At 39.2% G+C, this 538,489-nt stretch overlaps 2 protein-coding genes and 1 long non-coding RNA gene across 3 annotated transcripts; 2 read left to right on the forward strand and 1 right to left on the reverse strand.

Annotated features, from left to right (window-relative positions):
* Positions 1-60,857: 60,857 nt before the first annotated feature.
* Positions 60,858-325,223, forward strand: lrp1bb (low density lipoprotein receptor-related protein 1Bb). The gene is made up of 92 exons (XM_038720173.1): positions 60,858-61,736; positions 136,756-136,878; positions 152,958-153,095; positions 173,727-173,846; positions 174,473-174,601; positions 178,379-178,636; positions 179,546-179,708; positions 188,241-188,463; positions 189,920-190,112; positions 190,272-190,415; positions 191,681-191,917; positions 192,108-192,288; positions 196,218-196,437; positions 197,266-197,455; positions 198,805-198,927; positions 199,255-199,398; positions 200,767-200,892; positions 201,907-202,020; positions 205,647-205,727; positions 205,977-206,147; positions 207,395-207,577; positions 210,995-211,195; positions 213,542-213,787; positions 216,619-216,816; positions 217,474-217,678; positions 224,498-224,662; positions 225,008-225,252; positions 228,399-228,530; positions 228,754-228,981; positions 229,388-229,562; positions 229,856-229,950; positions 232,503-232,652; positions 242,898-243,038; positions 243,161-243,286; positions 243,415-243,546; positions 246,558-246,692; positions 247,021-247,150; positions 248,052-248,178; positions 248,334-248,485; positions 249,751-249,875; positions 250,098-250,469; positions 253,230-253,419; positions 255,214-255,418; positions 257,956-258,148; positions 260,030-260,155; positions 261,124-261,252; positions 261,432-261,551; positions 262,305-262,418; positions 262,630-262,779; positions 263,003-263,125; positions 266,397-266,516; positions 267,411-267,539; positions 267,998-268,120; positions 269,279-269,419; positions 269,660-269,847; positions 271,159-271,342; positions 271,433-271,518; positions 280,048-280,170; positions 284,527-284,708; positions 284,859-285,058; positions 285,369-285,557; positions 285,686-285,834; positions 286,114-286,207; positions 286,496-286,612; positions 287,313-287,432; positions 288,304-288,423; positions 291,389-291,505; positions 292,617-292,723; positions 294,524-294,656; positions 296,911-297,017; positions 297,246-297,378; positions 297,763-297,885; positions 298,083-298,205; positions 299,726-299,866; positions 300,129-300,263; positions 301,221-301,340; positions 301,543-301,784; positions 302,069-302,292; positions 303,086-303,192; positions 304,235-304,351; positions 304,611-304,784; positions 307,695-307,820; positions 308,163-308,327; positions 313,661-313,822; positions 314,361-314,535; positions 314,882-314,986; positions 317,957-318,070; positions 320,318-320,394; positions 320,904-320,994; positions 321,328-321,478; positions 323,103-323,177; positions 324,015-325,223. The coding sequence occupies exons 1-92, from the start codon at positions 61,646-61,648 to the stop codon at positions 324,153-324,155; spliced, it is 13,932 nt and encodes a 4,643-aa protein (XP_038576101.1). The 5' UTR covers positions 60,858-61,645; the 3' UTR covers positions 324,156-325,223.
* On the forward strand, positions 118,385-122,960 carry LOC119903892. The gene is made up of 2 exons (XR_005444628.1): positions 118,385-118,445; positions 122,582-122,960. It is a non-coding gene; the product is annotated as an uncharacterized LOC119903892 (long non-coding RNA).
* Positions 325,224-514,553: 189,330 nt separating the features above from the next.
* On the reverse strand, positions 514,554-527,870 carry ralba (v-ral simian leukemia viral oncogene homolog Ba (ras related)). The gene is made up of 5 exons (XM_038720174.1): positions 527,739-527,870; positions 518,846-519,071; positions 517,942-518,150; positions 516,352-516,529; positions 514,554-516,197 (listed from the first exon to the last, which is right to left on the reverse strand). The coding sequence occupies exons 2-5, from the start codon at positions 518,957-518,959 to the stop codon at positions 516,075-516,077; spliced, it is 624 nt and encodes a 207-aa protein (XP_038576102.1). The 5' UTR covers positions 518,960-519,071; positions 527,739-527,870; the 3' UTR covers positions 514,554-516,074.
* Positions 527,871-538,489: the final 10,619 nt, after the last annotated feature.

A 538,489-nucleotide genomic window follows, 5' to 3' on the forward strand; every position in this document is an offset into this window, starting at 1 on the left:
AAGGTAGATAGATAAATAGTGTGTATATATGAGTATAAATTTTAAATATATATTAAACAGATAATATTGCACAAAAATAGATATAGATGTGTCAGACACTTAGAGGGAGGAGTTATAAAGCTTGATGGCATCAGGCAGGAATGACTTCCTGTGGTGCTCTGTGGTGCATTTTGGGGGAATGAGTCTTGCACTGAAAGTGCTCCTGTGTTTGATTAGCATCCCATAACACATAACATCATGGAGTGGGTGGGAGACATTGTCCAAGATGACATGTAGCTTAGACAGCATCCTCCGAGAGTCCAGCTCCACCCCCACAACGTCACTGGCCTTGCGTATCAGTTTGTTGAGTCTGTTAGCGTCCGCTACCCACAGCCTGCTGCCCCAGCATGCAACAGCAAACAGGGATAGCACTGGCCACCACAGACTCATAAAACATCCTCAGCATCATCCTGCAGATGTTGAAGGACCTCAGCCTCCTCAGAAAATAGACAGCTTTGGCCCTTCCTGTAGAGGGCTTGAGTGTTCTTGGCACAGTCCAGTTTATTGTCCAAGTGCACTCCCAGGAATATGTAATCATATACCTCAGTCTTTTAAAGAGGTGGTATAATGCACATTTTCAGGTTCAAAATCTTAATTAGGGGTTGTATCAGAACAGGTTTACATGGTTTAATTTTCAAAAAACACCATAATTTTCTCATACTGCACATTGCTGCAGCTCCTCTTTTCACCCTATGTGTTGTATGCTCCACTCTTGAGCTACAGAGTGATGCATCTTACTTGTACAAAATCTTTGTTGGGAGTTGCACATGCGCAGTTCCCAGGTAAGGACTACTAGCCAATCAGAAGCAGAGAAGGGCGGGTTGTAAGAAACAAGGTCGTGTGATCCAAATCAAAGCCACTTCAGACTGCGACTGTAACCTAGCAGATGGTATAAGTTACTCCACAACCACACAACATCATTGTTCCACATCTTACCATAAACCACTACAAAAATCACCGTATTTGAACTCAATTTTACATAAAAATTGGCCTAACTATTTGAACGTTTGCTCAGTAGCTTTCACATCAGGTGTTACATAGCAATATAGCTATAACTTTAGCTGTGTTAGCCAACGTTTACAACAACTCCGCACTTGAACAGTCTGTGAAGTTACATTGCCGTGTTTATTTTAAATATAATTCACAACCAGTAAAGCATACTTACAGGTTGTGATTGTGAATTTCCAGGCCCAAACAGAGTCGGAGTTGCATCGTCTTTTAGGACTAAAAGTTGAACTGTTGCCGGTGTTCTGACAATCTATGCTGCCTTGCGAAAAAATGCTACCATGGAGCAAATCGATAGACTCGACTCTACTCGGCCCTGCTCCATTTTCCATTGCAGATAGTACCCAGAGATAGTACGTAGCTTGTCGTCATAGCGACACCACACACAACTACCGCGACGTAATGTTCAATGCTCCTCCCGCGGGTTGGCACAGGCTTCCCCCGCAGCCACTTGCGGAGCTCCTCAACTCCTCAAAATATTCAAGTACATTTTTGTTCCGCCATCACTTCTCGTAAAACTGTCAATATTCGAAATCTACACAGCTGATTTCTCACCTCAAAACTTCTCAGAAGTGGGTTTAGTGATGAAATTCCATACGAAAACTGTAAAATATAAAACTTTCTGTTGCTGGCCTCTGTCTGGTGCAAGCAATGATGATGCAGTGAATAGTCTCTGACCAATCAGCAGTCTGTCGTGTTTTCATGTTACATGGTGAGGTGAGGTGACACGAAAAAAAGTACCTGGAAGCAGGTACAGGTACAACATTTCTACAATGGAAAACCAACAAAGGCGAGTCGAGCCAAAGGGCCTCCGCTCAGACTAGCTTGGTTTGAGGGCGTGCCTGACCCCGCTAGCTGCTTGGCAAGCTTTATGACGCATTTTCGTTGTGACGTCACAAGTAAAGGAAGTGAAGGGCTGGAATACAAATTAGCTGTTTTCAAGAGGTTCAGAGCAGAGCTTTCTGTGGGAGATGGGAACTCCCTTTGGGCTGGACTTTGGGCTTTTTCACTTTGCAAACCTGTTACATGCACAAAAAAGATATATAACTCAATAAAGGAGATGGGAAAAGCCAAAAAGCATAATACCACCTCTTTAAAGTAGCTGTAATTAAACCACTTTTTAAAAAGCCTGCTCTCGATCCAGGGATTTTAGACAGGAACAGAACAATATCTAACCTTCCCTATATATCCCTATATATAAGATCCTTGAAAAAAGCAGTGGCAAATCAACTGTGAATTTTTGCATAGCAACAATTTATTTGACAAATTTCAATCTTTTAACTGCATCACTAGGACTAGTTTCGGTATTGGTCTTGTTAGAGTGTGGCATTTGATATGATTAATCACCATATCTTATTACAGAGACATGAACATTTAATTGCCATTAAAGGAACTGCTTTTAGCTGGTTTAAAATAAATCAGATTGCTCCCAGTTTGACATGTAAATGCTGAGTCCTCTCTTCAAAGCAAAGTTACTCATGGAGTTCCACAGGGTTCTGTCCTGGACCTCTTTTATTTACCTTATATATGCTAGGTAATATCATCAGGAAACACAACATAAATCTTCATTGTTACGCAGATGATACTCAGTTATACCTTTTAATCAGACCTGACCAAACCAACCAGTTAGCTAGGCTTGTTAGCTAGCTAGATGTGAAAACCTTCATGTGTTATAATTTCTTGATGTTGATCTCTGAAAAAACAGATTATAGTACTTGAACCTAAACACCACCGAGATGCATTGTCTGAAGATATAGTTGCTTTAGATGGCACCCCCCTGGCCTCCAGCATCACTGTGAGGAACCCGGGAGTTATTTTTGATCAGGACATATCTTTTAAATCCTACTTAAAGCAAACAACAAGAACCACCGTCTTTAATCTTAGCATAATATTAAAAAAAAATAGCGGGACACGACTGACAGCCGGTATGCAACAATATGAAATGTGTGCGTATGTTGCTTCTATAAGGCAAAAAGCCCAAAAACCTTATTTAAACAAGTTGGGCATCATTTGTTCAGTCTGCAAAGAAATGGTTGAACATCAACACTGCAGAGAAACTAAGTTTCTGTTGGTCTCTCTAACAGAAACCTGGAGAGACCAAGATGTGCCAGTTAATGTGGGCTTCCATAGGGAATGCTACATGGCACGCTCTTCACCAACAAAGATCACATTGCAAGAGCATGTAGGAGGAGAGAAAAGGCAGACAAAGACTCTGAAGGTATGTATCAAATCCATCAATTCTACTCTAATTCTCTATTTAAATAATTGTGTATTGGTGAATCATGTAGGTAGGTAGTTAGGGTCATTGTCACAATATAACAAGTTATAGAGTGAAACTGAGTTTTGTAACTCTCTTCTGCTACATAGCATATATTAGCAGATAGTATACATTAATGAAAAATGGTAAACAGAAATAAACTATCATCAGTGAAGCAGTGCTGAGGATCAATTAGAGTTTAAAAGTCTGATAGCTAGGGGGGAAAAGCTGCTCTGCAGTCTGGTGGTGTAGCAGGAGAAACTTCTATATCGCTTCCTAGAAGGCAGCTGGGTGAACAGGCTGTGACTGGGTGGGTACAGTCCTTTAGTATCCTTTGGGCTCTGCGTAGGCACCTCGCCTCACAGATATCACTAATGCTAGAGAGAGGGGTACCAATGATCTTCTGAGCAGTTTTAATCACCAACTGCAGAGCCCTCCGGTCCTGGGCCGTGCACATCCCATAGTGATTCCAGTCAGGACGCTTTCTGTTGCTCCTCTGTACTTGGTGCGGGAATTTGGCCTTCTTAAGCTTCCTCAAGAAATACAGTCGTTTCAGAACTTTCTTCACCAGCGTGGAAATGTGAGATGACAATGTCAGGTTCTGGTGATGCTGATTCCCAGGCTATGCATGTCTATTCTAGTTAGTTTAAAAATGTACTTTAAATAAACCTCACACTACCAGTGAATCTTAATTACACAATGTGATTCTTAATTAATGTATATTTTGAACACTTTGTATCTTAAAATTTGTAACGAAAAACTGGACATATGATTTTAAAAATATGATTTTTGGAATACTAATCCAAATTATCTGAATGGAACACAGACCAGTCAGTAGCATCAAAGCAATGCGATTAATCACGATTAATCACAAGAAAATCATGCGATTAATCGCAATTAAAAATTTTAATTCTTGCCGAACACTAAAAAAAAGAGATATCTTGTGAATAAATAGTACATAAGGCCTTCTGGCATTGTTGTTACTGCTTGAAGATGTGTTGGAGAGCATTTTGAACAGCTCATGCCAGAGGCCTGGGGCCATGAGTCAATCAGTGTCTTAGAGCTCATATGGCAGCAGCCAGCTCTGACATGTTAATTAGTGACGACTTTCCCTTCTGGCTGCAGTGTGAGACAGCTACAGCAAAGGTGAGATACTGCAGGGAAATATGTAGGAGACTTCCTGGAGCTCAGCTCGGTTTTTGATCAGCTGGGATCGTTGTTATCATTGTTCAGTTTCATTTATGGAGATGAAAGTGGATCTCCTCTGACAGCGTAGTGCTGACAGCATCTTAAAAAGGCACAGTTCTGCTGTGAGAGTTTGAACTAGCACTCACTCATACAGACTTCAATTTGGAATAACTTATTTTCTTTCATTTCACGTTGGTGTTTGAATATACAGTAGACGGACAGCATGTTGTGCTTTTTAAGATAGAACTGCAACAATCTGAATAAGAACAATGTAACGTCCAAAGCTATGAAGCATAAATTAATAATGATATCAGAGCTGATGATTTTATTTTACTTACTTAAATTTCTTGAGTATAACAAACATTTAAAACCAGACTAGTGATAAGGGATTTCTTGGTGAATGCTCAGGGTGAGCAGCCTTCATCTGACTGAGTGAGCTGCCTTGTTTAGACACCTAATCCTGTCTAATGTCATATTTTTTCAGCCTGTGAATCCAAACATTCTTTAGGTTGTGAAATGAGTGCTTTCTCTCTCTCTCTCTGCTACCGAGACTGCACCGTGCAAGCCAGTGATCACAGTGAGCCCCACAGAGAGTGCATGCCACTCATTTTAATAAAGCCCTCAAGCCTCGAACGCACAAACAAAACTTAGACGCTCTAGACGTGCTGACCTTTTATGATGCAGTCTTTTTTTGTGCTCTTAAAGGGGAGAATGTAAAAGCCCTTGAGACCAACAGGAATTAGGTCTTAATTAAAGCAAGCTGCATATTACATTGTCCAGTCCCTGTGGCAGTACATTTTGTTAGTTGCACAGGTAGCAGAATTGTGCCTTTATAGTTCTTGTTGATACCCTGAACTGACTGAAGGTCTATAATTGGCTGATGTCTCGATTCAAAACAAGGATTCTCCTCCCTTGCACGCTGTATGAAAGGTCAACCAAGCAATATTTCTGACATGAGATTTTACAAAGTAATAACTTTACATTGATTACTCCTGTCAGTTGTATCCAATTTACCATGCCATCATTACGAGAGTAGCCTTGGCGCATGAGAAATGATTTTCAGTGGAGAAAGTTACCCTGTGATGGATCTGCTTTGTGGCCTGTGAGTGTCAGCCCAATTCCAATGACCCGGGATGTTTGTGTGTCTATGCTACTGTACTGTTGTAGGATTGTGCATGTACTGTACATACTTACGTGCAGTCTGCGTTCCAATGGTGACAATCAATACACTATTCTCCCCATGTGGCTTTCTGCTGCTCTACAGACTGCAGACCAAGGGCATAACTGAATAATGCAGCAAAATAGAGCCAAGCTGATTACTGAGGTATAAATGTGACTATGAATGCACGATAGCGTGTAGTGAAAATTCCACAAGGCTCATCATTATAAAACAAAAGTCGTTTCCAGCTGTGTAACCGTGTAGGATTCAAACCTTGTCATAACTTTAAAGCAAATCAGACATCCAAATATAAGATGAGTTTATCAAAAGTACAGTATGTTTTAACCCAAAGGTTGAAGATGGCAGTTTAATTATAGAGTCAAGTTATTAAAGACCTATTATGCTTTTCCACATTTTATGACTTATCTACAATGTTTTAATGACCAAAACTTCAAATAATGAGGTTAAAAGATATACCTGCGAGGCAAAACCTCAGATTTCCTCCTGTTCTGAACACTCTGTTTTGAACAGCTTTTTCTACCAATGGCTCCTTTCGACGACACACACACAGAGCTAGGAGCTGGTATTACATTTATGGATTGATTGGTGATTTATATGTCTGTGTCGAATCGACGGCGTAGCACCGTACCCTTCGCAGTAGCCCACATAGTAGTAGTAAGTACACCTCCTCAAAAATGTAACTAAACGTCGAGGCGACGCGGACTGTAAGAACTGCGATTGGGCGGCTGGGTAGCCCTACAATTCCTCTGAGCCAACAGGACGTGCTCTGTGCTTTGAAGTAAATTTTCAGAATGTGATCCATTCGGTCGATAACTTTTGAAAAGCCTATAACAGCCACACGTATATACAGGTGCTGGTCATATAATTAGAATATCATCAAAAAGTTGATTTATTTCAGTAATTCCATTCAAAAAGTGAAACTGAATGAAACATTATATTCATTCATTACACTCAGATTGATATATTTCAAATGTTTATTTCATTTAATTGTGATGATTAAAACTGACAACTAATGAAAATCCTAAATTCAGTATCTCTGAAAATTAGAATATAAGACCAATACAAAAAAAGGATTTTTAGAAATGTTGGCCAACTGAAAAGTATGACCATGAAAAGTATGAGCATGTACAGCACTCAATACTTAGTTGGGGCTCCTTTTGCCTGAATTACTGCAGCAATGTGGCGTGGCATGGAGTCGATCAGTCTGTGGCACTGCTCAGGTGTTATGAGAGCCCAGGTTGCTCTGATAGTGGCCTTCAGCTCTTCTGCATTGTTGGGTCTGGCGTATCGCATCTTCCTCTTCACAATACCCCATAGATTTTCTATAGGGTTAAGGTCAGGCGAGTTTGCTGACCAATTAAGAACAGGGATACCATGGTCCTTAAACCAGGTACTAGTAGCTTTGGCACTGTGTGCAGGTGCCAAGTCCTGTTGGGAAACTGAAATCTACATCTCCATAAAGTTGGTCAGCAGCAGGAAGCATGAAGTGCTCTAAAGCTTCCTGGTAGACAGCTGCGTTGACCTTGGACCTCAGAAAACACAGTGGACCAACACCAGCAGATGACATGGCACCCCAAACCATCACTGACTGTGGAAACTCTACACTGGACTTCAAGCAATGTGGATTCTGTGCCTCTCGTCTCTTCCTCCAGACTCTGGGACCTTGATTTCCAAAGGAAATGCAAAATTTACTTTCATCAGAGAACATAACTTTGGACCTCTCAGCAGCAGTCCAGTCCTTTTTGTCTTTAGCCCAGGCGAGACACTTATGACGCTGTCACAAGGAATGCGACAGCTGAAACCCATGTCTTGCATACGTCTGTGCGTGGTGGTTCTTGAAGCACTGACTCCAGCTGCAGTCCACTCTTTGTGAATCTCCCCCACATTTTTGAATGGGTTTTGTTTCACAATCCTCTCCAGGGTGCGGTTATCCCTATTGCTTGTACACTTTTTCCTACCACATCTTTTCCTTCCCTTCGCCTCTCTATTAATGTGCTTGGACACAGAGCTCTGTGAACAGCCAGCCTCTTTAGCAATGACCTTTTGTGTCTTGCCCTCCTTGTGCAAGGTGTCAATGGTCGTCTTTTGGACAGCTGTCAAGTCAGCAGTCTTCCCCATGATTGTGTAGCCTACAGAACTAGACTGAGAGATCATTTAAATGCCTTTGCAGGTGTTTCCAGTTAATTAGCTGATCAGAGTGTGGCACCAGGTGTCTTCAATATTCAGTTATAGTCAGTTATAATCATCAAAATTAAAAGGAATGAACACTTGAAATATATCAGTCTGAGTGGAGTGAATGTATACATTTTACAAGTTTCACTTTTTTAATGGAATTACTGAAATAAATCAACTTTTTGATTATTTTTTTTTTTTTATTCTAATCATATGACCAGCACCTGTATAATTTTACCCCCATTCCAACTAGTATATTTTATAATTGCAGAACAACAGAGACACCGACTCACAAGTACGCCGTAGGCTACGCATGTAGACCTGACACAGAAGTTAATGAAGGCCAAAATGATGAGCCAGTATAAGATAGAAAATTATTTTTTTGAAATTTGAATCATGCAAAGTTGCCATACAGAAGTCACAGAACAACAATGTAAGACTGGAAATGCAGTATAATAGGTCTCCTTTAAGATATATACAAGTCATTGCATAAAGTGGTTTTTATTTTAAAGGTCTTGCAGATTATTTGAATTTCATACAGTATAATAAGATGTTCATGAATAGCATTGCATATCAGGAAGCATGTCATCAGTTGTTTCTGTACAAAGATAAGTAAACACTAAGACATGAAGAAGTGTCCTTATATTCAACAAACTACCAACAAGAGAGAGGCGAAGAGCACCACAGTGGGAAGTTGAAGCTTGGTGTGTATTAACTGATTTACATCTCAGCAAATCAGGATCTGTTCAAATTATTGTTTGTAGTCTTCCTCGGCAAATAGAATGGTGTTGAATTGACTCTATTACAAAACTTTAGTCATATGACGAGATCATAATAAGAAGACTGTTCATATACTTTTAGACTAGCCGTGAGTGTCCATTTTTTTGGAAACATTAGAAGCCAATTACAGTTGCAAGTCATTACAATGCAGTTTGTATGCAGTAGGCCTTACCCATGCCCATGTCTGTGCTTTGCAACTGATGAATAATGATGGCACAATCTCCTTAAAAATGCATTGTAATTTAATTTTGTTACAATTTTATTATTTTATTATTTTTTAGGAGCCTGTGACATGTGCAGATTTAAAGTAGATGCACATTATCTGTTAGGGTTTTGCAGTGTGTGAGCAAGATTGAGGACACAAACACAGGACACCAGACCTGAGCAGGTTCAGTTCAACATTTATTCAACTGAAGGCGTACTCACGAAAATGGTGGCAGATACAACAAGTCCAACAAAAAACAAGAACAAGAAATACGTTTAGAACCAAAAAATCCACAAGAAGCTTGGGAGCAGGAGCTAAGCAAACACAAACTGCATGACAAACCACTGGACTGAGACCGGACCAAACAGGAGACAGGACTACACTAAAACATGAAGACATAGGACTCGAACAGGTACAAAACATGCAGATAAACATAGAATAAACTAAGCTACAACCCTTAAGACAAGATCAAATAATGAAACACAGAAATACACAGATCAGGAATAACATTAACCTGAACTAAAGCACAGAACTAAGAACTGAGGCAAAGAACTAAAATGCAGGACTAAGACCCAAGACATAAATAACTAGGGACAAGGAACGAGAGAAACAGACACAAATAGATAGACAAATGAAACAATGGCAAAACCGGAAACACACAGGGAAAAATACAAACCAAACATAACCCAAAACTAAACTCATAACATTATCCAGTTTTTTTTTAGTTTGTCTGAGCAGCCCTAAAACCATTTACATTTATTATATGTGTGGGATTCAAATGGCACTTGGAATTTTAATAAAACATGTGATGTCCAGCACATAAAGATTGCACCTTTGCAGAAACTGTGAAAGAACACCACATAACTAAAAGTGTTGAGAACTGTGTTGGTCCTCAGCTTCACACAGTACAAGTGCAAAGGACAAAACTCACTAAATTTTCATTTTCACTTACTGCCTGGAAAGCATGTGCCTTGCAACATTTCCCCAAACAATTCCAGATGGCATAACAGGCGAGGGAGAGGCATATAGCGTTCCAAATTATATGCATCCCAGCCTTTGACAATCCCTCTGTTCCTGTTTTACTTTGTAAGTCATCTGGATCACTTGCTCATTTTATTTAAAATAGGTGGCATATGCAAGCACTAAAGGCGTTATAATATATGCAAATACTACTGCGACATATTCATTCACTGAAACATTCATGCATTCTATTGCATCATAAGCTCTGACTTTATCCACTGGTCAAAGTTATTGTTGAAGGTTTGAGAAATTGAAAGTAAAGCAATTGCAGTTTTATGGAGGAAGGGAAAAGATGCTGGCAAGTATTTGCTGAAAGCTGTACCGACGGTGTGTCTGAAAAATGGGGATAAAATTGTTGAGTTGTCAGATTGCCACCTGGTATAACATACGAGGGAGGAGATGAGCATGAAATCCTCATAAACCAAAAATGCAGCAGTCTATCATCAAAGTGAGATGAAAAGGAAATGTTTCATGCAAGGTCACAGCGAAGCAAGTGTGACATTAAAAACAGCTCAAGACGTTAATTCACTCTAAATGTGCCATTTATATGCCATGGAAAGCTTACCTGACAATATGTGCCTTGTAAAGCTTTGTGCAAAGGTCATTCGGAAGTTTCTCCGACACCATTTGAAACTTTTAGGGATATTACTTTGTTAAAGTGTTGACAGTAGACATCAGAAAAACAGCCCTCCGCATGGTGCAGTGTCATTTTTGGCAAAAACCATTTTAATATTTGATCAGCTACTCACAAAGACATGATGGATTCTGATTGCTATACATTCCGAACTGATGGCTTCATTTGTGAATACTGATTTTACACTGCCGGAACAATAAAGAGACTGGATGTATAGTTATTTATGTGTGTCTATAGTTTTCTGGTATTTCATAGAGGTTCTGCTACAAACAGGCTGTGGAAAATTGGACTTAAATTTATATTTTCACTCATCTTATGCAGAGTGAGTGGACTTGTTTTTTCCTTGCACTGATAAGGTTTGTGAGTCCCACCCGAGACTTGTGGATCTGACATAGCCAATGCACCAGTGGTGTTCAAAGACATTTAGCTGTAGGGGCAGTCAGGTGTGAGGGGTTGCACCTGGGAAGTCTGACGTGTACGAGCAAGACAATACCTGACCTTGGCCTCGCTGTGTGAGCTGCTTGGCAAGGCACGTGCTCCACTGTGAATGCAAATGAAGAGGATGAGTGCAGAAAGAACAAGCTACCCGGAACACAGAGTCACTGCACTCTGGAGTGGCTTCTTTAGCATGCAGCCCATTGCTAAGCTGTGGTGTAATGCCGCTCTTGTTTTCTGATAAAAAGGAATTCAGTCCATAAACGGATGTAGACAAGTGCATGATTTGGGCAGAAAAAGTAGAGCACTAGGTTGACTGAATGATTGATGTAAACTGAGGACTTTAAATGGTTTTTCATCTGCTCTCTTTGGAGACCAGTGCGGGATCTCTGGGGTGATGTGAGGGCCACAACACAGTAAGTACAGTAGTGCATAATGCTTTAATTGTTCCAGTCTGATCACTGGTTCTTTATTCCCCTAGTCCATGTATATTCATTAACCACAAACAACTATAAGATAAATGTCAAAGCTGTGTTTTGCTGTAGTTAGCTAACAATATTTCATTTGGGTGTGGGTGGGTATGTGTGTATGTGTTAGACTAAATTCAGTGTTTGCAGTGCTTGTTCTGCTATGTTCTGCCAAACTATCTGCAATGGAATTTGGATCCTAACCTTCTATTTTTAAACAACCAAAGAGTTTTTTCCCCAGTGCATTTCAATTAAAATTAAATATTTAGTTAAATCTGCATGTATTTATTTTTTGGCCAATTGAGGGCAGCAAAAAGAGGTTGTAAACTCAACAGTGACATATTATCAGCTTTTAAGTTAGGATGGTCCACAGGTGCCTATTTATACATCCAGCAGAAAAGAAGCGTAATTTGGAGTTTATGTACATCCAATCCTCACTCCCCTTTTAGCTCTGTTTTGGTGGATAGCTAGTTGCTTTGTCTGTATGCTGTTTGGTACCATACAAAGGGTTTTTCTTTTTCACAGTTTCCTAGTGACAAAGCTCTTCAGCGTGAAGTAGTGCAGATGACAGACAACAAACAGTTGTTTGGCTGTGAAACTAAAACAATGAGTTTAAAGAGGCTGAAATACTCCAGTCAGGTGATGAAAGTCTGTCACAAGTAAGAAAGGTATTTTTAATGTGTTTATGTGAACTCCAGGGGTAGTGAATTCGGCTTTGTCAAATTGCAGGTGACCCACACAGCAGTACAGTGGCTGAATGCATCCTACAGAAACTGACAGAGGACTGGATTTGCTGCCAGGGTGCTTCTTTAGCTTAGCAGTCTGTCAGAGTGTAACGCCATGTTTACACAGGTAGCGGAACGTGAGCATTGAGTTAGAGTAGCAGCAGCAGCCGCTTCAGTGCTCCGTCTGTGTCTACGCAGGATGCTTTCAGGTACAGTATTGAGTGTAGGTCACCCATGCTTTGGCACACAATCACTGTATTTATGTGCATAAAACGGAAGAAAATATAATTGAAGAGTAAATACACTTTGGGCCACACTTGTAGTAGACGATACGTGGCCTGTGTAGAAAGCTGGCTTGATTAAAATAGAAATGTATCTGTCCTGTTACACATGAGACAGACGACTGAAAACCACACTTGAATAGCTTCCTGTGTAGAAACTTTTGTGTTAAAATAACAATGTCACGCCACTTCCACTTTTGCTGCCGAATGTAAACATAGTGTGTTATTTAAAATGAATGACCAGTGATGTCATTTGTCTGGAGAAGAAAGAATGATTATAGTGTCATTTGTCCCACTCTAACTGGAGAAAAAAAGCTGACAGGAGAGTTGGGGAGATTTCAATAAAGCATAACTTTTCATAAGCCCACACAATTTTTAGAGGTCTTAACCTTAAAAATAATTAAAATAACACATGTGCAGGGCCTAAAAACAGTTCTTTGTAAGTAAAATCCATTTTTAAGTTCTTCAAATCAACTTCTAGAAGTTCAGATAATCAGAAAAGGCTAAGCAGTATTATATTCCTAAAAGAAATCAACCAGGCTGACGTTCACATTTTTTGTTTGTTTCCTTTGGATAAAGGGAATTCAGCTGTGTGTAGATTCCATACTATCATGCTGCGTCACTTTGCAGTGGGAGCATGGAGCCCTGTGCATCTTGAGAACTGTCAGTGGTAGTCTGTTCATCACAATGGTGCTCTAAATATATGCTATCATCTTTAAAGATTTCCTGTGAGTACCTGAGGTTTTATATTTGACAACTACGGACCGATTAAGGCATCCTGTTTTCACTTTTAGAGGATGTGTTTAGACTAGGCTTTAGACTATTCCTTATACTTTAAATGGTTATCTAAAATACAGTGTAGGCTACAATTACTAATGTGCAGATTCAAAAACGAATGACTCACTTCGTCAACATGGGAGAGAAGAAAGGATGCACACTGGCGTACCAAAACGGTATTAAAAGATTATCACAGAATGGGAGAGAATTTGCACAGAAATAACCAGTTGCAAAGTATTGATTATACTGTAGTATTAAGTTGGATTAGCTGCAGGATTTAGAGTTACACTTCCACGCTGAAGGCACGCCCCTAGACTTTAGGGACTAGATGTGGCATTTATTTTTCACTACAAAATACAACTGTCCTGAATCCAAAGTACAACTACCACAGGATGACATTTCTGCTTCACATTTAAAGTAGATCTCATGGGCACATTGAGATCTCAATGTGCTAATGATCATCAGGGGAAAAGAGGGCGTGTTAATGTTATCACAGATTTACTATCATACAAAACCGCAGGATATAGACTCACTCACGCAAGAAAACATTGAAAAGACCAAAATACACGTTTAAGATAAATGTAAAATAGAATAAAATAAAATAAAGTCAAATAAAATCGGGAAAGGCTCTCCTATAAAAGTATGTTTTAAGAAGGGACTTAAAAGAGTTCACTGACTCAGCCGACCTGATTTCCTCGGGCAGGCTGTTCCAGAGCCTCTGGGCCCTGACAGCAAACGCTCTGTCCTCTTTAGTTTTCAGTCGAGACTCTGGAACAGACAACAGACCTCTGCCCGAGGATCTCAAGGTACGTGCTGGTGCGTATGGGACTAAAAGGTCAGAAATATAGCAAGGTGCGAGGCCATGAAGAGCTTTAAAAGTTATCAGTAAAATTTTAAAGTGAATTCTAAAACATACTGGGAACCAGTGTAATGAAGCTAAAATAGGGGTGATGTGGTCATATTTCTTTGTTCTGGTTAAAAGCCTGGCAGCTGAGTTCTGGACAGTCTTGAGTCGATCAGTAAATTTTTGGGTTAAACAAGTGAAAAGGCTGTTGCGAGGCGTGATGAGATGAAGGCGTGTAAAATGGTCTCGGTGTCCTTAAAAGTAAGAATTTTTGCTATATTTCTAAGTTTATAAAAACATGATTGAACAAGCTTTATGGTGTGCTGCTCGAAATTTAAATTACTATCAAACCAGACACCAACGTTCTTTGCAACAGGCTTAATGTGATTATGACGGGCAAGAACATTTGTGTGTCATCAGCATAAATATGAAAAGAAATACCATGTTTATGGATAATATGTCCAAGGAGAAGCAGACACAAGGAAAACAAAACGGGTCCTAAGACCGACCCCTGAGGCACACCATATTTAACTGGACAGAACGAAGAGACATAGTTGTTTACAGACACGCAAAACTTCCTATTTGACAGGTAGGATGAAAACCATTCTAGGGCAGTACCAGAGATCCTCACCCAGTGCCTCAGTCTGTCTAACATGATGTTGTGATCAATGGTGTCAAAAGCAGCGCTAAGGTCCAGGAGTACCAGGACTGAGCACATGCCTTCATCAGCAGCCATTAAAAGGTCATTGGTGACTTTAAGCAGTCTATATGTAGACAAATATGTAATAAATGTTGATTGTTCTCACATGATCATGTCATGAATCATGTTTTGAGCTTAGGGTGCACTGAAATATACAAGGGCTAACATATGTGGCTAAAAGCCTGATCTTGAACAGTAGTAAAAGTTAAAACTTCTATTAATTCAAAACTCACAGGCAGCTAGTAAAGAGAGGCAAGAATGGATGTAAAGTGTTTTTGCATCGTAGCTGAGTGCAGCAAGATGTTGGATGAATTTTGGCTGAAGCCTGTCCATTTCATTTCAAGAGGAAGTGGTATTTTTTGCACATATGGGTATTACGACAACTTACAGCTACTGGATTAAACGAGTACTTACTTTTTTGTGGACACATTCATTATGCAAAAGACAGTCTGGAAAGGAAACAGCTCTATTTTAGAGGTCATGGATATTAGTGCAATCAGCAAGGCTGCAGACAATGTCATACCTGGATGATTTTTTCAATGCAAAGTGAGCGGAGGCTCATCACATATAGAACATATAAACCAAGTATATAAACACCCTTTAAAAAATGCCTACAGTGTACCCACCTGTCACTCATGGTGGCCACACCATTAAATATGCATAACTTTAAGATTTAATGTAATTTAAACTGGTAAGCAGAGAGCCAAGCCAGTATCTGCCACTTGAGTATAACTCATTTTGTATGCTGTGTGTGGCAGTGTTAGTTAAATTATAGTCAGATGTGATAATTAGGCTCTTATACACTGTTGTTGTGCTCAACACTCCTACATGCACACTCTCTAATTAAATACATTTTCAAATACGAGGATTTTGTTCTGTATTGTATTGATTTCTTGACACAGTTGTCATGAAGGAACAAATCAGCTAAAGAGACCAAAACTGTTTTTTGTACCAGGCTGTAAACATTTCTGCTGTAAAGTTGGCCATTTTAACATGTGGTTCTAGGGAAATTGACGAGCTTCAAGTGGCCATTAATTGAACGGCAGGTTTTGACACTTCCGCATTAGTTTTTTCAGCCACCAAGGTTGCTGCTTGGTCGTAACCAGACTGCTGATCATGATTAACCCAAACATCTCTGTTGTCACTGTCAGTATAAATACATTCTGTTCCAGTTTGCCACTGCAGGAATGGCGACAGCACTTGAGAACGTAACACATAATTTTGCCCCCGGATTTTTCTATTAAAGCCCATAAACTGCAAAATACACTTACATTGTACAGTACTGTCAGCCATTTACACTTGCAGAGACCTATAACATAACCTGAAAGACAAATGTATAATGATGTCTTAAATCTCAACTAAATACAGTAGTACTTTAACTAACTTTCAATTAAGGGATGTTATTCAGTTTACTGTAACTATATGACAGCACATCAATGCACTGCTCTGTCTGTCAGACTTAGAAATGCTCTGAATGGATTCAATTTATTGAGTCCCTGCTGTATTTAAAGGCCCTACGACAGTTATGTTTCATAGACCTCCAGCCTCCAGAGATTTTATGCAAAGTTGTCCACTGTGTTTACCTCAGTTAAATCAATTGGAAATAACAACAGGTGGCTGCAAAATAATCCCACTCACCAGACTTGTTGGTTATATCTCAGTATACTGCCAGTTTATGAGGGATAGATTACTAGGGCTCATTAATCCTGTGCATCCAGCTTTTCAAGTAAAAGCAGTGGTGGGTGAAAATCTTTACTCTTGTACAATTAATACCATAAAAAACAGGTGAAAAAACTACTCAACTGCAACTGATGGGTTGTGTGCATTCGATACTGACTAGCAGCTATGTATAGCATGCTAACCTGGACAACCCAGCTGCTGTCTAACGTTAACATTAGCTAAGCTCCTTAAATGCTTGCTAATAACCTATTTAAAGGTGGGTCTCTGACATGGACAGTGTTGTGTTAAGAACATAGATACACTAACTTATCAAAGTTCAATTGAATGCATTAGTTTTGGACTAAGTTGTGGATCATAATACTTACCAGGGTGCGAACTATGGGGGAGCCTAACATCAGCTCCCCTAAAAGCATGATTTGTGATATTTTGGGGGGTCTCTAAAATATTGACAGCATGCTTTATTAATTTCTTAATTTCTATATTTCTCATCATCATGGATCCATGCGTAAAATCAGGAGCATCAGACTTCATCAGGCCAGAGGGAATGATAACCAACCGTCTGCAATGGGCCAGTCGCTCTGCGATCTCCTGTCCCTGGTCTGCCCCACTCCCTCTCCGGTACAGGTTGTGTCATTAGTTCGAGACCCTCTGGCTGGATGAATATTATGCATGATCCATGCACTACTGCAGCTGGGGGCTCCCCTCAGTGCCAAGCAATGTTCTAAATTCTTCCCTCTCATGAAGAAAAGTAAGGTCAGGTCACAAACAAAGCTGTAGCTGTTCTGTTTATACTACTTTCTGGAGTCTTTTATACTACTTTCTGGACTCACTGCACACATGCGCAGTAGATCAGTTGGTGCCCTGGTAGCGTAGTGGGTCACAAAAAATGGGAAGCACGCAGATGTCTGGCGTCTACCCTCTGATGGCAATTATTTCATCACACGGACCATAGCGGTCCCTCGTGTACATGTGATGTGGAAGGCATAACACTTGCTTAAAACAACACCGGCATGCCGGCTGTGTCTTTTCACACGTGCATCATTCCGTCTCTGTTAAACATTCCCATCTCAGAGGTGGATCAAATCTTCCCCCCCTTTCCGGCTCTATACCTTTCATAAAGCACAGCGAGCCAGCATATTGGCATTTTGGCACCACACCCCTGGAAAATAAGGCAGTGTGAAAGGGGCTAATATATCTGTGACAAATAGGGAGCAAGTGAGTGAGGAGTGGTGCTGAGCGAATCTATACAATGAGATACGATTTTAGATAACAACAATTTGATTTACAAATAAATCAAATGTATGGGAAACACTGGAATTATGTGCAGCATTAAATGGCAATTAAACTGCACATTACAGAAAATACTGTCTTTGACTTGTAACCCAACCATGAAAAAAGTTTTGCAAGTGTTAGAAAGTTAAACCGTTGACAGACTTGCTTTGTTTTGATTGGTGTGCTATCATTGTCTCTTCACACAAAGAGACAAAGCTCTTAATGAAGCCTGAGCACAGTAGATAGATCCAGCGTCAAGACTTAAATAACTTTTCTAAGTAATTAGTCTGCCCTAATTATGTGAGAACCTGGTTCCAAAAATAGAAAAAGTTCTAGGTGAGAATTAATAATGTGATGTTATGCATCACACTTCTAAACAAATTAAATTTTGGTAGATAAACATCCAGTAATATAATTAGCAAAGGGAATAGTCTGAGATCTGTTTTTCACAGTGAATTGGTTTTGTCAGCTGATATAGGGCACAGGGCAGCAGGCTAAGATAAGAATAAAAGAAAAAGGATCGCACTGGTGATGAACTCTATATGCCATTGAATTTCAGGTTACACATGCTTTGATCCACTGAGCTTCTTTTTCATGTTATGAATGCTTCCTGACTGTAGGTACAAAATAAAGAAAAAGGTTCAATGTTATGCCAAGACATTTCGACGTTAAGGTCTTCTTTAAAGCAATAAAACTACTCCAGGTTTTATTTAAGTTATTGTGGACATTCACTTTAAGGCTCAAATTAATTCATGTAGCCCTTGATCTCAAGTAGCCTAACAGATTTTAAGAGAAAAGGCTGGGGGAAATATCAAAAAAGACATAAACAAAACACCTAGATAGATCAAAGTAATGAAAAAACAAAGTTAGCTAAGCTAGTTAGCAGACATCTGAGGCAAAAGCAGGTACAGTTCAATGATTTATCAAACACAACAAGGCAAAGGCTTGTAGAGTGGTAAGGCAGGCAAGTTTAGACCAGGAAAGCAGTCCAAAAAGGCAAGCAAATCCAAAGCCTGAAGTCCAAAATCCAGAAAACAGGCAACATTCAAGGGGAAACATAGAAAATCCAAAAACACAGGGAAACGGACACTGGGAGAAGGCTGGAACAGACAATGACAAAGTGGCACTAGATAAAGGGAAAACACAGGCAGGAAGTTAAATACACCAAAACATAAGAGGAATGGGAACAAATTAATAAATGACACAAGGAACACCCTAATATACAGAGCAGGATGATTCATAAAGTCAGAAAGAGAAGTTCTCAAAGACACAAGATAAAGGGATTATCAAAATAAAACAGGAATTAATAACACTTAAACCCAAAACCATGACAGATTTGGGTTAACCAACAAATGTAGACCCTCTAACTGCACAATGAGACAGTCCAAAAAAAAAGGCACAAACCTTGGGCAAGTTAAAGATGTGAAACCACCCATTGAGAAGACATCTAACATTGAAGATCATGTGTCTACACCATTCATTAATCAGGCTAATACAGACGTTGGAGTGCCTGTTTCCTTTGCTCTGTTTTAACCTCTAAGATTGTTTCCTCAGGCGGGAGATTCAAAATTCAGTGGTGGACAAAGTACACAAATCCTGTACTTGAGTAAAAGTACTGATACCCTTGCTAAATATTTGCCCACTCCGCTAAGTTTTCAATTTAAATTTTTACTTTAGCCAAGGTACAACAGTACCTGCTCTTAAAAATACTTAAGTATCAAAAGTAAAAAGTACTATTAGTATGGTTATGTTTGTCAGGGGTTGCTGATATGACAAACATCATTTTAAAATACAGTAGGCAAATCGGAGTGCAACTAATGATTATATTTATTATGGATTACAGTGTTATGGTAGTTTCCTACTATTGTTTTTGGGGGGATCTAGACCTTTTATCACACACAAACACACAGGGAATTCATTTATTTGAACTTTTGTCTCGCAACATTGTTGTGGTGTTTACCAGAGTTGCTTCTGTCCTCTCTGTCAGTGTGCGGGTGGGGCTTAGCGGCTCCTCCACGCTGACACACACACTGCCATATTGAAGATGGCTCACTGGCAAGAGCTAGCTTGAAGTGAAACCACATCGGCAGATGCAAGACGGTGATGGAGTCATAATACCTGTTAAAAAAATTAAAAACATATGTTTGTTCAAGCTTTGTAAACAAGGATGCGCACTGCCTGCGTGAAAGTAGCGTCATCAGATTCACTTGTATTCAGCACAGCAGCATTGAGATCCTCGGGCAGAGGTCTGTTGTCTGTTCCAGAGTCTCGACTGAAAACTAAAGGGGACAGAGCGTTTGCTGTCAGGGCCCCGAGGCTCTGGAACAGCCTGCCCGAGGAAATCAGGTCGGCTGAGTCAGTGAACTCTTTTAAGTCCCTTCTTAAAACATACTTTTATAGGAGAGCTTTTCCCGATCTTATTTGACTTTATTTTATCCCTTTTATTTTATTGTATTTTACTAATTTTATATTAAATTTTCATGCTCTTATCTTTTTTTTTGTATTATTCTTTACACTTGTTAAAGCACTTTGTAACTTGTTTTTGAAAAGTGCTCTACAAATAAGGATTATTATTATTATTATTATTATATGGAGGCTGTCAAGAAATCACATTAACCTACATGTACTGCAAAATGCATTCACTCTGAATTGTCCCCTATCAAATAGTATTATAATAGCCTGTTTTAAAATCCTGCTGTTGCATTAGCCTACATTTATTGTGAACTGTCCCCATACATGATTGCACATGCATTTGAATATATAGTATTTTCATGATACAATTTGTAATATTTTCTTATTGAATTCTTGAAATTTTATTCACCACCACGTGATAACACATTTTCTGATGACAAAAGGTGCTTAAATTGTAGAACACAGAATTCAGAATCTGGCAAAAAATTACGGAGAAGGTGATGAACATTAAAAGGCAAAAATGAGTGTGTTGCGCCATGTATCCACGCTCCACGACACTGGTAGTTCGGGGGGTCGACCACCCCCCTGAAAAAAATCCTAGAGGAAACACTGGATTAGTTTATGATTATTTTCTCCAATAATAGATTCTTAAAATAGTGAGAAATGCTGTCACAATTACCGAGAGCCCAGAAAGACTCGTTCAATGTCAACATTTGCTTTGTCTAATGAGCATGTGCAAAGCTCAAAATTTTAAATAACAAATAAATTAAAATAATTTAAAATAAAAGCCGCAAATGTTTACATTTGTGAAGGTGGAACCATGAAATGTTTTTACATAAAGTTCTGCATTCTTCTTTTTTTTTTTCACAGCAGGTCGGAGCTGATGGAGAAACCTGACCAAACAGAGATGCCATTGGTTTGATGGGCTCCTATTAATAATAAAGACAGTGAGATGGTGTCTTTGTCTTTATTTGCTACAGCCAGTCTGACCTGCTTTCTGTCTTGTCTTCATTCTCTGAACACCAGTGCTCCTCCATGCATGTCAAAAGTGACAGACAAAATATTAGGAACATCTTTTAATAAAATGCAACCCAATGCAACAGCACCACCAAGTTTAGCCTCACAAGTACCAAAGCACACACTTAACTGAAGTAGTAGTCTCAGGTGCAGGCGGTTTCTGCCTTTCCTTTAGTGTTTACATTTCTAGCTTGAAGGTTTACGATTCATATCAGGGCAAACTGTGACTAGTATTAGGACTATTATATGAAACACATTTGAGATTTTTTTTTCACAGATAGTCATTTGGTTTCCAGGACTCCGCACCCAACCCTACTGAAACTGACTGTTAAATTAATAAAGGTCGATACTGCATATAATTTGTTATTTTTTCCCATTTATGGCATGGGTGCAAGTCAGAATGCAAATTAATTGCAACATATCAAATACTGTAGTTGCTGAAGCATTAAGAAGTACCAGCTTCATGCTTAAAAAGATAATAAATAATATCTACTCAGTGATGGCAACTCAGTTGGAAACATTAGAAAACTCATTAGAAGAAGAAGCAGACAGGAAATATTTTATGCTACAGCATGTGCTTACAGGCAGTGCAGCACGCTGTAGTCTGTTAACCAAAGTGACAACCAGCAGCATCAATCAAATAAGCTCGTTTTATTTGTAACACTTTTCATGCGGGGTTACAATGCAAAGCGCTCCACATCGAAATGACGAGAGCTATACATGAACAGAAAGAATCTGAATTATGACATCAGCACCAGCTGGAGGGCGGATGGTTTTCTTCTGCTATGATGCTTTCTTTGACATGACAATGACATCTTTGGATTGTACAACTATGCCTGTGAAAGCCACTTTGGTGGTCACAAAGTTATTTTGACCTAGAATTAAGCAGACACAACTTTGGGAGAGTACTGTGGATTTGCAATTTTACTAACTCCTGTATAACTGAATTAAAATAATGATTCAAGATAATGATAATGAAGAGTGAAGTGGTGCTAGATACTGTAATAAGAAAAGGAGCATTAGATAGGTAGAAATATGAAATGGTCATTTTAATGGTTTTCAGTTTATTACAGCTCTGACATTGTTGTCACTTCTGAATGTAACTAAGTCTCCTTTTTTAATTTTCAGTTTCATTGTACAAAGTTGTGCTACAGTGCTATAAAAGCATACATGATTACTCTGCGGAGTGGAGATTTTTTTTGTGCATCAAGGGGAAAAAAACCACTCACCCAGCAACACAGAGACCAATTTTCAAATCCCAGCAGTGGTTCCTCTGGCAAACGGAGATGGACAGGATGGACAGACACTGTTTCTTTGGCTCACACTTATTGTCATCCAGTGACCACACTCACACAGGCTCTCTGCCATCCAATGTTTGTTCTTGTCTGATCCTATTTCAACTTGGCAGTGCAGCTCATTATTGTTATTTTAGTAATTACATTCTTTAACATTTCATTATAAGTGATCTTTAGAAGTCTGTGCCACAGCTTTTCTTATATATTAGATCAAAAATGTATGAGAAGTAATGATAAAAGCCTTATATTCCCCCGAAAAACTCAGAAAACTTAATGCACTTCTGAAAAAGACTGGAGACTGCAGAGTTATTTGGAAAAAAGTAAAAGTTGACTGCATGGCGCTTTTATCCAATGACTAAGAAAAAAGAATGATAATGTTTTCCTTTATTCTCACAATAAAGAAATAACAATCTGTCAGATGATGGATTAGTTCTCAAGCAGTGTCCTAATGGTGTTTTCAAGTGAAAATACCATTGCCATTCAAACTCCAGGATTCAGTGTATTCTGATTCTCACTTGTGAGCCCTTTTGCACTTTGGCCTTACCTGCTAGGATCCACAACTATATATGAATTCTAATGGGACAGAAAGAAAGCAGTATCTTTACAAAGCTGTCAAGAAAAGTAAAAAAAAAAAATCTCAGGACTATAGAGCGCCAAATACAAACTCGTTGCTAAGAGTTTTGTTTTTCAGATGTTGCACCATATCCATAATTTGGGTTGACTTCTTCCTCACAGCAACACAGCGGCCCAGGTGAACGGAAAATAAGCAACAGTATAGGGAACACAGTAAACATTAATGTGATATGCCACTTTGGAAAATGTTGACTTTGCCAGAGTTGAATAATGGTCCTCATTTTATGCACTGGGATGTTTCTGTAATTCATTTGCCCTTTTCTTCAGGCCATTACAGAGGATTACAGATTACCTTTACCAGCTGTAAGGTGTGGTGTCGTTCAGTATTCAATGCATTTAAATCAAGCCATTGTACAATGGCCAGATTGTTCAAAATAGTAACTGTTTATAATGGAAAAGATATTCTCTATTCATGAACTTGTTCTTGATTGATTGTTGCAGCCTGCGGTGTTCCAAAAAAGGAGCTGATGCAGGAGGCTGATGTGAGGCTGAGAAAGGACCTGAGGAGGCTCCATTAAAGCCCCAAAGTCATGCTCACTGTTCGGAAGGGGAAAGTTCAGTTTAATTATGGAAACTTAATGCTGCTTTTTATGTTGCCTGGGGGGGCTGCTCTCGCCCTCCTCCTCCCTCTGCATATTCAAAATTCCTGTTTTGTTCGAAGGACAAAAAAAAGGAAAAGGGATCCGGATCACAGGTCTTAAAGTTTGGATGTAGAAACCAGACCCATGAATAAAGATACAATGCTGATTAAACCCAGCAACTGACCAAAACTCAAAAGGTACATTACTAAGACACCTAAACCATGTCTATTTATTATACTGCATATGGCAGATGTAATACTTTAAGAACATTTTTTAGAACATAATATTCTTTAGCTGTTGGTACATGTTCTTTGTATTCCACATTTCATCTATATAAAGTTTTATATGTTCCTGTTCATTAAATTATTTATCAATCAATTAATTTTGAGGTACCTAAAATATCCCTTACATATTACCATTTTATAGTACTTTATACCTTTGCTCAACTGCATTCAAAGGAAAATATACTTTTTACTCTGCTACATTTGTCTGACCACTGTAGTTATTACTTTCTTTTTAGATTTTATACAAACAAAGTTATGATTATCTTATAAAATACAGCACATTCTTAGAGATTAAAGCTGAGATTCCCAAACTTTTTGGCTTGTGACCCCTCAAGAAGAAGCAGTGTCTTGTGAAGTTTCAGATGTCTATAAGTTGTTAGCACCTCCACCAAAGAGACATTTCCCAACCAACAGTTTTATTTAAATATTTTATGAGGACCAAAGAGGCAACATTATCAGCAAAAATTTGAAAAATGTCCAAAAAATGAACATACTGTAAATGTATAAATCACAAATGTGATCCTCACTACCTCACTTTGACTTTTTCTATTTATGAGTATTTTCACATTGTTTGCTACTTTTATTTAAGTAGAGGATCTAAGTATTTATTCCACCACTGCTTAGGAATTGTTTGTCAAATAGGAACAGAATCTCAACAATCCTAATAAGTCTTCAACATCGTCCTGAAGTATGTCAACCCAAATAAGCACATCCACAGGGGCAGCTATCACCAGCAATACTTTATAAAGGACACCTAAACAACTGTTGTTTTCTAAACCGATTAATGCCAAAGTAGCAGACTGATGGCAGAGTCGAATGAGGAGCTACTGTCACAACCTTATCCCAAAAATAGACAGTTTTATTACCATAAGAGAGACCAGTCGATCTGGAGTTGAATCCAGAGGGGGTTGCCACATGTCAGGCAGATGACAGCCTGGACGTGATTCTAATTGTTTTCAATGATTCTGTTGGATTTTAATCACCACAGAAGTGCAGGGGGAGGAGGGAACAAATGTGCGTTTTCTTGCTGGAGTTGCCATTTTTGGAAAGTCAGGGCGCTGCTGTGGGACAAAGACGCAGACTTGGGGAAATATTTGCACATCCAAAGTGGTTATCTAAGTGCACCAGAGTTGAGGTTACATATCATAAATTGACGAAACTTCAACACACCGTTCTTGCATAAACTCTACTTCAGCAGACATGCAATGTTTTACTGTTCCCCACAGAGTGCAAGGCCTGCAGCACTGAAACATTAGTTTTGGAATAAAACGGCACTTGAATGAAAGACATTTTTGAGCACTGCCACATACAGTACAGTAGATTCTAGCTTGTTGTCTATATCCTCAAAACATTTATAAAATGATATATGATATTTATAGCTTGATATACAGCTAAACATTATTGATAGCATCGATACCGTACATGCCTTATCAACCTAGAAATAAAAAAGAGTAATAAGGTAGGTAGGTAGGTAGGTACATTTATTTGTCACAATATAACAAGTTACATAGTGAAATGGAGTTTTGTAACTCCCTTCTGCTACATAGCACATAATATACATAAATATAATAGAATATACATAATAAGCTGGATTCAAAACATAGCGTCATTGACACATTGAATACTCAAGCATGTATCCTCTTTCCCATAATTTGCTTCATATTTCTATCCAAAGAAATATATATCACAGTGTAATATGAGCAGCTGTCAAAGAGAGTTGCTATCAAAGAGACTTTTTGCTCTCCATCCAACCCCATCATCACACCAAGAGAGAGGGCTTCACCCTGCAAGTTACTGTCCTTTTCATCTCTGTGTGAAGGTTTTGTATGCAGTCTCCTATCAGAGCTTTTAACAAGAGGACAGTCGGCACGACACTCTGTCACCACTCTTTCTTGTTTCACATGAAGTGGCGAAGTCCTTCACTAAACAGAATGGGCATTGCAGACAGTGCCTCCAGGTCCCTGAGGAGGTCATTACGATGGGGATGAGCAGCTCAAAAGCACTGTAGGACGGACAGTAGAGTGACAGCAGGGGAGGACAGGACACAATGTGGGGGAAAAATATAAATTGGAATGTGCTGAGTTGAAATAGGTTGCCTTTCTGTTAAAGAAGAAACTTTTGACATGTCTTGCTTGTATCAGCAATCCCCCAGTTCAACAAATATAAATAGAATATCTCTCTAAAAATCTAAACCAATGAAAATGTAATTACTGTAAGTCAATTTATTTCTATTAGTATAAATGTGTGACATTTTGTTGCTGATATTAGCAGCCATAATGGTGTTAAAGTCAAACAATTTTATAAGTGATGTCCACTTTCCACACTAAATTGTTTGACTGAAAGATGATCTCCACAGTGCAGAACCACCATTACAGTAAATGATTTTGCATGCTTTAAAGTGGAAAAACACATGCAAAATTACACAATTTACCATACTATTTTTGCCAAAAATAGTATGTCAAAATTCTGCCTGACACGTTTTGTGTCTTTGAAAACTTTGGGAACGTTACTAGATTTTAAATTAAAGCTCTGCATATTTGGCTGCATATCAAAAAGTCTGTACTGACCGACCCAGTGGTGGGCCGCTGCTTAAGGGGTGTTGAATAGTACTGTATGTAGCTCTGTTCAGATGAAACTACTATTCAACCTTTGTTGACAAGAAGAAACAACAATGAGCTGAGAGGAAGTGTTTTGAGAGGATTGTTGTGTGCTTTAACATCATCAGGGAACTATCAGCACACTGACGAAAGAGAATGCTGATACCCAACTCAAATATTTTTTAATTAGTTTCTTACAGTAGGCACAAAAAGAAACATTGTGGATCTGATACAATTACAGTATTTGCAACGCTTATTCCACATTGATTTTATCAGCATTAAATTGAAGCTGTTCTCACCATAAAAACAACCTCAGTTGTTTATTCAAACACACAAAAAAATGCTTCCCTAACAAGTAGCCTAAAACTTTATGGTTGTACAAGTAATCACTTGTGGTTTATACATAAGAAAGGTGTTTAAATCATCATAACACTGGAAAACCTCTAACATACCACAGTCAACAGTATTTAGTCAACACAATTGCCAGCTATGTCTGTAAATTGGTTCCCTACTTTGGTTCAGATTATAAAACTTCAATGACTATTATATGGAAGAAATTTGAGGATGAATCCTATTGGTGATCCCCTGACTTTCCAGTGCCACTTGCAGGTAAATTGTTTCACTTTTCCAGTTATACATCTCAATATTTATTAAATGGTTTGGCACAAAATTTGGTACAGACAATCCTTGTTCGCCAATGATGAACCCTAATGACTTTGGTGATCCGATTTGACTCTTGTGTTTTTGCAACCTGTTCTCTTCCCAGCTCGTCACATATGGACGCTTGGACAGCACCCGTGGCGCTGTTTTTGAACACCCTTTAGAGTCAATTTTGCCAACCCATTCATTCCCTGAGTCGGCCTGTGTCAGATCACAGAAGTAGTTTGAAGTAGTTCTCACTAGGACTTTTAAAGGTTGTTCTATATTTATGTTGTACAACCATGATACTAAAGCATAACAACCATGTAACATTAAGCATCCCATGCTGCATAATACTCAATGACCACATGTTCAGGCCATTTTGTAACACTTCAGTTCAAACCTTCAGCTCATTATCTGGATAAATGCACAGTAAGCAGCATATCCCATGGAACAAAACTGTATTTCTTCAATAACAGCTGATATTTAATCAACAAAAATAACATTTTTGAGACAAAATATTTGAGAAAGTGGGGGAAAGAACCTCCTCCACCTGTGTTGAATGCTCACAGACATTAACGGTGTTGCGTACAGGCTGCCAATGGTGTTACATAGAGAGTGCATAACTTGATTTCATCTGCAAAATATGGACTTTAAACTGATCATTTGGGAGTTATTTATTTTAACAGAAGAGGATTTATTTTAAAAAGGTAAATTTTAATTACTGCTTAATAAGCTGGAAGACCATCCAAGTTATGTCATGTTATTAATTATGGCGTGAGTAAAGCATAAGCCATGTGAAACGTTAGTGAACAGCATTACCATATCTTTCTGAAGAACAAGAAGAAAGGCAAACCATTTCTATTTGAAAATAACTAATGAGCAAACCGTAAACTTACAACAAAATGACATGATTAGGATACTGCGTGTTGCGCGTGTGTGATTGTTGTAACGTTTGTGTGTATGTGTGTGTGCACCATTTAAAACTTAAAATTTACATTTAACACTAAACTGAATAAAAAATTACAACTATAAATTGTTAGTATATCAGCAGTAGGATGTGTTCATTTTGTATGTGCACTATTTACATTGTATGTGAGACATTATGTGGACAGACAACATTTATGGCAAAGCCACTCACACAATTGGCAAAGGTCACACTGAACCCATTCATCGATGGCCTCATCTCCTGAGCCAGGTGGGACCACTCTCCTGCAGAAAGCGTTTCCCATCTTCCTCAGTTGGAGGAGGTGCCTGCCTCTTCTGCCTTTTGGCCACCTGCCTCTCCTTCTCCTTCTTCTCTAGGGCTGGACTCATGAGGACATTGGACAGACCTTCAGGAATTACACCTGCTGCCACCAGGTTATTTTTTAGGAGTCACCTTCTTACAGATGGGGCATGTTGGAGTGGTGGAGGGAGTGGCTGATGTTGTGGTGTCCGTAGGTAGAGTGCTGGATGTGTGAGTGAGAGTGACAGGTGCACCGGATGGAGTGGCTGGGGGAGGGAGCAATCGATGAAGTGGCATCACTTTGGTCATCAGAAGGAAGTATTCTCACCACCTCAGAAAGTAAAGCCCATTTAAAACTTATTAGCAAACTTTACAAAGAGATGCAAAGAGGATGAATTATCATTCTATTAATGTTAATTAAAATGACCTAGGTTGTGGCCACAGCACCCATGGACAGAGGATGATGATTAAAATGTGTGGTCTTTCCAGTCTATAAGCATTACTTGGGAGGCAGCCGGGGAAGATTATGAAGGGTGGAATGCTTTCCCCGGCTGCACTCACACAGTGATATGCTCCCTGGTGGTCTGCTGCTGCTGGTACACGTGTTTCCTCCCAGTCTGGAAGAGCACTTTCTCCCTGGACCTAGGCTTGTCCCCAAAGCCAATTTCGTCACAGTTGAAGATGAGATGGGGCATGTCCTCCAAACTGTGAATGACATATAGGGGCTCCTATAATTAATAAAAAACCTCTATGGCCTCTAGGGAGCACCGTGAACTCTGGTTCTGTCCAGGGAATCTGCGGTGAGTTCTGGATGGCAGGCCTTGAATCTGGACCACCAGACATCACTCGGCCCCTTTTCCAGATCGACAGCGGTACTGTCAGCTCTGCCACTTTTTTTCATTACGCCAATCGCCAGCACTTTCATCAGAGATTTGGTGAAAGTGCTGGCTATTATTTGATTGTAGTACTTGAAGTAAACCTGCACTGGTCAAAATCTTAAATTATGCAATTCTTTTGTTTAAGTTCAAATGCCAGAAAACCTAATGACATCCCCATAAGCATCAGCTGCGCTTTGTGTTCAGTGCTAATTAGCAAATGTTTGCATGCTAAGAACAATAAACTGAGATTAAGAACATTGGCAACACTAAACCTGATAAACATTCATCTGTCCCACATGACCATGCTAGTGCGTCTTTAGAAAGAATAAGCTTTTACAACATCTAGAGTGGCTGTAGAGCGACAGTCAGTGTTGCTTCTGGTCTCCGCAGCCTGCTGGCTTCTCTTCTCGTCTGCTGCTCACAGAGCCACTACCATGGCTGTAGACTCAGCCTTGTCTTAAGCATGGTGCTAAAACCATGTAGTTTTAGCAGCTGAATCTTACCAAACCTTAACCATAGAGGTGGCAGATCAGAAATCCCTCATATGAGTCATCTACACTGACCAGCAATCTAATTTGTTGTTTAATTGTGTGAACATGTTGCATTATTTCACTTGCAATTAGTTCACTAGAAGACCAGGAACATTTCTTCTTGGACAAAAACTAACATTGGTTGAGTTTCTTTGTCATCCCCATAGAAGTTATATTGAGGTAGAGGGAAACAATTAACAGAGCAAATACTGCTGAATGGTCAAAGACAAAATTAAAAAAGAGGAAGGAGAGTGAAAAAGAAACGACTTACACTTCCTTTGCATTAACTTGCTGTCACCAATTACATCATCATCTAAAATGTGAGGTCAGACAGCAATTTAAAATTTGAAGGCACTTTAGATGTTAAATATTCATTTTTTAATCTTAAACTTGTGCCCTATCTTATTCTGCTTTGGGCAGCTTCCTCAGGGGAATCCACTGGTAGGCAAGAGTACAAGATACATTAACGCTTGAAATATTCCTGATTTTCTCAAAACCAACTCCTGAAGTGCTGTTAAAACACACCACACATTTGAACCACTGCAGGGGGGCAGATCCAGCTGTGTGCTTGCAGAGTGGAAGAAGAAAAAAAATCAGTTTCCTTTAGGGGCGTTACATTTTTAATACACTCATTCATTAGTTCGGTTGTAATTATTTGGAAACTCCCTGTCGACTCATACAGCGGTTTCATGAAAATAAGCTGTTTTTAATCACTAATTAGTCTGTATGTAGGATTTTTTGTATACGTTTTTTTGTTTTTTTGCATTGTGGTTGCAATTAATATTTATTTACGCCGTGAGATCAGAGATTAGGCGGATGGTAAAGCTCATATAACACTATTTACCCACTTAACATGAATCTTATTAAAATGAATTAATTAAAATAACTCTCAAAAGTTCTGTATGCAAGAATAGCATGCCATTTAACAAGAGTCTTGCAGCAGTTTTCTGTATGCTGCTCACTGCTGGTCATTTGGACAAATACATGTGCCCCTTAAAACTCTACTCTATTCATTGTCATTGTCTAGTCCATCAATATCTAGGGTAGATAATTGTTTCTACAGCCAAGTGCAATTTTAACAAAGCAGATTACAGGCTACTCTGTGAATTTCTAAATATTTTTTTGTCTATATTTCTACGTTCAGGTTTAACAGACGGCCTTGAGTGCGGTTAAAACACATTATAGTCCATCATTCTGATCTCTCTACTCTTATTTGCTTAACTTTTCCAGCAATTTGATCTTTTATATTGGCACTGCAAGAAACCTATTAGTAGCCAATTGTCAATGCCTTCACCTTCTAAGCTTACTCCCTCTCCTCTGTTCTGAAGCAAAGCTCTCTCACATAAACATGCAAAAATGCACAAGACTTTGTTTTGAGAAAGATTTTGGATGAGTTGGTGAGACAGATGTGACAGCGGTCAAAGTGCATTTTCCGTTTGATTTTAAGGTGATAGGTTTTAAGGCAGTGCATATTGTGGCTCACACAGGCTCATGTCCTCAGGGTGGCTCCAAGCAAGTCCAGTCCAGAGAAAACACCAGAGGTGACTGTTGCAGTGAGAGCATCTGGGAAAGCCCTGCCTGAGGAGATCTGGCAGATCAGCAACAGCTGTGTTATCTCACTTCTCAAAAACACTTTCATGCAAGCTTTTTATTCTTGCTGTTTCATTTGCACTATCTTGATTTTTGATAACTTTTTTCATTTCACATTTTGTTACATTTTCAACTATTCACTTGTTCAATTCTTATTTCTGTCATTTGGTTTACAGCAAATATTATTATTATTATTATTATTATTATTATTATTATTATTCTTGTATAACAAACTATCTGCCTGCCTTGCCTTTATTTCATTGTAAGTGTATCCTTGTGCTTGCAACCCCGCCAACCTTTCATGGCTGTCAGATTACATCCTTGGTGCCTGGCCTGCAGTGATATGGAATTGAATTGTGCTGCAGGGATTTGGTGAAGGGAGATTGCTCTGTGAGTCTGCAGCCACAGTCAGGCTGCTTGATACTGTTATGCCTCCATTTTACCATTTCAGAACTGCTCAGGGATGTTGACTGTTTTCTGTGTATGAGCAGTTGATTCTGTAGATAGAGTTTAGGAAGACAGACGCAGATATGCAACCTTGTTTCCAACAGGAAATTACAGAGTACAGGGCTGTTGTTGATGGCTGTTTGTTTTAAAGTCCTTTTGTAGAGATAGGCAAAAGCGATAATTGAAGATTAAAAGTGTCTGTATGCGTTGTAAGTGGGTGTATTTTTGTGCCTGTGGATGGGATATGTGTTTTAATTTACCCAGACTAATGAATTGTCAAGGGTCAGGAGCCAGTGACTAACTTCACCTTTCAGTTCTGGGTGATAAGTAACGTTGTACTAACAATTAATTTACAAAAACATAATTAATTCAAAAGTAAATTAGTTCCTCTCATCTCATTTATTTCCAGTCATTTTTGTCTTTGCCCCTGCTGAAGGCTATTTTAACCGGTTTAATCCCACCGGTCACATTTGTGACCGTCTCTTTTTATGTTATTTCTGAAGTTCTAAAAGTTGTATTGTTAGCTTTGGGCAAGAAATTCCGCTTTTAAATGAAAAAATTGTTTGTCTTGATTAAAATTGATAAATATCATGTGACTAGTGTGAAAGGTCACATGACCAGATTACTTTACTTCCTGCTTGCACACCTGGAAGTATTAAGTAAAACACCTTAATTAACAGATAGAATTGTCATATTTTGTACATATATTCTGTTAAGTGTCTACTACTAATATTTTTTGAAAATTATACTCCTGCATATAAATTTTGCTCGTAAGAGGTGCAAATTTGTCAACGGTCACAATTGTGACCTTTAATAATGCGGTGCTTCAATTGAAAACACAGGTTTTGGCTGTGATCCTAGTTATCATCTGTTTATTTTCACACATTTTGAAACTATCAGATGTTTTGGACCTCCTAGACATACGAGACCCCCCAAGACCCACACAGCATCATGATCATTCCTACATTTGAAAAAGTGGCATTTGAATGTGATAGTGATGGCTCAGATAGGTAGACTATTGAATGGCAGTATCTGGACGATGAGGCAGATGTTCATGAGAACCAGTTGGTTTGAGATGTCAATAGATGGGTGGTGACGGAGCAGTGACTAAGGCACATGGCTTTGGTGTGAAATATTTCCACTGTGACACATCCACCAATGTCACATCCACCAATCACATCTTCTTACATCACTTGTCTTGGTCCTATGACTGTCTACAATGAAGCAAGGCCTACAGGTCTTTGAGGAGTGAAAGACTGATTGGTACTGTATGTTTGATTGGTTTAGATTGGTAGATGTTTTATTACAGAAAGTGTATGAAACCCATGGCCGAAAAAAAACTATTCCCCTTTTTCCTGAGGACCCCCTGGAACCACCATAAGGACCCCTGGGGGTCCCTGGACCCCACTGTTCTAAGGCACAGTTTATGTCTGCCTGCTCTGACATGCTGAATGTTTTTTAAATGAAAATGTGTTTTTTAACATTTGTTTTTTATTGCTTTAACTTGCTCGGTCTAATTGAAAAATTTGTGTGAATTTTGACTATGTGTTTCACATTTCACTAACTTAACCAACATAAAATCAAAAAGGGCATAAATTTTGTGTGTTAGGAATGTCTAAGGAGTAAAATGCATGTACTCAAATTGCTAGGAAAAATTTGGGATTAAACAGGTTAAGACCAATGATTGCCTTGTTATCATGTCACATGTTTTTACATGTGCTAAAGTAGTGTAATGATATACGGTATGAAAAAAAAACAGACGATTAATTGTCTTCAGTTGTTCTTTTTTATAACCTTCACATTGGGAGGTCACCTGGCAGTTGTGGGAGGAGAATGAGTAAAATGTAGAATTTGCAGAAATGAAACGTCATTTTTTGGCACTTCACAGCAGGCACTCAATCTATCACAAAACAAAACCCTTTTACTCGCAATGAGTATGATTCACCTGTGATGGAAGTGATAGCATTAGCATCTGCTCTAATCCACTTGGGTATTAGACATATTGACGCACATACCTGAGACCTGCAGTAATACAACAGTCCCATTAGAATCAGTGTGATTTGGAGCCCCAGTTAGAAACCAAGTGAATGAATAAGAGCTCTATTTGTAGACATCGGTCTTTCAAAGGGAGAATGCCTGAAGTGAAACACAGGGTTCATGTTCATTAGTGTCTTTAGAAATTCTCAGTAATCTTTAAGTAATCAATTTACTTTAATTACCAGACGACCAGGGTTAATAGAATTTGTTTTCAGTACAGCATAGCAATCATCTCAGTTCACACCTATTGTGTAAAAATATATTATTTACATACAGTAGGCTATGTTCTCTACAATGTCTTTCATTATACAGTATCACCAACTGTGATTATCAATTTTAAGCCGAAGAAAGCAGAATCTATAAATATAAGAGTTTGCAAGATGAGTAAATTCATTTATTACAAAAAGACACTAAAGGTATTCAGGACCTGAGGTTTTATGTCTTTAAAATAAAAATCTAAATTTGGCCATATTTTGTCTGGCCAAATTTCTCATTACTTTACACATACTTGTACTGATAAGAGATAAATAACTACTACAATATAATTAAAACTTTTCATTAGTTTCCATGTGGGAAGTGGCCGAGCTCCTGAATGTGTTCTTTTTGAATAAGGGTATTCTGCACATTGCCAATAGGAAAAGATCCCTGTAGGTTATCCAGATAAATCGCACAGTTGGCCTGAGGGGGTATGGGAATAAAGATTAAAGTCCCTGATGTTTATAGATCTCTGCTGTGAGAATAGAGGAAGCTCCTCAAAATGCTTCGATTTGCACCTAACACAAGCCTGTGCTTTCAATCATATTCTGTGATTTCTCACTACAAGGTGGAAAAGTAAATGACTAAATGCTTACCGTCTGCTGTGTTGCTCGTACTTTGTTCCAGAATGAGATCAGATTGAGGGCTTCTTTCTGTACCACTCATCATTTATTACAGGAAATATGTGTTAATCAAACTGCCTCATATCCATCATATCAGAGAAGGACGACACTGATGGACTTATGTCAGATCTTTAATAAAAAGCTAACATCAGCCCTAAATATGTCAAGAGCTATGTGCCACTTTATGTCCCTGCTGTATATCTAAAATAGACTGAACCCCAGTCCTGAGGCTTTTTCCTGACTGTGACTTTGAGAATAGTTCCCCTATGATGTACACACATGACATGATGAGCCAACCTAAATGCAATATACCTAACATGTTTGTCATAAGACATTGTTACATATGTCAACTGTTTGCTTCATATACTGGAATGTAATTTTACTTTCTTTTGCAAGAGAAGAAGTTTGCTGCTTATGTCACTGCCAATACTTACCACAAAATTTGTTTTTTTAATCATTTATCGACACAAATTGACCAACAATGCAAACAATATATGTGCTTTGAATTGAATCTAGCACCACAAAATAACTCTTCCTTCAATGCTTTTTCACTGAGAAAATATTCTGCCCACAGAAATAAGCATCAGCAGAAAATCAAGCCTGTTCGATAAAATGGGTGTGTATAAAGACAGAATCATAAAATGGGCAATAACAAAGAAAATATGAATTATCTTAGCTAACAGCTCATGTTGGTTTATTTTATGTTACACATTATTTTTATCCTTTAGAATGATAGTATGGGTTGGACATTACCTGTTTTATCTGTTTTATGTGTGTGCACTTTATGAGTGAGTGGTGTTACTATTTTTGTTTTTGTTAAAGTGAGCTCACCAAGACAAATTCAGTCATATTGATGTGAGAAAGTACTGAATTCTGAATCTTGAAACTCACCAGGGCAACAAACTCGACTTAAGTCTTTTTTTATTTGTCTTGCTGCATTGTTGTTGTGGGGTTCTCGTTTCCACACTTCCATTATGGTCATACAATTTGAGTGAATGGTTAGATGCAGTGGCGGTTCTAGACCAATTTTATTAAGGGGGCCAGGTTGGGGCAAGTTGTTTTGTCAGAAGGACACATTCAATCCGGGACAAAAGAGACAAAGGCAATGTTCAAGCTTTCGAAATGTGTTTGTGTGTAATGTAATTTTTTCGTATGTTTCATAAACTTACAGTTATTGTTTCAGTAAGAGGATCTTTTCAGTAACTTAGTTGTAGTTTTATTAAATTACATTATACAAAAAAACAACCTTCCTGTTAACTTTAGCTCAAGTTACAGAATATTCTTTGATGCAACACTTCTTTGTAAGACTTAATGAACAGTTTAAGCTCTAGTGTACTCAACATTCTCTGGATCCCAGTTTGTATTTTGTATCCCACTATAACTTTTGCTAGGAAAATAGAAACTTCTCCATATTCAGCCCTGTTTTTAGTCATGATGTGAAGTATACACAAAATAAAATACTTGATAGTGGGCCATAATCTGTGCTTTATGGAGGGGGATACATATTTTGGCAAACTGCATGTCCAGCCTGGTAGGACCAGTAGGCGATACAGTACTGTATGTACTGTATCGTTTTTTGTCTATGAGAAGTGCTGTTTAAATGCAATACATTATTAAATTGTTAATAATAATTACCCTTTAAGGATGGGGACTCACTTATTGACACACTTGTATTGGTAATCCTTATTGCTTCAGTTCTTTATCAATGCTCTTTTTAGTCCTGTTTATTACTAAATAATTGAAAATATTATTTAAAAAAAGAAAATGTAACACTTTTTATTAACTAAATGTTGTTTCTAGAGCAGCAACAAGATTTACAATAGCAAAGTCACTAACATCTCACTGTAAACAAATCTAAAATGTCAGTAAAATTAATCATATTCCTGACCAACACATTCTCATCTCTGGGCGTCATATACCGACGATTTGAGAAAGAGTGACAAAGCGTAGTTATACCCCCCTAAGCCCCTACCTTTACCACAACCATCAGAAATGTTAGTAAGTTAGTAAATAAACTAAACAGTTAGCCAAACTATCACTGTGCTTAAAACCAAAGCACAGCTGGAGTGGATGAGAGACTGGGCAGATTCATGCCTGTTTATGCTTATTTAACAGGTGTGTTGGTAAAGTACTGGCTTGTTACTGACTACGTTTTTATTTCACCAGGTACGCCTACTTACACTAACGAGCTGGGGTTGTAGTCAATGTCGGTAATGTCCGCTGATCAGCTGGCTGACTTCGCCCTGTGTGTGCGTGTGTGGAGTGAAGGCCTCTGCAGAGACACAGAGGAGCGGAGAGGTTGCAGGTCGGACAGTTATGTTCAGCCTTGATTGGCGGTAATCGGTACAGTGCATGTGAAACTCAACAAAGATGAGAAGGAAACGATACAGCTCACTCTTTAGCTACTTCCATACACAAGACATGTAGATTATGTGGAGGTTGCTTCGGCCGGAGGTGGCCTGTGGGCTTTTCGTTCAGAGGGGGCCCTAGTGGGGACCAAGGTCTGTGGTACATGGGTACTGGCCCCTGTTGCCCCCCACAAAACCGCCACAGGTTAGATGTAGGAAGTAATGTTGAGTTTAAACTATCTCTCTACAGTGACACACATGGATGCGTCTTCAACACAACATTGTTATGTCTGAATACAGTTGCACCTTCAGAACATTAGAGACTTAAGCACCTTATAAACTTATCATCAACAAATGCTTTCAGTGCAGAAGATGATTATATGTAAGGTTTGTAGAAGTACAAAACTGGATTTATTAGGAAAGCCATTTGTGCAAATGATGCTGAAGGTTCACAAATGGCAAGTAAATTGCTGCTTATCTTACATTTTGAAGGTAGTGAATGGTGCTAGCTGGGTGTCAGTCTGTCAATAACCCTGAAATTACATTTCAGTGCATCTCTGTCTGCCGTGGGCAGCACTGATGACAACTTAAATCATTTGGATGAACACGTTTAGTTCCCATGAGACTTTGTTGCTATGTCAGGCTGAGATTGACATGCCATAAAACCCCATTAGGACAAAATTTCACTTACCGACGTGTTTACAGTTGGAATAAATGGACAGAAATAAGCTAATATTGCGGGTGTAAATGTGTTGGCACATTAGTTGGGGAGTTAAGTCATATGATGTCATCTGTTACAGAAATAGGCTTGAACTGTCAGAGCCAATGATGTTAGAGATGGAAAAGTGAAACCATCTGAATGTCAATGAGGGATGATTGCTGCAGTGTTGCATCAAATTGTGTACTGAGACAGTTTGAATAAATTTCATTCTGGGTGTATAGGGCTGTTTGGGAACTGGACTGTTTCACAATAAACTAGGTCTCTTTTAAGAACTTATTGTTAAATTTTCAGTTTTAATACAGTTTTGATTTTTTATTTGAACTTCCAACACACCATAGAGACCGACTAAGTTGTCACTAAGTCTTTACTGTCACCAAACATATATATATATATATATATATACTTTTTTCCCCCCAGGCTGCATTGTCTGTTTCAAATGGATGACTTCTTGGAAGGAATGCAATGCGTGAGAGTGTTTCAGAAGTCTAAGGTGTCACTCAAGGTCTGATGCAACTTTGTGCAAATATGTAGTTAAGAATTATTAGAAAGCTTCTTGAAAATAATTTTCATATTAACTTTTTATGGTTCTGAATAAGTAAGTTACTTTAAATAACTGTCGGGCCTCATTATTGTACTGAGTTTGCATGAGAATAGCTTAAGGTGGCGTGGGTTTTCATGTGTTTTGTATTGTATCCTTAACAATTAACTTCACATTTTATTATGAGACTGTCATAATAAAGGTATTCGTCTCTTCACCATAGTGAGAGTCAGTCCTCAGCTTTTTGTATCTCTAACTTCCTGAAAAAATGAATAACAGATTGTTTTGATCACCTTCGCTCAGTTTATCTTTGTATTAGGACTTCAGTATGTCTGTATGTTTTTGATGCTTCTGTGCAAAAGAAACTACATTTTGTTATTTACGGCTATTGCTCCTCTCCTGACAATGTTTTTCACCATGGATATTCATTTTCAGCTACACCGCAGGGGCCGCCTTTTTATCAGCTTATTCATACAGTGAGGCGCTGCTAATGTATGTAAAAGGAAAGATTTTACATTGACTTACAAACAGCGCACCAAATGGAACATTGATTTAACCCTTGTGTTTTGTTGACATTGGTTTCACTTCCTCATTGTTTGGGTTACTGCTCTAAGTTGAAAAATAATAATAGTCAAACATTTTTTTCTTTTCTTCTTACCTTATCAAAAATACAAAAACTATTTGTAACCTCTCCCTTTGCCGCAAACTGGACTTGCACATTTGATAAAGATGACAAAATACAGAAATTAACAAATATATATTCCTATTCCTATTATTCCTTGTTTGCCATACGTCATTCACTGACAAAAAATGTACAGCAGTTAGAACTACATTGTGAAGCTACTTATGTTTGGCATCAGACCCCAGAGAGGCCTAACTCCCTGTTAGACCTCATATGAAAAGCTGTTATAAAGCTCCGACAACAAAATCCAAATGGAGTTATTTGGGATTTGGGAGGGGTCATGCTGTGTAAAATGTGCTGTCAACACCAATCATGGATATGAAACACATCAAAAATCCATTGCATTTAGACACGTTTTACAGCTGAGGTGTCAGAGAGCCCAAACAGAAGTACAAAAATGTACTGTATATATGAATACAAATACATATATATACACATATTATGCTTTATACTATAGCGGACTCACACTATTACACTGTATAAATTAAATAGATAGGGAAAGGATCTACAAATATGGTACATCAACCTATAATGTTTGAATGTTATAATTAAAAATAGAAAAATTATTACAGATGTCACAAAAACACTCACACATGGTAACTGTGTCTCAAGCAGGCACGTTTTGGTGGGAAGCCTAGAGAAACCCTGACATCACATTCAAACAGAATAATTCAATTTAATACTAAGAACTATGTCATGTCTTAATTCAGGAAGGTTAATGTTGACTGAATGTCATTAATTAGAAGGGCGGCAAGAAGGTCACAAGTAGAAGCTGTCAGAGTAGCTCAGTTTCCACACATTCATGTTTAAAATGCTCTCGGCGCATATGTCAGAAATTTAATTGAAAAAATTCCTCTTTGTTCCAGGCAGCACCTACTCACAGGCCACAGAGGAAATGAAAACACACAACGCCAAGGAGCCCACAGTGTGAAACACAGCAAAGTCTGCTGGTCATGGCATACTTGTCTCATTTGTTTCTCAAAAAAGAAGAACGTTGTCTCTGTGCTGTGGATGCTCGTTCGCCATTTTGTGTCTTGTCTGTGGTGTTGTAGCCTTGGGGTTGACTCTTCGCCTGCGGTTCAAGACTGGATCTCGGTCTGGGAGCAAATGTTCCCTCGCAGTTTTCCTCGTGGAGACTGCATGGGGAAGACACCACTACCCTGGAGCTACACAGAGAGGCAGCCTTCTGGCTCAGCTCTGATGAAATCAAGGAGACAAGTATATTTCCTTTCGTTATGTATATTACAATCTCTTCTTTTGGCTGGAGATGCCTGCCTGAGACACAAATAGAGTCTGGGTAAAGTCAGGTTATTAAATGCTCAGTTTGTTTGTTATAAAACTGTATGTGAGTCTGGTTGGTTGTACAGCAGTGAAAAGAGACAGTAAGGTTAATTTATTGTTCCCTGCTCAGCAAACATTGTACTGCATTATGCAGAAATAAACAAGCCATTCTCTAACCAAGGCACGCTTTGCATTCAGTTTCGCTTTTATGTTTCCGTGTTTAAGCCTATGACTGCAGAGTTACTATTGGACACAGCCGTGAGAGGCATCATTTCTGCAGATTTCTTCAAAATCCAACCAGTGGCGTCTGAGGCATCACATGTCGGAAGAAACTTTTTTCAACACATTGGCAATTTGTGAATAAGAGGCCCGTGTTGTTATTTTAGATTGCATTATATTACAGCAAGATGTTCATGATATGTTGTCAAATGCCTGCATGCTTCAGTAACCCAACAAGGACTAAACGTGGAATTAAGGGATTATAAAACTTGCCAGTAAACTTCTGAATTTCTCCAAAAGTAGTTCACTCTGAGCCAGGCATTTTTATAACCTCCAATCTGTAAAAACTCCAAAGAAATCTTTGTGCAAGTGCCGTTGTTTAGGGATAATTGTATCTAGAAACAAAGAGCTTACACCACAATGATGAATGTGGATGCTCTTTTCCACTGAGCAAGGAAGCATTGGCTGACCCACTTTAGACTCATATGTGAAGGTGATGTATGGAGGATGTTGGGAAGGGAGGAAGGAATGAGGTACCGCGTAAAGATATGAAAGAGAAGAACGCTGTTGGGATCTCCCTCCTACATTTAATTGCTCGAGTTTATTGCCAGTGAATAACTAGCATGACGTCTTCTTTCTTAATCAACGGCAGTTCAATAAACGGAATGTTACACTTGGGATTATAAGCACATCGAGAAAGACGTGGTTGATGTGTGAAAGTGTTTAAGAAAATATGAAGATAAGAGTAATAAAATTTAAAAAATGTAATGACTGAGAGCATTGAATTATTGACCAAATACTGAGCCCTGTGGGTCCAAATTACAAAGATTCAATACTTTTAACAAATCTCAGACAGTCACACTTAGGCATGTGGTATGCTGCTGAATACGCTCTGTCTGGTGTGTCCTTAATTTTCCTATTCAGACAAAAAAAACCCTCCATATTTGAGGTCAAACTCTAATGTGGTGGCTATGTTTGGCCTATTTGGATCAGCTGGGATTTGTGAGGTCCACAGATAGTTGCTGCGAGTCAATGATACACTATGCCTATAAGGATGCAGGGTAATTGTCGGTTACATTGCAAACATGACAAATTGCCTCCACCGCAGCGAGGTCCCTCAAGTGAAACCAGCCGCCGTGGGGTCACTCTCAGGTTAAGAGTATTATCAGCTATTGACCTTGACTGTTCACTCTCACTTGTGCATGGCAAGGGGTGGCATGGGATTGAGGCAAGAAACGTGAATGCCTCTTGACAGTCTGACTCCAAGTGCTGGGTAAGAACTGCATGTGCAGAAGCCAAGATGTACATAAAGCCAGCTCAATGTGAAATAAAGAACAATTTATTTTTTATTATTATTATTATATTTGAAGGACTATCACCTGTAGATGTTGGTATTTTTCTGCAATATTAAAGGAATAGTAACACATTTTTTGTGTTTGGTTTATTGTGGAAATGTACAAATTAAATAAAATGAAATATGACATGTTAAGTAGTGAGCTTGGTGTTTTCCCATTTTACAGTCTGTGGCATTAGCTTCATATTTACTATACAGACATAACATCTAACTCTCACCAAAAAAGTGAATAACCAAATATCGTTTTCGTTGAGTGCCTGATTCAATAGCCTGCCTGTGTCTGAAAGAAAAGTGTTGTTTCTTTTCTTCAATATGAGCATCTATCTAATGACTCCAAAGAAGTAAAAGCTGAATTACTCACACTTGGTTTCTTTGAATCACTTAATATTCATGAACCTCCCTGTCAAAAAATAAGTAAATGCATTATTTATCGCTTTTTGTGTCCCATCATTCACACAGAAATCACACCCTGAGACATTAACTTAGAAATATGAAAGCACAGCTTTTTCAGTGACCCATCAATATTTTATTTGTCCACATCAAATTTGCCTTTGGAGCTTATATTTTTAGAATGAATTTGTTATGCCATATTTCAGTGGGTGATGCCCCATGTGTATCCAAATGGAGAATGCGGTGCAAGGATGATAACTTGGTAACTCCCTTGATCTTTGCTTGGCTTAGTTCCATGGCTGAATCATATGTGGTAATGGTTGCTGCTATTTTAAACAAACCATGGGGGATGCATCTATTTTGCATTGAACTATTTCATCCTGACAACTCTCCCATGACATGGGCTGCTGACAAATACAAGTTTCAGAGGCTGGATAGTTGCATACATGAACATATTGGACAAGAAAATCCCTGTGGTATGTCATCCATGGTTATTTTTTTTCACCATACAATCAAGTGTTTTGGAATACTGTATGTACGATAAGGACATCTAGATCTCTCATTTAAATAATGTTTTGGAAAGAGAAAGACAAGTGGAAGATTTACACATTGTAGTATGATATCATTTTTTTCACAAGGTGGTTAAATACAGCCAAGTCTTTGAAATCAAGTCCGGGTCTAAATATAACTCACTCAGTCTTACCTTTCTGTGTGTAAACAGGCAAATACAGGACCACCGAGACCCTGTGGGTGCGGGAGACAATTATTTGGGGAAAGCAGCAATGTTACAGGTTGAGGGAGGTATGTTAATTACCTTAGTGGATTCAGAAGATGCTGCTTCTTCCTTTTCTTTTGTTCAGTCTTTTTATGGGCTAATTAATTATGAAACAATGCACAGGTGATTCATCTTAGAGCAGGGAACGTTCAAACCCTTCTTCTTCCTTTCACATGTACACCACAGCAGCTAGGGGAATGCTTTTTATCATATGTCAGAGAAATGGGCATAATTTCACATAATGTACAGGAAACTTTTAATGGAGCTTTGAAAAAACGACAGGGCTCAGCTCATGGGACGAGAGTCATTTAGGGCACAGACATCAAAGCACTCATGGATGGATAATGACTTGAGACTCTAATTTGGTGATTTTATACTATTATAACTGAATTATACAGGTGTGTCTACATGTACTGTACCTGGGGAGATAATGACAGTGAGAGCGCAGGCTGTAAAATATGAATAGTGGTTAGCACTTGACGTCTCTTGTAGGCTGGAGATGCTATTCACACATGCAGCCACCAGCATTTCAGGGTTTAAATATTCACTATTGGCTCTTCCACATGGAAAAAAATCTTTATTGAGTCCATTCACTGATGACGTGACCAATCTCAATAGATTACTCTTTGTCCAGTCATCATAGTGGCAGCACTGCGGGAGAGCAGTGGTGAGTTGGAAAATGATGACACCAATGAAAAGGAGCGTTCGCCAAACTCAAACATACTGCCTAAGTGATGGAATTTAAAACTTATTTTTCAGTTGAATGGCTGTGTTATCCCCACAGCAGACCTGTCAACTTAACTGTAATGAAACAGGGAGAAAGGGGGTGATGAAAAATGTATGGAAATCAGTTTAACCCTCCACCACCACACCAATAACCTTAAAGCATCACACTGCAGCACTTGCTTTGGTTGTGAATCTTGAATCATGTCAATAGCACAAAAACACTCACAATACGTCACAGTACTACTTCATGTACAGATGTGATGGCCACTTTTGCTGAAAGTGCTGTCAGGAGCACATCAACTGAAAATAAGAAGGGTGCTCTGGGGCACATCAACATTTTATAACTAGAATTACAATGAAAGACTTTTAATTTATTATATTAATTATGAAACAATTAGGGATTCATCTGAGAGCAAGATAAGTGTAAGCCCTTGTCTTCCTTTTGTATAGCCATGATAGGCCAGCAAAAGTATTAAGACATGTAAGTGTCAAAGGTAAAATAAGTTTCTATATGAGAAACAGATATTATGCTGCATGTACATGTTCTTTCACTTATTTTATTATAAGTTCAATGCAGTAACTTTGTGTTTTCTGCATCCATTAATAATGCTGAGCTTTTCACACCAGAGCTGTAAACTCTGGTGTGGAAAAATTGTAAGAAGAACTTTAAAAAAAAAAATGTTTTCGCACTTTCCACACATGACGCAGAAGTATAAAAGAGCACATGTGAATCAAAATGCATTTATTTGTAGTCTGTTGCCTGTACTGATTAAGAAACTAACCTTTAAGGGTTAGTTTGGAATTTTTGAAGTGGGTTAGTACTAGAAAAGCAAAGAAAAGCTTTTTTGTCTGAGGGGGGTCACGCACTTATGTGTTTCTTTCTCATTTTCAGGTTCAGAATCTTATTTAGGGGTTGCACCAGAACAAGTTTACATGGTTTCATTTTCAAAAAACAACATATTTTTGTCATACTGCACATTGCCTCTTTTCACACTGTGTGTTGAAGGCTTTGTTTTAGCTATGGAGTGATGCATCTTACCTCTTTGTTGGCACATGCGCATTTCCTAGTTAAAGACTACTAGCCAATCAGAAGCAGAGAAGGGCGGGTCAGTGGTCAGTGAGAAGCCGGTAAACATGGCTTTGGTTCAGCTGTACATGTTCCGTTTACCAGCTTAGCAACATGGACTGGAGCAAGAGTCTCAGAGTGGTGAGTTATTATTTGTAACAAAAGTCTCTTTTATCCATAAAGTTTTAACCGAGCTCTGTCTCTACATCACAATAACAACTTTATGTGCTTTGACTGCCTGGAGGGTAGCTAATGTTTGGGAGGGAGAGGAGAGGTGTGTGCTTCAGCTGTGAGGGCGTGTCGGACTAGCCGCTTGGCGAGTGTTATGACGCGCCCACAGAATGTGTGTGTTATGGCCGACTCACCATATAAACCACCTCACTTCCTTTTTTTCTTGCCAGTTCACAAAAAATTGTCATGTGCCTAGATTGGTTTTTGATTTTGCTAGCTGGCCTTGTATCTTCCTGCCTGTCTTCCTGCCTACATCCCGGTCTATCTGTCTGTACCTGCCTGTAAGCTAATTACCTAATAAATCACTGATCTGGACCAGTCTGCCTGTTCTATCTGCGTTTGGGTCCGATCCCCATTGTCTATCCTAAACCACTTTGACAACCCAGACACTTGTTGAGGCTGTAATAGTGAATTTAGTGTTTTGGTCTAGAATCACAATGCTTTCATTTTCATCTTTCAAGTCATCTGCAGCTGCTCTTCTGCTCTAAAATGGCAAATCCCATTTTTGACATCTTATCAGAAACCAGAAGCCAATCGTCTCAAAACTTTTATCTTGTATTGTTTTTGTATTATTGTCTTTTGGGTATTATTGTCTTTACACTTTGTAACTTGTTTTTGAAAAATGCTCTACAAATAAAGATTATTATTATTATTATTATTATATTAATTGATTTCAAATATTGATTTAAATTGTATAAGCCTATCAATTTCTTTACAAAATGGCAACACATGTGAAACACGTCTTCACTGAAGGTCATAAGCTACATAATGTTTCTGAAAGGTGATTAACAGTGTATACCACAACAGAGAAAAACAATGAATTATTTTTTTGTTCTTATTAGCAATTATTTGTTTATTTCAAGTATCTAAATATTCGCAATATGCTTGGATTGTCATTTCCACCAGCTATATTATCAGCTATCGAGCAACTGCGGCCAGTTCTTTGACATCAGTGAAGAAGTTAAATGGCTTATCATTAAAAAGACAAATAATATGACTATGAATGAATATTTTAGTGCCTTTCATCCTCACTCTCCTTCGACCCTGTGACATGTCAACAGCATCAGCCAGGTGTCTGTGTTCACACAGCGGTTTCACACCAATTCCTACCTCAGTTCATGGGACTCCAATGACTGCCACCACTTCAATAACCTCAAGGACTCACTTTAGCTTAACAACATGATATCAATGACAGAAAAGTGTAAATGCCTGGAACTCCTCACCGATCAGAAGAGCTAATGAAGCCTTTCGGAGGAAACATCTGCACTTCTAACAATAGTGGAATGTTTAAATATGAAAAAAAACATAATAAACTGTAGTACAGGGCTCCTGGGATTTCATTATAAACCCACGGGAATCTCAGGACTGGAAACACCGAAATCGTCTCTCAGACTGGAACTGGCTCCCACCGTTCATTTAAAAGAGCTAGCTCATAGAGTAGACTACTTTGTAACCGACACATCACTAGTAGGGACTTCTCTGGCACTTTGTTGCATGCTCACCTATCATTGAAGAAGTGTGTCGGGGTCACCTGTCTTACACAGCCGAATAGCTAGGACTCACAAACACTTCACCCGGAAACTTTTGTTGCCCAGTAGGGCTGACCCCCAATAGTCGAAGATTCGATGCTTCGATGGGCGGATTCTGATTCGATTGTCAACCTTACAGTCGAAGCTTCGCAGTGAAACAAGGATCATGCCATTTTGGCGATATGGGGGTGCTCAACGTCTGATTTTACATAGAACTACCAGTTTTCTCCCAGTAGTTTAATATACAGGCTATTACAATATACATTTCAACGTTTAATGCTGTAAATAAACATGGAAAAAGGAATAAAACTTGCATTAAATGTTTTTAAAGTGCGTGAATAAATCCAAAATTGTAACCCTAACCCTGGGTTGTCAGTGCACATGTGTAGGTGTGTAGTGGCAGAAGGAAAACTTGCTGAAGACACGGAGCCGCAGCTTCAGTGTTGTACTGAGTTGTCTGCACCTCGTGGGACTTTTGGATAATTTATCACGGTTGATGAACCACACAAACAATATTATATTGTTTTTAAGTAGCCGGCTACTTGAAATAGACCCACGAGGAACTGCGACATGCATTCAGTTGTCGGCAGCAAGCAGGAAATCTGCACAAGACCGTTGAATGGTAAGCAAGAGAGAGAGAGAGAGAGAGAGAAGAAAATTGTTAATAATGCCTCAGTTTAGCTTCGGCTCGCAATCGCCATGCGCAAAATAACACATGATTCAACTATCAGTCGACTATAGGCAGGACTTGATGATTCTGATTCGACTATGTAAATCCTTAGTCGGAGACAGCCCTATTGCCCAGTTCTACAATTAATACAACATGCCTCCAGGAAGGAAGTGGCAGGTACTATGCTTAGCAGCATGAAACAAAACAGAAGCAGTAAAGCTTTTAAATGTTTTGACATGTAGATAAAGGAAAGGGAAAGAATGGACAAAAGGTGAAACACCTTTAACATGCTTAGATCTTAAGAAAAAATCTTAATTTTAGTAATTTGGTACCTAATTTTAGATAAACACTGGTCCTAACAATACTGCTCAAGTGAAACTGAGATGCCAGTGGTCTTGTAGGCTATGTATACCAGGATATTACAATTCAATTAGCAAGTGCTAGGAATAGCATGTTTAAATTCATTTTAATGGCGGGTTTTTAAAATCTGTGAATGAAAGAGATCACTGATCCAAAGATTGAAAAACAGTTCAATTGAATTCGCTTTGTGGCTTGAATGAACAACAAGTAACAACTGAACAGCAGCAGACATCTGTTCCACTGAGAGTTTTGCTGTCTTTCTTGCACCCTTTTAAATATATTTTGTGCAACCTCCAACTACATGCTGTAGTGTCTCTGAAAATCATACTGTTGAATCCTTTCAATTGCTTTATGCACCATTTTCCATGGTGATTTATCCCTGGGAAACTTTTTTTGTTCAAAGTGTACAAAAGAGAGAAAAGTGATTGCTACATATGGCTCCAGTATATTTCTGACTAACCAATTACTGGGGTTTTAGATTAAATTCTTTCAAGTCTGCTTTTTTCTCAACCTGGCAAAGGGACAAAAAACATGGTCGAGTGGAAAATGAAGGAATCCATTTCCAGTCGTCGCCGCCCTCCATTAGGTCTGTATGGGAGCAGGAGCCAGTCAGTGTGGGATATTTCAGCCAGACTGTAGAGAGCTGCCAGGATGATGATCATTTGTTGATCATTTGTGTCTAATAGGCAGCCAGCGAGTGGGGACATTGTCAACACTTTCTGAATCAAATAATTTAACACAGAAATTAACATGCTGACATTTTGTAATTGGTAATCAAGTCCTGCAGGTATTTGGTCGCAAACCAAACAATTAGGCAAAGATGGCGCTACATGACAAATTAAGGGTTTCCCAAAGTTATTACAAATCATCCTAAGGGGATGAATGTGCACCCCAAATTTTATATCCACCCAATAGTCAACTTTTCACTCACAACAGTAGAAGTCAACCCCAAGGTGGCGGTGCAAGCAAATTCACCAAATCACTAAATCATCAGGATTCATCCTCTGTGGAGCATGACTCGAGAAACCTTTTCAGTCTGGACCAAACTAGCAAACCGGCCAACAGACTGACAGAGCCACGATCATTTTGAAGACTATAGTTTGTTTGTGGTGCTGTGACTGATCTGATGATTACTTGTTCAATTAATCAATTTATTCTAGCCAATAAAGTGTCTGAAAACTGCTGAAAAAAAGATGACAAATTCAAATGTATTATTTTGTCGCACTAACCAACAAAAGCTAAAATATGTTCAAATAACAATTCAATTCACAACAACATAAATAAAAAAACTATTAAAATGATGGACAACAGAGAAACACAGCACACTGTCACATTATCAGAAGGTGGAACCAGAGCGTTTTTGGCATTTTTGCTTAATAAATGACTTAAATGTTTCAATATTCACTGAAATTGTTGTCATTTTGTTGACTAATCAATTAGCTGACTTTTAGCACGTATAGCTTACAACCATGCTGTATTCACTGTAGGGAGGGATTAATACTTTCAAACACATAATTTTAATGAGGACTGTTTTACTCTAAACATGAGTTCACAGTGGAAAACCAACTGTTCATCACCAAAGTCGCCGTCTCAGGCTCTGCTGCGGGCAAACCTTTATAGTACAGATTGAATGGCGTGGTATGTTTCACAGGAAGTAGTGATGGGAATTATGGCTCTTTGAAGTGAGCTGGATTGCTCCATTCCTTTCCAGCTTGTTCTGCTCCCAAACAGCTCTTCATTTAGTACCACTTCTGCTGGTCACTGCCTAAGTTACCTTCTCATTTGTGGCAACAAACAAAACACACAACAAAAAGAATAGCCACCTCAAACATCACTGTAGAAACAGATGCAGCAGATACGAAATAAATAAATAAGCAATCAGAAATGTGATTTTTTCAGATTAATCAGGAATTCTGGATTTTCTGACCTCCGCAAAGTAAATGCACAGCTGAGACGATGAAGCTTCAGCTAGGTACAACCATATTTTGAAGTTTTGTTTGACATTTGTTACTCTGTCACATCACTAAACCAACAAACGAATCTGTAGTAGGGCACAATTCCATCAGATTATAACTAATAAACTAATAAGAACAAATGATCTCCAGTTTGAGTGTCTGATGGTGATGTGCGTTGCAACGCTGCCAAACGCATAAACACACACACAGACACACTAAAACAAGCACACACACACATAGAGGCACTGTCCTGGAGACCAGACTTAAATAACAGCACTTTTTCTTCACCCTCTGCAGAAGACTCATGAACATTGTGAGGTGTCACTGCTCCGTCGACACCTGCCTCAAACTCTGGGCCCTCTCTGTCCATGCACCTGAGTTTCACACCCATAAAGTGAGGCAGCTGCTTTGATGGTTCTTGTGATTTCACCTCCTGCTGATAGATTCTACTCTGTGCATCAAACCCTCTGTGTGTTCAGGATTCTCACAGGCTGCGCAGCAGTTTGTCCCCGCTGCCCCAGGAAATTGCTGCCAGTGTGGAAAGGAGCTACAGATCCTGTCAAAGACCTATTGGTTGATCTAGAACACCAGGTACTCTTATTTGGTCTTGAACACCAGGACTCGCAAGAGGTAAAACCACACAGGAAAACACAGCAGGAGAAAAATCCAACAGCTGACCAGAGTTTTGTTGTTGGACTATACTATACATATAGTCCAACAACAAAACCCTTTTTTAATATCTGGTTACATGCATAAATACAAAACACTGTTAACAAATTTCTCTTTTAATATTGAATTAGGAAGCCACATAGGATTTGAACAGCTGCTACCACCTCAACACAATGCACAGGACTTTTATTTTTATTATTATGTGATTGTCATTTTTCTTGATTAAATGCTGCTATTCTCATGTACTAAGTTAGGGTTTGCAATTTACCCCTGGATACGCTGACCTGCTGTAGTAGGTGTGTTATGTCACTGAGAGGTGGAAGGTCCATTTGTGCCTACGTCATGACCTCTGCAGCTGTGTCATGTGTATTTTCCCTGTAATGTGCAGGTGTGTAGACTGCCCAACCAGAGTGGGGAACTTCACCATCCTGCCTCTGGGTGCGGTGCCTGGGGGTTCAGTCCACGAGACGCTCCAGGATTACATGATGGTAAGATTGTCGTCACATGAACAGACACACTTCAGTCACAAACACACACTTGTCTGTGCTTGTACGTTGTTGGTGCTGTTGTGTTATTCAGTAAATAGCTAACAGCATGTTGCGCAGTGCAGGAGACAGAGCTGGACTTCAGGTGTGACTGCAGTGCCAACACATCCAACAAGAAGTCCACCTTTGTGACCCTGTCCGGGTAAGTGTTTTCAAGTTTTCAATTTTGCTGACCATTGCACAGTTTTAGATTTTTTTCCCCTAAAATTTCAGGCAGCCAAAAATTTCCATTCATTTTCAGACAATCTATTTGCAGACTCAACTTAAAAAAAGCTCAAATGGGTAATCTATTAATTGATACTGATAAACAATGTGATTAAGACTGTTGTATATTAGCTCTAAGTCAATCCTCATAACCTTCACATGTTAAATCTAACTGTGATTTATTTCCTATTAGGACATTACATGAGTGACAGGGTGTCCCCAGATTCAGAGCTGGATAATCCCACTGACCGCTGGCTCCCTTATATTGATTCTGATTACATATGATTATATAGATCCCACAGATAGCTTCTCTCTGTGAGCAGCATCAGCTAACAATCAATATGCTCTTCTACCAAAGAAGGGCACGAGGACAACGCTGTGTCATCCTGAAGTCAAATTGATGTTAAAAGAAAGTGAAAGAAAAGGAACAAAATTCTAAAGATGGAAAAAGTGTGGTGACATGCCACTCCGTCTCCTACAAATGACGTTTTGCCTGTTACATTTTGGTAACTTAGTGTTGCGTTTTTGTTAGATAGTCGTTGTAGGATGGAGGTCTCTTGTTTGACAAAAAAAAAAAGGCCTCTTTACAGTATAATGAATAGTCCTTGAAAATAAATAAAACTAACTACAACTATTGATAAACCTCAGATAGCAGATATAATACCTTAAATCAAATATTCATGTCCCCAGGATCAATTGTCAACAGCCAATGTCTTTCTGTAAAATAAATCTATCTCTAAATTAAAAAGTATGCTAAATTAACTACTGTCTTTTTATTCTATGATTTCTGAGTGGATTTATTGATTTATATGCGATTGTCATCGTGAGATAGTGATGTCCTCAAACATTTTAAGTAACATTGAATGAGCTCTACGTCATAGCCATTGTTGACTTTTTTGGTAAGCAGACCAAGTGAGTATGGCTACAGCTGTTTCATAAACTCATAGGTTATAATCTTACAAAACAGTTGTGTGCAACAAACAGAACATCAGCACTGATTGTTGATAGGCAACTTGTGAACATAACGCATTACATGGCATGCAAAATTGTAAGAGTGAAAGAGGCTAAACTCAACATACAGTACATAAAAAGGTGTTCTGTGATTTTAGAGAGGCATGTGTATGTGTCTGTTCCTGCGCATACTACAGCTATATAAATTGTGGCTTTAATGCTCTCTGTAATGTTAATGCACCAATCTGGGAGCTGGAATGTGGAATTAAAAGCCTGACGTTCAGACGCTGTCCTTTGTGCAGAGGTAGCCTTGTTGAGGCCTTGTGAGATTTAATATTAAATCGAGATTACAGTTTGGGAGAGGGTTTTAGTGAGCAGAATTTTTAAGACAGACCAAGTCCCCAGAGTGTTTGGGAGTGAACTCAGATAAATTGGTATGAAATGTATCTTGATCATTCTGCATGTATGTATTATCACAAGGAAAGAAATATCATGCAAAATGTTTTCCTCATTATTGTTATAATAGCAATGCACTGTGTACGCATTCGTTTCTGCACAGAAACAATTGTACCATGTGTTATAACAGCATTGAACTGCTCTGTAGAGATGGGTGCAGGTTGACAAACGGTACTTTGTGATTTTGCATTTTCCTCTTTGCCTTCCCCTTGTTGTCATGTGTGCACAGCTTCACCACAGCATGACAAGCATTTTCTCAAGAGCAGTTGAGACTGAACAACTGCACTTGTCGAGACTGATTTGTCTGACCTCAGTCTGTAAAAAGGGAACTATAAAGAGGAAAAGACACATGTGAAGGGTGCTTGCTTTGGACAAGTCAGCTATTATCTTCCTCAGGTCATAAGAACCTGCAGCAAGTCTGCACAATGAGGGCTCATCTCATCTGCGCATAATAATAAAGCACTGTGCTGTGAAAACACTTCCTGAAACATTGATGTGTGCACTTGTGGCTGCAAAATTCCAAATGTACAGTTTGTACAAGAGAATAAATTATTCATCAAATACCGTTTTTGATCCATCAACCTTGTTCAGAGTCACGTTAATGCTGCATAAACGCTGAACATGAAGAGAGAGGTAGGTTTGGGGGAGGAAATTCTAGCCCTTTTCTCCAGCTATCCATCAATCATACAGTAGTAGGCCATTAGGCGAGGCGTCAAGCCACAGCCACAAACTGTCAGCCTCCATAAATGCTATCAACACAACTCATGCAAGATAAACATAGAAAGAGCAGAGAGGGAGAAGAGAAAGTGAACACAGCTCGGGAGGTTCTTGATGGCGAAGCTGGTTGTCACAGTGCAAGTGGTCATCTAGACGAAGTCTCTATGAATGATCAGTTGTTTTTGCCACTACTGATGAACATGGAGATAATTTTCCTTATCTCAAGGGCTCTTTTTTTTCACTGACTTTCAAGCTTGGCATGAATTTCAAGAAACAGATGGCACCTGTATGTAGATGCATCCTGGCTGATAGCAACCATGCAATCCAACTGGAGATTGTAGTTTTAGTTATACAAACATTTCCAGGAGGCAGAACTTCAATCTTTTTGTTTGAGTTAACCTGCCTGAGCCAAAGATGTAGCTAACCTGAATATTTTCCCAGCCTATGGTTAGTAGAAAGATAAAGTCATAATATTAGCTTCCTACTATATTACCTGAAGTGTTAGTTTAGTCTTAGTATGCTGAGGGGGAAAGTCCAAATGAGTTTTTGTCAAATTTCCATTTTACTGATGCAATTTATCAACATTAAAAAAATATTTCTTGAATATAAGTCTTGTTTTTTGTCAATAACCACATAAACTCAACTAAGTATGAATGTTTATTGGGCAACATCAGCTAACTACTTCAACATTAAATCTGCCCATGGCACTAGAAGGACCTGCACAGCCATGGCAACTCACTCACTCACAGGTGTTTTCTCTTATTTAGCTTGATTAGACCAAACTGTGTGGGTGTGTACAGACTATGCTTGACTGACATGTCTCTCACCCACCTGTTAGTTCTTTTGCAGCTGTTGTTGTGGGCTTACTTAAACCTTTATCATTCTTTTCGGTTCATGGAGTTTGGTAACCTTAGTAAACCCCCAGAATAGCACCGCCCAGCTTCAACTTGAGCAGCGCTCTAATTAGCCAGAGAAAACGATAACGATGAAACGTGTGGGTATACAGGGTCTTTTTCACAGAAGACATTTTGACATTTAGCTGCTTCAGTTTCAGGGTCCTGCTATTGTGCATGCTGGGTCACTGTCAGACTGACATGACTTACTGGGACAACTGAACAGAACAGAGACATTGTCGATGTTATTAGTAACACCTGTGCTTTACCTACTATGAGCAGTCAAAATGTATGCTGTGAAAAAGACCCATGTTCATTTTTAAATCACAATTCATTGGCTGACAGAGAAGATTTAAAATGTGGAGGAACTTTGACTGCGTATAGAGCAAAGTAATTTTGGCATTCAAATCCTACTGATGTTCTGGATAGACAATGCTACAGTGGGTGGTGATGCATTAAACTTGTGATTGAATGAGTACAAAAGAGTCGCTGCACTTAAAAAAAACAAAAACAAACCCTCTTGTTCTTTAAAGTTAATGGGCCTGAAGTTACAGTGGTACAAAATCATACCAATGTCGTTTTGCCCTCTCACCAGTACAGTGCTAGGGATAATCAACACTTTGTGTGCATTATTTGTAAAGAGTGCAATTTTAACATCTCAGTCCACCATAATAACTCCAGTCACGTTTAAAATGTCTGGATAAATACTTTAAGACTTGAAAGTCACTATATGTAATTTACCATCATGAATTAAGCAGCTGTCTTGTTATGGTTGGACTGCTACCAAGCCATTAAAATTTTCCAACAGTCATAATCCAGAATAGCTGTTCATGTCCATGAGTCACACAAAGCCATAATGTTCTCAAAACGCTTTCCCCTAATCACCAGAGATTCTATGAAGTCCCCCTTTGGCAAGTCCTTGCTTACTGCCTGTTGGCTTGTCAGAATAATGTAAAGCTATATTTCTGTCTTTGTTATGTCCTGCTGGGCATTTTGCCTCCTACTTGCAAAACATGACATATGGATGCAGAGAAACAGAGTAAAAGTGATCTTCACAAATAACTAAATCCTAACCAAGCCATGAAGCTATAGATGACCTAAAGCACCCTGCTACCTAATGTTATGCTGGGACCCGTCATGCTTCAGCTGTGCTTTGTGAGTTAAAACTCTGTGTCCATGCATTATTCCTGTCTCTAGAGCCATTGTGACACTCATGTTTATATAACAATGAAAGCTCCAAGGTAAAAAAAACAAGCTTTTCTTTGCCAGTTACTCTAAAATGATTGCCTTTTTGCTCTTTGCTGTTCACCTTCTCCCTTGTCCCTGTCTATTGTAGCGTTTCTATTTTTTATTTTGTTAGGAAGTCTGATAAGACTGCACACACGACATCATCGAGTTTTGATAGCAAATTACAGAATTGATCTGGAGCTCAGCAGGCAATTATCAGTGTAGAACCACGGTGCATATAAATGAGCCCAAGCAAAGGAGGAAAAAAAATCTGTTCCTGCAGCACATTTCTAATATTCTACGTTGCAGGGCTGTTTTGTTGTCAGTACCTCTGAGCTCTGCGGGAGGAAATTCCCAAATCACTAATGTATTTGATTTTCCCCACTGATCAGAGGAAACCGATTTCTGACCCTTCACATAGGCATGATAAAAAACCGCTGTATAATGGGTTATTACCTCTCTCTCTCTCTCCCCCTTGCTGTTCTCTCTATTTCCTTGACACTCATTCTGGCTCAGAGCTGAACAAATATGCCAGGTCTTTACAGGTACGACCGACACAAAACCCAATGCTGAAGCAGACATTACCGTCGACATTATTGGCGCGCTGTTCCCTCCAACAAGGAGACGACAACAATGACGCTATTCAGTAACCTTGCTGGGAAGTTGGTTGCCACTGCTTGTTGATAGGCAACTCTCTCTCTCGTTCTATTACCGCCTGTCGACTTGGAAAAGGCCATTAATATTCCTTTGCTGAGTAGAGGCTTTAGTTTTAGGCTGATCACGTGGAGCACACTGGCTGCTACCTCCCCACTCTTACAAGTCAGATAATTACCTATTTAGATGTTGCTGAGGAGATGTGTGTTTGTGTGTGTGTGTGTGTGTGTGTGTGTGTTCCTGCGCGTGTGTTGGCCTGCTGCCACGGCTTGTGAAAAGAAGCATCATGTAGTGGATCTGTCACTATAAGTTAGAGACACAGGATGGCTGCCCAGTAAGGAAATAGAAAAAAAGAAGAAAAAAGCACAGGACACTAAACTGAACTATCAAAGTCACAGAACCAGACTGCGGATATTCATGCTCTGCAAGCAGAGTCACACTCTGACTGTTTTTTATGTTGTGGTTGCTGTTTTGAGATTCTACTGACAGCAGCTCACAAATTTCATTAGTGTCTTAGGTAATTACAGTGGATCTAATCAAAAGCTATCATATTTCTGCAGTTAATGGGCTCTGCATGGAGTGCTGCTGAGGTGAAGGGCTTTCTGAAAGGTCAGCTGAATCACCGCTACTGCTTACCCCCTTCAGCTCTACCTGCCCACACCTCTTAAATCTCAATCAGTGATAAGACCTGTGGCCATTCATTAGCTTGGTATCCAGCGGCTGGGTCTTTCATCTCACCCCTCACGTACCCACGCCAAGCAACTGCTGCCGCTTCTTTTCCGATCCTTCTTCCCCTTCCTCAGTAGAAACACTTTTCCTTGGATCCCCAAAGGTACAGAGGGGTCGAACTGCCGGGTAACTGCTACTGAACCCCTCCAGCTCACACACACACACACGCACACACACTCCCTGCCTCTCCCCTGCTGCCTCCATATCTCCCTCCTCCACGTTGAAGCCATCACGATCCTTGGATGTCTCCCGGCTTCCCTCCACTCTCTGTTTTTTCCTCGTCTTCTGCCAATCAGTGGAGCATTTCTCACAGAACTACTTGTGGCAGGAGAGAATGGCAGCCAGCGGGATTGTGTGAGCGCGCGCTTGTGTGTGCGAGCATGCGCATTTGGGCAACAAAGCCTTGCACTAAGCTGAGGGCGGCTCAAAGGTCCCCCCCTGAGGCAGAGCTGAGATTGAGTTCATTATTCAGTAGGAGTGGGTTCCAGCTGTGTGAGGAGAGAGACGGCGTGATGCCCTGTCTGTGTTGTGGCTCCTCCAACCATACTGTCTACTGGGAACCAGCACAAAATATTGCGAAGGACAAAGACTCTAACTGTCACACACATATGGACAGACAGCATTTGGCTTTGCCTATTAGTGAAGGCTGGCTCTGTGTTTACAAGAGTAAGGTTTTACATTTGAACACAAGATCACACTGAGTGTACTTTTTATTTGTTCTTTTAGGATGTAATCTTTCACTGTATATATTCATTCAGTATATAGTATATATAGTATATATTGCCTAGTATATAGTGCCCCTGATGTGACTATGATGTACACATGGTGCAGCACTTAACCAGAATTCTTATGTATCCCTAGATGGCAGTAGTAAGTCAGTGCATTGCCAGACACAGACGAGTGTGTCTTTTAATGTGCGTGAGCATGTGTCTGCCTGTTTGTTTTCCCTTGAGGTTGATAAAGTGTGTTGGTATAATTTTCAAAAATAAATCTAAACAACAAGTAATAATAGAAGAAAAAAAGATACAGTATTTTCTTGGTGCCATGCTGTTCCTCACTTACAGGACCAGGGTTTCTCCTTCACTCATGAATAAATACAGACAGCGGAAGCTTTTTGTTTTTTTCCCCACACAAAGCAATTAAATTGAAATTGCTTTGTTGAAATTGCTCCTCAAACAGCTTAGTACATGCACAGGAAATGGCATCACAGCGACTCTGTATTTGTGAGAATTAAATGTATGATGTTCATCTCCTCTGAGATGTGCATGAAATTGCGTTGAGGAACAATCAACACTTATACAATAACATATGCTTGTTTACATTGACACGGACTGTTGATAACTTCTGCGTTAAGGCAAACATGTAGTATCTAACCAAAAAACATCCATAATTTGGTACAGGAAACATAGCATTGGCCATAAGTTATGGCCAACTGATGTGGGTAAAGACTCTTAAATCAATTTGATGATGGTATATCCCGCTGAAATACACACACACGAAACAACTCTGCCAATACATTACCCTGAAAGAGTGTAACAAAGGTGCAGTTTACATGCGCCTTTTCAAAAAAACAAATAAAATGCAAGTCATTTTCATCATGATGAGAGTGCAGTGATTCATGCTGCAAATGGCCTGTCATCCCACTGCTTGATTAACAAGCACTGAGATCCTGGGGGACACCCGTGGATCCTCATCACTTTATGGCCGAGGCAGAGGACTGCACTCACTCTCCGCAACAAGACGGAACCAACCTCCATTCAATGCATTCCCTGCTTTTCTGACTAATAACTGTCAAAGGAAACAAAGTGCGCGTCAGACCAGATTTGCCGGCCGATCTTTGCTCATTCCTCATTTTATAAAATTGCTTTCGACTTCTGAGGGGAATCTTGTAGTAATCCCGCTGGGAAGAATGCTGAGGCTATAAGCTGAGGCAAAAGCCACAGCGGCGGAGTTATTAGCCTGATAATGAGCCTCCAACTATGACAGGGTCAAGCGGGGTCAATAGCTGATGCTAATTTGGGAGAGTGGCATCACTGTCTGAAGCAAGAGTAGCTAAGTGCAGCCGAATGCAGTGAGAGATCTGGCATGGTGAGTGGCAGTACCATCACTTATGTCAGTCCGTGACAGGAGCTCCAAGGGCACAGTGCTAGAAAACAACCCACAAAGCATCACCTCAAACAGATGTACGACCCTGAGGTTACGTGGGGTGTGCGCTGTGTGACTGTGTAACAGCACGTCAGTGTGTACTCATGACAGGCAGGCAGGCCCGATCCAGTCCTGTAAGTCAGGACCTGTACCGCAAGTGAGTGACACACAATGCATAAGTGGCTATTAGGCTGCTTCAGCCTATGCCATTCAGCAGTATGACTGCCATTAGCTCTTCATTCCCTCTGACACATCTGCACTAAAGCCAAGTCTGCTGGACCACGCTGAATATTACTCCTATTGACAGGTGTATGCCTTCTTTGTGCATGGAAACACTCAAATTAACAAAAGGGTGTTACATTTAAGCTGATGTGATTGTGTATGGGTGGAAGACTTGATAATTAAGAGTAATGTGGAAGAGAAGGGACAGATAAGTAAACCATATTCACAGCCCGCATGAATCATTCAGAACCAGGACAGCATTTTATAACGGTCAGAAAAAGTTGAAGCGGTTCAATCAAATGGTAGGCACTATGATTGCAATGGAAAAATGCAGTCTGCTCTCAGCATTCAAGGGGAAAAAAACATAAAAAAAGACTCATGAAATTATTCATTTGGGTTTTTTTTTTCAGAAGCAGAAAACAGTGCAATCCCAGCAGCGCGCACAAGCAGAGGCTCGATGTGAAATGTCCTTGAAGATGTGGTCTTCCTCATTCTTTTTGACTACTCAATAATAAAACACGACAGATGGTTCCGCATGAAAGTTAGGCGTGTTGCCATCTCATTTAAGATACATTTCTTTGTCACCGTAAACAATGTTTCGCTTAATGAATTTATAATGGCATGACAGCACGTGGCTGCTTATATTTGAGTAGCACTAACAGCGTGGTTCATCGGAGCATAATGAATACACGTAGCAGTATCATATGCACTTAGTAGACACTTTTAAAGAGGATATATGAATAGAACCACATTTACAGTGATTTAGCTCTCAGTTTCTGTCTGCCATTCGGGCAACAGATTGTTATTAACAGAGACTACGCTTAGTGACTTTATTAGTACTAATCTTCACTTATTAGTATGAGATCTACCATTTTTAAGCATGCTATTCTCACTGCTAAAAGCACTAAACAACATTTAGTAAATTAATTTAGATTCAACAGCATTCTTAAGGATCAGGGTAGTAGAGAGATTTTAGCTAGATTTTAGTATCCTGTGGCCCAGCTGTGGGCAGCCTGTTGTGTGGGCAGTGTTCACTATTGTGCACATGGCCATTTACTTTTTACTTCGGTCCAGGAGAGAGGAAAAAACATTTTTTTTGTTTTCTTGCTACAATTGTTCTCTGTTGCAAAGAGTGAACACCACTAACTGATGGACCATTCAGGTCTCTTTTGATGAAAACGACCTGATTTCTGAGAAAAAAGTCTCTAGAAGGTAAATGAACAATGTCTCTCAGCAGAACACACTGTATGTGTTCCTAACCTCTTACAGACATGTTAAATGGCTGAAATATTTGAAAAGCAGGCAACAAAACACCCTCACTTCAAGGTCCATTTGGAGCTTTCTGTTATATCACATGATCTTCATGAGCAGATCAGGTTTGTTTAGTTTTCAGGGAATTGCAGATCTTCAAAATGAATTCAACACTTTCACGACACGTTACCTTTCAAGCTCATTGCTGACCTTAGAGGCAGCAATTTAAAAGAACTATCTTACCCCACACCACTAATGGTTGAAAACTTTGCAGTGATCTTTATGAAATGAGGTATTGCAAGAAAACCACATAGCCATAGGTAGACATTTTATTAAACAGAAATGTGTTTTCTTGCAATAACTAATTTGCAATTACCATCTCTGTTGCTACCATGACAATTATATTGCCATGATAGCTAATTTAGCATAAATTTGTTACTAACGCTTGTAGTCTGCAAGATCAGAACTTTAATTTTACCGAACCAGAATATAGAGTGATAGAATGTACTGTTTTATACTGAAGGTTTAACTCTTCACTGTTTCCACAAGTAGCATACAGAGCAGCAAGAGGCCAAAAGAGAGCAGAAGCAGCCTGCAGTGGTTTACCAAGAGGAGGTTTATCTCAGCAGTACACATCCATTGAGTCAGGGGGCTTAAAAGTAAATTTTTTATTTTGCTGTGCTTCTGTAATGTGGTTTGTCAAACTCTCTTGCAAAAATCACAGTACAAAGGCAGCAATGTAGGTGAATGATTTTAAAAGCTAAGTATTCTACCAATTATTCTTCAGTGTTAGCTTTACGTGCCCTTGGCCCGATTGTAAACAAGTCCTGTACAGCTCAGCAGTGTCTAATGTCACGCACGATTGCACACATTGCTATTTTATAAGATTCATAGGCTACAAGCTAATTCTCTATGTGGGGTTTTGTGGGAGTATACAGCCTTTGAGCTTGACTGGAGACAGTGGTGAGTGCTGAGATTACTCATGCCTCATCCTACCTTCTCTGACTTTTTCTTCTCTTGTGAAGACCCTCCTCTGAACACCCATGGGCCGCACTCCACTGACTGAACAGCCAACCAATAATGAGAGATTTCGGGCTAGCTGCGCCACCTTGACGGCGTTTAATCATTGAGAAAAGGCAGGAAACGTACTCATTCTTTATCCTCCTACACTCCCACCCCGCCTTCCCCCTGTCCCTCTGCCTCTCATCTCTCCTGCCGTCTCCGGTGCGTCTGTTCGCTGTGTAGAGCGGCGGTGTGCACGTGTCGCAGAGCGGGCGGGAGCGCTGCACTGTTCTGCGCACCGGTTCCGCTGGACATCACCGAATAACGGCGCTCGACAACCGGGTGGTGGTGGAGGGGGAGACTGGACCCGGAGCAGGAGCAGGACCAGGAGAAGCACCGTGGCTCTTTATAGCCCGCTCTCCGAAAACATGTCCGAGTTTTTTCTCCTCGCCTTTCTAGCCCTATTTTCGGGATTATTTCCGTGCGCCGAGCCCTCGACAGTGCCGGACGAGGAGAAAGGTAAGGAAGAACCGGGCCGTCGGGGATGCGCAGTCCGGTGAAACTTGGCACAGCGGGCCGTCTTAGTGCAGTCTGGTGTCGTTACGGGCGCCAAATGTTGTGCAGTTGCAAGATTTAAACCTCTGTTTTCCTTCCAAATCACAATTCATAAACGATAAAGAGTTGAAAATGAGTAGGATACCACACTGGAAGTCTGCATATTTTCTGTGTAACCATTCAGCGTGTTAAAATGTTGCATTAGCTTATGATGCGTCCCAGCTGATAAACCACAACGATAACGCCTTTCCAACACATTGAACTTGGCGATGCGCATTTAGCAGAGATCTTGCATTGTTGCATTTTCAGGAACATTCTTGAGGCTGTATCGGAATAGATTCAGTGGGTCTGACTGCAGGCGCTTAGCAGCACTAACCTACAGTGCAGCAGGTGAAAATATCGCTGTGCCGAAGTGTATTTTGTCTCCCCCCGAGCTGTAGCCTGTAGTTCTGCCGTGGGCTCACCTCAGCATCTGATGGAGACGCAATTGATCGGACTTGTTCTGCACGGTCAACTCTGGACCTACAGTGGGGTGTGCAACCTGAATGGGGATGTTGGGGAACTAATTTCTGAGCAGCACACTGACTGTTGAATGTCTGATTTAGAATTCTGTCAAAACATGACAGCTGTATCCATGCTGAGTGCTGTTTTCCCTTTAATGTTATATGGGATGTAGAGATCATTGAGGCCAACCCAAACTAAGTTCTATTAGGCTGTTTTATTTGCAGAATAGAGTTCAAGCACATTTTCGGTTTGTGTTGCCTCAGGCATGTCTCAGATAGATTCATTAACTACTTATTGAAAGTATCACGATTGCAAGTTTTATAACCATATGGATCTTCAAAGGTGAAACAGTCAGTAGGCTACAATGGAAATGTTTATTTTGTACAGTTATTTTTATGCTTACACTTTTTTCCCTCCAGAGTTCTCATTTAAGTAGAGATATGGTGAATTATGGGCACTGGACATTGATTGTAGTAACATTTGGCAATTTTTAAAAACAACAAAAAAGCATAAATGAATACTAATGTAAAATATAGTACAGTATATGCATTGATTGTCGACCCCCAGGTCACAGTTCCCTTACATCTTCATTCTCCAACATAGCAATGAGAGTCAAGACTGGTTTGTTTTGAGACCGTCCCCAGCGTGGAAAACAGGGACTTAGAGTTTGCCTGCCAATCACAGTAGGAAAGAAAAGAGCTGTTACCTCTCTCTGCGCATGCAATGAAGAGATGAATTTGTATCTTGAGCTCCCCGAGGATGCCCCTTCACACACCTGAAATTTTGAAAAGACTGTGGGAGTTTGTGGTTGTCAGCATTGCAGCACTGAGCTTTATTAGTGTAGCTTGAATCAAAGTGAAGAAGTATGTGGCATTGGATTTTCTCATTTGGGCTAGTACAGCAATATTTCAACTGAGAACAGTTAAGCTGAGATCTATCCACACACACACACACACACACACACACACACACACACACACAGATCTTAAAGTATAGATGGGACCTGCATCTTTGTCTGTAAACCGATGCCGTCCTGCTCCTCCTCTGCGTTTGGAGTGAGAGTAAATGAAAGCTCTCGTAGCTGTGTCTAAATGGACGGTAATGATAATAGCATTTCTTATTACTTCCAACACCAAAGCTGGTTGTTAGCCTAATTAGTCAGAAATTAATTTGCTTTGTGGTGGCAGCGTTGTTACGTTGAATGCCAAGAAGTGAGCCTGTGACTTTCTCTGCTTGAATTCGAAGCATTTCCAGAGGCTCATTCATACAGTGGTATTGCCTCTTTGAAATGCCCCCACCGTGTTCCAGCCCCTATCACTTGCGTTCATCTAACATTGAGCAGGCCGACCTGGCCGGGTCGGCATGGCACTGCTGATCTGACAAAACGACAGACTCCAGAAGTTTGGTCACATCAGAGTGTTGCCTGTTTATTATAATTTATTTTAAATCCAAAATACCCTTGGTCTCAGTCAGTGACCTCACCACCAGATAAACATCATCTAGTACAAACAGCTCAAGGTTGTTTGAAATGTATACCCCATTTAAAAGATGATAGTATAGTGGAAGACACAGATAGGTCCATGCACTTATGCAGGGAAGTCTGCCTTTAGGAGCTAATTAAGTGAGATAGTATCGCAAGTGTAGTGCAGGTGTGTCAGTGGGTGTACGTGCTCAAAGGCCAGCACAAAATCTAGATGAAGTTGTTCGGTGTGTATGTGAAGTGTGTTGACCAGTAGAGTTATTGTGTAAAATCAGTCTATAGATTTTCTTTCTAAGTTAGTCACTAAATAGTGACCACCTCTTTCCTAATTCATCTCTTCACATCAAAAAATTCCATATTGGTATCAACTGACAATACCACTAAGACATATGGACTAAACCAAAACATTTAGGTATCATACAATATGAATATAGTGCAGAGAATTATGTTGTAAATTATTGTTCAACCAAGAAGACAGATATTAATGTGCCCTGTTGGAAACTGATCATTTACCACTTAGTGGAATGGAAGAAGAAACACTGATTTGTTCCTTGTACGACCTTAACGATGAGTTAATTGTCTTTTCTGTTGTTCTATTATTATTCTTTTTGACTGGGAACCACACAATACTTAATTTGTTAATTAAAAAAAACATGAATTGTTATTTTTTAACATGTATGATGCAAATTGACTGAGATGGCTTTTCACATACAAAGCAAAGCGGCACTCCACTGATTTTACACAGTTGACTTGTCACAAGTACAATTCAGCCTGTAAAAGCAGTGAACAGTCAAGGGCCTGTCTGCAAAAAATGACCCTGATGATGTTACTGCATTTTCGGCAAATTTAGGATCCAGTGTTTTTAGACCCATACTTGGGGCTATAAGTCAGGATGTTTCAGTCTGTGCTGCTTCGATCTTAGCCATTCTTTTTGGATCTGTCTCCTGTGAGTCCGCTAACTTCATGGAAGAGCACCACTACATCACAGGAGTACCACTTAACGTCAGTTAGTTGGATAAAAGCATGGGAGAGGAGGGAAAAAGCCTCAGGATAAACTTCAGGCTGTAGTATTTATTTTCTTTGTTCTTTTTATACATTTCATAGATACAGTAAATACATGCTATTTAGAAGTACTAAATAAAGAAGGACTCATAACATTATTAGTGATGTTTTTCTTTGCTCTTTTTTTTTTTAGATCTGTTACCTTATGTTTTCATTTTTTAAATGCAGGGGTGTCTTGTAGCTAACTAACTACTACTAGAAATGTACACAAATCGGAAAAATACTGAAATTTCTTCTACTTGCAGTTGCTCGTGATTATTTGGGGGAGAAAGTCAACAGAGGAATGTGATAAACAGTGTGAGAATGGAACTAAAGAAAGGTGTTAAATCATCAGCTGCAGCAGAGAAGATGCTGGTCTGTTTGTCTGTCTGTCTGTAAACCTGTCTAAAGCTGCTAGTGTGTTTGCGGCTGCAGAGCTCCACAGAGCTTTACTGGCTAAGTGTCCCAAGGATATGTGCAGTCTCACCCGGGCCGGGCATAGCGGTTCGTAAACAGTAGCTACAACAATGCACAATAATGCACTAAAATAAGGCTGACATGATTGTGGGTATTTTTATAGCATTATTGTACCTAGGCATAGTTTAAAAACAACGTTGCATCTACCTTAAGTAATCACTGATTTAACACACCAACTTCAGAGCACACAAAGTGACATAAATCAAATGCACCCAAGTTTTTCGTGACCAATAAGTGCATGCTGGGTTTAGGTAAATGCTAAATGCTCATGGTGGATCATCCAGGGGTAATTTCTACATTTGTTACATTGCTGAGGAACTATATTTCTTTTCTGTAAGTAGTTTCTATTTCCAATGCCTCTGAGTACCTTTAAAGCACCATACCAATAAATGTATGTATTATAATTATTTATTAAATAGAATCTATTTAAGATTTATAAGGCATTTTTTCAGTTTCTGATTGTTCAGTGTCCCCCAGTTAAAATTGGGTGGTCATGGGGTTAAGACAGTTCATAAAACTTTGTTTAGTTAAAAATAAAAAAGGGAGAAAAATAGATTATAAGTGCATTATGTATTATTACCAATAAATATTAGGTTAGAAAATACAACATTTGCCAGATTTGATTACCTAATAGTAAGTCATATAACACTATTGATAAAAATTTCTTAGGCACAAAAGGCCTTTTACATATGCTCTGTTTTCATGGTTCATGATAGTGTCAAATGTTTAGCCCTTAACTTCTAGAGTTTGAAATTGTCCAGATTTTATTGCATCACTATGTCATCAAAGCCAGACTGCTCGTGTTACAGCAAAGGACACGATGTTACAAATCAGGGATTTGGGCATTAATAATATCTGTCGTCTGCACAGAGACTATCTATAACTCTGCTTCCTTAGTGCTGCTGAGTTAAATAAATGTTCACTCTATTTAATGTCACCATTGTATCCTTACTCATTTAAGAGATAGCTTGGAAGCAGGAAATTGGTCCCTAAATTGCAGTCGGACATGATAAATTGCAACCAAATGGAGATTATGTAAATCACTTGCCTTTAGCAACACTGAACCAAAAAAATCGTTTTGTTTTTGATGGTCCTGAGACCTTTCTAAGATGTTCACCTGACACTGAGTTGGTGATATATGCAGATCAGGATGTCGTTTTTACAGGAGGACTGCTGGGTAGTGACTAACGGTTGACCTTCAAAAGTTGTACTGAATTCTGTTTTCATAGCTGTTTTACGTCTTTTTCTGGGAAGCATTCACAGAAAATGAGGCCGACAGCTGCAAGGCCTCCTTTGTAGCTCAATTTTCAGTCCGCATCCTGTTCTGACACGGCAGCAAAAGTGTCCACCTCAGCAATAGGCGATCCTCAGGATGGAAGGTGGCCTGCACTCACCCGTCTGCTCTGTCTTCACCTAGTGATTGGAGAAACCACATGTAGATTCCAGTTAAACCTGGTTTGGAAAGAGTAAATAAAGTGAAGGCAGAGGTCGGGGTGAAGGGGAGGGGATGCACTGGTCAGCACTATGTTTCTTGTGCAAGTAGAAGTCAGCACTGGCTGGTGTTATTATTGGCATTCGTGTTCTGTGTTCTGTACTTCAGATGCTTTTTATTGACTATTGCTTCACAAGATTGTCTTGGCTGGAAAACCAGACAAGTCGTCACAAAAGCCTGTCAGCTGGTAACGTGTTGAGAAGGCCAGCAGTTTGTACATGTGCAGATTAAGCACTTCTGTCAAACCTCAATATTAAGTTTTCCCCGTAAAAGTAAAACAAACAACATAATAGTAGTCTACTATTTTTCTGAGGTTTGTCTGAGCAAAGTGCTTAGACAGCATTTTTGCAGGATTGCATTCTGTCTTTTACAAGCTATGAAAAGACATTAAAACAGCTGACACATCTATCTGGTGATGTCAGCTAAGTGTTGCTGTCACTGAGCTCCTACATCTATCTCAGGGCAGAGGTGAAGTGTGGCCTCAAGCTACCGGAGGCAGCAGTGAACCAGCCCCGACGCGTCTCATCATGGTGGACAGAGTAACAGTGGGGCTGGGCTGACTCCTGCAGAACAAACAAATTGAATGAAGATATTGGCTTTTGATAGTGTCACCTTTAATATCACCTCACACAGTCTTAATGGGTTACAATTGAATCAGTAATGGATTGGCTGAGGTTTTGAAAGCCATTGGCTGTAAATTGACTTGTGGCATTGATTACCAATGGAAGGAGGAGCTACATTTTTGACCCACATGATCTATTTGGGATGATGTTGTGGGCAGACTCCATTATGTGGGTGGCATGGGGTTTCTGAAATGTTAGATAATTCAAAATGTGAATTATGAATCAATAAGCCTCATCTTGCCTGGAGTTGAATCCAAGAGCTGGGCCTAGCCGTATGCTGAAATGGCTTGATTATAAAAAAGTGTATATAAATTATTAATGGAAGAAAGCATAACTGTTTTATTGCCAAATATGCTAATGAAAATGGGACTCATAAGGGCGGTGGAGGATAAACCGCTCCTTTCACAAGTTGAGTTGAGTATGAGGTCATTAGGGGTGATGGATAAGATAGAATGCATCATAAAATGAAATGTAAGGGTGATGTAATGCCCTTTGTTAAAGGGAAAAACCTATGCACATGCACAAAGGAGACCATCTGCTGAAACACAAATTAACAAACTATGAAACAGTCTTGTACTATATATATTTTATGGCACAGCGGTGTAGTGTGCATTGCCATGGACTTTCTGGATCGTAAAGGTTAAAGTTAGTATGCAGCTGGGTGTGGAGAGTGAGGCCTGAGTTGAGTGAAAACATCTTTCTGGAGATGTCTCCAAGGGGGAAAGTGTCTCTGTCTCAGGCAAAAAGTCCTTCAGTCAGTCTGAAAGGGTGAACTGCTAGCTGAATGGAGGCAGCACCCTCAGGAGATGCCCCCCCCCCCCTGCATTACTCTTCTCGGCATGAACTGGTGTTCAATGCAGCAGCAGTGGATCCTTGTAGATGGTACTGTTGCTCTCACCTAGGTCCATTCTGTCTAGACTGGCCTAGAGGAACTGCAGCGGTAGCCTTCACTTAATCAGCTTTTGACCAGTTGGCTAGCATAAATAAGGTATCAGGGACCTTTCCTGCAGAGGTTGTGTTGCCATGGGAATAGGTGATATAGAGCATTGTTCAAATATATATAGAGAGGGAGCCGGGACATTAACTTCACTATTTTATAGTTTAACCTTACACTTGACTGGCTTGTCTTTTTTTTATCACTGATGGCTGTTGTCTATCCTTGCAAAAAGGACAGAGCTCTTTTGATTGATTAGCTGACTGATTGGCATGCTGTTGGCTGACCTAAATCATTTTGCTGGAGGTGTTTTGCTATTCTTCTGTACCTTTATTGAAGTCTCCAGACTGACAAAATCACAGAGAAAACGTTTTATTAGTGAAATGAGCTGTCCACGTTAACACGATGAAGCATACCGTTAATTTAAAATGAGTTAAGGGTCGACAAAGAGGCGTCTTTGGTGGGAGCAATCCACCATGCACAGAGAGTTTGTTCATTGTTGTTTGAAGAAGCTCTTGTAGTTTTTGGCACACACTTGCATCCAAATATTAAACTGGCAATATGGAGATCCCTTGGTTAATGTATGAGCTTGTATGCGCTGAGCCTGTGTGCGAGCCCCAGCAACAAGCATCTCGCTGATTAATACTTTAAGATTTCATCACTTTGTGTAGACAGAGAACATTTCCTGCTAGTGTCCATACCAGACACAGCAGAATTGAATTTTCTTGAATAGACTGAAGATTGATGCTCTGCTGTGTTACATCACTATGTGATTTAAAGTGATCAGCTCAGATTTTGCAGGAAAAAAATTCTTGTCTAGCATAGACAAAATGGTGATTTGCTGAATGGTGGGACACACCTATTGGAGGCGGACCATGACCAATCTGCAGGTCAGAAGAGCTGGTGTCGAGCCCCGAGTGGCAACGGTGGTGGCCAGAGTACCAGAGTGAGGGCTGCTGAAGCCTGGCTGGGGACTCTCTCTCCCAGCTGCCACCTGGCACAGACCGAGGGCTCATGGCCCCATCATGCAGACTTGGCCCAGAAAACCAGAACAGGGGAGGGATTCATCCATCCACCCCACAAGCTTCATTCACCAGACAAACCTAAGGCCAGTTGGTGATGCTGTGCTGTGTCCTGAAATTGGCACACTGAGAAATTAAGAAATATTGAGCCATTGAGTTGTTTCAATTTAATGTACACTTCTGAAATAATCCATAATTTTCTTTTATGGGTTTACATAAAATATTTACAGCTAACCACAGAACTGGATTTTTCTATTTTGCCTGATTTTTTTCAGTCATTCTCTCAAGCCATTGCCTTTAAAGAGCTGCACTATATTTCAGCCATTAAGCAGAAGATGAAAACACAGAGTGGAATGATCTTGAGTAAAGATGCAAAGCAGTGTGTTGTGTACAGGATTTACCTAAGGCGCACAGCATTACAGGTTTCTTGGTTACCAAACTTGCCAAAGGCAGACTTTCTGACAAACGGCAGATATATTGTAGAAAATGCACCCAAACGTAAACACACAGAAAATTCATGCACACATACACAGATGATGCGTTTCTAAACTGAGTGTCTGTGCCCTGTCTATGCTGTGGCAGGCTTCCCTGGCAGAGCTCACTGTAGTCCAGTTAGATGGGAGATAGAAAGGGAAATAACTTGCATCCTTTTCAAGCCTGTGTGCAAAAAGCAAGAGGCTACATCAAATGTGCAGCAGGTTTATTGGGCTGCACTAAGAATGTCTACCAGTCTGATTCTTTCAATATCAATTTGGAGGAGCCAGTGTAAGTCAAAGCTTGATGGTGCACTAAAAGAGGTTTTTGGGCCTAAAATATTTGTGAGTTTTCCAGTAAGGATGAATAATTTACTTCACTTTCATGGCATAGTGCATGAATTTAAAATCAAAGTTAAAGCAGCACTGCTGCCCTTACAGTACGAACACCTGCAGCAAGCACACAATTCTCTCTGTACAGCTGTGATACTGTTAGCCCACAAGGATTGAGTTCAGGCTTGTGGCAGCACTGTCACTGAGTTACTTTGTGTTAAAATTAGATTTCCAAATACATCACCACCAGCTGTCATCAATCTGATTTAGTATGATTCCCTAACATGCTTCCGAGCTGCTATTGATCTCTGGTCCCTGCCACCCTCCCATCTCACACAGTGTTGGATTGGAAGTCCTATTAACTGCGTTCCCATCAATCACAGTTCACCCATGTTTGTTTGTAGAAGTCTTTGATACGATTAGCACAGTGCTCTCGCACTCGTGCTACGTGGTTTTCTTCCGTTCCATTTCTCGTGTCGGCTGATTTGAAATGCGTGCAGTCACTTCCCTCTTGCTTTAGTGATGCGCCTCACTGCTCCGTAGCAGAGACTAGAGATTAAGCACTTGGGCTTCAAACATGTCGCCTGTCACAGGTATCTCTCCCTGCTCAGTGCCTGATAAGGGCCACTTGTTTTTGACACAGCCCTTGCCAAGAAGAAAACCCCAGAGAAATAAAAACCCATATGGATTTACTGAGATTTAATATGTTTCTCTTAGAGAGTACATTGCTGTGATTGCTTTTGTGGCCCGGGACACATCAACTATTAGTGCCCTTTTTTTTTCCTTTTTTTTTTTTTGAAGAATGATTGGATAGTTTTGCACATTTTTTATTTTTGGTATTTTTTTCTATTTAATGTTGATTCTGCCTAATTTTACATCTATACACCGTTTATAATAATAAATAAAATAATAATAAATAATTCATTGGACCATACCTCATTTGTTCCTATTTAATTCCAATGGAAAGCCTGAGACTGACACAAAGAATGAGAAGCCAACAATGCATTTTGAATGGATTGCCAAGGGTGCTACAGTCACAATATTAGTCTTGTTTTTAAAACACACTGTGATAAACAGCTGTGCAAATGTAGAGATGGTAGGTGTGTCGTCCAAACTCAACCTTCTAAACAATATAGCACGTACCTAGTACTAGGTACGTGCTATATTGTTGAGTATGCATATATATATTTGGTTCATGGGGAGGTATAAGGTATTCAACTAGAACATTTTTAAAAGCTTTCAAAATAAATGTTCAATGCTCATACTTGCTGCATATTATGTTTCTGTGCAGTCCGTCCATCTGTCCGTCCTCATGAACAAGATATCTCAGGAATGCCTCGAAATTTTTTTTTTTGTGATCAACATTTTTATTGATTTTGAATCGGGATGGAGGGTGGAGGTTTAATACAGACATATCCAAGGTCATCAGGTACAGCAGCAACAAATGGGCAGGTATTAAATAAAGTTATTTCAGTTCTGACTCTTTCTGAATATTGGATGAAAAAGTTTTCCAGGCTTCAACAGTTGCTGGTCGAGCCTTACCGAGTCGTGCAGTAGTATGTTCCAATGTTGATAAGGCTGTGGACCGACAACAATTTCAGACACATATCGGGGGAGAACCAGTGCTTAATTATAGTTTTCTTTAATTTTATACTGAATTTGCGTCAAAGTAACATCAACATTATCATTAAAGAACCAAAAACCAGGATAAGGAACATAAGATATTTCAAGTAAATCTGATAAAACAGGGTTGACATGGTTCCAAAACTGAGAGAGAACAGGACAGTTCCAAAACATATATTCCAGGTGTAGTACTATTGCATATATGACATATGTAACTTGCAGACGAATTTCTTTAAAGTTGGCACAAATGTCCACTTGCACTCAAGGATGAACTATTTGGTCGTTGGTTTTCAAAGGTCAAGTTTACTGTGACCTGACAAAAGTTTGTTTTGCCATAACTCAAGAATTAAGGACCGTATTTCACAGTTGGTCGGACAATGAATTAGCGACACTTTTGACTCAAAAGTCACTGTGACCTCAAAATGACCTTGATCAATACGTCTTTGGTGCTTTCAGGAAATACACTTCTTGGGCCATTATTCAACACCATAACTCTGGAAGGGGAGATTGTCACAATATTTCACTGGTGGTCGGACAGATTGCACCTGCCTCACTAAATCAGTGGAGGGCTCCTTTATTTTTGCTGATTGTATTTGAATCAGCCTTAGCTGAGGCTAATAATCTGGCCAGACTTTTTGTGATTAGGTATCATGAAAGACCTCTTCCTCTTCTCTCACTTCTGCTGGGCAAGCTGTCTGACTTTTGCATGTTGCTGCCTCTGTCACCATCTCTGCTACCAGCTCTGCTTTGCGCATCATCCTCTGGGTGGCCATATTTGCCTTCCCTCTGCTCCAGGATGACGTGCTTCATAAAAACGTAGGCTTTATGTCATCGTCCATCTCAATCTTTCACTGTAGACATCGTCGGGTGCCAATTTGATAGACAGCTCCCAACCCTATCACGTCATGGTCCTTGTTTTATGCAGTCTATGTTTTTTAGCTATAATTTAAGAATGAAGTGAGTGATTCCAGATTTCACACACGTTGACTTGGATGACGTAATGAGTAAACAATAACCAGCACAGTATGGGCTATCCTCCATCTCGTCCATTCTGCCTTTCACTTCCTGCTTCATTCTGAATTTGAGCGGCAGAATCCGGTGACTGCAAACAACATATAGCACCACATTTTGTGTAGATATAGTGTACCATCTTTACATAGTAATCAAGTACATGTGTACCTGTTTAGCCAATACATCTATGATAATCCTTCATTGATCTGTTCAACAATGTATATTCATTGGAATCATACACCATCAATATAGTGATAACTTCCATCCAAAATACACTTCATACCTTTTATTTAATTTCTTCCAAGTATTCACAACATTATGAATCTAGACAGACATGTAAGTAAACCTTAACTCGGTGGAGGCATATAACCACAGAGTGGTGATTTTTGTATAAAAGACTATACCAGCATGCACAAAGCAAAAGGCAGGCAAACACATCAATATGTTACCGCTCTGTCTCAGGCTAACACTGTCACAATCACGTTCACACTCTCATTCACACCTAGAGGCAATGTAGGGTCTCCATTTCACCAGACTTGCATATATTTGCTAAACTTAAAAATATAAAAAGCATTCAAGATGACTCTCAGGTTTCAGAATCCAACCCAAGAGCAGGCCAGAGACAGAATATGTGAATTAGGTTATTTATTTGAAACAACAGGATGAAGCAGAGTGGGTGGCTGGGGTTTGGTTTGAATCTGGGGTCTAAAGTGTGCTTGTGGGGTTTGACTAGTAGCAGGGGGAGACTAGTGTTCCTGTTAGCAGTCAGGTGAGTCCCGGTGCAGGCAGTGTGGGCTGGGTGATCCGGAGTTCTGAGTGTGAGGTCTGGCAGTTAGATCCTGAAAACAGGGAAATCCATTTAGTACCGCAGTCAGGTAAACAGACAGATTATTTGATTATTTTAAGTCACAACACGGAAGGCAATAACAGTGCTAGCCAGTCAACCAGGGTTCACATTAAGAAATAAGTGTAATATATTTTGGGTCAGTTGACTTAAGTACAGTGAAATTCAAATTTAAAGGATATCCTAAATTCAAGAGATGCAACATAAATGTGCCTGTGTACAAACATCTGTGTGTGTTTGTGTGTCAGGCATGCATGTGTGTGAAGGAATGTGTGTTGTTGTTTAAGGTATGTGGCAGTAATTAGGTGTAGACTGAACTTCATGCAGTAGGAGGTGAGCAATCAATGGCCGAAAATCATCAAGTAAAGGTCACCCCAGGGTAGTGTTCTACTATTGGAAACACATTAGCTCAGTCATTGTGAGGTGAGGGCTGAAAATTTGGAGTTAATAACTCTGCAATCATGGCAAGATTTAATAAATCCCTGCATTGTTATAGAAAGGAGGTTGTTTGTTGGGAACACGTGACCCCTGTTGTTTCATTAGTGTAACCACAAATTGGTGTGATTTGGTAGCTTTCATAGAGGGAACTAGCATAAAGGGAACTACAACTTTGTCATACAAGTCTGTGTTGGAAAATGATAAATAAAATCTTACTTAGACAGTGTAGGGTTCACTTATGCTCTCTCTTTCTGTCTGTCTTTTCTCTCTGTCTCTCTCTCATGTTCTGCTCCTCTTTTCATCCCTGTCCAAGGAATTAATAGCCTTCAGTGGATAAAAATCAAAGGCGTAATGTTAGGAAAGCAAATTCTACAATTTGGTGGGGCCAGCTGAACAGAAGGAAGCACAGGCAGCACTAGCAAAATTATTTTAGGGGCAAACGAAAGCGATGAAATGTTTAATCCAATCCATTTCTCCATGCTGGGGTGACATTTATGTTGATGTGCATTATGCATATGCGCATGTTCGAGGCAACAGATTGCACGAGGGTTGTTTGGTGACATAGCTGTTTTTGCTGTTGTAGTGGGTGTTGTCGCTTTTGAAGTAAGTGTTTGAAATGGCCCAGATTGATGTACAAACAGCACTCAGTGTGGATGTTTCTGTTTGAAAAAAGTTTGATGAATAGTTGTCAACTCTTGATTGTTCAACCCCTTGAAGCCAAAGTCTGTGGCATGTGCGTCCCAGTAGAGACTTCACATCTGTTCTGATCATTAGAGAATCACTTTATCCTCATTAACCAGGAAATGCCAAAAGGGAAAATAAGCCATATTTTACAAGAAAGAAAAGTGATAAGCATTAGACATCCCACCTTGACAAAAGTGTTTCAGTTTCACTTTGTGGTTTTTGTGGTTTTATGATTTCCTATTCTCTTTCTTTATTGTCGTATTACAGACAACTGATTTACTGTATATTGTAATATACCTTACACATTTTAATGACAGAGACAGATAAAACACACATTATTATTACAAATATCTAACAAATCAAACATTAATCATAAACCTACGTAAAACACACTCATAACCAAATTTGTTGTATCCTTATTACCATTAAAACTGTGCATGTAAGGATTAACTTGAACATGGAAATGAAATGGGAGTAGGGATGGGGATCGATACCCGGTTCTAAAAGGACCCGGTTCCAGAATTTCTCAAAACCCGAAAATCAATAAGGTCTGAGCTTATCGATAATACTATTGAGACTTGTGGGTCCTATAATGTAACGTAACCTACACACACACACACACACACACAGACACACAGCGGCCAGCAGAGAGAGACACCACTCTGTCGCGGTGGAGACGGTGAAGTTAAGTTAGCTTCAAACTACTTGAACTGCCGACAGCTACGCTCGTTACTATAAGTATGTGCAATAAAACCTTTGCAAGTAAAAAGACAATACTTTATCCATACATTTGTCTGTAAGGTAAATCATCTCTGTCCTCAGTCTGTCTCCCTCTAGGCTATGTTATTTACAAGCACAGCTAACGTTAACTTGGCAATTAGCCAAATGTTAAAAACAAGCTAAATAGAAAGCTGTCTGTCTGTAGTATAGACTGGTCTGTAGTCTTAAAATTTGGCACATTGTTGTAAACTCAGCTGCTGGCTGAGACAAACCAGGCGCTCCTCCTTCTACCAGGTAACGTTATCTGCAGACAGGGAATAACAGCAGAAAGGAGAAAGAAGAAGAGGAGGGACTGATACAGACTTATGTGTGAGTTTTTATTCTTTCTAAAGGTCACTCAGTATTGTGATGTCACATATTGAGTTTATATAGTGACGTTGCTGTTGTAAACATTAATGTTGCTGCTCTAAAAACAACAGTTGTATTTAAAATATTAAATTCTAATCCTATAATGCATTTAAAACAACCAGGCAGTTAACAGGCACACTTCAATATTTGTTTATTTATCGCAAGTCATATGTCATCAAACAGTGTTGAATATTTTCCTCATACCGTGCAGGCCTACCTCATGCCTGTTGGGTCTGGTCCTGCACAAATAACTGTCACCCAATAATAGTAAAGTATCGATATCGCGGGTCTATTTCAAGTAGCCGGCTATTTAAAAACGATATAATATTCTTTGTGTGTTTCATCAATGGTGATAAATTATCTGAAAGTCCCGCGAGGTGTGGACAACTCAGCACAACACCAGTGAAGCTGGGGCTCCGTCTCTTCAGCGAGTGTTCTTCTTCTGCACCTACACACATACACGCTGCGCCTACACACTGCGCACTGACGCCCCAGGGTTAGGGTTACAATTTTGTATTTATTTACGCACTTTAAAAACATTTAGTGAAAGTTTTTTTCTTTTTACATTTTTATTTACAGCATTAAAAGTTGAAATGTATATTGTAATAGGCAGTATATACATTTATTGGGAGAAAACTGGTAGTTCTATGTAAAATCAGACGTTGAGCACCCCCATAGAAAGAATTGGATTGTTAAGCAGTCTCAATAATATCAATATCAATAAAAATAGTTCAAGTTCAGGTTGAACAGCATAATTTTGTATACAGTTTGAAGCATTACATAGATGTCAATAAAACTTTAAAAAAAAAAGAGTACTGAATGACATAAATAACATGTAGTCTACTGCTTAGTAAAGTTTATCAGCTAAATCAGAACTACACTCTCTTTTAGCAAGCAATTATGCATGCTACAGCATTGTGTGTTATCTGCAAAATGGTAGAATATGTTCAAGGACTATGTATTTACTAGCAATTTTTTGTTGCATTATTAATGATTAATCTAGTGATTGTTTTCTCAATTAGTAGATAAATTGTTTGTCATCTATAAAATGTAAGAAAATGTGAAAAATGGCCATCACAATTCCCTATACCCCAGTGTATATTATTCATGATTTGTCCAACCAACAGTCCAAAACCCAAAGATATTCAGTTTCTGATCATAAAAGACAAAAGAAAAGAAAATAAAAAATTGAGGAACTAATTGGTGCCAGAAACTAATTTCCGGAAATAAGGATTATTTGGCATTTTTGCTTGAAAAATCTTTAATTAAGATAGTTACATATTGGTTTTTTTTTTGTCAACCAACCAATTGAATAAATGGCTAATTGTTTTAGCCCGACTTTCATGCGGACATTTTTGAATTATTTATTTTCTGTAAAAAGACAGACCCGCATGCAGTATGAAAACAAAGCATATCCTTCTAATCAATATCTCAGGTTACTAGGAGATATAAATCACAAACACTCCACAATCAGTAAATGTCTTTCCACATTTACATTTTGACTTTTATTCAGAGCAGTAAATCCAAGTAAAACCAAACTTAATAATGAAGGTGAATAATCTGACAGTGTTAACTTAGTGGTGATTGTTCTTAAAGTGCCTCATCTCGTGGCTCATGAGTTTGGCTCAATCATATGTGCAGCAATTACATATTGCCCCCTGTTATTAACCTCTGAGAATGTACAACAAACAAGACGGATCTGTGGTCTTTGCATTAATGTTGCGAGACATTGTAATGATGGTAATTGGCTATGTGAGTCTTATGTAGAGGTAGATATTACCTGACAAGTGGCTTCTGTAAGTGAGCGACCTCTCCTGAGATACAGCCCACCAAAACAGCCTATTAACTGTTTAGACAAGTACGTCTTCTTGTCAGGCGTGTCAAGTCTTTTCTGTGAAGCTCCATAAAAGTCACTACAGTACATGAAGACAAATCAATTCTAAAAATAAACACTTGCAAAAAAGATTGTCTTCAAGGGCTGTCACCATCAGTTGTGGCAAGCATGACATGACAGTTCTCATTTTTAGATACTCTCTTCTTGACCTTAGTCTTGTTCAGCTAACCAACATTTTCATGTCTGACTCAAATTTACCTCAGTTCTCTGATTCATCATTCTTAACAGTCGGTCAAGACAAGGCACATCAGCTCCCTGAAGTCTTTGATATAGTAGCTACAATCCACAAAAGAAATCTGTGGAGATATTTCCGGGCAGCCTTGGTTTTCTGAGTGCGCCAGTTGTCGATTTCTCTGCCATCACTCCAAGCTCCCTGACACAGTTATCAGAGGTCAGGCTCCAGCATCTGTCTACCCGAGACACTCCTCACACAGGACATGTCGCTTATCTCTGTGGTTACAGTATCCCTAAGGAGGTCTCAGGGTGATGTCTTTGCCAGAACTGAACTTGAACTTGACAATAGATAAATAGAGATCTGAAAATGGTAATAATTAAGTAGGGAAGCACTGATTCAATACAATGAATCAGTATTCGCAGCAGAACTAATTTTATTTAATTGTGTCAATCAGTCACGTGAATGATACACATTAAAGAAATTGTTTCTTTGAGGAAAAAAGCATATTCACTTCCTTTCCTTGATTTACATTAGAAGGTCAATACCTTTTTCATATCTGTCCAGTAAATACAAAGTGACAGCATGAGAGTTTTGACATCACTCCAGAAAGTTTGGCAAGTTTGACAATTGAAACTACTAGGTTTTTTTTACACATTAAAAAAGCTACCAGACTTTATGCTAAGCTAAGATAACCATCTCCTGGTTGTATTTTCATACTTAACGGACAGACACAGTGGTATCAATATTGTTATGGCCGTCACAATATTGTCATCTAACTCTCTGCAAGATGAGCATGTTTCCCAATGGAACTATTCCTTAAAATGCTGTTATTTTATAGGTGTACAAATGTTCAGAGTTGATGTGTAGTTATCGCCTTGTGTTACCTTCACATAAAATAACAATCCAAATCATTTCCACACAGTATACATATAGTATAAAAAAGTGGGATCAGTGCATCCTTGCTGACACAAATGTTAATATAACAGTACCCTTTGCAGATTTGAATCCAGTGATAAGTTTTTGGTTTTATTGTTAAATATATGAAACTGGAAGGAATAAGAATGATGTTGCTTTCATATTGCTAGAAAAAAGAAGCCTATTGCACAGGTCAGCTGGAGTATGATAGGAGCTTATGGATGTTTCATCTGATAGTCAAACCCTGTTCTTCAGTGTGACATGAATGCTGTAGAGCTGTTTAAGAATATACAATGTGCCACATGTGCTGCTGGTCTTCTCGTCTAAATTTCTACCAAGGCCTAAATTTGGATGTTCATTCAAACCCTGGGGGTCCCGGGAGGAGATTTACATCTGCCCAGTATTTCAGTGTGCCCAATTCCTCACTGTTGTATTTTCTGCCAATGCCAATGCTTTTGTTATGTGGCTGATTTTGGTACATATAATGTTGCTTATTTTTCTCAATAATTTCTAGGTTTTATTGATAACTTTCACAGATAGGATACACTCCATATACATAGAAATTGAACTTTGATCCATTGCCAGTACATTATCTGTGATTTTCACACAATGAGGAATTAGAAAATTAGACGTCAGGGTGTAGTTCTGTCAGAGATTAAAATACTGTCAACCAAATCAAACACTTTAACTTTAAGGAGTGTTAGCTAGCCGCTTTCTTTCAGATGCGTGAAGGGACCTTTCTGCACCTCTCACTGTTCATTTCCATAGCTGCCTCAGTGTGAATGTATGCTTCAGGCGGTGTTTCCCTGTGGAACACAAGCTCTTCATTATTAAAGGCCCCTTGCAGACCATCCTCCTCACTTCTCTGACCTAATGACTTTCTGGAGAGCGGAGCCACAGCTTAAAGCTCATCCCTGTTTGGCTGTCTTCTTCTGGAACAGCAGCCAAGGCACTGCATCCTTGTTTTTATACCAATTAGTAGGATAAGAAAATGGGATTGCCCTTTTGTGATATAAAATATCGGTGTGTGCACAAGCACAGCAGAGAACTGATGTTGAACTTGACAAAAGATTATAAGTGTCTTTTTAGTGATTAACATTAAAGAGGCAGTGTATCTTTTAGACCATCATTTTTTACCATCCTGTTACCTCATTTAATTCTTGAATGAAAGTCTAATAGAAGTACAATCTCAACATCTTAAATATAATGGTACAACTATTTATATTTTAACAAGCAACCAACAGTTTTAATTTTTTTGGCTGTGGCATCATTTTGCTTCTTTCATATGAAAGTCTTAATTCCATTATACCAAGAACTCTATAAAGATTCATTTGAAACACTATAAATAGTTTCTAGTAATCAAATATTAATTTAAAATACTGTATTTTCAATTGTTCAAATACAACCTAAAACTGATTTAGTTATGTTTTTACCATTCATTAACAGGTTTACAATAAATTACATGTACAAGTATGTATCAACTATGACAGAAATACACTCATCAGCATTGGAAAAGGAAACGTGGGGATTGGATTAAGTGCAGGAGGCCTTGGACAATCACTACCCACGGCATCTTGACCACCGAGCCAGACCAAGTGCCGTCTCAGGAAGGGAGGGAAAAGAGCCAGGATAAGAGCTGAGCTAACCCAGGACCTAAGGCTGCTTCACTACCCAGCCAATGAAAGGGGACTCAGCAACGGGAAATCAGAGAGTGTTGTGTCCACATTTATCAGAGACTTGGTTCCATCACAACATCCCGATTCAAGCTATTGTACTCGACGAGCAGACCGTGTTCATTGGCGACAGAACGCACGACTCTGGAAAGACAAGGAGAGGTGGACTGTGATGCTTGATGTTCAAACATAGTTAAAGGTGACAATTTTTCCCAGATGAGTTTAATGTTGACCATATTGTCAACAGTGTCTTCTTGCTGCTGTTTACATTCCCCCATGACGCAAATTCAAAAATGCACTACTTTGTGGGTGTGTAGATGTATACAAGCATATAAATATTATAAATATAAAGTTTATTTTATTTTATTCTGTTCTAAATTTAAATATTTGTTTATATGGTATATTTGTGTGTTGCATGAAGGGGCTACAACTTGTGCAACCCTTGATTGACCTTGATATCCAAAACTTTTCCTATCATCTGCTCTCACAGCAGTTTCAGTTGCTTGGCATAATAAAGCAAGTTAATTGTTGCTCGCTTGGACGCCGTTCTCCACTACTTTCCTAGAGCAAATAATCAATCCCTAAAGCAATGTATGCAATGTTCATCAGAATGACTATGTTTAATGAATGTCTGCATTAAATTTGCGCGTAATTCTTCACCAATTTACACCATAAGGTATGCATGCCAACAATTACAGTTGGTCGACAAAGGAAACACAGTGCACAGAAATGGGGATGTGGTCATTATATAATTTCACTTTTGAGTTTACACTGAGCGTCAGAACAGTCTTGCCTGTAAAGCATGCAAAGTAGTGAGTGTACAGCTTTGCTGTCCCCTCAAAATAATACATTACACAGCCATCAATGTGTAAACTGCTGGCAACAAAGGTGAGTACACCCCTAAGTGAAAATGTCCAAATCGGGCCCAAAGTGTCAATATTTTGTGTGGCCAACATTATTTTCCAGCACTGCTTTAACTCTCTTGGGCATGGAGTTCACCAGAGCTTCACAGGTTGCCACTGGAGTCCTCTTCAGAATCACAATCAGAATCAGAATCAGCTCTATTGCCAATACAGGAATTTGACTCTGGATTGTACGTTGTTCACGATATGCTTACTTATACAATAATACACTAATAAAATCAGACACAGGCTACAGCATAGAGAACACATATACAGTATACACATTATAAACAAAAACAATATAGACAGATTGAGACAATAGTGAAATGAGCAGAGTGCAGAGGATGCAGGTGTAAATTATTATTACCATCATTATTAATATTATTATCAATAATTGTTATCTACATATCAGTGGTGGATATACTGTATACAGATGCACATACACATACATGCATACATGTACACGCGCACACAGTGGGATGGAGCATAGTGCAAAGGATGCTGGAATAAATAAGTGTTATGTGCTGGTATTATGTACTTGAGGTAGGTGGATTTGGTATATAGTACATACAATATACAAAATGAACAGTAGGAACAGCTCTGAAATAGAGAACGAGAGCATGATGAATAAATAATAGGTGGTAGTCAGTAAACAGGTGGCTGATTAGAGGCAGAGTTACTGAGTTAATTCACAGGAATTGTTCCTGAAGCAGAAGTCTGCTGTTCATCAGAGTAATGCCTTGTGGGAAGAAACTGTTCCTGAGTGTTGGTTTTAGCGTACAGTGCTCTGTACCGCCTACCAGAGAGGAGAAGCTGGAACAGCTTGTGTCCGGGGTGAAATAGATTTGATGTGTCCTGCCTGTTTCCTGACTCTGGAAACGTCCCGAATGGAGGGCAGGTTGGCACCGATGACTTTTTCTGTAGTCCTGACTGTCCGTTGTAGTCTGCTCCTGTCCTTTTCGGTGGCAGATCCAAACCAGACAGTGATGGACGTGCAAAGGACAGACTGGATGATGGCTGTGTAAGAGTGAATCAGCAGCTCCTTCGGCAGGTTGAGCTTCCTGAGCTGGCTCAGGAGGTACATTCTCTGCTGGGCCTTCTTGATGATGGTGTCAGTGTTGGGCTCCCACTTCAGGTCTGGGGAGATAGTGGAACCCAGAAACCTGAAGGATTCCACAGCAGACACAGGGCTGTTGAGTATGGTGATGGGGGGCAGAGTTGGGGGGGCTCCTCCTGAATACACGATCATCTCCACAGTTTTTAGCGTGTTAAGCTCTAGGTTATTCTGGCCGCATCAGAGAGCCAGCTGATCAACCTCTTGTCTGTAGGGCGACTCACCGTCCCGAATGATGCCGGTGACCGTCTCCTGAGGTGCAGTCGTTGGTGTAGATGGAGAAGAGCAGTCGGGAGAGCACACACCGCCAGTGTTAATAGTCCGGGTGCTGGATGTGATGTTCCCCAGCATCACCTGCTGACTCCCGTCAGTCAGGAAGTTTGTGATCCACTGACAGATGGCGGCTGGCACAGTAAGCTGGTTGAGTTTGGTGCCACTCTTCCATGACGACATCACATAGCTGGTGGATGTTAGACTGTGTACTGAACTGAACTGTAGCTCCCCAGTGCCGGCAGCACTCATGCACCCCCAGACCATGACACTCCCATCACCTTGCTTGACTGTAGGCAAGACACACTTATCTTTGTACTCCTCACCTGGTTGCTGCTACACATGCTTGACACCATCTGAACCATGTCCCTAGTGTACTTGTCTTCAGCAAACTGATTGCGGGCTTGCTTGAGCATCATCTTTAGAAGAGACTTCCTTCTGGGTCGACAGCCATGCAAACCAATTTGATGCAGTGTGCAGCGTATGGTCTGAGCACTGACAGAGTGACCCCCTACTCCTTTAACCTCCGCAGCAATGCTGGCAGCACTCATACATCTATTTCTCAAAGACAACCTTTGGATATGATGCTGAGCACGTGCACTCAACTTCTTTGGTCGACCATGGTGAGGCCTGTTCTGAGTGGCCACCGTGCTGCAGCTCAGTTTCAGGCTCAATCTTCTTATAGCCTAGGCCATCTTGATGTAGAGCAACAAATCTTTTTTTCAGATCCTCAGAGAGTTCTTTGCCATGAGGTGCCGTGTTGAACTTCTAGTGACCAGTATGAGGGAGAGTGAGAGCGATAAAACCAAGTTTAACACAAGTGCTCCCCATTCAGACCTGAGACCTTGAGTCACATGACACCGGGGAGGGAAAATGGCTAATTGGGCCCAATTTGGACATTATCAATAAGGGGTGTACTCACTTTTGTTGGCAGCAGTTTAGACATTAATGGCTCTGTGATGTGTTATTTTGAGGGGACAGCAAATTTACATTGTTATACAAGCTGTACACTCACTACTTTACAGCACTTGTATGTAGCACCAGCCCATGATGGTTAGCCCAAAATAAAACTACACATAACAAAGATGCAAGAAATATAATCAAGTGCTTACTTTGCAAATATTATTTCTTATTAGTATTATATTGTTTTGCATATACATTAACCATATTGACCTTTACATTACAATTCTCAAAATATCACCAACCTCTGTCTATGGTCGCTATTGTAATATCAGTTTGCAGGTCACCCCATTCCTAAATTCATACACAGAGCATGGGTACGTTACATTGACTTTGTATGAAATCAGGAGCGTGGATAAAGCTATATAATAGCTTTCCATTTCAATATTTAATGTCAGTTACCATGTCCTTGTAGTGTGCCTCAGGCCATGTACATGTATTTTAAGTCTGCAGCACACTTGACACGTTTTATAGTCTGGAAAATGACATCCTAGCCTTTTCTGTACCCATGAGTACATGGAAATGTTAGCATCAAAATGTCAGTCAGCCCCTTATGGGTATATGAGTGCAGCATCTAGTTAAGATCATGCTGGTGTCTTTGTTATAGTGAAAACATAACAGGGATGGTGTTTTTGTTAGTACATATTAATACTATTACTACTTGAAGTGAAGTGATAAATACAATAGGTAAAGATGCGGAAACCATGTAAATTAATTAAATTTCAATAACAAGTAAAAGTGCTTTAACAGTACTAATAACTATATAACTCCACCACTTTGAAACTATAACGTTACCAAAGGTTAACGGCCGTATTAGCAAACAATTAGCTTGAGAACTCTGAGAACTAGGCAAGATGAATAAGAACAGCTGGAATCAAGCTGTAAAATGGTAAACTAGAGGATGAAAAAATCTCTCTGAAGAGAGTGTTGCAACATTGTGAACCATTTCAATCAGTTCAGAGCAGCAGGGGGCTGCAACTATGTGCAGCAGTGATAAGAACAAACAACATCATGCAAAACCCTGCTCCTGGCATGAACAGTCCGACTTTTTCACATTTCGTTGAATAAGGATAGTGTTTTGTGGTTTCAACACGAGCAATACTTTTCTACATTTCTATGGAAAGCACTAGACCATGCCGAGGAGAGGATCAAGAACCCAGTCATAAAATACCAAATAGCACTGTTGGATATTTCATTGCCTTTATGTTTAAGGCATTTCTACATTGATCATGGTCAGGTCATTTATTGAAGATATAGGTCATTTGAGAGAAACAATGAGCTTCATACACAGAGTAGCAAGGCAAAACACCTGAATGATCCTCAGGCTGTTGATATCTACAGATAGATGAGCCAAAAGGCCATCTCTCCTAGCTGACATAAGCCTAATTATTTCTTGTGAAAACTGTCAGTAAGAATGTCAGAGATGGTGGTTTGTAGCTTTGGGGTATTTGCTGCTTCAGGAAAGTGAAATCAGAATAGAGTTTCAGAGTTTTTCTAGTTAATGTCTTGTATATAAATTATGTCAGAACAGTGTAGCAACAATGGGAGCAAGACGTGGTGTAACTGAAGGTTGAACTTTTTATTTTTTTCTTTCACACAGCTGTGCTGTGTTGGTATAGTAGCTTGTCATAGTATTTTTATTTTAATCTTCCAAGGTAAAACAGTATATAATTCCAATAGGTGTTCAGTTGAAGTTAGTAATGTGGCATCTTATTTTAGCCTGTCATTGCAATAATGAAATGTTACGGTGGCTCTTGTTTTCATAAATAACCCAATTGCGTTTGGTTATTATTGTAGCTGTTTTATTTTTTAAATAGAAATTAAAGATACTATAACTAACTAACTAGTACTAGTGTCTTTGAAAATTGTATTACAAAATTGCAGATTCTGAAATATTGCACCAGTATGTAATGAAAAGAATGAAAATGTGCTGCTGTGTTATTTCATTGTTCCTATTAATCAATAAATGGTTTGGATTTAGGATCTCTCAATTAAAACTATACATAAATACAAAAACTTTATTCAGGATTATGTTGTATATGGAAGAGCAGCATTTAAGAAACAAAGGAGCTGGGAAAAAAATAAAGCCTCAGCCTCCATATTCAACTATTCTGTCACTGTCAATGACTCACCAGTCTCGAATTTAGCATTTACCTCATGTGCAGCAAAGCCGCACATTTTTAATATACAGAAAACTCTGACATGGAATGATTTTTGTTGCTACGCCTGACAGCGAGTCACTGTATTTTAAGGCTGTGTAGGTGTCATACTATACACCATTGTCATCCTGACTGACTGGAAGACAACATATCGTCTTCAGTTGTGCTGTGACACTGCCTTTGTGATTTTATCACATCATTTTTGGCTCTGGAAGATGCCAAGGGAGACTAGCTGGGACTTTGCCACAGCATCCAGCTTACCGCTGTGTGACTATGATGGGATTTACTGATAATGTTAATGTAGTCCAAGAACCCCTCTGTACACCAGCATCCTGTCCCACCCTCACCAGTGCCCACCAATGCAAAAGTGGCCCTAGACCAGAAAATGGAAACCTGATACACTGAGCCAACACATTCAGTGTGGAACATTGTGTTTACATTTAAACGGTGCCAATTTAAAGCTTAAGGAGCAACCATTATCAGTTCCATTGAGGCCAAGATAATTGACTGAGAATTTGATTTTCTCAGTCCAAACATGATTATGGTGTTGCTTAGTGGGTGTCTGCAAATGCTGATTTGTTGCAGGTTATTGTGGCTGGAATTCAATCAAAGAGGAACTATTGATAAAGCTATTGCTCTGGCTCAGAGAAAAGTGTACTTCAGTAGCTATTCATAATGTTTCAACAAATAGATTTTGGTGAAATAAAATCAACATGATTAGTACAAGTCAAAGACCCTTTCAGTATGTATTTTCATTGGGGGGAAAAACAGAGAGATTTGCCCATGGAAGAGAGATTTGCCCATGGAAAGAGATTTTCCATGGGCTGCAGTGTATAATTTGATTAATAAAATAAATCAATACATACAATATTTATAATAGAATATTGTCAATGAAGCTTCTACAAGTGATATTCCAAGAGACTCAAAAATGTGAAATCTGCTGATATTGACAGAATATCCTCCAGCTCTAAATAATCCTTGTCTCTGTCCATCAATGTCTCTTGTGCTTCTCTGAAAGAAACTAGTAGTAGCTGACATTGAAACCTGTTGTAAGGTGTCCCAGGTGGCATGCCATAAGGGCAGAAGCAGGTGGTGAGGAGTCTTCAACAATGACTTAGAGGAAAATGAATATTAATCAGTATGAAAAAGTTCAGTGTGACTTTCACACTTTTACACTAGTCGGAAATTGTTCCCCTCTTTTCTCTCGCCTTGATATCTTGGCCCCTGTTTTGTGCCAAATAAAACACAGAATATTGCTGCTCTCGCTCTACTGCAAAAACACTTTCTTACTGGCTTGGCAGTGTGTATTGCTTTAACTTTGCTATAAGCCTCATGGACACACAACAGGCTCTGCTGTAATTTAAGTGGGGGATGGTTAGAGGCAAAACCCTCACTTTTTTCCCTTAAACAGAATTGTTAGTAGAGGATGTACATAACCTGCTGTTCCATATTCTCCTTGTTTTAAAGTCATGTAAGGCTATTCATACTATTTGCAGAAGGTTTACAAATCACATTGTGTGTGTATGTGCTGCACAAATACTATTGTTAAGTAAAGAAATTTTAAAAAATCCACATTTCCATTACTATCTGAAACATATTTGGTCAATCTGTGAGCAGCTATTCATCACTGTTTCACAACAGCATAGCTGGGAGACAGTCAAAAGTGTCACATGAGAGAGAACCTTTAGAACTGTTTTGAATGTAGCTTTTGAATATAACGTTTGACACTTACTTCACATTACTATTGTAAGCTGATAAGGGATTTCTTTGATGGATAAGATGTCCACCTACTACACTGGTTGGCACATACAAGAAGATAATAAGATTGTCAGTCACAAAGTCCAAGTCTTTAGGTTGGACGTCAAGTCATAAATCTTCGCAATTGCTCAAACTCAACAACGATGTGGCTTTTTCTAGAAATTCCACTGCAAATTGGTTTATACCCTGTTTAGAATATATCCAGTAGAATCTAAAATTGTTGTGGAGGTACCAAGTACAGACCAAAGTTGATGGGCTGACAAGTGATAATCATCATCTACTCATGCTCTGGCACTAAGCAAAACAGACGTAACAGTTTTCTATTAAAAATATAGATGGAATCCTATAATTTTGCTGATGTAACTTCTTTATGTACACCGTCACCAAAGTGTATTATTTTTCTGGATGGAAAGGCCCGGTATTGTGTTGAAATAAGCTAGATTTTGCAGTTCACCATCAGCCAATGTTTTAGATTGTGTTATGTCACGTGCTGCAGTGAAGAATATACCCGCTGTTTGGGGTGGCTTGGCTGTAATGCTGTCCCGTCGAAGTGATGGAGGCATTTCAGTGAATGGTTTCTAATCATGTCTAATGTTCCATGCAAGAGTCTACCCTGTCTCTGTCCTCCCTCATCACAGAGGCCACTCTATGCTGGTGTTAAGTGTGTGTGTGTGTGTGTGTGTGTGTGCGTATGTGTGTTTGCAAGGCAGGACTTGACAGCAGCACATTTGGCTTCTCAGTGGACCATGGCACTGCAACTCAGACTTGGAAGTGCTCAGATGTCTCTTCATAGCCAGGTCTCTTGGTGCGTGACCTTATTCCCTGTGACATTTTCAGCCATTAATCTGCAGACGTATAGTGATGGAGTACCTCTCTGGGGTTACATTGTGCTCATGTCACACCATTTTCTGGATAGCACAGAGGTCGTGCAACCCTGTGGTGGTGGTGATGCTAGGATGAAATTTAGCTTTGATTCAATCAGCTGCAATAGGAAGTTGCTTCTGAGATATTAAATTATTGTTTTTTTTATATTAACAGGATAAACTGAGAGCTGCTTAACAATGTTGAGACGTTGATCATTTTTGCACTTAATTTTGATGTAGTGTCAATCACATTTTAGTCAGTTATAGTCTTTTTTTTAAAATATATTTTTCTGGCTATTGCCTTTAATGAGATAGAGCAGCTGGAGAGAGACAGCAAATGCAGGAGAGAGAGGGGGGGTGACATGCAGCAAAGGGCAACAACGACAGATCCTTAGTACATTGGGCACGCGCTCTACCAACTGAGCTAAACTGCGCCACAGTTATAGTCTAGTTTAAGTTTAATTAAAAATTAACAATGGCTTGAACAGTAGTAGTTGTATTTCACAGTGTATGGATAGTAATAGTATAACAGTATAAACACATAAAATAAATTAAAGCAATTAATTAATACATAAATGAAAGCAATACAGGAAAGCCAAGACGCATACTTAAAAAATCACTTTGGAAATGGCAATACTAATTGGCTCTCATAAGCCTTATTGGCCTACCAGAAAAATCTGTTTACATTTCCAATATATTATCAAAAACATTGTAACACCAGTTTGTTTCATTTATATTTATTTTCCATAAAATTCTTCTTTGTTTGACTTTTTGTAGTAGTTTTCAAAAGAGATTAGCTATTTAGTGAATATTGATGAGATGTGTTTTGACAAAACCGTCACTTCAGAGTTGTCAAAATTGTCATCTTTGTAGAAGGACTGTTATTTTCACATCACTGACGGCTTCTGAATGCCTCTGCAACATCATAACAGAGCACTGAATAAATATCCTGACATCGGTGCTACTTTACTTTCTACCGACCACAGCATTACAAACTCATAGCTCATATGCCATTTGTAATCCCAATTGTGGTACCAGTAGTAGCAGTTCAAATCCTCCTGTTTAGCATTTGTAAGCAGTATAGAAGCAACATTATAGTGTATCTGTTATCTGTCATCCTCCACTTACAGGAGGACCTATTGTTAACAAATACATGAATAGACACCTGCTTACTACAATATTAGAGCCCAACCGATTTATTGTTTTGAAGATATTATCGGCATCACCATTTATAACAGCCAACATATGACTATTAAAAAAAGAAACGGAGAGTCGGATCCTTTCCTCATGACATGAGTGTTTGCCCACAAAAGGACACTCTGCATCTCCTCTGTTCAAAACACTTCAGCACTACAGAACAAAACATCAACTGACTGGAGTCTACCGGAGCAATGAAGAGTAGCTCTCACACTCAGTGTTCCCAATGAGTTGGTCTTTCGTCACGTCAATTACATGACTTAAATAATAATAAAAATAGCCCTCATCACTTCTCCTCTTTGGAGACCAGACTTCCTAACCCCCCTGTTTTTCTCCTCCCTCTCCCGGGTCACAGCAGTGTGTTTGTGTGAGTGGTTTCTTTCTCTCCAATTCATAACTTTCTAAAATTCTTTGACATCACTTACAGCAATTAACGCTGCCCGTTGCTAAATTAACCACAAAGCTAATGCCGTGTTTATCAGTGGCAGAGCACTAACGTTAATGAGCAGTTAAACTATAGTGTTTAACGTGTTCTAAATACATCTGCAAGCTGCTTGTCTTTCGTTACAGTCGGTACATCAGAAATTAGAGGGGACATGTAAATAAACATGAGCTGAACAAAAATCTAACATGGCTTCCAGCCTATCTAGCTCCTCTTTTGAATCTGCAGAGTTAGTGTGAAATCTCAAAGTTGTAGGTCCTTGTTGTAGACAGTCGTATAGTATTAGATACATTCAACAGCAGCGTTTTGTCTGTGTCACTGTATCATAGTGTTATGTTTTAAAGCCAGTTAGGAAATGGTTTCTCGTAGCTTTGGATAGAATTAACAGAATACTGGTAAAGGGATAAACTAGACGTGAATATGCTACATATTAGAAAACAGTCATTATGGCAGATGTAAGGTAAAAACTATTTCATGACAAAAAATATATATATAATTATTTACCTATGTAGGAGAGCCCTGTTTATCATGAATATTATAGCAATAACATGAGATTTGATATATGGTATTATTATTAGTAGTATACATTTTTTTTATAGTTTATGTTTTCGCCCCATTGTTTCCCCACAATACATACACTATTAACTTTAAAGTTCATTAGTAGTAGTACTCCATTATTTATAACAAATCAGATATTTGTAAAATATTTGCTGTGTTTCTTTTTAAGCTGCATTATGCATTATGTCATGGTATGTTGGTATGGTCTCAACATAAAAAATGTTTATGTTATGCATTTCTTAAAATAAGGGGGAAAAAGAATATTGGGTGATACGTCGGCATATCGAAATCGGCAACAGATTTGAAAATCCCATATTGGTCGGGCTCTATACAATATAGTGTTATCCTTTTACTAAAGTGTTACAAAAATGGCAATGTGGTTTCTCAAGAATCTGCTGCAGGCTGAGCTTGTTAGTGATTTACTGTCTCTCGCAGGAGAAAAGCAACATCAGGATAACCAGGGAAGGTAGGCAGATTTAGGCTGTCAGGTGTGTTGCAATGAAAGGTTAGGCCTGTCACTAAAACAGGGGTGTGGAACAAAGCTGACATGCACTTACTGCACCACATCTGTCCCCTTCTATCGACTATGCTTTATCTTGAGCAGTAATAACATTTTATAGATCTGTTGACAGACTGTCCAAAGCAGTCATTACACACTACACCTCTCTTATCGCAGCTGGCTGAAATTGCATTAATGTTTGCTTTCTGTCCACGGGGCGTTATGGCCACAGGTTATAGTGAGCCAGTTTCTTGCAATTGCTGGTGATACATTTTCCTTTATAAATTGTGAAGTCAATGCTGCGAATGAAAGACTTCAATTCTAAACATCAAAGCTATGGCTTTGCATGGAACATTTATTTTTGTGGAGACAGCTGTTGCTGCGATCTTTAATAATACTTTGGCACCCAACGTTCTGGCAGGAAATACAAATCCCTCCTCCCCAAAAAGAGAAAATATATAATTGCACAATGATAATGGCTTTGTCTGTCATCGACATTTTGAGCCATGTTGCATTGTTTGCTTTCCAGAATTTTTCTGGTGTTTGAGAAATGGTAAATAATGAGATGTCTTACAGCGAGAGGAAGCATACTGAGTAACAAAGTTGGATCCCCTCCTGAGCTCTATTTAATTGAGCAGCAACTTTCAACATCAACAAAATCTACTTTTGTAGTTTTATTTTCACGGACATTGAAATAAATTTGGATTCCAGTGGCACTCTGTCTTGACCCGACATGTGGGCTGCAGCCTCCATCTTTTGGTGTGGGTATTGACAGGCGGGCCAGAGAGAAAAGCCACAGTATTACACCTCCAGCTGTTTCAATTTCTCATCTCTGCTTCTGAAATGATGCTGCTGCTGCTGTAAGCTTGAAACTGAATTAATAATGAACAAAGTCAATAGGTCCCAGGATCCTATTCTCCCAGGTATCACCTTGAAGCGACTTTGCTCAGGTACTGAGGTACTGAGTATAAAGAGAAATTCTGCATATTTACTGCTAGAGTTGGGACTATGTGAAAATGTGGTTGTTATTGTTTTATTGTGTCGGACCTCAGATTTGAGTGCCTTATGAGAGAGTGAAGGACACTTTCCCTGACAATTAAATTTATGTCCAACAGTAAGTGGCTTCTTTGTATTTGTCCCCTGTAAAATTCATGCAAAACGCCTCTTCAAGGCAGATCCAAAGTAAATTGAGTGTAGTTGAACTATTTGGAGTACAGTATATGCATGGTTTTGGGCCTCTGAAAGATAACACTCTGGAGTGTCTAACCCAAAAGCCAGAATGATTGTAAGTGCTACTGGGATTGATTAATTTAAGTTTGAATATGCTAAAACTTTTTCATTCCCGCTTGAAAATGCTTGCTAACAAATGCATGCAGGCAACTATAGCTGGGACTTAATAGCTGGAAAACACTGTAGGGCCACAGGATAAAGCCTTACCTAGTCCTGGTTTAAATTTCATACCAATACCATGGAAAATGACTATTTTACACAGGTTTTTTTAAGTGTATGTCGTAGTGTATTTTTTTCTAAAACAGCACCGCCCCTTGGCGGCAGGCGGCTGCTGCATCGCTGCTGCATCGCTCCGTATCAGCCGGTAGCTTCACGCAGACCTGTTTTTTTGCTGGTAGATCATGAACTTCCTACTTAAAGCTGGATATCGTTATTTTCAGAATTTTATTGGCTACTCAAAGCGCATGTCATCGGCACAATTGCTTGTAATTGGCTCGGCCTACCCAGGGACTAATAGGGGCTGGCCCTTCCTTACAGCGCGGGCTCTCGTTGGCTATTGTAGGCTGTGAAAGGGACATGTGAGCTCCTATTGGTTTCGGATTTGGTGTCACTCGAAAGGTCACAGTTCAGCGGCTAATCTGAATACAAAATATCTTTTACATTCAAATCGGAGTTACAATTACATATGAGCTGGAAATTATGAAACTGGGTGGTGTTAAGAGGTTAAAGCAAAGCCTTAAAAGGAAACAATTTATCATACTGTCGAGCATTTCGGTCACATTGTTCCTTTGCATTCATTGTCCAAGCCTTTTGCAATCTCTGCTGAGAAACATTTCAATTTCAGTGTGTGTAAGTACTCGGCAATGAGATTGTTCCAGGTCTGTTTTGTTTTGTGCAAACTAATAAAATATGCATCAGCTGAATGTTATTTGGAGCCCTGCTGATCAATACATGTTCCTGTTTTATGAGAATTCTCTGAAGAGAAGCCTTGTCAATCTGTCTGAGATCATTAGCAAGGCTAGTGGTGTGATAGATTGTGACTCTGATGGGAAAGAAAATCAGGTAGGCCTGACATTAATATGCCATTGCCAATTTTCCATCTGTCTCATTGTTACCATTCATGCTGCTGAAAACAGATTCAGTAAACATACACTGAACATTTTCCATTTTTCACTGCACTAGACTAGCACTTCTGTCTTTGACAAGTACAGGGATGTCCTAGAACAGAATATAAGCCTCTGTGCATAATCCCCTATATATCTCACAGCTGTTCCCATTTCCCATTCATCATGTTTTTTTCTTTTTCCTTTACTGCAACACAAAAGCCGGACAAAAGCAAAACAATAAATACAGGACAATTACAAAAGTTTAGTCAAAGGGGGTGTACATTGTGGTGATATTAATGTTGGTGTATGCATGTATGTGCGTGCGTGCAGGCGGACTGGTAAGAAGTATAGAAAGTGGGGGGGGGGGGGGGGATGTGGTGAGCTAAGAGAGAGCATGAGGAAATAAGAATAAGAAGAAGGCAAGAATCAAATGGAAATAAGCCAAAAGTAATATGAAAAGTAGAAAGCAGAAACAAACAGCTAATACAAGTTGGAATTAAAATGGTCTGCTTTCATTCATAAAAGTTTTTATTTAAAGATACATTTTGAGAACTGATTTAAAAGATGTCATTCATTCAGCAAGCCTCAGATCCTCTGGCAGGAAGTTCCAGAGTTGAGGGGTCTTGACTACATAAACCCAGTCACCTTTTAGTTTTGAGCCGGGACTTAGGAACAGTCCGCAGAAGCTCTGCCTGAGGATCTGACGCTGCGCTCTGGCTCATAGGCAAGCAGCTATTCATCACTGTAACCTGGAGATGAACCGCAACGTGCTTTAAACGCAATCAATACATTTTTAAAATCAATCCTAAAAGAACTGGTAACCAGTGAAGAGAGGCTGAAACAGGACTGATATGATCTTTTTTCCTGGTATTTGTTAAAAGCTGAGCAGCTGCATTTTGTTGCAGCTGAAGGCTTAACTCTAAATACAATTAATTACAATAGTCTAACCAAGATGGGAGGACATTTTCTTTTAGATTGTCCTTATTTGCCACTACTACAACAACACATACTTCACATACTTATGTATTTATTATGTTTTTTTTGCAATAGTAGTATAGCATAATTTACACTGTGTAAAATGATCAACAATCATAATAATAATAATAATAATAATAATAATTTAATATCAATAATGATATTAATAACTATCACTACTATCCCCGGCCACTTTATTAGATACACCTGTTCAATTGCTTGTTAACAAAAATAGCTGTTCAGCCAGTCCACGTGGCAGCAACTCAATGCATTTAGGCATGTAGACATGGTCAAGACAACTTTCTGAAGTTCAAGCTGACAAATCTGCAGCAACTACGTGATGCTATCATGTCAATATGGACCAAAGTCCATGTTTCTAACACCTTGTTGAAAGTATGCCATGTAGAATTAAGTCAGTTCTGAAGGCAAAAGGGGGTCCAACCTGGCACTAGAAAAGTGTACCTAATAAAGTGGCCAGTGAGTGTATATACCATGACTATCACCAGTATCAACACTATAATACTATAACAATAAAACAGGGGCACAACTCACCATTCATCATTTTAATTTTAAAGCCTATATTGAACCAGACAAGAAGTCCTTTTGTTATAACCTTTGAGGAAAGTATCTTCATGAAAGTGTTATCTCAGTAAGTACACATTCAGAGTAAGAGAATCTTCCACCAGAAAGTCATTCACCAGAGGGAGTTAGTGGTGGTGAATGGTGAAATATTAAGATGTGGTTGTCACATCTATTTACCTTCAGTGTAGACAACTTAGGTTCAACAAGGTTTTTTAATTTCAGCAAAATGTCCTCTCCTTCAGCATGACCAAGAGCTTATTTTAACCTTATAAATAATTTTTCTTGCCCAAACCCGACATGTTCATGTAACCAGCTGGTGGAAATTTCTTGTTCAGTCTGTGCTTCATTTAATCTTCGGTATACTCCAAACTTAATCATGACTATGACAAACGCTGACCCCAGTTTATTGTGTTTTTGACGACAAAAGATTAGACAAGAGTGAACCAGACAAGGGGACTGGATGGAGAGTTAGCTCGTACCAGTATGAGCTGCACCAATATGTCTTGCAATTACTTCTTCAAGGTTCTGCATTTTGTGTTTAGCCTGTATGTAAAACCACAATTTTTTTTTTTTTTGAATGTCAACTGCACTTGGTAAAATACAGTTTTTAGAATTACATTTGATTATTACGTACAGGTATAATGCATTTACTTAAGTGATTGCTACTGTTAATGTACAGTCATGATGAATTAAGGGCAATGCATATAATAATTGTGGTTATTTTTACAATTAACTGCAGAAAATATAATTAGCAGTGATATATATGCATTGGGGTGGTGATGGAGCAGTGGATAAGACACATGCCTTTGGTGTGAGAGACCTGGGTTATATGGAGTACAGCAGTGGCTCTCAAACTTTTTCACATGACCCCTAAGCTGACACAAATTTGACCATGGACCCCCAAGATTTTGTCCCAGGATTGCCTGTCTGATGGGATTTTGGCTTTTAGATGTTCTATTCCAGAAACTGTATCAACCCATGACCATAATAGACATATGTTCTGTCACTGTGTTACTTATGGATGGAATTATAGTGAAAATAACTTATTCCCTTTTTGCTGGGGATCCCCTGGAAACCCCTCAAGGACAGGAGTACAGGATACTGCTGACTTCAGCATGCACCACACATGGTCTCTGTTTCTGAGATTGTGCTCATGTTATGCTTCTGTATTGTGGCAGATTTAGATTGGATTAAAACCATGGACATGCTTTGGTGATTTTAGCTCCATTCTTCCTCCTGTTAAACTAAATCCATTGGACACATTGTCCAATAAAACCACACTCTTCTACTTTTTGCCACCAAGCAGCTCCACTGGAGCAGTCGCACATTCAATAAATGTCTTGCTTTAGGGCACCACAAGGGTTCTGTAGTATTTCAGAGAGAGGGGCTATGTCTGGCTTTTATCTAGCACAAACAAAGCATAATCTTAATAGCAGAACTGTTTTACACTATATCCTTACCGGGGGGGATAGTGTGTGTGAAGAATTTCATCATGTCAATGTAAAGACTCAAGATTGCTTTGTGTGTGTCTGGCATATAAATGGCTTGGGTACAACAATGCATGCATATACATATTTGAGAACATGTTGGCAAATGAGGGAACTGTTTTTTCTGTCAGTCTCAGATGAGTAGGAATTTTGATAAATCATCAACAAACTGTATTTTTTTTCACTTCACCTTTTTTAGAATTTTCCTGCTAATTTGGACATTGCCAAAATAAAAGGAAAAGTCTATTAAAAAATTCAGTATTGTTCTTCTGTTTTGGACGCTCGCTGGAGCTTGTACTCCTTGTATGAAAAATTCCTTTGGTTGTTTCTTGACATTAGGTAACTTTCGATTTATCCTTGGGAGCAGTTGAAAAGCTTTCACAACATCCCATATGCCAGGTGGTAGATTTGTGTTTATCAAAAGCACCTTGCAAATCCTGAGTACCTTTATTGTTTTAATATACATGGACCCAGTAGGAATAGAACTATTAACCTTACTTTTAACATTCAGTGCTAATGTTGTGCTCTTTTTCTTTTGTGTCGTGATGTATTTTTATTTTTAAGACCTTGATTAGACTCAGGTGCCTTTCTTGATTCTATTTCCAAACTTAAAACATTTCTTATAACTTAAGGTTATATTGTAGTGAGGATATGCTAATGATATTTTTTTTGTTTGGCTGGAGCCAGTGAAGTGTATATGTCTGAGTGAAAAACACTGGTCAATTGACCAGCTCAGTTAATGTCTGCATGGGTGTCTTTCTCAGTGTTGTGTAGTGGTGGTGGGGATTAATAGGATGCTCATTATCCATCCTACAAATCTCTGCTTCTTTCTCATTACTATTCAATGCGCAGTTAATTGGGAAAGATACAACATGTGACAGTGATTTCTTAGCAATACTGAAAACTGACAGAATCACTACTGAAAGGCTCTCTTTTACGAACACTGGAGAATCGGCAAAGCAAATCCCATCTTCAGTATCTACTGTAGCTTTGACAATTTATAAAAAAACCCTGAACATTTCATGAACGTCCTTTTCAAAGATGAACATAAACATAATGTATATATATAACTGGTCATATATTTAATGTTAACTTCAGAAAAAATAGCCACAAATCTGAAAGACAATGCATTTTAGTATAAATTATATTAACAATGGAACACAATTACTTTGTCATCACAATGACACCAGTGCGATAAGATGACGTGTGATGAGATACAGTCTCGATGGACCTTGATGGGCCTCATTTATGAAAGAAGTACATTATGGGTCATCATATGAAATTACTCCCCTGCTCACTTAATGATTACAGCGTGAATACAGTATAACAATGGAACAAGACTGCCTGATATAATTGAATTTAGAACTTAGATGTAATTTCTTTTCAGATGTAATTTTCATCTGAGGTTTATAATTGAAAATGAGAATATAGTGATTGCGTGTCCTTTTTCAAGGGGCAAACTTGTACGACTGCTCAACTGAGAATTCCTACAAAGGCAAAAAGAATAGAAGACAATGTTCCACTTAAGTAGAAAAAAAATGCTTTAAATGTTGCATACTGACATGGGCTACTAGTTGGAGAAAGAGAGGCAGCTCACTCTTTTTCTTTGCTCTATTTTATATGACTGAGGAGATCTGGCCGATATGCTGTTTACAGAGGGATGGAGACTAGATAGCAAGTGTGTAATGTCTACAAACGGCATTGGGTGTGATCTGGGATTGCAACACTGAAATAATTCAAAAAAGTAAGAATTCTTTGACTCCCGCTATTCTGCAAAACTTCAATAATAAACTTTCAAAGATTCTGTCAGAAGCAAGGCTTTTCTCAGTGGTATCAACCTTCATATTTGCTAAATAGCACAAAACTGCAGCAAAACATTGCCCATTGTGCATTGCAGTGGAGTTTAGAAGGTTGTTTTAAGAGCCAAACAACGGCTAACTGATTTCCTGTGAGATTAGCTGATCATTAAGCAGTGGGTGGCTCCTGGCATTCAATGCAAACAGCCTACAAAGCAGTGATTTTACACATTGAGCTGGACTTGCTCAAATTGACTTTTGACTGAGTAAAAATGCTGCTGTGTGAGCCGATATGATTTGCTGTGTGCCGTCGCAGGGATTAAAAGAAGGATGTATTAGTTAGCTGTTCACAATGTACTGTATCCCCAGATTTGTCTATTCATTTAAGTTAATGCCATATACTGTCCGATTGCTAATAAAAAGATATAATCCAAACAAAATCAGCATACAAAATAAAAATGATCAACACTTATTACTACAGTTTGTGACTATTGGAATGACACACTTGTTGCTGTTTGTGTTTGCGGTTGTGTGTGTGTATTTTTGTGCAGGAAAAAAAAAGATAAGTAGTACATAGCCACAGGTGCATTAGTCATTGAGATGTCTGGCTTTTGTCCCAAGGATTTATCACAACAGCAAGGACGAGAAGAAGCGAGAGTGTGTGCGCTGAATGATTGGCAGAGCTAGTGACAATTAAACTGTAGCTGTTAAGCAAAAGAGAGGATTTGGATCATGAAAGATGTCCGCTAATGTCCCTGTGCATGTCAGTCCTGCCTCTGTCTGCTGTGCCCCTCCAGGCTTAAACGGACAAGCTTTGCATGCACCTGTGCCGACTGTAGTGGGCAATTACGCCATCGCAGCTCCGCGTCTGCTCTATTTTACTGCTATCTTTTAATTGGAGGAGCAGGGATTCATTTTATACCAAGAATGAAGGAGAAGTGTTTTACCTGCCTTCAGCTTGCTAGGAATAGGGTGGAATAGAAGAAGAATGTCTTGCTGCCTCTGTAATGTGATTTCACCCCTAGGCCACAATTTTAATAGTCAGGGATAGCTCTCCCTTTGAGGTTACTTTCATTTCAAGGCATGATGCTTCTTTTGTGCTGGCCTTGCACATTGGGGATGTGAGATTTTCAACTTTGTCATTAACAGTCCTGTATTTAAAAATTGCCTCTACATTTCTGGAGGGGTTGCATTCATGATATCGGCAAAAGGAGTCCAGTGAGCGAAGGATCAGGTTTAGGGTTAAAGTGATGAAAGATAGAATCAGGTTACAGATGTATATTTCCTCCCCTGTCCTTGCTTGAAGAGGGAGAGTTCCCAAGATTGAACTCCAAACCCTCCAATTTGATTGTGCTGCAAATGACATGGTGAATTATGCAGAACTTTTTAATTGGCTGGTGGATGCTGGATGTGGAATTTCTTTTGAGGGTGCCTGACGTGAAAGGTGAGGTCTTATTGCTTCTTGCAGAGGCAGTGCTGGATTGTTTCCAGAGGTCACATAGCTGAACAGTAGGGATCTTGCTACCTCCTGTGCTGCCTCTCCCTTCCCCACATCTTCCACTGCCACCCCCCTACATCGCCTCTCGACAGCAGCCAGTTTACCCTCAGGCCAATAAGCAGGACATTTACAACATGGTCATGCAGCTCTTAATATAGTCAACCCCCTTACAATGAAGGCGTTAGACAAAGGACATGCTTTTGACCTTAATTGGTTATCCTACGAATATTTTAATCGGAAAGGCCAAGCTACCTCTGACTAAGTGCTGTCATCATGACACCATGGATTGTTCGTTCCTTCCTTTTTAAAAGTGCAATAAAATGGCAAATAGATATTGAAAGATATTGATTTTTTTTTATGTATTTCCACAGCAAGCAAGGATTTGAAGCAGAACTTAATGTCATGTGATTTGAGAGTTTAAAAGTAGGCAGAATAAAGACACAAGGATCCAACTAATCCTGAGAGTAGATCTGCAGTTTTGTATGACTGATATTATGAGATTAAACTAGCTGCATCACCCCAAAAATGATGTACAAGTATGAAATGCTTGCGTATTTGTCATACAGTGGTAGGAAGCATAACAATGTAACCAAGGATTTTAGGTGACTTTAAAGGCATTATTTCACTGACCTTAAAGTACAAACTACTTTTTTACTATTGAAATGAAAAGGTTTGTGTAACAGCTTTTTTAATACACGCCCTTATGGCAAAAACCTTCCTGTCAACAGAGAAAACAAAGCCCTTACCAGCTGTAAAGTGTAGATGACATTTGCTGTGACACTGTGCTATGTGAACTACCTTTAAGAGCCAGTGGATGTGTTCATAAGATTTGGTAAATCACTGTAATGGGCCATTACAAACCACTGTAAAAGCTCTTTAATGTGTTAAACCACTGATGATCCATTAGCTTTCCTATTGCATAGTGTGCCATGGTCCAGCAATGGCCTCCTAGGTGCCTTCATATTTATGGAAAGGGGAAAGAGATCCCAGAAGTCTGGAAATGCAAATGAATAGGGATTTTTTTTCATTAGCTAAGTGAATCTGTATTGTTGAAATTAACAAAAGGTGTTTGTAAGATGTACCATCTGCAGCGAGAGGTGATATTTGAAATTAGCATTGAGGCAAGTGTCCTTTTTAAGACCATTTGGTTCTACAGAATCAGAGCTAATTGAAGTGAGGAAACAGGAGAGGTTTCTTTAAAAAGGCTCAAATTCTTTGTCTTGTGTCTAGTTGGAAAGAAAGTGCAACTGAAGCTGACTGTCTTGAATGAAGAATTAGTAATCATTGAAAATATAGATACTATATTACCAGTTACTGCCACTATGCACCAGTAAAAGCAGAAATAAGCGCTATCATTGAAAATGGCCAAAACAGAACCTAAGCCGCTTTGTATGTGTAAGTTGACTTTGTTTGTCCATCATTTCTGGGCAACTTGAGAAGTTGTTGCAATTAGTTCCTGAATAGTATGGCTGAATTAAGACGTATCTGGAATATCTCAGGACTGCTTGGAATCAGGGGCTTGCAGTAGCACTGGGCATAGTTAGGCTGCAGAGAGACATAAAAAATTATCTATCATGTGAGTGCCTGATGCAAAATGGCTAAAATGAGAAATTGGCTAAAATGTTATTATTATAGTATATGATTATCCTTGCCAGCGTTTCAGCTTTCAAGCTTTTTTGAGAGAAATCCGTGGTCTGCTTTTGATTTGAGGTACTATCTGCGTATACTAGCAGGCATCAATAGACTCAACTGGGATGTCGATGCTATACATTTCCCAAAAGCCAAGTGCTTTGAGAGGCAAACTCAGAACTGCTTATGTAGTCCTCAACATGGTCCTACAACCATTAGTTAAAGTTACAGTTAATATTCCTGCCTTCATGCTGCAGAACATAGTCAGCTAAATGGACAAAGATGCATTACATTACAAAATCAGCATAGTTAACCTCAAACCCAGTCCTTCTGTTATGACACTATTGCGGTACATCCTTTTGTCTATTGTGTAATAATTGCAATAACACTTGGTGTACAGTTGCACAAGTGCACTTCTACACAAAACAGTCGAAGGGTACATTGCAAGTTTTTTATTGAGTGTTGTTTTTTTGTTTTTTTTTGCACGCTCCTCTAGCAGCTGGATTGTCATGTTTCACAAAATGCAGTGAAAACTCAAGATATAGAGTCATGCTTGAATTATTTCCATGGTTTTGTCTTTCAGTAATGTGACTATAATGTGAGTACACATATCTTGAAGCCTAATTCAACTAGGACTATAATTACATTAACCTAATCAGTCTGATATGAGGGGAAAAGCTATAATTCATTCTGGCTCTCACATTCTCTTTTCACATCACATATATTTCCATATATATATATATATATATATATATATATATATATATATATATATATATATATATATATATATATATATATATATATATATATATATATATATATATATACACACACTTCCACACATATGTATTCTTTACACTCACACACATACATTCTAAAGCTTACATATTTTTCCATTCTCACATTTATAAACATACAACATATTCTCAAATCCTATATCATATATTTAACATTTAAAATCTATCCACTCACATACATACATTGTCATTTTTCCATATGTGTATACACTTGTTATCTATTACTTTCACTGCCACAGAATGTCTTCCATAAGCAGGAAGTCACTCTCAAACTGGAAAGTACATGCACAAGATACATTATTTCCCCCCCACCCATTTTGTGCCACATTCTACCCCCACCCTACTGGGCTGTGATTGGGTTGCTTGTTTCTTCAACGCGTCCTTGTGATTGGATGCTAGTTGTGAGCTAGCTCACAGCAGTTCCCCTAGGATGATGATCCCAGGTGCTCCCTCATCTGTGACTTAATGCATTCAATTTATAGATAGTCTTTATTACAAAATAGGAAAGAGTTAATTAGTTAATTTACCACATAGACAATAATACCTCTATGGGGCTTATGTTAAGATAATAAGAATAGAAAATGTTAAAAATAATGTAAAAAAATAATGCATGTTATTTTTGATTTTTTGATAATTTGTTTTGTTTCCTTTTTGGCTACTTGATTTGTTTTTGTCATGCCTATTTCTAATATAGATTAAAAAGATGCTTTTGTGTTTGTCTATAAAAAGGTTTCACTTAGATATATTGTTGAAAACCTAAACTGAGTAGTGGCAGAAAGCACAGAGCGCAACCTTTTTTCAGATGCTGGTTGCTTTGATGAAAGCGCTGTCCATGGTCCTGAAGCACAGGACCTTGGTTGCATTGCACATGGACAGGAGGATTTCAAGTGTGCTGTGGCAGCAGTTGTTCTATATGATTTTATTTCCTCATCTAAAATAAATTACTTATTAAATTTTAAAGTGTAAAATGTTACTATCAACAACAAGGACTTTGTATGGCAATTTTAAGAGTGCATTTAGTTGATTTTAAAAATGGGTGAACCCATATCCCCCTGTAGCCATAACTTATCATCTCTACCTACACTCTAGCTGACATTAGTGTCATTCAACTGCATCTGGTGACTTACACTTGTTTGACTGTAAGCTTGTTTGGACGTACTGGCTTTGAATCTTATTTCTATGGATGCTCAATGTACTAATGAGCCTCTTATAAGCCAACACATGGCCTGCATACCTTGCCAACTGCTGCATAAACGGTGGACATGATGAAGGATGTCGTGCCAAGGTGCAACTGTTGCTACCTTCCCACCTGCTAGTGACAATAGGGTCCCCTCGCTCTTTTGAAGCAGTGCATGATGGGGAGGCCTTCTGATGTTCTTGGAAGAGTTTCCTCAGCGCACATTTCGGCAACAAACCCTGGATGTGTAAAAACACGAGAGAGAGGGAGAGAAGCTCTCTGTTAATCGCGTTGTCCTCATACAATAAATCCATCTACTCAAAACATCAATTTAATGCTGTGAGCTGGAGTGGCCCTTCAGGAGTCCACTTTGCCTGCCCACTGTAATATCAAGTGATACTGCTGTTTGTCCATCACACTCCTAAAATTGGCAATATAGCCTAAATAGGTCTTAGAGATTTCTAGATGTCTAGAAGGTGCTTTAAATGTATATGGATGATGTTCAAATATGACACAGCTTTTACTGAGATGGTGACTATATCAGATAATTGATAGTTTTGAGGGCTTTTCTATGGCTGAAAGTGTTGCTGCTATCATCCCATATCAAAAAGATTCATATTTTTACAAGAGCAAACATCAAGATTGCACTGCAGCAATTCTGGAGACACAGTGGTATCAGGTTGTTAGGAAGTTGAGAGTGTCAGTGCTTGTTTGTATCTATGAGGAGCAGTGATTAGTGCTGATGCACAGAGGGAGGCCAGGATGAAACATTTATGCCCAAAGCAGCCTCCGAGACCCTGCTAGCCTGCAGCCACACCCGCGAGGCACCAGTGCAATCCTTTCAGTATACCCAGAGGACTCGCTAAAAGGTGTGACAACTTTATTCTTCTTAGATACTGCAACTGAGGTGACTTTGAGTACAACCGTCGGTCTTCAATAAAAGGAAATGATCCAATCTGGTAATGGAAAAATATATTTTTCAATGACTACCTCTGTCTGCACATTAATCACACCATATGCCAAAACCTAGTGCAGTTAAGACTGTACGTTAGGAATGTGTCACGGCATAACTACCTATTCCCATCTATTACGGTATTGATATTGGAACCATTGAGATCATGAACTGCAGGTTCTATTCAATATTTTGGCTCAGTTTCTTGAAAACTGTGAATAACTGCTCAGCAAAAAGGATTAACCTCCCTTGACCCTCTTCCTTACTCATAGTAGTTTTGCATTTCCTGGTTTTTAGTCTATTATCCACAATGTTTCACTGTGTCCTTTGGTGTGAAGGAGCCCTGTTCTTAAATACATCAATGGTAAAACTGGATGTCTAAAAGCATGTTTATTGTCTTGGTCCAAAATATCAGAGGGTAACTTTTTTTGTCATCTCCACAACAGTACCCGTGGCAGGGATTGATTGCTGCTCTACTGATTCCTATGGGCCCGCTGGGTTGTGCAAATGCCTTGACGTGCGGTGCATTTTTAATGTGTAGCTGAGACCTAAGGCAGAATTACCATGCACTAAATTATAGGCACATTACTCTAGAAATAGAAAAAAAATTGAGTCTTTTGGTGCAGCTCTCGAAGTTAGGTATGGCTCATTGCCTGACTCCCTAAATAGCAAATGATGGATGCAGACAGCAAACACTAGAGCCATATTGTTTAAATGTGTGTTGGCTTTGTTTTAGATATTCTTGAAAGACATTTTTTTGAAGAGATTTAAGGTCCTAGTCCTGATTCACACTAGGATTCCACATGATAACTTGATCTTGGCTACAGGCAAAACAGGCTCATTTATCTATTGAATAAGAACTTATTTTAATGAGGCGCTATTACATCAGCTCAAAAAGATGACATTGACTTTTGTTAAAGGCTGTTGCAAATAGTGTGCACAGGATTTCAGGAAGATCATTTAAAAGGCGAGGTCCAGCAGTGCGTAGGGAAACATAACTTGCTTAGTGCTCCACACCAGGGGGGTAGAGTTGCAGAGAGCTGCTGTTTGAGCTAACACACTGAGACCTGACCTGCATTCTTCCCACATCTGATTGGTTTGTCCTACACATAGCTTGATCTTGTGGTAGGGAACTTTGTGTTGGCACATCACTTTATTTTGCGATGGCTTGGTGAGCACTGTCATGCTGCACAGTTGGGTGTCCCTGGATCTACGGATGGCCAGGACAAAACAAAATCACCTGAATAGCAGTAAAGGCTATTGCTGTCATAGAAATCCATTCCATTATACAGCCGTATTTTGAAGTATTTCTCACTGCACTGAAGTACTGCTTTCCAAAGCAAACTAAATATAACTGAGCTGATCTGTGACACGTCAAAGATAACTCTAATCATAGAGAATACAGTTTTCCAAGTACACAGAAAACAAAACGAAACTGTGTTTACAAATGCTGTTCTCATTATTCCCGTGTCCCTTTTAGCATTCTCATAAGTTTAACAGACCTTCAGGTGATTCTAATCATCTGTAGCTGATTACTGGTCTACCTGAGTAAACAATGTGTTTTTTGCATACTGCAATATAAACATTAATCATCACACACACACACACACACACACACACACACAATGTAATGTGTTAGATAACAATAATTAAAGTTTGAAGTATGGACTGTTAGTTGCCCAAGAAAGGACACGCTTTGCATTGTTAATTATCTGCACATATTTTCTAACCAGACTAGGATATCTCAAGTTTTCAACATGCCACCATGGAGTCCTTTTTAAAAATTTAGATAAACTGAAAGCACTAAATCAGACTGGATGTACACAGTCACAGAGCTAAGCATCAGATTAGCCCTCCCCTCCTCCCCCCAGCAATCTTTGAAAAACCCTTAGGGTGCTTTATCAGAACTTAACACCATTGTTTAGATTTTTTTCCAGAATGAACAAATATTGCATCTGCTGCACAATAAAAATATGTAGAGCAGAATTTTGAAATAGGAAAATAATATTTTAGTATGTTCTTGTTATTTATAAAAAGAGCAAGGACATGTGTCATTTCCAGCATCCAGAAAATAAGTCACAACATCAAACAGCTCAATTCAGAGGTCTAGAATCAGAGAGCTACTCCTGTCCCTCTATGCCACTAATGCTGATGTCCATCTCATTGGCTTCATGGGTTCCCTCAAACAAGCCAACATGTTTTCTATTTTCTGTTGTGTTCCAGTGGCTATAATGCTTTTGTTTTCTGTAATGTGGTATTTGTGACAGGATAAGGTTACACAACATATTTCAGTGTATTGTTCACATCCATGTTACTGTGTATCATTATTCCAGTCCATCTAATCTGCTTTTGAACACACTCTCTTTACATTCTGATGTTTTAGTCATATAGAGTTTCTGGATAGAAGCAGGGAAACGGTGAAGCGTTGAAATTCCATTTCCTTGTGACTTCCAGTGCAAAATCTGAAATTATGTCATAAACTGAGCACATACAGACAAAAGTGGACCCACCAACACTGCACCTTCTTTTACATCCTGCAGCTGCATGGGGAAAAAGTTATTGTTATTTCTAGATATTGAGGTTAAGTGTTAATTTTCCATTAAACATGCATTTCAAGCGGAGGGCAACTTAAAGCAGATGACACTCCCCATCCTTAGTATTACGTTAACAACTTAGAATAAAATTGCACAAACAGATTTGTTTTCACATCAGAAGACAAGGGGACAGTACAACTTTTGCCAAGTAGGCAAGTGGTCCAGATGGAGAGGCATTACCAGATGGTGGATGCTAGTGGAGAGGAACGGGCAGGCTATATGTCACAAATGGGGAGGGAGGCTTTCTGTTTGGAGCTAGTCTTCCACCAGAGGTTGAACCATAGAGCTGCAGAATATTTACTGAGCACTATGACTTTTAAAATATTTTTCCATTATACCATTAACTTCAAGGACCCTGGGTAAGTCAGGTAATAGCAGTGAATGAGCTGCTGCAGATGCTAAAGATGTTATGTGACAGTTGGACTGACTTGTTCCTCATTTGGGAGGTGATCCACATTCTTACGGCAAAAAACAGGTGACAGGCTCACAAAAATGGCATTGAAGTGCTGAAGACCTCTATGGTCTCTTACACACTGTCCTACGGTGATCAATAAATGGATTCATTGCTAGTGGATATTAGTCAGATGTGAACCAGTCTGGGCTTATAATTACAAGTTGCTATAAGTAGCTCAGAATCTGTATGTTTAAATTCATCTTAATCTCATCAAATGGCTGCCAACCAAACAAGGGAGCCCAGAGAGGAATCCTGTGTATTAATATTCCATTTGGAGTTGTTTGTCAGTGTTATTAGGTGAGGTCTGTGTGGGGCCATTTCAGTGGGAGATGTCACTTGATTAGAACCATTCATCAAGTCTGTGTGGAGTGGATGGGGGTGATTACCAAACTGGGCAGTGTGTTTTGTCTCAACACTTAATCTTCACATTTGACAGGCCTCATTTATAAAACTGTGGATGGCATTCACGTCAAAAGGACGAAACACAAAAAGTGCTTACGTAAAAAGTTATAACACAGTGCACTTGCACGTCCCATGCTGATTTTTTACAAATCACAGTCGACATGAAAATTGGCCACGTGAGCAAGCTTCTTGTCGCACCTTTTTAACGGCCAACGTTGCCTGTAAGTAGTTAGTGATAGACCACTAAAAATACATAATGACTGCATGGAGACCAACTGTGAAATTTAAGTTCTTGTTGGGGAGGTTGAAGCAAGAGAGAAGATATTGTTTGGTGGACAAAAGGTACAGACACAGACAAATCAGAGGAAAAGTAAGACATTAGATAAGATATCTAATTTGTTTCTTAAAATAAATCATTCAAATAAAATAAAATAAACTAAAATCATGTTTTTTTTAATTGTGCAATTCAGGGAATGTCAATTTTGTTTATTTGTTTAAGAATTACTTTTATGCGTTTTAACATAAACATAAACACTAATAAGTTTTTAAATAATACTCAGAGGTAATATTTCAGTTTATTTTGCACAGTGGTATCCATTTCAAACCATTTCATCCTTTTACCATCTGAGTCGCAGTTTCTCATTTCTCCAGTTTATGTGCATATGCTTGCGCCAAGGTTACTGTGGAGGAACTCGCATTCTCCACAATCCTCACTCATTCTGTGAAAAACTGTCCAAAGTAGTCATTTAGCAGTGAATTGGAGTAATTTTGGAGTCCGTGAAAAATATTTAAACTAATTTCTTGTTAGGCACCAAAGCAATTATTCTTGCATTGTCGCTTTAGTTTCAGCACTTTGCATTTTCTCGCAGGACTAGTGCAGCTAGAGATTAACTAAAACATGCAGAATATATTAATTCTAGACCTCTATCATTCCATTTCCATCCATCCCTCTGAGGATGCTCTTAGCTAATTTGCCCTTGAAGCTACATTTTCCTTGTTAAGACTGGAGGGCTTTTCTTTCATCTCAGCCTTGCCCGTACTGCACATTTTGAGTATGTCTGTATGTGCAGCAAAAGGCCAAACGGAGCTTTGCATGGAGAGAAAACTGGAAATGCTGTTATATTCTTAGGCAGGAAAGCATTATTCTGTGTCCCACGGACTGGCTGCTATGTTTGACTAGCATCTGCCATGAGGTAGAGCAACATGGAAGAAATTCTGCTTCAGTTTTGCAGCAAATGCCACAGGTTACTCTTAAGAAGTATGCATCCAGAAATTGCGGGGTTACCTTTCACTCCTCGCTTGTCAGCAGGGTTATTCAAGGTACTCCAATGCTGAAATCTGTCAAAAAAACCAAAAACAAATCTAAAGTAAAGTCATGAGTTCTTGAATAAATAAAAAGTAAATAAAATAAAGTAAAAACTGAATCTTCGGAGGTATTTTATTATTGCACAAACACTATTTAAATGTCACACTTTGAGACCTGGCACTTAATGACAAATAATGTTCTATTTGCATCTTTGCTGAACTCTGTGCTTTACTGCTTTATCTTTGAAGTTCAATTCTTTTTAAAATATTATAATAATACATTGCATGAAAAGAGGTTCTCTGCGCATCTTCCAGCAATGTGCAGCTGAATCAGTTGCTTGTCGACATCAGGTGGTAAAAAGGACTAAAGCACGCTGATTGATATACAGCCTTTAACAGTACAAATAAATTTCAAACCTTTTGACTCTGAGGAAGACACGATCACTACATAAAGTCAAACACGCAGAGAAGGTCACAGTAGTTTTTAGCCTGTAGCCTGGGAGCCAAAACACAGGCTAATAGAGCACTTCATAGATAGAGCAAATAGAGAAAAGTCCATAAAGCACTCCCCGCTGCTTGTAAAGCTTACTGCTGTGGGTCCACAGTAGCTAAAGGCAAACCAGATGAGAGGATGACTTTTTGATCAACTCAGAACTTTTCTCAACTGGAGGTGCCTGGCCAGTCAAAGGGGCATTGTTTAGAGAGATTCTAAAGTGTAAATCAAATTTAAAATGTAAAAGTGAAGCCCCTCCCCGCCCTCAGTGTAAATTACCTCCTTGCTTTCTGTCATCAATTAACACCATGCAACAGTGATTTAATAGCGTGTGAACAAACAATGTAATATAGCAACAAAAAAAACATCAACTGATTTTTTTCAATGGTCATAAAAAATATAGCAGTTTACCAGGAGAAGCAACCAAACAGAACATGCCTTTTAAACACAGTAGGAAAATTAGGAGTTGACTAATTTTGAGTACTGTCAACTCATAGGAGAAATCCCTTGCCCGGCTGGACACCTCATTAAACATAACTATGGTTAGCATATTGTAACTTTCATTTTTACGATAGGGAAGCTAGGTAGTGATCAGGGATTTTGCCACTGCATCCCTGTCTCTGACTACAGGCAAACTCAAAGTTGACAGTTGATCTAACACAAATGTTAGCACATTATCCACTAGGGGGTGACTTATACTTCTCATTGCTGCTGTTGAAACGAATAGAAGCACATGTAACGAAATAATCTAAGCAGAAAGTCCCACTTATCAGCTTTCAGAGAATCCAATAACATCTCACTGTCTTTATTCCTGCTAAAATGGAAGCTTGACTGTCAGCATGTGCCTCTAAAAACACGTGTGATGTCCAAGATTAGCCTGATGTACACAGTGAAAGATGTGGAGCATTGCTTAAAACACTGGAATAATTCAGGATCTGTGCTGTGGTCACTAAGGAACTGTGAGAAGTGGCATTGCGGTGTGTGGCGAGGGGGTGTTCAAGATGCCAAGTGGGGGGAAAAATCATTTTAGGCGAGAAGAGTGGGGACAAGAGTCACCTTGCCTGGGGAACTTATGCAGTTTCTGGAGTAACTCGTTGTTGGTGGTGAGGACATAGAGTCAGTGACTCACGCAGGCCTCAGGCCAGTGGAGTCTATCACCTTCAGATGGCCGTTTGCCCATTGGTGGAGAGACACTTTGACCGCTGGTGTTCACAGGCTCGGCCTCATACACAGAGCAGGTGGCACGAACATGCTGCCAACAGGGATGCCTTTTTTTGGCTTCAGTCTTTAATGAACAAGGAAGTCTTATCAGATTATTTCTACTCGACGCTGAGGACATTCACTGAACTGATTTTTAATTACAGATAGGTGTTTGAGACATTTGATGCCTTTTAGCAGAGTGTATTTCTTTATTGATTATTAACTCATGACTTATTGCAGCAACAGATGGTAAACTGGCTAAAAAACAAAAAAAAAAGAACAATAAAAACATGGTTCAGAGTATCAGTCATCAGCAATGCCGTTACTTCTTGACTATACTATAGATTAATAATAGTAATAATGACCAAAATTATGAGCTGTGTTTGAGGGAGATCCCACACAATGTCTGAAAGCTGTTTGTTGAAATTCTACAGTGAGCTGAATGGTGCATGCGTGAATCCTTGGTGGTGTGTGGGGTTATTGTTGTTATTGACAACATCAATAACAACAGGCCTGTTTCACTCGCTCTCTCTCTGTCCCTCTCTCTATCTCTCTCTCTCGGGGAGTATTCATCATGTGGGGTCAGTGCATAGGTAAGAGAAAATAGGGCAGATTGGGTCATAGTAAGCAGGGTCTTGCTGAACTGGAACTCTCCCCTACACTCACCAACGTGGTAAAGTGCCATAACATCAGCCACGCTTTGGTGTGAAATTACTACAGCATGTTTCTGCCTATGGTCATGTGCATGGGTGACAAATCCAATCAGATATTAGACATGTCTTTTTCCCCCCGTGTGGGTCCTTTTTTTGTCTTTGCACATCTGTGGTGAAAACTATGAGTGGAATTTGAACATGCAGGACCTGGAACACAATAGGGATTTACGTTTTTAAATTCTGCTGAAAAGCATTCGCTCTTGAAAATTAATGCCACGAAGTAGTGAATTTACACACTGAAACTGGGTTAAGTATTGAGAGGCTTTTGATAACTGACTCACATTCTGAAAAATGAAAGCTTACTTTACTTGTCATGATGACTGAGTAAAATCTAATAACTGGGATTGTGTTATTTGCCTAATGCTCCCTACATAATGGAAATGTTAAATCACCAGTATTCCCACAACGCCTATTAACTAGCAAGGTAAATGTTATGCTAGCAAGTGCTGACTATGTCTGCATATTTACGGCAGTATGTAAGGGTTGTAACCCATCCAGAATTTTCATGCACAAAGTATAACAGCTTTGCTATGTATGTTTTTACATATATATTTTTTTATTCTGGATATTATTAATGAGACATGCTGTATAGATTTTTATATTGCCTCTAAATAAATGCTAAATTTATTCAACAAATTAAGTGACTTTTTAATGGATGTCCTAAGACACTAATGTGTTCAATAGAATGATATTAACCCTGAATTTTTTGTAATAACAAAAATATTTTTGAAAAAAATATTAAAAGGGATTTCAAAGCATCAGCTATAACAGGACTTTTCTCTTGTATAGTTTTATATACAGACTCTTGAAGTCAAATTGAACTCCTGAATGTTTTTAAGTGTATCATTAGCATCACATTTTATTTACTAACAAGAAAAGGTTTCTGAGTACATGATTAACCTTATTTTAAAACGTTGTGCAAAATAACTGAATAGCAAGACAAGACAAGGTTTGTAAAACAGACGTTTATGTGTCTTCATAGCTCTGTTAATGTTAATTACTGCAATACTTCAGGGCTTTGTTATTTCCCCTTTGTTTCATATTTTATGTACAGATTAAAGTAACTTGTTGTGGGTGTGAGTTTTTTTACCGAATTACAAAATTTATCATGACTTTCTTATTGTCTACCATACGATTGGGGATAGATTCTAGACAGGAGCCCCATGCCCAGCCAAAGAACCAGTATAAAGGGCATGAATGTCGGCTCTTTAAATAGGCATTCATCCCTGACAACAAACTGTCATTTGAAGCACACACTGATTCCTCAGCGGTGAATGTATTGCCTAAGGAAGCTTAGTTTCCTTAGAACTGACTAAACTTTGATTGTATGTGTAAGTCAGCTCTGACTTTTTCTATGATTTATTTGTTTTACAACTACAAATATCAGAATCAGAATCAGCTTTATTTGCCAGGTATGTGTACACATACAAGGAACTTGACTCAGGATTACACATTGCTCACGATGTGCTTACTTACAATACAATAATAATACAATAATAAAATCACACACAGGCTACAGTATAGAGAACACATGTATATACACTATAGACAAAAACAATATAGGCAGATTGAGACAATAGTGCAATGAGAAGAGTAAAAAGGACGCAGGAGTAAAATTATTATCGTTATTAAGTACGTGTCGTAAGTGGATGAGATATACAGGTACACATACATGCATACATGTACTCATTTACACAGTGTGATGGAGCATATTGCAAAGGATGCTGGAATAAATAAGTAATATGTGCGGTATTGGCCTAGACAGCCTTATTGAGCATCCAGTCAGATCATAGTGGGTAGGCAGATATCTCTGTCAGAGCTCTGTGATAGACAGGCTCTGCAAAATACTACTCAGACTAACTATCCACTCCATGGTAGATCCTCCCTCAGGTATTGCGTATTATCTGCCTAAGAGGTCAAATAAATACACAGCCCTTTATCTATCAGCTATCTTATTACTGAACATGACTCATTATAAGCTTGTTTGCATTGCATTCTTGTATCTGCTAGTTTGTATTTTACCTTGTCTTCCCTTGCTTCTTTTTAGGTTTCATTGTTTATGTTTGTATCTGCTACAAACCAACTGCTCTATGGAAATAATTAATTCAAAATTGAGTGGTTTTGGAATTTTGTGCATGGATTTTAAGGACACCTTTTAGCCACTAGGAAGCTTTATTTATTATTATTATTTTTTTACATACAGTGGTTAAATGTAAATCTGGAATTAATATGAACATCAATGGTTACGTGGATATTAGCTCTATGGTACTAAATCACACATGCAGTGTAATTCATATATATGAATAGTCTTCTTTATTAAATATACACCTCCACATCCCCTCTTACTGCATCACAAATGTAAAACAAAGCTAGTCGCAGGGCCAGAATTTATAAACAGCATCGATCTGACCTGATGTAACAGGTATACAGGCTGGTTGTGGTGCTAGGTTGAGTTGAAATTCAGTCCATTGATTGTCTTATCTATTTTCATATTGTACTAAAATCAGTTTAGTAAAATTTACAAAAACCCTTATTTGGGCTGTTTGAAATATGTTTTGCATTCATGTTCACACAGCTATAGTTTTAGTCAAACAAATCTGATTCCAGTATGCGGGACTATTTCCTGCTCTCTAGAGAATGTTTGCTCTTCTTTTGTTGCACTTGGGCTTCTAAGCATGACACATTTGTGGCTGTCAACATCTATCATCCTTTACTCACAAAACCCTTCATCTTCTTAAGGTTGTTTCTTTTAGTCAGTGAAATTTTGTTTTCATGCCTCTCAACCCTCAGTACGTGTCTCGAGGCCCGAGACTCTGATTCTCAATGTTTAATTTCATTGTTCATACTTGGCTGATGTGAAAATGTCGGGGAAGCTATACCTGGCATGTTTGAAAGAAACACATCACAAACGCTTAACTACACATCATATAGAATTGGATAGAGTGTTTCTGCATACTGTAAAATCAGTCACAGAGGTACAGTGATATGTTGAGTCTGGTAGCACCACACCTCTTTCCTATGCAGATGTTTGGTGAAAATGAGTCATGGTTATACTTAACACTGGATGTAAGTACATATTACCTGTAGGGCTTTTTTTTCTACAGGATTTAAGCGAGAAGGCTCTCTGTGCCAAAAATAATTTCCTATCGGTGTTGCCACAATGTTGCCTTGGGAGTTCAGCGAAGAATATGTTATGTGCTTGTACCATTTAATATTGAACTGTGTTCCTTTGATTCGCCTCATATTGCATCATCACTGTCTTGTTTAGGCAATATTGCCCACAAGGAGGGTGAATCTGTACTCACACTAGCGTACTCCTCCTTTTTTTTTTGATTACATTGATTCACTTTGAACAACTTCAATTCTGAATGACCATTTCATGTCTCCTTCCACCACCCTGCTGTGCTTGCACTGTGTTGGCATCACAACTGTGTCTTGGAGGAATAGCAAAATGCCAACCCTTATTCAAGCCTCACAAAACAGCTAGTAGCTATGTTGTACCTCTGAAAAGCAGCAGTGGAAACAACCCATGGCTTACATTTAGACCTCACTGACAGCCAAGCTTTTAAAGAGGTGGTATTATGGTTTTTGGCTTTTTCCCTCTCCTTTATTGAGTTATATATCTTTTTGTGCATGTACTAGGTTTGCAAAGTAAAAAAGCCCAAAGTCCAGCCCAAAGGGGTCCCATCTCCCACAGAAAACACTGCTCTGAACTGCCTGAAAAGAGCATGTTTGTAGTCCAGCCTTTACTTTCCTTTCTTGTGACGTCACAATGAAAATACGTTTTATAATGTTCACGGAGTGACACACCCTCAAAAACACCGGTGGAAAAACACTGAGCTCCAGCACATACCTCTCCTCTCCCTTCCAAATACTAGCTCCACTTCAGGCAGTCAGTGGACATAAAGTTGTTACTGTGATGTAGAGACAGAAAATTAAACCATGTAAACCTGTTCTGGTACAACCTCTAAATAGGATTTTGAACCTGAAAATGAGCATAATACCACCTCTTTAACAACCCCAAGAAGGGAGACGATGTGAGGTGAACACTTTTAAAATAATATTTCATTAAACAGCTAATGTCATTCAAGATAAAGTTTTGCCTTTTCTTTATATGCAGTTTAATTCATTAGAGGATGTCTAATAAAAAGGTTTAACATTTTTTCTTTTACATTTCCACAGTCACACACACTTTTTCAACTGTTCTAGGTTCTTTGTCATGGTTTTCGATTTTAAACAGGATACTAAACGAGAGAACCTCCAAAAAGAGCACCCCCATAACGATGTCCTCCAGACTTTGCATCAAAGTGCCATTATAGTATTTTCTGTTTGCCACTCAGTGAGTAAGTTGAGTACCCATACAAAGTACAAAACCCTCTCTTTACTTGTCATGTCTGAAAGCTTGAAAGCCTTTCTCATCTTTTCAAGAGCAGGAATTGCTATCATTTGCCTTGCAAAGCTTGAAAGCTTTCAGCTACTTTTTCAAGCAGGACCTGCTATAATTCATTGAACAACAAGCAAGACAAAGCTGAAAAGTCTTTGAGAGAATGGCAAAACATGTCAGTGAAGGAAATGAGGCAAGGGAAAATACCGCCCATACTACAGATGGACTGAAGCCGACAGATCAGCCTGCCTAATTGAAGGGAGACGATAAACAATAATATCATGTCAGGGGGACTGGACAGCCAAATTTGCTATTACAGTACATACCTATGAGTGTCAGTTTATCATTGTTAGCCCTGTGATGGACTCCTGACACCAAGCATGAAATACCCAGTCATACTCATAATATTTTAAATGTCTTTTTATATAGTACTGTGCCAGGTAAGGGGGTTGTGCAGGATACGAGGGGTGTGGCATAAAATCGATACAGCAATATATCGTTATACATTTGTCTGTGATACTGTATCGATATTCAAGCTCATCATTATCGATACATAAAATAAAAAAATAGCACTTGGACGGTTAGCATTGCGATAATATAATCTAAACCACACATTTTGCTTCACATGGTTAACATCCTGAGTGACATATTGCGCAAATACTTAAAGTACATATGTTTCCTGAGCTCTGTGTGAAATGAAAAAGAGCTGCTACCTTCACTGGCTTGATCTGCTACTCCACTGCTTCAGCACGCCACACAGACTAGCTACAGCAACCCCAAAGGGTTAAAACTCAAACCCAAAATTTCCACTGTCCTAAAATTACAGCTATCACTAGGTGGAGAAAGGGCAGCACAATGCTGTGTAACTGAACAGTTATTAATATAATGTGAAGCACATATTAGACTTAGGTGTAGCAATTTGTATTTTCTGTACAAAGATTCAGTAAATTTTGTATTCATAGTTACACAGATATCGTGATGTATCATTTTAGGATTGTCTATCGATTAACTCAGAATTACTGTATCGTGATAGTATCGTTATCCTGAGCCATGTATCATATATCGTATCGTGAGGTACCCCGCAATTCCCACCCCTACAGGATACAGAGTTCAATAGTGGCTCAAGCAACTGCTCCTTTGTTCTTTTTACCTCAAGTACCCCTCTGAACCAAATAGCCTAAATAATTATTATAAATATTACTTTCCTTCCTTCCTTTGGTCTAATGGTTCCTTCTTTAGAATCAGAAATTTGTCTTTGATATGACTCGCCTGTAGCCTGGTTTTCATGTTTGACTAAGACTAAGCTCATAGTGAGTGTTTCATTGTTAATTAGATTCCATAAAAAACGTATCAACAGGACTTTCACAAGGCCCAGAGAGAGTCAACACCTTTGGAAACACCTTATCTGTAAAAATGAAATTCTTTATTACATCTTCAGATGTGCACACATTAAATCATTCAGTACTAAAAGGCAAACTTCTGTTGAAAAGCCTATACTGTATGTGCATCTTTCACACAGCTTTTTGCATTTATTGATGTGTGCACGGTAAGAGTGGTAAAAGCACATGGCTTCAAACTGTTTTTAAGGTGAGTTTATTATTTCTCATTAAACAGTAAAGTAGTTCAGCAGTGGTGACTACATATTGGTTTGGTTCTGTGTTATAAATTTTGGGCTGCAGTTGTTACTAAAACAATAACAGATTTTTTTCACATTTGTACTATTTGTCCCCTTTTATTTAGAAAACCTCTGAACAGGACACATAGTTAAAACTCATTCATAAAACTATGACAAAAAATGATTAAAAATCAAATAAAGCTGGATGAATTCATTTCATGATACTTCAATTTTATTTTAAAAATTATAATTTTAGTTATATTAAATATTTTGATGGAATAATCATAAAGTAAATAAGTCATTTAAACAATATAAGATATTTTCTAAGAAATAATAACCCTATGATATGAATAAGATACACAGCAAACAGAGTAAATGTAGTTATAGATCAGTTGTTAATTTTCTTTACACGTAATCATTAGATGTGGGGTAAATGTCTTATTTTTAAGAATAGTGTTACCCCTGGATTAACTCTTAAAAGTATTTAAAAAAGTCTTAAATTTCATTACCAAAGTATTAAATGTTGTTTACCAAGGTCTTCAATTTTTTCTTGTCCTTTCGTAGGATTTAATTAATGCCAAACGTCATAAATTAATACTTTGAGTGTGTGAGACTTCATAATATACTCCGTTTGGTGTGACTCTGATCTTATACGGCAGTACAGGTGACGTTCCTGTTTACGTCAGTGTTTACGGCTTTACGCTAGTCACACTGTGGCGCTAATGGAACAGCAGAGCTGGGAGACGCGCTGCAGGTTACTGGTCAGTGAATGATACAACAGCAACAGAGAGACAGGTGTGTGTGAGACGAGGACCGCCGCTGTCGTAGGCTAACGTTATGTGAATGGAAACATCAAACTAACGCACATTAAAGTTCCGTCACCCAGGTGCGCCGATCACTGGAACGAGGGAAAAACAAACCGGAGCCCAAGTCCTTATCCCTGCTGCTTTCAAGCCAATACTATATAATACTATATTTCAAGCAGCCTTTAGATGCTTTAGAAAAACAGAACAGGATGAATAATCACTGAAGCAATTAGCATATTATATTACATGACCTTATCTAGCCAAGGTGTAACTAATTGCAACAACTCATACCACACAATTTGTTTGTATTTTTGATTTCACCCCTTTAATAGTTCTTAGTGAACAAATATTGTATTCATTCCATAGGTTTCATTTACACTGTGGATACTGGGGACATGTCTCCATTACTTTTTTTAAAAGCATTTGTTAAATATGTTCTGAAAAATGGCTTGCAACAAGAAATGTTAAAAAACAAATGAAAATACTTTGAGAAAGGTTTATTTGCACAATTAGAAAACATGCAATGCAATTTAAAGATAAAAGAAACAAATGTGCATTTGTTCAAAAAAGTTTAAGCTAAAAACATCTGAATCACTTTAATTAAATAAAGACAATTCTACTATAATTTGGTGCAGAAAATGTCTCCAGAATGCAGGAAATTAAGTGTTTAGTGCTCAAGATTTTCTAGGGGACCCCTATTTAAATATATTTCAGCATTGAATATTTAATCAAATAGTGTTAAAATATCTTCTTGTCTTGTTCTTCTGAACCTAATATTGTGAATCGTGCATGTGAGCTAAGTGTATCGTCACACCCATAATCTGGACCCTTATGCCCCCACCACTTTTTCAACACAAAGTGACGTCCTTGATTAATTTTATCTTATTAAAGTACAAACACACCCCAAGCTATAGTGTGTTAAATATGAATGTATTATAATAAAATGTTTTATTAAATTCATGTAACTTCGTAAATAATTTTCTCAGGCTTAAAATTAACACAGATTTTCCATTAAACGGCAGTGAAGTTCCTAGGTTGTATTAAAAAGGTCTTAAAAAGTCTTAAATTTAACTTTGAGAATCCTGGGGGTCCCCTGTAACTGTTCCGGAGATATTTTGCCAGGATCTAATTAGCAAACTCGCACTTTAAAGTTATGTTAAACTTTGATACAGTTTGGTGACAATGTAGCTTAAATTCCTATATCTTTGCAGCTCATTATTTCAGCCACACCATTTTAGTCACAGTGGACTCAACATCGTTGAAACTTGGTGATACAGTCTCGAACTCGTATAATTTGTATTACATTTCTTATTGTTTTTGTAATGTTTGTTAAGTGTTTGGGGTTTAAATATTCTTATAATGTTTTCAGAAGTATTTGCACCGGAATGGAATTTGGTAATTACAAGATTTCATGGTGTTACATTATGGTGTGTTCCTGCAGAAAGCAACTACTGGATTATGAAATAATAAACAGAATTTGTTGTTGCTTAAAGCAACACTATGTAGCAATTTTATCTTAGAATAACAGCTTCAAAATAATTTTGATGATACACTGACTTGTAATAGGGTGAGTGGTGTCTCTGTCATTGCCACTCTGGTCCGAGGTGCTGGTTATTGGCGTTATGTGACATTTGAGTCCTATGCACAAACAACGTTTCGTGGCAATGGCGTAATGCTTTACGGCACCAACTCAACTCCTCAGCAAGCTACAAGAAGGAGCAAAAAGTATATAATATACAATGTAAGTTCTCTGGAAGAAGCTAGCTCGGTATTCTCAGTATAGATGTCATGGTAGAAGAGACCAAGACATTATCGAAAAATGCGAGGAAGAGAAAGAGAGTGACCGATCAAAAGACCCGAGAAGAGTAGTTATCGGACCGTTTTTTACTCGTTGGCATGAGCTAAAAGTATGCAACACAGAAGCCGAGTTGGCCTTCTTGCTGTTGGACTAGTTATTAGCTGGCTTGCTGAGTCTGTTGTTGTTGCGCTTGCTAGATGTTTGGCTGTGTTAGCAAAGTTGTTGACTTGAGCAAATCAGCCTGGGGTTTCACAGTCAGAGGTTTAGCCTGCTGTCTGGCTTTCCAACCAAGTTTCACGCAAGATTACGCTGCTGGTGGTGTCGAGCCGGAGTCGGGCGAGCAGGCAACATTTACTGGGCTCAGCAGCTTCTATGGACATAACGTGTTAGAGGTAAAGAGACTTAAGTTGACATGTTATTTTAAGATAAAATTACTACATAATGTTGCTTTAAAAGTCTGAATTAATGCTTTGTTTCGTCGGTTTCACAAGACAACAAGCAAACAACTTAACTGTGTAACTTAAAATGCGTGTTTTCTGAATGGCGTTCGGATTGATCAGGGCTATGATGTGCAAACTTATTTCATAATAAAGTACAACTGCTAGAATCAAATAACATATACATATTTTCAGAACTTACCAGGTTGTCCAACTTCCCCCCCTTACTTTTCTCCAAGCAATCTCCTTTTTTGTCCAGTCTATACAGTAGTATCATAGAGCTCTATGTGCCCACTGATGGCTACAAAATTTGGTGAACACTGTAATCGGCTATGGATAGCTAAAGTGAATTTAGTTTTATGAATGAGGCTTCATTTTAGGAGCTACAATGCCCTTGATAGAGAGATGACAGAGGCAGAGAGTAAAAGGCCTTATGGAGAAAGAGCTGCTGGTTGGTTTCAAAGCAGCAGCTGACCAAAAGATGATGATCATTAATCTGTGTCTTTTGTTTGAAGTTGGAAGTAAGTGTGTTTTATGAACTGTAAAACATTACAGCCTATTTTGTAAATTGGGTGCCCTTTTAACATGACAGTGTAAATGTTATTTATGTGGTGACCACATCATCAGATCAGTTTATCCACTGTAATTAGGACACAAGTATATGTGTGTGCCTATATGAGAGTTGAATGGAGGAGGGGGTGTTTATTGATTAGTTTCTGGTCACATCCCTGCCAGATAAATCACATCTGGGTCTTATAGCTATGGTAGGACATTTACTTTAGAAGTCCTTCTGTTACATTTCTTGAAATTCTCTTCACGTTGATAGATTATCCTATTTTCGTCACATCACATTTAACAGACTGCATCTCCCATGAATCTGTGCTCTAAGTATGTTGCCATGACAACATATTACTGCTCCCCAGGCACTGTTGGACAATACGGTGAAAGTAAAATAATTCAGTTCTGGGGACAGTTTATATGTAGTTTTTGAGTAAAAATAAATAGTTTTTAATTGAGTTAAAATAACCAGATGCACTCATTTTTATTAGAATTTATTTTTGTTTGCATTCTTTATATTTTATATCGAGATATCAAGACAAACACCAAGGTTGTCTTCAAATCTGCTCAGTGTGCCATAGACATGAATACACACTCTTTTTTTTCTGACTCTGCTAACTGCTAACACGTAGCCCCTACATGGCAGAACTAATGAGCTCACTATCTATTGGTTCTTTATTTTTTTTTACATCCCATTGCTGCAGTATAATTCATAGTTGTGTTTGTGTTGATTGCGATGTTTAACAAGCCCCCCAGAAGGTCACATAAGTTGTTTTACAACCTTTCCTGCTAGTCTGATTTACCCATGCTTCATTTAAAGAGTGCATGTATGGTTCTGTATGTATGCACCCAAATCCACAAGTTGTTGGCAACCTTGTTAATTAGCTGCATAAAGGTCATATACCATATAAGTAATGGAAGGAGTTACACAATTTCACCACAACTGGACATTATTTTTAGAGTAGTAATGCTGGACTGTTATTTTCACACTTTATTAGACTAGAGAAACACCTTTCAGTGGACATTATTTTGCATTAATGCTTATTGGTACTGCCATATTTCTCTGGTTAAAAGCCAAATCCAATGTGTTTTCACAATGAAATAAGCAAGCTCATCCAGATAACGGTATTATAGTACTGTTGAAAATTAGTGAAAACATGAAACTGAATTAAGGGAATTCGATCTTGCATGCAGCGTACAATATAATGGGTTGTTTGTTTTTGGAGTGATTGTTACCATGCCATGTCAAAATAGTCATAATCCTTTAATTATATCTTTCTGTTTTGCATGACCGGGCACATCTGATGACCTTTTTATTTTCTTTCTTCCCAGTGCCACATGCCATGAATTTTGAAGTCATGGAGCTGTCACAGCCAGCTTTCACCCTCACATTGTACTCCCTCAGTAGTGAGAGAGGAGGGGATGCTTAACAATCTCCCATTGCTCATTCCATCCCTTCACCTTCAGCATCGGACACACAAAATTGATTTTAATCAAGCAATAAAGTAATCTGATCCTCCCTCTGTTGACTCACTTTCATGCCCCAAAGAGGTCGACCTGATTGACTTTTCTGATGGATTTTTACTCATAACTGCCTATAGCCGTGTTCAATACAGACAATCTCTTTCGTTTTAGTTGCATTCAGGAAAGACTGATGATATATTGGTGTTTGCTGTGAGGTTTCAACAGTTTATTCATTAAATACTTTGATCCTTTAATTCTTGTCTCCCTGAGCTGCTCAAGAAGAAAAAGATTTGCAGGTCTGATAATGTGCGAGTAAGCTTTTACCGACGGTTCAATCTGAAATGAGTTTGCAAAGATGGATACAGTAGCACCAAAGCGATATCAATCTGTCTGCATTTGCTTACAGATAACTTTATTAATTTTCACTTTTTTTTTTATAGTGATATTTTAGTGACTGGTGCAAACACTTCTTCAAATCTAACTCTAATATCTAAGTAACTGCCTTCATCCCAAAGGGAGTTGTAATATAATAGAAACTGAATCTCCGTTATCTCAAAGAGAATAACTATAATTTATATGTAATATAATATTTGAAAGTGGACTTTTTTTTTATTTTCAAACTGACACAACCAGTCCACTGTCTTTTTGAAACTTTTTTTCTCTGCTGTGTTTATTAAACAGTTGGATCTGTTGAGTTTTGTAACTGATTTTAATTGAAAATTCCAAATCATTTGTACCATTTTCTGTACAGAATACCAGCTCCCTTTTATATTAGCAATCAATGAAAACAGTGGAACTTCATCACTTACATGCCATCTCTTTCTTATTTTACAGAAGCACCACGTTACAGAGTTAAAGGCTCTATCAAACTTGCATACAGTAGGCTGACACAAAATCCCCAAAGCTGTGATATTCAGAGTCCCTCATGGAAAAATTTATTCTATTTTAAAATGTGACCTCTATGCAAAGTTAAAGGGCAGATGGTCCATCATTTTATTGTCTGTTGTCAATTTTAGTTCTTGCTTCAGATTGCATTTAAGATTTAAAGTCCCTTTGGAAATGCTTGCGTAACCTGTGCATTGCAAAAATAATGAGCAGTTGTGATTCAACTGCTGCAGTGAGCACTGCGAATCTTGACAACAGATTCACACTAAAATGTAGTTGAAGTCAAGACTGAAAAAAAGCTAATGAGTGGTCATAGGTCATGATTTCACACCACAAATGCCTGGATTTGCTTTTACATTCTTGGTTCATTCAGGATTTTACAAGGGCTGTAATATAAGCCTATAATACAAATCACATTATATATCTGCAGGGCGAAAAGGCTGTTCTTCCTGTCCCACAGCTCTGGAGAGGAATTTAGATATTTTCTCTTTTCGGAAGTATTAATGGAGCCAGATTAGTCTTTGCTTCAGGCCGAGACGTGGAAAGCAATCTGTTCTCAGCTTTGTTTAACAAGTAATATGTGTTGCTTATCATTTCCTTACTTTCATTAGCTTTGGGGCCTGCGGCGCACAGTACTGCCACATACATATACACATTGGCATGTTAATACATAATTGATATGTATTGGTCTGCAAAATTACACTACTATTTCAATTTCTAACTTGTGGGGCATGAACTGTAATCATCAACATTTAGCGTGTAAGAGCAATAAGTACAAAGAAAAGAGACTTCCAACTTGAAAAGATATGACACAAATTTTTGTTTTATAGAAGCATCCGTTTAGTGGTGTGGATCTTTAAATATTTATTTATAAAGACAGACTGTAAGTGCGTCTTTATGGAAAAAATTATAATTCTTCACAGTTTTGTCCACACCTGTTTTGTCACTGTTAAAGGAAAACTACAGTTTATTACAACTTGGGTTTTATTGTCGATGGCCATCAGTCCTAGAAGTTATGATAACGTTGTACTCATCAAAGTTATTACTGAGATCTAATCTAAACATTGCTAAAACAAGCGGTCAGACAATTATACAGGTTGTAAACAAGTCGCTAGTTTTGCACCACTTTATTTAAATATAAACTAGCAGTATGAAAACCAAGTTGGACCAGAGCTGCCATGGATGTGTAAACAGTTTGGCATGAGGGATCATGCTTGTTACCCCATTGGACCTATTTATAATGGTGCCAACTGAGATCCTAGCAATTACTTTGGTGAGTCCAAAAATATCATGACCAATAGAACTAAGACAGGATTTACATGTCTTAATTGAAATTAAATCAGACAATACAAACTACAGCCTACGCTTACACCTTTACCAGAGCTACAAAAAATTCACTTTTCTACAACAAATACATCTTAGCATGTTTAATATATGCATAGAATAGTGCTTTTAGCTTTTATGCTGTTGGTGTTGTTGTGGTGCACGCTTTTGGATGATAACAAAACAAAAGCAAAAGTTCTCTTGGCTAATGTGTTCCCACAGTCTCCCGAAATAATTAATCAGAGGCACAGCTAATATTTCACTACATGGACATTGTTGTGTAAAATAACCACATACATCAGTGAGCACACACTGACATGATGCTGATCGATACCAGTCACACCTCTGTAACCTCACTGGCAGCTGAGATTTCCAGATGTCTAATAAGTAATTTCTGGTGTGGAGAACTACATCACACCCTCAGGTATTAATACTCCCTGAACTACATTTTATTACATGTATGTGTGGGAGTATTAGAAATTTTTTAAATCAGAACATGGTAATATCATGGGATATTTTACTTCTTGGCTCTACAGTGTGAACACTGCAGCTAGATTATTATATATGACTTATTATATATTTGTTATATAACTTTTGGGTTATATTAGAATAAGATACTTAATAATTGCATGAAATCTAAAATAGATTTGCTATTTGCAATGCAGTCACTGTATTTGCTTTGTGAATGTTATACAAACGGTCTAAATTCACATACTGTAATCCACAGCAAATGTTTTCTCAAATACTTTGTCAGGTAAGCTGTTTTGTCACCGGTTAGAACTAAAGAGAGCTGGATGTAATTTTTCAAATTAATTCCTGGTGATAATGGTGCACTAGGTATAGCAGTGTAGCAGCTGTATTATCATACCTCATAACTAAACGACAAAGTATTCAAAGTAATATATAATTTCAAAGTAGTAAATTGTCAATTGTCCCAAAAGTACATATGTAACCGTTCCCCAAAACGACATATATGACTTAACTGTGAAAGTACCAGATTGTGGTTTGGGTTAAAAGAAGTATGTGACGTCACGTAGGTAACGCAAGTCATGAGTCATGAGTTAGCATCAAGATCTACGTAACGTTGTGTAACTTAAAACACAGGACTCAAATCTTTCTCTCCTGGGGAAATGTCCTGAATTTATTCGACCCATCCATCTACCCTAACCACCTCTTTGCTCTTTAAATTATGTCAGCTGACTTCCTCCATTGCTACTCTCATATGGCTACTAGGGGTCATGGCCTAACAACGCAAGTATGGGTCGTAATAAGCTGGCTGTTTTTTCTGGTAAGGACAGTCTGTTCTTTTGCTAATTTTGGAATTTGGCTCTCTACTGCATTTTCTTCAGGTCTCGGTTCATCTCACAGTTTAAACAGTCATACTGCTATCATGGCTAATAAGGCTGGGTTGTGTTGTGAGGCACATTGGAAGAGACATGTTTCCTGATTTCTAATGGAACACAGCTAATCAGATCTGTGTGAGCTGACTCCCAGCTGTGCAACTTTGCAGAATTCACTGAGGAGTAAAGCGGAAAAGCTTAAATAAAGGGCAAGTCCATCTTGATCACATGCTTCTATGGTCCGGTGGCAGGCAATGAGACAGAAATGTCACATTAGCAATGCGAAGTGGTTTATTACACCATGTAGACAGTTAAACCAAAGTGCCGCTTGCTGTTTCTTGCCTTTTATTAAACATTGCATTTTGTGTAGTTAATCTCCAATGAATACTTTTTCTTATGTTTTATATTCATAGACAGCTAAAATATATTGAATATTGTGAAAAAATATCATCATACAGTGAATAGTGTTAATATTATTATTCAGTTTTGCATTTAAAAATCAGAAAGGCCAAAGGTTTCTTTCCTGTTTCCTTATTTGCAAAATTTACCGGATGGCAAATCAGTCTCAAAGAAAATCCTTCTGTCAGTTTCAATCAGCCATTTATCTCTTATGTTTTAGCTCCTTGATTACTTCTTGTAAAGAGCTTCATGAAGATGTAATCGAGTAGGCCTGCAGCATGATGAATTTAGTATTTATACTTGATTAAGATCAATTCCAGTGGGTGATTAGGGAAGAACATAAAGCTAATTTCTTTTGTTTTGTGCTGCTGTTTTAATTTGCTTTTTTTTCTTTACCAGTAGTCTTAAGTGGAAGAGTATACTTATGTGGTGGATTTGGAAAATGTGGCCATTCCTTATCTCATTTCCCTTTTAGACTTTGAAATGATAGAAACCATTAAAATGCATTCCCTTAGGTGCGACAGTGTTTTTTTTTTTTTTTTACTTCATCAAATTTAAATGATCTTTGTTCAGATAGTTTAATTTAATAAGAAATAGTTTCTTCTGTTAGCTTTTGTAATACCATAGTAGAACTAGGTAAGGTACTGAACTTTCTGTCTGTGCGAATTTCGATTTAAACTTATTTGTACAGTATTAATGAGGCCAATCCATTTTGAGTTTTATGGCGAGTTGTTGGGTAATGCATGGCTCACTTGGTGTCTGCAGTTGTACAGTGGGGGCCAGGGAGGATGTGATGTCTCACCATAAGGCCTTTCACTCCACTACGATAATGCAGTTTAATCTGGAGGCTACACCCAAGGCACTGACATGTCCCGCAGAGCATCAGCCTGCATTGGACAAACTCAGTGGAAACCTTGACTGGCACTTCACCCCTCAGTGATGACAAAAACCCTGTCTGCTTAAGCAGCTATTACTCTACCTGATTGGTAATCATGACATGGAGTGGGGCATAAATCCCTCAGACTGCTGCTGGTTAAGATAGAGGTCTTTGAAGGAACATGGTGATTATGTGACCTTGGATGGAGCATGGAAAGGGGCCAGGCAAAAGAAGAGCTGGGGGATGTACTTTTCTATTATTGGCAGGATAATGACACATTCTCATGCAAATGAAATTCACTTACATAGGCTCCATTCAAACCAGTGAGCAGCTCACAGTCCTTTAAAGGTGTTGACTGTTTTCTTACAGGAGTGTACATTACATTTCACTTCAGTGGTCTTATCAGCCTCAAATATGATGCATCTTATTTGCACAAATTGTCCAAATTCAGTTGTTGTGTTATGTGAACACTGAGGCCCCAAGAAGCAAGTTTAAAAACAATTAACATGAATGCTGCCCACACAGTGAGTTAAAACTCCCATTTTGTAAGTATTATCACCTGGAGTTAAATTAATAATTAATAATTTGTCTGCCACACCTGGCAAAATCAGATGAAACTGATGTAGCAACTTTCTTACTTCTATGTGGAGTATACCTGAAGCAGAAGCAATGTCAAGCATGGTGTCTGTGTTGAATAAATCTTTTCATTTTTAGGCTCTGATATCTCAACTGACATCAAAATTGCGGTGTGTGTCAACACAAGTCATAACACAAGTGGAGTCAGACACTAAAAATCAGTCACACAGTGAACTGCATTCACTTCAATGGTTTGTCAATGCTTGAAAATACACTCTTGAAGACCGGGGGAAACATTGCAAGTACTCGCATTTCGCACTGGTGGATCATAACCGGGTTGTAAGTACTGCTTCAAAATGCCAAAAGAAGAAACAGGAGCAAGAGACAAAAAATAGAGAGTAGGCAATTTTTGAAAACTGCATTTAAACTCAAACAGGCTGTTCATCAGCTGATCAAAAGTTTAAGACCATAGACATAAAAAGGTAAAATCTGCACAAAAATATGGCTTTCGTGTCATTGATCTTCAGGCAGTCATACTGTCATGATCTCCTGATGGCAAAGGCAAAAAGGCTTTCTCTCTTTGAATGTGGCAGAATTGTCGAGCTGCACAAGCAAGGCCTATCGCAATGCGCCATCTTCCAAGGTTGGACGCAGTAAGAGTCATTTTACATTTCTTAAAAGATCCTGAGAGTTATGGGACAAAAAAGTTAAGTGGTAGACCCAAAAAAATTTCACCTGCACTGAGCCGCAGGATCTGACGGGTTGTCCGTGAAGACACCGGTCGATCCTCGACCCAAATTAAGGCACTTACTGATGCTGACTGTAGCCCAATAACAATAAGACGTCATCTGCGAGAGAAGGGCTTCAAGAACAAAAAACGTCTTCAAAGGCCACGTCTCCTCCCACGCCACAAACTTGCCCGTTTGGAATTTGCAAGGGAGCACCAAACATGGGACATTGAAAGGTGGAAGAAAGTTTTACTCTCTGACAAGAAAAGATTTAACCTGGACGGTCCTGATGGCTTCCAACGTTACTGGCATGACAAGGAGATCCCACCGGAGATGTTTTCTACGCGGCACAGTGGAGGAGGTTCCATCATGATTTGGGGTGCTTTTTCCTTCAATGGGAAAATGGAGCTTCAGGTTGTCCAGGGGCGTCAAATGGCGACTGGCTATGTGGACATGTTGCAGCGGGCATCCCTCTTGACTGAGGGCCCCCGTCTGTGCGGTAATTACTGGGTCTTTCAACAGGACAACACTTTGCCAGGAGAATAACGTTGCTCTTTTGGACCATCCTGCGTGTTCTCCTGATCTAAATCCCATTGAGAACATTTGGGGATGGATGGCAAGGGAAGTTTAGAAAAACGGACGTCAGTTCCAGACCGTGGATGCCCTTCGTGAAGCCATCTTCACCACATGGAGCAACGTTCCCAGCAGCCTCCTGGGAACAGTCGCATCAAGCATGCCGAAATGAGTGTTTGAAGTGATCAACAAGAACGGTGGGGCTACTCACTACTGAGTCCTTTTTTGACACTTTTAGTTCTGTTGTAGGTTTATTTTTGGGCTGTGGTCTTAAACTTTTGATCAGCTGATGAACAGCCTGTTTGAGTTTAAATGCAGTTTTCAAAAAATTGCCTACTCTCTATTTTTTGTCTCTTGCTCCTGTTTCTTCTTTTGGCATTTTGAAGCAGTACTTACAACCCTGTTATGATCCACCAGCGTGAAATGCGAGTACTTGCAATGTTTCCCCCGGTCTTAAGATTTTGTTCAAGAGTGTATATAGATGCACGTGAGTTTCAATGTAGGCATAATGTACCAACAAGCAAATGTAAATGCTGTTACTCACAGATAGTTACATGCTGTTCTTCAGAAGAACAGGGTAAATAGCATGCAGCAGGGTAAACAAGGTTGTTTTGAGCAATGCGAAAGAATTATCAAAAGGAAAGTAATGGAAATGCTGCTACTTGAACATGTCTAACTGCAGTGTGAATGTTTCTGCGTTGACGAGATGTGCTTTGATCACACTTTGGAATTGCCCATTCATGTGGTTGTTGTTTTGCAGCTGCACTTGAGTTGGAGCTGCGCAAGTGAAGTATTACCATTTAAGACCATCATATTGGCAAATGCTAAGAAAATAAGAGCCAGGGTGAAAATAACTAAAATTATCCTTTAAGCTCTAAGGCTACGCTCAATACCACTGCTTTGTTAGCCCAGTCCTCAAGACCTACTTGTCCTGCATGTTTCTGCTGCAGACTTGTTCTAATACACTCCATCCAATTAAGAGCTTCACATTAACCTGACACTTTGATCAGATCAGGTTTGGACGAGCTTGGTTCAACAATACACTAAAAGACTATCCTTGCATGTGGAATAAAGGGACAGTAAACAGTACACAGCTTAAGATCAGTCTAATGAATCTTTCATTGTTTACTGGTGTAGGGATTTATGCGAAGGAGCAGGAGGCCATTCTACCAATGTCTTCTGAAATGTTTCATATGGTGCTGCCGTTTAATAATTTGTTGACACGACCCTGCTGTTGTAGAGAAAGTAAAAGTGACATATCTCTGTGGTGAAGGTCAGGCCGCATCTAATGAAGGCCCCAAAGTCTTACAGCATTGATTTCTTACCCATTTCATGCCTAGAATGCAGAGTTGTTCAGCGTTGCCATGGGGGATGGCCCCGGGTACGAGCTGGCATTTCCCAGTCAGTTATACCGCAGATTCTGTAAACACAATTAATTCTCTCTCTCTTAGTACATCATTATTTTCTCCCTTCTTTTTTCTAACTTAGCTTGCAATCTTGAGTTGGCCTAATGATTTCCATGAAGAATTCCTTTTTTAAAATTTTATTGTAACATCTTGGAGGAAGAGATGTTGGCGCTGCTGCAGAACTGACACACACATAACTGTGGGCATGCGTCCAGAAGTGCTGTGACATTCTGAAATCGTTCATCAGTGAGCAGAGTCACGGTACTCTCTCTGGTCTTCATATTCTGATCAGACTTGACGTGGATGGCATTTAAGTCTAAATACCACATGGCACACGTCACTTCTAGAGATATGCTTGTAAGAAAGATTCATATGCAGGTGTGAGACATCATTGAGATGCATCACACTACATTGTATCTTTTGGCAGATTAAAGATATGAAGATTAACGGTAGAGACTGCATTATACTGTTGTTATACGTAATAACCTGCTTAGTTTGGCTCATAGCCCTATGCTCATCCATAATGCATATGACCTGCAGCTGGCCAGGACTCGAAGTCTGCTCTGACAGTGTGAGAAGGTTTTAAAATCACTAATCTAAGCGCATGTATGTGGATGGAAGTGGGTTTCTAGTGTGTGTGTGTGTGTGTGTACTGTGCAAATAGAAACTCTCCAAGTGAATTAGAATTTTTGTGTCCCAGTATACTTGGCCTCAATAACTTGTGAAATATTTATATGTGATGTATTTTAACCTGTATGTTTGATTTATGTTACACAATCCATGTATCTTTGAGCAAAATATTCCACCCTCATATAGCCTACTCACACTGTTATATATGATCAGTCTGACCTCAATGCTTTCGAGGAGTTATTTGTCATGAAGTGTTTTGATTTACTTTTTTTGGACCACACACTTTTCATGTGACTTTTCGTTTCACACATACCGTAGGTGGTAAGCATAGCAGTAGTGCTAGATAATGTAAAAATGAGAAATCATGTGCTGCTTACTCAAAACAAAATGTGTCTTTTTTGCACTGCATTGTGGTTCACTGGGGATATATTCAGTGAAAAAACAATGTCTTTATAGAAATATTTAAACATTTTGGGAAATACACTTATTTGCTGTCTTCCCGAGAGTTAGATGATAATATTAAAATAACTCTCATGTACAGTATGTACAGTAAATATTAAGCTTCAGCCAGCAGTTGGTTAGCTTAGCTTAGCACTGGGAACAGGGGGAAACTGCTTGCCTGGCTTTGTCCAAAAATAACAAATCTGTCAGACACTTGCGTCAAGGAATTGCCCATTTACAGCAAATGGTTACAGAGATAGATTTGGCGGAATCTGCATAATCTGTGTGAAGCAACAGCATGTTGCCTCATATCTCAGAAAAACACGCAGCAGGACACTATCCGGATTCAAGGAAAATATTCAAAATTTATTTAAATGGCATATGACAGGCAGCAAGCATGTTGCAATTCCCTTTGAATGCTAGCAAAACAATGCTCATCTGAGAAATACCTCAGATAGTACACCTCAGATGAACTATTAGCGAGATACTAAAAGTATCTCAATTCAAATGAACTATTCTAAACTGAATGTACCTAACGTACCTAATGCAACAAGCATGGTATAAATTCCCTTGAATGCACCACCCTTTTCATCTGAGATGCGACTCAATGTTTTCCCTCAGATATACATATGGCATACTTATAGTATCACTGAATACTCTAAATTATATCACTAAAATATACCTAGACCATGTACAGAAACGCATGCTTTTTTTTACAAGCCAGGCCTCCACTCCTCTCGTAAAGCTAACCAAATTAGCAGGACTTAAGTTGTGGATTATGACATGAACAACCATAAACCAAGATTTAATATTCTGTAGTGATCCGTTTAATAGTATGAATGAGCTAATAGAAAACCCACAAACAACAAACCATTAGGGGAAAATATGCCCAAGACCAATTCAGCACATACAGGAGTATTTGAAATATCACTTTAGACAGCGAACAGCAGAAGACACACATTTTGTTACCTTTAGACAGAGCCTGGCTAGCTACTTTCCCCAGCTTCCAGACTTTTAAACTCACCAGCTACTGGTTGTAGCTTATTTACTGTATAGTTATTAGGGCTGTCCTCGACTAAGGATTTACGTAGTCGAATCAGAATTGTCAAGTCCTGCCTGTAGTCGACTGATAGTCGAATCATGTGTTTTTGTGCAATGCGACTGCGAGCCGAGGGGTGGGGGGTTACACACGGTAGCTCCGCTTTAATCTTGAGCTGCAGATCTGCAGTCTCTATTCATTCAACTTTCACTGTAAATTTCCAGCTAAACTGACGCTTTTGACACTCTCTCTCTTTCTTGCCTGCCATTCACCTGTCTTGTGCCAGATTTAGCTGCGGTTGCTTGCGGGTCTATTTCAAGTAGCCGGCTTTTTAAAAACGGTAAACTATTCTTTGTGTGGTTCATCAACGGGGATAAATTATCCAAAATCCCGCAAGGTGCGGACAGCTCGGCACAACACCAGTGAAGATGGAGCTCCATCTCTTCAGCAAGTGTTCCTCTTCTGCCACTACACATATACACGCTACGCTTACACATGCGCACTGACGACCCAGGGTTAGGGTTATAATTTTGGATTTATTTACCCACTGTAAAAACATTTATTTAAAGTATAAGGATTTTTCCATGATTATTTACTGAATTAAACGTTGAAATGTATATTGTAATAAGCTGGGTATTAACTTATTGGGAGAAAACTGGTAGTTCTATGTAAAATCAGATGTTGAGCACCCCCATATCGCCAAAATGGCGTGATCCTCGTTTCGCTGTGAAGCTTCGACTGTGAGACTGACAGTCGAATCAGGCTCCGCCCATCGAAGCATCGAATCTTCAACTATTCAGGGACAGCCCTAATAGTTAGTGTATTATCAATCTTTTCATCTAACTCTTGCAAAGTTAAATGTGAACGGAGAACTGAATTTTGCTATGTGGGTTGGTGCAAAATGACAGCTCTAGAGGGAAGAACTTACTCTTTAATTCTGACTCCAAAACCAAAGCATTTCCATTTTTGTCTCAAATAGCATAAACATTTCCTGTCATCACACCTCATTGTATCTGGGTTGCCCTGATAGCCTATTGCATACTAGTGATTCAAAAAGCAACTCCTTCTCAACCTGCAACTGCAAGATAGACCTACCTGACTGATATTCTCAGATCTGCTTTTTTTTAGCTGTACAACAAGGCTGACGTTCACCACTTGGAGCTGTATACTGCACTGCTGCTATTATAACACATGCTTTGTTTGAATAGGCCTGTGGCTTATGCCTTATCCATTGTACCATATTGTGTGCACTGTGTGTCTGATGCAGTTCAGGGGACTATAATGCCTTAGTAGCTTACCTCACTGGAATATAATATTGTTTAGAAACTTAAATGAAGACCTAAGCTCTCATGTAATTTAGAGTTTAATAGGACTGAGCAACTAGGTTAAGTGGATGCTATATTGCAAGATTCAGGATGAAGAGATTTGTTTCGCTGTCTAAATGCTCATGTTGCAGTATACCAGACATGTTTAGTAATTGGGTCAACACTCTAGAACGCATACCGCATCTCAAGCAAAACAAACTTGATCAAAATATATGCTGCAAGGAGTGCTGGCTGGTCTTCCTTCACCAGGTTCCGTCTTCCCTGTCGGCCTGCCTTCAAATAACTCTTTGTTCTTCTGAAAATCTGGCACATTTCAAAGGCTCAATGGCTTTAATGAGCCTCAATGTTGTGCCAGTGCTGGCTGTTGGGTGTCAGGAATGAAGCTCATGATAATGTGCCCGGCTGAGTGCCACTGTGTGCTTCCCACTGTTATGGTAATGGAACCAGTTTGGGTTTTTTTCTCCCCTCTAACTGAAGGCGGCTGCTGCCTTTTTTGTATTTGTTATTCTTGTCATCACCACTCAGCTGATGTTTGTATAGAAGTATCTGCAAAATACTTATTGTTGTGTAATATGTCACCGTTATGTATCTTATTTTGGTATAAAGAAGAGAAAAGAACAACAGAGCAGTTACTTTCCCTCAGTTGTGTGTTTGTCCCACTATTGTCCTCTGATAGCTGCAGGGACAGTGCAGCCTGTGTCAAGGAGAGGCTGTTTGGAAAAGCAGAAGGGAAAGATGAATTGACATAAGAGGTTATTTGGTTGACTCATATTCGGCCCCTTAGCGTTCAAGGTGAAGTGCCATGAAAGGAGGTAGAACATCAATAGGTAACCGGGCTGCTCCGAGGTCCAAGGGCAGTTTCTTTCATGGCTTCCATTGCTAGCTGTGGAAATGGGTCTTCTGTCACCAACCCTCTGCTTTTCAATGGCTATGAATTCAGCTTTAAAGGCATAGGAGATATCCTTTTACAGACTTCAGCAAACTGAGCATGCCTCTACCAACATCCAGGGTAGTACTTAACGTCACAATATTGTGTGACCTTTATTGTATTTTATCACTAAACTGTCAAATCATGCACAGTCAATTATATTATTAAAGGCCGGTGCTGTACTAATATCTTTTGAAGTGATAATATGCATCTAGGTTGAAACATGTTTTGCAGAAGATCGCAATATTCTGTCGCTTGGCGATGGAAAAGAAACACATTTGACTGCATGATCAACAACATTGCTTTGAGAAATATTTGGCATGATAGATTTTCTATGTTGGTGCTAGTCCACTGTTTAGAGGCAAAATAATGATGATGATGAACCTATCCCTCATGCAATAGGCTACCTTGAGATACCCTTTTCCCCACACATGACATGCATTTTAATGTTTTTTCTTTAAAGGTTTGATGGCTTTGGTGTGCAGTTTCAAGAATGTCCCTCTTTAACACCTGAAAAAAGGCTTTGAATATTTCAAAAGAGACCTTGATTTAAATTGTAAGATTTCAGATATATTGCATCAGTGGGAATTGGAGAGGTAGAATGGATGAGATGTTTGACCTTTACAGATTCGTCCCCTGGTAGTGAATTTGCTGGAGGGTGCCGGGGCAGGGGGCAGCGGTGCGTTGAATTATCACTCTCACTGTTCAAACGCTGCAGACCTGATCTCCCACTTGCTCCACTCCCACAACTAATGGGTTAGGAACACACTGGGAAAAAGAGATGGGGGGTGGGTGTCTCTGATTGTCTGCGGGTTAAGCTTAGAAACAAATTACCGTTTTTACTCGCCACTGAGGAGATGTAGCAGCAGGTCACATCGTGGTGTCAAATCTTTAGCGAAAGCTTGTGTCATTCAGCAGAATGATAGAGCTGAGACTCTGACAGCTACCGACAGGAAGCATGTCAACACTTTGACAGATGCTTGCTATATTGAAAGGCTAGGATGACTTTTTAGTTGACTGGGCTTTCATTGAACTCCCCCAGTCCCACTATCAAATGAAAGCAGCACAAGAGTCAAAAAGATAAGAACAGCTTGCCAAAATGCTTTGTAATAGTTTGCCGAGGCGCGAAGGACATCACGTCTTTGTTGGAAGAGAGTTGCTGTCAAAATCACAATGCCTGGTTAGCCTCTTCTGGAAAAGAATATGGCCTCTTGTTCTGACAAATAATTGTGGTTTGGAAAAGATATACTCTATTGATTGTCAGCCTTTGAAAATGTACATATAGTATAGATCTGCAGCCTTTTGAAAAACCATGGCTTTATCTCTGCTTTGTTCAGCGTCATGCTACCTTTGATGATATAATAATGATAATTTTGCTTAAGCACACCTCATCACCAGATCCATTTACGGCACATAGTTCTAAAAAAAGTGAAGCCACTCCACTCACACTCATATTCAAGTTTACATCCAGCACACATTTTCTGCTGAAACATTTGATCCACCTGTTCATTATTATCACCTCATGCTGCATCTCTTCTGTCTCTTTCTCCACCCCTCCTTCATGCCATTCAGAAGCCATCTTGTGTGACGTAGGGGAGTTTCACTGTCACGATCAGGAAACCTGCATCCCTGAGACCTGGCTCTGTGATGGGGAGCCCGACTGCCCGGACGACTCTGACGAAACTGACAAAACTTGTAAGTCACTCATTTCATCCATTAGTCACTAATGCACAACTGTCATATGGAATTCTGCCACAGCGCTTCATTTGTCAGTGAGTGTCACCTTTATGGTATAAGGACACGTGTTGTGTGTGATGTTCCAGCACAAAGGCATCCTTTTTAATATCAAACACTACTTGCAAGGTGTTAGAAGTCTGCAGTTTCACCTGTCACAGAGACCAGCTGTGGTCATTTTGAAGACATGAAGTTCACATCTTGTTTGTAGCTGTTGGAAGCAGGCTACAAATGAAGCAGTATACTTTGATGAAAGTGTTGGAAACATACTTCACATCCTGGTGAACAACAGGATGTTGAGGATTGTGCTGCAGGACCTGTTTAAAAGCTTTCAATGGACATTTTATTAGTTGTATTTTCCTATTTGGTCAGCATGGTAGTACACTGTAACTGACATAAAGTACACTAAGGTTGACCACAGCTGCTGTTCTCTACAAACTACCATAATTAAATCCTACAGGAATAAGTGTTTAGTATTAAGATTTTAAACTAAATATTGTTTTACGCTGTCAGGACTTCTGTGCCTTTGTTAGTTTCCTCCAGGTGCTAAGTTTCCTCCTCCTTGTCAAAAGACATGCAGGCTATATGTGAAATGGCAGCTCTAAATGAGTGTGAATTGTTGCCCGTGTGTATATGTGTTCATCCTCTGATAAAATGGGGACTGGTCTGGGGTGTAGCTCACTCTCACCCAATGTATAATGGTAGCGGATACAGGAATCTTTTATTAAATAGTATGTCAGTGACAGTAATAGAAAACCATTTGACTCATGGACATGTAAACCCAGTCTTTTGCTGTACTGTTTTTGTCTGGTGTGTAACACTGTGTCTATAATGTAATATATTATGCATTATGTCCGTAAATAGTCATGCATTGTGTCTAGTAAGTGACAGAGCACTCACTTATTTTCAACATTCATAGAGTATAGAGTTAACCTAAAGATCCAAAGACAAATCTGACGATCTTCTACAAGGTCAGGAAGTCACTAATGTTGTGTTTTTACCCAAACTTTGTGCTAATAGCACCTCATTGCAATTCGCATTGCTTTAAAGAACACAGTAGCATGAATTGCAATTTGGCACTTAGTTCTGTTTTATCCATGTTTACATGATTAAGTGTGTGCTTGATGATTGAGGTGCTTATTCTCTTATTGCCAACAATGGCGCACAATACATTTTTCAGTGCAGCAAAATGGGTTGTGACTCCTGCCCAGTATATTGAACTAAATCTCAAACTGTGATGAAGAATTAACTGTCATTGCCAGATGGACGCCATGTCTATGCAATAACGCCAGGCTGACTGCTGGGCTCATACTTGTATAAATGTCAACATTTGATCCAGCAATTGGAAATTTATTTTATAGTTGAGCATCTGAAACTGACAGGCCAATCGCCTACAACCTATAGATAAATGTACCTTCTTACCCCATACTTGATATGATATCTGTGATCATGGGCAAAAAATACTAATTGCTTACTGAATATATTTAAGATTTACCAACCACATGAATAACCATTTGCATGACAGACATGAAATTAGGTTGTTGCAGCAATACATAAATTAAATCTAATTGTTTTTTATATTCTGGGATAAGCGAGAGTCAACATCTCTAAATATTAAAAACTCTAAAACAAAAAGTCCCCAATAAAGTGTTTTTTATCCAACAACACTGTTTCATTACTACTTAATTCCAGAGACAGGACAGCACAAAAAACAACAAATTATTTCATAATAAAGCACAAGCAAGTCCGGGTGAAAATTGGGTATGCTGTATTATTCGGTGAACAAATGGATGTGCTACACTATGTTGTGAAGTATCCGACCACAGTCATGTAAATCTTCATTTGTCCCTCACGTCAAAATAGCTTGTGGCATGCATTCTCATGGGTATTATTATTTACACACTTCTGGGGCATAGATTTCCTTTGACGGATAAACAGAGTGGTAATTTCACGTTATTATGAGCTGAATTAGCCCTTTGTAAATCATGATGAGACTGTTGTTGTCACACAGTCTATCACAGCCAAAAAAAGTAAACAAAACCATGTTTTTAACATTCACTTGAGGTTCCTCATCAGTCTGAGTTATTGTTATAATTAGGACTTTATAGCTTTGGCAGAGGCATCTGTGCATAAATTGACCATAATTATTAATGCCCTAGTGTGCAAGAGGGCAAATTATTGTGTAGGCTTCTTGTGACTTGTGGTAGGCATCGCTTGTTGCAGAAAAAGACTGATGCCTTGCTGCTTTTGTCAAAATTATATAATTACAGTCAACAGCTGTTAATGTGTTTACAGCTGCTTGCATGCTCTGTAATGTATGAATGCAAGAGTGTGGTGGATTGTTGAGGGATTTTCCCTGCCTCAGTGCATGCTGAGATAAAGGAACACAAACCTGTGACCCCAAATGGGAGGTATAGAAAAGAAATAGAAGGATAGATAGTCTTTGCCACAAGACTGCAAACACAAATACCATATAGATATTGCGCCTAGTACTGTTGCGTCTTTTCCCTTGGCTGCTTTGTTGATAAAGTGATTTGCTGTAGGTTTTGCTAATGAGTGCATATATAATAAATCCACCTTTACTATGCTTATCCTACTGAATGCCTAGTTTTATTTCCTCTGGTTATTCCACATGCTTCGCATCATGTGTGCCAGACTGTCTTGGAGTCTATAAGCATGTGTTCTTTTTTAAGGAGCACTCTACCAATTTTACACATGGACTGCAGATTATTTGTCATGTGGGGTTCCACTCAGCCTGTGAAAACTGTTCAGTACAGTATAAGGTCATCTGTTTTTCTGGAGAGAGCTTTCCAAAGTTTGAAAAAAGTAACAAAAAGTAAGTGAAAATGTGTCTGTCTGTTAGAGACTGGGGGTAAAGACTTTGAAGGACGTGGGCATTTAGGAGGCAGGGCAAGTCTAATGAAAGGCACTACCCGGTTGTAGGAAATATAAAATCAAGTGTTGGTGGCTGATTGTAGAATGAGCAAAACATTAGCCAAAAAAGAATATATAGATTATAGCAAATAAAATTGTTGTAGATTAGTATTTCAACCTGAAAAACAAGGGGAGCTATGAAAAGTGCCTGGTGCGTAAACATTTAAGATAAGTTTAAAGAAAGTTATTTTAACATCCTATTAATGTCATATATAGTTTTATTATATGTAAAATTGGGTACACTGGGGAATTGGCAACATATTTCTGATCTCCTCTCTGATTGGCTTCTCTGTCACCTATGATTTCTCACTCTTCCTTTGTGAAACATGTTTTAAATATAATAGATATAATATAACCTCTGCACGGTTGCTGTGGGCCAAGTCGTATAATCTCCAGAAGGCAATTAATTATGACTTTGATTAATGTTGGCTCCATTTTATTTACAATGCCCGGAGAAAGAAGACCTTGCATATTCATCTGAGGAATTCGGCGCAGCTCATTATCATGGATTATGTATTGATAGAAAGGGGAATTAGATCAGCTTTGCCCTGCAAACAGAAGATGAGATTGGAATGTATTCTGCCTTCTTAAATGATTGCCAGGGCTGGAAAACATTATCCTTTATATAGGATGATATGCAATTTGAAAAGCCATTGCAGATTAATATAAACACAAGAAATGTATGGTGGAAAGCCATAGTCAAGTTTGTTGATTTTACAGAGGAATTTATTATCTTAAGAAAAAGGCACAGTAATGCCTTACATTCCTGTCGTCTAGAAATATAAATCGTTGGCCTCTGATGGCTTCTCTCGTCCCTGCTTTGGCTTGGTCAGGGAGATGTAATCACTACATCTTCAGGGCCTGTGGGGAGGAGGGAAGGGAAGGTGGCCTTGGATTGCAATACCTAGAGACCAGAAGGAGGCACCGGTTTATCCGCTCAGCCGCAGGTCTCAGGGGACTGGACAGCTGACGACAGTTATTCAGGGAGCCGGGGAAAACAGCCTACCTTCAGGAATGGCTTAAGAAAACCCAGCAAAATGGCATTTCTCCAATTGTGTGCAGTTCAAGCAAACAATTTCTGTTTGAGTACAGAGTTAAATACAGAGTCAGACCTTTGCTGTGTTATGGGGCCAAACGGCATCTTGTGTGGTGACAGTTAAAGTGGAAAGACTAAGATAGTCACATTCTTAGTTTGGGCATCAGACATACAAGGACGTCTAAATGTCAAGGCTGTCTTGGGACATACAGATCTGCTGTTTGCTGTGCATTTGAGATAAAGTGTGACAGCCATATTTTGCTTTCTGTAAATATCTGTTCTAGTGTAATTTTATAAAAACTGTTGGTTCTAATGTCTGTCAGCATGCAGCTCTCTCCCTGCATTGATGCTACACGCTTGCAAACACTCTTAGAACTTAAATCCTTCATGAATCCTTCAGGAAAGGATTTCATGGACTTTTGGCTCATCTCAGTAGTGCTGCCATGAGGAGCTTTGTGAATCTGGTGGACGTGGAGACCAGTGAATCCTCTGATTGAATTGTCACTCCCAGTGGAAAAGACAATGAAAGGGGTCAGCAGCTGACTTCAAAAACATGGTCACAGAAGCTGTGTTTCATGGCCGTAAGCTTGGCTCGACCCAGTCAACACCGATGTTGATCTCAGTGTCCTCGAGGCACAGCAGAGGAGAACCGTTAAAAGACAGCTCTCTCTGGGGTTCTTCCACCCATTCCCCTTCACCGACAGGGGAGGGCATATCTCCCCATGCCTTCCTCTAAATTCGTCAGATTCTCTATACTGAGCTCATCAGTATCCTACAGAGAGCTTGAAAGCAAGCCGCATGTTGATCCAACACAGGGTTTATCCCATGGTTATGCTACAGAGTATATTTCAATTCACTTCTTGTGCATCTCATGCAACGCGAATAATAATCATCTAGGTGACGTCTTTATGGAGTATGTCTACTTGAGAGTGATTGCATGGGTAGATATATACAACTGATGAAGGCATTTTCCTTTTAAATGTTCTCTTCATACATAACGTTTATGTTTTTCTGCTGTATGTGTTACAATACATCTGCTTAAACTGTTTTGTCTTGACACTTGTGCTATATGTCTCGTGTCTTTACAGCTACATCTTATTCAAAATGTGGTGGTATAAAGTGTAGCAATCAACAAGCTAAAGAGTCATATAACAAGGCTAAGAATGAAGTGGATATGTGACTTTAATACTATTATTTCGCCATGTTTGCTGAATGTGTACATAGTTAGTTGTTTGAGTCTTTTAGTTACCTAATGTTTACCATACCTTTATTTGACATAACAATGATCTTTCCCCAACCATAACCTATTGTGGTTGTCATGCACATTATTGTAGAAAGCATGAATTTCAAGTATCAATGTTCTTTTCTGGTGATAAGGTTGGTATATACAACTTTAAGTTTGTTTGTTTGTATGCTGTTTTGGCTCTGCATGTAGGTACAGTGAGATCTTTTGACAATCACAGCTAGATCCCTCTAAGCATACTCGACCAATAAACTTAATCCAGATTCTGAAGTGCATTTTGTAGATTTTTAACTCACTTTGCCATTTAAACATTTGGAAGTAGCTGACAAAGCCCCTCTGGAAACCATGCTTAGAAGTGCAGAGAATATTTGATCTGTCTGTCTGTGATGAAGCTGCAATAACTATAGTCAGTGTATTTCAGGCTGCCTATCAACATCCTGCAGGATATTTTATCTGGCAAGTCCCATATTGAAATAAATGTGTCTGGTTCCCATGAGAATTGGCGCCAGTAGGATGGAGGTTTAGGGGGTAATGTAGTGTAGCACCTTGTTATTGAGCTGAAGGACAGGGCCTTTTGCTTTACGTAACGTTTGTATTCCTTCCTCTCCATCTCTCCCCCCTGCTGTCATATAACTCTTCTGTTGAATTGTCAAAAAACATGCCGTTGGTACAGATGCAGCATGTTTACATTCAAACATCACTTCGGCATACTGTGAGAATTATTCACTGAAAGTGTTTGAACGTGAGGCCATTAAATTTGCAGCATTCTGCTTTCACATGGCTGTCTTCTGTTAAGATGATCTACCCAAGTTATTAGAAAGCTCACATGTTATGTTATCATCACACTCTCCCTACAAAATGTAATGTGAATGTAAGTGTTAGTGCCGCAGTGTTAATTGGATGTCATGTTTGCTTCCTCAGCCCTGCATCTGTCGCCTGCCTCTGATTTGAGATCAAATGCACCACTTTGTCCTTTGCTATCATTGTGTTTAACCTGCCACACATGTATCTTGTTTGTAGGCAATGATTTTTTGCAGCAGGAGGAGTAAGCCTTTGATATAAGACTTTTAATTTACTGTTTTTCACCCTCTCCCCCCTTTACATTTGGAACAGAAATGATATACACTTCCTCTAGCTTGTGCCATCTGTTTTACCAGTAGTTTCAGTAGGCGGGGAAGAGATACAACAAATATTTTGTGTGTGTGTGTGTGTGTGTGTGTGTGTGTGGGCTTGGAAACATTAATTCCCATCAAGGCAATATATACTTCATATACTTCATGCTTGTATAAAAGAAAAGTCATCCTCTTTGCCCTTAACATATCATTTGCTCATATTCAGTCCTCTGCTTGCTGCCTTGTCTCTGTTTCTGCAGTTTAACACATTTCCTTATGCTTACATTTGTCTAAGGTGGAACCATTAGTGTGAGAATTGAATGAATTCTGTATCCTTAATCTTGCACCCGCACCATGTCTCATCCATGTCAGAAGTGATGCACTGGGAGGAACACATTACTGCTTTGTCTTTTGTGCCTTCTTGTAGTATTAGAAAGGACAGAGTCCCAGCTTGTCTCCTGAAGAACCAAAGATAAAAAAACATTCTAAAACTTCACATGTTTGCTGTCATGGACCCCGTGTGAAATTTAAGTACTGAAGTCTGCATTATCTCCCTGCTGTTCCAGCAGAGAACAAGGCGTCTCATCGGTATGAGCTTTTACTGAGAGCAAATACAGTGACACATACTTACTATGACAACCAATGGAAATAATAGTAACATCACTATGATCAGTGCCGTTCATCTCACTGTTATACAGTAGCAAGGACTTGACTCTTAATAAGCATGAGTCAGTGACATTGGCTTTTATTTATTTATGAATCATAAATAATGGCCAGTGTAATAGATAGTGAAAGGAATGAGCTAATGCTTCTCTTATAGCCACTCTATAAACATGGTCATAGTCCAGTGATTATTTCAAGGGAGCTGGGATAGTGCCAGAGGATATTTAGAGAAAAATACATGTCCTCCCACTCGCTGTGTATTATACTCTAACCATGGTGCTCATTAAAGATGCCTTCCAACCCCCCACCCAACCCCCCCAGTAAAGACTTATTTACTCGCTTATGATCAATTGATTTACACTGTACACAGGCATGCCGATTTGGGCCCTGAAACTCATTACATAGTGTGAAATATAAATAAAGGCAAAGGTCAAGGCTTTTCACTAAAACTATCATGATTTAATGGAGGAACCCAAGGCCAAGATATAGAAGAGCTCTACCGTTTTATTTGAAAGACATATGGTTAGTTTACAGTGTCATCCACTTACACATTTCAGATCACATTTTGAAGTGCTCTTTCTCCTGCCTGAACTAACCAAGATAGCTTGCAGATTTCTATCGAAATTAATTTGTAATTATTACAGTAAATACTCTTTTAGTGACTGGCTTGGGAATATAGTGGGGCATTTAGCAGCTAAAGAGCCAGAGATTTCCCTCAGGAGATCAAAACAGAGCTAAAAGGAGAGTGATTATTGAATTACATTCATCAAGTGGCCAGACACAGGACTGCAAATGAAATGAAATGTTGCTCCATGTTGACTGGATATGTAAATATACAACTATATGCTAGCATGTTTGCCATAACAATTTTATAAGATGATTATACTCAATATAGTATTTAAAACATGATCTGCTACCCCCTGCTACTTTTACGGTTTGAATATTGGTCTTATTAAAATAAACCATTATTGCTGGTAATGATAGTAAGACAAAGCTGCACCTTAAATCATCACAACAAACCTTTTGGATTGATAGTCCTATGGTAAAATCAAGTTGCTGTCTATATGCTACCATATGTGCCTGTTTAAACATTTTTCATACAGAACATGCGTAAGAGCCATCCGCTTAGTGTGTGGATTGTGAACTTGCATGTAGTCATGAATTCACCATGACAACATGGTGGAAGAATGCCAGCATTAAATACTACACTGTATAATGTACTCCTAATGAGATCATTCTTCTCAGTGAATATTGGTTTTAGCCTCTCTGACTACAATATACTGTATGTATTATTCATTTGAAGCTGGCCCCAGAACAATTAGATTTGAACATTTGCATAATGGTTGGTCACAAAAGTATCTCTATTGACTAATTATGTCGCTGTTTTCCAAATAATGATAAATTGGTCTTTTTGCTGTTTTTTTGTGTGGTGGTCCTGAAGTGCAACATTACTACATAGTCCCAAGGCTACTTATTCCTCTCTGCTGACTGATGTATTGATTCTTTATTATACAGTAGAGCCCAGATGTTGCAGATGCCAACACCCTGTTCATTCCACTGAAGGGTGGTGACATCTTTCCTCTCTTTGTAATAGATTTGATTGAACACTCTGCATAGTTTACAGCAAACAGTAAGCTACGGCTCAAAGGAAATAAGCTTTCTGAGGGGCTCTGCATATTACATCTATGATGTGGCTCTCATTTACCACACAGTGCATATCACATGTAGCAAATAATAATAATTTGCATTTCTGAGGTGGTCGAGGTTGAGTGAAAGCAGAATCATACAGGAGCAAATCAATGTTAATGCAGGAGAGTATGGCTAAAATATAAGGTTTGACAGACATTAGACGTCAGACATTAATGGTAACATGCTATGCAATGACATTGTTATATTTAATTAGTATTCTGCTTTTAGTAGAACTGTTTTGTGAGAATATATTTTTGATGGTTGACACAAAAACATACATAAAGGCAATCATAAACATGACAGCTTTGTTGCTAGACCTTAATCATTCATGCGACATGTTGGCATTTCATGTCAATATTATTGGCTTTACTGTTTGCTACCTGTTGTTGAGCAACATGCAGTTTAGAGTTTAACAAATAAAAAGATTCCTGATGTGAATCTGATGAGACATGCTGACTAGAATCAGCGTGTAAGACATGCAATTTGCTGTGGGAGCAGTATGTGGAATGAATTTCCTATCACAAAACTGTAAATAATATTTGTGTGAACCAGCAGGTAATAGTTTTGCTTCAGGAGAAGATGCACTTTCTTAACAAAATAATGTTGTTGGCATCAGTTATTTTCTTTGGTTTTTTAAAAAGCAAACACTGTAGGGCATTAACACAAACTTCCCTGCCAAAACATCAAAGGCTACTGACTAACTCATGCAGTAATGTAGTTACTTTGTAGTGATGGAAAAACTGAAACATGAAATTCACTCGTCATGTTACAACTGCTGATCTATACATGTCATGATTTTGGGGTCACTTGTAGGATTTTCGTCACTTCCTTGTCTCAGTGGAGAGACTGGTAAGGGACCTGTTAGTTTAGGAGCTTAAGATGGGGGATGATGACTGGGCTCTGCTAAAAGAAAAGGAATGAACAGTAACTACAAAGTTGTTTTAGTTACATGTTGTGTCTTTTGATCTGGCTTGCTAGCCTTTGGTAGAGTGCCTTCAGGAATAACCAGGGTTTGTTCAGATTTGGATGGTGTGTAAACCCTGTGGAAAGTAATTTTTACGTCATCTTTTTATGTGTTTCGTTAAACAATGCGCAACTTCCATTCTAAGTCAAATCATACCGAAGTTGTTACACATTTGTAAAAAAAAAAAAAAAATAAAAAAAAATATTGCACTTTAGTATTGATAGAACACACGTGAGTTGTTTATCACAACAAAATATAGTTTCTCTCTGGAACATTATCTTTTAAAATTACATTTTTTTGAAAAGTGTTTAATGGTCCCGGCTCTCGCCTGCTCTGTGCTGTCACAGGGACTAATCTAACTGTTGATCAGTAGTCAATACTGCCAAACTGTGGGCTGACTGCTTAACCCACACCCTTCTCCATGCTTGTTAAATACATGTGATCCTTTTGGTGTGTGAGGGTGTTCACATTTAACATGAACTTGTGGTCAACAGTGTATAGAACAAGTAGCCAATGCAGAATAATACAGAAACACAATGATCCTTAATGTACAGTCAAGGCAACATTGGAATGTTCTGGATAGGTCAGTTTGGCCAGCCAGCTTTATTTCCTACTAGGTTTACACATACAAGGAATTTGCTTTGGTGTTTTAGTTACAATTTAGTTACAATAAACATAGCAGGTTCAGCATGTGTTTCATATGCTAAAGACCAGACTGAAAGTGCTAAGCTGCCGAAATAAGCAAGACATGAAGATGGCTGCAGTACAGGCCTGGCAGAGCATCACCAAATGCTGGCCATGCATATCCGCAAACATGCAAAGGCATACACATTTCTCCTCAAGGGAGCTGTTCATTTCATACTGTGCCGTTGGCTGCTTCTCAGCAGCTCCATGTGATTAGCCAGGAGTCAAATGATGGCCCATTGTCTTGTTGATGCTGACAAAGGAGGCAAGACCTATACATAGTCATTGGTGGTGATGGTGCAGTGAATAAGACACATGCCTTTGATGTGAGAGACCTGGGTTCAATTCCCTCTGTGCCACATCCACCAATGTTTCCCTGAGCAACCCCTCGTTGCTCCAGAGGCGAGCAACCTCTGACATATATAGCAATTGAAATTCGCTTTGGATAAAAGCGTCAGCTAAATGAATTAATGTAATGTAAATGTCATTCACCTATGGCATCCATATCTTTCTCTAAGTGTATTGGAAATCACAACATTTAAGCCTGTGGTTATACGGTAAGTTTGTTCACTTGGAAGAATCTCGGTCCTTGGGGATTCTGACTTGTGGAAAAATATAGCCTCCGTGTCTGGGGTCAGAAAATACAGCAAAATAAGCTCTTCTGGCTGAGTACATAATTTCAACGGCCAAGGATGTAAAGGTCACGGAGGAAAATAATTATTTTTAAGAGCCCTTTGTGTTAAGACCACTGTGCCTTTTTAAGAGAAGCACATGCTGGGGAGTGCTGCACTTTACAATTGATGAAATGTGACTGCGATGTTACTAAACTCCACTCTTGTTTACCCCATTGAACTTTATCTGCTCGCATTTTAGCAGTTCACTTTGTTGCCATGGAACTGTTGGAAGTCTCAGCCACATACTTTGGATGATGCATTTTCTTCATGACAAGTAGCAAGATAAGTAGTGCACTGCCAAACATCAAGAATTTGTCCAAGGATTTTTGCCTTTTGTGTATGAAAACAGAGCTGGGTACAAACAATCCATGTACTCAAATCAAGCTAAGATGTTGGGAAAATGGCTCCCCAGCAGTACTGCTGAATGACAGTCATGAATATATCATCCCTTTTTATCAGTCGTTCAAGTTAAGCCACAGCATCACACAGCCCAGACATCTTACAACCCAAACATCCTCAAGCTTTAAGTATGGCAACAGTAATGACTTCACCGCAGGCCGACACCATGTAAAGGTGAAGAGTTCTTGATGCTCCAACTTGCATAAACACACAGAAATACACATGCAAAGAGGCACACAAGCGGAATAGCTGAAATATTAATGCTTTTTACACTGTATACACCAGCGACACAGATTATGAGCCCAGAGATGTTATCCACACGGTACCACTTCTTGCATCTCCTCTGTCATGAGATAACACTACTATAGCTACTAGTTACTAGTTAACAATGTTTGTCTTACATATGCTGTATAAATTACAGTTTATGCTTGTGTAACTATAACCAAAGCACACAAATTCTATAATATGTCATTTATTCATTGTGTAACTGCTGAAAATAAAATATAAAATTACTGTCACACTGACTGTTGTACAGGGGGGTTAAATTAAATTCTCTTCTACGTACCCAGGTGAATTTGATGTGGTGTATAAGGCAATATGTCAAAAGATTAGTCATTGCTGGCCTACAGGCAAATTAGCTACTCTGAATCACAGTGCAGCGAGTGAAAGTTATTGCTGTCTGCTGTTTATGACATTTTGACTTAGGTTCAGATTCACCAAAATCGTGCTCATGATTAGATTAGTGATTTATGTAATAATAATAATGAAGTTAGGCTTGAAGAATGGAGTGCATACAGTAAGTAATATCAGTGTCTGTTGCTGTTATAAAGCCATTATGGGTAGTTGACTATCCATAATTGCCTGACCTCAGTTGTTGCCTCAGTAGGATGCTGCTTTGATCACCAACTTTAACCATAAATTAAGAAAATGAAATCATTATTATATGATGGATCCCTGTACATAGAAGTTCAAGGAGCTTCCCCTGCTGATAGGTTCTCTGTTTTTTTCTTTTAGGAATTCATTATTCTACACAAATTGGCTGTGGCTCAGATTAACATGATTATCATAATGAACATAGCTGCTGAAATCCCCCCTAGAAGCCTATCATTTTACATTAAATAGAGGTATTAGTTTGGCCCAGCAGATTCCTTCTCACTCACTCCTCAACTTAGGCAAATAGCAGCATGATTTTTCATTAACACGACCTAAAATCTAAAATATTCAAGCCACCCATGCAGTCTACAATATTCATTAAACCCACAATGCAAAGTTGTTGATAGTGACATTTGAAAAGTGCTTCAGCAGTCACCCTTGGAGCTGACCTGCTGTACCGCAAAAGTCATGTCTTATGTTTTAGGTATGAAGCTCATATTCAGTACAGTTACAACACAAATACGGGGTTTCTTGCAGCAATGCCAATAATATACATTCAGTATTTAGACTCTATGGGACTAGATAGGGATTTTTTATTTAAATTTATAGTTGCGTTATTGCAAAATAGACAATAATAAATATTGATGTTCAACTTTAATGTTTCCCGCTTTACCTGAGTAAGCATATCACACTATAATTTATTTTAAGCTTACCAGGGGAACATCTGCCTTCCATTCAAAGTGTTATGATTAAACTGGTATTTAAGTGTGCTTAGCCATTTCATTTCTAGACATTATTAATTTATCAAACCATTACTGGGACTATGCAGTTTTCATCTAAAATAATTGCAGATTTATACATCAAGAATTGCCTAATACAACAGGGACCTACTACACTAGATCTGTTTTCAACATGTTTTTCTGTTTTATCTAACTGTGCTATCTCTTTCTCTATCTTTCTGTCTGTTGTAAGTCAGTCGGATGTCTGTCTATCGTGAACGAGCCATTCAAACTTTGATGTAATAACAAACACAGCTCTAGCTTGCACCAGTGTGTGTGTGTGTGTGTGTGTGTGTGTGAGGGAAAGTGGACAGAGGCTCAGAGCAAAAGTAATTTTGCTGATTTTAAAACATCCGATTTCAGGCAAAATCACACAGTCAGTGCATGTGGGGATATTTAGGAAGCCTGAAACATTTACAATAAAATGGATGTGCCCTCAGCTCAGTTTAAGCCTACAAGAGCAAACCTGCATTTGTTTGCCTCTGATCATGTGTTTCCATTAACTTTGTACACATTTGTGCTTACCCTGCCTCTCGCCCGTTGCCAGCTGGGATTGGCTTCAGCCCCCCCCCGATAGATGGTTGGACATTAGTGTGTCTCTAAATTTTAACAATGGCAGTTAGCCTGCTATAGTATATTATCTTAAAACCTCTACACACACATGGTACACCTAAACAGGTATTTTCACTTATTGTGGCTGATTAGACCTCCTTGCGGGACGGTGTGAGCATATACAAGCTTTGCTTGATTGACACAACTTGTTATTTTTTGTGCATTTCTCAGATTATATATACATAACAATTATTGACTTGAAACATGCATAAACATACTTTATTTTTCAAGGTTGTCATTGCATTTCAGTGCAACACATACTGTAGTAATAATATTGTGTGTATTTGCTAGTGAAGATGCTCATCTCACAGCTCAACATCCCTAATGGTCTCTACGGAGCTGTAATTAACTTTTTGTTTATTTGTCAATTTTTTCTCAGCTAAAACTGAAGCACAAGAGATTCCAGCTTTGGTCAAACTGTGTGGTTTGTGGATTGCTTAAGACGATGTTATGTGAACTAATCAGGCACATACAGTATGCAGGAGGGTTTAAGCACCATTCAGCACCTTGGAATGGGAAGCGAAGGAGAGACAAGCTCAGTATAGCCGTCAGAGGATGTGTTACATGGTGTAGTGTGCTATCCCGTATACTACTTTAAGCGATCATCCAACATAGTACAGTAGTTTGGGAATTGACAGAGGATTTCTGAGCACCTCAGCCATTGAGACGCCATCTGTGTACCCCTGCATGACAGATCAGAGCCACTGAATATTCATGCACCATCCCTCCCCTTATCACATTAGATTAGAACCCATGTGGTGCGAAGGCAAGAGGAGAGGCTGACGACACTGTTACTTTGTCAGAGACCCTTACAGCTGTGTGTTAAATAGCACATTTGCCAAATGGGCATGTGCTTTGGTGATGCACTGAGGTGAATGTTCTGTGACAGTGTGTCCCTTTTCTTTAGTGATTGAAAATTTCCTGTGTGTTTTGAAATGTTATGACAGTTAAACACTAGGTTCTAGCGCTTATTTGGGTTTGATTTCAAATGTATGATGAGGTGTATGAAATTTTTCAATTTCTAAAAGGATTTTTTTTTTTTCAGTTTTATAACATGAATGCAGAGAAAATTCAAATGTGTAAATACAGTATTTTTAATTTTTAAGGTGGATTCCTCACTGTAAATTTCTTTCCTGATTGAATAATAATCATTTAGAAAGTTAAGCCTTTAGAATACGTATTTCTAAGATATATTGTATGTGTGTATGATGTGATTACAAATACATTTTGTACATGAAGCCTTAAAAAAACACAAGTATCAAAAAGTCCACCACTGAAATGAGCTGGATGAGAAATATAGAGTGATGCACACATTTTTTCAGCCCAGCAGATGAGGCTGCCAGTTTGCTCATGTATGAAATATGAACTCTCAGAGACAAGGTCACTTACCTAAATATGGCATTAAAATAGTGTGAATCACTGGGGCTTGAAGAGATAGCCAAGAAATATTCATTAAATAAGAAGATCTCCTGCTACCCTTTTTAAGCAATAAAGATGCTTGGGAGGAGAAACTAATATGATTCATTATTGTGTCAATATAGGCACATACCTACTTGTCCACATATCCCTTAGACATATCACTTCTGTAAATCATCAGGAGATGGCAGCCCTCTTTGTAATAGCCACATTAATTGCGGCATCTCTACTTTACAAAGTAGAAATAGATGCCGCGATAAGTAACCGCCCAGTCAAGATGGCCCAAGCGTGCTTGGATGTGAGTTCCTAGGGGTGGGAGAACTCTGGGGATTGTTACAGATCCCTTGACATGGGTAATAAATCTTCCCATTAAGTGGCTGCAATGACACATTGGTAATTGATATCAATGTAGTTAAGGTGGAGATGTGACACATTTACAGTGCTGGTGCACTGGTCAGCTGTGTTTTATGTGCTCTTGTGGCTGCCACATGAATGAGGGTCACCTATGTGCCTCATGAATCCTTAAACAGCTGCTCTCCGCTGTTTGCCTGGCTGGCAAGGAGAGTTAAGCAGTTTGTTATGGGACTTTACCAGTGCGGCCGCAAAACAGAGTGGCGAACATCTGTTGTTTGTAAAGAACAATGCTGTGTATAAATATATTTGCATATGCATAGGTTCTTCCTCCTCCTATAAAAGAGGTCTTGAAGTATCAGCACTTTGAGAAGGCACTCAAAAAATACTGTAAAAGTGAATATACCTGCAAGAAATAGAAATGATTATGGCAATGAAATATGCATATGTATTTCACATAGGGTCTCACACTGTATATGCTACTACATATACTGTAAAATTTACACACAATTTTCACAATAAATGCAGTAAAGTCAGATCAGTGTGCGGTAGTTTGTTTTTTGACTGGACATATATTTGTTTTTGAGTGTTTTGTTGTTTCTCTTCTTTAGGTGCACAGGAGGTGGTGATCAGATGCCCCCTCAATCACATACAGTGTATCGGGACAAAAAAATGTATTCATTTCAACAAACTCTGCAATGGGGCTAGAGACTGTGAAGACGGCTACGATGAGGGAGTTCACTGTCGAGGTAAGAGTTCATTTGGCATTTATATCCTGATTATTTTCGCCTTGGGTTTAGAATACATAAATTTATAAGTATTCTCATTATGTTAATTTAGCAGATCCTGCTCATCTTATTTAGATTATTAAGATTGTGAAATGCATTTTACATATGAAATCTGTATTACATTTATAAAATATATAGCTGTGGAAAATGATTTACTTTTATTGCAAGTTAATTTGGTTTGCATAAGAAATTCATTATTCCAAACTTTTGTCAAGTAAATTTAAGCTAGTGTGCTTTCCTTTGATTAAAGGAGTTTAAGGATCATTTTCACATTGACTTAGATAAGCACAGTCTAATCTATCCTTTATAAAACTTTTAAAAAATTAAAAATTAAAATCTTAATGCGTGATGGTTGATAATATGCTTATTCATGAAATGGTGGCTTGAGCTGGTACTTTTGCAGTTAAAGTGGTTGCCAAGGTTACTTCTCATCATCCTTCCTGTCAGAAGAGACACAGTGGGACAGTAGCACCAGGTGTGTTGTTGTACACAAGTTTTTGTTGTTGATCGCATTCTTACCAGCAACTATACCAAGCTGCTATGGACACCTGGGTTCTGTGGTAATGCAGCGTCTGGCTCATGATTGCTGCAGTCTTGGCACAACAGTGGCCCCTGTCTGGCAGAAAGCACGACCTTTTTTTGACCTGTAAGACAGTTAAAGTCATGCTGAGCTTTGTCTCTGTGTGAGTGCTAGGTGCAAAGATATGCCTCTGATTCACAGCTGTGAAGACTCAAAAAGTCTGTTTGTTGGCATTGAGTAGAAAACTCTTTACACTTGTATTGAGGAATTTACTTGGTAGATTGCCTGGAACCAGAAAATGGAATTCAATCAATATTGATCGAAAGACAATAGACATTGGAAAATATTCACCATGTCTGTTTAAGTTTATAGATCACCTAAAAACGGATACAGCTAGGATAAATGGACTGTCTGTACAACCTTTCTTAGGGTTGCATGGAGGCCTGCTGTCCAGAGAAACTGTAATGTAACAGCAACAGCATGAATTTAACACCCTGGTCTGACTACTGTCTAAATCTGCCGAATTGCTCTTGCGCTACAAAACAATCATCTGGGTTAATAAGTCTGCAAACCTGGTTCAAACACTGTGTAATACTTGTGTCATGTGAGGTTTATTGAAAATGCAAAACGGTACCTGGGAGAAATCATCAGCCCCAATACAACACGCAGGAAGGCTCATATATCTCCCATTCCTTGTGCCATACTGCAAAAGTACATGAACAACGGCAGAAAAATGGCAGTTAATCCACTGATGATGGAAGGACAAAGTAATACAAATCTATATAATCAGCTGTAGGGTTGGGGATCGATCCGGTTCCAAAAGGACCCGGTTCCAAAATTTCTCAAAACCCGAAAATTATTAAGGTTCAAGCTTATCGATAATGCTATCGAGACTTGCGGGTCCTATGATGTAACGTTAAGTCTCGAGCGTCAAATCTAATTTAATTTGAAACACAATGGATAAGAAAATCATCAGGGTGCAGTCTCTGCCTGCTCTCTGTGGGCTCCTACACACACACACACACACACACACACACACACACACACACACACACACACAGCGGCAGCAGTCTTAAAAACTCAGCTGCTGGCTGAGATAAACCAGCCGCTCCTCCTTCTACCTGGTAACGTTACCTGCAGCCAGCGAGAGAGGAGGACGGACTGATACAGACGGATGTTGTTCTTTCTAAAAGTCACTCACTACTTGTGATGTCAGATAAAGTTATTGAGTTACTTTGCTTTTGTAAACATTAATGTTGCTGCTCTAGAAACAACATTTAGCTGTATTTAAAATATTAAATTAACAACCAGGCAGTTAATATGCCCGCTTCAATATATGTTTATTTATCGCAAGTGATATGTCATCTCAATATATTTTCGGTCAATACGTTATCGCACATTGAATATTTTCCTCATACCCTGCAGGCGTACCTTATGCCCGTTGGGTCTGGTCTTACCAAATAACCATCACAAATAATACTAAAGTATCAATAGTGGTATCAATAAAGAATCGGATCATTAAGCAGTCTCAATAAGGGTATCAATATCAATGAAAATGAACGATCCCCATCCCTAATTACAATTATGGGAAGCAGTAGAGTATGAGTCATTGCCTCCCTGACTTCCTGGATCATCCTCCAAAAGTAAATCAGTGCAACATGCAATTCGAAAGAAAAGTAATACTTAATACCAAATAAGAAGGCTCTCATTACACAGAACTTCGCCCTTTTTTTCTTACTTTACAATCCAACCTTGTATTGAAGGAAAGAGAAAATAAAATATATAACTGTCTCTTTTAAAATATAACATCTTAAATAATAATAATTCTATCTATCTATCTATCTATCTATCTATCTATCTATCAATGAATGTATTATATATTACTTTTGTAAAGCTTTCTATAAATATATGGGAATTTACCTTACATTCTCATAAGCAAAGTTAAAGCTTAAAGTAGTTAGATCATGGTTTCATGATTATCTTAATATTCCTATGTTCTCTCAAACTTAAAATTAGTTAAATAATAGAGCAACACTTATTACCAAAAAATACAGAAGCATGCTCTCTTTTGCATCAGCTTAATTTGGATGTACCGCTTTGGATTTTACATTTTTTGTGTCAGGGTTAGAATGTCAGGTATTTTAAAGCCCACGACTACCAAACAGGAGATCTACTGCATATTTCGTTCAGTATGTGTTTCTGTCACAGTAAGGAAAAATGTTCTGTTTCACTGCAGTATTCACTATGTACAGTGTAAAATGAGAAATTAATTGTTGTTGACACAAGTAAAATCTTGTATTTTTTTTAAACTATTTATGGCTGCCAGAAGTCCAAGTCCATTCATTTTTTTCACTTGCCATTGTTGCATGGTTATTCAACCTTGCAATGGCCTTGTATAGACAGTTTACCTTTCTTGTCACTGATTTACCTACAATATGTTGGTCTTGTACATTGCCTGCTCTTTTTGATTACTGCGGTGGGTTCCACATTGCCTTAACCTTGTGAACTGCAAACATCCACTTTTCTTGTCTATCTGATGTCATTTCACACAACCCTTGTCAATGAAGAACATTCAACATCTCTGTGTTTTACAATCCTGTGATCTAAGAATGTGTGATCTGAATCCTAACAATCCACCTCTGACTGCAGTCAGCTGCTTTGACTTCCTTGCCTAAAGCAGTAGAAAGATTCTTTCTTAGGGAATAAATTAGTCTTCTAGAAAATATTAAGTTGTTTTCTATGTGCACATTTTTGGATTTAACACATTACAGTCTCTCTGGGTTTGTGTGGTGCCAACCTTCTGCTTAAGTTCACTGAGGGGCACATACAGTACAGTATGCTTAGTTCCACATGGACAGACCAAACTCATCGGGAAGCAGGAGAAATTGAGGTCACCAAAGAGAAGTTTTAGGAAACCAGCTGGGTCTCTTACAAAACTTTTTCCCCCTCCCTTTCCTGCCCACCTCTTATGAATATACATGCTGAACATCCCAAGAGGCCTTGATATGAAGGTGCCCAGATGGAAAACCACCAAACTCTTTTCGTTCACCTTCAGGAAACTTGCTCATTCTAAATCGCATGCTCATGGCTGTGCCGTGGGATCTCTGAAGTCTCTACTGCTTGCATTGAGAAGACAAATGTCAGACTTAAATAAACACAATTCAGCTTCAGTCTTCATATGTTATCTTTAGGACAGTCCCAGAAAGTGAAGAGAAACAAATTCCTTCAAATGAACATAGCAAATAAAAGGAACAGCTGCTTAAAAACTAAATTTGGAGATCTTGTCGACCCGTATGTCTTGGTATTAGGTCTCTCCTACAGTAGAATTAGAAATAAATGTTTAGTTTTGATGCCAGTCATGTCTGTTTAAACAGTTTATTCAGTGTTTTCACACTTGTACCAACATGTGTTCCATATTAAAGTTGTGACTCAACCAATAATCATTTTTTTGTTGGAGGAACACAAAATGTTGACAAAATATTTGATATTTGTCAGTACTAAGCTCCTAGGTTTGCATTCTGCTTCTTTGAAACAGAGATGGAATCTTACTGGAGACTGTATCATGATGGCACATTTACAGCAGTGTCATCAAAGACCACTGATAGATTGACGCCAACCGCTGTCACATTGCTGTCTCAAAGTGAATGTCAGCAATGCATGCCTTGACTATATATAGTGCAGGAAATTGCATAACTGATAAAAACACTTCACTTACTTCTCATTTCCACAGCAGTTGGGTTATAGTCGTGGTTGTTGTATGGGAATTGCCTTCAAATTTAAACAGGTTAAGGCATTTTATTAAATTTAGATCCTCGTTCCGTCAGTTTTACTGCTTAAAACATCTGAGCTCCATTTATTAAATTTCATTCTCCTAATGCTTTGTCTGACTTTGACTTCCCCTAGTAAGAAATATTATGATTCTGGTGGTGGATAGACAACAATTTTAAAGGGTACTGTCAAATTTTTCTACAAACAAAACATTGTGCCATCAGAATAAGCCACATAGGCCACATATGTACCATAAATATGCTAAATGAACATTAAGTATTCTACATATTGGCTTTAAATACTTGTATGCTGACACAATAGCACATCATAACTGGCACTTTTCAGTGCATATTGTGTCATTGCAAAGAGTGAATACAGCCCTTTTTGCGTGAGTGCCCAGTAATATCAGCAATAAGTTTTATAAGTCAGATACAGGTAATAAAAACATAATACCCTGGGCTCAGTTTCCACAGCAGTGTGAATATTGGCATAAGCAGAACTATGAGATTGTTTACATGACCTCTCAATACAGTGCTGTGCCCTTGCATATGGTATTCCCAGTGTACATGATGCAAAGGTAGGAAAACATGGAATTAAATAAAAGTTGCATGTAAATTGAAACACTTTTCAATGAATAATTACATGTAGATTTACATAAAAATACATTATCATTGCTTATGATTTATAGAAATAAATACCCTCTAAAACACTGGTGAAGAAACACACTGAGCTGCAGCACACACAGTGACAAAACACCCACAGGCTGCCTCCCCTCACCCCCACCTTCCCTATTGAATGTTAAATACCCTCCAGGCAGTCAATGGACATAAAGTTGTTACTGTGATGTAGAGACAGTGAACAGTTAAAACTTTAGATATGAAAGATACATTTTTTTTTACAAATGAATAACTTACTACTCTGAACCTCTTGCTCCATTATAGGCTGTGAAGCTGGTTTGGGAACATATACAGCTGAACCAAAGCCGTGGTTATGGTGTGTCAGGACTCGTCCTAATCTGTTCTGATTGGCTAGTTGCGGGCTAGTAGAAAATGAGCACAATATGACCACTTTAATGGAAAAAGCAGATCTTATGTGGTCTGTTTTTTGTTTGTTTTTTCATTGTCAGTGCTAGACTGGAATGAAGATAAGATCAAATACTACCATGTACTGTACTATCAAGTATTGAGCTGCTTAGTTTTCATAGCACTAAGCCTTATTCAACAAGTATTTAAGTTGTTGATTTTGTATGGAAGTTAATACTGCTGGGTTGTCCCTTGTATCATCTCTTTATGTATTAACTATCTTTATCTATTAATTATCTGTTAGTTCTTAATAATTCTTAGAGAATGATTCATTCAAATAACAGAATTTGGTGAGCAGTTATACATGTAAAAGGTGACTGCTAAAATGAGAACGACATACAGCTCACAATGGCTTTCACCCTTTTACTCACTACACATTAAGTACTCTGGTTTAATCCCCGACTAAGCTCGACCCAAATCATTACATTCATCATTAATATCCTAATTTAGTAATAGCTCATGATTACTTGACATTTACTGCATAATCAGTCATTATTTGTTGACGGTGAAGTATGGAGCATAAAAAATCCTACTCACACAGGAACCAGGTCAATTGGAATATCAACAGCACACAATAGATATAATTCCTGCTTTGTTAACCTCCCAGCCTTAAAAGAGTGAGGCCTGTGAAGCTAGTTCAGACAGCTCGAGTTGCACTGCAAAAATTACAGTGGGACTGTGACCTGACTCTCACACTGTATACACATATCCAGAGCCCTACTCTAATATAGTGTTCTGTTTAAGCTGTCACGCATGTGCTCACTCTCTCATTGCGAATGAAAGAACTGCTTCACTACTCACAATACAACCATAGCTGCCACAGTTATTGCTCACACTCACTATTCTATTTCATCCCCCTGAAGGCTCTGATTCCCCCAGTGGGGAAGTTTTTTTGCTCCCTGATCTCTCCTCTCCCTTTGTGCTAAGCTTTCAAGTGTGCTCCTTTTTGAGGATCAATGTTCTGTATCAACTATCTAATATCTAGTCTGTCTAAATTAGTTTCATGTGAGCTGTCTGAATGAACTATGTGCTTCTATGATTGTTAAAATTTTGTGGATTTGAACCCAATCAGTCCAACTGTTTCGGGATCGTGCTACTCTCTTCAAAACAGACGGGATTCTTCCCAACAGGCAGGGTAGCCAAATTCTGTTGGCTAATATTCAGCATGCGGTCCAGTTCTCTCCACATGCATGACTATTTACGCAGCACACACCCATTCCAAAACCCCCCTCTTCCTCTCCTCTCTCATCTCAGGCAACCGTATCCTGCGCTAACGTGCCCATTTTTCCTGCCCTGGCATTAACACTCTCACCACCTACGAAGGTAACCCCACACCTCACCCCCCTCATTCTGTCTCCCGCTATTTTAACGACTCCACTTGGGTGTTACCCAGCATTTGAAGAAATACCCCATTTTCCCACGGGCATGTATTATCCTCCTCTTTTAATGACATGCCTCCAGACTCTGGATTTAATCTTGCTGTCTGAATTAACTACCATAAACCAAAAAAAAAGTTACTCTGCCCTCCCACTGGCAGAAAAGTGAATGCAGGTAACTTAATCCTCTCCCTTCTGCTCTCCAAAGCATTCCTGTAAAAATCAGCCTTTTAAATATGAGGTATTTAAACAACAAATCCTTTTTTTATGTAATTGGTTGCCTTAAATGAAGCAACCCCACCAGCCTTTTCTCATGCTTAGAAACCTGGTCAGTTTTTTCTATAAATTCCTGTGGGGAATTTTCATATTATATTATATTAAATAGATGATTATATCATATTTGGTGTTGACAAATACCAGCCTTCTTTATTCCTCTCAGTTTTTCACCCTTCTAAACCTGATGCCATTTTTATTTTCTGAATTCTCAGACCTGATCTCTCTGCTTCTATTGACCCTTACCCTAACCCTTATTGGTGATTTTAATATCCATATATTTTGGCCTAGTGATGCATTAGTGGGGAAATTTCTAAACCTCCTATAGTCCTTTTAATTTTGTACGTGAAGCTTTAAATAAGTAATACAATGCTACAGTTAATGATGCATGAGCAACTTACTCTTCCACCATCATCTCTCAGAATGCCCGTAACTCAAAAGTATTATTCAAAACACTTGCCCAGATGTTTTACTGAATAAATTGAAAAAATCATATCGTACCAGCTGGCCCCACAGCCTATGAGTCTTTAACCCACAGATCATGTGATGTTGTATCCTTCAGTTCTTTTACATCAATATCTCTTTCTGCTCTCAATTATATGGTTAAAGGAGACCTATTATACTGCTCTTCCAGTCCTATATTGTAGTTCTGTGACCCCTATATGGTATCTTTATATGATTCAAAGTTCAAAAAAATAATTTTCTATCTCATTTTAGCCTCGGCCTGAAACAAGCTGTTGATGCTCCTGTCTCTTTAAGGCCCCCCCTCTCAAAGCCCAGTGTCTTCTAATTGGCCAAGACCTGAGGCGCGCTGTCACATTGCTGCTGAGCGATAAGTTCCCGACCAGTTATACTTCTACTACGCATGCGTCACTACTACCACGCATGCGCAATAGAAGTTAAACAGACCCTTAAGTCAGTGGATCCACACGATTGGCTGAAATACGTTTCCTGGTTTGGCTGTTTATAGCAGACGATTGGCGTTCTAGCGGGAGGGGCGAGATAACCGCCATTTTTGCCGTTACAGGCTTTCCCCATAGAGTTATATTGAAGATGTGATTGAGTGGCGTGTCTCTATAAAACATCTCTGGCGGTACAGACAGACTGAGCGGAGTAAATGACCATATATGGAAAACCTGCTCAGTGTAACTCCGTGTGTTGTCAAATGGAGCCGTTGGTAGAAAAAGCTTTTGGAAACAGTGTTCAGAACAGGAAGAAATCTGAGGTTTTGGGTCACAGGGATTTCTTTTAAATACTTCCACCTCATTCTTTGAAGCTTTGGCCATGTTTAACATGAACATCTGACATTGTAACATTGTAGATAAGTCATAAAATATGGAAAAGCATAGGTTTCCTTTAACTATATGAAGTCATCAGGTTGCCCCTTGGAAGTGGTCTGTACCAGACTACTGAAGGAGACTTCCTACTGTCGGCCCTTTCATTTTGACTGTTTGAAATAGCTCCCCTGACCTCTGTCCCGACTTGTTTTAAAACTGCTTAGGTGGAACCTCTCCTAAAAAAAAACATTTAGATCCCTCCATCTTTCCAACTACAGACATCTTTCAAAATTATTTTTTATCTAAAGCCCTGGAAAAAGCTGCATACAAGCAATTAGTGGCCCATTTGTCAGACAATAGTTTATGTGAAATATTCCATGGTTTGATTGGAGTAAAAGTTGAGTAAAAGTTAGGCTAAATTTGAAAGAGTGCAATTTCCAAATCAGAAGACCTGCAATTTGCATAATTAACAGTGTATTAACAAGCTGTAGCAAGTGATTATTTGAGCTCAAGCCAGTGACTGTTAATTTCACCCACTATTATGACAGTACTTAGTCTACAGTCTAAGTAAATTGACACAGCTGTAGCTAATTATCGTGAATTTTGTAGTAAGTACGAGAAACAACAAAAAGAAACGGGCTGTTGTCTGGTTATCTCTATTTACCTACACTTGCCAAAGATGTCGATGTTGATGATTTTGTGGAAGAAGAAACTGTTCAGAGCTTGTAAGGGCTGGCAGTTTGTGAAGCTAACATCAGTGTTGGCTCAAGCATCTACAGTGCAGAGCTGCCGCTTCACTAGGTGTTGTCAGTTCAATATCAAAATATTGTCAGACATGATTTGCCAGCAGTTTGTTATGCCTGGACAACTATGCAATGAATAGGTCACTTTTAAACGTCATGAATAAATATGATTAATTCCAAATACCACTATTATATCTAAATAAATGTCGGCTAGGGTGACCAGATGAGAATAGGTGAAATTTGGGTCAGAGGAGGTGGAGGTGGGCGTGGCCTCCAGTACATTTTATTCAATGTCACTAAACAGTAAAACTAACATCAAAACTCAACTCTAAAATTACTTGTTTTTGTTCATAAATTAACTGTCTGTCATGAAAAACAGAATGACTGCGTTGTATAATTTATTAAATTTAATTATTTCATTAGTGTGGTGCCCATCACATCTGTCTGCGCAACGCGTGACAGAGTGTCCACGATATCCTGCAGTTCCTGCTGGAGGGCATATCTTTGGGCAACACCAAATGAATGTTTCACAACGATCAATAGGCTTTTTAATGTTTTTTTAGGCTATAACTAATCAAAACTCAGGTTCAGTCTAATTTTCTGGACAAACAGAAGAGGACAATTGCTTGCAATTCGAGACTGTCCAGAATTTTTTGGGCTGCTGGTCACCCTAATGAAAGCTAAAATGCTCAATGTTTCTTGAACACCAGGCAGATTTGCTTAGCTATTGACTTTTCTGACTGAAAGAAATGAGCAATTGTAGATTATATACATTATAATCTATCATAAACCTTGACTGCAACTATTTAAATCACATTCTCTTCACTACCAAATAGCCCTGAAAAAAGGTGCAAATATTCCCTTTATATTTGGGGAAAAAAGAACTGGTACAAAAACACACTTTTCCCCTCAGAATTGATATGAACACAGATTCAACTATTTATTTTTTGTCACCAACACAGATGGGATTGCGGTTATCCCCAATTTAGATTCTGAGATACGTTGTTTAAATACAGTCTAAGTGGTCTTCCTCAAAATCCAAGTCCCAGTCTTCTGACTGACAAGTTTGAAAGAAAGAGAGAACCTCGCAAATTAGCAATTATAGATTATATACATTATAATCTATCATAAACCTTGACTGCAACTATTTAAATCACATTCTCTTCACTACCAAATAGCCCTGAAAAAAGGTGCAAATATTCCCTTTATATTTGGGGAAAAAGAACTGGTACAAAAACACACTTTTCCCCTCAGAATTGATATGAACACAGATTCAGCTATTTATTTTTTGTCACCAACACAGATGGGATTGCGGTTATCCCCAATTTAGATTCTGAGATACGTTGTCTAAATACAGTCTAAGTGGTCTTCCCCAAAATCCAAGTCCCAGTCTTTCTTTTCAAGTTTGGTTTGGGTGCACCCAGACACTAAAAACATTAAAAAGTAAGCCATTATATCTGTGTTTACTCATACCTATTGGAAATAAGATATCATACGCATGATACATATTGACTCTGATTTGCAAAAAATGACTTATAAAATTAATAACAATGACACAGAAAGGAAAGACAAGCACACACTGTCACAAATTGCCTCCTAGATAGTGAGTTGATTGTGATTAAATATATGATTGGACTTTCACTCTCAACCTGTGCCAGTCTCTCTCACTCCAACAGAAAATCGTCTGCAGAAATAATCCCCTAAATGCTGCTGAATGTTACAGCGATGAGGTGCGGCTGCCTCTCTCAGCGCTCTGCTTTGACAGGGTCTCTAATGTATTTGATTCCAAAATATATGGATCTATTTCTGCCACGTAAGGGTAATCTAGACTTTTATGCAGCAATGATTTCCATGTCATAGCACAACTTGTCAAAGGCAATGTGTTTGCCCTCTGCGGAGAACACACTGATTTAAGCTATTTGTGGATTTGAATTATAGTTGCCTTCTAAGTACATTGGCTGAAAAGTAGCAGGGGGAAAAAATCTCATTATTGTCAGGGAAGTGAGAAAGCATTGACTTTCATCTTATTTGGTAACACACACCTTGAACGTTTTTTCCCCCCCTAACACTTAAATAATTCAGAAAACATTAGTGTACATTTTTCTTTATTTTCTTAAGATAAAGCTTCTGAAAAATAAACATTGTCAAACATGCACCTTCCCTCCCACCCTCTGTCTGTGAACAACATTCAATTATCTCACTTGATTAACTTTTCATTATGACAACTCAAACAAACAACACTTTTCTCCAGGGTGAAGGAGCCTGTGATAAGTGATGCTCTTGTTCCAAAATGACTAGCCCTGAATACAGCTCAATGCTTTTTTTAGTGTTTCTCAGTAGGTTGAAAATGTGCTGCCAACCAGCCTCGTAGACTGTAACATATTAGCATATTTATTAAATTTTTGCCCCTCTAATGGATGGAACATTTACAGTAAGTAGTCAAAGTGATCGCTCTCCTCTCTCTGGGTTTACTCTGCAATGTGCTGTGCTTTTTAGTGTTATTCTAACCCTCTGTTGTCACTTCACCAGCAAATTTTCATTAGTTTTTTAAAAAACTAATTTTGCAAATTTGATCATTTTAAAAGGAATTTCCAAGGAATTTGTCAACATATTACATGTATTAAACTCTTTTAATTTTGAATTCTGTGGCAAATTGTGCTTTGCTCTTTGAGAAGTTGACATTCCAGGTCTTGTAATCTTGGTAGCACTGGTTAGGAGTGACTGCCAGCCCCCACTACACACTATATAAATAACTGTAGATACTGGCAATCAATATTTCATGCATCTTACTTTGTTGTTCCACAGTCTGGCAAGATATTGTCACTCATATCATTACTCCCTCTAATATGAGGAAACAATCTGGTGTCATCAAATCCTATTACGACAGATTTTCTTCCTCAGGAGTGGTTAGAATTAAAATTTCATTGTTTGCTGGAAGATTTTGACACCCACACCGATGATGTTTCTTCCAATATTTAAGGGCATGTCAGAAGCCTGGCATTGCACCAGTTCTCAAATCCCTCAGCGAATTGTGCTTTGAGGGATTAACAATATTTACTGTCACATTTGAGCCCTACTTTGAGCTACAGGATTACATTTTTGAAAACTACATGTATATGCGCATGTATCTCTCAATTTCTTGGGGAAAATGATACCTCATAGACCACCCAGACAGATCCATGTCATATCAAAACTGACACACTTAAGCTTCACAGATAACTTTCTAAAGCCTTGTCAATAAATTGTGTCACCGCAATCATTGCCTATCTTATACAAACAATATTTCCCTACACACACTTCTGGAAACTCTTGAATGTTTGAACCCAAGGGAATTTATGACCCAATTTCATCGCTGTGAAATCAATCTTGTCACTCTTGGCACCTAGAGGATACCAACCACAGCTACAAACCTACAGAATGGGTTAATCTTCAAATGTATGGGTGGGAAAGGCACTCATTAAGGGTCCTTGAGCCAGCCATGGCTGTACCTTCTGTGTAGGGTTTGCATCTTAGTTCGGTCCCACATTAATTAATTACAGGCCTTGACTGCAAACAGAGTTTTGGGGAAAGGCTGGGTATTCACAGGCAAAGGCCATGGCCATCCCTAAAGGGAAGCCATAATTAGGCCAGAAGGGTACTGTCTCTTAGCCTTGGGTTAGTCCTTTCTCACCCAAAGTGAGGTTTCGTGTTTGTATTGGCTGAGAAACAGTGTCACTCTCACCATTCATACTCTGCCATCTGTGTGGCTGAATGTGAAAGGTCTGAGATACTTCTGCTCAAGTGGTCTTCTAGAGATAGATGTGTGACTTTTTGTTAGTGTAGTTTGAAGTGTTTTCCAATGATATGAATAAAACAAAAAAGGTTGAACTGAAATTTGAAGTGTAAGGTGATATGTGATGATACTGCAACTATTGATTTGAGACATGCTGTAAACTTCAGGGGTGCACTATTGAGTAGAGCACACCATAGCCCTTTATAACCTACATGAACAAGGCCCTGAAACATTGGTTGTGTATTGTTAGTGATTCCTTTTACAACATTCAAGATTTAGTAGGACCTATTTTATGGTTAAATTGGTATTCCATTTCACACTGAAGCTTGCAAGTTAGACAAGGTAGCTTCCTCAAAGTGGTAGCCTAGCTTGCTAACATTAACCCTGATAGACTACTTTTCGGTAATCTGATATCAATACCTGCTAAGTCATCAGCGGCTGCTGCACAGCTCAGTGTTTTGTTAGCTAGTGTTATCTCTGTCTCTGGATATTCCTTGATCCAGTTGTGATGAGGCGGCAAATGACCAGGCTGTCAAAACTCACAGCAGCAGGTAGTCCTGTAACCTCAGCACTATTTGAGTGTCACAAAGCAGTGTATGGATTCACAGAGAAGTTTGGTCCCCCTCCCTTTTGTAAAAACTGGGTTTGCAGTAATTTAAGCACCCCGTGCAGTATAGTCTGTCAGAGATGTATTGGCATTACAATTTCCAGATCACTAATAGAATTTAAGCAAATCATAACCCCTATAACAAAGCAGCAGAACCTCCTCTGAGCTTCACATATCTCAACAGACATTTTCTTTTTTCACCAGGCATAATGTGAAAACAGATGGAATTAATTTTGTGCAATTGCTAGAATCATTCTGTTGATACATCTGATTAGAGCAAATTAGACTGCCGTAGACTGGAAATTAGACTGGGCTTGCTGTTGTGAATGCATATGCCTCTGTTTCAAGCTGAGTAATATTTGACTGTATATTTCAGATTTCTACATTGTGAAATGGCATGGGATGACTACTACGCTGTTTACTGTTAAATATCTGTTTGCTCAGCAACTCATGAATATTTCTTCGTGTGCTCTGAACCTCAGCGGTTGCTTCTTATACGGACATTACACTTATTGGAGAAGATAATAGAACAGATGAAGTATGCTGTTTCTAATCTTTGTGGTTACAATTCATAATTTGAGTGTACTCTCAGCTTGCCAATGCATCTTTCCTCATTTGTAGGAGTAAGATATATGGTTCCATTAAGCATAGATCACAGAAAATAAAAAAGCTTTTGCTAAGTACCTACTGTAAAGCATATTTCTTCCAAATACTGTATATTTGTAGACCATAGAATGAAGGCAACTACATGTACTTCACTATTGACTCATGTTCTCAGAGGTAGCACTGCATAGCTCTAGATATGGGAAAAGCATCAAGCAGGCTCGGTGGCAGATATACAATCCCCACAGCACTCTGTGTTTGCCAAGAGGGAAAGCTGATCATCTGCCGTCTTTGAGCAGATATAAGGATTAGCTTTGAATATCTTCCGCCCAGCATGTAGTCATTTTGCATACTGCTTCACAACAGGAAAGCGTGCTAGTTACCGCACCACGCGATGAATAATAATGCACAGGTCACAGGGGGTCTATGCACAAGCTTGAGAACGAGGAAACAGTGATGGCTAGAAGCAGTGTTTGTTTTTGACCCACCTGTCAAGGGCTGACCATTTTTTAAACAAAGCACCTACTACCTTAAAATATTTTTACTACGCAGAATTTTAATAGACATTTTGTATTTTGCAGAATGATTTTAATAGTTTTTTAATTTACATATAAGTGTGGGAGTTTGTTAGCAGAAGTTAATATAGACTATAGAGAGAGGATGTAATTATACAGAGATTTGGATCTGAACTGGAGACATAATACATCAATATTACATATATTTATTTATATGTATATTATAACATTTTCCCACTTACTGTCAGGTCTGCTCGAGAATTCGAACACCAATATCGCCTACGTACTTTTTTAAAGTTAGCAGAGAGGCTAACTGTTTCAGAATGCAGCTTTCTCTTACACCCCTGTAGGGACAGCACAAGAGGCTGCCAGTCAAGAACCTGTTTCATACAAAACCATTGCTTTTCTTTGATTTGATTGACATACAGTGTATTCAAAGTGCATGGCAATCAGAAGGGGCAGAGAATGTCTGTTGATACTGAGCCATTCAGATGCTAATGATAGCAGCCAGTGACAATGTATCTATCCAAGCAGACACATTTTACCGGCATGTGGCTCTTTGTAGGTGGGTGTAATTCTGGTTATATCCAACCTGCACCTTTTCTCAGCCATTGCCATCATGATGGCTGATTGTTTTCAATGTTTTGTGATTTCGCTGTAGCTCCACTTTGCCAGGAGTGTGGTCCCTAGTCCACCACAATATGTCCAGCACGATCTCACTCCATATACCCCTCAAAATAACCAAAACACATCCTGGTCCTCTGAATTAATTTGATGTAAATGTTTTGCTTTTACAACTAGTGGCTCATATTCACAGAAAATTGTGGTAAGAAGGCAGCAGCAGATGGAGTGACCTAAGTGACATAAAATAGCCTAGCCTATTGTATAGTTTTTTTTTTTCGTTAACTGCAGCTACTGCAGCACATGAGTGAATTAAGGTATAAACTTGAAAAACTTGCAGTCATCCTGATAACAGAAACCATGCCAACCAAGGTAAAAAATTAATTAATTTATGCGTATTATTCACTTCATTCTCTCAAGCTCAGGCTGAAATATAGTGTGTATTCTGATATGCACTTTTCTAATTTAGTTTACCCATGCATGATAAAAATTTAAACAAATATCACTAAATTAAAGAGTAAATGAATGAGCTCCTGAAAAATGTTTTTGCCATAGGTGTGCAGACAAATATAATAGGAGCTGTAAGGCAGTGCAAATGAGATCACTCAGTTAACTATCTAGCTATCAGCAGAATACACCTTTGAGCCTTTCAGAAAGTTGGATTAGAGTAACCAGAACTGCATTCACCAGCCGATGTGATGTGCTGAGATAGCCCTCCAATCCATATAAACATTTTGTCTTTACTTAATCTAAAACATTATCAGGCTGCATTACATTTCCTGCAAAACCTCTTAGCCAATGCAAATTAGTTATATGTTGAGGAGACAGGGTTATATCTCCAAGGGTTATTCGAGTGCAGTAAGCTCCAAAACAGGAACTAGAACTTTCAAACTTTAACATATAAGGACAGTTTTTAATATACATTTAGTAGGCATTTTGGAACTGTTATGAGCCTTGCTGACCTTTCTGACTTGTTTGGTGGTTTAAAAACTCTTTCTGTATTAAGGATGTTAATTTGCTTTGTAACTTAAGGTCTGGTAGGTCTTGGTAGGGATGAAATAACTTTTTAATCATTTTTGTTTTCCAGCGTGCATTGTTTGAAACTTCTGTGCAGTTTGAAGCTTTGATAGTTTCAGCAGTTTGAGAACAACTTGGGACCATACTTCATCAGTAAACTCTTTTTTTTTTTTACACTGAACAAACCATGAACATGGGCAGCATACATGTGTTTACAGGTTTGAAATCACTCTGCGGGATGAGAGGTCTTGATAAATGGACAAACAGATGACAACAACTAAATCTTAGTATTTTCCTGACATGAAGCTTTGTTTATGCTACTAATGCACAGCAGCAAACATGCTACTATTTTCAATTATGATCAGCTGAGACAAAATTGTAGTTTTACATTACTCATGCAAATAAACGTAATTTATATCATACAAATATATTTGCTTTAAGTATTTGAATTGAAGAAAAAATGTGATGAACAAAATATATATATATATATATATATATATATATATACCTATATAGTTTGCAAAATAATTTATTCCTTATTAAGATGACTCTAATCAAAACATATTTTCTCAGGTTCTAATACTAATAATAATGTGTCATGCTTTGTCTCGCGTGGACTCTTAATTTTAGATAAATGCCTGCACATTCATAGTGTAGCAAGGGTGTGCCTGACAGTCACTCTTTTTTGATGGGTGAATACATGGAGACTAGAATTGCCAACAACATGTCAACAACATAACCTTAAAATACAGAAAAGTACGCTACACCACGCTCCTCTGAAAGGGTTTGTTTCCAGACTCTCTTAAAAGTTTATTGAGCTCCAGCTCTTTGCTACCTCAGAATCATTTCACCACTATATTCCAGTGAGAAGTATTAATAAAAACCCGAACAGGCTCTCTCTGGTCATTGAAGACCAGCCTACTGGGCATTTACCATTTTAATACCTTTGTGTTTGCTTGCTCTCACCTCAAAATGAAAATTCAGTCATTTTCCACTCAACCCCCTGTCAGTCAAAACTCCTAAGGGCTATATGAAAACCAAACACACAGAAGGTTCGCCCCTGTAGCTGTGAAAGGTAACAGGGGCATCATTTTACAGCCTGCATACTTTAATATCAACTAGAAAAGTGCACTAAGTAGAGTGCAGATCTCCGCCAGGTGTGTCTGGGGGGCATGTGGGTTGGGAAAAGGGAGTGCAGGGCGAGCGGTGTGTCCAGCGTGTATGCGTTATAGTGGTGGAATGAAGGAGAGAAAGTGTTTATGTCTAGTATAGTATAATGTATGTTTTCTTATATAGATGTGTGCAATTTTTTAATAGTGTTTTCAGTTTCTCATGCTTAGGCAAGTGTAATGGTATTGCAACCGAGCGTCCTGGGTTCGCCTAACTGTATAAACTTAGGTGGAGTATGCGATTCTGGAGAAATCCAGTTCTATGAAAAATACCATGATATAGAGTGAACAACGACACAGCATGTGATGCAACTAATGTTTGCTAAGTTGTGAGTTAGCAAGCTCATGCCACAGTTGCTGCTGCAAAGCTAACATGCAGAGAGGACGAGACGGTCCCAGAGCCAGCACACCGGCTCCCAACAGCGATACACTCAACTCTCCTGCTGCTATAGCAGTTACTTGACACACAAATCATGGTTGAAATGGTTGGATTTGTGTTGTGTGGCAGGGTGCAGGCCACTTTGTTTGTTTCCCCTTTACAGAGGCAGGGCTGTGTACAAACTTCTCTTCTGTGTACAATCTTTTTTCAGCGCACACACAGAACGGACAGCTAGCAAACTGTGAGGAGATATTCGCTGAATCTGACAAAAATACGTGTATGGATTAGAATGGCTTTAACCTTGCCGATTGCTGGAAATTAATTTGCTATGTCAGAACGCATATCGTAAAATTGTGAATATTGCTGTGGGATAGAGTGACGTCACTACAGTTGAGAATGTAGTTGGACTGCCATACCAGCCAGCCTGTCTCTTTGGTGTTACGGACAAAAGTCCCCGGATCTCTTTTCAAGGAACTAAAAGGTTCCTTCAGCCCATTGTTGTGTGGGTTTCCACCGTGGTCTAAAGACCTGCGAAGATTAGGCCGTACAAAGCGATGCACAGACATCATTATTTAGTAACCACTATTCATGAGTAAAATTTATAAATGAACATCAGGTTTGACTGGAATATAATGAAAAACTATAGCTATGCTTGACAATTTAAACCCCTTTTTTTTGTGTGGGAGTATATTGAAGAGACATGCAACAAAGTTCTTAAAATAACTCCAGCACAGAGAAAGAAACACAAAAATAAAATCGCGACAGTTTGGAAGGTTATTAAAACATTTCCAGCTGACAAGAGCTGCAGATCAGCTGCAGGACTCACGTCTGTGTTGCTTGAGCGTACAGGAACAGGATTTTTAACGAGCTTTATTACCAGTTGTAATCAGCTGTTCCTTTTGTTTTGGAGAGAAGGAGACAGACTTAGGCTCTGTGTAAAAACTTCCTGACTGATGGAAAACTTCGGACCCAGTATTTAGCAGTAACTCCATCAGCTGTTCACTGTAAACACACCACTGCACGCTGGCTGCTATTTCTGAGCAATACATTTAATGCCAACGTACGATCTTAGGCGGACATCAGCGGGACTTGTGTGTGCTATCTGACTGTTGATAGTGATTTATTGTTTCGCAAACAACAGTGGTCAAGAGAGGAGCAGTCGTAGAAAAACAGCCGACATACTCGATTTGAAGCCAGTAGCTTCTACTCGCCCATTCACTGCAAGGCAAGCCCCACCCATTTCGGAAAGTACAACCCCCTGAGCAAGGACTTTTTGGGGGGTAAAATAAAGAATATAGAACTAAGTTTAGACCCTGGTCCCTTCGGTGGAAACGCTGTGAGTTCTTCGAAAAGGTTCCTCGAAAGGTGCGTTGGAGAAGGCAGTGTGGTCAAAGTTGCATATTTGGCTGCCTGTAGACCCGTGTTCGAATCCAGGTGGGGTGACTGCTCTTGCCTTTCGCCACGTGCTAAAAAGATGAAAGTCTAAGCTTTATGTTCACTCATTAAAATGTTTTTTTCAAAAATTGTGAATCACCGCAACCATGAGAGGTCCTTCATGCGTACAAAAAATATTAAACTGATGGGTCAAGTAGTCAGCGAGATTACCTATGGACAGATACGACCAATGATGATCTCCTCTAACAGTATTTTGTACACACTTCAGTGGAGATTATACTTACATAGTAAAGAATTCTATGACTATACCTTGAGTAATTTCATTTTAGAATCAATTAAAACACTTTAAATTTATCTTCTGTGAAGAAGTGTAGTGTGTGTCAATGTTTCATGCCTCTGGCTTGTTAGTCAACAGTTTCTCACCACATTTCATTGCTATATTCTTCTTTTCCTTCACTTACAAACTGTTTTTCTGATTATCAGTTGACATATTGATCTCCAACAAGCACTCACTAAGAGTTATATATTGCTCTCCAAACAATTCACCCGCGCCATTCATCTCAGTGTGTCAGTGAGCTAGCAAGAAAGTTAGATAGCCTACTGTAATGAAAAATGGACTTCTGATAACTCAGTAAGTGTTTCAGCGTGTCTGATCCACTGACATCACATAATTCCAACTCTTAAAAATCAAAACCAAAGACTGTTTTCATTCAGAAAGCAATAATCACTGAAGCTTTGATTGTCATTCAGTCCCCACTGTGCTACCGAACATAAATACACCCTGTCAAGAATTGATTTGGTCCGCTGCTACATCATTTCATAATGTCTTGAAATGCTTAGCACAGGAAAGACCAAGGACAATCAATGCAAGCTTTCATCATTATGTTTAGTAGTGGCATATCAATCTTTGTGCAATTAAATCTTTGTTTTGAGGGTTATACTTTCATTTGTGCTATTCTGCTGAACTTTCATCACACCATAATTAGCTGTTCTTTGTTCCTTTCTGTAGAAGGATTTGTGCTATACAGGGCCTACCAATCACAACATTCAGAAAATACATGGGAAATCACAATGTTGGCACTTCCTGAAGGCTGCTACCAGTCAATCAGTGTGTCAGATGATGACTTTACAATGCAAGGCTGGTAATAATCATACTCATAATCATACAGAAATCTTTGATTGCTCCGTCACAAATGGCTTTTAATTCTCCACTTTATCCCCTATGACATTTAATAATTAACACAGTGACATTCCTTTCACTTGGTCTTCATCACTTCCCTCCTATAGTGATCCTGTAGTTTTTTTTTCTTCAAATAATTTCCAATAAATTCACACCATTTTTGAGTCCATGACACGACAAGAGGAAAACTAAAAAAGTAGTTTCCCAAGTCAAAAGTTATTTCCCATTCCACTTACTCTTTCATACCCCTTTTCTCCTATTCTCACTTTTCCTCTCCTTCTTTTTCACCCTGCAGAGCTTCTGTCGGCCTGCCATGAGCTCCGGTGCCGCTACGGCTGCGTCATGACGAGAAACGGTACCTTCTGTTTCTGCGCTGACGGTTTTGAGGTTGGCGAGGACGGGACGAGCTGCAGAGGTAGGATTCATCTGCACTGGTGGGGGCCTCCTAACATGTTGCCCCCTGCCTTTCCTCCCTCTACCCCATACCAATCCATCCTTTTACCCTCAGCCAGACTTCCTTCAGATAAATAAGCAGGAGGTGCTGGGTATATGAAAACCATCTGTCTGCAGGCAGTGCATTACACCTCCAACACACTTGCATACACACACATACTGTTTTTACAGCACACAATTTCTCTGTTTCTTTCTCTCCCTCTTTACGCTCTTCATGTGTGCCACGGGCCTGGTTTCTGACAGCCAGCAAGAAAGACAGGATTTTGATGTCAAAGGTGCCTCTGGAGTTGTAGTGTTTTACTTGGACTCTGCACATACCTTATATCAAAAACATGGCATACAATTGCATAATTGTCCTTGAGGAAGGGCTTTAACAAAGTAGTACTGCTCCTGAATTTGATCCTGTTTGGGGAAGTCATGAGAGAGTGGTTTATAGGGTACTGCAGCTCCAAAAAAAGGCACATTGGTTGTAAAAGTAATTATGCCTGAAGTGCCAGAGTGAGGCCATATTAAGTATACTTTATGTATTTGGGTCATATTTGAGCACACCTAATTTGTTACAAATGACTCTCTTCCTTTTTCCATAAGATCATGATGAATGCGCCATGTATGGCGCATGCAGCCAAACCTGCACGAACACCTACGGGTCATACAGATGCAGCTGCACAGAAGGATACATCCTGCAGCCTGACAGGATATCTTGCAAAGCCAAACAAGGTGAGCGGCACACTTGCACTGGGAAACAACATAATCTGCATAGTATGTATGTTTCATTTCTAATAATAAACAGCGGTTTTGTTCAACCGGAGTGGAATTCTAGCTTATCGTCGCCTTAGTGCTCACTAGCTTTGGAAGGGCAAGATTAATGTGGTTTAGCAGTGACCACATCTATCACCCACATGGGAATGGGTAGACATGGTCAGGCGAGGATAATGATAAAATTAATGAGCATGAGATTTTAAGTGGGAGCAGTCTGGAGTATTTTGTGTGGAGACAATGCCCAGCGTCACCCTGATTTATGTTAATGCCTGATGCCGGTAACAAATTTGTCCTGATGAGTAAAACAGCCTATTTAGAAATATACGACCAAAACAGGTATTGTGTTTTGGTGGTCCACCATCCACAAGCAAATAAGCTTAACCTTGTGCAATAAATTTTTTTTGTTGTGCATCGAACCATAAAGCAAAGCAGATTTTTTTTCAGGATGTTGTCACCATGGCATATATGGGTTGAAAATAGCTGGAGGCCCAACACACCTAGCTGGGGAGAACACCACTGTTGCAGCTTTTAATCAATGTGACTGGTGTCCTACCAGGAATAAACTGAATATGATTACCCATAAACTTAACTGAACCCAATGCTCACATGCATTAATATTAATTTTGCAGAGAGCGATAGTGGTACGGGGATAACTATAGGGTTACCATTAGTTGTTAAATCTCATGAATATAAATTTCAGACAGAGCTCTCTGAGGCCAGAAGATGATGGAGCAGCAGGGAATGAAAAACATATTAACGTGTTGAGTGTAAGATTGAAAGTAAAACTCTTGATTTAATCTCTTCTCATTTAGATCAGGCTAAAGTGAAAGGTACAATATTTTGTATTACATTTGTGTTCCGACTCAACAGCACGCTGATGGTTTTCATGTGTGCTTGATAATGCACTTCACTGACTCATGTGGAACACCAACCTGTAGATTATGGAAGTGAGGGGCAATTGCATGTTGCAGAAAAAAGACTTTATTACTTATTTAATCACTGTATCATTGGATTTTTTCATTTAATAATTATATATTTTTAACAATTCAAAGACCTTCAGTGTGTAATTTCCAACCTTCCCACACTGGCCTCATTATTTCTAAATGAAGACTTATTTAATTAGATTAGTTGGATTTATCAAGTAGTTTCTTAAATTACATGCATTTTTTAGTTAACATAAGTAAAAATTGCATTTGTTGGAGACTTTTTTTCAGATGCAAATAAATAAATTTTTGTTGTGCTAATGAGTATTCAAAGGAGCATGGTGTATGTACAGTAGGACTGAGTCACAATAAGCTGCAATCCCCAGATTAATCAAAATTTAGTAACATTTCACTCCAGTGCAATGTTGTGGCTCATTGCTGTGTTTTTGAATGCATAAAAAACAGCAATAAATATGGAACTCTGTGAGAGAGAAATAAGCTATATCAGGCATACACAGGTATTACATGTTAGTAGGACCAATTCACTGTTGGTTTTGGTCTTATTATTATTAGACTTTTTGAGTATCACCACATACTTAAAGTCCAACTAAAATTAAATTACAGTTTTTTTCTGCTATACCACACAGATGTGCTCTGTAAATCACGTGGCCTGTGCTTTCATTTGAGAAAAAAAATTAACCAAAAGGGAGAAATGTATATTTGGTAAGTTTTGATTTCCTGATGAAGCCCCATATCTTTGCATTCATGAAAAATTTGGTTCCAGTCAGATGGCTTCATGGTCAACAATATTTGCATGATGCAGTTACGCAGTAAACATTCACCAATGAAAATTGCACTGCTAACGTCAGTTTGATTAGTTGGTCAGTTGAAACATGTTAAACAGCATTTACACAACAGTGTTTAGTCAGTCTCCTTTTTACCACCAACCATCACCCACTGGAACAACCTTGAGGTCACGCATCTCTGTCAGGCCTTAGGCCTGTACATTGTTTAATGTTCAGGGTCAACAAAGATTCACATACTCCTCAGCTCTTGGGTCTATAGTAATCCATGCATCCACTGACATGGACCCTTCTGCTCTCATTGATAGTCCCATTTTTTCAGACTTATTTCTAAGCTGAAAATGAGTGACACAAAAATGGAACCCAGTAAGCTGTATAAATTAAATCCAACTTACAAATGGGCCACAGTGGAGAAAAATTCATGATGGCCTTGAACTCACCTGATCTGATGAATGGCATATCAATATATGACCAAAATGAACATAGCCCTACCATATATCCCTACCAGAGATGGTGTAAACAAGTCCACTGATGATATCAGTATAATATTTCATAAGGCAGATATTAAAGCTGACCGTATAAAACAAACACTGAAGCCTTTTAAAGGTAAAATGCCAACAAATGGTTTGAACTGGAATGCAAAACCATCAGAAAAGACATGATAAAAATAGAAAATGAAAAACATCTCAGCCATGCGTAAATTGATGCAAAAATGAATTAACATTCAAAAGGGAGCACAAAAATGTTTTAATCACCTTAAATCCCGCCCCCTAGACACCCGCCACTCCAAAGCCCTCCAAACCCAAGAGCTGAGCCCAGAAAAGGGTCCCCTATGTCAGTTCGTGCTGAGACTACCTGCCCCCTCTCATATTCTGACCGGTCTCACAACAACACTACTTTCCCAACACCAATCAGAGTAAACCAAATTATAAAGCAATGTAAAGAAACCTATTTGGAACATTGCAAGAAGAAATAAAATGCCAAAGAAGATCATAATGTTATCTGGCGCTAAAAGAAATTATGAATTGGCAGAATATTTCTCTAGTCTTACAGATATAAAGCAGAGACAGATCCTAACCAAGTACAGCGTTAGTTTGTTTACTTTGTCTCTTCTTCTTCTACCAGAGCTCAGCCTGCCAGCTTCTGTCAAACAAGGGCATGCTTCTCCAGAGTGAGGAAAAGCTGTAGTTCTAACATTATTTTTGACAAAACACTTAATGTAATTTTAGTGGAAAGACACCATTATAGTGTTTGTCTGTAATTTGTAAATTTTTCAAATGTGCTGTATCCAGGTCTGTTCTAGAAGATATTTACCATTATTGCTACATCAGCTAAGATTTTCCATGCATGATTAAGAGTCAGGGCAGGCTATCAGAGAGCCTGATCAAAACCCCATCTACCCCCTAGTGTGGGAGAAAATGTCTGACTACTAAAAGTTGATTCAGAGGGATAAGGGGAAGCAGTTATATGACCAGACATTCTGATGCATTGCCTTTATTAGGAGAGTAGCCCTTAGTTGAACTTGTGTGGAAGATGGGGATAAATAAGGGCCGTTGAGCCTAATGTCAGCCAATGTGCACGGCCAATTAAGCCCATGAAGTAGCTTATCTCACTTTTACTACAATGGACTGTCCTGCCTTGGCTCCCAGCAGGAGGGAAGGGATAAGAAAAGTCAAGTCTACCACTGGAGTTGATGTTTTTGGATTTGTTGTGTTAGTAATAATATTTTTTATTTGATTGCTTTGGTGCTGTTTCATCTGGTCACACCAAGGCCTTCTTGCTGTCTTTCTTTGTTTCCATTTATTTTCTCATTTTCAGTGTTTGTGTGTTTCTCCTAAGCATTTTGGCCATCATGACTATATTTAGAATTTTTTTTTCCCTCTGTTCCTTTAAAAAAAAAAGAAAGTAATCTTGTCTTTCTTTGAGTTCAGTTGGTCCCTTGATGTTTCACAAGTACAAATTGTGCTACCAAAATGAAGAAACCCTCTATATTCTCCCTTAAACCCCAGATCCTGGTGACAGCCGTCCGATGCTTCTCATTGGTGGTTCAGATCGGATTGTCATCGCCCATCTAAATGGAACAGGCCTCCAGCCCCTGAGGTCTCTGAGTGTAAATGGAACATTGGCGTTGGATTTCCAGCACCACCAGGAAAGTGTATGCTGGGTCCTTTCTACAGAGTCCTCTGGGCAACTCCGCTGTGCTGAAATGAGGAATCTGCGTGGTCTCACACGGGAACAAGAAATAAGAACACAACAAAGTTTGCAACGTACGTTTTCAGCTGTTCATAGTTGCCTGTACTTACAGTACATATTCCTTTCCCTTCCTTACCTTTCTGATAAACTTTCTGATCTCAAATCATCTCAATCAACACTCTAGCCTACAGGAATAGAAGATAAACGCATCACCCAGCTCCCTGTTTCTCATTCTCTCTCATCTCATTTTCTCTCATACTCTTACCTGTGAGGCCTCTCTCTATCTCTTCATTATCCGTGCAGTTGATGGCAGGTTAGCCTCAGCGGTTTCGGCTGCTCACCTTTGCCCTAGAGCTGTCATTCAAACCTGCAGGCTACACAAGCTTCACTACTTCAGAAGTGCTCTCTTCCCTTCCTTTTAGTCAATCTGGTCCAGATTCTCACAAATATCACACACGTTTGATATTAAATGTGCATTGTTTTCACTGGTTATTTCTCTATTTTTTTTGAGGTTTTGAGCCAAAGCTTGAACTGTTTCTGTGATTACCTGCTGGTGGATTCATTTAGAACAACTGCATCAGAGGTGCCATGTTATATTGTCCTTTACAAAAATGTAATGGAGACCTGCCAGTCAATCAGAATTAACAGTGGCTCTGATATAATTTAAAGGAGCACTGCACAAATTTTACACCTCAGAATCGGTTAACTAATCGTGCTGATTTCAAAGGCGTTTAAAAGCTTTTGTTTGTCGTCTCCTTGGCCTCTCGATGGAGGTGGAGAGAATTTAAAAAAAATAGCCCAATGATGTCATCAGTAATCTCATCTTGTGTTAGGAGTCTAGATATTTTAAACAGAAAGTTGCATTATGGGAAATGTAAGACCCATTATTGTTGGTACAGGACTAAGTTATACATACAATATGTTGAAAAATCTAAAGTGTATTATATATTCTAATATAATCTAACCTCTGTTTGCCATTGCAGATGTGGAGCACATGGCCATTGACTGGCTGACAGGCAACTTCTATTTTGTTGACCGCATCACTGACAAGATATCTGTCTGTGACCGTGGTGGGGACACGTGTGTAGCTATCGTACAACTAGACCTGCTGAATCCTAAAGGAATAGCTCTGGATCCTCTCATGGGGTAAGTGTGCTGAAGCCTATATACAGTAATACACCATCTCTGAAAGCACTGCAAGGCTCATTTATCATCATGCATCTTTTGCTAAAGAAAAAAAATCGCGTAAGAAGAGAAATATTCACTATGCATAACAATTGACTTGTCTGGAAGAATGTGAGTGAGTTACAATGAAGGGATTTAAATGATTCCCTGCCCTTCGACTCAGCTCTTTTCTCTTTGAGCTGTGTAATTTGTTGGATAGCTGGTGATGCTTCAGACAGCTTCTACTGTCGAGACATTCATTTGTATTCACTGATTTCACCCCACATCCCTCAGTAGAAAATGTCCCTACGGGGCTCTCCATTACAGGATTTTTGTCTCTGTAGAGATCACAAAAAAGCTGAGCAAATGTGGAGTAAAAAATATCCCCAAACTGCTTATAGTGAAAACATGAAACATTTTCAGCATGTGGTCAACAGTCACAGAGATCACAATGATGGAGAACTTATTATGTGTGAATCATGCAGAAAAACAAAACAAAAATCAAATCAAATCTCATTTAAATAAATTGCATGGACCATCTGTACCTGAATGTGAACCACTTATCAGTAGCTCATTGCCTTTTCAGCCTGCTTATTTCCAGTGAGCAAGAGAAGAGCAGGGCCATTATATAACCAAGATACAAGGACAGGCACCAACCTTAGAGATGGAGCATGTTTCTGATAGAGATTTTAGAAACTGTGATCCACTAATAATAATGGTACACCTTTTCTTTTTAGTTCTGGAGCTTGTAGCACAGTAATGACAGTCTCCAACATCGATAACAATGGAAGCAGCTTGCTGCTGTGCACCAATTGTGTTAAAGGGTAACTTTGGTATTTTTCAACCTGGACCTATCATCCCATGTTTTTCCCATGTGACTAATTGGGACAACATTTTTTGAAATCGGTCCAGTATTGATTGAGCATGCCGCAGTAGGCAGCAATGAGACAGCGCTGCAAGGTAATCCTTGTGGGCAATTGCACCACGTCACTCTCAATGGCCACTGGTCACAGGCTCAGATTTTAAGTGTATGTTAACAGTTGAAAGGATCCCTACAGAAATAAACCTTTTTTTTAAAGAGTATATCACTCTTGTCAAAGCCACCAGACTCCACTGACAAAAAGAGGAATTTTCTCTCTGGTTTACTTCTGACTCGATCGGTAACTTTGTGTTATTGTGTAACTTTAGTAGTTTTAACCCTTTAAAACAACAAAGTCACACAAGAATGTAAACAAAGTCACACAGTAACACAAACAAACCCCCCCCCCCCTTTTTTTTTTATCAGTGGAGTCTGGTGGCTTTGAAGAGAGCGGTATACTAATGCTCTGTGGTTAGACAAATAATCTTTAAAAATAGGTGGATCTCTGTAGGGACCATTTCCATTATGTGGTCAGACACTTGTAATAATAATCATAATCAAAGCCTGTCAGTGACAACATTTAGTGGACTAAATTTGACAGGCCGCAAGTGCCCGCAAAGATTACGTGGCAACCAGGCTGTTTCGCTGCCTCCAACTGCAGCGCATTTGTTCATTACTGGTCTAATTCCAAAAAATCTTGTCGCAATATGTCACACTGACCCAAAAACATGGGAAAATAAGGTCCAGGTAGAAAAATACCAAAGTTATCCTTTAAACTGTGTCATGACAAGCCCCCATAGGGCCTACACAATGTAATCCTTGAATCTTAACGTAATTAATTTGATCCTTGAAGCGGAACTACATTACTTCTTTGTGGATTTCCAGTTTGCAAATTGTACTTCATTCAGTGGCTTTGTTTACCACTATAAGGTCGGTGGGTCAAATCAACATAATTAGCTGCTGGTCTCTTAATGACATGGTGAGTTTTGATTTGGTTGGCAGCGTCTCTGAATTCTCATTAAATTGTGGTTGGCCATTGGAAAGCAATATGGCTTATGGTAAAAATACTGTAGCTTTAGAGTTTCTTCTTAAGGTGGCTCCCTCTGAGTCACCTCAGATATGTATGGCTGGGTTTTCTGCAATTTTATCGAAATTTCCACCACACCCAGTGTTGTCCAGCTCTGCTGGTGGGGTTACACGGACAAAATCTCTTCAACCCAATTGAAATCATTCTACATAGAGATTCCATAAGATGTACATTTACATGCCCTAAAGCATGAAATCAGAATATACGTCTTTTGATATGTGCAAAGTGGTTACGGCCGCTGTCAAGCATTTAACCTGGAAATGTATCAGAAGAAGAAGACAGAATATCTCTTATTCTGTTGGCTGCATTCACATGTAGGCAAACAGTAAAATTATGTGAGGGTGGTAGATAATAGCCTACTTGCAACGGAAGAGCAACAGTAGACAGCATTACCGTCCACAGTTAAAATATTTTAACTTTTTTAACTTTTTCCACAATGGAATTTACAACCTGATGTTACCTACCTCCCATACACAAGGGTGATCTGGACAATGAGAAGCTAATAATTTTGGTGCAACAACATATGATCAGCTTGAAATCCTACTGAGATTTTACTAGTAAAGCAGACATATAACAGGCACTAAGCACAGATTTGGGTAGAATATCAGCTAATTTAGGTTATATGGAAAGTTTGTTGTGCTGGCTAATCTGGCTAACTATTAACTTTGTGTAGGCAACGCCACCACAGCAACAAATCGTCATGCGTGTTTTGCCGTCCTGCCATTCCGTCAACTCTTTGTTTTCCCGTGCCATCCAGAATTTGTTGCCTATCTGCCTGAATTTATGTGAATGCAGCGCTGTCTCCAACAAAAAAGTTGATTCACAGGCCACTTTGTTTTGCTGCAGCCATGTTTCTGTCCCTCCCATAAACTTGTTCATGTCACCAAATGTTACCCAACAAAATTGCGCAGAAAGAATCTATTTTTCTAACCAGAGACAAACAATCAGATAAAACATTTACATGGTTATTAGGTGGTGATATGTATCCTTTTGAACGGATTAATGCTTACTTACCCATTTGAAAATTCCTAACGATTGGGATGAATCGGGTCCTTATTAAGTCTTTTCTCATTGAGGTGGTTACGGAGGCATTTTTTGTTCGGATTCGGCTATTGGGAATTGGGAATATGGGTCCATGTAATACTCCCACATGGGGGGCAAAGCATGTCTTTAGAAACATCAAGATCAATATTATACGGACACATGTTAAATCAAATCAAATCAAGGTTATTTATAAAGCACATTTAAAAACACCCAAACTTGACCAAAGTAAATAACAATATTTATACATTATAGATTTAAATAAAAAATATGACAATTGAGTCAAATATATCATAAATCACATAAATCATCCAGAAATTGGCTTGAGGTTGCATCAACTGATATAGACATTGTCATTAAGATATTTGTTAAAGTGGTATTTGTCGTACATACTCAAAAAAACATGCTTTTGTTTATGCTATTCATCTAAATTTAAGCCCATTTATATAGTCTGCTGGACCACAAGGGAGCTGAACATGTAGCCTGCTGGCTAGACTGTATGTACTTTTGGTGGAAATGCTGCTTTAAGACACATATGTTTTCTAAGGCTTTTTTCTCTAATTGGTGATACACGGGTACAGACGTTTCTGAAGAAGCAAGCCTGAGAAGGGTCTGTCAGCCTTGAGCAATGGAGTGAAAACAAAAGAAATCAGGAAGGTGTTAGATAGCAGCACAGTGTGAGGAACAGTGTTTATGGAATAGGCTCTGGTTTGGCACTATTACTGTTGTTTGATTTTCTCTCTGCCTCACTGCCTTTCTCATGATCAGTTGAGGCATTTTAACTTTGCTAGGAGAGCTTTTTGGATTGTAGATGGTTTTAAGGGTGTGTAAAATCCAGTGTAATTATGCTTTACAAGATTAGTAATGCCTAGGTTATGTAAAATGTTGTGTATGTATGAAATATTCATTGGTGTGTGTGTCAAGTTTCCATGTTAGCATTACGCCACCACTAAGTAAACAATGTCTCCTGGAAATCAAGTTGAGATACTACTAATATGTTTGCCAAATAATGGGAATGACATAAGTCTTACTGTAAAAATCAAGATGGTCAAATATGGGTTCTGTACTGTATATGGTTAATAAAAAACTAATACTATGTATTAAATACTATACTATTTATACATTACAGTCATGCTATCAGCTCACAGCATGTTAACAAGCTCACAATTACAACATGTGGATGTGTAGCAGTCTTTGTTCGCCATTTTAGTTTGTCAAGTGTGCTAACAAATGCTAATTAACAATAAACACAATGTGCTCGTGCACAAGCTGCACAGCCCCCCCTCTTTGCGCATGATCCCACTCAGTCAAGTTCAATATCTTCAGCGCGCCGCTTTAGAAGTTTTACAAACAATGAAATTAAAGAACCATCCCTCCTTTTCCGTCCCTCCTTTTCCAACATCAGCGCCTAGTACAAAGCATGTGTGTGAACATATCCTGGCTCCGCATGGAGCTTCAGGCACATCATGTGTGATGCCACGGCTCTCGTATCGACGAGTGGCAAAGAGGCCTGACAAACAGTAGGGAGTATCTTTTGAGGGGGGGCAGTGGTGTAGCCTCTCTGTGAGACATTCTTGCAGCTGCATCTGAAACCTGGGGCACTCTTCCCCGGGCTGTGAAGCATTGGAGGGGCGTCTTTGAGGAGACGAGTCATGGTGAGAGGGACTGGGACCCTGGTGAGAATCTTGACGTGGAGAGCGAGCCCTACAGAGGATAAGATTTCAAGGCAACCGGCTCCTTCTGCGGCTTTAAGAATTTGGGTTTGGTGGGAGGAGCCTAGCAGAGTGATACTAGCAGCAGAGAGAAATTTTGCATTATATGTTCAATTGTGACTGCTGCGTTAAGGGATCCCCAGAGTTTATAGAATTCCTCCTGTCAGGACCATGAGTGTCGGTACCAATTTTCTTGGCAGTCCATCTAATAGTTTCACTAAATATTAAGATATTTCACTAAAATCAGGGTTCGAGTTATAATCTGAGCTTCATGGGGGTCTCATTATAGGCCACTATCAACATTTGTCTCTCACACACATGCATACACATAAACACACACACAGCAGTCCACTACTTGCCCCATATGTCTGCGATATTGTAACAAAGTTCAAGTTTTAATAGCCTGAAAAATGCCATCAAAGACTATTGCTCAAGGAGAGACGCCCTTAACGGGTTATTATTTTACGCACTGCTGGCCGCCAGCACGCAGTAGCAAGCACATTATTATATGTAGCACTGTACTAATTGGAGGATGCATCAAAAAGCCAATAATGCTAAACAAATAAACAGCAGTCAATACAGAGTCTAATACAGTATAATACAACTGAGTTTTGGGTCACTCAATCTGTTCGGTCAAAACTGTACGCACGTGGGTGATGGTGGAGAAGTGCAGCCATCCTGTCAGTCATGCGGTGCGCAGCGTAGTTCATTAGGAAAATAGTTAATTTAAGTCTCTTTATCCTTTTAATGTAAATAATAATACGTATTAATTACAATGAAAAATTATTCAAGGATATAAACAGAATTTCTAGGACATGGCTGCATCTAGATAACCAAAATTGCTAAAAACTGCTAAAAACTAAAATGAATTGCTGAAAACTGCTTAGAACCATGAAGTCAGGAAGTGGCTGGCAATACATTATAGATATGTGTTGTGTTGTTAATATAAAACATAAAAACTAATAAAAACTTACAGCCTTCAAGCCACTAAATAAGTGAATGTATTGTTTTGGATTTTTGAAGAATTGTATTAGAAAACACAAATATACAGAAAGACAGATATTTTGAAGTAATTAATTTACTTCAAGAGGAAGAAAATCTGCTATAGCCTACTGTTAAAGGTTAAACGTGAACTTTCATTTGTGTTGAAATGCAGTTTGCTACCAACAGCAGATACTTGTAGTTATTCTTCTTGACTCTCATTGATATTTTATTGCAAAGGTGCATTCAAGTCTGGGAAACTGCAATTATGATCAAAGCAGCTGAAGAAAATTAACATTTTACTGACACTGCCGCATAAAATGGACAGAAAGCTACTACTTGAAGAAAAATTTGAAAACAACTTTGGGGTACATGCCTTTCATTAATTGCCAGTTGTAACAGTGTTGATTCAGCCTTCTGTTACACTGTAATTTTCACTGGTGCCATGCAGTTTATTTTATCAGGGGTGCTCATTTCCAACAACCAACATGGATCTTGTTGTAGCTGCCGAAGGCACAAGTACTGCATCAGCACCATCCTAATCCCAGAAAGCTATCATTTGTATGCCACGTGGAGGTGCACCTGTTTGGGGAGCTGGGTTCCTTGCTGACGCTGACAGTTCTTCAGTGCAGCCTGGTCTGGGGTTCAAAGGGCAGCCCATCTCTCCTCTGGCTTGACTTGTGCAGATTAAGTTGGCTTCCCATCGCTCTCTGGCTGTAGCTCGTTATCATTGGCGGCTGTTGGAGCTCCGTCCTCACAGAGCCACAGCAAGACAGCACGGCAAGCCTTCCATGTTAATTACTGAATGTGCAGACCTGAGCAGTTCTGAATACATAAAATGACAGTCCATGAGATCTTTACTTGAAGTTAAAGAACATATCAGTTATTTGTCTGATGTTATTCAGTCCATATTGTAAGAAGCAAATTAGACGGCACTTGTTTTCCATGAGCGCTCAGTATCTGTCTCACATTCCACTGACTCCCTGTGTCTTTTAGAATAGATTTTCAAGCCCTGCTCACGGTTCCTCTGTGCATCACACATTGTCAATCATTTTATGTCTACTCACATACCCTGAGGTCCTCTGCAGCATTCCTTCTAAGTGTCCCCAAAATTACCACAAAGAAAATGGGAAATGCTGCTTTTATTGCATTTGCCTCCAGGGTATGGAGCTTCAATTTATCAGAGAGGCACTTTTAGAAACCATTTAGGAACATTCTGATACTGTTTTTGGAAATCTTTATTCTACACCCTGTTTATGTATTGTTTAAATGTATTTGTATTTATTGCATCCATCAGAGCAGGGGCGTTCCTCTCAAACTTCAAGAAACTCTTGAAAACTCATCAAGAACACTTTTTCTCTTGTAACACCTCTAACCTGTAACATGGACTTCCTGTGCTCTTCTTCTTCCATCCCCTTACAATCCTCTTGTATTGATTGCACTTTGTTAGCTCTCACTTCTTTCCCTAGATATTTACTCCATTGTGATGCCATCCGTGCTATTAGCGCTTACTATTATTTATTGCTGCCCTTACTAGTATGTATTGTCAGTTGTAGATCTCGTGCTGTATTGATGCTTTATTGATGCTTGTTTGTTGTTCCTCAAATATAAGTCGCTTTGGATAAAAGCGTCTGCCAAATGAGCAAATGTAATGTAATGCACCTCATAAATGTGAGACCAATATTCACTTTTAGTTATGATTTGGAAAAACATCAAAATGATGAAAATACCCAGGGCTATAGACTGCTAGGTGCCCCACTTTCCACATGATCTACTCCTTTGGTGGATGCCCAGAACGGCATTATCACCTCATGTTGTGCTGGGCAGGTAGCATACAGTTGGCACTGAAAATGAATGGGCTGAAAGAAACATATCAGCTGCAACAATTTTGCTTGGGATTGTCGCAACTTGCGTCACAATAATTTGAAAGATGCTAAAACTATTTAAATGCTCTTCACATAGGGACTTAATTGTGTCTAAGAAGCCATTCTTTTTCACATTTGTAGCAAGCACACAGCAGGTGTATAGCTACAATTGAGAGAGGCGCAGGCAGGAGTTTTATGCTGCTATTTTAAAGCTTCTCTTATTTCCTCTTGAGAGACGAGTGTAGGTGTGAACCCTTTGTGACTGGATGCTTGGGACTGGCTATGGGTAGAGCTTTGCTGACATAGCCACTGATCTAATACCAACACCTGATCATAATTAGTCTGACAACCTAGTGATGTGGCTGGTCTTAAAATATATAGTTAGCTGAGGATATGCTGACTCTTGCCCTCACACAGTAACACTAGTTACTACTGTAGGTAGTGAACGTTTTAGCCAGCCATGCTATTTGTGTTTGCAGCTTACATCAGAGCAGATAAACACACATTAATTATTTAATTCATTCCTCACACTTTTGCTCTGTATTTGTGGTTTTGGATAATAATAATGAACCATAAATTATACATTTCATCCCCAAACTCTTTATATGCTCAGTATCAGTCTTACTTCAGCCCCACGCACACTGCCTTTTGATTGCTGTCAAATCAAAAGCTTGACATGCCTTGTTACAGTTGCTAAGCTATGACTGCAGTCAATGGAACTGAATAAACATATTATAAGGTTTTATAAGCAAAGTGTCATTCATTTTAATCGAAAGGCTTGACGTAAATGCAGCATTAACCAAACGAGCCAGAATAACAAATGTTTACAGTAAAGAAAATCTGTGGTAATGATTTACTTACTGTATGTAAGTAGGTGTTATGAAAGAAGCAAAGAATGAGACCCTGCTCTCCCAACAAAGTAGACTTCATCCTTTACAGTATTTAATCACTGAAACACTCCCTCTGCAGAATGCTCTTCTTTACCGACTATGGGAACGTGGCCAAGGTGGAGCGCTGCAACATGGATGGCACCAACCGGACCCGGCTGGTGGATTATAAAATTGAGCAGCCCACTGCTGTGGCATTAGACGTGGTCAAGAAGCTGGTGTACTGGGCAGACGCCTACCTGGATTACATCGATGTGGTGGATTACCATGGCAGAAACAGGCACACCATTATCCATGGGAGCCAAGTGAGTGTTACTTTCACTGTAAGCGCTGCTTTTTGTCTTCCATGAGCTCCACATCATAAGGATCCACTATGGACAGATGTCAGTGTGAATCTGAACAGACAATTGGCTTCTCTTATCAGTACGTTCTCCCTCTTCATTTGAGAGACTCCAAATTGATACATGAGAGGGGGTTTCTAATTTTCTGATTTAGGGCACCGTGCTTTATCACTGCAAGACAGGTGGTATATTCACTGCTTGTTGTTTTAATTCACTCTTCATTTTCACAGAACAGATATTTTGAATGGGGTATAGGTGGTTTATTAAATAGAAGGAATTGAGGCACAAGTGGGGCTGTCTTCCAAATGAGCATATCAATAGTCTCTTTCCTGTAGTACACTTTTAAGGCCTTTCATCACAGATTATGACTATTCATTAAAACACCCTTTCAAGCAAGTTGGACTAGATTGTCACCTTTTATGAGGAAAGAAAAACCTGCATTTCAAGCTTTTTATTATGTATGCAGGTGTTCTTTGCATAATTTTGCCTCCTCCATTAACTTGTGGCCTCATTAGATAGAGAACCTTCACGTCACTGCATCTACATGACAAAGGCCATACAGCTCCTTTCTACATCTTTTCCATGGACTGTATACAGGTCTTTTCTGTCATAGTCAATGGTATCAGTGGTCACAAGTTACAATTTATCTCACAGTTTTACTCACCACATTGTTATGCAATTTTATATGTTTTATATTATCCAAATATAGTTGAGTACATTCAGGGTTTTTTTCATATTTTACTTTTTCACGTTTGAAGCTGATCATACTTGAAAATTATCTGTATATTTTAAGTCAATCCCCTAACATTTCTTTCAATTTCCTTACAATTGAAGTGACATTTCCAAAAAATCTTCTCAAAATATCCTCCATTTATCCCTCTTATGCATTTGATGAATCTTGTTGATTATGTAATCATATTCAATCCAGCAAGTAAAAAATAGCATGCTTTACATATGCTTTAGGTAAATATGCAAGTACAGTATATGCACACCTTTTTAAGTAGGTGTAGAGGCCAAATTCCATAGAGAGAGATGGTTGAGTGGTTTGTTTGTTATTTATTTATTTATTGTGATGCATGTTTCTTGGTGCCCCTGATTTTAAGGTGTGACCCAGTGAGCTCAAGTATACTTCCTGTGATCACAGCTCATCCAGCCATGTCGCTTTGAAGCCATGGAGACTGTTGTGTCAGGGCCACTGGCCTCCCTGTGGAGTCCAGCTTTTGACCCCGATTGGGCTGCCAAATGTACAGACAGCCCTACCACCCTCTCCCACCCGCCTCATGCTTGCTGCATGATTAAAGATAAAAGTCCTCTAATTTATTTTTGGTGTTGTTTTCTTTGTGTCCCTCCTGCAGTTTACTTATTTTTGGTTTCGGGGATGATGTTAAAAAAACCCACCATGGATCTCCTTCTTTTTCAGGTGTCGTACATTTATGCATTAGCTGTGTTTGAGGACTACCTCTATGCTACCCACTCTGACCCATCCAAAGGGAGTTCCGCTGTGGAGCTGCTACAGATCCACAGGTTCAACATCACAGCAGAGAGCAGGACAACAGCCAGCCTGGGGAATACTAGAAGACTCCGTGTTTACCACAAACTCACTCAGCCAAAAGGTAAAGAACATTTTAACTGTATAGGTTAACATGTGCAAGTATGTGTCAGAGTCTTCCCGATCTTGCGACTCACAAGCTAGAACCTGTGTTTGTACGCAAAGAGGAGGCTTTATTGGTTGTTTAGGTTGTTTTCTCTGTCCTTTCTGATTTTGTCCACAGTCAAGAGTCACGCATGTGAAATAGTTTCATATGGAAAGCCAGGTGGATGTTCCCATATCTGCCTTCTGAGTGGCAGCTACAAGTCCAGAACCTGCCGCTGTCGTACTGGCTACAGCCTGGGCTCTGATGGACAGTCGTGTAAAAGTGAGTACATATTTTGTCTTTGATGTGAATAGCTGCATCATTGTGTATTTGAGTACATATCATATATATCCTGTAAAACAGGCATGCTTTTATTGCATAAAAACCCAGTTTTAAAGAATTGTGATTGGCAGTGCTTGCAGTTCTTCACAAACAAGAATCCTGACTTGTGCCTGAAAAGGACGTTCCGCATTGGTGCTCTTTTAGATATTGATATGTGCCTGTAAAGGTAATGTGTCATAAGGGTGTGCCACACATGACTCGGCCCTACACTGACAATAATAAACATAATTGCTTGTGGACACAGACCCATTTGAAAGTGATGCTCCGCTATCGACCTACTGTGATTGATTATTGCCATAATGAGGTCTTAAGTTTGTCTGCATTTGTTGGCTGGTCAGATCAATTTGCTGGACATTGTGTAGATGACAATAAAAGCAGAAGATCAAATTGATGACACAATTTGATGGCCCACCACTTTTCGATCGGGGTAACGAAGCATCGGGAGGCTTGGCATGACACATTTGATTTATTCCCCCCTCATACATGTTCTGATGACACCAGCTATCTCTCTCTTGCTCGCGCTTTCTCCCTCCCTAAGCATAATGATATTCGGTGCTAAATGATAGTGCTTCTTCATATAGCAGTCACCGTGGGGTTTGATATCTGGGACTTTTGCAATGCTTAATTGTCTCCTGGGTAGTTGGTCTCTCCCTCAGAAAATGATAAATTGAAGTGAGGTATGTGTGGTCCTCACCCCCAGCATCCCAGTCTCTTGGGTAGGGGCTGAGAGCGAGGAGGGGTCTGCTTCTTTCACTGGAAGCCCTCCTTCATTCCTCCTCTTGCCTCTCAGGAGGATCCCAAAGGGTTCGGGAACATACAGCCCCCTGAGTGGCTGGCGGGCCGCCGAGGAGTTGCCTCAGCTTTCTAGGCCTCGTTGTTTGCCTTTCTACCCAGACACCATGTTATTTTAGATCAGAAGCAGCGTTCACAGCCAAGATAAGTATTGCCATTGTCTGTTTGCTCAAGCATTTTCCTTGCGCTATTGTCAAGGCAGCTTTGTAGCAGGGGCATGATTGAAGGGGAAGAGTATAGTCATTGGCACAGATTACTCACTCCATTAAAGTGAATGGATGACACTGGCTCTGGCTCATAGATAAGAACAATGTGACCGATAAGAGGGTTTAATGCTGGGATCAGCATTGATGAATTAGACCAATTAATTGACAGTAATAGTAAAAAAGGGTCCGTCCTTTCTTGCCTTGTAGAGCCCAAAAACGATCTCTTCCTGTTCTACGGTAAGGGGCGTCCCGGAGTCATCCGAGGCCTGGATATGAATATCAAGTCCAGCGATGAGCACATGGTGCCAATCGAGGACCTGGTCAACCCTCGAGCCATCGACTACTACGCAGAATTGGGACACATCTACTTTGCTGACACAACCAGTTTCCTTATTGGGCGACAAAAAATAGATGGAAACAGCCGAGAGACGATACTCAAAGATGGTGGGTGTGAATGCTTTTCATTCATTTCAGACATTCTTAATCTAGTCAAAACACAATCTGAACATAGTTAAAATGTACTACTAATGTCTTTGTACCTTGTCTATAGAAAAAATATTTATACAAACAACATATTGCGAATGATAAAGTACCATATATTGCAATGAGTTCTGTGCTGCTGATTCTGTTGTAGAACTTGACAATGTTGAAGGAATCTCAGTGGACTGGATTGGGAATAACTTGTACTGGACCAACGATGGCTACAGGAAGACAATCAGCGTTGCCAGACTGGAGAGAGCCTCCCAGACCAGGAAGACTCTGTTGGAAGGGAATATGTCACACCCCCGGGCCATTGTGGTTGACCCTCTTAACAGGTTAGGAAGAGAAAAACCCCCCACTGTTAATTGTGTTATATGAAAGACCGACTTGAATAATCCTAAAGCCAGTAGCCGTTCCAAGCAAAAAATGCTTGTAACAGGTAGAAAAATAATAACTTGAGTATGGGTGAAATGAACTAGTCACATGCAGTCTGTGGATGAATAAGGTTAAAAAAAGAAAGAAAAATAATGTCTCCTTTTTGTCTTTGTTCTGTTATCTTTACCAGTGTAATTTCTGTCAGCCCAGTCAGTGAGAAAAACAATTATCTTGCCACTCATGTCTTTGAATGGGGTTTGGAAATTTTCTCAAAATGAAAAGGTTGCCTGCTATGCTTTACTAGTGTGTTGCATGGAAGGTCAATTACTGAGATCCCGCATCTAGTTATATCTTGCTTAAATTAAAACAAAGAAACACATGCTACATATATGTATTCCCCCTGACCATTGTGTGCCCACATAGTTCCCTAGATTTTGCCTACATGTATACAGCTTATGCCAGCAGTCGGCTTAGTCAGCTACCACTACATGCACATCTCTGTGTTTACCTGAGTTTTTTAATATAAAACATAATAAGCATAGTAAAGCATAGAATAGACAGCTGGAAGGATCTAAAAAAACAAAATTTTACTTGACAAAATTGAGATTACATGTAAATCATTAAATTGCCGTATGTGCCGTGGCAGTCATCGTGTTTGTTTTTTCATCTGTATTTTTTTTTCTGGAGATGCCAGTGTAGGTATTTTATATCAGTTTTTTTACAGCCAGGTTTCAAGTACAACCGATGTTGTCTATGAACCATGTAGTAGGACAAAAGTTATTTAAAGGGAGAATATTTCTGTGGTGTGCCATGGGATTATTTATGGTATCCATATTTCTGATAGTGGATCTAGCCTTGTTGCTGTGAAGACATAAAGTACATTATGATTCTAGTTAGCAAAGACCATTGGGCCTTTTTGTAGATATAAATATCACGTTGCTTCAAATGTTAATCCTGAAGATCATCTGTTTTAGCAGACATCTGCTTTGACAGATGCTCACATCATGTGCCTTTCAAAAGAAAACATGTAAATGTTCAGGGCATAGTCTGCCACCCCCAAGTAAACCAGTATGGTTAAGCTGAGAGAACATCTGCTGTTTTAATGGGTACAGGGTTGTTACAGGATGTTTTTGGAGAAAGAAAATGGTGGCTCATCTTGTTGTCCAAATCTAAACCGCAGCTACCAGCTACTAGCTATTTCTCCACAGCCACATGTATCATCTCCTTCACATTCCTGTATGAATTTATAAATGCAGGACCCAGGCCAGCAGAGATGGTATTTAACATATAGAGGAGATGCTGCAAAACTCAAATTCATTGAGTGTCTTAAGGGTCTTAAGGATTAACACTTTAAGGCTTAAATCGTGTTAACACACACCAAATCCATAGCAGTTAGAGATTAGTTTTCAAGCCTCAAGCGGGTTCCTCCAAACAATTTGGCATATACAGCTGTTCCACTGCTATGGGCACATAAACCAGACTAAAACCCCAAACTTATTCCTACTTGGTTTTAATTTTCCTTTATCAATACCTTTCTATACTATCAATACCTTTCTATTCTATAGTTCTAAATAACAATCATGTCTGCTATTGGCTTTTTCCTACTAGTGTTCCTACTTGTTCTCTATAAATGATAACTATGACACTGATTCAAACTTTCCAACACAAGTCACATACATGTTACAGTGGTGCAGACTAGATATAAAAGAAAATTGATATTTATCATATTGATAAAACCACACTGATTTTAAAACAAAGTCTTTGCCTATGCCTAATGTAAAGGAAACAAATAAATTGCAACAACTGTGGTGTGAACGCAGCCCCTTACGGATGTACCACATGAGCAGTGTTGGGGGCGGGGAATATTATATCACTTCTCTTTATAAGGATTAATGACTTTACTCTGACCCTCCCACTGTCATCGAAAAACATTATGGAAGCTAGTTTTGGGCTTCTGAGGGAGCGTTCAGCCTGGACCTGACAGTGCTTTGATCTCTATCTGCTCTGCTGGAAGGGTCTCTTCCAGGTAAAATGGATGCACCCCTCCAACTGATTTCTTGACTTCAGTCTTGCAACCTTATTTTCTGCCCTGTTTGCTACCTTTAGTCTGTGTTGCAATGATAAGGACTATTAGTGTCAACATAACAGTGTCATGCCTCTATGTCTTTGCTACATCAGGAATCTCATTCATCTATTCACAAAAAAATCCAAATAACTGGTGGTGCTTTACTCAGCTTCGGTCAGCTTTTATGAGTGTGTGTGTGGTCACTTGCAACTTTAATTTGTGGTTTTACTGTGTGCACTACACTCCATTGCAATTCATTGTTTCTTTTTTGTCTTTTTTTCACCATTCCCATTTTCCAATTTTAAGTGTATTTATGGAACACATTTCATGTTAAGTAGCTCTGAAGATAGACCAACAGACTGTATTAAATAAAAATATGGCTGCAACTAATAATTATTTTATTTTTTAGACTTTTTTTATCTTTTAATCTACAGGTTATTTTTCTTGATTAATTGACAATGGTTTGGGAAGCAAATTATGAAAATCACAAGTCCAGTCCAGGGTCTGTTGCTTTGTCCAACTAAAACTACAAACCCCAAAGATATTCAGATTACTATCACAGAAGAGAGAGAAAACCAGAAAATATTCACATTTGAGAAGTTGCATGAAAATTACTTATAATGAATAGATTATCAAAATGGCTGCTGATTCCTATCGATAGACTAATTCATTATTTAACTAATCATTGCAGCTCTAAATGAAAATATGGAACATGAATAATATTCAGTTGTCATGAGTCTTTAGTATTTACATTTTTCCACTGCACAGTGTCCATCAGTCCATCTAACGTGGTGTCGGATATGTATGTCTGTGTGCATGTGGGTGTGTGTGTGCGTGTGTGCGTCTGCATGTGAGTGTGGAGCATCGCTGAATAATTCACGAGGTCGTAAAGATGACAGGCAGAGGGAGTCTTCATACACCTCCGTATCCCATTCTGTTTCATCTTCCCTTAGCCAGCCCTCTATCATTGATGAGAAACAGGGGGGCACATGGCTCAGTCAGCAACACTCAAACAGAGCAAATCTCCTGGGCATGGTTACTAGAGAACAGATCACGTCAAATCGTTGACCCAATCATGTTTCAAATACCACAGGCCCACTGAGAGTTGCATTCTCGGCATACACAAGATACACTGAAAAGTCTTTTTTATTTAATTTATTTGTTTAGTTTTTTTTGGTGGGGAATATGAGACTTCTTACTTTGCCTTGATGTGCAGTCAAGCAGCACTTAAACTTGATAAGCCTGAATAATTTCTTAGGCTACAATGCACTCTATTTTGACTGCCAGGGATGTCTGATTATCCGGTTTTACATATGGGAAAACTGGTTTCTGGTTTATTCCCATTTCTGTCGGGAACACACTTGTCATAATGTTAAAACTGGTTTTCTGAACTGGTTATATGGTTGTATTTGACAGTAAAGGCTGTGTTCTCTATATTGTTCCCAGTATGAATCAAAGCAGCATTTGATAGATTCACTGGGGAAACACAGTCATGCCTTCCCATGGGTGTGCAGAACAGAACCAGCGAGACAAGATGTGGAATAAATCTTTTGAGAGAAGCCTGCAGAAGCATGCTTTCACATGTGTTGATAAGAAATCAAAGCAGGAGAAGGCTGCAAGCACATCCATCTAATATCAGTGTGTAAGGGCAGGGATAAATGAGGGACAGCTGAAATGAACTTAGTTATAGTTTGAATGTTCAATGTTTGGATCTCATGATCTACTCATCTGCACGACTGACAGATCCTGCCTGGACTAAAGCAATGCCTTCTTCTTGTGTCAGTTTGTTGGTGCAGTAATTGTGTGTATTTGTGTGTATGGTAGCTGGATGTACTGGACAGACTGGGAAGAGGATGAGGTCAATGACAGCATAGGGCGGATAGAGAAAGCCTGGATGGATGGATCCAACCGCCGCATATTCGTCACCTCCAACATGTTGTGGCCCAACGGTCTGACACTGGACCACAGCACCAGTACCATGTACTGGTGTGATGCCTACTATGATCACATCGAGAAAATTCATCTCAATGGGACAGGAAGAATGGTGAGTTTTAATATGTAAAGATCATGATGAATATTTATATGATGTAGAAACATATTTGCAAGAATCCTGTTACCTGTGGTTCTGGTAGACTTGAGTATTAGTCTGCTTGTGAGATTTTTATAGGGGGACAGGTTGGAATTTAAGAGCCCAACTGAATAAACAACACTGAATAAATATCTTCATTTAAATGTATTAGTTTTATTGTTTGTTATCAACACAACAAAGTGGTTTTACACCCCAAAAATAAAGTCACCAAAAACAGAAAACAAAAGAAAAAATGTTTGTCTGTTTATTCCTTTATTTTGTATTTCACGAATGCTTAGTTAATTAAGTTGAAATGAACTGGCTGGTGTTTTGCTGTCAGATCAACAATTCAATGTTAAATCAGTGGTTGAATTTGTAGTTTCAGATCAATAGTATATGATAATTTCAGTGTCCAAAACTGGTATTTTAGCAATGATACAATGTTAATCTGCAAAGCAGTGAAATGACAGAAAACTGCTCCCCCACAAGACAGCCCTTCATACCCAACTGCTCCTGTCAGCCGTAGTTATACTGGCATATTAAGCTAATGAATTATTTGCAAATGCTATTTAATCAATGCCAAGATTCCAGCAAACATTATTACAAGCAGACAGCACCACACGAATAAATGTGTGCAACGAAATTGAATCACATTCATCATATACTGTGATCAAATAATTTCTAAGCCCATATTCAAACAGCTAGAACCCTGTTTGAGATGATTGATTTTTTTTGTTGCTGATGGTGTCTTTCCGTAGCCTTCCTAATCTTTTGATTACACTGCATGTTTGCTTTATGTTCCAGGTGGTGTACAATGGAAAAGAGCTGAACCATCCGTTCGGAATCTCTCATTATCGTAATTTCATCTTTTGGACGGAGTACATGAATGCTTCGGTCTTCCAGCTGGACTTGTCCACCGGTGATGTCACTCTGCTGCGGAGTGAGAGACCGCCACTATTTGGCCTGCGTGTCTATGACGCACAGAGTCAGCAAGGTTGGCTTCTTTTCCTTCATTTACTCCTCATCCAGTGCCACTGAACCAGAGCTTCCATAACAGAGAAAGTGACTGTTTCGCACTGAAAATAGAACCACTTTGTGTTGTGTGTCCGGGCATCTGTATCCCCTGTACGAAATTCTGTAATGGAGAGCACTTTTTATATAAAAAGTGCTCTCCATTACAGAATTTCGTACAGGGGATACAAATGTCCGTATATATATATATATGTGTGTGTGTTTAGAGAGAGAGAGAGAATTTGCACGTCTGCCTATTGGTGTCAAATTTCATGGCGTAAACTAGTGCATTGATCAACAGTGACAGTGACTTTAAAATCACTTGGGGCTTCACTCTGTGAAGTTAAATAAGGTGACCAAGGTTTGGAGGGGTTTGCTCAAAAAAAACAAAACAAATGATGATGGATTTATGCTGTTAGAAAGCTGAAAGGGACTCTTCAGGAGAGAGGTCAGATATGGCTGACTGTGGAGAACTGCATTGGCCCTCAGAGAAGGCTTTTCTTTTGTTATTCCATAATAGGCAAGTAACAGTGCTCACACTCCCACTCCACAAACAGGGAGGTTGACACTATTGTTCTAAATGTAGAAAAATATAATTTTAAACAGTCCTGTGTTGTCATTTCAGACTCGAGACATACATTTGTTTCATTCTCAAGACAATGATTTCCATACAATAACTTCAAAGCCATGGATTTTGAGTAAGAAAGTGCCATGCCACCTATATGATGCAGATGAATGGTTGGCTACTGCATGCACAGCCTGGTTCACACCATACAGGGGATTTTTGCTGGACATTTCTCCATTGTTCATGTCACTGAAAAGATTAATTGGCTGTCCAGTCCTCTGAGTATTACTGATTGGCTCTTACAAAACCAAAAGCTTTATCTCATTGGCTCAGGCTCTGTCTTTGGGCTCCGTGTTAAATAAAAGTGACAAAGGTGTCTCATGCCTTAACTTTATATGTGACAGTATTTTTTTTCCTTTGGAGAATGTCAGCTTTGTCCGGAAAGACAAATTATTCCTCCAAGAAGGATAAAAATGTCAAATGTCTCTTACCCACAGTGTTCCCAATAATTCACTTGACATGTGGTTTTAGGTCATGTGGCATACACCTGGCGTGTCTCTCCAAGACAGGTAATGAGTTTTGTATCAATGGGATTACTTTTTTTGCAGGGTTTAAAGTGACTCCTGAACTTCTGCTGTTTACTGTTCAAAGGGAAAATAGACAAAACAACAACAGAAACCCATGGCACTTAACCTGGCCCTTTAGAAAAAATATATCTTATTTATAGCTTTAAATGAGCAAACCTTATTTTGGATCTATTTCTCCAGGTGACAACGCATGCAGTGTGAATTATGGGGGCTGCGGTACCCTCTGCCTTGCCATCCCAGGAGGCAGAGTGTGTGCCTGTGCTGACAACCAGGTTCTGGAGAAGAACAATGTCACCTGTGCAGGTAGGAGGACATGATGAATCAGACAGGGTAAGAAGCCTAAGATCATCCTGACCCAGTATACTGTTATCCTGACTCCAGGATGGGACAAAGATCAAATAGTATCTTTATCCACTCACATGCAAATCTGCTAATAAACAAAAAATACAGGTGGGAAATTACCCAGTGGGTTTCCAGAAATATAAGCCAACTCCCAGTAGGTACACACAGGGTCATGAGACATTATTAACATGTTTTGTGTGCTATTATGGCTATGCCAGTAATTTCCCCTAAACACATACTTCATAGGAAGTCTCTGGTTGATTTTGGTCTCACCACTGTTTCTCCCAGAATCCTCCAGCAGTGGTTTAGAACCACAGCGATGTAAAAGCGATGAGTTCCAGTGCCATAATCATCGCTGCATTCGGGCTGCATGGAAGTGTGATGGAGATGACGACTGTCTGGATGGAAGTGATGAGGAGACCCACAGCTGCTGTGAGGATCTTGAAAATTTGTCTGCACTGCAAGCCAACACACTGCATGCAAACACTCAAATACATTGTATGTACAGATACTGCACACTTACATGCACTTACAAGCTCCAAGCTAAAAAAAGTACAAGCTTTTTAAGGCTGATTCTCTCTTGCTGTCAACTCCTATGTTCCTAAATGCCACTGGAGTAGGGGTGAAATGTGTTCCGCCTTCACACTGCTGTCTCCTCTTTTGCTCTCGCTGAAGTGGTTTTGCTCTTTAACAAATCAGTCAGATAAACACCATGTTAGACGCTTGGATGCTGGTCCATTATTTTTTCTGAAAGCACAGTATCATAATCTAATTTGAAATAGATGAATGTGGATGCCAGCTATATTAAAGGTAAAGTTACGTTTTAAGGTAAAATTTTGTTTAAGTAATTGCAAGTGCTCTATAACAAATTTAGTCTCTCATTGTCATAAGCCAGAGGAATTTCACTTCTCACAAACCGTTATTTAACTTTGCAACACAATGCAAATCTGATTCAGACCATCGAAATGTTGCATGTGGCAAGACACAAGATGATTACTGATCAAAACACTGGTCTCAGTGAAGCACGGTCTTCCAGCATCTGGCATTGAGAAATGTCTGAACACCATCACCATCAACAGTGGTGGTGCTATTAGGTATTATGAATTATGTTGTCTCAAAATCAAAGGTAATTTATCATGCAGATACAATGTCACAGTATCCCGGAACTACCTAGATATTTGCTCACTTTTATGTAGGATGGTTTATGAGTGGCTAGGCTTAATGACTTTTAGTGTTCCATGTATAATAACATTTAAATGACATAATTGAAAAGACAATAAGGAGCTTGGCTGCTAGTTTCCGTCAAGTATATTTAAATTTATATTATATTATTATTGTATTTTGTTATCATATAAAAGGGGCTTTATATCAACAAAACATCATGGCACTAAAACCACATAACAAATACTACTAATACTTAAGACCATTCATGTTACAGAGGCTCTTAATACTTATTCTCAAGGACAAACCACCAAGGAGAGAATGTGAGATTCTCCTGTAAAATGGTTTGCTGGTCTATCAGTGCAAGATTAGTTGAGCTGTGGACTCAATGAAATCCCACTAAGAAGCTATGAATGTACTCTATATAAGCATGGAACTTTTTCCCCCTTACGGCTTTTCTTTGTGAAAGCCCATTTCAGCTACCTTGGCTGACATTTAAAATATAATGTTTTATAATATTAAATTAGGCTATGTGAGATATTTTTCATTAAAAAAATGGTATTCTCTTTTTTTTTTTTCATGTAACAGCTGCAAGGTCGTAGACTGACTTTTTTTTCCTGCCATTTGAACTCTTTGCAGACAATCACACATGCCCCATTGATCAGTTTAAATGCAGTAACAATCGCTGCATTCCCAAAAGATGGCTTTGCGATGGGACAAATGACTGTGGCAACAATGAGGATGAGGCCAACACTACATGCTCAGGTAAGTACCATTTTTATGTTATGTTTGTCTTTGATTCACTATAGCTTTGGCTGTAGTCGGATAATTTTCCGATTATATAACCTGCGAGTAAAAGATGATTTTCTGTGATTTGAGCAATTTGGCAAAATCTGTCATCCGGTATCATTGTTTCTCTTTGCTGATTGATTTTCAGTCTGTTGCTTTATAACAGATATTTTATCAATGAATGCTGAAGTCTATTTTTTTAAATAGTGATATCAGAGCCACATATCTGTGTTTCTGGATTGCTCAGTTGATTAATGTACTTTTGTATTTAATTTTGTTTTCATTTTAATTTTGTAATAGCTTTTAATCAAGCATTTGTAGACAATAAGAATTAAAGACTGAACAACTCTCTCATCATCATACTGTAAGGCATTAAAACCTCTTAACATCTTTTGATAAATTTCTCTCACTTCAGATGTGCTTTGTTTAAGTCTTGAACAGAGGTGTCCTGTGTTGTCAAGGCAGGCATCACCATTATACCTTGCAGCTCTGGAGTAGCTTCAGTACAGTGCAATCAATCTCATTGTGTGAGAGCACTCTCCAGTATCAAAGAACTGTAACACCTACGGGAGGCAGCTGTGTGTCAGGAATACTTGCAGTATATCACATTGCCTCCCATGTCCTCAATGGTGCCTCTCAGGAGCTTTTTATCCTTAGAGGATCAATCAATGAGCATTAGCCAGAGGATGATGAATTTGCCTCAGCGTCAGATTGACATGTATATCCCACATCGGCAAGACATCACTTGTACGCCGTCCATGTGTGCTCACAATGGCCGTGCAGCATGTAACTGACGGCCTGTCAAGCAACAGTGCATTTCCCTTGGCCTTCAGACCTTCCATGCTGTTCCGTGTGATTGAGTGATAAAAAGTTTGCACTTGGCGGACACTGACATCCTGGTGATGTAGTGATCATTAGCGTTGTTGTGCAAATCCTGCATTGACTTATGCACGTGTGATTGAATTAAGCGGCCTCTTTTTTCTTTCTCAGCCCAGCCCTGTCAGGCCGACCAGTTCTCCTGCCAGAATGGACGATGTATACCTCGAGCATGGAGCTGTGACCGGGAGGATGACTGTGCGGATATGTCTGATGAAATATCATGCAGTGAGTCACATATGGCTATTTACCACGTCATTCAAGTGCTGTTTGTGTTACTTTTAGTCAAGATGGAAAATAGGCCAGCTCCATGAATGAATAGAATACTAATAGCAGCATTTAGGCAATCCCTAATTGTTTACTCCTCACATTTAATAATGTTATGTCTAATCGGGGTATATTTAAATATACAATAAGTAAGATCTTTTTTCACTTCAATCTGTGACGAGTGATAGGGTTGCAAATTTACAATACTGACCTAATGATTACACCATCCAGCGGTGCAATTTCAAAACTCACTTTCCATTGTGCACTTGGAACTCTCAAAAGGTGACTATCATTTATGTAGTTGACTGTGCCAAAAACATTTTTGCAGTTCCCCCTTACAGAGGTTCCACCTCTAATGGATAAATATGTGCTAAGCAGCACTCACATTGGATAATTTGATGTAATTTGATTGGTGCATTATAATAAAATGTTTCTCTTTTTTTTCACATAATGTCCTTAAAGCACACCACCGAAGCCATACGCTGATGCAAATAACTGAACCTGATGACTTGTTATTTTCATTCCCATTTTAAATAAATGTTGCAGTTGTCCACCTAAAGTGATATATTAAATCCATAACACACAACGATATGTCCTGATACATGAAGTGGAGTTTTTAGCCAGCTAGTGATGGGGATCTAAGAATGGCAATGTCTGTCAGTCAGACCGCCACTTTAGTCCAGGCAAAATATCTCCCCAACTTTTAGATGGATTGCCATTACTTGGTACGGGCATTGATTCATAACTTTGGTGATCTGTCAACTTTTCTACTAGCGCCATCATCAGGTCAAAGTTTTTCATTTTCTCAGTACTTTGGCTTGTGACTGCTAGCGGAACTAATGACATCCCCATCAACCTCAGCTGTGCTTTGTGTTCAATTAGCACAGATTGTAGCTAATTAGTACATTTATGTATGTCAACATGCTAAACTAGGATGATGAACATGGTAAACATTACACGAAGTAAACATCTGCATTTTAGCATCATTGATTGGTAGCATGCTGACATTAAATTTAGCTCAGTGATGCACTAGTGGCAATTATTTTCGGTGGCCATGTTAAAACAAGGTATTGAGACACTTTGAATCTAATAATCATTTTGAAAACCACATTTTAATACGAATTATCATATCCTTGCTAGACTATTTTAGGTGTTTAATTATTGATGCCTTGACAGGCCCTCACTGATGGCATCAGTTGAGTAAAATGCATGCTTTTGTACAGTAGTTCACTGTTCTGAAGTCATGTCTCAGTGGTATTATACAATCTGTCAGCTTCAGTTAGCAAAAGTTGCAGTCTGCGTTGTGGATTAATCTTGGAAAACAGAAATGAGAAAAATACATGGCACGCCATGATGGCCTTAGCTTTTTGGAGTTCTTTGAAGATGTATTTAACCTTCTTTATGCAAGGGGAAATAGCTTTTTAAGCTGTAAAATATGTTTTCAGCAGTAAAGTTAAACTGGATGAATTACCAGCATACATTTAAAAGATGGGGGTAAGGTTTTAAGATTCTCTTTAACCACCATTTGTATTAAATCAGCCTTTTACAGTGATTGATGTTTGCCAAACGCTGCACAGTGCTGTATCGCCTCAGCCTCCCTTTGTGTGTTCTAAGCTGCTTCAATACGCAGTCACAAACAACCAGGGTGTAAGCAGTAATTAAAGTTCATGCTCGGCTTCATTCAATCATAATCAAGCTGAGCAGCAAAACATATTCTCTCCCATACTGTTGTCTGAGCTTCCTCAGGCATTACTTCTCTGTAGGCACTCTCCTGTGCAGCTCTGGCAGCTCACTTAGCTTCAGTGGAGCTACTGTGGGTTTTGGAACACCTGAAGCTCAGTGGTGGCCGCCTTAGAGATTGATGCTAATTTGGATTTTGTTTGTCAGTAGTTTAGTAGTTGTCACACAATGTCTCATATTGGGCGCTCTATTCACTTGAAGCCGTCATTACTTATGGATGCTAGTGTTCCATTTTTTGCCAGGCTCGCTGTTTACTTGAAACCATCATTATTTATGGATGTTCGTGCTTCATTTTTAATGAATGTTAAATTCCAACCAGCCATGCACTGTCAGTGAGACCTAACACATTTGTGGGAAATGTAGAAGAGACTTGTCTAATAAAGATACAATATGTCTCCTCGACAGCACCTAAGGTATTCCAGGCAGCAGCAGATGCCAACAAATCAATTCAAATGTAGGCTTGCATTTCATACTGAAGTCAATAACGCTTCAGGCATCCAGAAAGGGTATTTGAAAAGTACTGTATATACAGTATCTCAAAATTGGAAACAAGAATAATATCTGATGGGAAAACAAATGCCAATCCTGACAATGTCATCAGTCCACAAAATGCAGTATTCCTATACTTACTTCAGTACTGGTAAAGAGTATTGAAGCTATAACGATAACATAGACCAATTTAGTTCATGAAGTCTCTTTGAGATATATATATATATATATATATATATATATATATATATCATGTATCAGCAGCAAACACTTGTGCACATAAAGAATTGTATCTTTATAGGGAAATTGGAGGAAACTTTAGGAGACATACACTTCCAGGATTTGCAGTGTGTGCAATAGGAGCCACAGGTGCAGATAAATAATTACTGAAATGAAAAGGTGGCTGTCACTACATGGTGACTGTAATATGTCAACCCAAGTAATTTAGTTAATTGCAATATTGCTGATGCTTGTCCCCAAGACAAGTATCTATACATGCATCATTTCCCACTCCCTCTCTGCCATGAACTTAATGTGGAATCATCGCATAGTAGGTTCAGAGTCTATATCATCTGCATATATATATACCATGTCCACTCAACCACGATGTAACTGTTGAGTTGCAGCTCTTTGTGGGATGATTGTTTTTTTTGTTTCAGGGCCAGGTGTGTTTTTACAGGTATTGTGACTGGAGGCATTGATCAAAAGAGGACATGTGAAAAAAGAACTTGAATAAAACATGGTCATGCATTGCTCCCTTTAGTACAAAGCATTAATCAAAAGAGGAATTTCAGATTGTTCTCAACTTCTATTCCTCTTCCATCCAGGGTCACAAACTTATACCGACAAGTATTTCTGAAGATATAGCACCTGAGCTACAATTGGAGATCCTGGATTGGAGATTATAATTTTAATGGGTCACAGTAATGTGATCAGCACATACACTATATGCATATTTTAGCCATGCTAGTAGCATAGCTTAAGGGATGGCAATGTTGGTCAGTCAGTCAGTCCACGACTTTAATCCGAACTGAAATATGTCAGGAATTATTGAATAGATTGTTAAGACATTCATGGTCCCCAGAGGGTGAATCATACTGACTTTGGTGATCCCCTGATATTTTCTGATTAAGCTTAAATAATGCGGAGATATACTTTTCAGTATTAAACTAAACTAGCTAACTCACATGATAGTGAATAATAATAGCATAGGTTTTAGGAAATGGACTTGTGTCAGTTCCCAGTTTAAAAAAAGCAATTTCTGATAATTTATTTGAGTGTAGAATTGCAGCGCAAATATGTGTTTGGCTTAGACTGAGATTGCATTTTATGTGTACCTCTATACAATCCTTTTTCAGCATTCCCCACCTGTGAGCCCCTCACTCAGTTCAGCTGTTCCAATGGACGATGTATCAGTGTGAAGTGGCATTGCGATTCAGGTGAGGACAATAAAATCATAGAAATAAAAAGTCGGGTCATAAATTAAATGTTTTGTTAGATATTTTTACCTTGCCTTCATGATTTTGCAGCACTTTGAGATTTGTTTGAAATGTAAAGTGCATTACAAATAAAATGTAGTATTATTATTATTTTTATTATTGTGTTTTTTCTGTTGATTTAACCATTACATATGTTTGTGTATTTGTGAGGTCACACCTTTTATTATTTGTATTTGTGCATGTGTGTAGATGATGACTGCGGAGATGGAAGTGATGAAGTGGGCTGCACCCAGTCCTGCTCCAACTCCCAGTTCCAGTGCACGAGTGGCCGCTGTATCCCAGACCAATGGGCCTGTGATGGTGACAACGACTGTGGCGACTTCAGTGATGAGAACACGACCTGCAGAGGGGGATCAGCATGTAAGAGTGCCCGCATTACCTTTTCCAAATGCCGTGAAGTGTTAAGTCAGATAAGAAGTAGGTAGACTAGCACAGCCCTTCCAGCACATCAAAATGTTAGTAGTATGAAGCCAATGTAGTAATATTATTATACTATGCAGCACATATTAAGTCGTTGCCACTAGGGTGTTCTCTTTTTTAATTTCTTGAAAGATCTGTCTCATAGCAGGCTTGTCTGGTAGCACCTTTATGTAGCCTTGTTGAGCTGTCCTTGTATTTGTTGTTGTGTGCTAACGATTGTATTTGCAATTTAAATCAATGTTTAAATTTAGGTCTTGTAAGTTTAGCAATGAATCAGCTTGAGTCCAATAACTTTGTTTTCACAGTCATGTGTGACTCATCTTATCTAGCCTCCGTTCGGGGGAATTTTACCATCAGGAGTTGAATCATTTAATCGAATTACCACACAAACCTCATGCAAGCTCCTAGAAACTCACAGCTCACTTGCTTGTCACTAGAATGTGTAGACTATTCATCAAACCGTTTCCTGATGGGAACTGCAGGCATCTCCGCTCCCCCGTGTATTCTTCTGCCTTTACCCCGGGGGATTGAATCTGTCTTAGCTTTGCTTCGACTGTTGAAGAAATCTTGTTTTGGGTTTTAATTTTAAGTATTAAGCAACTGGTTAATCAGATTGAAACCATTATATGCACATGCCACGACTTAAATTAATGCATATTGCTGTTTATTATGTCCTGCTGAAAAAAATGTATAATGAATCAAGATAAATCACAAAGCTTTTTGGTGTTATTCTAGTTATCTTGGTGTTACATGTTTTAAAACTAAAATATAAGATATGTAAATATTAAATCATTATGGAAACATCTTAAAAAACAAGTGTATTTCACACTGCCATTTAGTTTATGCATTCATTATCATGAGAGGATGTGTCCAGTTACTCCTAGCATTGCAGCATACAACATAATGGTTATGGGTTTCAGTTTATTTTATTTGTAATGAAGCCCCTCTCGAGAAAGATATAGTGACCAGAGTAATTACACAAGACAGAAACATCTTCGAGACATAAACCTTAAATGCTGGCAGTGAAACAGCGTCCTCCTTTGCAACTAACTGACCCATTATTGTTGCCATATGCCCTGCTTGCAAATATAAATATATGTGTAAAAAAGATATAAAATAATAGTTCAATGCTGTTGTGCCTTTGCTGCAGATCTGTGAAATAGTAATTGCTGAATGACTTGTTTCAGCGCTACCATCTGTGATTGAGTGCAGTGGAGAGGAATTCCACTGTGTCACAGATGGAACCTGCATCCCAGAACGCTGGAGATGTGACGGAGACAAGGACTGTGAGGATGGGAGTGACGAGAAAGACTGTGAGGGCACCAAAAGGATGTGTGACCCCAAGGCGAAGTTTACCTGCAAAGATACAGGTAGTGAATACAGAACACAGCTAAACAACACACTGAGGTCAGAAGTGAAGGATACATTGACGACAGTTATTTTTATGTAAAAAGGAGCTACTGTTTACTGTAAATTGTCATTGTACAAGTAGTGAGCTGATTATTAATACATACAGTATAAATGTTATATGACATGTCTTCTAGGAGTTTTGGATAAAGTCTGATATTGTATACACTGTATAGTGTTGATTTTCACACTTCATTAGTCAACTGACTCTGACAATTATGGTTGGTCTGTTGTATAAACTCAGATTCTGAGGCATGAAAACTAAATTCATCTTGCATTTGAGTTCAATAAGTAAATTGTGCATCATTCGCCTGAGACAAATGTTATAGTTTTAGAACCACAGCAGCCTGGCAGAACTAATTTGAGCACAAAGGACAGAAAACAAAGCATCAGAGAGAAAGTCAAATCAGCTGACTTGATTTTTGACTATAGTATTACATTGAAAGCATGTAAAGATACCTGGAATAAAAAAACTGTCCTAATTTTTTTATTATGTGTGTAGGTTACATTATGCATGATTGACAAAACTTTTTTTTAATTCACTAGTAAATTAAGCATGATGGTCTGAAGAGTGTGATGAAGTTTGAACAAAATCTTTGTCTCGTGAACAGATGACACAACAAAAACTTTCACTCTTGTAATTAACTTCCATATTGAAAGATACAATGAAAATATATTCTGAACAAACAAAAGTACATTTTTGTGCCAGTCTTTTGCGCAGGTCTTAAGAGAGAAGGAAAGTATCTCAGTCATTTCATGAACATTTTTTCTGCGTGTATCAGTTACAAATGAAGCTGCCAAATGGATCTCTTCCCTTTCATAAACTCTCTGACAGGCTCCAGAGGCTTAACCATTCTCCACTTTGGAGCAGTGCAGTGAAGTTTGCATGTACTTGTTCAGCCAATTAGGACAGACCATTTAAGTGGCCTGTTTAAACCCCCCATGTACTCAAACCCAGCATCCACTTTCTTTCAGCAGCTGAAAGGAGAAGGTCAGAGAAAGATTCTGTTTCTTTCTGTCTTTAGCTCCGTAGCTTTCTGCTCATCCCTTGACAGTATTATCAAGAACGGAGGCAATGCTGCGTGGGGAAGGGTTGGTTAGACCACACAATTATTATTCACTCTAATTCAGAAGTGTCACACCCTTGTGCACTAATGCAGTTCATTCTGTCCTCCCCAGAAGAACAGAGTGCCCTCTCCAACACTATTCAAAAAGGTTTCTGAATGGGGCCATCTTAAGAGTGCTGATGGATTAAAGAAAGAAAAAGATGGATTTGTTTCTTTTTTTTTTTTATTTTACCAGAGGAAACAAAAATATGAGACTTATTCTAGACCTATACCTTTCCTGGACATTCAACCTTTGGGGTTGGATGTATTTTCACAAACAAAAATAAGAATTTTTGTTGTGGAGCTTATTCTCAATTAAATAATACAACAAAATAAACTTGGTTTAGCAACCTACACAAAAGTTAATTTGAAAAATATGAAGGAAAAACAACAAGTCAGCTCAAACAAAGAACAGCTTAACATATAGGAAGAGTGCAATAGTAAATATTTATCTAACTACATATTTTATCGAAATGGACGGTCCAATCTCTCCCCTTAAAGGTATCTTAATCAAAGAGTGATGGTTTAGAAAAGTTTCTCCTGTATATGTAGGCATTTTGGATTTCTGAATGCCATCTTGATTTTTTGGAACCTGACACCAGGTTTGACAGTATTTGGACAAGAGGGTTTACTTACTGTAAATATGAACAGCTGAATTTTTTCAACGGCGCTTGTTAAATATACACAGTTAAGTGGATACGGGTCACCTCTATTCTAATTGACAGGTTGCTTAGGACTTATCAATGACAAGGTAGCCCCACCCTAAAGAATACCCTGGTTTATTGTTAATTCCCTCTAAATGGGACCAATATTTACTAAATGAACATCTTTGAAGAAGACTTGAAACTAATAATTGAGATCATAAACTCATTAGGAAAGCATTTACTAAGGTAATGCACTTCCGCATTGGCTTCACTTTTCAGACGCAGGGGTTCCCACTGACGCCAAACTGTATAAGCAAAGAACTGTGGGTGAAAGAAATTGTTGACACATCTCTAGATGAGGCACCTCTGCAGCCGCACGTCTAAAGCATGTGTCTTCAAGCTGTGTGGCTGCTCTAACCTCTTAACCTGGGAAATGAAATGAAAAGCAAGAGGTTCAGTCACGCACATGCACTGCTCAGGTTGTATGGCCCGGGCCTTATGCTTTAATGAATCGAATCTTTTGAGTTATAAAACAAAAACAGGTAGAAGACACCGATTAAATACGAAGGTCTTTATCAATGTAGCATTCTTTATGATAAGGGGAAAAAACATAACAACGGAATTTACTCATCTATTATTTAAAAATAAATATTCTGCCATGCATAGATGAGGGGCCAACATAAATAAAAAAGCTAACAGCTCTGTAGGAAATCCATCTGTGGATATGTTGCATTTTTGTTGAATTAAAGATGAAAGTTTTAGATGTTTGAGCTTTTCTATATTTGGAAAGAATATAAAATTTTTATTTCCTACTGAAAATAATATGAAATGGTTATGCTTATTAAACCCTCTTAGCTTTCTAAAGATACATACACTCATAAAATCTATCAGGTTGAAGTTGTGGGACTTTTGTGCTTTATTCTTTCACATGGAAAAGTTTGTGCAATTGAATAGCAAATAAGCTTGCATTTGCATATGTGCAAGTGCAACTACACTGTATTTTGCAAAGTTTAGAAGCCAAACATACACACCGACACAGCAGTCGCTTCAGCCTCCCACGTCGGTGTGCACTGATCTGGTACCGAGCATAAACCAGTGGGATCTCAAAACTCTGTGATGTAGCTTTGATGGAAAAAGTGTAAATTGGAATATGCTGAAATCCAAGCGATACCTGGGAGAGCGCAAAAATGATACATCCCAATATGTGTATTATCTTTCTAACCTGCACAGGGAGGGAAAAGAAAGTACTCTCTATTGTAGATATCAGCGTAATGAATATAGATCTTGTGTGGATTTTTTTCTCAAGTCAAATATTTAGCACGGAATTGAGAAAAACTTTGTTGTGGATTCAAGACCCCTGGGGGAAAATAGCTGGGCATCTAATTATTCCAAATGTATGAAGGAACTGAGTAATGAAACATTGGTCTAATCCAAAGTTGGAAATGCAAACACTAAATGTACTAGTTAAATTCCAGTTTTTTAAGGCAGGGATCTTTTTTGTGAACCTCATATAATTCAATAATACTTACTGCAAGGAGGTCGTATAGTCTCAACTGCAGTGAAACTTGGAAATGCTTAATTTTTAAGTGCTTAAAACAGCTAATGTCTACTAACATCTCATTCTCTAAAGGCAAGTGTATCACAAAGAGCTGGGTGTGTGACGGGGACATTGACTGTGAGGACCGCTCGGATGAAGAGTCCTGTCAGTCTGCTCTCTGCAAGCCACCCAAGTACCCTTGTGGCAACGACACATCTGTCTGCCTCACACCTGATAAGATCTGCAATGGAAAAGTGGACTGTGCAGACCGCTCGGATGAAGGACCCATCTGCGGTAATGTTTGTTTTGCATGTCATATCTTTTTGTTTTGTCCTCCTGCAAGATGCTGAAAATGATACTTCAAGTAGACTACATGGCCTGGTCATTACACACATGTGACTGCTGAAAATCTCATTCCCCTGCCATGGCCATTAGTATACTGCTGAAACAGCTGCCACTCTTCTGGGAAGGCTATCCACAAAATGTTGGAGGTTAGGCACTGACCTGGCTCTCGGTCGCCTTTCCAGTTCATCCCAAAGGTATTTGATGGGGTTATGTTAAGGGCTCTGTGCAGGCCAGTCAAGTCCTTCCCCACCGAGCCTAAAATCCTTGCTTTGTGCATTCCATCCAACCATCCATTTTCAGCTGCTAGTCTGGGTCATAATGGCAGCAGGCTAAGCAAGGTAGCCCATACGGTACTGTTTTGGCCTTTTTATCTTTCACAAACTGTTTCCACCTACTTGAAAGCTCTGTACTGTAAAAATAAATATATATACATAAAATATATAATTTTATTTTGTAGCATTACATTTTCCATTACCTGGAACTAAGGAGTCTGACAAAATAGTACACGAAAATATGAGTACAGATAATCAAACACTCATCCCTCATGGTCAATTTGAGAGATCGTAAAAAGTGTCTTTAGCAGTTGAATTGTGTTAAATACTATAGATTCCAGTACAATACCACAGACAAGCACATCTATATGCTGTGTATGTCACAAACAGCCATCATTTTGGCTAAAAACCTTACTTGTGCCTGGCCTTCTGGAGGGTGATAGACTGACAAGAAAGATTTTGAGAAGTTTAAATGGATCTCGTGATACTTTAAGCTATAAAAACTTGTCAACTTTGGAATCCATTGTTTCCAACAAAATTCAAGCTGGCCATAGCTGCTGTTCTTCAGGGGGAACTTTTTATAGCTACACTTCAAGCCTACAGGAGGTGAGTGTTTGATACTCAAAGATATATTCTGGGTAAATAATCACTTTATAGTCAAACAAACAACAAAAACTGTCAAAAATAATGACTTCCAGGAACTGATTTTGGATGTTGCAACGATCCTACTGTGTTGAGTTTCTTTGATTGTCATTTCTTGCAAGGATAGAAACACTGGAGTTAATGACGTTGGTTTAAGAGAAAACAAAGAACACTTGCATCTGAATAAACCACATTTACATTGCAAATTAAAACTGCAGCACATTCTTCTGTGCAACTCTTTGAAATATAACTCTTTATTATTATTATTCAGAATTTACTTTTTGCCGTCTTAGAGTTGCTAGAAATTAATTGGAAAAGTTGAAACGCTGTCACATCTTCCAAGAGGTCCAGGATGTGTTACCTGCTGAGGCACCTCACAGCACTTGTACAAACTCTCACTTCAATTTTTCATCTTATATCATGGGATGTTGAAGAACATGTCCCAGTGGGGTCCCTCTATACCCTATCCTTCACATTCATCAGCTTAGAGACGGACGAGGAACAAGCAGAATGTGTTGTCTCAGAGACCAAAGGGACAGAACATGAACTAATACTCTGGCTTCCTGATGATGGCAAATGTGGAAGTGTTTGTCCAGTAGCCTTCAGAGGGAAGAAAAAAGATCTCATGTGACCCTAGCCATCTAATCTCTTGAAGTGAGCAGTGTAAACATGGTGGTTAATTTTCTAGAGCGTCACTAACCACGCCTCAGGGGGGCCCTACAGGACCTTCAAGTGTCTGTGTTGTCATAGCTAAAAAGACCGCTTCTGCCCCCTCATAGGCAAGTATGTGTTCAGAGGGACCTTGAGGGTCTGATTGATTTGCACCCCTCCGCCCCCCGTTGAGAGAGTGCAATGCTGTTCTTGCCCACCTTTGAAAAGACCGTATTAATCACAGTGTGAAGATAGACGCCAGACCAATATACCTTTCCATCTTGACCTGGCAGCTTCTAACAAAAACCAGGTGTGTAGGCAGAAAAAATCCTTTCTAACAAAATAAAAGAGCATGAAGATTAGACATGTCTGTCCTTACATCACTTTTAAAAAGGACAGTGCATAATGTTCTTTTCCTGTTTTGTTTTTGAAGCAGTGATGGAAATAAATGAATGAATTCACAGAGAACCTGCTGTATGAGGGCTTTCTCATTGTACAACAACTTTATCTTCATTAGACTGTGAACACACTCCTTATGCTTGACATATGATCTCTGTCTCTGAGGTAAAAATATGATATCCTTGTGACATTATGTTCAAACATAAACCCTTAAGATACTATCTTACAGAGCCACCACACTTATGTATTTTTCAGATGTCCTTCTGAGTCTCAGTCTCTCTTACAGTGTCTGTACAGTTTCTAAAAAGATGTTGGCCTTTCTTCACCCCAGATATGTGTCTTGTAGCCAGAGGGGGCTGCAGTCACCAGTGCACTGTGGCACCAGGGAAAGGGGTTGTGTGCTTTTGTCCCCCTGGGCTTCACCTGGACTCAAGCAACAAGACGTGTGAGGTTGTGGACTACTGCAGCCGTCACCTGAAGTGCAGCCAGGTGTGTGAGCAGTACAAGACCACAGTGAAGTGCTCCTGTTATCCAGGATGGAGGCTCGATGCAGACGGAGACACCTGTCACAGCACAGGTAACAGACCCTAGCTTTTTTGTTTCAGGGACGCTTTTGGCTATCACGATGGCCTGTGTCTGCAGTAATATTAATTTGGGCTCACTACTAACTCTGAAGGCTTTAAATGTGGTTGGGATCATTGTTTTTAGACTGTATTCCTGCAATGTTGGCACCATTAATAAAAAACTATGAGTTGTAAGTATCACTTCTTAATACAAGATTCACACCATAGATAAGAAAAACTGGAAAACAACAAAAGTCAAACTACAGAACACAAAGGTTCTTGTGTTAGTGCTTCAGAGTGCGGAAGAAATTCAAGAGTTGGTCTGAAGAATAGTAAAAGATAGTGAATTAGGGTACTGTCAGGTCAAATTCAATCAGTGTCAAATCTGAAGAGGCATCTGGGCAATGAGTCCTGTCTGTTTTTATCTGTACTGATGCTGAGTGAAGGCAGTGTTCTTTCCTTCTCAAACCAACAGAGCTTTGTTACTTTATTCAGCTGTGCAGAAGTTCATCTCAGGCCTAATCCCATACAAACAGAAATGTTTTGCCAGTGTAGTATCACATTATAAATTAAAACTTTCCACCATTGTTATTGAATAATCTACTTGATGAGATCGGTCGGTAACCGTTTGGAATGCAGGAGTTTCACACACATGCTGCAAGCTTGTCACATTCAGATTTATATACCTCGTTTTGATTGCTTGCTTCTCTATTCCACTCCAAGATTGATGGCAGTTGCAACTCTAATCTTACATTAACGCAGGAAAAGAATACACAATTCTCTCTGGAAGCCGATCAGAATTCTTCAGCTTCATCATAAATCAAATTTTGCATCCCAACACACACATTCCAATTTAATCTTGAGAGAGGTGTTATTGGATTCTTTGTGAAGTCCCGAGCACACATCCGCTCCTCCTTTTGTTGTACACATCTCAGTTATAAAAGATTTGCAAGTGCAAATCTTCTCTCAGATAGCATTGCAACTAGTTTGGTAATAACACCGAAATGTGTCATTGAAGCAAGGACACTATTTTAATTGCATTCGTGGGCAAAACGGTCTGTTCCCTAAAGCGTGTTTTAGTCTAGAGTGCTGTGAAGATAAGCCTTGGAAAAAGGCCTATTTTTGAAAGATTGTGTGTGTATGTGTGGTTTCTATGTGTTGATGAATTAGTTTGAATCTGTACAATTGTCCGTGTGTGACAAATTCCGAGTGTTAGTTGTACAAACATTTCTCAGAGGCAGCAATAATCTTCCTGATTGAGCTAAACCTCAACGGGTTAGGCCGGAGAAGTTCAGCATGCAAGCACTGTTGCCGGCTTTAGGACTTGTCATTAGATTTAGTGGCATATTAGAGACACTAAGAAATATATTTCTCAAAAGAGGCGACTTACAAATGTATTAACTTTTTAAGAAGATGGAAAAATGTAATGAGTTGATATCCAATATGTTTTGCTACAGATTGGTTTGGCTGCAACTGATGCATATAAATGTGCACTACATGGTGGTGTAAACTAGTGAGATGTGTTTGAAAGTATGTCCTGTACACAATGGATCAGGAGAGAGGAAGAGAGCAAGCTGAAAGAAAACATATATTGAGCTAAAAATTAAGGTAAATTGCTTCAGTTCCCCTGCACCCTACATGTCCACCATATTTTGATGTAATTCAATCACATACACATGCATTGCTTGTCAGCAACAGTCATTCAGTGGTGGAAGAAGTACTCTGATCATTTACTTAAAGCTAAAGTGCGGGACTTTTACATATAAATAAACAGACATACACTTACATACAAGTCCTTGTAAGACAAGTTCACACAATTCTGATTAAGTCTATCACTGCCAGGTAAATATCTCTCTACTCGCAGTATACCAGGGTTTAATATCGGGTGTTTGTGGTGACATTCCTGCACTGGTGGACCGGTAGTGATGTGTTTTATGCCATCCAGCAATGGTTGGTTTGCCAGAGCTGAAGAGGGGAGCAACCTAGCAGCAGCAACTCAGTATGGCAGAGCCTAAACGTCGTAAGCGCATAAGTGTTGTGTAATTACTGTCACTGTCAGAGGTGGGAGGCAAAAGTTCCGCACTGCAGGTTTAGGTAAAATTTGTAATACCACTGTTAAAACTCTCTGTACAAGTAAATTTCCTGCACTCAAAATTTTACTTTATTAAAAGTACTAAAAGTAAAAGTACTCATTATGCACAATGGCCCAATTAAAAATAATATATATTATATTATTGGATTGTAATTATTGATTGATTATGTATGTATAATTTTAATGTGCAGCGGGCAAAGGAGGGCTAATTTAAATAAGCTAATTTAATGAAAAATAAACAAATACCTTTTAAAAAGTACCTAACATAATAAATATTGTTGTAAGTGGGCTTCATGTTCAGTCTGAGTGCACCTTTTAAATATTAACCACCTGGTGCTGTAGTATGAAGAGATTTAAGGGGCCTAGAGGTGAATTAGGGCCGAGGACTTTCTGACCAATGATAAACTGTGACCTTGCTTATCAAGGTGTAACCAAAACGATTTTAGAGGAAATGTATTTTCCTCAAAGTAAAATGTGTGAATACATACTTGTAGGTAGATTTGTGTGGGTGTGTGTGTGTTCATCGGAGCGTGCCTGTGTGCATGCGTGTGAGATATATATATATATTTTTCAGAAAATTCATTCAAGCATTTAATACATTCAAGACACACTCATGTTACTGCCACTGCAAAACACTTACTCAATACTGCACATGTTATTACACATTGTCAATTACCAATTTACTGAAAACATCGCTCAGCCCTATGTGGCACTCGAAAACCGTGCTTGTTTCCTGTTTTTCTCCTTGGCCAGATCCCTTTGAGGCTTTCATCATTTTCTCAATCCGGCACGAGATAAGACGAATAGACCTTCACAAGCGGGACTACAGCCTGCTAGTGCCGGGGCTGAGGAACACCATTGCACTAGACTTCCACTTTAATCGCAGCCTCCTTTACTGGACAGATGTGGTGGAGGATAAGATCTACAGGGGAAGGCTCTCCGAAACTGGCGGTATGTGCGCACACACACGTACACAATTTCTACATATCTAAAGACTGCAATGATGTATAGGCTAAAGAGAGTTGTGTCTTGCTGATCTGTACTCCAGCAGCTGTAATGGATGTCTAAGGTACTGCCGGTGATAAGGCTCTGTTTTACTCTACTGTCTTTACACATACTCAGCTGTTATACAACGAGGTGAGATTGTCTCTCCCTGAAAATTTATGTCAGATTGACCAGAGTTAAAATAAAAATACTGCGGGGCTTCAGCAGTTGTAGTACAGGATCTCCCCCTCATAAAATGATGCACCAGAACTTCTCATTCACCTTGTATATTTTTGTGGGTGGCAGTACATTTACTGGGTTCTCCTGCCTTTATTTCCCTCTGCAGAGCTGTAGAAATCGCCTCTTAGCTGTACCTATCCCACTTTTTGTTGAGACGCACATAAAAGCCTCAACATCCGAGAATAATTGTAACAGCTAGATTATGAATATTGCGGGGAAATCATTGTACCATGCTTAATGGAACGAAAGCAAAGCAGTCTTTTGCTTTGAGAATGTTTTCCTGAGCACTGTAAAGAGACACCATCCAGCCACGCTGCCCCTTGACTATAACGTATGTTTGTGTTACATTGTAATGCTGTTGTGTTGTTAATATTGTTTTTTCAGGGGTGACAGGGATAGAGGTTGTTGTGCAGCATGGTCTGGCCACCCCAGAGGGCCTGGCTGTGGACTGGATAACAGGGAAACTGTACTGGATTGACAGCAATCTTGACCAGATTGAGGTGGCCAAGCTTAACGGAGATATGCGCACCACACTGATTGCCGGAGGCATGGAGCATCCACGGGCCATTGCTCTCGACCCAGGGCAGGGGTATGTTGTGCACTTACTCCCACATACAGCGCTTGCTGGTAGCTGTGCAAACTGAGATTATTGGAATAAAGTAAAATGGCGACCTCCTTGTATTTCTCACTTCTGCATCTGCCTTGATGTATGAAGATGTCTGCCGTGCTAAGGTCCATTAAGGTAGCAGATATGGAGTACATCAATAACAGTGCTGTGTGCTCCATTCCAGTAATGACAACTGATGTAGCTAATCCCCCACCACCACCATTGATCCTGCTTTATATGCTTTACTACCATTTCATTCTTGTTCTCTGGCAATGTTTTTCTTTAGCAGTTTAAGCAAGACCTTCAAATAAAACCCCAAAATATGCTCTGTTTTTTTTATACATCATTCCCCTCTGGGCCAATTTTCAAAATCATGGTTGTTTATCCCACTGAGAGACATGGGGAGAGTTATTGTAGACTGATCTGTGGCTCTGTAATAGCAGCCTTCCCTTTGCCCTACAGTCAGGAAGCAAGACTTCAGAGAAAACACAGCATCTATTATAGTACAGTGCATTGATTATAATTTGTTTTTCTTGGTATAACAAGTGTTACAATAAGCTTCTTATTTTGTTAAATTATGTTATTGGATGGTGTCACACTGGGGGAAACAGATTTGACTCATTATTAGCCACTGATGCAACACACCTGGGAGGATTTGATATTGCATGTTGTTTTGGAAATTTGAAACTTTACCATCCCTGTTAGAAATGAAACTGAACTACCTAAACAGGAAACATGAGGGACAAAGAGGAAAATCCTCATGTCAAAAGCCAGAGTTATGATATCTTATGTTGCAGGATGGCTTAACACAGCACACATTTGTATTTGTTTGTCACGTTAAAATTCTATTATTTATAATCAAATAATATTTTTTTTGTAACAAGGCACATTTTCTTGTTATAATGACATGTCAACAACAACTATATTCTTATAATAAGAAACATATTTCATTGTTGCATGTGTATGTGGCGTGTGTATGTTTGGGAGGTGCCCACTAATCTGTTTGTGTGTGTTTCACTATTTATGTTTTCCTTACATTTTAATCTGTTAATGAGATTTACTGAACGGTAAATGGTTTTATAGCTCCTTTTGGGACGCACATTACAAAACATCATATTTGTTCAGCATTTTGTCATTGTAGTTCACTGAAAATAAACAGCGATTGTTTTACTGTTGGCATAGTCTTACATTTGTGCAAGATTTCGTGGTTGGTTGTTTAGGGATGCAATTTTGTTTTAGTGGCCACTTAAATCTATTGTGGTTCTCTGATCAAAGATCAGCCTTGTTCAGGACTAAAAGTGCTTTAATCCTGTCTGGTTTAGGACCATAGGTAACATAAATGCTGAGGGTGATGGAAATTACTGATAAAATAATTTTAACAACTTCTCTTTAGGTGCTTGTTGTATTGTATATTGTAATGGAAAATTGGATGGGAGTTGTATCGACACAGTCTTCTATGTCCTTACTTCTTACTTGGATTAAATTAATTGGCGGAGGACAGTTGCCATTTAACGATGCCATGTGGCATCCATGTTGGCTTACTTTTAATTTGATTAATGAAGAATAAATGTGAAAATATATTGTTAAATTGTAAATATGTAACAAGAGCTTGTCAATTTACACAATCCTATCAGCTTGTGTACATTTATTTATTTATTATATTGTAGCATATAGGGAAGACTCACAGCATGCACCAGGAAACCCTTCACATGGACAAAAGTCTCATTTTATGAGTGTACCTGCATTGTTAATGGTGTAATAGGTCAATTATTTTTATTAACAATAATTAAACGATATTTGGCTTCCTTCAAAAATGTGTTTGTAAAAGTCTAATATTGTAATAGCTTGCTCTTGTAAATTGGATATAAATTTTTGCTTACTAAACAGGTCTTATTTATTTATTTAAAACTGAAGCATTCAAGTAAAAACAATATAAAAACACTGAAATCACCAGCGCAAGTATTAAACAGTGCACCTATGAAGCATTTTCATCTGTCGTTATAGCCGTGAGTTCTGTCTGTAGTTGTTGTCTTAGTGGCTTTGATCCTGTCATCATCACTGTAGCTGTGTTTGAACCGGAATGTGTGTTTGTGCTGGTAACTTGGCTAGTTTAGGCCTGTCATGGATAGCTGACTCCCAAAGCTTATCATATTTTTGATATTGTGTGCAGTGGTTAGTTTGTGGTCTTTAACGGCAACCAATTTTCGACAGACAGTTTGCAGATGACGTCTTCTGATCAAGATCTGTATTTTCACAGATTTTGTATTTTCTATCGCCATATATTGTGAGGCTGGTGGTGTCAGTGTTTTATCTCCTGGGGTCGTTTGTTCACTCACGTTTATCTTCAGTCATGAAATTTTCGGCAGCTATTGCTTGTTTAAATCCAGCACACGTGTACTGCATGCTTGATGCACTGAATGCACGGACAAGGTGTTTTTTATTTTGTGACGTAGCCTACTCGAAAGGTCAGCTCACACATCGTTAAGATATTACCGTCATCATTGTCTTTCATCATCGAATTGTATTTTCCCAGAGGTTAAGTAACTGGGCAATAGATGTGTCTTTGCACTTTGCACTCTTATATGCACAACAATGGTCACATATTTTCTTCAGGGTTTCTTTGTTGAAGAATAACAATTTTAAAAAGTCTAAAAGTGAATACAGTGGTTTTTGATTTGTATCTCTTTTTGACTACTGACTTTTGTTTTAATTAGTGCTGGGCAACAATTAAAATCTTTATTAGCTTTCGGCTTATGTGCGTGTGTTCACTCACACAGACTTTACTCAAACTTGAAATGACGTTACAAGTTGCACAGGGTGCTGATGTTGGCTTCGGTTGTTTGATTGGCTGCGTCATTAGCAAGCAAGAGGCTCACCTGCTGCCGTGATAACGGATCGCAGGTGGAAAAATACAGAAAAATATGACAGCGTAGTCTGCTGAAGCCCTCCCTCCACTGCTTGTTTGGATGGATGATTTGCAGGCTGGTCAACATCCCGCTCCTCCTGTGACCCATGGATTGAACGTATGTGTATTCAGAGCCAGTGAGCAACGGACTTTCAAAATAATAATAATAATTTTTTTTAATAACTGCGTTTACTTGTACTAATTTTAATATATCATGCAGGTAAGAACTGTTGCTGTAAGTATGCTGTAAAAAATGTTATGCAAGGAGAGAAACTGATTAGAAAAGTGTAGAGGTGTCTTACTGGGGAAGGAAAAAAGCACTCACCCACTCCTGCAGAGACCCATGCTGTACAGGCCAGGCGCTCCATCAAACTGTCAATGTTTGCCGGTGCCAACAGGCGATAAAGCTGGTGAAAGATCATGTCCATGTCACTTTATTGTGACTCTAATGGTTGGTCAAGGCACCCTGGCTGGACAAGGGTAGGAACGAGGTCGAATAGCATGATCCTTTTTGTACCTGAAGGTTCGATTAAATTAGCCTTCCATTCCATAGAAATTTCCCTGACTCAACATTGAAAAAGGATGTGATGTCTTGCTTTTGATATGAATTATAAATAAGTATTTGGTGATTGAAGACTCTAAATGGTGCATGAGAGTGCAGCAGTAAATTGTAGTATTTGTTTTGTGTGTCACAGGACTGTACTTAATAGTGTGTGTGAACCAGTGTTGGGCAAGTTAATCAGATATTGTAATATATTACTAGTTACTTATTACTCCTTAATAAAGTAATATTATTACTTTACTTATTACTGGGTAATGCAAATGCTCCGTATTTGTATAGCGCCTTTCTAGTGTTCTCGACCACTCAAAATGCTTTTACACTACCTTGCATTCACCAAAGTGCTCAAACAGAAACTAACATTCACACACATTCATACACTGGCGAACAGCCGCCAGGGGCAATTCGGGGTTCAGTATCTTGCATGCAGCTGGAGGAGCCGGGGGTTGAACCGCCGACCTTCCGATCAACCCGCTCTACCACCTGAGCCACAGTCGTGGATAAAAGTAACTAGCTATGTTACTCATTACGTTACTATATTACTTTCTTGGGTTTCTCACAGAATGACGGTAGGGTGTATTCTATCTTTGGACAGGTTTGTGCAGCGGTGTTCACAAGAGAGAGAGAGAGAGAGAGAGAGGTGCTGCACCAATAGATGCTCCTCAACACAGCTCTTCAATCAAATATGATTTTAAATTTAAAAAAATTTTAAATCTGTATTTGGTGGTCAGCGATGATAATTATCCAAATTATAGGCTTATTATGGGAAACACTGCTTTCCCTACCACCCCCTTGACTCCCAAGCAAAGCAGTCTCTCCCGACTTTTTAAATAATGTCATATTCATAACAGCAGCAAGGAGTGTGATTTTTACAAAGCATATAGCCTAGGCCTAACATTTCTTAACACCACCGGCTGAAAAAAACAAAATTAAAATAAAGTAAATCCCGAATTTTGAACGGCTGTTTTTCTGCGTATTTACCCTGTTCAGAAGAGCAGTATTCAGTAGTTACAAAACGTTACGTTAACGCCACTCTCTCCCGACGAGTCCAAGCATCGGTGACAGTTGCTGTGTTGCTTCTGCAGATGCTTCAATAAATCAGACATAGAAACGTTCGCTGTTGAAAGCTTTTTGCTGGTCGCAATAGACGCAATAGAGTTTACAATAGACGACAATGTTCTTTGCATCTTGGACTGTGACACAATAATGGCAGTAGCTACTTACAGCTGTGGAAAGAAGGCCTCTCTCCCTCCTTCTCCATTCTTCCTTTAGTTTTTCGCTATCAGCGAAACAAAGCAGCAACAACAAAGTCCGGTACCACTGAGCTGCCACACAGTTGTCATACATGTCAAGGATGGTGTGTTCAGTAACGAGTAACAGCATTACTTGCATTAGTAACTGTAATAATATTACTCTTTTAGAAAAGTAATTGGTTACACTACTAGTAACTGAGTAACGTGTTAGCGCCCAACACTGGTGTGGCCTGCTTGATGTCTTGAGTTAACGTGCTGTTAAACTTAGCCAAATGTAACATGTATTTTGTTTGAGGCAACGCAATTTTTATGAAAAGCACAATTTTTCCAATAATTTTTTTTAATGATATCAATGGATTGTATTGTGGTGACCCACACCGTCTCCTCCTCATTTATCACACTCCACAGTATCCTCTTAACTGAGCATATTGGATATGCTTGTTCTTTGTTAGCTGCAATAACTGAAACTTATTCATATTTATAAGTGGTTAAACTTTTGAAAATGTTAAAACAACCTGCTTTCCACCTTATATGCCCTCAATCTAAGAGCCTGGCACTAGGTTTTGCAAGTCTGATGTTGCTTTTTGTGTTTCCCTGGTCTGCGAGAAAGATGTTTAACTCATCTGTAACCACAGTACTGGAATCTGTATCACCCATGTGATATTCTCAAGCCAGGCAGGTAGTGATAGTAGACATCTGCCTGGTAGGTTTCTTGTTGCCCTGTTCCTCTCTTGATGTAGGGAGTTTAGGTTTAATTTTATGGCAAAAAAGCAAAACAAAAAATACATCACAAACCATTCATCCTTGTGGGAACTTCTAGCATCTCAGCATCCTCTCTCCTGATGTCTCCTGGGTGTGTTGAATCAACTCATATGTGACTTATCTTAACAATGTTTATTGACACATGTATTGCTTGCTTTAAAAAAACATTAAATATATTTTGTTGCATCCAGTTACTTTCCAGTTTGATAGATTTGTATACATATATGTAAAAGATACAAATAAATTAGGGGTGCATTAACTTTTACTGGCGAGTAATTACAAAGTAATTAGCTATTGATTCAAACAAGTAGCTGTACTTTATCTACTGTAACTACTGTTGTGATGAAAACACAGTTGGGAGACTTTATGTTTTTCCGATCTAAGAATAGAACATCTTTTAGATAAAGGTAGTAAAAATTATATTTAAAAAAAAAATCTATTTTCTCTGTTGCTGTGTTCCTAGCAATTTCACATTAGATACTTACATAGGATAAATGCATCTGAGAACTTGTCAGTGGTTGTATATTATGGCCAGTATATTTCAGATTTAAGCAAAACCCAGACATTCCTAAAATCAATTTAACACTCTTAAGAAATGAGTAATCTGCCCATGCACTCTCCTATAGAACTTTTTCACATCTGGCAGAATGACTACATTTCATGGCTGTACAGAGTAGGATTAATGGGTCCTTTTGGTGCCTAAAGGCGCATTTCCATTCCAGGGTAATAATTCTAATCTAATTACTTGAGTCCACTCAAAGGACTGGGCCATTGATCAGGGAGGCCTTATCAAGTGTATAAGGTTATTGATCTGGACAAGGATTTTTTTTTCCTAACACAGTTTCATTGTCGTCGTTGTGTGATTTAAGCTTGAGCACCCATTTTCTCTGTTCTAGCTGACTTTGTGGACCAAGGCAGGACAGTGAGAGGTTGTACTAGGACTCAGGATACTGTAGATGGTCTCGTCAATGACGGTGTTCATTTTCAGGCCTCAATGAGCTGTGAAAAGTCATAATAAAACAGATGGCCTCCCGTTTCAAGGCCTGACGCAGATGTTGAGGGTTGCACTGGATCGCTGGCGCTGTTCTTGGACAGTCATCACTGCAACTGTCTGTGTTAAAGCGTACAATTACAACAACATTGTATATGGGAATACTTGCAGTATAATGTCCTTGACAAGTACAAATGGTGGAGGAGCTATTGTCAGATGGTTATTGGGTTTTATTAAACTAAAGGTCGTGCAGCGTGTATGTTACTGCTTGTCCTCAGAAAAGCAAACAGACAGTGATCAGTACTAACTGTTTTTGGGTTTCTGCTCTAAGGATCCTCTTCTGGACTGACTGGGATGCTACTTTCCCCCGAATCGAGGCTGCATCAATGAGTGGAGGAGGTCGACACATTGTGTTCAAGGATATGGAAATCGGCGCCTGGCCTAATGGACTGACTCTGGATCACTTGGAAAAAAGGATTGTTTGGACAGATGCACGGTATACGATTGGAGTTTCATATTGTATGCAAAACCATTCACACTTTTTATAACTTTTAATACATGTATGACATTATAGACTGCAAAGGATTCACCATTCCCTGAGTAATGTTTCTTGACTCTCCATTCTCCCATTGGCCATTAAATAATGGAGGACATATAATATTTAGAGATTTTAGTACAATGGCCATATTTAGTTTTAAGTGGGTCTTGAACAATTTAAAAGTTCCGTCAGAGGACTGGTGGTTTACACTTTGATCTGCCTACTTCTAATGTTCTCTTTCAATGCATTTGAAGAGCAGTTTAAACTTTGATATGGCTCTCTGTGTTGGTCTCCTTTGAACAGCTCTGATGCCATTTTCTCTGCCCTCTATGATGGAAGTGGGGTCATTGAGATCCTCAAGGGCCACGAATACCTGTCCCATCCCTTTGCTGTGTCTCTCTTTGGAGGCAATGTCTACTGGACGGACTGGAGGACGAACACTTTAGCGAGAGCAAATAAGTGGACTGGGCGAAATGTCACAGTCATTCAGAAGACGAGTGCTCAGCCTTTTGACTTGCAGATCTTCCACCCCAGCAGGCAGCCACAAGGTTAGAACAGCTTTTCTGGCTTTACTGTACTGGGACACTCACATAAAAGGGACATTTCCCTATGTTAGCTGGAACCAGGTCTGTATATAATTTGTCGGTAAGAGTCCAGAATCATAACTGCAACTAAAAAGGCATAAGAACAGTCCCCATATCATTTTGGCCATGTCACAAAAAGGGGGCTGCTCAATCAAACTCAATCACATCCTATCATATTCCACTCTGCAGGTAAACCAAAATAATCCAGATCAAATTTGGCTATAATGTTCCATTGCCACTGGATAGTGACTGAGGATACATTATCCTTTAAAACACATTTCATTCTCATGTTGGAAATAGGGGAAAATCCAACATAATGTAATTAATTTCCGCTTCTGTCTCTGCATTCATTTGGCCTGTCAATCAATGAGCATGTGTCTGAATGAAAAGGTACTCATGCATAGAATTAGCTAGTTTGAGTAAATGGCACCTCTGAATGTGTTTTTCTCATCATCCGAATTATTCTAATTGGCTCATACCACTATATTAAAGCTTTTTCTTGTTTTATTTTTTTACTGAATGTGAATAAAGAGAGCTGCAGAATGAGAAACACATCTGCCAATTGATAATTCTAGCATATCCAATAATCAAATCAATTAGTAATGTTAATAATGGGTGGTGACAGGAAATATATGAAATAGTTCTGAAACATCAGTAATATTGCCGCAATTTCTTTTCAGTGAATGCTTCTGAATCTGTGTCTGTCACACTGCACTAGGAAATCAATTTTCTGAGAAGCAAAGTAAGCCAAGATTCTGACCACAAAGTACACACTACTGATATGCTGTCTGACAGAAGGCCTACATATGTGAGCCAATCTTTATTTGATATGCAGATCAGCTTGCTAGATATATTGCCAAGCTGAAATTAATAGCATAAAATCTGTTTTCAGATTCTTTTTCTATTGACTTTATTGTGGGGTTTTTCTCAGTAAAATAGGTTGTTTGAATGTTTGATTGATTTGCAAAGCAGCCCCCCCCAATATAACACTGGATTATGGAACATTATGGAATGGCCCCTGATTGATGGATTCATTTCTATCACTACTACCTTTTTCAGCATTGCCAAGTTTCACATTTATTCTCTTAGCTTTATTCATATGTAAGCCCCCATCCCTGGGCAATAAAACGGTGCTAATCGGGTTTGCATCTATTCAGTGATTCCATTGCTTCTCCTGTGTGTCATGAGTTAATTTGCTTGTTTCCTTCCTGTATCTGGATTCTCATGACTGTTCACCATAGATAAGTGTGAGCAAATGGGACTGCCTTTCCAAAGAAGACAGTACGCGTGCCTAATCCTATTTAAAGAAAGCTCGTGGGGGTGGGGGCTATTATCCACTCTAGCCAGAACCAAGGCCTAGAGATGTGATGCTCCACTAGACCCTGAAAATCTGGACAAGAGAAAAAGAAAAGGAGGGATGGATGAAGAAGGGAGAACTGAACACCAACATGCAGCTGGTCTTAGCAGCTCCACTGGAGGCATATACAGCCTGTAAGGCAAGGCTGTGTTTTAACATTAGAATGGGTAAAAAGCATTTGCAAATTAGGAAGCACATTGGCAGTCCCAAGGCCTCATAACAACACCAGATAATTGGTTGATTATAAGAGGATCACAAAGAAACAGACATGTCCATTGCACCATTATAAAGAGCAGAAAGTAGACAAATTACCTTTTGATCAATAAGATGACATAATCTTTTTGATATCAGAGGTGTTGCTGAGGATAATTCAGTCTTTTTATAGTCATATTTTTTCACAATGCGGGCAATGCTTTACAGAAACAATCTAATATGTATGCCATTTAGAACATAGACAGTTAATTTTGTCAACAGTATTATCATGAAAAATATGATAACCTTTGAAACAAATATGCACAAGAAATATAGGTCTCTCTAGAAAGAAGCACTTGTATACTGAAGAGCATCATCTCTACACTGGGTCTTGTCTGAATATGACTTTAAGATTGGAAATTAGTATTTTCTTTATTTTTAGGGAGTACCACCATTTCCACTGCCTTAGCATAGCAGTGGACTGATTTTTTTAAATGTATATAACACCTTGGTTTTGTTGTTGCTGCCTGTCATCCCCATAAGAGCATGATTCAGGTGAATGCGGCACTGTTCAGATGTCTCCCTATTAGCATACTCAGTCAGCTGGGTGCTGCTTCCAGCTCACAGAGACAGACTTGGATTTTTTTTTTGTCTTAAATAAGTCAGATTTGTGATACAATGGGCTGAGTGTTGCTGAAGGAGCCCAGGAAATTAACTTTGAATGAGCTTGTTTGACATGAATCATCCAGAGGTGATGGAGAAATGGAGGTGTTTGATGCATGAAATGTGGTTGCAGCATGACGGAAATAATTGAACTGTGAGTGACTTTCTATACTTTTGCTGAGGTGATTTATTCTGAAAGAAGAGTAAGAAATTCATGAAAACTGACTCCATGTATGACTCCTATAACATCACTGTTCAGGTAAAAGCTGTTGAAAATTCAGCTTGCTGTGCTTGTCTAGTAGAAACTGTCAGCAGTTAAGGGTCTTAAACTGAATATTCTGTTATCCTACAGTAACATGATAATATGACATAATGTCACACTTAATTCCAGAGAAGTGTCACAGAGTAAACAATATAATCAATCTTTTATATTTTATCATTTATTTATCATTTATCCTCTTTAGACACAAGTCAACAAGAGACCAACCTAAAAAAAAACAAGCATGGGCAGAAGCTGAGTGAAAATCATCCTCTGCATAACATGTTCTGTTTACATTTAAAATAAGTTAATAATAATTTATAACTTTTCTCTTGGCTGTGTTGCCTTATATTCATATTATTGTTGTTGTTGTTGTTGTTATCAATGAGTACCAGGGTTTTCATAATTCTGACATGCTTTCAAGATTTATCTCTTTTTTGCTATTGTACAGCAAGAACAATATTGTAATTATAGTTGTTTTCAGAAATGCTTTTTGTCACTTTCAAAGTACACTTTAAGTTCCTTTCAGTGGCACACTCACACAGACCTGTAAATGTCATGTTGCAAAGGCTGTTAATCTCAACTTCCTGTGTTCTGAAATGTTCCCTTTTTTCTTTCTCTCTCCTCCCTTCCCATCAGCGTCCAACCCATGTAAAGAGAATGATGGACGTGGTCCTTGTTCACATCTGTGTCTCATCAATTACAACCACACTGCGTCCTGCACCTGTCCACACCTTATGAAGCTCTCACCCAACAAACAATCCTGCTTTGGTGAGCAAGAACACCTTCCTCATTTTTCATGCTTTCTCCTTATGTTATCAGAGTGACAATATACTATGTAAAGAACAGGAGGTGTTTTGTATCACATATGAATTTCTTTTGATTGACATCAGCATTTACATCATGTTGTTATTCTCATACTCTCACCTGGATCTGGAAAAAGTCAGCAAAGAAGCATTTGCTTGAATGACTGATTTCTTAATCATCTCACCAGCGTTGAAAAGGTTCCTCCTGTATGTGCGGCGGTCTGAAATCCGCGGTGTGGACATTGACAACCCCTACATGAACGTAATGACAGCACTGACTGTCCCAGATATCGATGATGTCACAGTGGTGGACTATGATGCCCAGGAGGAGAGGATCTACTGGGCTGATATCAAAACCCAAACCATCAAGCGGGCCTTCATCAATGGCACCCAACTAGAGACCATAATTTCTGCAGGTGGGTGCATTCCAGACATCTACAGTATATAAGATACAAAGTCAAAGCTATGTGTGGTAACAGTGTATGTGTGTACCAGCTAATCAACGTTAATTGATACACACATACTCTTGTTGTTGGTCATGGACAAGGATTATTTATTATAGTATAATAATTGTTGTGATTAATATGTAATTGTTATAAATTGCAATAATAATTGGTGTTTCCTCTCTTTGACATGATTGCAATATGCAAGAAATATATAAGTAAAAGTATACCTCAAAAGTATAGTAATTTGTTGCAGACCATTAATATATTTATTTTGCTTATGGTAGATGTTAGATCATGTTAGCATATTTATCTGATCTTATTGACATTATAGTTGTGTAAAGCAAACAGTTTTTTTTTTTCATGCTCTCCCTGACAGACATAGTGAACTGCCGCGGGCTGGCTTTAGACTGGCTTTCCAGGAACTTATACTGGCTCAGCTCTGAAAATGACGAGTCGCAAATCAATGTGGCTCGCTTTGATGGGTCCCTGAAGACCTCCATCATCCACGGCATTGATAAGCCAAGGTGCCTTGTAGTGCACCCCGCCAAGGGGTAAGTAGATTAGAGCAGTGTGAGCACTTCATCAGTACCTCAATGCATAGAATTAGGAAACCTGACTACAGACCTCACCTGTACGAAACAGGGATCATAGCCTTGTTGTTGTAAGAAGAACATGTTCAAAAGCTTGACATGTTTGTGCAGATTGTTAGTTGGAACAAAATGTATTGGCTTACATTCAATTTTCCATTAATAACAACATACCGTTCATTGACTATGCTGTAAACCTCTTTATATTGTGTTCGACATTATACCAATAATTATTCACCTCACACCTGCCCACACAGAAAAATTTATTGGACAGATGGCAACACCATTAACATGGCCAACATGGATGGGAGTAACAGCAAGGTCCTCCACCAGAATCAGAGGGATCCTGTAGGTGAGTATGGGAGCTTTGGATAGCATACTGAGTTGGGCCACCCATTCAGCTATATCTCAAATGTGACTGAGCAGAGAAGATTGGTTTTACATGTTTACATTTATTTTCAAGTTCTGTCTTTTAAGTTTACATAAACTTAGTTTGTTTACCAAATCTGATTCGATGTGACTCTCAATAACTAGATTAAAGCATTTACGTGGGCATTTGCAGTAAGTCAGTTTCTCCATTTCAAGTGCACTTGATTTGTTTGATTTGTTTTATTGGGCTACTGTGGAAGAATGTGTGGTAATTTGTAATTTGTCAGTTTTGCCTGGTTATGGATTCAATTTATGGTAATTTAATTCAATTAAATTTTCCAGCATCAACAGCTGTGCCACTGTATGCACCACTTTGCGTCTGTGTTCACTATATTCCAAATTCATTTGAAATAATTCCCCTATTTGAACCTTAATTTGACAAAGGTAACCCGATTAAGGGGTTTACATGAAAGTTGTAATGCAAGGTGTGGCAAGTCAAGCAATGCTGGATTTTTTGGAAATATAGACAAACAATAACATAATAATCATTTAATTTGAAATCAAATCAAAATAAAAGGTTTAAAAAATGCCATTTTAGTTACTGCTGATAGAATTCTTGTGTTACAACCAACCTGACAGACATCAAGGATTCACACTGCCAGGGTTGATGGATAGATGCTTCTTTATCTACGGATCCTCTTACAGCTTCCGATTATGAAGGCCGCATCCTTAATGTAATTTCACATAAAGTTTCCTTCAATCCATCCTGGTATAATCTTGTCCTATAACAGAAAGAATTATTGCAAGAAAAAGTAGCCCTCCACTTGAGGGAACATTACAGCTATTAATTGAATAACCTGGTTTGAAATGTTAGAATATGCTGTCCTCAAGACATCAGTCCGCAGGTATAGAGTAAAAAGATCTACCATAGCACAGTGTCATGTCCAAAATTGGTGCTTGTACCATACAATTGCTTTGTAATGTTAATGGTTTTTACTTTTTTCCCCCCACGTCTATCTGTCAAAGGCTGCTTACCATATCTCCTGATGAGGTCTTGTGTTTTGCACATCTATTGTACACCATTGAGATTGTTTCCTTTGAAAAGCTGAACAGCTCTACAGCAATGCTCAAACCCACCCTCCTGGCTCAAATGTCTTTCCCACTGACTTATAGATCATCTTTTAAGCCACTCACAAGTGTTGACATCGGGAGGGTTTTGTTTATGTAGTTTGTACTAATATATAGTACTTGCAAACACAAACTGAAGGTTAACATCTTACCTTGTGAGTTCACTCAATTTAGAATTCTCTATTACTGCCATAAGAAATCAAATAGTTGATTAATGGAAATCAAAACATAAATATATGCGTTTCTTTTGTAAACACAGCATAAAGAAAACAGTTTCGAGAAGAGAAAACAACTATGTAAAAACTATTTTGAGAAACCTAACCAGGACAAAGATTGGGATGCTTTTCCACACAAATTCCTTCTAACAGCTGTGAGTAAGGTCAGCCCACACTGTACGCAGTCTGAAATATAATATAGGACACATTTTATACACGTTCATAAGACAAATTTTCTATTATTATACTCACTTACATGTTGAGTGTAAACTATATCAAACATAATGTGTGCTGAAGCGAGCAATTACAACTTGATTTAGCAAAAACAGTCTCTGCTCTTCAACTCTAGTAGCTGTTGTTACACAGTTCAAGGTCAAACTCCCCTTTTGTCACACAAACAGCACCATTGCCTTCCCTGTATTTCTTCATTCTCCTCGGCCTGTCAGTAATACAGATAGCAGGGGGCACCGTATTCCACTGGCTTCATTTATGATTATGGGGTAGACCTGGGGACTAGCGTAAATTAATGATGCATTGTGACTGTGAATCTGCCATAAATCCAACACATGGTGGGAGTTGTCCAGAGGTCCACACTTCAACATTACTTTCACTTTACACCAACAGTTGTATTCTATGAAAAACCATCGCGTTAGCCATGTAATTGATTTAAAAGCAGTCAGTCTCACTCTTGATCAGTTTTCCTGCCAGCTGGAGCTCTTATATAGAGACCCCCCACAAATTTGTGCCAGCAAACACATAAACATTTCTATTAGCTCTCGCTCAACGAAATACACAGAAAGTAAAGTAAATGTTAAGGCTTGCAGTTCTGAAATGTGCTGTTTAGTCAAAAGGAAACTTATATTTCAAATGCAACTTCTCAGTGCTGCATATTTAATTTAATCACAATATACAACTGAATTGTAATTTCTTCATCTGATGGAATGTAATACAGTACAAAGGATGGTTGCAACTTATTGCAATAACAATCTTCTTTGTTTACTGTAATGTCTCAAATATATATTGTGATGATAATTTAAAATATTCACTGTAGTGTGTCTAGTCTACCCGCATTTGAATCTTCTGTACTATTTTATTTAAGCCAACACAATTTGAAGTCAAGCCCTGTTTCCTAGTGAATCCTAGCATAATGAGTGCTAACCCGGTGTCCTCTCTTCACTTGTCTTCCTCTCAGGTCTCTCAATTGACTACACTGCCAACAAGCTGTACTGGATAAGCTCGGCCAATGGCACTATCAACAGGTGCAATCTGGACGGCAGTGGGCTGGAAGTGCTGGAGACTCTAAAGAGAGAGTTAGCTAAAGGCACAGCTCTGGCCGTGATGGGTGAGTGGAGCTTGTCACGAGTGCATCAGATTGCCATTGGGGATTAGTCAGAGTGTGGAGGGATTACGTGTTTAACCAGTTAAGTGGCTGTAGAATAGAGCAGTTCAGCCAGTCCTCGCAACAGTTGTGCCTCACTTTGTGTGAAGTAGCAGGGGCATTAGATAATTAAAACGTAGTGCAGCAGTGATTGATGATTGATTTTCTCACCCCTTTCGTAATGAAAAGGGAGGAGGATGTTCATTATGTGTTGATTCTTGGTATCAGTGCTGAATCCAATGTGTCACACCATCGATCAACTCATAGGTTCATTTAGAAATCTCCTGAAATCTAAGTCAACATGTTCTGGAAAGAACAGAAACAGTCTGTAGCTCACAACCTCTTCGTCTTTTCCCACCTTTTCCTTTTTCGTTCTACACACATACGGGCTTCCAATTAGCACCATATGTTAGTCTTGAACAAAACACATACTAGTTCTGCCACTAGACCATGCTGAAAGTGTGTAAAGCTGCTAAAATTCAGTAACAGCAATACTCAGTGCAGTGCAGCTTTATTTGTATAGCATTTTTCAATACAGGTAACAAAGTGCAATCAATGTAAAACATACACAAGTGGAATAAAAATCTGATCACACACAGTCTATCTGAAACATAAAGATATATAGATAGAAGACCTTAATTATTGGTGTAATAACAGGTCCAAACTGTAGTATTTGGACTCTACCTGTATACTTTAAATAGGTGAAATTTAATTCATCTCCAACCCTCTTTTTTATTTTATTTTAGATCAGTATTTTAAATTATTTCACATCCACACTGCTGTTATCTTGACAATTGGGATGCTTCCCAGTGAGCTATGCAAAGGCATTTTTCTTGCCAAGATTGGTGTGTGTGTGTGTGTCTGGATGAAATTGTAATTTTTTAATTTTTCAGAAAAAAATTGTGTCAGGGTGATACTTTGTATTCTTGAAGCATGCTATTAATCATGGCAGGTCTTCGTTTCCTGTGTGGTGGGTATCTGTCAGCATGTGCAGAGAGCATTAATTACGCTGTTACAGGATAACACAACAGTGGCAGAATGGAATCCCACTGTTTTGTTAGCTGTTAGCATTCTGCAACTCCAAACAACATCTATTTGGTTCATTTTTATGGGCATTTCTCACAGTAAAAACTTTGACTATGGATGACATCTTATATGGACGATGGAGACTTTATTATTGCATTTCACAAATAGGAGATAGAACTTTAGGTGACATAGACTAATGGCTTGGTTCCTGCACAGTAGCAGGTACAGCAAAACAGTGCAATGATGTCTGCGAGTCTCCATCAATCACAATTAATGACATTTTGTTATATTGAGGAAATTGTTTTGAATGGTAGAATGAACAGCACAGCACTGCACTGTTGTTATTGTGCTTTGTTAAATAGATAAATTTCACACTGGTTCAATAGTACATTTGCTGCATGGTAATGCATGACTATATTTAGAAGACAGAAATCTAGTACATTTACATTACTTGGATTCATGCAAGTATATTTAATACTCAAAAGACCTATTTTAACCAGATATCACAACTTTTTAAATATTTTAAGCATGTGATAATTGAATTCACTCCCTGTTGATTCTTGTTGTAGATGTTGATCTGTCAAATATTATATAGATATCAAGATATCAAGTCATAATGTTAAAATTGTTAATACATAAAAGAACTTATGTCTAACCAGTTTATACGTAGGTCTGATTGTTCTGTATCGGTATTATAAGGTATGCCAATATATTTTCAAATGAGAAGAAAATTAGACCATTTATACCGATATAGTTTGATGTTGAGTTAATTAATAAATTTTTCCGTAAAATCCAAGCAGCGTTTTCTCCTCTCTGTCCCTCTGCGCCCAGCTCCCCCACTGTCTAATTTGGCTTCAACGTACAACTAAATATTTATTAACTAAGGGCGTACTCACACTAGGCCCGGTTGCCTTGTACCGTGCTCGGGCACGGCACTGAGGGATCACACTGGTAAAACGAACCGGACTTTGGGGGTTAAATGTGCCCGGGCATGGTACGGATTGCCTAGTTTGCCGATGTTTACTATAAACACTGTTGCTGAGCTAAGAGCATATTTAAAATGCCTCGTAGCTTGAGATTAGTATTTTGCATTTAGTGTAATGTGCACTTGTTGTTGTCTGTCAGACATTCAGTTTTTCACAGTTTACCAAGATGCCGTCCTCCTTGGCAATGGACCATTGAACATATGTACTTGTAAGACATATTGGGTCAGCAGAAAATTAGGCTGGGGGAGACAGCAGGACAGCAGCCAGATATGTCATTTTCCAATCCTGAGCTTCTTTTGCTGTTTGCAAGTAAATGGACTATAGGTGATGTCAGATAAATATCCCTTGATGTTTGTTTTGTCTCCATGGTGAAAGATGTAATTAAGGGTATTTGCTGACTGTGTTTACCCCAATGTTTTCCTAGCTCTTCTCACTGCTTCTTTTTTGTCTTACTAGTTCAGCAAACTGTGATTAGATACCTAATGGAATAATAATTTGGAATTATAACTATTATTAAAATTAGAATATGGATATGCAGCTCAATGCATGTACAATCTGCTTTGCTAGGGGAACAACTTGTTAGGTATTATCAAGCAAGCATGGGTAATTAAGGGTTCTTGAGTCCTCTGTGGGGATTTAGCCAATCAACTTAAATTAGCATTAATCTAACAATTGCTCTACTCTACTCTTGTGGTCTGTGATAGCTTGATCAATCGTCTGTGGAAGCTTGATCACGTGTAAACAAGGAAAGCTCGAGTTCTATCAGGATCTTTAGCTCCCTCACAAGCTGGAGGCAGGGGCACGTACACAACCAAATCGTGGTTGTGGGTTTTGCTGTGCATCTGTGGAGTGCAGTTCTTAGAGCAGAATCAGACAGTAATCTTGTCTCTGATTGCAGCAGAATAAAATATTACCTTCTTCTGTAAGAGACTTGTGATGATGCACCCACAATTGACTGGCAAAATTAAACCCTGACTGTCAGCTTCAGAGAGCAGAATGACTGTAATCGATCCAACTGACAATTCATTTGATGAGCATGCAGCAGTGTGTTAAAACGAACATGTGGCTTGTGTTTTGGCTTTTCCATTTTTTGTGCATGTCTTAGTGATTGTTCTAGCTGGTTGTGAAAAGATATGATGAAGGCAATGTTAGTGACACAAGGGTGATCCACTCAGGTCCTAGGGCTCTGTAACAATTGGATTGGCTTGAGGGAAAGGTAAGGGCTTCTATTTAGAAGGTGTGGGTGATCCATCAACCTGGAATCAAACTCACAGTTGAGGTGGAAATTGAATATGATCTGCCACAATTGAGCAATCGCAGCTAGCCAGTGGTCCCCTCGGCATCCTATTAACACAGGGTGCAAAGCTAATCTAGGCTAGCATTGCCCCCAGGGTCAAATGTTTTGTAAACTGCATGTAGACTGTCATTCTCACTTCTGGGTATTTGTCTGATTTGTGAAAATGAGTTTTACATTCCCTTTAAGGATGGTATCGAGCCTGAAGCTATTAATGCAAGTGGGAATTGTTTCTGTGTGTGTGTGGGATTGATGCTGTGAAATCTAAAGGGAAACCACCCCGATGAAGGCAAGATAGCCAAAAACATTTGGTGAATAAAGCATGGGGTACTGGAGAAGACTTGGGTTAAGAGGGTAATAACTTGCACCAGCTTGTGTGCACCAACAATGTAGCTCAAAAGAGTTGAAATAGCAAAAAAAATACATTAGCTCAGTCATTTTTTTACTATCTGAGATGAACTTTTACAATAGCCTATTTTAACGTTTCAGTATAAGTATAGAGTTGTCTTTCCATTATGTTGCCTATTTTAAAGCATGCCTCCTCAGTGTAATGGTCCATTTTTGCAATTTTGGCCCTTTCTGAAAGGACTAAAATAAGGTCAATTCCCCCATTTGCAGTGTCTATTTTGAAGTAAGAGGAGCCACCTCTTTGCACTTCTGTAGGACTGAAATTGAGAGTTCTTGTCACGTCTGGTATAGTCTGTGGCAAAGGGCCTGGACTGTGCATCACCGATTTCTGCTGAGGGTATCGAAGGCATTGGGGTTGGGGGATGTTGTGGTGGTGGTGGTGGCGGCTGGGTGTTCTGGGGTTAGGAACTTATTGTGCATGTGCCTCTTTACAAAGACACACTCATCACTTCTGCTCACGGCAGCAGCACTACAGAAGCCTGGAGGTTCACTGTCACACAGAGCCGTCAGGGAGTAGATCAAAAATCATGACACACAACAACTGCAGTACATGTCTTCAGATGCAGGTGTTTTGCTTTTACCTCATTACGTATGGTCTTAGAGTAAAAAAAAAAAATTATGAGGAGATGCTGCTTAAAAATAGCTAAATGTTTATGTATCCTACTGTCACGGTTGTGCAAGCTGGCTAACAGAGAAAACGAGGAAACCAAAGTGCAGACTAGGAGGCAGGGCAAGTGCAGATCAATGATTTACTAGCTATAGTCAATGAAATAGGCTTACAGAATCGTGAGGCAGGAAGAGGTCAGAACCAGGGAAGACAGTCCAGACAGTCAATAGGGAGCAGACACAATACAAAATCCAAAAGACAGTCAACGTCCAGGGAAATAAATCCAAAAGCACAGTAAACAAAACACTAAGAATGGCAGGAACCAGGGGTGGAAATGAACTTTTTGCCTCACCTGGTGGCTGGTAGATGAAAAAATCCACCGCCCAAACATATTGTTTCTGACCTTTAAATAAGAGATAAGGTATTATGTCAAACACAAACTTAAAGAAGAGGCCAGAATGAAATTTGAAGCAAAATTATACTATCGCTATTAAATGTACTTTAAACATAACAGTAAATTCTTTTATTTTGTTCAGTATGAAGAAGCGAATGCAACATAAATACGGATATTCTTTCCGCGCTGATCTCCGTATGAAAGCGGCTACACTGTCACTCTCCCCTCCTGCTCCTGTCGCCTAACGCCCTCGCCTTACAAATCTATGCCAATCAAACACAAGTAACCTGAAATGAAGATAAACAATAATCAATGAACGTCTGTAATCCGTGTGTTATTCTACGATTTTAGATCCCTTGGTATATCAGGAACCAATTTAAGTGCGACACACAACCAACAAGAACGCCGGTCTGCTGCTAATTAGGTCAAATAGATATTATATGGCGAATATACGTATTTATCCGCCAATGTGGTGGATAGCCTTCCGACATTTGGCCGCCAAACAGAAAATCCAGCCGTGGGTGTTTATTTCCATCCTTGGCAGGAAGCTTGACACAGGAACAAAGACAAATTTACCAGGGGCGGATCCAGATAATTTTCAAGTGGGGGGCACAGGGGGAAACAACTATTAAATTAGTGGGGCACCCAAAAGTGACAACAAAAATATAGGTTGCCACCGACCACTCTCAACATTTAGACTACCAAGTGGAAACAATTAAATTGCATAGTTGCACGGTGTATTTAGTCTTTACCGAGTTTGTTTGGCTACATTAAATCATTCACCTTGCATATGACCTTTTCATTTTGCACTGTCAACAATAAAATATGAATGTCCCCTTGTTTATATTATCATCAACATTTGGCTATTTTGTGTAATTAGTAAACTCACCAACACAAGCCTAAGGCAGATTAAGTGGATGCAAGTGCAAGAATAACACAATGTACAGCATTATCAATTTTCACAGATTGCAATATTTATCACTTATTTTTCATAATGATAATCAGTACTCTTCACTTTTTAATAATAATCAATCTTAAGCACAATAAGCAGAAGTGATACATTCTCGCAGTGGAAAGCTCTCATCATTTGGAGGTGCAGACACTTCACAACAACTATTTAGCAATTTCGTTGTCAGCTACTTAACAACCTTATGATCTCATCCATATCCAAGGCCTTGGCTCTCTCGGACTCCACACTTAGCACCCTGAGGTCACTTAAGTCTTTCATTGTTCATGGTGGTGCGTAAATGATTTTCTAATAGTTTCAATGTAGAAAAGATGCGTTCACAAGCACCTGTGCTTACAGGTAGGGCCATGGCAATTATGCACAGTCTGAACAGTTCATAGCAGACCACACTGAATGGCTCCAGGAATACTGTGAACTAGCAAACTGGTTAGATTTTTTCATTCCAGCCGCCTTCTTCCTCTCCAAGATCTGCTTGACTTGATGCAGCTCATGTTTAAGAACATACGTAAGAACATCCCAAAAGCTGTTGCTTTTTGGATTGGGTGCTTAAATCCCTTTCATGATAACAGTTACTTTTAGAAAAACACATCTCTACCTCAGCATTCACAGTGTCTAAGATGGGATAGAAAAGTTACCTTTGTTGCGATGTGCAATGTTTTGGATGGCTGTACACAGTAGGACATCAATTGTCGTAAAATACTTCTGTTTTCCATCACCTTTATTTGGTATTGTTTATCCATGGAGTAAAGACGTATTGTTTTCAACACCCGTCTTATAAAAAGTCCATGCCACCATGATATTTAGATGGTCCTCTGCCTTGGCATGCATCTGGAATCCTTCATCTTTATACATGCTTTTTCTAGTTTGAAAAAGATTTTCTCAGGAGTGGAGGAGAACAAAAAATGGCAGCACACAAAACAATGTGCAGTATCCTGGCATTGAGAGTACTCAAGCCAAGTTTACTCTTTGTACCAGGAGGCGTTAAAGGCTCTGTCCGTGCTGAGTGTGAGGGAAGGTAGTCAGGAACGATTGTGCAGGGCCCGCAGCTCTTCTTTGAGAAAAGTCTGGAAATAAAAAGCTTTAAAATAAGTTTGTGGAGCTAATCCTCATAGTCAACGCTGTCATTGTCCAGCACTAAGTCATTGTTAAGCAATGACAATTTTAATAATAACTTCATTTGTATACTACTTTCTAATACAGGTAAGAAAGTGCTTTACAGCAATCAATGCAAAAAAGAGACTAATACTATATGTCACATTTCGAAGTAACATACTGAGGTGTTCTCAAGCGTTATCTGTTTTCAGTCAAAATGTACAAAGACAAGCAATACAAAGGGGCGATTCACATATTGCTACATGGTGGGTTAATAACATTTTGGATTGATTAATAATCTACCTTGGGGACCTTTAGTTGCAGCAAATGTAGGCAAAGGTTGAACTGGGAGGTTGCTGCTACTATCATCCGTTTCTGCATAGTCATCATCAGGTTCGGTGGTCTCCTCCCTGGTGCATCTACAAATATTGATCAGCACAGTTAACAATTTTATTTTTATTTAAATTTAAATTGTACTTTTTACAAAACAAAGCCAAAGGCATACAATTAAAAACTGGACAGCACTGCACAATCCCATCAGTTTAATTTAGTTAATAAAAGTAGTCAAGTCAGTTTTATTTAATTCATCGCTAGTTAACTCTACCTTAAAACACGTACAATACAACACACAGAACACATATAAAGCAATTATTTAAGTGGTTGAACATGATACTTTCCTTGACTATTAAAGTATAATTAACCAACTACAGTAAGCTAATTGTATATTTCCATGGATTTAATTTAATTTACCAAAATCAACAATGAAATCATGCTATTTTCAACCCGCTGGTGTTCTCGTTTACTCATCTAAACTGTTATTGTCTGCGTTTTGAAGTAACGTACAAGTGGCGGCGGCTGTGGCTCAGGAGGTAGAGCACGTTGCCCGTTAATCGTAAGGTCGCCGGTTCAAATTCGGTGCACACAAACTAAGCCCTTAAACAAAAGGACAAAGTCAAGAGTCTTCATTTGTAACAAAGCAATGATTGTCAACATAAGTTAAGTTAGAAGATGTCTGTGAAGATTCTCAGTCATCCAGGTCATAGTTATCCAACGAAGGTTAAAGTCAAGGGCAACTGGACTTGGTTGAAGATACTGGAAGATGTTTTCACAACCTCAGTGGGGTCGTTTGCTAGGATCGTCGATACTGCTGGTTTGTTAGTGTTCCTGGTTGTTGTAACGACAGTTGTTACGGTCGTTAGGACCACCCGTGGCCAAGTCTGAACGACCATCGTTGGCATCTTCACCTGAGGCCAGTAGGTTACATTGGTTGAGTTTTCTGGGAAGTGATGAAAGGACAGCATTGTAAGTGGGGGATAAGTGGTGGCGTAGACCCCCTCCCCTGTTCAATGACGGCTTCTCAACCCGGGTGTAGATGGCTTCCTTGATACCTCTTTCAAACCATCCATTTTCTCTGTCTAAAATGTGCACCTGGTGGTCCTCAAACGAGTGTCCTCTGTCCTTCAGATGTAAGTAGACTGCAGAGTCTTGAACTGAGGAGTTTGCCCTCCTCTGTGGTGTAGTGTTCTCATGACCCCTAGCTTGTGCTTCGATTCACACCACCCACTGGAGCACAAGCTAGGGGTCATGAGAACACTACACCACAGAGCGGAAAACATACCAACAAGCGCCCAAGCCAGAGAGAAGGAACAGAACCACCTGAAGGGGGCACTTACAGCCTGTGGATACCCTAAATGGACCTTTGTGAAAACAGCCACAAGATCCAAGAAGAACAAAACTACAGGGGAGGAGGAAAAGAAGGTCAAACGCAACAACATTGTGATTCCATACGTGTCTGGAGTATCAGAGAAACTCAGGAGGATTTTCAACAAACACAATATCCCTGTGTTTTTTAAATCCAAGAACACACTAAGACAGATGCTGGTACACCCCAAAGACCGCACACCCAAACACAAGAAAAGCAATCTAGTGTATGCGGTCCAATGCAGTGAGGAATGCACAGACCTGTATATTGGGAGACTAAACAACCACTACACAAACGCATGGCTCTGCAGTCTACTTACATCTGAAGGACAGAGGACACTCGTTTGAGGACCACCAGGTGCACATTTTAGACAGAGGATGGTTTGAAAGAGGTATCAAGGAAGCCATCTACACCCGGGTTGAGAAGCCGTCATTGAACAGGGGAGGGGGTCTACGCCACCACTTATCCCCCACTTACAATGCTGTCCTTTCATCACTTCCCAGAAAACTCAACCAACATAACCTATTGGCCTCAGGTGAAGATGCCAACGATGGTCGTTCAGACTTGGCCACGGGTGGTCCTAACGACCGTAACGACTTGTCTTTACAACAACCAGGAACACTAACAAACCAGCAGTATCGACGATCCTAGCACTGTGGTTAAATAGCTGAGTTTCCCTACCAGTCAGTCAGAACTGATGAAGTCCCTTGGATGAGGGACGAAACGTCTTCCAGTATCTTCAACCAAGTCCTGTTGCCCTTGACTTTAACCTTCGTTGGTTAAGTTAGGAGCTTGTGCCTGGCTAACTTGCCAATGTTTGTTAATGCATATGAACCAGGCTAACCACCACCACACATTCCAATGCAAACATAACCAAATTAATTTTAACAGCAAAACATTGTTGTGATACATAGTACATGCAATTCTCAAGAAATAGAGTGTTCTTACCTCAAATGTGCATTGCTGCTATCCTGCATGTCTTCTTTTATGGCACACAAAATCTTGCGTGTTCTCTGGCATTTGAAAGGCACAATAATTGACATACCTAAGAGCCAGTGAAAATTGGGGTGGCACACAAGGTGGCCAATCAGATCACAATGGGGGTGGGTGCCCCCCTGTGCACCCACGGAAGATCCGCATCTGGAACTTACACACAATCACACAGGCAGGAAAACACACAAAGACAGGAAGTGAATGCACATAAAACAGTAAATAATCCAACACCATGACAACCAAAATTTATAAATTGTGTGAATCTGCTGAATATCAGTGATCAAATATGATATGTGCATGTCATAACCATGGAATTACATGTAAATCATAAACTATTTGTAGACATGGCAATTCCACTTCCCCAAATTGATGAAGCATCAAAGTAACAGTGTTTCAGGCTGCAAGATGCACACATTATCATCAGGAAGTGGGAAGAGCAGGGGACAAAGTATTCCACACTTTAATCTCAAATCAGCTCAGAGAATGCTTCAATTATTAAACGGCTTTATGGCATGAGAGTGCAGCCTTGTTGGATTAGAGTGAAGAAGCATGCTGTTTGCGCTGGGATTGGTATTTGATTGTGTTGTAGTGTTTCTGAAAGCTTGTTTGCATCACACCTTGATTTGTATACATTTCTATGTGAAGAGACAACATTCTGCATTATTATTTGAGGCATTGCAGTTTTACTGAATCTGAATCTTTGGCCATATTTTTTAAGCTAGTACCATTTATGGTTACAGGCGGCAAACTCTGGTGGGCAGATGAGGAATCGGCTCAGCTGGGAACAGTTACCAAGAGAGACGGGCGGAACCTTGTGATCCTGAGAAACAAGACGAGTGGGGTGGTTCATATGAAGGTGTATGACAGGGAGGGTCAGAAAGGTAAGCATGCTCACACATATCAACAAACGATCACACAGATATAGACACAGAAACACACACTGCCCACACACATGTGGAGTACCTTATTGCTTGCCTTTTGCCCGGTTGTGCTTAACATTCAGGAAGAAACCCGTGCCAGATAAACAACGGTGGATGCTCACAGCTCTGCTTCCCGACTTCCGAGAACACCCGTAGCTGCTCTTGCACTGTTGGCTACAACTTGCGTAGTGACCGCATGTCTTGTGAAGGTACATTTTCCAAATATATAAACTCTAGCGCTGCCAATATGTTCCAAACAAAGGTCAAAAGGCATTCATAATTTAAAATGCTTTTAACACAATTGTTTATGGTATAAAAGCTATCTGTTGTTCTTTAGGTGTTGATTCGTTTCTGATGTATTCCATCCATGAGGGAATCCGGGGAATCGCTCTTGACCCAAATGACAACAGCGAGGCCCTTATGCCCATTACAGGAACACTGTTTGCTGTGGGAGTTGATTTTCACGCAGGTATGATACCATGCAACACACAGAGGGATTTTCACTGTTGAATCAGTGTTTGATATTGAGTACAAGGCAGTATATATACCAGAGATCCACTGAAGCTTGGAGAGTTTTTTTGTCTGACATATACTGTACTTAAATATACACACTGGATGTTGTTCTTGCCATTTTTAAGTAGAAATGTAAAGTTCTTTTGTGGGTTTTCAAATGGCCAAATGGTCAAATTACCTGCAAAACAAATCAGATTCTTGAAATGTTTTATTGCTTTTACTTTCCAACTCTTTCTTTTTCTAAACCAGCAAAGTTTCAAATTTCTACTTAAATGAAAGACCACGCCAAATGGTCACCAATATAAAAGGTAATTTATTTGGATAGCGAGAGGCATAGGGAGAAGGGGTCGAGGTAAGGGATGAAGGGTTCGAGAGGGGAGGGATGAAGGGGGTGGGTTAAGGTTGTAATGGCCAGAGTGTCTAGGAACCCGGGGTCCGACCCTCAGTGTGGGGCCTCTCATCTAAGTGTCTGCTTTATCATTCCCCTGTGGTTCCTGTGATAGAAAAAGAACAATTACTTTAATGGAATAATTAATTCTAGCATGCATGTCTTTGACGGTGGGAGGAAACCGAAGCACACAAACATGCAAACGCCACACAGAAAGGGTCTGGGACAGCCAATGTTCAAACCCAGGACCTTCTTGCTGTGAGGCCACAGTTCTGCCCATTGTGTAAGGAGAAGAACGGGGTTTGGAGGGGGAACGATGTGAGAACTGCGACAAACAGGAGAGAAATGGGTTAGACAGACTTATATTTCTATGCGCAGGTGATTGAATTAGAGGCACGGGTGGATGGATTTGTGAGAGAGAAAGGCTTGATCTTGTTCCTCAGTTGTAATAACTTCATGTGGAGAGAAAGTTGATGACAAGATTGCTATTTGCCCTTGTTTCCACTCATACTTCACTGTACACAATCAAATTCAGCAGAAAAATTCAACACTAAATATAGTGTTGGACGGTTTGATGATTTTCATGTACCAGCATTTTGTGTTTTTTGCAATTTGTTTATATGTATATATAAATAAATATATTTATTTATATATATATATACATATATAAAACAGCAATTCTCAATCTTAAAACAATGAGGGGGAGGGAAAGGTCTTTATTATACTGCGCTCTAACCTTTTGAATAATGGTCTGTGGGCTTGTGGAGTGCAGCGTAGACGATAGAGTAATAAGTTCACATTACAACGGAACCTCAGCATGAATAACATAAAGCTATTTCCACACATGCCTCTGAAACAATTCAATACAAAGCAATACCCAAGGCATTGTATCAACTCAAACATCGCAAAACATGAAGCCAATAGCTTGTGCTGTCATTTGTTACATCCCTGCTTCCTTCTACATAATAAATATATATGATAAAAATGACAGATTTATTACACCGACCAATGCTATGAATATACTATAGGATGGTAGCGTTCCATATATATAATGGGTTGCCACTGAAGCACGGAAACAAAAGCTTGATAAAGGAAACTGAAAACAGAAACAATCTACATACACACAAGGGTTGATATACTAAGGAATAGCAGCACCAGCTAAAAAATATATTATTTAAGTAGGTAATTCCATATGTATTCAATGACCTATGTAGGATTGCAAAAAATTACAGTACAGAATGTAAATGTATACAAAAGGTCACCAACACTGAGTATCAACGAACTGAGTGTGTAAGGGAGAGATCAACAGACCTCCTCTGTCACTGGAAAGTGACTACTATTATCTAATGACAGAAGAAAACGATACCACAACACTGTCCACAATAAACTCTGGAGATAATATTGAGTTACTGAGATGTTTTTTATGAATAATAAACTATTGTTTTTCAACGCAATGAACATCAAACACAAATTAAATTATATTCACATATTGGGGTGTCAACAGAAGTCTAATGAGCTGAAACCACAACTACAGTATCTGCATAGCCATTAGAGGCCTGAAGTCATAATTTCTTTTATTTTTAGCTATATTCAGTCGGTTAGTCCAACACTTTTGTCCAGGCTGAAATAGCTCACCAACTACTGGTTGCCAGATTGCCATGCAGTCTGGTACAGATATTCATGGTTCATTCATTCATGGTAGGGCCTGAGAGCCTGAAATCTGATTCTGAATCTGACGTATGAGTGACTTTATAGGTCGATAGCAATGTTGATGTGTGACCACAGCTTTTGGAAAAGAGAAGTAAGCATATAATCCAAGCCAAAATTAGACATGCCAAGTCAAGTCAAGTCAATTTTATTTATACAACCCAATATCACAAATCACAATTTGTCTCAGGGGGCTTTATGGCCAAAGTACAGAACAAGATTGCAGAGTGTCCTCCCCTTCATTACTCTGTGCAGGTGAACATGCAAATGCATTAGTAAGCCCATCCAAGAGCAGCAGCTGATAGCTCACGCACATCATTTACATGTCATTACAGAAGCCAGGCTGCCAGAGCAGAACAAATGAAAGCCCTGTAGCTGGATTCTGTCATATTTGAGCTACTTGTTAACACAGTGTGAAGGCAGTGGGAACAAGAAAGTCCAAATAAACATATAACACCCCCTAACGTCTAAGAGCCAAATTGACAGGCATGCATGTAGACGCACTTGAAGACTGCAGCATAAATAAGTTACTTTCTATTTCATATGCTTATGTAATAGGGCTGTAAAATCTGAAAGGGTCCATAACAGTTTTACAACACCATGTTTAGCATGAAGCAAAATACTGCCCTGTAAAATTTGGCTGACAATTGCCTTTCCTATTTGGGCATTGTAAGTCAACAAAACGCTGTGGATGAACTGTATTGGTGTTTTCGCCATCATACTTTATAGTCCCACACAACACTGGTGAAACGGGCCATGCAGCAATAAATGTGGTTTCATGAGCTGCTTTGAGGGCATAAACAGCTGCATATAAACAGCTGCATTCATCCACCCATTTTGTCTTTTCATTAACTGTATTGTATGTTTTGCAGGAAATGACACTGTGTACTGGACAGACATGGGCCTGAACAGAATATCCCGGTCCAAACGTGATCAGACTTGGAGGGAGGACATCATTACTACCGGCATCAGCCGAGTGGAAGGCATCGCTGTTGACTGGATCGCTGGTGAGTATCGTCACTCACCAGGCCCTGGAGTATATTCCTGTAGGCTGTCAAGTTGGTATTGATTGGTGAAAGTTCTCACTTTATAGTACAGTGTAATGTGTACTGTGTAATGCATACTGCATCTAGATATGAAATTAAGTCAAATTGCTAAAAAAAACATTAAACCTCCACATAAAATCAATCACAGGGCAAATGTGGTTGCAAGATTAGTTGTACTACATGTGTACGTTTATGATGGGATCTTCTCATGTATCTTGTGCCCATGAGGATCAATACACTTCTGCTAAATTACACACCTACTTATTGATTGTTTATTTTTTCTACACAGAAAACCTGTATTGGACAGACCATGGTTTCAATCTAATAGAAATCTCCCGTCTGAATGGTGCATACCGCTCAGTGGTCATATCTGAAGGACTTGATCAGCCAAGGGCCATCGCAGTACATCCACAGAAGGGGTAGGTGATGTTTTCACTATTTCAGAGCACTATTTGCTGAAATTGGTAGCACCCCTATTAACAGTGGTGAAGTGGTTTCAAAACATTTATTGTAGACGGAAGCCATTTTGTACATCTGTCTTTAGAAACTTTAATGACTGTTAGCAAGCAAATACACTTTGTCAAACTGGAGCCAAACCAGGTAATGCCCTGAGACAATAACTATCAATGTCACAAGGCTCTCCTTGTTGTGAAATTGGTAAATTCAGATGGTCAGTTGACTGGAAAGCAAGTGGAAGACTTGCTGTCTCTTGAAGAAAGTCCAACTGATATACGAGCAGACCAACACTATTGACAAATATTAGCTTATTGCATATATATTGGTTTCAATGTGTTGGCAGTAACACAAAAAGAATTTATGCCCTTATCTTTCTTAGGTCTGAAATGTTTTATTGTATTTGTGTTTAAATGCTGTTTATTTACAGTAATGTGCAAAAGTATCACCCTGACTTTGTGTAAGTGTACCTGGAAGAATTGATGCTTTTTTGTGGTCACGCCAAATTTTGATTTGATTTAGATTGTTCTAAATTGCATTCACTTTGCATTTTTTAATTGATAAATATAATCTATTAACATGTCTATTTTTGAAAGCATTCTTACTTCAATGTATTTTTTCCACACCTGCCTAAAACCATTGCAAATTTACAGGTATAATGTGCAGTATTTACAGTTACAGTCATCTGAGACGGAAAAGGGAATTGTTCAACCTTAGATAACCTACCTCAGAAGAAATTCAATGTATTAAATCTGAGGAAATGTTTGTTAAGAAGGATCATTACCACAAATAACTAAATAATTTTTTTAATTTACACACTAAAGTGCAGAAATCAGCGTGTTTGTGTGATGCTACTATGCTGGCCAGGTATCTCTTCTGGACTGAATGGGGTCAGAACCCGTGTATCGGCCGCTCACGTCTGGACGGTTCAGACCAGGTTACCTTGGTCAACTCAGGCATCACGTGGCCCAATGGAATTTCCATAGATTATGAGGTACAGTTGCACACAGATGAACAAACTATGTCACTGATTTCTTCCCCCTCCACTCCTGCATGCTGTACTTCCTAACCCATTTATTTTATGGCTGAAATATGACTTATAACCTAAGAGGTTCGGATTGTGATATGCATTTTGAAATTACCTTCCAGGAAAATACATTATACTGGTGCGACGCCCGCACAGATAAGATCGAGAGGATCAACCTTGAGACAGGTGAGAGCCGGGAAATTGTACTGTCAGTGGCCAACGTAGACCTGTTCTCAGTGGCTGTGTTTGGGCCTTACATCTACTGGTCTGACAGGTAATTTATTATTTTCTTAAATGCACTCACATGCAGTGGGCCTGCAAAGCATGCAATACTAACCTGAAGATAACCCTTCACTTTAAAGGTCTCGTGAAAATAGAAGAACAGCAGTTCCTCATAGTGAGGATCACAGCCTATTTTTGTAAATAGCCTAATAGATCTCAGTGTCATCAAAAAGAGCAAATTCTTTCTCACCCTTCTAAAAAATTATGCGCACAGTTGAATTTAATGAAACCTCTTCTTTTCATTAAGTTGGTAGATTTATGCATTTTTATACACAGTTCTTTGGAACAGTGTTGTGGGATCTCTGAAGAAAATTCAGACTAAGGCAGGTTTTAAAAGCTTCAATATATAAGATATGGCCAGATTTTTTTGTTTAAAACACTAAACAAATTAACAAACATTATCAACAGTTCTGACATTGTGTGAAAGACGTATATGTGTTGTATGAGAAATACATTATAAGTTGCTGATTTTTAGGATTTCACTGTAATTAACTTGTGAGAAATTAGCATTGGTCACAGGGTTTTTATTCCTAAGCAAAAGCTTGTCTGATTTACAATAAACATCTGCTGGCATGTAGGTGACAGTTTTAACATAGACCAATCAAGAGACAGAGAAACATCTGATGCCACATACATTTGCATTTCCTTTCTTAGCTCAGGAAGAGTTTTTGAGTGTATGCTAATACTCTGCCATTTGTTCATCCTTCATCTACCATTTGCTGGCTGTTGTTTGCTTTGTACTTGTTCTGTACTTAAGGAGAGGAAATGTTGAGTTCGGGAGAGTAACCGTGCATTCTCTCCGTAGCCACGTTACATAAAGACATGATTCAACACATCTATTTGACTCTGTATTCTTTGGGAAGGAATTATTTTCCCTGACATTTGTGTTGCAGAGATATCTACGCAAGCATGCTAACCAGTTAGCCCTTGTCCGTCCTGTATTTTCCTTTAATAGTTTTAAAATAAACTCACATGTCTCATGTTTGTTAGTCTGTGTCTTTAGCCTGTCTTGCATGACTGAAAGACCAATCATGTCATTCTCTCCCTACAAGCCGTTAGCTTCATTGTGTATTTTTCTGTGTATGCCGGGACTGGGTGACATCTGGCATATTGCTTTACTATTGTCAAATAAAATTATCTTCATTCTTATCTATCTAACTTTGCAATTAAATGATGTCAATGAAGAAGTCAGAATTTGCTTTCTTCTCTGAAAAGTAAACATTTATTTTGTCCCCCATATCTCATAATGTACTTCAGGGCTCACTCCAATGGTTCAATCCGACGTGGCTTCAAGACTGACACCAGTGAAGCTGTGACCATGAGGAGTGGCCTTGGGGTCAATTTGAAGGATGTGACAGTCTTCAACAGAGGCAGAGAAAAAGGTACAGGTTTTAACTTTACAGTCTTATTGATTCACATAATGAATTTTACTATTGCAGTCTTTTCCTGTGCTTACTTTTGAAAGGCATTCATAAAAGGCACTTTGCAAATACTATGTGGCACTAAACCTGTGTTTTTCATCTGTAATGTATAGTCACATAATATTTAAATATGATTGCAAGACAAAGGCAAACCAATAATTGAACATGTGTTGGGTTTTGAAGGCACAAACCCCTGTGCCAGGAGTAATGGAGGTTGCCAGCAGTTGTGCTTCCACCTGGGTAGTGGTCGCCGGACTTGCTCTTGCGCCCATGGCCGCTTGGCAGAGGACGGCTTTGCCTGTGTGCGCTATGAAGGTTATCTACTCTACTCTGAGAGGACCATACTGAAAAGCATCCACCTTTCAGATGAGAATGACCTCAACTCACCTGTCCAACCTTTTGAAAATCCTGCTTTTTTCAAGAGTGTCATAGCCCTGGCGTTTGACTACAGTCAGAAGACAGCTGGGACCAACCGCATCTTTTTCAGTGACATCCATTTTGGAAATATCCAGATGATTAACGATGACTGGACAGGAAGATCTGTCATTGCAGAAAGTAAGTGTATTTCACAATCCCAATATGTTTTTATATGATTTGTATGTTGCTTTATAATAAAATAAGCTGTCCAACTTCCCCACTGCACACATTCCCTTGTACTTACACGCATACAATAATCTTATGGCAATTTCAACAGCTTTACATTTGATACAGTATTACTGGTGTCATGGTGGCAAGGTTTGACAGTGCAAGTATTATATCATTGTTGGGCGTGAGTATGGTTTGGCACAATGTGGTATAGGATTAGTGAAATCTACTGGTGAATCACCCTTCAGCCACATTTTCAGTAATCTGTTTCTCATGTGTTTCATGGAAAAGGTATGCATTATATACAATCAAATAAGTACAGCTGTCTAAAGAGCCACTTAACCGCTCATGCTTCACTTAGGCTCTACACATGTAACTGCACTTTTTATGCTCCAAGTGCACCGATTGTGTATGGGGATGTGAGTGCTTCAAACATGCTTCTGTAGTGCACAGTGGCACTATGGTTGAGCATATCCAGTATAGAGACTAACCCAAGGCTTCAGCTGCTGCTGTGGCAGGGTACTGTCATCATGTGGGTCAACTTTGTGACAAACACAATATTCATATATTATTAATAGAATTTACATCAACATACGTATTTCCTCCTCTGCTTCTCCATTTTTTTGTGTTGTTACTCCTCTCAAAAGACCATTTAATACTAAATCAGTAGGGTTTAATACCTATGTTTGAAAGCTTTCTGCTTACTGACTGTCACAGATTGAATGATGGGACTCATCCCTCTCTATTCCTTCACTAAATCTCAGTCAGTCCTGTCTTGGTAAGCTTGACTGGAGTCAGATGAACAGCAAAAGCCTCTGTTCTGCTCGACTAGCATCCTCTGCCATTCTGTGAAGTTTCGACTGGGAGCAGAGCTCAGCATCTTTCCACCCCCTCCTCACACTGGGAGACTGGCAGAGTGTTACTGATCCACTCCCACCCACCACCCCCCCCGACCCATCTCCCACACCCCCGCTGAGGGAGCTTTCTGCTTATTTATGTATCCTCTAGAAATTAACAAGCATTATTTAGAACCATCTGTCGCGATTTGCAAGTGTCCTTCACACTTTAGCACTTGCGAAATGCAAAATCAAAGCAGCAAACAATTAATTTGAGAACAATTTGAATTTTTGAATCCATAATGCATGCCCATGTTGTTTTGTTAAGGGATGGGCAAGAATTCTTTTGTATGCAGGTACATAGCGTACAACTGTATTAGGGTTCCATGACCATCCTTGTTTCCAATTAGCTTATGTGTGAAAGCATCATGTCCATAGGGTCCATATTTCTTTTGATGAAACCAACACTTTAGGCAGCTTCTAACCCTGTACTGTATGTAAAAGCACCCTCCTCCTTGCTTTCCCTCTAAAAGTTTCTGCCTGCACCCATCATTGAGGAAAGGTGAAAATGTTAATCATCCATATTTCCCTAATTAAACTCCATGTCCCCCATTAATTACTCCCTCACCCCGCCAACAATTTGTGAGAAACTCCAAGCTGCCAGACGGCTTTTATTGCAAACTATTAATTAGTGATCGGCTGACTCAGGTAGTGTCTTAAGTATTCTAGAGGATGGTTTATGGGTTTTTAGAGAAGGGGATTGTGCCAAATATTCTATCATTGGCCACATGTTCACCATTAAGACAAATTAGGGGCTGCATTGACTGATGAAATTGTGGGCGAAAATCGGGCCCAAAATATTTGCCAAATGGAGGACACAGATGTTGTTTGAATGCTAAGGCATTGTTAGTTATTTAAGCTTCTTCTGCACTGTTCTTAGAGTGTCGCTGTCATTGAGTTGAGAAAAGAGGAGAAAGCACTGCTTTGCCTTTCTAAGTCTGTATCTTTTTATTAAAGACAATATCTTGTTTTGTCAAAGAAATACCCCAGAGTGGTCAATGGGATGCAGTAGTCATATTCATGTACATAACAACTCAACAACGCTGTAGTGTATTCTGACCTTGCTTCTTCAGATTGATGCTTGTGTAATATTGAAATTATGGAGGTCTTATTCAGTAGGTCATTTATGAAACCATTGCCAAACAAAAACAAAACAATCTCAGTAAATAATCAAAAATGAATATGGCCAGGTTTTCTGTCTGTGATCACTGTCTCTCTCTGGAGGTTACCACCCTGTCAATCACATTCTTGCAGAAAACCTGGGAGGCTGCAAAGGCCTTTTCATATTCTGTGTTCAGGAAATTGGTTTGCGATGAAAACATTGGGTTTCTGAATGACTGTTGCATCAACAAATAGCTGTCCAGTGAAGTGAGGCATGAAGTCATTTCCCTGTCAATCACCAAGAAAACATACTCCCAACTCTAACATAATTGGAGCCTGCCATCTGTTACAAGCAAAGTCAATATTCTTTACCCAAATCTGCACTAGGTAACTTTGTAGTTTAGTGGCCCCAGATTGCAGTGGAAGATAACAGATTTTATTACCTAAAGGCCACTCAACATAATATTAATAACAAGTCCTAAATGTATTACTGTGTATAAAAGAAAAAATAACCTATGCTATCCTAATACACAGCCATAACTTGTGATGTAGACTAATAAGACAAGTGTATTTTCCACATTAAGATATTGCCAAGTGCAGCTTTGAAAGTGAGTGTCATCAGGCTGGCCTGTGTTTTCATTAAACCCTATCTCTATGTGGTGTCTGAATTAGGTTAGTTGCATTGAACGTGAGCAGAGGTCCAATGTTTCTTGTGTGTATTATGTTCTTTTAGATGTGGGTTCAGTGGAGGGCCTGGCCTACCACCGGGGCTGGGACACCTTGTACTGGACCAGCTCCACTACCTCTACTATCACCAGACAAGCACTGGACCAGAAACAAGTCGGTGCCTTCAGCCGGCAGGCCGTGGTCACTCTCTCGGAAGAAGACCATCCACATGTCCTTGCCCTTGATGAGTGTCAAAAGTTAGTAGCTCTTCTAAGTCTCTAAACACTCTCCCTCGAAAGTAATGGATTATCAATTTGTTAATCCAAAAAGGTTTGAACCAAAATCCAGCCTTTCAAACTGTCACCCATTACATTTTTATTTATTTATATATATATTTTCAGCTGCTCAGTTTTATTACGTCTCTGGGTCATCATCCTCAAGCACAATGTTGCTTTTCTTCGCTATACTGATGACATGGTATTATTGCTTTGGATCTTCATTATCTTAGCCCTATGTAGTGTCAAATTAAGGAAGGAGCTGTGGATATATTTTATGTTCAAGAAAAGTATATAACAATACAACATAACAGCATTATCTCATTTCAATAACATTACATTACAGAAGGCCTATTCTTCCTCCCCAAGATACAGAGACACTTGGCCAGACAGATTTGCCCACAGTCATTAAATAAATTACACTTAATACAGAAGGTTGTTGTAAGAGTTTTAACAAAAAAAGGGGGAAAACTGATATTACTACTCTACTAAAATCTATACACTGGCCTCCTAATACTTTTTGGACCAATTTTAAGATCCTATAAATCTCTCCATTGGCAACTTTTTCAGTGCCAAGGCTTTGCTACATTATGCTGTCCGGATATTCTGAGGTGAAGTGTTTTGGTGAAGTTTTACACTTACACGTACACCAAGCGTTTATAGTTTTTTGAATACCTGATTTAACAGTTTCATTTGTGAGACAGTTCTCAGGGAGAAGGTGTTTTCCTTTGTTTAAAAAAAATAACACTTCAGTATCTCAGTCACATCTAGTTCAGATTGAACACTTACATATTCACAAATATAAAATGTTACTATGAGCGGTTTGAAAAGAGTGACTATCTTACTCCACCTGTTGCACTAACTAAATTAATTTCTTGACCTCAGACTATATCCTTGGCTGGCAATTTGGCACCATATCAATCCCACTCCAGAAACACTGTCTGATAATTAGAATTCAAACTCAAGTGACTAATTTGCAGGCCCTGGTTGTGACTTCTGACCGGAATCCTTATTATCGCACTAAAGTGGACTTCCATGACTTCGTCATAGTATGAAGTGAGAGTCCAGGAGCTGAAAAAGATTTTAATACAATTTGATACTTGTAGTATCCACCTCTTTATTCTGTGGTTTATCTGCATAGCTGTTAAAGCATGAACCATCCATTTTGCAAACACATATAAACCAAGATATAAATCTTTCATTTATTTACTCTGTTGCTATTATCTGTGTTTTTCATATTCTCAGAAGTCCTCACGGGAGAATATGAATAAATGACCTCTATTTCACAACCCGTGATGCTAATCTGTTTTTATCAAATTGAAACTGAGCTACACTTTATCAGCCATGAGCTCCTTCAAGGCAAAAAAGGGGAAGCCGATGATAGGCAGAGGAGGTCTTGGCATTATGGGATTATGCTGATGACTGACTGATACGACTATATAAACCTCCAAAAATTTAATTCAGGGAAGAAAAATGTTCATGTTCATTAATGTTTGTTTTGCCTACATGGCAGAGAGTTCCCTGGTTGACATGTTGGTAGAGCAGCTATCATTCCTGCTCCATGATTAAATTTCAGACTACACATTTGTAGTTCTTGCTGGGGTGGACTGAATTCCTAGAAGTACTGAGGTGAAGTAGTGCTTCTTTTAGAGAGAGAGGGAGCCCCTGGTGACATCTTGCATATTAAGAGCCACATGCTTTTGCTAAATTGAGAAGGAAAAGACTAGTCTGCCCCATGGTAATTTGATGTTTGGTTTGGTTGTTCTCACATTTTAGCCTGATGTTTTGGACCAACTGGAATGAGCAGAGACCCAGCATCATGAGATCCACCTTAGTGGGCAAGAACATGAGGATTATCATCAGTTCAGACATCCTGACCCCCAATGGACTGACAATTGACCACAAAGCAGAGAAGCTCTACTTTTCAGATGGAAGCCTTGGCAAAATTGAGAGATGTGACTATGATGGTTCCAGCAGATTTGTGAGTATGAAAATAATGTCCCCCAAATAAAATATATCTGTAAAGATATTTACAATTTTCATAACCCTGTTTTTATTCTGATTATTATATTAGGTATGGACATTGTTTTGTTAAAGTTCCACATTTTTGGATTACATGCTTTGAATTCCTATGAATCAATTTTCTTTTTTTTTTATTAAGGAGACACAGTGACTCACAATTTAGTCTATTTCCCACATTTGTCCCTCCAGTGATGAAGATGTTTCATTACGAAAGAGCTTAGAAACAAGGCACATAGTCAAGGCCAGTGTCAAATTGATCTGCCACTTTCTCCTATAATGAAACTTTTTTTTCAGTTTTCCATTTAATTTCCCATTCTTACTGAGCGCCTATACAGCAGATAAGATCTGAAATACCTCTTGATGTTCTTTTATGATATTTCATATCTGTGGGTACAGATGGTTTCCTTAATCACAGAAGTCATTCCCTGCTAAAGTAAAGAAGCTCAGTGAGGGGAGTTCTCATTTTATCCATGAAAGCTGCATGCATAATTTACAACATCCCAACTGGATATACATCTTCTGTACCCCCAGTGTGTAAGATTACAGTACTACTTGGTCTTTTTTTGCTGTAGATTTCAGTTTTTGCTTGACATGACCTCTGCAGCTCAGTAAAATGGCCCATCTCAATTAGTTGCCCATATGTTTGCTAAGCCGGGTCACACCGCTCAGAAATTCTTCACCTTTGGGTCCCCACCTGCCCTTGCTGCAGTCTAGTCCTACTAATGAAGGCTTTGCAGTGAGACCGCCCGGGATGCAGATTCTTCATTCCAATTAAAATGTGTAAATTAAACAGAGGTGCCTAATTGTCAACTTCAGCACTTACCCAAGCTGTGGTTGTGAAAATCTTAAGACAGCCCGTCTATTGTATACAAGAAGCCTGTTGTGGAGATGGAAGCTTAAGGTTTTTTTTTCACTCAGGAAAAATACTTAATTTTGGAATAATAAAACGGGTGAGTTCCTAGGACCTTCTTGCTGTGAGGCCACAGTGTTGTCCACTGGGCCACCGGGCCACTGTGCTGCCCATTGAGATAGAAGAAATAGGGTTTGGGGGGAGGGATGTGAGAACTGAGACAAAGGAGAGAGAAAGGGTTTGGATGAACTTATGTACCGAGAGAGGCGTGGTCCTGTTCCTGAACTTTAGTTATATAACTTAACATATATCGAGTTGGTGATCATTAGCACCTGTTTGGTATAATTGTTTAATCATACACCTGATGATATGCCTACAAACCCCCCTGAATTTGTACCAGTTTAAAGAATTGATACAGTTTTGAAGGCAAAGGGTGGCCACACAAAATATTGATTTGATTAAGATGATTTTTCTTTTTTTGCACAGTACAGTACATGTAGACTTGGATTGCAGTGGAGTGTTCTTCTCAGCAGCAGTCATTATATCCTGACAGTGTGGTTGGCAACAGAAAAGAACAAGAGCTGTTGCACGGCTCACTCCCCTGTGCCATTTTGAGAGTGGAGACCCGTGTCATTAATGAAGACAGTGGTTCACAAAGGGCAGCGGAGAGCTTGATAAGGGAAGATGTCAGCATGTTTAGGAGGGAAAATATGCCCTTTTTACAACGACGAGATGGATTATTAATTGATAGCTGTCTAGGAATGGTTAGTTTCATTCGAGTTCAATGTCAGCAGTGTGGTTCATGTTGCCATGTAAAACCAAAGCTTGTCAACATGCCATTTAAAGAACCATATTTTAACATTGTTGAATATTAAAAAGTGGTAATAATGCATGAAATATGTTCATATTTACCCAAAACATGCGTTCAGCACACAAATAATGTGATGCTGGCTGTATACCTAATGTCTCCCAAATCTAATTTCCTATCAGTATGTTCCATCCTACCCCATCTGGCGTTCAATCTTTCTCTTTACCTCTCTCTGTCTCTTGTCTTTCACTTGCCTGATGGCCAGTTGTTGCTTCCACATGCTGGGCTCCTTTAATCAACACCTGTCCTATTAATCCCAGTATGGCACAGGGCTAATGTGATGCTGCTTACATGTCTGTCCCACTAATGGCTGAAACTACAGAGCTGCTGGAGGCCCTGATCCCCCACACAAGCCTGGAGAGTCCCACAAGGAGGCATCTGATGGATTCCTGCCTGCCTGCCAATGACACTGTCATTTACTCCCCCAACATCTGGGTTAAGCAGTCATGTGGGCGGCATGGGTGATGTTTAGATTAATGAGTCGAAACATTATTCTCCACATTTAATCCTAGGGTTGCACTCAAAATTCAGTAGATGCTTTCTCCTGCCAGATCTTGAAAAGAGTTATTGGTTTGAAGATGGAAGTGCAAATAATGACAGTATGTGTATGAGTACTCCTTGTGATGTAGTTGTATCTATTGTAGCATATATAATAAGTGACACATGTACTCACTGTAAATGTGCCACTACCAGAGTAGCATTTGACAGCACAAGCTTTAAATTTGAAAAGCATGATGGAAGCAGTCCTTACATGAGTGCTTTGCTCTACAATGTTTAGGTCATAGTTAAATCAGGACCCGGAAACTTCTATGGGCTCGCCATCTATGCAGACTTTATCTACTGGTCAGACTGGGCCCACAGGTCTGTGCTGCGATCCAACAAGTACACGGGTAGTGACACCAAGGTACTACGAGCAGATATACCCCATCAACCAATGGGAATAATAGCTGTGGCCAGGGACACAAACAACTGTAAGTATTTGAACATCAACCATGCAGTGTTGGGTCTGCAAATATTTGTGTATTATATGTTTGCAGGTGTCTGGTGTTCATGTGTGCTTGTGTGCAGCAGCTTATACATGTGCATATCCATTATGTTATTGTAGTTTAGGACAATAGACCAAAATAAATATGTTGCTGTATGCACTTTTCTACTGAGATTATTAGTATAAAGTGGGCTTATCTGTGCCATTCCCACAGTTTGCATGCACTTGGCCTGCATAGTGTCAAAAAGCTTTATAGTTGAAGAGTCAATTTTCTACACAGATACAGTATGATATATCTGATCAGCCAGCACTGGCGGATCAGATGACTAGTACATAATACAGGCTCTACTAACTAAAAGGGCTCCTCATTTTGATGTACAAAAACAGCCGGCATGATAAATGAATGTGGTCTTATTTAGAATGGCTAGAAAATTAAGTTTCAGAGGTAATTAATAAAAAAAGCCTAAATAGCCTATGTTGTAAAGGGAGTCTCTAAAGTGTCGTATAAAGTTTAATTTCCAAGTAGGACAAAGGGAAGTGGGCTTAAGCTTGTCCCACTGGTTGGACTCGAATGCCGAGAGTCACGCTATTCCTACTTTATCTCTTCATGGCAAATAATCACATCCTATGACCTGCATCGGCACAGCTGCAAGTCTACGGCATAATGTGCGGTGACCACCAGTGGTGGAGCGGATAATCCATTTATTCTTTTTACATTGTTAACCTCTTATTACTTTTTCTTTGTCTTGAATATCTTGAATATAAATAATCATAGAAATGGTTTACCTGAGCTGCGGAACAGAGGAAGGGTTTCTTCTCTCATGAATAAAATACTCATGGCTGGAGGGCAGCCAATAACAGAGGGTCTCCAATGGACACGCATGTCTCTGAACACTTGCACTTGATATTAGGTCTCTCGCTGCTCAGCTTCTTTTCTAATTTTTTTTTTCCTCGGGACTAGACAAGCACTTACAATTTCTTTCACTTACATTTTCTTTCATGGGTTATGTCTGCAGTTTGGTCATGCAATTTTGTGCAATACATGATTCCCACAGTGCTAGGCCCAGCTTTTTACATCGCACCCCAGGCAGAGAAACACAAGGGTCTAAGGATAGAGGGTGTTGTATTCTCTACTGACTGAAAAGGCCCTTGAGGCAAATTTGTGATATTTGGCACATTGTATCACATTGTAATACATTAGCTACCTGTCAGTGGGGATAGCAGTCAGTATCAGTACAGGCCTTTAACAACAGAACTTCCCTTTTATTCATACGTTGACCACCAATCATCATCTTCAGATTAAAAGATAATGTAAGTGTATCATTTCACACTGCAATGAGCCCCATCCTAACAAAAAAAAACATCCATCCTGGTTTAGGGATGTATATCTTATTACTCTTAGTATGTGTAACTGTGATAACCAACAATGTCATGCCATAGCGTGTCACATAAAGACCTTTCCATCTCAACTATAATTGAATTTTACAGGAGAAAATCTATCAGCTCACCCATTAACTGTAAAGATTATGTTTGGAGTCAGGCCCACAGAGTCAAAAAGCAAGAGCTCCTTTCTTACCAACCATTTAGTAAAAACCTATAGCAAGCTGAGAATCCAAATTCTGTGCCAACTTCCCATGGGATTTTTAAAATGTATGCTAAATTTATCTTAATAATACAGTAGACGGGGGAGGCTGAGGCTAAATGTGCCCAGCACAAAGGTAAGTCACAATGCTTCCTCAGAGAATAACTCCATGAATGTATTGAACAACTTCGATGAATGACATCTAAAAGAGAGTGTGTTTCCCAGGAGGTTTGTCCTTTGACTGCTTCTGACCGCCTAATCAGTTCTGTTTGATTGTTACTGAAGGTGAGCTGTCCCCATGCCGACAAATGAACGGAGGCTGCGGTGACCTTTGTCTCCTGACACCCTATGGGAGGGTCAATTGCACTTGCCGTGGAGAACGTGTGCTCTTAGATGACAACAGATGCGTGTGTAAGTCATGAGGCACTTCTTATTTAATTATACTCCACAATATACTCCTCAACAGATATTGCTTATAATGGCACTATTTAGGCAGCAGTTATTTTAAAAATAGTACTTGTTTACATTTATATGTAGAGGGTAACCTAGCTTCTGTCCACAATCAGTTGAGATTTTATTGTGATGTTTACATGAACCTTTGACATCTTTGAAGTGATTCCTTTGTACATAGCAACACACAAACAGGAACAGCTGCTGTCTCCTCCTCTTTGAGCAGAAAGTTTGTAATGATTCCAGTAGTCAAAGTCAATACTCCTCAGCAAAATAAAGCTATAATGTTGAGCCACTTTTAAGTTTATACAAACAGCAGAAAACAAAGCTATAAGCATAGGGTGTCACATTTTCTTGCTTAGAGCATTTTGATGGCGTCTTGCTCCCTAATTTGTCACATTGCTGGTTGAATTTGAAATGCAATGTGAGGATAGACCATAACTTGGGAGAAGCTGTTCAAACAAGGGAAGACTGGACATGGAAAGTGACTCATGAGAGCTGGATGGTTGCCTGGATGAGTGAGAAACAAGGGATGTTTGGCCAGACTGAACATGGAAAGTGACTAATGGAGCTGGGTGGTAGCCTGGATGTCATGGTAATGGACATCAGGCTGTCTACCACACCCTGATTCTACTAGAGCAACAAGAAGTTTTTGATTTTTAAATTGTGATGCTGAGATGGAGATTGGTCTGTGAATGTATTAACAAAAATACAATGTTGACATTTATTTTCAGTTTACTAGCTCAAGTGAGAAATATCTACCAATTTAATGCAGTTATGATCATTCATTAACAAATGTTGGGTTCACTACAGTATGCATTGAAAAGTTGCCTCTGTGTTCACCTGTATATATGAAGTTTGTTCAATATACACAGCTGAGCTTTGATATAGTGACAGTCATAGTTCATCATGCTCATTGTCTTCTGCAGCAGAAAATTCCTCTTGCAACATCCACACTGATTTTGAGTGTGGGAATGGCGAGTGCATAAACTACCAGCTGACCTGTGATGGAATAGCCCACTGCAAAGATAAATCAGATGAGAAGATGCAATACTGTGGTAAGAAACAATTCACCACTCTGAAGCATATTCAGATAAGAATGTAGAAGAAGCTCATAAACATTGTTGTATCATATGTTTGATTTGGAATTCTTGTAGAAACTCAATGCTTATAAAAATACCTGTTAATTAATGAATTTGGTCATTTCTAACATATTTATGCATTTCACTGCCTTCAGTCAACAGGAGCTGCCGGAAGGGTTTTAGGCCCTGCTACAACCAACGGTGTGTGGCAAACAGTCATTTCTGTGACGGGATCGATGACTGTGGGGATAACTCTGATGAATCTTTCTGCAGCAGTGAGTCACAGCCATCTGATCTCCTGTTCAATCCATCCTGCCTCTGAGAGCACACTAATGCCTATATTAATATGGCACTCTAGGCCACATGCTGTGCTATCTAATGCTATCTTAAATATCTAATGAGACCCAAGATCTTAAAGAGTGCACCAATTCAAACAGGCTCCCAACCCCCACCATTAATAGCTGCTTTTGAGAGACTGGACAATGCTTTGTGTCTGTTCAATATGGCCAGACTGATTTGGTTTTGACTTTGATGGTGAAATAAGTGTAGTCATGTTTACTTCCCTGCTGTAATTGGGGGGAAAAAAGAAAGGAATATTGTTCCAAGTTGATTGAGCTCACAAGGAGACAGTGGTGGTCTCATAATTAATGTATTCTTTTAAATGGGACATCGACAATACCTTGATTACATTTAATTGCAGTATTGTGTAAGTTATATACTAATATTGTAATATAGGTAGAGAGGTAAAATCACTGGAGCCATTGTGCAGTAGTTGGTAAATGAATAAACAAAACCAAGCATAATAAGTGTGATTTGCTCCTCAGGCCATTTTTTTAAGCACAGGTAGCCCAACTGCACAAATACTGCAACTTATGACAAACCTTTCCTGTCTGGCAGTTTTCAACCTGGAGGTAATTTTACCCACCCCAGGAAGAGGTTTTAAGTATTGTTGTGAGCTGTACCTGTAACTGTTTCCGAGTGCTGTTTTGGTTCTGATATCTTTTTGAAATGCTAATTCTCTCCCCCAGATATCACGTGTGGCTCATCAGAATCATCGTGCAAGGATGGGAGCTGTGTACCCAGCTCAGCCTGGTGTAACCAGGTCATTGACTGTGCCGATGCCTCAGATGAAAAAAGCTGCAGTAAGTCCTTTAGCCTGTGATTTGCATTACAGTTACTTTAAAACGAAAATGCAAACACACAGTTCTAGCTGCAACACATTAGATGGATCGAGTAACTTAAATCTGTGCTCGTCTCTCGGATCAGATTGAGTACTGCCCCTCACCACTCTTACCTCTACCATTACATCCATTGTGATAAGGCCGTTATTGTGTTGCTGTGTTTTGTATTCAGACCACAGCGACTGCTCTCACTTTTACAAGCTTGGGGTGAAAGAAAAAGAATTTATCAGCTGCAACTCCACCTCACTGTGCATCCACCCCTCATGGATCTGCGATGGTGCAAACGACTGTGGAGACTACGCTGATGAGAGCAGTTGCCAAGGTGAGCACCCAACACAAACACGCACAAAGACACACATTTTGCGTGTGCATTCAGGGACAGATTTAGCAAGCGAGCTACAATTAGAAAAGACTTAAGACAGATTGCATTTTCTGAGATGATTATGAAAGTGGAATAAGAGATTCAGAGAGAGCTTAGGAAAAGATAATGACCTCAATCATTGCTAATGCTCAGAGAACTGACTTGGTTTTGTTGTTCGTCCCAGTTTCCCATGGGCAGAAGTGCGAGGAAGGCCACTTTGCTTGTCCAAGTGGAAACTGCATCTCTAGCGTGTGGCTGTGCGATGGCCAAAAAGACTGTGAAGACGGAGCAGATGAATTCCAGTGTGGTAAACTGACAAATCTTACCTCTCATGGAAGAGCTTCTACACAATAAACTGAAACGATGTTTTGTTTTCTAATGGGTAGAGATAGATGAGGTATTTGGTTGCTGTACAATACTGTTGGCGGTTGGAAGAATATTTATTTTCCATTAACAAGAAGCTATTTGTTGTAATGTTTTTGTCATTTAAATAGATCCAGGCAACAAATATTACATACAGTATATACGGAGGAGACAGAAAGGCAGGAGATGATTGTTTATCATGCCATGAGGCAATTTCTCTTCACTTTGTTTTGCTCCCCCTTGCACGTTTGAGATTTCTCATGTGGGTGATACTGCTTGTTTGAACGTCTAATTTGGATCCTGAATTCAGAGTGAGGCTGCTGAGGACACACGCTTTTCCCCTTCTCTCTTTGAATTATAATGTACAACACTTCCAGTGTATCAATTAATTAATGAGCCATCAGTCACTGAAATTTTTATACTGAAAATTAAAATGTGAGTTCAGTGGAAATCAGTGACATACGAAAGGATTACACATTACAATGACACTACTCTACCTCCCTCACCAGAGGCAGCAGAAGCATTCTTACTTGCGCTTTGATCCATGCTAATGTTTGTAGAAACTACCATGACAAAGTCAAGATGCATCCAATTAAATAGGGAGACCATAATTAAGTCAGGGTACAAATTAATATAATTTGCCCTCAAACAGCTACCACACATACCCATTCACATGTCATTGCTTTTGGCATCAAAGCAAAATGTACTGGGTGCTTTAATGTAGGTGGTCTGAGTAGCTGTTAAGCTTCATCACTGTCACACATGCACAAGGTAATTAGATCTGATGGAGTAGTCCCCCACACACACACTCATAGTGTCAAAACACTTGCTGTCTGTGTTGTCTAGCCCATAGACTGTATGGTCTAGCCTATTAAAGAGTAAGAAGTCATGAAGCAGTCAGCAGTTAGTGCTGTCATCTGTGTGCAGACCTGGAGGTTTATAGCATAGCTTTCTCTGTGAGGTTAGAGAGATGTAACTATTGCAATTTGCAGTTATCAACACCAAACACATTTCATTCCAGACATACACACACAATGAGGAATTCTGTTGCATCCCCGTTCAACTGTTTTTCTTTTTTACTATCTATGATACTATCGAGAGCCACCACTAGGCTCTACATATGGCAATGTCTGTCTGTCTGTCTGTCTGTTGGTCGGTCCACTTTACTCCCTATGATGAGCCACTGACTTTTCATCCTGCACCACCATGAGGTTGACATTTATCGATTTTAGTAAAATTGTTAAGCAACTATTGGATGGCTTGACATACACATTAGTACAGATGTCTATGGTGCCCACAGGAAGAATCTTTGGTGATGCCTTGACCTTTCATCTAGCGCTCCCAGCAGGTCTTGTACAGACATTCAGGGTTCCTGGGCGATGTATCCTACTGGCCTTGGGGATCCCTTTTTCTGTGGTGACACCATGAGGTTGACATTTGTGTTTTTGAGTGCAATTCTTGACAAATATTGAATGGATTGCCATGAAATTGAACTTGTCATGTAGCTCAATCACGAGGCCAGGTTTGTCCAATATTTTGGATTATGACCCAATACCCCAAAAAATACTTTGGCAATAACATTATACCTGCTAAACATAGTCCTGTTAACATTATAAGTATGAGCATGTTAACATGCTGACATTAGCATTTAGATCAAAGCCCCTCTGTGCTCAATTTGCAGCCTCACAGCATGGCTGTAGACCAGCCAGACGGTAGCAGTGAGGGACTGCTGACAACCGGGACTAATGTCAGTAAGAATAACACAAATAAAATGTGGCCGTAGTATTTATATGTATTTGCCTTTGAGAGTGTTTGACTAAGATGTTGCAGATCTCTTATTAGTCTGGTTTGCTCTTCCTTTATAATTAATCAGCACCTTTGTTCACATTTCACTTGCAACAGAAGTGAGGAAGGCAGTTCAGTGCAATCCCGTTTTCATATTTAATGCTCTTCCAGTTATCTGATTTATTTTGTAAATTGCCCATGAATGTTGTTAGAGAGATGCAGAACACATGAACACCATTTCCAGTCCTTAATCCAAAAAATGTCATTTGTGCCTGTGTGAAATGATAACATGCTTCAAATGTGCTTATATCAGAACTGATATGAATTGTGCCACAATGCTTTGAGAAGTTCTGAATAGCCTTTTCAGGACAAATAGACAATATTCCCATTCCTCTGAGTTAATTATCATATAAAAAGCTCCAGCCACTGATAATCTGACTGCAAAGTGGTTTGAGGAAAATGTCATTACATTTCAGAAATTTGAAATTCCACATCTGATTAGATGAAATAGCCATTTGTCACTCCACAATGCATTATGTGCTTTTCTACTGTGTGAAACACTTGAAAGACTTTCTTTGATACGTTTAATGTGGCGTAGACTTGCTATTTTGTTATGCACTTGAAGCAACTGTTTGCATTTGAAGTGTAGATTTAGTATCACATACAGAAAGTCTGGATAATCACAGTTTCCAGATTTAGCCATTTAAAGTTTATCTCATCCCTATCATACACCATTGTATCAGGGCACGAAGCGCTGGTGTGATGTACAAAGTCTGACAGGAAGGAAAGCAATGCAGTTTGAGAGACCCGCCACCCTCTGTAGGATCCATAATTCCTTATACTCTGGTGTGACCTGGAGCACACACACACATAAACACATCCTTCCTTCTCTCAACATCTCATCAAAGCTCTGGCAGACTTTGCCAGGCCTGACATCTGAGGGAAAGAGACCACAGAACAACTCCCCAGGGAGAGTGGGTGGCTCAGTGACACAAACTCAGCACAGATTATGAATATATCCACAATAGCTTTTACACAGTGATCAGGAGAGTACTCTCTTAGTTGACTACCCACTGTTTTGTATCACCAGTTTGTTTTTGAATAAAATAACAAACAAAAATCAATAATTATTAATTACATGCTTTGATATTGATTATCAGTTAATGTTTTTATGCACAGAAACCAGGAGCAAAAAAAATGTGTGTGGGGGGGGGGCACAAATATATATATTTACAGTCCTTTGTGTGGCAGCTACACTCATGCGTGCTGCTAAGCAGAAAAACAAGCAGGCTAAGGGGAAACCCACATGTTGTGTTTTGATTAAAAACCTTCTGCCCTTTCTATATGGTATGCCACTTTTGCTGTTGTTTCCTCCTCTCTTTGTTTGATTTATGGCGTTGAAATCTTTTCTTCCCCACTGCCCTCTGCAGATTCGTCATGCTTGTGGAACCAGTTTGCCTGCTCAAAGAACAAGTGCATTGCCAAGCAATGGCTGTGTGACGGGGAGAACGACTGTGAGGATGGCCTCGATGAGAGTGTGCAGATATGTGGTTAGTGCCCTTTCAGATGTCATGAGGAATCTGCTGCTGGTGTAAAAGGTCACATCCCCTATATTATGTGTGACAGCTCCATGTGTTCTCCTAGCAGAGCTGGAAATGAATGGACAGAAATGAAACAATGATAATGAGACAACAAAAGAGACCACAGGCATTTCTGATGATTCGCGTGGGCACTGAGGCAAATATATTTTTCATCAATGAGGCCTAAGAGACACATCTATTTCAATGGGCAAATGAGATGTGTATGTAATGAATTCTACAATGAAATAAAAAGAATCCAACCGCTATAAAGAGACTAGAATTGCTGTGAACATTGGTTGTATAATTGGATTGTAATGGAACGTAGAGGAAATATTAATGAACCGGCCCAAAGGTTTCCCAGGCACTATTCTTATCAAAACAAGATATGCGCTTCAGCTATACAGTACATGCCTAATTGAACTGCTGTATTTACCTTTGTTTCTCAATGACGCCAATTTTTTCTACTGTTCTCTTAAAGGGCAGTCCTAAGATAAAGGAGAGTATTGCTGACTTCAAGTATAATTCAAGTGAATAATTCTTAATCACAATAGCGTAGTCATTGTTGTTAGCTTCCGTTAGGGGAACACATGCGCAATGAAAATTTGTTTATTTAGGCCAAAAAGGGGTATGAGTTCAAAACCATAACCAAAACCTTTTTTCTCTGAGTTCTAATATAGCCAGATATTCCAATAAGGGCAGAACAAGGGCTTTGAATAAATGGTAAATCTTCACAGATAACTGAAGGTACCAGCCTAACCCAATCCACCTGCTTCATTTAGGTGCCCTTTGTACTCATTCTTCTCTGTGGTGCATTGTATTCTTTGGCTTTTGAAAGTAGAGCATGTGGTCCTGTTTTCCTTTCAGGCTCAGTGACATGTGCTCCAGGGCTGTTCAGCTGCCCTGGGTCGTATGCCTGTGTTCCGAAACGCTGGCTCTGTGATGGTGAAAGGGACTGCCCTGACGGGAGTGATGAACTTTCTGCAGCTGGCTGCGGTAAACTCTAGTGTCTAGTTCAACAAATTGAATAGCTCCCTACAGTTACAACAGAAACTTAATGTAATCCCAGAATTAAGAAATCATTGCTTGTTTACACATTATTGTAGTATAATGAGTATCCCATTGAAAATGAAACCCACCAAACACATACTGTGCAAATCCCTTTGCAAATTTTATTTCAAGCTAGGAAAATAAAACCAGTATACAGTGGGAAGTGGCGAACAATGGAAGTTTTTGTACTTCTCTAAATGGTGTGCCACAAATCCATTCATCTGAAACTTTGTTTCTTCTTTGATTCAAGCTTACTAAACAGCAGAAAAACAATTAGAAATCACCACAGACAAATGGAGTAGACTTACTAATGTTGACATTTTATACATATTGCATGGCATCTTTTAGAAAAAAAACGTTTATTCACTAATAAGCCCTTTTACCTATTTCTTTTTGTGCATTAGCACCCAACAACACATGTGATGACAGCTCGTTTCGCTGCCACAACAAAGCATGCATCCCCCAGCGATTCGTCTGCGACCATGATGACGACTGCGGAGATGGGTCTGATGAGTCAGTGGAATGTGGCAAGTAGATTTATCTTGCACTCTTGTTCTTAAAGCTGGGTAGGCTACATTGGAGAACTAGCAAAAGAGCTATATTTTGAAAGTATTCTACTAATAATCCCAACCCCCTCTCTTCAGGCCTCAAAAGCCATTTTCCTATGCAGTGAGTGCATGGGCAGAGTGCAGGTAGGTAGGTAGACAGGATGGCAGGTAGGCCAGACAATCATTGTATTCAGTTTGAAAGAAATGCTGCTTATAGAAGTCATGTGACATCCACAGATGTCTTTTATCATTGTGTCAGAGCATTTGATTTGTTGATTGCTGTCAGGACGCAGAAAGGGAATATCAACAAATATAAACCACCCTAGCTTTAATATTCACCAATGGTATATGAATATGCCCTAATTGAAAGTTGCACTAGCGAGCTGAAAAAACTTGTGTTCGACCGTTTGAACTTCAATGAAAACATGTCCCTATATCAAAATCACCAAAGTGAAACAATTTGGAGTCATTGTGCATGGGTTTGATAACCGGGGACCACTCTTGCCATGAATAAATTAAACATAAGCACATAAAAAAAAAGGAAGACGTTGTTTTATACAGTTAACGCATTCCCTGGACCTTGGCCAGTTTTCTAGGCAAAATAATGAGATATAATAACATTGTTTGAAATGATGGAATAGTTATCTATATCTATATAAAGGACTGTATATTGTTTTAAATTAATAAAGTGTGCATTCCAGAGTAAGATGTTTTCTTTTTAAGCATTTAAAGGTGATAATGCTAAAAGGCTAGGTCTTTTGCAACTGGTTTGTTATAAATCTGTTTATGTTTCTCTGGACTCTAAGGATTGTTTTATTTGATATTATTGTACTTTTAACCATACTGACACTGGTCTCTGAGCTATAGGGGATTATCTGTCAGTCTATTTTTGTGATGCCTTGGGCTGATAAAACATGTGTATTTATGTTTTTAAATATTGCCCAATGCAGCTGTGAACAGCATTCTACCTCCAGATGGCCTGATTTGTTTATCAGCCATGATTCGATATACACTACGAGGATGCTTCACTGCAATATTAACAATGTGCAAGCCTTGTGCAGCATTATTTTTCACCATTTGCACTTAATTCTGCCAAAGTTACACCCTAAACCGAAGTGTCACTATCTCTTTCTTTAGTCTATCGCTCCTGTGGATCAGAGGAATTTCGCTGCAGGGACGGCCGCTGTCTTCTCAGCTCTCAGTGGGAGTGTGATGGCCATGCAGACTGTCCCGACCACTCTGACGAACTGCCTCTAAACCTCAAATGTCTGGCTGCAGGTAAGACTGCTGTTTGGCTCTCAGCTAGAATCTCTTCATCAGTGTCACCAGAAGCACCACTTGCCCAGGAAACTGGCTGCGACATATGACAGAAACAAAAAGCGCTACAACCAGGAGAGCGTTCTTGAACGGAAAGGAATTTATCTGTCGAGATCCATTGTCAGGTCAAAACCATTCCCCAGCTTTGATGAGAAATTACAGGGCATTGTGCCAGTGACAGTCATGTCTTGCTCTTTTCAGGAAGCTTGTGCAATGGCTCCTTCTTCATGTGCTCCAATGGACGCTGCATCTCGGAGGGGAATCTCTGTGATGGGAGAGATGATTGTGGAGACCGGTCAGATGAGAAGAACTGTAATCTGAATGAATGTTTAAACCGCCGAGTCAGTGGATGCACACAGGACTGCCAAGACCTTCCTGTCGGATACAAGGTAAGCGGACTAGTCATGGTTCAGTAGCTTAATAGCATGCATTCTTCCTCAAAGAATGCACAGTTGGTCCATAAAGTCTAATTCACCCTGCAAAATCTTAAACCAGGCTGCAATAAAACTGCAGATGGAAATAAAACAATTGTAAACATATTTTTAAACAACCTATAAACTAGTGAATATGATTTGGTGCAAAAACAAAATGTGCCCTTTAAATATGTGTCACAGCTATAATGTGTCCTACTACAGTCTAACATTTTAAATTATAGAGTTTACTGACCTTCAGTAAGCTCTAGCAGCATTAGTAGCAAGTTAAATGTGAAGCTTATATTAGTAATAGTGCAGACATAAATTATGAATTAAGCCTAACTTCGCACATCATTAAACAGATAAAGATTGGTGGGAGCATACATACATTTAATCTCTCACTTTCTGAATAACCTTGAAAGCTGTAAGGAGAGTTTAATGATATGCCAACAACTGCCCCCCTCATTGTGCCAGGTGATTATGCCTTGCTGGGCAATGGTGGCATGTGATGTTAGGGTTGAATCCAGGTCAAGGCCACTTCTGCTGGATTGTTCCGGTGGCCATCACTGGTGTCAGTTTATGCCTTTGTCCCTTTTTTCCTCTCCTACTCTTCCATAAGACTGTGCTCACTGCATCAGAAAAGTGGCTGAAAGCACAGAAAACCTCTATTCCCTGTCAAGTCAGGGGCAGAGCTGGACAGAGAGCACATCAATGCAGACCCTTAGCTCATCCAGTTGTGGTTTGAACAGGGGGATCAGCAGAAAGGTCCTCAAGGTTATAACTTTGGATAAGAAACGGATTTGCAGTTTGTCCAGAGCAGCTGATACAAGCTCTTTGGGTTATTTTGGGGGTGGTCAAGTGCAATGGAATTTTTGAGTATGTCTAAATCATTGTTTTGATGTCGTCATATATGTTATGTGCTAGGTTTTGAAAGGTTTGACATTTCTTTTTGATGACCTGCATTACTTTGAGAGAAAGGTACTGGAGTTGGAAATGTATTGTCTGTTATTACAGAATGATCTAAAATTACTGTAAAAGCACAGCATGTTTCAGGGCACTGCTTTTATAATATGGCCACAATGAAGCATTTTATAAAGACATTTAAATGTTCATGATTTTCAAACGTGTCTGAGCCAGTCAGAACATAAAACTTGACTGATTTGTTTTCAACTTTTTAATTGCTAAGTGGGAGAGTCAGCAGATCTAAACCGAGGCTCTTTCATTTCCTTCATTCATGACCTAATCCCTAGCATTTTTATCATTTTAATTGTGTTTTTATGTCATTAGTGTAAATGCTGGCCTGGTTTCCGCCTGAAGGATGATGGGAAGACTTGTGTGGATATTGACGAATGCTCCACTACCCTTCCTTGTAGCCAACGCTGCATCAACACTTATGGCTCCTACAAGTGCCTGTGTGTGGATGGCTATGAAGCCTTGGAGCGCAACCCTAATACATGCAAGGCTCTGTCAGGTCAGCCTGTCTTTTTTTATTTCTCAATGTAGAAAAATTCAGCAACTTAAGTCCCACTGGTCCTCTAACACTGCATGTTCCTCATTTCAGCTGAAGAACCTTTTCTCATTATGGCAGACCACCATGAGATCCGGAAGCTGAGTGTGGATGGCTCAAATTACACCATCTTGAAACAGGTAAGTGACATCTAGATCACCACCATTGTGCCTGTAGGGACATTTTCACAGTTCAGTTCAGTCATTTTATTATATGTTATTATTATAAGTGGTGAAACCTGACTTGCAGTAAGGATAACAAATAACACTAGCACAAGGACATAAATAGTACACAAACGAAAAGTACAAAAATGTTACCTATACCTACATTAAAACACTAAAAATTTGAAACAATCTAAGTGCTAAATTACATGTGCAGATTAAGCAGGGTTACAGGGTGTCCGCGGGGTCTTTAAAAGTCTTAAAAGGTAATAAATCAATTTTGCGAAAATTAAGGCCATTAAAAAGTAATAAGAAGTCTTAATCACCATTTAACAAGGTATTAAATGTTGAAGAAATTTTTTTCAATGTGAAAATCCTGTTTGTCCAAAAGTTTGTTTGCTGAAAGCGTGGGTGAACGTATTTATTAATAATGCAAAGCCAAAAATACTTGACAGGCAGTGAGTAGCGACTGTGTGATTGGTCCCTGTAACGTTAGGCGCAGGGATCTACCGAGCGCCTATTTCACTCTTAAACGCCCCCCCCAAAAAATAGATCCGTACGAACTGGAAAATGAATAACGAGTCCAACCGACCATTGAATTTTGTTGTACTGATCAAGTGGGCGATTAAAGTTATCACACATATCATTGCAGGCAAGCTCACATTATCTAGTTTAAACCAACTAAAACACAAAAGTTTTCAAATTCAGAGTAAAGGGGCTGGTTTGTACAGTACAATATAGACCAGGCCTTGCAGGGAACCTGCTGGTCAGGTGCGTCTGCGGGACACCTTTAACCTGGCCAGTCCCCTTCACAATATAACCCATGTGGCTTTTGTCCCTGATGTCCAGGTTACCATACCAAGCAATCATGGAAAAAGTAAGGACAGATAATATAAATGACTTAAAGTAAAGCAGTCATAATATTCCTAGCTATATTAAAAACATTTAACATCTTTAACTTATTGTACAATTTCAGGATCAAATCTCAGGTTACTATCAATGACTGTTCCAAAATCTTTATAATGTTTTTCAAAAGCGGTGCCGATGGGTGCCGATGGTGGGTGGGATGATTTCCTTCTAAAATCAATGGCCATATGCTTTGTCTGTGTGGAATTTAATTGGAGGAAGGCCTCAGCACACCAAACTCATCCACCACTGGCCCATGCTAGATTCATCTTTATGGAGCAAGCAGATGAAAACTGTATCATCAGCAAATTTCAGGATATCCCCTTGCTGGCTTCTACAGTCATTGATGTAAATAATGTACAGCAAAGGGAACAGGACACAGCCATGAGGAGAGCCAGTGGAAGAGGAGCGCTGTTCTGACAAAAAACCATTCACTCCCTGAGACCAGCTTGCTAAAAATCTACAAACCAGAAACAAATTTTCTTCAAGATTAAAATGAATAAGCAATTCCCTTGCTAAAACATGTGGCTGGATAGTATTAAATGCAGATGAGAACCCAAAAATAAAAGTCTGGCATGTGTGGCAGGACCTAGTGTTGTAGTACTCGAGACCAGTCTTGGTCTTAAGACCACATATTGATGGTCTTGGTCTCGTCTTGGTCTCTACCGCATTTGTACTCGGTCTTGTCTCGGTGTTGGACATTGAGGACTTGGGATTTTATTTCAAGACCATAACTTTGGGAATATCAATACATTGCTTTTGCATTGTCTGATTTGTTAACATCCTCACTTTGAATGAAAGTAAAACATATTGCTTCAAATGCAACTAATAACACTAATTACTGACTGTCATCCCTCCCTGTGATGCTTACGTTGATTTCAGCTCTTAGTGTTTGTATGCGGGTGTTTTAATGGGAATGTGGATCTTTCAGATCAATATTTTTGAAGTACCTATGATCTCGTTCCACATTTTATTGCGTGCCATGCTGGTCTTGGTCTTGACTCGGTCTCGCCCTCCGTCGGTCTTGGTCTCAACTGCTCTCAGCCCCTAAAAGTCTTGGTCTTGTCTCGGTCTCGATTAACTCTGGTCTTGGTCTTGACTTCTATTGCCACACTTCATGACGAGTGAAGTCAATGCCACTGAAGTAATTTAGTTCCACCTCACAGCAGTTCAGAAAAATACCTGGGCAGTCTTCCTGTGATACAATCCATCTTATTTTTCTGAAACACTGCCTTGACATCCTGAGCATCAAACTGACTAAACTTGACTTTGTGGGGAGAGCAGACTCCCTGCATATTTTAAGTTCAACTGCAAAATCATGGGTATCAAATTGTAAATAAAAAGTATTTCAGTTTTCAGCTAGGTTGCTGTCATAGCATGCACTGCTAACTGGCTTGTTTTCAGTTTTCTGCTGGCATGTCATTTTCCTTATTCCATCCCAAGCTGCCTTCAATTTGCTGCTGCTTAAATCTTCCTCTATTTTTTTTTATATTGTAACTTGGCCCTTTTAATTTCCGCTCTGCTGTCAGTCTTTTTTTTGTTCTCATCACCTTTAAGGAAGGCCTTATGTTTTCTATCTAGCATTTTTATGCATTTTTATTTAGAAACCTTTGGCTTGGTATTTGTGTACATTTTAACTGAGTCCTTAAACACAGGCCAGTCCACTCAATCAATGCACCCCTGTAATTTAGAAACAGCATCTTTACTCCAGATCTTGACTTCTTTTGTCTTACCCTTCTTTGTCTTAAGGTTTGGCCTATATAGGGGTGAGATAGATGGTGCTGTGGTCAGAAGAACTAAGAGGGCCTAGGAGAAGCCTTGTATGCTTTTTTTATAGAACCATAATACAAGTCTAAGGACTTATTTTTCGTAGTTGGGCAGGTGACGTACTGGTAAAGATCCAGGGATTTGTTCAGTTTGCAGTGATGAAAATCTCCCATTAACAAGCAAGGGGCATCATGGGAAAGGGACTGAAGCCTTTGAGTCACTCTGTAGATGGCAATTTGGGTGTTTGCTTTTTGGGTTTATGTACACTGTCACAAATAACTGGGGGAACTCCCTGGGGAGATAAAATGGACAGAGAGAGACAACAATTTACTGTTGGCTGAGCATATGGACGCCCTGATTGCACCACCACTGATTTATATATACACAGACTCCACCTCCCCGGGATTTCCCCATAACTTTTGTGTCCCTGTCCAGCCTGACAGCTGCTCCGAAGCCACTGATTGTCAGATTTGAGTCGATGTCTTTAGACATGAGCCATGTCTCACTGAAGTCCATAATGTAGGCATCTTTGTATTCTTGTAGATGGTTTGTGTTTGCCTGCAGCTCACTGAACATTTGGAGGATTATAGAGGGGAGCGAAATGCGTCAGAGTTTGACGATTTAAGTTAGACATTCCATGGCAACAGCAGCTCATGCAGATGCGGCGCCAGCAGCTCCCTTAAACTTCTCTATATTTTTGTCTAACATTTTTTTTCATTTTTGTTACTGAAGCAAATAGGATTAGGATCACTTATGACATAAATATACTTATCAATAAGAAAAGGAAGTGCAGTGATCACATTGAGCACAGTGGACCTTGAGACAATCACTGCTCACGGCATCTCCCTTCTAGACAGCCAGACCAGCTGCAGACAGTGTGATTGAACCAGGAAGAGAAGAAAGAGAGCCAGGATAAGAACTAAGCTAACCCAAGTCAGACCCAGGGATGGGAAAAGATACATGAAAATGTATTTTAAAATAAGATGCCAAATACCATAACTTTACGTGTATCAAAATAAACTACAAAATACAGCAGCCACGACATAAATCAAAATAAACTGTATATTTGTATTTTTTAAAAATAAAAAATACTTTTCCAAGGTACCATGAAATCACTTTGCAAACCTTCTATCTATCGACCTATTCGATCTATCCCTTCTCCATTATACTGACTCAGCTGATTAAGTGGACAGTGTTTGAGAGCAACAGTTTTTTTCTGCCTAATAAATCATGCGATAAATCTGACAAATAAAACCAGTCAACAGATCAAATATTGACATAACCCTATGATCACCCAGAAGGTGGTTAGTTTTAAAGTCAATAACAGTTTAATGTTTAACTTACAGTTTGGTAATAATGTCTAATTTTATCCTAATTTAGTTACTTGGTGTTTGGTAATGAGGGGCCTACTGTGCATCATCTGAACAAACACGAGTGGTGGATGGATGGGTTAATGCAGACAATAAGGCGCATGTTTGTGCATTTAAGTTACACCATCTGGTGGCATTATAAAGTAATGTTGTACAAGAACTCTGAAACGCTTTATTAGTTTTTCTCATGCGCAATAGACACAAATTTAACATAATCTGCATGTAACAAGCTTACGTTAATTGGGAGGGCTGCTACTCAGGTCAAATAGTTAGCTAGAACATTTTGTAAATTGGTAAACAATTTAGCCTAGGCTACTAAAACAAACACCAAAACTTACAGGAACTGTTAAGAATTCTATCACTTTATTCTTAAAATTGATAAAAAAGCTGGCAACCTACACTTTTCTCACCTTGACCTTCTCCTTCGGGTCTGGATCAATTTTCAGTTCTATTCTCAGTACCTAGTGAGAATTGGTACCTACTACCAGTAGTAGGTACCAATTAGAAGCATCATTTTTATGTCATCACATATGTATTTTACAGTATTTTTAAATACAAAACAAAAGTATTTTGATACCAAATATGAGGGCATTTTCATCCACACTGTCAAATACAAATAATAAAATCCAATTTTGTCAACAGTCATGACTGAAAGATCCACGGCAAACAATTTTTTAACCACTGTCAAGGACATAAACACATACCAAGAACAGTGCCCTCTTTGACACAGAGGAAAGGATGAGTGTTCACTATTATAAGATTGACATACTGCTAGAGGCATTAACAGATTGTCAACCAAATGACCTTCTTCTCCTCTTTTAGCATTTCATTTTGAATCTCCTGTGCTTCTTGTACCCAGTCCATTAGCTATATATTGAGGAAGTATGGGTTTTATTTGAAAACACAAATTTTAGTGACAGTGCAATTATTTTCATTTACTAAATGTATGGAGGAAATGGTACCTTTGGTGAGACCATCAAGAGGCAATGCAAGTGATATAATAATGTTCAGAAAGAATGAGACTGAATGAGACTTAAAGAGGTGGTATTATGCTCATTTTCAGGTTCATAAACTTATTTAGGGGTTGTACCAGAACAGGTTTAATTTTCAAAAAACACCATATTTTGTTTCATACTGCACATTGCTGCAGCTCCTCTTTTCACCCTGTGTTGAAGGCTTCATTTTAGCTATGGAGTGATACATCTTTTCTCTAAATGATCTTTGTTGGGAGTTGCAAATGCGCAGTTCCTAGTTAAGGACTACTAGCCAATCAGAAGCAGAGAAAGGCGGGTGAACGAAAAACCAGTAATAGCCAATCAGAAGCAAAGAAGGGCGGGCCAATGAGAAGCCAGTAAACATGACTTCCTTTCAGCTGTACATGCTGCCGACCAGCTTGGCAACATAGACTGGAGCAAGAGGGGTTTTTTTGAGTTATTAATATGTAACAAATGTATCTTTCATCCATAAAGTTTTAACTGAGCTCTGTCTCTACATCACAGTAACAACTTTATGTCCATTGACTGCCTGGAGGGTAGCTAGTGTTTTTTCACTGGTGTTTTTGAGGGCGTGTCAGAGTAGCCGCTTGGCGTTATATGAGGCGCATTAAGCTTTCTTCCCTTGTGTCATCACAAGGATTAAAGGGAAACGGCTGGACTACAAACGAGCTGTTTTCAAGTAGTTCAGAGCAGAGTTTTCTGTGGGAGATGGGAACTCCCTTTGGGCTGGACTTTGGGCTTTTTCACTTTGCAAACCTATTAAATGCACCAAAAAGGTATATAACTCAATAAAGGAGAGGGAAATAGCCAAAAAGCATAATACCACCTCTTTAATTAAAAACGAATTTAATATTGAATCTGTGTGCATCAGTCTTTTTACTTTCTGAAATTTGCTATCCTTGAATGAGATGCACCTGAGTGAACATTTCTGAAATATGCACTGTGACCCCCTTTGCACGGAAATATATATTATTACCTCAATTGAAGATACTCAGTATTCCTGAGTAAAAACATCTGTGCATAGGTGATTCAACTTCAAGAAGTTATTTACACAAGTGAGTTTTGTGAAACCTGAAAATTTCGCACAACCTCTGTGAAGTATTGTTTTTGTTTTAATGACATGTCCACTGTCCATCATGATTTCTCAACCCCCACCATATGGGCAAAGGAAAAAGGCCATTCTGATTGGCAGAGAAGAAAATGGCCCTATTAAGAACCCCATGGTAAAGCTATTTCAATTATTCCTAGGTCTCATCACAGCTGCTCTGGGCAATGTTTGTGTCTGGCTGATTATCACAAATGGTTGATGGGATTTACTGTAGATCAACCTACAGGTTTCCTGCAGTCTCCTCTCACAGTCATATTAACCTCTTGACTCCATGTACTCTACTGTCTGTATCAGAGTTCTCACCAGCTTCACTCACAACTCACTTTAATCACTGCATGTTAGCGTTAATGGAAGCTAGAGAGGGCAAAAATGCACATGGCTTTGCAAAGTGGTGATGGATACTTTACTGACCTCATATCACTTAACCACACCATTACATACCCTCTCAGATTATACATTGATGATGATACTATCTCAATTTCAAATGAGCCGATATTTTATTTATGTATTGCTTCTGCTGTTTGCATAACTTTGTCTTCCCACCACAGACACATGTGACTCACTATATATTATTGTATAACTCCAACACATTGTTAAAATCCATTCAAAGTGTTTAGAGCTGCTCTGTTTATATTCTCCTAAATTTTCGCTGTGCTTAATTAGAGCTGGAACATCAAGTTCTGGCTCTCATACAGTAGGGAACACCATTACCTGGGAGAACATTTTTACATAAGTCTGTTAAGCTTTCCATGCACGTCTGATAAAATGACAAAATCAGTAAAATAAGGTTACAAAATGTTCTTAAATTAACTTTGTAGTGTTGAAAAATTACTTTATGCCAGAGTTCTGCATGAATTAAAATATCGATAAGTTTTAGCAAGTTGGTGCCAAATTAGACTTACTATAGAACTGTTACTATAGAAATGATCCCCACGTCAATAAACCCCAAGTTGTAAAGTGGGAGTTTGTTTTAATGCCGGGGACGGTAGCCAAAAGCCAAAGCAAAGTCAAGTCAGTTGGCAAACAAACACTGGTGACTGCTTTTTACTGTCAGACATGTCTTATTTTAGAAACACAAGAAGTTGAATATGTGGAACAAGGTTGGGTGATTTCAATACTGTCTACAGGGGCAATTTATGGAAAACATATCTCTGTTAGAGGCACTGATAAAGGGACATGCGGTATCATCTCTATTGCTGATGTTTGTAGTGGAGAAGGGTTCCCCCAGGGCACTTTGGTGCCTGTCTGTAAAGGTGTTGATGATCTGATGAAGATGTCTCATTTCGCCTGTCAGATTATCTGACACCTTTTTTCTCGGCACCCACAGCGCGAGACAGCAGGGTGGGGGCACTTGTTTGGTAAGCAGCGCTGTCTGACTGACAGTGGGGTCCTGTGAGCATGACAGAGGAGGGAAGTACCTCGCTCTCCTGCTTTGATAGGAGCATTTGAGCCTTCACTGGCTCTTCAAGTGTCTGTATAGCTGAAAGGATTGAGACCTGAGGGAAAACCACCAAAATCAATATTGCTTGTACAGTAAATATCAACTCACACACAGATACTGTAAATGTTGAGCTTGTTTTTATATCTTTCTCATTCCATTGATGTTTCCACCTGTAGGCATTTTAAATAATTAATTAAACTTAACCTCACTGGATTAGCGTAATCTTTTTCATTGTGACACAGTGCGATACGTGCTGCTTTTGCTGTAGAAACTCTGTCTCTACACAGGATGCGTTCAGGCACAGCATTGAGTATAGGTCACAAAATTCACAAAATGTAAAATAGACGTAAAAATAGTAGACTTGAAGCGTTGTGTGCATTTTCGTGCATACAGTGCATTTAAAATGTGAGCTGTTATTCTGTTTGTGCAGAGAGCTATGTTGATTAAAATAGAACTGTCAGAAGCTCATAAGAGTGACACTGAAAAATGTGGCTGAAATGCCTCCTGTGTAGGCAAGCTGTTAGGGTTAATATCAGTCTATCTGTTAACAGTCTTTGGATTCTGCATGTTACAGCAAACATTTGCTCCTAAATTGCATTCAAATCTCAATTTAACAGCCATACTCCGCTCTGTTTCTTTGCACTGTCAAGTGTGCATCATGGAAATGCTGTAAAGAAAGAATTAACAAGGGATTTTTTAACCCCTTATTTTGTGGACCGGCATATCAACGTAACTTTAGGAAACAAACTTTGTAGAACTTGATAATTAATGTACTATGTTGTACACCTTTGTTGCCAATGACGGTGTCTTCTAATATTTTTCCCCCTCACAGGAAACTTAAGATCCCTTATTGTATAATTTTCATTGAAACTATGAATTACATTTTAATATACTTGTGTACTCTATCCTCTGTATTCTCAGGGCCTCAACAATATCATCCACATAGACTTTGACTACAAGAAGGAATTCATCTATTGGGTGGACTCAACCAGGCCAAGTGGTCGAAAGATCAACAGAATGCGCCTCAATGGGAGTGACCTCAAGGTACCACAGGATTCAGTTGTTGTTAGTACATGCCATATGGTGCCTTGTGCCACTTACCCAAGATTCATTGGCTTTACTTTGCTTGCTCCCTGTCCAACATGTGTTTAATAGTCTTTCCTTGCTCTTTCCAGCTGTATTTTTTTCCTAATGAATTTAAATGAACAACCTTTTCTATCGTGAAGATGAGTCATCTGTTTGAGTTTCGAAAACCAAGAATGTCGCTTAAGTGGCTCATTACCACTGCTCATCTGATGATGGTCGCCCTTTATTCTTTTATATAGTCAACATAATGGATTTGTGATGTCGGCAGCAAACGGCCTGTTAGCGTCACTACAATGAATATATGTTAGTAGGAATATCACCAATGGCTTTCAGATAAATGTAACAAGCCTAATGATATAATGGTGCTCTCTGGTGTAATCACCAAGGTTTGACTGGGTCATGGGATCGGAGCCCAGACACTGGGGACACTGAGACGTCAGCAGAGCACCTGCTGGGCCCCCATCCCGCATCTCATTAGCATTGGTGTGTGGGGGCATTAGGCTCATTCAGCTCAATTACTTCCACAGTCTCTGTCTGAGCCACTGCCACAGCTTAGCAAGAGGACAAACTGTCTGAGACACAGATCAGGGCAGGGACAGCTTCTCACATTGGGTTAATTAAAAGAGCCACTGATATCCAGATACTGGCTTACCATATGAGGAAGGAAACGTTGGGGATCAGAGTATTTCTTTGGATTTTTTCTCTGCCAAGATAGGGTTTTCATCTGACCAAGGCAGATATTAATTGAATTGTATGGTTTAATAAAACAGTGTAGGGTAATGTTGGATTTTTTTTATTATTTAGTTTATTTCATATATTAGAGTAAACTGCTGTTCTGTTGTGTACTGATGTCACCGCAGGTATTTCACATTTGATCGCTGATAATTTTATTTGTGTGAAAACAGTTAGTGTTACAACTTGCTACAGTGACAAGAAATGGGCTTTAATTTATATGATCACACTTTAGATTAAGCAAATTATAAAAAAAAACAAGATGCACCAATACATTTGAGTCTTTTGAAGAACATTTCCTATTAATATTTTAATTGAAATGGCTTAAAACAAAAAAGGTTTGTGGCAGCTCAAGGTGACTTCACAGATCAAACATACTCAGGTTTTATCTGTATGTTTTAAAGAGCCATATTCAAACGCTGACATTCCTCACAAGTTAACCTTCAGTTCCACAAAGCAATCTCTTTGATCAAGACGGTGTTTTGCTATGGATAAAGTGAACGAGAGACTTTATGTAATGAGTATCAACTCCTTTTTGCCAGAGGAAGCAGTTTTGATGGAAAATACAGCACAATGAGTGACACTTAAGCTCACACACACTATATATATATATATATATATATATATATATAAAATAAATTTCCCCTTCTCAACCTCACTGTGGGTTGGTATGTGTCATCCTCAGGCTCGGGTCCTGGGAGTTTGAGGGTTCTGCGCAGTATCTTAGCTGTTCCTAGGACTGCACTCTTCTGGGCAGAGACCTCTGATGTTGTACCTGGAATCTGCTGGAGCCACTCTCCCATTTTGTGGGTCACAGCCCCCAGTGCTCCGATTACCACTGGTGCTTTTACTCTCCACATCTTTTCTTGCTCCTCTTTCAGCCCTTGGTATTTTTCGAGCTTCTCATGTTCCTTTTTCTTCATGTTGCTGTGCTTGGGATTGCCACATCTATTTACTGCAGCATTCTTCTGCTGTTTGTCGATCAACACAATGTCTGGTTGGTTAGCTATCACCAGTTTGTCAGTCTGGATCTTGAAATCCCATAGGATCTTAGCTCAGTCATTCTCAACTACCTTAGGAGGTGTCTTCCATTTTGACCTATCAGCCACTTCTTCCATTTGTCGGTGGTACATGCCGTGCAGCGGCTTGTCTTTCCATGAAGGTTCTTCGTCTTCCTTGTCCTCACCCTCGTGTCTCTGCTGCCTGAGGTATTCACTAAGCCCTTCATCTTTGGGGGCCATCTTCCTAATGCATTCCTGGATCTTGGCTGTTTTGTCCTGGACAGTGGTCTTGACACTCACTCGGCCTCCCTTTCTATGCTTGGTGTACAGTCTCAGGTTGCTGGATTTGGGGTGAAACCCTGCATTGTGAGGAGCTTCCTTGTCTTGATGTCAGTGGCCTCTCTCCTCCTTTGGCCAGTTTATTATACCAGCGGCGTATCTGATGACTGCAGGGCGTAGGTGTTGATGGCTCGGATCTTGTTTTTCCCATTCAGCTGACTTTTCAGGACCTGCCTTACTCTTTGTAGGTATTTGGCTATGGCGGACTTCCTTGCTGCCTCCTCATGGTTTCCGTTAGCTGCGGAATTTAGGTATTTGTAGCTGTCCTGAACATCTTCATCAACATCAATTTTGCCTCCTGGTAGTTCAACCCCCCGGTTCTGATCATTTTCCCTCTTTTTGATACATACATGCATAGTTTTTTTCTGTTTTTTTTTTTTTCTGGGATAATGTTTTGTTAGTTGTTAGTTCATTGGCTTTTATCTGCCAGATGGCAATGATGGTTTATTCTGAGCAACTGCTTTTGCAAACTCAGGCTGGACTATCTTGTGGATATTGATGGCGTTCCTAGATTTTGTACATCAGTTGAATACCTATATAATATTTTAACATTATAATCTCGCAATACAAGTAGTATAAGAAGATGGAAATGATCTAGTGCTGCCCCCATCTTACCATACCTGTTAAATTGCAAAAATGTTTACACAGTTTAAAAATACTCATAGGGTACCAATCGGAAAGTTCTACATTGTCAGTTTTTTTGCACTGGCACCCATTTGGTAATTGCCCTGCCCTGAGGTAGGTGAAGTGAGGCGTGTGTTTACACAGAATTTCCATAATCACATTTGCATGACATTGTATTTGCATATTTCCTTGGTCTTAACCATGTCATATTGTGCACACATTTCTAAGAGCAAATTGCTTAAGTTCATGGAAACATACGGTCTCAGTTGTAAATGCACATCAAATTTACTATTTGAATATGATTAAAAGTCAGTACAAATCTGTACCGAGTTAGATAAATTATATTATTATTAATATTAGCCAAAATAGTAGCAGTCATGCAGCAGCAGGAATGACTTGTGCACTCCATCTGTAGTCTTTATTTGAGAGATGTGCTATGCATAATTATGCATGGGTCAAACTGCATCGGTACCTTATTTAGTTAAGTTTTAAGACAAAATAAGTGCATGAACTACTGTGCTTTTCTTCACACCAGACTAATTATCTCTCACTTCCAAGTGAAATCATTTGGATTGTAACAGGTATCACCAGAATCCTGAGCTCCAAAATCTAAATTTTAGCAAAACTCAACACACCATTTATTAAACAAAGACTTATGTAACCAGAGCATCAATTCATGTACTATGTAAGGAAGTCTTGTAGACTATGGCTTTTCATATGATGTGTGTCAGAGTGTCAGATATTGCCAAGCACAGATGCAGGTAAACTAGGGATTGGACCCAAAATGCAGAGACCAAGACTGAACAGAAATAGTTCACTGGTTTTAATAATCTATTCAACACAAGAAGTAAAAGCTTACAACTGTGTGAGGTAGGCCAAGGTTCATAGTCAGGCAGATAGTCCAAACATATGGCAAGATAATTCAGAACAGCACATGCAATAATCCAAAATCCAGAACGGTTAAACAGTCCAAAAGGTACACAAAACCATGATTTTAGTGTAAATTTACATAGCTTTAAAAGACATGTCTTTGCAAGCCACTTTTGGCTGCAACATTTTAATCTCATCTGAAACAGTCTTCTGTACAGTAGGTAACAAATTTATTTTAAAAGCAGCTCAGCTTCCTGTCTACAGCTCTGGTCATTAATGACCGCCCTATAGTATCCTTTAGCAGCATTGCGCCACAGAGGAAATAGCCGTTACTGTGGCAACGCGTGTAGACCAAATCTAAAACATATCTGTCCACCTCATTACAAGTATATTCATTTTAGCTGTTGATGTTAGTAGGTGTGTAATGGGGTTAAAAAATTAGAAGCGCTTGTATTTTTGTATTTGTAGGAGATGATCAAGCAAAGTCAAGTCTCGTGTGGGACATAAAGTGATTTTTATTTCTGCGTTTAAATACATTGCTCTTAACCAATAGCAGATGACCTACCCTTGTACATGCTCTTGTGTTTGATAATGGTTAACTAATGAAAAGGCCAGTTTTGCTAAAATGCCATCCATTGCTTTAAAGTCAGTTTTTTTACATAGTTTTTCACATTTATCAGCGGAAGATAGACTAAAGAATAGATAAACCTCCATATTGAAGTGTGTTTTCCTCTCCCTGCATTACTAGATAGTCCACAAAACAGCAGTGCCCAGCGCCTTAGCAGTGGATTGGATTGGAAAGAATCTGTACTGGTGTGATGCAGAAAGGAAAACACTGGAGGTATCCAAAGCCAATGGCCTCTACCCCACCATCCTGATCAGTTCTAGCCTGAAGAATCCCACGGATCTAGCTCTGGACCCTCAGACAGGGTAAGCATACTGGTATGTTGTTGTCTGAATAAGGACTGATTTCACAGCTTCAGGGCAAACAGGGATAGCGTTGCTCTTTGCAGATGCTTAACCTGGAAACTGTTACAGTACATAGCACATTGAACTGTGCTATACTTCTGAATACTGTAGGTACGTGTTCTGGATAGACTGCTGTGAACCCCCTCACATTGGACGCATTGGCATGGACGGCCGAGGGCAAACGGTTATCATTGACAAGGAGATCTATAGCCCCACTGCTCTCACTATCGATTATACCAACAAGAGGCTCTACTGGGCAGATGACAACCACATCCTGCTTGCCAACATGGATGGCACCCAAAGACGCAAAGGTGAGACCAAGGTGTTTTCCAAGGAATAGTTTGATATTTTGGGAAGTACACTTGCCATGAATGACGTGAATTTGCCATTAAATGTTGGAAAATTAAAGATAGTAGTACGGGGCTATTAGAAATTACAGATCATCAGCCTGATAAATGGATATGTTGTGGATGTGACTGATTGGAAGTTTCAGTCCTTGTTGTTATATATTGTAATGGGCATTTATACGATTGTACCACACAATTAGAGGCACCCTGGTTTGCTAAATTGAATAAAACAGAATTTAATTGAAGTTTGCCATGGCCATTTGTCCCTCTCCAGTGTCCTATGATCACATCCAGGGGGTAATGGCTCTGACTTTGTTTGAGGACTTTGTCTATTGGACGGATGGGAAGTCCAAATCACTACGACGTGCTCACAAGACAACTGGCGCTCAAGGGATGGAGCTCCTTAACTCCTGGCAACCCATCAAATCCATCAAGGTCTACCACTCCCTGCGCCAGCCTGAAGGTATGAAGTCCATCTGGCACTGATGATCATTCTATCCTCCCATGCCAAGCAGTTGCAATGGGCCTCCTTTATAGTTTTAAGAAGAAAATAGTTTGAACACAGTCATGTACTTCTGTCCTTCTGCACAGTACCCAAGCACCAGTGTCAGATTGCAAATGGAGGATGCAGCCACTTGTGTCTTCTATCCCCCGGTGGGGAACACAAATGTGCCTGCCCCACTAATTTTTACTTGGCTGCTGACAATAAGACCTGCCTCTCCAACTGCACCTCCAGTCAGGTCAGCTATATTTCTTTTCCCTCCTACTTCTAAGTTTAGTTTGACAATGTTGTTGCTCTTCTATCCTCATCAGTACTTTTTCCCTGAAGGCAAATAGCTTTACTCTCATATGCTTTCCTCTTCTAACATGTACTGAAGGTCCCAGGAAATGGTTTTATATTGATTTCAACTTTGGCTTTGAAGAATCTTGAAGCTAAAATGGAGAGTCAGGTTTCATGTATTTTATGTATGTTGACTGTGTTTTATTTATTTATTTACATTTCTCTGTGGTACTAACAGTTTCGCTGTGGGACAGATGAGTGTATCCCTTTCTGGTGGAAGTGTGACACAGTGGATGACTGTGGGGATGGATCAGATGAACCTGCTGACTGCCGTGAGTGCCATGTTATTCAAAGGTTACTTTAAAATAGTACTGTACCAGAAGAAGTCAGTTTCTATTTTGGTGTGCTTTGAGGGATATTAAAATTTAATTGGAATTGAAGGGGCTTATGTTACTCTCTTTGATCCATTCACTTTCAATGTAATGACTTTTTTTGTTGTTGTTGTTCACATGTTTAGAATTTATTGGCATCCAACCTCTTTTATGCAATGCTCTAAGGTGATTTCTGATTGAACACTAACAGTATATACTGAGATACAGTTATGAGTTTCTTTCCAACAGCGGAATTCAAATGCCAGCCTGGGCGTTTTCAGTGTGGTACTGGCCTTTGCGCTCTTCCTCCATTCATCTGTGATGGAGAGAATGACTGTGGTGACAACTCAGATGAAGCTAACTGTGGTAAGAATGGAATAACTCAACTATTACTGATTACTGTTTAAGCTGTTTAAATCTAAGGGGTTAATTTTGTCTTTTTTTTTGCCTCTTGCGGTTTGCTCTGCTGTTTGGATTTCTTTTTTATTATTTAATACTAAAACAATTAGTTGATGAATGAATTAGTTGATGAACAGAAAATTAATCAGGACCATTTTTATAGCTGATTAATTGTTTGAATAATTTATCGTTTCAAAATGCCAAACATGTGTTGCTTCCAGCATCTCAAATGTAAGAATCTCCTTCATGTTAATGTAAATTCAAAGTATTCGGGCCTTAGATTTGTCAAACAAAACAAGCTATTTTAGGATGTGACCCTGGGTTCTCAGATCTTGATTGGCATTACATTTTTAGCAGCATTTTTGTTAATATTTCATAGTCTAACCAATACATTCAGTAAAAATCTGCATCCTTTGTCCTGTTTTTTTTTCATGTGTATCCACTTCTGTTTATTTGGAACAAACTGCAAATGTAAAACGCTTCATTAGCAGACACTGTGCGTTTACAAAACCTTTAACGGTAAATGTAAAAGCTTTTACAAAACTAGCTATATTGTAGGTTGAATTACCACCAGTGAGTAGCAGTATTAGTAGTATAGATGGTTTGCTTTGTTTGGCATTTTTTATTGATGCAACCTCCTTCTTCTCCTGCTTGTTTTCACTCTCAGAGACATACATCTGTCTGTCAGGCCAGTTCAAGTGCACAAGGAAACAAAAATGCATCCCTCTTAACTTGCGCTGCAACGGTCAGGACGACTGTGGCGATGGAGAGGATGAGACAGACTGCCGTAAGGCCCTGCATTATTACTTCCACTCTTATTATCGTAGAAATGGCTTTACTGAGCTTTTAGTCTGGGTAGTATTGGAATATATCCCCCATTTGAGAAGTCTCTCTCAACATTGCAGTGAAAACCTAGATAAAACACTATTTTAAGGTTTTAGATATTTTGTTTAAATAGATCTAGTGATCTAGTGGATTAAGAAAAATCAACTTAATTGTCTTCATTTGACATGGTTAATTTATTTTCTATGCTTGGACAGACTATATGACGCCATTAACATTACATAGTCTTCATTAGGTTTTCCAAAGCCAATCCTTGTTATGGCTTGTTCCTGTAGAAAGGGATTAGATATTGAATCACACAGAGGATAAGTACAGATTTTCTCTGCCATGATGTAACTCATCAGAATATCACACCCCAGTCAAGTCTGCTGCTTTTGTCTTACATGTGATTGCAGGAGGGGTGAGCGTGGGGGTAGAGAAAGCAAGAAAGTAAGGAGAGGAAAGAGAGACTTAAAAAAAAACTTTAATTAAAGTGAAGCTAATTACTTCACCCCTTCTTAGACTTCCACAATGATTGGATGTGGCTTTGAATGCACTTTTGTATGAGCACTGCACCACTGAAATTAAAATGCTATCTGAAACAATGCGAGGTTTTATAACAAGCAACTACTGCAACTTTGCCATAATAAATGTTCCCTATATAAGGAAGATGTGTATGTGTTTTTGAAAAGTTAATGGCTTCCTCACTGGTTCTTATATCACTGTAGTTTTTATTCATTGCAAGTTATTTCTACAAGTCCAAATTTCTTCCGGGATGATGATATGGATTACCTTCCTCATTTGCTCACACACACACCCTGCCTCTCTGCCTACAGCTGAAAGTACCTGCTCCCCCGACCAGTTTCAGTGCAAAGCCTCCATGCACTGCATCTCCAAACTCTGGGTGTGTGACGAGGACCCTGACTGTGCAGATGGGTCAGATGAGGCTAATTGCGGTGAGTTGTGAAAACCCACTTAACCATAAATCACACCATTTCACTTATTTTTCAGGTAAAGGGGGAAGAAACTGATTAAATCTGAATTCATTTTGCACATGGCTTCACTCCAGTCCGACTCAGTCCTTCTCCTTGTTCTTGCTGCCTATCTAAATGTGCAGTGGGAGAATGCAATGAAGGACAGCGGTCTCTTTCTTCACGAAGTGTTCAGCATTATGCTCTCAGTTTGCCTGGCATTTTTAGCAGCTCTCGGTGTGTAAATACTGACTTCACACACTTCACAAAAATTCATATAACATCAAACTGACTTTCTTGTTAATACCACAAGTCTTAGGTCAAAGCCATTATTAGCAGGGCAGGGAACCTTGGGAACTTTTTCTTCGTCAACAGAAGAAAAAAAACCTTTTTAGCACTAACCAGGATTATATTTGCTTGGCATGTCTGTAAAGAGCCATAATTCTTTGATAAAGACAACTCGACAAAAAGGCGAAGCTCCTTAATATTTTACAAGTAACCAGTTGGACCAATTTCATTATCCTGTTCCAAATGAAATCCGCTGGATGAAACCATTAATCCTTCTGAAGTTTTCAGAGTTCAAATATATCCTCAGTCATGAAAGATGATGCAAGCTGTCAGCTGTCTGTTGGCGATATTGTCCATGTATTGTCTCTCTCTTATTTATCTCATTACCATTTGTCTTTAAAGAGGTCTTTGTCTTGAATGTTTTGCTCAGACAAAAAATACTATTGAAATGTTTAAAACCAAAATTTGCCATTTTGAGAATTTACCCTTCTCATCAAGCTTTTAATTTGCTTTTGAGGTTGGAAAGGATATTTTAGTATTCCACTTAAAATCTAGAGTGCATTATAAACATGGAGTAAAGCACCAAATTTTTGTAATGGCTGTTAATGAAATCAAGTTGCTGTCAAACACTCGCTTTGTATAGAGGGGAATGCTGCAGGTACTTAAACAAAAGAGGGGGAAAAAACAGCGCATACCCAAGGACACAAATGAAAAATGCAGCTCATATATTGTCATACATCAGTTGCAGACAAAAAATCTAGGATGTCAGTAATTGACAATGTAAAAAATTTGACTATTTTGGCCAACAAGGTAGTGCATTAATGTGATTGAAACCAGTCGGGGAATGTATGTGCAACAAACGTTTGCATGCCTGCACATACATGGGACAAATCAGTCGTGTGTGTGTGTGTGTGTGTGTGTGTGCTGTTTCATAGGTGTGACTATGGAAGAATAATGACCCTGTTAGCTTTGTTACTGGTATATTCAACTTGCACAACATTCCAATTTAAGTATTATTAAAAGAGGATTCATGCTTTGATGTTTGATGCCTCACATCTCCTCTAAATAGAATCTTTTGTAATTTTAGCTTGGTTTCATGTCGAGGTTTTGCTACTGTTTAAATGTCAATTAACTTGGCAGACCCTGATGTAATATTGAGTACATGTTTATCCCACCTTGCCTAGTTTACTGATGTTTGACTTTAGCCCCTCTATTAACTGTATGGTACAGTGTTTGTCGGTGTTATCTTATAAGTGGTCAGCTAAAAAGTTCCCACCACTTCAGAAAACACAAAACAGATAATGTTGCTTTATAGCTATTTTATTTTCACTTTGAATTACCTCAGACTGTTTAAGGAAGTTTTGCTTGTTAGCACCGTAATGAGCTCTGACTTGGCAGGAAAAAATAGCTTTTTTTTCCCTGTGTCACATCTTTTATATGCTGTAAGTGACTGAGCTGCTTCCTAATGAATAGCTGCCTTGTGTCCTCCGCTTCTGCACTCAGCTTTCCCTCCTGATTCTCTCCTCCTGCTGTCATGTTGGAAAGAGATCCAGGCAGAATCTGCCACCCTCCTCTTTTGACGCATCTCTTCCCTAACTGATAACAACGTTACCTTGGCCATTATCACTGATGATATCTGCACTGACTTGATTTTTTTAAAAGCAAGCTCTTAGTTTGACTTTGAAAACCCATTCTGAGGAAGTATTGCTGGAGAAAATAGAAAAACAGCTGTTCTTTTTGAAAGAAATGCAGATATTTTGGATAATTTAAACTTTAGCCATTAATGTTTAACACTGGAATGCATGCATATTAGGACTGTAATATTTCCATATTTTTACAACTGCAAGCCACTGTTGACACACTCACCAAAATTCCAGTCAGTTCAAACAGTATATTCAGTAAATAGATAGTAAGACACAGTAAGACTCTCAAATGCCGTTTATTGCATTGTCAATTTGTAACCTGCGTCCAGACCTCTGCATCTCTGCCCCCATCTCTGAATTTTTCAGTCTGATTATCATGCTTGACATTTTGAGTAGGAAGCATTACCTTAGTCAGGCCTTTTGACATATTTACTTTTGGCTTATGTTATTATGTGTCTACTTTCACACCTTGTGAACAAGATGATTAGAGCATTAGAGCTGTTCCCATCACAACAGGACATTTTTCACTGTAAACAGTGGAGATCAGTGTCCTTTTGCAGCAGTAAACATGTTAACAAGTAACAAGGTAACATGGGCAAGAGATGGCATTTATTAATATCAGTATGTCACTGTCATATCTACCCAAGGTACTTGTTTGCACTGACAAGACACTGAAACAGAAACACAGTGTGGGTTCATTATATAACAGCCAAAATCTAATAATCATTCAGCATTTGTTGTGGGGGGTTTTCTGGAAGTTTTCTTGAAGAAAGTTACATTTTGCCAACTTCCTGTCACAAATTCAGTTGAGGATGATTGGTAGCACAGTCAGGTATTTCATCTTACGGTGTTAGCCTCTGGAGTTCATACTGTGTTTTGAACTCAGTGTCAGAGTTGCTCCGGGAAACCCTGAGGAAACGATGATTACACGTAGAAAGTATGATAGCTAGCTCTCTATTAATATTCATGCTCTTTGAAGCCATTTTCATCTTCTTGTTTGTTTGCTCCTGATGAAAAAGATGAAAAGACCTGCGGACCTCATGAATTCCGCTGCGAGAATAACAACTGCATCCCAGACCACTGGAGGTGTGACAGCCAGAATGACTGTGGAGACAACTCAGACGAGGAGAACTGCCGTAAGTACCTGACTCCTTCACTTTCTGTCAGCTCAGTTTGTTCGTTTATATACACTGTTGATGTTCTAGACTCACTTAGGCAGTGAACAATTGGACTACTCTGAAGGCACCTAAGCGCCCCTCCCACAACCACCACAACAACCATCTCCGTCCCCCACACACTCTTGTATCTGTACACCCTGTGTAATGTTTCCCACTATCGAGACAGCCAGGCTGAACTCTCTCTTTAAAACATACTCTTATTATGCAAGCTGTTTCTCTGAGAATAATGAGAGGCTCAGACTCCTGAGCTCTTGATGTCATCTCTTCTCTGTAATTTACCAAGCTCTTATTCCCTTTTGTTTAGACATTCATCATCATTTTTAGAAGAAAACTTTTATTTACTTGTGAAATGACACTCGTAACCCAAGTCGTTAAATTTCATATATTTTGTGCATTCAAGTCCTTCTATGTGTGTATGAGTGGAATTGTTTGCCTGTACATCATATGAGTATGTGCATGCCTTCTGTGTGTTTTTGCTGAGTATGCATCATTTATGTGATTTATTAGATGCTTATTCCCCATACCTATTAATGTCACTTAAAATGCAAATAAAAGCCAGTCAAGTGTTGGATGGCAAATAATTAAGCAGGTGGACCAGCAGACAGTGGAGAGGCTGCAAATCAGATTTTGCTGCAATGCCTGCTGGGAGTCTCTGTTGCAGCACAACTCATAACACACACCCTGCTTTAGCTAACAGTCCGTGATAACAAGGGGAGGGCCAAGACAGTGGATCTGATGCAGCTGTTTAGCTGCGCCCTAATATTGTCCTCAGGGACATACTTGCACTAAATGGCAGATACAAGATTTTTGGCTTCAGAGAGTGTGTTGCCCCCTCCATTGTGAGAGCAGCAATGAATGTATTTACATCTTGATCAGCTTTGCCAGTTTCCCCATTTCTAATAATAAAGTGACTCTAATGAGCTAAAACGATGGTTTTGCCAATGCATTAGTGTGTGATTCTAAACACAGGGCATTTGGCTAATAACAGTATCAGGGGATATGGTTGTTGTGTATAATGCTGGAAAATAATCTCTTTGGCATGATTTTGTATCTGTTGTTCTTAACCTAGAGCCAGTCACCTGTAACCACAAGGACTTTGCCTGCGCTAATGGAAACTGCATCTCCTCCCGATTCCGCTGTGATGGGGACTATGACTGTCTGGATAATTCAGATGAGGCCAGTGTTTGAGATATGTGTACCACTTACTTATAAATAAAATAGGAAGGTATAGCCACATAGTTGCTGCTAATGAGGCACAGATATTAGGAAGACACTAAATAAAGAATAAAATACTGCACACTTCAAAATAGCTCCACAAGAAGAACCCTTTTAAATCAAACTCTGACATTTCGGACGTTGCCTTTTCGGGCATACTGCCTTTTGTCAGTGTGTATGGAATGCATGCCAAGCACTCATCTTATGTAGCCATGTGCTAACCAATATCATTAGGTGGTCCATACTGGTTAATATGAATATTCCAGGTCAGTTTACACAAAATGTGCTATTGGAAATGCAATACAAAATTAAACTACAGTATACGTAGACATATAGAGTATGTACATATGGATAATGTAATTTAGTTTGTATTGGTCTCCTGGAAATTTGTGTGTTAGTATCTGAACGTGCACCACAAGCACAGATTAAATATCCCAACTGGAAAGGGAAATGAAATTGGACGGGTATATTGCCATTTGCAAAGAAAATAATCCCATTCTGGGCATAATTCATTGTGTCGATCCAAATTGCCTCTTCGTGGTTGCTTCATTCCAAAACAATGCTGGACAGAAAATGTTACTGTGATGAGTTATTGTACCTTTGAGTACATTAATGCATGAAATACCTTGTGTTTATTTGCTTCTGAAAATCCTAATCCCCCATGTCTTTCAGCAAAACAAAGACTGCTTGCTTTGTTCATAAATATCCTTGAATATCTCAATTTATGAAGCTGCAAATTGCCATTGTAATTTAACACTCATGTAATATGTGAATAAATTAAATTAAATGTGCCTTTATCTAGAATAGCATGGTGTAAAGAGATTTTTTGCAGGATTCATACAAAGAATGCCCCATCAGTGGTAATGACGCAGTGCAATGCATAATTCAAGGACAAAGGCTTGTTATTACAATTCATTATTCTTGTTAATTTATCGCTCTGTTCAACATTTGCACAGCAATTTTTATATATAATCCCTCTCCATGCAAAGCAGTGCAACCCTAATTAACCCTTTATTATGTGTCTCCCCTCTGCCAACTGCCGGGGTCAGTGCAGGCAAATAGTATCAGGAAAGAAAGTTGCCTTTCAATCAGCATTATAAAAATACAGTGATTATTAAATTTAGTTATTCACCATGGTTTGAACATCCAATATTTTCCTGAGCATGGAATAATACTGTGTTGAAGACTGAGCATGTCCTGTACTCAAGTAGAAATAGTTTGATACCTTGACTTCACTACAGTAAACAAATGCTATTCTACTACAAAAAACAAACAGTATTCCTTCAGCTTTCGAAGATATTCGCAAGTTTCTATATTTAGAACATGTTTTGTTCTATATTTGTTTTTGCTATGTTTTGTTCAAAATCACCACCAAGTCTGTATTGTGAAGAATAATCATTATAATTATTACTTCATTGTTAACTTTTATATCTATAGATGTGGTTAGTGTGTATATTAGGAACAATAATGTCAAAACATTTGGATTTATTCATTCTAAATCAACATGTCATGAACTTCTACTCCTCAGTGTTTTGTGAATGCATAATTACTAGCCCAGGTACTAAAGCAATTCAAATCAACTTTAAAAGACAGTACATCACAGAAGACATGAGACCTCTTTACCACCTATTCAACTTTTTTTTAAGACAATGAACATTAAATCTTGCCTTGAAGATAGTATATCTATAATATAGTATATTTAACGTGCGCTTTCTACCATGAATTTACATTATGTTTTTACTGTATACGGTGTCGTTACAGAAAAGCTGTGAGGCGCACTGTGCAGATGACCAGTTTCGATGTCACAACAACCTCTGCATCTCATTGAAGTGGCTGTGTGATGGCCAAGAAGATTGCAAGATGGGGGAAGATGAGAAAAACTGCCAGGGAACAGGTGCAAAATGATGTCCTAGTTTGTAAGATGTACGATCTACTACTGATTTGCACTTCTGAGTCCTATTTGATGCATAGAACATGCATTTACTGGACTACATGGGTAATAGCTCTTTTCAATCACACGCATGAATTTATACTTGCATACATGAATTTTCTACTTAAAACTTGCATGTGTGTAGCCAGCCAATCTAGATGTCACCACCGATACATGTGTGGCATAGAATATATGGAAGCATCCTCCAGCATCCTCCATCATCCGGCTTCATAAAGGTTTTTACTAGCCGGCTCGCCGGACTCTGTCAGTCTTTGTCTCCCCAGTTCTCCCGGTCATCTGGCAGTGTACTGAATTCAATGCACTCAATACCTGTTTGTGTGCTATGGAGATGGCGTGGCTAGTAAAGCCTTATCCAAGAAACAACATGCATCTCCTGAGCCTATAGGAAGACGGGAAGTAACCTTGCCACTGGTAGCAGGGCTGTGGCGATTAACCTATAGCTGGTGGACTTCAGTGTAGCCGGGGTTGTTGACTTGTCACTGCCAGGAGTATAGTCATCGGGCTCCACTCACTGTACTAGTGATGTGCGATACCACTTAATTCCTATCCGATCCAATACCAAGTAATCCCCAGGCTGGTATTGCCGATACCAATAATTTTTATAATAATTTTTTCTAGTTTAATGTGACGTCCCCCCTCCCGTTTCTGTATTTATGAGAGAAATAAGGAGTAGGCTGCAGCCTTACCAATTCAAAATAATAGCTGCATAATGACAAGACATCAAACATATTCTTTCATTATAATGAAAATATCTTGCTCAGAACTGCCGCTTCATAACATCATCCTATTATTTTGACTTAATCTCAGATGTTTAGCGAAGTTTGCAATGTTGCCAAAGTATTTCACTTTCTTTGCACACACATCACACACAGCGTCATTATTACCTTCACAGCTAAAATACAGCCAGACGTGACGGCTTTTACAGTCAGCCATAGTCAGTATTAGGTTGCGAGAAATGTAAAGGTCTGCAGAGGCTCACTTCAAAGAAGCTCAGTCACAGAGCCGTAGCGCAAGCATGACTTTGACAGGCGGAAGGAAAAGTAGTTCCTATCAACCGAGTAGCCTATAATTAGACCATCCTGGTGACAGTAAGATACTTATGATAAAACACACACTCACTCCAAATTACCGAGTTTTGATCCTAGAGCAGGAAACGTTGGAATCAGAAATATCGATACTTTAGGATTGATCTGCACATCACTACACTGTACCCATAGAGTCCAGTACAGGGCAGAGCCTGTGTGAAACAGAATGAAGGTTACGATATTGTAACCCTAGTTCTATTACCACAGGTGGAGCCCTCTACCGATGGGCCCTGCTGCTCTGTCCGCTGAAGAGGCAGCGAGTCTGCTTCCATATATATATGGTACACACATATCGGTAGCGACGTTTGGATTGGCTAAGCACATGCACATTTTCAGTGTGCTAATATTCTAATACTTGGAGAGTCCAGTTGAAGGCTCTGTCTGTGCTAATAAAACTATGGTTACAACAAGGACTTTGGTTACAATATTGTAACCTTTTTCTGGAGTTCATACAATTCAGTAATTTATATTACTCTGCTGAAAGAAAAGGTTCTCTTGTCAACGTCAATAGCTTGGAGTGTGTGATACAATGAAAGTTTCAATGTTGCCCTGTGCAAGGGCATTTCTCTTAAACAAATAACATAATATCATAACATAGAAAATACAATAAAATTTCATATTAAAATAACCTAAAAATTACCCATTGCAAGGTTTAATTTTTATTTAAAAGAAGGTATCCCTTATTGCATGGGCATAAATCCATTATGTATCATGGATTAACACCTTATTATCATGCCACATAAACTTAGGAACTGGTTGAAGAATTGATCAGTGTATGAAGAAAAAGATTGTCTCTATGTACTGTAATGCTATTGCAGACCTAGAAAATAAAAAGTTCTACAATACTTGAGATAATTTTGCAGAGTAGAAATGGCTTCAGTTCTGCTGATTTTCTCTGAGTTTTGCTGTTAAGCACTTTGTTCAGCAGCAGGTAGTACACAGTATGAGCTCGCTAACCTGCAGGATAACATCATACTGTATTTAGGAGTGACAAGTTCCAACAATTTCTCTCCAAGAGCTGTAGTTTATAGTCAGCAAGAAACTTTAAGGGTCTCACCTGAGTGTTTTCTAGTTGTCTAGGTTGTTGACTGATATACTTTGCCCTTTTCTAGTAATCCCTTCATGTTCCGTCAACGAGTATGTGTGTGCCAGTGGAGGGTGTGTCTCAGCCAGCCTGCGGTGTGATGGACATGACAACTGTTTGGATGGCTCGGATGAGGTCAGTGCAGCTTCAAATGATTCCTAAAAGCAACCAAAAAATTATTTGTATTTAAGTAGTGCAGCTTCACAGTGTACAGTAGTTCAATGACGAGGAGCTGCTTGTTTAATCGTGGATCAGCCCGGGTTAAAACGTGAATCGTTCTGTGTTTTAGTTTCCTTTGATTGCAGCTGACAACTTCACTAGAAGGGACACTTTTCATGATTTATGGTGATTCTTTGCTGGCAGATTGGCTGTGTGAAGGAGTGCAGAGAAGATGAGTTTCTCTGTCTGAATCGTGCTCACTGTATCCCTCGACGCTGGCGCTGCGATGACACGTTGGACTGCATGGACCACAGTGACGAGGAAAACTGCAGCCAGGGTAGGTTTACACAAATGTGACCTCATGTGAGTGTGTTGATGCTTTGTGGTATGATTTTGGTGACCCTGAAGGTAATACATTATGCTCCCTCAAATCTTTAATTTAGTTTAATATAAAGGGGATAGAACAACAGAGAATCATATAGGACAGGGGAGTTGTGAGCACATGTGGCAGAGGTTTTAAAATATAATGAGAGTGAGAGATTTCAGATGAGATGAAAGACAGAAATAGATTTAGACTCTTCTGAGGCAAAAGACAGGGCTGTCTTGATCATTACGTAAAATGATCTGTCATTATAATCTTGTCATAGACAGTTTTTGAAAGCAACCTTGAATTCACTTTTTTAAACCTAATTTCAAGTGTTAAAAGTCTGTGTAATTGCAGGTGCTTTCTTCTGCCGGGCTGATGAATTCATTTGCAACAACACCTTATGCAAACTCCACACATGGGTGTGTGACGGCAAGGACGATTGCGGTGATAACTCTGATGAAGACATAGACATGTGTGGTGGGTTGAAATTGTCACTCAAAAGGCTTTGCTTTGAAGACAACTGATCCATATTTTATAAGCCACTACTTTACTTTTCTCAGAGAGGGAGTATTTCATTGTCCTTTCATAAAAGATTGCACACAGTTGGGGGTTTTTTGTTGTTGTTTTTGTCTTGAAAGACATATCCATTAGCTTTTACCGTCTTTTATCTCCAGCTAAACTTCCCTGCCCTCCTACAAGACCATTCCGTTGCAGAAATGATCATGTGTGTCTGCGCACAGACCAAGTGTGCAACAAAGTGGACGACTGTGGTGACAACTCGGATGAGGAAGAGTGTGGTGAGCACAGAATGCATATTTTGATATGAAAATAGAATTGACATTATGGTCAGTTTATTAAACAGAGTGCTACTTGTATTATTTGATAATACCCCCTGATTAAGTGGATCTTCAGAGGTGCAAATATTGTTTAATAAATTAATAATGGTATTTATATCTTAGATTATTTAACAAATTTTTAAGGGCTCAAGAGTTAAATATATCCTGAATTTTTATTACATGTGTTGTGGGATTTTTAATAAATGTATTCCTGTTCTCATGACCACTTTGATTTATTTATGTGACCCCCATTAGGGGTCCTGAATCCCAAGATTGGGTACCATTGTTTCAAAACAAACTGGATCATTAACATTACTTTTTTGGCCTCTCTTGCCCATGTGGTATCCTTTGGTATATAATGTCAAACACTGACCAGGATGGTAAATGTTAGTATGTCCAGCAGGTTTCTAATGACATGTTAAATGGGGTTTCAAAGTTGCACAGACAAAGCTTAGGCCTGATTCCTAATGCATAAGAGGATTACATGGCCTTGAACTGACTTGAGTACCTTGTACCTACTGTACTGTCTGTCGTGCAATAACACAGTCGTGCGCAGTTTGAGAATTATGGGAAAGCGTATTTTCAAATATGGGAGTTGACATTTCTTTTTATACCCGTAGTTAGCTACATGTGCTGCAAATCATCACTCTTAAGGTTGTTTACAGTACAAAGTGTACAGGCTGCATTGTAAAAGATATAGTGTACTTAATGTTTGTGTTGGCTTTTTATTTTCTCTGATATGCCCAGAGGCACAACCTCTGTCTGCAGCTTTTACTTTGTCCTGATGTCTTCTCTCAACACAAGCCTGCTGTGAACAATCACACAGAGCAGACAAGAAAGGAAGGGACAAATCACTTTGTCGTCTTCTCATCTTTCACTCTTCTATTCCTCCTGTCCTCTATTCATCTTCCTCTCTGATTTCATTGATATATCCATCAATCTCTTACCTCACTCCATTACCTCTCACCATTGTATGCTTCTTCCTCTCTATCCATCCCTTCAATCTCACCCCAGTCTCATTGTTCCCTCCATCCACCTGTCTATTACTTATTTTTGTTCCAGTCCCTTCCTCCTCTCTGTTGTGTTTGGGGTGCATGTCAACCTCTCGTTCTTTTTTTGGTATATTTTGCTATGAAAGATGAAAGCTGGATGGTGAATTCAAGTAAATTGATGACCACTAACAAAATTTACGCAAAGTAGCTGAACGTTTTTGTCGGCTAGATTATAAGCAAACAGCTGTCTCTGTGATAGTGTACATCTTTTATTTTGAGAACAGCGACAAACTGACAAACTGTCAATAATTACAGTTAAAATATTCAGAAAGAAAATATTTTGTTAACAAAATTATCTGTTTTGTAAAAGTAACCAAGGTAATCTTGGACATTAGAACATCACATATAATAAAAACTAAGTGATTAGTTAGTTAGGTTAACAGTTCTTGTTGTCTTTTCAATTGACACTGAGTGTGTGTACTTAAGCAGAGGTGGTGGCCGGAAGACCTCGGCATTGTGGGAAAACAGAGTTCACCTGCAGCAGCCAACGCTGCATCCCAATCCAGCTGCAGTGCGACCTCTTCAGTGACTGCGGCGATGGTGGCTCGGACGAGCAAGACTGCAAGGCTTGTAAGTAGCACCAGTTGACTTGAGCAAACAGATCAAAGAAGCATGAAGAGTACTGAATGTCACCATGATGTTATCAAGAAGCTCGGCAATCTCTTCATTTTAAATGTAATGTTTTGTTATTTATGGTAATATATGTATGCCCATGTTTGAGGTGTGTTGTGTGCTATATGAAAGACCTCCTGGCTTTTGCACATCAAAAGAAAAACACAGCAGGTGTCTTAGATGCAGAGGACTGAAGTGTAATCAAAGTCTTTATTTGTAGTTTCCAGCGGAGATGTATGTGGAAAGAAAACAAATCCATGTGGAGAGGATGCTGTTTGCAACCAGACAAATGCTAATGCTATATGTCAATGCAAACCTGGGTTTAAGAGAAACCAAAAGACAGGCCAGTGTGAAGGTAATGTATAATAAATTTTTTTCCTATTGTAACAGTCAACCAATTGCTAGTTCAGTCACTACAGCTCTATTTACTGGACTGATGGGTTAACAATTTATTATCCTTAGATCAGCCAGATATGGCATTTTATTTTATGTTGCAAAAAAGGTGTCATATATGAAATGATAGTCCTTGGGGTTTTAAAAAGTCATTTGATTTGCATATGCTGATAAACAGAAAAGCCGGTTCTCTGCAATGAAAAGACAAATAAAATGGCTATTTCAGTTGTGTCCAAACATGTGATTGTTCTCCATCCCCATCACGTGGAGAAACTCTTGACAGGACACACAGACTGACAGTAGCCATAGAATTATGCTGACATCAAAAACTGTTGACAAACTACAACAGAATGTGTGTTGATGATAAATCAAAACAAAGTTAATGTTGGATAAAGTCAAGGAATAAAATACTGCAAAGAGAGAGATTCTGTATCAAAAGTCATTTTAGTATTATAAAAATACAAACGGATATTTGCTTTCCAAATGTCACAGTGTTGATCCCCTCTCCCACGCACACCACACTCTCCTTAAGGCATTTTGCGGTTTTGATTATTTAGTCAACCTACTGACTTGGTTCTTTTTTCCCCAGTTAATGGCTTTTGTCTGATAGTTATTGCCTCTGTGCAAACTGAGTGTAGTTTACTGCATGTGTATAATTTCCTCTTCACAAATGCATTGAGGGCGTCACTTATCAGGGGACAATGTAAATAAAGTTCATACTGTATTTCTTGCTTTGCATATCATGTCTTGACCACAGCCACTTTTGGCCTTGTCCTGACTGTTCTGTGCTGGAATGTATTTCTCATATATCATCTGAGTGTGCAGCCTAAGTGTTTCATCAATGTTGAAAAATATAATATTTCTCTAACTTTTCTAAAGCAACCAGTTCCTCAGTAAATCAGTCTCTCTTTTTTTTCAGAAATAAATGAATGTCTGCAGTTCGACACGTGTCCTCATTATTGCACAAACACTAAAGGATCTTTTAAGTGCACATGTGACCGAAATTATAAGGAGATCAATGGCAACTGCATAGCAAAAGGTATGATCCTAAAGTTTAATATCAGACATCCTTTGGTGGACTTTGCATAAATTCTAATGTGGTGATTTGACCTCATTGTAAAATGAGTACAGTGTTGTAACTGTATCTTTGTGTACTGTGCTGAAACTGTTAAAAAAATGGAATTTAGAACATTTTCTTTTCTTTTCTTTTCTTTTTTTTTACATATTAACTCTCCGGGCAGGACCAGAAGATCGCGTGCTCTACATAGCTAATGATACTGAAATACGAAGTTTTGTGTATCCATTTAACCAGAGCCACGGCCACAAACTGCTCACTCACATTGAGGACAATGCCCGCATTATCGGCATGGATGCTCTGTTTCACCACCAAAAGTTTATCTGGGCTACCCAATTTAACCCTGGTGGAATTTTTTACAAAGACACTCTAGAAAGAAGTCAAACTAAAACAAATGTCAGAAACATTGTAAGTATATCTAACCTGTGGCTTTTTTTCAAACATCCTAGCAATATTTTATGTATATTGGATATTCACTGTTTTGTTTATAAAATCTATTGTTATAAGGTTTTATAGCTGGTCAGTTGTTCATGTAGTCAATTTAAAAAGTAAAAAATGACATGTTAAGCTGTTTCGTACAGTAGACACTATACGTAATGTATAATTGCTATCTTTATGAGACACAATTTAAAGTCAATGAAGGAACAAAAGTTGAATAGAGCACCTGACTTTGTGGCTATTATTGGTTGCAGTGTTCAGACTTTCGTCGACCCAGAGATATTTCTGCTGACTGGATCACAGGCAACATTTATTGGACTGATCACTCTCGGATGCACTGGTTCAGCTATTACACAGCCCACTGGACTAAATTACGATATTCCATAAATGTGGGGCAACTTAAGGGGCCAAATTGCACCCGCTTAATTACTGACATAGCAGGAGAGCCATACGCCATTGCTGTCAACCCAGCCAGAGGGTAAGTTGGCCACAGAGCTATTCTCTTTTCCTACTGACATCTCTCAGCTCCCAACTTCTGTCAACAATTAGGCCAGATGTCTTGTCAAACATGCCTTGCTGTTGCCTCACAAAACAAGCTTTTTACTGGCTAAGCACTGGTATTTGAAGCAGCTACAGAAAGTGCACCCTTAGCCATCAAGCTATCTATGGGCTAAACAAATATTATTAAGACGTGGACCTTTGGACCTCTGTGCACTTTTTGACAGTGGATCAATTTCCAATACTAGAAAATGTATTACCTATTGCTTAATGATCACTGAAAATGTAAGCATAATTACTGAGCGGCAGTGGAATTAGCTTAATCAGTTACATTGCCTATTACATCACATTACTCAGACTCAGGACCATCAAATGTGCCCTCCAACAACAACAAAGCCACCACACCCACATGTGGTTGTGATACATCACTCTCAGTTAATCTTCAGGCTTACCAAATGTTCTTCAGCCGCATCGCCATCTAATACTTTATTAGTTGGCAAGTAAAGATGTAAGAACATTATTTGTCCGTAATGTTCAATAGGTTTGGAATTGCACTTACATTATGCTGATAGATGTTACATCATCGCCAAGGAAAGAAGGATTTATACAAATCTGTGATAAGAAGCACACTGTGTTGCAATAGCTGTGACACAGTTAGACAGGCTATATGCATTCATTTATTTGGCTATATAGGTACAAAGGCATATTTCTGTCCATGATATTTTATTTTTATGGTGTCAGGGAGGTTCAGTATTTCTCTTGGTCTGTTGCAGGATGATGTACTGGAGCGTAATAGGTGATCACTCTCATATAGAGGAATCAGCCATGGATGGCTCCTTACGCAGAGTGCTCCTGGACAAAAATCTCAGGAGACCAACCGGTAGGTATTTATTTTAAAGCCCATAAGCTATTTACATTAATTTTATTTATTTCCCATCGTTACCTTGGCATCTTAATAGGTACACTGTTAAGTTTTCAAAAAAACATTTCTCATCACTCTTTGTCTGTTTTGGGTCCCTCATGTAAGTTCATGTGAAACTAAAAACATGTGGACATGCCCACTACATTGTGCTACTGAAGATGTTGAATAGGCTGACAACCTCATTAGCCAATATCCACATGAGCAAGTTCACACTTTGAACTAAAGCTGTTTGTAATTGTATATCTCATTAAATTACATTATTAACATTAGTTATAGTGCAGGATGGATACCCATAGGGACATGTGTCATCAAGTTCTCCAGTTTGGAGTATGTTATTACCCATATACTATAGTATAACTATGTTGAATATACATTAATAAGCACTATGTATTATATACTTTAGAGCCAGTGCAGTCGCAGTACACATTCACAATGTATACATCTTTAAATCCAAAGCTTTTATATGCCAACTATAGATATAGAAAACAACACCAAGGTAATGTAAGTAAAGAATACTTTACAGCCTCTCAGAATTTATTGGTGTGTCTATAGGGAGACACTTAGTGCTGATCTAGTTTTGAAGAGCTGCTTTGGCCTCCTTTAATTCAAGGGACCCACGCTCTGTCTTGGTCACAGAAAGAGGAATTCATCATCTGTGGAAAAACGCAAACCTATTTAAATGCCCAGCCAGGTGCTCAATTATCCAGTCAGACTTTTGGGAGAAAATAAAAGTGAGTGGAATGTACAGTAAGAACGCCTACACTCTGCCATCAAAGGTGCATTGCACAACAAGATGGTAATCTACTATGTTATACTGTCACAAGCAATAGATAGGGTTAGAAAGACAAGAAACCCTGTATTCATGTTCTGTTGATCTGCTACATATGTGTGATGATTCTGATTCCTTAAGTCTATCTTAAGGTAACCTGCAATTAGGAATTGCATGATGATCGCTGTGTAATTTGACAGGTAAATAAATCTTTCATTCATCCTCCCACAGGGCTGGCCATTGATTATTTCAACCAACGATTATACTGGGCAGATCCTGAGCTATCACTGATAGGGAGCATGAGATTGGACGGCTCAGACCCTCTGGTGACAATCAGTGACAGACACGGTAAAGCCAACTGGAAACTAAAGCACAACTTCTTTAAACACATAGTATTCATACTACTTTATATCAACATTGCAACAAAATCACTCCTTGTATGTCTCTGAAGGGTAAGCTTCTACTAAATAAAGTGTGTTAAGATCAATCTGCCCACGCTGCATGTTATTGCTTCTTCTATCCACCCCAGGATACAAACTTTCATTAACCCAAGGCAAGTTTTCTTAAAGAGTTACTTCTGCTTTCTTTGTCTCTGCTGGATCTACAGGAATTTCCCAGCCATACAGAATTGATATTTTTGAAGACTATATCTATGGGACTGGACTAAAGCATGAGATCTTCAAGATTCACAAGTATGGCAAACAGTCGGTGGAATTTCTCAATTTAGGCATGGAGAAGCCTACTAATGTTCTGATCTCCCACCGTTACAAACAGCAAGATGGTAAGTTTTAAGTATTAAATAATAAATATTAATGCTATATGCATATCATTGCTTTTGGGGAATTACTGGGAGGAGATTACAAAATTAAGATGGCCCCTAACAGGTTTAGATTTTTTAATTTATCAATTTATCATTTGTCATATTTATATCGGTTCTAATTAATTTTTTGTTAGTTTTCAGGCTGTATTCATAGTTTCATTGTCACTTTTATTTTCTTTGAAATACTGTTTATTTTTTACATGTTTACTTTATTTAAGTTGTAGTTATGTTCTCGTTGTCATTATCATTTCTCTGGTCACATTTAAACACATCTATTTCCTGAGACTCAGTCAATCAGCACAATCTCTCACTGTAGGAGACCAACTTTAGTGATTTGTTACATCGCTGGTGTTAATGGTTATAGTGCATCTGACAGCTCAGTCTTGGTCAGTTTTTCACTTAAAGGGCAGCTGTTCCATTCCCCAGAGACTCATTAGGCCAGCCGTGTAGTGTGTAGTCTGTGGGCAGAAGATGTACACAGCCTGCAAAAAGCTATGACATAAAGGCCTGATATCTTGAACAAAACCCTAACAACCATTTTGATTTGTTTTGAGCGTTCATCCTCATCTGTAAGACATATATGAGCACTGATTAGTTTTATGTTTTTAGTATATACTGTATGGACCAGTGCTGTAACCAATAATGACCTGTCAGAGACATAAAGTGGGTCGATAAAATTATATGATTTCATTAGAAAAATAACATAACCTCTGAATGTTAAGGGCTGGTCGCTGAGAGGACTCAGATGTGACACTGAGAAAGTGTTAAAAGGAGAAATCATTGGGGATTTATTGATAATTGGCAAAACACAGTTGTCCTTTTCCAGGGCCAAAAGCCTGAAGTAATTGGAAATAATAATTCAGGTAGCAAAATCACAAAACTAGTCTCTTCTCAAATTAGGCTATAGCACTAGTACTAGTGAAGGGAACAGACGACCTGGCAAAGTACGAAGTGCAGAGCTGGGGTTTATGAACTGCAGGGGTTGATTGTGGAATGACTCTCAGGTGTGTAGAGCTGCCATGGCCAGTTTGCCGACACACACACACAGGACACAGACAACACTAGAAAGGGGAAAACATAAGAAACACTAGGAACTGATGGTGAGGAACTGAGGGTGGTAAAGCCAGATCATTACAAATCTATAAATCTAAATCACATTTGGACACAGTTGATTTGGCCTCTTTAGCGCTCTGTTAGATGCATTGGGTTGCTTTAACCCTTTCATGCATGGTGGACAGTTATTTTAGCAAAATTTTGGGCTACTATATTATGGTTATGTTCTCCAAGTCATTTGAGGACAGTCTCAGTTGATTGATGGCAACATTGTTAACAGTGGTTACTTTCTTGTTTTCCAAGTATTTATTGCTTGATGACCTCATCAAACCAAGATGGCCAATTGTGATTGCCATGTGCTAAATGCCTCAGTCATATCTGTGAAAATTTTTTATTCAAGGAGGTCAATCAAGATATAATAGTAGTATGTAGATAGTACATAGGAGTATGTGCAGTAAAGTATTATTAACAGGTTTATGTTTTATAAATTAAAATTTAGAGTAAAATGTTTTTATATACCAAAAACCAACTGACTACGTATGGGGACATTGATTTGATTTCTGTAACCTGCTATTATATCTATTCTACTTTTACAAAGATCACATATTATAATAAAACAGACATTTAGACACATTCACAATGTACATTTGAGCGAGATTGTGTTGCAAGGCTCCAAATAAAAACACAGAAGACAAGTAAAAGAAAAACAGTATAAATATAAGTATATGCAATATAAAATAGAATAAAAATATAAAAGAAACCGAATAAAGAAAAGAAATTGTGACTTTTTTCAGAAATGTAGTAGCAAACAGAAACATTATATGTAGCAGCAGGATGTGATATAATAGTGAAACAGACGATATGAATATACAGTAAATGACAGACAACAAAAATATGAAAATAAATAACAATGCAAAAGTACATATTACAGGATTAAATGGAAACGTTTGACTGCCTTTGCAAGAAATAAGAATAAGTATTATATTCACCTACTGTAAAGAAATCAGTTTTAACTACAACTATGTTATCTGTTACATGTTTGATGTTGATATGTTAAAACTGAGATGATTAAATATGAAGTCAGATAATGATAACAATATGCTATTGGGTTTCCGCATACATGTAACTTCAGTTTTAGATACCACCAAAACCAAGTGTTTTTCCTCTATGTGTTCCTAAAATATATTTTTTATTGTTCATTTTCAACTATTGAGGTAAATACATAGCATACCATGGCATAAAAAACATATTTCATATTGTCAGGTGTGAAATTTTACTCCTTTGTTGCATGGTGTCCACATACGTGGACAGTTAAATAATTTTAAAATAGAACAGAATTTTGAAAAAGATGTAAATTGTACTGTATTTAGCCGTATTTTGAGTTATAAAAAGAATCTTTAAAAAATCTAGATAATTTTTTTTAATAATTCATGCATAAGAGGGTTAAATTCAAATATTAATTTTAAATTAGTGACTGCAAGACCTATTTCATATACAAGATACATGATATGTTTGTGTTATTTTGTCCACCCACTGCAAATGGCAGCGAAAAGAGCACTTCAAAGTGCCACCAATCAATTAGACAACGGGAATCTGAAGATGAGGCTTGTGTGAAGTTGTTCAAATGCTTTAGCATTGTGCCTCTCTGGACTTCAAGAAATAACAACCATTAAAACAGAAATTAAAACACTTGAAATAAATAGCTTCACTCTGAGAATGCACAAACACATTTTTCACAAACAAACCAGTCTTTCTCATCTCAGTCCAGACTGACAGATTATCCTCTTGGCTCCTTTTTTATTTGTGCTTTCTCCACAGCATCAAATCCATGCCTGAGAATGTCATGTGACTTCATGTGTCTGCTTAACCCAACGGGTGCCAGATGTTCATGCCCAGAGGGGAAGGTACTGGTCAATGGCACCTGTAGTGATGTCATCATCTCAGGTAGGCCTACTCTTGCATTTCATGCCACAGTTAAGATGGCTTGTTGTTGTATGATATATCAGCATCTTTAATGGTGTTGCTAATAGGTAGACACCCGTCTTTGATTTCAACATAAACTGAACAGTCGTAACAGCATTGGAAACAAAATATAGCACCAAAAATAAATTTGAAACATCAATAGTTGAGGTTGAGGTTGCATGGAGTTTGTGTTGCTCATCTACTCAAAAATTCAGGTTCACACCTCTACAGTTGTTGTTGTCTGACATTAGCAGCATAGCACTGTTTGAAGTGACTGCTACACACTGCAACACAGTAAGTGATATGGGCTTTACTGTTGTGAAGGTGAACTGTGCCGTCCCCCCTGCGAGAATGGAGGCCGCTGTTTAGCCAATGAGAAAGGAGACTGGAGGTGCTACTGCTGGCCTGACTTTTCAGGGGAGCGCTGTGAGGTCAACCACTGTACAGACTACTGCCTAAATGGAGGCACCTGCATGGGCTCACCTCTGGGTAAGTCCGCTTCAAAATATACTGTCAAACAACATCTGCAGCATCACTGCCACAGACATTTTCAATTCAGAATTCATGCACATTTCCTCCTGCACACTGATCCAGTGCATGATGGCATTCAGCCACATTTGTCTTCCTTTAAACTTCCATGCCCTTCTCACATGAGCTCAAATTTGCCACATTACATCTGCCAGTTGAGCAGTTTTTGTCATTGATGCTCCTGCCGAACGAGTCTCAAATATCAGCCTTCTTTCATATCAAGGTCTTCTTTCATGCTTTCATGGTTTCTGGAACAACTGGTTCTACCCCACAATTTATTGATTGTATATGAATATGCTGAGATGTCAGCCGTAGAATTGAATCAGGATGTATGCCACTATTAAAAATGTTATGGTTGATTTACAGGTCTGAACATCATCTGCCCATCATAGCAATTACCCACAACATCTCCATTTCCATTTGTTATCATAAAAAAAGATTCACCAGAGCAATTTCCCTGATGCAAAAAGTATAGCGTGTGTACTCACATAAATATTAAATAATGGTAGAGTCTAATTCAAGTGGTTTGAATTCATTTAAGATGTATTCATTGACTGACATCCAGTAAATAAAATTATAAATCGGGCAGTACGTTTCAGTTTGAGTGAGACATAGCAGTTAGGCCAAACAGTTTGAGAGGTAAAAAAAAATGTGGGCTTTTGATTTGTGATGTGAATGGTTTTGATTAAACATTTATTCAATGAAATAGGCTTTCACACTCCACCAGTCTTTTTAAATCATGCAATGAAATCTGTTTATTTTTCCTTTGGCCTTTGGGAAACAGGTCTGCCCAACAGGAAGTAAACAGATTTTGAAGGAAAATCTGTGTTATTATCTTTTTATCTCAAATTCTTTTTAGATTTTTAAAACAACTCTACGTGACATAAAAAAAAAGAAGCCAGGATAATGACTGCTGCTCATTAAACAAAATACAGTTTGTCTATCATAAAAATCAGATACATGCCATGGGATCACTGCAATAGGGCTTCAGGACTGAATAAGAGAGAGTCCAACATGCTACAGTTGATGATGAATTGTATTCCTATTTATGGTGGACATCAGAGAGGAAAATGAAAGTGCTGCTCAGGACATTTTCGTTCATTCATGTTTGGCAATTGTTAATTTTTTCATGTACGAAGAGGTTTTGCTGCATTGAGCCCATGTCTTTGAGGCAAATGAATATTGGTCTGAATAAGTGACCACTGTGGTGATAAAAAGGGACTGAAGGCAACCTCACAATTGATTAAGGGCTGGAAATTTTCCCATTATATCCATAAAAACACAAGTTGTCATTGAATTCCTGCTCCCCTGGCCCTTTGGCTGGTTTACTCTAATGGAACTATTGGCAACAAAAACACTTAAACCATAGACATTCACAACTGTTCTCATTTTACTATGTTTTTATGAGATTTATTTTACAAGATTTATTTACAATTCAAATCTGTGTGTCTCTAAGCTATGACTTACTGTGTGGTGCAGTACAGGTGAAATACACAATGCCATCCTGAAATATTCTTGGTTGTGTGTTTTTCTGCTGTGTGTATTTTGGGTATAGCTATTCACACATTTATGATAAAGCTAAAAAAAAGATGCAAATGCTAAGGGCTGGCTAAGCCCATTTGAATAAAAAACAAAACACACAACTTCTGTGTTGTGTTGTCTGAGTGTGTGTTTCTTTTACCTCTTAAACGTTGGCAATGAAAAATATTCTTAATAACCACAGAGTGCACAGAAAAAGATGGCACTGATCTAAAATTGTCTGTACTTGCCTCCATTATTCATCATAACTTGAATGCCTTGCTTAGTACAGCTTAATTTTTATTTTGATTAAAAGTATGTTTTGTAAAGGATCCTAATTCACTCTTAGTGATAGTCTCCCAATCACCTTTTCTGTTTATGTTTTAATCTCTGTTAGAATTAGTAATCATATATTAACAATTATTTTAAAATGTGCAATTCACTACACCTGTCATGGGTAGGCTGAGTGTTGTGGCAGGGAGTAGAGGTTTGGACTTAAATGCAGACAATAGGCAAGAAGGTTGCAGTCCAAAATAAAGATTTATTAAACAAACTAAAAAGGCTTACGCTGGGAGCACAGCAGCAAATGTCCCAACAAAGGAAACTCCGACCGAAACATAATCCACAAGAAAACAAAGAACTAAGTATAATCCATGGGGTAGTATCCAAAAACACAGAGAACAGAGAGTACTGACACAGGCAAGCAGGTGAAACCAATTGAGGTGGACAGACGGGACCAGACCAAAATGCAGAAACACAAACTGAACACTCAATAGATGAAAACTAAACAGGACATAAAACAAGCAGACTGAACAGAAGAAGACAAACTAAACATAACAGGAAACAAGCACGCAAGACTAAACACTGTCAAATAAACAATCACCAGAGAGAGAACACAAACAAACATTTAGCAGACAGAAAACTAAATAACACAAATAAACTACAACCTAGGAACAGACTAAGACTAGGATAAAACAGAACACAAAGCAGACAAGACTAAAATAATAAAAACATAGAAGTACACAGACCAGGAGTAAACACTAAAACATAAAGTAAGGCACAGAACTAAGAACTAAGGCATAAAAAACTAAAACGCAGGACTAAGATAAGAAAACAGGAAATGAGACAAAACTGGTAAAGTGAACCAAACTGAACATGAGAATAAACAAGGCAGGACAGAAGAAACACAGAACCCCAAACCATAAAACAGGAAAAACATGAACACAAAACCACAGTCCTAACAACACCTTCATGTAGATCCAAAACAAATTGTATTTAAATTGAATTACCTTCATTTGTTAACACATGCTCTGCACAGAAGGTAATTATTTGGTTTATTCTGCAAGTCAACATACTGTTTTATTGTTAAAGGTCTACTGACATACTGCCACATAAATGGTCTGAACGTATGAGAGTGCCCAAAGACATGATCCCTTTTCCAAATAATTAAGCTTAACAACAAATCAATATAGTTAACCAAGATCAGCGTGTGCCTTCGATCTGTAGGCTAGGGTTTGATAAATAGTCTGCACTTTTCAAAAGTGCCAAGTTCAAAAAGAAGGCCTGAGGCTGCATATCATAAAAATTTGGTGGTGTATCCCCAACTCCACAAACTGACTCAGGTGAAGTTGTAAAAGCAAAAGTAAAGACTTAACTATGTATGCGTCACCTTCATGGATTTCCCATGTAATTCATCCCTTTACAAACTGACAAACAGAAACCAAGACAAGGCACAATGCATACTGGTGCATTTTTATAAAAATGTCACTGTAACATGGCTGTGGTAAGCTGATACCTTGCAATGTTGCATCAACAACAAACCTGAGCTAGTATGAGATACTGTATGTAACACTAACTAAACTATCCTACGCCTAAAACATACTCCAACTTTCAAATTATGCAATAATGTTCACTTGAGATTTATAGAAAAGAAGTGTTAATCACACAGTTGGTAGTTCAGGGTGCATGGGAGTTTTAAGCTTTCACATTAAAAACACAGAGCTGGGCAGCCTGTTAAGAAAGCTTATAACCCCAGCAGCCATTGAGTTAACAGAGAAGTGACGAGGCAGAATGATTGTCTCTTGGACATTTCTAACCCAGATTATCCCAGCCACAGAGTTGTGGAGTGTGAAATTACGAAGTAGTGTGGTGTGACCTACATGGCGAAACCTGTATCCATGGCAACTTGGTTGTCTACTATGCAAGCAGTCGTGCCTGGGCAGCGACAATTGTTGCCTTTTCTGAACATCCCTTAAATCAGCTGTGATGCTCCTGCCTGTCCATCAGGAAAATGTGAGTGAATCATGGTGGGGAGTGCACTGTTTTTGAAGTTGATTTGATTGAAACATTCCCACCTGCTGATAATGTGCTACTCCTACTAACAATAAATCACACTCATTCCACTCCAACAATCACTATTTTTATATTAATAGATAAAATGTGGATCAGAGGGAAGGGTGAAACACGCAACAAAGGTCCCCAGTCGGACACCTTGGACGTTGCATACAAGGCGCCAGAGCAAATTTCTTTTGCAGGGTGTCTAGGTTCACTGCTAAAGTCATTGTAAAAAGCCTTTTGGCCTGTAGGTTTAATCAGTGTCATCAAACATTTACAAAGTGCAAATTTAAATAGCAGAAAAAGAGCATTCACACACAAATTACAAGCAACCATTAATGATTGTATTAAATTGTCATGTCGTTTTAGACCAGTGAAATTGCTGGTCACTTGAGGGGTTTTATTGGTTTGGGTGTATCCGATCCACAGTCAGGAGAGTTGTGGAGGTACCCTACCTGAAAAAGGGTGGGCTTTTCTCTCAAGTATTGTGTGTGTAAGCCTTTAAAAATATGTTGGAAAAAAAAAAATCTGAGGGAAAAAAAACACTAGGTAGAATCACCTCCCCATGATGTTGAAGCCACTTGAGGTCGTTTGGACAGCTGATTAGGATGCTTCCTGACACCTTCCTGTTAGAGAGATTCCAGACATGTCTGACAAGGAAGAAAACCGTGGGCAAACCCAGAACACACTTATATGCGTATTGTGTCTGGCCTGGGAACGATTTGGGATCCCCAAGAGACTGACTTATCTGAGAAAATGGCACCTAAGTGTCTCTCCATAGGTGCTGATCTGCAGTCACCTTTACCCATATATGAATGTGTCTAAAAGTGACGGATGGACCTTTGCCTTTGCTCACACAAGAGTACTGGATGTTTTTGTTACTGATTCTATTTAACACCTGTCTTGATGACTGTGGGAGTATAATTTCCATACAACATGTAGCTATGATTGACAGATTGACGGGCAGTTATGCACTGGAGCTGTATAAGCATAAGTATGCATAATGCATAAGCATGTATTCCCTGTAGACAAAGGAAAGTGTTTTTTTTAATGGGTCACAAGTTTCATTTTCAAACAAGAGCCCGTAATAAACAGCTGGGCCATTTATATTTTAGTAAATGTAACTCAAACAGGTGCATTTGTAGGGGACTATTTTTTGTCATAAGTACAAAAGACTAATCACAGCAGGATAGTATATGTGTGATAGACACTAAACTAAAGAGCCCATGTTCATTGTAATGAAGGAACACATGACCCAGTGCAGCAGCATGTGTATTGATATGTTAATGCGAGAATTTGTGAAAAACAATGATGGTCTATGGCACAGAGGAATAAGTTTTATTAGGATTTGGCTACACAGACAAAATGAGTCTGAGTAGGACCAATGCATTGTTAGTTTTGGTCTTTTCATGCTTTCTTAATCTTTCATTTTTTTTGTCCAGGTAAGCCTACATGCCGCTGTCCTGTTGGTTTCTCAGGGCCTTTCTGTGAGAGGAGGATTTGTGACAACTACTGTTTAAATGGGGGAACATGCGACGTCACTCAGGGGAACCAGCCAGTTTGCCGTTGTATGGCCGAATATACTGGGGACCGTTGTCTTTACCGTGAGTCCTGCACCTATTACTTGGTGGTGACAAACACAACAAATGATTTATTGTCATGCACTAGGCCTTCATATGATTGACATTAGCCTTTCAAGTATAGCCGCAAAAACAATCAGAACAAAACATTGATTTGAATTCAGTTATGCCACATTAAATCTATAGAACTAAGCATTTGAAAAGTTCATACACAGAGTGGAACAAAAACAACCCCCTAAAGTATTTTCTTTCCACAAACACCACATCTGCCTCTCTTTGCAGATAAACAAAATCAAAGTACTCCAATCAAACAACCTTTGGGCATTTCTGTGCTGAAGTGATAATGCATTTTCTTTTTCATTGTTTTGTAATAATTGTTTGGTAGAAAACAATTTCAACAGCACATCATTAGTCCTGCCCGAGGGGGTAATACATTTTCATCTGTGGCTAAGATGTCATTTGATGTGGATAATTAAGTCCCATTAAAGCCCAACTTAACTGTACGTTCCCAGTTTCTCATTACATGCTACCGTCTCTCTTTGTCTCTCTGAATGTGAAACAGACATTTGTCATCACTACTGTGTGAACTCCAAGGCCTGCACTCTATCCAGTAGTGGCTATGTGGAGTGTGTGTGTCCTGCCAGGTTTGAGGGAAACAAGTGTGAGGTGGACAAGTGTCTTCGATGCCACGGAGCTCCATGCCTCATTAACGAGGAAACAGGAGATGTGGTTTGCAAGTGAGTGATTGGTATCTACTCACTGTTCTTGTCCCTCATCCTCTTTGTTATAATGCAAAAGTCCTCATCATTGATTGAAAAGCATTAGGTCTACAGTGTATTCTCTGGTTTCAGTTTCTGTATCCGCAGGAATTGATTTCATTAAACTGGAAAAATGTATTGGGCCACTCACCCAACAGCAATTTAGGTTGTGGTAATGTCAGTGAATTAGAAGCCAGATGAACTCTCCTTCTTTATATGAATTATGCATATGTTTGACAAAACTGTTGAGTCGTTTTTGCTTCTTGTAAAAGTATAGTTTTTAGTAGTGCTTGTCGCTAGCATCCATTATTTCTTCACCCTCCAGTTGCACAAATGGCAGAATAGCACCGAGCTGTCAGCTGTGTGACGGATATTGCTACAATGGAGGCACCTGTCACCTGGACCCAGACACCAACCTGCCTTTCTGTCAGTAAGTCACTGCTTAATGGGTGAAGGAAAGTGGGGGCTAAAAATGAACGTTCTCTACTATTATCCACACTCTCACTATTTCCATTCAAATGTCGTCTCTGTGCCCAGAAAGCCTGGCCTAAGATCACCAAGGGGCACCATTTCCCTGCTTGGAGAACAGAATAAGATACATGTCTTCCTCTGGAAAGAAATCCTTAAGTTGAGGGAAGGTTTGATGTCACTATGTGGAGGCCATGGCACAGCAGGGGGCTGAGTACCAGTACACCATCTTATGCTGTGTGACACCTTACTGTGGCTTAAGGTTTTTAGGCAGATAAAAATGGTTTCAAAACCCCTTCAAAGCTTGCCATTCTGAACATATCACACTGTTCCTTCTTGCAGCTAAGAGCTGATGTCAGGCTTCTCATGACTCCCTTCAGTATTAGGTTTTAGAAGTTTGCTCTCTAAAAAAAAGAAGCTGAGGTATGTGTTAGTGGTAGGACATGTCATGAAATTCAACGGCAAAAATTTGTACCAGACAGAAGCTTGACTGGCAGACACAAGGAAATCATTGTGAAAGACGAGTCAAAGTGCTGCCTATAGATTAATACCACCTCAGCGTTAATCACATGCAGTGCTGTGTTAACAACATCTCCAAGGAGGAAATTGGAAATCCATTTCAAAAGTCAACTCTCTGTTCTTTTAACTGCCCACTATAGTTAAATTGAAATTTGTCGCCATCACTCACAAATTCCAGGGGATAGAATCAATTTCTATGCAAATGTTCTCATCTTATTCGATGAGGTTAACAGATCCTGATAATGTGGTTTATTATTTGCTGCAAAGAACAGAGATTATGTGAGATGATGGATATGTCTGTGTCAAGAAATCATAATGTTTGACCTTAATACTCTGAGTAAATGTATATTTCATCAAGCCTTCCCAAAGCGAAAAACCTTGCAGGGCAGAGCTGCTTCAATTGTAGTGATAATTATTGCATTAAACAATGAAAAAGGTTGGGTTTTTCCATGCATCAGTATGCAGTAAAGACATCTATGGTAAACATCCAAGCCCTGACCATCGTTCGCTAAGAATTATTTAAATATTATCAGTTGCTTCAACAGTTGTTTTAGCCACTTAGAGCAATAAACCTACACCAATCAATAGTTGGCCACAACCGTATTACTTAGCTCTGATGCTGTAACTGAGAAGCTGGCTTTGGACTATGAGTGCACAATAGCACTCATAGTCCAAAGCCATGAAAAGGTGTTGTTGATGTGGCACTTTTTACTTAAATTTTTTTTCTGGAATAACATTATTTCCACACAGCTATGATATTTATATATATATATATATATTTTTAAAGGACTAGTAAACAGTATCCAGTGGACAGTTTGAACAAGTCCCATATTCTTAGAAAATTAAATGACATTATATGGTTTTATTGTTAGCAATAGAGTTTAGTTAGAGTTTGGTTTAGTTAGAGTCGACATACAGCAGTAAGGTTTGGGTAAAATACTCCACTTTGAAATATTCTAAACATTTTCTAAACTGATGCATATCCACAGGGATGAATTAATTCAATTAGTCACAACAATTTTCAATATTGGTTTTCAAATTGTAAATTATAGAGAACGGAAGTTAGGAAGTCATGACCGGGCTAACCTCTGTTCCACTAGCTTCTGTTACTCAATGCAATCTCTCATTCAACCTTTCATTAATCAGTCTTTCTAAAAAATAAAGGTTGTTCATGGGGTCTACTGTCAGTTATATTCCAAGACAAATTGGCATCCACTTTAGCAGTGGCTATTAGGAAATTAAACCATTGTGATTTTAACAAAGTTGATGCCAGTCCTGGATCACCTTGGTAGCCCAAGGGTTACATGCAGGTTACATGCATGCCACATGGCTGCGTGTGCGCAACAGTTCGATTCAGATTCTCTCCCCATTTTCTGTCTACGTCTTCACTGATCAGTGTCAAATAAAGCCAAAAAAGTTAGTACATGTGCTCATAAATACATAATGAATATCTATGCTCATAATTACAAGAGTGCAGAAGAAACTATAACTAACATGAAAATCTACAACCACGGAAGAGTGGGTACTTGCATCTTCATCGCAACTTGGTTTCATTCATATTCTTAAAATTCTTCTGAAGTCATTTTCCAATTTTGTGCTGTAATGACTGGTGTCAGAAAACTGAAGATGTGTCTAAGCTAGCCACAACTCATTCAGTTGTGGCTAGCTTAGTCAATCCATGACATTTAGCCCGCAAAGGTCTAGGGCTTATGGGAAATGGTGTTTGTTAAAGGCCACTAAAAACTAGACGTATGCTGTTGAGAGGATTTTTTGTTATTAGCATTGTTACAAATGTTAATGAGAGTTTCATTGAGCTTTTCGTACTTGTTCCAGTTTCACTTCAGCTCTCTATATATGAATGTGATCAAGTATAAGACAGTAAAAGACTTAGTTATTTTAGTTATTTATATTATTTTTTGTGTTTTTCTGTTTGTAGTATGATGTGATATTCACTCTACAGTAAACTCTAAAATGTACCTGTATGACATCTTATACATTTTGATATTTTGGAAATTGTTTGTTATCCAAAGTTGGTATTTTTTGAAAATAATGTTTTGTTTTTGTGCTGTTATATTTTGTTGGTAACCAGTTGACCACAAATCTTTGTTATTAGTCTTTTTATTACAATCCCATACCTTATTTCTCAAAGAAATACACATGTCAGAGGTGAGACCAATTTAACAGACTCTTCTCTTGCAGATATACCTCAGTCGGTGAGCAGTGAAATTGATTTGTGTTCATATTATTTATTTTGCTAATTTGCTGGATGCGGACACAAAATTGACTTACTCCGTCTTATAACTGAAGCTGCTGAACGGGATTAGTGTGTCAGTCTCCATTCATCAAGCAGCCAACAGTTCAACAATATACATTCTCTGGGCCCTTTTATCACTCCCAACACAATGTTTTGCAGCTGCACGTCAGGGTTCAAGAACCAACGTTGTGATGAGCTGGCCAACCCCTGCGATTACTTCTGTCAGAATGAGGGGATGTGCACATTAACAGCTCTTAACAAACCACGCTGCAAGTAGGTCCTTCTCACCTCTCCAGCTGTATTCAGAGCCTACTCACCCCCTTTGTCCACACCCCCACCCCAACTCCATCTGGCTCCATTTCAGCCTTAGTCCAGTATATGGGCTGTTTGTCACAGTGCCGCCTTGTAGCAACTTATCATGTAATAAGTGATGGATAAAGTCAAAAAGTAATTCAACATGACTGAAAATAGTCAACTGAAAGATTCAGGTTTTAAACAATGTGTGTTGTCACAGCCAGGGCAGTGTTAGTGTTAGCTAACTAAGTTGTTTGCAAAACACTATTTTTCTCTGAGCTTTTGCCATATTGTTACCAGCAATGTTCACAGCTGTACTTAGCATTTGACCAGGAGGAAAAATATTTTCTCACTCACTCATTTTATCTAATATCATTATTTTGTAATAATAAAGTATTCATTAACTTATTGTCGTTAAGTAACAGCATTTTTATTATTATATCACCTTTGTATTATTTTAGTTTTTTTTAGGTAACCTTTATTTAAGAAGGAAGTCTCTGAGATAAATTAGCTCCTTCACAGATTTAACCTTAATGGCATGTAAAATATGTCACAACCTCTTTAGATTAATCACTAATTAAGCAGTAGCCTACTGTGCATTAAAAGAATAGGTCGACATTTGGAGAAATATGTTTACTTGTGCTCATGCTGAGAGTTAAATAGGAGCTATTTACTGAACTTAACTGTACAGTTAATTTGAAGCTACTGCCAGCAGTCAGTTAGCTTAGCACAAAGACTGCAAGGGGGAAGGGGAAGCCGAAGGCAACTAAATCCAGACTTCCTGGAGTCTCCGCTAGTTGTCTGGCAACCTCAAGGTGACTCCAAGACCAATAAATATTTCAGCACGTAACCCCCTGCAACATGTTTTTTTAAACTGCTTTTTGCATGGATTAAACAAACGTGAATAACATATTCATTAGTGAGCTTTAGACGTGCTGGCCAGCTGATGTTTTTTACCCTTGAACAGAGCCAGACTAGCTGTTTCCAGTCTTTGTGCTAAGCTAAGCTTACCAGCTGCTGACCATAGCTTCATATTTACCATCTACACATGAGAGTGGTATCAGTCCTTTTATCTAACTATTGGCAAGAAAGTGAATATTAAGCATATTCCCCAAAATGTCAAACTATTACTTTTATATCACTTATTTTTGTAGTAGTAGTAGTAGTAGCAGTTACGGACAGTAAGACATCTCTATTTTTTTATCCATATTAATACTAAAACCTTCTCTTAGAACAAAGTTATTACTGTTTTTGTTAGATTTTGTGCAGGTAGTAGCTGGTGTGGCACTTATTACATTATCAGTTGCTGCATGACTCTGTACCTTTGCTGCCCCTCACTGCCACCCATCCACCCATCTCATGCAGTCGTCACCCAGCACACAAGAATCGTGAGGGAAACTAAAACGTGACACTGTCTGTGTGATGTGGGCATCAGTCTGTGCATTTACAACCTGTGCATGATGGCAAGTTGAATATGTTCGTTATTGACCAGTCATCACATATGCGTATAATTCACTAGGCTGAAGTAATTGGTGAATATCTTTTAATGTCTTCGACACAGGTTAAGAAAATTTTGTCATTTCTTATGGAATTAAGAAGATGGTTTACACTTCCCAAAGGAGATCAAACTCCCCATTGCCCCTTATTTCCCATTAATATTCAGGTCGCTTTGACATTTCGTTCTACGAGGGTGTGATACAGTTCCCATATGTAAGGGGCTGGATTCTTATTTTTGATAGCCTGATGTTCAGTTTTTTTAGAGTGCATGTAATTCAGAGTAATTTCATTTCATCCAGCCGCACCCACCAGATCACTCATGGCTTTACAGGCCCATCTGCGTCAGTTGTGTGAAATTAGTTATCACCTACTCTAACACGGGTCATACATCACACCCATCGGATCCCATTGGAACACAAATGAGATGACGACTTGTTGTCCCGCTGTCATCCTTTGATTTTTTTTTCCTACACTGAATACTCCACATGTAAATTCACACACACTGTTTATGAAGACATGTATATACATAGTGCTCTCTCTCCAGGTGGTGTTTTGTTTGTCTTGGATCAAAGCACTTCATAGCAAGACCGAATCATAATGTGTTGTATATGTAAGCCACGGTCACATCATAATGTAGTTCATTTTGTAAATGTGTTTTCTCAGCAGTTTTTCTGCTAGGAAAGGTATTCTAATGGTGGTTTATTTTTACTCTCTTTTGACCTCCTTCAGATGTTCAGCCAATTGGGCAGGAACTCAGTGTGAGAGACCCGCCCCTAAAAGCAGCAGGTCAGACAATACCAGTGGAGGTGAGTATTGGGAATTTCAAGATGCCTTATTATAAAACCTTCACTCAGCCGGTTTACCTCATTTGAGTTTGAGGAGCTGCTGTCATTGACCCATCAGATTTCAGTAATGTCACTGTTCTGTCTTCAAATACATTTTAGGTAATACGTTAAAATATCTCAGGTAAAAAGCAGCAACTATACTATAATGTTTATTCTGAGCTCTACATACCATGTTACCTTTGGGACTTCTTCTAGTCCTCATTTTCTAACCAATATTTTGCAAAATGATTAATGTCTTTATAGAATCTATGCATTTACATAAATATAACTGTATAGCCCATATGTACTGGACAGCTGCTCTGTAAATGGAGTGAAGTGTGCAGGCAACCAAGCCCAGGGAAAAGTAAAAATGTTTAAGGAAGCCACGGTCAGGCATGGTTACATACACTGTGTCACTATCTGAGCCCATCTCAGCTCCTTTCAATTGTTAGTCATCTCTCCACACCATCTCTCCCCTGTCTGTCTTTCAGGGAGCATAGCTATCATTGTGCCTCTGGTCCTGCTGGTAATCTTGATAGTGATGGTGGTAGCAGGTGTTTACATCTGCAGACGCAGACAAAAGTAAGTAAATAAATAAAATATAAATAAGAAAGAAAGAGTCTTTTAAGCAGCAACAGACGATATGAGATCCAACACCACACAGCTTTGAAGATGAATGGACATCTTTGCTTTATAAATGAAAAGTTTGTTTGTTTCAGAATGTTCAGCAGAACACTAAACCTCTGCACTGAGCCTCTGATTATAAATCAGCTTTTAGGTCTGCCCAGCAAAGTTATGTACTCCAATTGTGCCAAGTAGTGTGATGTGATTTGTTTTGTGGAGCCATGTGACGCTGTACAAGTTGACCTGCATGTTGTGTATCATGTTAATGATGCCTGGCTCCGCGCACCTCAGGGGAAAACGTGTCCAGAGGCAGCCCATGACAAACGGAGGGATAAACGTGGAAATTGGGAACCCGTCATACAACATGTATGAAGTGGACCATGACAACCATGCTGATGCAGGCAGCCTGCTGCGACCCAACTTCACGCTGGACCCTCACAAGGTTGGCTTATTGACTTCAATATTAAACATACCACAATGACAACAGCAAACTAAAGCATTAACCAAAGGCTGAAAAGCAAATATAATGGTTTTGTCGTAGTGTTTTAGTTGTTTTATGCAGTGCAGCATTACAGCAGCGCCACACGACAAACAAACATACATGCTCGGTTTGTCATTTTATCTAAAAGTTTGTTGTTTTAACAAGATCCTCTTCACATAATAACAAGGAATTTTTCAATTTGTTTTTATTATGACTAAGTACCAAATGATTCAGTTTTACAAGAAGCATTTCTTGTTATAATAACATATCATTTTATCTGGTTTTATCCCAAAACTTTCCCGGCACTGAGCCGTTGCCCGATCTTTTACAATCACTGATCTACTCATCATATCCACTCACAATAATTACGCATAGGTGACCAAAAACAAAACAAAAGCACATCACAGATATACTACATAAAAATCTCCTTTTGACATGTCTAGGTGAATGATATGCGCGATACATTATGTTATATGATCAATCAATCATTTTATAGGATTCCATCTATCAGAATGCTCAGAATTTCATTATTTCCAGAAACGGGAATTTAATTTATTTTAGCAGCATATGCATTTTAAGTGCTCTGTGTGTGTGTGTGTCTCTCTCTCTCTCTCTCTCTCTCTCTCTCTCTCTATATATATTAGCAACCTCTTTAAACTCATATTTGAGTTGTCATATGTATTCATGTCCTCTAACACATACTTGATAATAGTGCTTTCATATCAATTGAAAAGGGAGAGGAGAGGAGCTGATTTGATTGGCCATGGTTGATGCCAATCCTTCTCACACCTGATAATTATTAAACTCGTTGCAGGAGCATCACTGCTGTACTAGCATCTCTAACCATCTCTGAACCTGCACAATTACCTGTGCTGTAAATCTGCATCCAAGAATGCAAGTACAAGTGCGTAAACAAGACATTTTGGAAACTTTGGGTAACTTGAAAAATCAATTTTTTACTGAGTTTGTGTTTTCCAGCTTTAGAAAAATAATTTGGTGTTTGGTTTCTTCAATAACTGTGACAGTGTGATATCTAGCATTTGGCTAAATGAAATGGAATTACATTAGGTTTCGAAGAGCTGTTATAAAAGCTGGCTAGTATGCAAGAAAAGTGCCATGAACCAAAAGGAATTTTCATCTGGCTGTTGATTTATTCTGCTCATTGGTCTCAATCCCACACTAACACCCAGCATATCAAATGAATCACAACACCGTCAGTGAGGTTGTTATCTCGCTCACCTGCTAGAGATTCAAGCCTAATGCTATTGCTTCTGGCCCTGCCAACTTTGACATTTGCTGTTGTCAGTCCAACATGGCTGTACTTTCAACAGAGGCACGCTGGCTTGAATCTAAACTATAATCTGTATTCCACTACACTCTCTAGGTCTACTGCAATTCCCTACTTCGGTGCAGTTTTATATGGAGTTAAACATAAGTCATATAGCCCACAAATAGACTGATTGTAACGTTTCTACATATATAACCAGTAGATGGCCATGCATATATACATCCATCAAACTGTATGGTGTTAGCCGTGATTGTAAATTTTGCACTGTAAACAGAGGTGGTGCTTGTTGTGTTGCAGGGCTGGTGTGTAAAATCCAGTGACCCTCGCACCTTGGGCATCAATTCTGTGCCCAAGGAGGTAATACCTGGACAGGTGAATTTTACAAATTTCACTTCATGTTTGTCCTAAAAAAATCATTCTCATGTAGGCAAGCAGTGTGCATTGTGTAGTTTCCTGACATTTTAAACAAGTTGATATGATTACCAATACCAAATGTAAATCAGGCCAAAGTGAGTTATGGTATCATCCACTGTCATCTTCCTACATCATTTTGTGAGATCAGTACTAAAATATACTCAATGGAACAAAGAAGAAAAGCTACTACTATGCTTGTAGAAGAATGTAGACTGTGCTTGCATGGCTTTATGTTTAAAGTGGCTTCTTTCTGCATGTTGCTGTCTGTAACTGTACTACTGCTTGCTGAGTAACAATTCATGTCTTGTGCCTTAATAATCACAGTCGGCTTTCCTTAAAGCTGCACAAATGAATATTCTTATTAACATTACCTTAAATTACCCTGTGTAACATGAACAAGCTCTGATAAACCGACACTATATGCTCGGCACTAAACAGCAGACAGTTTCAGTCGTGAACATAGTGATGCATTTAGCAGTTAGAGACACATATTTTTTTAGTAGCTGGTGAAGACCAAAACAGAGCTAAAAGAAGAGGGACTTTACTTCACTTCTTCTCAGGATTTCTGAGATATACAAAACACGACTCCAGAGGAATGATAATATTGTTTCGTATGCACTGGATTTGATTAAAGTAGGTGTGTAGTGTTTGCCACAACAACTTTGTAGGATGGTCTATCTCTCAGCTTGTTCCACTGTCCCCAAGTGGCCAACTACTTATGAATGCAACTTTAAGACTCCAACTGTTCTATAGTAATAAAAATATTTTTTTCCATCTTCTTTCCTTCCTAAACAGCCCATGAACTATTCCAACCCAGTGTATGCAAAGATATATATCGACGGGCAGAACTGCCGGAAGCCAGTCATCAGTATTGACGAGAGGAGAGAGCTACTCCCAAAGAAACTAGAAGGGACAATTCATGAAACCGCCGCATAGCCTAACTTTACACTTTGTACTTCTTTTTTTACCACAGTGTACAATGTATAATATGAAGGAGGAAACATGAGTTTTTCTATTTCCTATGAGGCTCTTAGGTTTTACTGGTTTAGCATCAGCATAATGTCCTTGTTGGTGTGCTGAGAGTTTTATTTTCCATTTACTGTTTGCTTTCTAATGTTTGTCAAACATAAGTTATACAGCGCTACACTGTATACTGTATGACACTGAAGTAAAGCTGCTGATTTGCAAAAACTTTATTAACACCATAAGCCACACTTGTGCACAGTTTAAACCTTAAAATGCAGTGCTAAAATTTTTACCCATATCTGTTTTTAGTTTAAGTGGAATACAGACACTGTGTTGATTTGTGAAGGTAGTGAAGGCAGGTTGGCTCAATTTTTCTGAACAAATGTAAGTATAGTAGAGAAGAGGTGTGTGGGTTGTTTGTAAGGTCTCTTTCTTTTTACTTTTACAAAGCTTCGCAACTGAGCAGTGAAGCTTGATATTTTTGAGGTTTTATCTTTTTTTCCCCCCTCCTTGGTATACCTATATGGATCTATCCGGATCTACTGACTGGATTTCCAGTGAAGGCCATAATATCAACAGATCTTTTCACACAAAGTATGTAATTCCATAGGTCTTCTGTCTTTTCCATTTCCACGGATATCAAGCTCCATCTGCCCTGTTTCGACAGTAATATACCATCTTCTGGTGAAAGAGATTGAAGCCCACCTTGAATGTTTTCCGATCAGATTCCCAGATCCTGTACTGTACACTGAAAAGACAGATACTGAATACCATATTTTTCTAGGTCTCATATGTCAACAGATGGATTCAAAATGTAGGCAAGAAAGAGATTTACCACAGCTACAAAAAGGTTATTAAGAGTTATTATAAAACACATCTGTTACTTCAGAAAAGGAAGATGATAAATATAAGAAATTTTATAATTTTGTATTTGATTTGTATGTTGTTTGGCTGCTTGTATTTTGAAGAAATGTATTAAATGTAATTAATTTTTATATAAAATGTAAATCGATATTGAATAAAGGGGGCTTATTTCCACTTTGTGTGCCTTTCTTAGGCAATAGCTGTTCACACCTTGTCTTCCACAAAATAATAAACAGTAAATCTTTAAATTAGTTCGCTTCATAGGATGTTGAGAAAACTATACAGCGCAGTATTATAATAGTACTGTATTCAATATAAAAGTAATAGTAAGTGTGCAGTCCTATCAGTCTATTGAACAAGTGATAAAACTGTCAGAGTTGTTATATATTTCAGTGGTACACATGGCCACTGACCTGACAAGTCAATCAACAGTGTGGGGTCCTTTACCTGCTGTGCAGAGGAAGGTGGCTGATGGGGGATTATTGCCCTCACTGTGTGTGCAGGAAGGCCAACACCATTCATTACATGGTGGTGGGGACACAGCGTCAGTGCCACCTGCTGAATGATAATTCAGTTTCCTTTACTTACAATGGCTGTCTCTCCACACCCTCCACTTCCTCCCTCACCATGGCAACCGCAGGAGACAGCGGCCCTCCTGCCCTTTCTTCTTCTGTCTGTGCTATCAGCTGCGTCTGCCAGCATACCAAGCCCACCAGATTTTGATTATGGTACAAACACACTACAGCGTTTCCATCTTCCTTAAATGTCAATTGGCATTTCTTGGATGTTAAATGTATGAATTTGTATTAATGATTTTATGGATTAGCCCATTTTCTACCAGTCACAGCCAGTTAAAATCACACCAACCACATTCCTGTTGAATTTTAGATTTAGATAGATAGAGATTTTCCTCTTTTCATACTTCAATTGCCAACAGCATTCCATGTTTTCTGGGAACTTCATATGTGGACAAGGTGAAGACACGAGCTGTATTGGGATCAGGTAGGGACATATGAATACTATTATTAATGTTACACAAATTAATAAAATATATACAGGGCACCACCCTGGTATCAGAGACCAATAATCAAATGTGAAAACTGTCTCCAAAAGGGTTTTTCCACCTGTTCTCTCCTTTTATGAACTTAGTGATGTCATGGCCACACTGCAGGGGGTTCCTGCACTTCTCTGAGGGCTCTGATAAACATGATGTCTCAGAAACAAAGTTGAAATAATCATAATTAATTGCCATAACATAAACTTATAGTATCATAAAACTGCAAGAGACTCCCGTGTTTGTGTGTTGGGGAATATTCAGGGGGGGACATTTTATACTACATTTTCAGCCCTATATTGTAGTTCTGTGACTCCTGTATGGTAGCTTTGCTTGATTGAAGTTTTTTTTTTATCTTATACTGGCCCTTTATGCAGGCCCTTATTTCAGCCTCTGTCTTAAACAGCAAAGTGCCTATTGACATCATCAAGGGTTCACAACCAGAACATGTCATCAATGAGTGTCTTCAAACTGTAAAATGGTAGAACTATCTACAGTTGTGCAGCAGCTATGATAGTAGTATAGTAGTATTTGTGAATGTAGTATTGTGTATATATATATATGACCTTATTAATATAAATACTATAGTACTGGTTAAAACTCTCTTGTTGCTGGTGAGGAACCTCTGAGTAAGAGGCTGTGGGGGTAATAGAGGCTCTGATTGACACCACCTTATTAGTAAAATAAGACAAAAACAATTCACAGTCATCATTACTTCCAGCTGAGGCACAAGGAGGGGTTGGGTTTACCAGCTGATCCACAGTCTTAAACAGAAACCTGGGATTGTGTTTATGTGTAGTAATGAGTTCAGAAAAATAGTGTGGTGGTGATGGCAATAGATGATTGCCTTTGGTGTGGGAGACCTGGGTTCGATTCCCACTGTGAGACATCCACCATAGTGTCCCTGAGCAAGACACTTAACCCCTAGTTGCTCCAGAGGCGAGCGACCTCTGACATGTATAGCAATTGTAAGTCGCTTTGGATAAAAGCATCAGCTTAATGTAAATAGTCCCAGTGCTCACGTACATGTTCTCTGAACCCATCCATACACTTAAAAGACCATACCAGTGATTTGTATGTTTCATCTATTAGTGAACTTTTATACAGGGAACACATTAAGTATTTTATGTACCTGTTCAAAGCTCTGATTCTATAGAATCTGGAAGAAAATAGACTTCTTCAACCTTTCAGATGTCAGTGTTTCCTACTAGCACTTAAACAAACATGCCCTCAAACACCTAAATGACATAATAGGTTGTTTGCCCAAGACAAACAACATTCATGACTGTTGCAGCGACAGGAATACTGTACCTTTGTCGTTATGGTCAGTCACAGACCGACCACTGCTCAGTGTAGCAGGAAGAGCCGTGTAGAGCTGGTTGTCAGAGCTAACCAGCCATGAGCAGCAGCTGTCAGATTCTCCTTGTCTGCTCTAGAAACACAGAGTCCATAACACATTCATTGCCCTTTGTAACAGTGTCTGTGTGGTACCTGTGTTGTAGCTGAGCGAGTGGCTCAGAGAGGCTGAGAGGCCCTAAGGTGGGTGTCAGTACGTAGCCAAAGGCCTGCTGTTTATCATGTGATCATCATCAAGGAAAGGAATGCACTCAACTAATCCTAAATCAAACCATGACCTTAAGCTAACCCACAACTTAAATTGGAAAAATCAAACAACCTAACAACTGTCTAAAATTGCTAGCTACCCCACTAAATACTTTAAACACAACTAACTATAACATTAACACTAAAATAATTATGCTAAAAGGACAATCTAACTAAACTATGCTCAGTCTGCTCTTACTGTTACTCCTCTCCACGGTCTGTAGAGTCTGGAGACGTTGGATTTATGGGGGTTTTAGATGATAACGAAAATTGTTAGTGAGCTACACTTTGGGCTGGAAATGAACACCCGCCAACTGCCAAATGCTGGTAGATTTTCCGTTTGGTGTCTAAAATTTGGAAGGCTTCCCTCCACATTAAATGTAAATGTATTCGGAATGATATCACCTATATGACGGTAATTAACCACAGCCCAGCGTTCCTGTTTGTAGTGCATCACACTTAAATTGGTCCCCGCTGTATGCAGGATCTAAAATCGTGTAACACGGATTAGTGGGGTTCATTCATTGGTTGTTGTTATGTTCGTTTCATGCTACTTGTGTTAGATTGGCAGATTTGTAAAGGGTGAGCGTTAGGGGATGGGAGTACGATTGCAACAGCCGCTTTCATACAGAGATCCTGCAATAAATGCAGAAAGAATATCCGACTAATGCCACATTCGCTCATTCATGCTGAACAAATGTTTGCTTCATAATCTGCAGCCATGTGTGCTTTCACCGTAATGTGAAAACATTTACCAGGTGTAGTAACCAAACCAACAAAACAAAAAAATGCAGACGAAAAGGAGGCTGAAGCAGAACATAAAACAATAAAGTTGGCGGTCCAGTCTAGTGTCTGATACACAGTCAGATCTTATTATGGTCCAGCTGTCCTCCCCAGAGATAAAGGATTACAATTTATAGACTGTATAAAAAATGTTGTCACTGTCAGTCAGAACTAGGAGGCCAACTTCCTTGAGCTTGCAGAGGATGATTGTAAAAAGTGAGCTTTCTGATGAGCAGGTTTAAGTTGAATGATAAAGCATGATGAAGAGTGAGCAGTGATGAGATTTAAGTTAAATGATAAATAAGCATCTTGTAAGTTTAGAAAACAAATTTACTGCCTGTCTTAAGTAAATTTCATAGCAATATAATTTTGCTTAAAATTTCACTCTGGTCTCTTCTTTAAATTGTATTTGACAAAATACATTATTTCCAATAAAAGGACCAAAACAAATATATTTGTGACACAAAAAGACAATTTATTATTTTGGCAGCAAATCTAAATTGAACGTTAAGAAGCAAACAGCAGTAGAGCCATGCTAAAGTAGCTGACTGCCCCTGCTTTGCATCAATATTGGCTAGTATAAACAAATCACTCCACATTTGATTTGTACCGTTACTTAATTTCTTGCGGGCTAAAATCAACACTTTGACACAATAACAGTTTTACACAATATAGTTAGCTGGTAAAGCAATGTGGAAAGCCCTACAACAATAGTATTTTGCACTGGATAACATTAGCAACTTGTCGACGTTAGCCAGGGATCTCACATTATCCAACCTGAGTCAACTAATGAACAAAATCAAAATATATTCCACATGATTTCCAGTATGTTAGTTTACCTGTCCAATAAAGGCCAACTCTGTCGGTTTCAAAGCAAAGCAGAGGTCTCTCCGTGACTCAAGCCTTTCTGGCTGACTGGCTGGCTTCAGCACATTAAACTTTATTGTTTTTTTATCCTTATGTGGAGTTTGTGTTTGAGTCTGTGTTGTGCTGGGAGTCGTGTTATGGTATAAGTGGACTCCATTTCTTTCGCTGCAGTGTTGTCGCTGTAGTAGGCAAGAGGCTCAGGAGCACGCATGCAGAAAATCCGACCACATGAGAAGCAGAGTAGTGGCTGTTCCAAGCAACAGAGAAAACAGGCGTGTGGTTAACTTTTATGTGAGGTTACAGTCTATTGAAAAATAGGCAGTAAAAAAAGGAATGTATTGTTAAGTGATTTTACTGAAATACTACATATACCCCCTTTTCCTTACATAAGTTAAAAGAAGTAAACTTTGAATTTTGATTTCACACGGTAACAGCAGTCTCCTGGGTGACAGCTTAACCCATCCATCCACCCGTCTCCTCCCTACACAGACTTTGTCGCTCTGTATACTTGCACAGACGACCTCAGAATAAGAAATACTTTATTGATCCCCAGGGGGAAATTATTTTATACAGTTGCACAATTTGCACATGCTTCGGGAGAGTGGAAGTGAACCTGTTTGCCAACCGACACAACACCAACTGCCCAGTGTGGTTCTCAATTCAGCCACAGGATAGCCTGCCCCTGGGAACTGTTAGCATACGCTCCATGGCGAGAAGGGCTGCTGTATGCATTCCCCCCACCCAATCTCATCTCTCCTCTGTTAGAGAGGGTGAGGCAGGAACAGTTAATCTGTCATTCTGGTAGCCCCCCGACCGCCGGTCGGCGGGATGGTACACAGAAGTAACACAGCTGGCGGTGACGGAGCCCTGGCCTGTGCCTCTGGTCTGGGCCTCTTTCATAGGAGACAGGCACCATAGGCACGTTGCCGATTTTGGGCTAGTCTCTCCAGGTTTGGCTCCTGAAAGGGATGGATGGAGGATGAGACGGGCTGATCTATCCACTGAGGTTGTGCAGATCATTCAAGCGGCAAGCGTGAGCTCCACCACTTCCTGCTGCAAAGCTAAGTGGGATTTCAGTGCTGGTGCATTGAGAGGGCGGCAGATCCGTCCACCTGTTTGGTGGGATCCGTTCTCACACAGGTGCCGTCCCTCTACTGGACTGTATGGGTACTACCTCCTCCAATCACACGCACGCACTTGCACGCTGAAATTTTACCGTGTACGTAGCGACCAATGGGATGTCGTTACAGATACGTGTGTGACGTATAAATAGCAGTGTCCCTACTGCCTCAGCATCCTTTTTTCTTCAGCAAACGGCGAACTGCTCACTGAATTCACCACCTCCACGGATGGAGCCACCAATTCTAGAAAATTATCTTTTCACATGGGCGAGGTGACCCATGTCCTGCCCAGATTTCCTCCACGAGTGGCTCGTAGCACCTTGTTGCAGCAGGCGAGGCTGTCTACCCTCACAGCTTCCATGTGAAGCTGTGAGCTTGACGCTGACGTCAACAGCGGGTAACGTGTCATCCACAGTCACAGCGGCTGTGGTGCATTCATGGCCCGGTCGGCCTTTTCCAACTCCGGCCGTGGTGCGTTCAGGGACACCACGGCCTTTTCGATTGCAGCCCTTGGAAAAAGTCTAAGTCTATTTATTATAAAAAAAAATTAAAAGGGTGACAGAGAGACAGAGGCTGATGCACACCACCAGACCTCCTCCCTCTGTTATGTGTCCAACATGCAATTATTTGTGTTTCATGTGCTGCTTGTGTACACACTGAAAATGCTGTGAATGTTCAACTGATTAAAAACAGTACATTCCTAAAGAGCATTCTCCTTCCCACTGAACCCCCTCTATCTTTGGATCGGTGCGTAACGCGCTTCAGTCTCCACAAAACTGCATGCAAGGGCGTTTCCACATGCTGATGATCAAGAAACTGCTGGAGCCAGTGCAGCCCGGCAACTGGTTCACCGCCATCAACCTGAAAGACACCTATTTCATGTCGAGGTGACACAGTAACAGGGAATTTCTACGCTTCTCCTCTCAGGGGGTAGCCTACAAATACATTAGGCTCCCCGTCAACTACTCGCTAGCCCTCCACACGCTCAGCAGATACATCGCACTGCAATCATTGCGCGAGAAGAGCATGAGGGTTCTTTTCTACTCACGACCATGGTCATGGAGAGATTGAAGCCTTGAGTGATCTCCATACAGCTCAGTTGATTTTGCACCTCAACAGCCTGGGGTTGCAATCAATTGGGAAGACAGCTCCCCCGAGCCACTGCAGCGTGCGGAATATCTGGGGATTGTGCTCAACTGCAACACTCCAAGAGCGTATCTGTTGAGACGGGCACATCGTTTGGTGGACCACAGGCTACAGCAGGGGACAGCTGCGGCAGCGCTGTCAGTGATGCTGCTGTTGGGCCTCGGGGCAGTAGTCCATAAGGTTGTCCCTCTGGGCTTGCTGTACAGGCGACGGCAACAATGTTGGTTTGCCAGTGGTTGGGCTTTTAGTGTTGATGCATTGAAAGGGAGACGGATCTGCCTACCTGTTCGGTGGGATCTGTTTTCTCTTTCCTGCAAGGTCTGATGAAGAAGGGGCTGTCGCACTGCAGCTATCTCTCCTGTCACGGGGGGGTTTGGTGACAGGACAGTCTTCACGCACCCCCTCGTGATATGCTTTCTGCAGGGTGTGAGAAGACGGTGTCGTGTCTCTCGGCGCTTCAGTAGGACTTGCTGCTTGTGTTGGTGGCTCTAATGTCTGCACCTTTTGAGCCCCTGGAGCAGTCCTTGAAATTTTTGTGAGTGAATCTCCCAAGCCTGTACACGGGCGGGAACAGGCCCACCCTTAGCGGTGCGTGCACATTCCACTCAGAAGTGTGGAAGTGTCTATGACCCTTTTTCAGCGGGGTGTGTATCGAAGAGATCTGCACAATGGCATCTTGGCCCTTACTGTGCCCGTTTTGTGCGTTTCTATCTCTCGGATATGTCGGGCTCCTTCTCAGGATCCTGCTCGCAAGTTCGACCTAGGATGTGAAAAGTGAGGATCTGGTGACTACTGGGTGTAGAGGGGGAACATACACTGGCAGTGCCTGACGTTCCAGTGAGAATTCAGGGCAGTCCAGGTGTTAATGGTCAGGCCAAGCCCCTATCGGTCCAGCGACCTTCTCAGGGGTGTCCCACCATTCTGTCACTAGATGATGTGGTGGTTGGGGCGGGGCTTGTCGCGGCTAGGGCGGACAGTCATCGGGCTCCACCCACTGTACCCATAGAGTCCAGTAGAGGGCGGAGCCTGTGTGAGATAGAATGAAGGTTACGATGTGGTAACCCTAGTTCTATAAGCACAGGCAGAGCCCTCTACCGATGAGCCCTGCCGCTCTGATGCCGTCTGCTGAAGAGGCGGTCAGATGCTACGGCAGTAGGGACACTGCTATTTATACGTCACGCACGTATCGGTAGTGACGTCCTATTGGTCGGCTATGTGCACAATAAAATTTCAGTGGGCAAGTGCGTGCGTGTTATTGGAGGAGGTAGTACCCATAGAGTCCAGTAGAGGGCTCCGCCTGTGCTTATAGAACTAGGGTTACCATATCGTAACCTTCGTTCTTTCCTTCCTACAAGGTCTGATGGAGAAGGGGCTGTTGTATTTGACTGTCAAGGTGAAGCCATATTTCCTGTCGCAATGAGTTTGGTGACAGACCAGTCTTCGCCCATCCCCTCATAAAGCATTTTGTGCAGGGTGTGAGGAGAAAGTGACCGATGTCACGTGTCTCAACACCTCAGTGGGATCTGCCGCTTGTGCTGGAGGCTATAAGGAGCGCACCTTATGAGCCCCTTGAGCAGTCCTCTCAGAAAATGCTATCTCTCCTAAGAGGGTGAGTGAGCTGCATGCCCTCTTGGTTCACCTCAACTGTATGCTGCCTGTAAGTTAAAAATGACTCTGATTCTTCACGTAGGCTTTCATTTCAGCCTCTGTCTGAACAAGCTGTAGCTGCTCTTGTCTCTTTAAGGCCTCCCCTCTCAAAGCCCACTGTCTTCTGATTGGCCAAGACATGAATCATGTTACCAGGCTGTTGTTGTTGCTGGGCGGAAGAGGCAGACTGAGCGTTGCCGTGCCATTAGTGTGGGAGCATATGACCATATATGGAACACCGGCTCTATCTGGCTCGGTATTACTTAGAAAGGAGCCGTTGGTAGAGAAAGCAGTTCAAAACAGAGCGTTTAGAACAGGAGGAAACCTGAGGTTTTTGCTCACAGTAATTTCTTGTAAATGCTTTAACCAAATTTTTTGAAACTTTGGCCATGTTTAACATGAACATCCAACATTATAGATAAGTCAGAAAATGTGGAAAAGCATAATAGGTCTCCTTTAATCACAACCTTTAAAAAAAAAGGAAACTATTCGATCAGAAAAAAAGTCAATTATTAAATGTGCAGAGTAAATGAAGCAAAGTGTTCTGCAATGTTATACCATTGTAAAGAGTGTATGTACAGTACATTGAAGTTCACCACTAGTTCTTTCCATACAAAAGTCTTCAAATAATGAAGACCTCCAGCTCAGCAATGACAGAACTCAGCTGAGCTGGGAAAAGTACGGAAAGGACTCCTGGCCAACTCACTCAGCCCCTAAAGTACATCAAAAGAAAAGAAAAACGGACATTTGAAAACTAGTCCTCAACTAAGAGATGCCTGGCACTCCCCTCCCCTCTCTTTGCCAATTGATTTATTGTCTCTTTTCCACTTAGCAAGCATCACCATTCTCCTGCATAAACATCAGAAAAACCCAGAGGGCTCATTTCTCGGACAGAATCAATAACAGCAGGAGTCGTATTCACATTATAAACAACAGCTCCTGCATACTCATGCTACAGCCTGCACCAAGGAAAGCTGCTTATCTCTGTGTGCGGTGAGAGGGAGAGAGACTGTAACAGTATAACTAAGAGAGGAAGGATGAGGTTACCTCCAGTTAATATAGCCAATAATATTTCAACACTTACATTGGTGATTTCACTGCTGTACAATGAAGAGGTGACGCAAACTTTTTTATTAAATGCTCCGTATTTGTATAGCACCTTTCTACTCTTTTCGACCACTGAAAGCGCTTTTACACTACATCTTCATTCACCATTCACACACATTCATTCACTGAGCCTAAGTGCTCAAATAGAAACTAACATTCACACAGATTCATACACTGGCAGAACAGCCACCAGGGGCAATTCCGGGTTCAGTATCTTGGCCAAGGACACTTCAACATGCTATAATTCATATGGTGTGAAAAATCATATCTGACTGACAACAACAACATCAGCTCAAAACTATACTGAATATTAGAACAAGACTAGGAATCTACAGCTGCATTGACATTATGCAGCTCGCCCATTTTTTCGCCTGTTTAATTTCCGTTTTTGTCTTTAAACTTCCAATTGCTAAAATAAGTCATGGTCCTGATCAGCTCTCACAGACAACTACAGTTTTCTCAAAAGTGGGAACATAATTCCACATTTATGAAAAAAGAGAGAAGAGACAGAGGAAGGGGGAAGTAACACTCAGGGAAAAGGCAGATCATATACAATCTTTGACAAAGTTATCTAAGTTAAAGTTGTCTACGGTGAAAACTATCTTCCAACTTTCTTCCAACTCACTTAACTAGATTACTGTGAGTTGCAGCAGTAGCCTACATTAGCTTGATTATTTTATTGGTCTGAAAGTTTATTTATAAATAATCAAGTGTAATAATTGTTTCGTTGATGATTTAATTTGGATTAATTAGCTAGACAACTTCTGTTATCTCATATTGTTACAAATAATAATAAAATACATATACCAACACATTCTGATCAGTCACCATGACCAAATCAAGATCGGCCGAGTGCAGAGGCAAGAAAAGCAGAGTTTGCAGCCCAAGCGCAAGACATAATAGAGCACTGATACCGTCAGTAATTTTGATTCAAGCACTTACGAAACTTAAAGGCTTACTTGTAGTCATGGCAGGCAATAGTCCAAACACAGGTAGAATCCAACATGTAGCAACATTAATCCAGCTGATGGTCCAACATTTAGAATGACAGCACAAGCACAAGAGACACTCAATGCTACAACAACGACACAACAACAGGAAGGGGTGCCAAAAGCAGGTGGAACATTAGGATAATCAAGGCAACAGGAAACAAAGCATGAGACCAACACCAGAGACACTACCTCCCACTATGTCCGAAATAAATGGCACAAGACTGTAAGCAAGTGTTTTTTAGTTGCGTTGAAAGTTGACCTATCAAGCGAGACCGCATTAGTGACAATGGAATAAGCTGCAATAACATGCTTTACACATTGTTCTAGGACTTGGCTACAGAGAAGCACAATTACACCATATTAAAATATTATTTTTAAATTAGCACTTCTCAGGCAAATGTGCATTTTCTAGGCTAGAGGTAACAGTGACTAATCACAGTGACAGAAGAGGCGACGCATGCTTGTTCATATATATACAGTATAACGGGGGTGGTGATGGTGCAATGGATAAGATGCCTGCCTTTGGTGTGAGGAGACCCTGGTTCAAACCTCCACTGAGCCCCATTCACCATTGTGTCCCTAAACAAGACACTTAACCCCTTGTTGCTCCAGAGGCATGCTACCTCTGACATGTATAGCAATTGTAAGTCGCTTTGGATAAAAAGCGTCAGATAAATGTAATGTAATAACTTATTTCAACTCCGGTGCAAGTGGTCTGATGATCAAGAAACATTTTGGTCTGCCTTTGCAGAATTTTGCAGTCATAGCAGGGCTTTCCTGTATTCATTGTCAATTGTGTCGGCCAATCAAGACCTTCTAATTGCAAGACGAAAAATAGTCTGACCCAAGTCGATTGCAATGGTCACCTATGCATACATGCAGACTCAAAATTTTTATTTCATCCAACAACTTTATGTTTTTGACATCACTGTCTTCGAATGTGTTGTCTTTGTATGTAACTGATCCTACACCACAAAAATAATAGAGTCAGGCCAAAACGTTGTTGTTAAAACCTTTAAAAGTGCAGGGTAGCAATTTAAAATATAACTTCAATTCTAAATAGATTATTACTTTCTAATTCATCAAATAAAAAATCCTCTTTGTATTTCCAAAAGACAAATTCACCTAAAGGCATTAACCCACAGAATCTGCCTGTCTGTCGCGTTACAGCTGCGCCGCAGTTGCCAGAGCTAATTACAGCCATTCTAGTTAATGCTTGTGGTTCCACCAGAGGCGTCCCAGTCTCCGCAGAGAATAGGTAGCTAGTCTATGTTTGAAGGAAGCTGCGTCAAGCAGCACAGAGCGGAAACGAACCGGGCAGGAAGTCAGACACAGAACAGCATAGAGAATCCTTTTTTTATTTTAAAAACACACTGTACAGACTCCCAATCATAAAACAACAATAAATACGGTTAAAACAGATAAAAAGAAATCAACTACATAACTACATAGCCTACTTAATCATAGTAGAAGCATAAAAAGCCAGTAGATGTACCAAATCAACAAAATCTAAACTATGTCAGCAAAATCAGAAGAATCAGGAAAATGCTCTGACACTGAAATGCTCCCTGTGGGATAAGCAGCCGCACAGACCATGGAACAAAACAGTGTCACGGAGAACTGTGAAGAAGGTAGTAGAAGCACAAAAATGACAAATTAACAACAAGTCAATAACGTGGGGCAGCCTACACTCTCCGCTATTGAAACTCTTCTGAGACTAGTGGAAGCTGATGTCAGGCAGAGGAACAAAACCAAATGTGCACTAATTTCAGTTATCATTTAAACTGTTCAAGTACATAAGCAGTAAGCATTACCTCTGTCCATGTAGTGGTCATAACCTTATCAAGAAACTGGGGGAATTATCCATTGACAAGAGACACAAGACAAAACAGTAATAAGCACATCCATGAACAGTAATAAATAATGAACATGCACCGAGTGAAAGGAGAAACCCAATAATGACACAGTAACAGGAAGTGCAACAAAGACCACAACACCATGGGCACACAACTACAAAGTAAAACACAAAACGTCTCTACCACTAAATGCAGCAGAAATGCAGTGTTGCTATAGAGCAAAGCGAGACCCAGATCCAGAGAGATGAGTAGAGTGTTTTCAGAAACAAAGAGAGAAATTGCGGGGAGACGAAGAGACAGGAAAAATTTAAAATGGTAGACCTCAGTGAGCCCAGAGGAAGAAAAAAGACAGAAGAGACAATGGAGGGGGGAAGTAAAACTCAGGGAAAATGCAGCTCTACCATCTACACAAACAGCACCTCTTGGATCGCCACCAGTGGCAGGGCCTCAAGGTTAGAAGTGTAAGAATTAGAGTTATTACATTGTTATCAGGTACTGTAACTCTGCTTGTATGAATATTTACTTGATGTTGACATGGATAACGTGATAACAAAATGGGTTCTAAAATATGCCTAAATCTACAGGGGTCAGGGGTCAGGATATTGTTAGGCAAGTAGTACTTATGGTTAGCATAAGTCTCCTGGGAATTTTTGTAAGTCAATATAATGTCCTCTGAAATGACGGACACATGAGTGTGTGTGTGTGTGTCTAATGTTCTCTAGACCATCTGTCTTAATACTAGTTTGCTAAGACTGTTGTGTCACCTTTGGGAAGTGTCCTCTATGCTTACAAGTTTACATTACATCATATGGTAGCAGAATTCTCAATTTATACATTATAAATATCCGTTCTTCAGCATATCTCCATGTCGTCTCTTTGTTCAATTGCACCAACCTTTGATTTATGAAAAGGACAGCTGGTCATCAATCGTGACACCCAAGTTTCTCACCACATTGGTTGGAGTAATGGTTGAGGGGCCAATTTGTAATTTGATGTTATGGTGGATAGATTGCTTGGCTGGAATGACCAACAGTTCAGTCTTAGAGAGGTTTAGTTGATGGTGGCAAACCTTCATCCATGCAGATATGTCCGAGAGACAGTCTGTGATCCGCACCGAGACGGTGGGGTCGTCTGGCAGGAAGGATAGGTAGAGTTGCGTATCGTCTGCATAGCAGTGGTTAGAGAAGCCATGCGAGCGAATGATCAGCCCCAGTGAGGTGGTGTAAATTGAGAGGCGAATGGGCCCTATCACTGAGCCTTGGGGTACCCCTGTGGAGAGGCAGTGGGAGGAGGATAAATGCGAGAGGTAGGATTCAAACCACAGGAGTGCTTTACCCGAGATGCCCATTGCTGAGGATGCGGATAGAAGGATCATGTGATTGACTGTGTCAAAGGCAGCTGATAGGTCGAGCAGGATAAGAACCGAGGATTGGGCTGCAGCTTTACATGTCATCATTGTACGCCACCACACAGCTGGTATTAACCTCTGGATGCCACAGAGGTTCAGTGGTAGGGACATCTGAAGCACATCTTGCAGAGTTGCTTCAGCTCAAAGAAAGGGCTATCCATACCCCCTTCTCCTTTTGACAGAGACAGGTTCTGTCTCTCTACTTTATTTTGACTGGCAAGGCTCATGATCTGAATAATCTTCCTCGTCCCTTTGACAGCAGTCAAAGGGAGTACCTGAGAACAGAACAAGGTCATAGCTTATCATATGTAGGTTATCCATTAAAGAAAGTTATCCATACTGACTCCATTTTTTTTCTCATCAAATGATTAATTCTGTTTCAGGTAAGTACAGAATATACATTTTATTCTGTTTTAGGTGAGTATATGGTTATATTTCACTATACTGTATTAATAATTGTAATGATTAATTGCAATAACTCTCTACATTTGGGTACATTTTAGCAAGTATATATACACTCTTTAATGTTTGTACAGAGGACTTTCATTACATTTTTTTTACTTTTCCATTTACCGCCAGCAATTCCTCCACACTCTTTTTTGTTACATATAATAGCTCATCTGAGAACTGTTGCGTGTTCAACTTTTGGAACAGCACTTCTGCATTACATTCCCCATGATGGCTCTAGCAAGTGCTTGTCTTTTTTTTTCTTGTATTGTGGTACTTCTTTCTTAGATCTTCAATCACAAAGGCATGTAGCAGCAGTTTTCTGTGTGAGCTGGGAAGGAAAGGATGCAAGGTGACTGGGTTTGTCCCTTTGTCTGACTTCTGTGCCATTTTTTGTATTTCTTTTTTTTTTTTCCTCGAGCCAAGGCAATTTTGAGTAGTTCGATTTTTATTTCCAGCTTCTTCTTCTGATTATTTTGAAGGTGTTGCCATTGCCTTTGCCTAAAACACAACAAACATACATTTTATCTATGTTTTACCATCGCTGAAGCAACAAACCACTGACTTTCAGTCAAAATCCAATCATGGCTAACCCTGACCTTGATTCTAATCCAAATCTGACCCCTAACCCTTAACTCTTAAGTCTTCACCCTAAAATTTTATGATTTAAGCTTTCTGTTTTGTCCCCAAAAGGAAGGCGAGTCCACAATGTGATTGTGTAAAGATTCATGCTCCCAGAACATCAGTAATACATGCTCAAACACACACACACACACAGATAAGCAACAATAATTTTATCAGACTTAGCAATCACTGGATAGGGCATACCATATTGTTTTAGTATATTTGAAAGGCCAGAATGATTGAATGAATGACACTGACACAAGTGTTACCGGCGCCAGACCTAGGGGTAATCTGGACCGGCAGCAAAGGATACAAAGGCTAGGGGGCACTGTGTAGCCACTGTGGATTAATAGAGAGATGAGAAGTTAGCGTCTTGCTCAAGCCAGAGCTCGTTTATTTCTGACTACAATCACACACTGTCTCAGTCACATTATCTTCAGCTTCCTGCTTAAAGTGCATGTTACCAATACTAAACATTTCACAAATATACAACAAAAGCCATATCAACCTGACAATATACAATATATAAAGAATTCTACCTTATGGAAAATAACTTCACATGACATCAAAATAATTTAACAGATATTCCACATAATCGAAATTGGCTTAACTCCAAATAACATGTAACAAAATAATATAACGCAAAACACACATTCACTTTACCCTGATTCCTCCAATACAGTCACGTACATATTAACACATTACATTTCTGCTAACATTAATTGTAACACTAGCATAAAATACACATACATTTTTCTATTTCTTGAACATCACACTCTTTCCTACACTTGCACTTGACTGCAGCGCGTAACACTATGGTGGTACCACGACACGCTCGTGTATGATCAGCGAGGTGAACTAGTTTGAATATGGTATCTTTCCCCTGACCATTTACTCACTACTGGCTAGCTAAAACTCTTAACGTCTGAAACACATTTTCGTCTGTTACAGTTATGTTAATGTTAGTTACTCACACTTACAAAACTACCGTGAGAGACTGAAGTTCATGAAAAAAACTACTTAAGATGGCGACGTTCGTCGGAGCAGTTAGTTACAAAACCAAGCTTACTACACTTTACACACATCTTACAAGCCCACAGAACATTTTATACAGCATTCACATTACATACTGATCCAAGCTTAACATAGAAAAACAAGTTTTACTGTACCTGTGGATTAATAGAGAGATGACCAAAGTTAGCGTCTTTCCAACCTACTACACAAGTAAGCAGTTGTGAAAAATATAGAAAATTAACAAGATTCTACATTTGACTTCATTTATTCTTTTCCCAGTTATTGTGTCAAATTGGAAGACCTTCTGCCTAAAATACATTAAATGATGAAAAGACAAAACTTGACATGAATGTGATGCTTTGTACCTGAATTAAAAATCCAGAGGTGGAAGTCCAAAGTCAAAGTGAGTTTGTTTCACAAAGCCATCTTAGCTTAAGTCAGAGATCAGTATTAACCATGGCCCCTAGACCATGGCCACTTCAGAGTGGCCACCAAAATATAACCAAATACCTAAAGATTTCTGAATGAAGCCTGGCTTTGACATATGATAATTGCCTGAAGTTGAATTCGTCTGGAAGTGAATGTATTAATAGTGTGGAGTAATAGCATGGCCCTACTTACACAAAGACTGGGAGATGGCAGAGGCTGCAGGTGGAGGACAAGATTGTGAAGGTGGATTTGTGGTGGTGAGAGAGAGGTGGTAGAGTGTGTTGGTGAATAAGAGGTGTTTGCCTCCCTCTTCCTCTGCCGCAAAGACTGAGAGCATGGAAGTGGAGGAGCAGAGGAGGCATAGCTGTGACAGTGGTAGAGGAAGAAGGAGAGAGAGGCGGAAGAGAGTGGGGGGGAGAAAAGAACAAAATCAAGGATGGATAGGGTCTCTGGCTGCTCCTCAGTGGGGCTACGCTGCTCTGCTGTGGGGGTGTTGTGTCAGGCTGCTGTCGGGCTGCTGTTCTGTGGAGGTTGCCATAATACTAGTTTGCTTTCATTTAAAATCTGTACATATAAAACAGCTGTATTTAAAACATTACAATCATTACTTCTGCTCAAAAATATCTTACTATTACCTTTAGCCATGACATTTCTGGTGGTAGAAGTGGGGCTCAGATGGGTAATAATGTCTGCTATCTTTTTTGCCAATAAATAAAATGGGCTTGTAGCCAAGAGCCTTAAGTTTCCCCACCTGAAATGAACAAAATGTTGTGTGTGTGTGTGTAGGACAGAGAGGACCCAAAAGCAATGCCCAGGGGAAGTTGGTTTTGAGGGAAAAAGGGGTTGAGGAAGTGGAGGTGAGGGAGAGGTGGATGCCGGGGGAACACGGGCACGGGGTACCGAGGAGTGAGTAGGGCAGAGGGGAGCTGAGGAGCAGGGGGGACCAGGGAGGCTGGGATGAGGGAACTGGGAGGCACCGGGGGCCGAGGAAGAGAGGAGGCACGGGAGAACTGACTAGGGGGTTGGTGGAGGAGTGTGGTGGCAGGCTGACTGAGAGGCACGAGGGGGAGCTGAGAGGGTGCCATGGAAGCTGCCCGAGAGGAGAGGGGAGGTAGGCAAGCCCAGCTGACTCAACGGAGGATGAAGGTGAGTGGACCTGGGGAAAGGCAGACAGACAGGGTTAGTAACAGGGAAAACAGAAAACGGGGAACAGAGATGTAGGAAAATAAGGCTTGAGGCAAGCAGTGGCACCAGGTCAGGAGCAACGACGATGTGGCAGGCAGAGGAGGTGGCTGATGAGGAGCAGGTGTGGATCATCAGCTGGGCTCAGGAGCAGAGAGAGAGGGAGAACACAAGCAAGGGGAGCAGAGGAGACACAGACAGGCAGGCCAAAACACAAGGGAAAAACAGAATCACAAGAAAAAAAGGAGAAAGAAACAGGACACTCACCGTCTGTCAGGCTGCCACCACAACACAAAAGCAGTTTGCACACATTAGTTAAACCCACTACATTATTAGATGCATTAGTAATATAGAAAGCAATTTTATTTTAAGCTTAGTTAATGGAGTACAATGTAAGAAAATGAGCTGCAACCTGTTTCATTACGATTCTTAAAAGCAACATTACTGTATCTTGTACTGTGTACAATCAATGGTAATTGTATGTAAGGTAAAAGGTCTTTCCTAAAGTTTGTGAGATGACTGGCACTGCATGGAGTCAACAAGGGAGGTGTATGCTAGAGTCTATCCACAAATAATCCAATAATAAGTAAGTAGTAACTGAAAGAAAAACATCAAGAATAATTCTACCAGGGACAACCTAAATTTGTTTGTGTGTGTGTGTGTGCATAACCCTGTTACAGAATCTAGTTGTTAGTGAGAGTGTGATGCCACAACCAAGCCGTACCCAGCGACCGGCAGGGAAGAACAGGGGTGGGAGAAAAGAATTGACTCCCAGACGCACCGCAACGCGAACGTGGAAGACCCCGACCCAACCAACAAACGGCAAAAAAACGACCATCCAAATGGCAATGGCGAGCATGGTGACACCCAATGCACAGCAGACCCCCTATGTATCCCGCGCGAAAGGCCGAGCAAACGAGAGAGAGCAAGCGGTAGAACATGACAGCGAAAGCCTGCGGAGAACAACACCTGCAGCAAGTCCCAGCCCAGCAGCTAACGCGCTGTACAGGCCACCGTGCATCCTCCGATAAAAGTCCCCGAAAACTAACTATACGTAAGTCTCCAGAGTCTGACAACTGGCCGACAGAGCGCACGGATCTGAGGCCAACGAAGCAAACCAGCAAACTAGTCTGTCCAAGCCAACCAGGAAATGCCTCCCCCGGACTCCAATGCACAAACTAAACGCCCAGCAGCCATCCTGAGACCCTGCACAGAAAAAAAACGATGCATCAACAATCGCCGTACAATCCCATTGCAGCCCTTCGAATCACAACCGAATCGACTCGCTAGGCGCCCAGAGACCCTCACCCCCAGTAGGCAGGGCTCCCCGTGACCTCCCAAAGCGCAAAGGACCCCAGACCACATGTCCCGGGGAGAGCTGCGCCCCGCCTTGATGGAGAAAAGAGAGAGCCATGCCGGGGGAGCTCCCGCCGCCAGGAAGCGATAACGCTGGAGAACCAGGTCCGACAGTCCCCCTGCCCAGCCCAAACCTGCAGTTTGTGTTCATATCTTTCTTTTTAAGTTGAAAGGAATAACCTCCATTTCAACAGGATTGACACTTAACCTACCTTACCTATGTCTACCTCCATGAAGGGGATGGCAATGAATCCCACAAAGGGCTGAAGTCTATCAAATTCATTGAACCTGTCCTCAAACTCTACCCCAAGCTTGGACAGGCGTTCCCAATACATACATCCAGAACTGCCCATGCATGGCTTTCTAATTCCTTTACAGCGGAGGGGAAATTCTGGAGTCTTTTATTTTTTACTTGCTGAAGGTAAAATGACAATTTTGCTTTAAAAGCCTTCAAAGCACTGATCATATCACATATGGTTTTGTCTTTGCCTTGTAACTTTGGGTTCAGGTGATTCAATTTCTCTGTCACATATGTCAGGAACACAAGATCAAGCAGCCACCCAGTGTCTGACAGAAGTGTCAGATAATAGGGTAGTGTCCTCCTCCCTTGATTCCACGAAAGCCTTTATTTCCTGCTTCAAGGGGAAAAAAGCACTGTAGCATATCACCCATGCTTGGCCAGCTGACTTATGTGGGGAGGAGGAGATCACCATACTCAGCAGACACTTCCTTAAAAAACAGTTCTGTGTTGTTTGGCCTTTGCTCGAATGCTTGATAATCATAACAGGTGTCATGACATGACCAAATCCCATAACCTTTGTGCATATGTCCTGATGAATGATTGTTGAATTTGCAATAAATCCTATGTGGCAACCTGACATTACTGGGGCTCCATTTAGACACCAGGTTTGCAATGGCCACATTTTTTCCCACAAAGTAGTCTTCAAAAAGTTGTAGAAATCAACTTCTCTGGTTGTGGATTTCAGAGGAAGCAATGTCAAAAAGTCTTCTTTGAAAAAGTCATCAAACACCATCCAGCCAACTGGGCAGTATCACTCCAGTCCACCAACTCATCACTTTGGATTGAAAACACGTAGTCGTGTCCCATTCCAACTGCCCTGTTGCATCTGCAGAAAGCACAGAGACTCTTCTTGTCACTGTTAGCACTGAAGGCTTGTGCAGACTACTCGACTTTCAGCATCCGCCGATCGATTCCACTTATCCCCCTCCCTTACCCTGACTAGGTGATAGGCGTTTCTCAAGTCCAGCTTAGTAAAAACCCTTGCCCCTTGCAGGAGCTTGTAAGCTGATTAAGCCCACGGTTGTCCATACAGGGCCGGAGGGTCCTAGCCTTCTTCTCAACAAAGAAAAACCAAGGGAGGCAGACAGGGACTGGAGAGTAGAGGGAGCCTGGAACAAAACATAAGGGGAGAAACAGAAAACCAGAACACAGTGGGAAAGAAATAAATGTCAACAAAACATGACCTTATCTGCCAGAACTGGGCGTGACACCTTCAATAGCTCCGCGTCAAAGTCTCAATTTCTTCCACTTTTGGGATATGTTGAAGATCTAATTTAGGCACATTTCATAGTTTTGATCAAACATGATGCAGTTCAGAGAGCAAAAAATTGAATGTCTGTCCAAAACGCCCGTCACTGTCAGCAGAGTTAGGGACCTTCTTGAAAGTGCAATACAACCCATTTCAGTCTTCAATAACTTTGTTTTTCAACATAGACATCTCTGCTCAACTGCCAATATAGATAGTGACCACCTTTAAAGAGGTGGTATTATGCTTTTTGGCTTTTTCCCTCCCTTTATTGAGTTTTATATCTTTTTTGTGCATGTAATAGGTTTGCAAAGTGAAAAAGCCCAAAGTCCAGCCCAAAGGGAGTTCCCATCTCCCACAGAAAGCTCTGCACTGAACCGCTTGAAAACAGCTCGTTTGTATTCCAGCCCTTCACTTCCTTTACTTGTGACATCACAATGAAAACGCGTCATAAAGCTTGCCAAGCAGCTAGCGGGGTCAGGCACACCCTCAAATCAAGCTAGTCTGAGCGGAGGCCCTTTAGCTCGACTCGCCTTTGTTTGGTTTTCCATTGTAGAAATGTTGTAACTGTACCTGCTTCCAGGTACTTTTTTTTTGTATCAGCTCACCTCCGTCGAGGTTCCAAGCGAGCTGAGGGATACTAAAATGTAACGTGAAAACACAACAGACTGCTGATTGGTCAGAGAGAATATTGACTATTCACTGCATCATCATTGCGTGCGCCAGAGGCCAGCAACAGAAAGTTTTGTATTTTACAGTTTTTGTATGGAATTTCATCACTAAATCCACTTCTGAGAAGTTTTGAGGTGAGAAATCAGCTGCGTAGATTTCGAATATAATAAAATAAATATAATATCGCAAGTGGCTGCGGGGGAAGCCTGTGCCAAAACCGTGGGAGGAGCGTGTGAGGCCGGCCCCGCCCGCTCACAGAGCCCTCTGCACCCGCGTCACACAGATCGCTGCAGCAACAACGGCAGAGGAAAACACAGCTAGAAGGTTTTCATACGCTTACCTGTCTTTACATACTGAGGAATGTTGAAACGTTTTAACTTAAAAAAGAGAAAGCTGTGTGGATCGCTGGTGTGTGTGTCGCATTGAACATTACATCGCGGCCGTTGTGTGTGGCTATGTACTATCTCTGGGTACTATCTGCAATGGAAAACGGAGCAGGGCCGAGTAGAGTCGAGTCTATCGATTTCCGCTATGGTAGCATTTTTCAGCAAGACAGCATAGATCGTCAGAACACTAGCAACATTTCAACGTTTAGTCCTAAAAGACGATGCAACTGACTCTGTTTGGACAACCTGTAAGTATGCTTTCTTGGTTGTGAATTATATTTAAAAAAAACACGGCAGTTGTTGTAAACGTTGGGTAACACAGCTAAAGTTATAACTATAATGCTAATGTTTGGCCAATTTATAAGTAAAATTAGTTGAAATATGGTGATTTTTGTAGTGGTTTATTGTAAGATGTGGAATGATGTTGTGTGGTTGTGGAGTAACTTATACCATCTGCTAGGTTACGGTCACAGTCTGAAGCGGCTTTGATTTGGATAACACGTACGTACATTGCAAGGTTGTAATTTCAATAGCTTGCTCATTTATGAATATAATGACATCAAACCACCTCTCATCTGTTTTGGACATCAACTCACAACTTCCACAGCTGTTTGTTTGTAACGTTCAATGTTTAAAGCTATGTATGTTAAAGTGCATGGGATTTACTGTTTTGTTTTTGTTTTTAACCACGGTATCAAATTTGGTATGGAGAATCGTGGAAATTTACTGGTATTGGTACCATATTGGTATTGATAATTAGACTAAAATTATGTTTAATAGAGGTAATAGTTAGATTTTTGTCTGAAAGATGAAAATTATTTTTTTTGGTACTGCTGCAAATATCAGTAATGTCATACAACAATCTTCAAACCTCTTTATTACCAAGCATTTTGGAACGAGTAAGCTCCGTCCTAAAGAGACCTGTAAAATGCATCTGAAGCTTTACTACTCACTCCCATTTATCTAATTTCCAAAGGTTTACTAAAGAATGGATCTTTTGTTCTAAAAATGTTGGTCAACAAGTTTAAGTTTTTACATTCAGCAGAGACAGCCCAAAGTGGAGGATGTTCTGTGTCCTCGCACACCCTGAATAATGACCGGATTAAGGGGGGAAGTGGGGTTGAATTGTAATCCCCACGGTGAAAGCTGCACTTTCAGTAAGCTTGGCCAATAAATCTGTGGGAGGGTCCACTGTTTCTTTAGCAGCTTTTGTGTTTCGGCAACAATTCTGCTCTCGGCCCTTGATCACAACAGCATGCAGCGCAACAGACCGCATGCTGATTGGGTATTGCATATTTTATCCCTTTAATTCTGACACTTTGACACCTGTATTGACTAAAGGGCACTTTTCCAAAAACAGATTACCAAGTGCTTTTTAGATAGCAAAAGAAAAGGAAGAAAGGACAAAGTAGCAAAAAAAAAATAAGACAAGATAAAGACACTATCCTAACAAGTCCCAACTTCAATTACATAGATGAGCAATTCCGTAACCTGGTTCAATACATACATGTCTGAGCAATATTTCCATAAAAGTAGTTATGTCTTCTTATATGTCTTGAGTAACGCCTACATTTCACTGATACTCTGGACTAGTACAACAAAATGGACATACAGTATTTTTATATAACAGAAAACAGAAATACAGACCCAGTGTCAGTACCCAGCAACCAATGGTATATGCCCTGTAAATCTATAGCCCCGTGGTTGCAGAAGATAAGTAAACAAACACACAGATTAATCATAGTATGAATATAATTGAACTTTTGACCCAACCCCCCCAAAAAGTTTTAAATTTATACAGGTTGTCAATGATTGGCACCAGCAGACACCACATGTGCATTGCTGTATATTGTAGTTAATAAATGTGTTACAAGGCAAATTAAAACCTCTAACTTTTTTTTGAAACAAGAGTCATTAGTAGTCATGGTCATGTGTCATGTCTTGAGCTCGGCAGTTCATTTTTGATAATAAAAACAGCAGTTCTGGAGCATTCTACTGTAATATAACAGACGGTCTTTACAACAAGCGAGTGAGTGACCTTGAGTGGAGATTGTTTTGTCAGTTGAGAAGTTCTAGACATGCTCAGACTAATGGAAAGTTTAAACATTTACAGTTCCATGATTTTGTGTGTGATTGTGACAGAATAAAAAAAAAAAATCCACTGGCAGGTGTCTGCCACACTTCAAATATATTGTAAATGACAGTCTAACCACCATTTTCTAAACACTGCAACTGCAGATAAACACGCAGGTAGATATAGCAACAATACTTCTGTCTAAGCTATGTTGCAAGTTAACGCTCATTGGTGAAATTAAACTAGCCATGGATTAAACTAACTACAAACAGACTTTAGAAATCAAAGGATTTGGTACCATGGTACAGTAAGTGGCCAGGCAATAATACACTCTGAAGTGTCTAAAGACAGAAATTCACCTCTACCTTATCAGGATACCTTGCTATGCCTACATTTTCTTTCATGGCAACAGATATGAATGGTTCATGTTACCAACTTAATCCCAGTAAAATCTTAACTACAGCCAGTAGCTGTGGTGTGCATTTGAAAATGGACACGGTCTCCACCTCTCCATTTATTCTATTCCTCCCTTTAGACTGCCTCTCGATATAGTAGACGGGGGAAACGGAGAGAGGAGGGGGGTATGTAGCAGAACAATTACCCTACCTAAGCAATATAGTAAGAGGGAAATAAAAGAGGTGGACTGGAACAGAGGAGTCTGTATACCTTATTTCTTCTGATACAGCCAGATATGCATGACTAGAGGGATTGTACACAGAGTGGACACATCTGACCTATTAGCCACAGACTGACCACCTCCATGGACCATTACTCATGATGCATAACTACTAGCAGACAACAGTGTGTGACAAGTGAACACAGGGTGGTGTACTCCTTTCTGTGAGCATATTTATCCAAGCAGGAAAAGAAATAATGTTAACAGTCCAAAAGTATCTCAGGGCTCGCTTTTATCTTTCCATTCCTCAGTGCCAAATTATTCGTTTGCCGTCTGCCTCTCTGTGGTCTGATCTGGAACCTTGCAAGCAGCCTGCCTCTCTTTGCCATAGTCACAATTGGCAAATCGAAGCTCTGCCTGGCTGCAGCAGTAATCGCACTATTGGTTTAAATCCACTTCATGTCCGTCGCACAAGGCCTGCCAGCTTAAAAAAAAAACTGCTGCAGTAGCAGATGTTGAGAAAATGATATGTTAGCTTTTTTTTTTCATGGAGTCTCCATATTATTTGAGCCCCACAACATGCTAGGAAGCGCCAGAACCCCTAACCCTTTCAGCTGTGAGAGGAATGGGGGTGACAGTCAGAAGAAGTTCAGTTTTGTGGCCTGGCAGCATACAAGATAATTGTGATTCCTGCTCATGACTCCTCAAATTCATAGAATATGATACAGAATCTGTCAATATGAATGTGAACATTTTCTCTTTAAAACCCACTGAATGTAGATGTCTGTCTTGTTCTGGGTTGTTCACTGTGTATTTTCCTATACAGTGCTTTTATTTTATTATGGCCACAAGCTTTAAAGAGATTTCTCCTCATTCTAATGACAAATGTTGAAAGAGAAAGAAAGAAAGAAAACTAGAAAGAAAGAAAAAGGTCAAATATAATATAGGCGAAGAGGAGCAGGAAAGTACAGTTGTAGTGAGAGGTAAGTCTTAAATGCATAAATTATTATTTTTATTAGTTTGGCATAGTGAATGATGTAAATTTGGTAAGAATAAGTAGCTTATCCACACTCATAGTTATCAGAAATAGTCAGCATATCAAATGACAGGATTAACTTGGATTTGTTTATGTACGGGTCACCATTCCTTAATGGGAAATTTCAGATTATTTGCTCACCAACTAATTATATAGTAATTAATTAAAAATTGTAATTACTTTAATCTTTATCTGAAAGTTGCTACAGAGTTCTTGACTGGGTGTAAAGTGACCATTTACTATTCCACACACGCAAACCACATAATAAAGTTCTTTATGAATTAAAGGATTTATTTTATTTTAACTGCTAACTAGATACACAACTACTAAATACACAAATAACTAATGGCTACTAAGCATAAAAATTGATAAATGAATATAATCATGAAAGGGATAAAGGCAATGAATGGTAGACTAAATACAACTATTAATAATTATACTGAATACAGCATGAACAATTATTCCACTGATATGAGTGAATTAAAGAAACCATTAATATGGCAACAGACAAGGTTTATGTATATGCAAGCATGATGTCTTAAACAAATGCACTGAAATGCATAAGTGGAAACCACAAGACAAGTATAGGTACCTCTAAGTGTTATCTAAAAAATTTAAGATAGATTGCTTTAGTAATTTGTAGCAATAACCCCAATATCACAGAAGGTATGTTGCTTCACCTGACTTGCACCCTAATGGTGGTATTGTTGGGGTGAAGTTGTTCTGAGTGTAGGAGTCCTGAGTCCCTAAAATGTCCTGGCATGGTCAGCCCAAGGAAGCTGTGATTTACTGAGCTGCCTTAGATTGTCAGAGAAGGCTCTTAACCTTTGTTGTTCTGGCTCTGGTAGTTCTTGCAGTCCTTTCATAAATTGTCATTCACTTTTCAGTAGTGATCTCCTGGGAGAGTAGAGGTAATGGGACAGCCAAGGTTCGTGGGGGAGAGTTGATCAGTTCTTTGGACAGATTTAAAATTCTTCATAATCAAATCATCACCATCTTAATCACGCAACACAGTCTAGCACTAGGACCCAGGCAGTGAGCAGAGACCATTAAAAGCGGCTGAAGGCACATCTGGACCTTTCCTCCTACACTGAGATCCAGCAGATCTCAGTGTAGAGACCAGGTTTTGGTAAGACTTGGTGGTTCGATTTGATTCATCATATGTAAGTGAGGGGACAACAACTTACAGTCCTTGCTGAGGCACATCAGCCAAGAAACATGATTCCAGTCACCTGTGTGTGCAACTGTGTTCCAGTCAAACTCTACCAATTCCAAGGGCCCCTGACTGACAGGGGCCCCAAAAAATATTATTAACTAATATCAAATTATAGTATATTATATTATACAATATATAAACTATCATCATTGAGTGCAAATATATTTCAAGTATAATAATAAAATTAATGATCTCTTTGTTTTTACTTGTTTTTGGCAGTAAAAGTTAAAAATACCCATTGACAGAAAAGTAAACCTCCATTTTGACCGACCAACCCCTTGATCTGCATGAAATGGTTTGGTCCTGCCTTAGCGCACTGATCAGTGAAGGTGTTTGGATGCAGTCAGTAGATGCGGCAGAAACACAGTGAAAAATCTGGTTTGCAAAAAAGGAAAGAGAGAAAAGAGAGAGAGGAAAGACAAAGTAAAGGATGTTAATCTGTAACCCAGTTTTTCACCAAGAAAGGTGGGTAGCCTAAAGTCTGTGAGTGGTGTTAACCTGTTGGCTTAATGTCGACAGTGAAATAAGCTAGCTAGCTACAGACTAATGTTAGCCTACATTTCATCAACATTTAATCAGTGCAAGGAAACGTTTAGCAAGACATTCATATTAGACTAACAACAGATGAGTCAGCAGCACCCCAGTCTTCCCATAACTGTAGCCTCCCTGTCCCAGTGAAGAAGGTGAGCAGCATGGTGTTAATGACATGCCAGTTAGCATCATTCCAGGGAGTCTGTGGGGATTTCTCTGTCTCTCTTGCTCTTTTTACCATAACAAAAGAAGACAGGTGGTATTATGCTCATTTTCAGGTTCAAAATCTTAATTGGGGGTTGTACCAGAACAGGTTTACATGGTTTAATTTTCAAAAATCACCATATTTTTCTCATACTGCACATTGCTGCAGCTCCTCTTTTCACCCTGTGTGTTGTACGCTCTGCTCTTGAGCTACAGAGTGATGCATCTTACTTGTACAAAATCATTGTTGGGAGTTGCACATGCGCAGTTGCCAGGTAAGGACTACTAGCCAATCAGAAGCAGAGAAGAGCGGGTCGTAAGAAACAAGGTAGTGTGATCCAAATTAATGCCGCTTCAGACTGCGACCGTAACCTAGCAGGTGGTATTTTATTACCAGTCCACAACCACAAAACATCATTGTTCCACATCTTACCATCAGGACTGAATGTTGAACTGTTGCCGGTGTTCTGACGATCTATGCTGCCTTGCTGAAAAATGCTACCATAGCGGAAATCGATAGACTCGACTCTACTCGGCCCTGCTCTGTTTTCCATTGCAGATAGTACCCAGAGATAGCAACGCCACACACAACGGCCGCGACGTAATGCTCAATGCGACACACACACCAGCGATACACACAGCTTTCTCTTTTTTAAGTTAAAACGTTTCAACATTCCTCAGAATGACAGATAAGCGGTATGAAAACCTTCTAGCTGTGTTTTCCTCTGCCGTTGTTGCTGCAGCGATCTGTGTGACGGCGGGAGCAGAGGGCTCTGTGAGCGGGCGGCTGGCCGGCCTCATACGCTCCTCCCGCGGGTTGGTACAGGCTTCCCTCGCAGCCACTTGCGGAGCTCCTCAACTCATAAATATTCAAAATCTACACAGCTGATTTCTCACCTCAAAACTTCTCAGAAGTGGATTTAGTGATGAAATTCCATACAAAAACTGTAAAATATAAAACTTTCTGTTGCTGGCCTCTGTCTGGCGCACGCAATGATGATGCAGTGAATATTATAATATTCTCTTTGACCAATCAGCAGTCTGTCGTGTTTTTGCCGTTACATTTTAGTATCTCTCAGCTCGCTTGGAACCTCGACGGAGGTGAGCTGATACGAAAAAAAGTACCTGGAAGCAGGTACAGGTATTCTACATAACATTTCTACAATGGAAAACCAAACAAAGGCGAGTCGAGTCAAAGGGCCTCCGCTCAGACTAGCTTGATTTGAGGGCGTGCCTGACCCACTAGCCGCTTGGCAAGCTTTATGACGCATTTGCATTGTGATGTCACAGGTCAAGGAAGTGAAGGGCTGGACTACAAACGAGCTGTTTTCAAGCGGTTCAGAGCAGAGCTTTCTGTGGGAGATGGGAACTCCCTTTGGGCTGGACTTTGGGCTTTTTCACTTTGCAAACCTGTTACATGCACAAAAAATATATATAACTCAATAAAGGAGAGGGAAAAAGCCAAAAAGCATAATACCACCTCTTTAATGACAGAAATTCAAACACAAATTATTTTCTCACATAATGATCATGAAATAAAAAACAAAACAAAAAAACCCCTTCCTGTCTGTACTGGATGCTGGACAGCAGCATACCTCAGTCTGCAAAGTTATATAAACTATATTAAAATAATCCAGTTTGATACGTTCATTTAGATTAAATTATGGCCGTTAAATAACATCTATAGATACAGACTTTATTATTCCCATCATGAAATGCAATTTATTCGAGAAGCAAATAGTGAACTGCATCCTCTATGCAGACTTGCATGTACAAATCACCAGCAGTAAATATTGTGCTAGTACTAATATTGAACTACAAAAAGCTAGACACTTGCAAGCCTTTAATTAGAGTTATGTAAAGCTTTTGATGGGACAACAGCTGTGCCGGGGTCCAATTTGATGTTTTTGTCATGGGGCCCAAAATTCCTGGCAGCCCCCCTGCATGCACGTACATGCACGCATACCAGCAACCGTGTGATGTGATACAAAGTCAGTGTTGTGGGCAAGGCTTATGATCCTGGGCACCTGACTGATCAACACATCTGAATCCCACCATCTCATCAACTCCTGGTAAAGGGGGTTGAACTAAAAGCTAAAAGATAATCTATTAACAACTATGGGACATCACTGACTACAGAATGCAGGGTTTTGGTCTTACTGCGTGTCGCTTCTCCCAGCCGGGTGCTGGTCAACGGCCTCACACTGGCTAAGATCCGTGCGTTCTCGATTAGGCAGCTTGAAGCCGTCGGCCAGTCGCTTTCTCTGCCAGGGAATTCCTCCGGAGGTCCGTCTTTTGTCGGCTTACTGAAGAAACTCGCAGTGGGGCCTTTCAAACCTGGCTCGGGTCAAAGGTTTGGTCGTCCTTTGTTACTGCTGGCGGGACCATGTGGTGGGACGAATCAAGCTTAAAAAGATCAATCAAGCTTGGTCGTTCTTCAATTAAACTAGTGTAACTTAACGGACTGCTAACTTTTAACAAAACAAAAACTAAGAAAATAAAACGCAAGTAAGCTGCTGAAACGAGGGAAAGCTGAGGTCGCGGCACTTTGCGTGCGTGGCTTGAAACAAACAAGCCTTTGCTGCGCTGGGTCGAATCTTAGGGCGTTGCCAGGAGAGGGGCATGCTGGGCGCATGCCGAAGCGCAGTTGGAGAGCCAGGAATAAAAAATAGGACAAGAGAGAACAAGAGCGTGTGTCGCTGTTTTGTCTGCTGGGGCGTGGTTCCCAGAGAGCAGTCCTTTGTTCCCAGAGGAGGGCTTGTCTTCTCTTTAACAGTTAATATGTCTAATCAAAAGAAAAATCTATTTGTAATCAAATATCTTCCCACAATCAAACCTTAATTGCCAAACGGTTGTTCTGTTCTTAGTTTTAAGCACTTGATAAAAAGGACAACAATTGTCAGTATTTCAACTTTGAGGTGAGCATTTCAGAATGAATCACATCAGAGGAGAAGAACTTAACTAGCTTTCTGGATATAGTGGCTGTTATACGTTCTTAGAAAATATAGGCAAGCTACACGAATGGCATCAGATTATGGACAAGTAAATACAGAGTGACATTTATACATTAACGGCATTTCAGACGATGGCATGTAATACTTATTTTGTCCACTTGTGGGATCTCGGGTTACATGAGGATAGCTCTGGTTTTGATTATTCTTTAAACAAGCCTTTCGCTGTCCTGGCTTATCACATTTGCACATCAGCTAAAAGAAGAGAAGGGAGTGGTGTTTTATGGCCCAGCCATTCTATGGGAAAAGGGATCAGAACGTCCGGTACTTTGATGTCCTGAGGCACCCTATAGGGAGAGGGATTGGACACTTCTTTTGCTGTCCTGCTAAGTGTCTATTGACACCTTTACGGCGTCCTTAAGCTATGCATGTCTCATTGAGTCTCTGCAGACCCTTACCAAACCCCAGGTGATGTCTCTAGTTTTTGCATGTCAAAAGGCCAATCTCCAGGGGAGGCTTTCCTACCCCCTCCTTTTTCTCAGAGAGAGACAGGGAAGGGATTTTTGAGTCTTCAAATGATATGATATAAAATGCACAAATCCACACTGTTTGTACACAACACAGTCAACATCGGAACGGTGTTTCATTAATGGAGAGACCTCCTCCAAAGCATATGGAATATATTGTGAATTTGTGCTTTACTTGGCTCAAGGTAGATAACGTTACGGCTAACACTGACCTGTTGCTAATGTTATCTGTTGCAAAATACTACAGTTGTATAGCTTGCCACATTACTTTTTCAGCAAAGGTGATCCATGTTACTATCCTGTGTACCGGTATTATGGGGTAACAGTACAATGAAAATATGGAACGGAATTTGTTTATACTAGCTGATGTGATGCAAGGCAGCAGCGCAGCCAGCTAAATTAGCATTAGCAACATTCAATTTTGATTTATTGTGGTTTAACCAATACTCAGGCACACAGCTTCTTCACTGGCTTAGTCGTTGTAACTTACGTGACCCATATAATATACAATAATGCAACTTAATGCAGAACAACAACAACACACACTGAAAGATCCATTCAGTAAGTTATAATAACGTTACTTACTATGCAGTCTAACTGTTATACTTAGTGTGGCAACAATCTAATTTATAATATTCAGTCTAGCTCACTAACCGTTTTCCTTATCATCCAATACATTTTAGCTATGGTGACATTGCTGAATCTCTCTGGTGAAAGATACATAACGCCAAGTCGGCTAAATGAATTTGATGTAACATTATCATGTAACGAGCATCGATTAGACGTAAGATGTAAAGCTGATAAAAATATTATTGTAATGTTGCAGTGGGAGTTTACCTGAGTTTCCTGCATTTTATGATATAATCTCTGTTTTGACTCGCTCATGAGTTTGAGCATGGGTTTGGAAACGTAGTGGTTGTTTCAACCCTCACCGCTAGAGGCCAGTAAAAACTACACATGGCCACTTCAAATACACTGCTTCTTCTCATTGCCAGATTATCCCGTCACTCTTGTGGTACTGTAATTCACAACCAACTTGCCTCTAGTGAAGTGTAGTGAAGTACAGCATGTGCTTTTTGCGATCACTATCAAAGTCCTTTTAGGCAAGTCCTGCCACTCGGCCGCCATCTTGGCAACGCCTCCGGGCAGCTATTTCAACTAACAAGACCAGGCTCCCTATCTAAATGAATGGGGAGAGAGCCAGAACTGCACTTGAACAGAATGAACAGATTTAGCATTAAAATCTGATAATAATCGCTGAAAAAGTTTGACAACTTTGCCCCAAAATAAGGTTTAATAAGCATTTTTCCCGATCGGTTCTACTTCTACTACGCATGCGTCACCACTTCCGCGCATGCGCAGTAGAAGTAATACGGACCCTTACGTCTATGGAACCACACAATTGGCTGAAATATATTATTTAAATATAAATAATAAGTGTCAGATAAATGAATAAATGTAATGTAAATGCAGTTTTATCCACTGGTTAATATAAGGAAATTATAAATAAATCTGTAAAAAGTGCATAGCTGAAGTCAATTTACAGTAGCATACGTGTTTGCATGCAAGGTTAAGACAAACATGGTAGAAATAATCAACAATCAAACAATTTAGATGCCAAATAAATCAATACAAAGATTATATTTTGTGCATTTCATTTGAACATTATACAATTAGCCAAAGCTAATTACATTTTCCCTGAAAAGTTGAGCATTGTTGCAGTGACACTGTGACATACAGTGGGAGGCAGGACAAATTTCTGACTTTTGATTTGGTGGTGCGGTGTAGTGTACACCACACTGTTGGTATTATTATTCTATCATTTGCAGTGTTTGAATGTGTGCATGTTTGCTGTTGCTACCGCCCCAAAGAAAGTGTACATATTTCGTATCCCTGCAAACAAATAGAGCAAACAACAAACAAGTTGCCACATTCAGTTTGGAAAATCAGTATCAAAGTATCAAATGGCACATTCAGGCTTTATTTTTGTCTACTTGCATAGTGCACTGATGACATCCTTTCTGAAGAGCTATTCAAAAACAATGCTGTTTTGTCAGGACACCAGTGAGCCTATCTAAGTCCAGTGTGCATGGTTTGATACTTTAAAAATCTCAAGTCAGAATTACAGCAAAAGCTCCTACCTAAATGAATGGGGAGAGAGCCAGAACTGCACTTATACAGATCACTGGGACATAAAAACTACATGAACAGAATCAGCATTAAAATCTGATAATAATCGCTGAAAAAGTTTGACAACATTGCCCCAAAATAAGGTTTAAAAAGCGTTTTTCCCGATCAGTTCTACTTCTACTACGCATGCGTCACCACTTCCGCGCATGCGCAGTAGAAGTAATACGGACCATCACGTCTGTGGAACCACACAATTGGCTGAAATATGTTTTTCGCTTTGGCTGTTAAAAGCAGACGATAGGCTTTCTAGCGGGAGGGGCGGGATAACCACCATCTTTGCTGTTACGGGCTTTCCTCATAGAGTTGTATTGAGGATGTGACTGAGTGGCATGTCTCCTCTAAATTGTCTCTGTCACTATCCAGTGCTTTCGTTGATGTTTGTTTTTCCTGTGCTCACACTTATCTTCATCGCTTACCAGCAGCTGCTTCTGCTAACACAACCCAGACCACGCCATCTCCTACCTGCCTGCCATCTGCTCTTCATCAACCCTGCCAGCCACCTCACCAACAGATTGTTTTGTCAATAAAGACGTTTATCTTAACACCTGTTGTGTTTTGTGTCTACTCCTGGGTCTGTAACAAAATAGGTTTAATTAAAATGTAGAAATTACACATTGTGTACTTGACTACTCGTGCCATTGCTAGAACTTTAATAAATATCTTGCTATTGTCTGAGAATAATTGAAGCCAACAAGATAATAGATATTTTCACAATACACAAAAATAGCAAGTGATCATGCAAACAAAACACATCTTAGTGTGTATTCCTAGCATTAAATCCCCAGCCCATGTGATGCCTGGCATTAATATGGAAGGGGTCTTTTAAAAATTATGGCCTGTATTATTGTATTGTCCGTGTTATGGAAATTAAGTGAGGCAGGTTCAGATGTGATGAAGACGTTTCAGAGACTGATAAAGACTCGCACAGAATTTTTTTTATTGAGCCTGGCCAAGCATCCAAATGTGAACGCATGTGCACACACACACACACACACGCACACACAGATACACTTCTTGTCTGGGGAAATTTATCCTTCCTAGATCTACTGAGATTCACTTAGTGTAAATTGGTTATTGTTCACCCCTCTTATGTGTGAAGATTTTATTGGATATTGGTTCAAATCAAGACACTATACTTACTATAGCGGCTGTAAACAATGCAAAACAAAATTTGCAGCCGCGAGGGACTAAACACTGAGAGACTGTGACGCGCAAAAACTAAGTTCCACTCAATGATCTAAGTTCAAGCATTTATTTACACTTCAACACATAAAAAATACAACTGGCACTGCAGTTACCAAGTCATAAAAATTGTTGTGTGAGTGCGAAAGTGCGAGTGCGGTCAACAGAAAGTGTTCGCTCCCAGGCTCACCCCCTATCTCTGTCAAAGCCCAAAAAACACAGGTGAACAGGTGAAGCAAACAAATAGACCACTATCACTTCCGCCCAAACCCCAGTGGACACGCCCACCACCTACAATCCGAGTGCAGTGAATATTATGAATGAGACCATAAACAAAGAACACAAGGGAAACTTACAGGTGGCTCCTACACTTACCTATGTTAACCAATCCCTCCAGGCTTTCGCATGTTGAGATCGCAACTATTAACACAAATTCAACAAATCCCTGTGAATTCAGCACGACTTTTCAACCGCAGCCTTTCCTCAAATTTGACCTATCACCTATCATTTCCGCAAAACGTTGTCATACGTCAGTTTGTCACTTCCTTGTTTACAAGACGCAGCAGACATGTGATACCAATGTCTCACATTTGCCGACAAAAAAACACAATGAACAGTATCCAGATCTTCTTTACCAAATCGGGGGTCAACTGTTGCAAAACGTGCAGTATTGTGTTACCGTCTATGGTTTGAACACATGGGAAATAGTCTGTTGATACACAGTGGCATAAACAAATGGAGGACACCAGATGAGATGCAGCTGCATCCCAGTCAATTGCCAGCGCTGAAAGAATCAAGGTAAGCTGGTTTAAATATGCATGGGTAGGGGTAGGGTTCCGTGCGGGAAATCCTGGAGGGTATGGTTAACCTGAAGTCACGTTGTGTCATTCAAGTCACCGGCTGTCAAATTCGGCTTACTTTAGCTCTGCAATTGACCCTAACATGACCTGGGGAAACTGTCTAGTACCCTTAAATTCCTTCACATGCCATACTATTGCTCTACCAAACTATTGGTTTTGGGCATCATGCAGACACACAATACGGAAGAATACTGGAGTGAGATTTATTAACCAACTGAGCAAAACTTGTGCAAGTGAAGGCAGTTAGTCCAAAACAGAAACCAAGTAATCCACAGTCCAGGGAAAAAATAACAAAATCCAAAATAGACATAATACAATAGATGAAACACAAGAGAACGCTGGTAGACAGCCATGAAACGCGAAACATGAAACAAAAGTAATCTAACATAAACTGTGGATCACACCATCCAGAACAATGAACACGCAAAGACTAAAAGACAGACAACCACACAAATACACAGGGGAGGGAGAAACTAATTACACACAGGTGAAACCACTAAGGGTGCTTCTCAAGTCTCTAATTTGTCGTTTCCTCGCTCCTCGCTCGAAACGTAAGTTGTTCCACCATCTTGCAGACCGTACCAAAGCTCTTATTTGCGCTCCGAGGAGCAATGATCGAGGATCGATCTCTAAAGGAGCTATGAGCAAGGGTACACCAGTGCATCCTTTGCTGAAGTCTTTTACTGACCAACATTCCCCTTATTGGGTAGCCATTATAATGATTGGATGCTGCAGCTGATTGGACTGATCTCATACATCAGGACAGATAACCTTAAACTCAACTGTATCACTGCAAAGTCTTATATTTGTTTTATGATTCACTGTCTAATTAAAATCTGAGTTCATTGGATGTCTGAACAACAAAAGCCTCCACACAACTTTCTTCATTTATTAGAAAGATTTTTTAATGGAGACAATTAAAGTAAGAGAGAGTCGGAGAGTCTGTCAGCAAGAAATACGTTTTACATAATTTAATGTCATTTCTATTCAGTCACATGTGAAGGAGTCGGACAAGTCACTAATCTGCACTAAAGTCTCTAATGAAGCAAGCAAAGGAAAATCAAGCCTGCACATCTAGACGATCTCACCGACTACATCTGATAATAGCAGCCGGCAGCTCCGCGAGTAAAATCTTTTAATTGATATGATGGAACGTAGTGATTGATCATTGATGAGTAATTTGACTTGCAAATAAAATGTATTCAGTAGTGTCAAAAGTTATCAGACGAGGAAATAAATGGAAAGCCTAAAACTGAGCGTCGACTTTGATATGAGTTACATCATTTCAATTTCCCTTAAAGCCCCCCTCCAGTGTATTTTGACATTTCTATGATATTTAATATTTTTCTGACAATGTTGATTACCCACATAGATCGCCAAATTTTTTTGCCAAAAAGCTTAATTTTGTGCTCAAAGTTGCAAAAGTTGCTTAGTTGTTAAAACGGGTGGTGACGTATGACGTAATTCCATAATTACAGTGTAGCGATGTTAACACAGCATATTGTCAGTGAACATTCCAGCCAGTCAGTTTTTGGTTGTCATGGTAATTAATTTCGTCCAACTATTAACCACACCCCCATTCTCTGTTTGAGAAAGAATGTTAACCAAAAACGGCGGTTAAAACTGGCTGGAGGGGGGCTTTAAACATTTAGCCTAATAAATCCCAAGACACCAAGATCATATTCTGGGTTTTCAATAATGATTTCACAATCAGAATCAATTAATATAAATGCAGATAATATAAGCATTGTGCCAGTAGAAATGACCCTGTGCCTCTGAGCAGGACATACAGTAACCAGTAATTGTTAATGTGCAGGTGTTTGTGAACTGCACCAACACAGTGCACATGTGTGCAAACACAAACCTCATCAAAGTCTCTCCAGCTGTTGAAAAGGACGTCTCATGTCTCTAAAAACATTTCCTCGTTCCTTTTCTCCTGGCTTGGTTTCCTTGGTGTCTCTCCATGAATCCCCAGTGGGCGGGACTAAGACGCAAGGAAAAGACGCCAGTGAGCGAAACGTGGATGCAATTAAGAGACTTGAGAAGCACTCTAAGATAATCAGACAAGCACAGGAATGAAAACATAACAACACTAGGGGCACACTGGAATTACAAACTAAAACAGGAAGTAAAGGTCACTGAAACACACAAAGAATGATATCACAAAATAAAACTTTAACACAAGTGACTTACTAACTAAACAATATTCAAAGGCAAATAACACAGACATTAAGACAAGACCAGAACACTAGGGCAGACAAAACTACAATGAAACACGGCAAACAAATATAAACACATCCAATCAACCCAAACTCGTGACAGTTTTGAACACCCGCAATCTTACTTTTACTTATATAATAATAGAATTATATTGGTGTATGATGTTCTAATAGTCTAATAGTTGTAAGAAAGGTGGTGGTCCACCAATGTGTGCAGCTAGCTGCTCCAGTGGCATGCAACCTCTGACATATATAGCAATTGTAAGTCGCTTTGGATAAAAGTGTGAGATAAATGTAATGTAAATGCAGTTTTATCCACAGGTTAATAAAGGAAATTATAAGTAAATCTGTAAAAAGTGCATAGCTGAAGTCTATTTACAGTAGTATACGTATAGTAACTGTGTTTGTATGCAAGGTTAAGACAAACATGGTAGAAATAATCAACAATCAAACAATTTAGATGCCAAATAAATCAATACAAAGATTATATTTTGTACACACTGTTGGTATTATTATTCTATCATTTGCAGTGTTTGAATGTGTGCATGTTGAAGTGTTCATTTTTTGTATCCCTGCAAACAAATAGAGCAAATAACAATCAAGTTGCCACATTCAGTTTGGAAAATACAAGTATCAAATGGCACATTCAGGCTTTATTTTTGTCTACCTGCATAGTGCACTAATGACATCCTTTCTGAAGAGCTATTCAAAAACAATGCTATTTTGTCAGGACACCGGTGAGCCTATCTAAGCCCAGTGTGCATGGTTTGATACTTTAAATTAGACGATGACAATCAGAAGAATCTACAAAATCACAACAAAAGCCTGGCTGAAAGGAAAGACTTAAGGACACTTAGGTCTATAGGGGACTCTCTGAGCTCCACATTGCATTTGAGTAGATGAATACTGTCAGTTTGGGTATGACTGAATAGACATACTGTATATTAATCTGGATATCAACAGATGATATTTTTCACACTCCTGTTGCAGTGTTTTCAAATAATGAAAACAGAAAAACCTCTAGTTTCAAGTCCAAATGTCTCCAGTGTCAGTTATTCATCAAACTCAAAATGAAAACTGTTTAGATGGTAAAGGTTACTGTAATCACTTGATATGTGGAACTTAATGTATTAATGTTATATTATTTTGTGATTAAATTGGCATAACTGACTTATTCATTTAGTTATATATAGAATTTTGTCATAAGTCATCCATGATGCTAGTATTCTACTATTAAAGTGGTCATATTATGCTCATTTTCAGGTTCATCATTTTGGTTGTACCAGAATAGGTTAACATTGTTAATCTTAAAAAACATCATATTTTTTACACATTGCTGCAGCTCCTCTGTTGAACACTCCATTTTTAGCTACATAATGATGCATCTCACCTCTACAAGATCTTTGTTGGGAGTTGCACATGTGCAGTACCTACTAGCCAATCAGAGTGGGGCGGTTCCTGAAAAACTGTTAGACACGGCTTCGGTTCAGCTTTATATGTTCCCCTTACCAGCTTAGCAACATAGACTGGAGGAAGAGTTTCAGAATTGTGAGTTATAGTTTAAAGTTTTAACTGTGCACTGTCTCTACATCACGGTAACAACTTTATGTCCATTATGTCCATTGACTGCCTGGAGGGTAGCTGGTGTTTGGAAAGGAAAGGGGAGGCAGGAGGCTGACGTCTTGTCACTGTGTGCTGCAGCTCAGAGTGTTTTTCCGCCTGTGTTTTTTGAGGGAATGTCTGTGCGGGTGTTTTCTTATGATGTCGCAAGAAAGCGGAAGAAAGGGCTGGACTACAATTTTTCAGGCAGTTCAGAGCAGTGTATTCTGTGGGAGATGGGAACTAGTGGTGTGCGATACCACTTAATTCATATTTGATCCAATACCAAGTAATACCCACTGGTATTGCAGATACCGATACCAATACTTTCTACATATTTATTTCTAGTTTAATGTGACCTCACCCCCCTCCCGTTTCTGTATTTATGAGGGAAATAAAGAGTAGGCTGTAGCCTTACCAATTCCAAATAACAGCTGCATAATGACAAGACATAAAACATATTATTGTAATATTCTTTAACTATAGTAAAAAATATCCTGCTCAGAACTGCAGCTTCATAACATCATCATATTATTCGGACTTAATCTCAGATGTTTAACAAAGTTTGCGTTGCCAAAGTATTTCACTGTCTTTGCACACACATCACACAAAGCGCCATTATTACCTTCACAGTTACAGCCAGCAATGACTTCAAAGAAGCTCCGCCACAGAGCTGTTGCGCAAGCATGACTTTAACAGGCAGAAGGAGAAGTAGTATAATTAGACCATCCTGGTGACAGTAAGACACTTATGATAAAACACACACTCACTCCAAATGAATGAGTTTAGATATCAATCCTTTTATATGTGTATCGATCCTAGAGCATGAAACGTTGGTATCAGAAATATTGATACTTTAGGATCGATCCGCACGTCACTAATGTGAACTCCCTTTGGGGTGGGCTTGGGGCTTTTTCACTTTGCAAACCTATTAAATGCACAAAAAAGGTATATAACTCAATAAAGGAGAGGGAAAAAGCCAAAAAGCATAATATGACCTCTTTATAATATTATTGTATTAATCAATCAAATTGATATTCCGTTGACCATTAGTATGTGCTATATTCAAATTTATTAATCCAATTTTCACTTTTGTGTTTTGAAAACAAAATTTTAAACTCTTCCTGCGTGTCTTTATGTGCTATGGATAAGGTGCAGTGTTGACTAACTCTTTCCATGTGTCAATTCTTCCAGCTTGTTATTGAGAGAGGGTTTGATATTGAGGTAATGTTTTGCTTTTTTGTTTATTTTCTCCTAATTTAAGCATTTTGTTGTGACACTTGAGAGATATGGCTCAATACTATTAAAAACAATATCTATCTGTCAGCACATGCACTTCTTCACTAAGTTCTCCCCAGCCCTCAAATATTAATGACAAAATCAGCACTACAAGGCAGTGTGGCCACATTCAATGTGAAAATGTTAAGCAACATTATTTTGATTTCATCATACATTTCCTAAACAATTCACAAGAGCTTTTGAGGTGTGTTTATTCCCTCTTATCAGTTAAGACCAATACACCCAAAGTGAACACCAAATAGAGCAGTGATTTTTAAAACACTGCAGTGTTCAAAACAGCTATGAACGCACCAAGGAGCTCACATTGCATTAAACTAAGACATACAGTTTAGAAGAAGACAGAAACAGGTGTGTAATTGCCACTCATGCTTTTCACCTCCAAGACTGAATAGTCTGTGCTGCTCCATGACGGAGATTTCTAAGACAAAAGCATCTCATATCAGCAACATCATTGGGGAAATCACAATTTTTGACTTTACCAGGGGGGCGAAAACGTGATCCAACTTTACCCTCAGAAAAAAATTGTGAGAATGTCAAATGTAGAAGTGACTGAAAATGCGCGTGCATAGTCTCTCAATAATGGAGTAGCAAAAACATTATATGTACACATTACAATACCTACTGTACCATAGATACACACAATTGGCAAAAAAAAATGGGCAACATATATGGACAACTACAAGACATTGGACGGTATTCATTTAATGAGACAGATTACGAACATGGGAAGATACTGAAAGAACAAAACTAAATCCGAGGCGGTAGATGATTGTGTTGATGTGTTGAATATGAGCAGTAAACTGCTTCAATGGGGATGTTTGTGATGGGAAGAGTCCTTGGGAGGAGCTCTAGCCAAAAGCGGGTCGACTGAGCAGCTGTTCAGCTGTCTGGTGGGAATCTTTGATCCTCCTCGTTTAAAAATGCTCCCATACCACGCAGGGAACTGATGATCTGAGGGTGGGGGGCGTAGTCCAAACTTTCTCAACTGACTGAGATAGAAGAGATGCTGTTATGCCTACTTGTCTTCGTGCAAATGTGCTCTGTCCTGTAACAGGAAGTACAGTAATTATTTAATTGATGAAATTTCCAACATGATTATGAATGCAGAAACAAGGTTATTCGACTGGGGAAAAAACCCTGAATAGTCCTTTTGTTTTGGCTTCTTAACCAGGAAACATACATCCGTTGAAGGTCAAAGGAACTTCTTTCCAGGAAGATGATTTGCTATTAGACTTCAACCTTTAATTATATTTGAATTTAACCTTCAACTCTATAATTAATCAAAATAAGAGCTAATTCATGACTCTAGAACTGAACATTCATCCATGTTAAGACCTAACTTAATACCACCATCACCCTACTGCACAGAAGCATACAATACTTATTGCAATTAATTTAGCAGCCATGACAACCAAGGCATATGGTGGCAAAGAGACAAGAGGCAATCATCTGGATAAATGGCATATAACATCTCACTGCAGGCACCATATGGGATACTTCTTATTCAAAGGAACAGAGGGGAGAACACATGAATGGTCTTGTGCTTTTAAGTTGTGTAGTTGTATTTGACTTGGCACTTTAGTTTACTTACATCTAGTACAAGTCAGTAGGATCAAGAATATGGATTTGAATCTGAACTCATGAGCTAGAATATCAACTGAATATAAATGATATAAAGAAAAGCTGCAAGGGCCCTGAATTATTAAAAATGTCTCTTTCACTGTCCATTTCCTCAGTCAGCGTGAGGAGTACAGTAAATGGCTGTTTCCAGTCAGGGAAGATGCTCTGCTGCACTAGGATTGATTTTTACACATAGCCTGTAGATACGTTATAGACTCTTTACAGTGGTATGTGCATATATAGTAGTGCACGCCTTTTCTGGCTAATATTTTATAACAAACAGAATTACAGAAATATTATGTAAGCATTCACAGTCAGTTCACACACACCTTTTTTAAGGTTGATCTAATGAGGATTCCAAAACAATCATAATCAATTAACATAAATACGGAGATTATTTAGATTATTTAGACCTACAATATTATGATTATTATTACAACGCACACTGTTGACTTGAACTGGATGTACTAAAAATTACCTAATATTAATTTTAACATACAAACACCAAATATGGGTTATGGGTTATGAGTTAAAGTGAAGCAAGAGACAAAAGTCAAGGCAAGGCAGCTTTATTTATATAACATATTTCAAACAGGAGCATTTCATAGTAGGCAAAGTTGAGCATTAGGATGACACACATTAGGAAACACAAAATACAAATAGACCAAATATAGACCAAAATGTTATAGTGCCTTTACAGTGCAGTAATAAGTTATAAGTTGCTCCAAATACTGCAAAGCAAATAAAAGTACAGTAGAGAAAACAATCAATAAAAACACAGCACAGGAGGACAGTTTTTAATTTAGATTTGAAAGTGGCTTGGGTTGGGGTGCTTTTGAAATCATCAGGGAGTTGATTCCATCTGTGTGCAGCGTAGTAGCTAAAAGCTGCTTCAACCTGTTTGGTTCTGACTCGGGTTCTGACTCGTTCTACCACTTGACTGCTTCCTAAATATCTTATTCATGAGTTATTTACTGTATAAACTAGTAACACTTTAAAATCCATCCTAAAAGTAACTTGAAGTTAGTTAAGTTACAGTGTAAAGCTCTAAGAACAGGAGTAATTTAAGACAAGAGACCTTTACAATAATCTGCCTTGCTGGAAATAAAGACATGAATAAGTTTATCTAAATCTTGTCTGGACATAAAACCAGTAATTCTTACTTTTTGTCTAGACAAAAGACAGCACCAAAAAAACTAACTAGAAATGGTCCTGTGGGCCAAAAAACTGAAATTGCCAGAAAATAGTGTCAATGAATGTAGAAGGTAAAGGTATTAAACAAATAGTTTTCATGGTAAATCAACAATATTTCAGTCAAGCAAATGTTTCTACTTTGATTTCATACCATGGATGTGATCAAGTAATGTATGAAACATAATTGTCTGCTTGCAAATCACAACAATAATATAATTAAAACTTACAGATGTACCAGTTGGCAGTTTGTCCTTACATGTTGGTGAATACATTGATTACACCGACATAGCAAATTTGATTGATGGAAGTTGAAAAATACTACTCAACCCTATGGATTTAGAATATAAAATCTCACTGGACACAAGCTTTTGTGGCGGCCTGTGCGTAATTGTCTTGGAGGGTCAAAAATGTAGCAAGTCACTAAACTTTATAGATTATGCTATAGACACACAGACCAGTTATATTTGCACATTTTTTGATAAACACACATACAAAGCCATGGTAGGTAAAAAAAATCCTGTCAGCATTTAAACATTTCATTAAATAGTACAAAAATAGGCTATATTAAAGTGCATCCAGAAACAAAGCTGCTCCTGCTGGCCAATATTTATTTTTTCAAAAAGTAAAACTACAACCTTTAACAGTGGCTTGAACATTACAAAACATTCAAATGTGTGTTTACATCATAACATAACACACATGACCAAGTTTTGTTGACGTACCTCTTTTTATAGCTGTTGTCCTCCTCTTTCCCTTGGTGGTGGCTTTTCTGGGTCCAGTCTTCCGGTAAGGGCAATCAGCAACAAGATTGAAACCCCCTGTACTTCCAGCTGCTGTGTATGGTCCTTCAGATGCCCCCTGCTGAAATGAATAATCAGAACCCTGAACCCTAGGAGAGCCAGTGGGAAGAGCAGGATAGGAGGGCCCAGTGTAGGAGAGGCGTCACTCACAGTGGTTGAGCAGCTCACGGATGCTGCCTCTGGTTCCAGTGAACTGGAGGAACCAGTCTGGTCTGTAACTTACAAAGGTGCATAGTCTTGCTCTGTGAAGATGTACAGGCTGAAGAGGTACTCCAGTAGGTCTAAACCCAGCTATTTCTGTTATTATTAGTTCTTTCTTATCTTATTTATGTTCTTACCTGGACTGTTTTTATCCTGTTGGCGGTAGCTGTTCGTCAGGAGGGAAAGACAACAAAACAACTCTGTGTTACCTGCAGAAGTCAATCTTGTCACCCACAAGTGTGCATCAAAGTGCTGGAGAAACACAATGAAACTGTCCTCCCGACCATTTGGCCAGGCTGGATGTAGTCAGTGGGTCTGCCATTAATTATGGAAGGCTGTAACATCTTTCTGGTAAAGATGAATTGGGGAGGTATGCTGTTACCTTGTTCATTAACTGCAAAAGCTATGGTGATTAGACCTCTCTGCTTAGGTCGTAGCCCCTCTTTGTTTCACCCCCTTATTGGACACAATTTTGTTTGGTCATAATACCTGTCTCGTCTATGTTCTACATATACTTGGCTTCAAAGGGACATTCCAGGGATATTTGGAAACTCCAGGATATCAGCCAGGATGCTGAAGAAGACTTGGATGTTGGATGGCACAGGAAAGGCTAGTGGCCTGAGAATGCCATGTTAACAAACAATGGTGTGTCTTCATGAACCAGACGAATCAATCCTACCCTGCCTATTGTATTGTAAATAGCATTCATATTTATTCATGTTTCTATGGAACTAATTTCCTGGCAAAATTTTATAAACAAACAAGATGTGTTTTACTTAATGATTTTTTATATAGCACCTTTCACAGAGCAATGTCACAAAGTGCTTTACAAGAGAATGAAAAAAGAGGGGTATGACTCACCTAGTCTACATGAATATTTTTTATGCTCTTGGCTGATTCTGCACAGCCAGAGAGAAGTCCTTACATGACATGCAGTTCACAAAATATTTGAAGTTCATCTGTGATCAGCTCTGTGCTGCATCTGTTTCTTGAGTCTGACCATTTAATGGTCATCAGAGAGAAAATCCTCTACAAAGGCATTTGAGTCACGGAAACGGACAAATGAGACAATCCTGAACATGTTGATCAAGTTGGCTTTCACTATGTTTTGGAAAACTGCCAACGACTTCTCACTGGTGGATTTTGTGGTATCCTGACCAGATTTCTGTATTTCCTCCTGGCTAGCACACAACTCTTCATAGAGTTGGTCCATACTGACTCCCTGTCATTTTGAGGGCAGCCATCACCTGCTCCAGGTCAGTGAAGGAGAGCTCCTCATAGAGGCCGATCGGTTTTTGTTTCACCATTCTCCAACTCCTTTTAACCGTGCACCGTTAATGTTGCATAAGAGTGAATATATCTGTTAGGAGTATGGTTTTGTGTTCATGTCTTTCCTGTTTTAGTCTGTTATTGGATTCTGTGCTTCTATAGCTTTATTTGATCTTGTCATGTGTAGGGTTTTGTAGCTAAGTCTAGTCCTTTGTTCATTCACTTGTTTCTTAGTATCTGTCTTGTCTCATATTCTAGTTATGTCCTGCATTCTGATCTGTGTCTTAGTGTCTACTCCTGGTCCGTGTACTTCGATATTATTTTGTCCATGTTTGCTCTGCGTTCTGTTTAATCTTAGTTCAGTCTGTTTTCCCTGTTACTTGTGTTTTTTGGTATATTAGTGATCTGTCGGCTTATGTTCTGGTTCAGTTATTTATATTCTGTTTCTTCCTGGTTATTATTGGTTTCCCTATGGCCTTAGTGTCTGTCTGTTTCCCCTGCTGTCTCTCTACCTGCCTGTGTCTCATTAGTCCTGATCCCCCTCACCTGTGTTGCTCCCGCCCCGCTTGTTAGTCCCTGTGTATATGTATGCCTGCTTGTGTCTCTGGTCTTTGTCACGTCCTTGCGTCTGATGGTGAGTGTTCTGCCTTGCTTCATGCCTAGATCCTTGTTCAGTGTTTTGGATTACCTGTCTTTTGGATTTACTTTGGATTGGACTTTGCTTTGAGCTCTATGGAAGCCTGTGCAGTTAAGTTTTGTTTAAATAAATATTTTCTTCCTGTTAGTGTCTGCGTTTGGGTCCACACCACACCTCAGCTCCCTGCCTTCACTCAGCCGACCACTGACAGTATCGCCAACCTCTTCTATGTTGAACTCCAAATTCTTCAACCTACTAGATATTGATGTTAATTCTGGTTATAGTTATTAATTTCAGTTCTAAATTGATAGTTTCATGTATTTTGAGACTAGATTAGGTAAAATATAAATCTTAATATCATTTAAACCCCAACAATAGTAATGAAGTGGACCCACTCTTGCTGTGTGAGTCGCAGACTAGAGCAGTATTTATTACTGGTAAGTGGAGTTTTGAGATAAAAAATTTGAAGAATGAATTGAACAACAGCAAGGTTGATGCTTTCTTAAAAATAAAGAAAAGAGATGTGAGTTGGTTGATAGTAGGTTCTCGAAAAGGTTATTCTCAATTGCTACCCTACCTAGACCAAAATAACATATTGGGTGCAGTGTGACGTTTTAGTCTGCCTTGTTAAGTGTACTTGTGACAGTGCTATCCTGATTATTCTTGACCTCACTGTGGCTTTGGGAATTGTGGATTATGATATTTTAATTGATTGTCTACAGAACGGGGTTGGTGTTGATGGCACTGCATTGAACTGGTTCACATCCTACCTCAAAAGTAGGTACAGTTTAGCCATCGGCAGCAGTCAGTCTGCTGCTGCCATGGCTGGAAGGTGGACAAGAGAGAAAGCGCCCAGCCCTCTCTTTATTGGTTTCTCCCCTCCTCACCAAGACTTGAAAAATCTGAGGAAAAACAGACATGAGTCATAATAACACTGATAAATCTCCATCATGACCAGCATTATGCTTGGCACAGATGTGTCTGACTGAAGGTCTGCAACCGTAAACTCCAACTCATTAATAGTATATTCTGATTTCGCATTCTCTGCGGACCAAACAGTGGATTATGGTCTGTATAAACCACTACAGGGACATTAGATGAGCCAACATAAACATCAAAATGTTTTAAAGAGGTGGTATTATGGTTTTTGGCTTTTTCTCTCTCCTTTTATTGAGTGATATATCTTTTTTGTGCATGTACTAGGTTTGCAAAGTGAAAAAGCTCAAAGTCCACCCCAAAGGGAGTTCCCATCTCCCACGGAAAACTCTGAACTGGCCGAAAACAGCTCATTTGTAGTACAGCCTTTACTTCCCTTCCTTGTGACGTCACAAGTAAATACGTGTCATAATGCTCGCCGAGCGACTAGTCCGACACGCCCTCAAAAACACCAGTGGAAAAACACTGACACCTCTCCTCTCCCTTCCAAACACCAGCTACTCTCCAGTCAATGGACATAAAGTTATTACTGTGATGTAGAGACAGAGCTCTGCTTAAAACTTTATGGATGAAAGATACTTTTGTTACAGATTAATAACTCACCACTCTGAAACTCTTGCTCCAGTCCAAATTGCCAACCTGGTCGGCAACACATAGCTTACAGCTGAATCGAAGCTGTTTACCGTCTTTTCGCTGACCTGCCCTTCTCTGCTTCTGATTGGCTAGTAGTCCTTAACTAGGAACTGCGGAAAACCTTCCCAGGCAGGAATTCTCTACTTTTAGCATTTTTATCAAACCATACCATCATCCTGCTCTGCACTGCTTTAAGATTATACTAAGCTATTTCACAAGCTCTGCGTAGATTAAATCTAAAGTTACTCACATAGTCCAACAAGTTTTGTTCCATCCCTTCACATAGCCACTTCTCTCTAAGGAGCTTCAATGGACCACACACAGTGTGGGCATATACTAACTCTGATGAACTGAACCCCAAGGATTCCTAAACCACCTCCTTTATAGCAAACATCTGCATGTGAACTTCTTCATCCCAGTCTTTGTCAAACTCCAGGCAGCAAGTACGCAACATGGTTTTTAATGTCTGGTGAAAGTGCTCAAGTGTGCCTTGACTCTCAGGATGGTATGTGCTAGAATGACAGTAGTGTTCAAATAACGTTTCGTACATTTGACCTAATCTTTTATATTACTCAGGAGAAACCGAGTAGTCCAAGGGAGTAATTTGTTCATTTTCACACATGAATAGTCTTGGACTCTAACGTTCACTCGTCACACGGCAGCTGCACGGGCTCCGTCAGCACAGGAAACAGAAATGATTAGTTCACGACTCTCAACTGTGGGTCTCCTTGACGTTAGTTGAACGTCTTGTCTGCTCACATTACTCGCCGGCAGCTGCTCCATTCCAGGCAACCACATGCTGGTGGAGACCGTCGTCTAAGTTAATGTCAGTAGTTAGCTATCTAGCTTCTTTAATACACTTAACTTTCCTACCTTCACAGTTTCATAATTAGCATTTCTTTTACTTAGAATGAGCCATCTAATGTTAGCTAGAAGATTGCCCATCTAATATTTTATCCAATTGTCAGCCAACACTGGTGCTTAGGCATGAGCAATGAAATTGATTAGTTATTGTAGAGATACATTTTGACATCAATATAGAATTATTTCATTTTAAGTCTTTTGTGAGTCTTTTTACAATAAGCAGCCATATGTATTCACTCTGGAATTCAGAAGTACTTTGTCAAAGCCAAGACTGTCTTGCGCTGGAAGTAATGAGTAAACTGTCTGCGCTTTACTGCTTAGAACGCATTACAACAACAATGTCCACATTTCTTTCAGCCACTTCAGTGTAGAAGCCACCTGCTCAAATAAGTTGAAATGCGTATCGTGCGTTCCTTTGGCGCGTAGCTTGTGCACGTCTCCAGAAATTAACGCTACGCATCGCTATTTAAGGACACCGAGACCATTTTACACGCCTTCATCTCATCATGCCTGGATTATTGCAACAGCCTTTTCAAAATCTAAAAAAAATCAAAAATCTACTGATTGACTCCAGACTGTCCAGAACTCAGCTGCCAGGCTTTTAACCAGAACAAAGAAATATGACCACATTACCCCTATTTTAGCTTCATTACACTGGCTCCCAGTATGTTTTAGAATTGACTTTTAAATTCTATTGCTCACTTTTAAAGCTCTTCATGGCCTCTCGCTGTTGTGGTGGCAGCACGGCTGACGGTGAGTGTCCTGTTTTTTTTCTCCTTTTATCAGTTATTCTGCTTTTCCCTTGGTTTTCTGTTCCCTGCCTGCCTCCCTGTGTTTTCTCCCCTGTTTCTGCTCTCTGTCCCTCTGCTCCTGAGCCCAGCCAACGACCCGCACCTGCACCTCATCAGCCACCTCGTCAGCCTGCCACACCTGCCAGTAATCAACCTCATCCCTGCCTGTATTTCAACCCCGGTCCTCCACACCATTTTTGCTTGATCGTCATTGCTCCATACCCGGTGCCATCTCTGTGTTCAGGCTCTCATGTTTCTTGTTTTGTCACATTTTCCCTGTGCTTTGTCTCTGTTATCTCTAACCCTGTCTCTCCATCTGTTTCCCTCCCCGGTTCACTCACCCTCGTCCACCGTTCAGTCGGCTGGGCTCTCCTCTTTGGGCTACCCCCACGGCGTCCTCCCAGTTCTCCCTTGCATCCTCCCTTCCTCGGCCCCAGTGTTCCCCGGCTCCCTGGTTCCCGTCCCGTCGGTTTCCCTGTGCCAGTGTTTCCCCAGCATCCTACTCTCCCTCCAGTCCCTCAACCTCCCTTTTCCCTAAATAAACCTCCTTCGCTCAGAGTGCTGCGTTTGGGTCCTCTCTGTCCCCACACCACACCACCCACGTAACACTCGCCTTGTTATATTTCTGACCTTTTAGTCCCATACACACCAGCATGTACCTTGAGATCCTCGGGCAGAGGTCTTCTATCTGTTCCAGAGTCTCGACTGAAAACTAAAGGGGACAGAGCGTTTGCTGTCAGGGCCCCGAGGCTCTGGAACAGCCTGCCCGAGGAAATCAGGTCGGCTGAGTCAATGAACTCTTAAGTCCTTTCTTAAAACATACTTTTATAGGAGAGCCTTTCCCGATCTTATTTGACTTTATTTTATCCCTTTTATTGTATTTTACTAATTTTATATTTATCTGTATTTTAGTCTTTTCAATGTTTTCATGCTTTTATCTTTACACTTGTTAAAGCACTTGTTTTTGAAAAGTGCTCTACAAATAAACATATATGTTATGGTGTGTGTGTGTGTATATATATTATACACCCATTACATACATGTATAGAACAACCTTTTAGTGATACCACTATCACAATGAAAAGCAGTTGGGGATGATCATGGACAAAATGGGAATTAAAATGGTAATAGGTCTTAAACTTAATTATTTTGATGAATATCATTATTGGCCCCTGTAAGTAAAATACTGACACGAATGAAAGCCTGTTAAGATCTTCTTTTCAAGGTTGTCAATTAATCATATGTAGTTCATTTTTAATTAACCGGAGGCATCTCTCGACCATTTGAAAATCATCCAAATGACTGCCTTGGGATAGACTCTCAAGGGCAGCAAGTTTAAATTATCCCAGGCAGAGTCAGTTTCGTTTTGAACCTGAGGTCAGCACAATATCAAGGCCTATCACCCATATCCTCAAATTTGTCTTGACAAGCACTTTCCATGAACATTATGAAAGAAAATGATTAGCTATGATTAATAGAGGATAATGCGTAATAGAATATGTACTTTTAAGAACACACTATCAAACAATATATGTATATATGCAGAAATATTATACATTTTGAATTAAAGCCATTTCAGAATATGAACTTCTGTGACTTGTGCTGAAGTCATATGCTTTGTACACCCATCCGCCACCCTGAACTTTTCCAATCGCAAATCACAATACTGTCCACCATAATCGCAATATGACTTTTTCTCCAAATTGTGCAGCTCTAGTGTTCGTCTTGCGTCAAGTTACTGTTTGTCTATGGGCCTTTCTGAAAGTCCTTGCTACTCCCTCTCCCTACCTACTTCCACTCTGTTTGTGCGTTCATGCGGAGGGTCTGCCACATTGAGTGCCATCCGAAACTAATAAGGGCGGAGTGATAGTGAGTTATTAAACCCTCCAATGCGGAGTATGCACCGATGCTGGCTTGCTGAAGGTGTGTATTTGCTGCACTATTTACAAATGTGAGTTCTGTGTGACTATGCCCTTAAACATGTAGGATTTTTAAATTCCGAAACTACACTAACATTTCATATCACCATTCACAGGTTAACAACGTAGCCCAAAGGTTATATTCATCTCATATGAAAATCTTCATTATTGCAAAAAACACACATTTCAACATCATCAGTCCTGAATCCTAATACAACTGTTGTTTATTTGATGCATGCATTATAGTGATGAGTGCAGCGGTAACGTCAGATCCTGTTTACGCTTGGGAGAGGATAGTTCGTCAGAAAGTTTGCCGCTGTATTTATACCTTAGGGAGCTTGGTTTGGCTGTGAGGGTGACTCCAACCAGAGTGGATGGAGTGGAAGTGGCGAGGGTCTAGTTTCGAAAAGGCCCTATCTGTTCGCCTGCGTTTGCTGTCTGTGTCTAGTTTTGCTTCCTGTTCTGTTTTTTACATTGATATGATCCACCTGTTTTATGTTCCTAACCCACTCGTTTGCCTTAGCATTTAATGCCTGTGTTCTGTTCAGTCTGATTGTCAGACTATTGTAGCTTGTAGTTGCTCTGTCAACTGTGTTTGTTCATATCTTTTTCTGTATTTGTGAAAGCTGTTTTTTATTGGATTATGGCGTAAACATGGGCAGACCACTCTGTACAGTTAGCAGTAGCAGCCACCAGCGGGCAGCGTACTTTCTGCTACTACCCCCAAACTACTTTCAAACTACCCCCTGTGAATACTGTACAAGAGATACTGTACTGAATGAAGAAAATGTCCTCCACTGCATTGTGCTGTTTATTTAGTTGTTAATGTTTGAATTCACGCTGTGTTAACAATCCTTTAACATGTGAAAGCATCCAGCTGGAAGGCATTCATCTACCTCACACTCCAGTAACCTGCCACTCATCAACATGCAAATTGTCCCTGTGTAATCTGCAGCTCATTCTCACTCACCTGTTGCTAATACGACAAAGCTGCAGGGCTAGGGATTGAAATAGAGGAGCCTTGTCCATCAGGGAGTTTAATTTCCAATTAATGGCTAAGAATGTATTTTGATATAAGAATTGTGTTGATTTTACTTTTTTTTATTTAAAATGTTGTTTATATATGTTTTATTCACCTTCATTTATTTTTTTGTTTGCATTTTCTTTTTTACAGGAAATAAAGAATTGTCCTTCAACACATTGATTTTAAATCATTAGAGCAGCAAAACCAAGAATATTGTGAAGGAAATTCTTGTGAGCTAGTCAACTCTAATGCTGCATTTAAGGCAACTCAGAAAAAGTACCGTGGAACGCCACCTGAAGTCAGATTTCCTACTTGTGAACTTGGTGAAAAAATATGTAACCTGACTTCACGAGTAGCAGCTGAATGGTGTGACACAACAAAGGCAACACCCATGGAAGCACACATTGTAAATGGTAAACTCTAACCTAAAGGCAACATAGAGTAAATTTGCATATATACATACTACCATATAGTAAAACCTGTTCTGCATGTAAATTGATGTAGAAATATGTTGCTAGGTAGCTGGTTACACTAAAGAATCTATAAGTCATCTTCTCTGCACAAAAGTTATTCAGTAAAAGGTAAAAAATGCCAAAATGTGTGGAAGTATAATGTACAACATTGTCTTTTGAGGATGACCACTTCAGTCACCTGTTGTCATTAAAATGGCCATAATTTTATGTAACACCAAGGACAGTGCTGAGGGTGCAACTTGGGTGTACACTTGACAAAGATTTTGTCACGGTCAGTCATGTATTTCGTTCACTTTCGTCAGGCATCACCATGCACCAGGAACCCTTTGAGGCGGATATATCAACTTGAACATTTCCAGTTCCAAGCAGTCTGGAACGCGGCATTATTGATGATGAAGGTTTCACGAAACCCATGATGTCTTAAGCAGCAACATTTACTGAAACTCGGTCAAGGAGAAAGGCATAAGCAGAGTTGGAGAACAGTATAGTGCCAAACCAAATCTCACAATTCCTTCCTGGTCCACAATATTTATCCGCTAACTGTCCCAATGCATTTTAGGATGTATCCCATACAAAGTCATTCTCTAGTTGGCCTAAATATGTGTAACCATCTTATTGGATGTTAAACTCTAATGCTTTACCTAAGTCATGTTGGATTTAGGAGGGTTAGTTAGATAGTTATGACCCATACCTTCTCTTTTACCCACATTGAGCCTCCTAATGAAAATTCCCACACAAATATATTGTACATTTTCTCACAAGCAGTTTTGAAGCACATTGACCATGTTGGGATCACTGGAACTCCACAGATGAATTTGTATAACCTAAAATGAACTTTTATTATGAAACTGAGCCATTGAACTCAGTCTCCTACAATCCTCAGGTATGATTCACACCCAGCTTTCAGCTTACCATTGATGAGTGAGACTATTATTATTATTATCTTTTTACTGTAATAAATGCTTGTGAATATACATGCTAGTTTCTTAAAGGTGCCATAAAATGGAAAAATATATTTCCCTTGGCATAGCTGATTAAAAAGAGTATAATACGAGCCACAATGTTCATTGTTTCCTCCATGTAAAACTTGGCATCCAAAATACCCCCGAAAAACAGGCAAATGCCAACAAGCGCTGCTCAACACAATCCCGGAGCACTAAGCTTCCAGTCTGGGCAGAATCAGTAATAGGACAACTAGCTGCACAGTTAACGGAGTAGCTAACTTTGTAGCAGCTGCTGTTTAGCACTAGTTAGCTGCTAAACCAGTAACAAAAGCAAAAGTGGAGGCAGAGCAGCTGGAGGACATCAGAGTGAAAACCGGACAATAATTTCTCCATCAACTCTGATCCAGTTTTAGTAAAACCAGAGACTAAAGCTGTGTTTTTGTACAGTAATCAGTGAGGGCTACTCTTGCATAGCAGGCCTTGATTTAGTGGTGCTCCTAAGACCTCGTCCCTCTTAATGCAAAGACTATGTGTTTTTCTGAACAGTAAAGCATGTAAAGATTTTCTAGTAGAAACTCTAAATACAAGTATGAAGCTGAAAATGAGCATTCTACGGCACCATTAAATGTTGTACAAGAGTGCATGCCGCCAACCTCTTCTATGTAGAACTCCAACATTCTTCAACCTTTAGCTATTGATGGTAATTTTTGTTAGTTATTACTTTGTGGTAGTGCCCTGGGGAGCTTTATTAATTAAAGTCATTTTTTATGATTATCGTTGATTATTCTGATAGCCAATTTAAATTGGCTTTAAATTGATTGCACCAACATAATTGTGTGCCTCTATAACCATTTTAATTCACAAAAAGTACTAAAATGTTCCAGATGATTAAGGTGTTTTTGATGATGTTGCGACCAACATTGGAAGCATTGTGTGTCTGTACTGTCAATGATCATGGCATAATCTGTAATACGTTTGTTATTTAGAAATTATTCTAGAAATTATTATTTTTTTAATTGAAGAATGAAGAGCTCTGTGTTCCTCAGTCAATACTTAATTAGTTTGACACCAAGAATGGAAGTTACACGGGTATTTGTTTCCAAACAAAAAATGCAGGTGGACAAGCAGGAAAATTCTAAATGAAAGTAGGCCCATGGTAGTTGTTAGCAAGGTTATTAAAGTTAACTAAAACTAAACTAAAAACTAAAACTCTGTGAAAAAAACTGGCAAGCCATCCCAGCAGATACTGCTTTCTGTCACGTTACTGTCTTGGTCTCTACTTTAAACAACGTACTCACTACACTGTTGTTAATTAGGATGTTAAACATTCTTTCAAAAAATCTATACTATTATGCTGTGTTCCTGGCAACTGGGAACTCGGAAATTTACATCCTCCAACTAGAAAAAGTACCATGAAACGCCACCTGAAGTCAGATTTCCTACTTGTGAACTCAGAGGGAAAATACTGTATGTACCCCGACTTCACAAGTAGCAGCCGAATGACATCACACAACAATGGCAGCTCATATTGTAAATGGTAAACAATAACCTAAAAGGCAACATAAAGGATATTTGCATGTATTTAATTAACAGTATAAATACTATCATGGAGTAAAACATGTTATGCATGTAAATTGATGTAGAAATATGTTGCTAGGTAGCTGGTTAGGCTACACTAAGTCATCTTCTCTGCACAAAAGTTATTCAAAAAATGCCAAAACAATTTTAAACATTAGGAAGTATAATGTACAACATTTTCTGTCTTTCGAGGGGGACCACTTCAGTCACTTGTTTTCGTTAAAATGGCCATAATTTTAATCAACACCAAGGACAGTGCTGAGGATGCTGGGTACTGGATGTACACAAAGAGATTCTTCCGGTCAGCCATGTATTTCATTCACTTTCGGCATCAGGCATCACCCTGCACCTGGAACGCTTTGAGGTTGAAAGTCGGATATTTCAACTCGGACATTTCCTCTCGCACCAACAAGTTCACATTATCTTAATTTGAAGTTACAGGTCGCCAATATGTGCTTTCAAATGCTTCTTTCTCTCCAACAACCAGAGTTATTATAGTTTTGTCTTTGTCATTTTAATTTCAGTTAACGAAAAAGTTTTTTCACAACTAGTCTTAGTTTTTAGTTTAGTTTTAGTTTACTATAATAACCTTGCTAACAACATCTTAAATGCTTTTATTTTTACACTTTTTCACAATTTTTTTGCCTGTCCACCCATCTGACGTTCATTTTTTGTTTCAAACAAAATTACAAATTGCCTGAGGTACACAGAGCTCTTCATTCTTCAATTCAATAAGGAATGAATTTTTGTTTTGAAATAAACAGATTAATTATTTCGTTTTTAAATTGCAAATGAATTACGGATTATCCGATGATACAGAGTATTGCTAGTCATGTCTGGACTTTCAGGCATATATTTTTCATTATTAGCCTGCCATCAAAGTATTTCTCTTTATGGAGAATATGGTGCCCTGAACCTTGTGAAGTTCTAAGACCCCAGTAACTCTTTATACCTGAATCCATTTGTTGCTTGCAGCATAATGTCATCTTGACTTCAGTTTGTCTTCCATTTTCACCTTGTCATAAGTAGCTCTGTAAATAACCGTTTCTCACTCCCAAGTCAACACATATGGACGCACGGTCAATATCCCTTGCCGTCAGTTTGTAACGCACTAGGAAGCACCTTAGTGTAATAGTTCAACGCATTGGGGGAAGCCCTATAGCATTTAGGGATGCTAAAGGCAGGTGTATGATATAAATAACAGAAGGTCTGAGTAAGGAGGTGATTGGGGTGGATGGGTGGGCCAGCATAAGTGACGCAAGTTATGTAGTTATCTTAACCCAAACCATGATGTTTTCCTAAAAATAACCATGTAGTTTTGTTGCCTAAACCTAATAGTGACGTTTACAATGTTAACCACTAGTTTTATTTTGAAAGTCTAAGGAATGTAAACAAACAACGCCAAGGGGTCTGTGAGAATGTGTTGTTTCATCTACTACTTCCTACTTGCTCACAAATAGCTATGAGTTCATACAGATGTTAATCCATAATTTAAACATTGTTTGTTGTAACATGATACATGACAAACAATATCCTGTACATGATACTGCTAGAGGATTATGCCATATACAGATGCTGTGAAGTGGCAATTATACATAATTGCCCAGTTTTCCTTGAGGCATGGTAATCACTTTGAATGGAACAGGGTCTTGGGTTTGTGGCCTATGGCACGTTAACTCGCCTCCTGGTGTGAACAATTACAATAGTGTAAAGGGGGGCAGAATTAATCACCAGTGGAGCTTTCTCAGAGGTTAAATTGTTAAAGTTGTTTTGTGAAGTTTCAAGCAGGCTGTTTAATCAGCCCCAGTTCAGTTTGATGTCTCTCTGTGGGAAGCACAGGGGATTCTTCAGCTCAGCTAGAAACAAGAGCCTATGGGAAGCTAATCATGTACTGACTAAAATAATACAGTATGAGCTCTTTCGGAGAGGAAGGCAAGCCCATTAAATAATAACAGTAGAAACTTCACTTGAATTTCCTTGAGTATTCATCACTCAGGTGTACCCCCTGCAATGAATGAGGGGAGCACATGATTAACATCAGACAATGAAGCCCTCTGGGCAACTTCTGTGACATATATTCAAAGAGGCGCTGGTCCCTTATGTCTTGTGTGCATACAGTAAATCAGTAAGGATGACATACTAAATTAAGGCCTATTAGAAAATAGACATTTTGAGGAATAAAAGCACAACAATCCTAAATTGATATTACTACTATTTTTGGAGGGTTTTTTATGCAGTTGGAAGAATAATTATTGCTCTTTTACTTATTATGTTATTGTTCCTTGTTTGAATGTATCATTCATAGTTTCTACAGTAACCAAACAATCTCCTGTTATACACCTTTACTGCTGTCATTTTACTGAGTCTGCTCTCATTTATTACAGTTTTTAGCTGTGCTTGCAGGTATCGTAGAGCCAGTCAGTCGGTGGATTTTATGGTCCACCACTTTGGTCTAAACTGGAATATCTCAGAAAATACGAGATGGATTGCCATGACATTTTATTCAGACATTCATGTTCAGATTGTGAATCTGGCTTTGGTGATTCCCTGACTTTTCCTCTTGCACCACCATGAGGTTGACACTATTGGGTGGTTTGCTATGAAATTTACTACGGATATGAAGGTCCCTAGAGGATACATTCTAACAATTCACTTTTCTGTTTCCAACATCCACCGGTAGGTCAAATATCTCAAAATCTACTACATTGATTGGCATAGCATTTGGTGCATATATACATGGTACCTAGCCAGTGTATCCTGCAGACTTTGGTAATCCTCTGACTTTTATCCTCTAGCGCCACCATGAGGTTGATTCTTTATTTCTGAAATTATTTATCTGAATTAGCTTTTCACCTCGTGCAATATTTTTTCAAAATGTCAATTTGTCCAATACTTTAATTTATGATCAGACACCAAGAATTCCCATCAACCCCAGCTATACTTTATGTTTCAATTTTCATTCTAAGATGTTACTGTAGCCTGCTGATGTGAGAATTTTGATTTTCTTGTGTGTCAGTTCATGTTTGCTGATTCATATACATGTAAGCTGTTTCAAATTTAAAAGCTGCTACATAAACAGTATATTGCCAACATCCAATTTATACTGTAAAGGTGAAGGACAAAATAATGTTATACAATAACCCTGCAACCCCCTCTTTCCCAGTTTACAGAGGGATGTATAGGTTGGAGAATGTCACACATTACCAACAAAAAGTATGTGAACACTTTGGAATTTCCTGGATTTCTGCATAAATTGGTCATAAAATGTGATCTGATCTTCATCTAAGTCACAAAAATAGACAATTTGCTTAAACTAATACCACACAAACAATTATACGTTTTCATGTTTTTATATTACACACTATGTAAAAATTCGTAGTGCAGAGTGGCAAAAGTATGTAAACCCTTGGATTTAATAACTGGTTGACCCTCCTTTGGCAGCAATAATCTCAACGTCACATGGAGGAATTTTGGACCATTCCTCTTAAATAAGCTGTTTCTGTTCACCAGTATTCTTGGGATGTCTGGTGTGAATCGCTCTTTTAAGGTCATGCCACAGCTTCTTAATCAGGTTGAGGTCAGGACACTGACTCGCCCACTCTAGATGGCGTATTTCCTTCTGCTGAAGCCATTCTTTTGTTGATTTACTTTCCTGTTGCGTTACCCATCTTCTGTTGTCCTTCATTTGACAGACATATGTCCTTATATTCTCCTGCAAAATGTCTTCATAACCTTGGGAATTAATTTTACCGTCAATGATAGCAACCCTTCCAGGCCCTGAGGCAGTGGAGCAGCCCCAAACCATGATTTCCCCTCCACCATTCCTCACAGTTGGGATGAGGTTTTGATGTTGGTGTGTTTTTTTTCCCCCTTGACACAAAGGGTTGTATGTTCCTTTCAAACAACTAAACTATGTTTTTTGCTGTCCACACAATATATTTTGCCAGTAGGGCTGTGGAACATCCAGGTGCTCTTTTGCAAACTTCAGTTTGTTTAGTGTGTTACGTATCGTAGAGTCGTCAACAGAGATGTTAGCATGTTCCAGAGATTTCTGTAAGTCTCCAGCTGACACTCTAGGATTCTTCTTAACCTCATTGAGCATTCTGTGCTGTGCTTGTACAGTCATCTTTGCAGGACGGCCACCCCTAGGAAAAGTAGCAACAGATCTTTCTTCAATAATAGACAGTTTGTCTTACCATTGACTGATGAACATCAAGGCTTTTAGAGATCCTTTTTTAACCCTTTCCAGCTTCATGCAAGCCAACAATTCTAAATATTAGGTCTTCTGAGAGCTATTCTGTTAAAGGCATGGTTCACATCAGGCAATGCTTCTTGAGAATATTAAAATTATAATTATTGTGTGTTTTTTATAGGGCAGGGCAGCTCTAACCAGCACCACCAATCTTGTTTCATTGATTGGACTTTTGGAGAAGTCATTAGTCTAGGAGCTCACATATTTTCCACCTTGCACTGTGAATGTATACTTGGTGTGTTCAATGAAAACATAATTGTTTGTGTGGTATTAGTTTAAGCAGACTGTTTGTCTATTGTTGTGATGAAGATCAGATCACATTTTATGAATTTATGTAGAAATCCAGGTAATTCCAAAGGGTTCACATACTTTTTCATGCAATATAGATCATGGATTAGAAACATGTTAAATTTGTGTGTGTAACAGTGATGTGTCTTTTCTCCCCTTACACTCAGGGCAGGGTGCATATGGTTATAGCATTAATGTAAGAGCAATCATGAACAGCTTCTTCATCTGACTGCACCGGTATGTGAAGGGCGCTGCTTTCTTGTTATTCATTCCAAGAGCATGCAAATGAGCGTGAACAGACTTCTAACCTTCCTCTGGGGCACATGCGGCCTGCTAACTTGACAGTCACTGTGCCTTACAGCAGTAGATGGCCCGTGGAGATGGCAGTGCATTCACAAACCACTTTGGTGTGACCACCAATGTCACTTTTTTCTGCTGAGCATGTGGAACCCATTGCCCATGTGTTTTACTGTGCTTGTATTTTCATTAAAAATATGAACAGGTGGCAAGACAGCTCCTGAACATTGTTGCTCACGTACTGCAATTGAATGACAACTGTAAAGAACTCAAAACCATTATGGGAACTCAAACGCTAAAAGAAATAGTGGAAGACAAATTTAGGACTGAAACATAAAGTTCAAAACCATGTTTGAATTGTGCTGGAAGCTTTCAGGTTTGGGCACAACGTGCAAAAGTCCAACAATGAAGCAAAAAAGGACACACTTTTCAAGGTTGTACACCAATACTACAGTTATAAAAAACACAAGCAAGTGTCTGACCACTGCTGCATTCGATCCTCTCGGCTAATAGAGCTGATAGCATGGCTAAAGATAACATGTCCTCTAGCCTCCAACAGCTAAATCCCCTCATCAGTGTTTCACACATCAGGTTGTTTGGTAGGGATCCAGGTCAAAGCCTTGTTAGATCTCAATCTCAGTCAATTTACACAGGATGACGGCTTAGAACGATACAATCAACAACCTCCTGGCACTGCGGCATGGATTGCTAATTAATTAATTTAGCTTGGGCCTGACAAAGGAGCGCATATGTGTCACCATTGTTTCATCAGTATTTAATAAATGACTCTGGAGAGAGAACAACATGCTGCTGACTATAGCTGCACAAACAGGAGGAGCTGCTGAAAATGTAAATGACCATGACAAAGTTTAGCCAGTTTTCACAAATGCCATCTCTGAAGTGCTTGCACTGACTTTCATCTCATATCTGCCGATATGAAGACAAAAGGTCTGTGCTACTGTGAGTGGCACTATGCCATAGATCCACATTAGAAACCTGACTGACAGTGAGGATGAAAATCCTCGCTGTCATTGCCACAGAGACCATCTTTCCTCATTGGAATTCACAGAGCCACCCTCAATAAGAGGAGCACATTTATTTCATTTCCATACACTCAATCCCATTCATTTACACAGTCTCTGGTGTATCTACCCAGAACATGTACCTTTTCTGAGTTTAACAATCATTGCCAGTGCTTGGGGAGAGCCACTGCTGTGGAAAGCTTGAACAAGGAAATCAGCTTACACTAGTAATTAGTTTGCCCATTTGGTGCTGACAGTTTAACTGCTTTCATCAAAACACCACATGATGATTCGTGTTACCAACAGTAACACACCAGCCTTGGTCACTGGTGATTGCCAGCCCGTCCCAGAGAAACATGTCCTCATACCTGTATCGCCCTAACTATCTATGTCATCCATTTAGCAGGGGATAAAATTCCATCTCCTGTGCACATTTCCCCTCCAAAGAAAACAACCTCTCTGTGACGGAGATGTCAAACCTCCTGATTATCTGTGTAACAGTGCTTTGTCTGCAAGCCAAGGCCAATATTGTGAGTAATAAGGGGGGAAAAGGCCTTTGAACAATGTCAGCTTGTTTCCGCAGGTGTCCACAGATTTTTTCCTCTGAAAGACTCATTAAATTTATGCAAATGACATTGTCACCCCTTGAAATATGCAAATGCAGACCTTGCATTGTGTTATGAGATGAGTGCAGTGCAGAAAGTGACATTTTTGTACTCCTGGCAGTATAAATAGTGGCATCACTTTAGTTACTGACAAAGTCTGTAAATATTTTGCCTTAATCTTATTTCCTGAATATAGTGGACCCGTGCCTAGCTGAGGGCCTTATTCAGACACATGGGTGTGCATACTTATACAAACAGTTTACCTGCAGTTATCATCTTAACCAATCAGACACTTATCTTCCATTCGGAGTCATTTACTGCACTATCTCTGTGATGCTCTTGAGCAGAGACATTTATGGGGTTATTTGCAGAGCAGGGAAAATCGATCATTAACTGTAAGACATTTCAGGGCCCGAGATATAAGGGGTAATTAATAAGTAGGTAGTGCAAAACTTGACCAAACCTTGTGTTGTATTTGTACACATTATAATATATTTAAAGACAATGCCACAATATGCCAGCCTAGAAGGAATGTGCTGCCCATAAATGTAAAATGTAAAATATTAATTGGAACCCCATGTGCATGCATGAACTTCAAAATTCATATTTCCAGGGCCACTATAAATTGATCAAGGATATATCCATTTTATGGTTTATAAATTCCATCTTTCCCAAACTGCAATATTAAGTCTGCTTTTTATTTCCTGGAAGTCATGTTGCATCAGCAATAACAATTCAATTCAATAATCAATTTCTCAAAAATTGTGACAGAAAATTTGCATTTAAACCTGCTTGAAGTGATTGTATTTTGGCCATTTGTTGATTGTATTTTGGCCATTTGTGTCATCAGCAAGAACAAGCCGTAAACGCAACATTGATCTATCACCACATTATTAAGTTGTTACGAAAGTGTTGTGTAAATGTTGCATATTTAGACAGAGGAACAATAGCATTCATTTGAATTAATGTTTTGGCTGCCTAACAATTTCAGTATTCACTCTTCTTTTAGCTCTGTTTTGGTCAACACCAACTAGTCGCTATTTTCGTCTGTCTGCTGTTTGGTGCTGGGCAGGTAACATGGGTTTATCGGAACTTTTTCAATGAAAAAAGCTGCCTGCTGTGTCTGAAAAAAAGGTTGCTGAGAATGGAGAGAGTTAACCAAAATAGTAAAGTTGTGTGCTGGAAACCCAAAATAATGAAAAGACGCTAAAACGCTCCATGCAGTTGTAAAGGTGGGTGATATTCTCTTTAGGTCACTAAGAGTGTTTCTTTTCGTATTACACCGTTTTTGTTTGATATTGAATAAGGCAGCTTTAACATAAGCCCTTATATACTATTATTATCTATTATAGTGGTTTATATGATGTTTTGTTAACTCACTTTACATTGTAATAAATAAATGCTTAATATTTATCTAGAAAGTAGAAATGTGGTTGCTGCAGTGCATATGATCAGGACAGTGACTGTAATGATAGATGGTAAACAGAAATCACCATCAGACTTTCTCACCAGCCACCACTGCTGGCTGTTTGTCCTTTCTTTCCTTCTTCTGCCTGAAGTGCAGTTTATCATTTTTTTTCACCCCGCCTGGGCCTTCCATGATCCCATCCTTGCCTCCAGTCTTGGCCACACATATTGTAATTACAACTAGACTGTTGATGCCTCCAGTGAAGCTCCACTGTGGCACCCACTGAGTTGCCCATGAGACCATCTGCATATTGCCGTTCAACTACTCTTCGTCTCTCTAGTCCAGATCTGCAGGGTCTAGTGGAGCACCAGCATCTCCAGGCTTTGGTTCTGGCTGGAGTGGATATCAGCCAGCTCGCCCCAGTTGAGCTCTTTAAAATAGGATTAGGCGTGCTTACTGGCTTCTTTGGAAACACAGTTTCATTGGCTCACACTTATCAGTGATGAGCAGTCATGAATTGATGGTAGAGGAATGAGGACTAAAATGTGCCTTTAGAAAACAGTTCAAAGTACATAGACTGCTGTAGCTGATCTGACTTACAGCATAACCTTGGTTCACTTGATTGTTTCAGGAATGGAGGTTGCAATTTATCTACATACTATAAGTTGAAGAAATTTTTCACAAGCCTCATCGCTTTTTTGAATAAAAACATTCCAATTACAGTGTACAGTTAATGTAATAATTTATGAATCAGACAGCCATTCATTAAGTACATTCGGTTGTCTGAGGTTACGATGCATTAGACATTAGATTTCAGAAGCATTCAATAAAAAAGTCATACTGTTTAAGAACAGTAAATAAAATTATTCTTATTTTTTACATGATTATCTCTAACATAAGAACAGTAGAATTGTAATTAAACTTTGATGGGATTTAGCATTGTTAGTTAATTGAGCATCTCTTGGCAGTTAACAGATTTGAGATGGTTTAAAGTACGGCTGAATGATTTATAATTTTTATGCTGAAATGATTCGAAAAATTCAACATATTTTATTTATTTATTATTATTTATACTATGCACTGCTCAAAAAAGGTAAGGGAACACTTATCACACAGTATAACATCAAGTCAATTAAACTTCAGGGATATCAATCTGTCCAGTTAGGAAACATAAGTGACTGGGAATCATTGTCACCTGTTTTGGTGCAAATGAAACAGGCGAACTGGAGTGGCAACAGCAAGACAACCCCGAAAAAGGAAATGGTTTTATAATTGCTCTCTCCTTATTCTCCCTGACTGATTGTTCTCTAGTTTTGCATTTTGCTAGTGTCCTTGTCACTACTAGTAGCATAAGGCGGTACCTGCAGCCTATCCAGGTTGCACAGGTAGTTTTGCTCCTCCAGGATGGCACATCCATATGTTCGATCACAAGAAAGCTCTTGTCTCAAGAGCATGGAGGAGATAGGACGAGGGAGACGCGCCATTACACAAGGAGAACTGGAAAGGGCCATAGAAGAGGGTCAACCCAGCAGCAGGACCGGTATCTGCTCCTTTGCCAGAGCCCCTCCAGCAGGTTAATAGTGTAAATTGTTCTGACCAAACTTTCAGAAGCACACTCCATGAGGGTGGCATGAGGGCCTGAAGTCCTCTAGTGGGAACTGTGCTCACAGCCCAGCACCATGCAGCTCGATTGGCATTCGCCACAATTGGCAAGTCTACCATTGGCAGCAATATATATATTGGCACTGTTCTCTTCACAGATGAAAGCAGGTTCACACTGAGCACATGTGACAGATTTGAAAGAGTCTGGAGATGCCATGGTGAATGTTATGCTGCCTGCAACATCATCCAGCATGACTGGTTTCGCAGTGGGTCAGTGATGGTCGTCAGTATCGGTGCATCCGAAACCGCAAAGTAGAGCCATAGACTGTCCAGCTCACTGAATGAATGAAAGTCATGCAAGTTGGATGATTTCAGTATTTAGGTCTGGAGGATGAAACATGCACCACGTTTGACCTAGAGGCAAATCTTTGTGGCACACGTCCCATGGACATATCATCCCAGGACATACAAAAAAGCTTCTTGGAGCCATACCCTAAACCCAACAGGAAGTTGGCCATTTTGAATTTAATGCTCATTTTTGGTGATTTACACTTTCAGTACTTATACAGAATTAATCCGATCAATTTCAGATTTTCTCTCTGCAATCTAGAGGCATTGAAGATGAAAAGTTATGCTATCTGTGAGTTTTCGTCAAAGGGCGTGTCTGTGGCGTGGTGTCAAAAATGGATGATTAGCCATGAAACAGGAAGTTCAATGTACATACTCACATCTGTATAAGATTTTATGTTTGATAAGAGTCTCTCTCCAAAGACATCTACAAGCCAATATTCACTCAATGTTTTAACGCCACCTACTGGCAACAGGAAGTAAGCTCTATGTGATAATCCTCATTTTATTTAAATGAAAATTTCAGTGTGGTGCACACTTGATGTACTGGTACACAACATAGAATATTTTTCTAACGCCAAACATGGGACCTAGGAAGTGACTTTTGACTGCTTTATGAGGCATGAAAAACACATGGCAATTTAGAGTCATGTTGATGACCTCCCGCCTCGGCAACATAGCTGCAGCATGCCCCGACATGCGTCACGACGCAAGTGCCCATCCAGCAGCATTCATTTTACTTTGAATTTCGGTTTGATTTTGAATCCATCCCTCGATCAGTTGATGATTTTGGTTTCGATTGACCGTTGTTTTGTCATTTTGTCATTTTGTCATTTTGTTTGCAACTAATTATACAATGTACAGTAAAGATTTTGGACTTTGAACTATTTTGTTCATCGAATTTACTATTTTTGAACAGTGTATTTTATTTTATTTTAATCCACTTAGTACCACTTTAAATCTGGCTGCTGTCTTATTCTGTTGTCTTAACAAGTTTTATCTAAGAGGTTTTGGCCACAGATTTGGCAGCTGAAATGTCAACAGATAGACAACAGACTGTGTGGTTTTGCTGTCAATAAGACCAAAAGAGTGGTAAATATTTTTTTCATTAAATGAGCTGTTGTTGAGGAGCCAGAAGCTGTTTCCCATCTAATTTCTTGCTAGCTACTTTATCCTGAATATAAATTTGAAGAATTCTTAAAATGACATGTTTGCCCTTTAACAAATTAGCACCTGGATACAAATATTTCAGTGATATTTGTTTGAAGCTAGAATAAATGGAATGCTTTCTGTCAAAGGGAAAATAGCCGGTATTTCATATCAATGTGAGCAAAAGTACATTTCTAGACTGTGAACTCAACAAATCAATCAAAAAAGGGTCTGGGTTTTGCTCTCTTGATAGCATCTCAAACTTATTGATCAACCTAGAAAATAACCTGCAGCTTTATTGTCTATCATTCCGGCAGCCCACATTGTGGTCAAGACATTTGCTACAAAACGTACTCACTTGGAGGGATGACAGCTTTACAACGCATTATTTTATTAGAATAACTGCATTTTTAGAAATTTTTATGAACACATATGCCATTTGTAGCTAAACATATACAGTATCACTAAACATTAGAATATTACTCATAATATATTACAGTAAAATACTGAGCAAAATACAAGAATTTTTGATCAGGAAACCTTGTGCAACTTGGATCTTGAGCTTCATTTTGTTCTATCTGTCCTTAGTTTTACACATACTATTAGATTATCTTAATACATCCCATGCAAGAAAATCACAGGCAGCATTATGTTCTAGGTGTGATCTCTGACCCAACATATGATAATATGATACTCTGTTCTTGTCTATTGAAAAGCTGAGAATAAATTACTGGTATTCTCAAGGTCAGGTAGAATACAGCTTTCCATATGAAATTCTCTTGGGTCTTTGATCCATCACCATGGAGAAATCCTTGAAAAATAACATGGGGATTTGTGGCTTGGCTGAGTCCAAAAAAGGGTCTGAAATGGCATGCATTTTTTTGTTGTTTGATAGCTCCTAGATAAGAAAAACATTTTTGGCTCTTTCCTATTTGCAAGCCAAATCAGATTGAATGCATTCATGACGCCATTGTAAAAAGATATCATTGTGTTTCTTCAAAGATTCAACTTTAATGTTCTAACCAAGTGTTTTCCAGGCTTTTTTCATGGGAACCAGACATGCTTTTGTATGTTTTCCATTTCTGTAATGCATATTTGATTGTATAATTGAAGTGAATGTTAAATAAATATTTAAAAAACAAAATGTGATATAGTTTTAAATCACTGGAACATTTCATTACTGGGGTCTTATTTGTTTGTTCTCTATTTTTAATAGTTCTCTATCCAGCGGTCATGTCCCAGATTATTTTAAAACTGTGTGTGTGAAACCACTGTTAAAAAACATCTGGAGGGGAAATCTCCCTCCCCGAAAACTATAGACCAGTTTCCAAGTAAGTATTTATTGCTAAAATTTTAGATAAAATTGTGTCCAAGCAGCTTCTCTCTGTACTTTGGAAACAAATAATATCTTTGAAAAGTTTCAGTTGGGCTTTAGGAAATACCATAGCACTGAAATTACATTGCTCAAAGTTACCAATGATCTTTTGATAGCAGCTGATTGGCATAAGCTCAGTGCTTGTACTCTTAATCTTTGACACGGTTGACCATAGCATCCTATTAGAGAGAATGAGGCACTGGATGGGGATATCTGTCACTGTTTTAGACTGGTTTATATATATATATAATTATATAATAATTATATGTCCCCTTAAAATTATACGTCCCCTTAGAATACTGTAAAGTGCGGTGTGCCACAGGGGTCGGTCTTGGGACCAATTTTATTTTTATTATATATGCTTCTTTTAGGGCACATATTCAGAAACATGGTATCTCTTTCCATTTTTATGCTGATGATACACAGTTGTAACTGCCCATCCACTGAAACTGAAATGTTGGCTTCATTGAAGGACTGCCTTGGTGACTTAAAAAACTGGATGTCTAACAATTTCCTTTAATTGAACTCCGACAAAACAGAGATCCTCATCAATTGCCCCAAGCATTTGACTAAAAATATTCTGTCATACACTGACTGCCTTGGTTTATCAGATTAAATCAAACAAGTGGCAAGGAATCTTGGTGTCTGGTTTGATAGTGATTTATGTTTTGAGCAGCACACCACAAAGCTGGTGCAATCATGTTTTTATCATCTTAGAAATATTTCTAAAATCTAACCCTTTTTAACTTTGAAAGATACTGAGACCATTTTACATACTTTTATTTCTTCACATTTGGACTATTGTAACAGTCTCTTTACCTGCCTGAATCTAAAATCTTTTGATCGGCTACAGTCTGGTCAGCACTCAGCTGCCAGGCTTTTAACTAGAACCAAGAAACGTGATGATATCACTCCTATTTTAGCCTCATTACACTGGCTCCCTGAATGTTTTAGAACTGATTTTAAGATTTGACAGATTATATTTAAGGCTTTACACGGTCTTGCCCCCTGCTATATTGCTGTCCTACTAGTATCCCACACACCAGCTCGTAACTTGAGATCCTCGGGTAAGGGGCTTTTATTGTTCTGTGAAATTGAGAGGGGTCTACCAGATGCGACAAATCATAAAGCTCACAACTAGTGTAAGTAGGGTAGCAGGAATACAGGGGTAATACCCACATGCAGATGATTGAGCCAAATCTGGTGAGTTAATGATTTAATCACACAAAAAGAAGTACAAAGTCTTACCGGAAGGTGAGGCAGGCAGGGGTCAAACCCCCCCCCCCCCCCCCCCCCAACAGTCCAACAGTTGATTTGCTATCACTTTTCTAACGTTAACATAGCTGTCCTCATTTGCTAGTCTACTTGTAAATAACCTTTTTTAGGTGGGCCTCTGACATTGTTAGCGCTGTGTTGGACAGATTTGCGCAGCGGTGTTCTTGATTCTAAGCATTCAATTCACACACGGTCCGTTGTCAATGTGTTTGCGAGAGAGAAAGAGAGATAGAGGGACCGAACTCGAGTAGGTGCTGAGCGAATATATGCGTTGCATGCAGCTCTGTAATCAAATACGATTTTACCCATTTCAAATTGTAAAAAAACAAAAACCAAACAAAACTAAATTCAATATGTGGCGGTCAGCGTTGATAATGTGGCAGGCTGTCACAAATAAATCAATGTGTGGGAAACACTCTAATAATACATTTACTGAAGAGGTCATCCAACTTGAGCATTGCCTTTATTGAGGCATTAAGGGTATCAGCATCTGTGACTGAAGTAAAATTAATTAATGATATTTCTGAAGGCTGGCTACACATAACGTGAGCCTAGACGTTGCAACACCATCCTCACTTTGATCATTTTACAAGACTAGTGACATAGCTCCTATATGTGTCTCAGTTATTGTTGACAGTTCAAGACATTGACTACGCATATAGCAAGTTATGACATAAGAAAGAAAAGGCTTAGTAGCCAGTGGTAACATAGTGATCAATGTCCTTTATCCGTCATGGTCCATGATTTCTTTAATTTTTATATTGTAGAAAATTCAATAGGCTATAACACATTATGGCATATTTCAAAAATCTGAAACATAAAATGGTATTTAAACAGCATTAGATTACAGAAAAGCCAAAAGAAAATAAACCAAAAGAAAGAAGGAAATTGTGAGTGTCTTATTCAACTATCATAATGTGCATCTGTAGTGCAAGGATTTTGTTAAATGTGGTCAATGGATTTTATTGTTTGAGTTTGAGAACATGTGTCGCTTTAAATGTTGCTGCCGCAAGGAATTGTGGGACAGCATTCTCTCCTTTGCTTTCGTAAAGGATGGTCCGGTGTACCCTATGCTAAAGGAGATAAATAAGAAAGCATTGAAGCACCTTTCCTTAGCTTTTAGAGAATTCGGCCAGCTCTTATCATGGCTGCCACTTCAATACTTCTGGGTCACTTCACTCAGTTAGGAACCTTCCTAAGCAAAAAAGACTTTTCAACCGCAGACCAGGTAACTACCGAGCTGATGAGAGCAGTGAGAACAGGTGTGTATATGGGGGGGGCAGTGAGGTGAGAAAGCAGGGAAGGTCTGGGGGTATCTGGTGGAGAGCTTGAGGATGGCAGTTCTGGGGAGTTGGGGTTTTTATGGCATCAAATAACAGATTAAAACAAACTTTATCAGACAAATGAACACTTATATACATGCCATGTTGTCCATCTTATCTACAGTCTATGACACATACAGGTGCTGGTCATATAATTAGAATATCATCAAAAAGTTGATTTATTTCAATAATTCCATTCAAAATAGAGAGGCGAAGGGAAGGAAAAGATGCGGTAGAAAAAAGTGTACAAGCAATAGGGATAACCGCACCCTGGAGAGGATTGTGAAACAAAACCCATTCAAAAATGTGGGGGAGATTCACAAAGAGTGGACTGCAGCTGGAGTCAGTGCTTCAAGAACCACCACGCACAGACGTATGCAAGACATGGGTTTCAGCTGTCGCATTCCTTGTGTCAAGCCACTCTTGAACAAGACATTCCAACACGGACAAGGGTGAGTTATAACAATGACAAACCCTGGTTCACAGCTAAACTCAGACAGCTAAGGTTGAAAAAGGAGGAGGCATTTAGGAGTGGTGACAGGGCCGGGTGCAGGGCGTTAAAGTACAGGTTTAGCAAGGAGGTGCGAGAAGCTAAACGAGTGTGCGCAGAGAGACTAAAGAACCAGTTCTCTGCAAATGACGCCACTTCTGTCTGGAGGGGGTTCAGACAGATCACAAACTATAAACCCAAAGTCCTCCACTCCATAAACAATTCTCGCCTGGCAAATGAGCTGAACCAGTTCTACTGCCGCTTTGAGAGTCAATCGGACACCATCCCCCGTGACTCATCTGCTCTGCTTCAGCCTCAGTCCACCACATCTTCCCCTCCTTCCTCAGAGCTGGGCAGCTCCACCCCCTCCCCTCCTCTCTCCATCACAGAGAGGGATGTCAACAGTCTTTTCAGGAGGCAGAAACCCCGCAAAGCAGCTGGGCCGGACTCTGTCTCCCCATCCACCCTGAAGCACTGTGCTGATCAGCTGTCTCCGGTGTTCACAGACATTTTTAACACCTCACTGGAGACATGCCACATGCCAGCCTGCTCCAAAGCCTCCACTATCATCCCTGTCCCCAAGAAACCAAGGACCACTGGACTAAACGACTACAGACCCGTCGCCCTGACCTCTGTGGTTATGGAGTCCTTTGAACGCCTTGTGTTGTCCCACCTAAAATCCATCACAGACCCACTCCTGGACCCCCTGCAGTTCGCCTACAGAGCCAACAGGTCTGTAGATGATGCAGTAAACATGGCCCTTCACTACATCCTCCAGCACCTGGACTCCCCAGGAACCTACGCCAGGATCCTGTTTGTGGATTTCAGCTCTGCTTTTAACACCATCATCCCAGCCCTGCTGCAGGACAAGCTCTCCTAGCTGAGTGTGCCTGACTCCACCTGCAGGTGGATCACAGACTTCCTGACGGACAGGAAGCAGCACGTGACTCTGTCTCTGACTCCAGGACCATCAGCACCGGTTCCCCTCAAGGCTGCGTTCTTTCCCCCCTTCTCTTCTCCCTGTACACCAACAGCTACTGAAGTTTGCGGACGACACCACCCTCATTGGGCTCATCTCAGGTGGGGATGAGTCCGCCTACAGGTGGGAGATCGACCATCTGGTGACCTGGTGCAGCCAGAACAGTCTGGAGCTCAACACTCAGAACTCAGAGCACAGCCCCACCCTCCCCCATCATCCTGCGTGACTCCCCAGTCACCACTGTGGACTCCTTCCGCTTCCTGGGCACCATCATCTTCCAGGACCTCAAGTGGGAGCTGAACATCACCTCCATCATCAAGAATGCCCAGCAGATAATGTACTTCCTGCGGCAGCTGAAGAAGTTCAGCCTACCAAAGACAATGATGGTGCACTTCTACACCGCCCTCATTGAGTCCATCCTCACTTCCTCCATCACCATCTGGTACGCTGCTGCCACTGCCAGGGACAAGGGCAGGCTTCAGTGCATCATTTGCTCTGCAGAGAAGGTGATTGGCTGCAAACTTCCTTCTCTTCTGGACCTGTACTCCTCGAGGACTCTGAGGCGAGCAGGAAAGATTGCCATGTAAATACTGTTTCATCTCATGTCGGGCAGAGAACTGGCACATCGCACATATTTGTTGTTGATTGTTGATCTTTGTTGTTATATATTTTTATGTTGTCAGTTTATATATTTATATGTACACAATATTCTCTTCCGTTACATTCCATATTTATATATTTCTACATTTATTTATGTTGTCTGTATGTTTGTCTACGTGTAGCACCTTATCACCACAGCAAATTCCTCATATGTGTAAAACACCACTTGGCAATAAAGCTCCTTCTGATCTTCTGACCTGATCTGATCTCCTGATCTGATCTCCTGAATGTAAATTTTGCATTTCCTTTGGAAATCCACGTTCCAGAGTCTGGAGGAAGAGAGGAGAGGCACAGAATCCACATTGCTTGAAGTCCAGTGTAAAGTTTCCACAGTCAGTGATGGTTTGGGGTGCCATGTCATCTGCTGGTGTTGGTCCATTGTGTTTTCTGAGGTCCAAGGTCAACGCAGCTGTCTACCAGGAAGTTTTAGAGCAATTCATGCTTCCTGCTGCTAACCAACTTTATGGAGATGCAGATTTCATTTTCCAACAGGACTTGGCACCTGCACACAGTGCCAAAGCTATCAGTACCTGGTTTAAGGACCATGGTATCCCTGTTCTTAATTGGCCAGCAAACTCGCCTGACCTTAACCTTATAGAAAATCTATGGGGTACTGTGAAGAGGAAGATGTGATACGCCAGACCCAACAATGCAGAAGAGCTGAAGGCCACTATCAGAGCAACCTGGGCTCTCATAACACCTGAGCAGTGACACAGACTGATCGACTCCATGCCACGCCACATTGCTGCAGTAATTCAGGCAAAAGGGGCCCCAACTAAGTATTGAGTGCTGTACATGCTCATACCTTTCATGTATGTTCAACATTTCTAAAAATCCTTAAGTAATATTCTAATTTTCGGAGATACTGAATTTGGGATTTTCATTAGTTGTCAGTTTTAATCATCACAATTAAATGAAATAAACATTTGAAATATGTCAGTCTGTGTGTAATGAATGAATATAATATCCAAGTTTCACTTTTTGAATGGAATTACTGAAATAAATCAACTTTTTGATGATATTCTAATTATGACTAGCACCTGTACATAGAGACTCCTTCCATTTTAGTCAGATATTGATCCTACACTGATCTCACATTGTCAACTCATCAGTTGTTTGACCTGATACCTTCAGGAAGACAATACAGGTCTCTCGGTGCAAGGACCACTAGAATGATGAACCGTTTTCCCCCCAAGCAGTCAGGCTGTTAAATAAAACCCCAAGCCCATATCCCTCCAGTATCTATTTTTAGTAATGTTTATTTTATTCTATTACTATGTAGCTTAGGGATATGCTTCGCTGTTTCATTGTTTTATACAATGACAATAAATAGACTTTAACTTGAAACTAGGGCTGCAATGATTAGTCGACTGTAATTGATGACGTCGATTATAAAGATTCGTCAGCGTGAAATCTCCCGTTCCAAGGGAGAGATAGCAATCTTCTTATTAAGAACATTACTGGTTGATCATTTCTAACTGTAATGCACTACATGGAATGCTACGGGCAGTATCGCTTCCATTGTCTGCCATGACTGCTTGACTGTAAGACTACTCACGAAGAAGAAGCATTCATCCAAGAAGCAGAAAGCAGCGGAGAAAGCTAACAGCACAACGGTTTTCTTTGTTTGTATGCTATTTCATCACTAAATGCACCTTTGAGAGGTTTTGAGGCGAGAAATCAACTGTATAGAACTTGAATATTGGCAGTTTTATGAAAGTTGATGGCAAATCGAAAATGTGCTCAAACGTTTTCAGGGGTTGAGAAGCTCCACAAGCGCCTGTGAGGTTAGCATTGCCAACCGGCCGGGCCAGTCACAGAGTGCCCTGGTTGTAGTTACACAGACCACTGCAGCAACAACAACAGAGCAACGACGACAGAGGAAAGGCCACAACTGTAAGATAGTTTCAATGTTCGTACCTTTGTTATTCTGTCGTTACAATCTGTGTAATGGTTTACCATTTTAAAGTAAATCAAGAAACATCTGGCTCGTGATGTAGCCTACAGAATATTCTTCACTTATAAAACTTAAGCACCTTCTAAAAATAAACTACAGAAGAACCAAGAAAGGAGACTTGCTTTATTATTCTAAATAAATATTACATTGTTACCGTACAGTTATAGTTATAGCACTTGCTTTTAATGTGCTTTTATTTGATATAGTTCCAAAGCAAAAATATTTGTTTAAAAGTTAAAACCTACTTGGCAATAAATAAGATTATGAGTTTATTGTTTTGGGTGATAAATCCTGGCTGTTATCTTGGAGCAGCCTCTACATAGTTCTTTGAATTCTTGGTTTTGAGGTTTCATAGATGATGCTGGCTAAGAGAACGCTCTTTTAGTAAATCAGTGAATTATAGGAGTATTTTAGGGTGTCTCGTCTTCACTATTTTCCACCTGGGCGTTGATACTAGTGTTCACTCTGAATAGTAAACCTCGTTCACTTAATGGTAACGTTAGATAGTTAGGGAGATCAGTAATTCACTTGAAAGATATTTAATTAGTTAAATGGTTTAATCAGGGTTAGGGTGGGACAAAAATAATCGTCACTTGTTGACTAATCGAATAAATAGTCAGAGTCACATTGCCGGCGTGGCTAAATATAACACAGGAGGGTTGGTTTGTCTGCTTTCCATCTTAAATCTACGCATTTATAATTTTTATTGTTGTCTTATCAACCTTTATAACTGACGGTGCATGTTTTACATGACATCAAAACAAGATAGTTAAGTGTCCCTAATTGCATACTAAATTAAATGTCAAGGTTATATCTAAGAGTTAAGCCAATGCTGTGCCAGGTGGTAAGGTCCTTTTGAGTGATAAAGCACTGAGCGTTCAGCCCTTTCAGCTCTATTTATACAGCCGGGCATTGAGAAATCCTTCTTTGCATATGATGGCATTTTATGATATGGCCCAAAGGGAGACTGAATAATATAAGTAAATCTATTGGCCAGCTTCTCCTGAGAACTCTGTGTTAAACCCCAAATGAGAAGCAATGACACTATTCCTGCCAACATTTTTATGGTGGATGTAGAGCTTTGTGTGAAATAGTGGGCTGGATCAATACTGCTTCTCTCCCAGGATTTCTTCCATTCAAGATAACCTTATACCAGTAGAGAGGGCACCCCGATGCACTTGATGTGAATGACAAGGAGCTAACGCCTTTTCCAGAGAGGCTTGCATATTTTTGTCACTGTTACCAGATAAAAGAAGAAATGATGTGGAAAAACACTAGGCCTTTTTCCAAATTGTGCTGCTCCTAATCTATCTTCTGTTAGTTGTTATATAACCAAGGTCATTACATGTGAAGCTCAAATAGTCACCACTAGAATGGTACATCATATCAGAGATGGAACAATAGAGAACAATGGAGAAAATGAACAGCACTGTGTCTAAATTAATGGTACAGTATTTTCAAATGGTGAAACTTTTTGATCATGGTCTTGGCTGAAAGACAGGATCAACACAGCATCACATTGTTTTGGGCTTTTGCTGTCAGAGCTGTGTTTTTTTTATCGTTTTCTGCTCCTTTTCCCCTAATTTGGAATTCTGTTCCCTATGCACTGCAGTCCTGCTTACTGCTAACCGTATTGTTGGCCAAAGAGGGCTGCAAACAGACACTTGCTAAAGATATGACACCAGCAGCTTAATTTTATCTGCTAGCAATGAGCTTCACAGGGTGTAATGCATTAGAATAGCATGCTACCCTGTCCTATCTACACAATTCCACACCCCACTGTGCAGGGACCCCAACTAACCAGCTAGTAGTGATATCCCTCACTGGCTTCCCACCAGGAAACATAAGTGTGTTGTATTTTTGTATTTATCTCATTAATCTTTCATTTACCTAAATAAGCTTTTGCTACAGTAGTTCAGAAAAACTGTGTGGTAGAAAGTTCTTTACAATGTCCTTAACAAAACAACGCATATTTACTTATTTTTTTCTGTAATACATTAGTAAAGTATTATATATAATTTGATTTTTATATAATCAGTGATGAGGTTTGTAGAGCTGATTCGCTTGAAATATTTGCTTGTCTCTTACTGCAATGTAATTGCAAGAATGCCTTGGTGAGATGTATGCTTTTTTGTGATTTCTTTTGTGACAAATGCCCTCTCTGTGAACCCACTCACATATGGCCTAACATCTCATCAAATGCAATCTCATCGAATATGGAGATTGATGGTTTTCATCCAGATCTTGATAATCAGTAACGATCCCTTTATTCGGCTCTTATCAAGACTGCCCCCACTTCCTGTTGCCAAGGGAAGATTTCAGCATACTCCATCAGTTGATGAACATTTAACGGCTGTGGTACCAACGTCTTCATTATGGTTATGGTCGAGCTCTGACGGCGAGGGCTGACATTTCAATAACAGTGTGTGACTTTCACAATGTGGAGGTCAGTACCTACCACATCCCCATGGCTCCAGATGTGAAGGGAGAACCTTGGACCTGGAAATATCTGGTTCACCCCCTCTAAAATCCAACAAAAAAGGTCCACTACATATCCAACCAACCAAGCCAGGGAGTGCTGTTTTCAGATTTGCCTGTGGTTCAAGGTCTGCAAAAAGATGGTGAACTAACTCATTCACACAAGGATTTACATGAGAATGCTATTGATTTGTTGTTTGTTCATCTTTTTGACAAGTCTGTCATAGCCAGTGCTGTGGCTCTGGGGCTTCTCTGTTATAATGTTTCCCCTCCTTGATTTTAACTTTCCCTGGATAGCTACGACCTGGACGACTGAGACCCTTCACAGATTTCATCAATATGTGATTGTTGAACATCAAATTCCAAAATCATGGGTATTATGATCAGATGTGTACTTCCACATGCTTTTGGCCATACAAGTTGAACAATATATGTAACTAATATAGAACATATAAATTTATATACACCTTTAAGCTATACACAGTATGTTACCCATACCTGTATGATTATTGTAATGTATGTGCCACAACGGTAAATTGGACAATTTATGAAATATATATGTATTTATTGTACACATGCAAAACATCATAATAGAATTGTGTAACTTATAAATCAATACTAAGCACATTAACTAGATTGTCAGTTGTTTTGCATTACTTATTTCATTCACTGACAGGGGCATAGAGTAAAGTTATAATGAGGACTTAATATGCAGATCATCAAAAAAGCTGTAAAATGTGTTTTAAAAATGCTGGACATCTGCTCCTGATGGGGGATGAACGACCAGACTTCTGCATAGAGTGGTAAAAGAATAAATCTAGGAAACCATCCAAATTATTTAGGAAATAAGAGCCAATTTATTATTGAGACTATATTAAACAAATTAAACTTTTTATTAAATATACACTTATGATTAGTTGTGGTAAATGTAGAATTTGTTAAATGTGTATTTTATTGGGTCAAAACATTATTTTGGGGTATGGTCATTTGTAAACATAAATTAGAAGAAAAAAAAATCAGGATGGATATCCTTAGCTAAACTATATTTGAAACCAAAAGCATTTACACTGAATGATACATTCCCCAATATTAAGCATTATCATTTCATACTATTTATCATGTGCCAGTAATTTAATTATTCATTGGCGTTTTAACTATTCATAGTCCGGATATGACAATCATCCAAAGTCCTAAAAAAACAAAAAAACAAAACACATTTCCTCCAACATATTAGCGACCCTCCAGTTCCCAAGACAAGTACCTATGGACTGAGCCCCCTAATGACACACAATACACATGCATGGCAAAAGTGACATTTGAGATTTAGTATTGGGAATGGGGGATTTAGAGTTGGGGATTTTGTCATAATTTGTCGTGTGTTCAGGTAGCGTCAGGTTTTGGGACCCAAATGCAGGACTCAAAGGCAGAACAGATTTAGTCTTTCAGTATTTATTAAAAGAAACGGTTGTCCGCAGAACAGCAAAATACAAAGGCCATAACAGCGAATAATCCAAGGAGTGACAAAACAAAATATAAATGTGTCCGCGTCTGCAGCTGTCGCTGTTAAAAAGATAAATCGATAAACTTGGCAGTTCAACAGGCAGGCAAGCAAGACACACAACGGTAGATGAACAACAAACCAGCAAGAGCTGAATAGAAGCAACAAACATTTAAACACAGGCTAACAAGGAGCACACACAGGTGATACTAATAATGACGGAAGAAAGACACAAGCAGGCAGGGTGATGAACAGACAGAAACACAGATACCAAGCTGGCCAAAACTAACTGAACTACAAACAAACCCACAGACAAAACCCAAATAGGTACATGAACACAGATATACAGGGCACAACAGGCCATAACAAGATAAGACAAATGAACAGAACATGAAAACAATCACGAACACAAGCAGACAGATCAAAATCAGACATGGAAAAAGACTGAAACCAGAATCACAGAACAAACTGACATAAAACAACCAAACAGGGAGAGGTAAATAACTAAGACCGGGCAGAGAGGTTACAGAACACAGGACAAGAATCAAACTATAGTGGAACCCAAAACACAAAACAGAGCAGACACCCAAACTAACACTTAGCAGACAAGGCAAAACTAATACCAGCAGAGACCAGAACTAAACAAGACATTAAAAACGAAACTAAAGCACAGAACACACCAAGCAGAAAAATAAACGGATATAGAACAGATCAAAACTAAGTAACAGAACAGGCAGAGAAATAGCCCATACATTACACCATAACAGAAAAACCCAAGAAGACAGACAGATCAGTATTGTGACAGATTTGGGATTTAGAATCTATGTAAATGAGGAGGTGTGGCCCAATGGCTGTTTGGAGAATCTGAAACGGCTGGGGCACAGAGGCACTTTATGGACAGCAGGGGGAGCTCTGACTGCTAAAGAGCACACTGCAATGCAAACAAAACCGAATGAGCGAACAGGGTTGGGAGGACAATTAGTTAGAATGCAATAACTTTTATTTATAAAGCATCAGCTTCAACTTGATGTAAGCATTTCAACATATCTGTTCATGTGGCATCACAACAAAGTCACCAGTGAAAGGAGCCCTATCGGTCTGACAGCAAGAAAGCACACAGTAAAATCAGCATACCCAAATTAACACTGTCAGAGTTAATTTCAATGCTTTTAAAGTGTCTATATGGGTCCATACCACGGAGTGTTAATTTAACTCTTTTTGGAGTGTTGGTACCGTAACAGTAATTTAGAGTAAATTTCACTGTTTTTGGAGTTAAAATTTAACACAGCGGTCGGAGCTGATCGCGGCCATTCTAGTCAATGTTTGTGCTCCCATTTTTGACGGAAGCCACGTCAAGCAGCACAGAGCAGATGAACTGGAAGTGAGTCCAGGGTCATGTAAACTTGGTATAAATGACTTGGTAGCAGGTGGGCCCAGTGATGAAGGTCTGCCCCCACTGTGCTGAGAGTCTAGCTCCCCGGTTACTGTGGATCTGTAGTTTTCATATTATATAAAAATTCTGTTACATATTTATTATACTATACTACATGCTACTCAAATTATGCAACTAAAAGAGAAATATAAGACAGTGTTGTATTAGATGAAAGGAACACTTGAGTTACGGCTGTAACAGTACATCAGGGTCTCCTTTTGTTTTTTCCCTTCCCTGTGTTTCCAGTCATCCCCTGGCTGTCTCTCTGTGGGTTTTTTTGCCTGTATTTCTATTGGCATGGCCATCCCTTCCTCAATCTCCTGGCTCAGCTGCTCCCTTGACCAAGTTCCCACAACTTTTTTCAAAGAACAACTTAGACCCATCTGTGATAAGCAACTTCAGAGCAATCTCCAATATCTATTTCTTAGTAAATACTTGAAAAGGTTGTCTACAAATAACTGCATAGACCTGTCACTCCACAATCTGTATGATGTGTTTCAATCAGGCTTCAGGACTTACCACTGCACTGAAACAGCTTTCATAAAAGTATCTATGATCTAAAGATCAACAATGCTGCAAACAAACCTTCTGTCATAGTATTATAAGACCTGACTGCAGCTGTTGACACCGTTGAGCACAACATTTGAATGAGTAGATTAGAAAATTCACTTGGCCTATGTGGCCATGTCGTTAACCGGCCCTATTACTATCTAAAGCAAGTGTTATACTTTCCGCTACCACGAGAGGGCATACGCATAGGCTCTCTGCGTACATCTGCATGTCTCCCGCTGTGCTACCAGGGCACCCACCAATCTACTGCACATGTGTCGAATGAGTCCACCAAGCTGACTCGAGAAAGTTGTATACAAGTAGTAGTCCGCGTCTGTGGCGTCTGCAGCTGTCGGTGTTAAAACTGGCAATTATATATTTTACTGTGGAGTCCTACAAGGCTCAGTTCTAGGCCCATTACTGTTCAGTCTACTCAGTAGGCTGCCACTTGATATAAAATCGTCTATTTCAATTGTACATGATAACCTCACACCCCAAAGAATCATCCCTGTGATCATGGGAGCTGTGATGTCTGGTAGGGTCACCCAAGGCAGATTTGTCCCAGCGGAGGGGCCAGACAAAGAGCGATTCTTGGACCCTATATAAATCGTCCGAAAAAGGGCTGTAGAACCTCGCCCGGAAAATGGGAAACCAGCTTCTGGAGGCAGACCTGGGAGGGAAGCTCGTCATGCGGGTGTGGGGATACTCACAAGCCTCTGGCTGAGTGTGTATTGGAGTTCTCCCTGAAGAGTGACAGGTTTGCCTATATGTGACTGCGAGTCTCTGGAGGGTAGATTCTGACGGCCTTCGTCTCTGAGTGATGTCCTGGAAGGGATTCCATCTATGGATTCTGCTGGGAGACTTCAGAATCATGTGTCAATGACGGAGAAACCTGGCGGGGGTGATTGGAAGGAAACTATACCAGCCGTATACAATTTTACCCCCATTCACGTTAGCGGAGGGCTAAACCAGAAGTTAGCCTGCTCGGCCGCCAAAAGTCAACACAGTGGACACTGTAGTGCTACCGCCAACTAGCGTTTGGCGACGCACAAGTATAAATGCATGGCTACGTGCATAGCTACGCCGTAGGCTACGCACGTAGACCCAACACAGGAGTGTAAATCATGCTTTAAGACTTACCTGTTCTTTCAGGCCTATGGCTGGATAGTGTCTCCATCTCTCTGTCAGTCTGTCTCTCTTTCTCCCTCTCTCTCTCTTTGGGTTTGTGGGAGTCGGCTATTGTATTTTTTCATATTTGTTGTGTGTGTATTACCTTAAGCTTACGTTGTATGAACAGTGCCAGCTCAGATCAATATAAAAATCAGGGCTGGGTTAAATGTTTAATGTTGCTGTATTTTCTACTCATCACTTGTTAATAAAAATACTGCTTAAAGTGCCATGGCTTAGTGGTGAATATTTTTTTCCTACAAATGTTTCCCTTTTGCTGTGTACTCAGCTCTATTATAATAATACTTGGAGGTTTTGATGAGTCTCACAAAAAACAACAAAAAAATAAATGTGGGGTGGAATACATTGTATTAAGATACTGAAGCATAATGGAAATCGTTGAGCTGTGTTTGTTTAATCGAACATTCTCAAGACAGATATTATTAGGGACCAAAATTTGCATACTGCACATGACTAGCAGAAGATTAGCTGTTGGTGATGCTAGCATCAAACATAACCATTATCAACCACTATCAGTAGTGATGTAAACATGACACCTTTGTGGACACACTAATTTTTGCCCCTTTCATATTATTGTTTATTATTAGCATGCTAGGCAACAGTCTGTGAGCTGTCACTTTATATCTGCCCAGGTGACACCCGGGTCGATGCACTAATTTTTGCCCCTTTCATCCATATGTTTATGTACTAATAGCATGCTAAGCAACAGTCTGTGAGCTGAGACTTTAAATCCGCCCAGGTGACACCCAGGTGGATGCGCTAATTTTCCAGCACGACTCATTCATCTGTTTCTATCTGTGGATGTCTATAAATGTCTCATACATATGTTTATGTGGTAGCAGCGTGCTAGGCAACAGTCTGTCAGCTGTGACTTTATATCTATCTAATTTATTTTCATTATAATTCCATCCATAAGTAACACAATGAAAGAATGTATGACATTTTGGGTCATGGGTTTCATACACTTTCTGTAATAAAACATCTAAAAGAAAAAAATCCAATCAAATGGGAGACTTGCGGACAAAATCTTATCAAAATAGTGTCTGTGATCTAATTTGTGTCAGTTTAGGGGGCATTGATGTGAAAAAGTTTGAGAACCGCTGCCATAGACTCTATGGGCTACACACAGCAGTCACTCATCTACTGGCAAAATGATTAGAGTCAATCACCTATTTTAGCAGGTTTACTCACATTTAAAACATCTGCATATATGCCTGAATTATCAGCTTAACATTAGTCATGCATGTCAGCAAATAACAACTAACGGCGGACTCACACAAGCGTCGTGTGTGCTGCGTTACTGCTGCGCCACTTCTGCGCCACTGTTTTGACCCGTCCGCAGCCCTGCGTTAACTCACACTGGAAGCATTTCAGAAGCGTTTCAGCGGCAGAGTGTTTAGCCTGCCCCACATTGTTGACTTGTTGTTTATTTGTTATTTTGTCTGCTTCTACAACTGATAACTGCGAACCGTTTTACCCCAGTTTCCTGCTGGGCTGAATTTCCCACATGGAGCATTTCAGAATAAGAGAGTTTTGCCTGCCTGATTTTGCTGAATTGTTTAGATTTTGTTGATTTAGTAAGTTGTCCTTGATTTTTGTGCTTCTACAGTGGGTAAGAAGGCTACATAGTTAAATTGTTTCTTTTTTGGTCCATTTCAACCATGTTTATTGTTGATATACAATCGGGAGTCTACACAAGGTATTTTACTGAAAATAAACCGGAGCCGCTTCTGGGACGCACTGCAGCGCTTCAGGTGTGAGCACAAGCATTGACTACAATGGCAGCGATTTGCTCCGGCAGCCATGGCACAGCCCTAACGCGGTGCACACGCTGCCTGTGTGAGTCCGGCTTAATACAGCTAGTCGCTAATGTAAGCCTCTGTTGCCGGTGTTCTGGGGATATGCTGCCTTGCTGAAAATGCTACCACAGCACAAATCGATAGACTCGACTCTACTCAGCCCTGCTCCGTTTTCCATTGCAGATAGTACCCACAGAAAGTACGTAGCTGGTCGTCAAAGTGACGCCACACACCAGCGATCCACACAGCTTTCTCTTTTGTAAATAAAAACATTTCAACATTCCTCAGAATGTAAAGACAGATAAGTGGTATGAAAACCTTCCAGCTGTATTTTCCTCTGCCGTTGTTGCTGCAGTGGTCTGTGTGACAGCGGGAGCAGAGGGCTCTGTGAGTGGGTGGCTGGTCGACCTCACACGCTCCTCCCATAGGTAAGCACAGGCTTCCCCCGCAGCCACTTGCGGAGCTCCTCAACTCCGAAAATATTCAAGTACATTTTTGTTCCGCCATCACTTCTCGTAAAACTGTCAATATTCAAAATCTACACAGCTGATTTCTCACCTCAAAACTTCTCAGAAGTGGATTTAGTGATGAAATTCCACACAAAAACTGTAAAATATAAAACTTTCTGTTGCTGGCCTCTGTCTGGCGCACGCAATGATGATGCAGTGAATAGTGAATATTCTCTCTGACCAGTCAGCAGTCTGTTGTGTTTTCACGTTACATTTTAGTATCCCTCAGCTCGCTTGGAACCTCGATGGAGGTGAGGTGATACGAAAAAAAGTATCTGGAAACAGGTACAGGTACAACATTTCTACAATGGAAAACTAAACAAAGGCAAGTCGAGCCAAAGGGCCTCCGCTCAGACTAGCTTGGTTTGAGGGCGTGCCTGACCCCGCTAGCTGCTTGGCAAGCTTCATGACGTGTTTTCATTGTGATGTCACAAGTAAAGGAAGTGAAGGGCTGGACTACAAACGAGCTGTTTTCAAGCGGTTCAAAGCAGAGCTTTCTGTGGGAGATGGGAACTCCCTTTGGGCTGGACTTTGGGCTTTTTCACTTTGCAAACCTGTTACATGCACAAAAAAGATATATAACTCAATATGAGGGGGAGCGGGAAAAAGCCAAAAAGCATAATACCACCTCTTTAATGAATAACTTTGTTTTCGAATAAGTAATTACAACAAGCTCTGTTGATCAGCATCCCTAACAAACTAGATGTTAACTCATTTTTAATCAGCATTTATTAAGCATCACTCATTGAACTATACAGTGTTACAAGTTCCACAGAAATGTGAAAAAGTGACTGATTATCACTGAATATGCCAAAGAGGTTACAAAATTAGATATTTGCATGAGATGACATGCAGTCATGTGTTCACTGAATCACTGTCTTGACAAATAAGCTGAATCTCAATTCACAACATTAGAGCAGTTTCCCCATGAACAGATGAACAAAGTAATATACAACACTAGGAGGGACAAAAGACAAAGTAGAATCATGAACGAGTTGTCAGATATTACGTTGGACTTTGGGGCTGCTGAAAGGTCTCAGTCTTTCATTCTACCCAAGGCAGTGCCTGAGTCAATGAGATAAAGGCCTCTGTGTTTGTGAGAGCCAATCAGTAATACTCTGAAGAGACCCAGGCCAATTAATCTCTTTGGTGACATGAGCTTTGGAGGAATGGCCTGGTTTACTCCTGGTGGCATGCTGAGCCTGGATCGAAACCCTGCTGCTTTCCTTTCATCCCATGGCAGACGGAACCATGATGTTCCCTGCAGCAGAGAGAACTTTCTAGAGGTTTTGTCTCTGTTTGAAACTGTACCTGTTCTTTCAAGCACTGAAAAGACAAGCTCTATCCTGGAATCACTTCAACAATCTTTTGAAGAATTTGCTGTCAGAATAATTTATGCAATGGGAGTATGCAGACACTTACAGCCTCTTTTTAGCTCATTTTTATTCCTCTGTAGTGACATACTAGACTAACTGGCAGACCAACGTGTCGACTCTCAAACCTCCAGTAGATCAAAGCTAGGGAGACAGTTGTGTTCCACATCCTCTTCCAGGTCTGGATGTCACATTGTGTCTCGCTCTTTCTCTTCAAGCTCTTGGAGTTTTGTTATGACTACCTGACAGCAACCGTGCTAGGTCTAACAATTTTAGTAAGCTTGCATCCTTAGCGCTGCAAAATTACATGACTGGTGATTGGTGTTAAATGATGTGGATAAAACAACCAAGGTTCAAGGAGAATAAATACATCACAATTCTAATCCTCTCTGCATAAAAACAGTGTTTTTTTAATAGTGTGATTTGATTGAAATGTAATTTAATTTAGAGAATGAAGCCAATCACATACTTGAGCTCGAAAGTACCCACTAAGCGCTTCTCTTTTCTAGCACAGCTGCGGTTCAAGCCCATGTTGCAGCTGAGATTAATGCTGTGAACATACGTTAATGCACAAACTGTTGTTCAAGGTGTTCTGTCACAATTGCAGGGAGGGGGATAATATATCACTAAGGCTTGTGGTTCGATATGAGTCAACAGTGGTCTTTTTGGATGAGGAGTGACTTTCACGTAGAATGCTAATACATCATCATACAACAGTTTTCTACAAATTACTATCGCTGAAAGCAAAACACTGAGCAGACTGCTGATGTTTCTGTTAAATTTTAAATATTTAAATGCTGCTTTTGTAACCAATTCCTTTTGGCTGGATTAGTTCTGAAAACACTGACTGTGCTTAATGGTAGGGGTCTGAAATAGTATACAGAAAATGATGTTATGTAATTAAAAACTTCAATAAGTGATCAGGGTCACCCAAGAGCTTTAACTGACATTCCTCTTGGGCAAAAGTTAAATTAATAGAAAGGTTAAATAAATATCAATGACTATGTAATTTATTCATAAATTAATACGTTGAATGCGAATGCTGCTTGGATATCCTGTTCAGAAACCATGAGCCTGGTTCTTGCCTTTTAGCACCTTAGGTCCTTTGGACCCTCAGAATTTGGAGGACATGGGCTCTTTAACAAGACGACAAACAATGCAGGCAAATATGCACTGAAATTGGCCACTGGTTTTGTGGTATTAGGCAGAACTCACTGCCCATCTAGCAGCGGGTGCTCTACGGTAATTTAAAGACCAAACAACATTCTCTGGATAAGAGTGGTAACTTACAACAGTCTAGAGGAGTTCATACGCAGATGAGGGAATGTTTTGACAGGACCCAAGCCCCCTGATAACCAAGCATAAAAGATGTGTCTGCTCTATTTGTCCATCTTTGCCGAGTGCATAATCCTACATGTCTCATAGCCAAACGAGCCTCACTATCAGTTTGATATATGAAACAGAATGTGACAGAGGGGGTAATGGAGCAGGCGTGTTGTCTTTATGCATTCAGGAGGCATACTTGAGCACTTGACGCTGCTTGCTACCCACCAGCCCCCTCTCCACCCACACACCATCGTGGACAAGACCTGAATCAAAGAGAGGTCAGGATGATTGAAGATAATCTTGTGTCTTATCATGTTGACTAAGATATGATGTGACACTGTAGAGGAAATGAGGGGAGTGGGTGGGGGTGAAGAAAGACAGACAAAGAAACTGGTGTAAATGGTGTTTTAACAGGAATAGATGCCTTTAGCTCACTGTGGGAGTTCCATCCACAGGGGACAGATCTGGTCTCATGAAGAATGCACTGCAGTTGGAGAGGAGTGTGTGTGTCTGTGCGTGTGTGTGTGTGTGTGTGTGTGTGTGTGGCGGGTGAGGTGTTTGAGGGGCTGCATATCACCATGCTTCATCACAGTATCTCCATTTTCAAAGCTATCCCTCTTCAGAGCAGATGAGTTGCATGCTTGCTGTTCATATTCAACCAGCTTCTGTATAATTCAGCTTCCATTTAAGTCATAGGTTTGTCTTCTAAAGCTCTACATCATACCTAGAGTATCGTGTCAGCATGTATAAATCATAGAAAATAACCATATTAGTCAAAGTGAATATTTACTTATTCCAGATCACTGTACAGAGCATTATTAAAGCCAACACACTGAGTAATTTATTTCTTCCAGTCATAAATGTGAAATCACAGCAGCTCTTGGCAATAAAAGGATCCATTAATATTTAGACTAGGAAACCAGTGTTTACAGAAAAGTGAGTGCATTTTCAACATGCTAGACTTCTAGTGGGCAGCCGCAATAATAGAACAATACTCAACCACAACCCCACTTGGAGAGGATCAGTATATTACAATATATTTTCATCTCCCATGTATTGTACGTCCAAAATGTTCAATAATGTTCGAGCACCCACTCTGTCATCTGTGCATCCAAAAGGCTAATCGTTAGGTAAACAAACAGCTCTAAATGTCTTGTGTTGTAATAGGGCTCAGGTCTTTGCTGAGGTGAGATTATGATGACAGTGAATCAATGTTCTTAAATAACAAGGCTCTGATTTAAATCCGCTGTATGGGCAGAAATCCCTGTTGTCTAAATGTAAGCACCAGTAACCCCCCCCCCCCCCCGTGTGACAATGAGTGATGCAAAAGTATTAATAACTGCCAGTGTGCTTTTTATGCTCTCTGCTCTTGTAACATTGAAGTGTTCAAACTCGTTGTGATGGAGATGGTAAAGGTGAAATGTATGGGACGTTGTAGAACAGACATGGAAATTGCTTGGCATGGTTTCACAAAATGACCACAATACTGTACGGTATTTGTGTCAGGTTGCTGTCAATCCAATCAATCCTAGTGACAGTTAAATACTGCAGGTGTTGATATTTCTGGCTCTCTGGAGCCAATTTTTTGTGCTTAATTATTTTATAATTTAGATGATTTTTTTAGTATGAGCATAGTCATTTGGATTTCTTAATTGTTTATGTATTTAGCTGTTCTGATTAACTAACTGATTAACTTAGATTTTGGTCAGCTGTGGAAAGAGGAAGAGGTGTGAAGAGGTCCTTTTTGTCTGAACCTACATGCGGACACAAATGAGAGAAGATCGATACAGTCTTTGACCTCATGTTTAGTTTGAGAGTACTTTTGTTGTTAGTTTTGTTTTAAATAAATAATCGAAAGAGGAAACGAGCGACTCAAGCCTTATTTTTGATCATTTAAACATGTGAGTCAGACATAGAGCCCTGTAACCTGGCACATTTTTTTTAATAGAAAAAAGACAAGAAAGTATTATTGACCATTCATTGAATTTATTACATGTAAAACATTCAATTGTGTGTGTATATATATATGAAGAAAAAAAAGAGAACAAACATATTTCTCATATATCAGGGGTGTGAAGGGGCAGTGGATAAGACACATGCCTTTGGTGTGAGAGACCTGGGTTCGAATCCACTGTGAGACATCAATGTGTCCCTGAGCAAGACACTTAACCCCTCGTTGCTCCAGAGGTGTGCGATCTCTGACATAGTCTGTGGTGTCCGAACAATAATGCTGCGATGATGTGTTGAGAAGAAATCCACTTGACACTGTTCTTGATCATAAAAGTTTATTACATCAAGGAGTTCAGCATCAATTACAAGCTCTGCAGCAGCTTGGAGAGTGACCCAGCCCGATGACCACTCTGTCTCTCTGTACATCAAACATAGCTTATATAGGACATGTTTAGGTATCTGGTACCAGAGAAGGGTTCAGTACTATTCTGAGGTAACATAACACGGGGTCAGAGGTCAAATTCTATAGAAGGGTTCACTCCCTACATAACCATCAATCACTACTCCCCCCTTGAATGAATATATGTAAATATATACATATAACATAATTGTAGAACACTGATAATGACAAAAACATTTACAATACTAATTAACATTCATTAAAATCACAGATAAACATAATTTAAAATACACCCTATATAGCTTTACGTGTAATAAACACTCGCTCCTAAAGTGACTTCATTTACTTGGGGGACATGCTGGACCACAGTGGAAACCAATGTTTTGACAATTAAAGGGGATCTTTGTCTTTGTCACTCAAGAGCTACAACAAATAATAATATCTGATTCTGCTCCCTATGGTGGCAAAATGTTTTTACAAAACAGCAGGGAGTTCCATCCATCCATCCATCCATCCATCGTCAACCGATTATCCTGCGTACAGGGTCGCGGGAGAAGGGAGTTTAGGTTGTGCAAATCTTTCCACCCGCTTCCTGTTCCTCCACTCTGATGGCCTGCTGCTGCAGGTTTTGGGTCACTCTCGAGCTCCACCATTTTAGCCTGTTAACGCATCTTAGACTGACTCATATCCTCCATGGTACAAGAGTCAAGGAAGTGCAACTGTGCTCAACTCATGCACCACATTATGTTTGTATACAGCCCCCAGCTTGTTTTTATGTCCTTGGTTAACTAAACGTCCTTGTCTGACACAGCCATCACATTTCCCTGCATGACTCAAGCATGGGTAGGAGAAACAAGCTTTCTCCAGACAAAACATCATTCAAGTCACTGACTAGTTTAAGTGCTTTGGGAACAGCCTGCAGGACATTAATGTCCTGCTATTTATGGGAAAGGTTGCTTCTTCTGTCATTAGACAGGACATGTCTTACTGCTTGCACTTGCTAAAGGATGCTTTCGGCTATGGCTAGTTCATATCCCAGCAAACAATGCAGTCTTGTCCATTTAAAAACAAACCAGTGATTCACTCATTTAACCCTCTTGTTGTGTCCGTTTCTTCAGTTTTCATCCATCAACCTACGGACGCTTTTTAATTTTCCCTGTATCTCCAGGCAGAGTACATTTAGGGGGAATCACGTTTTCTGACGGCTCTTTCAGAGGTGTGTCAAGCAGAATTTTTCAAAGTTCTCAATTACTCCAAATAAAGTATTGCAGCAAAAACCACAAAGAGGAATTTATTATGTGTTAACTGTTGCTGTCATAACAGATCTATTTCAGCACCACTATCAAATTTATTTATTTTTATTTTTTGCCCCTATTAAAGCACCATAATCTGGCTGCGGGCCAGATATTATTGCTGGCTGGCAGTTTTGCCGAGGGTCCATAATCACAGAGAAAATTAAAGAGGTGGTATTATGCTCATTTTCAGGTTCATAATCTTATTAAGGGGTTGTACTAGAACAGTCATACTGCACATTGCGCAGCTCTTCTTTTCACCCTGTGTGTTGAAGGCTTCGTTTTAGCTATGGAGCGATGCATCTTGCCTCTGCAACATCTTTGTTGGGAGGTGCACATGCGCAGTTCCTAGATAAGAACTACTAGCCAATCAAAAGCAGAGTAGGGCGGGTCATGAGAAGCCAGTAAACACGGCTTCAGTTCCGCTGTATATGTTCCCCTTGCCAGCTTAGCAACAGTTTCAGAATGGTGAGTTATTAATTTGTATCAAATGTATCTTTCATCCATAAAGTTACTAGTAAGTCGGGAAGTGCAAAATTAACCCAAAACTATCCACTTATTCTCTAGTGTGCGGCTAGCATTAGTTCTATGTGTGTACAATGATGGGCCTACAAACTTTCATTTTGTTGTACAACCTTGTGTTGTATAATGATACATAATATACATGTGATACCTTGATACAATGCATCAAATGGTAAACCGGGAGTCCCAATTTCACCTGATTAAATATCAGTTAGTACTAGCAAGACAGTAGTTGAAATTTTTTCAATTAATCTTTTAGCTGCACACAACATTTAAATGCTGTAAGCTCATTACATCTGAATCTGCTGAGCAACAGTTTGTTCTATGTGAAAGTATAAAATTAGCTCGGTAATTTATTCATTTATTTGAGAATAGAAAAATAATTAAAATAAACTGTTCAAAATAAAAACAAACAAACAAACAAAACAAATAAGGCATAGCTTTGTACTTGTTTAAAAAGTTGGCCCTAAACATGTAACTCACCACATTTAAATAAGCAATAGATACTATAAAGAAAGAATCACACCTGCAGAAGGAAACAGAATAAGATGCTAGGAGTAACAAATAACATTCACCCTCTGGCAGAAATATAGGAAGCTACAACCCATGGGGATAGATGGGTGGGCGATAATGTCTTCCCCAAGGCACCACCGAGCCCAGCACCCCAACTCCCCCCAGGAGAGAAGATAGGTTGAGTACACACACACAAATAGAGTAGAGTTATTCACCCAAGAGACTCCTGAGCCGTACAGGTGAGACCACACATGTATCACTTCAATTTATCATTCTCACAGGGCAGGCTTTGCAAACACGCTATAGCTGTGCTAGATCAGTTGATATGAAACATGGCCAGACGCTAGCATCACGTCAGCTTGCTGTCCTGAGATGGTAAAGGTTTTACAACAGGGATTAAGTCATTGTGGCTTGCAGCAAGTATAAACAAACACATGGCATTGGTGCTCCAATGCAACATTGTGTCACATTTTGCCTGTCTGCACTGTTAGTTTGTTTCTCCACTGGTTTTGTTAGTTGGTCAGTTATTTATCTGTTATTTAGTCAGTGTTTTCAGTTTCAGTCTTGTCTCCAGTCTACTCGGTGTGGTTTTGCATTTTGGTCTGATCCTGTCTGTTGTGTCTTGTTGTGGAGTTCGTCTGTGTTGTTCTGTTATCTTGTCTACTTTATCCACTCTGTGTTATTGCTTCGGTCCCTGTTTGTTTGTTGCTAACTCCTTGCATTTTGCCTGTTACTGTTCTGTTTAGTTTAGACTTATTTTATGGTTTGCTTGTTGTCTTAGTTTGCTTCCTCTACATGTTGTTATTGTTTATCCGGTCATGATCTGTCTGCTTATGTTTAGTATTGTTTTGGTATTTTCCTTATTTCTGATATGTTCTATTTTAGTTTCATGATCTGTCTGTTCAGTGTTTTCCTGTGGTGATCCCTGTTTTATAGTTGATCAATGTTTGTCTGTTTACATGATTCATTCTGTTATTGTCTGGTGTTTGAATCTCGCCTTGCTTCTGTCATTCTCTCTGCCTGCCTACATGTCTGTCTCATTAGTCTGATCTCTGTCACCTGTGTTGCTCCCGCCCTACTCGTTAGTCCCTGGATATACGTTTGCATGTTCACATGTCATGTGATGAGTGTTCTACCTGTTCTGCCTGTTGCAGAAGTTGCATAGTTTTGGATTTGCCAGTCTCAATTACCTGTAAGCTTTTTTTCTTGTTTTGTGTTTGGATTAAATTACTAGCCAATTTCCTGCCCCAGGGTCGGCTCCATCATCTAGGTTGGTTGGGGACTCCTGGGTTGCATTTCCCAAAAGCATCGTTGCTAACTATGGTAGCAACTTCCTTGGTTGGAACTATGCAGTTGCGACGCAAGTGTTTCCCAAAACCCTAGTTAGTACGGACCATCGCTTAGCGACGCAGGTTTTCCCCAAAACCATAGTTGCGTTCGCGCCAACTGTCGTTAAGTTGCATAATTCGAACTATAGCTCCTGACCTGTGGTTTGAAGCTTAGTACAAAGTGACTACGTCACAGATAGCAGAAAATGCAATGTTAGGGGTGGATTTAATGTGTTTTAAGCAGGGAATGTTAGAAAATCCTGCTGTACAAACATATTTAAGGTGATGTTTTTTTTAAAATGTAGTTATAAAAGAACTTCTAATGTATTTGTCAAGTCATGGGTAGGGTTGCATTGATTCAGTACTAAGCATCTTAGTGTAGACCGTCTACAAACAGCACGTGTTTTTCCTTATTCACAATAATTTGATTTATATTAGTTACCAGTACAAAGATTAAAGGACAAAATGGAGAATATAAAGACGTAAATTTTAATATAACCTTCATGTTTACATTTCCAGGCCTCTGAGGACCATGGGTGTTCTCTAGTCTTCGTTACAAACATAAATATAAAAAGGGACAGCATAAAATTCCTGAAAGTACTGTAATAAATAAATCCCTGAGAGCTTTCGTTGCCATTATAACAAAGAAATAGAGAACTCAATAATAAGTTAGCACAATAATGTCACTTAATCTGTCACAACTGACATATTTAGGCAGAATATGACAATGTTTTGTGAGTTTCTTGGCGTTACCGTTTTGGAAACGGTCGTACTTCAGATGGTTGTTAGTTTAACGATGCATTGTACCAACATAGTTCAATGCTACCTTCCGAGGTTGTTCGAGAAACGCACTCTTGTTTTTGTTGGTCTTGGCACTGGAGCCAGAGAATACTGAGACTGTAAATTCCCAACCTACTAGTCTGTTAGCTAGTACCCCTTAGGACCACCCTGCCTTATTTGGAATTGGTAAGCCTACAGCCTACTCTTTATTTTCCTCATAAATACAGAAACGGGAGGGGGAGATCACATTAAACTAGAAATAAAATATATAAAATGTATTGGTATCAGTACTGGCAATACCAGCCTGGGTATTACATGGTATTGGATCGTATAGGGATTAAGTGGTTTCTCACATAACTAGAACAATGAAATTATTTATCATTCAATATACAATATGGCATGATGTTTGCTAAAGTCAAACCCAGACACTGAAGGAAAAATGTTATATTTGCTTCCTGTTGCATTCATTAAATAACAACAGTACTCCCTACCAGGCTTTGCAAACACCAAGTAGCTATATGTTTTTATGTTTACTTATTTAGATGCTATTCCCTGTAAAACTTAAAGATAACTTACTTTTAAGTCGCATGTCCAGAAGATTTTAAACAGAGTTTTGAGAGTAGTGAGTTTTTTTAGTCATTGGACTGCAGGCAAAAAAGAATTTTGTCTACCAGAAAACGTGCAGTTCAACATACACAGAGAACACAATTTCTAGTTATAATGAATACACAGTGGACTTGATTTTAAATTAGGCACTTCTATCAGCTATCTATAATATTTTCCATATAATCAGTACCAAATTATATATTTTTTTGGAAATCATCAGGAAATCACATGGCTATGGGTAACATGCTAATGATTTAAGTCTCTTAGTGTCATTTAAGTTTCCCTCAGGTTTCTTTTGAAGATCTACATTTTCTCCAGAAGTTTCTCTAGGTGCACAAAACAACCCAACCTGCTGTAAAGGCCTTGGTTTGATTCATTTTAGTAAGCAAAGGTACAGTATTACTTGATATACTCAAATTTGCTCGCATACTTTAGATTTTAAAAACTGCACTGGCATAGGGTGTCACTTAATTTCACTTTGATATATTAAAATGAAACATCCTAAACTGCATGCACACAATACAGCAGAGCAAAATTCACCCTGGCATCAAACACTATATTATGTACATGTAGTAGGTGAGAGAATAATTGGTTGCAAAATGCAGTTGTTCTGGCCTGCTTTTTAAAAATGTTGATATTGTAACCGTGCATAAACAGAGGCTGCTATGTGCAAATGCAAACACAGCACAATTCTGTGATAAGGATGGACAGTCGAAGAGGAAGCCTATTTAATCCATGCAAGACAAATCTGGAGAGGGAGAGATATGGTGGCCTTTGAACCTAAACATCAGTGTGGATGAGCAATTGTCACCATCAGCAAAAAAAGTAAACTCCCCAAATAGGTTGTGCTCCATGTGTTACAGTTTACACCACTGTACATATTCACCACTGAGGCTTTCTGCCCGAGCTTTAAAATAAATACTTGTATAGATGGATGTGGTGTTGTGTGACCATGGAGCTTTTTTTTTTCCCAATGACCACCATTCGTAAAATGTATACTCCTGCTGAGTTTAAGATGCATGCAGAAGGTTTTAAGTCTCTGGATGGCTGTGCCAATTATCTTTACAAATATTGTTCAGCTCAAACGAGTATTTTAACAAACAGTATATCTTACAAACTGTCCAGGTTTTCTAATATGGAGAAATGTGAAGCAGTTAAATCAAATGGAGGATGATCAATGACTCATCTGCACCATACTGCAGATATTCCCAAATTTCTCTTGTTTTCACTTCACTGCTCCCAACTGACAAACCCTCTCCTCTCTCTGCCTTCTATTGTCTGACACAGCTGAAGCCAAGTCTCGCCAATTAGAGGACGAAGAGCCTTGGAAAGCCATCCTGCTATGTCTGTCTACATTTCAGTCTGGATAATAGCTTGGATATGTCACTGGTTAGGTGAGTCATATAACTTATAGTCTGCCTAGAGAATATGTGCACTGCTGGAAATGTAATGATCAATAATTTGCACCGTGCTATCTATAGATCCAGTCAGAATAGCCTACATGTAGAGTGGCAGAAATAAAATCTAAAAGTCTGACAGCGTAGACAGGCGCCTAGACAGTGTGTTCATTCAGTGTTGTACATAAAACAGTACCGATTATTGATCATGTTCGTGTTTTTGGTGAACTGATCGTGTCCGTTTATGAGCGTGAACTAGGGCTGGGCAATAAAAGAATAATGATAATTATCTAAATATAATTTTTCTCAATAACAATATAAGTGTTCAATAAATATTTTATTTAATTAATTTTAATCACAAATTAAGTGATCTACTGGTTTGACACCAGGCTGCTGTTTAGCATCAAGTGTTTGTCATGTTCTGACCATGAAGAAATCTGGTTTCTTCAACTTTCACTCATGTGCAAAAATCAGCCTTTAAACTTATAATAAAAATAATGATTAAATAATGATTTGACATTTCTGGTGGGGTGGCTGTGGCTCAGGAGGTAAAGCGGGTTGCCCGTTAATCGGAAGGTCGGCGGTTCATGTCGAAGTGTCCTTGGGCAAGATATTGAACCCCGAATTGCCCCTGGCGGCTGTTCCGCTGTATGTGTGAATGCAGATGTAGTGTAAAAGCGCTTTGAGTGGTTGAAAAGACTAGAAAGGCACTATACAGAATTATATATTACAATATTTACATTTTTATCATTTAACATTTTTGGCCATATCACCCAGTCCTAACTCATGCACTGCTGTGTTAAACTCAATATAAACTACTATAATAACAGAAAAGAGTAGCCTACACATTATAAAGAAAGGTAGCAAGAAAACGATGCCGGACCAAACTTTAAGTTTCACTTTACAGTCAAGCTAATACATAGATGCACCGCTATAGAGAGGTTTGAATAATCCACGGAGGAAAACAAAAAAAAAAGACACTTTAGAAAGTTATAGTAGTAGTAGTAGTTATAGATCATTTTTTGGACCTGTGCAAATGAAGGGTGGATGTGCTATATGGTTGTTTGTGCTAACTAGACAGAACAATCGGATTTTCCCCCAACCACTTTCAACCTTTTAAGACTTTTTAAGGAACCGCGGGGACCCTGTTCAAGCTTAAAGCTGCAATAATCAATATTACTCAATTGACTATATGTAATGTGAAAGGTATCGCTCATATGGATGACTTTTAGCTCTTCAATATTTTATGGTCTTTTCGTCTATTGTTTTGGTTTTATGCAAATTGTGGTCTCAACCCTATTTCCATATACAGCTGTTTTAGGGTGCTCTGATTAAAAAAAATAAAAAAACACCCACATCACACATATGGCAAATGGCAGACAAAGTTAGCAACTAGCATGTGAACATAGTGAAACATTCTGTAGTCAAAGAGCCAAATATTTCCCTCAGGAGTAATTGTAGACCAAAACAGAGCTACAAGGAGAGAGAATGTTAATCATGTGGTCAGAAAAACTGCTCCAAATAAATGCTAGTGTTACTTTGTATCTGCTGGATGTGAAAATAACCATCTGTTTGCTAACGCAAAGCCCATAAAAAATATAAGGTGATAATGTCAGTGTTGTCTTAAAAATATAAATTAAAAAAGCTTTAAAGATGACCTTTTGGTTCTGAATAAAAGCTTGGCACCAGTAAGTATTTTGCAAAAAACCTGGTTACTTCATCGTCGATATCATATCATTAAAAGATTCAGATAATCAGAAGAAATCTGTATACGCAAGCATCAAGGCCAAAAACCAATATTGGATGGCTTTGACCTTCTGGCCCTCAAAGTGCACTGCATGAATAATGGATACGATGATTTTCTCCTCCACAACATTTTTCATAGTTGGTTAAAGGGACTATAAGCAGTTTTTATTGAAATTAGTCACTTTTCTTGTGCTTATTTGTGAACAAGTTGTAACCTCACATAAAATACACCAAAATGAAAATTATTCACCAAAGCTGAATATGAATATGATGAAAAACCTTCCTGAATACCGAACAAGGTTTTAAAAAATTTTTCCATTTATTTTGCTTTTGCATAAATTACATTTACATTTATTCATTTAGCTGACGCTTTTATCCAAAGCGACTTACAACTGCTATACATGTCAGAGGTTGCACGCCTCTGGAGCAACGAGGAGTTAAGTGTCCTGCTCAGGGACACAATGGTGGATGTCTCACAGTGGAAATGAAATAGTCAAAATATTCTTTTTACTCAGTTTCCCACAGGATTTGGAGAGACTATGGTCTAATATAATCTAATAAATCTTATTTCCATACTGTATAGACACCTAATTTGAAAACCGGACGTTGTCACATGTGTATCCTTGCTCTAAATTTATCAAGTCCGACCCAATTTGATAAATAATGTTGTATGTAGTTCTGGTATTGTGTAACCTGAAGACTTCATAGCCTCTCTTCAGGTCAGACTCTCATACTGCAACACTTGGCTTTGTAAAGTGAGAAAATGACAGGATAAAGTCGCTAATCTGCCTGTGAGCTCGCACTAGTCTGTTTCAGTGGATCTATCATAAAGGCTTGAATATGTGTGCACTCCAAATTTAGGTGCGGCTAGCTTGATCGCCTTTTCACAAACGAGTGACAAACACTCAAAGTGGTTCAGTTCACTTGTTACCTGTTCTAAGAAGTCAGCCACAAATGGAGTGGATGTGCTAGGAGACATTCAGCAGAACAGTGTCTGCGTCTTTCTCAGACACTTTAAAATGCTTCCACACTGCCGAAATGTCAGCGTAAATGGTAAAATTTATTTGGTCTTTTGACGTATTAGGCTGAAAACAAAAAGTGCTGGGGGGTTTTTGTTTTGTTTTTTGTTTTTTTTTACTATTTTCGTTGGATTACACATCACATCATGACTCAGTCCCACACTGCCTGCTTCGTGACAATGCCTTGAAAGTCATTATTTCATTTGACAGTGAAAATTAATATGGGCTGAAATCTCCATGCACTGGAGTGTGGCCGATGTGTCTTCACTCATAGGAGATGAAGTCTTCAATGCTGGATAGCCATAGCCAAAATATCACCACATTACTAAGCATTCAAAATAGTGACTTTTACCATAACTCATCACTATGCACGGCTCTACAGAACTCTTTTCCCATGACATGATTGGTTTGTTGTGGGTCAGTTTCTGCTAGGATTTCCTGACAGGCCTGCTTATTGCAGAGCAGATGTGGAGCCATTTTATTCAGTGTTTTAATGCCATCCATCTATTAAGTGACTGATGGAAATCACTTTGAGTTTAGTGAAACATGTCAAATGTGCTGATTATCAATTCAGTCAAACCAGGGTTTCCCAATCGAGCCATGAGCGCTTTCACATAAACGGGAAGGTGTTTGCAGCATATGACCAGTCGCAAGCATGGACAAGTCTACTGGCAGCAGAGCTTCATATTTTACAAACAAAGAGCAAACTATAATATTAGACAGTTACAACATAGTCCAACGTAACACAGCTGCAGCTGCCACAAGCAAAAGACAGAACACAGGCCCTATAATATGAATGTGTTGCTTAGATGTATTCTTATGGCATGTATGACAATTTTAGCATTATTCTTTCAGCTTGCCTGTGTCAGCGGTTCTACATTAAAAGCATCGGGTACAGAATAAGTGGCCATTCTATCTCACTTTTAAGAATTTCTTATCACTTCAAAAATCAGATTTATTTATTTTACGCACTCACAATTGTTACAAACATTGTTCTAAATTAACTTCTTAAAGCAACAAAACAAAAAATCCATTTGCACCATAAAAAGAGCTTGAATGGTAGACTGTATCTCAGTTCCAAACATTTACTCAAAACTCATCACATTACCTGTGCCCAAATAGCATAAGGTGGGGCAGCATATGACCAGTCTCTATAATATAAGATAGGCCTACTAACCTAAAATAGACAAATTCATATTAAACTCAATTTCAATAATACTACCAAACTATATGCTCATAATAGCCTATTCAGCCTCAAATGAGAAAAATGAAACAGTTATTTTTACGGCTGCTACTGAATGTTTGAAATGGACTTGACCCTACAACAAGTTGTTGTAGTAGTAGTAGTAGTAGTAGTAGTAGTAGTAGTAGTAGCGCTATACAAAAGTTTCTCCTAAAACTGATTTTCTACGGATGGTGATGTCATTTTTCAAGTATTGATTGTTCAGTAGGTGGTGTTTTTATTGCGTTGATCTCTTATCTCAAACATAATCTGCTCTTGATCAGGTTAGACGTTCAGCATTACCATGGAGAAATACACCAGTAAGACGTGTACCACCACTATAGGACTAAAAACTGTCACCCCGTTATCGTTCAAGCCTCGTGTTCCTGCCAGGTCCCTTTGTTCTGTCATGTTTTTGGATATGGATCAGTTTTGGATTATTTTACATTTGTTGGAGTCAACACCACCCTAAGTTTGTACTTTTGCATTTTGGTTGGTTTGGTTTTCCCTGCCTCTACACCTGGCACTTCTGACAGTTAGGATGTGGTACTTGTTTTCACTGTAATTCTGAGCTGACAAGTGGAGCACTGTATTTACATTCAGGATCAACAGTACTTGACCACATAATGTCAGTTAGAGAGGATGAATCAGAACAACATTGTTCTTAAAAATTGTGTCTGCTTTTTGTTAAATGTTTTCTGGTTTTCAGCCTTGTTCTCAAAGATTATTTGATGATTTAGGACTTTTCATGATTAATAATTTAATAAACTCTGCTAATTGCTTGATTACAATCATCTGTATGCACAACACATCTCTGTTAAATCATTTTTAAGCTACAATATGCACACAGGAATTGAATCATTTGGTCAGCCCTTCTCACACACAAGCACTTGTCACTCATCTTGATAAGCAGTCTACCTTGAAGCAGCATCTACCCTGAAGCTATGGTAACCGGTATCTATAATTCCTCCACAGATGCTGAAAAGCAGTCGTGAATGCTTTCAAACAGCAGTAACTATTTTAGTATGAATGAAATCTTAAAACAATCACTGATTTATTCGCTATCTTTGCTATTTACCGTTAGAATATACTCCAGAATGTGTACAACATCATTGGAAAGTTAATTTCAGGTGAACTGGGGTAAGTAGACATAGAGCCTATGTAACAAAGGATATTAACAACAATGATTAAGTTATATAAAATGTGTTTTTTCTTCAGCCTCACTGCCATGTAGTAAGAGCTCTGTTTTTGAGGATGGTATCAACAGAAAGCTCACCAGCCAGTCACAGCTGACAGTTTTAAGTACACTGAGCAAAATTATAATATGCCCCCATTCATCATGAGCTGAACTAAAAGATTTAAGACTTTCTCCGTACACAAAAGGTGGATGGATTATCTCAACAAAGGAAAAGTGCTCACTAACACAGATATGGACAGATTTGTGAACAATATTTGAGAGAAATAGGCCTTTTGTGTACAAAGAGAAAGTCTTAGATAAGTTCAGCTCATGATGAATGGGGGCTAAAACAAAAGTGTTGCATTTATAATTTTGTTCAGTGTAATTGTGAAAGAATGGACACTTTCAGTGTCCTAATGTAGGAAAATAACAGACAAGGTGGAGGCTCAAGTCCATAAATTTCCTTCCTGCGGCAGCTGAAGAAGTTCAGCCTACCAAAGACAATGATAGTGCACTTCTACACCGCCATCATTGAGTCCATCCTCACCTCCTCTATCACCATCTGGTACGCTGCTGCCACTGCCAGGGACAAGGGCAGGCTGCAGCGCATCATTCGCTCTGCGGAGAAGGTGATTGGCTGCAATCTTCCTTCTCTTCAGGACCTCTGCGCCTCGAGGACTCTGAGGCGAGCAGGAAAGATTGTAGCTGACCCCTTCCACCCCGGACACAAACTGTTTCAGACTCTCCCCTCTGGCAGGAGGCTGCGGTCCATCAGGACCAAAACCTCTCGCCAAAAAACAGGTTCTTCCCGTCTGCAACTAGCCTCATCAACAAGGCCCGGGTCCCCCACTGACGCCCCCCCCCGCAAATGATACAAATGTCTTTGCACATGTAAATACTGTTTCATCTCGTGCACAGACCTGGCATGTCGCACATATTTGTTGTTCATTGTTGATCTTTGTTGTTGCATATTTTTATGTTGTCAGTTTATATATTTATATGTACAAAATATTCTCTTCCTTTGCGTTACTTCTGCACGGCACAGACCCAGAATAATGCACATGTATATATCTGTAACGTTCTTCCTTTCCATATTTATATATTTCTACATTTATTTATGTTGACTGTATGTTTGTCTACATGTAGCACCTTATCACCACAGCCAGTTCCTCGTATATGTAAAACACTACTTGGCAATAAAGCTCCTTCTGATTCTGTTTCTGATTACATATCTAGGCAATAGTGCACACTATTGTGTTTAGACTCTTCCCAAGAGGTTGACCAAGGTTGCCTTAAGTTTAACTTTGTGAGTGTCCTTGGTTAGTAAATTAATTTAAGAATCACTGTATTAACTGTAACTATCAGAATCTTGATTAGACTAATTAATATTGCTGTTACCTGTGACTTTTTGTTTTTTAGCTGATTTTTAGTAAGCATGTTTGCAGAGAACAAGAAATTTGGATTTTGTCCCCAATCTCTTTCCTCAGTAGCATGTCTACTTTATATTTCATTACAGTTTAAATGGTGAGGAAGAATGATTACAGCAGCCCATAACTCTTTGTTTGTTTGTTTATTTATTTATTACAGGGACAGTGCATATTCATAAACATTTCTGTCAATATGCCAGAATTAGCCTAAAGGCTATTTTTCATCTGCAGTCCCTAGACAGATGTTAAGAGTCACCCTAAAAAAGATTACATAGTACATAGCACTAAAAAATTAAGATACAACTCTTTCAATCCATACATGGAATATGAGTATTGTATTGCATAAGATGGACTTCATGAAAAATCTGGACAAATCCTTTAAGGTTAGGAAAAATAAAACAATGTTGACTGTTGGTGCAAGACCCATGTCAACCATCCACCCAAACCCTCTCCTAGGATGTTTTGTCAAAGAATGTCACACCATGTCCACCTTTGCTACATAGAGAGAATAGTACAACATGTCAGCATGTCAGAAGCAAAAATCATAGTTTGGTTTTAACAAAATGACCATTGTGGGCATTTTCTGGTGAGGGCACCTTCCATCATATTCATGTGGCTTTAGTATTATGTTTGCATGAATGGCTAATGAAATGTAATACAGTATGTAAATCCATTCAGTTGGTATTAAAAGTCTCTATCAGTTCAAGATTTTATTCTCCTTAACAACATGAATGTTTTGTACCCTTCATAAAGCTGCAGTTATAGGCACCAGCATGTTATATGGTTACTCTGAGATGTTCTGTGCTTTTTTTGAGCTTTGGTGTTGAAACTTGGGGTCTTTGAGAAAAGTTGTGTGGTTAAAAAGCATGCTCTGAATCAAGGTCCTCTGCCTTTCTTTTGTTCCTCATGAATATAATGGCTCTGCTTGTCCTTTAGAGCTACCAAGTCATGCTCGCTGGGATTAAGAGGGAGAATAGGGCTCTTATCTGCTATAATCAGGCCAGTGTGCTCTCCTTAAGTGCTCTTTTGGGATACTCATTTACGTGAACGTAATCTAGAAAAAGTACACATTTGAATCACCAGCATGATTACTACCATACAGTAGGTGCTGTAGATAAATTAAAGGAGAGGCATCCAAATTCATTCGTGACTCGCTGGAAGTAGTGGGAGGTAGAGACAAAGGCTAAAATCATGGGAAAATTTATATGCAGAAGCAGATGCTCGGCATTTTAAACAAGAAAAAGATTCAGGACTTACCGTAGATTTAGAATTTCACACTAGTTCCCAACTGCAAACTTGCAATAAGACCTTTGTCTCTCAGCTGCAGCAAGTGTGCAAGGACAGTTCATCTGATGAAATGCAATGCAAGCAAATGCTGGAAAGATACAAGTTATTATAGTACAAGTCAACACAAATGCAAACAGTACAGTATGTGTTAATTGTGGTTTATTAAAATATATTATATATTTTATAGTGTTGTAGTGTAGTTTTGTTATGTTAAATACATGTTTTAGTTTGTCCTTAGCAGTGTCCTTCTGGAAGAGCAGGAAGTCTGCGTGGGTGTGATGCTCTAGGGGTTTCTGTCTGTCTTTGACATTTACTCGGGTGGTCTTTTAAATGTGAGGTGATTAGTATTGTGCATGCCACTGAACTCAATCAGTCCTAATTCTATTACTCTTCCTGTGTCTGTCTTGCTTGCTCCCTCGGTCTTCCTCACGCACATACTTACAATGATAAGGGTCATAAACTCTGAGCAACAGCTGGGAGGACTGTGACATAAAATGTTGTCAGGCACCATATTTGCATTCCTCTATTAACCTAGAGTATGGCAACAAAATCTGAGAAGGATGGTGTTAAACCCTAAGGACTGTCCTCCCAGGTGTGGCCATGGTTGGGAGATAACCACAACCAACTGCTCCAAAGATGAAATGACTCCACCTGAAATCTTTAATTTATCAAGGATATAAGTCACACTAACTTCAAAAGGAAATGGCAATTAGAGGGAAACTTCAAAGCCAAAATAACTGCATGAATAAGCAAATATTCTAAGGTGGTTTTCAGTGACAGGTGCATGGCTATATTTCACATTTTATCAGCAGAGGTCAAATGAATGAAATGAGATGAATGTAAGCTATGATAATTTCTGAAGGTTTCATGTCTAATGTGGTACATTCTTTGAAGTATATGGCACACCTGCAATATAGTCAGTCTGGTGATGCTCATGTGCAGTCACTGTGATCTGATGTGGTTCGGGGAAAAATATACTTACTTGTAACTAATAACAATTAAATATACATATATACTCTCCGTGAGTCGTCTCAGACTGACATTTTAATTTACTGAATTTACTACTACTAATAATAATAATAACTTGTATTTTTATATAAGGAAGCTTTACACATACCTACAGAGACAAAACAAACAATAGAACAACAAATGGAGGTCATTCTAGATTGTATGCCTTGGTAAAGAGGTGGATTTTTAGCAGATTTATACTTACAAAGAGGGAGCATTGCGGATCTCTGTGAGGATGGAGTTCCAGAGGGTGGGAGCTGTGACGATGAATTCTCTGCCCCCAAAAGTCACGCAGTCTGTCGTGGAGGACAGAGAGCAGGCCCTTGACAGTCTGTTGCTCATCAGCTCTGAATACACATTCAGTCAAACATGGGTCACAGGAGGGGTGGGATGTTGATCAGTCTGCAAATCACTCACCCAAACAAGCAGTGGAGGGAGGCTTCGGTAGACTACGCTGGATGCAGCATGTGGGAGAAGTAGATAAACAAAAGCAAGACAAGCGATCAAATGCCAAAGCAAAGTGGATAGCTACACACTGTATGCTGATTAGTATTCGAGAAGATGTCGGTCTTAGGAACTTTCTTAAAATCACAACATAGCGCGAGGTTGTTCTTTGCTCCGGTGAACAGGAGTGCTCCGCGAGTAAACAGCAGGCGCTCTATGGAGAGTAGGCCTAACTATTGCAACGGCTTATGTGCGCTACACAGCTGTAGTATATTTAACTTAGGTTAAAATTATAGGCTAACATTACATAACTTTATCTGATAGGCCTTCATCTAGTTTTGCGGGGATGCTCTGCCGTGCGAATTCCCTCCTGTTGATGTCCTGATAACTATTTAGTAAACAGTAATAGATTCTGAAATCTCACAAACAGCGAGGATCAGTCTCTCTTCCAATGTTTTGTGCTCTGCGTTGCATACAAAAAGTTCAAGACCACTGAATTTTGACCTTATTTGTGTTTGCAAACCACATGTTATTGAACTTTTGTGTATATATCAGTACATTTAAATTAAAAGTGCACAATGCACTACTTCAGAATTTAGAATTATTCAATGATAACTAGGGACTACTTCAAATGCGCTTAAGTATGTACGTATCACTGTCCACATGGCCCGACATCAGCGTTGATTCTGACTGCCTTCAGTTCAGTCCAAGCTGTTTTGTCCAGCTCTGAACAAAACTGGCCTATACAAGCACTGTGTGTTATAGCTTAGCAGCCTATTATTTACAAAGTTATCAGATTATGATTGTTTCTGTGGTTTTCGCTGTCTTTTAATATGCTTATAACAAGGAAGTAGCATACTGTGCTCTCAGTCACCACTGAGGTGCTCCACTGCTTAAAGCATCTGATTTGGTCAGTGACAATGGTGATTCATATTGTCCATTCAGTCTGAAAATGTGTTGATTCGTTCACACATGCTACACCTCTACTTCAACATTCAGATCAACCTCAGAGTGGATAAATTAAATAATACAATCATACTATTTTCAACATGATATTGTTTTGGATTACTCATCTTCAGTAATACTAATATTGGTATGTCATTTCTACCAGCAGCACAAACTTTAAGTGCATAACTCAAGACTTGTATGAATTTGCCAAATTAACATCCTTGTCTTGCAAACACTTTGCTGTGTTGTTTTTCCTTTTTTTCCGGGTTTGGTCTGAAAGCCTAAACCATCAAAAAATAAATTCACACTAAAAACGAACTGAACCATGGTCCAACTATATCCAGACCAAGACCCCCCCCTTTCCCTTTTTGTCGCACCAAGATTCAGCTGTTTGGGCAGATTTCACACCTGTAATTTTGGTTCAGATCAAATTGAAAGTTCAGAAAGTCTGGACCAAATGAGGGCCTTAGTCTTGTTAAAGCTTTACTCTGCAACACTGTAACACTGTACTGTTTATGGATAGCTACACTGCCACTGGTAGATCAAGATTTTTTTTAATAGAAAATTGAAGTCTTTTTGAGTAACAGGTTCCTTGACAAAATGCTTAGCCGTCCATTCTTCAGTTATTAGCTATGCATTAGCTATAAATACATTAATTAGCAGTTACCAGATGCTGTGAACTGGTGAAAGCTGGGAAAGACACACAGGGGGCTGGTGAAACCCCTCTTGGATCTGCAAGTCTTTCTGAAAGGTGAGGGGACTGTATGTGTCCATGTAGGCTTAGATTATCCATGCTTTAGCTCAGCCAAAGGGCTGGAGATTAAATACTGCAAGTGGCCCGAGGACAGCAGACTCGACCTGTGGGGCCAAACAAACGGTTATATTTGAGTCCAGAGGCTCAGTCAGATCAGGGGAGATTTATTCCTCTATCTTACTGTGGTTTAACTCAGGGGGCCACCTTCTAAACCAGCAATAAATCAGCGCTGCTCCTTGTATAGAAACCTTTGTTTCTCCGGGCTCCCTTATCTAATCCTTAATTTATTGTTTTATACTGAGACTTGAGGCTAGTGGTAGATTTGGGAATATCAAGGATCAGACAAATGGCCCCCAAATCATTCAGTGCACATGCACACACACTCACTGCTTAACAATAATTAAAGATGGGCAGTCATCAAAGTGTAGAAATTACTGACATGGCATATTAGGAAAGGTACACAATAGGTAAGTCACAAAACCTTTAATTCAATTTCTTGATGCTATGGGACACTGGAATGTGTAATATGGCCTGCAGAATAAGACAGTAAGACAATAGTGTATGCTCATATTTGGATTTAGTTGCATTCAGAAGCAGTTGTGAGTAATAAATTTATAAGTTACTAATTACTTATTACCCCTTAAAAAAGTAACAATATTAATTTACTTTTTACAGTAAGAAAATGTTCCTGTTGTTGCTGTTTTATAAGGAATGTAACGTATTAGTATTTTTGGATCTCACAAAGAAGCACCGACCTTGCCACCCTCCAACTGACGGGCGAGTATTTTTTTTTTAATGTGGTATTATTATTATCAGCCTACACAAGACTTAAGCTATTTATTTGTAGCTATTTTAGTGTGTTTTAGTCTTCACAAACAATTTCAAATGTGTGTCAGACATGTCACTTCTTTGTCAGATAACACTGTCAAGCTGCTGACTGATTGTTACTGCTATGTTATATCTGAAACAAGGGCCACTGACATGTTCCACATGAATAAAAGCTGATATGGTCCATTCCACTCGTCTACTCGCTACACATCGCTGCACTGTCGACCTGTCAGAAACCATTTGAGTATACAGTATGTTTGTTGTTTATGTGATTCATGTAATATTGAAAAGATATTTTTGAAAAGAGGCTACAGTTTGTGAAGCTAAAGTTAGTCTTGTAAATTTTCCTTGTTGCCACTCATTCATCAATTCACACACACACACACCGATAGTGGTAGAGCTGCCATGCAAGGTGTTCATCTTGATTCCATGTCTTGCTAAAGAACACTTGGTCACACAGACAGGAGGAGCCGTGGATCTAACCAACAACCCTGGGATTGGAATGCACAACTCACTACCTCCTATGCCACAGCCACCCTTTGTGGGAGACTTCACAGCACCAACAGCCTTTGTGGATATTTACTATACCATTACTTTGATTGCTGTAGTGCATTTATAATGTCTTTTTACAATAGATAATTACCTGACTAACGTTAAGCATGTTTTATTGTTACATATTGTCCTTTCCACACCCACATCTTGGCAATTACTAAGTATAAGTATTTATATTACATACTGTCACTGGCATAAGTACTGTAGTGCAATGGTGCACCCAGTGCAATGTACCGGGGGCCCAGCTGATTACAAGGGCCCACAAGGGACAGCGATAATTACAACGTGGATTGTGATCAGATGCTGTCATCCATTCATTCATACTGTGTTGGCATAATGAGTTGCTGTGCTTTTCTTGATTGCTATTTGTTCTGTGGTTATTGACATACTGTGTCAGCTACCTTGTGTTTATTTGTTACTGTAGGCTGGCTAAAGCTATTTTGGTTGTTTGATAGAGACTGGAGAGAGCAGGTTTCAGTCGTGGGCAAGCTGTAAGATTTGTGTTTGGCACTTTGGTGCTGGTTAAAGGCTGCAGACGTCCACTTGCGTGGAATCGTTGTTTGTCTGTAAGCATGTGTGTACACAAACGTGTATTTTGAGGCGAGGGGCACGAGAAAAATATTTGACCGGGTCCAATCGAGTTATGCTGTTGCATAGTGTGTTTTGAGAACGCTAATAAGTTACCTCTATCTCCTCACATCAAATGCTTTCTACATAACTGGGCTCTGTAGGTCATCTCTCACAAATTTACCTGTAAAGACAAATGTGGCGGCACCGAGTGGGAATTGGTCAAGGATTATTAGGATGTAACTTCAATAATCATCCGATAATCTCTTTCACACTGGCACCATACATATTATTACCGTCAGCTACAACTACGCCACCTGGGGGATTTCACCCCCAAGTATAAACTAAAGTTGACCACGCTGCACCATTTCAATAGAAAGCACACAGGTTAGTTTTACTTGGTGAGGGATGGACTGAGACAGTATTTCATTCACATATAAAAATATTCTGTATTTTAAATTAACATGTATCTAAATTCTCTTAAAAAGCAGCTAGTTGCCTAAACAGTTCTGACATGGAGCCCCCAAACCAAAACAATTCAAACAAAGAAAAATATGAATTCAATCAAAGCAAAAGTTAATTCAGGCAAATAAATTCAAACAAAGCAAAAAGTTAATTCAAGCAAAAATAAATTCAAACAAATCAAAAATAAATTCAAACAAATCAAAAAGTTAATTCAAGCAAAAAACTACTTCAAACCAAGCAAATTCACCCAAAACAAATATTAGTTAAACCAAAGCAGACTGTTAATCCAAACCAAGCAAAGGTTAATTCAAACAGAATAAACTATTATTTAAAGCAAGGACAGCAACCCATAAATGAAAATTAATAAAGAGTAGCACATTCAGAAGGACAAAGCATAAACACAAGTCCAGCTAAAAATTAATTAAATCTATCAACACTAAGGAGCAGCCGAACTATCACTAAGAGGCAACTCAATTAGGAGGCAATTCAACTGTCACTGAGAGGCAGGACAGCGGGGAGAATGAGGCTGATCCTGCGTCTGAAAAACACAAAGAGGAGAGCTCAGATTAGCTCTCCTGCAGCGGAATCACCACACCTGATACCATATGCAACAGTCTGGACGGAAGGCGCAGAGAAGGGGAATCCTCTAACACATGCATGCAGGGATGCCGAAAAAACCAAGAAAATATGCAACAGGCAGCCAGGAAGAGGAGCCAGTGAACAGACAGCAAACGCGCAGAGGTGAATACTGCAGACAGCAAACGCTGATGTCAGTGTGGCGAGGAGAGAGGCAGATAATGCAGAAGTATGGAGCTTTAAACCAAGTATTAAACATACAGTACTAACTTAACATTATAAGAGGTATAAATAGTAGTTGGCTATTTACCTGAGACAAACATCAGGGAAACCAGTAATCTTTGTTGCAGATGTTCTTAATTTCTACCTGATTTCGGATTAGATTCTTGCACAAAAATGTACAGTTGGGAAGCTTTTGGGTTGGAAGAGGTTGTTGTGGTGACAGTTCTTGGGAGACATGCAGCTGAACTCTGTTACACCTCAGATTTACAACTTCTGCAAACATGCAGAAACAAGGCAGGAGCGGGTGGGCGATGTTTGCTCAGGCCTGTGAAAGATGACCAATCAGAGCAGACAGACGGACTTGACTTCATTTCAGATTTTTGAAGAAAAGGTAATTTTCTCTAATGGCCTCTGTAGTGTGGTGTGTCTCTGCAGTAACATTTGGATTTTAGCTCTGATATCAGGAGGAACACAGACACCAGTCATATATTTCTGTTTATTAGTGTTAGGTGGAAGGTCAGTGACAGTTTTTCAGCCCAGAATATACAAAAAGTGCATAAAATGTGCAGTCCCATAGCAATTAGGGCTGCTGTAATATTTAACGTAATGGTGTGACTATGGTAGCCAACCATTTGTGGAGACATTGTTCACCTTGAGAATGGTCCTCTTTTACAAGAACTTCCAGAACTTGCGACAAATAAGTCAAAATCATTTCTTAGATTCAGATCTTACTACCTTTGAGAAACACCATGGAAACTAATTTCACATAAATGATCCCATTTTTGTGTGAAATTAGTTTCTCAGGCAGTGTTTAACAGGGATTGGCGCTGGGTGAGACAATGGCTTGGGAAAAACCATTGCTTATATTGATTATATTCAAGCTAACCTAAGCCAAAATAGACTCAGACAACAGCAAAAAAGAACTAAGAGACCAAAAGGTTAAAAAAAATATTTAGTGTTGAAATACATTGCCTGTATATTACCAGCTCAATTATAGTAATTTTGTACATATAGGGTCACCAGGAAGTGGGGCCTTTTTAAAGATTCAACATCTTATAGTAAATAACAAAAGCACTGGGAAGAGACCTTGATATGAATAAGCATATTGGTGTTTTGAGATGGGATTATATTGCTTTACACAGTAAAAACACAAGGTGCGACACTGTTGCCTTATGATTAAATTGTTTTTATTATTTCATCTGCTCTGTTGTCAAACTGTAAACACACTTCTCATTGTCCTTATAATGGTGTTGTTTAGGTTTTTTATAAGCTTGAAATTCAAATTCAAATTGATGTTGGTTTCAAGTGACAGCATATCCTCTTTAGAGTGTACTGTACTGTATATTATTTACCACTTGGATTTGGGCATTTCTTTTCATCATTTCTAGCAGTGTACTCAAAACTATGAACACCTATCCACAGTTACCTGCTGTACATAAAATTACTTACCTAATCTGCTGATGTCAAGTTTAGAAAATGTCAAATTTGGAATAAAAGCACTGTAAATAACTAAAACAAACAAATAAATAAATACATTTACCAATTTGACAATACATACATAAAGGTATAAAGAAATGCACTGCAAATACAGCAAAACACAAGATAATGGAGAAAACCTGCAAACTCTAGTGCACAACAACTAGGAGCTAGGTTATGACACAATAAACCTTTTTAACTTGTCATAGCAGAAAAGCACAGGTGTTTGGAATAACAATACGATTGCATCCCAGTTAGCCATGACAGTGTGAAAGTGAGCCAGCATGTACAATACCTGGACTCTGAAACTGAAGCAGCTAAATGGAATGCAGCAATCATTGATTTTATAATTTAAACGTGTTATTTTCCTACTGTGACGTGTCAAAATGTCAAAAAGCAAATAGAACCTTTTGGGGGACACTGACACTAAGTGTATGCAATCAAACTGCTAAATTAAGGTCAAGGTCAAGGATATCTTTATTGTCCCCGAGGGGAAATTTTTTGTATAGACAGCAGTCAATACAAAACTATCAACAGTCATGACTCACAAACAAGCAAATATCAAAATAAGACAACAGTTAAAGTAAAAAACAATAAAAATAAATAATAAAAAATAAAATAATAATAACAATAAAACACTAGAATAGAATTTAAATGAATTATTTAATCAGAATCAGAATGACAGAACAAAAATTCACATTGTTACCTCAGTTTTGTACCTAATTCATCAGTTTATGTTGGCCTTTCTGCCTCTAAAGCCAAATAACTGTCATATAATCTTTGCAGTCTTCGAACTAATCCCATTTTGTGACTACTAAATTGTGAGTTTTAAGCTTTGAGATACCCAGACAGTCTAGTGGAATGTAATACAATTATATTACTAATAAAATTACATTAGTTTTATCATCTCAAAATTGCAATCTGTAACCTCATTCTCCATAGAATCTTTTTAATGCACCTTGTGTATAGAGTCATCAGATATTCAGATTATTTGAATTTCATTCTATAATGTAGCTAAATTATTGTGCATGCCAAGGCCATTTGTGAAGAAAGAGAACTATGAATGGTAAGAAGGAAAGAAAACAAAACACAAAACAAATTTGTGTCCAGTTGTTTTCCGTGTACTTGTGTTTCTTTTATTGGGACAGCTGCCATGTGGATATAGTGCAGTAACTTCTCCTTCATTGTAAAGTGTTGTGAAGAGAGGCCAGTTAGTCATCTAATAATTGTGTTTTCCACAAGTCAGAAGGATGAGTTCTGTATGGACCCTGAATGCTCTGAATTCAATGGTAAGTTTTAAAAGCAATATTATGGCATTGTCATTCTTGTGTTTGAAGGATCTGTTTTGAACATTCACTTTCTCCCAGAGCTAGAGGTCACATAACTAATTCTAGCCCTGGTTTGTGTTCTAAAGGCAAGGCACAGGCTTGAACTTCCACACAAACACACACACACACACACACACACACACACACACACACACACACACACACACAATGAATGCAACACTGATTACATGACTCAGTTTCTACAGCAAAGCACACTGCCATTAAATGCAAAAATAGTTTTTAGACACTTGGGCACAACAGAACAAAGTTATAAAAACACTATTGTCAGCTGTTCGCAAACACATCTAGCCATTACAGAGCAGCATTACCATTCATTCAAACTTGTGGTGCTCCTCACCTGATGAATATAAGATGAATGAATGCTTTTTGGTGTTTACCAGCTCCTGAAGGAATTATGCTAAATACTCCACTATGTTCACTATAGTCAATGTCTATTGTTTTGTGCTGGGCAAATAGTGTACAGTGGTATCAAGCTCCTCTCTTGTGGAACCTGGTTCCAGTTTAGGTTCAGGAGGCAGACACCATCTCCACATTTTGACTTTATTTTATCCCTTTTATTTTATTCTATTTTACTAATTTTATATTTATCTTAAACGTGTATTTTAGTATTTTCAATGTTTTCATGCTTTTATCTTGTATTGTTTTTGTATTATTGTCTTTTGGGTATTATTGTCTTTACACTTGTTAAAGCACTTTGTAACTTGTTTTTGAAAAGTGCTCTACAAATAAGATTATTATTATTATTATTATTATTATTATTTAAGAGTAGGCTTAAGACTTTCCTCTTTGATAAAGCTTATAGTTAGGGCTGGCTCAGGTGAGTCCCTTAGTTATGCTGCTATAGGCCTAGACTGCTGGAGGGACTTCCCATGATGCACTGAGCTCCTTTCTCTTCTTTCTCTCCCTCTGTATGCAACCTCATCCCGTTAATGCATGTTACTAACTCGACATCTTCCCTTTCTGGTAGTCTTGTGCTTTCTCGTCCCTCTCCTCTCTCCTCCTATCACTTCCTGCAGGTGTTTCTGGCTCTGGAGCTGTGGAGTCTGGATCTGTGGTTGCGGGTCACCTGCTGCCCCCGTGTTCCTGCTCGACACCCTCTGCTACAATTATTATTGTTACTAGTCCTATTGTTATTATTGTTATTATAATCATTAACATAACGATTGTTATCATTAACACTACTATAAATATCTGTGCCATTTTTCATTCAGTCTGTACCAACATTACCTTTACTGTCTGTAGCTCTGTGTGTATATTGTGTTGGCTGCTCCCCCTATCCCTCTCTCCCTCTTTATCGCTCTCTCTCTTGCCCTTTTTCACTCTCTCTCTCTCTCCCTCGAGGCAGATGGCCGTCCACCCTGAGCCATGGTTCTGCTCAAGATTTCTGCCTCTTAAAAGGAAGTTCCTTGCCTCTGTCACCTAGTGCTTGCTCCTGGAGTGGAGCAGAGACTAGACCTGCTCTTTTATGAAAAGCGCTGTGAGATAACTGTTGATGTGATTTGGCGCTATATAAATAGAATTGAATTGAATTGGGTTTGTCTGTGCATGTCTTCATGATTATGACAAGTAGCTACAGCATTTTTACTGGTTATTTTACAAACCCTGTAGCTGCTTGTCATAATCCTGAAGTAACAAGAGATTACTTAGTGACTACTTGATGTATCACTTTTCTTGAGGGTGGCACAAAAAGTCTAACTAGTGATCAAGCATTAGTCTTTATTCAGAGTTATTCAGTAATTAATGATTAATTAACTATCAAGTCATTTCCTTACAGTTTTGTGTACCATATTGTAAAGTGTTAATGATTTTAAAAACTAATATATGGCATCAACACTTGCAGTTATGCTATGTAGCTAAGCAGGAGATGCGTATGCATGCAAATAACATTGAAATTTAAGACAGATGGCCTGGGCTGACATTAAGATTCCCAACCTCAATGATGATCTCAGTCGGTGGCGTCTGAAAACAACACAATGAGAGCAGTGAGAGTGAACTAAAACAGTACATCTGCAGCCTAGACAGCTGAAGAATGAGCAGAAAATCACTATAATGCTCCGTAAAGCAGAAGATTCAGGTGATCATTCTCTGTTAGTTCATCACTACATCGACCCCTTTCACATTGACTCATAGTTTTCACATTGTCATTCGATAACATTGTTGTTTTAACCAGAACCCAGAACAATGTATTTCCCTGGTTTCCAAAGGATACAATACAGGGTTGACTTGAGGTCCATAAGTGATGATCAGTTTAAAATGAAAGAACATCTCACTTTGTAAGGCATTATGAGTTATGCTGCAACACACAATCTAAAACGTGTTGTTGTCAGGAAGCTAAATTATCCCTATGACACATTTTTAGATAAGCATGGATCAACTGCAATCTAAATGTCACGCAGGTTTTTAATTCAGCTTATTAATCATCTTTCCAAGAATAATGAAATAAATCCAAAACTACATATATTCTTGAACAGCCACCACTTGTCTTATTGTGTTAGAATAACTTCTTTGACATTGATTCATAGTGGTACACGCTCCAAAAAACTGTTAAAACCTTTTTGTATAATAACGTCATTCTTAGTGCAATAAAGCAAGACGGGTCTACAGGCTTGGGCAGCAACAAGATGACTCAAGTAACAAATCCCCACTGTAATTAGCTTTTAAGCTGTCTAACATGCCTTTTTCCATGACTGCAGCCTTCAGGTCCTGACAGGTGTGATTAGTAATAAATTATGAAGTGTAGATGTGCCCCCACTGTCTAACTGTCTGGCACTACTAAATAGAAGCAAATTTAGCATTTGACATTATTAAAAGAGCTTTGTTGGCATGGCTTCGTCTTAAAGCCCCTTTCTGAATTAGAGTGATATTGGTTGAATTTGTAACATCAAAGTTCCAGTTAATTTTACTGAAATACTATTACTGTACAAAAAAACTTCTTGCATATCTCTGCTGGCAGGATTTTGTGCTGCTCGTCAGTAAAAACCATTAGGTGCAGTAATGTAATGACACAAATGGTGATTTGCCCTGAGATGAAGTACAAACATGTCAGCCCTGGCTCTCTTCCACAGTTTCACTTCACCACAAAATGTTACTTTGAGATTAAGGCCTGAAACTGGGCTATTAAAGTGAGAAATCAATCAACAGCCCTGACAAATATTATTGCCTCCTCTTGGCAGACAAGCCGCTTCGATCCTAAAGCACATCACAATGATAAATCATGTATATGAGCTTCTGGACAAGTCACTAGCCAGTGTCAACCTGAATTTCCAACAAAGAGCAATAGGAAATGCTTTGATATTTTCATCAAGAATTAAACGTGTCGTGCTTAGTAAAATGCATACTCTTGGACATGGGAAACCACAAGCATGCTTTTCAAACAAAGTGGGTCTTATACTCACCATGCTGTTGGCAGATAATTCATGTCACATACAAAATCAAATAACAAATTTTCAAAATTTGGCTCACAAAAAAATGTGCAGTGATTTAGATCCAGCACACAGGGATTGGACAGATGGTCTCTTTACAGTACAAATATTAGGATTAGAATGGTCCATATGTATTCTGCCAATACCCACAACACACACACACACACACACACACACACACACACACAGAAATAGTTTTACTTTGTAACTGAACATGTTTTTGAACAAGGAAAAAGAAACCGTAGGTCATGACATATGTAACCACAACAACCATGGATGATCTTCAGAAGAATTATTCTTCTGTAACATTTTACACAAAGGCATGAGGAAGCTTTCTCTGAATTTGTTTGACCTCAGACGCTGGAAAATTGCCCAGCTGACACACAAGCGTTGAGGTTCCATTTCACGGTCTCATGGTTACCACCAACCTGTCTCAGAATAAAATTTTCCTTTTCTCTTCCTTGTAACCTGTATGTTCCTGCATTTCAGCTATGCAGTGCCTGTCTGTCTCACAAATTATAACTCATGCATATTCAAGGAAATATTTATATGTTTATTAAAAATGCAGTGGTGTCAAGTCTTCCAAACAGTTTCCAAAAATAAGGGAAAATACAAACCCTTTAAAAGGTAAACTACAGTACAGTGTCGCTGACACTAAAAAATAAAAGGTTGGCAATACTTTACAAAATGGTGCACTGTTGTAGTGAGCAGTTACTAATGAATGTATGAGCTAATTATAGCCACTGTAGGTACCCCACTCGTTGCCACAATTCTGGCTGTATGCATTAAATGTGTTTCAGTAAGTCTACCAGCTACAAACCATCAAAACCTTCTATATCTTTGTCTTTTTCTTCTAAAAATGTTATTATTGTGCCATTACAGCAGCAATTCAATTAACATTTTTGTGCAAAACCAACATCCCACCACAATTCAATTGCAGGAAACCAGAGAATCAAATTTGTTGAAATTGAGAGACACTTTCTGGGTTTGGTTTATCGACTTCATTGCCTTGGAGAACAGTCATTTTGGCGGTGTTGCTACACCTGAATAAGCTCTACTTTGGTTCAGCTCTATGATGACAGTGACCCGTATTCCTACAGGTCCATTGTTAGCATGCTCATCGTCACATTTACTGACAACTGAGCATCTCCAGAGATTCACAGAATCAGCTAGAAACACTCTCATTAGTTCTTCATCCTTCTGAACTCACATTCGCTTTGCAGTCTAATTTGATTTGTTATATACAGTGACATTGATGATATGTAGGTCTCACTATCACACGTTAAATTATATTATATTCAAACTAATTGTATTGTAAGAAAAGAATAAAAGATGTCATGTTCTTCAGGGAGCAAAATTAATTCTTCGGCCTGTCAATGTAGGTAATTGGTGATGATGAGCTACTTCTCCATGGCTTACGATATACCCAGTCCTCATTTAAATGCACCTAGAGCAAAATGCAGCTAACCACATCAGTCTTCAAATTAAAGTGCTGCTTTTCTATGCCAAATGTGCACTGCTACATATGATTTCCTATATACTGCAGGTGAAAAGACTGAAAACAAGGAAACAGGTATGCAGGTCTATCCCTGTGTGTATACTGACGTGTGTGTGTGTGTGTGTGTGTTGTTATTTACAGTCAGAAATAAGCTACTGTTCACTAAAAAGATTAAATGGTACTGTTTTTCTGAAACACAACCCATTCCCCTGCCTTCCCCAACCCAACACTCCCACTTCTATACCCCTGACTCCCTCTAATGTTCTTAGGCTATGATCAGATAAAGCACTCATGTGTTACTGATCCTGGTCTATGAACACACAAGTGCTGTCAAAAATTCACTGAAACAACGCACCAAAGGAATGAGTGGGAGGTCAGGCTCTAACAAAACTTAGGAGATCTGGATAATTCTTGTTTTATGCACCCATGCCCTCCAGTAAGACACACTAATAGGGAGTAAGTTAAGTAATTTGCTGCTATTTTTTTTTCCAGCTACATGGGTTTTGGGATCATTGGTGAACTGAATAAGAGTTCACCACCAAGAGCCCTATTTTTGTGACTCAAGGCCACAAAACAGAATTCAGTCAAATGTGCAGTGCAGACTGGGTGTAGTGATACATTTATTTGGTATTTTCATATGCAGCAAACCAGCAGCCCACTTGGAAAATAGGGTGGGATTAGGAGGAAGCTGTTATCATAAATCAGTTGGTGGGTCAGAGGAAGGTTATGGGCTGGAACAGTATCAGGCATCACCCAAAACAACATTAGCCTGATCCCCTGTTCCCTTTAAACCAGCCCCTTCCTCCACCATGATGTACTATGGTCAATGGCTGTGGAGTTTCGACAAGTTTTCTATTAAAAGCATCTTCCTAACCAAATGTAACAAACATATGTACTCATAATATATAAATATTTTAGTTATCAGGTACAGTACAGCTACAGCTATGTATGATTACTTTTTATCGATGAAGACACCTACGTAACCAACTCACTACTTGCATGCCTTATTCACAACATCACAGAGCTAGTCTTTATTTGACCTGTGTAACTGATACAGTGACACCTCAGGCTGAAATTATATGGTCTAGGGCTAATATGGCAGGTGGCTTACTAATACGATCAAGCAAAACCACCACCATGGGATCATCCAGCTGCTGAACTCAAGATACCAAAAGTGTTCAAAAAATCTGCTGCCAAACACATTTCCTGTGGATGTGGTCATAGAATTTAAGGAGTTTGTCTGGGCACAAAGAGACAAAAACACAGGATGGAAAACAGCTGGTGACTTCCAATAGTTAACTGACTGCACATCAATGAGGGTGAAACCTTTCATTCCTCAAATGGCGGACCTGGATTAGCCGCTCGAGCAAAAATACAAAAATACCTTTTGAACTCCCAAAAACACAATTTGAACTCAAATGCTGTTCTTAATGTCATTCAAAAAAACTGTTGCCATAGCAATACTTTGCTTCAGAAAACAAGTCAGGATTGTACCTCATTGCCAAATGAATGAATACTAATACTAAACCTTGGGCAGTGTGTCCACTATCTCTTGTGATTGTATCTGGTGCTGTTTCTAATTAAACACATAGTTTAATAAAGTTGAACCTTCAGAAAGCCAGAAATACAGAATTATTCTATTGTCATTTCATATTTACTTTTACTGAAACTATTATCAGTTATAAGCCTGTCTCATATAATAAGGTGTTGGCATAGATTTAGAGAGACTGATCCCTTACTCCCATAACACCTCAACAACAAAGTCCCAGGGCTAATAGCAGATTCCAATTTAACCCCTGCTTACACCCTTCCTCAGACATGTCTGTTCTGACTGATATCAGATTTTAATTGACTGTCTATTCTTTGCCATTCTTTGTATTCTATGGTCAGGGGTTGGCATCTAATGAAAATGCATTACATCTCAGAGCCAATTCCAATAAAAATCTGCTGGATGAAACCAACACCCTGCAGCTTGATGCCTGGCTTATACAGGATGTTATCACTACTGCCAATTAAAGCTCTCACATCAGCATGAGATACATTTAATACACTGTGGGGTATAACTTTTACTAAGTCCAGCTGCAGTGTACACTGAATACAGACAAGGCTAAAGTTTTAACGTAACTCTATCCCAAATGATGTAAGTCTGTGTAAGTCTGTTATTCTCCAGTAATTGTTGCTATTACAGTGACAGTCTGTTATGTTTGTTAGACATTAAAAGGACCAATAAATGACTTGCTGCAGAGTGCTGCTGACCATGATAATGTTGAGGCCACACAGACACTTGTGGTATTGAACTGCATTGTGTTGTAAGGCATTCTCAATATACTATTACTCTATACATAAAGGAGACTGGACAGGTTGCTTTGTTCTCAGTTGCAAATATTGTTTTGCTCTAGGTTGCTGCTGTTATCTATTGTATGTATCTAGACAAAGTGCAGTCTTGCCTTATTAAAAGAAATTGAGAGATATTTTATCAGCTTAAATATTTAACCTTTAAACCTTTTGTTTGGCTGTACGATTATGGACTTTTCTTTATATTTCTTGCAAAATATACACTATTTTCCCTATAGTGCCATCTTATTTAGACTTTGTCACGTCAGATTGTCTTCCCTTTTTCCTGTTTGGTGTTTCCAGACATTGTTTCCAGTGTTTTATTGGTTCGCTTTTTCTCTATGTGTGTGTGCCTGTCAGTTTTCTGTTTTTGTTATGCTGATTTGTTATTGGATACTTTAATACCAGAAAAAAAACAGAACTAATTTAATTTCTAATGAGAAATAATATAATATCATCATTCAAAGCCATTCTAGTTACCATGTACCACACTCTTTAATTGCATAGTCAGGGTCTTTGCAATAATCGTTGCATCAAAAACCCTAGGCTGAGATTTATCCATCCATCGTCAACCGCTTATCCTGTGTAGGGTTGCAGGGGGGCTGGAGCCAATCCCAGCTGACATCGGGCGCAAGGCGGGGTACACCCTGGACAGGTCGCCAGTGGCTGAGATTTATGTTGTTTTTAAATAAGCATTCTCACAATATTTTGTTTGTATAAGGGAGGAAGTTGTCTTTGCCAAGTTCAGTTTCAGCAAATATGTTTGAGAATTAGCATGTTAGTTTCTCTATGAAACATTTATAATTGTCAGATAATGTTGTCTTTCATATTAGGAAGTGTTATAGTTTGTGGATTTAGTCTCTTTATGTAGCTTGATTCAATCCATCACTAAAAAACAGTGTCTGGTTGGTTGTATTCTCAGGAATATTAGACTGATGGACTGGTGGAATTGTAGTCATTGACAAATATATATATGACTTTTAAAATTTGATCTGTAGTGACTTCCCCTCGGTCATTTCTAATAGCACTAATTGGCCCTTTTTGAGGTAAGCCTCTTAATCTGCAGGCTAGCTTTACCAGTTTTTTCAACCTAGTCATATAAAGTTTGTTTGAGCCTAATTAAACTGTCTTGAACTTTTTTAAATGTGAATATCCTCATATTTGGATATAAAACCAAAACTAATTGCTTGTATTTAACTAGCTGAGAATGCTTTCCTTTCCAATTTTCAGAAGGTTGGTGTCCACCCATTTAAAATTCTGCTTAATTATTATCATTAGTCCCACAAATTTAGAGACTAGAATCAGGGTGGATGCCAAAGCCAATTAAAAATAATCCGTACAATAGTCCCATTAAAACGTTGACTAAATTGTACTTTGAGTAAATCTGTTGCTTGGAAACAATTTTTAATACAAAATAATGATTTCAAGAACATATATTTTCAACTAATTACCATTATCACTCACAAATCATGTAACACTAAGCTCATTTGAAACACTACTAATTAATGTACAGTTAAACTAAATAAAATCTTGTTTAACATCTGACCATTGTAAAAGCTTTACTGACAATGTAGCAATGCAATCCTAAGATGAATTGTGTGGAAAACTAAATATGAATGGAAAATAATGACGCTGTTATTAAGAGAAACAATATTAATAATAATAATGCAAAAGACTATTCCCGTGGTTCACAACCTTAATAAACCCATTAGTTGAATCCATCTCCTCTCCCACCTAACACACTCTTCACAAAGAACAAACGGTGTCCAAATACCAAGTACCGACATAAATGTTCAGGTAGCTGTTAACAACTCGATTAGACTATGTAGTGGGACAACCGTGGGGATTTGTGCATTTTATATCAAATAAATTTGGAGCTACTCCAAATTCCCCTTTTCCTCTCCCAGAGAGGAGCAGGAGGGTTAAAGATCAACTTCAATAGACTGCTAAAGAGACCCCAACGGAAGGGGGTGGAAAAGTTGCTTTCTCTAAGTGCTATTCCTGAGCAGCCTGATCATAAAACTGGCACCTTTTTGATCTATGAAGCTGAACGCGGTGCCTGACTGTTAAACTGACAAAGGGACATTAACCAGCAATTAGCATTTCCCTGAACAGCCTATCAGAATCTCCTTGGATGGGCAGGAAATCCTAAACTGCCCCCCCCACACACACACACACGTGGCACGTAACCGTGGCAACTGACCTTGCTCTGTGTTTCATTACCCCATCAAAGGGATACTCCTTGTCTCACCTAAGTGTGACATAACCCAGGACAGCCGAACTTTAAATAACCAAAGACTGCAGTCTCCAAAGACTCAAAGCATTTAATTAAGTTTAATTAAATCTTTTAGTTACTTGATTACATTTGCCTCTATTTGAGTAGTTATGTTACCATGTTGTTGCTATCTGTTGTTGATGTTAGTGCTGAAAAGAATCTAAATAAGTTACTTTTGCAGAGTTTTTATTTTCAGCAAGATTAAGGACACTCCGTCATCTTATGTGTAACCAATACTTGTTCACAATACTTTCTCACACAATTCCTTTAGAAATGATGATAAAGAAATGTCTTACTATACTCTTAATCACCAGCTTGAATTTAAGGCTGAATAATTAAATTCCCCAGTTCCTAAGGACAGATGGTCTTGGATTAATCTAAGCTTTCCTCATGTAACCTGAGCTCCCCCAAGTGGACTAACTAAGTATTACATACCATCGTTGGAAATGCTGTTAATGTATAAATGTCACCCACTTATCCTGACCAATAATGTGACTAATGAATAATTGTTTTCCTGTTACCAAATGACTTAAAACGGTACAACTGTTTGACCATTGAGGTTTGATTGTGGAAAATATTTGATTATAATACGCGGAAATAGATTTCTTTTCTTTTAGACATTAAAGCTTAGGAAGGCAGTCCCTCGGGAAACCGGAAATGCTCCCTCGGGAACAAAGAACTGCCCTCTGGGGAACCACGCCCCAGACAACAAAAGCGCGACTTTCTTTCTTTTGTTTTGTTGAAGTTATCAGTCCATTAAGTTACACTGGACTAATTCAGGAATGACCAAGTTCCCTTTTAAGCTTGTTCGTCGAGCCAACTTCACCGAGGTCACACCAAGTCACGTGGTCCCGCCAGTGGCAACGAAAACAGCCGAATTGCCAGACGGAGGATGGCGTTTTCTTCAGTCAGACACGGAGAACCCATTATTAACTAACTGATCACTAGTAATAATTGTATAATTATTAAAAGCTACTTAGAGGTGCGGAGACTCTAGGATTATAACAACTCCGGTGGTGCCGCTTTTAACGAGAGCTTTTATGGATTTTTGATATTTTCTGAATATTAAAATTCATAACTGGGTATTAATTCTCATAAATGTATTAAAATTCATAGCTAATTTAGCCATGCTACAACTAGCACACAGTTTTCACCTGCTGGCTCAATGGGTAATGTCTGTCCTCTTTACAGGATGGTACAGCTTTCAGTAGTTCCCACTTTTACTTTGCTGTGTGTTTTGATTTATTCACATGAGGAGCTTTTTAGCTTCAGTTGAGGAAAACTCCCCAGACTGTGCATCAAACACACTTTAGCTGGGTAGAATACTCCCTTTGTGCAGCACCACCAATTAATCAGGAAAGAACATGACCTCTTCCCTGTACAGAGCCCTGCCTTTGGTTTGGTTGCTTGCATTACTTGAACTTTCTCCTTGAATTTTAGACTCCTTATATTGTCTCTTAGGAGACAACTGGGTTGGTAGCCTGTGTGGTTTTTTTGATGTTTTGTGTTGTCAGATGTTTGATGTTGTTTGTTGTTTTTCAAGAAGTCTTATCTACCCTGCTCTCGACAGCTCTCTCCGACAAATACAGAAATCACTTTATGCTCTCAGTTTCAGTGAAAAAGTCACTTTGTCATCCTTTCAACTTTTTAGATATATTTGATTTCAGCAATGTTAATGCCTACAAAAGTGGCCAAAATAATGTGTTTATATTCAAGCCAGAAAGCCCTCTAGAGGCCACAGTAATTAAGACAGGAGCAAAAGAGAAGGTAAGGTGACACTGTTACACATTATAGTACAAAGGAGGTTGGGGTGGATGGATGTAACCTTAACAAAGCAGTCATCAAACCCCAACCAGGGTTATATCTAATCAAATCTTAATCACAACATTGTTAAATATTAAAACTGTATTTTATAATAAATAAAAATGAATTTTTCAACAATGATTCAAAGGTTTTGGAAGGCACAGACATAATAGTTTGAACTAACAGACCGTTTTTTGTTACTTATGAAAACACTTCTTCGTCGTTCTAGAGGGCATGGACAAACAATATGTTGTGGTTTAATTTGGAGGAAGTGTTGGATTCTTTACTTTTCTCTCTAGCATAAATAAATATATACACTGAAAAGCTATTGTAAACTGTTGGAACTCATTTTCTCGCTATTAGGGGAGAACTGTGAATATACCCGAAAAATGGCCTGGAGCTGCAAATCCTCTGTTGTTCCTAGTTCAGCACAACTGTCCCTCCTCCGCCTTCTATTCATAGAAATTATCACAATGTTCTTGTTGCTGCAATATAATATATTCTCAGCTGACCACAGTCTAAATTAATTTTTCTATCTGTCCCATCTATGCATTAGCCCTCTGTGGGTCTTCATCTGACACAATGTTTATGTGTAACAATTATCTTGAGGCTATCATTGCTCTAATTAAAACAAGCAATGTAAATACAATCTACTTGGCTTATCTAAGATTTTAGTTTTGAGTTTATTTAGCTCTGAACTCACTGTGGTTGCACAGCTGGAAGTCAGCTTTAGAGAATCTTGATTAGTTTTGTTTTATTAGAAAACTGGGCGCCACCTTGATGTGCGTCAAAGTGCTCGTTCACCGTCTCATTAACCCTTAGTGCTTTGAAGATGTTCCACCATAATTTCCATGTATCAAACAGGGCACAATAGTGCTGCTTTCGTTCAATGAGTAAACAAATACAGCTGTGGTTTTCTGACCTGTGAGGCTTTTACACTGTCATCATCATGAGGGAGAGGCTTGTACCTTGGAAAACTGCTTGCAGTTTCCTGTGTTGCAACTGTCACTCTAAAATCTACTCTTGTGTTTGGCTTGAGGGCAATTTTCTCCAACTTCCCCTGCAAACAACATGCAACCAAACAAAAAATGACAGTGAAGCATGTTTTTAAAATCTGCTCTTGAGAGTGTACAGTAAGTGGCCTATTTGGCTGCAGTGGAGGAAAAGACAAAGTTGTACTTTGGAGTTATGGTTGGCCATTTCTACCACTTAACACGAACCTTAAAATTTTTATCTATAGACTTCTAAATGTCTTCATGTGTCAGAGATGAACACAATGTGCTCCTGATTAAAGCTTATTGCTTCTTCTGTCTGACATAACTCATCAACAAAGGCCCAGCAGTAAAAAAGCAATTGATTTGGTTGGCGGGAGGTCTGAGCTCAAGCTGAAATTGGGCATTAAAATGACACAGTCCATTGCTCCCACTCGCAATATTCCTCCTCATGTCGAGGGAGACTCTGTGAGACTGTACAATTAATGCTGGCATTGACTTGCCTCATTCAGTCCCCAACTGCTCCGTATCACACCATTTAATTAAACTCTTGTTGATTTGTGGCAGTATTGTGTTATCACTTACATGACAATTTGGTGAAAGTCGTAAAAGATGAGGTAATTGAGGGTTATCAGAGGTATTAAATATACCTGACTGGAAAGAGAAATGAATGAAAGGGCAAGTCCCGCAAAAATAGTAGTTTTTTGACCAACCTGTACATGTCTGCCCTCTGCGCATTGCTTTGACAGCTTGGCTAGTCTGGTTATGATCAGAACTGCTCAGGGCTTCAAATGTGCATCTATCCGTGTCTCATATCATGGCATTAAAGCAGTCTATTTCCAGAGAGTCTATGACCATGTCCCTGAGCAGTTTTGGTGAAATGATCCCGCTTGTTTTCAGCACTCTTCAGCAGTCTTCTATACACTACACTGGTCTGTTCCACTGTTGGCTTTGACTACAGTTTAGCCGTCAGCCGTCCCCTCTTGAGTGAAACAATTTTTTAATATGTAGCAGCTGTAAGGAAAGCAAGTATTAGGCTGGAGGCTATTAAAAATAAAAGGAATGAGTTTTCGTTTGTGGGCACCAACACCTCCCAGTATTTCCTCCCAGGATGAGGTCGATGACCTATCGATATGTGTTGTATTCAAGTAATACCATTGCTTTTGTTTATCTCACACCACACAGAAACCTAATTTCTTTTGCTTTCCTTGTGATAAATTATGTTTATAGGAATGCGTGGAGAGAATCTATTATCTGACTGTTTTCAATTCAATACAGAAAGGGACAAAAATTGACCTCTAGTCCTTTCAGGCACGATAATAAGCATTTAGTGGCTCATAAAAGAATACAAACAAAAAAAGTGTTCTCCTAAGGTTTTTGCAAATCTGAACTCAGTTTTTAAACCCATTTGCAATGCATTCAAAACTACAGCTAAGGTCAGTGAAAAGATTGGAGACATAATATAATGCAGCTACTACCTAAATGCAATCATTATGTTGATATTTGAAAATAAAAAAATCACATGCCCCTACCTAACATTGTTTATGACTTCTGCGGACTGCAGCATGTATTGGAATTGGTCCTAACAAGACTGCTGAACCTGTCAACATGCACACAGAAGTCTCTTTCTTGTTGAGTCTTACTTTCCCAAGATGCAACAAAATAAGATTGCAAGAAAGGAGAGAGCATGAAAATTCAATCTACACAGTCAAATTGATGGCAAACCCCTCAATGGCTTGCCATGGAACAGATGGTATTACAATATGAGGACAGCACTATTAACAGATCCATCCATTTTGTGCCTATGTTGTGAGAGTAGCACATCACCACAGAGGGTTTTACTGAGCCAAAATTGTCAGATGGCCACTCCACCTTTCATGTGAAAAGGGAGTAGGTCTTTGCAGAAAAAACAGCATACACAATGATGCATTCTGTGTTCAGCTATTGCCAAGTGGCATCTTGTCACTTTGTGTCTCATGTTGTCTTTTCATTATCAGTGAGAACATGATGTAGAAACCTCATTCACTAAATATTATAACAATATAAGATACCATATGCCCCTATCCAAGCTTTGAAGACTTGCAGAAACTTGTATAGTGTTCATATTTTGGCATTCAGTCTTTGTCCAGACTTAAGAACCACTTTGCAGTTCCCACTAAAGTACTTGTGAATTATATCATGTTGGAGAAGAAAGGCAAAGTTAAGTGCTGCATGAATATTTCAGATCCCCATTGTCTAATTGCACTTAATTAGTGTGATTAAGAATTCAAGGGTTGCTTCTACTGTGAATTTAGAGATAAAGTGGTAGCTGTCATTTGTGTTGAAAATATAGCAAAAAGATTCTTTGTTATCAAAAGGTCTGTATGCATTTGCTTTTAAAGGTTACCCATTGGAACATTACGTTTAGGAACACTGGCAGGGTAGGCGAGAATAATTTACAAAATCAACATTAATTGCAGTAACTCAAATAGCTCCCTTGCACTCTTGCCTAAAAACTTCTCCAAATATAGTTAAATGCCAAATATTAATCAAATGCTGACGCTATTGGACATTCTATTGTGGCAAATACCAACTTCAACACTTCAAGTGTCACCAAATATAGTGTGATGTGTGATGATTTTTTTGCTTAATAAAATTAGGTTGATGTTATTTTATATTCAATGAAAAAAACACAATTTCAGATTCTACAGCTTAAAAAACATATTTTATATTGCCCATATTAAAGTAAAAGATCAATATCACTCAATACAGACATGTTTGTCAGTCATGACAGCATGTACAGTCACCAAATTCAGCCCTCACCAGGTAGAAAAGTAACCATATAATTAACATTTTTACAAAGCTTTTTGTCTAATCACAGTTTTGTTTTTTGATTCAAGGGATTTCAAAGAATGAAAGTAACCTAGAAATCTATCTGGTTCCTGCTAGTGAATAATTTAATGAACATCTCCCCAACAATGATTTGATGTCAAGACAAGGATTCATCTCCAGGGAAACACAATTTTAGGGCATACATTTGGCATAACACCTGTTTTTCAATGACAGATTCAGACTTCCAAACCTCAGGGGACACTGTAGTGCTGCTTTTCAAAGGTGTAAGGAACTTGGTATGAAAAACAACGAGACCAGTGTGGAGTTGACAAAAACTCCAAGATTCCTTCCCTCCCTCTGCCACAAGACTCACCAAAAACTACTTTTAATTTGTTGGAATATGATCTGCATGTTCATATTGCTATGTATTGGATTTGAATGAAAAATAACATTTAGCCCAATTAAGTAGCGATCAGACAGAGCACGTTTTTTGCAGTGAGATGCATTGTTTTCTATAGGCAGTAAGCGGTTTGCACCCTGCGTGCCTCGTGTTTTAGCCACACAGTGCCTTTTTTGCAGTAGCACTCTGAGCACTTTGAATTAGATTAGATTCTTTATTGTCATAATCGTATATACATAGCTTCACATAGGGGAGACCGGGCATGTTTTTAACACTTTTAGCTTCAGCAATTCTAACTTGCTGAATTTTTTAGTTCCCAAAACTTTTAAACAAAGTACCACCTTTTTTTTTACTACAAATGGCACCAATTCAGTCCTCTACAAGAATATCACAGACCTTATGTTCCCTTGTTACAACCTACTCCGCTGCCGGGGTAGGTTGTGACACATGCTGGGGTAAGTTGTAACAGTTAGACAAAAGAAACAAAATCGGATGCCACACCGCATGATATCCTTCAAAAACAGGTAAATAAGAGAACAATGTTTCTCTCTCTTTGCAACAGACTACGTCTGAAGACTAGAAAAAAAATATTTGTACATTCTTAGGTCAAACAAAAAAACATGGATGGGGATGATTGTAAAACCTTTTAAAGAAGAACCACCCCTGTCAGCCACTGTTTAGCTAGCTGTATTAGCATAGTAGTTTGAAATTAATTAGCAAGGGAAAAATGCATCACGCTGTGTAAGAAACAACATTTTAATATACTATAAGTCATTCAACTTTATCTGCAATAGTATAGATACTAAACAAAATATAGTCTTGAGCAAAAAAGTTACTTTCTTACCACAAAATCATTTTTCCAGCCTTGACAACCACCATGTCTGATTGGGGAGGACATAGATAAATATTAAAATGATCACATGACTCCTATCTTATCTCTAAATGGTGGAATTGGTGTTGTTATAACTCTCCCCATGTTACAACCATTCCCGGTGTCCCCTATAAACAGTTGAAAAACCTTCAACTTAGAGCAGAAAAGCGTCCAATTTCATTGGCATTTTTTTTCACATCCACATCCAATTGGATGACAGTAGTGGAAGACAAACCAGTGGTGGCTGTTGCTGGACACCCGGAGCTATATGGGGCCCTATATTGCACCAGGTGCAAAGCGCAGCGCAAGTTTCATTGCTAGTTTCCAACGAACGCAGTAATCATTTTCACGCCCAGTGTCCACGTTGTTTAGGTAGCAAATGCAATTGTGCCCATCTGTGCGCTCAGGGGAGTGTTAGTCATAAAATGAGGTGTGGTCAGGCAAATGCATTTCTATCATGAGGCAGCAGAAAGCAAGGGGGCAGGGTGCATGTGAAAAAAATGCTATATGCTGTATAAAACCCCTGGGTTTGAGTTAAGTGGTGCACAGCAGCATGCAAGTGTTGTCATATTAGACTCTGTCACTAGGAAAGCAACCTCTAACCCTGCGGTGTGACAGATTATCGAGTTTATTTTAAGAGAGGCCGATTTGTCCATGTAGATGGCTATCACGTTTCTAAGATTGTGATTATTTAAGGGTTGGGACTAACCGGCAGAGCAGATCGGAGTTTCACCGGTCATCCTGCTGCAGCAGAAGTAAGAAAAGTGTAATTTAAATAATATACAGAGAATGTTAGTAGCCTGGCTATTTTGTAATACGTTTGTCACACTGCTACAGAGTTTTGTGTATTGGACTATGTTGTTGAGACTTATACTAGCACCACCACGCTGCCAAAGACAGCGCCATGTGTTTGACAGGATAAGAACGTCTTTTCGAGGGATTTGAGGTAGACCATCCCTTTCATTACCTTTCATTGCCTTTCTTACCTTCATCATCAGCTTCGCCATTTGGGTTGACCAAAATTCCCATCACCACAGGGGAGATGAAATGCCACTGCAACTGCTGGTTTTTGCAGCATCTGTTAGTTAGAGACGTTTATAGTTTGAGAATGTTAACAGTTGTCAGTACGCGGTTTGTATTACTCTTGCTAGAGGTAGCATTTTCACCACCTGAATTTTTTCTGATGGTTTCCTCAATTATTACAGTAGTTGATTCGTATCAGTCTGTTGCAGTGCTGAGGAAAGAAATAGGTGGCATAGGTTGGTATCTTTTTTATTCAAACCCTAATGTAAAATGACAAAATGCTGCGCCCACTCAATCCCATTATGGGAACAATATTTATCATAAGTCTCACATGCCAGAGTCCCATGTACATGCATCTCCACTTTCCTGTGTCTAGGTTTGAGAGCAACCCTCATTCACTACGAAGTGCCTGTCCATTTATATATATATATAAAACTTACATTATACTTTTATTTGCTCTAATCACTGAACTCAGCCCGCCTTTAATTCCTTTCCCACAATAAAAAAGAATGAATCAACACAATGACTTGAGTTGTTTCCTAAAGGAAAATTGATTTGTTTAATAATGAGATGTTTTTACATTGTGGATTAACCATGAGAATCTGAGGATAATTCAGCAAACTTTTTTCCCTCTGATTTGTTGGGGAAATGTAACTGTTCCCTCAGTTTAAATTGATTTTCATGTATGTTGATTGATGTCTTCGATATCTTATCCTTGATCCTGTCATGTCCTCATATGGAGGGAAGAGTATGTCTACTGTAAATAAATAACATAAAGAGTAAATCAACAGTGACCTAGAATGTTGCATTAGTTACACATTACAGACCATTACTGTGGAGTAATGAACATTGTGGTTGGCACTACATTAAAACTAATTCAACATCTCAAATGACATACATAGGAAGCAACAGTCACAAAGCTATAATAAACGAAGTACCAACATGCTTATTAACATTTGCTGATAGATCTGACAAAACATCACGTCAAGTGCAACTACTGAAGATCTGTGGTTTTAGGAGATGCCACAATAATTGGATGAATGAATTGGGCAGCCTAAATTTGCAAGTAAATATGAAAAAGTAACATCAGGCGAAAGTTGTTTTACCGAGCAATGAATATTTGTGTTAACATTTTCAGACAGGTCTGACATTTGACTAGGTAGATGTAGTGCTACCCAAAATATGAAGAGCGAAAGAAAGGCAGCAGAGATTAGCAGTGTAAAGGAGAGTATGGTGTCGGACAACATCAGGTATAGCTGCATTTACATAATGGAAGAAAAGCGCAATAAATGTGTTACTACATTGAACTCTGCAGAAAATCCATGCTAATCTGACCTTAAATCCATTCAAACCACATCAAATAGACTCTTGCAAATTAAAAATGGCTGGTATAAACTGCACCTGCTGAAGATAAAAATGACTGTAGACCCTGCAGAAATCATCAGTTCTGCTGTAATTCAGCAGGTCTTGTTGAACTTCTTGTACCCGTTGGCCCATGTACAAGGATTTGTACAGTTTGTTTTCATTCAAACATTGTTAAAAGTATTATGAATCCAAACTGATTATATGGCTTCACCTACCTCCTTTGTGCCAGTTTGTTTTGTGTTTTTGTTTTGTTTTTTGCTTGACTGCAAATGTAAATATGTATGGTTGTTTCAACTTGATTGCACTTTTCTGTCAGGAAAAACAAAAACTTGTCAAGTGACGAGGAGATGTGTTTTTGCATAAAAGGTTGGGCTGACCTCATTAAGCCAGTGTTTTCTGGCATTTTACCACGGACCTCACACTTGCTCTTAATGTGCATTTCAGCACTGTTGGTAATTACCGGAAATCTGTAACAAAAAACCTGCAAAAAATCCACAGACCACAAGTGTGATTATTGGGACAGAGCCAGACGTTCCATTTAGTGCCATCAATGATGTCTCTGGATGTTCTGTATCGTATTACTATCAGTCTTTTGTTTAACAATTTCCTTTAGTACTGAGGGTAGAGCTGAAACTAATACAGAGGTCACTCTTGATTATTGCTGACAGGGTGGGAGAGTGCTGAAACATAATGTATTTCGCCATCATGTGATAGACACCTTCATATTGCAATTTTTGATTTTATAGGACAGGCCAAAAATATCTTATATTAATACATAGTTCTGAATAACTATCAGCAAATGGATACTTAGGTCAAAGTCATCATGAGGATAACATGTATTAACATTTAAATGTATGTGGTCCCAAGTCTAAAAATGGAAAGACAGCAGTACCTTTATAATGTCAGACAAGTTATTTAACCCTGTGCCAAATGCATTAACCACCATCAAATGTTGTCAAAATAGCATTAGCATCTCCAATACCACCTATGGTCCTTTGTTGCATATCCCTGGAAGTTTGGCTTTGGTTTATTATTTTGGTCTGAATGTTTAATGGGAATTATTCTTATTTTTTGTTGGTAGTGATGTTGGTAGTGGAATGATAATATTATATTCTTTCTTATTCAAATTATCAAGGGTAAGGCACTTCAGGCAAATCATCTTTTGAATACACAATGCCATCTCCACCCGCACAATACCCCTGAGATGTTATGCAGAGCATTTTAAAATGAAAACACAGAAACACAAAATAAACTAGGTGTGACCCAGGAGTATGAACAATAACTGTTAGCAGAGTTTGTCTTTTCCAATATATACTCAGACTTTATACTACCTTGACAAATGTAACATGGTTTTGCCATTTTCCATACCCCAATAACTTAGCATCATAAGATGCTAATGTTCTTCTCACTTCTAATGTACCTCTCAGGAAGGCATTTTATCACCTCACAGTTTGTTGGCAAGTTGTTTGCTACCTGCTGCACATGAATTAGGAAAAATATTGAAGCAAAAATCGTAGCACCAGCAACTCTCAATTCCCTGCAATTCTCAAACTGCACATGTCCTCTAGCACCACTTAATGGGTGGATTGTTGCTATGGCATTTAATAAGACTAAATAACTTTTATAACATCAAACTTTTTAATATTTTCTCAAATTATTAAGGCCCACATGACTCATCAGCTGTCATTACTTTAAGTTTTTAGGCTGGTGTAATTCATCTTTTTCTCTATATCAACAAATTCTATGAAGAAAACAACAATTATTTTTTCCTACAAAGTATTGTCTGTGGAGGCAAAGCCTGATATTTCTTCTTTGCACTATTCCCACCAATCTCTTGGATCTTGAAATGTCTTTAGTCTGGCTGTTTATGCCTTTGCTTCCAAGGGACAAGGACATACGATAATGTATTGAATCTAAACAAAGAATCTCAATCAAAAATCTAAAATCCCTGTGTGTTGATGTCACAAGTCAAGTACATATTAACTAGCTTAGTGAACATGCGGTATTTTCACTTGAAAACGGATATTGTTTCATTGGTCATAACAAGACCACATACCTAAATATCAAAATAAAAATTACTAAAATTACTTTGCTCTAAACTCAAATGAGCACTTTTTTATTTTCTCACACCTGTGTTTAAGGTGGGCTAAAAGGTGCACTTCACTGCATCAGTAGTAAAATTTTATTATTTTATACTATGTGGAAAGGTGAAAGGTGATCAGCTCTTTGGAGCATATGAAAAACTTTCAGCTTGTTGTTTTTCCATATTGCACTAGATTACATGCATGCCTCATGGCCTGTGTTTTCCTTGTGTCTAGGTAGGCATACAGAAAGGTAATTACAGAATGTAAATACATTAAATGGCTATTGGTGAAAAAAGAAGACCATAAATAATATCAAAGACAGGCTTCTTAAGGATTATAATTTTAAATCCACTGTAATCCACCTCCATGGTGCAAGGACCAGCTGGTGGACATAGTGAAACATCCAGTAACTAAAGAGATTTTTTCCTAAGGAGTTGGTTGAGACAAACGTAACTACCAAAAAAAATTTTGAGTTGCTCTATGCCTGCTGGATATGTGAATTTAATATCCTAGATTCCAAACACAATTGATAATAAATTACATCAGAAAATAATAAGTAAACACAATTCGAAACTTTCTTCTGTTTGTCACAGTTCATGTTTTTCTCATAATACAGCCTCAGATAGAAGAAACAGAAATTCATAATGGCTGCTCTGTTGTATTCAGTGAGTTTGAAGATGATGGTGCTGTCAGCTAGGCTGCCTTTCACTATCACTTTATTTAGAGGGAAATGATCGGAGGGAGGGGGCGGTTCATTCTCATCCCACCCAAGTGAGATTAAAAAATGTTGAATCCAAATACAGCCGCCTTCTCAGGGGAGAAATCCCTGCAGAAGAAGCTCATTCCCCAGAGTGGCTGGAAGGTAGGTACATCACCCTTTGTAAGATATCATGAGCTGTCTCTCCTCTCAATCAGTACATATCCAGCCTACTGCCTGACTCCTGCTCTCTTGATTCTCTGCCTAAGTGATAGGAGGCAGCAATAATACTGTTTCCACCCTACGCTGCTTTGAGAGAAGGCCCATTCTCCCTGAAATCGATTGAGAATTCTTCAGAAATTGAAACTCTAAACTATTAAAATAAGTAAAAGGCCAGTGAAGTTTTCATTCTTTCTGGAATAGGTGTTTTCCTTAACATCGCTAATAAAAATGTTTCTGGCAGTAATGTAACAAATATTTTAATATCCATTTTGTTTACTTTGCTTGTTTAACTTTTTTATATAAAATTTTACTTTATGATATAAAATCTTACCACTAGAGCCTTTTTGATTGTATATGCATATGGTCCTTTCTTTTTTCAGGACCATGGATAGTGCCAAAAAGGAAATAATAATGAATAATGAATATAATCTTTAAATAAAGGTTATATTTTGTATATCTTTATTCAAGGATGTTAATATGGCTTACATTAAGATTTTTTCTGAAAATCATTGTTGTGTCGTCATACTGAAAAGAAACAAAGAAATAAGAAAACAACTTACACAAACACACACACATACAGAATGCAATACAAATAAAAAAAATACTCACCTTGAGCAAAGATTGATGAATACAATTTCAGCTTTCAGGAACAACTGTCACATTTTGAATTCAATACCCGTGGAGGACAGTCTCAGGCTATTCCTGGGAGAATTGGATCCTAAAATCTATTGACTCTGTTCATTAGTAATTCAGTTTCTAGCTTACAGCATCATTTCAGAAGAGCAGATGAGAATAGTGTACAACTGGAGCAGTAATTCTGGGTCTTTTCTGTCTGTCTGCCTGTCGATATCCACACCACCTGTCACTGGAGGCTGCTACATCTGTCAAATACCACTTTCTATTGCATGAGCATTAACCAGTTTCAATTCAATAACTTTATTCATCGCCAGTGGGGCAGTTAAAAAGCCAGTATCCACAATGTCCATTGGCTATTAATGATCTTTCGAATATGAATATAACTAAATCAGATGTTTTGCAGCAAAGAACCTACTGAACATACTAAATCAGCCAATATGAGTTTCATTCATTTGTCACAATTTGCTTTTGCTTTTACAAATGAAATATGTATAAGGAATAACTCTCCTAGTAAACAATAAAATAAAACAATATTTCCTATTCACAGCAAGAGTTCATGCGAGGCACACTGCATAGTGGGCAAAAGAATAGAGAGATAACATCAGGACATCAAAGTTATGCATGAAGCCTAATTTAAGCAGACACTGCAAAAGATCTGTGAGCCAAGGTGTTTCACGATTTATATAGTTTGAATTAATCTACTCTGCAATAAAACGAAGTCATCTGTCATTTTAATCTACCTAGAGAAATTTAGCCTCTTTTGGGAGTGAGTAAAATTCTTTCGTAGAACGTGTAGGAATGAGGCATACAAGAAAACAGAAAGCCATAGTAATATGTTAAGACTATACCAGTGGTTCTTAACCTGGGGGTCCCAACAATGTCCCAGGGGGAGTCGTGAGAATGCTACTATAGACACAAAAATAGAAAGAAAATAGAAAAGAAATAACTTGAAAATAACTACATGGACTACAGTTGTGAATGGAATCACCTTGGGCGGACGCTGTAAATTTTGCACTGTTTAATCCAGTAGGTGGCGGTAATGACAACCGCTTAAACGGTAAAAGAAGAATAAGTTTAGATTTTAAAAAAGGCAACGTTAAGCTAGCTAGCAAACATTAGTGATTTTCTCAACAATGGAGCGTTTTCTAATAAGTGGCACTTGTAGGCGGGAGAGCTAACAATAATGAGGAGAAATGCACAGCAGAAAACTGAACAGAAAAAAAGAAAATGAGAAAATACGATGAAAAGTACCTTGAATATGTATATACACAGACAAGTGATGGAGAAGATGCACCACAATGTGTTGTTTGTGGCGAAGAACTGGCTAAGGAAAGCTTAAAGCCCTCCATACTGCTATGCCACTTGCAGACCCGACACTCGACTTTGCTGTCTAAACCGCTTGAGTTTTTTCAACAAAAACTACAGGAGCTAAGAGGCCAACAATCTACCCTACAGAAAGCCGTCACTGTGAACCAGAAAGCTCTTCAGGCATCTTTCGTAGCTAACTTGATTACCAAAACCGGGAAGCCACACACGTTAGGCGAGACTTTTTTCTTACCGTATGCTAAAGAAACGGTTTCAATTATGTGTGGGAAAAGCATTGCAGAGCAGCTAGCATTGATACAATCGGTCAGACGATACTGTGTCTAACCGCATAGGGCGCATGGAAAGAGACGAGGAAGAGCAGGTGATTGCTAAGGTAAATGGAAGTGTGTATTTTTCTTTACAACTTGACGAGACCACCAATATGTCCGGAGATGCACAAGTGCTTGTATATGCCAGATTTGTTGAGGAGAGTGAAATTAATGAGGATTTCTTCCAGGGCGCACTACTGGCGATTAGCTGTTTGTTTTGCTGGACACATGTATGTGAGCATGGAATTGACTGGAATAAGTGTGTAGGAATCTGCTCAGACGGTGCACAAGCTATGAATGGCAAATACAGTGGGCTATAGGGGTGGGAATTCTCTGGGCACCTCACGATTCGATTACGATTCAGAAGGCTGCAATTTGATTATAAAACGATTATCAATGCATCTTATTGCATCATTTTTTTCTATAAAGGATCCCTGGATACTAAGCATTTAATTTGCGCATTAAAATACAAAAGAAACATCTCCTAATTAGCTTAAAAGGACTAATTTGCATCCCTAATTTACTTTATTAACCTAATCTCCATGGTCCCTCATTTCTTTAACAACCAGTTGTCAGACTCCTCTGAAAACTGAAAAATAATTATCAGGATATACAGTATGTACACAGGACAGAGCTGTACACCAGTTTAGTCTAAGCTTATACCAGATGTTGTCAACCATTGACTAGTAGGTTAGTTAGTAATGACATACAGCTAATAATTAATATTACTTCGTTACTAATTTAGCTAACATTACATAAATAAATAAATATTATTAGCACCTTTCAGGGGACCTAAGGACGCTTTACACATAGTTACAGTGACAGAACAATAAAAAGTCATTCAGGATTGAATGCCTTGGTAAAGAGCTGGGTTTTTAGTAGATTTTTGAAAGTGTCCAGACAGGGAGCATTTCGGATCTCTGTGGGGATGAGTCTGGTGGGGGGGGCAGAGAGCAAGCTTTTGTACAGGGGAGATGTTAGCTAATGCTAACAGCCTTCACAGCCATTGGGGAAACTACAGACTTTTATTAACGGACACACAGTGACCTACGCTGCACGTTTACTACCGGACAGAAACTTACTGCTAATATATTTCACCGCTAACTTTCACCGTCACGTTCCGCCGCTCTCTCTCTCATTCTCTCGGCCTCACACAGGATACACAGAGAGCTGCCGAGCGTCGAGTGCTACCATGCTGGCAGTGTGCGAGTTAAAATCATTACTATCATCATTACTTGAGCATTGATATTAATGAGTGTGTGACATTTTTGTTGGGTGGTTATTCAGCGGTGGTGTGCCGAATACAGGGGAACACGTTCCGCCTTTTGCGTTCCGTCAACATTACGTTATCAATTAACATTTAAATAATCGATTTTTAGACATTTGTTAATCGATTCATAATCTTCCACGTCCGCATCGCGATGCATCCAAGAATCGATTATTTCTCCCACCCAATGCGGGACTCTCACAAAAAATTTAACCATGGATCGGAAAGCTACGCCTGTAGCAAAGTCGTCTGGATAACGAGAACTTTGACGCTTTCTCTGCACTAGGTAACTGTTTGAATGACAGCGCTGTTTCAAAGGCTGACCTGTGTGTGCTTATTCGGGCTCAGCTCGCTAGAATGACAAAACAGTTTCGGGAGTATTTTCCAGAGAATGGGGCAGTGTGTGCAGCAGATGAGTGGATTAGGAATCCTTCCTCTGCAAAACCAACTGGACTTGCGCTTGAAATAGAGGAGTCATTGAATGATCTGACCGTTGATATGAGTTCAATGTCACTGAGAAAACTTGTCCCCTTCACATCTACATATCTATGTCTGGATTTTCTGCACTTACATACCTGAAAATGACCCGTCTGGACCCCCTCTGTGCATCAATGCAGGGGCAACCATCCCATTAAGTGAGTAGGATGGAGGTGTATATGTATGTGTGTGTATTTGGTGTTGGGAGGGGCGGGGGGTGTCGCAAAATGTTTTCAACCTCAAAAAGACAAAAATTAAGAAACCCTGGACTATATAGTCCTTGAAAGATCCTCCTCTTATGACCTATCTGAATCAAATGAATCCACATTTGCTTATGCATACTCTTATTGTTAATATACTGCTCTTAAGCACAGTTATTTCATACTGAGTTATCCAGGGAGTAAACAGATGTCATACCAAGGACACTAGAGGAGAACTGTTGGTGTTGTGCATGTGCCATTACCTAAAATGGCACTCCATCTGAACATTTGTATCCCATTGACTTTGAATTGTGGTGTGATAAACTAATATAATCTGGAATCGAATGGAACCATTAGCCCCTTAAAATGTAAGCAGATGTCGAATTGGGCAGATGTTGCTTGTTAGTTTCATTCAGTTTGAATGATCCACACTAAATTGTGTGACACAGCTGTGTTACTAAGTACAAGCTTTTAATAAAATTGTCACAGATGTTTTTTATTTGTAGGTGTATTCATGGTTGAGAACACAATAACACAAAGCAACTGAATGGAATTATTGAAATTGGTAACTACACTGCAGGAAGATAAAATTAACATAACCTAACATAACCTTGTGTTCTGCAACACATATTCATAAGAAAACAAAAAAATAGGTCAATTGTCAAGTGTCCTAGAACAACATATACAACTGTCTATGAAGATTCTCAGTCATCCAGGTCATAGTTATCCAACGAAGGTTAAATTCAAGGGCAACTGGACTTGGTTGAAGATACTGGAAGACGTTTCGTCCCTCATCCAAGAGACTTCTTCAGTTCTGACTGACTGGCAGGGAAACTCAGCTATTTAACCTCAGTGGGGTCGTTTGCCAGGGTCATCGATACCGCTGGTTCGTTAGTGTTCCTGGTTGCTGTGACGACAGTCGTTACAGTCGTTAGGACTACCGGTGGCCAAGACTGGCATCTTCACCTGAGGCCAATAGGTTACGTTTGTTGAGTTTCCTGGGAAGTGATGAAAGGACAGCATTGTAAGTGGGGGATATGTGGTGGCGTAGACCCCCTCCCCTGTTCAATGACTTACAATGCTGTCTTATCTTCAACCAAGTCCAATTGCCCTTGACTTTAACCTTCGTTGGATAACATATACAACTGTTTTCCAAAACGACGAGCCTTGGCAAGTCCCATTCCAGTGACAGGAATACATTGGAAATTAGACATTTCAGACCATTTATTATTTTACATTTTCCAAGAATGATACTGCTATCACACTTACAGACTAAACTTGCTGTAGACCTCTCACCACTGCAGAGGTGAGTGGTACCAGTATAAACCAGCACACAAGGGGTGGGTTCACACTATCCTTGTTTAGTCCGGTTGAACCAAATCCTGGAGCATTTACCCCCTTAGTGTGGTTCGTTTGGGTTAGTGTAAACGCTGGACTCTGGTGCGGACAAAACAACCGTTTCTGGTCCGCCACGAGGGGGTGGTCGCGATCTGCTTTCAAGTGGAGTCTGGAGCTGTTCATTTCTGGTGTGAACACCATTCGAACCGACAACAGCATGCATCGTGTTAGTGGTTTCAGTGACAGGTGAACTAGTAGCGTGTTTGTTACCAACATGTCAACTAGCAGGGAACAAACCTGGACTCACAACAAAGTCAGATGTTTATGGGATATTTGGGCTGAAGAGAACGTTTCTCAGTTACTAGCACACATTTACTAGTTACTTGCACAGATTTCATGATCCTGACCTTTAGGTGTGAACCTGCTCTAGGACATGCACTGTGAAATGCATTTATTCATATCTGGCCAAGCATCTTTTTAGCTGGGTTCTATCTATGTTATTATTATTATTTTGTTTGTTTGTTTAATTTCTCTATAAAATTGTTGCTCAATATCAACATTGAACCATCTTTGTAACATTCTGTTTAAGGTTTAACACTAGTGTTATTCTATATTTTTCTTATTATCAGATCCATAAAAACACCAAACCAAGAATGTTTGGGTTATCTTTCAATACTTGAGTTGTCTAAACCCGTTTTGGGTGGTAGCATGTTACGAAATAATTTTTATAGTATTACTTTTCCCAGTAACTAGTAGTGTAAGGGATTACTATTTCCAAACCAGTAATAATATTGCAGTTACTAACCCATGCACCATCCTGGACGCAAATGTGGCACCGGACCTTATATTGTTCAAGTCAGCTGTTAGCCAAAAAGATAATAGAAGAATGGTGTTGAGGGGTGAAAGTAATGTAGGAATGTAATGAGTAACGTAACTACTGTAAATGACATGTATTTGATATTATTTGATAATTTTTATACAAGTAATATTCATACTGTTTGAAAACTGTTTCATAGTATTTGCAGTTTTGTGCGGAAGGAATTAAAGGCCTGTACCATATGGACGCCTGTCCCAAATATAGGCAGGGTCAATTCAGTGATTGTAGCAATTTCTGAGTAACTTTTCCCTACACTAATCTACACTGGCTGTGACACTCCAAGTTTTTTTGACTGACTACATAAATCTTTAAAAACATCTCACACATACATAGTATAATTTATTTAACAAAAGCTGGACATTGTAGCTTTTAGTAAAAGTTACTCACTATACTGAAGAAACATAAATAATATAGAATATGCTACATCAGACTTTGTAATTAATAATAATTAATAGGATATAGAAAATTAGTATATCGCCAAACTAATCCTTTAAACCTTATAGCTATGTTATGACTCCATGCTGTTCCTTTCCTAACATCTTGTGTTAACCATCCATTATTACAACTATTTATTACCCCTCAGTATTAAGCACTATACCTTTTTTTTTTACATATACATATGCCCATCACTCACAAATGACATGTCAATGTTAATCATTCATATATGGAAACTAGACTTACTCAGCGCTAAGCCAAGTTCACCCAGATGCAAATCTCTTTATTGCTTTAAAGACTGGAAACCAAAATTGGAACACAAAAGGAGAGAAGAACAACAACAGAAGAACATTTTGAGGAGGGTTGTGTGTACTGGACACTAAACAGTAATTTTCGAGTCAACATGGCCTGTCAAACTGCCAGTCATCAAGCAATTCATGTTTAACAGTCAAACTGTGATGAGTGATTTTAATTTCCAGAACCAGCTCTTAAATATTTATTTCTACCAGTATCAGCTTGTAAGATCTTTGATCTTGATATTAAGATAAGATTTATCATTTTGTGGTATTGTAATGAGTTTTACGGAAACCGTAACATTCACAGACAGATTTGAAGCCTTAATTATTTTGCAATCAAACTAAATTTACTCTGACATGTGCATTTAAAGACATCATTTTAAATTAAATAGGTAATGTTATGTATATCTATTTGCCTAGCACAAGTTCACTCAAAATCAGCCACTATAAATCTAATGGCTTATTTTTATTCGCAACAGGCAAATAAAGAGGGCTGATGGGTACCTGAACATTTTGCAGAAAATCCCCCCAAAAGTAGTGCAGCGCCTTGATTGATTTTCTGTGTAAAGAATGAGGACAAAACCAACTTGATAGTATGAGTAAACAAAATGATAGAAAATGAAAGTGTCCATTTCTAACAAGTAATAACATGAACACAGCAGTAATAGGTACAGGAGCGTTGTATGTGGATTCTGTGCAGGTAATTTCTTCCTTTGTTGGTTTTATGTTTGGATACAGGCAGCGCAAAGAGAATTACCTGCTCATTGTTTGTTTTTACACAGATAATGCCTGACTCGTTTTATCAAGGGATAAATGTTGTTTGCATTCTCTTTTTAGAAAAAATAAAGGGAACAAAAGCTAACTCCATGCTACATAGCAGTGATACACTGAAAATATACTGTCTACATGTCTTACACAAAGGTGCTTGCAAGTCCCAAAATGTGTGCTTTAGTAACATTTAATCTATGTATATTTATATATATTGATACAGTATATCAGTTTATTAGACAAAACAACATAAAATGTGCTAACCTTTCAAGCAAAAACTCAGGTTATAATGCTATTTTAAACTAAATAAGTTTTAAAAAACAACAAATTAAAAGGACAGATGCCCAGTCGTCATCATATGGAGTGAGTTAATTTGTGTGACATAAGTGATATAATGAGTGTTTGAATATAGCAACATACAGTATATTTTTCTGGTGTAAACCATCTGGCCAATGAATAAATTGTTCATAGAGCTCCAGAGTTGTTTAGTGTTATTGAATCCTATGCCTGTAAACTATTTTTTTAATTACTTCAGATCAAAAGGATCCACAGTGGTCTCAGTCCCGTGACAGCAGACAATAAGACAGGAACACCATCAAGCTGAAATAATGAATTGATGGAATTAGATTTTATTTACTTGCCAGTGTTGAAACACAACATACAATAACACATTTGCTTTTGTTGAGATCTTCTAATTTTGCTCTTGTCTCTGAGCACGGTGGAGCAGAAGCATGCCACTTGGGATATCCACAATTTTCCACTCAAGCTGAAACATTTAACTCAACTCAAGCAGATGGGTCTTTGCTACAGTTTGCATAGGTGAATCTTTGCCTCCATTTGTTCTTTTCAGTGACTGCATTAGATTTTTATGTCATGATGAAACTAAATGGCTGTCACTGCATTATTCTCTTAGATTGAGCAGTCCTACTGGAGGAGGGAGTTTGAGCAAGCAGCAGAAACAAATGGGATGGGTGTTTTACAGTTAATGCCTCAAAATTGGTTTTAGCCCTCCCTTATTTAGTATGCACTGTATATTAACAATCTTCCACAACAGTGTCAAAGGATAGAATGTATGCATATGACACTGTTGTGTACATCCCATAATGTTGACATTTTATATAGGGTGGAAAGACGGATGTAGTTACTGAACTGAACTATTATAATAATAATATAATAAAATGTTCATATTAACAAGTTAAAAAACATTAAATACAACTTTTGACAAATGAGAGACTTTCTTTCTATGGATGCAGCTAAAATATTTATGCATGATATGACCTTCTCCCACATGTCCATTTGTATTTCATGTTCTACATCTACTGAATCATCATTGTCGGAAACATAGAAATCTAATCTTTTTGGCTTTCCTTGAGAATTGTAGATTATATGAGAAGTGTCATGATACAACCCCACAGGCAAGTTAGCTTTGTTTATGTATCATGCATCTCTTTGGCAGGGGAAAAAGTCAGAAAGACCCACTGGGCTATCTGTTTTTGATGCCTCTCTTTAGCATGAAGGCTGGATGTATAGCTTCTGAACATACTTCATGCAAGCATGTATGCATTAAAAGTGAACCAATTACACACAACGAGAACAATAGACACAGTCTAAACATTTTTTATGGCTAACTCTTGAGCTCAAAGGCCCAGAGGCTCTTTACCTTTTGCAATTTACAGTTCTGTGTCCAAAACTCAAAATGAACAAAAAAAGGCTTTCAGTGGAATGGGGGACAGCCAAGAAATCGAAGCGCTGTTCCCACGGCAATAGTATTTGGACTTATTGCATTTGTTTATTCCACATTGTGATGGTGATTTATTAAATCACAGATACTGTTAATAGGCCTAAATGGTGGTCTTCCTGTATCCATGATAGCTATCCAAAGTATAAAATTACATCTGTTAAACAGCAGCCGGCCTACATTATTTTACTGAATGATAAAATTTACTCTTGCATAACAACTGCATTGACATTGTGTCACTGGATTCCCACAAGCGATTTGTGCTTAGGTTGTTAATAGAAAATCTATAGTCTCATACATTTTTCCGCTGTGCAGTTCACATTGTCTGCATTTGACCATGTGAAGAAAACAGTCTGGATTGTCAGAACAGTCAAGGGCAGGCCTACAGCAGCTGGGCTCTTATTTAATAAAGTTCTGACCAGTTATATTTTATTGATGTCTTTCCTTCCTCATAATTTGACCATATTTTTGATAACAATTGACACGGAAAGAGAGGGGATGATATGTAACAAAGATCTCCACCAAGAATAAATCCGGGGACGTTGCATTTGCACAGTCAGCATCTTATGCCACCAGAACACTTTTTTTGTTTTTGCAAAGTTTTAAAACCCTGAAAATATATCCATGATATCAGTTAGTATTCAGCTTCTACTGTGTCTTTTGTTGAAGCATACTACAGTTTTTGTGCATGTTACTCAGTGGAACAACATGGGTTACATGCATTTTAAAATTTCCGTTACCATCCCATGCAGTCAACAGAAATAGGTATCACGTGCGTGCTTGTGCGTGTTCTACTTGTGCATGATATTCAAATGTACCATTTATGAAAATATTCTGGCTCTGTTGTATTTCACTTGTCTTCCCTTTACCATCATTTCCAGTCTTCTTTCTACTATCAGAATAAGTACTCCAAAAAAATGTTTTGTAAGGAATTAGTCAAAGTTACAAACTAAAAGAATTATCCCCTAACTCTGTAGCTCCACACAGTTTTTTTGCCTTTGATCCTTCACTTAGAATGATCTTGAAAGAAAGAACGTTGAAAGAAACAAAGACATCATTTTGTTTGTGGAAATATTTAATGCCATTCAGAATTGTCTGTTCATCCAAAGTAGTGACAGAAAGGATCTTACTCTTTAAAAGAAGTTAGAAGATTCAATGTGTCTTATACATCTTATGAACATATTGTATATCACATTACATTTAAACACAAAAAGTGATGTGTGAAGAGTCATGTAAGTCACTCAACCAGCCCAACTGCCTTTTTTTGTGCGAAAATAAATCACAAAACTAGCAAAACAGAGAATCAAACCTCCCCGGGTCAGTGCAATAACTTTTCAGTTTACATTGTAAACTGCCTCGGTTATATTTTACTGACAAACTGAAAGTTCTCAGTCATTAACAACAAACCCAATGAAGGCCAAAATCAATTCAGGAGTCCTCTGGAGATGTAATCCCTTCTTACCCTAAGCTCTAATCAATGTAACAAGCACGCTTGCATTTGGTCCAAGTCCAACTGTGTTCACATTACATTGTCTGCAGTGTTAGTCTTGAAACTCTGGGTCAAAAACAGCAGGACTTCTTAGCATCTTTAGTTTGTTTGTTTTCCAACTATATGCTCCCCTGACTTATACAGTACATATGAAGGCAATACAATAACCAGTGAGTATTGAAAATAACAAGATTGGAGCAGAGTGTTGTGATTGCCTCCATGTGGAAGAGAGATTATATATTTTTAATATCCATTTACTTGCCTCAGTACTCTGATATAATGAAAGAAGCAGAAATAAACTACTGAAACAATAATAGCTTTACCTGAACTCTTATTTCAACTTTTAAAAATACATTTGATGTACATGTGCACAGCGTATCGCAGACCAACATGGCCTTTTTCCAAAAAGAGAAAAAACTAAAGGATAAGACAAGAAAAAAACACCAGAGAACAGAACTCACACAGACTGAATCTCAAAAGAGAGAAAGCTCTTTTCTTCTTTTTCTATCTCATTTAATTTGGGGCTGCCAACATGGCCTGCACACAAACAATCATTTGTTGGTGATTCAAGGTGGCCTTCTAGAGGTGACTTTAATGGGTCGGATTATAATCATCAACCGATTTGTAAAAATGGTAACACTCCAGCACATGTGCTGATGCTGAATCAAACAGTAACTTCAACTGTAGTACAATTTACAATATATCATATGTATATACATGTACAACAATTATCTTCTGTTCTAGGGTTAATGTTATTAACTGGTGCTGAATATTGCAAATAGTTTATTCAATATTCCACAATAAACTGCAACTGGATGTATTTTTTAAATGTATGTCAATATATAAGACCTCCTTATATGAAAAATGTATTACCATTGTGTAAGGGTAAAATCTCAGGAGTGCGCCTGGACTGTTACAGCAGCCAGACACGAGTGCTGAAGGCGGTGTGAATTTCTCTGGCAAAGCTCAGTGATTGGCACCGGATGGATGAGTCCAGCCTGAGGCAGTCCAGTGTTGCTGGATATCAATCACTGTTGATAAATAGCCCTCTCCACTGAAAACAAATGTCCCCTCTTTTACCACTGATTTAGATGAATCAGCCAAAGGACATCATCATCCAATTGGTCTGGCTAGCTCTCTACTCATCAAAGTACACCTGTTAGCCGTCTCTTAGAGGCAAAACAAATGTCCTCTAAAACGCTGGCAAGCTTAAAATTGAATTTCCCAACTACATAGACTACATAGTCATCTACAAAAAAATAACACCTTGATTAAGACAGTTAGTCATTTCTTACACGTGTTAAACAATGGCATAGCAATTTCTCCTGAGTTTATTACTGCTTCTGACTTGCTCCCTCTCTCTCTCTCTCTCTCACTAACTATCATTCACACACTGAGGCTCTTCTTTGCTCGCAGTAGAAAGGCTGTCAGGGTGAAATCTAAATAGGTAATTATCCAACTTGTGTGAAGTGGAGAGGGAGAGAGAGGCGCCCATCGTGGCCGGCCTAAAACCAAGCCCACTTCCCAGCACAGGAATATTAATTGCAGTTCTACCTGATGTCTTGGGGGCCTTTTGAATCCCCTTGTTTTCCCAAACAACAAGCCAAAATGAGGGCAGATTTCTTCCCTTCACACCCTCCACCCATTGATTGTTTACTTAACAGGTTAACATTTGAGAGGGGCGTCATCTCAGTTATTATTAATTGGTTTCTCTAAACTGACGATGAATGCTGAATTCTCTCCCGTATTGGTACTTTTCCTGTAAGTGTGTGTGTGTATGTGTGTGTGTGAGAAAGCGAGAGAGAGAGAGAGAGAGAGAGAGAGAGAGAGACTGGTTGTCCTATACTTATCCTTTCTTCTTGCTTCTCAATAGACATCTGTTTCTGGTGGCTTACTGCCCCCAATAGGCCATAACAGTGAAAACCAAAAGATGAAGAAAATGGACTCAGCTATTGCCTGGCTCACTCTACATTTGAAGAAATTAAAACAAATGCTCAAAATAGACCCTGGACTAAGATGTAAAAGCAACTTGTTAAAACTAATCATTTACTAGTCACTGACAGTATGAGATAAATATGTAAAACTGTAAATAATAATTCAGTGTTATATATATTGTCAGGCAAATACGTCCACATAAAGACATTGATTAATTATAATGACTTACTTTAAATTAATGTAGTGTGATTTAACCTTGCCATTAATTAATTGTGGAGAAATTGCAAACAGAGATGTTCCTTGCAGTCAGTTAGCAATAGCAATGATTTTGACATGTCACAGCGGTAAAAGCACAGGTGTAAGTAATAAAATGAATGATGGCTGATTTCTATTTAATTGCTTTAGTTTCAGGGCCCTAGTATTCTGCATGGCATTGGGACGCTTAGTGGGACACTAAATAGGACAAATCCACTGTTAATGATGCTAGTAACATCTGTGCTTTTCCTACTATGAAAAGTCCTAATGTCTACTAGCCTTGTTGGATCACTCCAGGTGAGACTTGCAGACAGAAGCAACCTCAGCCTCATTTTGTCATTAGCTTAAACCAGATTAATTTGCATTACTTTATTACTAATGATGAGCCCAAGCTAGCACATATGAAGTGCAGTGAACCACACAAAAATGAAAGCTCACCAAGTTCAGTAAAAGCATATAACTACAGGAAATGATATAGAGCAGCTTAATGGGCTAAAAGATATACAACCCTGACAGATTCACAGTTATAGTAAGTTCTGGTGCACAGTTCAAACACATGCTTCTTTCTTATTGATCACATATCACATCTCATTTCTCTCACAATTGGTGTCTGTCAGATTTGCCTGAGGTCATACCACCTCACCCCCTGTCTCAGTGTGGTCCAGAGCGTCGTGACTGAACGGTAACAAATGATCATCCTCCTGGCTGCTCTCTGCAGCCCGGTGGCTGGCTGCTGCTCCCATATAGACCTAATGGAGGGGGAGACGACTGGAGATGGATTCCCTCTGTCATTCTCCGCTCGAGCATGCCAGACTCTATTTGAAGAGATGGGCCATGTTTGAGTCCACATCTCTAATTAGCCACACAGGCCTTTGCCTCGTTCAGAGAGCTATTATACTGCCTAATAACAGGCACTGCAGAGTTAGGAAATAACTAACACTCTCAGTTTAGAGATGCCATTGTTTTGAAATCCAAAATAAATGGAAGCACAGAATTGCATTTTGTAAGGATTTGCAAGTATGTAAATAGAATTATAAGGAGATGCGCTATGTGTGCATAGGCTTGAGTGTACCGTAACAACGAGAGGAATGCCAGAGAAGTGGGTCTCAGATGATTAAGAGCTGCCTGTTTTCCCGGGCGTCTTTGTCTCTGGAGACACATCATCTTCCTGATAGTTTCTAGGCTGAGCTTCGGCCCTGCGACAGATGACAGGGAGAGACGCCCAGCTACTCTTCCTTTGTCTGGTTCAGGAGGGCAGACGGCTGCATCTAGCTTTATTTATCTTACAAATGACTCTATCGCTAGGCGCTGGTGTTTGACTTCACAGCTGGATGATTGAGAGAATGTAGAACTGATCTGATCTCCACACTCTTCCTCTCTGTCCTCACAGAGACTTAAAATTCATGAAGCCACCTCCCATTAGTTCCAAAACAGGTATTTTTCTTCACTTGCCAACTCTCATACAACATGGCCCTAATCACATTTGATCTGGTCTGCGTTTCAGTTCCTATTCTATTAAAAGATACCTCCGTATAATCAAGAAGCCTCTGTGTGTGTCTGTCTTTAATTTTTTTCCCCTTAACAGACAAAAACATGATCCTTCATTTCCTAATTAACCAACACAAGAGCTTGTAGAGGAGAGAAAATAAAACAAAGCATAGATTGTCCTCTGAGTAGAGGCAATTAGCACCTTTTCCTTGGCTACATGTTACATTTCAGGTTGCCTAAATAGTTGTTTCACATTGTTACCCTGGTGTTTTTTTCTTTTTTCTTCCTTACCTCCTATGGAGACTGACCTATATGGAGAAGAAATGTCAAGCGTAAGGCAGGGAATAGATGAGAGAAAGAGCAGAGAGAGGAGACAAAAGCAGACCAAAGCCAGCACCCAGATCCACTCATGCAGGAAATGGAAAGAAAAAATAAGATCCACTTTTCTTTCTGTGCTCCTCCTGAGAGGTCACCTCTTCTCACAGTTCCATGGTGAAAGCAGCCAGATGTGTGTAAGGTGCCACATCACTTTTCTGTTTGTTATCAAGATCAAAGCCTATTTATACAGTGGTTGTGCATTGGCACAGTTGTGGTTTTACAAATAGCAGGATTGCATTTCCCCTCTTGTAGACGTCCAACTGTGCAATCACAGGCTGTAGGTGGCAAGACTTGAACTATGTTTTCATGCAGTTTTCTTTGTTCTTGTAATTTCATGATGAGCGTAGTAGGCACTGGCCTTAAACACATGACATAACAGCAACCACAAACTGTGACACCTTATGAACTTGCCATATCTTAAGACTCAAAACACTACATAATTTTATGCCAACTATTATGGAAGCTTTCAAGCAGGATGCAATGAATCCATCAGGATGCTAACACATCCCTTCAGAAAATGTTAATAAAAAATACACTGCACAATGTGTGAAGCTTTACATTTATGACTTGCTTCAGTGAGCCAGCAAAGAATGTCATTGCATCTCTGAAGGTTTATGTCACTATCATCCCCATCTGTAGTGGGAACTTTGCTTTGCTTCACTTGATGTCTACAGTAAGCAGTACATTAGAGCTACAATCAACATAAAAATTCAGCCAAGCCACAAAGCTTTTGCCGTTCATTTTATGGTGTCAATCAAGCAGCGTGAGCAGCTTCTCAGGAGATCTGCTGAAGTAACAATTTATGAAGACTGACAACCTGGTTGAGAAGATCTGCGAAGGGAAATGATGGCCTCTTAAGGAAAAAAGGTGCCACTTGCGCCTAAAAATATACATGATTGCCACTAGAGATACTACGCACAAGAAAATGTTTGACATTTGCGTCAAATCTCCTGTGGTCCTGTTTTTCGCTTTCAGTCTTTAGCAGCATTTTATATGCTGTAGTATTGTTTCACCATATGAATGGTAGTCTGTCTCTTCTTTTTCACTAACAAGACGTGACTAAGATGATGTTATTGTAAGCATTTTCATATGGGTTGACAGAAAGAACTAAAATTGAGCCTTTGGGATATAGTGTTCTGTTTTTATTCTTTGAAGATTTGCCTTTGATAACAGACACATGCAGGCACTTATCTACAGCAAGCAAGCAACTTAACTCAAAAATGTACACCACCTCTAGATTATCCCCTGTCTAAGGCTAGTTGTGAATATGTGTAAATATGCAATGGATGAAAATGCTGATTGAAACAAAACAAAACAGACTGCTGTCTTACTTATAAAAACTGTTTTTGAGGTATAAAGCACAAATTTCAATTAAGCTTCAAAAGAGAGCTGAAAACCTTGAAAGTCTTTTTTTAAATCCAATGATCATAATCTTGAAAAGCTGTCAGGCTTGGTACCCAACATAATAATAATATTGACAACCACATCACTTCCCAGCTTATTACATACACACTGCTTATACAAGAGCAATAAATCTTACCTTCAAAGTTGCTTCTAAGGTCGTTTGCATTTTCTATGTTGCAGTTGTGTTGTGTTATATTGGGTGCTTCAAATATTTAGTTTACTCCTCTTGATATCGATGGGGTGGACAAAATATTTTATTATCCTACACCTCGCTTTTATTGGGCCTAATTTTATTTGGCTGGAAATCCATAGTGGTTTGGCTTATATCCTCTGAGACTTAAGTGAATGAGTAAGATAATTTTGGACTCCAGAGACATCATCATTGTCCTGGTGGTCTTCGAGTTCAATAAATACATAAACAATGCAGAACCAATTGTTAGACTGAAACCTGACTTTCCACTTGACCTTTGCCTTATCACATTTTGGAGGTGTTTGCTAATGTGTGAACTTTCACTGATGACCTTTGAAATAGTCATCAAGCAAAATCTGCAAGGCCAGTATCAACCTGCTGCAATGCGTAGGGATCAAGACCTTTCTAAAGGCAATTTTTCACATGTATAAGCTAATGGCTTAAATTCCACTGGGGCTCCATTTCACCAGTGTCTGTTGGAGAAATATCTCAAACTGCCAGGCTGTAACTACACTATGTCAAGGTGGATGCTTGAGGTCAAACATGTGTTTGTACATCTCCACAGTGAAAAGGTTACTCAAACCACATGAAACTAATATGAACAGTAACCTTTCTAATGGATAACGCTCAGCTTTAAATTTTTCAACTCATAAATTACCACAATTCATGAGCAGCTGGCCTCTGTTGACATCACGCAGATCAATTTACTATTACTAAACTGTCCACGTCCATGTGATTTCATGTTTCCAACTGAAAATCACATTTATTAGTTGGCCAATACCTCCATATGTCACCTCAATCTAGCTGATTCCAGTCTACTCCCCATCCTCATCCTCCTAGATCTCATGCAGCCTTTGAGACTGTATCCCATTAGCTTCTCCTCTGGCATTGGGGTATGGAGCACTATGTATCAGTGGTTTGCCTCCTACCTTGCAGACAGGACACATTTGATACAAATTCAGAATTACCAGTCAGAAAGCTCCATAGTTCACCATGGAGTTCCACAGGGTTCAGTGTTAGGGCCACTGTTTATATTTACCTTGGCTACACTATGGTAAATCTTTTTACTGTTATTCTGACGATACTCCACTTTATATGTCCATTGCGTCCACTAACACTCTCCCCCAGTACCCTCACTCTCTGTCTCCATGATTTACAAATACGGATGACAAACAACTACCTAAAATTCAACAGTAGTAAAACTGAGCTGTTCTTCATTGACTCTAAATCTACAATCTCAAGAACTGATATTTGTTCACTGCCCATAATTAAAGCCACCAAATCTGTCTCCAAACAGGTTAGAGCCTTGGTGTTATCCTGGACAGCACCCTTTCTTTCTCCATTCATATAAACTGTCTCCCAGATTGCTTTTTTCCATCTGCGAAACATCTCTAGACTACGCCCTGCTTTAACTCAACACTTGGTCAATGCTTTGGTCACATCACGCATTGACTACTGCAATGCGATCCTGGCAGGCATCCCCAACAAACTTTTTCACTGACTTCAACTAATCTGCAACACGGAATATTACCCGTTGAAGTCCACTGAACATGTCACACCCCTGCTGATTCAATTACACTGGCTCCCTGTGTCACAATGGATTATTTTTTAAATCTTATTATTAACATTTTATGCATTTCATAAACTATCCCTTGCTTATCTCAAAGACCTTCTTCACACAATCTTTGGAACTCCCTTTCCCCTCACATCCATATACTGGACTCCATTACAGAATTCAAAACTACTCTTAAAATCCATCTTTTTAAACTAGCTTCCTCACCTTAACTGCATCTTATTTTATACTACAATATTGATTTTAACTCATAGACAAGTTTGCTCTGTTGCTTATTGCATGCCTTGCTATTGATTGTACTGATGTTTTTATTACTGTTGATTTGTTGTTTATTGTATGTTTGATTACTGATCTTATAATGGTGTAAGGTGACCTTGAGTGCCCAGAAAGGCACCATTAAAAAAAAGTATTACTTTTTTTATTATTATGTTAATAGCTCCACAAGGTGTACTGTTGATGACGGTGAGAGTAACCACTCTCCCAATGGCCCCTTACCAAGTCACACTGGCAACTCAGTAAACTCAAGCTTTGGAGCAATAGTTTGAGATTTGGGGGGAAATGCTTGTTTTTATTTATTTATTTTTAAGAGTTAAATGAGAAGATCAATACCAATCTCATGTTTGTGCATTACATATAATGCTAGAGCCAGGAGGATGTTAGCTTAGCATAAAAATTGGAAGCAAGGGCTAGCCTGGCTCTGTCGAGTCAAATATAAGTCAAAAATATACCCACCAACACCTCTGAAGTGTTAGCACACTTTACGCCATAGAGATAGATAACTATTTCTTGGCAAACAGCGGTGAGTTTTTAGTCTTGAGTGCTTGCGTGAAAACTTTATGGTAATGACAAGAATTTTCAAAGTTCTGTTTGTGTTCTTATTAAAAAACAATATACAACCTTTGGAGGTGTTAGTAGGGTTATTTTTTAAACTTTGAAGAGTGCAACGCTCGCTGTTCTATAATCCCTTTCCTAATTACCTAATTTCCTCCTGAATCTAGCTGCATTGTTACTACACAAATATGAGAATGGTATCAGTCTTCTCTTAGCTCTCAGCAAGAAAGCAAATTAGTGTCCCAAACTGTCAAACTATTCCTTTCCTAACAGAAAATAGCTGTATATTTACAACATCATTTTCTCCCATTCCAAAACCTCATCTTGTTTGCTTCCTCTCAATGGCGGATCTATGCTAACAGTCTCTCTCTTGTTTTTTTTAATGGTTATTTTCCAAATCAGAGGATGCTGTTCTTGCCTGGAGAGAAAAGCTTAAGTTCAAAAAGTCCAAAAAAAAGCCAAACATGTCTGAGTGCATCAATTTCAGAAGAGGAAATTCAGGAAAAAAATGAAAAAGCACACACATTAAGCTGAACCATAAGCAAATTACTAAAAAGGTCATCAAGAAACAGTCTGAAATAAGAAGGGTGCTACAAACAATCACAAATTGTTACCCCAAACAAGCACCACTTTAACATCTGATTCACATTTCATATATAATTTATGTCTCTCTGGCCTCAATATTTGAATGGTATTCAAGTGATGCCCTGCAGCAGAAGCACATTCATTAAATCTGGATTGAAGAGCACAAAAACATTTACTCCAACTGTGAAGAACATTTTCAGTACACTAATGGTGTTTTTTATGTACCTGTATGTGCCCTCTCTTTCTCTCTCTCTCTCTCTCTCTCTCTCTCTCTCTCTCTCTCTCTCTCTCTCTCTCTATCGTGTAAGTAAACAGTTGCAGGCACAATTCTGCAGGTACAGCTTGAGTGAAAACTTATTGAAATTTACTGAAAACGCACAAAAAGTTCTGATGATGTCTACATTGGTTTCTTTCTGTCTGCTTGTCTAAAAGCAGCTTATTTGTATGAATTACACTCAGATACAGCTTATTTTAATGCCCAGTATTTTTCTATATATTATTATATTATTAACATAATAACACATAACTTAAATGCGAAATGTTAGTTCCCAAGGCAGTGTTGATCTTAAAACATACTGTTTCTGAAAGACAACGTCTTAGTGTTTAACTGTTTCCACTCCTGAAAACTAAAGGTTTCATGGTGAAGACAATGTAAATCACGTGGTAAAACTTAGGGAAAGATCGTGATACCAACCCAATTCAAATAGTTGTGGTTTTCATTGTGGTATAAGAACATCCCAACAAAATGTTGCCAGTGAATGTAATCCAGGTTGCATCATGTTTGCTCCAAAGTGTGTATGCCAAAGCAAATTAGTTGTATTTGAACAGGAGATACTCTTGCTAAAACAGCACCATTGTAGTTTCCCATATCTTTTCTATCTATCTTTACCATTCAACACAGATGTTAAATATGTTTTGTAACTGTATTAGATCATAAAACCAGTGTAATTTTATTGCATCTGTATTTGGATAGACTGCATATTAAAATTAGGTTTTTGATTAGTAAAAATCAAGCTCCAACAATCAGACAAATGTAAAACACTCAACATATTCATGCATGTCAACGTCTGGAATGATGATCAGCGAGTCATTAATTGTGTCATTCTTCACTCTGCTGTGAATGTGGATCTTCAATCTCGTCAAAGCACTGCAAGCTCTCTGAATCCACAGTGGCAACAGGAATGACCTGCAGCATGGATGTCAGCAGCTTCATGCAAGGGTACACCTGTGACTTACTGTAGGGCTGTTCACCAACTAGGATCAACTGCTGCTTGGACAAGTGACAGTTCTGGTCTTTGTATTGTAATGAAAACCCAACCACTCATCACAAGCAGCATCTGAATTAATAATCCCATCACCTTGATGCGCTGCAAGGCACTGGATCTGCGGATAGCCGTGACTTCACAGGTGATATGTGGATAAAATGAAAGCTGGTGGAACCTTGACATTAAGTACAGTAGTAGTTTTGGGAGAACCAGTAGGGTTATGTTACAGCTATGTTTCAAACATTCCAACATACCTTGGGTCTTTAGCGACCCAGCACATATAACACAGATTAAGCCATTTATTAAATTTGCTTGTAAACCTTTTGAACGTAGTAGAACAATAGAAAACACACATTTTTTGGTCAAATTTATTCATATATTTCAGTGTAGCCTACTATATTTCATGTTTATACTGTACTAACTAACACATAGGCTACTGTAATTTCTCGTAGACCGGGACCTAACAAATACAAATTAGTCAGCACAGTAATAACAGGCACTTGCTTGTGGTCATTGCAATATGGTTGTGGAAACTGTATGTACCTTTCCACTGCTTTACAGTCAAGCCTGGATAGACAGATACGGCATCTCCATTTTTTAGAGCACCCATCAGCTTTAGGAACTTGTCTTCTGGCTTCCCATTTGGACATTTGACCATTCCAAGCTAATATCTTCTGAGCTACCTTCAGCATTCTCAAACTCCAGTTCTGCTTTAAATGATCTGATTGATAAAGGACACAAAAACTAAAATTTTATCATCAGTGGCCTCAGGAAAAAGTAGCTGACTCGACATCCACATGGATGCGTCGTTGAGTAGTGCACACATAGTGACTGGCGACCGCAGATGGCTCACTTATTTACCCCTGATCACAGCCTGACGGTCAGATAGCTCGCTGACCAGCAAATCTGGCTTAAAATTGTGTAGTGTGAACTAGGCTTAAGCTGAGATAAACGTTTTCATCATTGTCTGTATTTATTCATAGTAACAGCACTAAAGACTCATTACACCGACATTTAAGGTTAATAGTGTACTAAGTAAGCATTAATGACTAAAAGGAAAGTTTCCTCCAACCCTTGAACTTTGCATTGCCACTTTATTGAGATGTGGCATCACATCTCAACTGATGTGGTCTCATGCAAATTTTAGGAACGATGAAAACTTAGTGTTAGACACAATCTCTTTCTTTGCTAAAAAAAATTGTGTTCATAAGTTATAGCTGTACGAAGGTAAACAGCTGTGACTGTTTGGGAAAGTTAGTTGATCCCTCATGGAAAATGACTGTGTCAACATCCAGATAGTTTCACAGAATCTACTGGACTTTTTCTCTAACATCTTTTACACTGGCGCTGGAAAGAGTATGTGTTTTTGACGTTTTTATCCTGGCAGTATCCTGGCATGAAATGGTGGCAGTAGTGGGGAACCAGGTGTTGGGTTGACCTGTCTGCCAGGGGGCCAAGACCAAGACAGCATGCTGGCAATATGCCCTGGGAATTGTTGGATGGGGCCCAAGCACCTGAGCTCCTGCTGAGGACATAGTGGGATGAGAAAAAGTGTCTTGGGGTCCAGTGTAGGTGTGAAACAGTGTTTGCTCTTTGGTCTCAGCTTAGATATCAGATATCAGAAATTACCCCACTAGGGTTTTCTCTTAACAGAAGTCCAGGGCACTTTTGTATGCAGAAAGAAGCAGGATCAGGTGTCTGATAAAAGGTCAATAAAGGTCTGAGAAAAGTTTGTTCACTGATAAGAGCCAATCTCTAATATTTAGAAGTACTAAGTCAAGGGAAAGGCCAACAAGTCCACTTGCCTTGACATAAAACCTTTAGTATTCAAATCCTTGTTAAAGCACAAGTCAACATAGATTTTAAATCCCCACAATAACTCTGTCATGTTTGAGGAAAAAAAATGTTTATGAAGAATACATTTGGAGTTATAAAATGAGATGGGCCTACGCCATAAACAGAGTGGACTTTTGAAACCCAGTTTTGATTATATCCTCTGGGGTCAATTGAGCCACTTTACCAGAAAAGGGATTAAAAGATGAGATCAGGTCCATTACAGCGGGTCCAGTGATGCCTAAAAAAAGAGTTCTGAAACTTAGATGAGTTAATGGACATACCATATGCAGTATCACTGTTGTTTTAGTTTTCAGTCTGCATTGAAACCCCTTGTATTTGTTGTTCCTCTCTCCACTTTTAAGGTCCAGTCAAAGAAAAAGTTTTTTTTTTTTTTTTTAAAACGCTGGCAACAGAAGTAAATTTCCCATTTAACGTCTCTGTAGAGCTTCGAACCAAACTGAGCAGCCACAAAATGAATCACGCGTTAGCATGAACAGACTCAGAAAATAATATAAACTCTCTACTCTCTTCCTTTTAAAAAACTGTGTCTGACAGTCACAACAGAGGTTGTTAGCAGAGGAAGTTTGGCACATCGATCTGGCCTTACTAACCAGGCACAACTCAGTTAAGTTGATGGATTTTAAATTCCACAATAACCAAAAAAAAAATTTCTGTTGAAGTTGAAATCAGTTAACCTGTTTCACCATATGATAGCAACCTTAAACTTTTAAAACATTTTGTCCATAATAAAATTTCAGTGTGGGACAAATGCCTCAAATTATTGCCTCTGGAATCAAGATATTTCATCTTTTCGATCCTATAAACAGTTTACCTTGTCTCAGTGATGTGGATATCTGAATGCAAACTGACATCAAAGCTCTTGCAACACAAGGCGTGTTCATTAACCTGCTGCTGCAGTGGAAGGGAGACAGGTGTGTACTGTTTTGCCCCATCAGCCCGGCGATTATCCTTCTGTAAAGGGCCATCGGCAGCGGCAGCTCTGACAAGCGATGGGATTAGAGAGAGATGCAATTAAGGCCTCAACAGGGAATCTGTGTCTGACACACACAGATAGGATTGTGGCTGCATCTCCGCACATACATCCCTATGCTCAAACTGTGAAGTGGAAAGCTCACCTTGAGTCACATCAGATGACTTTGCCATCAATTTATTTGTCTGTGTGTGTGAGATGGTGGGGAGCCTGAATGCTTGGTTCCTAGCAATTACCTACTGCATTCACTGCTGCAAACCAATTATCACATGCAAATTAATAAAACTGGTATAGGATAATCTTAGAATAATACAGTCAGATCCTTCAGTAAGCAGAGTCACTGGTATGTAGTTCAAAAATATGAAAACAAGAGCAGAAAATGAAACCAATATACCTCAGTTAATTTGAGAATAAGGTTAATGATGTCTCATATCACTATAATTTTTTAATGATCTAGCAGTCGTTGCAGCAGTGTGTTCAGATGCCAGAACAGAATTTGCAAGGTCCATATTACTTCTTATATTTTAAAAAACATCAAAAATATATGTGGGCAGCTTTTAAGCATTAGGCATTGTTCAGACCGACTTGAGCCTTGCATTAAAAAGTGCAGCCATCTGATTCATTTCAGTGAGTACAGTCAAGTGGTGCTGCATGGATGCCAATGCAGAGGGCTCCAGCAAAGAAAACACAGTCACTCATTAAAAAAGCCAAGGCAAATCAAACAAATGCAAGAGCTCATTTTCATTAGATTACTTTGTCACATGACAACTATTGCTGCAGCGATAACTTTCAAAATTGTAAAATCCTGTATGTGAGTTTTACAAATCTCTGTCTGTGAAGTGTTGTGGCGTCTGATAAACCTTTAAGCCAATGGGTCTGTTACTCAAACTGGATTTCCTGAATCCTATTTCATGTCTCACTAGGATCTAAAAGCAACACCAGCACAGCCCCCTGCGTTGTCTTATCAAACCGGTCTCACTCCCAAGTTTTTGAATATTGCCCCTTGGTCAGTGTCCCTCCACTTTAAAATATGGCGCTGTAGATACCTGTCTAGCACCATTCCTGAATATGCTCGCCCTTAAAGTCAAGTGACGTAGTATAAAGAGCAAAAAAGTGGAGGAGGTGGGGTGGATGGAAGGATGGATGAGACAGACAAACACAGAACCTTAACTGTAACTTAGTCCTGTAACATACGTAAGTGAACTTACTTAACAGGCTTAAGTTACATCAGGTACGTAAAATATCTTTTTCTAAACATAATCAAGTGGTTTTTGTGCCTTAATGTAAACAAAAGTGCATTATATTGCACAACATTAAATATGCAAGCTTTTTTTGAAAGTCTAATTGAACGTAGCCATGGGCGTAAATTTCATCTAACAGTTGGGGGGACAATAAATATAAAATTTCTCAAAAGCAATTTTTGAAGGGGAGACAAATAATACAGCCAAAATTGTGTATAGGATACGTAAGTTGTTAAATTCATAGGTTCACAACACGGTCATATTCTCCTAGTTTAGGTTTCTCCTGGTTCTGGTATATATAAATATATATATATATATAAATTGCACTAGCCTATTAACTAGGGCATTTTTAAGTATATTTTACTTCCTATTTCCTATTTATATCCTATTTCTTATCTCACCATTTAATAAATATTTTTGTGTTTAATCACAAACTACAGTAATCTTCTCAGCTTGCTTTTCCCATCAGACACACATGCACACACCTACACCTGGCTCTCCCTCTGCCTGCATCTGTCTGCTCTGACTTTAATTGTCAGCAGTTTTATTTAAGAGAACTCGCGTTTGGTATTTTTTCACCCGTGATTCTGTTTTCACAGCAGCAGATGAGCTGCGTGTGGAGGAGGCTTGTTGTTAATTACCGATAGAGAACACCTTGGTATGAATGACATCACCAACAGCTGTGTTCATTGTTGCTTTACCTGCTTTAAAATATCCACCATTGTCTTCTAACGTGATACAAGAACACGTCTCTTTCTGTGTGTTTCTCTGCAGATGTAAATATTGAGCGCTGCATCTTCTTCACTCTCGTGAATAACTTCCACACATATTATACATGTTTAAGCCTCTGTGTGTGTGGCTGTGCCATGAGGTTACTGTCTGTGTACACACATGAAACGTTGAAACGTTCAATGTGACCGGCAGAAAATTGGATATTTGACTCTGCTCGGCCTCGGTCACTTGTCAGAGCCAATTAAGCGGGTGAAAAACGGCCTATTTCAGTTCCCAGCTGATCAATCTGCGCATCTCTAGCTGTAGAAGGTGACTTACAATCCAAGAAGCTGTTAAACAAGCTACCAAATAAGCTAGGTAATGTTATAGTAACATAGTGGAAAAATAATCGGTTATCATAACTTTTATCACGATTAATTTATAAATGACTCAGCATCATTAAAGACCAAAGAATCAGTTCAACCAATGTCTCAAGTTCATAAATAGCCCTGCCAGCCTAATTAACATTACTGCAGTTCCACAAGTATTGAAGGATCCGAACTTGTTTTCTCCCACCAGACTCCTGTAAGGTGAAGAGGGAAAGCACACACTAAACACACTTTTATTGCCCTGTTTGCGTTTGTATTGTTTTTCTACTTACACAGTTATTCTAAGAACATATCATTATATTATTTAATGGTTTTTATGGGGGGGGCAACCCTCAGATAGGGGGGGTCCTGACCCCAAACTGGACCTGGTTCCACAGGAGAGGAGTTTGATAGCTGAACGCTCTGGCTCCTAGTCTACTTTTGGAGACTCTAGGAACCACAAGTAACCCTGCTTTCTGGGAGCGCAGTGCTCTGGTGGGGTAGTAAGGTACTATGAGCTCTTTAAGATAAGATGGTGCCTGACCATTAAGAGCTTTGTAGGTAAGAAGAATGATTTTAAATACTTGATGGAAGCCAATGCAGAGAAGCTAAGACAAGAGAAATGTGATCTCTTTTCCTGGTTCCTGTCAGAACACGTGCTGCAGCATTCTGGATCAGCTGAAGAGTCTTAATGGACTTTTTCGAGCAGCCTGATAATACTCCGGCATCCTTTAAAGCTTACCACTAGTACTTTCATTCCACTTATAGCAGTTTCATTATGGTACAATGTTCTTATTCATTAAATCTTTGTGCAAGAAAAGTGCTCTACATGGTGGTTAGTCTCTAATTTGTTAATGCTAAGTACTTGTCAATAGTCATAACCATTCATGCAGAACAAGTTCAACATCTGAATGTTTGCTGATGCACCAGACTACCTTTTTTTAATGTCCCGTCCTATCCAGGCTGTGATTGATCAGTTCACAAAAAGTGACATTGATGAGCAACTTTAGACCTGACAAAAAGCACTCGATCTTCTCCCTACTCCGTCTGCACTGGTGGAAAGGGCAGAGAAGAGTACCGGCAGCTTGTGAGAAGTGCCGGTGGCGCACGAGAAGGCGGGAACTAAAGAAAAAGGTTAAAAGCAATGCAAAAATGTACACAATGAATGCTGACTGTAGAAAGCAAACGACGAACCCTGGACATTTTAGGCGATTTAGAAGTCCCGGCGGGATGCATTTTTTAGGTCCCAAAAGCAGGACATGTCCAGGAAAAAGAGGACGTATGGTCACCCTAGTTAACAATGATATAAACAATTAGCACTACTTGAACAAGAGGTAAGTCCGACTCTTTCTTTTAAATGATTTGGACTTGGATAAGATTCATGCCTTTCTGCCAGACTCAGCCAACGCTTGCATCAGACACATAGTCCTTGAAGTTGAGCAAGCTAGCATTGCCTTCTCAGAAAGTCTTTTGGATTGCTCCATCAGCCAACCTTGTACTTTTCATGTCCCCAGTGCTCTCAGTGCTGTTATGTGTGTCTCCAATTATGGCCATCTCCCTTGCTGGCTCGCTCTCTGCACACACTCATGTCCTCACTCTCTATACACTCACTCTTCTGTCCTCGCTTTCCTCCGCTCCTCTGTAAATGGATGCTCTTTACAGTGTAAGGAAACGCTGCTCATCCCCATTGTAATGACCTCCACTGAGACTCTGTGAGGCTGTTTGTAAATCCCCAGTTGCTTGTTGGAGTACTTTTCTATATTAATAAAGACTCGTGACACAGTGTAGTGTGCAGATCAGCCCTAAGATCAGGCCCTTGTTATCAGTTTGCATCCCATTGCAGAGATGCCAGCATTCAGATGAGAGGGTCATCTGCTGTACTCGGTCCCAAAACCTTTTCAAAGACCCTTTCAAGCACTGTTGAAGCTTATAATTAAACTCTTGCAGAGACTTATATCACATTCACATCACATATGATCCAATGTGTGCACAAGCTGCCAGTGGAGAAAAACATTTACCTCAGCCTCAAAGTGGTAATTAAAAGTATGATGTGAGAATTTTTGGAGGCTCTATATCTCCCACCTGGTGTCCCATATCGCAAAAGTGTGTCAACACAGGCAGTAAACACAGCCATTAATCAATGTATGCCAGCAGACCCAGATAATGGAAATCAAACTGATTGGTAATAAATACACATCATTAATACAGTCAGCTCTATTTACAAAAATAGACCCGATAGTAAAGTCTTCCACTTAGCAAGATTTTCATGTAATGGTCCAACATCACAAAGTGGGGCTGCAGTGGAAGACAACATCCCATCCCCACTTTAAAAAAATGTCCTGAAGTAATTTCTCACTAATTATATATAAATAATTATTTTCAAGAATAAATAAACTCACATGTGCTGTCAGTTTTATAGCTTTAGATTATGGATTATTATGGAATCGTTGGTTGGACAGCTATATAATGTAACACATTAATCAATGCCATTATATATTTTATAACAACATCCTACATCATGACCATCAAAAAGCTGAGAACTCTTTAACCCCAACAACCATTTTGTGTTGAAGTAGACACACTAATGTAGGAAGTAAACAAATGTTTAATTCTTTTTAAACTTTAAACAGATTTAGATTTTTTTTTCCTAATCCGATGAATATTTGATTCAATTAATGTGGAATAAATTATCTGTATTTAATAAATTCTTTTCTAGTATTTACCAAAAGTTTATTTTTATTATAATTTTAAAAAATGTTTTACATTGAATGGCAGTTATATTTCTTTGCAATATTTAATCAAAACATGTGTAGAGTGTTTTGCAAAGGGTGGATTTATCTCATGTTCTCTTTCATGAGTGGTCATGACTTGAACTGTCTGACTTTCAGCTGGTGAGCTTCAGTGTCGAGTATTTGTATTTTTGTTTCATTATTTTTAGATATTAATTTAGAAAATGATCTTTAAATTATGTTTTATATTATAATATTTATTATCATCCCTCAGGTAAACCATGTGAATTGTCCTCAAATTAATCTTCAGGCAAAAGATGAACTAAGTTTAGTTTGTGATAGTGTTCAATGACAGTGTTTTCTAAATGGTTTATTTTATTTTACACAAAAAATAATGCCTATACATCTAGGAGACATGGAGCAACATTAGCATTCATTTGGAATCGTGTTTCTGGCGACTTGACAAATTTAAGTCCAATATTTACTCTCCTGACTCCTGAGAAATAGATCTGGGTCATTAGCTGCTAAATTCTCCACCTGATAGCTATTAACATTGGCTGTCTGTAGTTTGCTATTGCAGGCCGTAAAACCAAAACAAAGTTAAAATATGCTAAAATGCTCAGTAGAGGTGAAGGGAACTGTAGAGCTGGTGATCATTTCCTTTCACATTACAGATAGTTATTTCATACACTGTGAACATAAAAATATTAATTAGAAGAGCTTCAGATAAAGAATCAAGGTCACTGTATTCGATTCACAAATACTTCAAGAATATCCACAACTAATACTTATTCTACAAAGACAATTTAGACCAAGAGCATGCCTCCCAGGTATACTTTTTGGTTCAATAAACGTCTCTGTTCCTGTGGTTTGTATGAAATGCCTGTATTGCAGAATGCATTTGAAAGTTTCCTAAAGTGGGGAAAATTGGCCTTCTAATGACATGTTGTCAGTAATGAATGTCAGTGGCCAGATGCTTGCAACACGCCTGAAAATGAAATTGGCACTTTACTAACAGCATTCCTGCCAGGCCAAAGGATTCGCTACCTTCTATTTAATGTGGCACACATGGCCATTATATGCAACAGTGACGATTATGAAAAAGGATCTGCAACCTTCCGAGGGACCCTGTGTACTCTGTGGCTGATTAAAAATAAATCCCAGAAAGTCATTGGAATCCATTAGAATCATTTCGGGCTGTCAACTGTCTGACATGTGCTAACCCTCATCGGCAACTACAGATTCACTGGCATCTTTGATTAATATAGTAGAATCATCTCTGTGAGGCCACATTCTTGTAAAAGAAACTAACTAGAGATGCTGGGTTACATTTACCAATACTCAGTTAGGATAGCAGAGATGATGAGTGCTAAATAATAATAAATAATTCCCACCTAATCCTTACACCCATGAAAGAAAAAATTTAAACTAGCAGTGATTTTAGCCTAAAATAAGCAAAATTCATTAGTTGGCTTGTATCAGCTGTTTCATTCAAACTTCTCCATTAGTGGTTCGCTCATCTGTTTGGCTACCAGCTAACAAATAACATCATCATATAAGGCGTGTGTTGAGTGCTTGTATAGTTTTTAATGGGGTGTACGTTCTCCCAGAGTCTTTGTTGCTGCTCTGATTCTTTGAGAGCGCCATCGAAGAGCGGAGCTATTGTTGTTAGAAAGATTAACCATCAGGACTTGACACTTTGAGTGACACAAAATATTGCTTGGCAGTCAGTTACCTTTTATTTGGTGCTGGTTTTTATGGTTGTCATTATTGAGATGTTATTATGATCCCTGGTTTTAAGGCCACATTTTGGTTGAAGTTATTTGAAAATATGAATGTCATTTTGCAGACATTGAACCCGAGTCATTCTGCAAATACTTATGTTTGCCCTTGTAAAAGCATAAGATAGTAAATCTTGAGTGTAATGGGTGTTATTACAGTAAGAGCGCAATTAGTGGCTTTCTGGCCTGTTGCAATTAACCTGTTCACTTGAGATTCACTTAAGACACTCTTGAGTGGTTCAGAGCTTTTCTTTGCATGATTTTCGCTTGTTCCTCCCAACAAAAGTGTTGGAATCTTAAATATGCAGAACGAGGAAGAACAGAGCAGCCCCTTCAGGACTCATAAAAAGCAACAATGCGCCTCCCTAATTAAACTGAACTCTCCCCTTCCGAACTGTGAGCAAGGTTTTGGGAAAATAATAGAGCCTCCTTAGGTCCTCTTTCAGCCTTATATCAGCCTCCTGCATCAGCTGCTCTGCTGGAACACTGCAGGCTGCAACAATCAATAAAGAGCAACTTCATAAATTGGAAATATCTCCTCCATAAAACACTTACAAGGTACTGTTTTAAAACAGTCTGGCCATGGTAGAAATACTTGATTTAAATGCATTAAATGTTGAATGACACCACATCTTACAGCTGGTAGAGGTAATGGTCTGTAATCCTCTGTAATAGCCCCAGGTGAGTAACTGAGTCACACCAATTACCTATAAATAACACAAATACCCAACTGCATGAAGTAATGGCAAGAATTCTTGCTGAGCTACTTTCTTTCTGAAGGTAGCTCAGCACTGAGTTTGACAGACTTTAAGGACAGTTGTAAGAGATGTGTGTCAGAACAACTAGATTATAATTGCTTCTGCAGTAATGTATATTGTCTGCTATGTAGCAGAAGGGAGTTACAAAACTCAGTTTCCCTATATAACTTATATTGTGAGAAATAAATGTATTTAACCTATTATACGTTTTTTTGCCTCAAACATCCAAATTCACCAGGGACCCTCTTCTCTGGAGGTAGATATTTTAAAAAGTGTTTCATTTAGATTCAGAGGTCTTTAAAGAACTTCTAAATCAATATTTTTTTCTCAGTGACATAGCTGTTGCGCAATGACCTTCCAGTGTCAAATGAAATTACTGTGTGTATAAGATAGGAGGCTAGAAAGGATTTCGACTGGTACAGTAAAGTTAAAGATTGTGCTGCTGGGTGCTCTTTGGATAAAGAACGGTCTTAATGATGTGGGTCAAAACACAGGCACTCAAAAATCACACGGCAATCAGTTCAAATGCCAACAGTAGGTACCTGGCACAGCATTCAGTGGCCTATAAACGACCCAAAGAAAGGGAAGAAATGTGGATACTGTCCAGCAATTAACTAGTGTTTTAGATATTGTCGATACAGGAACTCAATAAATATGAGAGTAAAAAGGTCATCAATATATCACAGTGCCAAATATTTAAATAATAATGCTGCTTTATTAGAGTTTTGCAAAGTTTTTCCTCCAGCATGAGTAAATTACGAGCAAGAGGTGAGTGAGTGAGTCGAAGCCCAGAATTTCAACGCTGTGCTAGGTAATTGATCAGTAACCCTATTAACCCCTTTTGCAGTTAGATTAATCTGGATATCTGTCCGTTAATGATCATTATGGTTTTATTCAGTGAGGGAGGAAGAGAAACTTGTCACTTCCAAGGCAAGGTGGTGCGATGTGGTGTATCGCTGGAGACAAACTCTTTTCCATCTGGCTGCTCTTTCCTCACAGTCATGATGTCTCCATCTCTGCTGCTATCAGTTAATGAAGCCCAGTCTGGAGCGTGGAGCAGCACTAAACCAATCTGCAGGACACACATGAGGAGCAGAGGGGATTTGTGGACAGCGAGACACTCACAGGCAGTTAGCTCGGGGCATCGCGCTTCAGTTTGTGATCTGATCTGCTATCTTTGACTCTACATACCAACTGGAAAAACCTAAATATGGTAATAGAATATACTGCCTCCAGATTTAATGTGTGTTACAAATGTGGGCACCAAGGAGGTGTGTTGCTGAAGTGTAAAACCATCTGTAATTGAGTTGGCGGCAAGAACTCTAAAACGAAACAAGTGAAAAACGTTGGAAGACATGTGGGGAGGAATATTCCCCTAAGGTGTCTGCATTGCACCAATAAGGAAGAAGCCAAGCCCTGTGGGTGGAAGGTACACTGAGGTTCACTGAATTCCACACAAGCCCATCAGTCTGAATATGACTTCTCCAGAGGGAGAGAATCCCCCACACTCAGCTGTCTACGGTGAGCTGTTTTTCTCTCGCGGGGTAATTTGTGGCACCGCATAGTGAGACATCAATTCTTTCTGACGTGTTGTGTAGAGAAAATAGGAACATTTAAAGGCCTTTATTTGTCATCGTTTTTCCTCAGACAAATTTATTACCAGGGAGGTCGCTGGCCTTGAGACACCGTGCCCGGGGTTATTGTATATCTCTTTCATGCTCATGTGAGTGGCTCTCTCTGCTCGGGATTGGACTTGGACTGATGTATTTGTATGCGCTCAGTTGAATAACAATGAAAGGAATCATTCTTACCAATGTTCTGCTTATTAAACTCGTGAACACTCTGTTGTACTTTCACTTTTATTATTTGGTGATAACACAGATAAGTGCGGCACTCAGCTTTTCTGACAATCATGTTCAACCACTTAGGAGCCCCACACAAAATGGTGCATGGCATACTGGACAAACTGTTAATATGCTAAGTGGGCTGCATGACAAATATCATAAAGTGTGAACATAGCTGAGTGCAAATTAGCAACGCTGCAGAATATTTTAAACACATGATACCTAATTTATTCATATCTTTGATTCCACAGCAGTTCCAGCTTGCAGCAGCTTCTTAACAGTTGGCAGCAAAGTTAAGAACGAATACACAGTGCAGTCAGCTTCCATGTCAATTTGACTTGGTTCCTGAAACTTCTCGCTTGAATAAATACTCCATCTGTCTGAGCTGATCTCATCACCAACATTGCACCTAATCCTCCTCCTTAGACATCAGACTATCCTCGCTGATGATTCTCCTCCAAGATTACATTCTGGGTCTCACCAAGGGAATCAAACCTCTCCTCACCTTGAACGGCTTCCAAGGTGACATTTTCATCTGAGCCCTTTCGTCACAGTGGACCCCACCCCAATCTGGATTTCTGCACTGTTACCAGCAGTGGTAATCTATCTTTTCCTGACATACGTATGTAGAGACACGTACACAAAGCTGAGTACATGTGCACACACTTCAAGCTAAACATACCAGACCTAATGCTATCACACACAGTCGCATATGGATGCAGGAATACGAATACAGAAAGACACACCAACTAAACTTAGAAGGAGAAACACACACACATTTTCCAGCCTCTCCAATAACTGCAAGGGGTAGAGGAAGCTCACAAAGGGAGTAATGTAGCACCAGGGAAAATGCCAAGTGTCTTATTAGTGGTTTAGTAGAGATGGCTGGGAATCGATGAGCGACCCCACTGGTCACAACACAGCACTCCCAGAGACACACATCACGGCACTCAGTCTGCACTATCCATCATAACAAAAAAAAAAAAGAAAAGAAAACTCCTCAGCTAAAGACTTTCTCCCTCTTATCCCCCTTCTGTTCAGTGCTTTGGGAGAGACGTGAGAGTGCTGCAAAGCAAAGGCACGAGCAACATAAGGAGTCCCTTATTTTCTGCTCTGGTCCTTGGAGATGACTCCTGTATTCCACCTCTATACTGCAGACATCTTTTCTTTACAGAAGTTTTTTTTTTGTGTGTTGCTCTAGAAACACTTCTAAATCGAGCAAAACTTTTTTTTATTGCTTTTAAATAACCTGCAGATGTACACATGTACATCAAAGCACCAAATTAATAATTTACCAGCTACTTGTGCTACAGTAAGTATGTTGATGTCTACATATATATAGATATACTGTAAGCATTAATTTTCTTTTGCCTTGCTTTGTAGTTTTTTGTGGAAGGATGTAGTGTTTTTAACTTAGCCTATGTGATGATAAGGATAACTTAGTCATATGTGACTTGTAGTGCTATCAAATGTGTGCTACAGTAATATATATACAGCTACAGCTACATACATACATACATACATACATACATACATACAGCTAACAATATCATTATCTGTACCAGATTAGGTAATTACTGTACATACTGCTGTAATATTTCATAGAGTTGGTAATTACTGTTCTGTCAAAATCCCTTCATATTTACCTAATAAACACATAGATGATTGCTTTCCATTATTTTGTAATACACATTCGTAAATAGTTAATAATTTAACTATATGTAATTACAAATTTTTTAAGGAACAGTTTGACATTTTGAGGAATAAGCTTGTTTCTTGACAAGAGTTAAATGAGAAGATTGATACCACATGGAGCGACAGACAGTTAATCTTAGGCCCCATCCACACTACTCCGTTTTAGTTTACAAGCGGACAATTAAAACAAATACGATCTCCGTCCACACCAGCGTTTTAGCTGCGTTTTGGAGTTGATCTCCGTCTACATTAAAACGACTGAAAACGCACATCTATTGGCCGTTCAGTTACACTGGGCATGTGCGGGCCAGTGTAAACATGAAGCAGATGGTGTATTCCGTAGTTACAGAAGATTTGGCGAAAGTATAAATAAATACAGAGGAAGGATTTTTTGCATGCACCAATAATGAGCTGGGACTGTTACTGAATGTATCGAAATGCAAAACAGGGTCGGCAGCATTTCCAAACTTCTCTTTAAAAAAAAAAAAATAAAAAAATATATATATATATACGATCGGAAACCACTATCATGTCAGATATGAAGATGGATTCAGGAGATGATTGTTTTAGCTTAGGATAATGATTGGAAACAGTGGGGAAACATCTAGCCTGACTCTGTCCAAACTTCAAAAAGATGCCAACATCTTTAAAATTCACTATTTAACTCCATGCAAGACCTGTACATAGAGATATGTGATTGGTATCAATCTTCTCATCTAACTCTTATCAAGAAAGAACATAATAATAATACTATACCCAAAATGGCAAAACAATCCTCGCAAGTCATTTTCCATTAACTTTTTTGTTTTGTTTTATTCCCTTAATCATGCAAGGGGTGTCCTGAGTCTCACTCTCCTGACTGGAAGCTGACTTGATTTAAAAGACTGGCGCTCCACACCACTGCTACATAAATGACACCCAGTATTATTAATGAAAGATTAAAGTGGGCATGTGGTCACAAACCAGTCAAGATTACACATTTCCATTTTTTCATCTCTTTCCTGTCTCTTCTTAATCATTAGGCAAGCTGTTAGGAACTTACTGAAAGAGATGTGGAAAACAATGTTATTCCACATGAAAGGTGTGCAGATTGCGTGGCAGTGGTGTAACAGACAGGGAAACAGCTGGTGGCTAATGGTGTTTCTGAAGAAGAGCTGCTGTGATTGTGACCAGTTGACAAGGCTTGACCTAATAATGACATCCTGATTTACCTTTTCCCATACCTTCCATCAGCCAGAAAATGAGCTCTAAAATGCAGTAGTGGCTCAAGGGAGCCATTGTTAAGTGTTATTTAGTAAAGCCCTGTTGCTGACATGGCTGCCTGCCCAAAACACCCCAGCAGACCCTCCAATGGCTTCCCCGAAAGCACCGCTCACCTGGGACAAATATTATTTGGGAATCCGAAGTGATTTGTGTTCATTACAGGGTCTGTTGGTGATTTCAGTCCACTGAAGCTTATGCACATTATATTGATGAGTAGTAACCATAATATCAACCATACATTAAATTTGTGTGGCATCTATAAAAGTGTTTTACAAAAGCATAAAACACAAGGCATGAAGCAGCAAGAAATAGTCAAAGAATGATCTTAAGATGAGGACAGAATTACATAAAGGTTTAGACAAGCAGGAAATTCATAGGTCCACCCACATGTGCTTGTATGTTTAAAACCATTAAGTATTTCCAAGTCTGTACAGCATGTTGTGTGTGTAATAACAGAGAGGCATACTGTGAATGACAGCAGATGAACATACTAATAAGTGAAGTCACTTTGTCTTGGTCACTTTTTTCTTCAGCGGTCAGCAGTGGCGGAAAGTAACTAAACTTAGGTACCATTAAGAAGTACTTGCACTTTACTTGAGTGAAGTGTTCCCAATCTCTGCCACTTTATACATTTACTCCAATACAATTAAGAGGGAAATATTGTACTTTTTGGTCCACTACATTATTTTCACAGCTGAGGTCACTATTACTTCTCAGATTAATATTTTACATAAAAAACTTACGCTATGTGTTGAAATGATATTGTGAGCCAGGTTCAGGTGTGAAGAAGTTTCAGAGACTGATGAAGACTTAACATAGCATTGTTTATTGAGCCCGGCCGAGGCGATACAGTGCCAGCATACAACATGTGAACACGTCAAATGCCAACACCAAATCTGAAGGATAACGTCATTTGGTCCCTTTTATGTTTTTGTCTTCCCCCTAGTGCCTGTATGTTTCTCTATTAGGTCACCTTTCACCTAGAACAACTATCTATCTGATGTTTAGACTCAACTGCTTCATCATATTGGAATCTCTCACTATCCATAATTTGTACTCTAATCTGTGGAGCCAGTGAGTTCTTGTAAACATGCTTGCAAGACTCATCCTTGTAAGATTCCCAGAGAACACTGATATCTGCCAGCCTGACGCCTGAGCTGCTGCCTCTTAACAAATCAGTCTATTGTTGTCTCCCTGACAAGGACCAGTACATGTGAGAAATACCTAAAGCTAGAATGTCAGAAAAGACTTATGGGGTCAGCTAAATTACTCTAAACTAGACCTGTCTTACCTTTCCTTGTTACATCAACAAAGCCCCTTAAGAAATATTCTCAACAATATGCTTATAAAACACATTGTGAAATATTGAAACTGTGGTTGTATTTAAATAACTCAATTTGAGGCCCAAATAGATCAGATTAGATTAGAAAAAAGTTCCAAAAGAGTTTTGTAGCAGAACTTCATCATCTCACAACCAGTCAGATTAATCTTGTGACCCTTTCGAAGGGCCTGATTCCTAAATTGGGATCCACCGGACTTAACAACTAACTGCGTATAAATTAGTTAACAGCAGTAAAATGCTGCTTACGCATTCGTATGTCATATTAATATGTAATTTTTCAGTAGTACTTTTGATAACCTAAATACATTTTGCTGATGATACTTTTAACTTTTAGTGAAGTAGTATTGTAAACAGAGGTGGAAAGTAACAAATTACAATTACTCATGTTACTGTAATTGAGTTGCTTTTTTGTGTATTTGTACTTTTTAAAGTAGTTTTTTAAATCTTAATTTTACTTTTACCTAAGTATGTTTTGTTTACTTGCTACATTTTCAATCACATCTGTTACCGACTAAAAAAAAGCTTAAGGAAAAACTTGCGACCACTTTGGCTTCAAGTGCAAGAGAACAACAGCTTTATCATGCGGTGTGAGCTGTGAAAAAATGCTATAAATACCAATCAGAGTTATATTCACTCCTCAGTGAACTGCCTCCTTGGCTGCAGTCTGAGAGCATTTTCTAGTTAAAGAGGCCTATGTAGTAGCCTATGTAGATTTATCATTATGGTTTTAGGCCTACATGTGTTTTAGGAGTCTGTTCACACTGATATAAGCTAATGAAAATGTTCATTTTTGCAAAAGTTGATAATATTAAACAGTAATTGGCCTATTGCAATTATTTTTGAAAGTCCAGCCCCCAGTGTCTGCTCAGAAAAATCATGCTCTTGAACAAATGTGGTTGAGGACCCCTGATGTAGAGGTCAGTTAAATAATAGCCTACTTCCATCCACCCATCCATCGTCAACCGCTTATCCTGCATACAGGTTTGCGGGGGATAGCCTACTTCCATTGGTGGTTAAAAATACGTTTTCATAGTTTGGCAAGATGCTTTGCCCCAAATAGCCAAAAAGACATCGGTGCATGACAATGGTGCTTGGCATTAGCAATAAGCTGGTAACTAGTTACTTATAATACTAACGCTTATGATATCCCATTAAAATTGCCACCTGTTTGAATGTAAAAAGGGATATGACTTCATATACAGTCAGTGTTTACCATTTTCCCAGTCGAGTGTGGCCCGCCAGAGTCTAATCTGTTCTGCCACAGTTTCATAATGAAGCAAAACCATTCTCAAACTTCTTATTATAACACAAAATGTAATTGTTTTTTGCCATTAATTTGGCAAAGCATCTGTCAAATAAACTAAAACTGAAAGCGCCATATGGCTTTGTTCCCTTATCAAATCGCAAAAGACTGCGATTTAATTAAATAAGATATTAAATCAATCAATATAAAGTAAGTTATTAAAAAAATAGTTATTTTAGGAGGTTAAAAATGTAACTAAGTAACTTTTACTCTGAGTAAATTTTATATGAGCTACTTTTTACTTTTACTTGAGTAGAATTTTATACCAGTAACCTGTACTTAAATAAAAGTTCATCAAAGTAATTGTACTTTTACTTAAGTAGAATATTTTTGTACTCTTTTACTACAATATGTAGTTTTCAGGGCTACTAGACTTTGGGACTTTTTAGATTGCAACCTGGTGTGTGCTCGAACTGATTAACAAGCAAACTCCGACATACAGAGATTCCCGGGAGACAGCTTCACACAACATGCTGGAAACTCAGGAAAACTCCCCCTGCAACATTACAGTAATATTTTCATCAGCTTGAAGTTGAACTAATCCATGCTCGTTACATGATAACACTACATTGACTGCATTTAGCCAACGTGATACATTGTACATCGCCTGCCCCTTTTCAATAACTACTTGTGTATCTTTCACCAGAGGCTCAGCAATGTGAGCACAGCTAAATGTATTGGATGATAATAGACATGATGAGATTGTTGCCACACTTTGTAACAGTTAGACTGTGGTAAGTAACATTACTGTAGTGAATGGGTCTTACACTGTATTCCTGAGCCATTATGTTATGTTATGTTATTTATTTTTGTATGTTGTGTGGGTCCCGTAAGTTACAGCGAGAGGCAGAGACGGGTAGAGAAGTTGTGTACCTGAGTATATGCAAAACAACAATATATCTAAATTGAACATTACGATGCAAACAGCAGCAGATCCGTGTTAACAATAGGTGGCTGCCGCTGCCTTGCATCACTAACGGGTAGTTTAAACAAATCACTTCCCATTTGCTTTCAACTGTTACATCCTTTCTTGCAGTCTAAAATCAACACTTTAACACCATACTGGCGGAATAGAGGATAGTGATATGGGTCACGTAAGCTGGTGAAGTAATGTGGCAAGGCATAAAACTGTGACTTAGTATTTTGCACTGGATAACATTAGCAACTCCTTGGCATTAGCCGGAGAGCTAATGTTATCTAATTTGAGCCAGCTAAAGCACAAAATCACAATATATTTCACATACTTTGCAGTAATGCCGTTACATTTGCTGCTGCAGCATATATTGGCAAACTAGAACGTAAGCTGAATGTCTGTGGGAAAGTCAGTTAACGTTACTTGACAAACAAATCATGACTGGAACGGCTGGATTAGTCTTGGCGGGCCACTTTGTTTCCCATTTACAGAGCCAGGGCTGTGCACAAACACTGTTTGGTTTTTTTCAGTGCGCACACAGAACAGACAGCTAGTGGACTGTTAAGCAATATTTGCGGAATTTGAAAAATATGTGTACTGAATAAGAATTGCGTACCTTAAAGTTAAATTAGTTCAAATCGCTCTTACATCTGACTGGTAGCTGACTGACCCCCTTAAAGAGGTCATTTGCTTTTTGGCTTTTTTGCTCTGAACGGCCTGAAAACAGCTCGTTTGTAGTACAGCCTTTTTTTCCGTTACCAAGTTACGCAGTATGGTATCACGCGCCATAATGCTCGTCTAGCAGCTACTCAAGCACGCCCTCAAAAACACAGGTGGAAAAACACAGCTGCAGCGCACAGTGACAGGATGTCCGCCTGCTGCCTCCCCTCTCCCTTCCAAACATTATCCACCAGGCAGTCAATGGACATAAGGTTGTTACTGTCAGTGTGCACAGTTAAAACTTTATAGATGAAAGATACATTTGTTACAAATTAATAACTCACTGGTTTCTTGTTTATGCCTGTTGTCACTAACTTGCATCATAAATACATCATACCTGAATTTATATTTTTTCTATGTTCTATAGATAAATTAACAATTTCCACTTAATTTAACATCAGCTTGAAAGCAAATGAAAAGAGAAATTATATTTGGGTGTCAAGGGGTTAATGATTGAATGAGTGGTTGGTGTTTTTTCTCTCCACAGCATGAAGAAAGAAATGTGGCTACAGAAGAAAGAAAAAAGAATTTCACACTAAAAAACATACTACCACTTGCCGTGTGAGTTTGGATTCTCACTTCTAAAAGGTTCCCAGGTACGTATCGAATATACACAAACAGGCATTGGGGGAATACATACTGCAGTCTGAAATTTGCGACAATCTGCGTCAAGGGGTTAAGGTAAAAGAAAGACTGGGGTTATGGCAAAAAAACACATTCTTGCACCATCCCTGTTTATTTCAGCAGTATATCAAGGTCTTCAGAACACAAAATGGTGGAAAGAGACACCTCTGGAGATTTTGAAGTGCATAAATCCAGATCCTGGCACAACTGTAAGTATGTCTTCAGGGTGTTCAAATAGGAACACAACAGACAAAGAGCCACAGACTGCTGTTTTTCATCTAAAAGCAGCAGACTGTAATTTGGTAAAAAGGTTTTTAATGCTTGCTATTGTGCAAGGGTCTGGATCAATAGATTTCTTGCTCTCTCACCATTTTTCTACTTTTAGAAACATTACACAGCTGAACTGTAGGGCTCATCTTCTAGTCCTCCCTCTTCCTTGAATAATGATCCTGCAAGAGAATCACCTGAGGACGGGGATTAAGAAAGAACCATCAATTCTTCGCTCTGTGTGTTTTGTTAATTCCTTTATTTTCTGTAATAAGAGTATCTTGGCACTTCTCTTGCCCTGCTTTAAGGTGACAATGAGCTTCTTCTTCACGCTTTCCTTATCTGAAATCCAGCTGCCACAGCTGTTAGATGGACAGACACGATATAGAGTGAGATCAACAGAAGAATATAGCTTTCTTCCTGAACAGAGTGTATCTTTCAGTGTGTTTGTGATAGAATTAATGTGGTTTCTAGCTTCCTACCACCATTTCTGTCAGCACATCACATCTCATGAAATTCACAGAATTTTCCAGTTTTGACTTGAAAATATCATAAATAACGACATTCAGCATGTTCACATGCTAAGTCAACATCAATCTCAAAGTGCATATGAGGCCAACAGGAACTTATTTTATGTTTTAGAGGTACACTATCATAAAATAAAGTATTTTATAAGTGGGACTTTTGATCTGTTGCTGGTGGAAGATGAAAAGGCTGAGAATCTCTAAAGTCCCGAGGATTTTTCTGTTTGTCTGTGCAGAAGTTCATGGAAATCCATCCAATGGTTGTTAGGATATTTTCACTCTGAAGTGAACTGTTGCACTGATAGAGCAGTCAAACAGATGGACTGACAGACTGACATTATCATGCCTACAGCCACGCCGCGAGCGAGGCTAAAAAGAAAAAAAATATGCAACACACAGCCGTACTGTGATAAAGACAAAGTCATATCCCAGGTCTTACAACACACAGAGGGTGAATGTTGTACAAGGGATAAAGGAAGTGCTCATCCCTGCCATAAATCCAATTTAATTCAACTGTCTAATCAGTATTCTGCTAAGGCCCTCTTTCACACATATTTTCATCTCTTGTGATGACCTTCCAATGGGTGTTGAACATCTCAAATGGAAAACTTGCTGTGCTTCCCTAGTAACCACAGAGAAACATTAAATGAGTATTCGAGGCTGTGCCATTAAAGAAACTACAGTAAGTAATGGGGTTTTTTTCCGAGACACAACTTCTCAACATTGAAGGATGGATGTGTGACATTTTCACCGCCAACATAAAAAGGTCTGTGGAGGATTTTTCTCCTGTGACTAACATATGTGGACATGGAAAACATTTGTGGTAGTGGATGTACCAAAACATCCTTTCACTGAAGTTTTTCACAGTAATGTAGGAGTCCACCACATAGCTATTGGTGGCCAATTAAGATAAAAAGATAAAGAAAATAAGGGAAAATACAAAGGCACAATTCAGATTCCATCTAAAAGTGAGTCTCTAAATAATTAAACAAGAAGACATGCCATTTATGTGGTGAAAAAAGTTTAATTGCGCCATTAATGTAGGTGTCAATCACAATACTATAATAGAGCAACAAGTACCTACATAAGCACCTTATAGAAATGAAAACATAACAAAACAGCAACAATAGTAATATCCAAACTACACTTTATTATTTTAGGAGTAGCCATTAAACTTTCAGTTTTTGTATAGTAATACAAAATGTCCTTAATCATTTATGTGTTGATATGAATCTTTAAATACAATTTAATGAATTTTCTTCTTAATAATTTACATATTAATGTATCTTTGAGATGCTTTGGGGGAAAAAAGTACTGTTGGGGTCTTTTTGTGTGGTTACTGTGAATTTTAGGCCATGTCTACACTACTGTGGATACATTTTCTCTGGGTTTTGGTCTTCCATCCACACTTGAGTTTATCATCTCCAAAATCCTCACGAATAATAAATGAGAGGTGAAGGAACTATGATTTAGATTGGCAAAACCAAGTAAGAGTCATCCTTTACAGATGATGGTGGAAACTGACAGTTATTTTGTTTCACTACATTTTTTGATTACATGGGTTTTGGCCTCCATTAAAATGAAAGAAGCCAAAACAACTTCTGAACAAAATCCATTTGTTAATTTTCTTTCAGATTCACATTGCAGTGCCTGGATGAGTGAGATAACTGCACAGTACACAGACATCCTGAGAGTAATCTCTCAACTCTCGTTTCTCGATTCTTCGATTCTGTACAGGAAAAAGAGAGCCATTAGTATCAATGGAGCTTTTATTTTCCTCAGAGGTTAGAAAGTAAATACTGCTCCTTAGGTAACATCCTATCTCTCATTCTGTCATATTTGGTGATTTGTCATTGAAATGCTCACAACTCACATGAGGCATAGAGTAATTATTATTAAAAGTATGTCACATGAAAAACAACAATGAATCCCCAGCGTCTGTGTGTGTTTACATGACATAGACTATAGGCACAGTGAATTATATTTTCTATAAGAGGAAATGAAAATGTAATATGTCCATAATTACCATGCGGCAGAATGAGAAATGTAGAGATCCACATTTGAAAGTTTGGCTGCTATCACTGTTGCATCGCTGACTAAATCTCACTCCTTGAATATTTCGTGCACTGCAGCTCAGTGCAGTGCACTTCACAACAGAAGATAAATCACTTTGGACATTACAATACAGACTGGAGCAGAGGGTTACCTATTCTTTGATCAAAGTCCTTTGAGACCTGGATGGGTAGCACTTTACCCGGGAAGGAGTAATATCTTATCTGAATGACTGTTTGATATCTTACCTATACAAGGCCCATTGTTACTTAATTGTCACATAATTTTCCAGCCTTGGTGCACATGGTATGTAAATGTTGTTCTTCTTTCAGTCCCCCCTAATACCTAAGGGAGATTGCTATGAAGGTTTACGAAAGGCCATCCAGCAGCAAAGCAGTTGGGAAATGGAAAGCTAGCTGATTAGCATGGAGGTCGAAAGTGCTGCTGTGGAGCCAAAACTCATCTAATCCCACTGCGGCTGGTAGGGTCAACAAACACAATGAATGGTTACATAGCAAGAATCAGAACAACATACCAACTGTGTTTCCTCCAAGATAATAAAACCACTGTAAACTATAGATGAAGCCTGAGTGAGAAAAACGCTAACATAGATGAACATAGTGAACCATTAGTAAGGGCCAGAATGCCAGAGTGGTGAGGTGCAATGCCATCCCAAAGGACCCACACTCACAATTTGTTATTTAAAATTCATGTAAACACAGCAGCACAAACATCATTTCACAAAACAATTCATATAGCAGTTCAACCCCAGTAAACTACATCTCAACTTTGACTTACACATGTTTTTGAAGTTAGTGCAGGACTTTGTACGACATCCATTTTGCCACATTGCTCATATCTCATCATACCTGTCAGACAAATAGTGCAGGATTACGCCCACGGCACAAGGAAACCTGCTGTGTTGAGGTTTCTCAACCCACCCCACATGTGCTCACACTGAATTAATTCTTCTTTAATGGAACACACACACAACAACTTAAGTTGCTGATGCAATTATTACCCGTACACCTTATGCAGATAAATGTGAGCAGTACTTCTGTATCCCGCTGCTCCCTATTATGAATAGCCTCTAATGAATCATTACTTTCAAGCCTACCCGTCCACCTTTGACATGAGTTATGCGTACTCATGGTTATGAGAGCACACTGCCAGGCATCGTCACATGGGGTAATTATTGCCTCTTTCAGTTTAATCTGGTTTGTCCACAGTCTTACATCTTGCACTGAGATTGCATGGAAGTGTTTGAGAGTTGGATATGTTTTTTTTTCTCCCTCTGTCTCTCACTTTGTTTGCGTTTCCACTTCCAATATCAAGACTTAAGGTAAGGTATAACTGGGCCCTGCCCAACCTGAATAGACTGAATATAACTTAGACCTAACCCAATTTGGGTCAAGGATCAGGTCTGTGGTAGCATGAACCCAGTGGACCCGTAAAGACCTCTGATTGGAAGCATTTTCTGAGCTGGACTCATCACAAGAGGGCCTTGTTTACTGCACAGGCAGTGTCCTGTGTGCATCAAACAAAAGACCAAAACTATCTGCTTCTTTTAAGAAATCCAGGTATTTTTTCAGTTAAAATTTGTTTTAAAAAGTGGTGAGCATTAACGACCCACAAAGCAAGAAATCTACCATGACAGCTTAATAACAAATAGTGCAACAACAGCTTATTTTAGCCTTTGCATAAACTGTCAATTTCCATAATGACCTTGTCAATGATCACGTGTCCAGTGTAACGACATGTATTCTGGATCCACCATAATTACATCCACCCTAGGTGTGCAACAAGGATCTCCTCTTTGTGTTGTTTGTAGACATACTGGTATGAAATGATGAATGAACAGCGAAAATGTAAATAGATGATGCTGTCATATTTGAAACGTCAAAAGAAAAATGCGTTGAAAACCTTCAAGACCTTGAGGCTTATTGCAGTGAATATGGCGCAGTTGTAAATAAGAGCAAAACATGGTTCATGGCACTTACAGGGTTTGATGAAGATCGTCAATAAATGAACACTGGTTCCTTTATCATCCTGCAGTGTAAAAAGATAAACCTGGCTTGGCTTTTTAGCCACAAAGCTGCTTTGCTTACCCGCCATTCTATATGAATGTGAGGGTTGGCTCAAAGTGACTCTAAAATTTATTAAGATCATTTGCTGTATGTGGCTGGGGGTGACAGCTTTGTTTTCACCAAGGACCCACCACACCTAACTTGACTTGTTTAGAGTCCATTAGAATATAGTTTTACATTTTGCGAATGGATAAACTGGCACTGAGAGAGTCCCAAGCAAACAGTTCAATGTGCACTTGAGCACAGACGTTTGTTTTGTTATTCTGCCTAGAATTAATCAAGCTAACCACAGTGGATATGGCGTCTATAATTACACTTTGACACTCAAATTAGAGACTGCAGATATCTGATGACTGTACAAGGAGTTAGTCAGCTGAAAGGGAAGGCTTTCATACATGCAAGCTGTTGTGGGTAACATACATTATGCTGGTAAGGATCACATTAATCTTTGCTTTGCCTTTCTGGCATCACCACATAAAATATTTAACACCACCACCTCCACCATTTAGCATTTATAAGCATTATAAACAATTAATAAAGGTTTTTTCAACACACTATAATGTAGTTGTAAGCAGATGTGTTCATAGGAGAAGTTGTAATTGCTGACAAATATTGTGTATAAACACTTAAAATATATTTCTATCTGCTCACCAGTATAATAGCAGTATTGTTATAACATATATTAATGATTATATAAACTACTGCTTATACATGCTAAACGGGGAGAGTGGGAGTAAACTTTACAGAATAATTAAATACAGGATTTAAGTAAACAAAGAAAAAGTGCTCTTCATACCCTCCACCCACACAAAAACAAAAAAAACACTGTATGTTGACAGTGTTAACAGGTCTATGTTGAACAGTTTCACTGGTGTGTGAGTTGACCTCTTTAATTGGTGTATGACGATCATTATAACTAGTTTGAAATTTTTTGAATTGGTTTGAGTGAGGGGAAGTACAAATTATCAGCCTTGCCTCAATGAGATAATAAGTGTTTCTCTTTTCGTTGTGCACTTGTCATGTTGACTTCAGTAACTAATCATTTTAAGAGTAAAAAAAATAAAATAATGGTTCAGTAATTTGTTGATTCTGCAGCCAGTTAAAAGATGAAACACACAAAGTGGTAAAACTATTCATTTAATGCAAGGGATTTGTAGTTTGTTAAAATGTGGAGCACTCTCATTGTTATCCTGGTTTCAAAATGGCAAGCCAGCCTTGAAATCCTCAAGAACAACAACAAAAGCTAAGCTCCCACCAAAATAGATTTAAAGGTAAGCAGCATATTTTCATTATGTGGTACTAGATGTCTTTTTCTTTGTCTGTTCAGCCAAAGTGAAAATGCATGTATTACATCCGTGGCACCAGGAGATTGATGCCAGGAAAAACAGTGTTTACGGCAGTAAATGGACGACTTCATAAACAGCATATAGCTGGAATTACAGAGTAAAAAATAACATCAAAATAGACACATGTGAAAACTGTTAGGATTATAACTTTCATTGTGCAGTCAACATTTGCTACTCTCACCACGCTGACAGTGGGTCAAAGCTCAATTTATGAAGCAGGTTTGGTGAGTCTTTTCAAAATTAATTCTAAATTACAGAGGAGGTACAGTGAGTCATGCTTATTTTGTAAATCACAAACAACAGTAATAATTTTCCCTTGAATGGTACCAACAATTTTGCCGTTTATTATTGGAAATACATGTTTCAGGCTAAATGGATCTTTCTTTCCAGCATGTTCCAGTTGTCAGGTTGTAATAGCTCATCCAAGATCAGTTCCGCTCGAGATGTGATGGGCTTCATTTAACACATCACCTGCAACTTTAGGCACTCATGTAATGTACTGTGTGACATAATGTAATTCACACTGTTTGCTTTAACATCCAATTTTAATTTCTAACTATCAAAAGAAATATCCTGACAATCATTGGCATATTTTCACAGCTATGCAAGTCCATTATTGGGGATTGGTTTAAGTTATTCAGGACATTTCATTAACTGTTTCTTAATGTATGACAAACTGATACATCATTATACTTCAATAGCTGCCAGAAGTTGAACCCTTGTATATGAATTCATGAATCAAGAACTGACTCGTAAAACATAACCTGTTCTTGTAGACCAAATGTGAAAAAGCACTCAGCACCACTAACTGACTTACTGGAAGTGTCTGCACTGCCTTTTACAGAATGAGTTAAAGCTCAGCCTTTATGCTGCAAAATGTCAGAGTCTTTATTAATTATCCATGAGGATTTGACACATATCAGCCTGTCCTCATCAGAAAAATGGCCGTATAAGTCGATTATTATATACAGAACCCTTTTTTTATGTTTTTAGCTAGGCTGCGACCTCTAGCAGCAGAAGAAGTGAGGTGACGTATGAAGAATGTAAAGTACAGAGGGTGGTGGGGTGTGTGGAAGAGAGAAGTAAACTCAGGACTGTCGCTCGGGAGAGGTCTGAAGTCTGAGATTTGAGTCCCTTGTAGAAAAAGTTGATATCCTTCCATCCATTATCTATAAACGCTTATCCTTGCCAATCCCAGCTGAAACTGGGCGAGAGGCAGGGTACACCCTGGACAGGTTGCCAGTCCATCACAGGGCTGACACATACAGACAAACAACCATTCACACTCACACCCAGTGTGCGAATTATACAGTGACAACCAAGGGGGGGGTCAACTTTTTGATATGATATGCCCTTTGTTATGAATTGGTGCTATATAAATAAAACTGAAAACATCTGAAATAAAACCTGGATTTTAACACCTAGCCAGGTAAAACTCCTGAATTCCAGAGTGAAAACAAACATCACGATGGGGGGCGCTGGAAGCAATATTTTGGAAGAGGGGCCGCTGAGCTGCATTTTGGGGGTTTGTTGGTTGGAAATTCTAAGGCGAGTTTACACTTAAGATTCACAACAATACGAGTTTAAACTTTAAACTACTTGCAAAAAACTGTGGTCAGCAACATTAAAACCTGCCAGTTTAGTCCACTGCGACTGGACGAGACTGTGTATTTTTCAGCTACTTGTGGTGCAGCTTTGTGCTGCCTTCACGGGAATGGGAAGACTATCATCTGTAAAATGTTACCCACATGGCGTTTACTGTGTAAACTCTGGAAAATTGAAGCTCTCTTTCTTGGTGGAAAAGTGTTTATTTCTCTGAGCAATACACCGCAAACATCTTGTAGTGGTTACACATTTACAAGAGGGATATTCCGCTGTCAGACTCACCCATGAAAGCAACTTTGCTGCATCACCAGCGAGTGACGTGGACCCACCTCGCGCTGAGTCGCAGACAGTTTGTGCTAGTGATGGCAAGTTCGAGTCTTTTGACAGACTCATTCATTCAAATCTCGTTCATTAAAATGAACTAATCTTTTTTTGAGTCATTTTGTTCATTTGAACTAGGCTGGTCATTGCGGCGCTGCAGCCATCTAGTGGGCGATTAAAAAACAGTGCCGTTCTCAAACACGGAAGGCTGTCTGGCTTGCTTTATTTTACAAAGTATAACGCCCAAATTCACCTCTTCATTACTGTATGTCATCATTATATAAACCCCTCTGGGCCCACAACCAAATTCAAACCATGTAAAAACCACAGAAATATGTTGTCAATATGTAATCACCATTACTCCGCCTACACCCTTCCATTTTCACAATCTTTCCCGAGTAGACAACCAGACCAGCAATATAAAAGGCTTATGTATATAATTACTATCTTTATCTCTAAAGTGCTCATTCATACAGCAGCCTAACGTCCCTATCATGAGTAAAATATTAATATCAGATTTGCAGTAAATATATTGAAGTAATAAGCTTGATACACTATATGAATAAACACACTCTTATTAAAATTCAACCAATTTAATAATAATCTGGATCAAGCCACCAAGTTCTTAAAGAACTCCAGCACAGAGAGAGGAACAGAGAAATATTAACACATTATATAAATGCAGCAGTTTGGCAGTTCTGGACGCAGAATGGGCCACATCAGGTCCAGATTCTGCAGACAGAGAAACACACGAGCACATCGCTCAAACACTGCCAGGTTGTTCACCAGTCACGAGCTGTGAAACAACAGCACGACTCTGTTGGTAAATAAAAAGGAAAAGTTACGTTGCGTTCTCTGGCGGACCTGGATCAGTTGTTAGCTGTTTCAGGGCTAACGCTAACGTTGCTACATGGCTGTGTTTTAATGTTTTAATGACCGGATCTGTTTATTTTGGAGAGGAGACGACCTCGGAGGTAATCCAGCTCCTGGTAGAAACCTGTCAGGGCTCTGAAGTGGAGCGGACCCAGAACAACTCTCATCAGCTGTTAGCTGTAATGTTAAACACTAGCAGGACTAAAGTTACGGTGCGGCTGTGTTAAAACTATAACTTAGCACAACATCACTGCGCTGTAATAACGTTGTGATTTATAAAATGTCACATAATTAACAAAATAGCTATATATCAGTCCAGTGACTGTTACCTGACAGCCGACCTGCCTCTCATTCTCTGGCGCTGGCAGTCACTCAGCCTGCAGAGTGAATGAAAGACTGAGGACCCATGTGAGCGCTGAACGAGTCGTTCATTCCTGCTCCACAGTAGCTGTCACGTGACAAATGAACGACTCAGACCTAGAGACCCACAGTTATTAGTCGTGAACTAATCAGTTCTGTTTCCTGTGCTGCCTGCTTACCACAGCCCTGTAGCTGAGCTGTCACGTGACAATGCAGCTGCCGTGTGACGAGTGAACAAGTCCAAGAACTTTCATGCGTGAAAATTAACAAATTATTCACTGAGACAACCGGTTCCTCCCAAGTCATACACACGATTAGGTCTTATGAAAGAAACGTTCTTTGAACGACACAACACTAGTTTGTGCCAAAGCTGACATATACAGTAATTTCAGTAGGCTTTAAAAATGTAACGTTAAAAACTGAAGACCTGTCTTGCTCTGTTGGGGATTGTAAGCGGCAGAGGTGCTGAAGTTATTATTCCATTATATTATTCCATTACCTCTACTAGCCAGCAGAGGGCAACATATTAATATTATTCGTGAGCTTTCTGTCTGATCACAGGTGTTGTCGGTTAGTTTCGTTTTCCCCCTGCATGAGCACCTCCTTGTCTCATTCAGTTTTGTCTGTTAGACAGTCAAGGGGATACTTCCAGCGAATCAGTGACATAATGCAGTATAGGGCATGTAGTAAAATATTATGAATTCTCTTTAAATAGGCTAATGATGTTAAGTCTCCCATTACGACATTTTTTCTTTACATGTCAGAGAACTTAGATATGTGGGAGAGATTCTGAATGTGCAGAAAGGTTTGAACATGAGCAGATAAGTTAATGTGTTTCCCAAGCGTTAATTTATTTGTGGCGGCCTAGGCCTATTTAAAATCGTAGTTGAGCTGCAGGCAGCGCATATTTGCGCAGCACATCCTCTCGCTCTCTCTCCCTCCGTAACACAGCTGCACAAATCTGTACAAACACGCTGTCAATGTCGGAGACCCAGCAGTTAAAAGTTATTAGCAAGTATGTAAGGAGCCTAGCTAATAAGGAGAGCTAAGTTAACGTTAGAATACAGCTGGGTTTTCGAAGCTAGCATGCTGTATATAGCTGCGCCACAGTTACACTGTCCTTCTGTGGGAAACACTGAGTTATGTGTACACAGCTGTGTACATTTCGAATATTGACAGTTTTACGAGAAGTGATGGCGGAACAAAAATGTGCTTGAATATTGTCAGAGTTGAGGAGCTCCGCAAGTGGCTGCGGGGGAAGCCTGTACCAACCCGCGGGAGGAGCGTGTGAGGCGTGTGAGGCCGGCCAGCTCACAGAGCCCTCTGCTCCCGCCGTCACACAGACCGCTGCAGCAACAACGGTAGACGAAAACACAGCTGGAAGGTTTTCATACCGCTTATCTGTCTTTACATTCTGAGTAATGTTGAAACGTTTTAACTTCAAAAGAGAAAGCTGTGTGGATCGCTGGTGTGTGTGTCGCATTGAACATTACGTCGCGGCAGTTGTGTGTGGTGTCGCTATGACGACAAGCTACGGAAAACGGAGCAGGGCCGAGTACAGTCGAGTCTATCGATTTGCGCTATGGTAGCATTTTTCGGCAAGGCAGCATAGATCATCAGAACACTGGCAACAGTTCAACGTTTAGTCCTAATGGTAAGATGTGGAACAATGATGTTGTGGACTTGTGAGTAACTTATACCATCTGCTAGGTTACGGTCTGAAGCGGCTTTGATTTGGATCACACTACCTTGTTTCTTACGACCCGCCCTTCTCTGCTTCTGATTGGCTAGTAGTCCTTACCTGGGAACTGCGCATGTGCAACTCCCAACAAAGATTTTGTACAAGTAAGATGCTTCACTCTGTAGCTCAAGAGCAGAGCGTACAACACACAGGGTGAAAAGAGGAGCTGCAGCAATGTGCAGTATGAGAAAAATATGGTGTTTTTTGAAAATTAAACCATATAAACCTGTTCTGGTACAACCCCTAAATAAGATTTTGAACCTGAAAATGAGCATAATACCACCTCTTTAAATAACATTTTGTAGAAGACTTGTGCCACTTGACTTACATGACTTACATATTCTATTTATTTAAACCTAAACTATTATCTTTTCCTAAACCTAACCAAGTAGTTAAACCTAACCAAACTACAACCGTTTCACAACGTTATCCACATGTTAAACGTCATGTGACTTAGGTCAGTAGGTCCAGTAAGCCTGTCGCTGGACTGGTACTACTTGCCAACGGTCATATATGTCGTTGTACTTTCCAACAGTCTGTTTGGGAGACTTGACAATCGACATATTTTGTCATTTATATATCAGGACGTGTTGCACATACAGCCAGCCTCTAAAGCAGTGATTTACAAACTTTTTGGCTGTGACTACTTATATAAAAGCAGTTTCTGGTTTGGGCCCCATGTTTCACCAGAGAGAGTTTTTCTCTTTAAACGTCTCAGATGGTTTCATTGAAGTAATTATTTTCAAAAAGACAAATATTCAAAGAGATTCCAAGAACTAAAGCTTTCCACTATTAAAAAAAGAAGAATCAAAGATTCATTCCAAAGTCTAAACAAATTTGTGTTGCAGAACTTTGTGTTTTTCCTACCCTACTTACCATTACGACCCCTCATATTTATTTTGTGACTCTTTGGAGGGGGCTGACCTCTAGGTTGGGAAACTCACTCTGAAGGATTCAGCACCTCCAATGTAGACATTTCAAAATAAAGTATTTCACAAGAAATACTTGCATGAGAATCAATCAGGGAATATGAGAACACTTTAATAAGGAATGAATTTGAAAGATAAATGTTAAAAACTTTCTAATTAGAACAAAAAGTACAAAAAAGTAATGGAAAACATTCAAATCCATGAAGATGAATGTATTTATAAAGACAAACACACGTTATCTGTATCATTTAATTCTAATCAACTAATACCCTAGTTTGATCATATACACTTTATATCTAATTGTTCATTAAAGAATGAAAGATATGGTGCTGACCAGTCTCAAGTGCTGAGATACCACCACACTCTTTTTAAAAGGGAGGAGCAGCAGAGAAAATAAGAGACAGTTCAAATAGGATTTCTTTCTTTCTCCCACTGACAGTCATTTGTGCTGCAGTGAAGCCGCTGATAGTTTTGCTATTACTGCCAGCCATACAGTGCAGGTACAGAAGAATGGGCTGTTGTTTCATGACAGTCCAGATAGGTTTGCTTTCTTCTTCTGACAGCGCAGCGGCAATGCACAGCTTAGTTCTAAAGTGACTAATGAATAATGGTAATATATGGTAAAATTTGTCATTTGTGTGTTAAAGATGTTAAAGATCTGTGTGGAAGTTGATAACAACAACTGACTGTGTGTGTTTTTAAGTTGTTTTGTCTTGACATTGTGTCAGCAAATGTTTTATGTGCAACAGGTAAAGTTAACTTTGTTTGTTCTTGATATATAAAAATAAAACACAAAGATTGAACTAATGTTATTACTAATGATGTGATGCCATGTAATAATGAACAGGTAAACATCCAGATAATTATAAACTATTTGTTAATTTTGCATGAACTCATTGTTTAATAAGGGATGACAAACATTCATTCAGTGACATTCAGTCAGTCAATAGCCACCGCTGAATGAAGCCTAGTAGTGGAAAGGATAGTGAGAGCGCTAATGATGTAGAAAACAACCAACAGCAGACTGGGTCTTCAGAATATCAAGACTGCCATCCCATGGTCAAAGAGTGAACATGTCTCCCCTCTGAAATGCATCCTGCAGACAGCAGGATATGGCACAGGCGCTAAAATAGAAGTTACTCTCTGTCCATTGCATTTATTTTATAGGTCGAGCACAATCCCACCGAGTCTGTTTCTCTTTCTGTATAATGAAAGACTGTGATGGTGCTTTATCACTTGAACATCCTCATCCCCAACATTAGCTCAGATATAATGAGGGTTACTCAGAGGACGGGGCCCCTCTCTGCAGAATGATAAAAGACCCGAGAGTGCGCTAGTGACACTGCATCGGTCATTAGCCTGGCTCACTTTGCCCTTTCATACATTTCCAAATAAGTGCCTTCCTGCGGGTTTAACAGACCACCTAATCTGCCTACTTAGAGGGGCAGGGGAAGAGTGGAAATCCAGAGAGGTGAGCGGCAGGCAGGTAAATGTGCTTATCAGAGCTGTGACATGTTTAGCTTCTCTGGTGGAAATGCTGCCACATGCTGTAAACCCCAGTAGGTGTCACCAGTGATATAAACTGCTGGGGGATTAGTGTGTTTACATGAGGCATGCATTACATGTGGAACAGTGGCTGCCATTAATGTTACAGGTTTAATTCCTCGCAGCGTGTCTCTCTCCGCGCTCTCTCTCTTTTAAAGGTGAACACAGAATTTTAAGAATTCACCTGGTGTTGGCCTGTCCGATCAATACTTGTAAATTTACAATTCTCTACAAAAGTCCAGAGAAGTAACGGTCTTATCTCTGACGCTGATAACATGCACAGCCTGGAGCCAACAAACAGACGATTGATTAGAGGACAAGAGGGACATGTGAGTGCTGACACCAGAGAGGACCAAATGGAAATATCACAGCAAATCATCAGTCCCTACAGGAATACTACAAATTAAGGTCAGGCTTTTGAGTAGAGAGACACAAGTAAGTCCATTTAGGGATACTACAGGTATACAAAATCACTTTTTAAAAGTAAAGTTTAAGTCCTGCCACACAAGCTGCGTTCTCATGTTTAGCTATAGAGTACATGAAGTCATCTTAAAAATCAATGGTATGTCCTTTCCTTTGACATAACACAGAGGGACTGCATTTTCTACTGTCCTACTACTACAAGAAAACAGTTTTCAAAATGATATATGGTTAGTCTCTGCCTGGTGATGTAGTCAACCCTGTTTTCATCTTTTCATCTTGTGGGTGACGTTATCCTGCTATGTAAGATCAGCCTGCGAGGTTAATAGAAATGGTGGTAGTACATCACTGTCATATTCAAGAAAAACAGGCCGTTGGCACTCTTTTCTAGATGGCAGAGGAACAATCAATGGTAAGTGAGTAACTGCTGCGTTATTTGACTAAACTGGGGCACTGAATGCCCCAAAGGGAACAAGAAATGACAACCATAACATTTCACTTCAGTTGCTAATGCCAACGTTAACTGTACAGTTTCCATACAGTAAGCAGTGAGAGCAGTTCCATTACCTCTACTAGCCAGCAGAGAGCAACATGAAGCACCAAGTCTACTGAAGGGAGCCAATTCACGTTCAGTTTAATCGGTTTATAAATTAAAATGGATCAAATGCAAGTCATCTCTTGCTATGGTTTTAATATGAAATCTAAATTAAGATTTTTCATTGTGTGTATATATGTACTGTACAGTCTATGTACACGATGCTTAAGGGTTTTAAGAGACAAAAAATAATGTCCAGTATTTACAAAGAAAAAAAAAAGCATTTATTCGGCAACACTCGCTGCAGAGATAAAAGCATACTCTCAGCAGTAGGAAGTAAAAGAAAAGGAGGACATGTTACAAAGAATTGTTTAGGCAGTTGTAGAAACATTGTGTTCACTGTAGCACTTGATTTAACAACAGTTAGGAAGTTGGCACCCTCGTCAAAGCTTCACGCACACAGACGCAGAAAGGTATTAGGATTTCTGGTAAATGCACATACGCCCAGTTAATTAACATACATACTGTACATCCACAAACAGTTTGATTTTTTTGTAATTTTGTTGGCAGTTTAAAAAACCCTTCAGCTTTAACCCCTTCAGCATGAAGTCCGCTTCTTAGGTATCGGCAATGTAGTGCATGATATTCAAAAGTACAAGGAAATAAAAGAACATTAGTATTTTTAAGATTAATGAGACGTTATTGATTATAATGCCATCATGGATGAGAAGCATGGATTGTCAACACCTGTCTTACAGTACAGACTCCAAACATCACCTGTCATGTGAAAAAACAAGAAGTAATCTGCACTGTGAGAAGGGTGAAAAGGGCCAGGTTTCAGTCTACTCTCTCCCCTCCAAGTTACTGCTCATTACCAAGAACAAAATACTAGTTTTACATTACATTTTCACAGCCTCAAAATATCTAACAAAAGGGTTAAAATATCTACATATCACCATCAATTTGGGCTTTTTCTGTGATGTTCAGTGACAGAAGATATTATTTTGCAGCAATCCTGCTGAAAAACTGACATCTTATGACTGATTTGTGATAATTATCTAAGGCCCGACAACAAAATATCCCTGTTTTCTCTGATTGCACCGACTGATTTCTCTGTGGTCAGAAAATCACAAATCCTTGAATGAACTTTAAAAAAACAAAAAAAACAAAAATGCCTCAAGGATTTAAAAATGAAAACATTTGAAGTTGTGAAGATCAGAATCTGGACAGATGAATGAGTGAGGCAAACATCTTCAACAGACAGATGATTATAAATATGAAAGACAGCAGCATTAAGAGTTCTTGGTAAATTGATGAACACAAATTCAAGGGGTCTAATATTAAGAGCCTAAGGATTATGGCGGTTAGGATTGAGAGCAGGTAAAGAAATGAAGAGCACTGTTTACTTGACAAAGACTCAACAATTGTGTAAAACACACTGAACCAACATCAATGGCAGTATAATCGCTGAGTTAAACAGTAGAGAATGTCTTGAGCAGCAGAGTTAGTGTCAATGGCAGTTTGGTCATTGGCTTACTATGAGCCATCAAGCACTGCAGTCCGAGTCACAGTCACAAGAGTGGTTATCTTCCAATGAAATAGCAACTCAGATTTCATTCATTAAAAATGGCAACAAAAAAAGTGGTTGAGATTGTTCTAAACACTATACTATATAACCAGCTATTAAAAAGATCAAATTTCATTTGAATGACAATGGTAAGGATGCTCTGCTTTGATCCCCAACTCAACAGTTATATTGTGTTGTTAAGGTCCATGAAGAGTTCAAAGTAAACAGCATCTTTCTTTGAAGCTCTTCTTGTTCTTCTTGTTCTTTCCTTTTCCGTTTTTGTCTTTGTTTTCTGACATTTTCTTGCCTCGTACTTCACGCATCAGGTCAAAGAAAACCTGGAGAAATAAAAAAAATTTAAAAAAATCAAGTTATCAAGTAAGCAACTCAGAGAAGCAACATGCAAATCTGATATAGTAACAATAAAATGAAAACCCTTCATTTGAAAATATGTACAGTAACGTGCCAAGTTTGACAAGGGTGTCGACGTACCTTGTCGACGTTGGCTCTGGTTTTGGCTGATGTCTCTACATACTGGACACCCCACTCCTCGGCCTTCCCTCGGGCCTCGTCCACAGAAACCTGCCTTCGCTCCTCCAGGTCCGACTTGTTCCCTACAAGCAGGAGAGGGATCTTGTCCTCTTCCGCCTTCACCCGCAAGATCTGTTCCCTGTCAGCCGAGCACAGATTGTATATTTTTTGTATTTTCACCAGTTTTCCATCACAGTTCAGTTCCGGTTAGCAAGATCGGTATAGGTGCCATTCATTCTTTGACTACTGCAACTCACTGTTTTCAGCTATGCCTGTTTTCAACAATGACCCATTGTGTTTCTGTAAATAGATTGAGCCACTTCCTAATTTATAGCATGAAAGGGTCAAATAATGTTTCCCCACACACATAGATCGAATACCATCGCCATCCACACCAGCGTTTTAGAGTTGATCTCAGTCTACATTAAAATGACTGAAAACGCACATCTAGTGGCCGTTCAGGTACACTGGGCATGCTCGTGCCGGTGTAAACATAAAGCTGATGCTCTCTTCCGTAGTTACAGAAGATTTGGCAAAAGAATAAATTAATGCAGACGAAGAATCAGACCAGATTCTTTTTTTTGCAATAACGAGCTGGGACTGTTACTGAATGTAACACAGGAATGTGGCGGGGGACAACAGACTGGGAGCGGGAAGTAAACGGCGACATGCGCAGTAGTAATGTTATTTGCACAGTAAAGAATATTTTAAGAAAAATACCAACCAAATACCAAAAACTCTGTCGGTGTCAGTGTTTCTGCTTTGCATGACTTATAAGACCAAATCAGAGAGATGAGCGTGAGTTCCTGCGTCATCGTTTCTAAATTCCTCCGTTTTTGTCCGTCTTCACTAAAACACCCTCCGGAGTTTTAAAACAAAAAACGGGGTCTGCAGCGTTTCCACACTTCTCCGTTTTACAGCTTAGTTTTCGCCCTTTTTAGTCTGGACAGGAGGTGCAAACTTGGCAAAAGGTCTCTGTTTCTCTGTTTTAAAAATGCAGTAGTGTGGAAGGGGCCTTAGGACTACACTTTACTTGTAGTTCAGCAACATTTTGAGGTGAACATGATTGTACAGTGCTGTTGACTGAAATCTGCATCTGAGCTTCAGTGTTTTGTTCATTCTAAGGATGGAGAGAGTCTAAATCTATCTATTTGAACCTTCCTGCCACAACAGCTCCACACTGACACACTTCTCCCTCTACAAAAACTGCACTATAGACACTATAGAAAACGAATCACGCAAAGCTGTGTGTATGCAGAGCTCCTAAACAAATTGGATTTGCATTACTAATTTAGGGCAGGGTACTGGCAGATAGTATATATTTCATTCTATACGAAGTTTCTTGAGACTGGGGGCAAAAAAAACAAAAATAAAAAAGTTAGAGTTTGTTTGGGGCCCCTGTCGAAACCAAATAAATTTGACAACAAGAATGGCAACCATCTCCTAATATATATTTCAGGGTTAACACCCACAGGAGTCTAAGTCCCTATAGGTGCACTATTTACATGTTCTCAGTCCACACACAGACAGATGAAGTGCAGGATACAGTACCTGAACTCCACAGTGGCAGTGAAGGACTCATGCTCTGTGATGGAGAAGACCAGCAGGAAGCCCTCCCCACTGCGAAAGTAGTTGTCCCTGATGGCAGCGTAGTCCTCCTGGCCGGCTGTGTCCAGAATGTCGATCTGGACCTCCTCCCCATCCAGAACCACCTTCTTCCTGTAGCTGTCTGCCTTGGTGGGCTCGTAGTCCTCCACAAACTGAAGATCAAAAGATACATTTCTTTGGATATTTTGAAGCGTAAAACTGGCTGCAAGTAGTATTTACACGCATAAAGCATCAGTAAGGCATGAGCAGTTATGTACAGACAGCTACACTGGTTAAAATGGAAGCGTGACTGAGCCATCTAACGGACAGAGTCAGACAGATGACTGAGGAATGCATCTTGGTAGCCGAGCAAAACTGGGACTGTCTCTGTCCTCAGATGAGGGTTGAGTTGTCACAATAAAAAACATCTGTGGTCAAGCAAGAAGTGGACTAGAGAAAAGTTTCCTCTTTATAAGAATCCCTTACAGTAGTTTCGCAGCACTTGTGTGACGTAGGAGCCACTGCTGTTTCCTACAATCGCATTCCTACTTTGTATGTAACAGACAGCAGCTTCACTGCTTTCCAAACCATTTTGAATATAGCACTTCTTGCAATTACTTCACCTTAAAAGCCTTCCATTGGTGAACCACTGACAGGAGGATTCAAAGCGTTGAGAGGAAGTGCAGACATAGTCACATGTTTAGCAAATAACTAAAATGAGGATTATGACACTGGATAAATAATGAACTGTGAACAGGTTAGTCAAAGAGGTGCTTACTGTTGAATAACCTACTTCTCCATCCGCCCTCTGGTCACATTGAACGTACAGCAGTTTTAAGTTCAAGTTTATAGGGTTGTGTTGACTCACCTCATCGTACATGAACTGCAGGGTGAGGGCTGACTTCCCGACACCTCCACTGCCCACCATTATCACCTTGTGCAGTGCCAGAGAGCTCTGGTTTTTACTTTTACTGGTAGCCATAACTGGATTCTTCTTTGCGTCTCTTTCACACACTCACACACATGCGCGCGCACACACACACACACACACGCACACACACACTTCTCTGCACCCTGGCACACTCTGACACAACCTGTGAATGGCAAAAGTGAGAACATATCAGTACTTTCAGTAAATAACCTGCATACAGGGAGAACATAAGTGCCTACAGTCAGATGACAGTAACTTAATGGCTTTCACTACGACAGTAACTTGCTGTGCCAAGGCGCTAGGCTTTGCTCCAAAAAGTCTTGAATCCTAACCCCCCCTCCCTTCCCATTAAAGTGCCAAATTGCCTACTCATGAATCCTAGAACTTTATAAAGTTCGTCATCAAAAGGTCGTTGCAGCTGATCAGAAGTAATGACGCCATCATTCTCCACTGCAAGAAGGCATTTAGGACATCATGTGCTAACCTCGTTAAAAAGAAGGGAGACATCACTGCCCATCTATCTGTGCTATATGGGCCCTGCCCTCAGAAGGTGAAAGCTCAGAGTCGATTGCTTTCAACTGACTTCCATATCGTCTATCTCCGTCAGACACAACTTCCAACAGAGTGCAAACTGCGTACGCTGTGAACGCCTGCCTGTCATGTTTTAACTTGCACAGCCTTTGGATGGATAGGAAATCATTGTATCAAGAGTGTCAGATGGGAACAGGGTAAATCAAAAGAATTCTATTTAATTGTGGCAATTATTAGCCACATTTCAAGAATAGAAGAAGTCGAATATTTGTATTACTTTTTTGTTCATTTCTATAGATATGCTAATTTCTACGGATATCCTTACATACTTACAAAGTAATAGGTGATCTTATAGACAAGCATGCAGAGGTCAATCTGCTGTAGAAAAAAACTGTTACACAGAAAGTATGTTTTCTGCATTTAAGCTTTAAGTAAGCAGTGAAGCCCATCACAGTATGTTAACTCCAGTTGTGGGAGGGGGACCTGTGCTCTTATTGCAAAGAAATTAAAATTATTTATAGCCATTTCAGCCGACATTACCATTAACAAATGATTGCATATTGGCAGACATATTCAATACTGAGCATCACTAGTTTGATTGTAATGCTACACTGCATTACAAATAGCCACTGATGGCCTTTTAAATGATCTCCTTCAGAGACATTTTTTCTTTTATTTTAATGGCTGATAGTTGTATGTTAATGAAAGAAAAGGAAACGAAAATGAAATACTGTACTTTCGATTAACAGGATGCATCTTAGCCACACTGAGACAGTCCCTGGGAGGTCAACCAAACCAGTATCCTGTATTCTTATTAAGCAGCAGACATCCAAAGCCATCACTTCCTGTGGACCAGCCTGCTGACAAAATTATACTGCCTTCCATCTGATTAACAATAATGACATTCAGTCATCAATTAATCCTTTGGGAAATCCTGAACTCGAGTTTTAGGTGTTAGCACTCACTGTTCTTTTCTGGGCTCCACCCTTGGCAATACTGCTGGACAGGCCAACCGAAAGCAACCCAACACCCAGCCATTTATTGAACTCACTACCAACTATAAGTACACAACTGAGCATCCGATAATAACATCAACAGAATATATAAATACACACGGTCATCTTGAGCCGAGAAGCCCCAGGGCACTAGATGTGACAGATATTTTGACCTGGTATTTTCAAAGTCTGTGTCAAATGCTTTTGCTGTCACATGAACCAACCTCTCTTTTTCCTTTACCTTCCCCCTTTTAGGTTTATCTCCATCTGTAGGAAGAAAGATTACTTCCGTCCTCTCGGGATGTCACACTAATGGGAGCACTGAACTGATTCATAGCTTTATTCACTATCTGCTCCTCCCTAACAGTAAACATTTCACTTCACCTCATACAGTGAGACAAGTGTGCACTGAGAGTTAACCAGACAGGTAGAAAGTATTCCAGCTGATGGCAGAAAAATACTCATTATTTTGTGTGTTTTTACATTAAAAAGGTTCATTATTAATGTGGAGAAAATGCCACGATCATACAGACACCCATGAAAACCAGCTAAAAGCCCTGTAAGACTTCCATAGGACTGAGGGTGAAACATTGTGTGAAAGATCAACACGTTTTACATAAACAGTGCAAGTGTGCATGTGAGAATTTGCTGCAATATTTCCTTGCACTGTCCCAAAGCAGGGAGGAACATGTGGTTTTGCATCAAATTAACCTATGCTTGAGTATGCCAGCTGTAGTGTGATGGCTGAGGATGTGGCATCATGGTCCCAGAATCTGACCTGTGCTCTTCCTGTCTTTGTTATCAGTAAGCAGGTCAGTGAAAGGGCCCATAGGAAGGATATCCACACACACCTTCCAAAAGAACCTATGCCAAACTCAGCACTTACGCATAGGGGTCACTTTTTAAATTATTCACTTGTAACCTACTTCCCTGTGCGCACACGCACACCCACCCCAAAGCTATAAATAAATAAATCAGTTAACACACTGAAGGTTGAAAATATATGTGCGCTTAGCACAAGAAAGTGCTGAGTGCAACTTTTCCAAAGGAAGTCCAGACTTTAGGGGAGGGGTTCTGCCATATTTTCACCAGCTGCAGTTTACCACAAGTTGCATGCAGGGTTTTAATGGAGGGCACTGACAAAAACAAGGGAATTAACATTTAGGCTTGACCTCAGGGCAAGAAATCTTTCCGTGCCTGAAATATGTCCGGGGTTTACGACAAAGATAAAGGGTAGGGGGCAAGAGCACTTAGTTCACGAAACATAAATATTGGGTTCACAAGAACAAGACGAGAAGATAACTGTACACTACAGATTTTGAACATTAAACACTTCATTTCCTGCATTCTGGCAACATTCTGCCACCACCTATAATCAGTGCTTGAAGTGGAAAATATAGGTGCTGGTACTTAGGGCTGGGAAATATGGCCGAAAATGTTATCATGATAAAACATTTCATATCATTCAATATCGATTATTCTCCTGATAAATGTCATTATTTCTTTCAGGTTTAAAGGCAGATTTGGAAAAATTATCTACATGGTGCTCAGTCTCTAATTAGTTAATGTTAAGTACTAACTCATCAATAATCATTCACGCAGAACAACAAGTTCAGCATTTTAAAAGTTTGCTATGGCACATCAAACTATCCAGGCTGTGATTGGTCGGTTCACGAAAAGTTAGTGTGATAGCTACTTTCTGCTCATGGCTGAATGAAAGGCACCCGAGCTTCTACCTGCTCCGTCTCCACCGACAGAGAACAGATGAGCGCCATAAGCCCTGTGACTTAGATATGGAACCAGAGTCTGCTCGGTACTGGTACCTTTTTAGGGGATGTAGGGTTTTGGTAGCTAAACCCCTGAAATATAGATGACACCAGTGCAGTGTGTGCTACAGGGATTCATTAGGATTCCCTCTGGAGAATAGGTCACTGTCCCCCCCTCCATGCTCATTTTAACTCTCTGGCAGGGATGCTTGAAGGTTTGCCAGGACTCACACAGATACTAATAAAAGATTCCAGCAGCCTTATAAATAGGCCATTTAGATGACCACCGATCTTATCGAGGTATGCTTCGACAGATTAGGAGCTGATAAATATCAGCGGACATCCGTTACTAATTATTTCATCACTCAACTGGCTGATTATAATAACACTGAGATGGTGACTGGTATTCGAACACGTTTTTATCTTCTCATGTTCAGAATAGGGCAGCTCTCTTTCTTTAGGTATGATCCGTCACTGAACCCTGCAGAAGTTAGGGGGTTTAACTGGTACAAACAAACCAAGTGTTAGCACAGTGAATAAGTGAGTCTATGTGCATGTGGAAATTCAAGATATGAGTCATAGTTGCAGAGACTCTCTCTCTTGCCTTCTCTCTCTCCATCGCAGGGGTCACAGGGGTGAGGGGATTTCCTCAGAGAAGATTAGCTCAGTGTAGCCACTTCTCTCATCAGCACTGGTCAATTGAGTCAACCAAAACAATCTGAAGAGACCTAGCCTGGGTGTGGCTGAACTGAAACACTGTGGTGTTGCACTGATGCTCTGTAAATATCGCAACAGAGGTTCCAGGATGTAATGTCATTTGAGGAGAGAACATTAGGGTGAATTCATGCTAATTGTAAAACTTGCAAGTAGGATGATTATGTCTCTCCATTTTCCCTCTTACATCAACTCTCGTTATATCTAAACAGACCTTTCTTGAATTCTTTCACTAATGCACCAGCTGGAGATCAAAATCCTTGTTGTGTCTTGTACAATTTCGACTGCTACTAGACTGAACATGTTTTTAATTAGTAGTCCAGCAAATGAAAACTGGGGACTGAGCCCTTTTGTTTCAGCTACCTATCTAACTAGTCATAATTACAGCTCTCTGTGGAGAAAACAATACAACCTAGATGAGTCATCTCAGTCATGAGGTATGTTTAAGAATGGGTCATCTGTTACACACAACAACTGGGATTCAAAATCCTAAGATTTGAATCCCAGTTGTCCAACAATGTATTATTCGATTACTCAATTTAAGAGTAATCGTAGCAAAGTGTTTCATCAAGATATAGCAGTTAAAATGATCACTGCCAACAGAGATCAGGAAATGATTTCGCCTGCTTAAAAAGACGGTATACAGGAGTAAGGAGGACATTTTCAAAAAGCACCCCACAATGCATACTAACAACCCTTGGCCGGGGAAGTGCACAGAGGAGCCTTTGACGAAACCGGGCAACAGGGAACTAAATCCTCTCTGTGTTACAATCCTTCCTACTTCAGCAACACTAAGTGAGTTGCTTTTCAAATACATCTGTATTCTAACCCCCAGCCCTCTTATTCATGTGGAAATTATCATCAAGGTGCAAACTGTAGCACAGTCTTCACTGACAACAATGACTCAGGCAAAACATCAAACCGTGTTATGGTACTGTTTATATAGACAGAGAAAATACATTATTACAGGATGACACTGTGTTGCAAAAGATCTTTCGGGCTTAGCCTTTCTAACCTCCCTGCAGCTGACCCTGACGATCCTATCCAAACACTCATGTCTTTCCCATCACTTAAGCATTCCTCTGGATTGATCAGGATGAATAGAAAAAAAAAAAGAGAGTTCAACTCTCACCGTGCATTCACTAACAAATCTATTCGTTCCCGCTGAGTAACTCCCAGCTGACCACTACTCATCTCTCCAGCTTGCTATATACTTTTTCATTAGCCTGACAGCAAACACAATAGGCTCAGTTACATACCACCTACACTGAGCTAGGGGCCTGCGGCGCTATCATGGGGAGTTGTAAACTATGAGAGCAACACAGAAAAATCAACCTATACCCGCACCACCCCCCACTATCCCTCTGCCTCGCAGCACAGATGCATCCACGGGGCCCATGGTGCCTGCAAACCTTGCTGATTGGTGCTTCCTGGACTAGTTTCAAAAGCCTGGGCAGTGAACCTCATTCTATGCAATACTTCCATGACAGAACCACAGAACATACTGTAGCCTGTAGCTTAAAGAAGACCACCGTCACCAACTAAACATAAACGGGAACAAAACAATACGGACAAAAGATAAGTAACCTGAAACTGATCAAACTACGCACTGCTAATCTAATGCTATTTTTAGTATGATTTACATTTGCCTCTTGTGGATGTGACGCATACTTACATATTTCATGGAGGCAAACAGCCTACACACAAACACTTTTTTAAAGCCCCTTTTACACTGCCTGTTAACGGTGGGACTGTTGCGCCATTTTTCCACCTTGCCGTCTGCCCGGCGGCGGAGGCAGTAACAGGGCAGAATCAACGGCTGTGTAAAAAGGATGAGTGGTGAAGTTGTTAATCTGGTAAATCTGTAGGTTACAGTTTGTCGCCTGATTTGGTCTGAATTAAGCCTAATGCTCCACCCTGACCACTGAATGCCAGCTGTGGGTTAAGGGGAATTGATGTATTAAAAAAAGTTGTATTATCATAGTGTTCTGCAAACAAATATTTGCATAACATGTTCCTCTTCCTTGTAGGAAACAGGATGTCCTGCTTTTTATAATCCGTCCTGTATGTATGTATGTATCATATTAGCTACCGTGTGGGTCAGATGACTGAAGGGATCTGCAAACAAACAGAAGCATGTCCCTGTCTATTCAGAAATGGCCACATGAGCATGTTTTTACCTCAATTCCTCAAGCATAGTTCATAATTAACATTCACACAAAATATATAGGCTTCCTTTCCTCCCTGCTGACAGAAAGTAGACAATTAATGACAGCTAGGTATGCACTTATCTACATCACTATCTCCTGCACGTAATCCCTCACTTTCCAATCCAGTAAAAGAAAAGCCTCGCCGGTCTTTCTGCCATTTCCCTCCACTTCCACTGGCAACATCATTAGCAGATGGTTTTCTGACTCCAGTGCTATTACACACCAAGAACCTTGGCCATTCGGGAACATCATCAGAAAATGAAAAACTGATCAGAAATGCAGATGGCACTGTTTGATATGAGCCAACCAGGTTAGATCCAAAATGAGGAAAATTGAGTCTTGCAGAAAAAGCTGATACGTTGCAGTAACCAGGAACCAGAGGGATTAAAATTAGGAAAAATATTCAAGTGAAGAATAAAATAGTTACTACAGGGATGGGGATGGGGGAACTACGCAGAAAACGGTTTCTTCGGCAGAATAGATCACAATACAGCTGTGTTGCTGTTCTTTGCATTAAGCAGATAGCTACAACACTGCCAACATTGGTCAATGCCAATTAAGGCACTGACCCATTTCATTAGTTTGAACTTCACTGGAGAGTTGTCACTTCCTGTGATGGTCTAAATGTTGTTTTAGGCATCTCCTGAAAAGCCTGAAACAGCATTTTCTAAAAGAAGCAAATGTTGTGGTCGGAAAAACATTAAATACTTGGTTGATGCTGTCATAACAAAAGATAGACCAATAGATCCGAAACAAAACCATCTGTTTCAGATTTCAAAAACCTGGACGATACTGGTGGAGCACTAGAAGCACTGCCAAACAATTCCTGAATTGGATTCCTTTAAAATGGTAGGATTATGCTCATGAGTTTACCAGGGGGTTGAACGCATGTTGGAATTGTGGGAGATCTCGCACACAAGAGCTATTTTGACTGATCTAGCCGTTTTTGTGCTATTAATGATCAATTTAAGAATCTGAAATCTCACTCAAACTGGCATTATCCTCCTAGGCTTTTGAACAGCTGCTAATTGTGTGTACACTGTTATGCACTTTCAGACTGAGCATGGTTTGTACATTTTGCAAAGCAATCTTACAATGAGCAACACAGTGGCTACAGTCCGAGATTCAATGTTTTCCTCCAACTCCAGCACTAGACAACAACATTTAATTCAAATATGTTTGTCCAGCCTCAGCCTAGATGGCTGGTAAGAATATGCTGACATCTGATTTAATGATGATGAGTCTTTTGACTTTCTGTCAACCCTTTATTTTGGACATTCATCATTTCTTTCTGTAAAGCAAGTGATTGCCTTGTGCTGTATTTGCAAAGCTGATGTCTCAGTACTGTGAAATAATTTGTCAACAACAAACTGGCTTTGGTTTCCTAAGTAGAGGTATAACATATAGCCCCCAAACATAAGCCAACAAGCACTGACTGAGTGATCAATTATTCTTTCATTGTATCAAATAAATAACTGGACATATCTGGAGTGGAGCACATCCCCAAAGCATCTCTGAAACAAAACCCTGTATCTATTCAGTAAAGAAGACTATTAGAGAAACGATTATAAGACAGCAAGTTTAAGTATTTATGAGGTTGATTTTTTTTGTTTTGGCAAAAGTTTCACATTTCTTCTGCCTTTAAAGGGAGTAAAAAGACCCCTGGGAATAGCAGAGGTCCTTTTTAACTGGGTTTCAAGAAGCCCTCTAGAAAACAAGAGATTTAACTCCTTGATTTCATTTAACCGATTGGACATAGAGGAAATAAAGTTTGTAATACCTGAATTAGACTCTGCAGAATTAATAATAATAATTTACAGGCTACAAGTCAAAATTGTGTGGTGGAAAAGTACGGTGTTAGAGTTTTTGCTGACAGTTGGGATTACACCAAGAAACCATGAGCCAGCCTGGGTGTGCCGTGTCTTCAGGAGAGGGGGGGGGGGGGGGGACTTTTCAGCAAAAACAAGTCGGAGTAACTTCATTATAGATGCTGTTTAAACAACTACTTAATCAAGCGTAATGTTAGTTCAAGTCAAACGCTAACGTTAAGATAACTTTCTAACAGCAGCTTACCATCAACACAAAAGCTAAACACTGATTTTGGTAATGTGAATTAACATTAACAGAAACCGTTTTAGCTGAAGAAACTTCAGTTACCGCAGCACCACAGCGGTAGTTAGTTAATTTAATATGAAGACATTAAAACATGTCTGTTCATATCGTTCATTTATGAAAAAGGAAGAAAAAAATCCCACAAACAGTTAAATGCAAACCAGTAACGTTAACGCTAAACAACGTTAGCTAACCTAAAGATCACACCGTCTAATGTTAGCTTAATGTTACATCACAGATGCTCCACAACCATTTAACATATAGATAAATGACACGTGAACTACGACACTAAAGCATACATTTAAACTAGCTAGTAACTTAAACTTAAGACGACTTGGGAGTGTATTTGCACCAATCTGTCTGCCGTTAAGCGGTCAGCCTTCTGGGTCCAGCGGTCTCTCGTCCTACCCTTAAAACAGGTGTGGTACTTTGTTGCTCTCTAACGGCCGTGTTAACAAACACCCAGTTATTCCTCCACATTAACACATTTCTGAAGCCTTACCAAAGCAGGACTTGTATTTCTGCCCTCGGTCGATGTTATCTGGACGACCGCATTAATGGAGCATTTCTAGGCATTGGTTCTCCAAACGCAAACCGCTCCTGCAACAAAAGCCCCACCTTCCGGATGTAACAGTGCAGATGACAGGAAGTAACGTCACAGCGTCGTGTGTTTTGATTTCCACTGAAGCCTTGTACAAAATACATGCTGTTGACCCGTACAATGCAGCAACACACTAAAACAGGAATTAATGTATAGAAATATAATTTATATTATATTATATTATACATATTAAGGTCGAGGAATTTCACCCCTGTTTTTCGCCTTAAAGGATCATATAAGTTTGTTTTAGCTCTTGACTACTCTTAACTACAAATTGAGTAATTTTGCTGACGATTTTTATATAGTTTCTGATAAATAATAATAATATAATAAATAAATAAGATATGACACCAAAATCTCTGACTCATCAGATTCTGGGACCCAAATAGGAAGTTAAGCACCATAGGCTATTGATAATAATAATAATAATAATAATAATAATAATAATAATAATAATAATTTATATAGCGCCTTTCACAAACCCAAGGACGCTTAACAAACTTTAAAAAAAGAAAAAAAATCTTGTGAAAGTTGCATTTTGGTTAGTAATTAAAGGCCTGCGTGCAAAGAAAAAAATTACCGACATTAGGTTTAGGCACCAAAAGTAAATGGTTAGGTTTAAAGAGGTGGTATTATGCTCATTTTCAGGTTCAAAATCCTATTTAGGGGTTGTACCAGAACAGGTTTACATGGTTTAATTTTTAAAAAACAGCATATTTTTTGTCATACTGCACATTGCTGCAGCTCCTCTTTTCACCCTGTGTTGAAGGCTTCATTTTAGCTCTGGAGTGATACATCTTGATACATTTCACTTTGCACACACATCACACAGAGCAACATTATTACCTTCACAGCTAAAATACAGCCAGACGTGACGGCTTTTACAGTCAGCCAGAGTCAGTATTCAGTCGTAAAGGGCTGCAGCGGCTCACTTCAAAGAAGCTCAGTCACAGAGCCGTAGTGCAAGCATGACTTTGACAGGCGGAAGGAAAAGTAGTTCCTATCAACCGTGTATAATTAGACCATCCTGGTGACAGTAAGATACTTATAATAAAACACACACTCACTCCAAATGACTGAGTTTAGATATCGATCCATATTTTCTTGTGACATCACAAGAAAGGGATGTAAAGGCTGGACTACAAACGAGCTGTTTTCAGGCAGTTCAGAGCAGAGCTTTCTGTGGGAGATGTTGTTCCTCAAATGTAACTTGCTTTGGATAAAGCGTCTGCCAAATGAGTAAATGTAACTCCCTTAGGGCTGGACTTTGGGCTTTTTCATTTTGCAAACCTAGTACATGCACAAAAAAGATATATAACTCAATAAAGGAGAGGGAAAAAGCCAAAAAGCATAATACCACCTCTTTAAGAAAACATTGTCGTTTGGGTTTAGTCACAGAATCTGATGGGTCACAGATTTTGGTGTCACAAAAAAATCCCGGTGGCCTTTGCCAGATGGAACTTTGATATAAGTCAATTCAGAGTTGCTGTTCATAGTGATAATCTATCTCTAGCGATTGATTAACTGCTTGGTCTTTAATGTCAGCAAATCGTAAAAAAAAAAAAAAAAGCTCATTACAAGTTCCCACTGCCTATGGTGCTGTTTTTGAAATTCTTGTTTTGTACCACCAAAAGTCCTAAACCTGAAAATATTCAGTTTACTATCACATTAATATTGTATACAAATGAAGGACAGTCAATGGATGCCTAGAATTTAATATATTTCCAAAACACAGTTTGCTAAATAGTTAGTCGTGATTAAGTAACAAGTAATTAGTGGCTATGCACAACCACTGGTATGGCTGTTTAACAATAAAATGATAGTTAAACCAATAAACCTTCATGTTTTGGCTAAACATTAACACTAGTAACCTGTAAGACTCCTCTGGGCGCAATAAAACTAACATCTGGGTCCAGCTGCCTTTTGCAAATGATAGCCAGTGAGCGTGTTAGAAATGCTTCACTATTTGTTTCTCAGAAATTACAAACAATTATTGTCTGAACAGACTGAAGGATGACAGCAGCAGTTGGATCAGGCAAAAACATATTTTATTTGTTTTTGCCTTGAACGCTGACAAAAAAAAACCCTTACATTCAACTCAGATTTTTTTATCCTTAAAATGATTGCTGTATAGATGAAAAAAGGAGTCAAATGGTTAGGTTTTCAAATAAGAACCCAAAGACACTTTTATGATATTACCATAGAAGAAGTCCTTAAAATTGAGCTCAGTAAAGCTCAAGCAGCCTACAGTACAGTCAGTGCAATTATTTTTGCTGTGCAGTAATAGTGCCTTCCATGACCCTGGCTGAGAAGAAGTGAGTATATAAAGTAAATGGATGGATGGTAATGGTACAACTGGGGGCTTTATTAGGGCATACTAATAGAGTTGAGTAAAACCTTGTCACTACGCTCTCCCAACAGATTTTGTTAGCACAGACATTGGCATAAAACATGAAAAATATAAAGGTGTTCGCTCCACTTTCTATACTTTACTTTTTCTCATCTTAATTGCAGCAGGGGAACAGAGCATATACATTAACAATGTTTTAGGTCTCAGCCCTGTTGTATTTGGCACTGATGAAGGGCACTCCAGAGGGCTCAGGTTTAGTTGTTTTATTTTGCTCTAGAGGTTTTCCTCACATATATTATAGGGCACAGACATTAAAGGAACACTAACCACACTCTTGACAAATCATGTTATGACATAATTTATATTTTCTCCCAGTGTGAATACAAAAAAAGCAAAGATCAGTTTTCTAGTACATTCTTTAAGGTACTTCAATTCTCCAAGAATTACCTTTCCACAGTTTGGGTTTGCAAGGGGTCAACTCCTGTCCAAGTCCAAGTGCAAAGTGAGAGATCAGGGTCATATTTCCGTTTCCATGACATTTACTGTCGCATGTGGTAGCAACACGTGGAAAGAGACACATTATTTTGTTTTTCGTATTTGTAATTTATTTTGTTCCTTTCATTATAGTGGTTGCTCCGTAGCAACATGGAAACCATTAGTTCTTTTTTCCTATTATGTAAACCTCATACAGTTAAATACCGTGAGACTTGTGTAATGTAAGTAGGAGACAAGTTTCTTCACATCTCTTTAAATGGTTTCATGTCTTAACAAACATTTGCATATCAGGAGAGCACATTACAGCGCAACATATGATTAATGGCAAAACAAATATGTTGAAAATACACTTGTGAAATATGTTTGCAACCTGAGTAAGAGGAACTGAAAATGTGATACCTGAAATACCCTCTGACCTAAAACATCCTAGGCGCCTAAATTAATGTGGTAAATGAATGAATTATTTAAGACAACAGTTTGACGCCTCATATGAACATGTATTGTAACTCTTCTGCAGTCAGTACTTACTTCAGTCAGGCATGTGCTGCGCCTCTATCAGTCTGATACCTGTCCAGCAGAGTTTTCAGACTGGCCAAACATTTCTTTGTGTACAGCGGAGGATCCTTTTCATATCCACTAAACACAGGCCGCTTATGGCTCAACCTGAATAAAAACAGACTGATTAACATGGAGGACCAGAGAACAGTTTATGTATAGTGGCTGTTAAAAAGGAACCAAACACTGCAGGCTTCATGCAATATCTTCAGCCATTCCAGCATAGACAAATGTCAAAGAAAACCCAGTCAGACAGATATTAGGATGCAAGGAAACGTTAGTTTAGTTACACAGGACGTTCCATCCAGACGCCCTGGTAGTTCAAGAATCATTCAATTAAAATGTGACTCACCTTTTCTCTTGTAGTCATGTAAGGGTAGCTCAGCTGACTCAGGATCACAAGAGAAACAGCTTTGACAAACTATGCAACAGCTGAACGGTTACACACCCAATATGTTTACTCAGACAACCGCTTTGTGCAGCCCGTCCTCGCCAGAAAAATGGCTTTACAGGTCATGTCATTCATGGTCCTCAGAGGATGAATCTGACTTTGGTGATCTCCTGACTTTCTCTTGAGCCACCATCAGGTTTACATTTGTGGTTTTCAGTTACATTTCTCAACAACTATTAGAGGTAATTCCCAAATAGTTTGCTACAGACATGCATGTCTCCCTCAGGATGAACTGTCAGCACTTTGTGGGTTGTCTGACTTGTTACCTAGCGCCATCTACAGGTCAACATTTTAATTTGTATAAGACTTTGGTTTGTGACCAAATACCTGCAAAACTAATGACATTCCCATTGGCCTTTGTTGTACTTTATATTTAGTTTTAATTAGCAAATCTCTGCATGCTAAAACAAATAAATAAATAAACAAACATGGTGACCATATTGTCATTATCTTCGTGAGCACGCTGATGTTAGCACAGAAGCTCATAGCACCGCTGTGCGCAGAGACAATGAGAGAGAGGGAGAACAAGGTGTATCCCTTTAGGAGCCATTACATCTCTCACAATTAGTAAGAGAAAGCAGTTCGGTCTCAGATAAATTAATTTCACACTGACTACATATCACATCCTCTGTTGATAGTGGTGAATACAGCTCATTATCAGTAGGCCTTTGTCACAGAAGACATTTTGATATGTCAAAATAGCAAAATCACAGGAAAAAATAACAAAAATATTGATAGCTGATTTCTAAATCCTAATATTGTGCATGCTGGCTCACAGTCACACTGTCATGGCATAGTGGGACACATAGAAGGGAGCCATTTGTTAATGTTATTAGTAAGACCTGTGTTCTTTCTAGTTTGACAAGTCAAAATGTCTTTTCTTACTTATGAAAAAAGACTTTGGGAATCACCTTTACTGTCTGTACCTCTGTGTGTATATTGTGTAGGCTGCCTCTCTCCCCTCTCTCTCTGTCTCTGTCTCTCTCTCTCTCTCACCCCCAACAGGTCGAGGCAGATGGCCGCCCACCCTGAGCCATGGTTCTGCTCGAGCTTTCTGCCTCTTAAAAGGAAGTTTTTCCTTGCCTCTGTCACCTAGTGCTTGCTCCGGGTGGGAATTGTTGGGCTTCTGTAAATATCATCACAGAGTATGGTCTAGACCTGCTCTTTTATGAAAAACACTCTGAGATAACTTGTTGTGATTTGGTGCTATATAAATAAAATTGAATTGAATTGAACCAGGAAGTGAATGTTTCTGATTTTATAACTTTTTGTTAGTTGACTCCACACTTCCACACAGTGGCTTTTTTTTCCAAACATGGGGGCACCAGTGGCTATTGGCTATTTTGTGAAAATAGCTCTATATGTATAACACTTCTAAAAATGGTCACAAACTTTAACTTAGTAGGACTTAAAACTTTTTAAAAATAAGCTAAAAGTATCTTTTAGCAAAGTTTAAGGGTGTCTCTTGTGCTGACTCTGGTGGCGCCTCAGTGTTGAAAGATAAGGACTAATGTCATGTCTTCCCACAGTGCCCTTCCTCAAGCACTGACTCAGCCAACAGCGGGCCTCCAAAGAATACATCAAGAGACAAGCTTAATTATTATTTTTATTGTTCAGTATTAATGAATTATTAATATAATCAACTATCAAATAATTATTATAAAATATATTGTACTGTACTGTATTGTATGTGGACTGTTTCAATATGCTATTGTAAGCCTAAAAACTCACCTGTGGAGCTCATATAGCATGTTCTTACATTGCTTAGTTAATTGTTTCCGTTTTTCAAAATAAAAAACTAAAATAAACCTAAAAACAGTCAAACATTAAGAGTGTAGGCAAAAACAGTGATACTATTAACAGTAATGATTACTTTAAAATATGTGTGGACCAAATTAATATCCTGATGAGCATTACAAAATTTTTTTTATCAACATGTGATATTATGAGTATTATACATAATATTTATTGTACATTTGCTAAATTATTCAAAATCACACAGTTCAAAGTTACACTTTCAGGTAGTAATGCCTTTAAGATGTCATACATTGTCAGATTAGAATAATACATTAAATAATATATTTGGATAATATCAAGAAAGAATTTGAATTGCTGCTGAATTGTAATATTCAACAGTCGGCTATTCATACTGTACATACGGTTTAAGGTAACAAACTCACTACTTTTAAACTTTTAGAAAAAAATGTTCTTTTTCAGTCTGAACTGTCTGTCTCTTTCTTGAATGTCTTGATTTCTCAGCAAAGATGCAAAGAGGTGCTGGTAACTTCCTGTGTGTGTGTGTGAGGAGCTTCCCAATCCCACCAGCACAGAAGAAGCAGATGGTAACAGCGTCCTCTGTGCCGGTCGGGCCGGGGAGCTCCTCATCCTCCTGAGCGGTGGGTGAAGAGGGTGGTGTTGAGGGTTGGGGTGGAGGGGCAGGAGCTGGGGGGGTTTTAATTGTACTCATTGGGTCTTCACACAGTGCGTGGTGCCTCGAAGCAAACGGGGATGCTGAGAGTGGTTCAGTGGGATGCCGGGGTGCAGAGGCTTCCTGGGATGATTGCTTGGTTGACGTCCACTCTCAGCCGCTCCAGGAACACCAAAAAACACAGAGAGTCCTGTTATATGAAATAGAAAAACAAGTAACGAATCATTTTGGATAGCTACATAGCTGAATTTGGCCTCCAAAACTGGAATGATATAAACAATGGAATAATATTCAAGAAGATTTCTATAAGAAATATAATCGACATAGCCTATAGTTAACTTTAGCCGATCCCCACGATATGTCACTACATCTATCTTTGTAGGTTTAGTGAAGGGATTACTTACTTAATCGACTGAAAGAAAGGGGACCACCGCTCTTCGGCTGGTCCTGTAGTCGTCCATCCTTCTCATTTGGCCCGGAGGAAACACATCTTCTCTGTCGTCATGGAAATCCTGGATGTAGAGTCTCAGTCTTCCACGTCATTGCTTCTTGTGGGCAGTGTGAAGTCTGAAGTCTGAGGGGGGAAGAGAGATGAATTTATCATCATTGAATTTTTAAATTAGCGATCAGAATTTCCGGAGACTTTCATCAAAGTTACCTACTTTACCTCGGTCTGTTACAGCCAGCAATCCCTTAGTAAAGAAAACATAAAAATAAAACAGAGAGACTTAAAAAAAGGTGATGATAAGATTCGCTGGAGACTTTTGTTTAATGTAAGTAATTATTACCTTACCTCTGTCTGTTGTCTGCCACCTACCCCTAACTAATTAAAACAAGATGAGTCTTTGAGTTACAGCTGAGTATTACCTTACTGGTACAGACATCTACATCTCATAAAGAAAAACACATAACAGCATAAGAGAGTGAGCAATTGCTATTAAACTATTAAATAATGTTGTCATTAATTGTTAACTTACTTCTGGCACACGCATCTACAGCTTAGCTGAAAAAAAATACAAGCATGGTAGCTTGCTGCTATCGGTTAGTTAGAGTGTGTGTGTGAATAGGTGAGAGGGAGACACACTGGACAGTGCTTTGGATTGAAGCACTATCTAAAAGCAGTTCATTTAGGCCTGTCCTATACATACTATTAAAGGGATCTATTATTCAAAAGAAAAATCAATATAAAAAAGACAGGCACGAAACACATCTGGTGCAAGGTGCTACCTAAATCTTCGCCATCCCCGCCAGACGCGTGGGAAGGTTACCTGAATCTTCGCCATCCCCGCCAGACGCGTGGGAAGGTTACCTAAATCTTCGCCATCCCCGCCAGACGCGTGGGAGGTTACCTAAATCTTCGCCATCCCCGCCAGACGCGTGGGAGGTTACCTAAGTCTTCGCCATCCCCGCCAGACGCGTGGGAGGTTACCTAAATCTTCGCCATCCCCGCCAGACGCGTGGGAGGTTACCTAAATCTTCGCCATCCCCGCCAGACGCGTGGGAGGTTACCTAAGTCTTCGCCAACCCAGTCAGATGTGTTGGAAGGTGACCTGGGCCTTTGCCAACCCCACCAGATTCTTGGGGTTAGTGGTCCTAATCAGAGTCGCTGTCATTAGGCCATCTTTGGTACTCATATGGACCTGGCCAGTGTCTTCTGTTTGTGGAGGAGCTGAGGCCTGAAGTTGAGGGTGCCGAGTCCTTGTAGTTTTCTTCACAGTTCCACCTCTGCCTCTTCGCACTTACCTGCTCTGTGCAGCCCTCCTCCCTGCTCCTTTTTGTGGAGGAGCTGAGGCCTGAAGTTGAAGAGACTGTCTCCTCTGTCCTTTGAGAAACTGCCGGTAGACCGTCTTCAGGTTGTTCCACTTGCGGCCCAGGAAGCTCCTGATGGTGAGCAGGTACCCGTGGGTGACTGCCAATCAGCAGCTGAGGAACAGCAACAGGATCGGGATCGCCAACAGGACCGGCGACAGGAGCGGCAGCAGGAACAGGACGAATCACTTGTCGCCATACCCGCAAAAAGTCTTCTGGTGGGAACACCTGGATGTCATCATCATCATCATCCTCAGACATGGAGTCATACCCAGAATCTTCGCTCTCAGAGAAGTCCTCCTCATCATCATCATCCTCATCATCATCCTCATCATCCTCATCACTGTCTTCATCCTCTTCCTCCTCGTCTTCCTCAAGCTCGTTCTCATCCTCAGAGGAGAGTGCGTGATTGCCCTCCCCTCCCCCCCCAATAACAACCTCAATCTCACCTACCTCTTCCTCATCAGAAGAGATGTAGATTGGATCACTTTGACCTTCGTTGTCGAGAATCCTGATGACTTCAGGGAGGCCGCCTGCTGCAGGACGTTCAACGATGTAGTTTACACCACCTGAGGGGAAAATGTTAAAGCACCTCAAAACCTGATTTCAAATTTTACATTTCTCTCGTAACACTAAATATTTGGGATTAAATAAGCAACAATCCAAGTATAAGTTCATAAAAATACGATCTACCTAAATACTTACTACGACTGTACTGCGTGTATAACTAACACAAGAGGCCCTTTTAACAGTAATATCAAATATTGTGCCCTTCTGCCTCAGATATTTTTAACAGAATGAAAATAATTTCATGCTGCATTCACAGGCATGTAGTGGTACCCTTTGTTTACTTAGTCACTTAGAAAAATTGTTTTTGCACCAAACAATTATAAGGACTTGTTTTTTGGGGACAAAACTCTCAATGGTTTGCAATAAGCTGCGAAAATTGATTGAATATGCATTGTACTACTTGCGTCATTACGCACAGCGAACCACAGGTACATTTAATTAAATCAGGTACAACCAACAACAGGGATTCTCCAAGATAATCCCGTGCGCAGGATTTCAGCTGCATGACAGACAGCCCTATTCTCCCCCAAAAATCCCAACATGTCAAGTAGGCTAAAAGCTGTGTGACAATTCAACACAACAGCTCAGACATCGTCCACTTCATCTAATTAACTAGTGACGAGCGCAGCGTTTTTCCCAAAGTTGAACATTTTTCAACTCTCGGCGACCGGAAAAAAACGCTCAGAGCTCAGCGCGAAAATACGCCCAGCGCCTCCTCACGCTCCTGGCGTTTTTACCAGCCAGGAAAAACGCGGCGCTCCCATTGCAATGAATTGGAAAAAATACGCTGGCTTCAGAAAAAAACGCTTTGGTGGCCCTTAAGCTTCGACAATTAAAACAAACCAACCCAGGGTCCCAGACAGAGGAACGTGCCCACGTTTGATTACTACTGTGCGTTCTGACGTTCGGAGCCAACGCGTCCATCGTCTCCATGGTGCACAAGAAAAACTTGTGTTTTGGCATTTTATGAAATTTGGCCCCGTTGCCATATTTTCCCTATAACCTTTATATTTTCGATGCTAAAATTAAAAAATATGATGCCCCCAAACGAAAATAACTGTTTTAAAATCACTACACTAATCGTTATTACTTTCCACACCTTTCCCGGGAAATTTGATACATACTGTCTAAATAACAGCTAATTTTACATTAAATCCGTGTTTTCCCAACAGGCCTAACGTGGAGTGAACTGTCCACCTTTAAATTCAAAAAGTTACACAGCTTTCTGAAGCTTTATAAAGTTTCATGGGAATGAATAAATTAATCTGTCAAAAGTAAAAATGATCAAATAAAAGTTATGTTACCTGCAGGGTAATTACCCAACACAGGGGCGGCTCCCATCAGCAGGTGTCCCTCGGTGATCTGGGCCATTTTAAAGCTCTGCGGAGTTTATCCAATAGTTTGAAAAGTTTTTAAACAACCTTTTCTCAGTAGATTCTTTTTCAAGTGTATCAGTCTCCCACAATTATCTTTCACAGTTTGGGTTGGCAAGAGGTCAACTCCTGGGCAAGTCCAAGTGCAAAGTGAGAGATCGGAATGGTCTGCAGCCCTAATCCATGACCTCTGGGTCATCGTTTCTATGACATTTTCAATGTATTATATATCATATTTTTTGTTTTTTTCCTTTCATTATAATAGGCTAACTTACATGTTATTGTATGTTGCAATATGCTGTTATTGTTTTTATGTACCTGATACAACCAGCTCCAGAAATGCTAATTTCAATACAACTACTGTGAATTTGAAAATGAACAGTTGAGAGAGAGAAAGTGTACAGAGTTTAATGGACAGATATGAGAGGGGTATTTTTCATCTGTCAAATTATTCAATTTCAATTTCAATTTTCAATTTCAATTTTCTATTTCAATTTATTTATATAGCGCCAAATCACAACAACAGTTATCTCACAGCGCTTTTCATAAAAGAGCAGGTATAGACCGTACTCTATGATGCTATTTACAGAAGCCCAACAGTTCCCACCAAGAGCAAGCACT

Source organism: Micropterus salmoides, unplaced genomic scaffold (genome assembly GCF_014851395.1).
Source record: "Micropterus salmoides isolate LMB-PRFRI ecotype aquatic unplaced genomic scaffold, ASM1485139v1 Ms_hic_scaffold_15, whole genome shotgun sequence".
NCBI lineage: Eukaryota > Metazoa > Chordata > Actinopteri > Centrarchiformes > Centrarchidae > Micropterus > Micropterus salmoides.

Coding starts and splice junctions, on each gene's coding strand:
- lrp1bb (XM_038720173.1), top strand. CDS start 61,646: ATGTCCGAGTTTTTTCTCCTCGCCTTTCTAGCCCTATTTTCGGGATTA. Junction 191,918..192,107: donor AGAGACGATACTCAAAGATG/GTGGGTGTGAAT, acceptor ATTCTGTTGTAG/AACTTGACAATGTTGAAGGA. Junction 200,893..201,906: donor GGCCAACACTACATGCTCAG/GTAAGTACCATT, acceptor TTTCTTTCTCAG/CCCAGCCCTGTCAGGCCGAC.
- ralba (XM_038720174.1), bottom strand. CDS start 518,959: ATGGCTACCAGTAAAAGTAAAAACCAGAGCTCTCTGGCACTGCACAAG. Junction 518,151..518,845: donor TGCAGTTCATGTACGATGAG/GTGAGTCAACAC, acceptor TTTGATCTTCAG/TTTGTGGAGGACTACGAGCC. Junction 516,198..516,351: donor CCAGAGCCAACGTCGACAAG/GTACGTCGACAC, acceptor TTATTTCTCCAG/GTTTTCTTTGACCTGATGCG.